The following is a 477442-nucleotide window of genomic DNA, read 5'->3' on the forward strand; positions in this document are numbered from 1 at the left end:
GGAGGCTACGCATTTGCAGTGGTAAAAGGATATGTGGGAAATCTGTGCCTTTCACTCAGTTTTGCTGTGAACCTAAAACTGCTCTTAAAAAAGTAAAGTCTATCAAAAAAAACTGGAAAAAAACACAAAAACAAACAGAAGGAGAATTCTGACATTGGGAAAAAGGACCAATGATGCTAGTAAATGTTGGATAAACAAGTTTTTCTTTATGGATTATTTTTAAATCATTTTAAGATTTCTATAATAACCATGAATTTTTCATTTCATTTATACTATTTATACTATTTTGTATCATTTCTTGACATCATGACAACTTAATTATCCTAGTCACAGGATTATAAATTACTACCAGGTCATCAGTTAGAATTTTGAATGTTGTGGTCTAAATCCTACTGGACTTGAGATTAACTAGTAGAACTATTCAAGTTTTTAAACATGATCCCGAGATGACATGAAGGGGTCATTTTTTAATATTTTAAGACTGATTTTAGCTACCTGGATGTGATTTTATGATGAGTAATTTATACATGTAAGAATATTTAACATGTTATAGCTAATTCATTTCATGAACATTTAGTTAGAAGAATGGAAGAATTGTTCAATGACTTCCTACACCGCTTAAATAATTACAGTTTAACTAAAACTCAAACTTCTGACGTTATTTACCTTTTCTCTCCATGTCCTGATAAGCACATTCTATTTTCTCTATCTAAAGATTTCTGGGCTAGTTTTCCTGGGCAGATTTCTGGATGAAAGATTTAACTCTACCATTGCAATAAGTGTCTTGGCTTGAGCGAAGCTGGGACCCAGACTCACCAGGATCTGGGGATTGGTAATACCTTTCCATGCACCTGGGCTGGGCAGGGGGAAGAACACAAAGCCCTCCTCTTCTCCTTTCCCTTTTTTCTTGCACCCTAGGGAGCCTTAATATAGATTTGGTTTAATCGGTTGTCAGGGCACTGCTCCAACTAAGTTTTCTAAAGGGTACAGTCAGGGTTTAAAAGCCATAAGGGTACGACTCTCTTTCTTGCAACTCCTTTTCTCTTGGCTGGAGTCCTATGTGAGGGTCTGTTCCCACATGGGTGGAAATCTACTCATCTCCTCCTGCCCCATGCTTCTACACAGCTGGGCCAGGTCTATGCCTCTGCTGTGGCTGCTGCCAGCTCCTTGCTGGGGTAAGCACGTCCGTGCCACTTCTGTCCTGTGGTGTTGTCTGGCAAGGGCATGGCAGGTGGCTGGGTCAGTCTCTAATCAGAGTTGACACTGGTGTTAAGAGCAAAGATTCAAGATGCCCCAGGTGTTATGGGAGATGGTAGAGGAGGAAGTAATGGGTGAAAGACTTCTGTGCTCAAAGCTTCCTTAGTCTGAGGCCATATCACCTAATAGCTTACGCAAATCACAAAGCAGCCCACCTTAACAGAGTTCTCTAAGATAGGGACTAGAGTTAGAGGCTAAGCCACAACAGCAATTAGTGTGACTTTCTTTTTCTTGCTCTTTTTCCTTGTACATGCACCTTTTTTAGAGCCCACAAGGAGAGGGATGGCTACAGTCGAAAAGATTTGGGTAGAGCCCATGGTCATGGTGACTTAGAATGAAAGCCTCCTTCATGGTATGAGATGCTCAAATAGGGTTAAATAGGAGTCTAACCCCCCCTGAATTCTCTGGGCCTAGAAACCCAACTGTTAAAGTAGGCAGATAGCTAAATAGGAGCAGAGAAAGAGGGGCCTGGGCCAAATGGCAGGAAACCATACATCTTGTGAACAACACGGGTCCTTGAGCAGAAAGAAAAAAGCAGGAACCTCCAGACTGATAAGCAGTAATACAACTTGGGGGTGACAAGTGTCCTGGAGGCAGGCAAAGAAAGGTGGGAAAAGGCAGGAATCCCTAGCACCTGAATGTAACCTTTGTTCATTCTGCCCTCATTACAATAAAATTAGCCTTGCAGATTAGAAGTACCCATCATGCACTGATGTCATGACACTTCTGATCCAGACTAAATAAGGACAAAAATCCCTCTTCCCCTCAGGAAAGTGGAGCTGGGATGAAAATCAGTGACTGTGACCCCAATTCCTCCCTCTCCAAAGAATATTCTGCACATTCATTTTTACATTCTGTGTAACCAGCTTGCCAAAGAAACTCAGCACAGCTGCTCACCTGAGTCTGCCTCCTCTCCCTGTGAGAGTGTCCTATCACTTAATACACACTTTACTTTCTTGACCTCCATGTCTCATCTCTGAACAAGACAAGATGTGAAATTGCAGCATTATAGTGAATATGCATTCTCAACATCACTAAATTTTGCCAAATTGTTCTAAGCAATGATTCTAACTTACACTCTCCTCCCTCGCCCCAGCAGTGTTGATCCATATTATCTCCACCCACAGGAGTGATCAGACTTTTTAATTTTTACCAATATAGGAGAGAAATGGTACCTCACTGTGGTTTTCATTTGCATTTCCTTGATTATTCTTGAGGTTAATTCCATTAATTGCCTATTGATTTCCTTTGCCATTTCTGTATTGTGTTATCTGCCTTTTTTCTTTTCTTTTTAGGTATCTTTACATATTAAGTCCCGAGTCTGTGTCCATCACCCACACTGCAAATAGCTTATCGTCTTCTCCATCCTGTCTTTTGTAATATGGAATTTTTTTTAAAAATCGAGTCAAATTTTCCAATCTTTCATTTATGGTTTGAGCTAACTTTGTCTTTTATTAAAAAAAAACTATTTTCATGCCCTAACATAAGGAAATTTTCTAACATTTTCCTCCAAAGAGTTAAAATTTTGCTTTGGACATCAAGGTCCAGCTCAGCTGGAATCATCTTTCGTGCGTGGTGAGATGAAGAGCTCTGGTTTTATTTTTCCTCCTATGGTTAACTATTTTCCCCAGGACCATTTCTCACATAGTCCATCCTTCTCCTGCTGTTCTGTATTGCCATCTCTTTCATTTTTTTAGCAAGCTTCCTTACATGCATGGGCCTGTTCCTAAACTCCCTAATCTGTTCCATTATTTCATTTTTCTATTTCTGTACTTAAATTATACTGTTTTAATTACTTAACTTCATTATAATTTCCCTATCTGATGAGGCATGTATCCCTGCTGGTTCATCTTTAAAATTTCTCTTGGCTCTTCTTGGCCCTTCGCTCTTTTTAAAATAAAATTTAGAGATATTAAGTTCCACAAAAAATAGAATTTTATTGTATTAACACTTATTAATCCAAGACTCATTGTATTAACATTGTTTATTAACTTGACAAAAATAAATCTTTTTTATATTAAATCTATGTATTCACAAAATAATAATAAATCTTTCCATTATTTAGGTTTTCTTTAATATCTTCACCTTAAAGATCTTGTATATATTTTGTGATATTTGTTTCTTGGTGCTTTACATTTCTTATTGCCTTAAAATATTTTTTATTTTAAAAAAATTACATCAACCTAACTATTGGTGTAAAGGAATGTAATTGACTTTTGTATAAGGATCTTTTATTAAGTAACCTTGATGAATTCCACTATGAATTCCAATAATGTGTCTGTCAATTCTCCTGGATCCTCGTTGTACAGAATTGGTTAATCTGCCATTAATGATAGCTTTTTCCTACCTTTTTATTTCTTATACAGCTTATTTGATCATTTGATCAATTGACTGATTGATTGACTTATCACAATGACCATGATATCTGTTACAAAATAATGGTAATGTGATAATCCCTTTTTTTGCTTTGGTTCTTGGGCTAAAAAAAAAGTGTCTAACTTTTCTCCATTTAGAAAGACAATTACCATTCGTTTTTGGTTTTTAGACTTCATGAAATTAAGGAAGCTCTCATTTACTCCTTCTTTCCTTAGAGTTTACTTATTTTCTTATTTATTTTAGGTGTTGAATTTTATCAATGTTGTTTCCACATCTTTTGAAATAATCATGTGATTTTAATCTTTTGTTGCGGTGAAGTAATGAATTACTTTAATAGATTTCTCAGATGTCAGACCATTCTTGCATTCTTGGGAGACACTCCTTTATCCTAATGTATTTCAATATATTGTTGGGTTTGATTAACTAATAGTTTGCTTATGACTTCTGTGTTAGTGAGTGAAAATGGGCCCATAACTATTTTTGCTTTTCCTTTCCTTATTCAGTTTTGGAAACAAGTTTAAACAAGCCTCGTGAAAAGAATTGGGCATTTTTTTCTCCTGTTTTCTGAAACAACTTGCATTAGACAGCATTACCTTGCTGTTTGTCCATACTTATACCCGTATCTGTATCTATACAGCTGTCTAAACCTGGAATTTTTAGGGTGAATGGTGGACATCTCTGATGACTATCATTTTAATTTCTTTAATGATTATTGGCCCATTCAAGTTATTTTTGTGACAATATTAGCTTTATATTTTTTTCAGAAATATACTTTGATAGATTTCAAATGTATTAGCATACAGTTGCTAAAATATTCTTTGTCATATGGACACAATTAGCTACAAAGGAGGCTGGGAAATTTAGTTCTTATTCTGGGCAATCGTGTCCAGCTAAAAAAATGGATAATTTTTTTCAACTTGGTAAAAATTGAAAATGAATAGTAGGAGACAATTTCCAGTCATTTTCACATCTTCCTTGACTAGCAAAGTGCTCCAGGAGTGCTGATGCGGGGGCCTTAGCTTGTGCTCTCCTGGCAGGACCAAGGGGCAAGAGTAAGGGCAAAGCCTCAGAGCCTCTGGGGCCCAGATGCAAATCACCACTCCTGCTTATCCTCTTCACCAGGCAGCGGGGCCCCTCAGGAACCCCCACTTGCCTCTTCTACCCCTAGGCTGTTCTATTTTAAAATGTCTCCCCTGTTTTATTCTCCTGGGCTTCCAGGAAGGGCAGGAGAGGAGCGACCTTCAGGGGTTGGATGTCTGCCAGCATCTGACCAGGTTCTCTGTCCTCAATTCCCACATATCAGCCGAGGTTCCCTGTATGGCTTCCCATGAGGGTTCACTCAAATCTTCCCTTTGTTCACTTACTTTTCCAGCTCCACACACCTCCGTCTCCCTCTGTGGCCCCTCCAGGGACAGGTTTGGAGGAAGAGCCAGCAGCCTGAGCTAGTTACATATATTTGCAATGAGTAGCAAGTACTCTATAGGTCTTTAAGATAAGGTCTTCAACCCAATAATTCAATACTTTCAAAAAGAAAGTAGTGTAAACATACTTAAAATGGAAGACAAGCCAGACAATTTAAGTTAGATCTGTACAGTTTAACTAGCAAATAATTTTATAGCCAAAACTAAACATCCAACATCCAAAAGTGTCTTGTTTGTATTTTACTTTTGGGGGCCCAGAGGCCCCAGAGGAAGCTGTGTATGTCCCTCTGTGGGGAGAGGTACAGGATGTTATCAGAGATGTTTCCCCTCCCAAAAGGAAATGAGAATTCAATCAGGGGCTAAAAAGGGAGACCTAAAAAGGGCATGAAGTGAGATGCAGCTTCTGAGAAGAGCCTGGACCTGAGCTGCTTCCTCTGCAGGCTGCGCCCCAACGTTCCTCGTAGGGCTGACAAGAACTTTCTGATGAGTCTGGGGAGGGGGGCCTCCAGAACAGAGGAGCTGTGTACTTCCCTTCCCTAAGGAAACTGAGAGAAGGGCCCTAGAGAAGCCCCAAGTCCAGCCTGACTCAAGGCAATGAATTAGCAGTGCTGAGTGTGGTGTCCATGAAAGTAGACCTGACAGCAGCCCCACAGAGGCCCATGTACACCCGGGTGGCACAAAAGAGCCTCTGGGATTGAAATTTGCCCAGCAGAAAGACACAGAGGTAGGTTGAGAGAAGCCTACAGATGGAAGAGAGCTCATCATTCTGACAAAGAGGAGGCAACATGTGTGGAACTTACTGACTCCAAGCCACAATAGCGCTGCAGGCATCAGCAAGGGAGCTGGGTGGACTCAGCACATGGTCAAGCCCAGAGGGGAGAGGCCAGCGAGGGCAGAGGCTGGAGGATAACAGACGTCCCTCCCCCAGGGCTGGGAAACTGTGCAGCTGCTGCATTCTCAGGCCACCGGCAGCGAGAAGGCAAGGAACAGAGAGAGATGGAGAAGGTCAAGTGAACAGAGCAATTAGACGAAAGTGATTATGTTTTAAACTGCAAGGAACTGAATTAAATTGAATTGGCAAGTTTGTTTTCTACCCTTAGCAAAGACTGAATTGAGGGCCTACTAATAGTTAAGAAAAGCTCCCCTGAACCTCATTTTTTTTACACAACCAAATTGAAATAATGAATTTCATACCTGAGACAAGAGACAACCCTCACTTTTATTTTTATTATTGGTTTACATTTTTTTTTTACCATTTAAACCTTCTCATTCTATCTGTTTTGCTCAGTTTATTGATCATTATTTCCTTTTAAAGCCTTTTCTGCCTTTTCCACTATGTCTTCTAATTTATTACTGATTCATCTTTATCTTCCCTTTTATTAAATGCTTATTAAAATCTCATCTACTCGTATTTTTAGAGTTACATATATTTGCAATGAGTAGCAAGTACTCTATAGATCTTTAAGATAAGGTCTTCAACCCAATAATTCAATACTTTCAAAAAGAAAGTAGTGTAAACATATTTAAAATGGAAGACAAGCCAGACAATTTAAGATAGATCTGTACAGTTAACTAGCAAATAATTTTATAGCCAAAACTAAACATCCAACATGAAATTTAAAGTACAGCAGTGGCACCTGATATCTGAAAGTTAATTTATATATGTTGATATATAATGTATTTTATAGAAAAGAGTGTCTTTGTTATGATTTAAAATTTATATATTAGCATTATTTTTACATTTTATTTGCAAAATACTGGATCATTGAGGTCACTGTCAGCTGGTTAGTTAGTCACAATAAGTTGATGAGTGAGAACAACCTCATATGGCAAACATTGTTGACAGTTTTACATGAACAAACCTAGTTTTCTACAGCACGCCTTCCAACAGGTGTTATCAAACATTCATCTCTCACCAGTCCTTGAAACTATCAACACAGACTTTCAATATTTTTTTTAGATTTTTTTTAATTGAAGTATAGTCAGTTTACAATGTTGTGTTAATTTCTGGTGTACAGGACAGTGATTCAGTTACACGTGTGTGTATATATATGTATATATGTGTGTGTGTATATATATGTGTGTGTATATATATATTTCTTTTCATTTTCTTTTTCATTATAGGCTATTAGAAGGTATTGAATATACTTCCCTGTGCTCTACAGTAGGGCCTTGTTGTTTATCTATTTTATGTATAGTATTTAGTATCTGCAAATCTTGAACTCACAATTTATCCCTTCCCATCCTTATTCCCCCTCAATAACCATAAGTTTGTTTTCTCCATGAGTCTGTTTCTAAGTTCATATGTGTCATTTTTTTTTAGATTCCACATATAAGTGATATCAGATGGTATTTTTCTTTCTCTTTCTGGCTTACTTCACTTATAAACTTTCAGTATTAAAAGAAGCTCTTTGCCCTTTTAGTAAATAGACTTAGATGAAGCTGCAAATTCATGATAAGAAGAGTAAATATAGATTTTAACCTATATTTTATGGCATTTCATACTGTAGATATTTACTGGCTATCTTCCTTATCTATCTAAATAAAGGCTAACTGTTAATCCAGTGCTTTCAATGGTTTCAACTTACAAAAGCATTTATATCAATGGCTTCTTAAAGTTTTCCTACAAGTTCTGTTCCAAAACAATTTGATCTCTGATGTTAACTTTAATTTTAAATCAAGGCTGACTCAAAAACAGTGAGGGGGCACCTCACACCAGTCAGAATGGCCATCATTGAAAAGTCCACAAATGATACATGCTGGAGAGGGTGTGGAGAAAAGGGAACCGTCCTACATTGTTGAGGGGAAATGTAGTTTGGTGAAGCCATGATGGAAAACAGTATGGAGATTCTGCAAAAGACTAAAAATAGTCTCACCATATGATTCAGGAATCTCACTCCTAGGCATATATCCAGATGGAACCTTAATTCAAAAAGATGCATGCACCCCCAAAGTTCATAGCAGCACTATTTACAATAGCCAAGACATGGAAACAACCTAAATGTCCATCAACAGATGACTAGATAAAGAAGTTGTGGTGTACACACACACACACAGACACACAGACACACAGACACACACACACACACACACACACACACAGACACACACACACACACCAATGGAATACTACTCAGCCATAAAAAAGAATGAAATAATGTCATTTGCAGCAACATGGATGGACCTGGAGATTGTCATTCTAAGTGAAGTAAGCCAGAATGAGAGAGAAAAATACCACATCATTCATATGTGGAATCTTAAAAAAAAAAAAAGACAAATGAACTTATTTACAAAAAGAAACAGACTCACAGACATAGAAGACAAACTTATGGTTACCAGGGGGGAAAACAAACTTATGGTTACCAGGTGGGGAAGAGGGTGGGAAGGGATAAATTGGGAGTTCGAGATTTGCAGATACTAACTAATATATATAAAATAAACAAGTTCATACTGTATAGCACAGATATCTATATTCAATATCTTGTAGTAATTTATGATGAAAAAGGATATAAAAATGAATATATGTATGTTTATGTATGACTGAAGCATTATGCTATACACCAGAAATTGACACAACATTGTAAACTGACTAACTTCAATAAAAAATATATATATTAAAAAAAAAAGTGAGGGGGATAATTTATTTCCACATATATGGTCTTGAAACAGTTTAACAATACAATATGAATTTCATTAGTTGTGTCTCTAAATCAAAGAATAGATTTCACAAGATTGTGTACTATACATGCATAATGTTATACTTAAGAATACTCAAAGACTGACATCGTAATTCTATCATCGCTAGTGTCCTTGAGAACCAGAAATTTGGGTATAGACAAAAGGACATACAAATGTAATGAAATGAAGAGACAGAGTCCTGAATTTGAATCAGAAGTATCATTATGAACACATGTGGTACTTTGGTTTTATATTATAAGAGGATGTCCCAAAAGTTGCAGGGCAATTTTAAGGCTTAAAATTTCAAAAATATAAATGTTACAAATTAACAAAGCATATCATTTAAAAGTTTAATTATTTAAATATATTTTATTTAGCTTTGTGAATTTTGATTAATCAATTTGCCATCTTCAATGAGAAAGACTCCTGATGAAAGAACGAAGGACCACCCATGTCCTTGTCAAGGGGTTGGAACCTGAGTCAGATCTGGATTCAGCCAACAGCTTGTAGAAAATACAGGGGACAAAGGGACATGTTAAGTTTCACTGGGAACATGCAGGCAGCAACAACCAGACTGGGAACAACTGCATGCCAAAGGGCCCAGGTTCTTCAACAGATAAATTGTTTGGAAACAAATGGGATAGAAAGAGAAACTAAAGATTATAAGAGACTTAAAAGAGATAAGCTTCCAAAAGGAACAAGTCTACGTTATTGTGGCTAGGATGCACAAAGTGATAAACTATAAAGAGTGATAAAACCATAAAGAAAGACAAGAAAGTGATTACTGTAAAAGTCAGGATGGGAGCTACCAATGGTGGGAGGGAGGGCTTGTTATCAGAATGGGGCACAAAGGGGGCTCCTTGGGTGGCTGGAAAGTTCTGTCTTGACCTTGTTGCTTATAAGAATATTTATCTTATAATAATTCATTAAGTCATGCATTTGTTGTGTGTGGTTTTATATATCTGTGTTTTATTTTTTAATAAAAATAAGAGTAAATATTGAAATAATTTTAAAATGCAATTTAAAAAAGAACAGAATACCCACGGATAGCATTTATCTTATAGGCTATATTCTAACAAGTTTTTAATTTTATCCTTTCTTAAGCTTTGCATTTTTCTTTTATTTTTTCTTAATTTACATACAGTTAAATTTATTCTTTTCAGTTTTGAGTTCTATGAGTTTTAACAAATGCTTAGAGTTGTGTAACCATGACCTGAATCAAGTCAGAATTCTTCCATTACCCACCAAAATTCCTTTGTGTTGAACTTTGTAGTCAATCCTTCCCTCTCAGTCCTTGGCAACCATTGATTTTTTTCTATTCCTATTGTTTTGCCTTTTTCAGAATGTAATATAAGTGGAATAACCCCATGGATAGCCTTTTGAATCTGGCTTTCTTCCCTAGCATAATGCATTTGAGATGAACCCATATCATTTCATATATCGATAATCATTCCTCTTTGTTGCAGAGTAGTTTATCCTACTTTTATTGCTGAGTGAAATGTTTATCCATTTGGCAGTTGAGAGACTTTGGCTTGTTCCCAGTTTTTGGTGATTATTAATAAAGCTACTCTAAATATTAATATATAAGCTTTCATAGGAATATATATTTTCATTTCTCTTGAGTAAATTTTGGTACTTTTTAAAAAAAATGAGTTGTTCTTAATTTTTTATCCTTTAGTTTATCCAGTGAAATGCAGAAAGCTCAGACATAAAGGGGACAGCTGGGAGGACAGTTCAGGCCCTACAGAAGAGAAGACTGATTAATTTTCCCCTTCAACTCTGTCCTGTGACAAGCTTTTTAAGCTCCCCATAATTGACCTTATTTTCTTTAGGATTAGAACCTGTCTCTTTTGGAAACAGAAAAATTATAAGGCACATATTTTAAAATTCAGCCCTGGCTAAAAACTGTAGCTGAAGCCAAGAGACTATGTCCCAATTAGCAGTTTATTAAAGAACTTCAAGAAAGTAGACCCTTGTGGACGGCTGCTTTGAAGAGACAGACTGAACTAGCTATTTTGTCTTATTCAACAAGAATAAAAACTGAAGAATATTTAGAATACTTTTACCCTAAAAACATTAATGAATATACATGTTAAACTACATTAGGGTAGTGAGTCCGTCTTGTCAGATATATTCATATTCTGTAAGTTGCTTTCACATTTTTTCTGTCTAGTTATGATTACAAGAATTCCTTTTAAATCCTGACTTTAAAGGAATTAGTGCTGTTTCACATAATCCTAATCTTATGGCTAAGCTATATTTGTGGGAAGGGATACAGAGGCAGTGAAAGGCAAGACATTACTTACAAGTGGACACATCACTTCTGCTAACATTCCATTGACCCAAACTTGGTCAATGGCAACCCATCTAGTTCCATTAGAGGCCTAGATATGTCTCTAGCTGGGCAGTCATGTGCCGAGGTTAAATGTGGGAGTTTGATTATTAAAAGAAAGAAGAAGAGAGTAGATACTGGGGAACAATTATTAGCTTCTGCCATTCACCTCAAGTTGTAACATGCAAACTAGCACTGTGGTCTTTAATGATTCATGGCTTCTCTGGATTATTCTGAAACTTAAATCTGTATTTGTCTTTGCTGATTAGTTAGAAGGTATTCAAGAACCACCCTCACTTCATTTTCTCCCTATCAGCATCAGCAAAGTCAGAATCTCAATCAAGCCAGGAAATGAAAAGACTCACAGAAGTGGTCTCTATTGAGAGGAGAAAGGTATGCAGAGATAAGAGACCAGAGCAACAGAAAGGGACAGAGAAAGACAGAGAAGGTTGTGGCCTAGTTACTTTCTAGTTCCCACGAGGCCTAAGGTGTTTCCTGCTTTGGATTCTGAGCATTTTCCTTGAACTCTCTTTGTATTTGAGTATCCTTAACTGTGTGACAGGTAAAGTTTTTGAAAAGTTGCACGTCTAAAACCGTTTTTATTCTATACTCATACTTAATTGATAGTTTGAGGATGAAATTCATTCACCTCCGAATGTTGATTTGGCATTGCTTCATTTTCATCTAATTTCCAATGTCGAAGTCAAGAAGTCAAAAGCTATGGCATTAACCTTGGTGACATAAAATTTCTTAAGGTATGCCTTGGAGTGACCTTTTTCAACCATTGTGCTGGGTTCTCAGTGGACACTTTAAATTTGAAAACTTTTATCCTTCAGTTAAAATTGAAATTTTAGAAGACAGGAAAATTGTCTTGTATTCTTTCTCTGATAGCTTCTTCCCCTCCATTTTCTCTTGTTCTCTCTTGATTCCATATCTTTTAGACTGATGTTGGACTTCCTGGATTGATCTTTAATTTTGTTTCCTTTACTCTCCTATTGTCTGTCTCTTAGTCTGTTTGCTCCACTTACAATCGAAGGTTGGTGGTATCCTCAGCTTTAAATTCCAACCCTTTAAATTTTTATGTGCTATCTTACTTTTAATTTCTAAAAAGCCTTTTTTTTTGCTATTTCTGAATAATCCATCTTTATACAAAATCTTAATAATTTTATTATGCAAAGCATATCTCCTCTAACCTAAAGTATTCTGCTGTTGCATTGTCCTAGCTTCCTCTGGGAGGTTTCGCCTTGATTATTTTGTTTTCTGTATCTAGATGTCCCATGGATGTAATAAAAAAAAGTGATTGGAAGCTCTGTGTGCATAGGCAGGGCTTGCCTGATGGGGACTGGCCACTTTCTTAAAGGGTGACCAGGCCAATGTTGCTTGCATTTCAGAGGATCACCCTGTGTCAGTGTTCGTAGCTCTTTTCTCTTGAGTTTGTATAAGAATGAGATTTTGAGTTGTGTTTTAGAAATGAATATTTTATAAACTCCATTTTATTTTTCACTCACACAACTATAACAAGGAACTATCTCAGGTATTTGCATGGCTTTGTATGCTGGTAAAGTTAACTATAACAAGACAAGTATGGTGATGATCAGTGCTTTACTTCTAAGAAAAAAGCACAGAAAATTCAATTTTCCATGAGGAAAAGTTTACAACTTAAGTGAACAAACATTAGCAAATAGAATTTTCCACAGGATATTTAGTATCATGATTACAAATTACCACAACTATTGTATTTAAAAGTTAAATGGAGACTCTCTGCCCTCAATAAGCAAAAATATAAGAGAAAGTATAATTATATTTTAAAGAGTCAAAGCATGTGTAAACTAAAAAACTAAAAGAGAATTTTGCCCCTTTGACTCAATAACTGTGTCCATCTTGTTCTTGATACACTCAAATATAAGAATTCCTTAATTATCCATATCTCATTAACATGAGGCAAACAACTTAACTCTGACTCTGAAATACTTGTTTCAACCAAGTTCTTTTTTGTCCATGTTTCTTACCCCATATATTTACACCTTGTAATCTATTCTTTTCCTTTAATTTTGTGCATGGCTAAGTTAAGTATTTTCAAGTTAATATATTTTCACAAACCAGTCATTTTCTCCAGAAAGACTTCCAATCTCCTACCTGGTGGAAGTAGGGTATGGGAAGAGGGGACAAGAGGTAATAAATCAAACAGCCAGCATTTGCAGAGCCAAAAGGAGAAAGATAATAGGAAGAGATCTGGCCATTCAGTAGGAAATCTTTCACTAAATCCTCCTGATTTCAGAAAGCTACCTCACTCTCACTTGCTATTTGAATTGATTCAGTGTCATCCTAGTGGAGTTTGGAGAGAGAGCAGAAAGAAGTCTGTGTTCAGGCTAACATATTTAATTGGTAATCCTGACATTTCTTTGAAAATAGGATGCACCTTACTAAATATTAATAGAAATAAAAAACAGACTCCTTCCTTAACTGTTTATGCTGTCAAGAAAATTGACGTCTTCTTCAAAACCCAGTTATAGAGAGCTATAGTTACTCTCCATGACAGACTGTTAGTTCTGACTTAATATCTATTCTCCCCCTTTTTTTCTTAAAAACTCTATTTTTTTGGTTTTATTGAGATGTAATTGACATACAACACTGAATAAGTTTGAGGTGTACAGCATAATGAATTGACAGACATATACTGTGAAGTGATTACCACAATAAGTTTAGCTGACATCCATCACCTCATATAGTTACAGATTTTTTCCCTTGTGACAAGAACTTTTAGGATCTACTTTGTTAGCAGCTTTCAAATATACCATACAGCAGTGCTAATTATAGTCATCATATTGTACATTATATCCCCAGTACTTAATTATTTCATAACTAGAAGTTTGTACAGGAACTCTAATTTTAATTGAGTGCCTTACTATCCAGCTGAAAAAAATGTCATTTCCTAGTCTCCTTTGTAACTACATTCATTTAGCCATGTAAATAAGTTCCGGTCAATGAAAAGTAAATAGAAGTGATATATAGAACTTCTGGGATGTCTCCTTAAAATGAAGAAAGCCTTCCCCTCTTCCCTTCTTTCCTCCTGCTTTCCTGTAATCAGATGAGATGCTGGGCTATCAACAGACATCTCGGACCTTGAAGACAAGAGCCACATCCTAAGATTAGAGGACTAGCTATCCTGAAGGAAGCAAGGTCCACAGCATTGTCTTCAGTAAAGGGTAGAATGACTTTTTTGGATCCTGGCTAAATAAAATCCCCATTAATTGTCTAAAATCTTTGCTTTATCTTTTCCAACATGCCAATCCGCTGAGGACTTATTCTCCAGGCTGCCTTTTACAGAAGTTTAATTCCCCTCTTCAGTCCTAGCTTGTTCTGTTGTCCTGGATGATTCTCTAAAGACTGCTACCCCTCTTCAGACAACTGGATCTAGTAATCTTAGACCCCAAGTACAGCTCAGTCATACTGTGCTCAAGTCAGATGAGTTAGGCCCACCAGTGCTGTCACTCAAACATCTACTCCAGACCCATCAATCTGTAAGCTACACCTACTGTTTTCCTTATCCAGGACACACTAGACTGTGCCTTGCAGTGACTCGGCCTCTTCTCCCAGAGTCTAGGAAGAACTCTAAGTTATCTACCCACAGCTATTCCCACTTCACTTTTGATAACACAATCTCAGTTCTGTTTCTGAGGTATATTAATTTCCTATTGCTGTTGTAACAAATTAACACAAATTTAGTGGCTTAAAACACCACAAACTTATTCTCTTATAATTCCAGAGGTCAGAAGTCTAAATGAATCACCAGGGCAATATGCCTTCTGGAGGCTCTAGGGGAAGATCTGTTTCCTTGCCCTGGCTTCCAGGAGCTACTAGCATTCCTTGGTTTGTGGCTTCACATCACTACAGTCTCTTCCATCATCTCCTTCCCTGACTTTAACTCTCTTGCCTCCCTTTTATAAGAACCCCTGTGATTACATTGGGCACCACTGGATAGCCTAGGATAATCTCCCCATCTCAAAATATTTAACTTAACCACAAATGCAAAATCCCTTTTTCCATGGAAGGTAACATATTCAGAGGTTCCAGGGACTAGGACATAAACATCTTCAAGGGGCCTTTATTCTGCCTTGTAGAAGGCAAGGAACCCAGTCACAGAGGATAAATCATAATTTGTCTAAACCAGTTATAACAATCCTATTTGTTTCCTTTTGACAGCAAGAGGTCTGTGAGGGGGGATTTTTGACCCATTCTTCCTATGAGTTGTAAGGAGAAGCCTGGGGTGTGTGGGCAAGATTTTTCTCCTGATAGGAAAGGTGCAAAATGAGAGAGCCACACTTTTCCGGTCATCCCTTCCTTATTTCTTGAATGTTATTATGTGTGAACAAGACATCTGAAGCTATTTCAACTAACTTGTGATCTTAAAGAAAACCCAAGACAATCGTAAACATGCTAACAGCTTGACATTGTTGAGCCACTTGTCAACTCTGGAATCACTTACCCGTAGAATTCTTATTAAATAATACTTAAATGCTTTTAGTTTAAGCCACTGTTAATAGGATATGTTGTTACTTGCATCTGAAGGCATTCCAAATAATACACAATTCTAAATGGAAAACTCTCGATTGCATAACACTTAGCCTCTGTTACGTGCCTGCAAGAATTCTGGATCTTAGAAAATAATTTAGTTTCCAGCCATACAGGAAAAAATATCAAAAAAAACCCCAAAATAGGCATATTGGTGGTTTTAATCTCAGAGGAATCATACTTGAGCTTCCAGACTCCTGTGATAACAAGGAATTTTCTTCTTACCTTGTTTCATATTCTTCCTACCCCAAAGTGCACACAGATGGTTTCTATGTCTGGTCTCAGTTACACAATCTGTTAGATGGTAACTTAAACAAGATAAAGCCTGTAAAATTCCTTAACTTTATACATATATTTTATGTATTTTCACTTTCTGAAAATTGTCACTGGGGAAATGGACATGGTAGTTCATTTGTTGGTTATGTGTTTCACTCAACATGAAAAAAATCATTTGAATTGATTTTTCTACTGAATTGGACTGCTCAAGGTACCATATGCAATGCTCTTTACTCAACTCATGCAAAAGAACTGAGACTCAATCCACACTGTATTTGACATTTTAAACCCAAAGCACTTAAAAACCTCTCCATATCCAGGGAAAAAGCGTGAGCCAAGCAGATAAACTATGTAAAAAGAATCATTTTACCGAGGCCAGAGGAGAGAACCCTTCCACATCCATCTCTGAGAGTGCTGCTCACCAAGGACTGAGCGAATTGGTGTCTCAGTTCCCAGGCCATTCCCAATGGGATTTATGCATTCCTTTGGAAGTGTTGTCAGTTCCAGAATGGTAGGTGTACAGTCCTGATTTGTCAGGCCCCACTTTTGTGAGGGATCTACCCCTCCACAGTTGCAGGCATCATGGTCTACCTGCACGGATTCCTGTTCCTGCTTCAGGATCCCTGGGAATGGGTGTAGAGGCCAGTCACAGCCAGGAATGTCCAGAGAGCGTATTGCCTGCCATACTGGTTTCGGCGGCATGATATCCTGGTCACATTAGCTCCAGGCTGGCTGTGTCCTCCTAACCCTGATGGGTAGTTGTGGTGCTCAAACTGCAGCAGGATGTGAAAAACCCAAACTTTTGTTCTTCTGCTGTGTTAGAAATCAATGGGCTCATCCTTAGGACGATTAGAATGATTTTTTCTCACTCCTTCAGGAAACTTAACTCTCCCAGGATTCCAGGGACATCAAAAGAGTTTATGATGGAAAAATCAGGGCTCGTGCAGACCCTCCTCTTCTGAAGGACTGCGGGATTTTGTTATTTCTCTACTCCCCTTTACTTCCCTGGCCCAAGAAGTTAGGCGGGGCCACGTGGCTTGCTTTGACCAATGAAATGCAAGCAGAATGGATGCATTACTTCCAGGATGAAGCACTTAATTGCAAGTACTCAAACTCCAGCCAGCTCTTCCCTCCCTCCGCGATCAGGGCAGCACATGTTCAGAGGAAGCCTCCCTCAGCTCCAGCCTTGTCCCCTAAGTGACTGTGACAAGCAGAGCCCTCCTGTCAACCCATGGCTGACACACACAGATAGAGAGAGAAAGAAAGAAGCCTTTCTTTTTTTTTCTTTTTAACTTTATTTTATTGAGTTATAGTCATTTTACAATGTTGTGTCAAATTCCAGTGTAGAGCACAATTTTTCAGTTATACATGAACATACATATATTCATTGTCACATTTTTTCCCTGTGAACTACCACAAGATCTTGTATATATTTCCCTGTGCTATACAGTATAATCTTGTTTATCTATTCTGTGTATGTCTGTCAGTATCTACAAATCTTGAAATCCCAGTCTGTCCTTTCCTATCCCCCGCCCCCTTGGCAACCACAAGTTTGTATTCTATGCCTGTGAGTCTGTTTCTGTTTTGTATTTATGTTCTTTTTTTTTTTTTTTTTAGATTCCACAGATGAGCGATCTCTTATGGTATTTTTCTTTCTCTTTCTGGTTTACTTCACTTAGAATGACATTCTACATTCTCCAGGGACATCCATGTTGCTGCAAATGGCATTATGTTGTTGGTTTTTATGGCTGAATAGTATCCCATTGTATAAATCTACCACAGCTTCTTTATCCAGTCATCTCTTGATGGACATTTAGGCTGCTTCCATGTCTTGGGTATTGTAAGTAGTGCTGCTAGGAACATTGGGATGTAGGTGTCTTTTTGAAGTAGGGTTCCTTCTGGATATATGCCCAGCAGTGGGATTCCTGGGTCATAGGGTAAGTCTATTCCTAGTCTTTAGAGGAATCTCCATACTGTTTTCCACAGTGGCTGCACCAAACTGCACTACCACCAGTAGTGTAGGAGGGTTGCCTTTTCTCCAGAGCCTCTCCAGCATTTGTCATTTATGGACTTTTGAATGATGGCCATTCTGACTGGTGTGAGGTGATACCTCATTGTAGTTTTGATTTGCATTTCTCTGATAATTAGTGATATTGAGCATTTTTTCATGTGCCTATTGATCATTTGTATTTCTTCGTTGGAGAATTGCTTGTTTAGGTCTTCTGCCCATTTTTGGATTGGGTTGTTTGTTTTTTTCTTATTATGTCATATGAGCTGCTTATATATTCTGGAGATCAAGCCTTTGTCAGTTTCATCATTTGCAAAAATTTTCTCCCATTCTGTAGGTTGTCATTTTGTTTTACTTATGGTTTCCTTTGCTGTGCATAAGCTTGTAAGGGTTTATAGCTTTATTTCAATTACAGCTAACCCTTTAATTAGGGTTTACAGCTTACTGAGTGCTTTTACATATCTCCTATCATTTTAAATAGTCCATTACAAGGATGGGAAGCATGAAGCTCTCTACGACACCTGACCATGCAGAGGTTTGCTAAGCCTGACACTCAAGCAACTCACTATTAGTCTGGGCTCAGTTCACTGCATAAGGAATGCACCTGCTGAAAGCCAGTGTTTTCAGCATCTTCAAGCAAGAATTAATCTTAGGCCACTTGCTTAAAAGTTGCTGGAGAAAGAAAACTCACTTGAATAAGGCTCTTTCTATGTTTATCTTTTCACTAAAGGCAGAATTTATAGGATGAGAACAGATTTGTCTCCAGCAGAGAAACTAAGGATAGGTCATAAGATGTCCTGTTTACTAGGAAACTCCTTTGGGGGGTGACCAGAGGCTGGAGTCTCTAATTGTCAGAGAAGCCCAGTGTCGCTTTAGGATGGGGATACTGCAGGAAAAAAACTCTGAAAGCACAGAAACTTCCTCAACCGTACAACAAGCTTGTTTATGTGGAACAAGACCAGCATACACTTTTCTTTAACATTAATAGAGATTTTCTTCTTTGCAAAGAGAAAGAATCCAAAATGGTAAAGCAGGAATTACCCAGACTGCAGGAAAAACCCACACCACAGTACCACTCTCTGAATTGGCACAGCTCAGTGAGGAGGACGTTGATTTTGAGCAAAGTTTCAGTGTTTCACCGAAAATCAGAGACCATATAAAGGCAACCTGTCCCCAGAGTTACGGCACGTGAGATGAAAATTCACATGCAAGCTTCAAGTTCTAAGAAGAAAGGATTATAACATGTTAGTTTCAGGATTGCTGATTCTATGGAAACCATGGAAAGCAATGATATTTTCATTCGGTGTCAAAAACATCCAGGATCAAAAACTTTTTATAGTTTGAAGTTATCTCCTAGGGGACTATGATGTGAAACATTTCCATTTCCATTTCCACAGTGCATTGCTGCATGCAGCTTCCTTTCAGAGTCAGATAGAAACAAATGTACATGAGACCTCTCTGGGCTTGCCTCCAGCAGAGGAAAATGTTCTGGGTGAAATGGCACCCCATTAAACAGCACTGGACCTGGCTTTTATTTTATACTTCAGAATCATTCACTCAGAGCAGGGCAGTTGCTTTTCTTTCTTAGCAGAAGCAACTGTCTTGGGCAGCCAAGGAGGAAACAGTGGGGTGGTGGGCTGGAAAGCATCTCTAAGTTCTAATCCTGATGCATTGCTAACTAGGTCTTGTTGGGCAAGTCATGTAACCATTCACATGACTTCCTTCTTTATAAAATGAGACAGTTAATAGTCCAAAGCCTTTTTTCTCCTCCAATTGACCTGGAAAGCTTTGAAAGAATACAGATGCCTGGGACTGAATCAGAACTTCTGGGGATCTAGGTTTTTAAAGCTTTGCTAGTGATTCAGATGAGGACACTCCATAGGCTGATATTTTAGGGATAATTAGACAAGATATTCAAGATCCCTTCCAGTACTAAAATTCTTTGATGGGAAGGTGGTAGGAAGAGGAGGTCAGGGTGAGATGCTCTTCTGTGCCACAGAGCAGTAGATCTGCCTCACTCAGGAGCTTGCTAGAAATGCAGACTCTTGGACTCTATTCCAGAAGCTTACTGAATTTAGAACCTACATTTTAACAAGATTCCCAATGATTCATAAATACACAAAAGTTAGACAGCCCTGCTCTGTTCTATGTAATCAGGAGTGAACCTGCCTACCTATATGCCAGTGGGTCATCTTCCTGCTCAGTCTCTGTGGCTTGGCCAACCCGGGAACACATCACAAGGGAAACATGCACCTTCAGGTGATAACTCTTACTGGCTGCCATGCTCCTCAAAGAATGCAATTTGGGGACACTACCACCTCACTATAAGTCCCCTTTCAAGTTTGTCATAAGTGCCTGTGAAAGCAAAAGTGTGAGGCCAAAGGGAGCATTAGGCTGGGGTGGGGGTGGGGCATGTGTATGGCATTACTCTTCCAATTACCAACCAGGCAAAATTTCCCAGATGAATTTCTAGAGGTGGTTTTTTTTTCTTTCAAATGTCACATTTAATGTTTTCACCACTGTACTTCAAATCTACATTGCACAAAGTAACCAGTAAGTGTGCCACGGTAACTGGCCAACTTCTGAGATTGTACCTTTCACACCAGTGGGCTCTTTTGATACTAAACACGTTTCTCATTCAAGTGAATTGAAATGCTTCCGTTGGGTTGATTCTCAGGAGCCTCATTAAAAAAAACCCAAAGCAACTGCACCATCTTTGTTAGTAATTCAATGTTTTTCTTTCATTGTTGAGGAGAAGGAAATTTTAATTTGTATTTGACTGCTAGTCTTTGACTAGGGCAGGGGAAATAAACTATTTGCAGCTGACTTTCTCAGATGTTTGGTATTCTTACCCACATCCTGTCTTGAGGGTTGATCCCCAAAGGAAGAGGAAAAAACACCTCCACACAGAAAAGACCTATTTCTGCTATTGGGGGAGGGAGAGAAGTCTGATTTACAAAATTCAGATAAAGCCTGTAAAAGAATTTAAAGAACAGGGAAAAAATGATTTTAAAAATCTTCCCAGATTCCTAGAAAACTAGGAAACCAGACTTACCACGTGGTCCAGCAATCCCACTCCTGGGCATATAACTGCAGGGAACTCTAATTCAAAAAGATACACACACCCCAATGTTCATAGCAGCAGTGTTTACAATAGCCAGGACATGCAAACTAAATGCCCATCAACAGAAGACTGGATAAAGAAGTTGTGGTATCTTCTACAGTGGAATACTACTCAGCCACAAAACAGAATAAAATAATGCCATTTACAGCAACATGGGTGGACCTGGAGATTGTCATTCTAAGTGAAGTAACCAGAAAGAGAAAGAAAAACACCATATGATATCACACACATGTGAAATCTAAAAAAAGAAAAAAGGACACAAATGAACTTATTTACAAAACAGAAACAGATTCACAGATATAGAAAACAAACACGGCAACCAGGGGGGAAGAGGGTGGGAAGGCATAAATTGGGAGTTTGAGATTTGCAGATACTAACTACTATATATAAAATAGATAAACAACATGGTGCTACTGTAGAGCACAGGGAACTCTATTCAGTATCTTGTAGTGACCTGTAATGAAAAAGAATATGAAAACGAATATATGTATGTATATGTATGACTGAAACATTATGCTATACACCAGAAACTGACACAACATTGTAAACTGACTATATTTCAATTTAAAAAGCAAGAGTGAAACAATTTTCCCAGACAGAAGAAAATTTATTGCTACTTTCTTCTCAAGTTTGATTCTTTTATGGTACTCCACTGAAATAAAATTCTTAAGAAAACTTAAGGCCTCTGGGCTGTTGCACGGGTGAGTGTTCATTACAAGAAACAGATGATACCCATCTATGAACACAAATATTCCTTCTGCTACTTAGAAGATGTGCCATTTTTTACTTTCTCTTTCAAGCTAGAGCCAAACTTTCTGTGGGAATTGTTTTCATAAATGTTAAGTTATTTTCTTCTGATATAACACAGAAACAATGTCTATAACTTGCCCAGTTTTGTGAAGGAAAGAAATCCATGGCTAAGAAGGACAGCTCTTTTTTATCTCTATGCCCATAAATCTAATCAAAATTTAGCAATCTTGTAAGTGGGCTTCAGGGTGGCCTGGCCCTAGGGCTGAGGACAAGAAGAAGGTATGCTCACAACCTCTGCCCTCCAGACCCACTGAACATATTCCAAACCACCTCCACTGACATCCTTGTTTCCTAAGGATAGGCCAGCAAAAGGTCACTTAAAACACTAATATAAATTTCTCAGATCATTATCTTTGGAGATGAAGCAGACTGGAAAGTTTGGGAGGGAATCTGGTGGAGAGGAATTTGGAGAGGGGAGGGCCAGAGTAATGGACTTAACACAGATGGCCTTCTGCAGCAGAACCTGACCTGAAGGTGAGGGTAAGGCTTAGACAGAAGAAGGCAGCATGATCATATGGAGACTCAAGGGTCAAGGAGCAGGGTTCACACATTGCATTTTGCCTGGGTCTTCTGATGGCTGACCCAAGCTCCTCCTCTGTATGAACCTGGTAGATTGCCCACCCTATCGCAGGCCACTTGTTCTAAGTGACACTGAGCAGTGCAAGGAATGGAGATGTGGAGGAAGTTGACCCATGTCCTGACTTTCATGGCATCCAACCCTCAACCTTGGCTGCATTCTGTTTTCTCACTTCAGGGGTTTTTTTAATGAAGAAAAATCTAAGTTCTATTTTTTTTAAGTACTGGTAAACATGTGTTATACATATGTCCATGTTTAAACATGAGCATTCACCTCATTTTGGCTTATGGAGGCCAGGACTCTCCCTTCCTACCATCTCTCTAATATATGCACATTTCTCACATATGGAATAACCACTAAAGGACTTTTCCATCTTTGATTTAACATTTCCTGAGTAAAGAATCTCTACCTCCTCGGGCTATCCACTCCACTACTGGGCATTGTTTTGAAAAGGTAACATCTCTCCCCTTATGTTGACTGGGAATACGCTTCCATATAGCATTTCCTTTTTGATCCTTATTCTTCCCTCTGGCTCCAAAGAATAAATCTAATCTTCATTCTATGATGCAATCTTTCAGATACCTGAAGAAGGCAGTCAACTCCTCATAGAACTGTCTCTCTATCACTGTTTAGTAAATCATTCATTAAACCATCCCTTGTCCAGATGCCCAAATGAAGAAACTGATTAAATCATATAATATTTCTTATAAAAGCCTGGGCAAGCATTCTCCAAATGTGCATTTTTCCTGATAAATCCAACATGGTAATGCTTGTTTCTAATTCTTCACCTTCCCTTATGCCAACTTCACTGATTAATTGTCACATCCTGTCTTAGTCAGCGTGGGCTGCTAGAACAAAAATGCCACAGACCTGGTGGCTTAAGCAACAAACAGCTCCTGCAACCAACTAGATATTAATGAGGGTCCTCTCTGGGCTGCAGACTGCCATCCTCTCACTGCATCCTCACATGGTAGAAAGAGGGAAAGAGAGCTCTCTGGGGTCTCTCTCCTAAGAGTAATCCCATTCGTGAGGCCTCCACCCTCATGAACTGAGTACCTCTCAAAGGCCCCCCTCCTGAGCTTAGGAGTTAGGATTTCAACATACGAATTTTCAAGGGACACAAACATTCAGTCCACAACACTACCACAGAGTTAATATGGTACTGCTTCCTTCTAGATTTGGGTTTCTACAGGACTGCTCCATAATTGGATTGGAAACTCTTTTCCCTTTTTCTTTTCTTTTCTTCTTCCATAGCACTAAGTTTCACTCGGGATTTCATTAGGGGGAAGTGTCTAGGGATGACAGAGCCCACAAAGGCCCTCAGATCTCATAGTAAGCCAGCAGCACAGGCTCCTAGGTGGGGTTGTGGACTCCCTTCAGGCACAGATTAGTATAACGATGCTGCCTTGGCCCCCCAGGCTGGTAGGTGGGGTAACTCTCCCCGACCGAAAACATGAATCATGTAAAGGTTCCGAAGCCGAAGAGCTGCATACATGCGAGATTCCAACAAACAGGCTTGGGATACGTGTCCACACGGTTCCTGATATACATGTCCAGGTCCCACTGCCTCGGTTCACCCAAGTTCAACCTCAGGACTGGACGGTCCCCATCGTACCACGGAGCCCTCTCCTGCTGGGAGCTGTCTGGGAGCTTCGGGTGGTTGCCATACCCCATGCCATCATCCAACTACAGCTCATAGTCTTCCACCTGCATATTATACTTCTTGGCAGTGGCAGCCCGTTCTTTTGGGATCTTAGAATAGGGCCCTGGGAGCATGTCCTTCCTAGTGTGGGAGGCTGTCTGTGAACAAGCTGCACCACATTTCAGCCTGCTCTTTGCAGACCCTGGTCTCTTAGGACCACTTCCCAGCCACTGCTATGTTCACATTCTTCCCTGGGAACTCTTTATAGACATTCTAAACAAAATATTTATTTAAAACCTTGTGGTTTTAAAGTTTAAGTTTGCAGTTTTTTTCCCTAACCAATAGATGAGCACGATTAGCACTGCTCTCTTTCCTTTAGTGAATTAGATGCTGCATTGATCACATTATTTTTAAGGCTAATGAGTCTCAGCCTTGTTAGTACATTAGAATTACTTGGGGAGCTTTTAAAAATTTTGATGCTCAGGCCGTACTTCAGACCATTTCGATCAGAATCTCTGGGGATGGAAGTCAAGCATCTGTATTTTCAAACACTCCTCAGATAATTCCAATGTGCATCCAAGGTTGAAAATAAATCAGAAGGGGAGAAAAATGGAGGAAGAGCTCCAGGTGAAAGGCCAGTCAACGTGAGAAATGTCAGTTTTGGGTTGGTTGATTTGACGGCTGATTGGGTGAATGGTTGGTTGAGGGGAGGGAAAGCATGGTTCTTGATGAGCTTTAGGGCTTAGACCTAAGTTGGATCAAAACTCCCACTTTCACAGCACAGGGGGCAAACATGGCTATAGAGACCTACACTTATCCCCCACCCAGGCCTGTTCAGAACATTCCCTGGCCTGTTCAGAAATCCTGGAGGATTTCTCTCTCTGCCTCCTTCTCCCTCCACTGCCACTGCGGGCCCTTCAGCTGACTTCCCTACCTTCCAGCTTGAGGTGGCTTCCCTAGCTGCTCCTACTGCCCCCCTTGAAATGACAGTCCATGTGATATACAGCTCTCAAGGTAGCAGGCAGTAGGAAGACAGGAGGGAAATGTCTGCCATTGCCTCCTCGGTGATATTTGGCTCATGTACCAACTAGAAAGGCAACTCATTTACCTACAACTTCAGAAAGTCGCTACACTTTAGCTGTCACTCAACTCCTCACGCTGGAAGCCCCTGCCAATCCACGTCTAGATTTATGTTAACACTAGTGCTTTGCACAAAGCAAGAGGGGGTCAAGAGATGTGTGGTTGAATAAATAAATTTGATACCTCTTTTTTTTTCACAGCACTCATAACATTTACGTCTGCTAACCCTGCTAGACTGAAAACTTTATGTGTAGTTTCTTTTCAGTATGTACCCTGCACTTAACAGGTGGCTCTCAAAAAGAAAAAAAAAAATAGTTGCTAAATGATGAATGAATAACTAAATTAATAAATATTTCTTTTGAATCTCACACAATACCCACTGTAAGACTAATTCTAGATAACATTTGGTTGGTTGGTGCTATTCCAAAGCAGTGAAGTTACTGGAAACTAAGAACTTTCCAGAAACTGCAGTCCTCTAAGTCTCCATTATTCCTCTGTTTCCAGCTCATTGGTGGCATTTTGCAGTTTCCCCAAATGTAAAGCAGCATAAGTAAAGTGCATTAGGCTCAGAAAAGCATTAATAGAGTGACAGTGTGTGAAATAAAAAAAAAACATGCAGCAAAAGAAATGGCAGAGCACTAAGTGATAATGGTTAGTGAGGAACCATTTCCTGCCACTCCCTGCCCCACAGCTTATGTGCGGAATATAAACAAGGGAAAAGCCTTGTTTTAAGAGAAAATGATTCAGTAGTATGCTTGAAATACCAATGACAAGCCAAGAGAAGCTGATTAAAACAAAGAAAAACAACTGTGTTAAGAAATGTATATTATTGTGGAAAACTACGGTTAAACAAAATTCGCTGATGAGGATGGTAGTACTTTGGTTCCTGACATGCATGGAAAGTCCCCAAAATGCAGGTTAGCTTGCATTAAAAGTTAACATTCATGTGATCATAAAGTAAAAAAGCCCCCAAGCCATCAGCAGGGGTTTGTTCCCTTCCCCTCAGTAGGACAAGGGTCAAGGGGGTGGGGTAGTGGGGAGAGAGACAGAGAGAGAGAATATACAACATTTTAAAATCCTGGAATAGTATTTAATATTTTCTTTGGAAGTATGCTTCACTTCCTAGCCGGACTTATAGTTTAAAAATTTTTTTTTGATTTTGTTTAACTAAAACCCATGTTGCAGTTTAAACCTATTTCCTCATTTGGTTCTCAGAAGCAATGGAAAATACATCGATTTCTTCTTCATGGTACATCAAGCCAATCCAAATAACTCTAAATCATTCAACTTTTTCTTATTAAATCCATTGTCTGCAATCTTTTCTTAAAATTCTGAGTTAGAGTTACATTCTGAGTATTAAAATCCTACGTACTAAATCCAAAAATACTAAAAAAGCACTAAGATGCTTTTTATAGTAACTAATGACTTGGGAAAAGGGAGCAATGAAAAGCACTATTACATGTGCAATAAAAGAGATGTTAAAAATTATTTACAAAAAGTTAAAGTCCACACAGGGGATTTTTACCTATTAGATACTAAAATATTCTATAAAACCACAGGAAATTAAAGCAGTACAATTCTGGCACAGGTAAAGATGAACAGATCAACAGCATAAAATAGAGTCCAAAAAAAAACCCCATTAATGCTGTTACTACTACTAAGTCATAATGGTGCCCAATCAATGATGTTAGTCAGTTCCCTCTTGGTGCCAGTGCCACACGTTAACTGTTTCCATAAATCCTCACAACAGCAGGGAAGAGGCAGAGCTGGCCTTCAACAAGCAAATCTAGACCACTCTGCCCCCCTCAACTCTACACTCTTAATGAAAATACGCTAGAGCCTTCATTTTGAATCAGTAATATTTAAAACTGGAGAAAGGGTACTGGAGCAATTCGCTAAAAAATATGAGAAAAAGTAAAGTTAGACTGCTTTCTCACATCATTAAAAAAATTAGGTGGACTAAAATCTGAAATGTAAAAAAAATAATATTAAAATGTACTATGTTAAATGCAGAGCAGTTTTGTAATCTTCGAGTGAAGAAGGTCATTCCTAGGATGGCACCAAGGTCAGAAACTAGAAAGGAAAACTGATGTATTTGACCACTGTTACAGAAGAAGACATTCTAAAGAAAGTTGAAAAAAATCTAGAAAAACCTTTGCAATATATATGAGAAATAAAGGGCTAATACCTTTACTTATAAAATGCACTTAAAAATAAATACGAAAAATATCAACATCCCAATGAAAACTGGGAGAAGGATATGAACAGACATTTCACAAATGAAGGAAGATAAATTGCTTATAAATATACACAAATATACCCAATATACTATCAAAGATATAAGATGCTAAAGACACCAAGCTAGGGAGAATGAGTGGGTAGAAAGAGGCATTCTAATGTACTGGGGGTTGACACATAAATTGGTGCAAAGAAAGATATATTTTTTTATCCAGAGAATAAAGGAGATGGATTAAGTAATCTCTAGATTAGTTCTTTCCAGATCTGAAATTCTAACAGTCTTAGATCAGATTCTTTCCAGATCTGAAATTCTAAGTCTTTATTTCTCTGAGTTGTGTCAATACTATATAAAGGTTTTAGCAATCAATAAAACATATTTTTATAGAAATAAATTATTAAGATCCATTTCCCTCTCCAGTGATTTAAATCTATTTTGAGGACTTACATGACTTCTACAGAAAACCTTATTCCACAAACTAACTTGAAAGAGGAAACCAAGAAGTAAATAGCCAATGATACTCAAGGTGAAAAGCTTTCCCAGAGCTAAGCACCAGCTGGGGGAGCAAAGGAGACAAGTATTTAAACTAGCCTTGGGAATTCTCATACCAGAAGAGAAGATGCCTGACAGTATGTCTGCTAGATATCAAACTCTATAATTTATAAAAATAAGCATATGATTAACACATACACAAAAAATAAATAAATTAGCTTTGGGGATAAGGGGAGATGGAAAGATTTCTCATAGGCATCAGCTCCTGAATGGGTCTCAAAGGGTAAGCAAGTTTTAGATTTATGAAGGAGGGATGCCTCTCCAGGGAAGAGAGCAACATATGCAAAGACAAGGGGACACTGAAAAGCACGGTGAGTCTTATGAACTATTTGTGTTTCCTGAGGCTACAAGAGATGGACAGCCAGGAGCCAGAAAGGAAAGAAACAGGTCTGATACGTCATCATAAGAAGCCTGGATCTTATTGCGATGGTAACTGTAAACCATCAAAGATGTACCCTGATCAGAGAAATGCAAATCAAAACTACAATGAGGGATACCTCACACTAGTCAGAATGGCCATCATTCAAAAGTCTACAAATGATAAATGCTGGAGAGGGCGTGGAGAAAAGGGAACCCTCCTACACTGTTGGCGGGAATGCAGTTTGGTGCAGCCATTGTGGAAAACAGTATGGAGATTCCTCAAAAGACTAAAAACAGACTTACTATATGACACAGCAATCCCACTCCTGGGCATAAATTCAGAAGGAACCCTAATTCAAAAAGACAACTGCACCCCAATGTTCATAGCAGCACTGTTTACAATACCCAAGACATGGAAACAACCTAAATGTCCATCGGCAGATGACTGGATAAAGAAGCTGTGGTATATTTATACAATGGAATACTATTCAGCCATAAAAATGACAACATAATGCCATTTGCAGCAACATGGATGTCCTTGAAGAATGTCATTCTAAATGAAGTTAGCCAGAAAGAGAAAGAAAAATACATGATATCACTCATATGTGTAATCTAAAAAAAAAGAGAAGACAAATGAAATTAAATATAAAACAGAAACAGACTCACAGACATAGAATACAAACTTGTGGCTGTGAGGGGGAAGAGGGTGGGTAGGGACAGACTGGGAGTTTGAGATTTATATATACTGACAGATATATACATTGTAAACTGACTATAACTCAATAAAAAAGTTTAAAATATATATATATAGAATAGGTAAATAAGTTTATACTGTATAGCACAGGGAAATCTATTCAAGATCTTGTAGTAGCTCATGGTGAAAAAGAATGTGGGGATGAGCGTATGTATGTTCATGTATGACTGAAAAATTGTGTTGTACACCAGAAATTGACATGGTATTGTAGACTGACTATAACTCAATTTAAAAAAAAAAAAAAAAGAAGATGTACCCTGATCAGATCTGTATTTGAGAAAGAAATCACTCCTGAGATTCCTGTTTCCAGAAAGATGGTAGACTGGGACAGCCAGAAAAATTTCCAGATACAAAAACATGAAATAGCTAGTTTTTAAATTAGTTTCAAAGGATAGCCAAAAATCACAAAAGCCTTAGCTTTATGAAAGCTAGATATCAAATACAAACTGAAAATTGTAGTGGTGACTTCCTGAGCTGATGCAATGCTCTCTGTGGAAGGGTGGGAAATTCTGTCCTTTTTCAGGGACTTGAGTTTAACTGTCCCCGGGTGAGGCCTGGGCCTGGGAGAAGCTGGGAATTGGAGAGAAGACTCTTCGAAGAGCTCCTCGCTCAATGACCTCATCCTTTCTCACCTACTCAACAAGCACTCCAGCCGGGCTCCACTCTCTGCTGACATCATCAAATTTTAATCTTTCCTGGGTCTCTCCTATCAGCATACCAATATACTGTTATCTCGAACATCTTAAGAATACTTTTGTTGACCTCAGTGCTCCTGCCAGTGATTGCCCCATTTCTCAGTTCCTTTTTGCAATACAAAGTTGCAAATAAAGTTGCAATACTTAGCACCTCAATAAAGTTGCCTATACTTAGCACCTCTGATTCCTTAAAAAAAATCCCGGGTACAAAAACATGAAGTGGTTTTTGTATTATCCCTTTAACACACCTCAATCAGCCGTCATCCATGCCCCTCACTAAAACTGCTCTTGTCAAAGTCACCAATAAGCTTCATCTCGTGAAATCCCTGATCCTTAGTTTACGTGATCTGGCAGCATCCCTGATGTGGTCAATCATTTCTTTTCTTAGTACACTTCCTTTACTTCGTTCCAAGAATACCATTTGCTCTTGGTGTTTCCTTTTTCGCCAGCCACCCCTTCTTAGTCTCCTTTGTTAATTTTCTCTTCTCTTTTCATTCAATGCTGGAGAGCCCCAGGGCTCCGTTCCCTTCTGATTTCTATCTGTACTCACAACCTTGACCATCTCACTCAGTCTTAGAGCTTTACATACCAAGTGTTACTTACGGTCCTCCAAGAAGCAGATGCCAGGGTGGGATTAGATGAGTAAGAGATTTATAGGTTTTGAAGCATAAAGGAAGCAGGAGTAGGCTGAGACGCTTCAGATCAGGATGACACCTATGAGAAGAGGAGGAAGGGAGGGGGTTTGAGTAGGAAGAGTCTCAAACTGCAACACAGTTCGAAGAAAGTTTGACCAGGTTGATGGGGAGTCCTTGAGCCAAAGTTGTCCATTAGTTAGTCCATGACCTACAGGAATGGGTCTGCACTAGTACCCACTTGCACTCCATGGCAGCTGGAATAGCCCAGGCGAAACAAGGCCTCTGTGTGAACATGGTGGTGGATATAAAGGGGTGTTAGTCAGTTACTCTCCCCACAGCTGGAGATCTGAGTGGCCCATTTCCATGGCAGCTTAAGTCCACCCCTTAAGCTGCATAAATCTACTTTTCCACATAAGTTTGGGGAGCAGCTCTTCCATGGTTCTCGTGGCTCCTAGTCTTTCTGTTTGTTTTTTAAATTTAAGATTTTGGGGGGTTTTTTGTTTTTATTGAAGTGTAGTTGATTTACAATGTTAGTTTCAGGTATACAGCAAAGCAATTCAGTTATACATATACATACATATGTGTGTGTGTGTGTGTGTGTGTGTATATATATTTATTCAGATTCTTTTCCATTATAGATTATTACAACAAACTGAATACAGTTCCCTGGGATATACATACAATAGGTCCTTGTTGTTTATCTATTTTATATATAGTAGTGTGTACCTGTTAATCCCAAACTTCTAATTTATCCCTTCCCCTCCTTTCTCCTTTGGTAACCATAGTTTGTTTTCTATGTCCATGAGTCTATTTCCAGTTTGTAGATAAAATTTGTATCATTTTTTTTTAGTTCCACATATAAGAGATATCCTATGATATTTGTCTTTCTCTGACTTACCTCACTTAAAATGATCATCTCTAGGTCCATCCATGTTGCTGCAAATGGCATTATTTTATTCATTTTATAGCTAATATTCCACTGTGTGTGTGTATATATGTATATATGTACATACGTAACACATCTTCTTTATTCATCTGTCAATGGACATTAAGGTTGTTTCCCAGTCTTAAGAGAAGACTTAGAGGAGGGGGAATTGTTGGAGTTGCTACTGGGCCATAACTGGCACTCATGATCTCCTTCCTCCATTATCCAGTCTAAATTTCCCTCACCTTCAGCTATCACCTCAGCAGGTCTCGGTGGCTCTTCTGGTGGTGTGACCCAAACCTTCATTCCTAAGGCGTCTTCCCAGCTTGGTATTTGCTGCACGTGTCCACCCACAGTTACAAAGAGCAGGGGAGCACCCAGGGGCTCTCTAGTGGATCATCTAAAGCCACACATATTCCTCTTGCCTGTTCGTGTAACAGAAGCTCTACCGCCCGCCGAGACAGCGGCACCTTTTCTTGCCTGCTTGGCCCTGGGTATAAGAAATGGATCCCACGGGTATGGCTTTACTCCTACTTGTCCTTTACTGTGAACTGAGTCCCCTGTGCTGTGTGGGATCCCATGCCTATAGATGGAAAATTCTGTAAGTGCCTAGATGATGCTGCTGGTTGAGTCTCGCTCCATGGGCAGGAAAGGCAAAGCCTGTGCAGAGGAAGCATCTATCCCTGTGAAAACCAATCGCTGATCCTTCCAGGATGAAGGGAGCCTAGAGTAACTGACTTGCACCAGGTGGCTGACTGGGCTTCTCGAGGAATAGTACTGTGGCCAGGCGCTCACTACTGTTCTCTCTCACTAGAAGGTCAGACTTTCTGAGGTTGCAGAGGCTAAATCAGGTCAGTAGCCTCCGTCTCGATCACTGTGGCCACTCCACTCATGTGCACATCATGCCAGTTCCACGGTGGCTGAGGGTGAAGGCTGCCTAATGCCAACTGGCTGAGTCAATCTGTCTGCTTGGTTGCTCTGAGTCTCCTCCTTGGTGGATGCTTTCTGGCGGGCGTTACATGTGACACAAAGATTATCACATTTTATGCCCACTCCCATCAGTCCATCCATACATCTCTACACCAGCTTTCCTTGTGTCTGATGTTCCAGTACCTTTCCTGTCCAAACAGCCAGGCCATTGGCCACTGCACAGGAGTGTCTGTGCATCTTCAACTCGGGCCAGTTCAGCACAAAGTAGATGATCAGATGCACCTCTCATAGTTCCAGCCACTGGGCGGATTTTCACTGCACTGTCTTTCAAGGCCACTCCTGAATGTGGCTATAATTTCCAGCTTACACAATATTCCAAGCCAATTCACCTGCAAAGCAAGCCTGGGATTATGCCTCCTCTTTTGGCTAGTGATGAGGCTCTCTCCATAGAGCCACCAGTATAAGCTGGGGCAGGAGCACTGGTGCAGCTGCGGGGGGTCATGGGGCTCCGGAGGATCTATTCAGGCAGCTGATTCATGCCCTCTGGTCCTAGCTGGACTTGATCCCAAATGTCCCATTTCCTTCTTACTAGGCACTGCTGCTGGGCTCATCTGACTTGAAGACTTGACGGGTTTGATGACAAGAATCTCGGTCAGTTTTGTTCACTAATTTATTTCTAGTGCCTGGGAAATGCCAGGAATATAATAAGAGCTCAACAAGTATCTACTGAGAAAATAAAGAACAGAAACAAATGTACTAGAGAACAAAGAAAAAACTTAGAAGAAATTTTTTCAAAAGTTAGTTCCTTGAAAAGGCTAATAGAGTCAATGAAACTTCAGTAAGATTTATTTATTTAAAAAGGGAGACAGTAAAATAAACAATATTAGGAATCAAAAAATGAGACAGAGGTACAGACATGGTAGTTTTACAAACTAATGAACCACTTCTCACCTTTCCTGCTACCATCCTTACTCTCCCAAACCACCTTTCCTGAACTGCTACGTACATTCCGTGTGTCCAGTCTGTTGCCATCCCCAATCTATTTTCTACACATATACCAGAATGATCTTTTTTTTTTTAAAAAAAAACTTTTTACTGTAAACTAACTTTAGACTTACAGTAAAGTTCACTCAGCTTCTCCTCAAGTTACATAACCATAGTATAATGATTAAAAATAAGAAACTACCGATGGCACAAGACTATTAACTGAACTGCAGACCTTATTCAAATCTCACTTGTTTTGCCACTTTTTCTGTTCCAGGAGCCTATCAAGGCCCCCAAACTGCATTTAGCTATTATTTTTTCCCTCAGTCTCCTCCAATCTGTGATATTTCCTTAGTCTTTCCATGTCTTTTCTGACCCTGACACTTTTGAAGAGTACTGAGCAGTTAAAGAAGTCAGTTGCATCACATTCAGAGAGAGAAAGCCACTAAGAAAAATTTTATCTTTATAAATTTGAAAACTTGGATTCAGGAGCAATTTCTATGAAAACTGGTCAGAGCAGACTCATGAAGAAACCCTGAATAGGCCCATAGCTATTCAAGGAAATTAAAATCTACCTTCCAAAAATAAAGTGAAATAAACAAACATTAGGTCCAGTCAGTTTTATAGGTGAGTTCTAGCAAAACCTTAAGAAACACATAATCTCAACCTTATACAAACTTGTTCCAGCAAGTCAAAAAAGAGGGTCAACTTGCCCACTTCATGTTATGAGGCAACTAAATGCTTGGTACTAAACCTAGACAGTATGACAAAAGAAAAATGCATAACAGCCTCTGAGTGAATAGAGAAGCATGATTCTTTCCAATTTATGTGGGTCAAAAAAATATGATCTTTGCAAGATATTTAGGGAAAATACTTGATAAAAGATGTATGGCTTTTTATAAAATTTCTTGGCAGGCTAAAAATACACGGCAATTTCCTTACTTAATAAAGAGGATCTACGAAAAACCTAGCACAAACATTATACTCTATGATGAATCATTGGAAATATTTCCAGTTTCAAAAAGGAAACAAGATGCTTGCTATCACTATTTCCATTTAACATTTTACTAGATGTCCGAGGAAAAGATAAAAAGGCATACTGATTGGAGGGAAACAGAACTGTCATTACGCACAGATGTTATCACTCTCTGCACAAGAACTGGAGCGACTCAATGGATAAATTATTTGAAATAAGAAAGCTGACTAATTTTAGAAATTAAGAAGCAGATCTGACTTGGTGATTGAGTAAGAGAAAGGAGAAATAAGGATACTATCTGGTGTTCTGGCTTGGAAAAATATGAGATGTGGTACCATTTACGTAGATTGCTAATTCTGCAGGAAAGTGAGCCTTGAGTTAGGGCAGAGCCATAAGAGGTGGGCGCCTTCCTGGAGGACTTATCCATAACTTAAACATCACTAGAAATACAAGGAGATGGAGGAAACTGTCCTCAGAACCTCTATCAAAGAGATTACTACATGTAGTTGTACAGGATACTCTGATAAACTCCTAGTAAAGGTGACAACTCACTAGACTGACCCTCTAAGGAGGGAGGTTCTGATTAGCCACATGGGTTTTGTTTTTCTTAACAGGATATCCAAGTTTGGGACCAAGCTGATTTGGTCAGGAAAACAGAAGAGAAGCTGGGGTTTTCAAGCACTAACAACTCATTCTCTACACTCCCACTCAAAAGCTCTCACCCTCTCTTCTAAATAAAGGTTGAGGGTGTTAACGAAACTTACTGTAGTGATCATTTTGCAACATATACAAATCATTATGTTGCACACCTGAAACAAATATGTTACATGGTATAAATTTTACTGAAAAGGATGTGGAGGGACAAATTAATAGCGAGCTAAGAGGTTCACATATCTCAGTCACATGCTGGTTGGTAGAAGCCGATGAGTTCAGCTCAGCCTGACAAGTGAGATGTGAAGGCTCCAAGTAGTTGGTTGGATACGTGGGTCTCCAGCCTGCAAATGCATATTTGAGAGTTATCAGCATAAGAAGAAGAGTTGAGATCATGGCCGTGGATGGATGGATCATGTAGAGAGGATATAGAGAGCAAAAGAAGAGATGCACTCCAAGAATGAAATGCTGAGGGAGAGAAACTGAGAATGGGTACCTAGAGAAACAGGAAGAAGACTCTGGCAGTATCTTGAAAGGACCCAGGAGAAAAAGGGAACATTGAGGAGAAAATGTGCATCAGTGACAAATATTTACAGAGTGGAAAGAGTTCACTGTCAAAGCCACATAGGTAAATGAATCAAATTCAACTGACTCTTGTTGAATATGGAGATCTTAAAGCAATAAGATTTTACCCTGATAATTCATTTCTTAATTCATTTGTTCACTCATATTTAACAAAGACCCACCGTGAGCAAGGTTTGTACCATTATCCCTCTTTCCTTCTCTCCTAGTGAGCCAAATTCAAACTCTCTCAGTTGTTTCCTGAGGTTCTGAGGACAGGTATGGACTCAATAGATAAGTGTTCCTTTTTCACTTGTTCAGTTCCCTAAACAACTCCAACTCAGCAATTCATTCCTGTGCATGTTAAAATCAAATAGCTTTTCTGAAGTTTCCAGTTTTCTATATATTTTTCCAGTGTTTCGTATTCATTAAAAACATATGAAGAATCCCCACCCTAAGATTCTGATGTTGATCTGGGATATAACATGGCCATTAGGATTTTTAAAAACTTGTTAAGGTGAGTTCAATATGCTGCTAAGATCGAGAACCACTGATCTAAATTCAGCTTAAGTTTTCTCATCTGAAAAAAAAAAATTCCTTGTTCCCTCCCTTTACTACCTCACAAGGATAGTGGCAGTAAAGAAGAAAATAACGTGAAAGTGCTGGTACTATGGATAAAAAGTGCTATGGAAAGTTGTATTTGTTGTATTTCAGCTGAAACTATGATCAGGAAAGAATGTGTGATTGAATTTGCTTTGTTGACTTGGAAAACCAGGAGCACTTGCTTTGGTTCTTAACTTTAGTGAAGCATGCAGATGGGTAAGGAAACATTACTATTACTCTTATTCATATTATGATCTTCTGTCAAACGAGATAAGCTGGTTTAATTATCTGGTTTTACATAGGAAAGAAGAAATATTAAAGTTTAAGGTCTGTAATGGTCAATGGCTCACAACTCATTAAAACTTTCCATACAAAGGAAAAAAAAATAAGAAGAATCCATGTGCTTATTCTTTTGCTTTTCCCATGTAGCCTTATTTCAGAATCATCTAAGTGAACTCTGTTCAGTGTTCTCTTGAGATCATCTATATTTTTTATAAAGATATTTCCACTGAATCTAACATGATAGTTTCCTCACTGGATTAGAATACCTGGCCCCATATTACTGTATTCATGACCACCTACTACTCAACACTTCCTAGGTGATCAAAGAACTTAAAATATTGCAAGAGAGATGAATCATAGAATTGAATAATTATTATAAAAGGCAGAATATGCCAGGAGAATGAGAGAAAGAGGAGGACTTCCCTGGAGGAGAAATCAGCTTTGGCCTGAGGGACCTGGGAGCACCTCACAGAAAAGGTAGCATATAATTGGGTCATTCCCATTTCTGTTTAACAGACGAGGAAACCAAGGTACAGCAGGCTCCAATGATTGCCTGACACTGCACAGATAGGAAGTGCCTGAGTCAGGATTTGAACCCAGGAAGTCTGATCTCAGAGCTGCACCCTGCCCAATGTTGGGGGAGAAGGTGGAGGGACTGTGGGAGAAGTGGGTAGACATCCAGGAGAATACAAGGTCATGGACATGGAGGGAGGAGTTTTAAGAAGGCAAAGACTGCTTACGATTATAAATCTCTGAGAAAACCCACAGCCCCTGGCTGAGAAAACATTTTTTTTGAGTTGATGATTAGCTGGTCCCTGGAGACTTCAAGAGCACGTGTTCACCAGAGCAGGGTCAAAGAAACCCAAACACGGGGGCATAAAGAGGGATTAGGTGGTAGGACTGGGAAGCAACGACCTTAAACTACTTTTTCCAAGATTTTGGTGCCCAAGGTGAGAAGAGAGAGGACAGTAGCTGGAAAAGAGTGATCAGTTTATGATTTTGTTTTTCAGGCTGACTAACTCACGTAGAGGAAAGTTAGTGGGAAATGTTCAAGAGAGAAGACAGCTGAAGTACCAAAGCCTTTTTATGGAGGGGTGCGGGGGGCAGGGATAAAGAGATTAAGGATGCAGGGAAAGGCTCAGAGAGCCATAGAGAGAGGGAAAGATAACTTTCTCTCTGTGACAAGAGGAAGGGAAGACAGGAAGTGAGGTAGCGGGGGCAGGTCGAGCAAGCCTACTTCCAATGACCTCAATCATGCTGGTGAAGGAAAAGCCAAGCCCAGTGCTGAAAAAGGTCGGTTGGGCTCGAGGTAGAAACTTAAGAATTGTGGTAATTATTTGAAACAATCAAAGGAAAGTCAACAAAAGTCGTGTTGGGACTGGCCTGGCACAGTGAAGTGAGCAGGCGGGCACCTCTTTTCACCCTGCTGTGATGCCTGCTCGGGTAGGAGCTCACCTGTGTCAACTTCATCTCCTTTGTTCTTCCTCCCAGAACCAGACACCTCCATCCCTCCAGCCCTCTGCATCCTGCTTATTCCTGCTCTCATTCTAACTCCTTCACCCCCTTCCTCTGATGGTCTCATTCCTAGACTTACGCTTGGTATTGTTTCTCTAGCCAGCTCTGAATTCTAGCTTCCGTACTCAATTACAATGCATCCCTGCTTTGTAGTTAATCACCTTGTCTGTCCAGCCTGAGCTCTGGAAGCGTTAATGGCCTATCGTCAAGATGCAAGCTCCATTAAGGACAGCACATAGAAGGGCTGCAAAGCAGCTGTGGTGACCTGATTTAGAGAGCCTCCATGCCAGATGGTCTCAGTGTGCCCTCCAGATCCACTCGCCATGGATATATTAAACAGGAACCTTTACCCACTGATTTCCAGTTGGGTTAGGCCAACAAGAAGGAATGGCAAGAGTTTGGGGGTAGATAGGAAAGAGAAAAACAGTATATTCATTCCTCCAGCTCCTTCCTGTGTGGCTGCAGGCTGGCAGCAGCTGTGATAAAGGAAAAATTGGACACAAGAGGATGACCACGTTCCAGGTCTCAGATGAGTCCCTGGAACGTGCTCTGCCAAGTGAGGGTCCTTGGCTTCTTGTAGGAAAGAATTCAAGAGCAAGCAAAGGCAGATTTATTCAGAGAGATACATACTCCATACACAGAGTGTAGGCCATCTCAGAAAGGCAAGAGAGAGACATGAGGTATGGGGTTGTGAGTTTTATGGGCTCAGTAACTTCTACACTAACAAGTGAGAGGGTTATTCCAACTACTTTGGGGAAGGGGCTGGGATTCCCAGGAATTGCGCCATCACTCACTTTTTGACCTTTTATGGTCAGCCTCGTAACTGTCATGGCACTGTGGGAGTGCCATTCACTATGCTAACACACTACAACGAGTGTATAATGAAGCTCGGGGTCTACTGGGAGTTGAACCTTCTGCCATCTTGGTGCTAATCACAGTGTCATTCTTTCAATGGTTGTGCCCTGCCCGCTTCCCTCCTGTCTCAGCTGCATCCCTCCACCAAAGACCACAGCTTCTCTCCAGCAGCTTCTCCCATAGCTACAGCCACAAGCACAACTCCAGCTCCATTACTGTAAATTCCAGTAACCACTCCTTGATTTTTCAGGACCAGGAAAGGTACTGCTAGGATGTGCTTCAACAACCCTGATATTTTCCCCTGACATCTTTGTAAATAGTCCATTAGCCCCTCTTCAATTTTCCCACATAAGTGTAGTATCTCTCTCCTGCCACAACCTAACTGACACAGTTCCAACCGCAAACAGGTCCAATTAGCATCATTCCAGGACACATTGTGACTCCAGGAGGGATATCAGGGATAGTTCAGATGATGGACAATCTTTACCCGAATGTCCCCTCAAATTTAATGCATCTGAAATCTAATTTATTATCACCATCCCCTTATTTAAATTTGTTCCTCCCCCAGACTTCTCCACTTTTTTCCCCATTCATACTTTAATTTACTTAAGTATTCTCTATTTATAGAATGCTTCCTACAGGCTGGTCACTATGCTAGACACTAAGGATTCAAAGATGCCCAGAACAATGTTCCATCTCTCTAGGGGGTCACTTCTATTTGGGAAGACCCACAGTTATTGAGTTGGCCATAAATGATATGATACAAGCCCTTTGAGAAAAAAAAAAAAACAGTAGGAACAACATGCTGGCAAAGCATAGAGGAAGAACCCAAGTACAGGCCAGAAGGTTTCTCTCCAAAGAAGTCATGTACAAGCTGAGCCTTGAAGAATAAGCAAGCTTTCAGCAGTGGAGAGATAAGAGGGTAAAAGAACATTCTAGGAAGAGTCAGCATGAGCAAAGAATAGAGGCATGAATGTGCATAGCACACTTAGGAAACAAAAAACTGTCCTGTACAGCTGACCACAGGATAAACCGTGAGGGGGCAGGCAGGCCGGGGAGGGGGTGGGGAGTGAGGGAAGGAAGGGATTAAGTGATAAGGTTAAAAAAGAAAAGCAGGCCTGGTCAGATTATGAAGGGTATTAGTTGTTACAAAAATATTTTTAGTTATTATAATATTCAACATGGTATCAACTCTTCTGAAGCCTTGCACTTGTGGCCCATCCCCCGGAACAGACGGGGCTTTTCTACCTTTGCCTTAGGGAAGGGATGTAACACTAAGAGCCAGGAAACAAAGAAAGTAAGGCCTGGCTTTGGAGTTTCTACTTAGGATTTTGAAACTTATGTTAGAGCCTGGAGTTCTGGGGGAAAAAGACCTGTGAATTTCTAAAATCTTGGGCCCTAAAAGAGTCAGGATATAGCTTTTACCATAAACTTGACTTTCAGATAGAACAGTTGGAGAGGCAAGGGGGCTGCCCTTAGAGCTTTTCATTTTCCCTTTCAGATGCCAGACCCACAGGCCACAGCTGGGAAAGAAAAGAACAGAAGGGGCCTAATGTGAAGGAGCACATACTTGCCCGCTTACAGTGACTTTAGCCATCAGGGGACTATCCCGATGAAGTGAAGCTGGGCAGAGAGCAAGAACCCTGGATACAGACACATACATTAAGGAGGAAGAAAAAATTATGAAAGAGGCCTTTTTTGCAGATCTCCTCCTTTCACATCTAGGTATGTCTAATCGGAAATTTATAGATTACCTTAAACTGCTGTGAACTTTCATAAATGTACAAGTATACATGCTACCTAGAAATATCTCCAGAAGATAAACAACTGGAAAAGGCACTAGAGGCTTCAGCATTGTTCTCCTTCTGTTTCATATCATTTACCCTAATTTACTAATTCATGGGAAATATGTAACTACAAAGTTGTTTTGAGTCAGATCCAGCTGCGCTTCCTTTAGTTCAAACGTACTGCAGGAGTTACTTGTTTGGGGGCCCAAATGTTTATAAATAAAGTGATTTAAATAAGTAAAGAAATATTCTAAACAAGGATATGTCTATTAAGGGCCAGGCTGCAAGGACCACAGTAGATGAGGCAGCCTGGTCTCTAGCTTTAGCAGAGGTCCTAACTACTTACTAAGTTTTCTACTCTTTTGGCTCCCATCATCCCAAAACCAGGAAGGTTTATAAATGGTCACTGAACATGCTTGTGAAATTTTGGAGAAAATTTGTCTGTCACTCTTCAGAGAGCATCTATTCTATATTCCGGCCCCTTTGTCTTGCTACTTGCCTCTCAGTACTGCCTTGAATTAATTAGACATATAAACATCTCAGGTTGATGTTTTTATTTTGTTTTACAAAATTATTATTAAAATATAGACTTAATGTATCATGATATCACATTCATTTTTTTAATGGACTAGTGCTGCTCTTTTCAGTTCATTTGCCTTATAAGTTTTCTGGAATTTCAAAACTTCACATTTTGGAAGGGCATAACCAGAACTGAGGTTGCCATAAGAGACCTGCTCATTTCCATTCCCATTTTCCCTAAAAGCAACAGAAATGAGAAGGGGTGAGAATGGGAAACTTAGCCTATACGCATACCCCGTATGAATTGAAAAGAACACACTTTTCTTTGCACAAATGCAGATCACAATAGGGCTCACAGCTTAAGGAGCAGAGTTAGAGGCTAGATTTCAGCCATCGCTCTCGTTCAGCCAAGGCTGCTTCAAAAAGACTGCAACCCAGCTTCAAGTCAGCTCAGTCTCTGAATGGATTAAGGTAATTTGCTGTCAATCTAGTTATACTCTAAAAGATAGATGGACCCTCACTGGAGAAAGGTAATGTCATTAAAACCTGTGTAGTATTTTTATGCAATATCCAGTATTTAATCAAAAATCATCAGGCAGTTTGAAAAGATACATATACCCCAGTGTTCATAGTAGCACTACATACAATAGCCAAGACATGAAAACAACCTAAATGTCCATCAACAGATGACTGGATAAAGAAGTTGTGATATCTTCTACAATGGAATACTATTCAGCCATTAAAAAGAATAAAATAATGCCATTTGCAGCAACATGAATGGACCTGGAGATTGTCATACTAAGTGAAATAAGCCAGAAAGAGAAAGAATACCATATGATATCACTCATATGTGGAATCTAAAACAATGACACTAACTTATTTACAAAACAGAAACAGACTCACAGACATAGAAAACAAACTTACGTTTACTGGAGAGGAGAAGGAGGTGGAAGGATTTGCAGATACTAACTACTATATACAATAGATAAACAACAAGGTCCTAATGTATAGCATAGGGAACTATAGTCAATATCTTGTAATAACCTATAATGAAAAAGAATATGAAAAGGAATATACATATATATATAATTGAAACGCTATGCTATACACCAGAAATTAAGACAAAATTGTAATCCAACTATATTTCAATTTTTTAAAAATTGATTTAATTATCAAGCAGGACCAAGAGCAAAAGCAGACAATAGAAATATAGCTACAGGTGACTCAGACATTAGAATGATGTGCCCTGGACTTTAAAGTAACTGTGATTAAAATGTTCAACAGAATACACGATAGGCTAGAGAACTTCAAAAGAGGACCAGAATATATTAAAAAAAAAACAGGCATAAGTTCTAGAGCTCTAAAATTTTGGATCACATATACGTAGGTTGCAAGTTACTAATATTAAGGACTATTAATGTTAATGGAAAAGTTGTGAAGTGAAAAGGGAGGTGAAGAATTTGGCAGAGCATGGGAAGAGGCCTTTGGAATGCAGCCATGGGAAAGGAAAAGAAACTCAAGCAAAGCCCTCCTGGGTCTTGCACCTGCGTTCCCCACACCACAGTGGGGGGACAGCTGAGCCCTGAGCAGCGGTGCGCTGATGTATGCTGCAGGGAAGTTTTCAGTGGAGTGCCAAGTTTTCTAAATCCTAGAAACAAGGAAGGAAGTTTGAAAAGTATACCTGGGTAGACACAGAGAATCATTAAATAAAGGGTCCAGAAGCAAATCTCTTAGGCATTATGGGGTCCGGGAAGAAGCTATGAACAATTCCAACCATAACACCCAAAGGAACTGAACTCTTCAATAAGCAACCAGACAGTCAAAGCAAGCATCTCTGTCTCAAAAGCAATCAACTTTTCCTTTAGTTCATCTACTAAGCAGTGCTTGACATTCATGCTTTTAATTTCAGAAAATCTTTTTTGAGCTATACTTGAATCTCCTTAAGTGCTGATATTTTTATTATTTTTTTGCGGTTGCTGTTCAAATTATCACCATCCCTCATCTGTGGCTCTCCTATGTTAGAGCCTGGTGCCTGGTTTAGTTGTTCTTCCTCTCCATTAAAGCTTAGCTCTTTAGGTTTATTGTTATTTGTCTTGTAACTGCTCATAGAGACTGTTTTCCCACATGCCTTAAACAGTTTGCTGCTGTTTTACAGCAGGCAGCTTCCAGAAGGGAACATTTCTGTTTCTTGGTTTTCTTGATCTCTCAGGGTTAGCAAGGTCTCACCCTTCTTCATTTCCTAAGGACCCAAAGAGTCTGGGCATGCTCCTGCCAAATGAGGCTGACCTTCCCTAGAGCATCAAGGATTCCCTTGAGTCAAGATCCCTTAGGCATGAATGCTTGTGTGTGCTCACTTGGGATGCTTTTACCATTGTCTCCAAGATCTCATTTGACCACAGAGAAGGGAGCCCTGCTATAGCTCTCTACAACTCGGTTTTGAAGGTGATGAATTATTATCATCATTATGTTTTGTTATTTTTCCTTTTTACAATGAACTCATTTTAAGCTATGAATCTATTATTGTGATGGCTCCCTTTTTTGTGTACCCCAAAGTACAAACTTAACAAAGAAATCTTCATTGGGATTTCACTGCTACATTTACTGCTGATGGACTTGGTGAAGTTAGTATGCAAGATCTACAAAAAATATCTACTCAAAATACAGACATGGAATTGACAATTGCCTTGAAGTTCTATTGGGCTCTGTGAGTCTGTATCACTATATGCCATGTGGTAAAGCAATTCTTCTACAGCTTTTCTGTGTTGGAACAAGTCTGAAACATTTCTTCTCATACTATGCCATGATATAATAAGGCCTTGACACCAAAGTAATTATGAACAGAAACTTATGGGAACAGTAGCAGGTCACATTGACTAGCCAGAATATATATATATTCAGAATATATATACATTGACTAGCCAGAATATACATATATACACGTATATATATGTGTGTATATATGTATTTAAATAAAAGTGTACAATTAAAAGCTCTTACAGAACTTAATCTTTGGGTATGTATATAGGAGTCCAAGATTGAGAAAATAATGGTAAAGATTGCCCCCAAATGGTCTCTGTCTAGCCATGAGTCTCAGAACATACACTCAAAAGCCTTACTAATGTTCATTTGATTGATGTGAATTGATGTGCTAATTTCTAATTTCTTTTTTTCAATATCGTGACAATGTTAGTTATCTGGTTTTTATTCAAATATTTAAGCACCAGCCTTTCAGAAAACCTCTAGAAGTCAATTTTTTAAAGAGTTGTATGTAAGTCCTTTCCTCTTTCGGTTTAGTTTCCTCCCATTCACTCTTATCTCCTCACTGCTAGTTAATGTTTCAAAACATGGGAGATCTCATTTGGAAAAACAAGGGGCAGAAGAGATGTCTGGTTTATCTGTGGCTAACAAAAAATATTTTATTTTTAACCTCATTGTAAATGATGCATATATAAATTCCTGATTTTTAATTTCACTGTATATACTATGGGCTTCTATCCAGTGAGAGGCAGCCTAATTTTTTTGAAATTAAAAGTCTGTAAAGACTTTAGTTCACTTACATTTAATACTATAGATGATATATCTTAACTTGTATCTACCATCTCACTACTTGTTTTTTATATTTTATATTCATTCTTCTTTTCCTTGAATTAGATGAATATTTTATGAATCACAGTTTCTTCTTTATTAATTATATATTCTTTTACTATTATTTAGCTATTACTCTAGAGATTATGATCTGCATTATTGACTTATTACTGTATACTGTGTATTAATACTTTTACCACTTCCTAGATAATGCTAAAACCTTAAAACATTTCAACTCCATTTATTCCCCATATCTTTTGTGCTACTGTTGGCATGCATTTAATTCTCTATATATTTAAACTAAACAAAGCACTACTACTATTGTTTGTACAGTATGGATTTGTTTAGATTTAGCCACATGTTTACTCTTTCTTTCCTGCATTTCTGTTTTTCTGTTTGTGATCGTTTCCCTTATGCCTGAAGAATTCTCTTTACTACTCCTTTTAGAGTGAACTGCCTGGTGATGAATTCTCTTAACTTTTCTTTGCTGAGAAATGTCTTTGTTTTGTTTCTGATTTGAGGCATATTTTCACTGGGTATAGAATTCCAGCTTGGCACCCAGGGATATTTCTCTAACCTCTTTCCCTGTTCCTAGGATTTAGAAAACTTGGCACTCCACTGAAAACTTCCCTGCAGCATACATCAGCGCACCACTGCTCAAACAGCTCAGCTGCCCCCCACCTGTGGTGTGGGGAATGCAGGTGCAAGACCCAGGAGGGCTTTGCTTGAGTTTCTTTTCCTTTCCCATGGCTGCATTCCAAAGGCCTCTTCCCATGCTCTGCCAAATACTTCACCTCCCTTTATTCTTGGCAACTTTTCCATTCATCTTCAATATTAGTGACTTGAAACCCACATGTACATTATCCAAAAGTTTCATAATTTTAGGAAAGGTACTAAGTAAAGTGTACTAAAATTTTGTGTAAAGAAATTTGAGGTTGGAGAGGGCTTGCTATACGGTTGGCTCTTTGTTTCTGCAGGTTGCCCATCTGTGAATTCAACCAACTATGAACAAAAGTATTTGGAAAAAGCAAATCTTTTAAAGAAGTTCTAAAAAGCAAAACTTGAATTTGCCATCCTCAAACAACTATTTACATAGTATTTACATTATATCAGGTAGTAGAAGAAATCTAGAGATGATTTAAAGTATACAGGAGGACATGGATAGGTCATATGCAGATACTGCACCATTTTATAAGGGACTTCAACAACTGCAAATTTTGGTATCCGTGGGGATCCTGGAACCAATCCCCCCTGAGCAGCTAGGGGTGACTGTACTTCAGACTAGAGAACTGCATTATTATTAAGTAATCCAACATCCCATCTGAGTAATAATTTTATTAGTTAGAGGAAGTTAGGTGCCATCACCAACAAGCCTCAGAATCTTAGAGGCCTGACACAGGAGTGTACTTTGCACTCATGTAGAGTTCAGTTGGGTTTTTAGTGGGCAGCCTTCCACGTGGCACTCAGGGACCCTGACTCCTTTAACCCCTGGGCCTCAGAGTGCTCCACTGGATGCTCTGCATTCAGCCAGCAGGCAAAAGAAGAGAGTAACTGGAGGATCACGGATGGCTAGGTTTTCATAGGCTGAGTCTGCAAGCGGCACACATCACTTCCTACGTTCCAGGGGCCAGAGCTCAGCCACCAGCCACATCCAAATTTAAGGGAGTCTGGGAAATGTCATTAGCTGTGTGTCCAGGGAAAAGAGGAAACTGACTTAGTGAGCAGTTTGTCGCTACCACAGTAATTAGGGGGAGTTCAGTTTAAAACCATTAACTTTTTCCAAACCAAGTTTTCGAGAAGCTAAGAATTCTTTGCTGTACATTCAATTTGGGCTCAAATTAACTCATGCATGATAAAAATTAATGTTCATGAAATACTAAAGTGTAATTTACCCCTACTAGTTTCTTCCTTTTTAACTAACATATACAAAAATAATAAAACTAATGGCTTTTAAACAGGTTATTGTATATAATTTTCACTTTCTTGGACCATTATTCTGAAATTACATTTGACATTAGAGGTAGAATACCCCCTGGACTGACCCAAATGCGTTCTCTCCTTTCCAGCCTTGGGGTCATAGAGGGTGGCAGCTGAGAAAGTAAAGAACTGTGCTACGGGATCACGAGGAAGTCATGCGAACTTCAGCTGTGCTGTCTGTCAACCACCATCACCACCATCACCATCCCATCACCTCCCAGTGGTGCCTTAGGGCCTTCCCCACATTGGCTCATCCATTCTCCTCCAAATTCCTCATACCCCTGACATTTCTCACACTCAATACAAACTCCTTACTTCACTCTCTTTGCTTAATTGTAATTTTTAGTTCAATAATCATCCCTCCCCATTCCATATAGGCAGGGATCATATCTTTTATGTTCACAGCTTGAGCTCCAGTGATACTTGGTGAATGAATGAATGAGGTTCTTCAGGGTCAGCTCTATCACGTCCTCCAGTTTTCACCTCAAAATATCTTTGTCTCTATATACACCGCCTTCAGATTCTTAACTCCCGTCATGGGAGAAGTGCTTTATCTTTCTGTGGCTCACCTCTCTACCACCATGTCCCATCCCACTATCTCTGAGTCTTCCTTCCTCAATCATCTCCTCTTCTCCAGCATCTTTACTCTCTCCTTTGTCAGTACTCAAAACAGGAACAATTTCCCCCGTCTGAGAAAGATTTTCTTTTCCCCTCTGCCTCTCAAGCTTTTAATTTCTTTCTTCCCTTTCACAGTCAAAACGAATCACTGGCTCCAATGACTCACAGCCCATGCACTCCTTCATCCTCTACAATGTGATAATCACTTTACTCCAGGCTCTTGAAGGTCATCAGTGACTTCCTGCTTGCCAAATTCAATGATCTCTTCTCAGTCTTCATTTTCCTTTGCTCACTCTGCAATATCTATTACATACTATGGCGGAGACTGCTGATGGACCACCAAAATACCCCCTTCTCCCCTTTATTTCACCAACAAAACTCTAATTTTATTCCAAGTGATAATGTGTCCAACTAAAGGCCAAAACTTACCAGCGTCTCTTGCAGCAGAGATGACCTTTGGAAATGTAAGCTTACATGCTTGTATTCATTCATTAGGTTAATGTCAGCTGCTGTAAAAGATGAATTCCAAATTCTCATCAGATTAGACAACAGTACTTTCTTGCTCACATAATACCCAAAACGTATGTTTCTAGCCAGCAGAAAACCTCCAACATGGTCATTCTGGGACCCAGGTCCCTTCCATATATCGACTCATCCTTTTTTAGGACCTCAAAGTCCTCTGCAGTCAGCTAGTAGATGGAGAAAGGGGATAGAGGACAGCATGCGGGAGGCTAGATCTCAGCTATATGATAAGACGTAAGTGCAGGGGAGGCAGGAAAATGTAGTATATGTGATGGCCCAAGAGGAGGAAATGGATTCAGTGGGCAAGTAGCCAGTCTCTGGCCCACAGTTAAGCCATTCAGTAACGAGTTCTGGCCCCACCAAATCATCAGGCATAGTTAGAACAGACTGTAGTCACTGCTCCCTGACTGGGTGTGCTCTAGGGCAGAAAATCTTACTGGCTCAGTCCGTTAAGCCAAAGATCAGCATTTCTTCTTTCACTCTCTGCCATAACAAGTTTATTACTCTTAATACTTTTTCTCTTATTGTTGTTGACATAAGCCATGAATTCATTTGTCCTCTGCCATAGTAAGAATCGTTTCTAATCACAGTTAGACTTGTGGGCCTTCAGAGCTGCAAAAAGTGAAGGCTGAAAAATACTGAGATAAAGAAAGAGATGAGATAAGCTGTATTTCAAATCCCCAAAGACAGCCAAAATTGTAAAATGTGAGTCATGTTGGTTGTTGTCCACAATAACGCTTTTTGCCAACTATAAAAAAAGTACAGAGGAGGGTTATAAGACACATGGAGATCACAGTGTCTCACTGCTCAGATTAACGACTCTCATGTCAGTTTCATTCTCTCTGTAGACTATAAATCAAAGTCCTCCCCAGCGTTTACTTACCACAGTTACTGCCTTAGATGACATTTACTGTCTATTCTTAACACCCCGGTTAAAAGTGGCCTGCCTATAAATTACCCTTCATCAGCTGGCATTATTCTCTAATAGGAAGACATTTATCTGTATTTAAATTCAAAGTGATCACAGAAACATTAGAACCAGATAATTTCTCCTCCTCTCTCTCCAACCTTATTAACAGTTATAATAATAATTCATTCTTAAAGTTGGAAGCTTCCAACTTTTCCAGTTGTTTGTTCTCGAAGCTTTCCTGCTAAGAATGTGTGTTATTTTCAGTAACTCATCTTTCCTAGAAATTAGCACAGATACAGAGGAATAAGTGATTTCAAAAGCCAGTCTCAATTATTTCCTTTAGGTCTTCCTCCAGAGTCACATCCAGGTATACGAAATAGTTTTGAGACCCAGACTTACATTTGCATACAACTTAAATTTATTTGACCTGGGCTTTCTGCCTGGTTGATGAATACAGAACAATATCTTAGCTTCTTAGCATAAAAGATCAAAATTGTTTAAGACTCAAGATAGAGTATTTTGGGCCAAGGAAAAATAGTAGAAGGTACCATGGTTATTCATTTATTTAGTATATATTTATTGAGAGCCTGTTGTATGGCTAGCTGTGTGTGCTGGGATGTGGGGGACAAAGATGAATTAAGACCCAGCCCCTGCATGTCTTACACCACACAATACAATACAGTAAATGCAATGAGGCTTTGAGGGAGACTGAGAGTGTGTTTCTTAGGTTTGGGGATGAGGGTGAGGAACTTCCGGGAAGAATCTGAAGAAGACTGGTGAGGGTTCAGGGAGGTGAAATAAAAACCCAAGACTATGTTACGGAAAGAGAGATCAAAAAAGGTATCAATCAAAAAATAGCATTGGACAGCTGTGACCTAGGCATTGGCCTAACTTGCCTGGGGTCACCAGAAAGGGGCTGAGGGAGGCTCCTTTAACCTGAGGCAAGGGCAGGTGGAGCTTAAGGGCCCACTGCCTCTGGGTCTCAGCCGAGATGCCCACCAGCACTGTCCTGGTCTTAGATGCTGCGATGCACCAATCAGATCCCTTAGTTGTCAGCCCCCTCCAGGCGTTGCCTTATCTCAAGAGAGTTGCTGCACCCAAGGCCTTGTGCCCTTCCCTGGACCCCTAGTGCCTAGCCCACCCACGGTGATAAGGCCCTCACCCTCAACCCAGGGCAGTTCTGAGGGCTTCTTGCAGCTTCTGAGCTTCTAGTCAGGTTGGTTCAGGACTTTTATTGAAACTGTATCCCTGCCCGACTTCTCCCTCTGCTCAAATCCTGTTTCTGTTCCTTCCCTTTCACAGGTGTTAATCTCCCAAATAAATATCCTACACGCTAATCTCCATCTCAGGGTCTGCTTTACAGGGCACAGTCCAGCCACACCTGCCAACAGCATCCCTTAGACTCACAAGCAAACTGCTAGAATATCTCAGTAATCAGCCAATAATTGGGTTAACAAAATGTTATTATTCCACCATTTATTTACTCCCAGATCATCACCCAAAAGCATTTTCAAAAATTCATTCTGGGTTTAAACTATAGCCAAGCTATAACTGAGAATACGTTTTCTCTACGTCCCGAACATACAGAAATCCTGATTTCAATTTATACTTGGACACAGAAGGTCAACCGAGGTTCGCCAAGACACACACACTCCCCAGAATCTCTGGAGGATTTGATCACTCGCTTTGGCAGCAAAAAATATCAAAATCAAACTTCTGGTGGGATAAAAGACTAGGGGACCCTAAAAAGCAGAAATTAGAATCAGACCAAATGAAGACTTTACTAAAACCACCTTCAAACTTTACTGAGCAGATACTGATATGACATTTGTGCAGACTTAGCCAGATGACATTTGCGGCCAGCAGAAATGCAGGCAACTGACATGCTGTCTGACCCTGAGGCAGTTCTGCCTCCTGACTTCTGAGCAATTACATAAAATCGCAGGGTCCTTCCTTTCTCTCTCACCCTCTTGTCTTCTCTGCTCTCCTCTTTCACCAAAACAGGCTTGGGGAATCCAAAAGACCTGGATGCCATTCTATCCTCATCACCTACTAGTTATGTGAAACTGAAGAAGTTCTTAACTTGAGTCTCATTTCCCTTAGCTGAAAAACAGGAGAGAAAGAAGGAAAACTTCTCTGGTGCTGTTGGTAAGAATAAAAACATTGACACCACTGACAGAGCCATACAGAGCAAGCCACAGCACTACGCTGAACATTCTAGGCCAGTGGTTCTCACCTTAACAGCATAGTGTAATGAAGCCTGGAGGGCACTCCCTGAGAGTCTGACGTAATTGGTTGGAGGTATTGAAGCATCAGAAAGGTTTCAAGCTAAGTGATTCTGAAGTGCAGCCAAGCTACATACAATAGCCGAGACATGGAGGCAACCAAAGTGTCCATTAACAGATGATTGGATAAGAAGATGCCTATAAATGTGTGTGTGTGTGTGTGTGTGTGTGTGTGTATACAACGGGATATTACTCAGCCATTAAAAAAAAGAATGAAATATTGCCTTTTGCAGCAACTAGAAAATATACAGCATGAAGTAAATCAGACAGAAAGACAAATGTATATCACTTATATTTGGAATCTAAAAAATAATACAAATGAATCTATATACAAAATAGAAACAGACTCAAAGACATAGAAAACAAACTTATGGTTACCAAAGAGGAAAGTAGGGGGAGGGATAAATTAGTAGTATGGGATTAACAAATACATATTACTATGTATAAAATAGATAAGCAAGAGAGATTTACTGTATAACATAGGGGGAAATAGTCAATATCTTATAATAACTTATAATGGAAAATAATCTGAAATTATATATATATATATAAGCCAGAGAGAGAAGGAAAAATACCATATGAGATCACTCATATGTGGAATCTAAAACAAAACAAAACAAAAACAAAAGCAAACAAAGCATAAGTACAAAACAGAAATAGACTCACAGACATAGAATACAAACTTGTGGTTGCCAAGGGGGCAGGGGGTGGGAAGAGATAGACTGGGATTTCAAAATTGTAGAATAGATAAACAAGATTATACTGTATAGCACAGGGAAATATATACAAGATCTCATGGTAGCTCACAGAGAAAAAAAATGTGACAATGAATATATATATGTTCATGTATAACTGAAAAATTGTGCTCTACACCAGAATTTGACACAACATTGTAAAATGATTATAAATCAATAAAAAATGTTTAAAAATATATATATAACTGAATCACTTTTCCATAGACCTGAAACTAACATAATATTGTAAATCAGTTATACTTCAATTAAAAAAATAAAGTGTAGCCAAGGTTGAGAATGACTGCTCTATGCAGATTACTTTTTTCATTTAAGCCACATAATTACCTCGTGAGTTCAGTACAATTATTCCTCTTACCTCCATTTCTACACACAAGGAAACTGAGGTTTAGAAAGCTTAGAAGGTTGCTCAAGGGTGCAGAGCTAGCATGGGGCAAAGCCAAGCTCTGAATTCACACAGTATGACTCCTGACACCTTTCCCATCCCCACCACACTGCTCTGCCACCGCCCCACTCCCTGCATGTAGAGAAGCATCTAGCATGGCCGCTAGCACCCAGCAGATGCTCCAAAATCAGACGCTAAGTTTGCTCTCTCTGTTTTAGCTTTCCTCGTCTCTCTTCTCTGCTCATCACAATCCCCAGCCTAAAACACTGCTTGGAGTTCAGTGGGACTGAGGGATGGATAAGACTTAGAAGCATAGTCAGGATGGATCCAGGAAATATTTTTTTCCTATTCTTCTCTTTGTAAAATCTGGCCATGAGCCGACATTTGCTTTCTGTTTAAAATCTTTTTAGATAAACAGATACCCACAGTAAAAATATCACAAATCCCAGGAGAAGTTTTTCCACTATCCCTTCTCAAGTTTAAATTGTTTTATTTGCCTATGTCAACTTCTAGTTCTTATCTAGGAACATATATGTTTTTTACATTTACAAAGTCATAATATAATTATATATTCAGATGTCAGTTCAAATTATACCATATATATTTTCCCAGAAGATTTGTCTTATAACTCAAATTAAGCAGCCTAGTACAGCTCTGCAGACAATGAAGGTAACTTTATTATGTAACTTAGCCCAAGATACTTTCATTAGCAGTTTCCCTCTTATAGGGGGAAAAAAAGAGAAAGAAGGAAAGAAAGAGCAAGCTTCACCTTGTTACTCTGAAAATGTATATAAAAATGTATAACAATGTAAAAGTCACATGACATGACCTTTGCCTTCTTTTATTTGCTGTCTGTTCCTCAGGGCCCACGTATCTCACCCCCATGCCTGGCACAAAGTAAGAGTTCAAAAAATACTTGAGATGTGTGAACAAATTTACTTTTCTTGGCTGCACAGTGAAGCTGTAAAATAAGAGTTCTTAGGAGGAAGGACAGGAGACTGCAAAGTGAAGCCTGAGAACAGGGCAGGGCGAACAAGAGCAAACGGGCAGGAAAGCAGCCGGAAACCCCATGGTAAAGGCCAGTACACTGGCCAGGAGGAAGCCTGTGGTTTCCTGAATTGTGTCCATTCAAAGCCATCAACCTTTAAAGCATGACATACGTAGATCACGTTAAGGATTCACAGCTGTCCCTTCAGTCACACTTTGGAGTTGTTTCCAAAAGGTTGTTTATATTCTTAGGAGAGGTATGGTGGTCGAGGCAGCTGGAGCAGAAAAACAAGACTGCAAAAAATAGGGGTAGAGATGCTTCAGAGAACATCCCCGTACAATGTTCTTAGGGGAAGAGTCTTAAGCCAGAATCCACTGGGCCTCCTCAGGGCAGCTTGGTGGGACTTTAGGAAACTGGAAACATACTGTAAGTAGTATAAATGATGCAAATGTGTGTCTGTCTGAAGAGGAGATGTCAGATTGCATCAGATTCTTGTGTCTTTTTGTTATAGGGCCTGTTTCCTACTTCACCTCATCAACTCGAATGGAACTCGTCCAAATCCATCCTTACTCTTTAGGGGCTGGTGGTGGGGAGGAGAGGTGGCAATGAGAGGGAGACAGAAACTAAGCCCATGGAAGATGTTCTATTAATTGAGTCAATAGGTGTATAAGGATTAGAGAGTGCTCAGCATATATAAATAAGGGCCTATAAATGTTATTTTAATTAGTCTATGCCAAACACTTTATGCTTTCTCAACTTCACAACAACCCCACGAGGTCCTAATAAGTCCCATATTCTATTTTTAAGGAAATAAACTTCGGACACATGAATAAACTACCCCCCGGGTCACACAGCTAGTTCAGAACTATCTGATTCCAAAGCTTGAACTCTTTTGTCTCCATGCCATAGCCTGAATTCCTGGCCAGGCTTTCAGTCTGAAAGTAGCCTCTCGGGCTACACTTAAAGGCTTTTACATTTAAGCCCAAGACTCTTACTTCCTCCCTGAGTCTGCCCATGGCAACAGGCACTGAACCTAAAAATGAGCTTCTTCAAGCCAAGGCATAATTTTCTTGCTTATGTAACAGGAGCCCAGTCATCCTATTCAAATTTCACATCAAAGCCAGTTTCTCTCCTAGAGTATCAAGTGTTAATTAAAGAAACAGGTCACACTTATCACAGTTAATTCCCTACCTCTATGATACACCCAAGTCCAAGGCCAGAAGGGTAGAAATGTTTTCTAGTATCACAAATCAGAGCGAAAAAGCTCCAAACCAAGTCTACTATTTTCTACTTTCAAAATTCATGCTAAAAACTGCAGTTAGACATTACCTACTAAAACAGCCTTCCTACTCTCATTCGAAAAGATACATGCACCGTAATATTTATAGCAGTACTATTTACAATAGTCAACACATGGAAGCAATCTAAATGTCCATTGACAAATGAATGACTGAAGTTGTGGTATATGTATACAATGGAATACTATTCAGCCATAAAAAAAGAATAAAATAACATCATTTGCAGCAACACGGATGGACCTGAAGATTATCATACTAAGTGAAGTAAGCCAGAAAGAGAAATAAAAATACCATATGATTTCACTCTTACGTGGAATCTTTTTTTTTAACATTTTTTATTGATTTATAATCATTTTACAATGTTGTGTCGAATTCCAGTGTTCAGCACAATTTTTCAGTCATTCATGGACATATACACACTCATTGTCACATTTTTTTCTCTGTGATTTATCATAACATTTTGTGTATATTTCCCTGTGCTATACAGTGTAATCTTGTTTATCTATTCTACAATTTTGAAATCCCAGTCTATCCCTTCCCACCCTCTACCCCCCTGGTAACCACAAGTCTGTATTCTCTGTCCATGAGTCTTTAGATTCCACATATGAGCGATCTCATATGGTATTTTTCTTTCTCTTTCTGGCTTACTTCACTTAGAATGACATTCTCTAGGAGCATCCATGTTGCTGCAAATGGCGTTATGTTGTTGGTTTTTATGGCTGAGTAGTATTCCATTGTATAAATATACCACCTCTTCTTTATCCAGTCACCTGTTGATGGACATTTAGGCTGTTTCCATGTTTTGGCTATTGTAAATAGTGCTGCTATGAACATTGGGGTGCAGGTGTCATCCTGAAGTAGATTTCCTTCTGGATACAAGCCCAGGAGTGGGATTCCTGGGTCATATGGTAAGTCTATTCCTAGTCTTTTGAGGAATCTCCACACTGTTTTCCATAGTGGCTGCACCAAACTGCATTCCCACCAGCAGTGTAGGAGGGTTCCCCTTTCACTCTTACATGGACTCTTAAAAAGTGATACAAATGGACTTATTTACAAAACAGAAATAGACTCTTAGACATAGAAAACAAACATGGTTTCCAGATACTAACTATGGTCGCAGATACTAACTAATATATATAATACAGATAACCAACAAGGTTCTACCCTGTAGCACAGGGAACTATATTCAGTACCTTGTAAGGAAAAGGAAAATACACACACACACACACACACACATATACATGTATATATAGCTGAATCACTATGCTGTACACCAGAAATTAACACAACACTGTAAACTTACTATACTTCAATAATAATAATAATAAAGTCTTTCTGAAACATGGGAGAATGCTCACAATTGTGTTGCACTGAGCACTTCCTATGTCTCTACACTTTACATATGTTATCCCTATGCCTCAAAAGAGCCAAGCAGGCTGGTTAGATGTTACTTTTTGTGAGGTTAAGTAACTCCCTCAGGGTCACCCAGGCAGTGAGTAGCAGAACTGGAACTTAAACCCAGGTCTCTCTGTTGACAGCATCAGTGCTCTTAGCTATCCATCTCCCACGTGTCTACACAACCACTCTGATTCATGGTACCCAATATCTCTTGGTTTTCCCTGGAACCACTTCCCTATAATCTTGAGAGGAGAAACCATGGAAGCAAGACAGATGGACTCTATAAATAGAAGATACGGGTTCCAGGTCCAGCTTGGCCAAGTACTTCCTGTCACCTTGGGGGACGACATAAACTTCTAAGATCTGTTACCTCACATTTGCAAAGAAGCTCACTGTTCCTGTTTTAGGATCTCACAGAGAATGCGAGCTAAGGTTTAAGTGTTATGCAAATATTGGCCCCTCCTTAACCTACTAATTCAAAAACTAGTGGGAGCGCTGTCTGAGCCTCCCCTCCGCGCTCATCTTCCGAGTTCTCGGCCACCACCAAACTCCCACCACACCACCACCTCCTCCCTAGTGGCTGCTACTTAATTTCTCCTCTATTTCATTAGTTCTCTTGCCTCTCGGGAAGGACTGGCCTTGGGTGCTGGGGCTCTGGCTACTTTTCTTCTTTCCTTCCGACTCTGGGCCTGAGGGTCGGTCTCTCCTCAGGACCTGGCGCGTCGCGGCCGAACTCTTCGCTCGGCTGCCCGCGCCTCTGCAAAACCTGCGCGGCGTGCGCACCCGCCGTGGGTCCCGCCCCTGGGGGCGGGTGTGACTGGCGAGTTTACATAGGAAGCGACTGTCTAAAGGAACACCCCGCCGCCCGCGGAGCTTCCTCCGCGGCGCAGCTTCTCCCGGCAAGCGGCGCGCCGGGCCGCGAGGGGCTCCTCCGCATCCCGACGCCGGGGCCCCGGCCATTCCGCAGCCTCCTCTTGGGCCTGCCGCGGCTCCCGCCATGAGGCTACCGGTCTACCGGTGCCACAATACCACCTCGGTGGAGAAGGGCAACTCGGCGACGATGGGCGGGGTGCTCTTCAGCGCGGGCCTCCTGGGCAACCTGCTGGCCCTGGGACTGCTGGCGCGCTCTGGGCTGGGGTCGTGCCCGCCGCGCCCACCGCGCCCACCGCGCCCACCGCTTTCGGTCTTCTATGTGCTGGTGTGCGGCCTGACGGTCACCGACTTGCTGGGCAAGTCCCTCGTGAGCCCCTTCGTGCTGGCCGCCTACGCGCAGAACCGAAGCCTGCAGGCGCTCCTGCCTGCATCGGGCAGCTCGCTGTGCCAAGCCTTCGCCTTCATCATGACCTTCTTCGGGCTCGCCTCGACGCTGCAGCTCCTGGCCATGGCCCTGGAGTGCTGGCTTTCCCTGGGGCACCCCTTCTTCTACCGACGGCACATCACCCCGCGCCGGGGCGCGCTAGTGGCACCCGTCGTGGGCGCCTTCTGCCTGGCTTTCTGCGCGCTGCCCTTCGCGGGCGTCGGGAAGTTCGTGCAGTACTGCCCTGGCACCTGGTGCTTCATCCAAATGGTCCACGAGGAGCGCTCGTTGTCGGTGCTGAGCTACTCGGTGCTCTACGCCAGCCTCTTGGCGCTGCTGGTTCTCGCCATCGTGCTGTGCAACCTGAGCGCCATGCGCAACCTCTACGCGATGCACCGCCGGCTTAGGAGGCTCCCGCGCTCGGGTCCCAGGGACCGCGCGGAGCCTGGCGCCCGAGAGAAGGAGGCGACCTCGCAGCCCCTGGAGGAGCTGGATCATCTCCTACTGTTGGCCCTCATGACCGTGCTCTTCACCATCTGCTCCCTGCCTTTAGTTGTGAGTCGCTCCGCGCCAAGGCTGCGGGAGACTGGAGCGCGTGGGATTGAGGGTGTCGGGAGGGTAGGGTGGAGGGCTTGGGACGCGGCGCAAGAAGAGCCAGCAGAGTTTGTTGTTGCGCGCCCTACACAGGGTACCCTACACAGCCCCGAGGGCTTAGAACCCAATTTGTTGAGCGAAAAGAGAGAATGCCACAAAAAGAAAGAGAAAGCCCTAACCCGATGGTGTCCCTTTAGCCCCTCAAAACCTCTCCAGTTGACAGAATCCCCTCCTCTCTGCTTCCTTCTGGGAAAATCTCAGGATTATTTTTGCACCTCAGAACTTTGAGGAGCAGAATTTGGTTCCTCCTTGGCAATACGAGTCCTCTACCACTTCCCGATGGCTAAATCATGTTTTACTTCGTTAGACCTGCCCGTGATTTTAGTGGCACCAGAAATGGGCAAATGGCATCTGGGAATTCTTCTCCCGAGTGTTGGCGTAGAAAGAGAATAAGGGAAGGTGTAATCCTCCCAGAGTGATTTTGCAGAGGTGAGTAACTGAAAGCATAGGTTTTGTTTTTTTAAAACTCGTGCGTAAACTTGGAGGAGTGGCGGACGCTGTTTCGGGCTCTGCCGCCGCGGGAGGTGGCGGCAGTGGAGGCTGAGAGGCTGTTTGGACTAGCAGATGTGTACGTACGTTTCACTTGGTGATGTCGTTTTGAAAACCTGTTTTGACAGGCTTTGTTTCTATCTTGGCGAGCGAGGTGACATGAAAGCCATTATGTTGGCATTCAATTTGCTAATGGGGGTGGTGGTGCAGATTGAATTACCTCGTTGTTTTGAAGGCGTTTCCTACTGAGATCCTGGCCGAGACACCTAGGAGTGACTTAGGCTTGAGAAACTTTTTCAGCGTTAATCCTCTCCCTCTCCTGACTCCATCGTGTACTTGTTCAACATGAACAACATTTAAATAAATTCATTGCCAAGTCAGGGTCTTTGGAGTCCAGAGACATCTGTGAATAAGAAAGTCAAGTTTCTTGCCGGCAGCGTAGCAGTTTTGGACATTACTTTCAAGGTTGGACGAAGGTGAAATAAAATGTGATTTTTCTCTTAAATGAAGGCCCTAGTGTGTGGCAAAGAGTTGTCTGTAGCATCATCATGCAGAGTTAGGATCAGAACGCCCCCAAATAAATAAATAAATACGTCTGTATCTATAGATACAGATACAGGTATAGGCATTTGAAATCTAGCTGTGTTTTTCAGACTCGAGCACGCTCAGACTCATCAGCAGAGCTTTTAAAAACAGAGATGGCTGGACCCCTTCCCCAGAGTTTCTAATTCAGACATTTTTGAAGAATTTAGCAGCTTCTACCTCACCTGCTGATCTGGGGATCACATTTGGAGAACCACACTCTAAAGCAGGAGTTGGCAAACCACAGCCCACAGGACAAAGACATGCCCACTGTTTTTGGGTGGCCCTGGAGTTAAGAATGGTTTCTGTAAATAAATATTTGCCATCAATTTGATAATAGAGGATATGAACTCTGAACCCTCAACTAAATCAAATAATGATTTCAAGGGAAAGAGTCAGTCTTCCCATTAGTAGACATGTATTACCAAATAGTTGTACTCAATTGTTATTATTACATTTTGAATTTCATCAATAAACATTGTGGAAATGAGGGAGGAGAGTATAGTCAGTGGTAGAATGGCTGCTTAGCATGCCCAAGGTCGTGGGTTCAATCCTCGATACTTCCACTGCAAATAACCAAATAAAACTAATTACCTCCCTCCCAAAAATAAATAAACATTTTTTTAAAAAAATATACAGGGGCAAAAACTAAAAGAAAACTTGCTTTAAAAAAATTGTGGAAATGTGTTTTCTCTCTTGCTGGTAAGTACTCACCAGATATTCACTATTTGCCTCTTGCCCCATAAAACCTAAAATATTTGCTCTTTGGCACTTTACAGAATACATTTGCAGACTCCTGCTCTAAAGTAATAGCCTTACCTACCTTAAATGTGATAAAAACAGAAAATAGCCACATGTGCAGAATTATGTCCTGAGTTTGAATGTTTTAGTACGAATAATGCAGAAAGCAGCATGATACAGTGGAAAATAACATTATATCAGGACACGTCTCTAAGGAAACGTGAACAACTCATAGGGGCTTGTGAGGATTGAAGGAAATAATGGATTTGAAAATGATTTTCTAAAGAACTTGTAAAGTTCCAGAGATGTGCAAAGCAGACAGTATTCTTCACAGGAACTATCATTTTCTAGAAAGGATAAGGGCTTTAGCATCAGACATGGGTTTGAATCAGACGTCATCACTTATTAACTATAATAGCAGCTTACTAACCCTTTCAAACCTGTTTCCTCATCTGTAACGAGGATAACCATTCTTGTTTTGTAAGATAGTTATGAAGATTTGAAGTAATATGTATACACAAAATACCTTAACCAAGTGCCTGGCCTCAAAAAAATTAGTATCACTAATTATTATCATTAATTATAACTTCTACTTATTATTGTCTTCTGGATATAGAAAATTAATTAAGAAATATGCTCTTGTGTTATATTTTAAGGCAGTACTTCTCAAATTTGTTTTAGCCTAAGGACCCCCTTTTTACTCTTATAAATCCTTAAGGACCCAAAGAGCTTCTATTTATGTGGATTATATCTATTAGAATTTATTATATTAGAAAGTAAAAATAAGAAAATTTTTCAATATTATTGCAAAACAAGTTAAGATATACTTATTTCTTGTTTTTGCATGGGTAAAGGAGAGCTGGGATTTCAAAATGATTCAATGTGTGATAATGAAGTTGCAGAGATTACAGCAGGTAACATGGGAAAACATGTTAAGAGCACAAAAGTACTGAAAACAGTCTCTGAAAACAGTCTCTGAATATATATATATATAAACCCTATTACCTTAGAAGGGCCTAGAAAACGCAAGGGTACACAGTATATGTTCCATTAGCAATGAGAGTGATGATGTCATTCATTACACATCAGGCAGCCTCTGTAAAACTCACATTGTACACTTACGGGAGGATGAAAGTGAAAAAGAAAAATAACATCTTTTTATGAAAATAGCTTTGACCCCACAGAAGGGGTATCAGAGACCCTCACTCTTTGAAAACCACTTTTCTAAGGAACAGATTTAGTGACTGGAAAAAAATAAGGCTGTGTGTGAAGGGGGGTAAATGTCAAGAAAAAACTTGTTCATAGCATAAATATTGTATTTCATTAAGCCAATGAAAAATTTGTTAGAATATGGTTTTTTTAAGTTAATTTTGCTATAATGCTGGATTAGAGCACGATACTTAACTAGATTGAATTCTCATATTTCCAATTTGATACAATAAGAAGAAAGTATAGAGAATATGGGGGGAACTTTAGGGGCAGTTTGTAGTTTGTTCTCTAATGCGTATAACATATTTTCATCAAAATTATTTTCACCTTAGAAAACCACTGTGTTTTGAAGGTTGGTAGGGAGCAGGGATGGATGAGAAAGGATGTTCATGTATAGATTCGATGTAATAGTTGAGAAGTTTAGAAGCCAAGTAAAGGTAAGCATAAGCGTGTGTAATTGCATATATCAGAATCCATCGACACAGAGAAGTGGTGAAAGACATCCTGCGTGCATTGAGATAACTTGTGTGTGTATTTCATTTTGGATGGTATGTTTGGGATGCTTCTTCCAGAGAAGGCTGTTAAAGTCGTGTAAGGGATAGTAGTGAGAAACTGGCCAGAGAAAAGGGTGGGAAGTGGATTTAAAGAGATAGATAAAGGGTGGCATCTAGGATGTTGTGATGGATGAACTGGATGGGAAAGGGCATTGGAATCAAGGTTGCTGTCCTGGCAGGAGCAATATTTTTTTCATGGACCCCTAATTCCAACAGAGGGCGCACTTCTCACATCGATTCTCTATGCATATCTTGAACTGGGTATTTAAAACAAGCCAGATGTTGCTGGGGAGGGTATAGCTCAGTGGTGGAGTGCATGCTTTTTCAAGGTCCTGGGTTCAATCCCCAGTATTTCCATTAAAATAAATAAGTAAATAAAAAACATAATTATCTCCCCCCAAAACAAAACCTTAATTAATTAATTAATTAAAATATTTTTTAAAAAACCAAGCCAGGTGTATATTCTGAGGTTATTCATTATTCAAGCCCTCTCTTAGAGAAGCAGTTTATAAAGTATGTTCTAGAGAATACTCCTGATCAGCAGAGATTTTCTGAAAGTGTAGAATGTGTTCAAGCTGATATCTTGTGAGAATGAATAAAATATGTACTTTGGTCATTGTCATAAATGAATAAATTTATGTCATTTTTTTAGTAAAACCCACAAATAAAAATAAATAAATAAAATTAGAATGTCAGGTGTAGACTCATACACTTCGAAGACAAATCAAGTGACTTAAAAATACAAATAACCTAATAATATGCAATAAAATTGACATGGATAAATACTGCACAGAAGTATTTGTCTTGATAAGTGTCATTCAGTTACCCAGATCCAAACTAATGAAGCATTCTCAAATAGTGAGAATTGTATCTTGCTGCACTCCACTTTGAGAAGAAAGGAGCAAATGTAGAGACAAAGTCATGTAAAGTGTTTGCTTTTTCAATCAACTTGGATGTGTAGCCTGTTGTCATCCATTTATTCATTCAGCTCAAATCTGGTACCTACAACTGTAATTCATTTTGGGGATATAAAATGAGAAAAACACCATATCTACCCACATAAGCTGTAATACTGCGGGTGAGAGGGAGTGATTAGGGACATAAGGGAGTTTAGAGAAGAAAAGGATTCACTTCTAATTGATAAAATAATAATACTAGCTAATTGTCGAGTTATTATTATATGCTAGGACCTGTTCTCAAGGTTTTACTCATACTATCTCATTCAAGCTTCATAACAATCCTGGAAGGTAGGTGCAATTATCCCCATTGTATAAATGCTGAAAAGGAATAACTTTCCTGAAGTCACATAGGCAGTGAGGGATTCAAACCCAGATAATCCAACTCAAACTGATTTGCTTGGCCATCACGTCAAAAAGGCTTCATGAAGGGGGTAATATTTTAAGTCGACCTGGAAAGAAGGTAGGATTTGGGCACATAATCAGTTTACACATCTGTAAAATGGGTATAATGAACATACATCTCAGGACTTTTGTGGAGAAGAAATGAAGTTTTTAAAGTAAAGTGCTTAGGACCGTGCCCGGGAATATTAAGTTCTGTGTGGGCATTAGCCATTATTATTACTAAGTATTATTAAGTCATGATTATATGGGGGAAGGGCTTCCAGATAAAATCTGCCTTCCTAAGTCCATTAGTTGGGAGTCTCTGAGCCTGCTGAAATGCTCTATAGAAAAGAGAATAAAAAGAAAAGGATACAGTTATGGGAACATACGTCTTCTCATATCCCTTGATTGCCTTGAATGAGTCTGGTCTGTGCATTTATTCTTATTTCCTCCCATTAACTTTGAATTTGCGTATTTTCTGGCCCATTACAGTCCATTTTGTCCCGTGATGGATTCAGAATCTCAGTGGGCACAGGTAAAGTAAGAGCAGGGAGAAAAAGTGGCTGGCCTCCAACCGAGTGGCAGGCAGTAGTCCTGCTGGTCTTGACAGGAGTGACAGCTGAATGGCAGGAAAAGATGAGGGATGAGGCAGTTTGCAGGGCCCCAGGAGGCCACAGAGACCTCACGAAAGAGCAGGACAGTAGGTGTGGCTGGGCACTGGTTAAGTAGGCATATATTTCTATGTGTTTTTTCCTTCCTAGCCTGAAAAGAAGATGCCAACCACAGAAAGATAAGCATCTGTGCTAAGAATAAGTAGAGTAACTTACATGAGTTGACTTGAGTTCTTTCCCAAGTTTCCTGTCTTCCCATTGGACTATTTCCTCTCTCTTCCCATTGATTAAAGGTTTCTGTTTCATTGGTGTCTCCACACATGTTCACAAAGGTGATTTATTTCAGGGCTAACTAAGAAGAGAGGACAGGAGGCAGACAGAAGAAGGGAGAGAATTTGTATCTATGGGAGTGTGGTGACCCTGTTTGTAAAGGATTCAGTGCACTGGGTTTGTCCCACTTCAGCTCTTCCTCTGCATGGCCAGGCAGGGACCTGGCAAAGCCTGCCCTGCAGCACTCACCCCAGAGAGAGCAGCTCCAGGGACTTAGTCGGGGCTCCCAGGAGGACTTGACTTCCACTGAGCCTCCCCACTCAGCCCTGTACCTTCCCGGCTCCCTACTTGCACCCATCCACTGCAGTGGCCTTAGCTGCTTATAGATTTACCCAAAATGAATATTCCAAGCCAAGATTCCATATTCTTACAGAAAAGCAAATATCTCCTAAGTAAAGTAAACGAATGTATTGCGGCCATCAACCTTTCGCTCTCCTAATCAAATGCTTTTTCTTTGAAAACAGTATCGTGCTTACTATGGAGCGTTTAAAACTGTCCGTGAGAAAAATACAACTGCTGAAGAAGCTGAAGACCTCCTAGCCTTGCGCTTTCTCTCTGTGATCTCAATTGTGGACCCATGGATTTTTATCATTTTCAGAACGTCAGTATTTCGAATGTTTTTCCACAAGATTTTCATAAGGCCTCTTCTGTATAGAAATTGCCACAGCGATTCTTGCCAAGGTAATGTGGAATCCAGTCTGTGACAGTGTTTTACTCTCTCTGGGAAGCTCAGGAATATATCGCATCTTCTGGCAAAGAATTGTGATAAAAAAAAAATCTTGCAATTTATATCCTTACAAGTTATATCATAACAAGATGCCTAAATGTATTTTCAAAAGTATTTGATTGACCTTAGTGAGTTGTCACTCTATATTCATGAACCAATTCAGTGGATTTTGAGTTATTGATAGCAACTGCAATTTCATATATTATAAACAATGTTGAAAATCTTAACACAATGCTTTAATTGTTCCAATATTTGCACTTGGTGTCCCTAATTTTTTAGAGAGGTCTTGAGATGTCTGGGTCTTTACTTAAATCCAGTAGAAACACCACCATTTACAACTATGTGATGGGTGTTCTTAAAATTTCTTACACTCTTCATTTCTAGGGAACCTCATTTGTTTATTTTGTATCACAGTTGCCCCCATTTAAGTCTTTTCTTTGCCTATTGGTGCAGGTATAGCCTGAATTATAGCTGCTCCTCCAAGAAGGGAAGTGGGAAATATAACCAGGTCCAGTGTTTGGACGGTCTGTCTCCCCAGCCATTCTCTGAGAGAATGCTCACTGCCTTGTGTGAAGAGGTGAAGCTATAAATAAGTAAACACAGGGCAAGATGTGACTATGGCCTACAACCCTGAGAAGAAAAAATTATTTTTATCATTTGAAGTCCAATTTCTTGTGATTTGAGGTAGGGGTGTCAGTAGGAATGAAAACTTGGGAGTGAGCTACTAAATGTTTCACTTTTGGAAACTCCATTTTATAGATTTATCATATCTATGGATTCTTTGCTGGGGGAGGGACTTACGGTTCTTTGATAAGCAGTGACGTATGAATTCCCAGAGAGCCGTTTTACTACCTTTGCCTGTGATCCAGCCTGTCATTCAGCACAGCAACAGGCCCACTCGGGACTCAGTCAGCCTCAGCTGGGAGCGATGGCAATGACCTTCACATCTACCTGTCCACAGCCATGTTCTGCTCTTGGTGGCGACAGTAAGATCTTATTGAGGTTCCAGAGAGCCAGGCCTTCAAACTAGAACAGAATGTGGCTCAGATGGAGTACAACCAAGCACTTTAATTGCACATTTAAGTGTTTACAAAGGTTAGTAACACTATAACCAAAAGGGAAAAGTGGGGAAAACACGGCTGCAGCTGTTAAACCAATTAAGAGGCTGTAGACCCAGCTTGCAGGTAAGAACACTCACCTTCGGTGACAAGAACATATAGGGGTGTCAGAGGGGTTTCAACATCTCTGGGGTCCCCTTGTACCCGACACACTCGGACTCGGAGCTAGAAAGCTGGCTACATTTGAGTAGCCCGAGACCCTCATTCAGCCATCCCTTTCAAAGAGCGGAGTATTTGCCTTATATCCAGCTTAGCAGTAGACCCATTTTTCACTCTGGTTTATCTTAGAGGTGGTATAACTTGGATCTATATGTGTTATTTCTTGTTTGTAGCAAAACTGTGAAATGGCCAGTTTAGGAATACATGAATTATAATTTGAGAGTGTGTCGTGATGGAAAATGCACTTGTTTTCAAGTTTAACTCTCGTTTGTATATTTAATGTGTGAGTACATTTGTATTTTATTGTCAGAGGAATTGCATATTTTTGTGCTCCCCTTTTGGAAGGTGTGTTATGATAACTGTCAAGATCATTTCAAAGTTCCCAGACAAATCAATAAACACAATTTTATAATATTTTGCAAAGAAAATTACTTTTCTTTAAATGAAAGAAAGGGTTTAGTTTTGGGGTTTTGTTTTTTGAGTGAACAGTTGCCAGCAGTCTTTCATTCTCTAGTGGTTTAATACCGTGGGATTTTATAGGCTTTTCTATTAGCATATGTATTTTTTTAAACAAATTTGCATAGGTTTATCCAAGAACTTGGTAGTCTTTTCTGTTTAATACAGAATATAGATAGACCGTCTGGATGAAATCCACGTTAAAAGTTAACTATTCAATGTTCTTCATTGATTGATTCATTAGATCATTAAGTAAGTCTTAATTGACACATACCTTGTGCCAGGCAATTGATTACGTACTAAGAGAAAAAAATACATGAGACTCAGTCCTAGCCTAAGAGTTGCTCATTGTCCAGTGGAGGAGACAGGGATGTAAACAATTATAACACAGAATTGAAATTCCAACAGTACATGTGCACACACAGTCCTATTAGAAGAGGAGTGCCAACTAGGGACGGGATGTGGGGTTATAAAAGATGCTTACCTTAAGCATCTTGATATTTGATGCTTAAGTCAAGTACTGAAGACGGGTAGGAATTTTGACCCCTAGTTGAAAACTGAACAAAGGACAAAAATAGACAGCTTACATAAGAGGAAATGCATATAGTTAATAAATGTAGAAAAAAATTCCTGTCCAATCAAAGAAGTGCAAAATTAAAATCAAGTTATCAAGGACCACACACAAAAATAATTATGACTCTCAATAACAGAGAGGCTGTTATTAAGTAAAAGGAATATCCATGCTCCCCTGGTGAGTTTGTAAATGTGTCCACCTTTTCTTGATAGCAACCTGATAGTGCATATCAAGAGCCTAAAGTGTTCTTTTTTTCCATTCCAGTGACTCCACTCAAGAATTCTCTCCCAGAAAATAATCAGAGGGGCTGTCACAGTTAATGTGCAGAACTCTTCCTTGTAATGTTCTTTATAATAGCAAAAAAAAAAAAGAAAAAAGAAAAGGAAACCATCTAGATGACTGAAACAAGGGTTAAACTCAAACAAATATATATATGTATATATATATACATATACACACACAAATACATGAAAATTATGCAGCCATTAAAAAGTTTTCAAATAATTTCTAAAAATTAAAAAGCTTATACTGTAATTCTAGGTGAAAAAAAAAAGCATGATACAAACTATTTTAAGGTATGATCCACAAATATATATGCATAGAAAATATATTGAAAAAATAAAGAAAGTATGAACCCCAGTGAACTTTTTTAATGGACATTTCCCCCATAATTCTTTGTATTCCAGGTTTTAAAATAATAAGTCAATATTTCTTTCACATGAATTTTTTTTTAAAAGAATGAATAGAAATGGGCTGAGAAGACAAGGGGGAAAGGCATGAAGGGAAAGCTTTCTAGATTAAAGGAATGGTATGTGTAAAGCCAGGCAGAAATAAAGGACTATGGCATGTCCAGGCTTAACCAGCAGCTCCATTTGGCAGAAGCTTGGGAGTTATGAGCAGAGGAGGCAGGAAGAGAGGCTGAAAAGAGAGGCAGTTTTCATACTATAAGGGGTGTTGGGTGTGGCAGAGGAGGGTTGGGGTACTTGTAGCCCTGCATACTTGCTGGAGACTTTGAAGCCAGGGTGCAGTCAGCATAGAGTTGGAGGAAGGTCATGCTGGTGGCATGGACTGTGGGTGGGCAGGTAGGGGCATCAGATGAGGTGGGAGTGGTTGTGCAGTCGGTGCAGGAGACCAGGGCACTGGCTAAGGAAGTAAGTGGGACTCACTAGTTTGGCTGCTTGCCTGACAGTGGTCTGCATCAGCTGAGAAGAAAGGGCCCCTTTGGATGATCTTTCCACTTGGAGGAGGCACAAAGACCCCATAATATGCAGGCCTGGGTGTGCCCTGCTGTTAGGGAGGGAAAGAGGTGAAGAGGAGCTGAAGTCAAGCAGTGGCAGGGAGAGGTGAGCTGTGCAGCTTTTTAGTAGGTAAGGCTGATGGGAGGATTCCAACTTCTGACTCAGTTTTGCCTTTATTCTTCTTTCAATATACTCAGGGACAAGTTAAGGCAGGGGAAAATTCTGGAAAATCTCTTTTCCTTTTTTTTTTCTCCTTACATTCCCAAGAAGATTGCAGTTACTGACTTTAAAGAAGTTTCTGGGCCATCTGTGGATTTTAATTACATACTACTCAGCCACATTAATAAACAGCTAACAGTTAGGACTATTATTTAGTTCCAAATGTCCATCAAAGGCTGACTGGGCCAGGTATTCCTGAAGCTTGAGGGGCGAGAAAGGCTCCAACACATACTAAGCAGTGAGATGGCCTCAGACACTCACTAGCCACACAGCCTCTTTGCTCATTTAATTGAAGATTTCTGTGCTCTAGGCCAGTGCTTTTTCAAGGTGTGGTCCTAGACGGGCAGTGTCAGAATCTCTTGCAACTTGTTAGAATCATACATTCTCTGACCCCACCCAATGCCTACTCAATCAGAATCTTGGGAGGTGGGCTCTGCAGACTGGGCTTTAACACACCCTCCAGGTGATTCTCATGCATGTTCAAATCTGAGAACCGCTGCTCCACCAAAAAAAGAAAATACACCCCCACAAAAAACAAACAATATGCAAAAGACTCCCCATCCATAATGTTTCTCTGACCTCTGATTCTCGGATCTTTTCAGTTGTAGGTAATCACTGACACCTGACTCCCAATAGCACTTTATCTGTAATGTTCACAAGGCTGATACAATATTTACATACAGGTTGCTCTCATGGATCATGAATTTAGGTGCTCTAAGTACTAATGACAGTGAGGAGCCTTTGGCCCATGGAGGGTAAGATGCCCCCTCAGACGTGCTGCTGCTTCATCCTCCTGCAGATGCTTGTTGGGCCCAACCCTGACAGTTGTTCTGTGGTGAAAGAAAACCAACTAAAGGGCACTCCTTCACAAAACACATTATCAGAGATTTTATCTAAAAATGAGCTTTCATTAGGGAATTAATGCTTTATTTTTAACTCTCTATAGAAATCTCCATTAAAACATGTATAGCTATTTCTAAAGTTTTGTAATTTGACCTTTATATATTTTTAGAAATACATTCTATGTTCCATCCTCCTTTCCAGGCTTCAAAATATTTGAGGACTACATACTCACTCATATTTTATTTTTTTCCCCTAAAAACATGAACTGTGGAAGGGCAAAAATAGATTATAAACATACATTGATTAAAAGTTTCCCTCTCTCATGATTTCCCAAAAACATAAGTATACTTAATAAGAGGTTGCAATAACTTGGTCTGAGATTTCTCTGTATCTGAGAGGAACGGTCTTGCTTTGGCATAAAAGAATTTTTCTCATATTTTTGGGTAGAATTTTTCTACCCAAAGGTGAGAATAATAAAATACAAGAGAAAATATTTTTGCTCCATATTTTTCCTACTGTCATAGACATTCTGGAAATTAACGTGTGTTTCAGTGTTATCCAGGAAGTGGAAATTCACAATTAACAGTATAAAAAGATTATTAGGCAATTCAAAGACTGTACAAACAGCTTTGTCTTACTGGCGCAGAGTGTTTGGTGCCTTCTCTTGTAATTCCTCTCAGGAGTGAGGCTGGGATTGCGGGCCTGGGTATTCCCAGTACGACCTCTGGTGGAGGAAAGCTGAATTTACAGGTAAGGGGTGGTAAGTAGTAAAGGCTTACTCTCTCTGCTTTTCCACAATTGCCTAACTTGAAACAAATCAGCAGATCTCACGTGATATCAGTGAGGTGAAAGTTTCAATCTGCCAGACAATTTTTTTAAAAACTACATATACTCAGGAGTCAGTCTAGCCTTAAAGATATTTGCAGTGAATCCATCCATGCTCTGGTTACAGAGTAAGTGAAATCAAATATAGAAAGAAGAAATGAACTTGATTTTATTATTTTTTTTTTACTTTTTGCTACTTAAATCCTAAAACCAGTGAAAATAATAAGATACAGTCAAGTCAAAATCTTATAAGAAAGTATATTTTAATTCAAGCTCATAGGGCCTTATAATGATTCTTAATTCATAGAAAGCTTTTAGAATTAATTGGAAACAGAACAAATTAGAAGTTAAAAATAATACAATGTAGGATAAATGTTGCAGTATGGGGCAAAGATCTTAAAACCCTAAATCAAAGTGATGTTTAAGATTAGTCTAGTAGTGCATTGTATAGATACCTGGGCAAACAATGAGATTGGTAATTTGCTGACATCAATTTCTTATTGGTACAAAATAGGATATGAAAACAGTAAGTGCCATGCAACACAATTCGCAATGAACTGGGGAAGACTTCTTTAACTCCCCCAGATTTAAAAATCACTGAGTTCTCAATTAGGTTAAAAAGACAAAAGTGCAATGATTTACTGGTTGTAATTGACATCCAAAATAAAATGACCTCCTGCAAAAACTAAAATGGGACAAATATCTAGCCTTCAAATGGGAACAAATGGTAATATCAGGCAAAGTAGAATTTAAGGTAAGTTTTAAATAGTTAAATGGTTAAAAAGTCAATCTGTGGCTATAAGATACAATACAAGTGACTACCTTACAGCCTTGACTTATTTTTACCAAACAATATGGCAATAAAAATACAAAAGAAAAAGCACTAGCAACATAAGAAATTGAAAAATCACTATTGTTACGATTTTCACTCTACCATCAGTCAAAAGTAGATCAAATGACAAAGACATTTATTTACATGTATTTCTATTTTTGTTGTCCCATCACTCAAAACTCAGATGATTTTTATTCAGTATTATATATTGAGGATGGTCTGTCTGTAAGCATAGGCTGACACAGACCTGCCATTCACTTTGGAGGCCTTGTAAGTACCACCAAAAAGACATGAAGTGACTCCCAGAGCAGCTCAAACCCACTCTCAACAGCTTGAGCGACTGTAAAAGATATATGCCTTATGTAAAATGATATGGTGGGCAGAGAGAATGAACAGTGTTTCAAACACGAGCTTCACACTCAAAGTCATAACGTTATGGCTCTTTCCAGTTTGGACCCAATGAAGGTCCTCCTGTCGGTGTTGCTTGCACCAACAGAACTCGACTGAGATCAGTTCAGACCCTAGGAAAGGCTTTATTCCTTGATCAAAGTCTGGAGGGGCGGGCTCCCGCCCTGGAGCACAGGCTCTGCGCACACGCTGTGGGCGGGGCCGCTCCACGGGGATTTCCCCAGCGGGAGGGGGCGGGGTTTCCGCGTGTGGGCGCAGCTGAGCTGCTCCGGCGCCAGGTCGCACGCCGTGCGGGGCGCAGCGTCTCTGCGCACGGCCGCCGCCATCTTGAACTGAGGTGTGGCGCAGGTCGCTTCTGCACACAGCCGGTCAAGCTGGGGTCTCCGGCATAGCGGTTCTGTGCCGCGAACTCTAATTCGGTGCACACGGACCCCTACAGGCAAGTGAAACCAGACTAAGCACAAAAGAACTTAGACTTTATCATCTAGATTCCCTCTTATTTTTTTTCGGGGACCCCAGTGGGCTTTGCCAGTGACCATTCAGTACAGAATCTCTGGCTGTTAGATGTTAATTTGTGATCCAGTTGCTTTGTGCCAACTCTGTACACTGCAGTCCAGGATGAGTATTAGTCAGGATTTTATTTATTTGATAAAAGCGATTCTCCAGAGTAACAAAGGAGAAGCCAGCTGGTGAGTTCTAACAGGGATCCGAGTCCTGGTGTTCATGCCCTTGTGAAATCTTTTCCCCTCAAGTGTGAGCTGGACCTGGAGACTTGCTCCTAAGGAGTGTAACACAGCAAAAAAAAGAAAAATTCTGGGATGTTACACTCCAACTTAGGTGACCAAAAAAAGACTGGCTTCAGCCTTGCTTGCTTGCTCTGATGGAAGCCAGCTGCCACATTGCGTGAGGCTCATATGGGCAAAAAACAGGGGAGTCTCTAGCCAACAGCCAGCATGGAGCTGAAGGCCTCAGTGCATCGACTCACAAGGAACTGAATCCTCCTACAGCCACATGAGTGTTCTTAGAAGTGGAGTCTTTTGAAAATCCAGCCTTGAGGTGAATGCAGCCCCCGCCAACACCTTGACTGCAACCTTGAGAGAGACCCAGAGGATCCAGCTAATTGGCACCCAGATTCCTGACCCACAGAAACCGTGAGAGAAATGTTTTAAGTCACTAAATTTGGGGGTAATGTTTTCTGCAGCCATAGATAATTCATGCAATCATTACTGTTAAATTAATGGACATACAAATTATATACAAATCTGTAGCATATTTTATTGATAAATATGATACATGAAACAGTTACAAGCCTTGGTGGTATATTAGGCTACAAGGAAAATCTCAGCAAATGTAGAAAAGCAGAGATTGAACAGTTCATCTTCTCTGATTAGGAAGTATATTTTTATTTAAGTGGAAACAAAACAATCTCTCCAATTCCTTGGAAGTGTTTCCTTTATTGTGTGTATCACGCATACTAAATGGTGCATAAAACATGGCGTATATTGTTTAAATAGTAGTTATAAAGTGAACATCCACTTAAATACCATGCAAGTCAGGAAACAGAACCAGAGGTAAACACTATCCTGATGTTGGGATAACCATGTCTTCACTTTATTTTACCACATACATGTCTATAATAATACATGTACTCTTCTGTGGTCTTTCTCCCTAGCTTAGCACTATGTCTCAGGTCATATTCCTCACATGCAGAGAAGAGGACAGGCATTTAGGTGTGTGTGATTTGTGGAGTTTGTGCTCTCAGGAGAAAGGTGGAGAAGGAAGCAGGGACAAGAGCTAAGCAAGGATAAGGTCTCAGCTTCAGTTGTATCCCAAAGGGACCCTGAAGCCTGGAAAGCATCACAGTGTTGGTCCCACATGTCGGAAGCAATCTTTGGCCGGGATGTGCTGGGAGTGCCCTTCAGGCCAAGGGCAATTTTCTAGAGCAGGGGCCACCTGTGAACCATTAGCAGCAAGTAGTCACAGGAGCTGAGGGATGGATGTGCTGGCCTGAATAAATGGGATCTAGGCAGCATCCACTGCATATTATGTTTGAGATTCAGCTCACCGTATGTGTGGCTACAGTTCTGACAGTGTTATTGCTGAATAGTATTCTGTTGTGTGAATATATCATATGTTGTCAATGAACATTTGAGTTGTTTCCAGATTTGTTTATTACAAATAATGCTGCCTTAACTATTTTATCATGTATTGTGTCAGATGTGTAAAAGAGTATGTCTAAGGCATATACCTAGGGGTGGAATTTCAGAATTGTAGGTTATGTGCATCATCAATTTTATTATATTATAAAAATTTTCAAATTTACACTACCACCAGCCTCGTTTGGTAGCTCCCATTGCTCCACATCTTTGTCAACACTTACTTTTGGACTTTTTTAGCACTTCTGATAACTTTATAATAGTATCTCATTGAGGTTTTAATGTGTCTTCCTTGTTATTAATGATATACACCTTTTCATATATTTATTGGCTGTAGGGAAATTCTCTTTTTATAAAACTTGTTCAAGTCTTTTGCCAAGGTTTGTCATCTATCTGTCTTTCTTGACTTGCAGATGTCCCATCTACTGTTACTTTGGTAGTTATATGTGTTGGAAAAATCTATTCCCATTCTGTAATCTGTCTTTCAGTCTCTTTATAGTGACTCTTAATGAACGCAAGTGTTTATTTTATTGGAATCTGTTTTACTAAGCATCTATTTCATGGTTGAGCTTTTTATGTCCAATTTGAGAAATTTTTTCCTAGCCTGGAATCATGAAATATTTTTCCACATTATTTTATAAAAGCTTGATAGTTTTGCCTTCACTCTTGGGTTTTAATTTACCTGTAATTTATTTTATGTATGGTGTGATACGGGTATCCAGTTTTGCATTTTTACCACATAAATAACCAGTTGTCTCCAATTGAACTTTTTATTGGGAATTTCATCCTTTCCTCATTGATAGTAAATATTATGTGTCACATATCAAATTTCCAATTTTTAGGTCTATTTCTAGTCTTTCTAGATTATTCCATTGGCCTGTTGTCTTAGTGACTATAGTTTAGCAATACTTGGTACATACACTAAATCCTTCTACTTAATTCTTTTTTTGGTGAGCCTTGCTAATCTTAGTGTTTTGCATTTCTGTGTAAACTATATAATAAGCTTGCCAAGTTATACCAAAAACAAACAGAAAAACCCTGCTGGAATTAGTACTGGGATTGCACTGAATCTATTGATCAGTTTGTTTTATCTCCCAATTTACTTATGTCTTCGTCAATGTCTCCTTATAAAGGTTTCAGTTCTTATCAAATTGTAGTCTACATACAGAAAAGTATAGAAATTATAAGTGGTATAATGAATTTTCACAAAGTAAACACACTAAGCAACCAGCATCCAGATCAAGAAACAGAATACCACCAGAATCTCAGGCCCCTAAAAATCCCCTTTTAGCTACCAACCTCACCCACAAAGGGTTGCTACTTTCTTGACTTCTAATATTGTATATTAATTTTGTCTGCTTTTGAACTTTATAGAAATAGAAAAAAACCCACGCAGTATGTATTTGGCTTTTTATTTCCTTCAGTGTTATGCTTTTGAAATTCTTCCATGGTGTTCAAAGAGCTATTTTGTTTATTCTCATTGTTGTAGTGTATAGTGTTCCATGGTATGAATTTATCCCAATAGATTAATCCATTCTGTTGTAGATAGATACTTGAGTTATTTCTAATTGGGGCTATTTAGATATTCTTATACACATCTTTTGGGAACATATACATGCATTTCTGTTAAGGATATAACTGTGAATGTAATTTCTAGGACTTAAGTTTTGTCCTTGGTAAAACACTGCCAAGCAGTCTTCCCAAATAGAGTGTATTAATTTGTATTCTGGGACTGTATAGTGGTATCATATTGTGGTGTTAACTTGCATATTCCTGAATGCACTTTTTCATGTGTTTATTGGCCTTTGGCTATCCCTGTCTGTGAAGGATCTGTTAGTCTTTTCCCCATTTATAAAAGGTGGTCTGCGAGTTGCTTATTGATTTATACGTTCTCGTCATCTGAATCTGTTAGGCTCTTGAGTCTGGGGATTTGTGCAGTGTGTGGCAACATTTTGTACAGTGTAGGAATTCTGTTAAATCCAATCTATTTGGTTTCTGGAATTCAAAATAAAAATTTAGATAATGAAGGCCACTTGAAACCATTGTAGGTATGTTTATGCTGAATCTGGCTTCTGGTATCTCATTTCCTGATGTGCTTGGTAGTGTGCTAACTGCTCATATTTCTGAAATTCTCTGATGCCTCAGATGATGGTGCCTTCCTCCAGAGAGAATTTGTATTTGCCAGGCATCTACAGTCAGTCCAGGACTGCTTAATTTTATTTATTTATTTATTTACTTATTTATTTATATTTTAACATTTTTTTCATTGTGTTATACTCATTTTACAATGTTGTGCCAAATTCCAGTGTGGAGCACAATTTTTCAGTTACACATGAACATACGTATATTCATTGTCACATATTTTTGGCTTCGAGCTACCACAAAATCTTGTATATATTTCCCTGTGCTATACAGTATAATCTTGTTTATCTATTCTTCATATGCCTGTCAGTATCTACAAATTTTGAAATCCCAGTCTGTCCCTTCCCACCCCCCACCCCCTTGGCAACCACAAGTTTGTATTCTATGTCTGTGGGTCTGTTTCTGTTTTGTATTTATGTTGTTCTTTTTTTTTTTTTAAATTCCATGTATGAGCAATCTCATATGGTATTTTTCTTTCTTTTTCTGGCTTACTTCACTTAGAATGACATTCTCCAGGAGCATCCATGTTGCTGCAAATGGCATTATGTTGTCAGTTTTTATGGCTAAATAGTATTCCATTGTATAAATCTACCACAGCTTCTTTATCCAGTCATCTCTTGATGGACATTTAGGCTGTTTCCATGTCTTGGCTATTGTATATAGTGCTGCTATGAACATTGGGGTGCAGATGTCTTTTTGAAGTAAGATTCCTTCTGGATATATGCCCAGGAGTAGGATTCCTGGGTCATATGGTAAGTCTATTCCTAGTCTTTAGAGGAATCTCCATACTGTTTTCCACAGTGGCTGCACCAAACTACATTCCCACCAGCAGCATAGGAGTTTTGTCTTTTCTCCACAGCCTCTCCAGCATTTGTCATTTATGGACTTTTGAATGATGGCCATTCTGACTGGTGTGAGGTGATACCTCTTCGTAGTTTTGATTTGCATTTCTCTGATAATTAGTGATATTGAGCATTTTTTCATGTGCCTATTGATCATTTGTATTTCTTCATTGGAGAATTGCTTGTTTAGGTCTTCTGCCCATTTTTGAATTGGGTTGTTTGTTTTTTTCTTATTATGTCATATGAGCTGCTTATATATTCTGGATATTAAGCCTTTGTCGGTTTCATTTGCAGAAATTTTCTCCCATTCCGTAGGTTGTCTTTTTGTTTTACTTATGGTTTCCTTTGCTGTGCAGAAGCTTGTAAGTTTCATTAAGTCCCATTTGTTTATTCTTGCTTTTATTTCTATTGCTTGAGTAGACTGTTCTAGGAGAACATTTTTGAGATGTATGTGAGATAATGTTTTGCCTATATTTTCTTCTAGGAGGTTTATTGTATCTTGTCTTATATTTAAGTCTTTGATCCATTTTGAGTTTATTTTTGTGTGTGATGTAAGGGAATGTTCTAGCTTCATTGTTTTACATGCCACTGTCCAGTTTTCCCAACACCATTTGCTGAAGAGACTGTAATTCTCTTTTATGGTAGTGTCTTTGCCTGGTTTTGGTATCAAGGTGATGGTGGCTTCATAGAATGAGTTTGGGAGTATTCCCTCCTTTTCAATCTTCTGGAAGAGTTTGAGAAGGACTGGTATGAGTTGTTCTTTGTATGTTTGGTAGAATTCCCCGGTGAAGCCATCCAGAGTCCAGGACTACTTTAAACCAATTCAGGACATAAGACTTTTTTGGACCAACCTGGAAAGGTGAATTGGGGTTAAAGACTCACAACCACTGCTGGCATGTGGTTATAACTTCCTGGAAATAAGGCTTTCCCTTCTCTACTCTGTACTGTTCATCATCAAAGGATTTAATTTTTGGTAAATCTCTCGGGGGTGAAGTTTAGAGAGTGAGAGCAGGTTTACTTCTGGTTCATTCATTACCTGAAGAAGTTAACCCTATTATACTCCCACCTTTACCCAAACTGAGCCTTTAAAACTCAAGGGCACTCAAAGGACTTGAAAAATAATAACCAAGATTCCTTAGTTGGCAGATGTCTTCAGAGGCAAAAGCAACATCAGGGTTCTGTTTTTCCCTCCAGAGTCCCATTTTTGTTTAGATTTTGACCTGGTAAGTCCTTACCATCTTATCTTTTTTATGCTTTTCAGACTTTTGGAATCTTTGCAGAACATTTTTTTTAGTTGTTTTCAACTGGAGGATTAGTCTAAATAGTCTAGTTGGCTACATTACTCAAAATATTACTTCTTTTAAGTTTGCAGACTATCAAACAACCATGGGAACAGGGAGGGAATCTCTTAAATGAAATAACTGAAATTGTTTTAGTAAATAAAATTAATCAATTGATGTAAAAAAAGTTAGGATCCTGTATTTTAGAGGGAAATCCATAGTAAAAAGTATTTTTAATATGAAAACAGAGGAAAAGATTACATTACTTACAATTTTAGAAAAAGAACACAGTTCCTAAGCAAAATGGGACTTAAAATAATAAAAATAAATAAATGGAAGAATGAGAAAAACTATAAGTCAACCAAAAGCTGATTCCTTGGAGGAGAGGAATAGGCAGGAAAAACATACTTAACTAATTAATTGGGAAAATTACATAAAGTAAAATTAAATATCAAAGAAATAGGATACTGATAAAAATTTACCATTGTGGGAAGATCCCAGGCACTAGTGATTTTCATAGTCCACTTTCCAGAGCCCCAGAGGGTAGGGTCCATGAGAGGAGTGGGCAGGAAATCCATCATTAAAGGATCCAAACTTTTCTCCATCTGAGGCATCCAGAGCAGGTGCATTTTTATTGATACCACGACTTGACAAAAACACCACTTGAAGAAAAGATTCAGATTGTATTAGTTTTGAGGATTCTCCAGAAGGACTCACAAGACTCTGCATATAGTTGTACTACAATGGAAGGCTACAGAGCACAGTCAGCAGTGGGAAAAGGCACAGGGGGTGACGTGCAGAGAAAACCAGGCACAAGCTTCCTGGAGTCCTCAGGTCAGTGGCGTCAGACGTGCTCAATTCCTCCAGCAGTAAATAGTGACAACACCTGCGAAGCGTTATCCATTAGGGATGCGGTGCCCAAGGTTAGCATTGGAAATGGTCACATAGACAGCCTCTGCCTGGCACATAACAAACTCTCATACTCCTAGAAGGAAAACAGGTGTTCAGCACAAGCCAGATTTTTACTCAAACAGTGTAGGCATATTAAACTACCCTTATCACTTAGAGAATGAAGGAAACCCTCCCACAGTCCAAGTTCCCAGATGCCACCCAAGGATCAACCTTGCAAACAAGCCTATGTAAAGATAGCAGTCTCAATCCTCCTATGTTAACTCTTTTCTACACAGAGTTTTCTAAGAAGAAAGAAAAGCATCCTTCTAAACTGACATAATTGTGTATCTAGAAAATATAAAGAAGTCATCTGATAAACGGCTAAAATAAATAAGAATTTATGAGTATGGCTTAATATAAAATACATAATGATCAGTAACATTTTATATACTAGAAGCAATCTATACAAAAACAAACAAAAAGGTCCTATTGAAATAGGCTGGCACCTGGGACCCTTTACTACAGTGCTTGCACCTGGACAAACGTCTCCTCAAGCAACGAATCCAAAAAAACTATAATGGACTAAAAATAACTGCTCGCATGCACAGTTGGGGAAAATTATAACCAATTAGATACAAAAAGGCCAAAACCCAACCGCCACTTCTGAGATGTCTGGAGCACAAGAGGGTACAGCACCAGCAAGGGAGTAGGCAGACCACCTAAGCCACCCCTCCATCCCCACCCACTGATCTACCCCTAGCTTCACCATTTAAGAGATCAGGTCACCCCCCTCCCCCTCCAAGTCAGGGAGTGAGCAAGGGAACCTGTTACTTGTTTTCTCTCCCTTCTGCTGCAGCACAAACCCAGTAAAGCCTTCCCTGAATTTCTCGTCTGTCCTCTTAGCAATTTCTGTTGATTAAAGAGTTAAAGGTCCCAGGTCAGTATCACTGTTTGCAATAGCTACTAAAACATACATGATGCCTAGGAATAATCTTAACAAGGCATGTAGTGATGGCATGAAGGAAAAAATGCAAATTATATGAAACTATAAGGGGGAAGGTATAGCTCAAATGGTAGAGTGGATACTTAGCATGCATGAGGTCCTGGGTTCAATCCCCAGTACCTCATATAAATAAATAAGTAAACCTAATTACCTCTCCCCCCAAATTAAAAAATATATATATAAAGTAAGACCTGGAAAAGTAACCAAATGTTTATTCCTGGCTAGGAAGACTGCATATGAAAATAACAATGTCCAGATTAATTTATAGGCTTAATGTAACCCCAACCAAAATGTCTACCCTTTGAGTTCCTTCTTTAAAAGAAGGCTAATTTTTGCCTACTTTGACAAAATGATTTTAAAGCTCACTTAGAGAGTGAAAAGGGAAGAAAATGCTGAAGAAAGTTTAGTTATGAGAGGATTAGTCCTATTCTGTTTTAATCATCTTACAAAGGTATGGTAATTAAGGCAATGTGATAAATGTACGTAAAAGGCTAGGTCAGTGAAGAGGAGAACAAATATAGATCTCACTCTATGAATGACAAAGAACACATCACAGATAGATGAGGAAGAGAAAGATTAGTCAATATATGACATAGGAATAACTGTTTAATAGTTTGGAACACATTAATTTAGACTCTTACTTGTTTTTAGAGAAAGCCAAGCATGTCTTATTCTTTTATTACTTCCAATGGCCATTATGTGACATCTAATTAAAGCCAAGATATGTTTAGCTTTGAAAAAGATGTACAGTTACAGTATTATATGCTGCTTCTCTGAGTCCAAAGAATAGCTAAAGTAGAGGGGCAGACAGGCCCAGGAAAAAAAATTACAAATGATTAATATTTTAGTTATACAAATAAAGATATAGTATATCTTTATATGGGGCTATGGTTGTAGCCGAAAGTAACCATCCAAATCTGTGTGAACTTGGGTAAGTTACTTAGTTTCTGAGACTCCATCTCCTTCCTCCTGGCAGGATTGTGGCAAGGATTTCAACTGTGTGTAAAGCTCTTAGCACAATATTTGACCTATTATGATTGCTCAACAAATAATGGTGAGTACTAACTAGTGTTAGTACACTATTAAATGGTGGTGTAGTGGTTGTGATAGTAAGAGCTCACTAAGTAAGAAAACATGAAGTCCCCCAAAATAAATATATAAAGAACATGAGCAGAGAATTCTCAAAAGAGGAAATAAAACTCATAAACTTGGAAAAATGTTCAACATCACCAAAAAGTCAAAGAAATGCAAATCAAAACAATGAGAACATTTTTTGGTCTACTAAATTGTCAAAACATTGTTTAAAACAGTAGTATGCAGTGCTGAGGTGTGCTGAAAGTGGTATTTTCATGCATTACTGATAATACATAAATTGAAACAACCCTCTTTGGAAGTGATGTGGAAGCATTATATACAGTCATTTCAAAAAAAGGTCATATTCTTTGATTTAGTAATTTTACTGTTGCGATTCAGTCCTAAGAACAGATCTGCAAACATGGAAATACTACACGTATAAAAATGTTAAGTGTAGTTGTTATTGAATGATTGGAAATAACCAGGCTGTCCAGCAGTGGGAGGAATGATTAGTGTTTAATTGGTAGATTTGATGATACTACATAGAAAATACTTACAATAAGGGAGAAAAAAGCAGAATGCAATATTTTCTAAAATGTGTTATTGTAAAGCAGACAAAACTGGGGGGACATATTTCAAATTAGACACAGGAATCATATTAAGGTCATATGATTTCAGAGAATTACTACTTTTATAATTTAAAAATTATAGTTAATTAAAATTAGATTTTCCTAACTCCTAATGGGTTCTTTCTCTTTCAAATGACATCAAAATTTAACTTCAGAACTCTTAATTAACAAAAGCCGACGGAATGATTTTTTTATATGTATTACTCCTCTAGGGGGAGCATAAGTCCTTAAAATACATCCTAACTAAACAGATCTAACACAATAGTCAAAAATTTTAGAATTGTAAGGGACTTCAAAGATAATCCTAGTGTGTTTTCTTTAGTGCTAAGGATATACAGAAGACACTCCCCAACTATAAATAATTTATTTTTTATTCTTAGTGCTGCTTTTAAATGACAGACTTTCTCCCATTGAGTATATAATCTTTTTGAGTGGAAGTTCCCAATGGTAAAAATGAAATTAAAAAAAAAAAAGAGAGAGAAGTTAGGATGCAAATTCTTCTCAAAGCCCTATTGTTACTGACGTGGAGCTACAGTCTAATAACCATCCCCTGAAATTTCAAAGAAAAGTGCTATTGGTTCACTTAATGGTTTTAGTTTTGGTTCTTTGGTATCCTATTAAGTTTGGGTTCCACAGAGTACCAGAAAAGGAAAAGAATTGGCAGTTTTCGTGGGTGGTTAATTTGTCTGGGGTCTATCCAGTCAGGGCCAATCTGATCAAGGATTCACTTGGGGGCTGAAGTGTGTCTCTCCAATATGCCAATTGCAAAAGGAAATGAGCTTTAGCTTTGTACAGTCCTCAGGTCATCTGGGCTCAGCCACTGTCTAGATTTTAGTTCACACTAACCTTTTGAATGTCAAAAATGCTAATTAACATACGTTATCTTTATTGAAACCCAGTTTTGCCTCAAAGCTGTTTGGAACCAAGAATAAAATGAAAAGCCACAACTTCTTCAGAAATATTTATCAGACAGTGGCTGGGATCCCTAATTTGGCATATTTTTAAACTTAAGTTTACAAATAATATTCCCTCCTCTGGGTACTACCCTAGTCTTCAATTTATACTTAAAATTTTTTGCTAATGTTCTTTTCTGTCATTAATTTGGGCAATACTCTTTATTATACATATCTCTGTGTTTTTGTCTAATATAAACAACTTTCTATCTTTTAATTTTCAACTGAACAATTCATGACCATAAAAAGTATTTCTCTCTGGCCTGCCACATCAGTAGTTTGTTGTCCGTTTTCTTTCCATTCATCTTTTTATCTCTAGGCATCAAAAGATGGGGATGGTAGGAGTTTGGGAACTTTTTTCTGGTACTTGACCTGAACAGTGAGAATCTCCTCAGGTAGTATAAGTCCTAGTAGGACTCTAGGCTCATAGAGGAGAAGTTGGTAGAACTATTTTTCATGGAATCCAGAGGTGGATATGGCCCACTAGAACTCTTCTATTTGAGGATGGCTTGCTCGGAAATCTTTGTTTCTCTATTGGATATAGTCTGATGGATGAAATAAAAGGCCAGGATCCTGGACTTCCATTCCAGCTGTGGAACCTTTGTCCAGAATGGAGGTGTGATTCTTCAATAGGGGCCTCCTCTCCCATCTTCTTTGTACTTTCAGCCTCCTCTTCCTCCTCCTCTCCTCCTCCTCCTCATTATTATTAAAAGAAATATGTACATTGTAGAAAAGTTACCCAAAAAAAGAAAAGCAAAACTGAAATAACACACCATACTCCTACTGCCAGGAAATTACCATTATTAACACCTTAGTGTGTATCCTTCACATATTTGTGTGTGTGTGTGTGTGTGTGTGTGTTTTGCCAAAATGAGACCTATTGTGCTATTTTGCTGTCAGCTTATTTCACTTAAGGTTCTCCAGCTTTCCATATCGAAACATTTCCATCTTGTCTAATACCTACTCCATAGTCAAATCCCACAATTTGTTCCCACAATATCCTTTACAGTTCATTTGTCCGAACCACAGCCCAATCCAGGACCATGCTTTATATCTGGTCATTGTGTCCTTTAAGTCTCCTGATTTTGCACAGTGCCTCTTTTCCCTTCTTAACAAGTCTGACTAGTGGAAGACACCCAGCGAGGTGTCCCACTTTGTCTGCTTGCCACCTTGTCATGCCATTTATTTTGGCCTTCAACGCCTGAAATTTAAGATTGAAAGTTAAAACCAGTGACTTGATGAATCCAAGTTAATTTTTGTTTTAGCCAGAATATATCATAGGTGATATTGTGCTTCATGTTGCATTTTCATCATATCAGAGAAGATGCATATTAACTGAGTGCTAAGATTCATCTCTGGGTTAGGATAATGACAGTCTGAGCCTTTTATTGAAAAATTAATACCCTTGCAGCCCTTGAAACAAGAACGTGATCTCTGTGGTATTATTGCTTGTGGTTCCCATCAATCCTATATCTAAATGTTTTAATTGAAACAAGCATCATTGTCTAAGTCAATAATTTTAATAGGGGTTGATAAAAGGCAGATTTTTCCAATTCTGTCATTCCTTCTACATTCTTGGTGATCATTCTTCTGTAAAATAGAACTTTCCCTAATCACTTGGAGCTATTTGGCTACTCTGTGTTTCTTACAGGAAGGATTATATAAATGCTTAATTCTTCCTTGTTAGCTACCAGTTGTCAAAGTAAGTCAATTTACAAACCATCTCAAATAATGACTTAAAAGAGTTCTCTACTCAATAAAAAAAATTCACAATAAAATAAAATGATTCTCAAATTAAAAAAACAGATTTCTCCTTTGGCATGTGCTCTCTCCCTTTTTATGTAGACATATGGATTTTTACAATGCAGTGTAATTCAAATCCACTAAATCATTGTTCTTTTTGATGTTCAAATTATTGCAACTTTGGGCAGTGGCTGGGCTCCCTATTTTCATGTATTTGGAGGGATGGCGGAATGTAATTAGGTTTATCTATTTATTTATTACTTTTGGTGGAAGTACCTGGGACTGAACTTGTGCGAACTAGGCATGCACTCTACCACTGAGCTATACCCTCCCCCCTTGACATATTTTTTAACTTAGATTTACAGATAATATTACCTCCTCTGAGTACTATCCCAGCCCTCACTTTGTGTTTAATATTTTTTGCAAATGTACGTCTGTCATTAATTTAGGCAATACTCTTTATGTATACATATGTATATAAGTGTGTTTTGTCTAATATAAACAATTTCCTACTTTTTCATTTTAAACTTACAATTCATGATTATTAAAAGTATTTATCTCTGGCCTACCAAATCACTAGTTTGTTGTCCATTTTCTTTCCATTTTCAAATTTTCATAGCTGTTATGTCTCCTATTGTCCTTGTCTTCATGGAGCATAGGCAGGATCCAGAGCATAGTGGGTCTTACATGCCAAGTTGAAGAATTTAGACTTTAACCTGAAGGCAGTAGAGAAACATCAACCATTTACAAACAGGGGAGTGTCATGATCAGATCTCCTTTTTGGAATGATCACTCAGGCTGCAAAATGGTTAACTGCACAGTGGTGAGCAGGACTAGAGGCTGGAATGCTGGTTAGGAAGCCTCCTAACTTGCAGTCATTCAGGTAACCAGATCTAAGAAAATGGAAGCGGAGATAAAGAGAAGTGGACAGATTGGAAATGCATTTAGAAATAGTCACCAAAAGGATTTGGAGGTTATTTAGATATTGAGGCCAAGGGGGAAAGAAGAGTCAAGGATGACCCCATCTTTTTGGCTTGAGTAACTGCGTGGGCAATTACGCTAGTCACAGAGCTGGAGAACAACAGATGAGAAATCAGCTTGAAGGGGAGGAGAGGTAGACCTCAGAGATATTGTGGGGTCAGTTCCAGACCACTGCAATAAAACGGATATTGCAATAAAGTGAGTCACACAATTTTTTTGGTTTCCCAGTGCGTATAAAAGTTATATTTATACTATGCTGCAGTAAGTCTGAAATAGTATTGTCTAAAAATAACAATGTACATACCTTTATTTTAAAATACTTCATTGCTAAAAAAAAATGCTACCCATCATCTGAGCCTTGAGCAAGTCATAATCTTTTCGCTGGTGGAGGGTCTTGCCTCGATGTTGATGGTTGCTGACTGATCAAGGTGATGATTGCTGAAGTTGGGGTGGCTGTGCATTTTCTTAAAATAAGATAACAGTGAAGTTTGCTGTATTGATTGACTCTTCTTTTCACAAATGGCTACTCTATAGTGTGCAGTGCTGTTTGATAGCATTTTACCCACAGTAGAACTTCTTTCAAAATTAGTGTCAATCCTCTCAAACCCTGCTGCTGCTTCATGAGCTAACGTTATGTAGTTCTCTAAATCCGTTGTTGTCATTTCTACAGTCTTCACACATCTTCACCAGGAATAGATTCCATCTCAAGAAACCACTTTCTTTGCCCATCCATAAGAAGCAAATCCTCATCTGTTCAAGTTTTATCATGAGACTGCAGCAGTTCCATCACGTCTTCATGCTCCATTTCTGGTTCACTTGCCATTTCCACCGCATCTGCAGTGACATCCTCCACTGAAGTCTCCTTCAGAATCATCCATGAGGGTTGGAATCAGATTCTTCCAAACTGCTGTTGACACTGATATCTTGACTTCTTGACTTGATATTCTTAATGCCATCTAGAATGGTGAATCTTTTCTAGAAGGTTTTCAATTGACTTAGCCCAGATCCATCAGAGGAATCACTGTCTATGGCAGCTACAGCCTTACGGAGTGTATTTCTTAAATATTAAGACTTGAAAGTTTAATGACTTTTTGATCCATGGGCTGCAGAATGATTGTTGTGTTACCAGGCATGAAAACAGTATTGATCTCACTGTACATCTGCCTCAGAGCTCTTGCCCTTGGGTGACCACGTACGTTTGTCCATGAGCAGTAATATTTTTAAATGAGTCTTTTTTTCCCTAGCAATCTCAGCAGTGAGCTTAAAATACTCAGTAAACCATGTTTCAAGCAGATGTGCTGTCATCCATGCTTTTTTGTTCCATTTATAGAGCACAGACATAGTAGATTTAGCATAATTTTTAAGGGCCCTAGGATTTTCAGAATGGTAAATGAGCACTAGCTTCAGCTGAAAGTCACCAGCTGCATTAGCTTCTAACAAGAGAATCAGCCTGTCCTTTGACACTTTGAAGCCAGGCGTTGACTTCCCTCTAGCCATGAAAGTCCCAGGTGGCATCTTCTTTTGATAGAAGGCTGTTTCGTCTACACTGAAAATCTGTTGTTTAGTGAAGTCACCTCTATGAATGACCTGAGCTAGACCTTCTGGAGAACTTGCTGCAGCTTCTGCGTCAGTACTTGCTGCTTCGCCTTGCACTTTTGTTATGAAGGCAGCTTTTTCCTTAAACCTCATGAAGCAACCTTCAGACTTTTCTTCAGACTTTTCTTCTGTAGCTTCCTCACCTCCCTCAACCTTGACAGAACTGAAGAGTTAGGGCCTTGCTCTGGATTAGGCTTTGGCTTAAGGAAATGTTGTGGCTGGTTTTTCTCTCCAGGCCACTCACACTTCCTCCATATCAGTAATAAGGCTTTCTTATCACTCGTGTATTCACTGGAGTAGCACTTTTAATTTCCTTCAAGAACTTTTCCTTTGCATTCATAACTGCTGATTGTTTGGCACCAAGGCCCAGCTTTTAGCCTGCTTTCAACACGCTTTCTTCACTAAGCTTAATCATTTCTTGCTTTGGCTTTAGAGCGAGAGAGCTGTGACTCTTCCTTTCACTGGAGCACTTACAGGCCATTGTAAGGTTATTAACTGGCCTAATCTCAATATTGTTGTGCCTCAGGGAACAGGGAGGCCCAAGGAGAGGGAGAGGGAGGGCATCATTGGGTCCATGGAGCAGTGAGAACATACACATTTAAGCAGTTAAGTTCACCAACTAATATGGGCACAGTTTGGGCCACCCCAAAACAATTACAACAGTAACAGCAAAGATCACTGATCACAGATCACCATAACAAATATAATAATAATGAAAGAGTGAAATGTTGTGAGCCTTACCAAAATGTGATACAGAGACACAAGTGAGCCAATGCTGCTGGGAAAATGGCATGGACAGACTTGCTCAATGCAGGGTTGCCAAAAACTTTCAATTTGTTTTAAAAAAAAATCTGGGAAGTGCAATAAAAATGAAGCTCAATAAAATGAGATTTTTACTTATACATACCTATATAGTATGCTGCCTTTATAAATGCCAAGTTCCACAACAGCTTATCTTAATTTAGATATAAACAGCCACAGTTTCCCAACACATGCACTTTCCTTCTCTTGGTGGTGATTACTCATCGTTTCTACTTGAAATCGCCAACATTCCTTCTTCCTTCTGTCTTGGACAACCTCCTCATCCTCCCCTCCAGTTCCACCCACCTGCCTGCATCCGTGCCTGCATCCTGACCTTCATGCAGCTTCCATGGAGGAGGTGCACCTGCTCCTTTTTGTGACACCCCCCCCCCACTTGTGCCCTCCATCCTTCTCCTCTCAATTCTCAAGACGTTTGTACTAGAATTACTGATTTTCTCTTCCATGTCTTTTTCTCCCTTTCTGCAAGACAGTTTCTGTCTATATGCTATTACTCATTTTGGAACCCTACAGTCCCTCCAGTTACTGCTGAATTTCTCAGCACCCCTTGTCATTCACCAAACTCATCCATGTTGTGGTCTTCATTCCTGTGTTTTCTCACCATTGGTTCTCTCCCCATCCTCTCCCCTAACTCCTCTCTAATCAAGTTTTTGTCCCTACCTCCCCACCAAAAGTGCTCTTAGCAGGGTCACCAGAGGAGGCCCTCCTGCAAAAGTCAGCAGTGGGTTCTCTGCACCCATCATGTTAGACCCTTCAGCAGCACTGGCCCAGCCCACCACTCCCTCCTTCATTCATTGAGCACATATTTCTAGAGTGTTTGCTCTATGTCAGGCACAGTTCCAATCCCTGAGATTCATCAATGAATTAAAGAGACCAAGATCCCTTCCCTGTAGGAACTGATATTCTATTAGAGGGAGATAGTTAACAAGCAAAAACAAAAAGTAACTAAACATGGTGTGTTAGAAGGCAATAGGGCTGTGGAAAAGAAAAACATAGAACTCAGCCACAGCCTGGGGAATTTCCCTTTGACACACGATCATCACTATGACAAAACACACCCTATGTGGCAACAATATTTAATATCAAATCAAATTGTGGAATATGTCTGTATATCCTCATGTAATAAAAACAAACCACATTTTTATCTGCTTTTTTTCAAAACAAATTTTTATTGAATTATAGTTGCTTTACAATGTCGTGTTAGTTTCAGGTGTACAGCAAAGTGATTCAGTTATATATATATTACATATATATATATTCTTTTTCATATTCTTTTCCATAATAGGTTATTACAAGATACTGAATATAGTTCCCTGTACTATACAGTAGGTCCTTGTTTATCTGTTTTGCTGCTGTCTTTCTTAAGTCAGTACTCTTCTCCCTCCTGCTTCTCCTGGATTTGATATGAGAATGTTGGAGAGAAGAAAAAGAGGAAACTCAGGGGCAGTGGGGCTCTGGGAGTTCTCAGTTTGTGATACTGTGTATTGGGTCCAGGGGGCAGCTACCAGAGATAGAAGAATGGGAGTAGCTGAAACTTCGGGGCAAAAGCTGACTCATTTTTACCCCTTTTTAAAATTTTGTCAAGTGATGGCTTCTGACAGTGAAGAAGTAATTAGGAACTCAAAGTATGATAGTATGGTCAAGAAATAGACTTTTCTATGGGTAATACTTTTCATTTTAATCTTAATGAAAATAAAGCTATTATGTTAAATACAGTGAAAATTTTCCTTCCTGCCATTAGTGGAGTGACTCATTTGATCTAAGCCCTTGGGCTAGTAAGCAGTGTGTAGATTTACCGTTCTAATGTTTCCTGTCTGGGGACAAGAGAACTGTTGTACTCTCACATCCATTGGTAAAGTACTTCTTATTGACTCAGGGTTTTGCAAAGACTTTATCAAGTTGTTTCTCAAACAACCCCATGAGGATGTAGTAAGTCCCACCAAGCCCTGGTTACACACACAAGCCTACATGAATGCAAATAGAGCTAGATACTAATTTGACTGATATTAACTTATGTATTTTTTGCCCAGTACTTCCTGATATCCCAGACCTTTCCCTGGTTTTAGCAGCAGCATCTAGGGCATTCTGCACTGACTGCCTCAGGGAAAGAACATTATTGACAGGTATCAACTATTAGTTGATGACTTTTGAAAGGCAAGAGCCAGACCACAGGAGATGAGGAGGATCAAAGTTTCACCATTTCTCCCCCAACTAACTCCACAGGCTGCGAAGGAAGGAAGGTGAAGTTCAAGAGAACAAGGAGAGCTTAGATGTTAACAGAGGGGTTTCCTAGATAAGGTTGTACCACCAATCTCAGACAGGTATGAAGGATCTGAGAGCATTAAAAAAAACCCATGCTTCACTTCTTGGGTAGAAACAGGGCAAGCATCAGGGAATGAGGATTCTCTAAGCCTCATGTGGTATAGAAGGAGTGAGAATAGTTCCCAGGAGCACAGAAGTCACAATGACATGAAGAGAAAGGTAACCAGATGTGATTCACATCACTCAGATTCACTCTTTATTCTGCAACTCCAAACTGCTGTAAGTTTTAGTTTTAGAATTTCCATTTAGTTCTTTTTTATAGTTTCCATTTCTTTATTAAGATTCTCTACCTGCCCACTCACAATTTCCCTTAATTTTTGGAACAACTTTCAAAGTTAGTTTCTATTGCCTGCTTTTTTTGTTTTTGACCCTTCTGTTGACTTTTCTGTTCCCACCTTTATGAGGAGGGACTTCTTGGTGATGGTAGTGTCAGAATTGGGTTAAGCAATGACACTAACTTAGATACCAAGGACCTAAGGTAAAAGCAATCACTTTAAGTGGGGCAGGACACCTCATTAGAAATGGTGCCTAATGTGTGATGATTTCCAATCTTCAAATAAAAAGGACAGTTGCAAAAGCCTTGTGAAAACGGCAGGGGTGACTTCTCCAGTCTTCTTGATCAGTCTCAAGAAACTGACAAGACCTTCTCACTCACTAGGGAGTAGAACTGGAAGAGAACTGAAAATATTTAGCATTTAACCCCCTGCCTTCTACCAAGTAGAACAGACTCCCCCATTGATTAATCTTTTTCCAAATTAAAAGCACCTTTCTTGCATTTCCTGATATAAAGGTAATACATACTTAGAAAAATCAGCCAAAACAGGAAGGCATAAAGAATAAAGTGCTACCCAGAGAAATTATCATTAGTATTTTGCTGAACATCCTTCAAGATGCTGCTCTGTGAAAATACTCATGCATATAATTTTATGTGAATGGAATAACATACAAGCTTTTAACTCAATACATGTTAAAGATCATTATCAGTAAATATAGATCAACATCATCCTTTTTAATGACTGTCTATTGTGTGGCATAGGTGTACCAAGATTTATTAAACCAATCCTCAATAGAAGGACATTGAGTTCTAGATTCTTGCAGTGATGAACATTATTTCTGCTTTCTCTGTGTATGTATAACATCTCTGTGTACTTGTCAGATTATGTCTCCTTGAGGCAGTACATTTCTATAACATTATTTCTGGGCTGTAGCATATTCAACAGGCTTGATTTCTGGACCTATGAGGCAGTGTAGTGACTTTGTACTGTGTCAACTCACCTAAGCAGGATCTGTTTTCCAGAATCCTGCATGGTTTCAGGTTAGCATTTGGCCATGAGGAAAATGTTGAACGAACTTTACAAGGCAGAGGCAAAGCAGTGGCTATGTTTTCACACCTGAAGGACAGTGCCGGCTCCAGGCATGGTGGTAACTCCAGCACGTTGTGGCTGATCCACTGGCTCCCCTTGCTGTCATAAGGCAGCACCCAGACTCCAGCTCCTGCCAGATCTTCAGTTTCTTCATGTCCTAAGCCAAGTGCATGTACAGCTCCGTGCAGGGTGCCAGCTTCTCCTGCAGTACATCTGCATTATCCATGTCGAAAGTAGTGAGACACACACAGATCCAGTCTGTCTTTGAAGATTCCAGTTGTTCATGAATTTCAGTTTGTCCCCACAAGTTCTAATTCTGTTCTTACTCTCATCTATGTCCAGCTTTCTATCCTGACTGCCTCTAGCTGATCTATGGTGACTTCAAGCTCAACATCAGAACCAGAGACAGCAAACAGCCTAGCATAGACTCCTCCACCTTCTCCCACCATCATGTAAGGTCTAAAGCAGCCCTGTCCAGCAGAACTTCTGTAGTGATGCAAGTATTTTCTAAGTGAGCTGCCCAAATATGGTAACCACTAGTCCCCATGTGAGTCTTTAGCACTTGAAATGTACTTAGTGCAAGGGAGAAACTAAATTTTTACTCTTATTTAATTTTAATTCATTTAAATTTAAATAGCCACAAGTGGCTGCCATATTGAACAGCACAAGTCTAGTGCCTAAGAATAAAACACTCATTCTTTATCAGAGTGGTTCTGTTTCTCCGCTTAAATCTGACGGATACAGGCAGCAGCTGCTGACCAGTGGGGAAGGGGATGTTGACAGAATGCTAGCATGCCAGGAATGACAGGCCTGGAGGACCCAGACCTGGGGGGCCCACTAGCCTGCCATCTCTGAACTTCTTACAGGAGAAAAATAGACCCCCTGTGAGCTTGCCCTGTTGGGAACCCCATCCCCAAACCCGTCCCCAAGCCAGAGTGATCACAGTGAGCTAAAGTAGTCACAGACAGCAGGCAGTCTTTCCTTTACTCTCACACCATGACTTTACCCTCTTGCCAGTTCCCTACGCAGATCCTCCCTGCTCCCATGCCTCCTCCCTTCCCCAAAGGAATATGATCTTCCTTACAGAATGTAACTACCCATGTCTGTCTTTTTTGTTTTGTTTTGAACATCAACCCATTTTCATAACTGTAATTACTGCAGTAGGAAGTAAGCAATCATTTTTGTCAGCGCCAGTCTCCGAAACTGGTGACTTACCAATAAACTTTCCTGAGAATGGACCTTTCTGGGTAGGTCTGGCACAGTTAATTGAACATGACAAAATGTATGGCTGAACGACATTTTCTTTCACAGCTGAGCTTGAATTGCGAACAACGTGCAGTGGTTTCAGGCTGTGCCCACAAACACAATTCTACACGATCACAAGGAACTTTTTTTTTTCTTTTTTCTTTTTTCTTTTTTCTTTTTTCTTTTTTAGTGGTTGCTTAAACAAGTGGTTATCCGTTATGGCGCTGACATTGGAAACGGCGAAATGCTGGCAACCGAATCAAAGCAAAAGTGCAAGATAGCTCAGTGCGCGCGTGGTTTGTTCCTTGAATGCAAAGGCTTGCATTTTCATTTCCCCTTAGTTTTGGTCCCGCCTCTTGGTGTATCTTCTTGAGGATTTTTTTTTAAAGGAAAGGAAAAGAACATATTTCTCATACTGCAAGCCATCTTTCGTGTCAGTTGTTCCCTTCTTTTTCCCGTCTCACTGGACTGGGTCCTCCTAACTTCTCTATCGGTTGGTGAGTCGCTTTGCTCTCTCCGGTGTTGCCCGGCCTTCAGTGAGTCCTGCGCAGACCACGAAGTGCCCGGCCCTCCTTCCCAGCTCTCCACCAGGGCTAAACGCTTCCAGGCTGAGAAAAATAGCCAGGAGGAAGCGCAGCGTGGAAGGAGGACCCCTCTCCGGCAGGCCATCCGCGCCTTGCCTGGCCCCCTCTCCGCCCCCGCTCCCTTCCCGGGCTCGCGAGAGACTATCCGTGTGACACGTCCACCTCCCGGCAGCTCGCGGGTTCTCGCCCGGAGCAGCACCGAGGAGGCGGCTGCGGCTCCCTGGGTGTGGGTCCCTGGAGGAGCCTGGAGCGCCGTCCGGATGCGGCAGCCGAGTGGCCTCTGTGGGAGCCTCGGGAGACCCGTGCCAAGCCTGCCCTCAGTGCGTGCCACGGGCCAGTAGAGGGCTCTGGATTTCGGTCCCTCCCCTTTCCCTCTGGGTCCCGGAGCACTCCAGCTCTCAGACCCTCCTCCTCCCAGGTACAGGCCGGCGGGAGAGGAGGACGCATCTCTCCTCCCAGCACCCTACCATGGGCAACACTTCCAGTGACTCCAGGCTCGAGAACTGCGATGCTGAACAGTGGCTTCCCTCGGGTGAAAGTCCTGCCATCAGTGCGGTGATGTTCTCGGCCGGGGTGCTGGGAAACCTCATCGCTCTGGCGCTGCTGGCGCACCGCTGGCGGGGGGACTCGGGGCGCAGCGCCGGCCCCGGGAGCTCCATCTCGCTGTTCCATGTGCTGGTGACCGAGCTGGTGTTCACCGACCTGCTCGGTACTTGCCTCATCAGCCCTGTGGTGCTTGCTTCCTACGCACGGAACCAGACCCTGGTGGCACTGGCGCCCCAGAGACGCGTGTGCACCTACTTTGCCTTCTCCATGACCTTCTTCAGCCTGGCTACCATGCTCATGCTCTTCGCCATGGCCCTGGAGCGCTACCTAGCCATCGGGCACCCCTATTTCTACCAGAGCCGGATCAAACGCCGCGGCGGCTTGGCCGTGCTGCCCATCGTCTACACAGCCTCCCTGCTGTTTTGCTCCTTGCCGCTGCTGGGCCACAGGCAGTACGCCCAGTACTGCCCTGGGACGTGGTGCTTCATCTGGCTCGAGCAGACTACGTACCTTAGGCTTTACGCCACCCTGTTGCTGCTCCTCATCATTGCGGTGCTCGTCTGCAACTTCAGTGTCATCCTCAACCTCATCCGCATGCACCGCCGGGGCAAGAGGAGCCGCTGCGGACCCTCCTTGGGCGGCAGCCGCAGGAGAGGGGAAAGGGTGTCCATGGCAGAGGAGACGGACCATCTCATTCTCCTGGCTATAATGACCATCACCTTCGCCATCTGCTCCTTGCCTTTGACGGTAAGTCACCCACTTCGTTTCCACAGCCAAGCTCTGTGCAGCCTTCTTTTTCTCCCCTCTTACTCCCACCCTTTCCACCACCAAATTTTTGCCACTTAAAGAAATCTGTCCTAATTTGTAAAGGTCTATAGCTTTCCCCTTTTTCTTCTCCCCTTTATCCCATTTCTTATTTCCCTAACCCGCCAGATGGGCATCTCTATGCTAGTGTTTCTCATTAGGCAACACAGTTGCCCCTGAAAGGGAGTTTTGGCCCTCCACTAAGCCAGTCCAGACCCCAATCCTAGAGTCAAAGCCCCTGTACAGTGTCCCTGTCCCTCCAAGGCCAGCCTGGCTTACTACTTGAGGAAGAAGCAGTCCCTTCCATCTTTGGATAGTTGTCAGTTACAACCTGTCTTCCCTTAGCTGTAGTTTGCCTCCTGGTACCCCGCCTCCACTAGTGCTAGTTCTCCAGGCTCTGCCTTCTGTTCCCCCAGAACAAAATGTGATACCCAACCCATGGTAATCCAGCTGTCATTGAGAATGGTCCCAGGTGAGATGGGTCCCTCTTGGAGAAGTCCAGAGCATTTATTATTTTTCTTAAAAGTTAAACAAAACCTCATTTACAGATATCCCAAATTACATATTGGGAGTATAACTCTTTGTGGCCATGAACATTCGTAATATATACATAGTGATAACTAGAAGAAAGGGTAAGTTGCCTGAAGGAACCCCTTGCTAAACTTTTGGGTTCTCTCTAGAGAAGGCATTTATACCTTCTTATGAAATATCCTCTTGATGTCACTGTCAGAAATATCTGGAGGTACTCTGCACTTTATGAGCACAAAGCCATGTACAGGAGTGGCTGGTCGGTCTCAGGAATGGAAGAGTTAGGCATGTTCAGGGCTTGCCTTGACCCAGCAGGCGGGGGGGCTGCCTGGGAAGCTGAAGGATGGGAATCTAGGTTCTGGGGTGGGTGCTGCCCTGGTTGGGCCAACATCAGCAGTTGTTTCTCTGATGCTGTGAGTTTGAGCCTCCTAAGGCATAGCGTGGGTAGCAGAGCCTGTAATATATCTGAGCATGTACTGGCCTCTTACAGAGAAATGGGAACTCAGTTTTAGCAGCTCTACGTCCTAATCTTCAGAAGCTCAAGACTAACCCTGTAGGGAGTAAACAGTTGGCAATGACTCACCTGCCACAGTCTTGGAAAAAAGAAAGAGACAGATGATACCTGCCATTAGCAAGTGTGATCTGTAGAAGCTGAAGAAGTAACTTTATGCTACTTCCCGCCTTCATCACTGCTTTTCATTATCTTCATACACTCATCCTCAGGGGTGGAAAAGGACAAAGGATCCTAAAAGCCTGGGTATGACCCTTCCTCCCACAAATTCACTCCCTTTCTTAGCTATGTTCTCTTCTCCTTGATTCCCACAGTCTTCATACTTCTGCCCCATCCTCTGTCAGAGTAGAAGCTGATCTGAATCAATAAGTTACACTCTGAGATGAATGAGATGGAGTATGTAAAAGATGCCCTTTTATAAAATGAAGTGGTACTGTGGAAGGCTGCATCTCCCACTCAATCTGAGCAGGGGAGTTTGTGTAACAGAAATGCCATGAGATAGAAACCAGCATGGCTTCCACAAGTTTGTTTTGTTTAACGGGTAGAACTATGTCAGGAGCTAACTCAGCTTTTTAGGATCGGAACTAGGATGCAGAACATGTATCTGTGAGGGAAGGCATTTCAGGTTCCACTAAACAACTTAGAATTTAACTTGAGAGACATGAGAGACATAAACCATTTCTGAATTGGGGAATACCTGTCATTGACTAGGGGAATTAGGATGTCAGTTCTTGGAGTTTTGTCTATCGTGTGTGGGTGTGTAAATGTAAAAATACCCCCCAACCCCAGCTACTTTAATAGCTTAGAAACGGGCTCAGAGGTGAGCACACACTTGTGAAAAGGATCATTATTTCCTTTTCTCCCTTTGGAGGAGGAGAACAGGAAGAAAAGGTCTCCTCTTTGATCATTACTGACCCACTGCATAAACCTACTTTTTTTAATAAAGTCAGTGATTTTCAGCAGGTTCCCCTGTTTTCAAGTGAATTTGTCTTTCATCATGAGAACGTCATCATTGCCATATGTTGATTTTCAAAGGTATAATAAACACACACACACACACACACTCCCCCTTCATTTAATATTAAGCTAGGGGTAGCCCCATAGTTGCCAAATGGAAGAGTTAAAAGTCTAGTTAGAAGGGGTGGGAGCAGGGGTTAGGAGGTTTGCTCTGAAGCCGTGTTTTTAATCTAGGTTGCCTGTTTATGGCTTAGGGGGGCCAGAAGAAGATTATGAGGCAGCTTTAGCTCTTTCAAGCCACTGCTTGGCATTGACAGTATCAGCAAATATTATCTAGGTTCTCTTCTGCATATATGTATGGCAAAGATTTCCAGACAAAGAGCAGGAAAAAAGCCTACTGTGAATATAATCTAGAAAGCTGGCCAAGCTGACTTCTTGCCTTAGGGCTAGCATGACACATTTTCCAGATGAACTACAGATAATCCACTAGGCGCAAAACAGATACTTGAACTGTACCTTAAATGGGAAGTATCAAGTCATCTCTTTTTTTTTTTAAATTGAAGTACAGTTGATTTACAATGTCAGTTCAAGCTGTACAGCAGAGGGACTCAATTATACATATACATACATATATACACATTTTCTTTTCAGATTCTTTTCCATTATACATCATTACAAGAAATTTAACATAGTTCCCTGTGCTGTACGGTAGGTCCTTGTTGTTTATCTATTTTATATATAGTAATGTGTGTCTGTTAATCCCCAATTGCTAATTTATACTCCCCTTCCCTTTCCCCTTTGGTAACCGTAGTTTTTTTCTATGTCCATGAGTCTGTTTTTGATTTGTAAGTAGAATTTTTATCTTTTTTTTTAGATTCTACATATAAGTGATATAATATGATATTTCACTTAGTATAACAATCTCTAGGTCCTCCATGTTGCTGCAAATGGCATTATTTTATTCTTTTTATGGCCAAGTAATATTCCATTGTGTGTGTGTGTGTGTGTGTGTGTGTGTGTGTGTGTGTGTATACCACATCTTCATCCAGTCATCTGTTGATGGACATTTAGGTTGTTTCCATGTCTTGGCTATTGTAAATCATGCTGCTGTGAACATTGGGGTGCATGTGTCTTTTCCAGTAATACCTTCCTCCATATACATGTCCGGGGTGGGATTGCTGGATCATATGGTAAGTATGTTTTTAGTTTTTTAAGAAACCTCCATACTGTCCCCCATAGTGGCTGCACCAACTTACATTCCCACCAACAGTGTAGTAGGTTAACTTTTTCTCCACACCTTCTCCAGCATTTATTATTTGTAGAAGTTCTAATGATGGTGATTCTGACTGATGTGAGGTGATACCACATTGTAGTTTTGATTTGCATTCCTCTAATAATTAGCACTATTCAGTATCTTTTCATGTCTTTTTTGGAAAGATGTCTATTTAGGTCTTCTGCCCATTTTTTGATTGGGTTGTTTGTTTTTTTGATATTAAGCTATCTGTGCTGTTGTGTATTTTGGAAATTAGTCCCTGGTCGGTCATGTCTTTTGCAAATATTTTCTCCCATTCTGTAGATTTTTTCATTTTGTTTATGGTTTCCTTTGCTGTGCAAAAGCTTTTAAGTCACATTTTAGGTCACATTTGTATATTTTTGCTTTTATCTCCATCACTCTAGGAGCTGGTTGGAAAAAATATTGCTGAAATTTATGTCAAAGAGTGTTCTGCCTGTTTTCCTCTAGGAGTTTTATATTATCTAGTCTCATATTCAAGTCTTGAATCCATTTTGAGTTTATTTTTGTATAAGGTGTTAGAGAATGTTCTAATTTCATTCTTCTACATGTGGCTGTCTAGTTTTCCCAGCACCACTTCTTGAAGAGACTGTCTTTTCTCCATTGTATATTTTTGCCTTCTTTGTCATAGACTAGTTGACCATAAGTGTATGAGTTTATTTCTGGACTTTCTGTCCTGTTCCATTGAGCTATATGTATGTTTTTGTGTCAGTACCATACTGTTTTGATTACTGAGCTTTGTAGTATAGTCTGAAGTCAAGGAGCATGATTCCTCCAGCTCCATTCTTCTTTCTCAAGGTTGTTTTGGCTATTGGGGGTCTTTTGTGTTTACATACAAATTAAAAAAAATTTCTTCCAGTTCTGTGAAAAATGTCACAAAACTAGCAAAATCCCTCAACAAATTACTAGCAAATCAACTCCACAGTACATTGAAAAGGTCATACATCATGATCAAGTGGGATTTATCCCAGGAAAGCAAGGATTTTTCAATATCCACAAATCAATTAATGTGATACACCACATTAACAAATTGAAGAATAAAAATCATACAATCACCTCAATAGATGCAGAAAAAGCTTTTGATAAAACTCAACATCCATTTATGATAAAAACTCTCCAGAAACTGGGCATAGAGGGAACATACCTCAACATAATAAAGGTCATATATGACAAACTCACAGCTAACATTATTCTCAGTGGTGAAAAGCTGAAAGCATTTCCTCTAAGATCAGGAACAAGACAAGGATGTCCACTCTCACCACTTTTATTCAGCGTTGTTTTGGAAGTCCTAGCCACGGCAATCAGGAAGAAAAAGAAATAAAAGGAATTCAAATTGGAAAAGAAGTAAAATTGTCACTGTTTGCAGATGACATGATGCTATACGTGGAAAATCCTAGGGAGGCTGCCAGAAAACTACTAGATCTCATCAATGAATTTGGTAAAGTTGCAGGATTAATTATACAGAAATCAGTTGTATTTCTATACATTAACAATGAAATAACAGAAAAAGAAGGAAACAATCCCATTTACCATCACATCAAAAAAAATAAAATACCTAGGAATAAACCTACCTAAGGAGTCAAAGGACTTATACTCAAAAACTATAAGACACTGATGAAAGAAATTGAAGATGACACAAACAGATGGAAAGATATACTGTGCTCTTGAATTGGAATTGTTAAAATGTCCACACTACCCAAGGCAATATACAGATTCAATGCAATCCCTATCAAATTGCCAATGACATTTTTCAAGTCATCTCTTAATAAGGAAATTTAAATTGATCATTGACTAATTTTATCAGTAGATTATTGGTACATCTTAGTATCTTTCGTTTACATAGCACTTTAAACTTTATGAATGCTGCACTGTCCAGAATTAAGTTATTTCTTGTAAGGCTTATCTGACAATTCAAAACTCAAGGCTGCTGTATGGTGCATTACATTCGGCTATTTCAGAATGCTTGGCATGTATCTCCAAGGGGTGTTTTTTCCCCATATCCTTTTATTCTACTTGGCCCACACTAAAATTTTGGTCAAACATGGCCTCCACCAATCTGCTACCCGAGGCAGGAATCATTTCCACAGATCCTAACCAGGGCTCTGGTAGACAAGGCAAAAGCTTCTAGTCGCCTTCAGAAATTCTCCTGTTCTTCTAAGAGAGCACACACAGCCCAACAGGAATACAACAGGAGCCACAAACAGGAGCCACATAAGGAAGTTCAAGTTTTCTAGTAGTCAGATAACAAAAAGTAAAAAGAAACAGATGAAATTATTGATGTATTTTATTTACCCCAATAGATCTAAAATATTATCAATATAAAATGTGATCAATGTAAAATAATTATTAATGAGCTATTCCAAATAATTTTCTTCCTGTGTCCCAGAAGATACCAGCCATCTACCCTGTCTCTGCCTCTTCCTTCCTTGGGATAACAGAACTGCTTTCTGTGGCCCTCAAAGTGGGCCACACCACTGGCCCAGCAAGGAGCGCCCACAGCTGTGTACCCAGTGGGACACCAGCCTACTCAGCACTCTAGGAATAAGGGGACGGGGGAAGTGGGAACTTAGGAAACCTGAACTGAGACCTGATGTCAGTCATTGTCCCAAGGAGTGGGAAGGTTACAATTACTGCCTCCACAAATGCCAACCTAGCTCTCCCAAAGTTTGCGAAGTGAAACTCACAATGTAAGATGCCCAACACCCTGTAATGAAGTTTAGCTTCAACTGCCATATCAGCATCAAAATGACGAACATTTTTGAGTGCTAACTTTTACATACATTAACCCATTATCTTCACAACAATCTATAAAATAGATAGCATTTTTATTTCCATTTTACAAATGAGGCAAATAACTTACCCTGGGTCCCACAGCTAGTGAGTTATGGAGCCGAGACTCAAAGCCAGGCAGTTTAAGCACACAGCCTGTGCTCTTAACCACAGTACTATCAGAGAGATAGTCCTCATTTCAGGGATAACACGTTGAGAGGATTAGTCCAAGATTTCACAAGAGAATTGTGAAAATGTTATAAATATCTGGACCACTTTGTCTCTTAATTTCAGCTTTTCGCTGTAAAGATAAACTAGCAAAGACTTTTTTCCCACATCAGATCAAGGGGTCTGAGCTGGGGCCTCAGGTGTGGTTTCTTTTTTCTTCTGCACAGAGCTGTGCGTTGAAACGCTGAGACTGACATTTTAGGAGATCAGCTGGTATAAATGCTGGTCTAAATTAAGAAATAATCAGATTATCCCTCACATAAAATCTTCTGTTTGTATACATAGGACATTTATTAATTGACTTGTTTAAAGCATTATTTTGGCTGTCCAATATAAAATCATGGAAAGGACCAACAACATATTCCAAACTGTTTATACACCAAAGGAATAGTATATAAGTTAATAAATTTCTCCTTATGTTAATCAGCTGTTGTCATCATTTCACAGAGATAAATAGAAACTTTCTTCCTGAAATGGAACAGCACACAGGAAATACATCAGACTTCCATTCTTGGCTCAGATACTGTTTATATCTTAATTTCCAGCCCACATAAAGTCGCTTTCTCACTACTCTACTAATAACTGGATAGCTTCTGTTCATTTTAAACTGTTTTCCACATGCCATTAAGATAAAGTGCTTATTACGCATTTTATTCAGTTCTAAAATTTCAAGAGTGAACCACTGACTCATTCTAAAAATGTCTTCATCTTTAGAAATTCTTTAGGGCTATAATTTCTAGGTAAATCTGATTAGTAGAATCTGATCTTTGAAATACAGAACAAACTCGAGTAAACAATACTGGTGTTTCCTACTCATTCCTGGTTCTCTTTATGTAAAGTGGAACATGAATGGGGGTTATAAAACTGATAGGAAATTTGTGGATTACATACACACACATCACAATTCTAGTAGGGATGGAAGAGAAATCCAGAAACCTCTGCATAACCACAATGAACTTTGCCTGGTGACATTTTGAGTTAATATCCACACATTATGGAAGGCCCTTTATCATTCATACATCATCCATGATTGCTTGGGGTCTGTTGAAATTGTTTTAATATACCTTACCTCTTAGGAGAAAGTTCCTCTGTCAGAGTGTTTTCACTTGACACCTTTTCCTTTGCCATTTGATAGTATGAAATAGTGGTTGTGAGAACAGATAATTACATTGAGTTTTTAAAAGTTAAACAGGAAGAAATACAGTCCTTTTCCCAAAAGAGAAATGGTGTATTATATCTACACCATTGGTCAAGTTGATCGTTATTGCCTGCAATTTAGTTGTGGAAAATATGAAGGAAAGAAAAGCCCCAAAGAAAGCCAAGTAGGTACTAAGATATAACCATGGCTTTGAAGTCTATAAACAGGAGCAATGATACCCATAAATTTTTGTGACACCTTCAAAAAGAAGTCTCCTACAACCCATAATCAGTCAGTGGCAAATTTCATGGGAGATGTACATCACAGGCTTTTTATACAGGTGGTGCTGGAGTGTGTGGTGGCTAAGGGGAAAGGCTGGGTCCCACTGCTTGTGACTCCATGGCTTCCCTACTTACCTGCAATGTGATATGGGGGCAGGGTAACTAACCTTCGAAGTCTTGATCTCCTCTTTAGTAAAACAGAAGTAATAATACTTTACAGATTTATGAGAGTATTCAGCAGAATAAGACATAAACTGCTTAGCACCATGCCTGGCACACATAGGTATTCAGTAAATATTAGCTACTCTCTCCATAGGATTCAGTTTCCGAAGGAAAATCAGATTGGATATTAATGATCAGGAACTGGATTCTGGAAGCTCCAAGTCATTTGTTAATTGGCCAGTCCTTGGTGGGTCTTTTATTTTTAAGTATGATACATGAATAATTTTAAACTATTTCAGGTGCTTAGTAAGGGGCAAAAGCCATGATTATGAACTTTGGCTGCATACTGAATGACCTGGGGACTCCAAAAACTCTGAAGGCCAGATTACAGCCTAGACTAATTAAATCAGAGTCTCTGAGAGGGGCGTAGCAAGCCATCAGAGTATTTTTAATAATCCTCAGGTGATTTCAGAGAGCAACCAAATAAAGTTCTCATTTGCTCTAAAATTTTGAACCCACTATGTTGTTGCATTAGAGGTTTCCACCTTAAATAGGTAGCTGAAACAAACAGTAACAGGTTGGTGCCAAGATGAAGTTTTCCATGGAGACTGCAAGAATTCTCTAGAAGATAAATCTAAAGAACACTGATTTTCACCTGTGCCACTTTATAGGCATCTCAGCAAGCTCTATATTCTTGGCAAATCCCTGTAGAGAGAGTCTGTTGTAAGGAATTAAAACTCACTAAACTGGTATACATTAGTACTTGGTATTTTTCTCACAGCAAATTTATTAGTAGCATGTGCCAGAACATGTGTAAATTCTACCAGCCTCTGAAGCTGAATTCCAGAATATCAATGAAACCTTATTAATCGATTGACTTATAGCCATTGTGTCAGCCTTTAATGAAAATCCAGGATTGGCTGGAGGGAGAGGGGAAGATGGAGTTATTGTTTAATGGGTACAGAGTTTCAGTTTGGGAAGATGAAGAAAGTTCTGGAGATGGATGATGGTTACACTTATTTTTCCGTGTTCTTTTGTGTGATGGTCAGTCAGGTGCAGCCATAGAGGAGACAGGAGACACTCAGGGAAACAAGGTTATCATCCTCCCAGGTCTGAGAAGCAGGAAGCACTGCAGAATACAGGGCCACGTGGGCAAGTGCTAGTGCAGGTCAGGAGACAGAAGGAGCAGGAGCTAGGGGAGAGCTGGGTCGTGGCCTCTGTTCGTTTCCAAGGGAAAGGCAAAGCAGGGTAGCATGAACAGTTGAGAACTGGCTATTTTGAATCATTTCTGCAAGCTCTATACTGCAGGGGTGGCTCAAAGTTGCCTGGGGCCAGGGCCCTGGAATGATTAAAGCCAAGGAATGCTGCCTCCTGGGGTCCAGGGCCAGACTGAGAAGCTCTGGATTGATTAGTCTGCATGTCAGAGAATTGCTCCAGGGTGGGCCCTTGGCTCTCTCTAAGAATTGGTAGGGGGCAGTCTCTCCCCAGCCAGAAAGGTTTTCACTAGGTCAAAACATCATAATATACAAAAAGTAAAAATATAAACCATATAGAGTTGCACAACAATGTGAATGTGCTTAATGACACTTGAAAATGGTTAAAATGGTAAATTTTATGCTATGTATAATTTGCACTAAGAAAAACCAAGCAAACCCAGGGTCCACAAGATCAAAAATGGTGAACTCTAGGCAAAAGACAAGAACCAAAGAAAAAATAATGGGGAGGGAAGAGAAGATGAAACTTTTATCAAGAACTTCAAGGGTCTCTGAAGTATGTCTCTTTTCCAAGTGCAAAAGAAGAAGTTGTCTTCTACAACATATTGGCCACTTTCTGAAATGCAAATTTTAAGCATCTCTAAAAATTAGTCAGCATAGTAAAAGAAAAGGAAAGGAAGAAAATAGTACAAATAGTACAGGATTGCTTCATCCTCTAAAACCATTTTTCACTTCTCATTGGTCTGCCACACACTAAAAAGATCAGGAGCTGGTGTGGGTTATTCGTCATTGAAAACCTGACTCATCTTCATGTGTGACCCTTGACACTAGAGTGCTGAGCCCTCCCACACGGCCCATTGGGCTAGCCAGTTCAGTGTTATATTCTTTGGCGAAATTAGATTGTAAACTAAGCCACAGACTTTTTATAGAGCAGAATGCTCAGTTGTATGTGTGTGTGTCTGTGTGTGTGTTGGGGGGAGAGTAGTGGCTAATATATTTTAATCTATTGGATTTATGGACACTATTATCCTGAATTCCTAAACTCCAAAATCACTCCTTAAATATGCCATATAAGTACTGTATATTTCTCATCCAAAAGTTTTGCTGACAAGAAGAGTATTGCTCCATTGCCTGTCCCCACCTAACTTTTCTCTTCTCTCTGTAATCAGGGAAGTCCACCAACAGGTCCTTTTTTTCCCTTACTCATCTGCCAAGTCTTTTCTCCATTCTCTAAGCCAACATTCTCTGGCATAAACACCTATGGCTGCCAAACCTTCCCGATATTGCCCTAACGTAAGCAACCCAAAGGTGACTGCTCTCCCTCCCTGCAGTTTGCTTTGTATGCCCAGTTGCCAGATGCCTGCAGAGTAAGTACCAGGCAAAAAGGAAATAAACCATTCCTTCTGGCAAGGGGAATGGAGGGCAGAAGGAATAGCTCTCTAACTCACTGGCTACTTTGGTGAGAAAGTTCCTGGAGTTTTATGAAGGACCAGTTTTAAATGACTGGGTGTGCTTTACATGTTTCCCTCCTTTCTGTAAGCTGTGTGGACGTGTTTGATGTTTATCAAGCATGTACTGTTTCATTTTTTTCAATCTGACCAAAAAGTTGTGTTCTTCTCTAAATATGTAAGAAACCAGATGAGGGCCATTGTACCGCTTTGAAAACATTGGCCAACGTGTGAAGATGTGTCAGCTTTCCAGTGTTTAGGGCATTGTTCTGAAGACCTTTGCTCTAATATGGGCAACCTGGATGTAGCACATGGTCAGCACTGCTCTGCTGTCAGGGGGATTGGAATTTATGCCCTGAGTCGGCCACTAACCAGCCCCAAGAACTCAGGCAAGTCACTTAAACTTCTCTGCACCACGGCGTCCTCATTGGTAAAATGGCTCTATTAACAACTAACACTCAGGGCACTTACTGAAGTAGCTGACATAGATGGCTTCCTGTCATCCTCCCAGCAACCCTAGGAAGTAGGTATTGTTATTATTATCACCCATTTTAAAGATGTAGAAACTGAGGCACAAAGAGGTTAGTTTTCTAACCTATGGTCCCAAAGCTCTACATGGAGCCGGATTCAAACCCAGGCAGTCCTATGGCCAGAACACACGCTCTGTGTGCCCCTGTCTCACTGAACTGTGACCATTAAAGCAGACTCAGTATTTGGAAGTAAATGCAACATGGTGTTATTATCTGTCCTGAAGCTTCCTTCTTCATCTGTTGAAAGGAGACAATACTTGGGTTTCAGAGTATTCGTGAGGAATAAACACGTGCGAGAGGTGTGAGACCTGCTACCCACTCTCACCACCACAACCACACACAAAACACAGTTTGCTTTCCAGTCTTAAGAAATTGCGAATGGTCTAAGCCTGTCCACTGCAGCAAGGTAAAGCTAACATCCTCTCTCTTTTCCTTCCTACAGATTTTTGCATATATGAATGAAACCTCCCGAAAAGAAAAGTGGTACCTCCAAGCTCTTAGATTTTTATCAGTTAATTCAATAATCGACCCTTGGGTCTTTGCCATCCTGAGGCCTCCTGTTCTGAGACTCATGCGTTCAGTCCTCTGTTGTCGGGTTTCATTAAGAGCACAAGATGCAACACAAACTTCCCGTTCTGCTCAGTTGAATGTCGGTAAATAGGCTGACCCTTGAGGACAGCAATTAAGGAGTGCTTATTAGCCAGCCTCTGGAAGATCATTTTGAAATGTTTCCTTGGCAAAATGGGAAAAAGTTAGTTTTTAAACACACTGAAGCTACCCTGATAAAACAGAGTGAAAAAAGCATTTCAGCAGTGGCGTGGGCTCCAGACATGCTGACGAGGCACTTTATGGAAGGTGTCAGAAGGATCTGTAAAACCTACCCTCAGTGAGCATGTTCCATGGCCTTTAGAAGAACAACCAACAGCACTTAAGATCCAGTGCCTTTTGATGTCAGCTTTCCTGTTGAATGAGAGCATGTGGTTTTGTAATTTGTTTAAAACCCCTAAAAGTCACTGTGTTTTCTATTTTAATCTTCTAGGCTAGTACCATTATAAACATGCAGTGTACAGTCAGACCAGATAAAACGTCTTACATATTCTCTAGGAAGTGGGTATGTGGAAGCAACCAAGCCTGGTGTCCCGTTACTGCTTAACAATGAGTTTGAAAATCACAGGTACTTTGTACTGTAACGTTTGTGTATGTGGGAGTAGTCTCTCATCATGACAGTATTACTCCTGAAAGAGTGGACTCAGCTGGTTAACATCAGCCTTTTTACCAGTCCGCCAGAAGCTGTGTGTCAGAATGTCAGGTTATTTATTTTATAATGTCCATTGTGCTACTTGTAACCAAGAAGACTAGGAATTTTCCTCTCAACAATAAATAGTAGGCTATTAAGAGAGAGAATTCCAATTAATACTCTTCATTCTATTTTCAGGGAAAGGTATATGCAGCTATGAAGCCAAATATTAGGATTAAAAACTGAAAAATCTGGGCAATTCTTCAGATACACTATAATTTTTAATCCCAACGTTGAGGCCATGACTAACATCCACTTTATAAGATGACTGTGTTGTAGCAAAATTCATCTACGTGTCTATATTTTTATCTAGGAAACATGGCTTGACTCATACTATATAGGAAATCATGTAACAGTGAGTCATGTCTTAATATATTTCTAAATCTAAATATTTGGGATGGTGGAAATTTGGCATCAAAATATTTCAGTGAATTTGCACTGTTTAATCATATCTTAGTTACAGTGTAAACTGATCTGAAATGTTACAAACATAAACTATAAAAGAAAAATTTGAAATTGGAATAGTATTTGATGAATCCCTGGCAAATAGCATTTTATAATTAGTGTAGATATAATAGTTTTTTAAACAAGAGATAAAACTAGAATTTTTTTTTAATTTGGCAGGTTTTTAAAATTATGGTTGCATTGTAAATTAGAATTTAAAATATTCAATACAGTACTTGGCATTAGAGGGGTTTTTTTCCCTTATAGCATGTTCTTCAAAATAGTGGAACCACCTTATTTTTTTGCAGTGTTATTACAACATAGCTGTTATTTAAAAAAAAAAAAGGTTAGTTTTTTCCAAACCCTCATTGAGTTGCTTACGTAAAACCATTTCCTATAAGTAGTTATCAGATTAGATCATCACTTGCAAGTGATTCCAAACCAATCTAGAAGTCAGTGTATTTTGACACAATCTATGTCAAATCAGCCCTTATTTTAAAAAGAATAAATAAACGGTATGCTTTTCTACTAATTTAAACAAACCAGGCAAAATTTAACTTAGCTAAAATCTGGACGTATAAATAAATCTTCCCTGTCCATCAAGTATTCTAAAGTTAAGAAATTGTTCTAAATAGGACTAACTAGGCTCATGGGTAATTCCTAAACATAAAATTCTGAAGTTTCTTTGAATCTGGAAGATTGATTTCTTTTATCAGATGACTTCTTTTTCCTCCAGATGAAAATGTTAACTACAATCATTTACCCTACCTCACCACCCCCAAAATTCTGGAATAATGCCTGAGAACTTAAAAAAAAAGCAAAGAAAAGCACAAACTGGGACATAATACCAATGGTGGGGACAAAATGATTCATTCTGCGGGCCCAAAATATAAGGATTTAAACCGTTTATTTAAGAACTGGTAGATTTCCAGAGCTTTGTTTCTTAGTGTACGCCTGTTTCTTGGACTGAGTTAAGTAATTAAATCCTGTTCTTTCATTTGCATTGACACATAGAAGGAATTAAAAGTTCCTTCCGTAATAGTCATAATCTATACAGTAAAAGTAATAGTCAGTCACTTACTATTAAAGGCAATTTCAGGTAACAGAAAAAGTTACTTAGATTGGATATATAAATATTTCCTTTTTAAAAATCACATTGCATCAGACACACCTGTTTTAGTTTACAGATTCATTTTCAAGTTTAATTTAAAAAACAGAAATTAGCCTGGTATATCAGAGAACTAAATTGTGATGAAAGAAGACATAGATTTTATTCTTTGTCCCTGACGGCCAGTGGAATGAGAAGGGGAAAAAGCTATAGTGAATTTTCAATTCAGAATGCCAGCCCTAACTTTAGGTGTCCAGAAATGGGATGGGCCAGAGCTGTCTGCCCTGAGCTGAATTGTTTCTGGATGGTTCACTGAAGCCCCAGGTCATCTTTCCCAAGAGAAAACTGGGAAATTCTGATACTAAATTGTGGCCTTGAATCTCCAAAGAGCCTGATGGGGCCTGAGTTTGCTTAGAAACCATAGAAAGCCTCCAAAAGACTTGAATCTCAAAGTAGTCTAGACCCATAGCAACTTAGAGCCAGACCAAAGCTGTGGAAACAGCACCAACCTCAAACCGCCACGCTGGTGGGCAGGGGGAGGGCAAGCCCCATCCACATCACTCCGTTCTCAGTGTGATTCAGTTCAGCTCTAGGTGCCCCTGACTGCTCACCTCAACGCACTTTGAAAGAAGAATTGTCCTCATGTGAATGCAATGTCAGCTCTGCTTTGAACCAAGAAAAAAACATCTTCAATTTAGAATTTGATGACTTTGAAAGACAGGGGAAGACAATTAGCTCACACTTAAGTAGCGGTTTGTTTACTTCCCTTAGCCAAACCTAATGGTTTAAGCCAAATATAATGGTTTTCTGAATTTGAGAAAAGCCCCCACTTGAGTCATTCACAGATAGAGAAACAGTCTTCCCCGTGAATGATCATTTATAAATGTGGACCTACAGTGCCTACTCCTCATGACCATCTTCTGCTTTTACGAGACACAACTCCATTGGAATTCCTCTCTGAGTGCACATTTAAAGCATACCTCCAATCATTATACTCATAGCTTTAGAACTGATTTTTTTTTTAAATTTACAAAGCATTTGATCACCTGAAATACACACTGTGGAAATAAATGTTATCTTCAGCAGTTCATAAAAGCTGTCGTCTAACTCATGCATGGGAAAAAGGCCATGTATTGGGCATTAATTTTTATTTCAGAAAGTTACTTGTTTTTTCTGGTGGATTTTGTGATTTTTACTCTAAGTAAATTTTCTTGAATTATATTTTTGTATTTCCTATAAAATGTATGTGCTATTAAAGGTCAGTTTGGGCGGTTTAATCCTGTGGTCTTTGCATTCCATTTTTTAAAATCGGCCAAGTCAAACATATCGGTGGTGATTGTAGCAGAAAGAGATGGCACACTCAGAAGGGTAACTGAAGGCTGTTGAAGGAAAGGAATAGTTACAGAGGGATGGGCGGGGCTTAGGGAGTCAGCAAGGGATGGAGAAAGGTACCTCCTTGGAAGCTGTTACGACTCCCAGGCCTGAAGGGACAAGGGAGGAGCAGTGAAAGCTCTATAAGCTGCCACCCAGCAGAAGCTGTGGCCCTACGTAGGGAAGCACGGCTGCAACCAAACCACAGGGAGGGAGGGAGGGGACTGCCTTCCCAGGGAATCTTCCTGCTCTTCTGCCGACCCTCCCACTGGCTGAACCAGCTGTGATCCAGAGAGTGAAGGGAACCATGAAGGCCACCGTACAGAGGGAGAGGAGATTTAGAGGGCAGATGAAGAAGATCTAGCATCAGCAGGTTAATAATACCCTCTCCTGAAAATCACACCAACGCAAAAATTGAAACCACAAAGTGAGCAGCCTCTTCCTGCCTTCTACTCCAAATGGATATCCTCCAGCAAGTTTAGGGAATAGGAATCAGCCTCATCTGTATGGAAAGGGGTAAAATACTACCAATGCCTCTACCAAAATATTTGCCCTAGACCCTGCCTGCCCCCCCACCGAGTCTCAGCACTTACATTTATCCAACCCTGGAGGCAGTTTATATGATGGAAGAGAAAGGAGCTCAGAGGAAGCATCTTTCTGCTTTCCCTGCCCGCAGCGGTACAGCATAATAGCTCTTTCTAAGCAGAACAGGGGGATAGCCATGGATCCTGGTCTAGAAGTGAGCCCAAGCCTTTTAAGAAGGACCACTGGGGTGAGAAAAACCTCATTAAGTGCTGAGGGCAAGTTATATCCCCAAATTTAACATAAACTGGAATGGGTCTACACAGCTATTACCAATATCACAGCTATTATCAATATTATATTATTTATATTATTTATTTTATTATATATAGCAATGCAGCAATTCTGTATAGTTAAAAATGCTAATAAAAATACCAAGAGAAAAGCAAATATTAACAAAATGGGAGAAGTGGACAAAGTATGGCTCCCAGGGCCATCTGTCCCTGTTGCCCTTTCTGCTACCATAGGACCTGTCTTTCCTCCTCTTTACTCTTCCCCCTTCATCCCCTCGGGGAGCACGCTTTTCCTAGCATAGACTGTACCCTCCCCCTCCACTGGCCCTTGTCATCTCTGATGCACACACTCAAACTTACCCCCTTCAGCAAACTCTAGATTTATCCAGGGGGATATTAAAGATGTGTCAGACTGCTGGGGGGAAAGGGTTCTCAAATGAGTTATTTAGCCTCTCTGTCTCTCAGTTTCCTCGTCTATAAAATTAGGATAATACAATTTTCCACCTCCATAATTACTCAGAGGATTAAATGAATAAATGCCTGCAGGACATTCAGCACAGTGCCTGGACACGTAAATGCGAATAAGATTGGGGTTAGTATTTTCTTAGATACCCAGTTCAGTGGCCCCTCGGACCACTTCACACATGTCTGACTCAGATTGCTCATTCTTGGTGTGGGTCATGGTGCTGGGGTCATGGTATCTATGAACTCTGGGCAGCTGTCAAAAACGATGATGATGATACACGTGTGGGATAAACTCCATTGTATTTCAAAGAATGCAATGAAGATGGACACACATGGGGCGACGTAGAGGTTGTATAAGCATGAAAGAGAGGAGATCAAAAGAGACAGAAAGACAGCAGGACACAAAACATGGCCCCTGTCCTCTCAGTGGAGCCAAGGAAGGCAGCGAGAGGGGACAGCACCTGAAGCGTTATTCAAACAGGGCATATTGAATGCTGGGAAACACAACTCTTACCACAAAGCTGAAACTGAGCAGATTTCATCACATCGTCTTCTAAAGATCCCTAGAGGAACTCCAGCCACGTGCCACATTTGAGCTTTCATGTTCCTGACACCAGTGCCCAAGACTTCTCTAGGCAAAACATTCCAGCTGTCTTCACCTGTGCCTTAGGTGACACCTCACCATTGTGGTGCCCTCCTCCAGATCTGATTCAGGTTATCAGTGTTCACGTAACATGTGGGCCAGAAGCGAACACCGAGAAATAACTCTAAACCAGTCTTACCAGTAGTGAGTGCTGATGTGTCAGTTGCTGGCTTGACCTGGACATTATCTTTCCATTAATGCAACCTGAGATTACGAAGCTTTATTAGCAACTGGGCCATACCTTTACTTCAACAAATGAAAGAAGCACCGGCTTTCTACTTTACAGAGAGGAAAAGTGGGCATGCCAGAGTGAAATGAGTTGCAAAGGACATCCTCATAAGATGCCCTTACGATCATGGTGCCGACCTTGCTGCCCGACACCATACAGCCATTTGGTTTCTTATTATCGTTTGCCTGTAAGCACTTGGATTGGCTTTGTAGACTAAGATGGGGAGCTTTGAACTTACCAGCCAAGCCTGGTCTTTTGTGTTAATGACTGGGCCCTTGAGACGATGTGGAACTAGGGGTCAGTGTCGGACCCTAAAGAGTCATTTTTCCCTTGAGAATGGAACTCACTGCCTTTAGTTATCAGATGATATTTTTGCTGCAATTAACTGTCCAAGACTCATCTCAGTCCTAAGAGTGTGCTTGATACGTCACAATAAATTAAACATTTAAAAAGTCAACAGCTGCACAATTAAACTTTGAAAACATAGTTGAGACTATCTTTCAGCTCTTAGAAAACTCAACATGTCCACATTGTAAAGAGCTCAGAGGAACAAGCCAAAGAGCTTTTGAAAACTCAACATTAACTTTTTATGTTTTTAAAAATAAATGTCCTCATGTTACTTGTAAAATGAAAGACACAGTAACCAAAACACGGCGGGCTGAGTACTGTGGTGTGCTACCCTTTGACCTGTAAAAATGAATCTTCCTTGCGTGAGTAGGTGTTCCGATAAAAGGCAAGCTTAACTGTAAACTAGAGATTTTCATTCTCTTTACTACCTATTATGGTGACTGGGGAGTCGGACGCCCACTTCTGAGAGGAAATGCTAGCTCAGATGTTCACATCTTCCTGTGAAGTGCCAGTTTGGAAAACTAAGGAAATTGGGGAGAGTCAAATTCCTGTCTTCTACGTGTCTTCTGTGTTCTCCATTAAGTTACAGTGAACCACAGTGGCTGCAAAGAAATACTAAGTGAGGAAACACAGGTACCTTGTGTTATCAGCACTGAGGACTTTTTAAAATAATTTCTTGCCTTTAGTTGATCTACTTGAGCATGTTAAAATACTACTATTTAACATCGTTTGTAACAGGAATTGGGGATTAAGAGACTAATCCACATGGAGGGAAAACAACCTGATCACTGTGTTTTTAAAACAACACCCTAACCAACACCCTGAGAGGTTGAGTGAAGTGGTGAAACTGGGGTTGGAGTGCAGATGGCTGATCAGAGAGATCTTCCCTCTGCACAACGCTTCTCCCCTCCCGATGCCCCTCCCACCTCTGTGCCCACTGCTCAACTCCAGCCATACAGCACAACACAGAGTGGCTGGCCCACACTAGCAAGCTCCCATTTCAGGGTCATGGCCCTGTCTGCTGTCTCTGCCGGGAATAAATGCTCTTCCCGCAGACAGCCACGGCTCACCTCTTCACTTCCTTAGCTCCTTCAAAATGTTAACGCCAGTGACACCTTCTCAGTGAGGCCTTCAGTGACCACCCTTCTTAAAATCCACCCCCCTTACACTCTCTAGTCCCTTTACTCTACTGTATCATTTTTCAACGTGAACGACCTGAAACATACCTCAAGGTTGGCATATTTATAACATTCATGGTCTGTGTCCTTGCACTAGAATGTGAGTTCCAGGAGGTAGAGATTGTTGTCTGTTTTGTTCTGATGTCCAGTGTTACAGTATCTTACAGTGGCCAGATATTCCTTACACTTGTATCTTGTAATTGCGTCTTACAGTTGTCAGGGCCTCCTTTTTTTTTTTTATTAACTCAATATATTATTCTTAAGATATTCTGAAAATTATCCAATGCTATGGATCGAGCATTATATATAAAGATCATTTAATCTTCAAAATACCAGTATCAATTCCAGTCCAACACTATAGAGTTCATTCTGTTTTTTCTCTTTTTTATATTTCTCCAACAGTGACAAGCATGGTTTCCATCATCCTTAATGTATTTGCTTGTTTGATAAATCCCTCCATTAGTAATCAGTCTCCCATCTCTACCATCACCCCCTCCCCACAGTTCTGTCCTCCTACTCAAGCTCTCACTCCCCAATCTGACGCCAACTGCCCCACATGGACACCACCCCCATTCCACTTGGGCTCTGACAGCCCATGCCCCAACACCCCCATAAATGCATGCCCTTCTTTTCCTGCTCAGGCTCCCAATCTTGTCGCTGGGACATCCCCTTGCAAGGATGCCCTACCCTCCCGCTCAGGTGTGCCCTCCTACATCAGTTCACCCCTGGGCAGAGAGCCTCCTCATCCCCCTTGGGCTCTGATAACCCACGCAAGGCTGCCCCTCTGAGTGGCCAACCGCCTTGCTCCTCATCCTGTTCAGGCTTCTGCACCCTGATGCCAGGTCACCTTCTCCCACCCCATCTGGGCTCTGACTCCCCACACTGGCTGACTCTCCCTGTGTGGGTAACCTCTTCACCCACTCTGGGCTCTGATACCTCACTCCACGCCGACTTCTGTGGGGACATTCTAGTGCCTAGTCCACTAGGACTTCACCTCCCACATGGCCCCACCCACTGTGTGGACACATCCTCACCCTGCCTGGGCTCTGACACTCCACATCAGGCTCCCCTGCATGGGCTCCCCTACCCTGCTCAGGCTGTCACATCCCCCAGCCTCAGACGCCTACCTTCCTCTGCCCCACCTGCTGGGCTTGGGATTGAGTTGTTCAGAGAGGCGGGGAAGAGAAAGAGGAGGAGGAGGAAGATGAACTATTTTAAGTCTTTCAGAGATGAACAGAGATTGTGTCTTTGACATTAGCCGTTCATTCATTCATTCTTTCAACAAAAATGTGTGTGTGTGTGTGTGTGTGAACCTATTATATACCAGGCACTATCCTAGGTACTACAAATACAGTGCTGATAAAGACAGGCCAGGTCCATGGCCATGGAATTTTCATTCCAGTGGAATATGGTCAGAAATAGAGCCATTACAGGTCTCCAATTCTGATTTCTGTGAGATCAGTAGAGAGATCCTTGGGCTTGAAATCAGAAAATAGTTTAATTTTTTTTTAACTTCCCCTTAAAAGCTGTGAAGGGTCTTGAGTTAGTTGTTTAACTTCAAACATCTGTTTTGTCATGGGAAAAATTGGGGACAACATCTACCTTACTGTGATATTTTGAAGATTAAATGAGCTTTATATGTAACACTTGATACCTAAGAAAGATGTAGGGACTTGAGCATCTGCCCCACTCGTCTGCACAGCACCCGGACATTGGGAGGCATTCATGCGTGTCTTTTCCCAGACAGTCTCATTTTCTTTGGTCTCTGCTCACATGTCACTTCCACAGCGAAGTCATTCTTGAATTACATAAAATAAACTATTAAATATTCCCATCAATCTTTCCCACCCCCAACCTCAGTCTGTTAATTTTTCTTTATAACCCTTTTCACCCTTCTCACTACCTGGCATTGTGTGTGTGTGTCAGCGGTGGATGAAGGGGGGCGGGGTGCGCACATTTATTGTCTTCCTCTCCAAGTGGAAAAAAGTCTCTGCGATGGCATGGTCTTTGTCTATTTCATTTACCACTAAAACAGTATCTCATGTACTTAATATTTATTAAGTGAATGAATGAATGAATCTAATTGTCAGCTAGCAGTTTAGGCACAAATGACCCTAATTTTTAATTGAGGCCAAAGGTCTTTGGAAAAATAAAATATTTCCATATTTGCTACAGAGAGATTTACAAGGAAAAGATGACAACTTTAGCACAATTCATGCAAAAAGGCAAAACAAAACCAAAAACCACAAAGTAGCCTTCACTATGTAGCCCTTAATAAATGTTTTTACAAGCATATATTTTTGTGGTATTTCTTTTCTGTTTATTTTCATGAGTGGCGGTTTTCCTCTTATGAAATATTTTTCCAGGAATAGAAGCCCACTCTATAACTTTGTACCTATGGGACCTAGAAGTCCAACCTGTGACTCTGGTCCAGAACCAATTCATTCCTAAGGCATCAGTTTCCCCACATCATTGGCTCCCTGTCTTCCCAAGGGTAAGATCCAGGCTCAAGGGTGGACTGGGTCTACTCACTCCCTCTTCTAATCTAATGCAACCCCTGACTTCTCAGCTCCATGCTCAGATACTTCTGGTTTCACCTCCATGCTTTGGCTCACGTTGCCCCAGGGTCAGCAGTGCCTCTCTATTCCTGTCCTGGTACACACATGTCCATTTTTAAGTGTCTGAAGAAGATATTCCTCACCACCACTTCCTGCCATGACATTAATGAAAATCAAACTAACGAGCATTATGGTCAATAATATGTTTGTAACCCTTTGCTAAAGCTCGTTAGAGCAATTAAAACTAATAGCTCCTGCTTTTTCTCTAAGACTACATATACCTGTGCAGGCATATCTTTAAAATGTTTTCTTTTAATTTACAAAAAGGAATTCATCCCATTCCAAGTCAGCTGTAGCTTGTGATATACTAACTGTGGCAATAGGCATCTCACCAGTACCTATGGAATTGCATCATGATCCAAATCTATGAAAGAAACTGAATACAGATAGAAAAATATATCTCAGCCTAGTTGTTTTTTCCACTGAAAATAATCTTAAGACAGTACCCAACTTTTAAGAAACCAAAAAACACTTTATCCTGATTTAGTCAAATGAATCTCTGTAAACCAACTGTATCATCTTTTAACTTCGCAAGAACTTTAAATAAGGAAGTCCAGTTTGTCCCTCACAAAACTGTAGGGAAGATTTTCCAGACTGTAAATTATATCTCAGAAATAATGGTATTATACTTAAAGATACTATTTTACATGAAGTTTTCTCAAGGCAAAACAGAAAATTTAACTGGTATCCGACAGACATTTGCATTTCTTATGCCAAAGAGCAGTACCTCAGGGTTTAAACTAAAAGCTATGGTTTGAGTTTCTTACGAATTCAAGATAAGATCTCAAAATATTGACATCAGTAATAAACCAGGCCAGGTAACATACACAAAAAACTTCTTAGTCGGCTTGCACTTTAAATCTTTATCCAAAAGTTTTGTTTTGTACTCAGACTGTTTATTTTGAGTGAAGAATTCTTTTTTTTTTTTTGTATATTCAATTGTTCGGGTTTTTTTTAACATTTTTATTGATTTATAATCATTTTACAATGTTGTGTCAAATTCCAGTGTTCAGCACAATTTTTCAGTCATTCATGGACATATACACACTCATTGTCACATTTTTTTCTCTGTGAGCTACCATAACATTTTGTGTATATTTCCCTGTGCTATACAGTATAATCTTGTTTATCTATTCTACAATTTTGAAATCCCAGTCTATCCCTTCCCACCCTCCGCCCCCCTGGCAATCACAAGTCTGTATTCTCTGTCTATGAGTCTATTTCTGTCCTGTACTTACACTTTGTTTTTGTTTGTTTAGATTCCACATATGAGCGATCTCATATGGTATTTTTCTTTCTCTTTCTGGCTTACTTCACTTAGAATGACATTCTCTAGGAGCATCCATGTTGCTGCAAATGGCATTATGTTGTCGGTTTTTATGGCTGAGTAGTATTCCATTGTATAAATATACCACCTCTTCTTTATCCAGTCACCTGTTGATGGACATTTAGGCTGTTTCCATGTTTTGGCTATTGTAAATAGTGCTGCTATGAACATTGGGGTGCAGGTGTCATCCTGAAGTAGATTTCCTTCTGGATACAAGCCCAGGAGTGGGATTCCTGGGTCATATGGTAAGTCTATTCCTAGTCTTTTGAGGAATCTCCACGCTGTTTTCCATAGTAGCTGCACCAAACTGCATTCCCACCAGCAGTGTAGGAGGGTTCCCCTTTCTCCACAGCCACTCCAGCATTTGTCATTTTTGGATTTTTGAATGACAGCCATTTTGACTGATGTGAGGTGATACCTCATTGTAGTTTTGATTTGCATTTCTCTGATAATTAGTGATATTGAACATTTTTTCATGTGCTTTTTGATCATTTGTATGTCTTCCTTGGAGAATTGCTTGTTTAGGTCTTCTGCCCATTTTTGGATTGGGTTGTTTATTTTTTTCTTATTGAGTCGTATGAGCTGCTTATATATTTTGGAGATCAAGCCGTTGTCGGTTTCACTTGCAAAAATTTTCTCCCATTCCGTAGGTTTTCTTCTTGTTTTATTTCTGGTTTCCTTTGCTCTGCAGAAGCTTGTAAGTTTCATTAAGTCCCATTTGTTTATTCTTGCTTTTACTTCTACTAGGAGAAAATTTTTGAAATGTATGTCAGATAATGTTTTGCCTATGTTTTCCTCTAGGAGGTTTATTGTATCTTGTGTCTTATATTTAAGTCTTTGATCCATTTTGAGTTGATTTTTGTATATGGTGTAAGGGAGTGTTCTAGCTTCATTGCTTTACATGTTGCTGTCCAGTTTTCCCAACACCATTTGCTGAAGAGACTGTCTTTATTCCATTGTATATTTTTGCCTCCTTTGTCGAAGATTAGTTGACCAAAACTTTGTGGGTTCATTTCTGGGCTCTCTGTTCTTTTCCATTGGTCTATATGTCTGTTTTGGTACCAATACCATGCTGTCTTGATGACTGTAGCTCTATAATATTGTCTGAAGTCTGGGAGAGTTATTCCTCCAGCCTCTTTCTTTCTCTTCAGTAATGCTTTGGCAATTCTAGGTCTTTGATGGTTCCATATAAATTTTATTATGATTTGTTCTAGTTCTGTGAAATATGTCCTGGGTAATTTGATAGGGATTGCATTAAATCTGTAGATTGCCTTGGGCAGTGTGACCATTTTAACAATATTGATTCTTCCAATCCAAGAGCATGGGATATCTTTCCATTTTTTAAAGTCTTCTTTAATTTCCTTCTTCAATGGTTTATAGTTTTCTGTGTATAATTCTTTCACCTCCTTGGTTAGATTTATTCCCAGATATTTTATTACTTTGGCTGCTATTTTAAAGGGGATTGTTTCTTTACTTTCTTTTTCTGTTGATTCATCGTTAGTGTTAAGAAATGCAACTGATTTTTGAACGTTAATTTTGTAACCTGCTACATTGCTGAATTCTTCAATCAGCTCTAGTAGTTTTTGTGTGGACCTTTTAGGGTTTTCTATATATAGTAACATGTCGTCGGCATATAGTGACACTTTTACCTCTTCTTTTCCAATTTGGATCCCTTTTATTTCTCTCTCTTGTCTGATTGCTGTGGCTACGACTTCCAAGACTATGTTGAATAGGAGTGGTGATAGTGGGCATCCTTGTCTTGTCCCAGATTTTAGTGGGAAGCTTTTGAGTTTCTCACCGTTGAGTACTATGCTGGCTGTAGGTTTGTCATATATAGCTTTTATTATGTTGAAATATGTCCCCTCTATACCCACTTTGGCGAGAGTTTTTATCATAAATGGGTGTTGAATTTTATCAAACGCTTTTTCTGCATTGATTGAGATGATCATGTGGTTTTTGTCCTTTCTCTTGTTGATGTGATGTATTACATTGATTGATTTGCATATGTTGAACCACCCTTGTGTCCCTGGGATGAACCCCACTTGGTTATGATGTATAATCTTTTTTATGTGTTGTTGGATTCCATTTGCTAATATTTTGGTGAGGATTTTGGCATCTATGTTCATCAGTGATATTGGCCTATAATTCTCTTTTTTGGTAGTGTCTTTGCCTGGTTTTGGTATCAGGGTGATGGTGGCTTCACAGAATGAGTTTGGGAGTATTGCAAATGAAAAGCCAAAAAAGCAGGTGTTGCAGTACTGATTTCAGACAAAACAGACTTTAAAACAAAGGCTATAAAGAAAGATAAAGAAGGACATTTTATAATGATTAAAGGAGTGATACAAGATGAGGACATTACACTCGTTAATATACATGCATCCAATATAGGAGCACCTAAGTACATAGAACAATTACTAACAGAGATAAAGGAGGATATTGATGGGAATACAATCATAATTGGAGATTTTAACACTGCATTAACATCACTAGACAGATCTTCCAGACAGAAAATAAACAAGGCAACAGAGAAATTAAATAATACAATAGAAAAACTAGATTTGGTGGATATTTTCAGAGCATTACACCCCCCAAAAATAGGATATACATTCTTTTCAAGTGCACATGGAACATTTTCCAGGATCGATCATGTACTTGGGCACAAAAGAAACCTCAACAATTTTAAGAAGATAGAAATTATCTCAAGCACCTTTACTGACCACAATGCCATGAAACTGGAAATCAACAACAGAGAAATCAAGGAGGAAAAAAGGAAAGCATGGAGATTAAACAATGTTATTGAAAAAACAATGGGTCAATGAGGAAATCAAAGCTGAAATTAAAAAATACCTTGAGACAAATGACAATGAAAACACAGCCACTCAAAATCGGTGGGACACAGCAAAGGCAGTGCTAAGAGGGAAGTTTATAGCGATACAGGCCTTCCTCAAAAAAGAAGAACAATCTCAAATAAACAATTTAACCCACCACCTGAATGAATTAAAACAAGAACAAAAAGCCCCAAAAAGCAGCAGAAGGAAGGAAATAATAAAGATCAGAGAGGAAATAAATACAACAGAAATTAACAAGACCATAGAAAAAAAATCAACCAAACCAAAAGCTGGTTTTTTGAAAAAGTAAATAAAATCGACAAACCTCTGGCCAAACTCACAAAGAAGAAAAAAGAGAGAGCACAAATTAGCAAAATAAGAAAGGAAAATGGAGAAATTGCAACAAATAAAATAGAAATACAGAATATCATATGAGAATATTATGAAAAACTATATGGAACCAAACTGGATAACCTAGAGGAGATGGACAAGTTTCTGGAAACATACTGTCCACCAAGACTGAATCAAGAAGAAACTGACCACTTGAACAATCCGATCACTAGAAAGGAAATAGAAATAGCAATTAAAAACCTCCCTACAAATAAAAGTCCAGGACCGGACGGCTTCACCGGGGAATTCTACCAAACATACAAAGAACTCATACCAGTCCTTCTCAAACTCTTCCAGACGACTGAAAAGGTAAGTGAAGAATTCTTAACCAAGAATCAGGACCAACATGGGCACCTAACTTTGGCTGAAAAAGAAACAGAAAAGAGAAATTAGCAAATACACATATAAGAAAAGAACTTTTATTTTCATCGTGAAGAGATCATGACTGTATATCTGTTTCTAAGCATCAGCAAATAAAGCATCAGTTCATTCAGAGGATTCTTCTCCAAAAATGCAAGTGTTAATTAAGAGGATTCTTCTTTAGACTTTTCTTTGGAATGTCTTGTGAATAGCAAACATACTTGTGGAAATATTGTTTTTATTTTTTGTATCCCATGTACTTCAAAAAGGATTTGAGGAAAGTTACAACGGTAAAGCACATATGCAGCACAATAATTATACATATGTATATATAAAATGTGTAAAATTTTTTTGACCTGTCATTTGTGTTGATGACATGGTAGATATTTGTTATCTAAAACAAATAAGGAAAGAAAAAATTCAACCGTCAACTCCGAGGGACTCTGGTAAATATAATGGACAACATCCAACACTGGAACATAAGAAATACTTTACAAATGAAGCTCTAATAGACTCTTATTAAAAAGTTTAAAATTTGGCCCAGTGAAGGTATTTTGTATACTGTCAAAATGACTTGATATACATAAGATGCTTTCTGATTATCTAGCAAGACAACAATTCTGCTGGCTTTTCATTGTTGATGTAGCTAAGCTAGAACTGTTTTCCACAGTTCCCTTCTCTGCATGGTTCTGGGTTCAGGTTGGTCACAAGAGAAATTTTTGCCAGATTTGGAAGGGAGAAGTGAAGTAGCAGCCATGTTTAACCTTAGAATGCTGGTGTTAAGTCAGGCACCACTTCAGCTCATGCACATTGCTGTGAATTTGCTGGTTCACTTTGTTGGCACGGAAAAGCAGTGGCTGGGTCCCTAGTTTCCCATCTCCTCCCAGATCTCTTTGGAACGTTCACTGTGTGACCAACAAGGGTCACTCACATCATTGAGGAGATGGTGGGAGCCCCATTAGAGGTATCCCAGATCTCTGCTCTCTGTCTCCTGGACTGGGTACAAGGGTAGTTCAGTGGTAGACTTCTCTGTATCTCCTAGACTGATAAAAGAGATCCCAGGGAAAAAAAAGATAATAGTGTTATTAAGATTTATTTAGTTTCTTGCTCGCTTTGGGAATATTTTTGACTTCATACCATAAACAGGATTTGTCAGGGTGAGCCCACCAATTTCAAGAAAGCTGTCTCTGGGACCAAGGAAAACAAATGGTACAAAGATGAAGGCTCATGCCAGAGGGATCTTTGTAGAACTGACAAGGTAAACAAGGCAGCTAGTCTCCATGGACAGGCCATCCCCAGAACACTACAGGTTGTTTCATTACTCAAATTAGAGAAAAACATTCATAACTACAAAGCCAGTTGACCAGAACAAGAAGGAGATACTATCACTGCCCTACTCTATTGGCCTGGAAGCCCAGCCAGTGCAGTTAGACGAGAAACAAAAACAGGAAGTGTGAGGACTGAAAAGGAAGAGACGTTATTTGTAAATAGTCATTGTCTGTGTGGAATATCCTAGAGGCCCTTGAGGCAAATCACTAGAACGATTTTTTTTTTTAAGTTCATCAAGTTTGCTGAGAAAAAGACCAATCTGGAAAAACCTATAGTGTTCCTATACACAAACAATGACAAATGCAAAAATATAGTTTTAAAAAATTAAATATACATCATTAAATTTTGATTATATATAATTTTTGAATGAACAACAAAAACTACAGAGTACCTCAGAATAAACCTATCAAAAGATGTGAAAGACCTTTGTGGAGATAATTATAATATTTAATTGAAAGTCATAAAAGACTGACTAAATGTAGAGATATATTATGCTTCTTAAGGGGAAGACTTGGTAATGTACAGATATCAATTCCCACCAAGTTTCTCTATAAATTCCGTGCAATCACAGTCAGTACTTTTTGTGGTATTTGTGGATGTGTGGAACTTAATAAAATTATTCTACAATTCACGTGGAATAATAAGAAGCAAGAATAACCACATGTATTTTTTTTCCCTATTGCCGCTGTAACAAATTACTACAAATTTAGCATCTCAAAACAACACAGATTTATTGTCTTGGTGTTTTGGAGGTCAGAAATTTACAACGAAAATTATAGGGCTAAGCTCAAGGGGTCAGTGGGGCTGTGTTCCCTCTGGAGGCTCTAGGGGAGAACCCACCCCTTGTCTTTTCCAGTTTCCAGAGGCTGCCAGCATTCCTGGGCTTGTGGCCATGTCACTCTGACCTGTGCTTCCATCATCCTGCCTCCTTCTCTGACTCTGATACTCCTGCCTTCCTCTTAAAAGGTCCTTTGTGATTGATTACCTTGGGTCCACCTAGATAATACAGGATTATCTCTTCTTCTCAAGATTGTTAACGTAATCACCCCGGTGAAGTCCCTTTTGCTATGTAAGGTAAAAGGGCTCCAGAGATTGGGATGTGGACATTTAGGGGAGAGAGGGTATTTTGTTTACCCCACTAATGCAATTTTGAAAAAGAACCAGGGGAGAGGACTCACTATACTAGACACTAGTCATTTAAAATGGGAGGTACAGCAAAACATATAAACAAAGGAACTCAAGAACAGGGCTGTTACATATGAGAACTTGTATATGACAGAGGCAATACTACAAATTGTAGGGAAAGCCACTAAACATGTTCAGACAACTAGCTCTCCAAGTAGGGAAAACAATAATTAGATCCCTACCTCACCATATACATAAAATAAATTCCAGGTAAACTATGTAGATCTAAAAATGAAGAAAATATAAAAACACAGGCAAATAATTTTGTGACCTCAGAAGGGCAATATTTCTTAAATAGATCCAAAAAGCACAAGTAATAAATTGTATACATTAAAGTGTAATACTCTTACACAATAAAAAGACACTATGAATAAAGGAAAAAGACAAAGCACAGACTTTAAAAGGCCCTCACCATCTATGTAACAACAACAACTAAAGCATTAGTATTGAGACTATCAAAACGAACTATAAGTCTACAACAAAGTACAATTATATAAAAATTAACTCAAAATGGATCAAAAACTGAATATACCCTAAAACCATAAAAATCCTAGGGAAAAAAATAGGGGTAAACCTTCATGGCCTTGGATTTAGCAATGGTTTCTTAGATAAGACATCAAAAGCACAAGCAACAAAAGAAGAAAAACAGGTAAATTGAACTTACCAGAATTTACAACTTCTGTGCATCAAATGATACTATCAAGAAAATTTTAAAAACCTACAGAATGGGAGAAATATTTACAAAACATATATCTGATAAGCATCTGGTACCCAGAATATATAAAGAGCTATGACAACTCAAAAACAAAAAGGCAAACAACTCATTTTAAAAATGGCAACCAACTTGAACAAACATTTCTCCAAAGAAGATATAAAGATGGCCGAAAAGCATGAAAAGATGCTTACCATCATTAGCCACTAGAGAGAAATGCAAGTCAAAACCATAATGAGATACCACTCACACCCACTGAAGTGACAATAATAATAATTTTTAAAAGGAAAATAACAATTATTGGTAACGATTACTTGTGGAGAAATTGGAACTCTTATACATTGCTGGTAGCAATGTAAAATGGTGCAGCTGTTGTGGAAGACATTTTGGGTGTCCTCAAAAAGCTAAATATAGAATTCCCAAATGATCCAGCAATTCCACTCCTAGGAATGTAGCCCAAAAACTGAAAACAGAGACGCAAACAGATACTTGTACATCAGCGTTCATAGCAGCACTATTCACAATAGCCAAAATGTGGAAGCAATCCAAATGTTCGTTATCTGATGAATGCATAAGCGTAATGTGGTATAATCATACAAATCAGTGTTATTCAGCCGCGGAAAGGAATGAAGTACTGACCCCTGTTACAACGTGGATGAACCTGGAAAACATACTAAGTGAAAGACGCCAGTCACAAAAGGCCACATGTTACATCATTCCATTCACATGAAGTATCTAGAGTGCAAAAATTCATAGAGATAGATTAGTGTTGCCGGTTGGGGGAGGACAGGGAGTCACTGCTTAATGGGTGTGGGATCCCCTTTGGAGTCATAAAAATGTCCTGGAACTAGATAATGATAACAATTGCTCATCATTATAAATGTACTAAATGTCACCAGTGGTCAATTTTATGCTGTGTGTATTTTACCACAATAAAAAAACACAAATGATAAATTGTATACATTAAAATAATGCTCATACACAATAAAAGTCCCCATAAATAATGTTAAAAGACAAATCACAAATTCTAACACAAACCTTTGCCACCTGTTCAGCCAAAAAGCATGGAATCAAGAATATGTATAAAAAAAGAACTTGTGTAGATCTACAAAAAAATATAAATAACACAATAGAAAAATGAGCAAAGACATGGTCAGGTAGTTTATAGAAGAGAGAATCTAAATGGCCAAAAAAAGTATGAAAAAACATTCGGCCTTATCAGTAATTAGGAAGATGCAAACGAAAACATATTTTGTACCATATCAGACAAGTAATACTTTAAAAGGCTGATAATACTTGGTATTAGTGAGGATATAAGGAAATGGTATCTCTAATACATGGCTAGTAATGAACACTGGAGCAACTTTGGTGACCAATTTGGCAATAGCTGATGAGGGTGAAAATCTCTACGGTGGGTACCAGCCAACAATTCCACCTCTAGAAGCTTACCACAGAGAGCATTGTTTTGGAACAAGATGTGTACATATCCGCTCACAATAGCATTCTTTATGATTGCCAAAAGGAGACAGGGAGGAAAGAGCTTTAAATACATGGCTAAATAAATTGTGGAATGTTCCACATCAGTTAGAATGAATGGATACACTAGATCTAAATGTTTCCCTGTGGATAGGTCTCAAAAACAATGTTGAGTGAATTCAGACAAATTTCAGGCTGATCTGTAGGATAAACTGATACTTGTGTAAAATTTAAAAACATACAAAAGTGAACCAAACGTTGCAATCAATGCAGACGTCTGTAGTAAAGGTACAAAATCTTGGAAGGAAGGAATACCTAGGAACTTTCCAATGGTCTTTGTCTCTGCAAATGGAAGTGGGAGAATTGAATGGCATGAAAGGGATATTGTCTTTAATTTTTATGTCTTGAAAAATCTGGAGCAAATAAAACACATTGTTAATGTGAGTGAGGTCTGAATAGTGGGCACCTACTTTGCTTTATTACCTTGCAGGCTTTGTGAGTCTGAGAATTTTCCAAATAAATTAAGCAATGGTCTGTTAATGTGGAGAAATAAAGTAAGATGCAAATTTGCAAAGACTTAAAGTATGTAAGTGTGTAGATTTTGCTGTGGTGGGAAAATTGACTAAGAGTGTGTGTGTGTGTGTGTGTGTGTGTGTGTGTGTGTGTGTCTGTGTGTCTGTGAGAGAGAGAGTGGTTCCAAGCAATGGAAGCAGCCAGGTTCTGTTTTTTGAAGAAGAGCCCTCATAAGGACAACTTTGGGGACACCACTCCCCAGTCGGAGGTCAGAGCTCCCTGGGCAGTGTGGTGCCCGGACACTTGTGCGTTTGCCCAGGACAGTGTGTGCTGCTGTTAACTCTGGGCACTTCCTGTTGCTCTCCCAGAGAAGGCAGCCAAATGACAAATCCAGAACAAAAACTATCACCTATTACTGGCTCTCCCCATATTTTTCATAGACCCCAATTTCATTAATTTGCTTGTTGACTTAAATCTGATATGGAACATAATGTCATTGTTTTGATCAGACATAGTTTTTTAGATTTACCTTAGCTATGATAATTACAACTGGGAAAAAAAGTGATCACCAATTACTTTAAAAGAAATTTCTGTTTTTCTTTTTTGGTGGGGGAGGGGGTCATTATGTTTGTTTATTTTTACTGGAAGTACTGGAGATTGAACCCAGGATCTCTTGCATGCTAAACGTTCGCTCTGCGACTGAGCTATACCCTCCCAACTTCCAACTATTTACTTTTGAGTCCATTTCCTGACACCAGCTCATGTTTTTCTGAAGGATAACAAATGGAAAATGTTACCACCACTTACTTAATAGGGGACCTGCTGTTGCTTTTCTGGGCTAGATATTCTGAGTTACCATTCGAGCAACCATACAGGAACGACAGCTTCTTAACAAAGGGGTGAAGAGGTCGAGCGGCCCATGGTTGAGATCTCTTTCTCGCTGTGCTGCATCCAGATCTCCTGCCTGCTCAGCACGCAGGAATGCTTGATTTACACGCTACATTTTGGAACTAATAAACACTCCTTCTTCATGCAGGGCTAACTGGCAAAAGCCCTGACTTAGTGTTCTTGAGTTTTTTTGAACCATACTACAGGAGATAGAGCAGGGAATTCTGTTCCTAAGAATTACCACAAATTTATAAATATTGCGTGTCAGTAAATATGACATTAAGATGGGAGTTCTGTTTGGTCACATTGGTGACTGTTACTTGCACAACAGGCTTTCTGAAAGAAGGAGAGAATACTTATTCCTTAAGCAGGGTACACGATAAAATTCATAATCTTTTTCATTCATCTCATCATCCAATTTTTTCTAGAACACAACCTTCCTTGTGAGAATATAAATTTCTTGGTGGCAAGGACTTGGTCCAACTTACTTAGCAGGGGACCTGGGACCTGGTGGGTATCTGTTGAGAATAGTGCAGACGTCAGATGAGCACATGGATCATGGACTGCCTTACTGAACCAAAACACAAGAAACATGTTTTATCCTCTGGTCTTAGAAGATCAAATCAGATAACCATAACAAAAAAGAACTGAAAGTACTAGGATTCAAATCATCCTCAATCAATCAAAACCATCTTTTACATAAGAAGAAATCATAAGTACAGAGGTTGTGATTTTGGAAAAAGATAAATCTCACACCAAAATCTGTAATGATAAATAGCTCATAAATAATTATGCATTAATCTCTAAAGAATAATCCTTTACCATGAAGGAAAAGGACCAAGATATTCATTTTTATGTGTCTATGTACACATACTTAGAAAACAGAAAGCACTTACTTTCATTTATAACCCTAAAGCTTCTAAATTTTATGGTGGATGGGCCTTGGTACCTAAGGGAGCCTTTCTTTGCTAGGCAGCCTGATAGGTCGGGTGTGTAAATTTGGGTTTAAGCAAGGTGGCAGAGCTAAGTAGTTCTGTGTAATAGCAGAGAGGAATTTGCAATCTGGAGGGGGTCAATGCACAGCAGAAATACTTTTGAAAAAGAGCCTGAAACACTGGGTGTGCTGCATAGAAGAAAGATCAGAGAGAAAAACCCCTGTGAAGACGTGGCCAAGGACCAGAAAGGACCTTTGGGAAACAATTGTCTATTTAGTGTTTAAGCTGTTTGCTATGGGATTTATGACATAAAATACCTCCCCCATCTCTTGAACTAAACCTTCAGTTTTTTTTTCCTTAATACTTTTCTGTGTGATTGAATTCTATTTAAGGATCTAAGAGATGTACTGAGTTTTGTTTCTGGGTTTACATAGAGCAAAAGAAAGAGAGGACATCTGGACCAAGGAAGGAGAGAATGACAGTGCAGCTGACTCCCTGTTATACTACAGTCGCCTGCTAACTGGTCCCCTTACTTCTGCTTTTGTTGACCATACATACCCTGTGCTGGCTCATGGTCTCTTCACATAGCATCCATAGTGACCCTTAGAACTCCAGATCAGATCACGTCCCTCCCATGCTTAAAATTCTCCAACATTTGTCCACCCTGCTGAGAACCCAGTTCTCCTTCACCATGGCCCACAGAGCACTCTGTGATCCTCTCCCATTCTGATTCCATCTCAGCAGCACCAGCATTACTTTTGTTTCTCAAATGTCTTTGCCACAGAAGTATTCTTCCTGGTGTGTTCTTCTTCCTCCAGATTCTTGCATGGCTGGCTCCTTTTTCTGATAAGACCTCAGCTTGGATGCCACTTCCTCAGAAAATGGTTCCCCATTCTAATGCAGCCATCCTTCCACTCAAGGCTCTCCATCACATGACCCTGCTTTATTATCTTCAAAGTGCTTATCACTATTGGAACTCATTTTTCTTCACTTCTGTATTTTCTGCCTATGTTCCCCAGAATGCATGATTAATAAATGCAGAAACTATATTGTTCACTACTTTATCCCAGGACATTGAACAATGCCTGGCACATAGTAGAAATTCAGTAGACACTTGCTGAGAGGCAGGATAGTATAGTGGTTAAATATCTGAACTCTGGCATCAGACAGCCTGGGTTTGAATTGCAGAGCTACCACTTACTGGCTGTGTAAACTTAGGTTACTTACTTAACCTCTCTGTTTCCTCATCTGTAAAATGAGATAATGATAATAACATTTGCCCCATAAGGTTTTTCTGTGGATTAAATGAGTTAGTTTATCTTAAATGTTAAGGAAAATTCCTGGTACATAATAAGCACATATGGGCTATTATTCATTTGCTCTAATCTGCCCTTAATTTCTTATGCATAGGCAGAAAAAAATCCTTTATCCTCAGACTTTATTTTTAACTTCATTAACAGCCAGCAACATATACCAAATGATATATATACTTTCCACTCCTCTTTAAAGAACCTAGACACTAATCAGCAAAGTGGCCTGGACACTCCCACTTTGTGGTTGGGCAAATATCCCAAGAGCACATGGCATTTGAGGTTACAAACTTTACAAAGAGTTAGAGGCTCTCAGGAGCTTGAGAGTAAGGCCTCAGCATCCTTTCCTTGTAAGCCCTCAGAGCATGCATGACTCCTGTAGGTGTAACAGTCGGTTAATTTCAAATATGTTCTTAGTAGGATGGAGTGAGGCCTGCCACATTTACTATAGATCTGTCCCTCACCAAAAAGTGAGCTTCATGTTAGTGGGGTTGCCAGATAAAATATAGGACACCAACTATTTTGAACTTCAGATAAAATAATTTTTTATCTAAAATTCAAATTTAACAGGGTGTTCTTTATTTTTATTTGCTACATCTACACGCTGGGCTCTGAAGGGTGACCCGATATCAGGAGGAGACTTTGCAACAGACAGATCTGGGATCAAATCTGCATTCTTGGATGTGGTATGGAAGCAACTCTGAGAAAGTTACTGAACTCTCACTGAGCTTCAATTTCCTCATCTATAAACAAACCCACCTCATAGAGTGTTTATGAGGCTCTAATGAGGTAGGCTTTGCAAGAGTATTTAGCAGAGTGCCAGAGGGCTGGATGAATAGGAAACTTGCTAAAAACATTCATCTTCCTTCCTACTCTTCTGGTACTTTTGGTCTGATCTCTGGCTGAGATGCTGAGAGCCAATTTTTCCTAAGGTAGTTAGAATCAGCCCTAAGGGCAATTGAATTAAGGGTATAAAATTATATTTAATCATTACCTTCCCCTGTATCAATTACCTTTTGCCACAATAATGCTGTGTAACAAACAACCACAAAACCTCAGTGGCATTCAACAGTAAATAACATCTCTTCTTGCTCATGGGTCTAGAGGTTGGCTCAGCAGTTTTGCTAATCTGAGCTGGGCTAGTGGTGCTCACTTATGCATCTGTGGTCAGCTCCCAGGTTAGCTGGGGACCAGCTGGTTAGGATGGCCTCAGCTAGGATGACTTTGTTCTGTGCTCCATGGGCCCTTATCCTCCAGAAGTCTGGCCTGGGCCTGCTCTTATGACAGGGTTAAGGCTCCAAGAGAAGAAGCAGAAATATGCAAGCGCTTTTACAAAACCATTTGCATTAAGTTTGCAATTGTCCCATTGGCCAAAGCAAGACATATGGCCAGCATCAGATCTGGTTAGAAGGGCACTACGAAAAAGTATGGAGAGAGGCATGCAGTGGGTCCATTAGTGCGATCTGTAACACTCCAATACGTGGAATTTGTACAATAAAATGTCAGCTTTAGGAAGTTAATAAATGAAGGCATGAACAATCTGCCCTGCCCACCCATGGAATGGTTTCCTGGTAGCCTTGCTTATTCTGTGTGACCCTAATTTTGTCTGACCAGAAGGAGGAAGAGCCCCTGACCCCAGCTGACCAGATCATGTTTTTTTCTGAAATTTGGAAATGGAACTGAGAGGGCTGAGCAGAATCTGTGTATGAATGTAAGCTTGCACACTCTGGGGAGGCCATGTTTTGCCACGTGAACTGAGGAGCAGAAAAAAAAAAGCCAGTAGAGAGACAATGAATTAAATGAAGTGAATGCTGTACTAATGTCCACCTGATGCTATAACAAATTACCACAAACTTAGTGGCTTAGACAAGCAAATTTATTATTTTATAATTCTGAAGATCAGAAGTCTGAAAGGAATTGGCGGGGCTGTATTCCTTCTGGAGGCTCTAGGGGAAATTCCATTTCCTTGCCCTTTCCTTCTTCTAGAAGCCGCCTGCATTCCTTGACTTAGGGTTGCATCCCGTCAGCCTCTGCTTCCATTGTCACATCTTCCCTGACTCTGACCCCACCGGCTTCCCTCTTTTAAGGACCCTTGTGATTACACTGTGCCCACCAGGATAATCAGCATAATCTCTCTATCTCAAGATCTTTAACTTAATCATATTGACAAAGTCCCTTTTGCCATGTGGGGTAGCATTTTCATAGGTTCCAGGGATTAGGACATCTTTGGGGGCTGTTACTCTGCCCACCACAAATGCTCACGGCGGAGCAGAGATGCAAGGTAGAGAAGCCTTCTGCTTCTGGACCGAGTCAAGGCGTTCCTGCATTCCTACCTCTGGTGCCATGACACACACTCATATCCTTATAAGGAGTCTTTTGGGTGATAGTTGCCTGGAGTACTGTTGAGAAGAATCCTGAAAGCTTATTGGAATGCATGATCAATTTTTTTTTCACTGCTATAGAATTGTTTTTTTTTAACATTTTTATTGATTTATAATCATTTTACAATGTTGTGTCAAATTCCAGTGTTCAGCACAATTTTTCAGTCATTCATAGACATATACACACTCATTGTCACATTTTTTTCTCTGTGAGTTATCATAACATTTTGTGTATACTTCCCTGTGCTATACAGTGTAATCTGGTTTATCTATTCTACAATTTTCAAATCCCAGTCTATCCCTTCCCACCCTCCAGCCCCCTGGCAACCACAAGTCTGTATTCTCTGTCTATGAGTCTATTTCTGTCCTGTATTTACACTTTGTTTTTGTTTGTTTGTTTGTTTGTTTGTTTTTGTTTTTGTTTTTTAGATTCCACATATGAGCGATCTCATATGGTATTTTTCTTTCTCTTTCTGGCTTACTTCACTTAGAATGACATTCTCCAGGAGCATCCACATGATCAATTAACAATGTCTGGCATGGATATCACACCAGAAAATTATGTATGTTTATTTGTGTATATATACATATATATGCATCGTCCTTGCTCTGTATTAGAAATTATAGAATTAGCATGGATGAATGTAAAGAGTAATTTTTGTTCATATCAAAATGGGGCTTAAACCATGAAAATTTAAATCTCTATTAATAGTAGCAGAAGCTAAATTAAAGGATATCCCTTACAAGACTACCTGTAACATATAATATGTAACTTGCAGGCTGTGGGTAAGCTGCATTTTACCATGCACTTAGATACCAAGCACTTAGAAGAACAACAACAAAAAAAAAAGTCAAGCTAATGATTTTTCTACCCAAGACCTCTCCGTTTGAACTAAACAGTAGCTTTCCAGGGTCGTGTCCCAGACCCGTATCAAACGTCCACTGCATTCAACTGCCTCCCCCTAAGTAGATGGCCACAGCCAGGAGGCAGTCTGTACCACTACACAGAGCACTTTCCCTTGTCAGGGCACTTTCTTACAGGAGAAGGGTACTGGTTTAAGGAACTCCAAGTTTTATTTCTGTCAGTTTTGTTTAGTACCATGTGCCAGGAGCTCACTTATGCCTGGACCCTTGGCCTGGCTTTTATAGGGAACTATGCCCTGAGTGATACTTAATAACTTCATTAATTGCTCACTCCTGTGTTCTCAGTGACTTCCTGGAGCTGAAATTACACTGTCACATTCACACCAGACAGGAAGAAACATAAGATGGGCCTGTTGTGCCCCAGAATTTATGAGGAACTGAAAGGTGGGAGGGAACGTATTGCTTTTCCAGTGGCATCAATTGAAACTCTCTCTCAGAATCAGTGAGAACACTCAGAAGAAGAGACAGACCAGGTACTTTATGAAAGAGACTTCTTTCGGTTAAGTGTCACCATAAAGTTCTCTTTTCATAAAGAATTCTTTTCTCCCTGAAGATTTAAGGAGGCAGATGTGATTCAACGCCCCCCCCCCCCCCCCGTAGCTTTTAAACCCTGCAGAATGAGTGTTTACAAGGAAGGATCTTTTACTAGACACTGTAAGAGAGATGTCCGTCTGTCTGTTTTGCCAAGAAATTAAAATCCAGTCTTTGCCAAGGAGCATAAATATATCTGGCAGAATCCAAAGGCTCAGTAGCAAAGATAAAAGTAATTGTTTCCTTCAGCCAGTTGCTCACACTTATTACAAAACATTTGTCTTCCCATGTGGTGCGTTTCCTCCCCTCAGGCAGTCAGCTCTGGGAATCATCACCCTCTAGTTCTGGAAGGCCCGTGAGGAAGACTTTGATGTGCGGTGCCCTGAGCCACGGAATCACCTCTCTCTGCAGCTCCAGGAGCGTGGTGACCCACAGAGTTTCAGTTCATGCCCTGAGATATTTCATCTCTCAGCAATACGCTGTTTTTCCCTCCAATAATGACCAATTTTTAAGAAAGACATTTCTATTTTAACTATGTCATTTGTTTTTCTGTTTTGAAATCGTATTTGATTTTCTTCAGTTCAGCGCTCTGGGCGTTATTTAAATGTCAGTAAGCTGAATAGATTGTCAACTCTTGAATTGACAGTTATCAGGAGATTTCTGAGCTTTACATTCAATGAAGCTATTCAGGCACTTCTTATGTGAGCACTGGTGCTTTTAAGATTTTTACCCCTTGGGGGAGGATATAGCTCAGTGGTAAAGAGTGTGCTTAGCCTGTGAGAGGTCCTGGTTTCATTCCCCAGTTCCTCTATAAATAAATAAATAAACAAACCTAATTAACCCCCCAAGAAAACTAAAAATAAAAAATACATATTTTTCCTTTAACCCTTCTATATGTCCTTAAAAACTATCACCCTGGGAGCAAAACAACCACAATGGCCTGATTCCGAGCAAAACCTCTTTGTTCTTCCTTTTCCTGTGACATATGCCCCAAACCAACCAGTTATCAGAAAACTAAAATTTTTCATACATCCAAATTTAAGACTGGTTCCTTTTAAACTAGTTAGAACATGTTAGCATGATTTAAAGGTCAAAAAAAAAAATGTCCACCATTTCAGCAAAAACTTGAGCCGTCGTCAGTAACTAAAATTAGATAATATTTCTTGGCAGTTAATCCAATGTATGTACTTGACAATACTACTACAGCTGTATTTCTTTTCAAAACAGCCTCTCAAGCTTTTTAAAAAAATCACTCAGTTGCTGATTTGTTTAGAACCATTGTTGTTCGTGTATTTGTCTCACGCTCATGTTTCTTCTGAATGTGGGTTCCCAGACATCAGGCACCTCAAAGCATTGCCCGGCGAACCCAAACACAAGTCCTGTCCGTCCGGAGCTTAGGGAAATGCAAGAGATGAAAACCCTGCCCAAAGGGCTGTCGTCATCTTCTAATGGCCAGACTCTTCTCTTTCTCCTCCACCCACTGCTACCCTTGCTAAAAACATTAACATTTCTTTTAATTCATTATTCAGCTTTTGTCAAAAGCTTCTACTAAAAAAGCAATCACCCCAGATCTGTTTTGAAAAGGAGCAATGTACATTATAAATCATTCCTTTAGATCATAATAATATACAGTAGGGTCACTACTTGGAATCCTTAGGACTGGGAGGTGGAGTAGAAAGAGGAAGGAATGAGTTCTCTCCCAAGAGAGGGACTAACGTAGGCTGTTTGGCACGGCCATGACTCTGTAGTTCACACTTTAAGTATAACTTGCACATTGCAGATTTTAGGTTATAAATCTGTTTTAAAAGTCAGACATCCTGGGGAACATTTTTAGTACATTAGTAATATTATTACTGAGATGTGTTCCTCTCCCAAAATACAAATGAAATGGTATGAAGTGCCATGGTTCTGCCCATTTTATTATCTGACAAGTATTTAAACAAACACAGAATTTCTTTTAATAGCCGAGCAAGTCAAGTCTATTCCAGGAAAAAGAAAAAGTAAAGTAGAAACTAGTTGAAATCTATGATTTAAGATTTTTCAGATGAAAAACCACTTGAAAGTAACTATCTGCGAACTTTTTTTAGCAAACCAAAACTTGGATTTATCCAAACAACAACCTAGAAAATATTTCTTACTTGATAACATGAAGTAAATTTTTTAAGTATCCAATTTTTCTAATTCTACTGAGCAGTTTTTAAACATAATTTTAGTATTGTGTATGTTGTTAAACAAAGTATATCGTAAGGAGAAACAGCCTCCTTTATGAGTAAAACACAAATCTTCCAAGATTTTAGCAGAAAATAAAAGTCCCCAGGAAGTCATTTAGGGTTTCTCCAGTTCTATTGAAGTTCTGACTCAAGCATAGACATACCCACCCCACCCCCAAGACTTCAGAACAATCCACTCCACATGGGACACTTGAAACTAAATGAGCCATGGGACTGGTCATTTGAGCAGCAGAGGGGATGGGTTGGGGAGTTACTAGGAAATGAAATTTCAGATTATTAATCTGCTGATTGAGAATTGGGATTGACTATGTGTCATTTATCACTCAATGTGGAATGTTACCAAATTCCATTCATGGATTTTTATTCACATCGGAAACGTAAATTTGGGAAAAGAATTCAACAGCAAAATAACAAAATAGCAACAAACTCTCACTAATTAGAATAAGTTCTATATTTCTTTTTTTGTAAATTTCTTTAATAAGAGGGAGGGAATTTTAGGCTGGCTGGCTTGATTGATTGATTGATTGATTGATTTATAAACAGAGGTACTGGGAATTGAACCTAGGACCTTGTACATGCTAGGCATGCACTCAACCACTGACCTGCACCCTCCCTCCTATATTTCTACTTTTTGTAGAACAACTACAGTTCAAGAACAGTAGTTTCTTATAAACTGATTCATGCAATATCTGAGGAAACATAGCAGAAACCCCAAATTGGTGAGTTTCCTTTTTTTTCTTTTCAGATAGACTCTTTACTCCCTTTCCTTCACTGCCATCATACAAGAGCTCATTCCTCTTCCGGAGGAAAAATGTGTATTGAGAGTAAAGATGTCTTAAGGAGAGTGTTCTTTTTACAGATTGATGTCCTGATCTTCACAGACTTGCCACAAACAAGAGTCCAGATAAACTTCCCCATAATCATCACACTGTGCTTGAATTCTGATGAGCAACTCCATCCCAGATATTCACATCCTCTGACCTTCAGAATGATCTTCCATAAGGTCTGTATGGATAAAAAGTAAGATTTTCAGTGTTTAAATGTGGCATTTCTGAGATTTTTCTTTCTTCAGTGGCTTGTGACATTAACATCTTAAGCTCTCTTCCATGAGAAAACTTTCTATCCAGTTCATTGTTCAAGTGTCTCTTACCAGGAGTTGAATAGGAAGGAACCTGAAATTGATAAGATTTTTGTCATCTCAGCATGAGCCTTCAATACCTTTTAACTAAATTAGGATGCTTCCATCACCTCTCTTGCTTCTAACAATCATTCTACTCAGTGATGAAATGACAGGGAGAAGCATGGTTTGAACAAAAGTTGGCACAAGAAGAAATGGATTCGAGTGCTAATGCTTTGATCAAAGTTATTTATCATGAAGGAACAGGCACGAAATACTTGGGCGCCACACTGGCTTTTATCTCTCAGGAGCCCACATTCTTGTTTGGCCTGTTCCTTAGAGTGCACGATACATTAAGACAACAGCTCTCATTTCTTCTGATCTCTGTAATAAGGCAGACGCTAATTAATGGCAAAGAATTATATTCTTGCAATCATCACACAGGGAGTTCTTTGGGGTTTGTTTATATTTGTTTTGTTTTGTTTTGTTTTTGAAAACATAGCGTTAACTATGGCAAGAAGCCTTGTGCTTTGATGCTCATGATACAGTGCTTTTATTTTCACCACAGGCATTTTTGCCTGCACAGAACAGAATCCCTCACTGGGTGACAAAACAGCCCTTCCTGTTTATTACGGAAGTCAGGTTTCAGCCAGTTTTTACAGCGCCCTGCTTCGGGGCCTCTTTGGGTGCCCTTCCTTCAGGACAAGCCTCTGCTCTTTATTAGGCCAATAAAGATTCACAATCCTGGAGTCTTTCTCTCCAAATCAGGTAACTGAGTATGCCCACAGGCCTAGAACAACAACGCTGATACCAGCAGCCTGTCCCTGCTGGCAGCGCGAGCATGCTCAGGCACAAATGGGCTTGATGAAGCAGCCTTCTGCCAGCAGAGTTATTTCACCAGATGCATTTATTTGGAGCATCTAAACCTTGACTTCTGTAATTAAGGCTTCCCAGAACTGTTATTCTAACAGAATACCTGATGTTTATGGAGTACTTGTAATATGCCAGGCATTTATAGAGACATTTAATCTTTATCACATTCCTATCGGGTAGGTTCCTAATCCTACAGATGAGGGAACAGAAGCTCAGAGAAGTTCAGAAAGTTGCTCAAGCTCATCCAACTAAGCAATTAGTAGACATGGAGTTCAAATGCAAGCAGTTTGAGTCCAGAGCCTGTACCACCTTTGGGGAAGTAGTTTTACCGCTTGAAATGGAAGAATGTAAAAAGTTTTAAATAACTAAGGGGGGAGGGTAATAGTTTAGTGATAGAGTGCATGCTTAACATGCCTGTGATCCTGGGTTCAATCCCCAGTACCTCCACTAAAATAAAATAAAATAAGTAAACAAACAAATAAATAATAACAACAACAGTATCTACAAGAGTTCTTTAACTCAGAGCTTTATATGAAAATCATAGAAGAATTAGTTGAGAATGACTCTATTAGTTTAAAATATCCCGTACAGATATAAAAACGTACAATGAGATTCTGACATAAACTTACAATTCCTCCTCTCTGTGGAGGTAATGAAAACCTTTCACCAGGTGGGATTAAGAGAATCACCTTTCTTCCGGTCCAGTCTAAATGCTCCCCTCACTGTTCATTCTCCCAGAGTCTATTTATCTCATGATGTCCTTGCCCCAAGATAATTTGGAATTGCTCAAAGTTGACTCTTAAGTACCAAATCCTTATCAATAGATTACTAAGAAGGCTTTGCAAAGTGCCTGCTACAGACTTTTTTTTTTTTTAACTCAGTGAATGGTTTCTCTCTTGCTGTGGCTCTCAGCCTCTCCTCTCCCCTATTTGCACAAACCTGTAACATTTTATTTATATCTGTTTCAAGAGCTCTATATCTTGCATCTGTTTCTGTGCTACATTCTGCCCTCTGTCGCAGTGTGAAACTTATTTTGCTTTGCTTCTTTGGGCATGAAATGTGGTTTCCTGTTGGAGATTTCCAGCCGACACTGTTGGTACCCCCGTTTGATCCTCTCAGCGTTCTTGCTGATGATGAGAACACCTGTGATTCTCCACCTGGACAGGAAGGAAGCAAGCTCACAGGCTGAGCCAGAAATGTCAAAGTTAATGACCCTGACAGTCCATTGGTAGATGGAGAATTAGTAGACAAATACTCTAACTTCCTCACTCCTGGTTAGTATAGTTCTGAGGCATATGCTATACCATCCCCCAGAGTTCCCCAGGTGCCATGGCAAATCCAGGTAATACCATCAAGCACACCCCTAGGCAGAGCAGTCCTGGTGGCTCCTGTTTAGTCATTTCACATGAAGGCTCAGTAGGGTCTAGAGAAGCTGGCCAAGGTGGGCTGGGACCAATGGTGCCAAAATATCAGATTATAAAGATCATAAACATTGATCCTATATAGGACTGGTGAGTGTGTGAGAAACAGGGATTCTCATTCAGTCTTTGTTGGAGTGAGAGATGATATAATTCTTCAAAGGCAATTTGGCAAAACTTTGAATGTGTGCATATACTTTGGCCCAGAAATTCCCCTTTTAGGAATTGATTCTGCAGAGCTACTTGCCCATGCATGTCTAGAGATTTTTCATCATAGCATATTTATAGTAGCAAAAACAATGCCCAGCAAAAGGACACAAGTTGTGGTGCATTCATATAAGGAAATACTTCATAGCCTTAAAAAATGAGATGGTTCTATGTGTACTGAGGTAGAACATCTCCAAGGTACACAGTTAAGAAAATGAAAAGGCAAATTACAAAACACTGTCAATTTTTGGTTTAAATATTATATGAGAGTAAACCAGCTCACATAGAAAGATATATTCTGGATAGGAAGTCTTAACATGAAAAAGATACCAGTTTTAAGTTATTTAACTAATGTAATGCCATCCCAATAAAAAATTAACATCAGATTACTTTTCTGGAGCTAGATAAATGATAATGCTAAAAGATAAATAAATAAAGGAGAGGAGGGTATAGCTCAAGTGGTAGAGCACAAGCTTAGCCTGCACAAGGTCCTGGGTTCAATTCCCAGTACCTCCATTTAAATCAATAAATAAACCTAATTATCTCCCTCCTCAACAATGACAACAGCAAAAAGATAAATAAATAAACCAGCAAGAATAGCCAGGAGAGAAAAAGCCTGGAAAGAATGAGCAATTGTGGAGGATAGCACCTAAAAAGTATTAAAACATATTGTAAAAGCCTCTGTAATTCAATTGTATGATATCAATGCATAAAAAGGCAGACCAATGGAACAACAGAAAGTACAAAAATAGAGCCAAATTTATATGGAAATGTAATAAACGATATAGATGGCATTTCAAATCAAGGAGGAAAAGATGGATTTTAAAACATTCTCTTTAAAAATGTTTTGACTTAGAAATTTTAGAATGACTAGCCTTTAAACAAAGATAAAATTAGGTCCATATTTCATACCATACACAGGAATACATTATAAATGGATTAAGGGTCTAAATGTACAAAAAAAAACCCCACATTAGTATTAAAAGACAACATGAGTGAATTCATTTAAAACTTGGGAGTGAGGAAAACCTTCCTATCTGGATCTCAATATCCAGACCCAAGAAAATAAAAAAGCCTTCACATGGTAAAAAGCTGTATAAGCTAAGGCAAAAAACAAAGGACAAATTGGGGGAGATTTTTTGCAATATTTATCCTGGAGCTAATCTATGTAAAAAGATCTATTATAGACTGAGAAAAAAGAGATTGGCCGCCTGGGTGGAGGAAATGAGGAGATGTTGGTCAAAGGGTACAAACTTCCAGCTATATGATGAATTAAGTTCCAGGGATCTATGTCCAATGTGATGACTATAGTTAACAATTCTATATTATATACTTGAAAGTTGCTAAGCAAGTAGATCTTAAATGTTCTCACAACAAAAACAACAACAACAAGTGGTAATTATGTGAGATGAGAGAAGTGTTTCCCAATCTTATCATGGTAGTCATTTTGCAATATATACCTGTGTCAAATCATCACAGTCTACATCTTAAATTTACACAGTGTTGTCAATTATATCTCAGTACAGTTTGGGGAAAAATGACTGACAACCTGATAGGAAATTTGGTAGAGACATGAATAGATAGTTTATAGAAAAATAAAAACAGATGGCCTTTAGACATAGGAAAAAAATTCAACCTCATTCACCTAAGGAAAATTAAAATTAAAATACGATGAGGTATTATTTCTCCACCAACAGAGTGACAAAAATCCAGACTCCTACAATTTACTCTGTTCACCAGGTTGTGGAGAAACTGGAACTCATACATTGTTGGTGGGAATGCATAATTGTGCAACCCCTGAAGAGAGGAATTTAGCAATAATTAGAAAAAATGATATGTATTTATCCTTGACCCAGTCATCCCACTTTTAGGAATGTATCCCAAAGGAAGTAATTATAAACACAAAAATTATTTATTGTGACATTATTCATTCGTTTTGTTACTAGTAGTAATATTCATACTGTTATTACTGTTATTTTGAAACACATATTGCAGGATAAAGTAAATAAGCAATTAAGTTAACATATAGGAAAACAACATTTTTAGGTTAAAAATAGACATGAGAATAAAGTCAAATTCAGTAAAACTTCTGTAATCATATTTTTATTGGAAATACCAATATGAACTCATAATTTTTAAAATACATTTTTGTGCCTCTGACCACTGAAAAATCCAATAACAATGAGCCCCTGCAACACGGAGAGTTCGGTCTCAAAATACCATCCCCAGGCCCAGGAAAATAAACCAAAACACTAAAGAGGATAATTAGAGAAATGAGTAATTCCAGGTTTGCAGAGGAAAAAAAGAAAGAAAAATGGAAAGAGAGAGAGAGGGAGGAAGGGAGGAAGGAAGGAAATGTACAATATGACCTTGAAACATTCTGTTGTGCCCGAAAGTGATGCAGTGTTTCAAAGGTGATTGAAGTCATTTATAAAGGACAAGGGAGCCAGCTTGAATGTGTTCTCCACAGTTTTTGAGAATAAAAAGAATCAAGATTAATTGATTGAAATCATACTAAATATTTAAAAGTCCAGGAGTTTATAATACTCAGAAAAGAAAAAGACCTCAAAAAATACTCTCTGTCCATTGGAAATAGTGTGTGCATGAACTCTAGTTCTACAACGGGAATGAAAGAGGAAGAATTGGCATTTACTGTGTCTTTCCTATACAAATTCTGTTTCAAAGTATCCACGTAGCCCTACCTGATGGGGGAAATTGCCACATTACAAAACATTGAGAGCTACTAAGTGTAGAAAGGAATAATAGAATCCAAAAACATCTATCCTACAACCCCTAATGGAATAATTGGTCATCGACGGATGCTAAAACTCTAGAAGTAAGGTCAGTGGGAACTAGCTATTTGCAGAATGCCAAGCACTGACTACTTGATGATAAGGAGAAAGGAAAAACTTTATATTGGAGAGACCAGCCATCACCTTGGCCACACTGACGGATCTTGCTGACACTAACAGTGGAACAGCAAGCTATGGTGCCCTCCTGAGCTGCTGCAGTCTGAGGTACACGGTACCACCTATGAGATGGTCCTGCCAAAAAGTCCATCCTAGTGTCTGTAGTAAAACTTCTTTTAACAATTGTAAAAAGGCAATCAGAGAAGCTGAAAATGGGCTAGCTTTTCAGGAGGAACAATTGTCAACTTTGTTAGGTGCAATTAGGAAGATGAGCTTTTTACGTGGGGCTGCATACTGACATATTTAGGGGTGAAATGACATGGCGTCTAGAATTTGCTTTAAATACTTCAGCAAAGAAAAAGATGTTCATCATTACTAACACTCACAGAGAAGTATTTGCATAAAGAGTTCATTATAATCAATTATCTTCTGAATATATGTTTGAAATTTCTCAAAAAAATTTTAAAGGGACAACTTATAAAAACTAAAATTTTAGTACATCCCGCTTTAACTCTTAGTATATATATATACACATATATATTTGTATTCAATCTTCTGTGTACAGGGAAAGTTTGCTTTCACTCGGTCATTCATTAATCAGTATATATATTCTATGACTAGGGTTGCTTATCATGTTGGGAACACAGCACAGGCCTTCATGGGAGCCTACATTGGAGAAGAAGCAAACATTAAACTAACTGTGAAATTAATTATCTAACTGCAGCTGTGATGAGCCCTCAAAGGAGAAGTCCAGGCTGTGAGGAGAAAGTCTAACACCGGGAGATCTGGCCTCAGCTGGGGAAGTGACGGCCCAGCCAAAAGCAAGAGAAATGTATTACTTCACAAGTGCAGTAGGCTTTTGGGAGCTCAGGAAGCGAGGCAGCTGAATTACTGGCAGGAGAGGACTTAAAGGTTAGGGGCTGTAGCCAGCTTCCAGGTGGGCCCAGGGCTCAGTCAGGTGTGGACAGGACCCACACAGGACTCGTCATTTGTTAATCTGGACGAGTGAGACAGACAAGGACGGTGAGGCAGGGAGAGAAACTGGCTAGGGACTTCCTGCTTGAAATCAGTGGCGCTTCATTTGCTGGTAGAGAGAGCTGAAGGGCCAGCTGGGAAAAGCTGGGAAAGACGAGGGCCAGGGAAATTGGGCAGGGCTCACCCAACCACACATAAACTTGGAGGAAAGGTCAGACTCAAGTTTATTTACAGACAACAGTGCATTACTTGAATTTCCCAAAGTAGTACTTCTAGAAGAGTATTAACCACTAACTAGATGTCCTTCCCGATTGCAGACTTGCCTCGGAGCAATAAGTCACCTTGTCCCTTCTGTCCAAAAGAAGAGGCTGGATTGTCTCTTGGCTCTGGCAAGGCAAATGTATCCTCCTTGGAATAAGCCCTTTGGTTTCCTCATCATTTAAAGGTGGAACGATGGTGATGAATCTTAAAGAGCCTATACCTATGGCTTAATCCTTTTTTTAATTATGAAATATTTTAAGTACATAAGAAGTGCACAGTAATATACAATGACACCTTACCTACTACTCATTTTTTAAAATTTAACATATGATTAATATACTTGTTATTTACAAATAAAACATTACACATACAATTGAAGTCCTTTTTATATTCTTCCACAAACCTGTTCTCCTTCCCTCCTGTAGGTAACAACTTTCTTAAATTTCCTATATATAGATGGGAAAGTGACGCCATATATATGAAAATCATATATATGTGAAATGTATATGAATATACATCTATGTAAAGTATATATCTGCAAATAACATACAGTACAGTTTTGTGCATCTTTAAACAATTTTACAATAGATTACCCAAGCCTTATCATACTATAAAGTATTAGTCTGCAACATGTTTTTGTCACTTAATGTTGTTTTTTCAAGATTCATAAATACAGATCGAGTTTACTCAGTTTAACTATTGGTTATAGTCCATTCTGAAAATACACTATAATTTGTTCATCCATTTCACCTACTGGTGGGCATTTTAAAATTGTAAACTTTCAAATATTACAGACCATGTTGCTGCAGTGAACCTCCTTGTGCCCTGCTGTGGGTGTACATTTGCAAGAGTGTCTCCAGTATATACACTAAGAACTGGAATTTCTATGTTTCTACCTTTTTACCTAAATATGACTCTAGCATCCTTAAGTATAGAATCTATCTTCACATTGCTTTGACCTTGGGGGTGACAGAGAGATTCAGCAGGACCAAGGATTGTTGATGGATTATATCATCTTGTAGAATAATTAATACAAATTTATTTATGGGACATTAGGACATTGCTTCCCTGCTTGCTTGCTTTGTTAATTATAATTTTGTCAATCAGTTAATGACTGTATATCAATATATTTACATATTATAATTTAAATAGCATAAATAACTTTTAATTTTGTTGGTATGTTCTCCCTTCATCCCAGGGTATTTAGTTAAACGAATCTTAGTTTACCTGGACGGAAATCTCAGAATCATACCTTTTTCCCATCTTTCATAACCCAAGAATGCTTTTCCTATCAAACTGCAAATGAATTCACTAGTTTTCTTATTTTATATTAATAAGGACTACTCAATCCAAGTACTAAATCTTTAGAAGATAACTAATGTTACCATACTCTGTTTATCTAATCTCAGCTTGAAACCAAGAATCAACATTTTAGCTATCTTCTGATTTCTTCAAGGAAACCCACTTAAATAACATCAGGGTTCTAGAACTCAGCTGAGATCACCTGTAAAACCTAAACTTTTGCATTACTAAACATGATTTTAATTACTAACATACTAAAGCATTTATCCCAACTATTTATATGTGCAGATTACACATTACCTAGAGAGATATAAGAGAAAAGGAAATAATGCAATGTTAGGAGTAAAGTAAATCAATGATTAGTGCAAATTACGAATCAATGAAGAGTTCTCTAGTGATTGTTCATAGCTAAATTTTTTTCCCTTTTTGTCATTGTCTTGTTTTCCATCCACATAAGAGATAGTGCAATGAATTTTTATTCACATTGGTTGAGGAAAATGTGAGAGCTGATTATGTAGTTTTAGTTAAACTCATTAAATGTCGGATTTATTGAGTTCATTTAATTCAGTTAGTTGAAAGAAATCAACTTAGACCACCATTAGATGGTATTATCAGGCAAAAAAAAAAAATGAGCTTAACTTCAGCCAAACATGGCAGGAGTAAGTAGAACCTATTTTCCGTCTCTGTCTTCATAGATATCTTCTAAACTTCAGATGACCTGATGTCATTCCAGAATGGGCCAGAAACCCTGGATTCTCTCCCATTCTAAGTTTTACTGCTGGAGCTGGATCAGAAGGAAGCAACCCACAATTTGCACTAACCACTATTAGATTGAATAAGCAAGTTCTGAAGGTCATGGTGAGATGAGACAAGGAAAACTTATTCAGCCTTAGGGATACATAAAGGTACAGTGCCATAAACAATCCTAGAAACGAAGTATTCATGTTTCATTCTCATCAGATAGAGAAAAAAAAAGCTTACTTTTTCTGAGAAGAAACTATACGTTTCCAGCATTCCATAGTGGTGCTGTTTATCTGTGGTCAGTTTTGAGGGACAAGACTGCATGTGGAAAAAAATTTTATTGCTAGTTTGCACTTAGACTGAATCTACCAGTTGAGGGCCACTGACTTGGGCAAAGGCAGAGACAAATGTCTTCCCCACCCACCATCTCCATTAATAGGACAGCCTCAAAGACTGAGGTCCAGACCCAATGATAGCTAATGCTATTTAGCATTTACTGCATGACAGGCACTGTTTTATGAGCCTTTTAATTTGTTTTGTTTTTGGTGGTGGTGGTGGGGAATTATGTTTGTTTGTTTGTTTATTAATGGAGGTACTAGGGATCGAACCCAGGATCTTGTGCGTGCTAGGCAAGCACTCTACCACTGAGCTATACCCTCCCCTCTTACGTGCTTTTACATGTATTAATTCATCAACTCCTCATATTACCACATGGATTATGTGTGCTATTATTACCCCCACTTTACATATGAGGAATTTGAAACATAGACTAAGTAACTTATCCAAGTTACACAGCTCCCGAGCCAGTGTTCTCATGCACTAGACCACACTGCGTATTTTGCGGAGCTCCTGTAGGGCCAGTCAGCTACACCACTGGCTGCGGTCCAAAGCCCTCAGGGAGACCGGACCTCTTCTGGAGCCATTCTAGGTTTTGGGACTCACTTCCCAGACCCAAAATCCAGAGGTAAAGACAAAAAAAAAAAATCCCAGGAGTTAGACCTGTCATTCATTCTGAGGTGGCCATCAAAAAGTCCTGGAGACTCTTCAAATGAAAGCCAGTTTGGAGCTTCCTGGATTCTTCTTAAGTCTAGAGTTTTGTCAACCCTATTAACAATTTTTCAAATGCTAATAGTTGTACTATTAAAAGGTGAGGGGAGATCTCCTGGTCAAATAAATTTGAGAAAAATAACATTCTACTGAAGATTCACAATGAATCATAATGAAGATGAATATATATTGAGGGCTGATAGAAATCCTGCAGTAAAGAAACATGTTTAAATTTTTTTAAGCTAATTTTCCAAAGTTGTTCCCCTTAACATTTCCATGGAATGTCATTTGGGACTGATGTTCCAAGAATGAGGTTGGCCAGTGGCCCCTTAAGCCTGTCATGGACAGATATAGATAGATGCTCTCTGGTCTGCCATGCCTTGAAAACATTCCACGAGGACCATTGCAGCCCCTGCATCATCCCTCCCCCCAGCCTGGCCTCAGGAAGCCTTTCTCCTCTGAGAACTTTAGCAGGGACCGGGTTCTAAGGTTGTCGCCCCATATTCCCAGGCCTAGGCTTAGCTTCCTAAGTCTCCTTGGTCTTTACTATCAGCGGCTTGATGTGTGGCCCTGAGGAACTTAAAAATGAGCCATTCAGACCTAATCCCAAAATTGGGGAACTAGGCTTTTTGTTTGGATTTTTCAGAAGATATTTGGCAAATTTTGACATAAGTGATTCCTCCACAAGCAATGAATCATAAACATCCATTATGGACAGGAGCAATGGGGTAATAATAGAACAGACACATGCTGTCCTGTGACCTCTTCTCCAAAGTGGGGGCTAAACTGAATTAAGTTTGTTCCCACAGTAGATTACTCAGTGTTTCGTAGGGGTATGAGAAACCTGGAAACCACAAGGCAAGCCACAAACGGATTGCCGTTCAGTCAAGTCACATGACTAATAGAAAGTTCAGTTCCTCTCTGGCCAGACGCAGCATCTAGTTCCCAACTGTCAAAGAACATCATGCCAGGAAGTGACCGCTTTACAGGTATCTACTGCTCCACCCCGCCATGGCCCTCAGAACATTTAAAAAGTGTAAACTGATTAGGATTTTCATCTGCCTGGAGCAGAGCAGTGCATCAGCCGGTGATGTCATTTTATGACATCCTCATCATCCTCTCCTTTTTTAGTTGCTAGGGGAAGGTGGGAATTAGGACTGATTTTTTTAACCATTTAATTAAAGATGATTGCCATACAAACAGCTCCACCTACTTAATGTGTACAACTTGATGAGTTTGGAAGTAGACATCCGTGAAACCGTCACCACAATCTATGTCATAAACATTCATCACCTCCAGAAGTTTTCCCCCACCCACTTTCTTTCTTCTTCTTATTATTATTATTTGTGTGTGATAAAAGCACTTAACATAAGTTTTAATCTCTTAGCAAGATTTTAAGAATGCAAGAGAGTCATACTACCTTTAGGCACTATGCAGTCCAGCAGATCTCTAGGACTCACTCATCTTGCGTAACTGAAGCTCAGTGCCCTGTGACTAATACCTCTAGCCCTTGGCAACCACTCTTCCACTCTCTGCTTCTACGAACTTGACTATTTTAGATTCCTCATATAAGCCATATCATATAGTATTTGTCCTTCTGTGTCTGGCTTATTTCACTTAGCATAATATCCTCCAGGTCCATCCATAGTGTTACAGATGGCAGGATTTCCTTCTTTTTAAAGGCTGAATAGTATTCCATTGTATGCATATACTACATTTTCTTTCTCCATGAATCTGTTTATAGACATGAAGGTAATTCCATGTCCTGGCTATTGTAAATAATGCTTCAATGAACATGGGAGTGCAAATATCTCTTCAAGATCTTGATTTCAATTCCTTTGGATATATATACCCAGCAGTGGGATTACTAGATCATATTATACTTGCTAAGGTGGGTATTGGCAATAAGAAGGCTACTATTTTCTAGTTGAAGATGTGGTCCATGGTAGTTCTAGGGTAATACCCTTACAGCCACTTCCCTTCTAGCTCCACAAGAAAATCTGTGTGAAGGATCTAATTGGTGTGACTTAGGTCCAGTGCCCAAGTACAGATAAACTCCTAAGACTGGATGCTCCTGTCACATTCCCATGCTTGTGGCTGGTGGGCAGTGGGGCCAGAGAAAGTATACAGGGTCCATTACCAGAAAGAAGGGGGAAGGGTTTGCCACATGGACAACAAACATAAGCACCAAAGACAGAAGAGATGGCCCCATCCTGCCCATATGGCAACTTTTTTTCTGGTGTCTCCTCCACTAAAACATCACAATTTGTACTTTGTTTTATTAGAGACAGAAGTCACACTGCAAAATGGTAGATATATGGAGGCATCTTTGCCAAAATAGGCTGCCTTTGATGGTACAGCCAGTTGGCCTTCACTAAGTGATTCCTACACAGAGGCAGAAAGGCTGAATAGTAACTTGGCAACTTGATCTAAGTGTTCTTCATTTCCTCATTAAACAAGTACTTAATATGTAGTGCTTAATATGTGCCAAGAGGTGTGGGGAATATATAACTGTATAAGACAAAGCCTTTAATGCCTGTAGGGGAGATTAGACATGAACACAGTGAGTAATGCAAAAGAGAATGGGTTAGTGCCATTTGAAACAAAGCCCTCTCTAGGAACCTGGCTGTGATAATTTAAGGAGGAGGTGGTACCTAATGTAGAGGAAAAGAAAGATAGAGAAGAGGTTTTGCTTAAGTTTAAAGACAGGAAGGACATGGTGGATTGTAGAATGAGCAAAATGTCTGTTGAACTGGATGCTAAATTTGTATTACAAAGTAATAAGGTAGAGGGGTTGAAAGGCAGGTGGGGGCAACATGATAGAAGGCCTTGAATGCCAGGCTCACAGGACTGGACTTGATAGGACCCCTCCCAGTGTTTGAGTGGAGGATCTAAGTAGCACCTTAGAAAGATTTGCTTTGTAGTGAGTTGGGGGAAGCATTAGAAGTGAATCAAGAGGTCACCACACCCTCTGTGTGTGAGTGATAGAGTTGATCTGGGGGAAAATGGTAGCACTAGAGGAAAAAGGATAGATGGAAGAGAGGGTATGAAGAAATATTTGACCAGGCTGGAGGATGGGAGTGATACAGGAAAAAATGGGGCACAAGAGGATGGCTGTGCCCCAGGTCTCAGCTGAAACCTGCAATGCGCCCCACCAAGTGAGGGCCATTGGCTTCGCGCAGGAAACAATTCAAGAGTGAGCCACAGTAGAGTGAAGGGAGATTTATTTAGAGAGATTAAGACAGAGCGCAGGCCGTCCCAGAAGGGAGAGCGGCAGCCTCAGAGCAAGGGGTCAGCTAGGAAAATGAGATTGGCCACAAGGTGCGGGGCGGTTAGTTTTTATGGGCTCGATAACTTCACGTGCTGACAAGTGGGAGGATTATTCCAGCTACTTTTGGGAAAGGAACTGGGATTCCCAGGAACTGGGATTCCCAGGAACTGGGCCACCAACTACTTTTTGACCTTTTAAGGTCAGTATCAGAACTGTCTTGGAGCCTGTGGGAGTGCCATTTAGCATGCTAATATATTACAGTGAGTGTATAATGAAGCTCAGGGTCTTCTGGGAGTTGAATCTTCCACCATCTTGGTGCTAATTGCTGTGTCATTCTTTCAATGGTTGTGCCCTGCTCTCTTCCCTCCTGTCTCAGGAGGTAAGGAAGAGTTTCAGAGAGGAAGGAAAAGAGAAAGTAGTCAAAAGTGACTGAACTTACTGATGGGGAAAAGGTAGTTTTGCTTCAGAAACAGGAAAGTCTGGAGATTTGGGGAAGGTGTGGTTAGTTGATTTCAAACATTATTTATTGAGTCTGAGGCACCAGCAGGACAGCCTGGAATAGCTTTTCACAGTGGGTTCAGCATGTAGGATTGGAACCAAGAAAGCCATTGATTGGACTGGAGACAAAGCTTCAGGTGGCATTAGCTAGCAGGTGAGTTCTGAAGATGTGAGGGCCTGAGCAGAAAGTGAAAGGGCTGAGGTCAGAACCTGGGGAAGCACTTAGAGGAATCTGGGAGTGACAGGAGTCAGAGAAGAGTCTGGGAGGTCAGAGACTGAAGAGAAAATGTGCTTGTGGAGGAAACCAAAGAATGATCAACCAAATCTTTTGTGTTTTGGAGAGACAGTCACCCTGTGGCAAACTGCATCGTTCATCCTTACTCCACTCCCAGGGGCAGATCCTCAGGCTGAGGGGAGATTTGCATGCAAAAGGTGCGACCAGTTAAGCAAGATTTGGCCCTTTAGTTTGGAGTGCATCTGTCACATGAGACTAAAAATCTCCAGGTTTCTCGGTTTCTCGGAGAGAAAAGGCCTTGACCGCATAGGCAGGGTCTGGACTGCTTTGGAGCTTCCTTCCCAGCTCTATTCAGGACTGGAGTGGGACTTGGAGGAAAGGGAGCCAAGAAACTTGACATTCAAAGAAAGGAAGTTCACGTAGAGGCAAACTGGAGGGCTGGATTATTTAGGGAAAAGGAGGATTTTGTGGTAGCGGAATTAGAAAACCACATCCAGAAGACATTTTTTCCTCTGTGTGTGTTTTATTAGGAGAAGGGAAAGAACTGGAAATGGAAATTAAAAGGGAACTAATCTATGAAAATAATGATGTCAGACATTCAAGTTAGTAAACTCTCTCATTCAGAAATTTGCACATTACCTTATATGTGAATTACCCATTTTTAAAAAAACTGAAAATCTCTTATTTCTAAGAAAAAATAATACATGCTGAAACTAGAAAGTGTGGAAACATACCAAAAAAAGTGCAAAGAAAAAAATCAAATTACCTCTAACCCCAATCCAGAGAAACTCCTGTTAAATGTTGGTGTATAAAATTCCAGCTGGAACCAGACAATTAGGCTTTTTCCAGTCTTTTACTATTAGAAACATTATTATGATGAATACCCTTATACATTCATTTTGAATACTTGTTCGAATAATTTCTTACCATAAGTAGAGTTGTTGGGTAGAAGGAGATACACACTTTTTAGAGGCTTTTGATAAATACTGCCAGATTACTCTTCAAATAATTATACAAATTTGCTCCTCCATAATCAATAACATAATCCACAATCATAACAGAATGCCTCTTTTCCCCCACTTTCTCTCAAATCTTTTGTATTAATTTATATTTAACTAAATACACAGCTTGGGGGACTTTTTTCCCAAATGTTATTGACCATTGGTATTTCTTCCTTTATGAGTTGCTTGTATATGTCTTTTCCCCATTTTTTGAAGATGTTCATCTTTTTCTTATTTTTTAAGGGTTTTTAATATAGTTAGCATATCCAATTTTTATCTGTCACATACATTGCAAATGTTTTATTCACTATTTTCTCTCTTCCGGTGTTTGAATTAATTTCACCATTTAAAAAAATATAGAAACATAAAAATTTTAAATGTATGTAATAACATATGCCGATATTCATGGTTCCTGCTATGCATGTTATGCTTAGAAAATTCTTCCCCACCCCAAGATTGAGAAATATTCACCTATATTTTCTTAAATTTCTTGCGTTGTTTTATATGTATGTATATACGTGTGATGCAGGAAAACAGATGTGGGGCGTGAGAAGGGCCATGTTCCAGGCTTCGGTTGAGCCCCTGGGACATGCCCGCCATACATGTATGTATATATATTTTATATATATATCACATTTTGATCCATGTGGATTTTATTTTTGTATGTGAATGGTTAATCAGTTATCCTAGCACAACATTTCATAATTTGTTTTGAGGACCTTTGTTCAAAGAGAGGCAATTGGTACTGTGATCAATGAAGTTTGGACCCACTCGCATACTATAATGCCTCTGTTAAGAATTAGTAATAATAACCATCAGCAATCTTAATAAGAAATCCTGATTAACTTCAACTGAGGGTTTTATAAATATATTTGAGCATGGAACACTCTCTCGGCAACTCAGCTACTAAATTCAAACCAATATTTATTTCATGTCTATTTTCAAACATACAGAATTATATGAATTTAAAGGTGAGCAAGATATAATCTTGTCCTTCAAGAAGTATAAAATCCAAAGGGAATTGTAGTTCAGTAAGGAGTGTTTTAGAGGGCAGAATATGATACTCCCTGTTGGAAGGGGACGAGGGCAGGGGAAAGGGAAAGGTCAGACAAGAGTCCCAGGGACTGGTAGACGGTGCCATGTTGAGTCTGGACTTGCTCAGCTTGGACTGATGGTGGCACACCCAACTGGGGGCAACGAAAGGTATAGAAGTAGAGTTTAGGTGAGAAGAACAGAAATACAGATTTGAAGATATCAGTAGAGAGAAGACATAAAGCTCTTATGGTAGATTAACACTGTGAGCAAGTAGAGTTGAGCCACAGCGGGAGCCGTGGGGTATGGCTACCTTTAGCAAGCAGCAAGAAGAGCTAGAGAAAACAAAACCATGATGGTATCAGAGAGGAAGAAGGAGAATCTTGAATAAATTTAGACGTCCTTGGAATAGGGTGGTTTTACAGGATCATTCTGAGCTATTTTATTAAAAACGAATTGGTAATTTCCTGAGTGAGAAAGTTGGGACAGAGGGACTTGCTCAGGGCACCATCATCAGTTCACCACACATGCGATTCTACTGGAAATGCAGAAGTCGAGAAAGGAAAGAAAATGGCATTTCTACAAATTACATAGAAGAACTACATCATTTATAAATGCAAAGAGTTTAAAATGCACAGCTGTAATTTCAAAATCATCACAACTATATATTGGCCCTTCCACTTTGGAAAAAGAGGAAAAACAGACTAGGAGCAGAAAAGATGGGTGGAGGTGAGAACTCCGTGAACTAGGGCCATCTGAATTTAATGGCCAACTCTAGTTTTGAAGAGTGGTGAGTGTGTAAGGAGAGTTTACCAATAATGAGTAAAACCATAAGAACCTCTGAATGCGTTGACAGGGTCACAGAACGCTAGGGTTTGTGAGAAATGTTTGGTCAGCCATAGGCAAAGGAGTCCCGATTCTGATGTGGGAACTGAATATTCAGTTGGCTCACAAATAAAAATATCCTCCTGCTCCAAACTGTTCTCATGGCTTCCATAAGGGCACCTTCTCTGGTCTGTTTCCTTTCTCTTTGATTGCTGCTCTTTGACTCCTTTTTTCTCTTCCCACTCCTTAAATTCCACTTTCATGGTCATGGTTTCCTAATCCCAAGTCTCACCTTTTCTATCTATAGAATCAGTTGCTTAAACGATCTTCAGAAGGTATTTTCATCTTATCCCATCTCTGTTCAGTGTCTTCTTTGTCCATAAATAAAACCAACCTCCTCACTCCTCTACTTTTAACTATCACCGTCAATGGAAGCATTTCCTGGGAGTGTAGGAGCTCAGACAGGGCTGGTGTCAAGGATGACACTGTTTCTGGCAGAGGCTGTGGTGGCGGTGGGTGGTACCTCAGCTAAGCCACCACGTCCAGGGTATCACCCTGATCCAGCCTCTCTTGCCCAGACACTGGATTATTATTAGTACCTCCAAAGATGATCCTCACGTATCACCAGTATAATTTTTGAAATAAATCCGCAGCACCATTCAAGGACTAGCTAACGTTAGTTAAGATTCATTGCTTGCTTACTATGTGCCAGTCACTGTTGTAAAAACTGTATGCATTAATGAATTGAATCATTATTGACTCCTCTTTAAGATGGGAAAACTAAGGCAAAAAGAAATGAAATAATTTGCCCAGCTGGTAAGTAGTGGAACCAGGATTCAACCCAGGCCGTCTAACTCCTGACATAGTATTTTAAAAAGCTGGGCAGAGAGGGAGGAACACAGTATTCAGAAGAGGCAAACAGTTCACGCAGCACTAAGAGATGGAGCTGGCTGTAAAGCAAGAGGGATGGATGCAGTAAGCAGGTATGGCAGGAAAGCCTCTGCTGGGAAGTGACTTGGTCACTTTGACCCGATTATTCTGCTAGACAGGTCCCCTCCTCCCTCCCTTACATGCCGTCCTTGCTTCCTGCTAGTCCCCTCCTGGAATGCACTTTCTGTCGGGTTCCCCTCTCCATACCCTGTCAAGACCAGGAAAACCCCCTCCGGTCTCCATTACATTCACTTTCCATGACCACTCATCATTACAGTATTTCACTACTCTAATACATAACTTCACACTGCTTTATATGGTTACTTAGCAGTTTCATGTGTTTCCTGCTTATTCTTCCAAATCAGTGAAGGCTCATTTAGTCAGGGACCAGGTATGGCATTTCGTTAGTCCCCCTTCCCATCCTCCACCATCCCTTCATAAAGCTGACCACATAAGAAATACTTAATGAATACTTGTTTACTCAAATCCTATTATTGTAGGAAACCTTCTAAGTGACCTTCGCGTGAATAATTTCTTAATCTTTAACTTTCTATTTGTATGTGGCACACAATGGAGATCCATTGTTCTAAACTGCATTCAGAACTTCTGTTTACTAAGTATGGTTTGAATTATTTCATGCAGACAGAAAAAAGACTGTTGGCTTCCAGAAAACATTTTTTATAACATTATTACTGGCAACTCATGCTGACATGAAACTACTTCTTCATTTTGGCTGAACTTTGAACACAGATTCAAGATCCCCAGATTTCTTTTAAAGTCAGCTTTACTCTCATGCAAACTTCCTAAGGTTGCCAGCTTAGTCTCTCAGGGTGAAGCAGAAATACCCATATGTCCAAAAAAGTGATCTAGCTCAGAGTCCAAAATCTGTGTTCGTTTTCCTGCTTCTAGTTAAAATGTTCTGCAAGCGGCAAATCTAGAATTTCCGAATATTCACCATATGCATAAGCCCAAGCAAATCAAACAATTTTCCATTGTAATTGGATAATATGGTCCACCTTCTGTCCTATGTTTAGGCTTGCAGTGGGAGCAGTAGCAGACAAACATTATTCCAGATACAGCATCATTCCAGAATGCACGGCGCACAGCCCACAGCACACAGCACCCAGAATTCTCTACTTGCCCATGGTTGCCCCATCTTTTCCATGTCTTTGAAACACTCATCAAGGAGGTTTCTTTTCTTAATGATGATAAATTCTCATATTCTAATCTCATAAATTTTGTCTTCCAAGTAGGTTTCAAACAGGAAGTAAATAAACCATTTTTAACATTCATTTTTACCTCCTACACCACCTAATTCCACTGCTTTGAAACCGATAACTCAGTAAATTTGATTGATTCATGATCAAGTCAACAAAAGCTTAAGAGGCTTTTTCCATCAGAGATTGCAGGGGTTTTTTTGGTATCCATATGCAGAGGATGTGACCATCCTTTATTTATTCATAAATTTTACTTATAAATATTTATCCTATAATTTAGTCAGACGTTTACCTGGACTATAAAAAAATTGTTAATAGAAAGCTAGATAGAAGATTCTACTATAGATGTTTAATTTTTCAAATATATTTTTTAAATTATTGAACTTTAAAAAGCTTTTACCCCTGGCTTAGTTCCATCTCAGACAGCTTTTCTCCTTAAACCAGTGCAAGGCCAACTGGACATTATCAAAGAGCATCCTTACTGATCAGTTGTGGGGTTTACAAATAAGGTAATACTTCTTCCCTGTGTCTGATAATTAAGTCCCTAACAGCAACACAGACAATGACCTTGAAGTCTGTTCACATCAAGAAGCTAGGACACCTGCCAGTGGGATTCCATTCCATGCTGTGTACACCAGGCAGCTGGCTTGGTCCTATTCCCCATCCCTCTTCTCTTCTCTTCTCTTCTCTTCTCTTCTCTTCTCTTCTCTTCTCTTCTCTTCTCTTCTCTTCTCTTCTCTTCTCTTCTCTTCTCTTCTCTTCTCTCTCCTCTCCATCCCTCCCCTCCCTTTCACCCCATCTCTCTTTCTCTTCCTTCTTTATTTCATTCATCAAATATCCATTAACGTTTACTCTACCCTATATCGGGCAATGAAGGCACAATGTTAGAGCTTATGGTTGAATAAAGAGATGACTGTCCATAAAATGATCACAAATTGTGATGAGTTCTATGAATTCTGCCCTTCTTTCCCCTCAGTTTCTCTCAAATCGCCCACCTCCTTGGTCCCCATCACCTGGGTTGAGGCTGGCTTCATCTGTCACATCCCTGGCTGGACTTGATCTCTCTAGGCTTCCCCATCCCTGTTTCTTCTTGCTGATAATTTTCCGTTAAGCATCTCCTTAGTAAACCACATCAGAAAACTTACTCATTAAAGAAGGTTTCCATTGTTGGCAGTGTACTTACTATATTCATCTAAGGCAGGAAAGTATTTTATTCACATTTTTAACAGCAAGGGATGATTTGAATCAGTTTTATTTCATAAAGCTTGATGTTGGCAAGGGTGTGGAAAAAAACAAAAATTTTAATTCAGTGTTACTGAGACTGTAAATTTGGGGGACTCATTGGCATTATCTACCATAATTTAAAATATCCATGCTCCATGACCCGGTAGACGCTTTTCCTGGACTTACTTACACAAGCTGTGCAAAGAATTATGTAGAAGAATGTTCACTGCATCTGTTATAATAAAAATCTAAAACAACAGAAGGTCTATCACTGTGGGATTTGAGAAATAAACAATGGTTCAATCATGGACAGGGCTACTTGCTAAATAAAAGCACTTAGATAAATCAGTATGGACTGACAGTGGAAAGGTGTTTGCTATGTATTTTTAAGTGAAGAAAATCAAGATCAAGAACAATATAATAGTGCAAGCCTATTTCTGAAAAAAAAATCAAAAATAGCAATTCTGAAAGAATATGTGAATAGTAGCCATCTTTCAGTGGTGGGATGTGTGGGAACATTCATTTCCTGATGTTTTACTTGTTATGTTTGAACCGTCACAGTGAGCATGTATTATCTTGTTAAATAAGTCATTATGTCTATATGATATTTTTAGAAATTGATTTATAGTAGCATTTTCCTCCTTATTCCCTCCCCTTTATTTGAGCAGTTTCTGTCCTTCATTTCTTCAAGAAATGTAACAAAAAATAAAAATAGCCTTTCCAGTCTTTCTGGCTGTTATGTTCCAAAAGCATAAGCCCTTGGGGAAGGAAATTTATTATGTGCATGAACAAAATGTTTTATTCGGCAGCAGGGGGAAGGCAGAGTCTCCTACAGACTAGAAAAAGATGCCACTTGCCTGAGGTGCTGAGGGAGAGTGCGGGAGGTCATCAGAGGGAGAAAGAGATCTTTTGAGTTTCTAGCACAGAAATAACCCACACACTGTTATCAGTGGCTAGCAAGTGGGGCAGGGGACAGCGGAAAGAATAGGTAAGATTCCAGAAAACAGCTGGAGGCCAGGAGTTACAACTCAGATGCCTACAGGGGCCAGGTAGGTGACAGCAGTGAGGGGCGACAAATGGTTATAAAGAAACGACGAAAACAGACACAGAAAACAAACTTGAAGCTACCAAAGCAGACAGGGAGGGATAAGTTAGGAGCTTGGGATTAGCAGATACAAGCTACTATATATAAAGCAGATAAACAGCAAGGTCCTACTGTAGAGCGCAGGGAACTACATTGAACATCTTTCAATAACCTATAATGAAAAAGAATATATAAATATATATATATATATATGTGTATATATAAATGAATCACTATGCTGTACACCAGAAACTAAGACACAACACTGTAAACCGACTATACTTCAATAAGAAATAAATTAAAAAGAAAACACCAGTGGGGAGTGGTGGGCTGTGTGGTCCGGGAGTGAAATGGCCCCTTTAGAAGGACAGCTGTTACTCAGGGTCTGCTGACAGCTGCCCAGCAGGAGTAGGGGCCTGGCAAGGCCTTCTTATTTTTCAAATCCAGAGTTTAAGTTACAAACTCTTAATTTTTAATCAGTTTAATTGTGCAGGTCAAACTAACAGTATCTGCCTTAGTCCATTTCAGCTGCTACCACAAAAATGCCATAGGTTGGGTGGCTTATAAGAAACAAATTTATTTCTGACAGTTCTGGAAGCTGAGAAGTCTAACATCCAGGCACCAGGAGATTGTGTCTGGTGAGGGCCTATTTCCTGGTTCACAGATGGTGCCTTCTCACTGTAACCTCACCTGGTGGAAGGGGTGAGGGAGCTCTCTGGGGCCTCTTTTATAAGGGCACTAATCGCACTCGTGAGGGCTCCACCCTCATGACCTAAGCACCCCCCCTCCACAGGCCCCATCTCCAAATACCATCACCTTGGGGGTTAGGATTCTGACATGTGGATTGGCAGAGGGGAGTGGGCATTAACATTCAGTCCACAGCAGTCCCTGTGTTTGGTTCAACCCAACCTACAGGCCACACATGTGTGAACTGATGGAAGAAAAAGGCAGTCTCACACAGCAATTCCTGTGCTCCCAGCATAGGCCAATAGCATCTCTCTCCCCAGGTGCCAGGGTAGACCAGGGCCACATGCTCCTTCCCACCTCCAGTGCCCTTTTTAAGACCTTGAACCATTGACTTGAAGAGAGGTTAAGAGACAAGAAACCCAGGAGGACCTAATGTTATGTTTTTTATCTGCCAGTACAGGTGAAGGGAGACAGAGTTAGAAATTAAATGAAGTTTAAAAAGATTGTTAATACTATAGATTAATTTTTGTAATCCTTGTAGGAAAAGCAGAGGTGCTCTGCCTAGCATCTCAGGAGCCAGCTTCTCCTTGAGAACCTCAGCTGCTGCGGGAGCTCCTCCCCCACACGGCCTGGGCAGCCAAGGGCCTTTGCCCCACTGCTCCTGCTCTCTTCCCACCAGCTCCACCGAGGCTTCCTTCTCCCCGGCTTCTCCCTCACCCCCGCCCCTGCAGCTCATGCCAGGAAGCCCCGTGCCCCCTCTCCCACCACTGTCACTAGGACACATGTGAAAGTCAGGCCCACGGAGTGAGAGGCAGGGAGGAGGCACTTTCCTTTCTGGGAGAAATATGAGTTCCTGGAATCCCCGGTTGGAACCTGGAACAAATAGAAACAATGTAATCAGGAGGGATTTGTTTCTCTGCTGCTGTGAAGATTCTAGTTTGGCCATATTAAGTCGTGATGTGGAGACTGGCCAGGAAAACTAAACCAACACTTGATTAAAAAAGAAAATGCTGGGGAGAGACATTTTAAATTCAACTAACCACCAGTCAAACCCATGGTTTTCCTCACCACTCTTCTCTTCCATCTCTGCCTTCTCTCCCTGATTTAGCCCATTGAGCCTTCCAGCTTCAGGTCACACCTCAACACAGATGAATCAACTCCTAGACTTGAGGGCAACTTCTCTGAGCACCAGACACTTTCCACAGCCTTGGGCATATCCCATCCTGGGATGTCCAGAAGGTTCCCCAGAGACCTAGGGAATGTTAATAAGGAACTCCCTGCAGTCTGGCGGTAGGAGGTGGTGAAGGAGGGAGAAACATGAAAGATGGCCTCCCCGTGCTCAGGGGAATAGGTGTGTGGATCCCCAGGCCAGGGCACTCAGCTTGGCTTCCAGAGCACAGGCTAAATTTCAACCCCTGGACTGGCATTCTTCCTCCCATCTTTCCCTCTTCTGTCACTATTTTTTCAGCCACTAAGACCTGACATCTGCTAGTCAGCTTAGATGTCAGTTCTTTCAGAAGGTCTTTGCTGAGTTAGAATCAGGTGCCCCTCTGCGTCCTGCAGTATAATCCCCAAGTATTTGACTGCATCTCCCTCTAGACTTAAAGGCAGCCGGGAGGAATGAAGAAATTTAGCTTTCTTCTTTATATGCCTTTTATGCAGTGATCTCTTTTCATTTTATGTTTATGTTTACAGTTTATACGATTGGGCAAGAAATACTGAATTTCCTTATTTTTTTTTTAAACCAGTTCGTTTTGATTCCATGCCCCCATCCTGCCAGGCTGGGGTGTATTTCAATCTCAGTCATCCTTGGACCCCCTGCAGGACTAAGACCCTAGGGAGGTTACTCTGGACCTTAGTCACCAGGACAACTGCCTGGCCTCCTGGTTATCAGCTATGCTGATTCTGGGCTATGCCTGAGGGCACTAGAATCCAGGCACAGCCAAGAGCTATGCAATCCTTTCTCTGAGGTCTGGCCACTTCCAGGGAGCAAGAACTCCCCACCCCTCTCCTAATGCCACCCACCCACCCTCCAGACTGGGGGCACCCCTCACTCGTCCCCTGCTTCCCCCCACCGCTCCCTGGGTCTCCCAGCATGACTTCCTCAATGTACTTAGGCTTTTAAAAATCAAAAGTCAGAAAGGGAAGTGTCTGGCCAGCAGCTTCTACTTTCTGCCCCCTCTGAGGTCAGGTCAGAAACTGGCACCCTACTTAAATGAAGGAAGAGAAAGATTAAAATACAGGAAGAAAAACATACACTTGTATCTTAGAGACTTCCTCAGCCATTTGTATCTCATCCTTGTCCTCTCCTCTTGGCACCTCCCAAAGGTACCCACATCCCAATCCCCAGACCTGTGAATGTGCTACCTACAAGGGACTTTGCAGATGTGACTAAATTCAGGATCATGAGTTGGGGAGTTTTTCCTGGATTATCTCAGGGAGCCCAATGTACTCAATCACAAGAGTCCTATTAAGAGGGAGGCTGGAGGGTCAGGGTCAGAGAGCGAAGACATAAAGATGGAAGCTGAGGTCAGAGAGGAGAGACACTATCCTGCTGACTTTGAATGTGGAGGAAGGGACCACAAGCCAAGGACTGTAGGCAGCCTCTAGAATCTGCAAAAGGCAAGAAAATGCGTTTCCTCCCAGAGCCTCCTGAAAGAACACAGGCACGCCAACAGCTTGATTTTAGCCCCATGAAACCACATTTGAGCTTCTGACCTCCAGACGTGTTAAGGTAATACATTTGCATTGTTTAAAGCTTCTGAGTTTGTAGCAATATGTTACAGCAGCAAGAGATAACTTACACATACCTGAGACAGGGATTGGCTGTGCATCCTGTGTGGGACCTTATGAAGTGTCTTGCGCAGAGCACTCAAAAAATGCTTACACAGTTGAATTCTCTGCCTCTCATAAATAGAAGCCCAAGAAATTGAAAGACAGCAAACTGGACTTAAAATATGGTTTGGTCAACAGGAGTCTGGCAGGATTGTGTTTTGGTTTAAAAATGTATTATCCAGGTTTTTGCCCTTGTCCTGCTTTCCCACCCAGACTGAAGGCTTTCTTTGTACCCGGCTCTCAGGGTATGGGTGACACAGCTGGAAAGACAAAGACTCTTTTCAGCACCTGGTTTTTGAGCACCCAGGGAGACCCTCATTTAGCTGTAAGACTAGCATTGAGGGGAAAAGGAGTTTTTAAAATTAAAACACACACATACACATTCTTTTGAAATATTAAGAGCCACAACCTGGCCAAATTAGAGCATGGAATTTATACCATGAACCATGGAGCAGAAGAAATGTGTGATTATGTAAGAGCAATTCCCACCAAAAAGAGAGGCATTTCACAAACAGAAAGGCAAGAGAAATTCCTAGACTCTGAGACTCGGGCTCAGCCGCATTGGATCTCTGAGAAATGCCGGTGCCTTGCACTCTGCCGGAAACAGGAATGGGAAGCACAGGGGCAGCTACAGGTAAGTTTGGGAGACCCTAGAGCAGAAAGGACAGTTGAGATAAAGCAGATGCAGAAACATGGCCCTGAGGGCAGCTGGCAAAGCTGCAGACATGCGCAACAGACACTATGTGTATTGCTAGGACCAGACCAGGTGATGCCATTCACCTAGACAAAGCGTGACATGTGGTGCCTGTACCCTGTCCCAGTGCCAAACATTACAGAAGCACCCTCACCCCCAACCTCATCCTCATCCTTCACGTGATGGGGCAAACTTGGATTTTTGCCTCAGCATTTAATCCAAAGAGACTGCTTGATCAAGTGACCCTGATGTGATGATATGAAGCCTTCCCACCACTGGCAGAATTGTGTGATGCAGAGTGAAGTAATTTCAGTTATGGAGAGACATAAACAAGTGTATCTCTTCACATTGAAAATTTATAGCCTGATAAAAATTTATACCAACAAATGGCTTGAGGCAGAGCTGAAATGGAAACTTTTATTGGAGTGACACCCAATCTTTGTGAACACTTGTTTTTACCACTACAGTTTAAAGAAATAATTCCATTTTATGACTTTGTACTTAAAGCATTTTTTTCTTAAAAAAAAAGATTTTACAGTGGTTTAACAATGGTTTTCTCTTTGAGGCCAAGGTAAAATTAGATTTTCCAGATCAATTCTACTTTTAACGTGCACATTTTATCACAGGAGTCTTTCTCCCTTTTTCAAACATGAGTTGATCGTTAAAAGCCCCATCTTCCGTCCCATATCCTGGAAAACATCCTTGATACAGAAGGAAGATAAAAATCCAGATTCACCCAGGGAAAGAACCCCACTATAATTTATTTTTATGGTGGATCAGCATAGTGTAGTGGAAAAGTCACAAATCCAGGAGTCAGGAGTCATGGTCTCTTGGCTCCCAGTAGGGGAGTTTAGCATCTGGGTGGGAGTTCCATCAACTCATTCATACTCCGTTTTCTTGTCCCCCATTTGTAAACTGTGGAGGTAGAAAAGATCTCCAAGGCAGTGCTCCTCACACTTAACGTGTGGATTTGGTCAAAGGGTGCCTGGCATCCTGCATCTAACCAGCTCCCAGGTCAGGCCGATGGTGTCCATCCTCCATCCACACTTTAAGTATCAAAGCTACGAAGGATACAGCCCACATCTCAAAATTTTTTTTCCATTAAATCAGGTGTGTGTTCAGAGTACTGTCATCTGCTCTCATTCTGAATAATACATTTTGGACAACTGAAAAAGGCCCACGGTGTTCAAGTTTTAAGAGAAGGAGGGATTGGGGTCGCTGTGAAGGACTGCAGAGCACTGAACACAAATACATAAACACGCACCTTTTCTCTCTAGCCCAGGAGTTCCAGTCTGAGCTGCACGATAATAGCACCTGGGGTGCTTTCAAAACCTACCAATGCACCAGAACTTAATTGGTCTGGGAAGGGGCCCGGTTAGCAGGTATTTCTCAAAATCTCTGCTCTACTTGTGATTCTAATGTGCAGTAAAGGTGGAGAACCGTGGCAGGCCAGCCTCTCCAACAATGAAAGCACTCCAGGTGTAGCCAAGATGGTTTTCATCCTCCCCACAGCTGTTACCCATTAACTCCGAGCATCCTCGTGGAAAACTTAGTTAAATTACACAACTCGCATAAACATTCCTGTTATGAACTTGTAATTCATAAGACCTCTCAGCAAGTAGATGATGCAGTGAACCTAGTTTTGTTTGGTCCTTTTTAGGGAAAAATAAAGTTATCAAATGATAATGCCTGCTGTGGCTCTAGGAAGTACACTGGCTTTAAGGGAGATTTTGTCCATTTTCTCCTTTGCTCGGCTCAACTTTAACCAGCCAAGTTGGCAGAAGCCAGCAGAGGCAGTCAAAGTTCCTGAAGGTTCAGATGTCAGCAGGACAATTCCTCCCCAGGGAACAAGTCTTTCTAGAAGGTCACAGTGGTTAAGAAGCCAGACTGTGAGTTGGAATCCTAGGCTCCACCACTTTCTAATTATAGGACCCTGGGCAGTTTACTTAACACCTGAGTGTCCTTAAGGATAAAATGTGATGATTAGGTTATGAAGATTAAAATGAGTTAATGTGTGTACAGTGCCTTTTGTACAATGCTTGTTATAGAGTAACTTATTAATGTTATCACTCACCCTGTGAGATTAGAAGTGGGGTAGTAGTATTTCCTCCCTTAAAATTACATTTTAGCATTACCTCAAGACTAGTGTGGCAGCTGGCAGGGCCGAGAGAGTCCTAGAACCAGCAAGTTAAGTTGTGGCAGACCTTGGAGGCCAGGCCAGAGAGCCTAGATTAATCTTGCTGGCAACATAGAGCCATTGGAAATGTTTGTACCAGAGAATAATGTGATTGTTTTTCTGTTTTAAAACAGACCAGGGCAACATTCAAATGGGGTATGCAAGTATCTCACCTCTTCTTCGGCCACCAGGATTTTTCTGCCCTACTTCTACAGGATTCGTATTTGCAACTCGTGGTCTTCCTAAGGCAGGGAATGGCTCTCAATCCATCGACGTTTCCGTGTCTGCCCCAAGAGGATGACAGTTGAACAAAACCTTGAAGCCCCAGTGTACATTCTGACAACTCCCAGTCAGCTACAGCCCAGGAGTAGTTTTATTTTCCCCTTAAATCTTAAAACAGGTATTTGTATCACCTAAGGCGCTTTGGAGACTTACATTCCAGCCCTCCCACCCCTCCACACTTCCCCCTCGACTCCCCCCCACCCCCAGCAAAACCCAAGTCAAAGTGAAAGAGCAAGATAGCTGGGAATAACATCGCGGACGGTGCTGGGGCCGCTGAGGCTCTCCAGGTACCATAGGGATTTCATGTAATTGACAGGAGTTGCTAGCCTGCTCTCAAGTAGCTCATGGGTTTAGGGTCCAGGCGTTTACACCTGAGACTTGGGGCCTGGCCAGATACAATGTAGAATGTGAACATTTGTACAGCCTAAGAAGTTTGCCCAAATCATCTCCCATATGTTAAAACCAGAGGATGTAAAATTAGGCAGCTTGATTCCAGCCTTCTATTTAAGAAAAAGACAAAACACTCTTAAATAAAATATATTCCTTCCAACTAAGTAGTGGGAGGTATTTGGGAAGCAGAGTTGAAGTGATATGACTTCTAAACCTAGTTCTTTCCTGACTTGGGGAGAATTACCTAACACTTAAAATCTCTGTTCTCCCCCAAAGAAGTGGTAACACCAAATTCTCAATCCCCTAGATGTGCAAAAGTTCAACAAATGCTTGTTGAGTGCTTATCATGTGCTAGCCCCGTGTTTTAGTCAGTCAATCCTCATCATAACTCTATTGACTAAATAATATCATTAACCCCATTTAGCAGATGATACTGAAGCAGAGAGGTTAAGTAACCTGCCCAAAGCCACAGAGCTTAAAAATAGAGGAGCCAGGATTCAAACTTGGAATCGAGAGTCTGTGTGGCTGTAATAAAAGGCAGTCACTGCCCTGAATGAGCTGAGAGCCTAGTGCAAACATGCTTACAATGCAGGTGCATCTGCGGGCAATCAAGAGGACAGCACTATCGAGGGAGAGAGAAGACACGGTTGCCAGGGTCAAAAAGGCTTCTAAGAAGAGTGGGGTTGGATATGGGGCGAAAAAGTGAGTGCATATCGTTTCACCCAGCAGAGGGAGTGAAGACATTCTAGGCAGAGGAGACAAGTGTCAACAAGAGCATGAGCAAATACCAGGCATATTTGGAGAGCGGCCTCACTGGGCTTTGGTAAAGAAGTGTGACAGAGGCCATGGAGATAGACTCCCCCGAAGCCGAGGGAAGTAGTGAGAGTCTTAACCAGCTGATTGTTGGAGAAAGAGAAAGTAGGAAAGTTTGAGACATTACTGAGGAAGACTGTTTAATTTAACTTTGCTTTGGGGCTCTCTAGCCTGATATCTGGCACATACTTAACTTTAAAATCATGTTTGTTGAGTGAATAAAGGGGAGAAAGTGTCAAATAAAACCAACCGTGAGAGCGGAAGTAGACCAAGTATAAGTAATTCAATACATTCTGTAAAAGTACTTTGAGGTTTCACACATAAGTAAATGGTGGGTCTGTGAACTTAAATGGAGAAGTCAAGAAGACAAACTGGTTTGGAGGAATGCCAGTCCACCCCACAGGGTTCCGGCAAAGGTGAAGTCAAGTGAGGTCACTACAGTGCCTCTGCAGCTCTATCTGAACCATGCGTGTCTGCATTCATTTATTCACTGAACATGTCAGAGCATTCTTTGTGCCCTGTATTCCCCCAACAAATATTTCATGAACATCTATAACCTGTGCTATAGGGATGACTATAACAGAATATTTGTCTGAGATGCTATCTAGTGGTCGAGGTAGAAATGAAATAAAGTAATAATAACGATAGCCAATGTTATTGAATATTTACTGTACGCCTGGCAAATGTATTTTGTGTACTGGCTCATTTTATCTTCACCCTTTATTTTCCTCTTAGCAATCTTATGAGGCACGGATTACTACTGCTTGTGGTAGAGAGAATCCTGGCACCTCACAGGTGCCTATTTCTTGACCTCCAGAACCTGGGGATATGTTATACTATATGGTAAAGGAGAACGAAGCTGCAAATAGAATTAAGGTTGTTAATCGGCTCACGATGAGACAGGGAGAGACACCGGATTCCCCAGGTGAGTCCACTGTAATCACAAGGGCCTTTCAATTAAGCCAAAGAGAGGCTGGGAGGCTGAAAAGCAGGCGCAGTCAGAAGGAGGTAAGATAATGGACGCTAGTCTCAACCTGCCCTTGCTCGCCTTGAAGGTGGGAGCGGGTGATGACTCGGAATGCAGACAGCCCCGAGAAGCTAGAGAACGCCAAGAAACAGACTTTCCCTCTAGTACTTCCAGAGGGAGCCAGGCTTGCTGACGTATTGATATTTCCTCGCCGTAAAGGACCTATTTTGGACTTCTGACCTCCAGAAATGTAAGATGATACATTTTTCTTGCTTCAAGCCACTGAGTTTATGGTATTGTTATAGCAGCAATAGAAAACTAATATGCTATTCTACATGGTTTATTTAATAAAAATGTATAAATTTATTTTAGAGATAAGGAAGCAGAGGCACAGAAATATTGAGTTGCTTGTCCAAATTTTGATTATTTAACATTGTTCCTGAGGACTTCCTGGTTTTTCTCCTACCTCTCTGGCCGCTTTTTCCTCAGGCTCTTTGCGAGAGGAGTTCCTTTACTCCTTCCTGTTCAATCTCTACATGGTAGCGCTTTTCAGGGATTTCACCTAGATACGCTCTCTTTCTCTTTGAATTCCTTTTCCTAGGTGATCTCATCCATTCCTAGAGTTTTAAATACTGTTTATAACCTGATTACTCCCTAATGATATTTCTAACCGGGACTCCTCTTATAAGCTCCACATTAGTAACTTTGTCATCTGTCAACTCGACATCTTTTTTTGGATAGCATACAAACGTTTCAAACCTAACATGTTCAAAACAGGATCAATGCCTCCCACAAAACCGGTTCCCACTCCTACATTCAATAATGTTTAACTTAAGTCAAAAAGAAGAGTCTTAGCTTCATTTCTCTTTCCCTTAACCTCCATGTTCATCCCACCAGCAATCCACCCATTTTTGTCTGCCTCCACTACTGCCAACCAAGGCCAAGCTACCATCATTTTTCATCCCCAGAACCAGAGTAGCTTCCCTTCAGTCTCTGCTTCAATCCTTGTTCCTCTGTGGATCTATCTTCCTCATCACAGTGAGAGGGGCCTTCTTAGACTGTAAATCAGACTTTGCTCGGTCTCTGCTTAACACCCTTACATGGCTTTCCATTGTATTTAGAATAAGATCCCAACTCTTTGACTGGTGAGGCCCTGCCCAGTCCAGCTCCTTCCCACCTCGCCGGCCTTCCCTGCTACCACTGCCCGTCATTCATTCACCTTTTTCCAGCCACCAGGGGCTTCTCTCAGCTGCTCAACCCTGGAAGTTCTTTCCTGCCTCACGGTCTTTGTATCTATGGCTTCCTGTTGGGCGGGGTTCACACGCACGCCCGTGCACACACGCGCCTTTCATCTATTACTCATTCCTCCGCTTTCTAGCTCGACTCTTTCCTCCTCAGAAAGATCAATGCCAAACCGTGCTATCTGAAGTACTTTTACGCTGCCACCCAACCCCTCCCCAGTCTGATTCTCCATCCCAACCCCCACTTGTTTCCTTTTAAGGCTTTATTACAGCTTGCTAATTGTCATTTTGGTTTACTTGTTTGGTGTTTTTTTGTTTGTTTGTTTTTTGGCCTTTGTAGAATGTAAGTTCCGTAAAGGCAGAAACTGTCTGTCTTGGTTACCAGTGTAACCCCAAAACACTACATCTGTCACATAGTAGGGGCTGAATAAATATTTGTTGAATGCTGAATAAATGCTGCATGTACAAAGTTAGCGATGTTTAAAATGGAACTGATACTCTCCGTATCATTATCTAAGAATGCTACAACTACCTAAGTAGTGAATTTGAATTTAAGTCAATAAAAGAGCATAACCAGTTGAATTTATTATTTATTTATTTATTTATTAATTATTGAAGTATAGTCAGTTTACAATGTGTCAATTTCTGGTATATAGCGTAGTAGTTCAGTCATGTATACATTTTATAATATCCCTCTTTTATTCCATTGATTGTGCTTATCTATACATTAAGTTAACAATGCATTTAAAAGTTTTCATTTTGTGACAAACTTGATATACTTTTTTACCTAATGGTCTTTTGCAACAGTTAGCTTCTTTTGACCTTTATTCTTCACTTGTAGTAAAACCACACGTTGTGGATTCAGAGAAAGGAAATGTATATTTAGAACAGACCAGACCAGGGCACAGCATCACATTTTTTTCCCCCAAATTGGAGACGCTAAAGAGAAGTTTATGGGCCATATACGGTTTATAGGAAATCCCCAATGAGAAATAAAAATAGGACATAAATGATTCCGATTATATAGCAAATGACTAATTCTTCTCAAATAGGTATATGGAGATGAGCTAAAATGTAGTAGCAGGCAAATGAAATAATGTTGATAGATTTAATCTCAAGTAAGACTGCACCAAAATCATTACAGTCAGAAAGGAGCCTACTCCTTTGAAAAATATCTGTAGAATAAGAAACACCTTCATTCTTCCTCCACCCTTCATTAAGGCAACAGATACCCAGTCCCCCCAACAGGACAAATGAAGCTGTGGAATCGAAGTTTGAGGGATAAGCTCACTCAGTAAATTTTTCTTTTGATGCTACAGCATGCTAGGTGCTTCTGAGAACAGCAAGATGAATGAATCACAATACCTGATTTTATATAGGTTACACTCTGGTTGGAAAAACAAAGCAAAATATGCAAAGAATCAACAACCCATCAGATTTTACAAGACAGTACAGTCAGCTGTGGGGCCCAACTGCATTACTACCATGTCCTGTTAGAGACAAGTTTCCATGGATTTTGGTGTCCCTGGGGGTCCTGGTCCCCCACAGATAGTGAGGCATTACTGCACTAACTGACCACAGACATGGTGTGTGATTCTGGCTCTGAATCTTCACTGGCTGCACAACCTTTGTCAAGCTGCACAGCCTCAGTCCCTCCTCTGTTAGGAGAGGATTTTAGAGGCATACTTATGTCTCATAGGGTCATGACAGGATAAAAATGAGATCATCTACGTGGAGTTTGGCACCAAGCACCACACAAAGTAAGTGCTCATTAAACATTAGCTATTGTTATGATTATTTTTGTCTTTTGAAAGTTATATAAATAATTGTTTATAGAAATAGAAATAGAGAAAAGCCTTTGTTGAAGAGTATTATTTGCAAACTGTGTTATTTGTTGTAAAGAATTTTTCATAAACTTACATCATTGGGACAAATCCCAGTGCGATGTTTTTGTCAGAAATTTGTGAGTGAGGTGGCACTTTCTGGAGTAAGAAGGCTCTTTTTTTCTTCTAAGATTGCTTTCTTTTAATTAGATGTTGACAAAGGCAACAGATAGAAGGGTCTTATTTATGATCACATAGCCTGATAGAAAAATGTAATATTCAACAAAAATGTATTTATTTTGAAGGATATAAAATAATATCACATATAGTCATAGTCCCTGTCCTTTGAAATGGCATATACACATATATATGTATATTTAGTTAGTAAAAGAGCAGGATTTATTTTAAAAGTGATAGGAAGCCCCTGAAAGATAATTTTTTAAAAAATTGAATTTATTTGAGCAAAAATCGATTCTAATTAGGCCCTGCCAAACCAGAAGTAGTTATAAGCAATCCTAGATTTTTCATTTTTAAGTAAAATACATATTGAGGTATAATTTATATACAAGAAAATGTACCCTTTTTAGATGTACCATTCAGTGAACTTTCACGTGTTTTGAGCACACGACCACAACAACCCTCGAGATCAGAACATTTCCATCTCTCCAAAAACTTCCCTCGTGCTCCTTTGTAGTCAGTCCCCTCCCTCCCTCTCAGACCCTGTTAACTACTGATGGGATTTCTGTTCATATAATTTAGCCTTTTTCCAGAATGGCACGTAAATGGAATCATACAGCGCGTAGACCTCTGTATCTGCCTCCTTTCACTTAGCACGACACATTTGAGATTCTTCCCTGTCATTACATGTCTCAGTACACAGTTTACTTTTCATTCCTGAGAGGTACTCCATTGTGGATGTGCCACAAGTTGTTTATCCAGTTGGTGGACATTCAGATTGTTTCCAGTTTTTCCCTTTTATGGATAAAGCTGTTACTATCAACGTTCACATGCAAGTCTTGGGTGGACATGTTTCATTTCTCTTGAGGAACTATCTAGGAGTAGGGCTACTAGGTCTTATGGTAAGGATATGTTTCATATTATAAGAAACTACTAAATTGTCTTCCAACAAGACTGTGCCATTTTGCATCCCACCAGCAGCGTTTGGAGTTCCAGTTGCTCCGTATCTTTGCCAGCCCTTGATATTGTTAAGTTTTTACTTTTTGTTTTTAGTAGGCATATAGTGGCATTCATTGTGACTTGAGTTTGCATTTCCCTAATGACTAATAATGTTGGGCATATTTTCATGTGATTATATACCATCCATATCTCTTAAATGATGAAGAATATGTTCAGATCGTCTCATTTTGTTAATGAGTTGTTTGTTTTATTACTGGGTTATAAGAGTTCTTCATTATTTAAATACAAGACTTTTATCCAGTATGTATTTTTCAAATATATTCTTCCAATCTGTGGCTTGTCTTTTTGTTTTCTTAACAGTGTCTTTTAAAAAGAGGAAGCTTTTAATTTTGGTGAAGTCCAGTTTATCAGTTTTTGTTTTATGGTTCATGCTTTTTATGTCCTAAGAAATCTTCATTCAACCCACAGTCACAAAGATTTTCTCTTGTATTTTAAAAGTTTATTATTCTAGGTTTTATGTTCGGTTTCTGATCCACCATTGTAGAGTTTTGGTCAGAGTTATTAAAAACTCATTTTTATTTTTAAAAAATAACTGACTATAATATAGAGAACAGTTAGTAAAGCACCAAGAGCAGAAGTTCAGAGACTGTTTGGAAAGAAATTGCATTAATCCAAATGAGAGATTTTTTTTAAAAGCTGTTGGTGGTAGAAGTAGTAAGAGGTAGTCTAAAAGAAAATATATTTTAAAGTTAGAACTAAGAAAACTTCCTAAGGAAAGAGGAAAAGAAAAATCATGGATTATTCTAAAGTTTTTGGCCTGAACAACTGATTTAATGTTTTTGCCATTTTCTAAGTTGAAAAACTGGAAGCAGGAAAATAAAGAGTTGCATTTTGAACCTATAAAATTTGAGACATCTGTTGGACATTCAAGTGTAAATGAGGCTTGCATGGGCATCTGCTTTTCGTCTACTCATTTTATTCATGCTTCTTCTGGTAAGAACCTGGCTGCCCTGTCTTTCTTTGGGGGCTGGCCCTCACCCATTTCAAGCCATGACATTCCAGAGGGGTTCACTCCAGTCCCAGGACTGGGCATGTGACGCAGAGTATCACAACCCCCGGGCCACGTTGCTTTGTCTGAAGATGATGCATTTAGGACCCATGAAATGTTTGCTGGCACAGTTGAGAAGCATTCTCTTTTCTGCTGGCTTGCTGAGAACAAAGGATGCCTGCCTAATATACATCTCACTGTGACCAGCAAAAAGCCTTGATGCAGAAGGAAGCAGAGGCACACCAAGGTGACAGATCAGGTCTGCATGTCAGAGTCTGGGCTCTTGGATCCAGCCATGCTTAAATTCTACTCTTCAAAATTTCAATTATGTAAACCATTTTTTATTTGTGCTAATTTGAATTGGGGTTTCTGTCACTTGCAACTAGTAATATCCCAACTAATAAATAGGCGATCTCAAATTTTTCTACTGAAAGATCTCTAATGGCACAGAAAATTTTTTTTTGTTTTATTGAGGTATAGTCAGTTTACAGTGTTGTGTTAATTTCTGCTGTACAATGTAGTGATTCAGTTATATATTCCTTTTCATATTTTTTTGTTATAGGCTAACACAAAATATTGAATATAATTCCCTGTGCTATACAGTAGAATCTTGTTTTTTACCTGTTTTATATACAGTAGTTAGTATCTACAAATTCTGAACTCCCAGTTTATCCCTCCACTCCCCCTTTCCCCCTGGTAACCATAAATTTGTTTTCTGTGTCAATGAGTCTGTTTCTGTTTTGTAAATAAGTTCATTTGTATCATTTTTTAGATTCCATGTGTAAGTGATAGTATATGGTATTTTTCTTTCTCTTTCTGACTGACTTCACTTAGTATGGCTATCTCCAGGTCCATCCATGTTGCTGCAAATGGCATTATTTCATTCTTTTTATGCCTGAGTAGTATTCCATTGTGTATATATATATACCATGTCTTCTTTATCCATTTGTCTGTATATAGACATTTAGGTTGTTTCCACATCTTGGCTATTGTAAACACTGCTGCTATGAACATTGGAGTGCATGTCTTTTTTGAATTAGAGTTCCCTCTGATTATATGCTCAGAAGTGGGATTCCTGGATCATGTGGTAAGTCTATTTTTAGTTTTTTGAGGAATCTCCGTACTGTTTTCCACAGTGGCTGCACCAAACTATATTCCCACCAACAGTGTAGGAGGGCTCCCTTTTCTCCACACCCTCTCCAGCATTTATTGTTTGTGGACTTCTGAGTGGTGGCCATTCTGACTGGTGTGAGGTGATACCTCATTGTAGTTTTGATTTGCATTTCTCTAATAATTAGTTCTATTGAGCATCTTTTCATGTGCTTATTGGCCATTTGTATGTCCTCATTAGAGAAATGTTTGTTTAGGTCTTCTGTCTATTTTTGGATTGGGTTGTTTGTTTTTTGTTACTGAGTTGTATGAGCTGTTTGCATATTCTGGAAAATAAGCCCTTGTTAGTTGCATCGTTTGCAGATATTTTCTGCCATTCCATAGGTTGTCTTTTTATTTATAGTTTCCTTTGCTGTGCAAAAGCTTATAGATTTAATCACATCCATTTTTTTTTTTAATTTTTGCTTTTGTTTCTATTGCCTGGGTCAACTGCCCTAGGAGAACTGCTAAGATTTATGTCAGAGAATGTTTTGCCTATGTTTTCTAATAGGAGGTTATAGTGTCTTATCTTATATATAAGTTGTTAAGCCATTTTGAGTTTATTTTTGTACATGGTGCGAGGGAGTGTTCTAACCTCATTGATTTGCATGTGGCCGTCCAGTTTTCCCAACACTGCTTGCTGAAGAGATTGTCTTTTCACCATTGTATGTTCTTGCTTCCTTTGTCAAAGGTTAAAAGGCATTTTTTAAACTATTTTGACATTTCATTTTTAGTGTAAAGAAACACAACAGACTTCTGTATGTTGCTCTTGTATCCTGCTACCTTGCTGAATTTGTTCATCAGGTTTAATAGTTTTTGGGTGGAGTCTTTAGGGTTTTCTATATATAGTATCATGTCATCTGCATACAATGACAATTTTGCCTCTTCTCTTTCAATTTGGATCCCCTTATTTGTTAGAAAAATAAATATAAATCAGTGGTAAACAGAGAGGGCCAAAACTTGCACAAGATATCTTTAAAATCTCGTATTTCATCTTTAAATTTAAAGTGAGTTTTACATTACTTTCCAAAATACCTTTGGGTTTGGTATTAATAAAGAAAAAAAATGCCCTTCATCGTCAAACAAAAAGTGATATTAGACAAAAATGCAGCATTTTTTGCTGTGGCGCTGCTTACCCTATTTTGAGATTTGCTCATGACCATAAGAGAGCTAGAACTCATCATAGGAATTGGATGGAGGGGATTCAGATTGAGAGAATGTTCAGCTCAATGTGAAGGATGAACTTGGAGGAAAAGAGCTGGTTGTGAATCCTGGTTTACGTCCTTGCCAGGCGACTTTAACAAAGTTTCAGTTTCCATGTTAAAAAATAAGCCTGTCAAAAAATAGGCCTGCATGTTTTGTCTCTTTAACTCACAGGCTTTCATTGCCAACCTTGCCAAGCCCTTCCAACCTCACCTGGAGAGGGCAAGGACCAACTTAGTGGTAAGAGAATGCTCATTCTCCTTGAAAGGATTTAGAAGTCAGTGACCCCTGGGAGTCAGCATGGGCTAAGAACTCATCATCGCTCTTAAAACTGGAAGCTTGATTGGTTATAAATGACTCTATTTTGAAAACATATTTTAAAACAACTTGAAAGTTAATGGAATATTTTCAATATACTATCCTTTTACAAAATATTTGGCAGGGTTTCTTATGGCATTTTTATAAATAGAATGATGAACGGTAACATTACTGAACTGCTGAGATGGAGGTGCAGCTGGCTGAACAATGCATCGAAAGACCATGGATGACCAGTTCTGAAACAAGTTCGCTGAGCTGCACACCACCCAGCAGTCTCTGTCTTTGCCCTGTCAGGCGCAACATTTTCTGTTAATAAAGAAAAGAAAATTACATGTAATTCTGGGCTTAAAAGCAATTCTTGTTCAATAGAGCTGAGTATATAGTTAATTACAAGTACAAAACTAGTTGGGAAAAAGTGTGGCTGCTTTTCAGCTAACTTAGCTTTGGGTAGAAATAGAAGTAGAATACCCAGAACTCAGGAAGTAATATATTCCACGTCATTCGACACTGAGGAGACAATGTCTTGTGTAATATTCTGGACAGAAATGCAGAGAAAGACTAGATTATGTCCTGGGAGAAGTGAGCAAACGGTGAGGGAGCTGGAAAACACTGAGGCTGAACACTGAGGAGGACAAAGTCTGGGGGAGATGTAGTCTTCAGTCCTTCCAGGACATCATGGAGCAGAAGCCGCAGCTTTGCTTCCTTGACTTCAGAGATCAGGGCGAGGACCAGGATAGAAAAGGGGCAAGTGAGGTGGGCTCTGGCCAGGATGCAAAAGAACCAGCAACCACTAAGCAGACTCTCCCAAGGCAAACCCTCCCTCACAGGCGGGTCTTCAACAAAGACTTCACACTCTTCACCAGCGATCCTGAACAAGAGAGGTTGTGTTCATCTGCTAAAGCTGGACTAGATGAACTCTCAAATCTAGGCTTGTGTACTTTATTTACAAATCATTTAGACAAGTTAAATCACAGGGACACCAGCCCCTTACAATGTCCGTATTTTCACCACTATGGGGCCAGGCAGGAGGTGTCTGTGAGCGTCTCGTCTCACTGTTTGCCTTTGGCATCAGTTGTTTTGCTTCGGTCACTCTTGGAACTAGACTGGAATTTCTATCTGGTTTCACTACATTCATGTAGTGGGGAAGAGCATGAGCTCTGGAGATCGCCTGTAGTTGAATTCTGTTTTTACCAGTGTAGATCTGGGGAAATCTGTGAACTGGGAATAATAATAGAGACGCTCATAGGGTGGCTGTGAGGGTCAAATGAGACAGTACATGTAAAGCACTTAGCACGTGACCACAAAACGTCGGTAACTGTTACCTGCGATTGTATGATCGGTGGTAATAAACTGTGTCCTCCTCTGCAATGTATCTCTTGGATTTTACCTGCAGATTTTCTGTATACTACTCTAAGGGATGGTTAATTGAGTTTGTTTTGCAATTATTCTGCTTTAGGAATAGTAGAATTTGAAAACAAGGAATGGGGCTTCTTAAACAGCTGAATCAGGGCAGCCGGGTGCAGTGGGGAGAGCAGGTTCCTGCAATCGGACGGCTCTGACTGGTCAGGTCACTTATGCTCAGCATTGGTCAAATGAAAGGGTGCCATGGAATACTCTTCATGCTCTTCCCTGGCTAAAATGGGCTAAAACATTTCATCCTAAATGGGGCAATGAATGGAAAAGAATAATAAATCATGAGGATAGACAGGAGGAATGGGAAAACTGAAAAAGCCTAAACACTGACTATTTAAAGCAGTCCATGAATCAAAGTACCTCCTTTGTAAGCTTCACTATGCAGTGAATGGCCCTCGTGTGCTGTGTAAAGCATGGCAATACCAACCATGTGTTCTAACTGCAAATTAGTAAAATTTCCCTGAATTTTAATAAGGGTGTGCCTCACTCAACTGAGGGAAACTTAAAGGTGACACCTGCCAGACATTGCCACACTAACCACATATATTCCCTCATTATAGGTCTTCACACTCTGGAAAGTGGGCACAGCCAAACAGGATAGAAAATAGCCTGCTATGTAACTCCAGTGTGGTGTTTATTTGATTTGCACTAAAATTCTGTAGATTGATTACAGGCTTGAGAACAGATGGAATTAAAAGAATCCTTTTACTGGGAGGAGGGTATAGCTCAGTGGCAGAACGTGTGCTTAGCATGCGTGAGAACCTGGATTCAATCCCCAGCACCTCCATCAAAAAAATTTAAAAATTGAAAAAAAAAATGCTTTTACTGCCAGATGGCCACCTGAAGCTATACTCTAAGCCGGATCCACAGGCGCCGTGTATCAGATAGATGGTTATCAAGGGCACAAGCTTCACTCCCCCATCCCTTCTCGTCCTCCCTTCTACTCTCCTCCCCCAATTTATCTAGCACCTCCATTGTGAGGGTGCTGTGCATTCAAAGAACAAGATGCAGTTCGAGTTTCAAGGAATTGACAGTGTCACAGAAGAAACATAAATAGTCAGTTCTAGTATGAGGGATAAGTGCAGTGTAGGAAGGTGTTCGGAGAGTATGGGAGCATTAGAGGAGGGCTGTATTTTAAGTCTCTGCTTAGGTTCCTACTTGCCCACAAGCTCCCCGCCCCCATCCCTACCTATAGCAAAATATCGTGATGACCTTCTTGCTCAGAGAAGTCTTAAGACTTCATGGTTCCCCAGGCCAGGAAATATTGGATAGCAGAGACCCAGCTCATCTGCTATTTCTGGAAGCCCACTTCCATTACAACGTGCATCTTTTCCTGTTAATCCTACCCAAACCATGCTACTAAACAGGGAGGATTCTGACCCCGTTTCTAGGTAGTTCTAGCTCAAAGATCAAATTCCTTTTAGGCCCACCACCGAGTTCTGCCACCGAATGCTGTCAGTACTTCACCCCACAATGCCACAGGACTTTACTCCACCCTACGCCTGCCACCGATGCTTCAGAACTTGGTGAACTATGGTCCAGGTTTTCCTTCCTTTCCAAGTTCCTGAATGCAGGGGCCAAGAGAGAATCTATCCACTCCCTGCTCCTGTGTCCACATCTTGATTTAGTCTTTTCACTAATCCTGTAAAAAACAAATCAGAAATACAATCTCAAACATATGTTCCCCTGCCTTTCATGATTTTTAAAGATGATTGCTTTAATGAAAGGCCACTCAAGAAGATGGACATGGATTTGAGAAGCCAAGTCAATTATATCCATTATATCTTCTTAGATATTTATAAAATTATACAGCTGGATAAAATCAAGCTACTGGGAAGAGATGACCTGAAAATCCTTATCATAGAGACAATGTCTTTACAGGCTACAAAAAAGTATATATTTGGTACATTTGGGGGCAGTATCCCTTTGTCAGTCAGAAATTACACTCAAGAATTTAGTAAAAAAAAAAATCTCATGAAGATATCATATATATGTAAACTTTGAGAAACTGGTCCATCCTAACTGTAACCCTAAATTGTCAAGCTTTATTTTTAGCAGCGGAATATTTTTTTAAGCACCATGCACAGCATCTTCCAATATATAAAATAAAAGTCAAATCACTCTGGTCTAAGCTCAGAAAGGGCAGAACAGAGAACACCTCCCCTTAGTGCTTTACTTCTCTCCTCCAGCAGTCTCTGAGACTACTCCATGTTCTCCACCCCCTCCACCGCCCCGTGATTTAGAGCCATTGATCTGATTTATTCCCGTTGGCGTGAATAATCGCACTTCATTAACAAGGCTGGTAAGAGCTGTATTAGCCAGAATTCTTCAGAGAAATAGAGCCCATAGGATGTGTATGTGTGTGTATCCTAATTCACCTAGCCTCTGTGTGTGTGTATAATATACAACATACACAGAGAGAGAAAGAGAGGGAGAGAGATTTATCTTTAGGAACTGGCTCATGATTGCAGGGGCTGGCAAATGTGAGACCTGCAGAGCAGATCAGCAGGCTGGAAATTCCAGCTTTTGTAATCTGGAGTCCAAAGGCAACCTGGAGGGAGGACGTCTTTCTTCTTCCTTCAGGGACTTCAAGTCTCTGCTTGTAAGGCCTTCACATGATGGAGGACAGTCTTCTGTACTCAGTGTCTGCTGATTTAACTGTTAATCACATCTTAAAAAATACCCCCCCCCGTAATATCCAGACTGGTGTTTGGCCAAACAACGGGGTGCCATAACCTAGCCAATTTGACAAATATATTAACCATCACAGTAGCTGAAACAGTTGGTGCTGATTTTCTTAGCTTCTATAGTAATAAGAAAGATTCCAAAGAGCTGGGTGACCAGAGATGAAAAACAAACATCTTGAAGTGTGAATGTGGTCAAAAAATTGTTCTTTGAAATGAATAGTGTTAACTCGAAGTCTGGCGAGGCCCGTATCTGAAAAGGCAGAGAAATGCAGCCTGATTTTGGTGAATTTGGTTTACCTCAAAAACAAATTATAGAGTAGAAATTAGTCACCAAAACTCTGCCAAAAAATGAAAACTTTTCATTAAACAGTTACTGACATTTGGTTGTTATACCAGCAGATTGGAGCTTCATGCATAACTGTGACCTATTTCTCAGCAACTGGTTCTTGTTACCAGGGATTTTAATGAAGGAAATGAAATGTTTGCCTGTTGAGAGCTGAGATTATGCTTCTTCCCCAAAGAAATATTAGTTCTTCAATCTAACATAAAATAGTTCAGAAAGGACTAGTTGAACGATAACCAACATAGGCCGTGCCTTTAATCACTCAACAAATTTTTGGAGTGTAAGCTGTGACCTCTTGCACTGAACAGCTCAAGCCTCACCAAACCCACTGCCATGCTGCACCACACAAATTTTTATGCTGGTCCACCCTCATCAGTTTGGCCACAGCTGTTGGATCAGTGCAGACATTTTTGTACCTGCAGCCTAGGAGGTAATATGGCACAAAGTCTCTACCCCACAGAGAAGATGGTGACTAAAGGAACAAACCTAATTCTCCCTTTGAGAAAGTATTGCATCCTAGAAAGAAAGTCAATTAAAAGCAGCTGGTAAGGGGAGCAAAGACTGAAAATCACAGACAAGCCAGGGGGCAGGAATACAGAGATGACCAAGGCACAGAACGTGATTTCATTCTGGTAGTGGTGTCTGACAAGGAAAAGCAAAATGTAATACAACACGATAAATATTGCAATAGCAAGCTCTGTGGGACACTATGGGAACACAGAGGAGGGGTGTTCAGGTGACTCTGGGTGGCTTTCTGGAAGATACCATACCATTAGCTGAGGGGTAATAATGGCAGAGCACTGTAATAGGGCTCCTTGAACTCCTGCTTTGGGAAAGGGAGGTGGAGGGCGGTGGCATGGTGGCTCCCTAAAGCTAGAATTGGATCTTGAGGAATAGAAATCTTTGGATTCTCAAATTGCATTGTGTTGCCATATAGCACAGATATGTGTCTGTGTCTGTCTTTACATGACTTCTGGTTCCATCACTATTATTTGGTTCCTGTGAAGCCCTAGACACCTCTTCTCCTTATTCTTTTTCCATGTGTATTTACAGTAAGAACCCCCTCTTACTTGAGACATCAAGAGAGTCAGTGTCACTTGTAATTTGAAACCAAACATGCCACTTTGGGTTAACTACTTGTTACATAAAGAAGCTTTACAAGTTGAGGTCAAAACAACCTAAAAGCCAAAGTTTTGGTTCAGGATAAATTATAGTATCCTTAAAATTCAAATTTCTCAAATGTTTAAAAAAACATTTTTATGATAATGCCTGAAAGATTGTACTTAAACGTATTGTGACTGACGTGTAGTAGATAAGCCAAGGGTAATTTATACTCTCCTTGCCAGTTAGGGATTGGAAACTGTGAAGTCAAGAATCAGAATGAATGGCTGAATTTGCTATACCTCAAACTATCTTCAAGTGTTAATTAAAATCACCCACAGAACACTGAGTCAAAATGAAAATCAAACACACACATAGACATATACGTGCACTTTATGGGAGCCAAAATTAGATCTATAAATTTTCAGACCAGCTCTTAACCAGTATTTTGTTGGTTCAGTCTCTCCTTCCGGTTGGGTTTCCTTAATTGTCAGACTGCTACAGGATATAAAAGCAACCCAACATAGACAACCACTGAAAAGGGAAAGAAACTTACTTCCCTTTATAGATTAGGTGAGCCATTAATTACAGTAATTGTGCCAACAGTGGTGTTAGTGGCACTAATAATTTGAAAGTATGAATTTTTAATTTACCGCACACAATGTAACATACCTAATGCAAATGTATGCAAATTAGAATTGTGTTAACTTAAAATATCAATATACTTTCACTTTAAGCACAAAATTAAAATATACAAATCTATTTTTTAATCTCGAAGAATTACAATTTTACGTTGAGAAGGGATGAATGAATCACCAGCTGTGTTTATGTTGCTGGCATATGTCTTGGCCACTTTCACTAGGAAACATCTTTGTCAGTCCTATAGGAGCAATTAGACGTGAAATATGCAAGTCTGAATTTTGCCAAGTCTTCAGGAACACATCACTCTTACAAAATAAAACTATATTTTATACTTTCTCTGCTTTAGTCATATGCCTGTACCATTCAAGTCAATAAAATCTCTTTAGTTTATTGACTGGCATCTTAGTCTTAAAAGGCAGAAGAGAAAGTCATGTAAATTTATGTTTCAGACTATTAAGTTGTGATGGTCAATTTCATGTATCAGCTTGCCTGGGTTAAGGGATGCCTAGATAGCTGGTAAAACATTTCTGGGTGGTGTATCTGTAAGGGTGTTTCCAGAAAAGATGAGCAGTTGAATTGGTGGGCTGAGTAAAGCAGATGGCCCTGCCTAGAGTTGGGGGGCATCATTCAATCTGTTGAGGGCCCAGATAGGACAAAAAGGTGGAGAAAGGGCACGCTCGCTGCTTCAGCTGAGATGTCCATCTTCTCCTGCCCTCAGACATTGGTGCTCCTGGTTCTCAGGCTTTTGGACTCAGATTGGGACTTATACCATCAGTCCCCCTCCCACTCTCAGACCTTTGGACTTTGGACTGGTCTTTTTGGACTCTACAACTGCATAAGCCAATTCCTGTAATAAAATTCCCATTCTCTCAGATGGGTAGGTAAGTAGGTAGATCAGTAGATCAGTCGATCAGTCGATAGATCAATCCTATTGGTTCTGCTTCTCTGAAGAACCCTAATACATAAGTGATGTTTAGAAAATCTGAAATATATAGCTCATTCCATCTTGTAGGTTTTCAGTCTATTACTTTTTCCTTTTTCAGGTTATGAAACTCTGACAGTCTAAAGAAAGCTATGACTCTAACCCTCAGAAAAAAATGCCTTTATGCACATGTACATTCCATTTTGCCAGCAAGTGTCATGGACCCCAGTAAAGACCCCTGCTTTTAGATACGCAGTATCACAGAACAGAGGTCCACATGAACAAGTGCATGCCCTCCACCACGGCCACCACCAGCAGCAGCTCAGCAGTCAGTCTGTGGCAGGCTATGTACGTGCGAAGGCAGGATGTGGTCCTGGGTCCTATTTCAGTACCTTTCTTTCAACAGTCTTAAATGTTCTGGGATTTCTCTTTGTATTCAGCATCAAAGAATTTTAGACCATTAAACCAAAAATGAAACAAGATATCTGATGTGACAAGTATTGACAAATACTGTTTTGGTAACCATTAGAGAGCATAATGGGAAGCATAGCAACTTAAAACAGAAACAGAACAAACCACTCAGTGTGCTCAATTCATACCAAAAAAGTAAAACTGGGTGATCTAATCAAGGGTATTTTTTCTCTTAAAATAGTTTTTTAAATCAATTTTTACCAAAAGTGCATGCACACACACATACATACACACACACACACACACACACAGAGGGACACGTACACGCACACATATCTTGGAATACATAGCCAAGTGCTGAAATTACATGAACATGCAGAATTTTTGTTAATACATATTTTTAATATTGTCTATTAAGACTCTGCCTTTCTTTAAAAGATAACAAGATTTGAGAATCCAAAAGTAGAGAACAAGAGTTTGTGGGTGAGTTTTCCCTCAGAGAGGAATTCTCAGCCTTTTTTTAAAGTTACAAAATGGTTTCTTTAACTGGAACTTTCATCTATTCAACTGCCTGTCCGATGTATGTATGAAAGGACATCTACCCACTGGATTATTCATTCAGAAAATGTAAAATGTGGGTTGAAATGTATCACCAAAGTGAAACAAATCCCATTTTAAAAAGACTCTTGAGAGCCATAAAAATCATTATTTTCTCTAGTAGGTGAAAAGTTAAAGCCCATTCTTGGGGGAGCGACAGCTGTGGACAGAGCCTGAACTCCAAGATTTCCTGTTACATTAGTGGGGATGGAAAACCTCTATTTTCTGAACCTAAGACTACAGCAAGTGTTAACAAAATAAAGCCAGCTACGTTTTTTTTTTTTTAATTCTGATACCAGTCCATTAAGGGAGCAGGGGAATTACTAGAAATAACTCTGAAATTCTTTCCCACCAATACCGAACTTAAATTCTTTTTATGATGCCTGTCTGTCAATAATTATGAGAAGGAGGAATAGAACTAGGAAAACAAATTCCTATATGACAAGGATTGTTTTGTTTATGGGTTCCATTATGAACAAATATATGTTTGAAAATTTTATGTTCTCAGTGTTAGACACTCTGTCTTGTCTGTTTATAACAATTGCATTTGAGGTGATTTTGGAGGCTTGGGAAAAAACAATCCTTTAGCCTATGGTTTTGCATTTACTTTTAGAAAGGCGAATCATCTCACTTATTCCTATGAGAAAAGGACCATTGTGGATTCTTGTGTTTGTACTCATAAAATACAATATGACTTTCTCTTAGGAAAAACAAATTATGATCAGGAGGTTTTTGAATCAGAGAGCAGAGCTCAATCAGAAATTCCTTCCATGGACTGTGGGGAGTGATTCAGGATGAATCAGAACACTCAGACTGAAGACGTTTTAGGTACTAGCTGTGTCTTCAATGTTTTCCTGAAGCCAGATTCAGATTTATGTAAGACAGACGTGGCATGAAAGACCTGCCGTGAGTCTTAGCACTTGGAAAGTCTTTTGGAAAAGAAATAGAAAGGAGACACAGCTTCCAAGGAAACCTGGACAAATGGTGAACTAACAACTGGGATGAATTTGTGACGGCGTCTACAAAGGGGAGCTTTATTGGAGGGGAAAACAGCAACCCATTGCATAGATTATCAATGATTAAAAATATCAAACTTCTAGAAGTTTTTTATAGCCTTAAAAAAACATATTTTACAAAATACACTATACCATGTAACACAGCTTCTGAGAACTACAAACACTTAAAAGGAGAAAGTGTTTGTAGTTTATTACTTAAGGTGGCATTATCTAAAACCCAAATGCTCAACCAACAGGAGATGTGGCAGCACAAAGAAATTACCTAAAATTTATTCTCTGCTAATATTTTTTTTTAATCCTGCCTAAGGCTGAAATTTTGTATTGACTTCTGAATAATCAGAATTTGGAAAGCCCCAGTGTCGAATGTCCAAGAAAAAATTCTGTCATAGCTCTGGGGATTTCTTTGATGACAAAAACATGGGAAAGCATTGCTACAGCCTATGAACATCACAGAATGGATTGTAGGTTGCATGACCTAGGCCTTCTTTCAGTTGCCGAGACTTTATTTTCCTCCTCTTATGGGTCCTTCTTTATGCTTCCATTTATTATAGTTAGAGTTTGATAGAAAACCTTAACTCACAGGTGCAAATTTCTTCTTCCACATGTTCACCAAGCATCTTAGGGAACGTCTTTTACTTCTTTTAACCTTAACTTCATCATTTGTAATACAGAAGTAGAATCACCTACCACTCAGATCTTCCTTCCTAGGGGCTGAGTATAGCTCATCTTCTAAAATATGTGGTATCTTTTCCCCCATGTACTTGGGAATTTACTTCAGTTTGGTGGCAACTATTTTTTCAATTATTTGTTTTCAACTTTCCAACTTATCATGGATTTTTTTCCACTGTGGCTTCTGAAAAGATACAAGGGCCAATCCTACTATTTCCTCTGCCTCATTTTCCCACATTTCCTATTTTTCATGCAAAGAGACAAATATCACATCCATACTAGCAACATGACCTGTCTTCCTTACCCATCATCCTATGAAATGTTACCCATCTGAAAATTTCTGATCATTGACTGTCATTCCATCTTCACTTTAGAAATTCTTTTTTGAAGAGAAATTGCTCTAAGATTTATCTGTTTGCCATCAACCCACATCCATCTGCATCCATCCACATAATCCCTGCCGCTCATCTACTTTTCTGACTTGTGATCTATGGGAAAAACACTGCTGACTTACAGCCAGCATCTCTAGTTTGAGTTCTGGTTCTGTTCCTTAAGAGCTCTAGATGAGTCCCCTTAAACAGTGTTTCCCAGCTGGGCTCACTATCAGCGTCACCTTGGCAGCTTGTTAGCTGTTAAAGCAGAGTCTTGGAGGTTGAGTGGAGAAGTAAAACACAGGAATCTCTTTTAGGAAAAGCCCTTGCAGGGATGCAAATGAAGGCTTAAGTCTGAGATCTATTTGTCAGAACTTCTGAATTACCTTCCTAGCTTACAAAATCCTGAGTCTGTTTTATAGTGATACCATGAAGGTTAAACAAGGCAATAGGAAACAGTGTTATACACTGGGAAACTGAATACAATACAAGGTAATATGTGTCAGTATTTGGTGAGGTTTAGGGTAGAGGAAGTTCATTGTCAGTCGTTTCTGCAGCAGTCGTCGCACACACAGGTTTAGAAACAAACATCAACACTGACTATCTTCTGACGTTCTGGCAGTATAAAATCTCAGGCTAGGCCGGGACACCCCTTTTAAAGTGCAAAAAGGCGTTTTAAAACCAAACAAAATGCTTTTTGCTGCATTTTAAAATATTTTTTAAAATTTAGAAATAAATTTTGCCCTTTCTGACTTGAATTAAATTGACTTCATTATGGGAATCTGCTTCCCAAAGTCCCAGTCTTCTAGGAAACTAGAGAAACATGGGAACACTTTGAAGCCAAAATAAAGAAAGAAAATTGATGTGCAGATATTGGTCTCTGTTCTTCCCATACCTAAATTGTTTCCTGGAAGTGTAATAAATGAGATGCCCGGGAAGGTTTATTAATTCAGCCCCCATTTTGTGCATCTTATATTACAGGGGAATAAATTAATAGCCTGGAAAAAATACTGCAGGAAATGACTTCAGTCCTAGAAAGTTTCTAATTTATTATAATTTCCAAGATAAAACATTCACCTACAACTTTTAAGTCCCCCGAGGGTTTAATCTCCTTGCGCTAATGCAAGCAAACAGGCTGGCAGAAAGGTAAAATAATTGTAATTATCATTTTGGGAAGATTATGGGCTTTGCACTCAATCCATCATAGGTGTTCAACTTTTCCCTTTCATCAGAATAGAAACATCAATTTACTTTTTCACTCTGGGAGGGAAAACAATCACTTACTAAGCTTGTAACCTAAATTTATAACCTGTGACCTAGAGTTCAAGTGCATTAGTTCAACAACAATTTGCAGTATTTGACTCCTGTTCCTCTCTGGGCCCTTAGACTTCGTTTCACCAAATACCCTCCTCTCCATAGGGAACGCCACCTGTCTCACGCACCGGTTGTATAATGAGCTGGTTTATGCAGAAATGACATGCCTGCAGAAACGATACCTTGGGTACCCTGTCATCACCCATGCTCTTTCCTCTCCCTGGAAATGCCCTTTGCAACTTCTACTTCTACTTCAAAATTCAGCTCAAGCATCCTCTCCCCTGGAACATTTTCTGGCCCTTAGCCTGACTTAGCTGCCTCTCCTCAGGGGTTCCCTGTCACCCGAGGCACCCCTTTGCCCTAGCACTTGTAAACAACAGGCAAAAATGATTTCCACATCTCTCCCACACACTGGACGCTAAGGTCCTTCAGGTAAAGGATGGTGCCAGATTTGGCTTTATATCCATATTATTTGGCTCATGGTCTGACAATTAGATGTTTGGTGGTTGAATGAATGAATGATGTGATCTAAGGAGGGGTTGCATGAAACCTCAGAAAAGCAATTCTGCCACTTGCAAGTATTGCAATTACTGCAAACTTTCTAATTTTTTTGTGTAGCCAGCTTTTTACTGAGGTGGGAGAAGGTGAACGCCACTTCTCTGGTAAGTAAGAACGCAGTCCAGGGGGTCACCTTGGATGATTTTCCTTGTTCTTCAGCGACTCAGTCAAAGCCTTCTTACATGTTAAGCAAGTATAAGCCAAGATCCTCTGGCTACTGCAAAGGACATAGGAAGTCCAATCCCCTTTGGTGCGCAAAATTCAAGAAATGGTAAACTTGTTTGCGTGAGGATCCCTGGACTTTGAGAGGCCTTCCCAGGGGGACAGAGTGTCCCTGAACAGTGCTTGGGGGCAGAGAAGGACAGGAAAGGGAGAGTCCTCCAAATAAACCTTGAGGGTAGAAAATTACAATCATTGTTGGCCAAACCCAGGGCTGAGCTGACAGAGAAGAACAGGGGTCCTGGGTCTCAAGAGGTGGCAGATGCCAGGACTGCCTCAGCTCTGCCTTGGGGGACACTGATGCCCTGGGCAGGGAGCTGTGTATGAACCCAGGGAGCTGGTCACTGAGAGCTCTGACAGTTGGGGAACCTGGGCCTTCTCTTGGCACGGGGCTCCCCGTTGGAGAGCTTGTGGGTCACTGTCCCTGCTGTGGCTGGGCACGTCATACCAGCACCAATAAGAAGAACGAAGCCGAGTGGTCGTAACCCACCCCTCATCTCCCACTTTCCCTCCTGTGCCAGAGACTATGAACTGGTTACACTCTCTTTCAGTGCTGTTTCCCACTATAGAGATTGGGAAACAAAATACACAATTTGCTTCTCAGCTCTTTTGCACGTAGGGGTGGCTCTGTGACCCTGCTGTGGCCCAAGCATGATATACAAGCAGAAGTCTTCCAGGCAACTTCTTATTAAGCCTTTGTTTTCCATATAAAATGGAGAAAGATGTATCTGGTACCACCCTCCCTGCTTTTTCCTAGCCTTGAATACATTGCTAGATGCCTGAGCCTCAGCAAGCATCTTACAGTGAAGAGGAAACAAGCCATTACATTGTGGATGGTGAAGCAAAACACAGAACCTTGTGTTACCATGGAGCTGCTATCGCTGCAGACTTCTTGTCCCTAAGTCAAACAAAACCTTGCATATTTAAGCTACTGTCAGATCATCTGTTACATGCAGCTGGACCATTCTTAACTGATGTAGCATTCACATCGACAGTCGTATTCACCAGACACTAGCAAGCAAAAATGATACCTAGACACGTAGGGGAGGTAGCCCTGAGCAGGACATCTGGCAGTGTGCTACTCAGAACAGAATGGTGCTCTCAAGCACTGTCCTCTGGGATGCCAGCGGGATATTCTTTTCAGCCAAAGGACACTGGAGTTATGTTAATTTTTAAAGTTCAGGTTGGAAGAGCAAACCCCAATACCAAGCAACTATGGGTCACATTAATGATCAAATGATTCGTCCACAACCTCTACCTCACACCCTCACACCTCTGTGTGAGCACTAAATATGGATTTAACCAGAGGGTGAAAGAAAAATTTTATTTATTTATTTTTAATTGAAGTATAGTCAGTTTACACTGTTGTGTCAGTTTCTGGTGTACAGCATAATGTTTCAGTCATCTGTATACATACATATATTTGTTTTCATATTCTTTTTCATCATAGGTAACTACAAGATATTGAATATAGTTACCTGTGCTATACAGAAGAAACTTGTTGTATATCTATTTTATAAAAAGTGGTTAGTATCTGCAAATCTCAAGCTCTCAATTTATCCCTTCCCACACCCTTTCCCTCCAGGTAACCATTAAGTTTGTTTTCTGTCTGTGAGTCTATTTCTGTTTTGTAAATAAGTTCATTTATGTCTTTTTTTTTTTTTTAGATTCCACATATGAGTTACATCATATGGTATTTTTCTTTCTCTTTCTGGCTTACTTCACTTAGTAAGTGAAAACATTCTCCAGGGCCATCCATTTTGCTGCAAATGGCATTTTATTCATTTTTATGGCTGAGTAGTATTCCATTGTATAAATATACCACAACTTCTTTATCCAGTCATCTGTGGATGGACATTTAGGTTGTTTCTACATCTTGGCTGTTGTAAATAGTTCTGCTATGAACATTGGGGTGCATGTGTCTTTTTGAATTAGGGTTCCCTCTGGATATATGCCCAGGAGTGGGATTGCTGGATCATATAGTAAGTCTCTTTTCAGTTTTTTGAGGAACCTCCATACTGTTTTTCATAATGGCTGCACCAAACTACATTCCCACCAGTAATGTAGGAGGGTTCCCTTTTCTCCACACCCTGTCTAGCATTTATTGTTTGTGGACTTTTTAATGATGGCAATTCTGACTGGTGTGAAGTGACACCTCATTGTTGTTTTGATTTGCATTTCTTTGATAATTTGCGATATTGATCATGTAGAAAAAATTTTAATGTAATACATGGAAAGAAAAAGTATATTGAATAAAGAAAACATGTTCTGACATAGGCATCTCAAACTCTAAAAATAAGAAGTGAAATATTAAGAAGGTCAAATACAAATCAAATAGTTGATAATGGTTACCACTTGGTTCTGTAATTAGAATTGGAGGGAAGTGAGGCAGCTCTTGCATTTTTCTTAATATTTTTGTATTCCTTGAAGTTTTGCTACAAGAATGTATTACTTTGCTAATAGGAAAAAAAAAAGGTCTGATAAATGAACCCAACCACTAAGAAGGCATTTATCAAATGCTTACTATGCATTCTTCCATTTAATCCTCAACATTATGTGGCAGGCAGTATTTTCATCAATAAAAAAACTAAAATGTAAAGATTTTAAGTAACTTTATAACATCACATAGCTAGTGACTGGAAGAATAAGGACTCGAATATTCTTCAATCCAAATCCAAAGCCCAGTCTATAGCCACGGTGCAATATTGCCCCTCCCAGATGCTTCTGGGTAGGTAGGTATTCATAATTCTCTTTAGCAAACGTGAGTTTCTTTGAATGATACTCTTGATTTTTTTAAGGAAATTGTCTTCCAATAGCTCCCCCCCCCACGTCCTCCCCTCAAGTATAAATACCTTTAGAAACAAGAATGACCCTGCCTTCTTTGTGTCTCATTAGCAATTTACTTACCATTCACACTGGTCAAGACCATCTAGGGCTGATGTGTCCTTAGGGTGCAATCTTGGTAACTTTGGGAAGAGATTTATATGCATTAGTTACTCTCAGTTCAAGAAACCAGATACTTAGAGGGAGTTTCATGGCACAAAGAACTGGGTAACGGGTTATGTTGTATTTTTAACAAAGAAATGTGTTTAAATGTGAGGAAAATTAATTCTTCAAAACTAGGTTTCATAACTGTATAAAGTATCTACATCAGAAACAGAAAATTCAGACTCTATCTAATGTCAGAGGAAATGAGTGCTTTATTTGATTAAAAGGCTGACATGAAATTTCACCTACTGTAAGTCATGAGGTCTACCTGGAATATTTCACAAGACTACAGATTCCACACCTGGTGTTTTATAGCTCTTGAGGCGTGTATAAGAACTTGACCCTGGGTTATCCAAACTAAATGTTAGATAAGCTTCTATTAACATACCTTATTTTTAAACAACATAACGCCACTTGCAGCAACACGGATGTTCCTGGAGAATGTCATTCTAAGTGAAGTAAGCCAGAAAGAGAAAGAAAAATACCATATGAGATCGCTCATATGTGGAATCTAAAAAAAAATAATTTAAAAAAAGAACAAAACAGAAACAGACTCATAGACATAGAATACAAACTTGTGGTTGCCGAGGAGTGGGTGGGAAGGGACGACTGGGAGTTCAAAATTTGTAGATACTAACAGGCATATGTAAACAAGATTATGCTGTATAGCACAGGGAAATATATACAAGATCTTGTGGTAGCTCACAGAGAAAAAAATGTGACAATGAATATATGTATGTTCATGTATAACTGAAAAATTGCTCTACACTGGAATTTGACACAACATTGTAAAATGACTATAACTCAATAAAAAATGTCTTAAAAAACATCTTATTTTAAAAAATAAGGTATATTTTAAAAGACTGAAATTACAACCTACGATGTAAAGTGTTAGAACATGAGTCACCTCTAAGTGAGAGAGATGTTTGAATTCTGTGCTTATTCAATAATCCAGTAACAGGCCATTTTAGTATTATTTTGATGCACTGTATATATTTAATTCTCAGTGCAAAAAGAAATATTACGGGCAGAAAACACTGTATGGTGTCATCCCACTAAATGAACGTGAAGGAAACTCAGGTTTAATTCCAAGTTTTGCTGTTAATAAACTATATGACTCCCAGATTTTTATCTAAATCTCAGACTTGCATACCCAGCTCCTTAACTGTACATATCTGGTTATCAATTTGTTATTTATTTTTAGATTAATTGCACTGTGGTCAGAGAGCATGTTCTGTATGACTTTAGTCCTTTAATGATTGTTGAAGACTGGCTCTATGGCTCGACATATGTTAGTTTTTATAAATGTTTCATGTGTGCTTGAAAAGAATGTATATTCTGCAGTCAGAAGAAGTTAGGTTACGTTTATTAATGACACTTTAAATCTTTGATAACTTTCCTTATCTTTTTCTGCTAGCTCTATTAATTACTTAGGTACTTAATCTAATACGATAGTAATTTGTGAACTTCTATTAACTTTTGTTTCTTATAATTTGAATCTGTTATTAGGTGATTATAGATTTACAACTGTCATAGCTTACTGACAAATTGAACATTTTCTCATTATGAAGTGACCTTTTATCTTCAATAATACTGTTTGCCTTAATGTCTGTCTTACCTGACATTAAGGTTATCTTATCTGACCAGCTTTCTCTCACCTAGAAATTGAATGGTGTATTTTTTTCTGTCCTGTTACTTTTAAACTTTCTGTATATTTAAGTTTAACATGTATCTCCTGTAAACTTTGTATAAATGATTTTCTTTTTTTGAGTGAAGAGCAGTTTATTTTTATAACTGACTTTTTTGATCCTGCCTGACAATCTTCTAATTGGAATAGTCGGTCTGTTTGCACTTGTTTACTGGCATTTCAGTTGAAGTTGCTGTCTTATTTTGTGCTATTTGTCTCACTTGTTCTGTTTCATTTCTTTTCTTTTCTTTTGACTCTTTTTTATAATTACATTTTTCCCTCTCATAGCTTGAAAGTTTTTTTTTATCTTTTTAGTGGATATCCTAAAAATTACAAAATATATATTTACTGCTTGCCGTAAGTTAAAATTAATAACTTTATCCATTTTCTAGGGAACTTAGGATACATTAACTCTATTGACTCCTTTCCCTACATATATATATAGTTGTTGTACATGTTAATTCCATCGTGTTTACTTTTTAAAATTTCACACTCATGAGTGTTTTATGCTCTCAGTGTTCATTCAGATCCGCCCACGTGTTCATCACTTGGCTCCTCACGCCCTGTTCCTTCTCTGCCCTCCCGTCTGGGATAGCGTTTCTTCCACGTGAAGTACACATCCTGAATCTCCCTGTTTTGCTAATGGCCACTCCGTCTCTGCCAGTCTGAAATATCTGTATCTTACTCCTTTTTTCAGAAACTTTTCACTGGATGTAAAATTCTGGGTTAGCAATTATTTTCCTTTCAGCCTTTTGAAGATACGCTGGTGTCTTTTGAAGATAAACAGGTGTTTACCTGTTGTCTACCTGCCACTATTTTGGATGTCATCTGGCTTTTTTCTCTGCCACCTTTTATGATTTTCTTTGCCTTTCATGTTCTGTAGTTTTGTTGTGTCTAGTGTGGATTGCTTTTTATTTAATCTGTTTAGAAATTTCTAAGCTTCCTGAATTTGTGAATGGGTATGTTTCACCATTCTGGAAAATCCTCAGTAATTGTCTCCTTATTTGGCACCTCTGTCCCCATTCTCTTTCCTTTCTTTCTGGAACTCCTGATACACAGATGTTAATCTTTCTCACTTATCTCCCTGGACTTTAGTCCCTTTTCTATATGTTTCACCTTTTTGTCTTTCTGTAGCATATTTTGAATAACTTTTTATCATCTATTCTCTGGTTGCCTCTCTTTTCAGCTGTGTCTAATCTGAATTTTTAATCTTAGTCATTGTATTTTTATTTCTAAAAGTTCTTTTTGGTTTTTTTTCAAATTAGCACTGATGATTATTTAGTTGCCTATTTCCTGCAGGTATGTTGAAGCTTGCCTTTTATTTTTACAGCAAATCCCTTAACACATTCATCATAAAGTCTCTGTCCCACAAATTCTAATATCTGGGTCATCTCTGAGTTTAATTCTGTCATTTGTTTCATCTCTTGACAATGGATTGTTTTCTCTTAATTTTTTTTTTTCAGTCTTAGAATTTTTGACTGAATGCCACACATCTTGTAGAGAATAGTTGAAGCAGATGGATAATATTTACACCTGGCCATTAGTGTGGGGCACTGAGTAAATCAAGTCACAAAAATGGGTTTGCATATTTATTATTTTTACCTTTGGGATACTATGGTCTGCATCTTCCTCCATAGATGGGCTGCTGTCACCTTGTACTTAGAATCACACCTGGGTGACAGAGGTTCTGTTTTCCTGCTCCACCCTCAGCTTCCAAGTCCTGCTCACCTGTGTCATTCCACCGTCTTGTGCCCCACAACTGCTCATCTCCCACTGAGAGTAGACCTCTGCTTGGGATTGGTGTGGGATCCTGAGCCCAAGATGTTTTTCTCGCTCTCCCCAGGGGCCAGAGAACTTTGCATTTACCCCTCCCCCAGAGGCAGGAAGCTTTGCTCTGTCTCCCCAAGTGGTCACTGTCTTTCACTCATACAGGAGAAAGGTCTGAGGAAGTGGGCAGTGTTTCACATCTGTCACCAAGATCGTTACATCCCCCGCTGCCTGCCTGCGTCACCTAGGGACGTCTTCTCATCAGGCTCCTGCCCCAGTTGTTCTCATCAGCACCCAGTGGAAAGAAAACGCCCAGGTGAATGTGAACTTTTGTCATATCAAGGGTCCCGCTTATTCTAAGCTAATACTTTAGACCACACTTGGCCCTTAAAGAATTCTTTAAAATTTTAGCTGATCTCTGTTGGGAGACGATTCTTCACGGGCCTCTCGTGTTCATGCATGACTTATGCTCCTAAGAGGCACTATCTTGGTTCTGGACTGCTTTTGCAGCCTAGGAAAAGAGACCGCATCTCCTGCTAGAAGAAAGACACACTAGATTACTGTCTACTATTATAAAGATGTCTCCCTCCAGAGCAAAGGGCAGGCATGCTTAATACCCATTATAAAATATTTAGGTTCCCTGAGCTCAGGGTTCCTTCCCTGTAATGGTACCCACTGCATGTGGAGGTGTCATGGGGCCCTTCTCATTGCACTGTAGGACTGGGGTTCAGGGAACCAGCACAGAGACTGACACTCTGATTAATACTATTAGAGTGGGTAATAAAGTCCCTTGTCTCTGATTTAAGAAACTGTGGTAGGCTAACATAACTTGCAGATAGGGTAAAACTTAGACCTTTCCAAGTTTCTTCTTACTTGCTTTCGCGGGAGACTCCTATTCTCTGCCAATGGTGAAACAGTTCATGTATTCTGTCTCTTCTTTAAGGGGCTTGTCACTCTGGAATTTGGTTCCTTTGGCTGCCTTCTCTGATATGTATTAGAAAAGTGATTGTTGTTGTTGTTGTTAGGATGGAAGTAACATTCTCTTGCAGGTTTCTACAATCTTTGAACTTACTGATCTTTGAATTTAATGTTCTGTGCATACAGTTTAATTAGTTTTTAAAGGAAGCATTAGCTTGGGTAATAACTCCAGGAATTTTGAAAAACAGCCCATAGAGTATTTCATCACAAGCAATGGACCAAGGCTGTTTACCTTCCAGCATAGGTGAGGCAGGAGAAGGTAAAAGAATCTGATTCCTGAGGAATGAGATGTTATAGAGAATATACGTAAGCAGTGGTCACCAACTCTTACAGAGGAGTAGGGGATATAGAAGAAAACAACGACCACTTGAGGGTAGAGACAGGGCTTTTGAAGCTCTCAGAAAAGGACAGGGGAATGTAGTAGAAACACCTGGAAAGGATACGACGGCCATGCAGCAGAGCAGCAAGTGGAGTCTTAAGGATTCACAAGTTTTCCATTTCTTTGTTGTTTTTTTGCTCTCCACATTCAGTCTCCCTTTTCCTAGTAAACAGAATCTAGATTTCTTTTGTGAGGTTCACCTCTTCTGCATTGTGAAAGTCTGATTAGAGCTGCCAGTTAAAGTGCCTAGCCTTTTCCTAACCAGCATTCCCAGCACATCCTGACTCATGAAAGACAGAAAAATAGATGGAACTGATTCATTACTGAGCTATTACTTCCTGCTACATAGATCCCAAAACAGGTTTGGTTCCTATCTTTTCAAAGCATGCTTAATGTTTCTGCTAACTAACTCTGAATTACCCAATATTCTCATTTTGCTTCAGTTAACCAACGTTGAATTTTTGTTGCTTGGCAACCGAAGAAATCCAACTGCTACAGGGTCAGTGGTCCAATAGAGGGCATGACAGGCCAAAGGAGGCTTTGAAAGGTAGCCTGAAATCCAGATACTTTATTTAAAATTATTAAAAGAACATTAATAACTGTCAAAATTGCTGACTATGGTACAATGACTAATTGGTTTCACCTTTTATATATGCTTGTAGTAGTTAATGGTAGACTGATCATGTTTTATTTCTACAAACTGTATTTAGAGTTCACACTCATATTTCCCATGTAAGAAATAAAGACAAATGAGAATGAACTGCAATACACGTGACATGCTACAGGAAAAACATCGAAGAAGGGGTACTGGGAGGAGCAAATGATCTGTTATAATGAAACATTCAGTTGACCCTTGACTAATGTGGAGTTCAGGGGAGCCAACCCCCTGAACAAACAACTTTGCGCCCTTCACATCCATGGTTCCACATCCAGATTCAACCTACCGCAGATCTTGCAGTACATATTATTTAGTGAAAAAAACCTGCATGTACGTAGGACCATGCAGTTCAAACTCGTGTTGTTCAAGGGGTCAACTGTGTATGTATGAGAATGATTATATATAACATATATAAGAGAATAGATATTTTATCTATCTCACTCTGTGTCCTTTTTAGGGTTATTTCATTACTTTTTGAAAATATTATAGAAATGAATTTACCACTCTGCCACAGATTAGTTTAACACAGGGTGACGTGGCACTGTTGACACTTGGGCAGAATAATTCTTTGTTGTGTGTGTTGGGGGCAGGGAGGGTGGTCCAGTGCATTGCAGGGTGTTTAGCTGGCCTCTACCTACCAGATGCCAGTTAACACCCCAGTAATGACGATCAAAAATGTCTCCTGACATTGCTAAATGTCCCCTGGGAGGCAAAATTGTTCCCTGATTTAGAAACAGTGGTTTTAACATTATGACTACAACAAAACAAAAAACAAACAAGAAAACAACTGCCAGCTCTGTAAGTCCACTGTGGAGTCAACTGTGATTAAACTAGAGGTACATTTTATCTTTTAGTTCAAAATATTCTGTGGTGAGAACTAGGTCAAATTAATTATACCAGTTATGGTCTAGAGCTGGGCTGTCTAACACCACACGTGGCTACTAAGCACTTGAAATGTGGCTATTTTGAAGTGTAAAATATGCACTGGATGCTCAAGACTTGATATGAAAAAAGGAATGTAAAATATCTCAATTTTTCTTAATTGAACTACTTTGGGTATAGTTACTGGATGAAATATATTAAAATTAATTACACCTGCTCAGTTTTACTTTTTCTAATGTGGCTACTTAAAATTCTAAATTACATATATGGCTCATATTATTTTCTGTTGGACAGCACTGGTCAAGAAACTTGAGATGATTCAGTGTTATTTTTTTAACGAGTCTGGCAAATAAGCCAAAAATACTTTCGAAAGCTTTCCACAGCCCTGTAAAACAAGCTGGCTTTTGAGCATCATAATTCTTTATTATCATACACAAATGATTTTTTGGCTTCTCCAAACCAATTACTTCTACTCCAATGCTTTATTCTCCATGTTCCAATCGGTTCATTTCTGATCGCAGATTTCTCTTCCGGCTGTTCTCCATCATTTTCCTGCACATCAGTTTCCTTCGTACACTCAGGAATCTTCTTGGGAGGATGCTGAGATGCTGCAGCGTCCATCATGCTCAGAAAATCATAAGCAGGCAGAGGAGGTTTCCATTCCTGAGCAGGTAAAATGGCTGGGAGGAAGATATAATCAAGGGTTAAAGATGAACAGGTATACAGTATCATCACATGAATATACTAGAAAATGTTTTATTTTGAAAAATAAATTTGTAGGAGTGAAGGCTTCATCAGTTTCCCTTATCTACACAAAGCTAGCTTTTTATTATCATCACTGTCTAAGAAACTCGATATATCATTTGTCATTACTAGACATTTTCCTATTTATATGACATTTAGAAGCTATTATGTTTAAAATAAAGATAGGTATTAATAGGAAAAACACAAAAGGTCCATAATCTCACTACCTGTTAACCCTTGTTGAGGTTTTAAAAAATAACTGTGTACAATGAGATTACAGACAAACAGGTACAAGTTAAAGTGAAAACGTCTCTTGCTTCCCTCTCTTCCCCTGTCTTTATCCCAAAGAACTGTAACTATTTCTTACAAATCATTCCAGAAAAAAATTTTGGAACATACAGATTATTTCATTGTTTAGACAAATATTTCCTTACATTTAAAAGCATTTTCTGTTTTTGAAGATTTGATTAATATCCTTTGCACATACTTTATTTTAAAAAGTTCATTTTATAAAAATAATTATAGATGAGGAATAATTAAAAATTGCTATGGAATCAACTGTAATATAAACAGTGACTGGATAACTTTTCAGAAGGACTTCATGGCAGTGAATCTTAACATTATTTTAAAGCACTGGTCACAAGAGGCGGAAAACTGATTTAAGCTGATAGCATATATATATATATATATATATATATATATATATATATATATATGAATGATAAGTTAGCTTTTCTCCATTTAGTAGACAGATTTCGCACAACAGGAATAATTCAAGAATAGGAGCAATGATATAAAGAGATAATGGAAACCAAAGGCATTAAAATAATTGCAGCAGAAGATATACCAGTCTCTCAGGAAACTCAGAAGAATAATTCTGATTCCTTCCTCTTTCTTATGGTGAGTTGAGGAGTCAAAGCCCCCAAGGATTCTTGGAAGAAAGGATCTCTCCACAAACAGTGATAATATGCTTCAGATTTCACACTTTAAAGTATATGTCTTTGAATACTTAATTTTATTTGATTTTTAACATAACTGGCATAGAGTCGGAACTGTTAATCTCATCTTACAGCTGTAGAGGCAGAAACAAAGAAAAACTTGCCTAAAACCACACAGTCAGTAATCAAGGAGGCTGGGTCATAAGCTCAGGTTTCTGTGTCTTTGAACATCACACCACCTTTTATAAAGCAATTCAGTTGGAACGCCCTACAAAGATAATCCTATCTGATTCAGTCAGAGTCCACAAGGCATCTGTGTCACAGCAGCTGCAAATGACAACACTCACTGCCACTGTAAAATGGCAGTGCAGCTAGAGCAGTGAATGCAGGCTATCTGGAGAGTAAAGAGTTCAGGAGATAGAACCCACAGGACCCCGTGGGGCGTGGCTAAAATGAAGACACCAGAAGTGAGTGACGACAGCCACAGAAAAGCTTCTTTCAGATGATGACACACAAAACAGTTAATTTTTTACATTTCCTAGGAAAATAGTAAAACACCAACAAATTATCTCAGAAAATTAAGATTTAGAAATACCATCTGAAAGGACTCAGAATAGTCAAAATCTTCCTGGAAGTGAAAAAGTTGGAGGAATCAAACTTCCCCACTTAAAAGCTGCTATATCAAGACAGAGAGGGTAAGTGGCACAGGCATCTGTGTATTTGATATAAAAATATGTACATGAATGTTCACAGCAGCATTATTCATAATAGCCAGAAAGAGCAGACAACCCCAATGTCCATCAACTGACGAATGGAGGAAGTACGGTATATATCCATATAATGGAATTAATTCATCCATAAAAAAGAATGAACTACTGATTCACACTTTAATGTGGATGAACCTTGAAAACCTATGCTAAGTGAAAGAAGCCAGACACAAAGGGCCACATGTTGTATTATTCCATTTATATGAAATGTACAGATGAGGCAAATGCATAAAGATGGAAGGTAAATTAGTGGTTGTCAAGGGATGAAGGGAGGGGGGAATGGAGAGTGACTGCTAATGGGGAGAGGGTTTCTTCCTGGGGTGATAAAAATGTCCTAAAATTCAATCATGGTAATGGTTGCATAGCCTTGTGAATATACTAGAAAACAAACAAACAAAAAAACAAACAAAACCCCCACTGAATTATACACTTCAAGAGCACATTCGATGGTATGTGACTTATTTCAATAAACAAATACTGCCTATAGACTATTTAAACACAATAACTTAGTTAAAACTGCCTAACAGGAATGAAGCAGGCAGACCACCTGGGAAGAACAGGTGTGCTGCAGTGATCGGCACTTTAAAAAATTCAAGAATCTGATTAAATATACACAAATACACATAACGATAAGAGTCACAGGATGCATCTTGGCTGAGAGACAATGTAGCACTGAATTGGAGTTTACACACCAGAACTGGGTGTGTATATACAATTATATTTTACACACACACACAACCCTTTTTTCAGAACTCGGTTATGAACAGGGTCCAAATGTTATAATATAGTTCATCTGGTTTCCAGTAACAAAATCCTTAGAAGTATCTTAGGAAACTTTTCATTACATCAAATTTTACACTATTTCCTCAACAACTAATGATTTAGCTTATTACATGTTAACTTATTTAAATTATAGCAACAGACCTGGTGTTGCCACAATTGTATCTAAGTTAACATACACATCTATACCACAGGTATAAGTCCACATAGGTTTTAGAAACAGGGACTACAGCATGTCATAAGCCAGCATCGTAAATTCTGGGCCAAGATTTATCTTCCTGTGATTCAAAATTCTGGCTCTGGAACACAAGACAGCCAGGCTGGAATCCAAGCTTCCTCATTTACTGGTTAATTATATGACTTTGAACTAGTTACTTAACTCTTCTACAAGTAATCATACTTCATACGACTCTCCAGAGGATGAGATCTTGCAAGTGAATCACGCAGCACTGTGCTAGACACCTCGTGAGCATTCAATAAATGTTATTACTATTGAATTTTATATGATGGCACTTATTTTCAATGGGTAATACCCACCATATAGGAGACTGTCCCATGGACAACGCTATCAGCATATTACTCATTAGCATACTTACAAATACTACAGTTCAAGTCATTTCTAGCATTCATTAGCTAGAAAAACATGAAACAAGATATAGAATTGTGCATATTAAAACAGAATACTTACTGATGTGGCTTTCTAGTCCTGCTTCAACTTTTTTCAGCCACAGTAGAAGGTTTTGTTCACTTATAGCCTGGTCTGAAGGAAATGCAAATACTTGGCCACCTGAATGCAGATTCACCACAACAAGAAGAGGAAGCGGGGGCAGAGTGTCAAAATACGCCTGCAAGATTCCTCTCCCCACAGGAGTGTTCTTTCTATAAAAGGGAGCAATTGAACATGTTAATTAATGTTTCTTTCTATAACAAAATAATAACAATAGTGCATAAAACATTAACCTTGAAATATATCATGCCAGTATGTTTATCAAAAGATGTCTTAAAAATCAAGAGGTCTTGACAGAAACTCATGTGTCTATAGCCCATGGGTTATATCCAGGCACAGTGGAGTGGTATGTAAAATACTGTTTTTGGTTTCCCTCAGTGTCTTATATTAAGATTAACATATTGTTGCTTCCTGTTGGTGTTTTAATAAGTAAGATAACCTTGCCTTTTGATCAGGTGTGGATATGTTATCTTATTAGTAATCAGTGTCTTAAAAGTTTCTTTTAACATGGGGCACTGTGTTTCTCTTATGAAAAAAGGCAGCCGATGAGAGTTTTAATGAAAAATGTAGTCCAAAGGCTTCTCAATTTCAGCTTGATATAATCAATCGGTTCCTTTCAAAATTTAGTCAAGTATCTGATCACAAGTCAGCTCAAAAATTAAACGAGTACAAACTATAAAATAACAAGAGACTTATAATACTCCTTTTCCAAATAAAATTGTCTTTCCTCAGGATTAATTTCAAGATAAGAAAGATTTTTTTAAAGTATGTTCATACAGGGAAACTAAGTTTAAGACAACTAGTCTTCCTAATACAGTGCATCCCACATTATGGAACGTACTACTTTATTGAGATAGTGACAAGGATAATTACCTGGGAAACTTCTGTCTCAAGTAACAGGCTGTACTGTTAGCTCTTCACAGCAAAAATGTACTCTGCTCTTATAATTTCTTAAATGAGTTAAAAATGTCTTCCATCTGATGAATTTGAATAATAGTGTGTGTGTGTGAGTGTGTGTGTTGTGTTCAGAGACATTAAATATAACAAACCATACATCTAGAAAACACACCAGGAAATACTGTTGGCAAATTCACTGGAAACTTTTTGTAACATTTTAGACTGCATTTTAAAAACAGAGAAATATAGAAAAAGGAACTAAAGAAAAATACCAAAATATCACAATGTTTACTTTTCTGTTTGCTTTGCCAAATTTTCCTCAATGAATATCCATTACTTTTAAAATCAGAAAAATTATTACTTTAAAAAGTTTACTGAATGACACCAAAAACAAAAGCAACAAAAGCAAAAATAAACAAGTGGGAAAACATCAAACTAAAAATGAATAAGGGATTGATATCCAAAATAACTAAAGAACTCATAAAACTCAATGACAAAATAACAAATAATCCAATTTAAAAAGCACAGAACTGAAAAGACATTTCTGCAAAGAAAGCATACAAATAACCAAAAGGTACATGAAAAGATGCTCAGCATCACTAGTCATCAGGGAAATGCAAATCAAAATCACAATGAAGTATCACCTCACATCTGTCAGAATAGCTATTATCAAAAAGACAACAAATAAGTGTTGGCAAGGATGTAGAGAAAAGGGAACACTTTTGCACTGTTGGTGGGAATGTAAACTGGTGCAGGCACTATGAAAAACAGTACAGTGGTTACTCAAAAATTAAAAATAGAACTACCATAGGATCCAGCAATTCCACTTCTAGGAATATATTGAAAAGGAAATGAAAATAGAATATTGAAGAGATATCTGCACTCCCATGTTCATTGCAGCATTATTCATAATAGACAGGATATAGAAATAACCAAAGTGTGAAAAGATGAATGGATAAAAATATGTGGGTATATGTATATGTATATGTATATATACACATACACACAGTTACATACAATGGAATATTACTCAACCATGAAAAGGGATATCCTGCTATTTGCTACAATATGGATGGAACTTGAGGGCATTATGCTAAGTGAAATAAACCAAAAAGAGAAAGACAAATACTACATATTAGTATCACTTATATGTGGAATCTTTTTCAAAAGGTCAAGCTTATAAAAAGAGTAGAAAAGTTGCCAAGGACTGTAGTGGAGGAAATATGGAGAGATTGGTAAAGGAATATAGACTTTTCAACTGCAAGATGAATTAGGTCTGAGGATTTAATGTATATCATGGTGACTATAGTTAATAACACTACTATATCGTTGAAATTTGCTAAGAGAGCAGAACTTAAATGTTCTTATCCCCCCACCCCAAAATGTACATATATAAAACAAATATGTGAGGTGATGGATGTAAGTTAACTAGATGGAAGACACTTTTCACAATGCATACATATATCAAATCATCACAGTGTACATTGTAAATATCTTACAATTTTATTTGTTAATTATACCTCAATAAAACCAAAAAGACAGTACCACACAGAAAAAAAAAGTAATTTATTATAAAACAGAATTCAATCTAAAACAAGGTTATCTTAGACCATCTGAGGGAGTTTAGTTACTAATATCATGATGACATATACATTGGTTCCATAATATTAACTCTAAATGTGAAGTTTAGAGCATTTCATTTCCTAATGAAAATTTAATAATAATTGTACTTTACCATTAACATAGTAAAAAAAAAATTAAAAATATACTTACATATTTAACCAGCAAGGGGTAAGTGAATCCAAGTGTTTCTCTTTTACCAGTGTCAATATGGCTTTTTTATGCTGAGGATTTATGCTGCCATCACTGAATAAAATAAGTAACGGTTTCTTAAGTCTTAAATAAGTGGGAAGATTTTCCACAGTAATTTCTGGCTGTTTAAAAACAAAAACAAAAACAAACAAAATATGGGGAACGATGAAGTATAAAACAGAAAATAACGTTCAAATCATTCTTGCAATTTTAGTTTGTAAAACGTATTTCAAACCTATTTTCATTTAAGTGGAGATTTTGTTATTGTGGTTAGCAACTATCAAACTCAAGAGTTTTTTTTTATTTAAGCCCACCTTGTCTTAATAATGGGTTATTTTCAAAATAAAACTGCTAATAGAATTTGAAAATAAACCGTAATGGAGTCCCCTGTTTTACAAGGATGTAGCACTTCTAATAATTTCTTATGCTAAAATCTGGACCAGACTGGCCAATATGCATGTGACAAACAAAACTCTTGTTATAAATTTTTCCTCTAACACAAAATTTTTGAAAAAAATATAAGCTGAGCTTTAAAGATATAATCTTTTAACATCTTATTTCTTTTTGACTCAGTGCCCAACATAAGCTCTTGAAGCTCAATAAAGTTTGGAATTGAGGAGTGGTGGCTCCATTGCACCTGGGTCATCAGATCTGCTCCGGGTAAGAGCTGCTGGCTTGATCAGATGTGTCAGTTTTAGGAAGGGGACATAACTCGTGTAGAAGATAAAAGATAATAGTTACCACAAGACAATACAGGGGAGTTTGGAGGAGGTAGGATCTAAGATTTAAGTCATAAAAGAGGAAGGTGTGAGAAGAGGATTTTGAGTGGGAAAGAGTGAATAACAATGAGAACTGGCAGAGGAAAGTGGCTTTGAGGATAGGTAGGGAAAATTATATGCCAGAATTTGGTGTTTGAGGATGGATCAGAGGTGGTTGGCACTATAAAGAAAATAAAATTATTCATTTGGATTTCAAGTGAGATCCAATGAAAGGGGCAGCTGGTGAACAAGGATGCCTGGGTGCTAGTTTCATTCAGTTCTTTTCTCCTGCTCAGCTGTGTGACTTCAGCAAGTCAGCTTCTTTTCATTGGTTTCCTCATGTCATCTGGGGATTAGTTACCTGATACAAGATGATTTAATCTAGCTCACAGGTACATCCAGAAGGTGACTTAATAGATGTGGAACTAAAAATGGAAAATGGTAGAGCCTTTCATATTCTTTAATGGGGGAGGGGAGGGAATGGAACTGAGATCATAAAAAGACTTAAAGAATACATTCATTTATATTTGAGCCTAAAATGTAATGTCATTTAGCTCATTATGACAAAAAACTATAACAGGAGGATATTCATTCAGAATTTATAGCTGATAACAGTGCTCCTATGACACTTCAGAAATGTAAAAAGTATAAATTTATAATATTCTAGCTATACTTAATACTAATGTAAAACAACTGAAATCAAGAAATGCAGGTTACATCTGTTGTGCCCTTGAATTCACTATTATACAAAGTAAGCACTGGAAAAAGACTTCCTGAAGACAGTGTTTTGCTCTAAAACTACATAAACAATAATACTAGCTAACATTTGTTCCAAGTTTACCAGGATCCAAACACCACACACAGAGCAATGAACACAGATCTCATTCAGTCCTTATAATCACCCTCTGCAGCAGGTGCTATACCATCATCTACACTTTACATCTGTGGAAACTGAGGCACAGAGACATCTACATACAGGCCAGTAAGGAGTCAAGCAAGGATTTGAAGCGGGGCAGCCTGCTCTCTGGAATCCATGGGCTTTGTACCAAGTTTCAACCTAGATTAAGTACTTTAACTGGCCATCAGCCACAGTCATCTCAGCAATAAAAATAATCCAAGACATGTAAAATTTTGGCAGTGGACTGGAGAAGCTGTATGCATAATGAGTGAAAAAATAAAACAGCAACCCCCTGAATCTTCAGCTCACAAAACATCACATCCTGTGGCAACAAAAGCTGCAAAATCATGCATTAAAATACACTATCTTTAACTGATCTAGGTTTTCTTATTTCAAATAGCACTCATATTATAAAATATACTCACAAATGTTTCCAGTAATGCATTTGTTATTATTTGAACTATGTCTTGCGCATGGGCGTTCGCTAATGGAATGCTCTCTATTTTGCCTTCTTGGTGTCTGGCAAGCAGCAGGGCTGGAAGAGTTACAGCGTATTTATCTGACCTATGGAGAAACGTAGTATTAAAATTTCCAACTGAAATACAGCAAGTCATCAAAAACATGAACAATTCGACCAAGCGGTCACAGTAGAGGCAGCAAATGAAAAGCCCTACTACTAAGGAAAAAATGAACACCATTTTCAGATAAACTTATCTTCTATGTGAGGCTATTTTGAGCAAGTTCAAGAGCTTTGATAACCTAGATAAAGGAAAGCAACAGGGGGGAGAGCACAGCTCCATGGCAGAGTGAGTGCTTGGCACGCATAAGGTCCCGGGTTCAATCCCTAGTACCTCCATTTAAAAATAAAAATAAATAAATCTAATTATCCCACACACACAAAATAAGTAATTAAAGAGAAAGCAACAGACAGTAATCTAGCCAGATTTTTTTTCTAGACAATTTAATCATCAAGACAATGTCTAAATAGGATTAGGAACACACTGAATGGTTCTCAACTTTTTGGACTGCTCACAGAACTGCTGAGCAAGGAGACAGGCATTTATTAGAATGGGCCTATTATTTGCCAGGCACTAAACCAGGTGCTTCTAGTTAAGTTTTTATTTAACACTCAGAACAGCCCTATAACCCCCATTTAACAGATGAGGACTTAGAAGGTGATAAACAGCAGAGACAGAATTCAATCTGAGGTATTCCAGATACAGAGCCTGTGCTCTGTACTGAAACAGAGTCCAGATCTGCCTCTTCCTACCACTACTTTCGCAAACTAAACCTAAAGAAAACCACTAAATAAGGAGAAAAAAAAAAGACTTTGCATAAAATTACCAGTGAGGTGGTCACATTTATTATCATGTAAAAACTTAATTCATGCTAAAACAAAGTGTAGGCATAATACTATAAGCATTAGTAGAGAGCCCAGTTCAGATTACCCAGAGGACCCTCTTAGTTGACCAGTTGTTTATGAACAAAACATACTCTGAAAACTACTGGTCTAGAAGACAGTGGGTGACTGTCCGTGTGTCCAGTGAGCAGGTATTACATTTCCTAAAGATCTGGAGTTCAATATTTACTTTTCAAAAGTCACTGGTTTCATGGATAGAACAGGTGCTTGATCACCAAAAGTCTATGTCACCCGTGTTCAGGATGAAAGATTTAAGCTCAGAGATCACAATTAGAAATAATATGGTCAGACGGTAAGACAAACCACTGGGCTTAACAACTCCATGTGCATCTGAAGATGAGTCATTAATGCAGAATGTAATGTGTATTAATAATCTCCAAATTTTCAGTTCAGTCCTTCATTCTGCAGCAGCTGAAATTATTTGATAGTTCACTGGAGCCCCAAATTCTACAAATAAAGCAACTTAAGTGACAGTACTGCTTAAGTGTATGTCTGCAATAACAAAATTAAGTAGAACTATCAGGTACACCTCTGATTTTTCTATAGACCTCTGTGGCAAATCAAAACCCACACACTCAAGAAGTAAAATTCCTCAGAACACTATGACAACCCAAAAGAATTAAAATTGCAAGTAATAGAACCCAAGAGGAAAAATTTTATAGAAAGATGAAATAGTATGAATCCAAGGTTGCCCCAGTGAGGAGCTCTAGCCTAAAGTAGAATTTTGAATATCTGAAAATTCTAAACAGCCAGGTGGTACTTCCTAGATATCCATAGAAAAAAATTAAAAATTTAGTTATGTTGCTGTTTTTCTTCACCAACTGTGTAGAGACAAGCAATGTATTATTTTGCAAACTTTTTCCTCCCTAAAATTAAAAGACCAATAAACTTACAGTATCAAAATATCTTCTTCAGAATAAACTCCAGTGATAACACATCCTTTTAGGTGCTTTCCTGCTTCAGTGAACTCTTCTTTTGCTATAAATACATAGACAAGACAAAAATCTGAAACTTTTTATGCAGTTGAATTACTGATGAACAGATTTACAGTAGGGTTGGAGTCCTGATTCTATCCAAACTGTTGCCGCTTCCTGTCCTTGGTTAAGTCATTTATCAATTCCTTTGTTTTTGAGGCAGAGACGGCAAGCAGTATGGGGATTTTCGACTGCGCAAGGGGTTGGTACCCTTAACCTCCTAATTTTCAAGGGTCAACTGTAATTGATAATTGTAATTTATAGGACTCTAATCATAGAGAATTACTAAATAAACATTTGTTGCTTTTTAATTTACTCCTAAGGCATGGTAAATGGAGACAGCTGTCCTATATGTAGCCTGGAAATAAAAGCAGGTACGTTATAACCACAAAATCTGAAAGTGCCTATATACATAGAAAAAATAGAAGACTGGAAATTCTAGTCCTCTAACAGCGTCCGTGTTAGGGTTCTACACTTAAGAGGGATTTGTGTCTTCTTTTATTTCCTGTATTTTCTGTAATGTGTTTTTGTTACTTTTGGACTTTGATTAACTTGGGTATAATTCTTCTCTGATTTGTTAGGATATACATATTCAAAATAAAAACTATTATTCTATAGATTTCTGAATATACTCATAAATAATAGCATATTCCAGATCTTATGACCAAGAAGCAAGTCTGAATTAGCAGCTGCAGACTAGTAAGAAAAGAGCAGAGGTGGGCTCTTACAAATGATGTGTTCTTGCCAACTAAAGGCCAAGGTGATAGCTCAGCTCACTACATAAAAGGTTCACAGCAATTCAAATAGAAAAACAATGATGGAAAAAATGAATCATAAAGCACTAGTAGTCTGGGTATGCTGAACCCAAAAGATCTGTAACTTAGCAGTCAGCACTATATTCGTGATGTGAGCATCAACATTAGTAACACTGGAAACCGCAAGATTGTTTTCTTTAAAAAGGATACGTACTTTCCACAAGACTGAGAAACACTGTAGAAAAGCCAACTTACTGGAATGGCACAGTCCACCAGCAGACAGCATTGAGAGCTCATTTATAATCATAAATTTAAATGAGAAACTAGTAACCCATGAAAGTATTTTCTTTTGCCTGTGCTATACCACAGTAGAAAAGATTCATAAGAAAACTAAGCAACTAGAAAGAACTGAATGCCTATACTTTGATTTCTAAGAGAAATTCTCTAAATTCTGGTCAATAATGGATGACTATTGTCTAAAGCAATGACATAATGGAATCAGTTTCAGCTTCTTTTTTTGGTAAGTAATAGTGGAAAATTACTCTAATATTTCCACGTAATTTCCTCGTGCAGAAGACCCTAAACTCATGAATGTTTCTTGAAAGGCTCTTCATGAATCCACTTGGACATAAACCCTAAGTTATTTGTGGGATGAGGATATTTAAAACTGCAGACCTCAGATGCATATCCATTCCCACTAAATCAGTGCAAATCCTCCTCTGAATGTTTAAAACCAGGCACATTCTTCTCCTTCTGAATATACGGCAATCTCAAATATAAGGAAATAATCATTTACCTAAATAAAGTTTTTTTAACCACTGTAAGTATACTTGGGATGTAATATTAATGGTGACCTATAATATTTAGTTGTTTTAACTATAAACGTTTAAAGTACATAAAATAAATACATTAATTTAGCAATACTACTTTTTCGCACTGTCATTTTATTAAAGTTATATTTATATACATACATATATAGATATATCTATATTTTAGCTCTGTCAGCAAAATAGTTGAGAAGTAAGAACACTTCAGGAACTAAAAACACTCCGAACCCCTAGATCTTGGCTTCTAAATTCAATGTCCCACTAAAAGGAACCTGGACTTCTTGGAGAAATGGCTGATTCTAGGAATGAGGCTGGGAACATTTTGTGTCAAAAGAACATACTCAAAAAATGATGGAGACATATCAAAAGGACATGAGAGTCAGAATGAAGGGGCTCACAATGACCAAATCTGGGACAATTTGAGCAAACTAATGACAGTAACATTATAATCCATTGAGTGAAATAAGAACTCAACCATCCATACTGATAAATAAATGAGAAGGAAAAGCTCTTATAGTAGTATGCCAACTAATAAAGGTAGAAGGAATAATGGAGTTAGAAAATTTCCACTCAGCAACCAACACTGTAATAGCTCTTTGAGGCAGTGTATTCTGAAACTGGTGTGCAAATGTATAATGAGAAACGGGACATTTACAAAGTTTTAAAGTATATCCCCGCAAGATTATTTTTTAGTCACAAAGGAAAATATAGTAACTTTCCAGTAGAGGGGCCTGAAAGATACCCCAGTGGATAAAAGAGACATTTCAGCCCTCATGGAACTCACGTTAGTCTTCAAATATTAGAATCTATAGGAACAACAAATAAATATCTGATACAAAGTAAGTGCTCAGCAAATGTTAGTAGTTAGCGTTTATGATTAAAATGCAAATGTACATTAAAATGTTAATGGATTCATAGCTGCCTGTTATTGTTAAACATTTTCTCACTCAACAGATGTTGAAAATCCAGCAACTATCATACGGATGTCTGCAAAAACAAAAATAAACAAAAAAAGAAGAGGAACTAACACCTGCAAAGGCTTAGTAGCAATCAATGTGAAAAAAAAAAGCATCATATTCGGATTGCATCATTCTAGCACACCAGAACTACCTTTATATACTTTAACCCTATGCTTTTGACTTCTGTTGAGAGATAACTGCATGTAAACTTTATCATTTGTATAGAAATACAATCAAATACACTGTTCCTTATGCTGATCCCCTACATAGAAAAATGCCTCTTAGGATGTACAGTCAGAGAAATGGATTAACTTATATGCTGCCATTTATTATGCAATGATGATACACTGGCAAAATTTTCATCTATTTCTTTTTGCTACCAGATTGCTTAGGTTTAAGTTTTATGACCAACTGCATGTTCTCTAGATATTCTACATAATTATCCCCTACTCTTTTATTGCTTAACTCTTATCCTTGTTTTAATGATTTTATTGTATGTGTGCTTTTTATTATGTGAAGACTAATTCTTTTTGGAGGGAGGCCCAGTGTAAATAATAAACGAGAACTTCAGGACACCAGGCACCTGAGGTAGGTAGAAAGCAAAGTCAACTGTGGGTACAGAAACATTAGAGAGGGAAAGATGGAGGAGTGAAATAGAGACTCATTCACTTCACAACTTTTCACAGAATACAAATTAAAAAGTTACACCCTCTAGGATTTTGCCTACTAAGATGGTTAAACCACAGAGCACATATTAACATTCTTATTATTTCTCTCTAATGAGTTCTTTTGGCTTTTATTTTTAAAGATTTTGAAGACAAAGTAGAAGGGAAAAATTATTAGACAGCAATTTGTAGAGAGCAAAATTTAATAAGTAGTTAAACTATATACAATTATAATGCTAGACACTGGGGATCTTCTTCCCATACAAGTATCGTTAAAATATTTCATTCAGAATTTGAAATTCATCTTAAAATGAAAGAAAAATAAGCAGGGGGGAAGTTTGCTACATACATGGAAAGAGTCAGCATGTGATGAAGAAAACACTAGGGGTTTTGCTCCCCAGTCAAGAGGCCATCCATATCCAAAGCCAAGAGAATTGCGTTCTAAGCAATGCCACTGCTCAGAAAAAATGCCCTGTGTGCCCTTCCTTTGAAACTTACTGAAAGATCCATTCCCATGAAGGAGGAACAGGGTTAGGGGTAGGAGTCTGAAAACAGAAAAGTTGTGAAGTAAAAGAACACTACAGTCTATAATGCTGTAAAACTAGCAAAGTGACGCTAACTGCTGGAAGCACTACAGCAAAGCTGAACACTGAGACGTCCACCCGAGATGCATCAACGAGATGAATTACCTCATGGGTGGTATGTGCCAAAACAGGTATGGTTAATACCAACGGTAGATTCTGGATGACGGGGGTATGTGGGGATTCACTGTGAAATTCTTTCATCTTTGCTGTATGTTTGAAATTTTTCATAATAAAATGTTGGAAACATACATGCAGAATATTTTTGAAAGAGAAATATACAATGCAAAAAAAAAGCTTAGCAGAAATGATACTTTGAGTCTATAACATGAGACCATAGAGGCTCATATAGAGAAAAAATGGAAGAAATTATAAGCATCCTTATTTTCCATAAGAAGGAGTCAAAATCATTTAAATGGTCTTTAAGTTTATGGATTCCAATACATTTTAACTTCTTTAAAGAACATCTTCTATAGCCCTGGAGAAAATAAAACCAAAGGCATACTCCATATAGAAATAAAATAGAAAAAAACTAACTAAAGAACACCAACGAAGCATAAAACAAGCAACAGACATCCAAATAAGTTTGAACAACATGTGTAAATGGCTGAAGTTCATCTAGCAGAGTCAACAGACAAAAGGTTAAGAAAATGTCAAAAAGAAAAAAAGAGACTTGACCCAATCATATATTCAACATATATTATAAAACTAACAGATTAAGTATCAATAGGCAAAGTGAATAAAAAAGAAAACATTTATACGCACATACATGTAGAGAAGTGGATTTAATATGGTGATGGTAGAATCAAAAAAAGGACAATTATTAACCATGTAGACACAAAGTTGGCTCTAACTTTATACCGTGAACAAATACATCTAAATGGTTGAAGATTTAAAAAAGAAAAGGGTCGGGGGGGGAGTGTAAAAGCAAAGGACACAATTGATAGTGAAAAGGAAACCTACAGAATGGGAGAATATATTTGCAAATAGTATATATGATAAGGGTTTAATATCCAGAATACATAAAGAATTCCTGCAACTCAACAACAAAAACCAATTGAAAAATGAGCATAGGACACAGTGTCTAAAGAAGATGTACAAACAGCCAACAAGCACATAAAAAGATGCTTACTAATCATTAGGGAAATGCAAATCAAAAGTCATTACCTCATACCCATTAGGATGGCTATTATTAAAAAAACAGATAATAACAAGTACTGGAGGATGTGGAAAAATTAGAACCCTTGTATATATACTGTTGGTGGGAATGTAAAAATGGTATAGCCACTATGGAAAACAGAGTGATAGTTTCTCAAAGAATTAAAAATAGAACTATCATATGACCCAGCAGTTCCGCTTCTGGATATATATTCAAAAGAATTGAAAGCAGGGTCCTAAAGAAATATTTGTATACCCATATTCACAGCAGTATTATTCACAACAGCCAAGAGATCCCAAGTGTCCATCAACAGATGAATGGATAAATGTGTTTTATATATACGACAGAATATTATTCAGGCTTTAAAAAGAAGGAAATTCTGATGCATGCTACAAGGTGGATGAATCTTGAGGTCATTAAGCTAATTAGCCAGTCAGAAAAAGACACTGTATGACTTGACTTTTATGAGGTAACTAGAGTAGTCAAATTCATAGAGACCAGTGGTAGGCTGGTGGTTGCCATGGGCTAGGGAAACAGGGAAATGGAGTTACCACTTAGTGGGTAAAGAGTTTTTCAGTTTTGCAAGATGAAAAAGTTCTGGAGATTAGTTGCACAACAATATATAGTTAACGCTAGTTAACTATACACTTAAAAATGATTAAAATGGTAAATTTCATGATAACGTTTATTTTATCACTCAGTTTTTAAAAAAGAACATTCAAAGCAAGAAGACAATATAAATTAGAGAAAGAAAATATAAATTAAAGCAAGAAGAAAATACATTAATTATAAGGATGATAAAGATTTTCTACAGCTAAAAGCTATGGAAGAAATCACAAAATCAATAAATTTGAAAAGAAATTTTAAACAGCTACATATAAAATTATTAAGCAAAGCTAAAACGCAAAACAACAAACTGGGGGGAAATAAGTGGAATAAAATGACAAAAGCTTAATACGCTTAATATACAAAAACATAGTAATCCATTAGACAAGCACTAAAACCCATTTTAAACAATGAATAATACATACTACATACAGTTTATAAGAAGACAAAGTTATTCTCCTATTGGGAATCTAAACCCATTAAATAGTCTAAAATCCACACAAAGACTCATAAATAAAAATATTCTTTACATATAGCAAAAAGAAAAAATGGAAACAACAAATATTATTTGTTGGCAAACAGTTAAATAAATTATGGTATATTCATCCAATCAAATGTACAGCCATGATGTTTTTGAAGAACATTAATCACATAAAAAAATGTACCCATGTAATGGTAAATAAAAACAGCAAGATACTAACCTAAACACACAGCAATAGCCCAGTTACATTAAAATGTGTATTAATCTGCAATACATAGGTACACAGCAAAAAGGGAAGGAATTACATTAAAATTTAACAATTCTAAATAATTACAGACTTTCTTTTCTTCAAATTTCTCTATTTTTCAAAATTGTCTATATTTTGATTTCTCTATAATTTAAAAAGATAATAATTCTTTAAAAGCCTTTTTAAAAAACTAGTAAATGAGTCTTTAACCATATAAATGTTTAATTCCACTTACCTGTTGTCATGGTTGGACTAAACAGCCCCAGTACTGACACACGAGAGTAGGTGATCAGGTCTTTATATAATTCCCCACTTAAAAATTCTTCTGCTCCTTGGACAGATGTTATGTTCACTGGGCATGAAATCCTGTTACTGGATGAATATTTAAGAATATTCAAAATTAATTTTTAAAGATACTGTTCAGCTCATAAAAAAATAAAATAAAATATACTGAACTTAGCAAATACTATATTCCATAGGATAAACACCTGACAAAATAAAGACAATTAAATACTATTCTAAACAAAAAAATCAGCCTCATCAAACAAAACTGCTATCTCCCCAAAAGTGATGGAATGCAGATGGGCTCTCCTCATCAGTGTTTATCCTGTGATCTCAGGTCATACCTATTCAAAGAGTGTCTACAAAGTATGGGAATTAGAAGTTTTATAGACCTGAAATTTTAAAATCTTAGGGGAAAGCTGAATACTTACAGCTGGATAAATTTTAGGAGCTCTTCAGTTCCTAACATACCAGCATAAGACACTGGGTTCTCGCCTTCCTTGTACATCTTTACAACAGGAAAGTCAGTGACATTTTGCTTAGTACATACATAGGACCAGTCTGCACAGTTTACTCTAGTAAGCAGCAGAGTGGATGTGCCTAAATAAAGGAAAATGCACATTTTATACACGTTAAGGTAGAAAACTCAGTTTTTGAAAACTGTCAATACTTTTATATTCCATTCTTTTAACTTTACAGCAGCACAAAACACTTCTGCGGAAAGATTCTCTTCCCTTGATTTTTTGCAACATCATCCCCTACTGGCTTTTTTGCCAACTCTCAAGCTGTTCCTTTTTGGTCCCTTTTGCAGGCTTCTCTGCCAGTGCAGTCAGGAGTTCCTCGAGACTCAGTTTAAGCTGCTTTCTCTACCCATTCTATCCTCTCTTCTAAACAATCTCAGGAATCATCAACAATCAAATGAATCCTAAATTTATAGCTCTGGCCCAGGCTCCTCAAAGTTCCAGACCCATGTATCCTGACTGCCTTCTCTATTTCCCTTTGCATGGAAACACCCTCAAATTCCAGACGTCTGAAACCAAATATGGTTTCCTTCCTCCAAATATTGGTGGACACTGTTTCTGAGTTGTAAAAAGATAGCAAAGTACCATCTTTCATGCCTCCCCATTCCTAAACTCCACATGTCCAATCACATCAATCAGCATCTGCTTCAATTGTACAACCTAAACTTTCAGTATCTCTTATATCTGTCCGTTTTTCTTTATTGCCACTATTCCAGTCATCATTTCTCCTAATTCATTTCCCTAAATTCAATCTCTACACTGAAGCTAGAGATATCTTTTGAAAACTCAAATCTGTTTTGTTGCCAGCCCACCCCCACCAATGTCTGCAGTTAGGTCTTCCTCATCCCTTCAGATCTCTGCATGTGGGACCGCTCCAAGGACGCCTCCTCTGACGCACTGACCTACATCAGACTCCTGTGCTCTTTTCCTTATCTCATCATGTAATTATGTAGCATTTGTGTTGTGGTACGATTAGAGCTCCCTGAGAGTAGGGACCATGTCCATTTTCCCCGTCACTGATTTTCCAGCACCTGGAGCAGTCCTTGTATATTAAACACCTTAAATATGTGTGAATAAATTACACACGTGGAACTCATCTAGGGTTTCACAAACCCATCTCCTCTAAATACTATAATTTCTTTTCAGCCTAAGAAAACAAGAGTAGAATCCCAAAGAGAAGTTCCTACTTGTTCAACACTCATACAGTTGATCCTTGAACAATACAGGTTTGAACTGTGTGGGTCCACTTACATGTGGATTGTTTCAATAGTAAATACTACAGTACTACACAAACCAAGGTTGGATGAATCCATGCATGTGGGCTCTCAGCTTGAGGAACCGTGTATACAGAGGACCAAATCTGTTATACTCGGATTTTCTACCGCACAGAAAGTCAATGCCCCTAATCCCTGCATGGCTCAAGGGTCAACTATATATGTGAAGTTCTCCAAAATATGTAAATCATTAGGCAGAAAGATATCAAAAACCAAACAACAAACCATCACACAACTCAGCTACTGAAAGGAAGGAATACATTCCAACAAAAGGAAACTTTAATATAATATTAGATCAAAGAAGGAATCTTTATATATTAATTTAGGATATATCCTAATTTACTGTAATCTAATCCTATGATTAAAATTGTGAAGTGTAATATTTTACTATTTTATCCCTGAAAATTTTTAATACTGAAAATTCATTTTTATATTTTAAATGATCCTAGGTTATATCTCATATGCGCAATAACTTATCACCTCAGATTTAGTGTTAGCAATCTGTCTGGTAATACAGGCAGGGTCTAGTTTGTCTTATTCATCACTATAAACCCACTGCCCAGCACGTCTGTTACACAGTATGTACTCAATAAAAATTTGTGGAATGCCAAAAAAAAAATTGTGGAATGTACCCTGATATTTCTTTATGAACAAATTTTCAATGTTTACACTAAAGTATACTAATACCTGAATATTATATAAGCCTAGAAAAAAAGATAAATCCTTAATCCTTCTAAAATTAGACCTTCTCTCTAAAGTTTTCTTATCCTTTATTTTAATCATTTAGTCAGTAAATGCCTAGTGGTGCTTGTACTGGTGTTTGTTGTTACAGAGTGTTATATTGCCACCCACGGATGGAATACCATGTTATTACAGACGTGGTTCTTTCCCTTCAATAAGCATCCTCCATAGGTCTACCACTGCTAAAAATGTTACTATTCCTTTGTCCCTGCAGTCCAAGTTGAAAACTTTGATGTTATTTTTAAAAATGAAGAAAAAATATTGATACATGTCATGAAGAGTTATAAGGCTACTTGCATTGAAGTTATCAATGTAAAGTTTTTATTTTCTTTCCTGTAAAATGGTTTCAATACTTAACCATGTTTCAGATGAAATAGTCTAATATTCTAAGATGCCTGTAGTATTATAGTCCACCTACTTTATCAATGCAGTAATTCCAAATAGGGGTCCTAGTTTAAAAGAAAAGAAAAGAAAAAAAAATACCAGACTCGCTAAGATACAAAGTATAAAAAGTTGATCTTTGCTGCCACCTTGTGACTGAGTATAGAATATTCTTCATCCTCTTGAACTAAGATGAAAAGTGGTTTTTTCCCAAGTTGACATGAAAGACTACAGGACTAAATACCCAAAGTAATACAATATTTTCTAATTTACAGAGTTACAGTATAGGCTTCAATACAGGCACAAAATGCTATTGTAACCTATATTACAATTTTTTATTAAGCCCCATGAACTTCCAAAATAGTCCACTTATCTGATATCTAATTACCAAAAGGATTGTTATTCATAAAGAACATACTAATTGAAAAAGGAAATCAAGTCCTAGGTTGGTTATCTGCTTTTTCATTCTACAAACACACACAGCTCAGAGTCCCTGCGTTGAGGGATCAGGTCTTTATTTGGTCATTAATAAAGAAGAAAGAAAATCTTTTTCCATTTTCACTTGGTATCTAACCAAGTGGGCTTGTGGGAGAGAATCATTCTATTATTCAGGGCCATTATCCAATTACTATTTCATTATGGTTTATATTTTCCTCCTCCTTTTCCTTTCTTCTAATTATTTCCCAGTAAGGCTGGGCAACCTAGAGAAGAAACTTAAATTTGTCTATAGAGTGCAACCAGAGAGGAGAATCTGAAAGAGAGTAACAGGATTTGCTTTAAAAAAAAAAAATTAAGGATCATCACAGTATCTACAGATGGACTCACCCCCTCATTTGGGGAATGAAATGATCAAAAGTTGGATCAAATGTGGTTGGGAAATAAATGGAAGAGAAATGGTTCAAAAATGATTTTTAATATCTCTGATGTTTTTATTACTATAGGACATGTTACATTTAGAGTTGACTTTCTGGAATCAATTTCCTGAGTTTACAACAGTCCCCAATAAAAATAAAAGTTGTATAGCAGTACACATTTTCCACTAAATAAAATTTATGAAACTCTACTATCTCAGCTTATTCATTTATTAAACAATTATTAAAAACCAGATATCCTGTAAAGTGAAGTAATGCACCAAGTCCAACGAGCTGAGTATAAGGCACACCACCTACGCCATAAGGAACTTACCAAATAATAAAAGAGCCTATAAGCTAGTGTGCCCAAAAACTTAATGGTGGATGCATTCCTGGAGTAGCCAAGAATAAGCCTATTTAACCATAATAACTTTTATTAACAAGAAAATCATATTAAAGATACAAGCATGATATATTGTCTTATTCAGATGATTATAAAGCATACATACCTCATCTATCACTGTCTCTTACTAACACAGGCTTCTCTACTTCTCCTTATGTCTTTGCTGGAATGGTGGCATAGATATTTTTTAGTCGATTCCTTGGCTTCTTATTTGTCTACCACTGAATCAGTTTTCGTTGAATAGTTAAAATTAAAAGATCATGGCTATTAAGAAATATCCCACCCATGAGGACCCAACTGTATACCTTCAAGAACATTGGGATCTTGGATCCTTCATCAAGCTGTGAGACTGGTCTTTATGTATCACATTTTTATTTAATAGGATTTAGTATTTATCTAATAATATTTAACAGTCACTGGCACAGAGTAGACACTCAATAAATGTTTGTTGAATGACTAAATTCAGCCAAAAAGGTTACTGGATTAACTGTAGTTTTATGAAGACAGTCAAAGTGAATGCTCCTGAGAATTCTGAAACTCATGGTTTATTAACTTATTAACCTTAGAGACACAAACATAATAACCTGAAACTTTATGTGCTTCTACATCTTTAGCAGACACAGTTTACAAATAGCTACAGCTCAGAATCAGGAAAACATGCATGCACACCACAGTATAGTACCTTTCAATTTAACTGCCACATCGATATAGGATTGAAGAAACGCCATGGATATTGCTTGCCCTACATTAAAATAAAAAGTTAAACAGATACTACAACATGCATATCTCTAAAGCATCCATACTTACATATAACAAACATATAGATTTATGGGGTTTCCTAAAATTGTTATTTCTTAATAAGAAATATCCTAGTGTGCAGTACTCAATATTGCCTAAACATTTAAAAGGGTTCCTAAAGCATCTAATTTTCTGCATTCGTACTGCAAGGAGTTAAATGGCTATTATCTGAAGATAAAAGCAATTAACTGCCTATACATCTATAAGAATTGTTAATCTATTAAAATCATTTGCTTGCATCACAATAATTTTTCTAAATTAGGAAGCTTAACATCCAGTTTGATCATTCACCTTCAGTCTGTAAGTCAGATATATATAATCAGTATAATCAGTTTTACAACCCCAGAATCAACTAGAAGTATATGTTTCAAGGTGCAGGACATATGAAAGCTATGTCATTTTACAATGTGCAATAACGGAATGCAAAAATAAAATGTCTACTTTAAATGTCCTACTATGTAATGTAGTCATCTACTGGAAAGGCTCATACTCACAACTCGCATAGAAGAGCACCAGGCTGTCAGAAGCTGTTACTGTCGCATTAAATGTCTCTTCTGTTAGTTCCACTGTGAGTTCCAAAGGTAAGTCTCTCTTCCTGTCTCTGTAGACAGTTTCTGCCACTTCATCATCTTGAATATCTAAAATGTTTGAAAAGGAATTCATGTAAATATAAATGTGTAATTAAAACTATTTAAGCTCTTCTTCTAGGCAAGCATACAAAAATTTGGTACTTTATAAAACTTCTGAATTCATACTATCTTAGTATTTAACATGCATGATATTTAGAAAGCTTTCCAGTTGTCTGGCTACCTATCTTAAATGACTCTGAGATGCTTCTTGTCCCAGAAATTGTCAAGTTTTAGTCAACTCCAAAAGGAATTAAACTTGTCAAGAAATACTGTGAATACTGATCTTCTGTTTCTAATAAATATATTAATTTATAATCCAGAAAAGTCCTCCCAAACATATTTGACAGTGTTTCTTTAGCTTCAGCTGCATGGCAAGCACTGGGATGGAGACTAAAGAGAGTGGTAAACAAAACAGACGTAGCCCCTGATCACATAGAGATTCTATCTATGGAAAAGTCAGTCAATAAACTTACCACCAAATAAATATCTAAGTATAAATGTGATTGGTCTAAGAAGAAAGGTAAAAGACACAATGAGACTATAACAGGGAGATTGAGATTGGGAGATCCAAAGTCTACCAGATACATAATCAATAAAAAAATTTTTAGGCAAAAAGAACAGCATATGCAAAGGCTCTGAGACATAAGGGACCTCAGCACATTCTAGGTGCTGAGGGAAGGCAAATTTGACTAAAACAGGATGGACTGAAGGAATGACATGAGAAAACTCTAGGCTAGGCAGTAGCTGCATCGTAAGAAGCCATATGAGCCAAAAATTTTGGATTTTATTCTAACTATATTGAGTTATGAGTGGATTCTGAATATGTAAAACCTTTCATTAGTCACAGTGTATAGAAATATCAAATTATGTTGTATAACTAAAACTAACATAATGTTACATGTCAATTAAATCTAAAAAAAAAAAAACTTTTCATTAAGAAAGACAGACCCACCCACCCATTCATCCATTTGTCCATTTATCCATGTATGTGGTTAAAAAAACACATTTTGAATTCATAAATATCCTGTTAGAAGTCTGTACAGATTGTAACACTGGAGGGACATCTAATTTGATCGGAGAGACAAAGCTTCCTAGAAGGGCTGACATTATCTGAACATTAAATGAAAAATAAAACTTAGGGAGGCAGCAGAGGCACGTGGAGTAAAAGGAACAGTATGTACAAAGGCACAGCAGCATGAAAAAGCAAGATGAAGCTGGAAATCTGAACACCGACTATCTGATACGAAGAACTGCTGTTAACTTTGTAGATGTAGTAACAGCATTAATTACGTCCATTTTAAAAGGAGAATCCTTATAATTCTGAAATACGCAGGAAAATCTTAATGGATGAATTTATGTGTTTAGAATTTGCTGTAAAATATTAAGGGGTGGGCAGTGATTGGAAGACAATTAGCCATAGACTGATGGTGGATGGGTGGGGCCAGGTAATGGGTGCCTGGAGATTCGATCTATTCTTCTATCTACTTTATGATGTTTCTAATTCTCTGTACTAACATACTAAAAAGGAAGAAGTGAGGAAGACAAGGTATTCAGAAAACTAAACTATTATTTTCCATATGATTTCTAATACTATAAAATACCAGATATGGATTTCAGTACCATATCAGCAATTTTTAGCTATATGGCTCTAATCAGTTACTTAACTCTGTGTCTCTATGTTCAAATCTGTGAAGCATAAGAATTACACTATATTAATTTTAAGGCACTTTTAATTGCCACACTAAAATTATACCCTCAATACCAAAATTAATAAAGGCCTATTTTCTCATTTACTGTATGTGTTTTCTTATTAGACACATATTTTCATTTTCCTGCCAGTCTGTTCTTATTTCCCAATCCATCGTCTTTTCTCTTATCCTATTCCAACACCTCCTTCCCTCTTTCCCATCCTCTTAATAAGCCATCCCCATTTGTAAATTCATTCACTCCTCATCTCTACCTTTCATCTATTCACATATATATAGACACACATACATATACATACACATACACACACTCTGTTTAGCCATTCATGTTCATTATTTTCTTTCATATTGTTCTTTTGTAGAACCCAGTCCATTTTGTTCTGATTCATCCTGTGACCATTTCCTGTGAAGGACATCTCTCTTTGTATTCCAGTCTTACATGATAACAAACTCTTTCCAAACCCTCATCTGTTTTTCCTATGTAAATGGGAATGAAATGAAAATGGGAAGCAAGCTGTCCACAGGAGCTACATCATACCACATTACAGGTCAATATAGATTACAAACATAGGAAGTTAAGACCAAACCAAGAAACAAACAAACAAAAAACCCACTACAAAGCAAAAAAAGAAAAAAACAAAAAACAAACAAACAAAAAACAAGAGACAAAGCTGTAAAAGAAACACCAGAACTGGACTGGGAAAAGAAGACAGGTAGAGAGAAAATAAGGGAAGGCAGCACCAGAGGGCAAACTAAAGCTGGAGAGTCAGGAAATAATATAAAGGATGTGACAATAAGGAAATTTTGAAACAAGCAACTCCCAGTGAGGACAGGAAACTAAACTGACATCTGGATGAGTCCCCTGATTCTAAAGATCAGAATGTATCAACCATGATAGGAATAAAGCAAGGAGCAAGAAAGCAGGACACAGGTCAGCCCATGTAATGACGATGCTGCGGAGAACTCTGGCTTAAATCACAGGCAATTCTAACCTCTGTATTTCAGATAAGAATGAGAGCAATGCTCAAACCAAGAAGCTGGTCACAGTGAAAGCTCAGAGCCCTTATTAAATTTATAATATAGATTTTGATCATCATAATAAATGGACCTCATGAAAAGAATATGTAAATTACTTCCATCTTGGGACTCATGATAATAGGGTTATATACAAAGTATTTACTAAATGGGATACAAGAATGTACAAGATACAATCTCTGCCTTAGAAATTGTGTAGATCGGTAGAGAAGAGAGAAAAGCAGATGAGCAATTTCAGAACAGGACTGATGTCACGAAAGAAGATATCAGGAATGATAATGATCACAAATAAGAGATCAAGTAAGAAGGCTCCACCACATGCCACGTGTGTGACCGTGGGCAGATCACTTAACTCGGCTAAAACACAGATTCTTCATCTACAATATGAAGGTGACATCAGCTAACTCAGAGGATAACTATTAGAGTAAATAATGTCTGGGGGAAAAAAAACCTTGAAAACTATAGAATACTTCAAAAATGTAAGCAGTAAGAGCAGTAAAAAGAAAAAGAAGAGATGCAAATTTCAAATTCCCAAATTATCCTTTCCCACCTACTAAAAATGTTAGCTATCTTGATTGTGGTGGTAGTTTCATTGGTGTACACATCTATCAAAATTCATTAAATTGTACATCTGAAGTATGTGTAGTTTACTGTACAAGAATCATACCATAATAAAGGTGTTAAAAATAAATAAAAATAATTTTTAAAGTTTTTAAAAAGACATAACATGTTACAAAGAATATTCAAATATTATTGAAATTTATTCCCTATATTGTTATCAGATTTATTTACAACTCTAAATACAACTATATTTATTAGAATTTCATATCCTAATAGAAATAGTAAAAATAAAATATCACATGGCGGCTCCTGGGTTCTCTTTAAACATGGAGTAGACCAGGAGGGCTGAAAGAACTGATGGAGAGGATAAAGGCACAGGTGTGGGAAGCTAGAAGCCTGACAAGGAACAATGAAGGGTATTGGACTAAACAAAACATAGCATCCTTACATGTCTTCACCTAATCAACTTGCTAAAATGAGATTCAAAATTAATTTCTTCAGGTTTCTTCATACTCTCAAATGGGAAAAGTTAACTCACTGAAATTTCACTGAACTTAGGGATGCTGGGCAGAAATGGGAGGGGTGTATGAGCATTAAAAAACATATTACCCATATCTGGACCTTCCATGTCATTGTCTTCATATTCCTGTGTTTCCTTCATGTGCGTATTACTTTCTACACGGGATATTATTAAATCAATATCATGTAACACCAAAAATTCCACTGGCACTCCCTAGAAATACATAATTTTAAAAGACATGACTAAAACATAACAAACCATTGTAATAAAAAAAAACTTTGCTTGTTTGACACTAAAATGAAACTAAACCTGTGAACTGCAACTTTAATATTTAAAAAAACAAAAAGGGGGAAATAAACTTCACAATCACTAGTAAAAGTATCCAAAGTATACGTTCTATAAAGATAGTGTGTGCTACCGAAAAAGAGGGCAAAAAAGAGGAACTGACAGTCTCACTTGCTCCTTGTCACAATTACGTTATGCTGAATTCTGAAACATTTCACATATAACAGTAAGTCCTACTTCAATACAAAACAGAAATATATAGTTTTATTGCAACCAGGGCCAAAATTATTTTCAAATATTCAAAGTAATACTTTATCTAAAATAATTCCACAAAGAAGTTCAATTGCCTATTTAGCCATAACATAAAAATACTATCTGCCACCAGTTATTTTAAGAATATAAAATTCTATTCCATTGAAATTATTCCACTAGAATTTCTTTCACTAAGGCTCAACCAAACATTTTTAAAACATGAGATTTTAGGCTACTAGATTATTTTAATAAATTATCCCTGCTACAATCTCATGATAAAACTTGAATGGATGAAGAGTTGCTTCTCATGAATGAGCAAAGAAAGTGGTTTCTTGAGATGGAATCTACTCCTGGTGAAGATGCTATGAAGACTGTTGAAATGACAGCAAAGGATTGAGAATATTATAAAAATTTAGTTGATAAAGCAGCAGCAGGGTCTGAGAGGATTGATTCCAATTTTGAAAAAAGGTCTACTAAGGGTAAAATTTTATTAAGCAGCACTGCATGCTCCAAAGAAGTCGCTCACAAAAGGAAGAGTAAGTCAGTCAACGTGGCAAACTTCATTACTGTCTATTTTAATAAATTGCCACAGCCACCCTAACCTTCAGCAACCACTGCCCTGATCAGTCAGCAGTTATCAACACGGGGGCAGGAGCCTTCACCAGCAAAAAGATTACGACTCACTGGAGGCTCAGATGATGGTTAGCATTTTTTAGCAATAGGCATTTTTTATTTATGTACATTTTTTTGAACATAATGCTATTGCACACTTAAAGACTACAGTATAGTGTAAATATAACTTTTATATGCACTGGGAAATCAGAATGAACTTTAATTCTTCTATAAAACCTATTTCCCAATAACAAATACAGTAATTTCCTATTTAAGGATCTTTACTAGCAAAAAAAAAAAATAGCTCCAGAAAGTATTCTTTCCATTACCTTGTCAAAAAGCAGAGAATACTAGTCCCACAGGATACATATTTGAACAATACTACATTCTCAAAGTATTTTCCTATTTGGTCTTATACAATTTCTAATAAGTTAGAAAGGAGGGGTTTTACGACTATTTCACAAATGAGAAAACTGAGCTTGAAGAGATTAATTCATCTATCTGGTCCCAGAACTAGAAGGAACAGAATCCAAGTCTTCTAACGCCTAACACAGTATCCCTGCCATAGACTTACACAAGAGAATTTAGGTGTAAACTGTCTGGCAGTTTGTAAACATATCAATAATTTTTTGGCACATGTATATAATATTTAGATGTTCAGAATTAAAGAATTCTTTTTAGAGAGAGAAAGAAAAAAGAGAGTAAGAATTTTTATTATGGTATTTTAAAAGATGACATATAAGACCAGAGGAAAAAATCCTAAATGCCAACAATAGTTATGTAGGATCTAAATTTTTTTTCAAACTTGCAGAATGTTCATAGTATACATAATTTTATAAGAAGAATAATTTTAAAAACAAATCGGTGAAAATAGAATCCCATAGTTCCCAATGACCAGTTTTAGCTGATCAGGCTTCATCTGATTTGGGGCAGATACAGTAGTTTGAAATGTCAGGCCTTTGGCTGGGGAAGGAAGACGTAGGTGGGGCAGGAAGGATGGTCCTCGTGGTTTTTCTCTGTAGTGTTTCACCAAGTCAAATCAATGCATTAAACGCCTCTTCCTTTCTACTTGTCCCCAAAACGGCAAAGAACAACACAGTGAGGCAGAAAGAACACCCCAGCAACCTTGCAGGGGCTTTGGGTGGCGGGCCAGGCAGAGGGCACACCAGACACTCAATAATTCTTAATTAAGAAAAAGTTAAGGAAAAAGGAACATTAACGGAAATTTACAAAGGAAATACAAATGGCCAATAAACCTTCAAAAGCTCAACCTCAGTAGTCAAAGTTATCAAAGACATGCAAATTAAAACAGGAACTGTTTTACAGAAACAATTTTTTTAAAGATTACTGCTCAGTGTTGGCAAAGATACATGAGAAACAAGGAATTCCAAACCGTGCTGGTAAAAGCATAACCCTTCTGGAGGACAATATGACAATGTATTTTTAAAGTCTTAAAATTTTCCTTTTCCTTTAACAAAATTCACTTCCAGAAATTTAGTGAAAGGAAAAGAATCAGTGACGTCCAAAACAGTGTAAAGAGCAGGCATCACAGCACAATAGCAAGTAATTCAATGTAACTGTAGGGGCAAAGTAGGACATATAGCACATCCCTAAATTTCTTTAAAAATATATATATTTAGTCACACACACAGAGAAAGAGACAGACTAAGAAATGAAGAAAAAAAAACCCACACCAAATGTTAACAGTAATTATCTTTGAATAGTGGCAATTCACAGAATTTTCTTAAAATAAGCATATGTTCCTTTGGGACCACATGTACTAAGTCTTTGTAAATAAGCAGACTTTGTAGACCAATATATAAAATGACTAACCTCTTCTGCTCTTTTGAAGATCACATTAGCATGCTCGGGAATGTCCACTTCCAAAGAGTCCCTTTTTCAAAATGGAAATAAATGTTTTATGTTGCTACTCTCAAGAATAACAGTCATCCAGGATGTCAATCTAAAATAGAACTGTAAGTTCTTACACTAAAAAAAGTTTATGAAAAAAGGTTACAATTTAATGAGTCGGAGAAGTTTTGTACATAAACACAGACCAGATTTTCTCCTGTCTTAATCTACATCTTCATTTAGCAAAGTTTAAAGGTCTAATTTTAATCAAGCTGATAATTAATATATCAACTTTAGCACAGCAACTGGGTCTAACTATATTAGAATCTGTTAGAGATTTGAGTTTATTTACAAGTGAACGGACTACCATATAAGAAAAACATTAGTGTTCTGCTAACCACAGTATAGTGAATATTCTGTGTTTAAAATACCTTAACAAGAGTAGAACTCCGGCTTTTCCGAGAAGACGCCAAGCAACCCATTCCGCAGTTGTTCTATCAGCTTCATACGTAGCTTGTCGACTAACAATAAAAACCAGTGGTAACCCTAGTTGGAGATGAACAGTTGAAACTTGTTGAGGATCCTCAGCAACTTCAGTCTTCATTTAGAAAAAGAAAAAAATGTCTTCACTATGCAATAATAATGTTCCAACATTTGCATTTAAACCCTATTAATTCTTATCAATAAAGACATAAGTAAAAAAACAACAAACAAGTAAATAAATCCAACAACAGCAGCAATGGTCTTATGATTTTCTAAGTTTAATGCTCCTGGTGTACATATATAGGTATTAAGCATTATGAAACTAACAAATTTTATCAAGAGTTAACCATAAAGAATAAGCATACTATAAAGAAACAAAAATAAGTAAGATAGTGTGGGAGGAGGGGAAAGCTCAGTGGTGGAGTATGTGCTTAGCATGCATGAGATTCTGGGTTCAATCCCCAGTACCTCTGTCAAAAAAAATAATAATAAATAAACCTAATTACCTACTCCCCCTCAGAAAAAAACAAAAAGTGTTTAAAAAATTAAGTGTTGTATTGATAAAGAGATAGATATTTAAAATGAAACAGAACAGATAGCTGTGGGACAAACTCTTCCATGTAAGAATTTAACATACAATGACATACTACAGGACAGGGAGGAACATCTGAGTTGACATCTGCTTGAATACACACATCTAAAAGCCCAGGAAAACTACAGCAGTGGGATTTTTCAAAAGAGATAAACATACATGTGTGAAGAGAGGAAAAGAGAAAAGGCAGCAAAATTTTGGAAGCTAGAGAATTCACTTAGAGAATCTACAAAGCAAAACCCTAAGCCATGAGAGAAAAAGCTAAGAAACAATTTTAACTGCAGAATCCTAAAACTGCTCAGGAAATGCTGATGCCTGGCACCTGTGGAACTGGGAGAGAAACACTGGAAGGGGAATGGCAGGGAGGCTCTAAAATAAGGAGGAAGAGGTAAAACCTTTGGAAAAGCAGTTAAATCCCTAGATTTCCCTCCTCAACTCCATGAGCTTAGGCAACTGTCCTCCTTTATACCAGAAGAGATCTGGGGGGATTTCTGTAACAGCTGAGAGTGTCAAGACCATGCCCAAAGGAGGAGGAGTAAGTAACCAGATGCTCAGACTCCTTCCAGCCCCTCCCCACTCAGCTCCCAGAATGCTAGCAGCCAGACTTCTGTCCTCCTACAGAAAACTGGAAGATCCTTTTCTGGGGACCTTGAGTAACCACAAGGAAAACCCTAAAGATACTAACATCGGGGTTCACCAGAAAGCAGTCCAGGTCCAGGCACCCTGTGGAGCTCAGAGTTAACAGTGCCATCTACAGTCTCAAAACTTCCAGTCAGCCTTTTTAGTTTCACGTGCTAAATCACAAACAAGGAGTTGCAAGCATTTGAGGAAAGCCTCTAACATAAAAGGTAGAGATCAGAACAAACACAAAAACAACATGGAGGAAGCACAGACTATTCAGGAAGAAGAAAGGTTCAGAAGATCCCCACTGATAAGCTCGAGGAGATGGGAAGGCACTGCATCCATAAAGAAATGAAAAATAAAGTTGAATAAATCTGCCAGAAAATGCAGCAAAAGATAGATGGAAAATAGAAAAGATAATAAAATTGAAGGGTTGGTTCAAGAGGCCAACGTTCAAATAGGAGCCCCAGAGAGAGAAAAGGGAGAAAACAGAAGAAATCATCACTGAAATAAACACAAACATTTCCCACAAATGACTGAAAGAGCCCCCTGAGTAACCGATACAGGGAATAAAAGCAGATACACAGGAAGATGCATTCTTGCAAATCTTCCAATTATTGAGGATTTTTTTTTTAATCTGAAGTTTCCAGAGAGAAATCTATATTTACCTATGGTAGGCAGAATTCTGAGATGGCCCTCAAGATTCCTAGTGTACATGTCTTGTATAATCCTTATCCCTTGAGTGTGGGTGATACTCAGAACATAGTTATTCCCTTAATTAGATTACATTCTGTAAGACTGTCCTAGCACAGTGGAGCGAGACTGTCTGTTGGCTTTGAAGGAGAAAACCGCAATTTTGTGAGAGGGCCATGTGGCCAGGATCTGAGAGTAGCCTGCAGAAGCTGAAAGCAATACCAGCCAACAGCCGGCAAGAAAGTGGGACCTTCAGTCCTACGACAATACAGAACTGAATTATGCCAAAACCTGACTGGGTGGAACAGCATGAAGGAGCAGAAAAGCCTTATTTCTTCTTTGAGTATTTGGAGAACTGTAAGTAATTCAGTATTAAAGTGAAAAGGAGGAACAAGCAAGAAGGCTGGAGATCTGGCAAGGGGCCAAATCATTAAAAACCATACATATCCTCCTAAGAAAGTAGGGCTTTGTTCTGTAAATAAATTGAAGCCAGTGAGGAAGTGTAAAAATTACTGTAACATGATCATATATGTGCGTTTTAAAAATATCACTCTGTGAGCAATGGGGAGTATGAACTTAAAGGGAGTGAAATATAGGAACGTAGACCAGCTTAGTTGCTAAAACAGTGCATGAGAGATGGAGAAAAACCTGGATTAAAGCACTGGCTTTTAGAATGAAGAATTCAAAAGATATTTAACATATAGAAATAGATGCAGGGAGAGGTAGGAATTGAGAATGATTTTTGTAGGTTTCTGCCATGAATGAGTAGACAGTAAACTAACCAAGATAATGGAGAAAGAACACATGGTAAAATACAACACATTAATGTTGGACAAGTTGAGTTTAGGAGAGAGACATCTAATTAGTAGTTAGATACATGGGACAGGGACTCCAAAGAAATATGAAGCCCTGAAAATTCAAATTTGAGAATCAGTGTACTTAGTGCCACAGAAACAGATGAGAGCACTTGGAGGGTGTGTTCCAAGCATCTATCTCTGTGTACGCAGCAAAGCACATTGAAACCTGATGGCTTAAAATTACAAGAATCACTCATTTTATCCATACGTCTGTAACCTCATCTCCGGTCCAAGTTGCATTAGTGGCGCATTTTGACTGGAGGTTCCACTTTAAAGATGGCTTATTCACTGGCTAGCAAGCTGTTGCTGACTATTATGAACTCAGCCAGAGCTGTGAGTTGGTGGCCTCAATTCCTCTTCACATGACTTCTCCTCAGGCTTAACTTCACAGCAAAGTAGCTGGGTTTCAAGAATGAGCAATCAAACAGAGCAATGCAGAAACACGTGGCATTTTGTGACATACAGCCTCAGAAGTCACATATCATCATTTCAGCCTTGTTCTGTTGGTCAAGGAAGTCACAGAGGCCCAACCATTTCAAAAGAGGGGACACAGACTCCACCAGGGGATAGGCACAGTGATAAGGTTACATGTTGAGAAGAGTTTCTGGGATGGGAGATATTGTCATCGTCATTTTTTAATCAAAGTCTGATGCGATGAGGCTTTGGGGAGAGAGGAGTGAGTGTGTTTTGAAAACGGGACAGATGTCAATTATTGTAGTCCACAAATGATAAATGTTAGAGAGGGTGTGGAGAAAAGGGAACTCTCTTACACTGCTGGTGGGAATGTAGTTTGGTGCAACCATTATGGAAAATAGTATGGAGATTCCTCAAAAAACTAAAAATAGACTTACCATATGATCCAGCAATCCCAATTCTGGGTATATAACTGGAGGGAACTCTTATGTGAAAAGATACATGCACCCCAATGTTCACAGCAGCACTACATACAATAGCTAAGACATGGAAACAGTCTCAATGTCCATCGACAGATGACTGGATAAAGTTGTGGTATATTTATACAATGGCACACTACTCTGCCATAAAAAAGAATAGTGCTACTTGCAGCAACGTGGTTGGACCTAGAGATCATCATTCTAAGTGAAGTAAGCCAGAAAGAGAAAGAAAAATAACGTATGATATCACTCATATGTGGAATAAAAAAAAAAGGACACTATGAACTCACCTACAAAACAGAAACAGACTCTCAGACTTATAAACAATCTTATGGTTACCGCAGAAGGGAGGTAGGAGGGGATAAATCTGGAAGTTTGATATTTACAAATGTTAGCCACTATATATAAAAATAGATTTTTTTTAAAGTTTCTTTTGTATAGCACAGGGGACTATGCTCAATATCTTGTAATAACCTTTAATGGGAGAAAATATGAAAATGAATATATGTATGTATATGCAAGACTGGGACATTGTACTGTACACCAGTAATTGATATATTGTAACTGACTGTACTTCAATTTTTTTTTAAAGTGAAAAAATAAAATAAAATTTCAAGTCACCAAAAAAAAAAAAACTTTAAAAATAGAACTACCATATATGATCCAGCAATCCCATTTCTGGATATATAACCAAAAGAACTGAAAACAAGATCTCAAAATGAGATATTTGCAGAACCATATTCACTGCAGCTTTATTCACAATAGTCAAGATGTAGAAGCAACCTAAGCATCCATCAATGATGAATGGATCAGTAAAATGTGAGACTAGACAGACACACACACACACATACATACACACTGGACTATTATTCAGTCTTAAAAAAGAAGGACGTCCTGACAAATGCTGCAGCATGGATGAACCTTGAGGACCTCATGCTAAGTGAAATACACCAATTACAAAAAGACAAATATTGCATGATTTCATTTATAAGAGGTCTCTAAAGCACTCAAGGTCACAGAAGCAGAAAGTAGAAGGGTGACTGCCAGGACTGGGGAGAGGAGATAATAGGGAGTTGTTTATGAATGGGAATAGAGTTTCAGTCATTCAAATGAAAAAGTTTTAGAGATCTGTTGTACAACAATGTGCATAGAGTTAAGGATACTGTACTGTATACGTAAAAATTGTGAAGAGGGTAATTTATGTTACACATTTTTTGCCACAACAAAAAAAAAGGATATGAGACAATAATGTCAGAAGCCAACACCATGCTATATAATATTGTACACTGCCCCATGAGCCCTCAAGGAATAGGAGAAGCTAAATTAATAAACCATAATAGCATCGTTCTAATTACCTATGTAAAAGAGTAGGCTTAATTTAATTCAAGTGTCTTGGATCTGTCTGAGACAGTTATCTCAGATGCATAAACAAAAATAAAATTTACAGAAAAGTGATTATATAATAGTTTATCTATTCTAAACATTTTATCAGATATTTGCACTTGAAGATTCTTCCTAGTATTGAAATAAAAACTTTCCATCCATCAGTATAAACTGATCATAGCGAAAATCAACAGCATTCCAAAATGCCCTTGGGATTAGCCAACAGAACAACAATTGAACCATTTCCCATCTCTTTTCATTGCTGGGAACCTTAAGAATGCATTTAGGGTAATTCCACACCTGCCAGAATCTCACTTAATCAATTTAAGATTGAAATCACTTAAAATTTCTATGCTTAAGATTTATTTTCAGTTTGTCAGAATTAAAATGACATGTCCCTATCATGATTATAAGACACAGTTATGTTACACATCTACAATATTTAAATATTCAAGTACCCTATCTACTTAACATACACACATAAATATATACACAAAACCCTAATCTGCATCTATTTTCATACGCTTAGAAGTGAAGTAATAATGCATATAATTGCAATGATCACACACCCGAAGTTTACCAAAAAGTCTGAAGCCTGGTTTCCCTTTTTATTAATGTTTATAGATAATGTAAACAAATGAAATTATTTCAGATTCTGGACCCATGCACCTAGGCTACTTTGCAAAAACATCTTACTAACCATACAAAACCCAACAATGACTGAACCTCAAAGGCTTGTATACAGATTGACAATAAAGTAGGAATAGTTAAGAGTGATGTGAGAGGGAAATATGAGCATCAGTGGGGCCTTGAGGAAATAAGAACAAAGTAAGAAACACTCATTCAAAGTACACTACTGCAAAGTCTTGTACGGAGAAATTTGTAAGAAGTAATCAAATTCAGCTACTAACTTTCAGGACCTCACCATCCCCTTATCTAATTAACTACACTGTCAAAAGGCATAATCCAGTTACATCAAATCTTCACTTAAGAGGTGTTTCTTATAAAAGTGCTTGGCCTCACTTTGTTTTTTAACCTCCAGTATATTCTGCAACAGCCTTACATACCGATACAGCCAAATGTTTAAAGTACCAAAATGTAAAAGGAACCAAACTAGCTCAGAACCCTTTAACATCTTCCCACCCCCACAAGGGTAAGCCTTAGCCATCTCACCGAGAAGCTAAGGAATTGTCCGAGGCTCTGTCTCCTTTCCTGCACTCTGCATTCATTTGCTCTGCTCTGATCTGTAAAAGCCCATTAATCTGTGCTTCTTGGACTGCCAAGCCCTTCTAGGCCAACATCAAGGTGGAGATCCTCAGCATGGCTCTCGAATCCAGCACCGAGTTTTGCCTTTCAGATCTTTCTTGGCTCCATGCTACTGGCCATTCCTACCTATCCCAGTGTCTAGCCATGCTTTTGGAATGTCTGCCTGAATCCTACATCCCAGTTGTTAAGGGAAAAAAAGAGTTCAAATAAGACACTGAGGCAACGATGCACTTATGCAAAATTCTGTGAGAGTGTTGAGACAAACGCTACTTCAGAAGGGACTTTGACTGTCAAATTAATATTCCTTTTAGGTGAACAGTGGCATAGAGCAGGGTCACCTGCATTGCACAATCCCAGGGAGGAATTCACATTGCTGTTTACAACATGTCTGTTTCAGGGGCTACCATTCACACAGAATATAAACAGTGCCCTTGATTTTTGCCACATCATGTTTCAAGTGAAGCCACACTGAATTGAATCCCAAGGTCATTACGAAGTCTCCAAAGTTTTCATTTTTTATTTTCAAAACTAACATTGCATAATTCTTGGTAAGTTTAGTAAAGTGAAGTAAAATCAGAGAATCTCCCTCCTCATTATCTATTTAAAGAAAACAACAGTTTTCAACACAGCAAAAGAAAGTTTATAAGCAGAAACGTTAGGAAAGAGGCACAACTTCAAGCCAGAATGTTGCAGCCAAAAAAGAACAGAAGTTTTTAGCAAAGTTTGGGGATGAGTCCTAATCCTACCCTCAATAGCAAAAACAGTACTGGTGAGCGGACAAAATCCTGAGAATTCTTAATAATATCTCAATATTGGAAGAAAAGGAAATGAGGTTGGATAGAAACGGTGAGGACCTGTCCAATGAACTGTTCTGTCTCTCAGGGCTTTATGGTGAACTGAAAGATCAAAACAAATCCAGAGGACATCCTCCCATGGAAGTAAGACAAATGCCTCCCTCCTCCACCATGTGAAAGGGAAGGGAAAAAGACCTGGTGCTTTTTTTTTTTTTCAATGCTGTTTGAAGCCAAAATCTAACCAAACAAAAACTGACCAAAATAGAGAACTCAGGAATGAAGCCACTAAAATTGGGACCAGGGAGGTCTGTATCTATTTAAACGTGGAAGCAAGGCTTTTTTAAAAAGTGGGAATTATGATTATAAAATGCAATCTAAATATTATAAACTTCACAATGTAAAATAACACAAAACTAAAATCAGTAGGGTAAGAGGAGCTGAGGTGGAAATAAACATATGAAGTTTATTTTCTCATCTTTTACGGAAAGAAAGAAATTAATATTGTCTAAAATGGAAATGTAGGGTTTTTTAAATAATGATTTTCATTTCTTAATGTTTTTTATAATCACTTTAACACTTAAGACAATATTTCCTAAAGAGCCCCCTAGTGAGGAAGAAATAATTTCTCAAAAGTTCCATAATCCCTCTAATTTCACGTTTCTTTTTCTTCTGTTAAATTTAAATAAGATTAAGTATAACGCTTCTTACTGCACAGTAGCTCATGCACTGTGTCTATTCATCCATCCATCCTTCTACCTGTGTGTACCCATGTGGATGCAGAGATGACTCGTGTGCTTCTTACAGTTCATTTCTGAGTATGGAGTTCAATGGCTTTTAAAATTTTTCTTCTTTTATACTTTGCAGCACTGTTTGGATTATTTATAATACATATGCACACTTTTTATTTTAAAAGGGCACAGTGAGTGAGAAGGCCTACTGAAGGTTTTACGTATGCTCAGGACAACCCTTTTTTCAGGGAGAAAAGTCTGCTGATCACCTATTGAGTCTCTCTAAAATTCTTCCAGGCTTGTGGTAAGGAAAGTGGGGCACCAGAAATGCTACAATTCCAATATTCATGAAATTTTAAAATGGGGATCAAAACATTCCAAAAGAGGTCCTTTCTTAACCCATGATGTAATCTTTGTGGTCTTCGAATGGTCACAGTTCATTATAACTACCACAGAATATTTCCACAGTTCATTACAACTACCACTATAATTATGCAATGGTTACCTTGAACAACAATGGTTCAAGGCATTAAAATATCATTTTATGAATACACAGTGTATCTTCTATTCTACCTTTAATGAGGAACTACTCCTAAATCTGCCTAAATGAAATAAATATGTCCAAGGGGAAAAGACATAGCTCATCTAAGTAAAATGCGTATCTGTGAATCAAAACAATAGAAGTTAGATATAAATCATCTAACATATTTAAATAAGACACATACCAGCAGAGGTGCTTCCATCGTCTTAATAAACCGATGAATGTTCAGTGTAGTCAGTGGCTGTTCCATTAGTGTTCTTCTACATTGCTGGGTCAAGTCCGAGACTGGCTTACAATGAAAAAAGTAGAGATGTGCGTATTCTATATCCTCAGTGCTGCAAATTAAAAATTAGGAACAGACCCACTTGAAGTTCAATGTGTGATCCCTCTATGGTGCAAAGACATGACAAATCCCTTTGTCCTAGTCTCAACGCTTCTGAATTACTGTTTTGGTAAAAATACAACAAAATGAAAAGGACCTGAGCAAAAAAGAAGATTAAAGAAATTTTTGAACTCTATAAACAATTTTTTTCCTCAACTCTTTCATACAGTAGCTTCTAAATTAGGTTAGAGACAGGTCTACATTTCTTTTTTTTTTTCAGATAAAAGACTGTCACCTTGAGGACAATGAGATTATCTTAAAATATATTTGTTTTTCTATAGCTATGCTAAATAAAGCTTTGTAACACAAATCTTCTAGGTTTAATTTAAACCCAAATCTGTTTTAAATAAACTTCAGCCAAAACATGCCTTAAGATAGAAACCATGTGACACTTTGTGGGAGTTTGTGAGTTTGTATCTGAAATATTACAAAGCTCAGCAAATATGGCTTATAATTTGAGTTTTGGCATTCCCTTCAACATGAGAATTCAAAGATAAACTTACAGTGAGTAAGTAAGGTCTGCCAAAATTAAAATAGCATTTAAAAAATCTCCATATGGCATTAGTAGAGTTTGGCAAAATACTGCAAATTTTTATTTTTACAATGTTATTTTAATTCTTGATACATGCTTTAACTGAGTTCCAAGATTCACTGATTTCAACATTTAATCAAAAAGTAATTTCTGACAGATTCAATGATTAAAGAAATGATCACTCAGATTATTTAATGCCTACTATGTTACGCCCTGCGCTAAGCACAAAAGACTAAGGTGAATAAGATGATTCAATTCCTTCGGGGGCTTAGACTGAAAGACATATATTTAGTAAAACAATTAAAATGCAGCTTTTAAGTGCTATGATATACAAATGCTATGAGAAACAAAGAAATATTTCATTCTGTCTCAAGTTGGGGAGGAGAAGGAAGGAAAGGGACAGGAAGATCATCATAAAGATTAAAAACAGTAAGAAAGAATCACTTCTCCAAGAAGACAGACAAGTGGGTATTTCAGACAAAAGGAACTAAATAGCCAAGACCCAATCAAAGTACTTGACTTTCTGAAGGGAACCCCAAACAGTCACATATTGCTGAAAGAAAAGTATGAGAGCAAGAGGACCCAGCTGAGGTTGGACCACATCTCATAACCTTTGAAATAATAAAATAATCTTGAAAAGCTATTTAATCAGAGGTCATCTGGTTGCAGGAAACAGAAACCAAAAAGGTGGGGGTAACGGGAATATACTGGAAGTTTAGAAGAGTTTCTCACAGAACACAAGGAAAATTCAAGTAACTGGTCAGAGAATAAACATGTAGATCTGAACAGCAAGAGTTCAGGGACCTTGATTTTGCCATTAACACTTTTTGGCTCCCAGCTCTTTCTCCTCTACTTCTACGTGAGCAAAACATTCCCGTGAGCAAGGAAGCCAAAATGCTACATAACCCAGTTTCTCCATGTCCCATTCCAAGTTCCTGGAAGACGGTATCTCATTCGTTCGGGTAAGTCAACAGATTGGCTGACTCTAGGTCGCGCGGCCGCCTCTGATTTAACTGACTGTGCGTGTATGTGGTGGGGCAACATCCTTCCTGGCCCACACACAGATTCTGCAGGGAGGGAACATGGGGAGGCAGCAGAGAGTGCCGGTGTCCGTGCGGCGCGCGACCTCTGTGCTATCTATCACACACACCCTTCCTTCTCCGCTGGCGTCTGGCCCAACAGGATGTGACAGCTAACACACTAAATTTAGCCAATGTTACAGCCCTAGCAACTGCGATGGTGCTTAGGATACAGAAGGCATTTAGTAAATACTTGTCGAATGAAAGAATGAACAAATGAGAAAAGTCAAAAGAAGTTAATCAAAGAAAAAAATATATTCACCTCTTCATCAGGAGACAGCTCAAAGTCACAGACAACTACATCCAGAAGTGATGTTAAGACTACATATTCTGAATCCACAGTCCTTCCCTGTCCTATCAGGTCCAGGTAGGACACCGCACCATTTTGTTACCCATGAATAAATGAGCGTGCAAACATGTCCAATATATCATATACTCAAAGAACATGAAAAACAGAATAACTACATTTTTTAATTCTCATTTTTAAAATGGAGGAAAGCAAAATCCCTTCTAGACATTAGCACGCTCAGTCATAGGTCAGTATTAGTCTATCTTGCCCAACAAGATTTGGAAGATAAATGAGAGGACCCGCACCTTGCCAGTAAGTAACTACCTCTCTCTGTTTTAAGCATGTCACTGCTATTTGTAATTATTCATTACCTGAAAAACAAAGAAGCTGGTAACACAAGAGAAAGTAAAAATAACCTCAGAGAAACTATGGGGCTAGCAGACAGTCACCATGGGACTGGGGCTAGCAAGGCTTCCCCCATTCCAAGATGGGAGACTGGCAGTCCACACTGGGAGCAGGAAAGCAGCCGGCGAAACTACTGCTTACTGTATGTATCCTGAGACCCCGTAACTACTTACCACAGAGCTCTGTGGTACTGGCAGCATGATCCGCAAACTGTTAAGAACATTAAGTCTTATACAAATAGAAAACATGCATCAAACTTTTGTTTAACTCATTAAGGAAGGAACCAGCAGAATGGCAGTTTAATAAGAAGAGACTGATGGAAAAGGATGTTGTACAGAGCAATAAAAACATAACTTTTCTTTGTAAGCACTTCATCCTCTGCCTACCCACTCCTCACACACACACACAAATTTACAGAGTTGTAAAATGTCTCGGATTTAATTAATTGTGCGTGGTATATCAAATAGTCACTATTTTCTGAGAGGTCAGCAGGAGAGCTCATTAAAAACTCCTGCATGGTTTAAAAAGGTCACACAATCACCATTTTGCCTTGCTTTGGGTTAATTTTCCTGAAGAACATTTTGAAGCCAAACTTTGAAGTCTTTAAAATGCACTGGTTATTCCTTGTGTCCCTATGTGCTAAATGGAAGAAAAACTTTAACCCTAGGTTGCCCAGACAGAAACAGTGAAAAGAAGATCTCTACCTAAAATTGCAAGCTGAAACTAGACAAGCAAATTAAACATTTAAAACATTCTGTTCAAAACTGTACTTAAATATATTCAAGATTATTCCGGCAGAGTAACTTACGGAACTCTCAGGAGGAACCTCTGGTGCCTAGTTATGAAAGCTGTTGGTCTGCCACCTATCTGATCACGGTGGGACACCTAGTCCTAAAGTACACCTGGCCACTCAAGGGGTCACACCTTGTGGCGTATCCACGTTGTCTTTGTTCCCTTAGTTTAACATCACTTCTGTGTATTTGATTCATTTTAGTACAGCAGATGATCAAAATAAAGAAGATTTCAGGTTTCATTTATATATTCACATCTGCTTATGATTCCTCTCCGGTAAGTCCGTACTGTCAGAGTATGATGGAAATGTTGAATAAGTAATGTGAAATAAATGAACTTAAAATTGTTAACTTATGTGTCTTATACATACCCGATACTTTCCAAAATGGCGATTTCTGTGGTCAAGACAAATTGGTATGTGGTCCCATACACAAAAGCAGCTTCCATGACTGCTCTGTGCTCTAAGGAGGAGAGACGGGAGATGGGAGAGAGGCCGAGTTAGTTGGTGTGACTCTCTTCTGAATCCTGCCCCACACACATTTATGCTCTGTTATGTTTAAAGAAAAGTCCTTTGTAGGGATCCCAGCTGGGAAAATGCAGGCAGTTAAAGAAGTTATAAAAAAAAGTCTGTTCTATTCAAGGTCAGAGAAGAATTAAGAGGGAGCAGAAAATGAATTCGACTTCAGAATGTATGACAAATCTGTTAGAGCTTCTTCCCAGCAGAAGGGAAGAGAATATGAATTCCCCATACAACTTTCATATGTTATATTTGATGTACGAAAATGCCTGTGTACTACTTCTGTCTAATTCTGTAATTTTTAATCAAACTTATACATGGTTTAAAGAGACAATTCTACAGGGTATATTAAGAAAAGCAACAGTTCCTCTGCCCTCGACCCTACTTCCAGTTCCCAAGGGACAACTTCTTTCAACTCTTTCACTCTTTCCTTTGGTATTTACATCCAAGTCTCTAAATGACATTCTTACACTCTTCATCTCCTGATTTTTCTTTTTAGGGTTAATATTATCTCTTGACATCCCACTACGGAAGATAAATTAGCTCTCTTTCCCGAAACCCCACTCACTAATGTACATAATCCTATCCCCTCAACTCTGGCCAATATCTCCTAATTTTTATTAGATCAATAGTCAGTATTTGTACTGCTATAATTCAGGAAGTACTATTAACAAATGAGCCATACAGTACAAAATGAACACATTTCCCTTTTTTTCACTATTGTTTTCACAATGTTTATTTTTCTTTAGATTTCTTCCTAATGGATTCCTAAATTCTCCCACAGCTGTCTAGTCCTCTCAGTGCTTCAAATACATCAGGTACACTATCAGTTCCTTCTTGTGGCAGAGATTTCTGCAGAGTCTCCTGATTTGCTCCACTGTGGACTCTGATACTTTCATCTTGGGAACTCACTTCCTCATCATCCTGCGGTTCTCTTACTCTTGCTCTTTTGTTGGGTCCCTTGGCCTGTTACCCACATCTTCTTGATCAGTTTGTTCCCTTGCCCCTGTTCTCTAGCACCTGCCTGGGAGAGGATATATGGAATACACATTTTTTGTGACCTTATACTTCTCAAAGTGTCTTCATTCCACTTTCATAACGAACTACAGCTGTCGGCATACAGAATTCTAGGTTCAAGTCATTTCCACTGAGAATTTTGAAGGCATTGCTCCATTTCCTTCAGTTCCCAGGGCTGCAGTCGAGAAGTCCCAGGCCATTCCGATTCTTGACCCTTTAACTGCAGTATATTTTGCCTTCTGGAAGACTGTAGAGTAGTGTTTGTTCCCAATACTCTTAAATTTCCTTTTCATATCTCACTTTCCCTTTTCTCCTCACTGTCATTTCCAGGTAGTTATCTTCCCCTCCCCGACCTTACTTTCTACTACTTGGATCACATACCATCAGACTTTTCTACTCACTACTCTGCCTTGTTGGAGTCATCTACCACCTCACTCTTTTCACAAAAAATTTAGCTTCTGTCACACTGTCATGCTCTTCAATATTACTCCTGTCATAATCCTTGGCTATTTTACTATCCCCATAGATAATCCTTGCAAAATCCAGACCCTTCAGTCCTTAGTCTTCTCAAGACACTCCAATGATCTCTCATCAGCCCTACCTTAACCACTCTCTGCTCTGATCCCAGTCCAGGGCTTATAATTACCAATCAGTGCAAATTCCTCCAAAATCTCAATGTCTACCACCCTCCCCCTCAACACACACACACATACACACAAACACACACACACACACACATACACCCTTCCATCTCCAGGTCACTCTGCCTAGTACCTAACTTCAACCTTTCAGGACCTACAATCCTACCATTTTTACTGTCCTTTACCCACCTCAGGTCCTCTCTTCCCTCCTCACCCAGCTTAAATCCCATGGTCAATCTTTATAATCACTTCCCTGCCTGTTTGGCTAAAACACAATCCAGGTTAAATCAAATAATCTCTTCTGTACTTACATCCATAAAAGTGAATATGGCTGGAAAAAAGGAAAGAAAACAAAAACCTGCTAGCATCACCATGCGAATGACCTCACTTCAGATTTCTGGCATCAGCTATTACTGCTGCCTAGCAACCATTCTTTATTCTCAGGCCTTCTGAAACAACTGTCTCATCACTCCTCTCCTCAGACTATCTGATGACTTGATTTCTATGTCATTGAGAAAACAGAACCAATTAAGAAAGCAAAACCAAAACAGCCCCCAGCACCATATCCATCTACCCACTTAACTGATGCTATAGTCTGTCTCCCCTTCTAATACCATAGCTGAATTTTCTGTGCTCCCCATAAAGAACTACCTCTCCTCTTGTTCACCAGATTCCATCTCCTCTTGTCTACTCAAAGATGTCGCTCCAATGATTCGCCCCTCTTTTTCCTCCATTGATGCATTTCCCTTTTTCTACGGGATCTTTCTTGTCAACATACAAATAGGCTTCTCAAAAAATTCTTCCCTTGTCTCCATATACTCTTCCAGCCACTACCCCATTTTTCTCCTTCCCTTAGTAGTAAAACTTCTCAAATGAATCTCTCTAGCCACTGTCTCCAGGTTTTCTCTACCTGTTCTCTTCTACCCCAGTAGACACTTACCCCTTCCACTCTACAGAAACTGTGCCCATCAAGGTCACCAATAACCTCTGTATTGCTAAGCATAATGGCCAACTGGTAGTTCTTAATTTGCCTTTCAGCATCATGTCACACAATTGCTCCTATCTCTTCCTTAAAACCCTATCTTCACTTTGCTTACAGGGCACTCCTAGCACACAGGCCATTCCTCTGGCCTCTTTTACTGACCTGTGAATGTTCAAGTATCTAATGAGTTCAGTCTTTTCTTTTCCATCTAGTCTTACTCCCTTCGTGATCTCTTCTGGCCTCACAACTTTATGTCACACATTTATATCCCTAGTCTCTGTCCCCACCGTCAAATGCAGACTAGTAACAGCCAATTACCTTGCGGATATCTCTACTTGGATGTCTACTGGGTATTTCACAAGTGTGATATCCACAAGTGGATCCCAGAGCTCCCTCTCCAAGCTCTTTCCAGTCTTACCCACTTTAGTTATCAGCAATATCACCTTTCAAGTCGCTCGGCCAGAATCCCAGAGCCACCCTGCCTCTATTTCTCTCTCACTCTACAACCAATATGTCAGAAAGTTCAGTCAGTCTTCCATCCAAGCTACCGCTAAAATTCAAATTTATTGCCACTGCCATTGCTAATGCCCGGGTCCAAGCCACCCCCCATCATCTCTTGCCTGCGTGATTACGATAACTTCCTGATTTTCTCCCTTATTCCACTGCTGCTCCTTCCAGTCTATTCTAAACACAGAAGTCAGACTGATCCTGCTAAAATACGGCTCCACTGTGGCAGCGTAAGCCGTCTACGGCTCATCCCTCTCGCTGATTACAATTACACACTGTGGACAAAACACAACAGCCTGAAGGGCCCTGGGAAGAAAGCAGAAAGCAGGCTGGCTGTGGAGTATTATTTTACAGCTGCAGTAAGTCCAGGGGCATGCGGTGTAGCCGTCAAGTTTTACGTAGATAAAAAGAGAAACTTCCAATAAATGACTTAATTTCATACAGCGTATACAATTTTTAAATGTCTTTAACATTTGATGTTAACATGTTCAAGTTACAGTCACTAACAATAAAAATCCTGAAAGTATAACTATAAGCTCTTCATAAAACAGTTATAAACTTCTTTATGACAAAACTACATATTAATGCCCCAGGTGCTGCTGTCAAAATTAAGTTTTTAAACAAAATCAAGAAACATGTCATAAACAGCAAACACCAAAATAAAAAGAACGCCAAGTCGGTCAAGAACATTTATCAAATACTATAAACTACTGTATCAGGTACCATGAGGACTGTCAGAAAATAAAAACAGTCATAGCTGACACTTACAGAGCACCTAGTATATGCCAGGAACCATTTTAATTATTCAAATGCACTTGGTCCTCACAATAACACTAACTGGTGGACACAGTTATTTTCACCGTCTCAGTGAGCAGGAAACAGGTTAAATAAATAAGTTGTCCAAGGTCACTTTATAAGCAGTTGGTGGGGCAGGGAGCCTAACCGAGGCCATCTGGCTCCAGAGTTCATGTTCAACCACTATACTATGCTGCCTGTTTGAAGAAAGAAAATATAATAGTAAAAGATGCTTTAAATTTATTTTAAAATGTTAAGATTGTGGTCAAAATACACTATGTAAAGACCTTCAACATGAACACACATGTATGGAGGCAAAGCAAAAATTAAAGTTAAGTGTTAGTAAATACCTGGTGTTCCAATGGCTCTGACGTATGAGAATGCAATGTTTGCTTTTCCTTTCAGAGCATTTTCTATGTTCTGAAGGTCTCCCAGGGTGTTGATATATCTTACTTCATTGAAAAGAAGAGCACTGAAATAAATAGAGATGTAATTGGTAGAAAAATCTGACATGTACTACTTATGTAATACACATTTTGATTAAGTTAAAGGCCCTAATCAAAAGAGAAAGTTCATCTTTTGAACAAATTATCAGCAGTAAGAATCTAAGCATTTCAATACTGAATTAAAATCACTCCTGAAATCATTAGCCTGTCACTCAGAACACTTACGAGAAATAGTGCTCACTCTTCATCACAACCACCTTGACATATTTACACTGTATTTACTAACAACCTATTCTGGCCAAACAATCCCTTACAGATCTCTCAGCTGTGAACACATTTGAGCTCTTCACACATCTAAACGGAATCCTTCGTTTCATGGCCTATAAGGCCCTGCATGGCCTAGACCTTGCCGACTTCTTCAAAATCATTTTGTTCTACCATTCCTCATATCTGCCAAACTTTAGGCAACATCTTAGGGCCTTTGCACACACAGTTCTCTTTGCTGAAAGCCATTCCCTCTGTTTCTTCTCATATGTCTGGTCTCAGCTTACACATCATTGAGTTAGAGAAGCCTTCCCTGTTGATCCTATGTAAGCAGGTCTGTAGTGTTTTCCTCTTCTATTTGATCCTTTGTAGTTCTTATCACAATTTGTAATTATTCATATATATATAATATATATATATATATATTTTTTTTACTTGTTTATCCCTGCCTGTCTCATTAAACCATTACCTTATTGTGGCGGGGGCCTTGCATATTTTATCACTACATCCATAACTTAGAATAGAACCTAGTATATTGTGAGCAGTCAATAATATTTGTTGAATGAATGATAGAAAACATAAGGCAGAAATTTTTTATTCCCATTCTTCATGTGAAGAAATAAAGATCAAAACATTGAAGAGCTTATTTATTCAAAAACATATTTACTGAATTGAGGAGCCTGTCTGAGGAGCCAGAAACAGGAACAGAACATAAAACAGGTTTTTTCACTCCTAATTCAGTGATATTTCCACTTGACCTTAATTCTTCCAAATCATCATCTTAATGTATAAATCAGAATAACTGATCATATTCCTTCATCCAAAAGAATCTTCTTTTTAAATTTTCTACTTCTATATAAATTCTCTATCCCCAACAATTCCACCTAATCCTCACATGCATGTTTGTGTGTGTGTGTACATTTGTTAGTATAAACTTTAAGAATTTTTAAAAGTTGTTCCAAGTCCACATACCCTTAAATAAGCAAATGTTCACTCCAGTAAATAAGTCAATCATACTTTTCTCTTAGGGAAAACATAGCACTTCCCATTAATACAGACGTTCTCAAACTTTTTGGTCTCAGGGTCCCTTTATGCCCTTAAAAATTATTGAGCTCCTCAAAGGGCTTTTGTTTATATAGAGTATATCTATTAATAGTTGCCAAAATAGAAATTAAAGTAGCAATTTTAAATATTTGTTATTCTTTTAAAAATAAAAATAAATACCATTGCATATTAACATAACACTTTTTATTTTAAAATAACTAAATTTTCCATATCAAAAGAAAACTCTAATGAAGAGAGTGGCATTGTTTTACATTTCTGCAAATCTCCTTAGCACTGGACTAGAGGGAAGACAGGTGGATTCTTATTTCTGCTTCTTCACTCATTCTGTTGTGACCACACACACAACACGTCATGTAGCCTCTAGAAACTGCACTCATGAAAGAATGAAAGTGAAGTATTATTATAAGAATATTGTGACTTCAGGGGCACCCTGAAATGGTTGCCCTAAATTACACTGGCTTAAATATTTACCTACATATTATTAATTTCTTCAACTTTTTAAAAGAAATCTAAAACTTGAACTTCTACAACTCCCAGGGCTCTTGTTTTGTTTTTAAAAGAAACATTTACTGAGCAGTACTCTCTATTTGCTAGATATTTTCACATGTTTTTGTTTAAATAATCAATGATATTCTTGGGAAGTTCTGTATTATCCAGACACAAAAATACACATACGCACACACACACAGAGGAAAGAGTCTGAGGGATTAACCTGCTTCATACAGGGTCATACGAGGAGTCAATGGTAGAGCTGAGATTCAAATCCAGGTCTTCTGACACTTCGCCCAGAACTTCTTAAACTGTTATTACTGAACACTCATAAATGGTAAACCAGGTAAAAAGGGAGGCAACTAATGAACGGCAGGAGAGTATCAGTGGCTGTCTGGGCTATCGGCTGCTTATACATTTTGGCTAACAAGCAAACTGCGTTACTTCAGAACTGCTGGGAGGCACCACCTACTGAACTTAATTGGACTGCCATGTAAATTCCCGGCTTGGGAATTACATCCATGCATTTACTTTTATTTCCCTAGCAGCTCTAATCCATTTACTTCAAAAATCAAATCTGGGAGTAGAAATCTCCCTAACCTTTTTTCTCAATAAAGACAGGCAAATATAAATTAATAAAAGCCAGTGTTTGGGGGGGGGCACTTCCCACATATCAGGCATAGTACTTAATAAGTAGCGGCAATTTATCAGTTTGGGGACTGCCTGGCTCTTGCGTCCTCTCTTTTGCCTTGGGAATCCTGTTCCCTAAGTCTTCATGGTGGGCAGAGCCCAAGTCCCCTCCTACAAGCTAATAATACTGTAAATTTGCTTTTCCAGGCTCCCTGCTGCTAGGCATGGCTATATGACCCAGAATCACTTGTCTGACATCTTAGCCTGGGATGTAAAGAATCAGGACAGTGCAGAATTATTTCCAGAAGCAGTCAGTAGCAGCAATAGTCAGCTTCGAAGGCAGGAATGACAACAGTGCTCATGACAGCCGCAGTGCAGGCAGCGCCCAGCAGTAATGCAGCAGTCCCCGCGAGATCAGCTCTGTGCCATGACTAGGACTGTAACCCAGAGCTGTGTGAACCTAAGTCTAGTTCACCAACCCTCCTAGTGAGCCTGAGATTTCCTGTGTCTGCTCCAAATCCTTTTCTGCTTAAACCAGTCAGACCCAGATTCTGGGGCTTATCACTAAGAACACCCAGCAATGCACTCAGTCTTGTGTAATTTTCCTGGCAACCATCTGAGATTGGTATCGTCATTAACTCCATTTTACAGATAAGGTCATGGGGCTTAAAGAGGCTACCTTGCCTAATGTCCCAAAGCTCATTAAGGAGTCATTATCCATGAGGTAATAATAACCAGCACTAATGACATTCATAATCTAATGATCTCTGTGATTGTTCCCAGTGGCTTCCTAACTTTAATATATTTTTAAAGTTAATTTCCAGAATATGGGGACATCTAGGGATCCATAGGAGCCATTCCACAAGCCTGTGCTCCTTCACCCCAGTTCCAAAGAGGAGAAAGGGGTTAAAGGAAAAGTCTGTCTTGGGATTTTCCTGCTCTAAAGATGGGATAAAACAGCCTGGGCCTGCTCTGACCTGGGAGCTCTTCTTGCCCCAGAAAGGCCTTCCTATTCCTTGGCATACTTTTCCTGAGACCCTCCTAACACAGCCATTAGGAAGATACATGGCCAAGAACTGACGAGTGTCAGAAAAAAAGGAACTGAAGTATTTACCTGATCCTGCTTTTAGAGCAGCAGGTTGTTCAGCCTTTCTTTTTTTTTTTTTTAAAAGACCACTTTTAAAATTATATTTCTCTCATTACTCATACTCTAAAAAAACCAATGAAAAGGAAATGTTACTTCTATTTTGCCTTACCAAAACCCGTAGGACAGAAAAAGGGAGGGGAAAAAAAGAGAGAGAAGAAGAAAGAAGGAGAACACAGGTAGAGAAAGAGGTAAGTTACTTTCATCTAAATTAAAATTACGGTTGACCCTCCATATTCCATGGGTTCCTCATTCGGAGATTCAGCTGATCGCTGATGGAAAATATTCCGGGAAAAAAAAAAAAGCTACGTAGTTTTAAAAAGCAAAACTTGAACTTGCCATCCACTGACAATTATTTACACAGCATTTACATTGTACTAGGTATTATAAATAATCTACAGATGATTTAAAGTATCTGGGAGGGTGTGTATAGGTTATATGCAAATACCACATCATTTTATATATGGAACTTGAGCATCTACAAATTTTGCCATCTATAGGGGGGAGGGGAGGTGTGAGGAGGTACTGAAACCAACCCCCCTCGGATACCAAGGGATGACTATAGATTATGCTAGGCAGGTCCATGTATAAAATGAAGTATCCCAAAATATTTTATTAAGCATTTTCTAAATTAGTATAATTTGAAAAAACAAAACAGAAGTCATCTCTGAAGTGTGAGTACAAGTATAACAAAGTTTGAACGCATCAGCCTTAGCCTTTTTGTCATACGTTGTATATTCTCCTACTAGCTTACCACTTCTTGAGTTCTTATCACCAGAAACAATCTTACGGGCTTAGAACATAAGAACACTTCTGCTCCTCCAATTTTTAACAACCAAAAAGAAGCTTTCCAATTCATTCATCCACCAATCCAGTATTTTTTGAACACCTAATATATGCCATGCACGATGCTACACACAGGCAGGACTCTGTATAAGAGAGCACGGTTTGGGGATATAACCATTACTACCAACTGACTTGGAGCTGTGAGGAATTCAAATCCAAGACAAGTCATTTTTTTATTAAAATTTCCCAGTATGTCACTATCAACCAAGAACCCACCTGATAATATTGTATAGGAACAAACCTGACAGAGATAAAAGAATGAGCAGTAGCTCAAAGCCTATCAGGAAGGGACCAGCATGGGCACAATCAGGGGCTTGGGAGGAAGAGGAGCCTTCCTCAGAGGTGCTACAGTAACATCACCCAAAGGTTCAATACCCGGGCTCCGCAGTAATGTGTTAAAAATAAAATATTAGCAGAACCTATGACAGGTGAAAATAATTCCCCTAATATTTGAAGTTCATATTTTTATGAGTAGTATATCAACTTAAAGGGAAAGAAACCCTCCATTGGACAAAATATTGTCACAAGAATATCAGTTAGCACATCTTAATAAAGAGTCGGTAAGATTTCATTGTTTTTTTATAGCACCAGATAATCTTTCCTTTTTGTATCATTTGATGATTTCTGGGGGTCAACAACGACTAGGAAAATAAATGGCCTTTGTTTGCAGCTGCTGCCTCACGGCAACTATCCCCAGCAACTGTCACAGCATCAACCAGCACGAACCCACTGCTGTTAGCAGCATGTGCGAAACAGAACCGCAGGTAGGTATCTGAATTTGGACCGCTTTTTTGATTCCTTAATTGCAAAATAAGACTTTCTGTATTATACAGAAAAAAGCAACTAACATTTGTAGAGCAATGGGTAAAACCCAAAACATACTTTCACATGTGCTACTTTATTCTATCTTCACAAAAATCTCAAGCAGCTTCAATTTTAACATTTAAAAATGAGGAAAATTAGCAGTCAGAAATGATCAAATGCTAGGACCAAAGGATGGATAATAAGGAATGGGGACTCAAATCCTCCAAAAACCCTGACTTCTTCATGTATCACTCCAAAGCACATTTGGGATCAGAGTGCCTCAGTCTCCTGCACCTCTAACTGCCTTGCCTCAGACTGATGAGATATAGGGGATTCTCAATCAACAAATAAAGACTGGTACTTTCTTCTTCTCAATAATACCCTTCTTCATCCCATCTAGAAGCTGGGAAGTAAAATTTTCCTCACACTTATCAAGCCACACAGTTCCATCAAGTTTTTTTTATTTGTTTGTTTTCATTCTTGTTTTTTAATGGAGGTACTGGGGATTGAACTCAGGACCTTGTGCATGCTGGGCATGTGCTCTACCACTGAGCTATACTCTCCCCTCTACAATTTCATCAGTTTTAACTACACATATTTTAGAAAACAGAGCTAAGAATTTTTAGACTATAAATCTAAATTCTTACTTTTAATTTAAATTTTGTTCATCTTGCAAACTGGTAACCCTCTGGTATGATTCAAAACACAGAAAGTATCTGAAAAGTTGAAGAGTGAAGAGTCTACCTACAACTCCTTCGCCCACCCCCGCTTCCCCATCCCATGTCCATAAACCAAGAATCAGTTTCCTGTGAAACTTTGAAGTATTTATACCAAACACGTATATGCCATAAATATATATTTACACATGCCTCTGTTAGAGGACAATCGTTCCTGGATTTCTCAGTGTTCCTGCACAGCCCAGGTCTCCGGAAGATGAAAACTGGCATGACGCAAAGAGAACGTCTCCTCTTCACGTTCTACTCTTGCCTCCTTTTCTCTGGAGCCATCTACTCCCATTCAGAGGTAGTAAGACCTTTCTCATCTTCCCTGGAGCTAAATGCTTATATTTAGGGTAGAGACCTTCTACCCCTGCCCCAAGTGGTTTGTTTAAATTCCAGAGAAAAAGATAAGCACTCTATCTCCAGAAAGAAAAAGTAGATGTGCCAGCTCCTAAATAAGCTCAGAGATGCATCATTTAAGTCCTCCTTCTCCAGACCTCACTCCAAGTACAGATGTTAAGCCTGTGGCTCTCACCTTGTAGCTCTGAGGAGAACTGGGTATGGGGATGGAGCGGTACTGTGTTACCCTGGCTGCTGGTACTGAAGAGTATGTCATCTGCTTTCTGATTCAGAGGCTTGGTGTTTCTGCAAGTATATATGCTAGCTGAGTAACACCTAAGACCCTTCAGAATTTTGGACTTAACGCTCCCTTTCTTACATACACAGTACTATGCTGTACTCTAAACACTTGGAATTCATTAATATACCCTGAAAAATCAATGTGTGAAAAATTTTAATAGGCCAATAAGTCAGTATATTCTTAATCAATGATGTTTTAGGAATATTTAAAATGTCCTAAAAAAAACACTACTTCATTGGCGATAATGGTTCAAAAATACGTAATTCTTAAAATATTTAGTGTAAAGGCTAACCTAAGTTTATACCTGTTATTCTATTCTTAGATTTTTACTAATTTAATTCTTCCCAATGGCAATTTTCCTATATTCTGAGAATAAGAAATTATCTAAAACCTTGATCTTTTCTGTTACAAAGGAAGCAAAGTTCAGATGTAGCTGTGGGTCACCGATCTCAATCAAAACATTCTACATAAAGAACAAATTCAAATGCTCTGGGGAAAGAAAATAACAGCACAGGTTCACATTTCTAAAAAGCAAGACAAATAAAGCAATGTAAATATTCTCAAATGTAAGCTTTCAGTTCATATATGTTTTGAGAAATATGAAAACAATCTCGATATTCATTATATGCAAATATTTCTTCTCCTTGATAATCAGGCTAAGTAGCGGATTTGGGTCAAAAATAACTGACAAGTTAACTGCAATTAATATATTTGAATGTGTATGTTGATCAATTTTGGCAAATGGAGGAAATGCCAGTAAATTTTGGCTTCCTGTTTAACTACTGCCTAATAAATGCAAACACAGAAGATTTATAGCTCTTAGGTATATATTTAATATCAGGTAACAGTGTCTAACAAAAAACTTAAGGATATAAACAAAAATAAATAATTAAATAACCATTTAGCTCTGGGTAACGCATTATGAAGAATTTCCGGGGAGAAGTCCATGGCTTTCTGTATTTCTCATCCATGCTACAATAAGGACATTGTTTCTCCAGTCTTTTTTTAAATAACAAAAATTCAGTAAGGTCAAAGGGAATAAACTTAATACACAGATGTCAATATTTTTATATACATACAAATTATACATATAAGTATATATTATACTTTTATCTTTCATATACATATATACATGTTATATATATTATGCATACATACACACATACAAAAATTTATCAGTGTGTGTGTACTAGACAACAACAGAAGAAAAGAACCCATTTACAATAGAAATAAAAGATATAAAATACCTAGTAATAAATTCAAGTGGTCTAAGCATATACCAAGAAAGTGTTAAAACACTACTAGAGGACACACAAAAAAAAACCTTGAATAAATGGAAAGACATCTGATTCTGGGAAGGCAAGTTTCATTCTAAAGATGTCAATTATCCCTAAAATAACTTATAAATTTAATGCCACTAGGATTTAGTCAGGGAGGGGAAGAAATTGGACAAGGTAATTTTAAATGTCACATGTAAACAAAACAAAAATGTAATTCTAAAAATGGAACTGTGAAGAAGCATAGACCTTTCATATAGTATAAGCATCAGCAATGAAAACAACAGTACTAATTTAAAAAAAAAAGACAAATTAATGAAATAGAAAGCCCAAAAGTAGACCCAAATATAAATGAAAGTTTAGTGTGAAAAAAATGGCATCTTGAAAACTGAAATTCATTAATCTCAGCTATATTGAGATAGTTATTTAGCCACTAGACTAATAATAAAGCTAAATTCATTGCTTGCATCAGTCACCCAGTTAAATTCCAAACAAAGCAAAGATTTAAATGTAAAACTGAACCACTGAAATATTAAGAGAAGAAATACACCCACATAAATAGAGTCTGATCTTTGACAAAGGAGCAAAGGCAATTTTAACAGAGAAAAGATAGTCTTTTCAACAAAGGGTGCTAAAACAACTGGATGTCCACATGCAACAAGTGAATTTTATACCTTTCATGAAAGTTCCAGAGACTTAAATGTAAAACATACGACTATAAACCTTCCAGAGGATAACATAGAAGAAAATCTTGGTAATCCTGGATTTGGCAATGAATTTTTAGATACAACACCAAAAGCATGATCCATGAAAGAAAAAATTGTTAAGCAGGACTTCACTACTATTAAAAACTTCTCCTCTGCATAAGATACTGTTAAGAGAATGAAAATACAAGCCACAGATTGGGAGAAAAATATTTGCAAAACATGTATCTGATAAAGAACTTGTATCCAAAATATACAAAAGAACCCTTAAAAGTCAACAATGAGAAAACAACCCTATTAAAATATGGGCTAAAGAGCTGAAGAGATACCCCACCAAAGAAAATATTCAGATGGCAAATAAAAATACTAAAAGATGCTCAATATCATATGTCATTAGGAAGCTGTAAATTGAAACAAGGTATCACTACACACTATTAGAATGGCTACAATGAAAAAAAAAATTAACAGTACCAAATGTTGGCAAGGATGTAGAGTAACAGAAACTCATTCAATGTAGGTGGTAAAGCAAAATGATACAGCCACTTTGGAAGACAGTTCTGCAGTTTCTTATAAAGCTAAATATAGTCTTACCATATGATCTAGAAATCACACCCCTAAGTACCCAAATGAGTTGAAAATCACATCAATACAAAAAAAACCTACCCACAAACTTTATAGCAGTTTCATTCATAATTGTCAAAACTGGAAAGCAATCAAGATGTCCTTCAATAGGTGACTGTGGATAAAGAAACAGTGATACATCCATACAACAGCATATAATTCAGCAATAAAGAGAAATGAACTATCAAACCATGAAAAGACATGGAGGAACCTTAAAAACCTATTCCTAAGAAGCCAATCTGAAAAGGTTACATGCAATGATTCTGAAACCAAGTCCCTCTAAAACCAATTCCCCTACCAAGTTTATAATTAACTTGTCTATCCAAAACTTTATTCCCTTTCTTGTCCCCTCTGACTTCAATCTTATACTAACTGAACACTAATCAACCAGAGTCAGATGACTAAAATTGCTATTGGTGATAACATCGCTAATGTATTAAAATTGCTGTCGTTGATAACGTACAGACTCAGGCTGTTTCTCCAGGCCAAGATGAGCTCACAGACAGCTCCCCCACCTCCTGCCCCAGGCCATGGACCACCAGACCAGAGACTCAAAAACTGTGTAGGAATCTCAACTCTTAAAACTACAATTAAGAAATGTCACTAGATAATGATTAATTCCAGCTTCTCTGTTCTTCCCCTTTAAAAAGTTTCGCTTTCTGCAAAACTGACACATGAGCCCTTTTGCTCAGTTACAATTCCAAGTACGCAGCTCTCTAAAAAAGGCAGAACTATAGAGACAGTAAAATAAGATGAGTGACTGGGGAGAGGAAAGGAAAGGAGAATAGGTGGAGCACAGGGGTTTTTAGGGCAGTGAAACTATTCTGGTTGATACTATAATGATGGGTACATGTCATTACACACTTGTCAAAATCATAGAACTATACAATACAGAATGAACTCTAATATAAACTATGCATTTTGGTTGATAATAATGTGTCAGTATTTTTAATTCATAAATTGTAACAAATACACCACACTAATGCAAAATGTTAACAGAGGAAATTAAGTACAGAGGACAAAGGAGGTGTATGGGAATTCTCTGTCCTATCTGTTCAATTTTCTGTAATCCTAAAACTGCTCTAAAGAAGTCTATTTGTTTTCGTTAAAAAGTGAATTCTTTAGTAACAAGAGCATAAGGGAGACCTTAGTACAACTTAAAAGCCAGAAGTCAAAAGAGAAAAGATAAACTTGACCTGATGATACTTAAATGAACAAAATAGGGAAATACAAAAGATAAATGACAAACAGGAAAACGTACAGTTTGCATCTCCTTCATATAAGGAGAGCACCTAGAAATTAATAAGAATAAAAGTTCAAAACATGACAGAAAAGAGGGAAAAAGATATCAAGCAGCAGTCAGTTCCTTTTCTATGAACAGTACGCAACCGGAAACAGTACAGGAGGGAGGAACCGCTCACCAGGCACTGGGTAGTTCAAACCGATGCTTTGAGTACACAGAGGTAGGGTGATGGACTGAAAGGCATTTTGTTCCTCATGGCAGTCTGTAAGGTACAGCTATGACAGGGCACATTCTAAATATCATTACTGAAAGTTGTTGTAAAATATTGTCTTCAGCAATTCATTTTTCTTACATTTTAAACAAAAACGATACTGCCTCTTTGGAATTCTACTTCCCTGACATTTTTTTCCCCACTCAATTTCTTCTTCCCTTATTTGTTGGTGTTGTCCTAGGATGCTCCCTGGATGCCCTACATGTTGACAACACTCCTCGGGGGTGCAAACTCCTACAGTTGCCTACTCGAGACTCAGGTACAATGGGCATCTGACTTGTTAAAGTGGACTCATTTTCTCCTATAAATAAGTTCTTCTTCCTCGCCTGCTTCAGATGGTGATCAGATCAGAAGGAGGAAAGGATGTGGCGCTGAGCAAGGTGGGAAGGAGGGGAAAGAAGAGATGAGGATTATTTTATGTTTGTAGATTTGCTGATTGTTACCAAATTAACCATTACCAAGTCCAGTTAATTTCACCTCCTAAACATTAAAAAGAAACTACTTCTTTGCTGTCTTCCCTAGATTGTGCAGTGGCCACACAACAGTTGTACTTGGACAAAAATTTGTCTCATGCCCACCAGAAAGAGCTCTCAAGTGCTAATGTGATCACATCACTTACCTGCCCACAGCCCTCTGTTGAGCAATTAGGTGCTGAGGTGGTCATTTAGGACAGAGAACCAAACTAAAAGTAACAAGTAAGGCTTTATTCACTTACTTTATTCACTTGCTGAACAGTGCAAACAAGAGGCAAAAAGAGAGGCACTGGCTCTGAGACAGGAGGGAGCGGGGCAGGGCACAACCATTAAAGGAATGACACAGCAATTAGCACCAAGATGGCAGAAGATTCAACTCCCAGTAGACCTTGAGGCCCACGATGGCGGGAGGTCTGACTCCCAGCAGCCTATGAGCTTCATTATATGCTCATTGTAATATACTGGAGTGGAAAATGGCACTTCCACAGGCGCCATGACAGTTCCGAGGCTGACCATAAAAGGTCAGAAAGTGGGCAGTGGCCCAGTTCCTGGAAATGCCACCCCTTCCCCAAAAGTAGTCAGAATGATCCTCCCATTTATTAGCATATGATGTTACTGAGCCCATAAAATCTAACCACCTCCTCCACACCTCATGGCCTCTGCGGCCTTCTGAGATAGCCTGCACTCTATGAATTATGCGTCTCTCTGAACAAATCTACTTTTACTCAGCTATGGCTCACTCTTGAATTCTTTCCTGTGTGAAGCCAAGGGCCCTCACTTTGCAGGGCACATCCCAGGGACTCGCCCGAGACCTGGGACATGGCCATCCTCTCGTGCCCCACTTTCCTGTATCAGCTCCACAACAGTGCATTCCCCACCTTCATCACGGAACAGCTCCAAGCCAGGGTCAATGGGTGCAGGAATCATCTCACTCCCAGGAGCCCCAAAGAGATGGCTCTTTATGGACCCATGGGCTGGGGAAATTTGGGGGTGGAGGAGGGGGGAAGGGATAGGAGAAGAAAGGTAAGAGTCAAAGTGAAAAAAGTAGAATTCCAAAAAGAGTCAAAGTGAAAAAAGATAAGGAGATCTTAGCAGGTGCATCTGGGAGGTGCCTCAGGCAAGGTCCCTGATGATGAGGCCTCAGAAGGAGACACCTGGGGCTAAAAGGAAGGCGTAACAGTACCAGAGCAACTGGTTACCTGTACGGAAAAACAATAAACCTTGACCTCTACCTCACACTGTATATAAAAATTAATTTGAGGTGAATCATGGATCTATACAGGAAAAATAAAATAGTCAACTGTCTAAAATAAAATATAGAAGAAAATCATATTCTTGGGGTTGACAAAGATTTCTTAAACTGGACATAAAAAGTACTAACCATGAAAGATAAAACTGATAAATTTGGCTTTGTTAAAATTCATTTTCTTCAATAAAATATTATTAAAAAGTGAAAAATAAAATAAAGGCAGGTATATATACATGAACATGTCTGGCCTGGGGGATTGAGATGGGGTAGAGGCCTGAGTCCCTGACCTCCGTTTCCTCTAGAAAACTGCAATGCGCTGGCTATGCACCAAGTCTGTGTAGGCAGGCGCCTTCCCTCCATGAAGCCTGCCAGGCAAAGCCTGCAGCTGCCTGTGGTTGGGCCTGAAAGATCACTCAAGGATTCTGGCCCGGAGCTGGACTCCTCACCCTCCAGTCGCTACCCAAAAGCTTCAGCTTCTTCCCATGGTGAACAGAGATCCCTTCCTTGGACCCCTTGCCTACTTCTGTGCTCTCATTTCCTGCTTCACATGTCACACTCCACTAAAAACTACCCTCTCCCAACTGCTCTAACCTCCATGCCTGGGCTCACAGTTTCCCCTGCTTATTCCACCTTCCATTTCTTCATCAAGCAAACTCCTGCTCATCCTTTAAGGCTTATCCCAAGTGCCACATCCTTCAGGAAGCCTTCTTAACAAATACCCACCCTCATTCTAGACACACCAGGAACTATGCCCTACCCTGTGGACCCGTAAGCCCTTGTGTGGACATACTTCTACTATTTTACTTCCTACATAATATTTTCTGTTTATATTCTCTGTCTCTGTGACAAAATCCCAAATTCCTAGAGAAAAGAAGTCACATCTCATTCTGTTTTGTATCTCCAATGCCTTACAAATGTCTGGCACGTGGCACGTGGCAGGAACGTGGGGAATACCCTATTTGTGGAATTCATGTTCTGTAAATCCCCAGTAGTACAGCCCAGGGAACAGGACATCACAGCAGGATCGAATGACACAAGCCCCACAGGCTAACCAGTTCAGGTAACAGGGTCCCCAGCACAGACAGCCTCTCCACATCTAAGGCCCAACTGTTTCAAAACCACCTTGTCATCAGGTTGCTCAGCGTGGCCCTGCCGCTCCAGGATTTGCTGTCAAACTTGTCAAAGACAATCTTAGGATCCTCCCCCCATCCCTTAAAGAACCTTTTTTTCTCTGCTTCTTCACCCTCCTTTTTGGGTCAAAGACAGACATCGGGTATCCCTTGGAAAAAGAGAAGAAGCTAATAAGCTTCCTGAGAACAAGTATCTATGACTTGGACTTTCTGCTAAGCTTTTTATGACCCCCCCACCACACCCCCACCTTCAAGACAGCCACCGCTTTTCTATCCCAGGAACGGGCTTCCAAGGAAGCCCAGCAGCTCTTTGGAATTCCTCCGTCAAAAGGCCATCCTTGACCCCTTACAACTGGCTGCTCAGCCCACAGGCCTCAGGGCCCATGGTTGTCAGGGATTTCATTAATATATTATTAGTACTGAAACATTTAAAAGTGTCCATTTGTAAAGTGATAACCACAACTTTTCACCTGTAAGTTTTGAGTTTCCTGTAACTTAACTTTCACCCAATTTTTGTGAGAATCGGGTCGGAGAAGAGAAGGAAAACGGGAGCCACGCAGACAACAAAGACAGTCAACATCAGCAAAGGTCTCAGGCGGCAAGAGACCCACGGCGACGTTAAATTGGAAAAGTCTATGTAAACTTGTGTCCTTCACAAGGCATGGCTTCCAGCTCTGTGACCAGAGAGAACACTACTTCGCTCAGGGAGAGACGGCAGGAATGGGCCCCAGGAAGGTCTGGATCCCAGGCGTGAAGATGCCATGCCAAGAAGGTTAAATTAATTTCACTCTCTCTCAATAAACATTCAGGTATGTGCTGGGATCATTTGAAATGTTTCTGCACTTACTGAGTAGACACCGACCCCAGAAAAAAAAATCTGGCTGGGGTGAAAAGGAAGCTAGACGCTTTAAAAACCCTGGTGAGAACAGCAAAGATGAGCTGCTTACCTGGTAAAATCCTCACTGCACAGATAGAACCCTCACTCCACTGCAAGAGCAGCAGTGTGACCCGTGTGGCATGCTGCACCATCTTCTACTTTTATACAGAATATCCTATTTCCACATCCCTCACCACTTAAAAAATTTTAGACCCTCTACGTGAGAAGATAGACCAGCAATTTGTGTGAAACCGATTCCTACAAATGTAATGTTAAGACCCTAAGATATCATAATGGATTGTGGTTGTCTAAAATGAAATTGACAGATAAATAACAAGGGAGTAAGTGAATGGGTAACCCTGTACTTACAAGAGAACATGAGCAATGATGGCATTCACATCAAACAAGGTATCAGTCGGGAATTCTCTGAGTAATATGTTGCCCCTGTAAAAAGTTTTAAAAAGCATTACAGAAATATTTCCTTAGCATTCAATCCCCTTGTCTCTCTAACATACTAGGCTGAAAGTTCTTTGGTGTTCAAACCTATGTCCTATCCATTATCCCATGTACCTACTGGCCACGTACACTCAATACTTATTGAAATACACTCATAAATGCATTGACTTTGAAAAGCTTAGGCCCTGGGCCCAGCAAAATGACTCAAAAAAAAACATGAGCCCCAACAAGGCTTCCTACCAGCCTCCTCATCTCCCAGCACATGGGGTCCCCAGATGGGCTGGGAAGGGGACAAGTAGGAGAGAGAAGGAAGTGTCCTCAACAGTAGGTCCCTGGGCAGACAGGTTCTCTCCTCACTTCCCAGGCCAAATCCCAAGGGCTGGAGGAAAGGATTTTGAGAAAACTCAGATCAGCAGACCCAAGTGTGGGGGAATTTGTACCCTGGACATCCGCAGATCCCTCAAAAATAAGGAACATTTATTTCACACCCAAATATAGACCTAACATATCTACTGAGAAGACTAAGTTTGCTGAGTGCTTACTTACCAGGCGTTTGTAGTCGGAACTTACATAAGATTCTCACATGATATTCGAAACAACCCTATGAGGTATGTGTTACTCTCCTCATTTCACATCTAAGGAAGGCAAAGGGGAGGTAACAAATCTATTACCTGGACTTTCTGCTAAGCTTCGTATGCCCCCCACTGCATACTTTAGTCTGGCTTAGTGATATTCTGTATACTTGAATATTCTAGAAGTATAGCTTTATATTTGTCCATCCCACTCAAAAAAAAAAAGTTTACCTGAATAAATATGCCTTCATCAAATCCTTTTCTTTTCCACAGTATCTTGATGTTTCTTCTGTGACACAATTAACCTTTGAAAGATTATATTTAGCGTTTAAAGTCTACATCAAAAGGTCAAGTTTCTTGGTTAGGGAAACAAGAAAGAAAATTAAACATTACAGTTTGTCTCCAGGTCAAATTACTTATTTTACTTTCCTTTCTGATTTGTATCCTGTAATTGCTCACTTCTTCAAGTGCTTGAGGTAACCTAGAGAACGGAACTCTTTCTACACCTAAGAGTTATATTTAATTCTACCTAAGATTTAATTTAATCATATGAAGCAAGTAGGCGGTAACTAGGTAGAAAAGGAAGGAAACAATTAAGGCAGGACAGAAAAATCATGAGCCAAAGCCAGGAAGCACAGACGTGACTGGTAAGTTGGGACCGTGAAAGCATCTCAGTAGCTGGTATGGCAGATACTGCTGGTTTCTTACCCAAAATCCATCCTCCTCCCCTTTTGCTTCACTAACAGAACTTTGCTAAAAGCAAGCGCCCCACTAAAAGACTGTTCCAGACTCCCCCAGTAGCTAAGGATGGCTAAGTGATGTCAGGGTAAGTCACTGGGTTGGGATTCCCAGGAGGATTTTAAAAGGGGATTGACTGATACGCTTGCTCTTTCCACTTCTTCCCAACAAAGACACAGACAAGACAGGTAGGCACCAGCAGTCATCACGGACCATAAGGCATCTTCAAAAAAGGAACCCTTGTAAGAAGAGTGCAACAGAAAGAATGAGCCTGAGGCCCTGATGATGTCAGAGCAGCCACAACAGCCCTCGACAGCGTATAATCAGGACTCAGAAAATCATAAGGCCAATCCTGGCAGCAACATGAAGATAAAATGGAAGGCATGAGAGCACAAAGGCAAGGAGCAGGTTAACAGAGTGTCACCTCACTACAGGTCGGGATGACTGGCACTTGAAGTCAAGCAGAAAAGGACAGAAGAGATTCAAGAGATTTTTCACAAATACAGTAAGTAAAGCTCGGGCGAAGACCGAGCATGTAATATGCAGCACGGGACGGAGGAGGGAAGGAAAGAGAGGATGAAGACGTTTTTAGATGAGCCACCAACATAACTTACCAACAGTAAGGCTGGAAGAACAGTATTTTGTTTTACACTTTGTTAAGTTTTGGGGGTTTTTTTAAAGACACTTTTTTCCTGTTTTTCCAGTAAATTTTAACAGTTTGAGGAAGAAGCGTGACAACTGGGAAAGCTACATTTCTTTGTTAAAAAGCTACAAAAGGAGAACTGATACTCAGAAAAGAGATGAGGAATAGAGAATCAGAATTAAAAATCAGAGTACAGTCTTAATCAAAAAGAGTGAATTTTAGTGTATATAATTTTTAAAGAATTTTTAAAAGTCAGAGCATAGGGTATAGTTGGTATTATGACAATAGATTTATCCATTCATCCATTCAACACGTATTTGAACACCTACCATATGTTAGTCCCTGTTCTCATCCCTTAGAGTACAGTTAAGTTCCAAATTAAAATCTTTATCTTTAGAACTTACATTCTGAAAGTAGAGAGAGACCATTTAAAAATGAATTAGTATGTAATGTTAAGTGCTATGAAGGAAAAAAAAATTAAGATAGTGTATGATAGGATATTTCTAGATAAGTAATCAAAGAAGGCTTCACTAAGGAGGTGACATTTGCAGTAGTTGAGTAACTGCTCAAAGAACTGAAGTGATGAAGTGATGCGTACAAATATGTAAGTATGTGGAAGAGATGAATTCTAAGCAGAGGGGAAAACACCTGTAAAGGCTTTGTGGAAATACACATTTAGCAGGTTCAAGTAACAAAAAGATGACCAGCACGTGTTGGGAACAAACTGAGCAAAGTGGAGGAACAGAAAATGAGACTAGAGGAAGCCAGTGTCCAAAGAATGAGGAGTTTCGATTTCATCAGAGCTGTAACAGGAAGCCTTTCTGAGGGGGGTAGCAGTGAGATCTGACACTTCTGACTTATATGTGGAGAAGGGTTTGGTGAGACAAAAGCGAAAGGAGGAAGGCCAAGTACTAGGAGGAGCTATTGTGGTTTTCCAGAGGAGAAGTGATGGTGGTTTGGACAAGGAAAGGATAAAAGTGAAGGTACAGGAAGTGGTCAGATTTGGAAAGTTTTGATAGTAGAACCTGAAGGGCTTATTGATGGGTTCGTTATGATAGAAAGGATGATGCAGAGGTTTTTTAAGGTCTAAAAAATGATAGAGTAATATAAGCATACCAGCTTTCTTCTGGTTATTACTCTCAAAGATACATCTTTTTCCTTCAGTTACCTTGCAGATTCCTAAAGCCTTCATATTAAGACACATTTCTAAATGGCATAAATTGGGTCTCTTTACTGTTCCCAGCCTTTTCCTTACCTGGAACATTTCATCCATTTGTATTTCAGTGTTTTCTTCACCTGCCTCTGCCTCCTGAAATCTTGACTTCTGAAGACAATCTCAAAATGCTACTTTTTGTGAAGTCTTTCCCAATATCGTATGTGACCTTCCACCCTGACAATCTTGTAAGATTTCTTTCCTTTATCTCTTATTAAAATGGTCTGTGAATATGTTTTAGCCCCCCTATTTCAGAAATATACTCTCCAAAGAAAGAGACTGGGTCTTGGTTATCTTTCTATCCAATAAAAGACTAAATATAGTAAGTCCATTTCAATCTCATCAACAGTACTAAGTATCTACTAGGTACCAGGGGCAGAGCCAGGTGCTCAGTACAGGTCTGTCCCACCACAGTCTGCTATCCACATAGCTTCGACCTCAACTGTAAAAGCTTTAGGAACTCGTAGTTCCCAATTTGACCCCTGGGATGAACCTTAATACTCTACTTCAATTACTAGACTCACAGTTACTAGTTGTTTACTCATTACTAGATAAATAGCATGATTACCCCTTTTGAGTGTCATACCAACTGACTATTTCATTTCTAAATTTCAGTTTAAAATTTTATTCAGACGTCCTCAGAGATAAGAGCCATTATCATTCTAGAGTATAAGCAGTTGCTCAGAGTTAACAGAGGCCTCTATACAAACAGAATTGACATTAAAAAAAAAAAAGATTTTCTCAAGGTCTGTAACCCGTGACATACTAGGAAATACATTGATACAGTTGGTCTCCACCCCTCGTTCCTGACACAGAGCTCCTAAAACTCTGTGATATCCTGAATTGACAGGAGTGCTAGGAGTATCTTTTGTTCTAATATTTGGTCTTTACCCCAAATTGGAATCTTCGGGAGTGATGAGGGTCTGTTTCTATCCTAACGAGAGGACTGATGGCTGGGGGCCTGTAGACAGCCTCAGGATGTGGGCTGGTTGCCAGTAAGGCAAAGGCAAGATTAGAGAGTTGGAACTTTCAGCACCTTCCTCCAATCCTTAGGGCTGGAGATGGAGTTAAACACCAGTGGCCAATGATTTGATCAATCATGCCTACATAATGGAACCTCCATAAATACGTAAACAACAGGGTATGGAGAGTTCACAGTAAACACACCCAAGTACCAGGAGGAGGACACCCCCCAAACTGCACGAGGATAGAAACTCCTGCTCTTGAGACTCTTCCAGACCCTGCCCTGGGCATCTCTTCCATTTGGCTGTTCCTGAGACATAGTCTTTTTAAGAAGCCAGCAATAGTAAGTAAAGTCTTTCCCGGAGTTCTGTGAGCTATTAGAGAACATTATGGAGCCTGAGGAGGGGTTCTGAGAGCCCCCGTGTGCAGCCAAGTCCCACAGAAGTAGAAGGAAACCTGGGGACCCACTCCTGTGACTGGCGTCCAGAAGGAGAGGCAGTCTCACAGGACTTAATTGGTGGGGTCTGTGCTAACTCTGGGTTCTTAGTGTCACAGTTGGTGTGGGAAACGCACACACTTGGTATCAGAAGTGTTCTGTGCCAAAAGTGACCAGTTTCCCCCTACAGGTCACAGTTAGTTAACTTTTCTGTGCTTCCTGCCCAGGGAACTCTAGCTGCAGGGACCAAGAGGGACAGCAGGCATCTCTCAAGGGAGGAAGGCTAATGAACTAAGAAAGAATAAATGTACACAGAGTCAGGTAGAGACTAATCAGAAAGAATTTAATAGTCACTAAGTTTAAACTAAATGAAAGGCTTACGTAGCTATCTAACCCACGGTGCATGTAGACATTTGCCATAATACTCCAGGGCACATCTGAACACTTTTTGGAAAAAAAAATAAATATGAAATATCAAATTAGGTCATTTTAACATTTCTCTAAGTATGAGAAACCACAACATAATGGATTATAAAGACTTAGAAGAATAGAAAAGAAAAAAAATACTTCAATTACCTCAATTTTGGTTACCTCAGTTTGTGCTAATAGAAATTTTTTAAATAGTTGAATTGTGAATAGTTGAATTGTTATAGATTTGTCAGGCAAAAAAAAAAAAAAGCCTAAATGTAAGATTGAAAAATGACACCAATAGAATGGTTTACAAAATAAAGTTTTAAACTAAAGAATTTTAAATAGCCTTTTTCCCCCTCGATATGTACTAATTATACAACAGTCTGGAACTATCTCTACTTCTATTTATTCTTATGAAAAAAAATAGGTTAAAAAAAAGTTTTTCCAGTTTGGAAAAAGATGTGAAACAACACAGTATTTTTAGACACTCAACTTAGGTCATATAGTTGTAAAATGTTTGTCACTAATCTATCGACACAAATATTTTTCTACCTTTGCCACTGAAATTCCATAGTCCTGGAGAGGTTTTACAGCCTCATTCAGTTCTTCAAGAAACACAGAGGTACTTGGAGAATCTAAAATAAGAAATGTTTTATGAATGTTTTATGACTTGACCCTTAGGAAAGATGAATTTTTAAAATTAAAGCCCAAGTTTTTAGCTGAAGCAACTATATTAGTTTGCCCAAATAGTATGCAACAACAAATAATCAAGCGACTAAACAAACCTAGTGACATATGTTTGCACCCTTATTCCCTGCTGCCTCACTATCCTTATTTGTAATGCTTTTATCATGACATACTTTCACTTTGTAATGGACCTTAAAAGCTTTCTAAAACATGAATTGAACAAATAAATGTTTAATTTAAATGGAGCGTTTGGCATTATTTATCCAAGTTTAATACTACATACACAACACACATGTACAGATGCATGAAACTTTCAAAATGATTTTAAAATGCCATTTTCAAATCATGACTATAATAAGGGAGCCAACAAAAATGTGAATTCAACTCACTAATTCTAAGAATACTATTTTTTAAGGCATGAAAACTTAAATGAAACCATTACAATGATTAGTTATGTTCAACAGTTATATTAATTCAGTGTAATTAATGCTATAGCTAAAGCAGATTATTAAAGCACTTCAAATACTATATTTAAAGTTTTAAAACACTTAAAATATTCACATGCTAAAAATATCAAAAAGTATACTTTTAAAAATGATTAGATGAATTTCAGATGTTATTATATTAACAGCTAATTCTTATCTAGTATTTACTATGGACTAGACACATGAGTAAAGTCATTTAATCCTCACAAAAAATTTATAAAGTACACACTATTTCCTTATTATGGATGACAAAAAAGATACAAGGAGGGGCTAAGTGATTTGGCCAAGGTCACACAGCAGATCAAGTGGCAAAGTAAGGATTCAAACCCAGGCAGCCTTCTAGCATATATTATTAATCCTGATAATAAGTTCCCACTGAGTATACTGATAGGAACATCACAAAAATCATACTACAATACAAAAAATACTTACCAGCTTGACAAAAATAAGCTAAGGTGGCTTTTCCTGGTTGCAATATACTGAAAAATTTCTGAGGACTCAGTTCTGGTAGAGCGTCTACTGCTGACTTATAAAAAATGCACATCATGACAAAAGAGATGCCAACTCTAAATACATTGAAACTGGAAGACATCATAGTTGTAGCTGCATACAGGCAGGAGATTTTGTCTATTTTGTTCACCGCTATGTTCCGTTGCCTAGAACAATCCCTGGCAAGAATAGGTGTTCAACAAAGTTTTTCTGAACAAATTTGTTAAATAAGTGAATGAAGTAAAACCTGCAAAAAGAATAACATAAGGCATTACTTACGTATCTGATTTTGCTAGTACCTTACTATTTCCTTCTAATAAAAATTTGAGAGGGGATGATATATAATGACATTGATTTGATAATAGTATTAATTTTTGATACTTGCAAAAGATATCAAAGATATCTAGAAAATGCAATACTAAGAATCTTAAGTTTATTTATTGGTGTATGTTGAGCTGTCATTTTTAAGAATTCTAAAATTAATTCTCAAACATTGTCCAAAACATTTTTTAAATTGGGCATTTATCTTTCTCTATTTAGAGTGGGTATACAACTAATATTCAAATAGCAATTAAAACCACTAACATAGGAATGAGATCCAAAATATACGTCTACTGTATTTACCTTCTTTTTACTTTAAATCTCCTAGAAGATATCTATTAAAGCTACTTAAGAACATTCCTTCTAAACACACATTCTGGTAATGCTGACAACTTAGCTTTATTTATACGGTTTAGAAAGTCAAGTGTCTTCAACTCATATTTTCATTCAGTTCTATGTCCTGAGCTTAGAATTGTTCTAGACACCCTCCTCTCACCGTCCTTCAGGCTGTACCTACTTCCATGCTGTCCTCTGCATCTGCTGTCAATTCTCTGTCTTATACTTGGCTACTTGCAAATTTCTTTTGAACAATTTCTTCTTTCAGGAAGCTTTTCTACTGATGATATATATTAACTACATTTAAAAGAAAATAAGTTAGGGAAATTAGTATAGCATGAAAACATCACACTTCTGGAAGGTAAAGATATACCCACAGGTATAGGTGAGAATTTTGTTTTAATGTTTTTTAATTTCAGATAGACCCCTATCTTTTAAACAAAAGATCACTATGTCAAAACAGGAGACAGGAAAAATTTACTCATAAGGATAAGGGTGGAATTTTTCAGTAAAAATGAAATAATTAATGAAAAATGTAGGAAAAACTCATACTAAATTAGACATGTACCATCTCAATGGTAATGAAGACCATTTACTTTTCAATTTAACATTTCAGGGGTAATAAGAAACAACTTACTCGTCAACTTACAATAGATTTGGTAAGTTGAAGGTCTATATACTTTGATCTTTCAATATTATCAATAAGCACATGAACACCTCTCCTTAAGGAACAGGTATTGCTTAAAAAAAAAGGAGCTAATTACTCATCGATTACTTCCTAATAATTCTTTTCACTAGAGCTAGTTTATATCAAACAGTGAACAAATTTGCCATCAATTTTTAATAATGAGCCAAGAGTTCAAAAAGTCAAGCAGAATGAGGAGTGAGGACTGTGAGAGGTATATAAAAAGTAATTTTAATGATATAATTAAGAGGTATCCTTGACATTAAAATATTATACTTTAAAGCCATTTTAAAGTAGCATATTTTAAAGCCACTTTATATTAATGAAAATGGTATAAAATGTGTCATCCAATATTTTCTTTATATTCTGAGGGGGGGATGCATGCATCCTGAGGTCAAAAGAATAACTATATAACATTTGTTACTATATGAAATAACCCCAACCTAATTAAAAGGTTAAACATTTAAGTAAAAGCACAAATGAGATTCAAGCATAAAATGTCATTCTTCCTGGGCTTGTGGCTACAATTCAATCATTCAAACACTAAATCGGACATTACCGTTAACATATTCTTTTCCCCTGGAATGTATTTGGTAGCAACACAAGGTCTAACCACACTTGGGATGCTTGAATACTCTCCCACATCCATCTCGCTGGACAGATTAGATTATACATGTGAAAGTACTATGCATTTCATCAATTAGAGATGTCGGTGATTATTCAGAGACAGGTACTCAGTAGTAAACTTTGCAGTTTGCTCCATCTTTCTGGTAAGTCTGATTATTTTACAAATTACTTAAAGCAGAGAATACTGCACAGGTCAGCTGTAAACAGAGCTTACATTATCATAAGATAAACACAGAATAATGATTTAACCAGATCCATGACAACCAGAGCTGAGAGGATGGGGAGATAGAAAGTAAGGGAGCATGTAGTCAGGGTGGGAAAAGGTATAAAACAGAATTAAATCTTCATTTTTCACAAGACTAAAAGCCAAGTTTATTGGAAATGGGAAGATAAGGCCAAAAGGAATCGTGAGCTGCTGAAAGTAACTGCCTCTAAGGAACAAGAAACTGAAGGGGGTAAGATAACAAGGGTATTTTTGAAGCCTTCTAGAACTATCTGACTCTGTTAAACAGTTTACCTTTTCACTTTGATTTGAAAAGAAAAATTATTACTTGTATGTAATTATATTTTCCATAGCTACTACTCATATTAACCCAATCTGCCCCCGTGGGGTGAAAGAAGAGTGTTCATGTCACCTGCATGGTAAATGAAGTGCTTTTGCTCAGTGACATGGTCTCCTCATAAAAAGAACTTTAAAGAGAAGGCAAATGTGGATGGGAAACACTGGGGAAAGAGAACACCTAGTGAGAACAGAGTAGAGAAACAAGAAACAGAGGGAACTTGGTAACATTCTCCCCCTGGTAATTAGAAATGTAAAAAAAAAAACAATACTTAATGCTTCAAATTTAAATGTAACAGAGGATGAGTCCCTTTGGAGAACTGGAGCCTTGCCTCCTTGGTTCAGCAGCACGGGGTACACGGGTCCAGTCCTCCCAGCAGGTATAACCAGGATCACACTCAGCTCCTGCACTTCCCACCGCTAGTCATGTTTGAGGTCAACCCGTGACTTCTTCGAGCCAATAAAATGTGAGCCAAAGTGGCCCGTCTCGGGCAAGGATTTAAGAGCTACTGTGTGATATACTGGACTTTTTTTCCTTCTGTCACAGCCATTGAAAACACAGATAGTGGCTGTTTGTCAGCATGCTTCCCAGAACGAGCGCAGCCCAGGGAACCCCCAGCTGATAGGCAATGAGCATGTGACATAGGAAGAAACAAACCCTGCTGTCTTAAACCACTGAGATTGAGGGGTTATTATTGTGGCATTATCTAGTTTATCTTCACTGGTCCACAAAGGGGAAGGGAGGTGCTGCCTTAACAAGAACCCTGAGTACTGGCTCAGGGGCCAAGCAGCAGGGAAACTGTTCTGGGGCTACTCAAGGAAACTCTTCAAGGAAACTTATAGAGACATGAGCTCGACAAATGATCCATATTAAAGAAAGACAAAACTGTTGATGAAACTGTCGCTACAATAATGTGGAGGTGACAAGTACATGAATTTATGAGCATGTACCTAGGTTCACGCAGCTAAAGAACTTATTTATGTCCCTAAGAGAAGAGGCTGGAAGAGAGAAAATGAATACTGTGTGATAGCTGCTGTTGACTGTATTTAATGAGGAAAAGAAAGGTACTCAAAGAGGAACCACCATTCAAGAGACTAGCTGTTCAAAACTGAAAAAAATCCTTGAGCCCCCACCCTTGTAGGGTCAGGAAGCAAGCCTTCAAAACTGCTCAGCCATGGAAAGAGGCCATATTCTCCAAAGCCCACATCAGATGTGGTCAAGGATAGTGAAAATGGAAGGACCTCTTGCAGGGCAAAGCCAAGGACCACAGAGAACTATGCTCTAGGGCATGTACTGGAATAGAACTGTTTGTTACTGGTCTGCAATAATGAGATAAACACAGAAATTGAGTGTAAATGTTTAGAAGCTTTTATAGCAATTTCCCACAGTAATTTTATGTCTGTTGAGTCTAACTATTTTTAAATTGGGATAGTCATTTGATATGTTTTTTTCATTTTACTTTTCTTACAATTCATTTTTATTGCGTTTAACAAAAATTAAAAGTAGACTGGAATCAAAGGGGAAAAAAAACTGTTCATTCCTAACAGTTTGAGAAGCACTGACCAAGAGAAGCCAGGGAACACAACCTGAGCCCCAGCAACACCTGCCCAGCAAGATTCCAAAATTGCTCCAGTCCAGAGGCTGGTCTATGTCTTCCATTCTTCTTCCCTCCAAATGGGAACACTTATTATAGTTATCTGTCCCTACACTACTCTATGTATTCAACAGGGTATGGAGACAATAATTTATAATGTCCAGACTGAAGGAGATTAACAGAAATTACAGCGAGTGGGCATTACTCACAGATCCCAGACTGAGCTTGACACATTGACTGCATGGGATTTAGGGGTTATCTCCATTGGGAAGGGCCAAGGATGAACTACATAAAGGAAGTAGAATATCTGTTGACAAAAAGGGTGTACTGTCCAAATGTTTCTAGTTCTCTACACATGTTAAAACTATACGTCCCCACTTCCTTGAGTTAGGTATGGCCATGAATTGATTTGGCCAATGAAATGTACGAAGTGACATTTGTAACTTTCTGGAAGCTTTCAAGAGTCAATGCATGTGTGTACGAAGCATGAGACACTTTTTCTCTGCTATGATGATTAAAAACACTCAAACTGAGGCTTTCTCTGTTGAGCCAAGTCTCAGAAAGCGGACAGCATGGGGCAATGCTCCCAGCCTATTCAGCGTAAACATAAAGGGAATGTTGTTTTAAACCTCTGAAGATTTAGGGTTGTTATTACAGTATAATCCAACCTAGCTCTACTGTTTTAGTAACAGCTAAGAGTGACTTAAATATAAATACATATCATAAGGCAGTATATTTCAAAGAATTCACATGAAACTGACCCAATTTCACTGTAGTGAGAAACTGACGGCTACCAGAGCAGGTGCCAATACTAAAAGAAAATGGAAGTCACAGGCAAATGTTTGCCAATACTACACACATACACTTACCAACCAAGTGCAGATCCTTACCCTTCGGGCCTGGAAGGAGCCCTCATTTCTTCAGTATAATGCTCCTGGCAGCACTAATCAGAGTTAGTATGCAAGATTTAACTTTTGCTCATCCCTAAACTCTAAACAAGTATGTATGCACTGGTCATTTAAAAGCTGGGAAAAAATGTGATACTTAACTAAGGGCAGATACAGGAGGATGACAAGCACTGCAAGAATGGATCAGTGAGGCTATAGGACAAAAGGGCTAGAGCTTGCAAATAAAATGCTAAAGGCAACAAAAGTTTGTTTTGTTCAGCATCAGAATACTGAAAAAGCCCCCAAGGGCAATGAGGAGGAAGTGCTTCAAAAGAAAAACACTGACCCTCCAGCTAGTGTGGGGAGGGGATGGATGTGCCTCTCCCTGCAGGTGGAGTAGCGGGTGGCCCTCATCTACAACAGCAATCTCATTTTGGGACTGGGTCCTATATATAATAACACGTGGCACACAGTTCTTCTGCTTTTAACTGTTTGAAAGACCATTGTGCTAGAGTAATCAGCCCTCTCAGAACAATATTTAACCAATATGCATCTGGACACATTTCAAATTTGAGGTTATCTGAGAGTAAGCTTTTCAGGAAGACCCTTGGTTAATTTCCCTCTTTCTGCCTACCCTTATAATTAAACATAAAACTAATGGCTTTCCCTTTCAAGAAAGAGAGGAGGGGGTAGGGTATAGCTCAGTGGTAGAGGACATGCTTAGCATGCAGGAGGTCCTGGATTCAATCCCCGATACCTCCATTAAAAAAAAAAGGAAAAGAAGACGACAAAAGAGAGGAAGTTAACAACAGCAAACATTAAACAAATTATACCAAGATCTGTGGGCATCATTCTCTGGGAAAAGACACTTTCTAGAACAAATGGGGCATTTAACGCTTACAAAGTTCAAAAATTAGCTTACAATTTAATGCTGCTGTTGAAGAACAGAACTTGCTCCCTGAACTAGCCTCAAAAAAAATGTTTATTAGATCTCATCACAGTTTATCATTTAAGATCTAAAAGAGGCAATAAAAGGAGTCAACATCTCTCCATTTTAGAGTTCCCTCAAGGCAGTTAGGGCAAAATCTTTTATCTCCACCCCCATATACATGCCCCCAAAAAGGGGAGGAAAAAAGAGGCAGCTATCCAGACTCTATATGACACTGAAATAAACAGTCTCACAAGAAGCAAAGATCTAAAACTAGAATGAGTACTATCCAGATGTTGTTTACTCTCACTTTGGGTACAGCATGTAGGAAAAAAGAAAAACCACTTCATGGTGAAAATCTATTCATAACCTGATTCATTGATTATGGAAGATACAAAAATAGGTCATGCCAGAGAAGAGAGGCTTTCCTGATTTTGACAAGTGCCCCAAAGCACATAACTCTGAGTTTATGCTTAGTTTATGTACTTAAGCACATACTGCAATCAGTAAACTCACTGGGGTCAGGAGCACTTCGTCTCCTTTCAAACAGAATTGTGTACTGCCCTAACCACATTCTCTAAGAATCCATGGGGCAAACGCCTTAAATTCCAATAAACCTGAGATCCTTCTTTACAGCATTGATGTTGGATTAGGCCTGTTAACTTCTTACATACAGCAAGTTGTACTCTTCTCTAGGCACAACATGCTCAGCTGAATGTTTGATCAGAGGGATTTCCACATAGTAGGGCCAGGCCTAAACATCTATCATAGTTTGCAGCACATCTATAAAGAATCCAAAACACACAGCATCTTGTGCCTGGATGAGCTACTGTCCCAGAGTGTGGAGTGCAAGAGACTTTGAAGTTCCCAAGTGGATCACTTAGCGAGCAAAGAGGGTAGCAACACTCTTCTTAGAATGATGAATTAGGAAAGGCTATCTTGGCTGCACCAATAAACACAGCAGTCTTTCAAAGAGATACTTAATTTGCGATGTGCCACAAATTATTCCATCATTTTGCGCGACTTTGTTCACTTTATTACGGAATATCGGGAAGAAAAACTCAGCAAAACGACGTCAGTCCAGTATACGTAGGGAGATCTATTTACTCCTCATTTATTTACAGCAGTATGTAACATAATACAGCCTTTGTTTTGTACTTCCCTGAGCCCCAGAAATAGCCACTATCCACCACACGCGGGGCAAAGGCTTGAAGGGAATACATGTGGAATTTAAGGAGCACAGACTATTCAACTTTTTCCTCTCCAGACATACCTCAAAGACTTACAATTATGTTTCTTACGTTTTGCCTAAGCTTATGTCCACAGCATCTTTCCAAATTTCTAAGTTTCCAAGTCCCATCTTCCACCTACTCAGAGATCGCTTCGACATCCAACTCATTCCAATACCACTCTTCCTATGGGACATTTTCCAAGGGAGAAAAGGGGTTTTGCTTAGAGCTTGCGTTCAGCCTTCCCCTCATTCCATTGCCCTCTCACCACAAAGGGTTCACGTTTTACTCGCCGCTAACACTGGGAAAAAAGAAAAAAGAAAAACATCCCGAAGAAGGATCCAGGTGAGGCCCCTTCTAAGCCAAACTCCAAAGCTCGCCGGTGCGGCCCTCGCTGGGTGAGAGCCTTCTGGTTTGAATCCTCGCATGCATCTCTGCAAGCAGAAAACACAGCTCCTCGCCTGCAGGAACCGCGCTGCCACCTACCTCCCAAGACCTTAAGAGAGGATCTGAGGCCCGGGGCGCGGACTGCTAGCCGACAGTTCCCGCCATGCGAAGGAGAGGCAGAAGGCGGGACCGTGCCCCGCTTACCGTGCAGCCGCGAACCGCTCCCCCTACCTGCGAGGGCACGACGCCACCATTCTCCGCGCCAGCAGCCTCCACCGCTCGGTGGAGTCAGCCTGCTGGGCAAAAAACCATCCGCGAGGCTCCTCCTTCTCCTCGTGGGCCTTACGTGCGGCCTCTCCAGCCAATGGGATGCGCAGGGGGCGGAGCGAGAGCCGCCCCGGTGACAGGGGACCACCGAGTCCGCCCGCCGGCGCGCTTGGGCGGTGCAGTTGCCGGGCCAATCGGCAGCGTGGGTGGGGAGTGAAGGGGAGGGAGAAAGCGGGTAAAGCGGAAGCCCAATCAGATCTTGGGGCCCTGGAGCGACGGGTCCTGCAGCCCGTGGCCTTCCGAGTGCGGCGCGCAGGGGGCGTGCCCGCCTGGACCAATCGGCGCGAGCCCACGGTGCGGAGCGAGCGCCTCAAATGCTCGGGTTTCTCAGCTGATTGTCTCCAGCCGAGAGTTGTTTTTTGCAGCTACCGAGCGAGCCGCAGCAGGAGGAGCCGAGACCCCCGGGGGGGCGGGGAGAGGAGGCGGGGTCCGGGAAGCCGCGGCTGCTCTCCGCGGGGCTCCGGGTTCTGTCACGGCGTTTCCTGGGGCTGGAGGTTGGGGTGGGTGGGGGGTCAGGGGGAAATTCTTCTCCCCCTCGACGGCGGCTCCGAGTCCGGCCCCTTCCTTCCCGCGCTCTCTCTCTCGCCCCCCAGTCCCCTCATGAGGGTGACCGTGCCGGGTCCGGCGGCCGGCCGCGAGCCCTCGACGCCCGGCGGGGGCGGCGGAGGCGGAGGCGCAGTCGCTGCCGCCTCAGGCGCCGCGGTGCCAGGCTCGGTGCAGTTGGCGCTGAGCATCCTGCACGCCCTGCTCTACGCCGCTCTCTTCGCCTTTGCCTACCTGCAGCTGTGGCGGCTGCTTCTGTACCGCGAGCGGCGGCTGAGTTACCAGAGCCTTTGCCTCTTCCTCTGTCTCCTGTGGGCAGCGCTCAGGACCACCCTCTTCTCCGCCGCCTTCTCGCTCAGCGGCTCCCTGCCCCTGCTCCGGCCGCCCGCTCACCTGCACTTCTTCCCCCACTGGCTGCTCTACTGCTTCCCCTCCTGTCTCCAGTTCTCCACGCTCTGTCTCCTCAACCTCTACCTGGCGGAGGTAAGGCGGGAGGACCGGCACGCGGGGCCGGGCGGGAGAGCGGGGCCGCCGCGATCCAGTCGGGCTGAGGACGGGTGCGGGATAGGGGGGTGGGGGGAGCAGGGAGCGGCGGACTCGAGAGCAGCCTGGGGAAACCGAGGTACGGCTGGAGTGTGCGCCGGGGTTCTCGCCTTCAACTTAAGCAGCCGATTGGCTCGGTGACTGAGGGTCTTGGGGGTGAGTGAGTGAGAGTGTGTGTTCCGACAACTTAAAACAGCGGGACCAGCCTTTGTTCGGCTGTCGGCCCCCTAAGGGAAGGTGCCGGTGGCACCAACAAAGTGGCATCACAAGAAGTAGCAGCCCCAGTAGCTCGGCCGAAGCTGGACTGTGTTGAGAGAGGTTGGATGCTGAGGTAGCAGCAGCTCTGCTGAAGCTGGACTGCTGCCAGCCATTACGTCACCAGGCAGAGCTGTTCCTCTGCTATTGTTGCTGCGTTTCTTTTATTAGAAGCTTATATTCCCTCCTGCATCTCTTTTCCTGTGGCTCGATAAGCCTCACAAAGATTCCGTTCGATAGTTCCCCGGCGGGGTTAATTATCAATAACCAATGCCGAGGGTCAGTATAAAGACCTCGGTAAAGCCCTGAGTGGTGTTTGCCCCAGTTGCTCCATGCTTGGGCTATTTATCCTTCCTCTTACCGCTTAGTCTCTCTCTCTCTCTCTTTTTTTTCCGGAGCTAATTAAGAGAGAAAATACTCTTAACCTGTGCCTATTGCAGAAACAAAAACCACCAAACTGTTTTTGCAATAACTTGCTTAATAGCTGGAACCTAATCACACCCCCTTTCTCTTTTATGAGGAATTGCTGGTTGGATTGCATTGTTCTGCAGCGCTTAGGTATTTGACCCATTTCAAACAGGTTTGGGAGTGTAAGGTTGTCAATCATGTATGTCAGCTAGTGGTGTTTAAGCCACGGAATTTCGAGAATTGCTCCCCCCCAAAACACCTCTTCCCCCCCCGCAAAAAAAAAGCCTGAGGAGGGGAGGAAACAAGGTGACATCATATGCTTAATACTGACTAATATAGAACAATATTGGTCTATGCAGCTAATCCTCTCAAAGGCTTTTGGAGGTGATGAGAATTAACATACTTCTGAATAAAAGTAAAAAAAAAAGGGTTGAGAGGCAGATTAAGTGTTTGTATTTCCTGTGTAAACCAACTCTTTTCACCCATAATAGGTAGGAAGTAGAATGCATAATTTTAAAAGCACATTCATAACTTCAGCTTTTTACCACACCAAAAACAAAATATGTAACAAAACTGATTTAACTTTAATTCCCCCTCATTTTGAAGTCCAAGCAATGCACTGACAAAAACCCAAACAATAAGAAGCAGAAATAAAAATTATGGGTGATAAATCAAATAAACATGCCATAGTCATGTCACTTATTTGAAGATGTTCTGATCTTCTAGTTGTTGTTCAAGCTGTTATAACGCTTCTATCCTTGATTGTTAAACTGATATATTGCATTCTTCCTGACACCATTTCTGATAGACTACCAGTGACATCTCATCACTAAAGCTTTACTCTAGCTTCAGATGTAGTTAATTTATCTGAAAGTGACTAGCAATCCTTATGCCATGAGAATCAGATAACTTGCTTTTCCTCCATATATTGTAACTTATAAAATCATATTAATGATTTATTGTGGACATTTCATAAAGTAGCTAAACACTCTTTTTACATTTTTCTTGAAATATGATGTGTACCATAAAGTGCATAAAGCTTAAATGTACAGCTAGGTGAAATTTTTCGTGTGCATACACTCATTGCCACCACCCAGATTAAGATACATAGCATTTACAGTGCCCCAGAAGGTCCCCTTGTACCCTCTTCCAGTCATACCTCTCACCCCGAGGTAAACACAAAGTAACTAAACACTATCACAATAGAAAAAAAAAGCATCTTTTTTTTAAGCTCAGAATTCTAAAAGTATACTTCTACAGCATAAACTACACAATGTCCAGGTTAGGTTTTCAGACTTTTATTGCTGTTATTCCAAGCTAATGAGGAAGAATTTGAATGTCTAAAATTTTCCTGTTAAATGGATCTCTTGTTAGTGTGATGTACTTTTTAAAAAGCAATAAAATTCTGTTAACCTAGGAAAACATAATTTGGGAAGAAGCCGGACTAAAGCTTTTTCCTTTTTGTAGTGTCTCCTAGAAAGAGTGGAGGTTATCTATCCTTGTCTTTTTATAATAAAATTAACAATTTTAAGACATGAGTATACTTAACACATTTTCAACCTGTTTAAAGAGAGATGTTTTATCCAGAAATCATTTCCTTATTCATTGGAAAAAAATCTAGAGGAGTCTATTTTTTTTAAAGTATTTGAATTCCAATTTTTATATCAATTCCATGTAAATGGAAGCACATGTCTGTTGATCATTCTGAATGAATGAAGCTTTCCTGGTGAGTTCTTTGTATTATAGCAAAGTGGTAGGGAAAGACTACATAGTGACAAATACAAAACTCACTAACATTTGATTTTTTTAAACCAAAAAGCCCTTCTGTTTTAATAGTTGGTGCTTCTTGATTACCAAATCACTCTATCTTTACTGGCATATTAAATGCCAATTTCATTTTACTTTTGACCTCTTTGAAGTATTTTTTGTATCCATTTCTCACTAATTAAAAACATTCTAACTTTAGGGGCTTAGTTACAAAGAACCATGGAGCAGTATAAAAATAAATTAGTGAAACAACCGTTACTACTTTGAACACATTTAATGGTTCTCCTAAAAATAAGTTTTCAAAAAGTTAAGACTGCCTAAGCCACTTTTTTCTTTTGTTGACTACACTTGAATGGAATTGAGATAAGGGGAAATAGCCCTTTCTGAAATAATTAGACTTACCATACTTAACCTCCTGAAAAGCAGATAGGTGGGGTGGGGGAGCCCTGTACGCTAATCTACTAACACCTATTGAACTTCTTCTGGCATGACCAATAGAGCATGTACTTTACCAGAGAAAGGTTCACACTCCTGCACTTTTACCAAAGAAGATTTCAGTCTTTAAAACAGATTATCTGATAAGACATGCTGTCTACCATTGGAACAAGTAAAAGGACTTAAAATGAGAGTTGGAGTATATTGTGATTCATGCCAAAGTCAATGAGTTCATCATTAAGACTCATATTGACATTTTTTCTTGCAATTTTGTAACCTGAGTGCCAGTTGCTTAATCAGGATAAAATGCAGTGACTAAATCACAATGCCAAAACAACTAGGAAAATTAAATTCAGAATCTTAATTCTTACATTCATAGATGCTATCATTGTCCCTGACGTTGGATATGTTCTTCCAAATATTAATGGTATGTTCAACTTATAGGTGCTTCGGTTTTGTTACAATGTTCTGTGATTTCTCACAAAAGTATATTAACCACCTAAAATGGAAACTCCTTAAGAACAAGAAGTTATTTTCTCATATTTTTATCTCATAGAACAACAGTGAATATATTTTTGAATGACAATCTTGAAAAGGCCAAAATCTTGAAAATATTTAGCCGTCTAAAATTTAAGAGTTAACTTAATTTTGATGAACACATGAGGTAAATTATTTGTGTACTTTCTGGGATCTTTATGTTTTCTGGCTATGATATGAATGCTGAGATTCTCTTAGATTTTCTTGGGTTAGATAGTTAATTTTGATCACTACAGGTAAAATCTTACCAATGAAGCCATTTTAATATATTAGAGTTTTACCTAGCAAAACTATTTTTATATCATGGCAAATGGCCCACAGTAATTAGGGCTTTACTAATTTAAGTTCAGCAAATCCTATTAAACAGAAAAATCTACAAAACAAGTAAGTTTCATATCATGTCATTTACTATTTACTGAAAATCATGGTTCTGTTCCATGTTGGATTTTTTTAAATCTGTAACTGTGATTATAAATTGTTTTTGTCCAAATCCACTAAACTACTTTACTCATTAACTTGATTCTATTTTTCCTAAGATCATTGGTGAGGTAAGAGTTTGATTTGGGTTTGTTTGTTTGTTTGTTTTATAATCACTTTATTTTTTATTTTTATTTTTTTTAGTTTTTTTTTAACATTTCTTCTATTGAGTTATAGTCATTTTACAATATTGTGTCAAATTCCAGTGTAGAGCACAATTTTTTCAGTTATACATGAACATACATACATTCATTGTCACATTTTCTTTCACTGTGAGCCACTACAAGATCCTGTATATATTCCCCTGTGCTACACAGTACAATCTTGTTTATCTTTTCTACATTTTGAAATCCTAGTCCCTTCCCACCCCCCATTCCCCGGTGAGGCAAGAGTTTGAGATACAGTTCTATAGCTAAAGACAGACTACAGTACCTTACATTCCACCTGATTTAATATTTTCAAAGCACTTCATAACACTTGTCTGCAAAACCGTATGAAGTAGGTAGATATAAACAGGATGTGATTTATCCAAGGTTTTATGGCTAATATGTATCAGAAATGAGACTACCTTATAGCCCAGGGGCTATAAATTCTTGTCAAGTGATCTTTCCCTATGAATTTTTCTGAATACCATTAATTCTGTTTATTATTTAGTGTTTCACTGTTTAACTTTCTTTCCCATTTTCCACCATTTCAAACCTTTTCCACTGTCCAGCAAACTCCTTCTTCCTCTTTCATACTCATTGTATGACCCTCACCTCATAGTTTATAGAAGTAGAGACTGGGGCCATCTGACTGAACAAAGACTCAGAGAAATGCCTTAAAGTGCTGCAGAGAGCATTTAACCCCTTTCATTGAATGATTGAGCTGGTAAGTGAGGAAACTCCTCAGAGGCAAGAAACCACAGAAGAAGAAGTGAGTATGAAATGATAAAGTACCACACAGATGTTTGTCTTGGGGTTGAGAGTACTTGTTAGCTGCTTTCTGCTAGCCTAAAGCCTGGATTTTAATGTGTTGGGGTTCTGAAAAGGTGACATTGGAGGCAGTACTTGTGATGAGGTCTAATCAGAGACCTCATCCTCTCTAGCTTAATGCTAGAATTCTCAAAATGGACATCTCCAGTGGATGAATTAGGGGAAAAATAAGTAGGTCCTCAGAGGTTGATAATGGGATTTGTGCTTTTCTCTGCTTTGGCTCTGGGTGAAGGAGGTACAAATTAGGAGGGATAATTTCTTCCCTGAGAATATATAACAAGCTTATTCTCACACAAGTTTGAAGCCTGAAATCACACTTCTGTGATTTTGGAGAAGGGAAAAAACCCAACCTGAAAATTGTAGTATAATATTATCCTTGCTTGGTAGTAACCTCACACACCTGGAAAAGGCAAATGCAAATAATCTGTGGAGAGTATACTTTATGCCCAGAATCCTGACGAATAAAATTCCAAGGAACATGAACTCAAAATCACTCTAGGGACTCTTACCTGCAATGACTGAAGATGTCAGAATTATCAAATAGTATGAAATATTCATTTGTCTGATTTAAAAAAGTAAATAATACTGATAAATGATAAAGAAATAATCAAAATTTACTAGGCGTATTTGGAAATAAATCATTTTTAAATGAAAAATACAATTAAAATCAGAAACTGAAATGAACTGAGCAGATTAAATAGTTTAAAAAAATCAATAAGCTAGAAGATCTGAGGGGAAAAATTCACCCAGAATATAGCCCAGGGAAATAAAAGACAGAAAATATGAACAAGAGATTAAGAGAGAATGAAAATATAATGAGCAGCTCCAATGTATATTTAATTGGAATTTCAGAGAAACTACTCAAGAATAATGACCCAGAGTTTTCCCAAATCAATGAAAGATACCAAATTTCAGATTCAGAGAGTCAAAAAAATCCAAGACAGGTTAAAGGAAAATGAACACAGAGTAAAACCTCAAAATACCAAAGACAAAATATTTTTAAAACAACTAGACAGAGGATGATATTACCAACAAAGGAATGAAAATCAGTTTGAGTGTCGAAATTTTATTAACAGCTAAAGAATCCATGAGATGGTGAAACATCTTCAAAATGCTGAGAGAAAATAACCAGCAACCTAAAATTCTACCAACAATGAAACTGTCAACAATAGGGTTAAGTAAAAGCCATATTGAGGGTGACATCAGCAAGATGGTGGTGTAGGGGAGTAGGGAGCCATGGACTCTCTATCCCTGTACAAACATGCAACAGTTCACAAATTCCCTTTGTGAGAAATCCAGAAACTAATTGAAAGGCTCCTGCACCCAGTGAACACAAAACCACAATCCCAAAACCAGTAGTGAGATTTGGGACAGACTCTCATCAGAGTCCCTGACCCCAGCATAGCACCATATAATTGGGAAGAGGGCAGCTTCTCCCAGAGGAGGCAAGGAGTTAGTTCACACATCCAGCACCCCAGCTTTTCCTAGGGAGCTCCCAGAGGTCAGGCTTCTGTCTTGCTGGTCTTAGAGCTCTAATGGGTCCAGTATAGTCTAGCCACCTAGAGAAGAATAGAGACAGCAATTTGAACTGGGAGACAACATATCTCCCCTCCTTCGTCAACTCAGCACAGAGTGTGCAAACTAGAACTAAAGCTTTCTGCTACTCCCTGGGAAGGGGAAGAGTTTTTAGAAGCCCCTAGACTCTCTGAACAAGCTGATCTATGATGGCCTTCTTTACAAGGCTACTCCATGAAGATTATGAGAGGTGCCTGTTTTGTCTAATGCACAGACTCTAGTGTAAAGTGTCAAAAATGAAGAATCAGACAAAGATGTTTCAAACAAAGTAAGATAAATATCCAGAAACCCTAATGAAACAGAGCTATATGAGTTACCTGACAGAGCATTCAAAATAACTGTCATAAAGATGCTAACCGCCAGCAAGAGAACAAAGCATAAACAATTTTAACAAAGCATGAGAATTTCAACAGAGATAGAGAATTTTAAAAAGTACAAAACAGAAATCCATAGAACTGAATAACACAAAAGCTGAAGTGAAAAATTCACCTGAGCAGTTCATCAACAGACTAGATCAAACAGGAGAAAGGATCAATGAACTCAAAGACAAGTCACTGAAAATAATTCAGTCAGAAAAGAAAAATTAAAAAGTCTGAACAAAGCTGAGGGAACTTATGGTACACCATCAAGCAAGCCAATATGTGCACTGAGTTCCAGACAGAGAAGAAAGTAAAAGCTTATTCAAAAATAATAATAATGACTGAAAACTTCCCAAATCTGGAGTAGGAAATGGACATCTAGATTCAATAAGTCAAAGGGATTCAAAGAAATCCACACCAAGACATATTATAATCAAATTATCAGCAAAGAGAATTTTGAAAGCAGAGAAAGTAGAAGCTTGTCACATACAAGGGAACAGCTACAAGACTATAAGAGATTTTTCAGTGGAAATGTTGCAGGCTAGAAGACAGCAGGATGATCTATTTAAAGTGCTGAAGGAAATAAAACTGCCAAGCAAGAATAATATATTCTGCAAAACTATCCTTCAAAAATGGAGAGATAATGACTTTCCCAGATAAACAAAAGCTGAAAGGGTTCATCACTGGACCTGCCTTATAGGGGTTTAGGTTGAAACAGAAGGATGCTAAATGGTAACACAATAGTGTAAGTATGAAGTTCATTAGTAAAGATGTATATATAAACAAATACAGAATACTGCATTACTATAATGGTGATGGGTAAATCACTTTTAATTGTAGTATGAAAGTTAAGAAAAAAGTGTAAAAATAAGTATAAAATATTAAGATACACAAATTAAATGTAAATACTGACAAGAATAACTGTGTTGAGGGGGAAGAAGTTAAAATGCAGAGTTTTTGTATGCATTTGAATTTAAATTGTCATCAGCTTTAAATAGACTTAATGTAAGATATTTTTTGTAAGCTCCAAGGTACTCACATGCGCACATGCGTGCGCGCGCAAACACACACACACAGAAACACAAATACAGAAGTTACACAAAATTAAAAGGGAAAGGAATCAAAGCACTATCAATACCAAAGAAATTAACAAAACAGAAAAACAGCAAGCAAAGAAGTGATAGACCAAAGAACTATAAGACTGACAGAAAAACATCAACAAAATGTTAATATAAATCCTTTCTTATCAATACTTACTTTAAATGGATTGAACTCCCCAATCAAATGACATAGAATTGCTGAATGGTTAAAAAAAATCAAAGACCCAATTTTATGCTGTCTACAAGAAACTCACTTTCAAATTTAAGGATGTGCATAGACTAAAACAGAAAGGGTGGAAAAAGATAATATGCAAATAGTAACCCAAAGAATGCAGGGGTTGCTTTACTTAAAGTCAAAAAATGTCGAAAGAGGCAAGAGGGCCATTATATAGCGATAAAAGGATCAATCCATCAGGAAGATAAAACAATTATAAATAAATATGCATCTAACATCCAAGTACCTAAACATACAAAGCAAATATTGACAGAACTAGAGGGAGAAATAAGGAAGGAATACTGTAATAGTAAGAGAATTCAGTGCCCCACTTTCAATAATGAGTAGAACATCCAGAAAGAAGATCAATAAGGAAACAGAGCACTTGAGCAATACTGTGAACCAAATGCCACTAACAGACATATGCAGAACATTCTGCCCAAGAGCAGCAAAATGCACATGCTTCTCAAGCACACATGGATCTTTCTCCAGGGTAGATCACTTGTGAGATCACAAAATAAGTGTTAGCAAATCTAAGATTGAAATCATACAGAGTGTCTTTTCTGACCGCAGTGGAATGAAACTAGAGGTCAATAGCAGAAGTAAAACTGGAATGTTTACAACTATGTGGACATTGACACATTCTTGAACAACCACTGGGTCTAAGAAGAAATCAAAGAGGAAATGAGAAAATATATCATGACAAAAGAAAACACAACATACCAAAACTTATGGGTTGCAGCAAAAGCAGTACCAAGAGAGTCCATAGTGATAAACACCTATGTTTAAAAAAAAAAGATCTCAGATGTACAACCTAACTTTACAACTCAAAGAGCTATAAAAAGAACAAACTAAGCCCAGAGTTAGCAGAAGAAAGGAGATAACAAAGATCAGAACAGAAATAAATGAAATAGATATAAAAAACAATAGGAAAAAAATTAAACTAAGGTTTTTGGAAAGGTAAAATTGATAAGCTCTAAGCTAGGCTAATGAGAAAAAAAGACAAAAGCAAAAATGAAAGAAGAGATACTGCAACTGACAGCACAAATAAAAATGATCGTAAGAGACTACTATAAACAATTATACGCCAACAAGCTGAATAACCTAGAAGAAATGGATAAACTCCCAGAAACAGACAGTCTACCAAGACTGGATCATGAAGAAACAAAGTCTGAACAGACCTCTAACTAGTATGAAGATTGAATCAATAATTTAAAACCTCCCAAAAGAGATAAACCAAGAACCAGATGGCTTCACTGGAGAATTCAACCAAATATTTAAAGAATTAATGCCAGTTATTCTCAAAAACTTAGAAAAAATTGAAGAGGATGTAACACTTCCTAACTCAGACCCCAACATCACCTTGATACCAAAGCCAAAGACACCACCTGAAAAGAAAACTACAGACCAGTATTCCTGATGAGTACTGATGCAAAAGTCCTCAAAATACTAGCAGACTGAGTCCAGCAGCACATTAAAAGGATCATACACTGTGACCAAGTGGGAATTATCCCTGGGATATAAGGATGGTTCAATTTAGGAAAATCAATTAATGTAATACACCACGTTAATCGAATAAAAGACAATTCACATTATCTTTTCAATAGATGCGGAAAGGCACTTGACAAAATTTAACACCCTTTCATGATAAAAACTGTCAACAAACTAGGAACAGAAGAACATTACTTCAACATAACAAAGGTCATATATGAAAAACTACAACTAACATCGTTTTTGTGTATCTTGAAATATGTTCTAATTTCCCTTTTGGTTTCTTCTTTGAACCAATGGTTGTTCAAAAGTGTGTTGTTTAATTTCCACATAGTTATGAATTTCCCAGCTTTCTGCTGTTGGAAAAATACAAGGAATATAAAAAATCTATAAGGAAATACAAAAAATAGCCATTCATTGAATACAATTTATTAACACATAGAACATTTTTAGAAGTTGACAACATACAAGACATGCTTTCATAACACAGCTTGAAAGCAACACTTAACAAATTAGAGGCAGTGAGATAGTGATTGAGAGTGCATCTCAAACACTCGGCTCTGCCTATGTCCCACTTCCAAAAATGAATAACAATATTGCATACCCCACAGGGTTGTTGTGAGGACTAAATGATACTAAAGTCAGAAAAAACTATTATAAAAAAAAACTACAAATATCTCTCATGAACACAAATGTAAAAATCCTTCACAAATCAAATCCAAATATATTTTAAAAGGATAACATATCCTGACCAAACATGTTTTATCCCAAGAAAGCAACGGTGATTTAACATTCAAAAATCAATATAATGAACCATATTTGCAGTGTAAAAGAAAAGATCATATCACATAAAAATAATTTGACAAAATTCAACAACCATTCATGACTCAAAAAATCAACTTCTGGCAAACTAAGAAAAAGAGAAAGTCCCCAAATTAATAAGAAGCATCTACAGAAAACCTACAGCCAACATTATACTTAATATTGAAAGACTGAAAGAATACTCCTTAGGTCAAAAGGAAGTTACTTCACCTCCTGTCCTAGCTATTGTTCTGGAGGTTCAGCCATTGTGGTAAGGGTAAAGAAGGCTTAAAAAATTTTTTAAAAGAAGTAAAGTTGTCTCCTTTTGTAGGTGACATAATTGTTTCAGTGAAAAATTTTTAAGGAATTTATAAAATACTATTAGAGCTAATAAGTGAATTTAAGAAGTTTGCAGATAAAATTATTTCATATACTAAAAGAAAATAATTTGAAAATGAAATATAAAAGCAATTCCATTTACAGTAGTGCCCCCCAAATTAAAATATTGAGGAATAAATGTAATAATAGATGTGTAAGATCTCTACATTGAAACCTAAAAAACTGCTGAGAGGAATTAAAGAAGGCCTAAGTAAATGGCAAAATAATACCTTGGGAGAATCATTATTTTTAAGATGTCACTTCTCCCCTAAATTGACCTATACATGGAATGCAATCCCTATTAAAATGTCAACAGGAGTTTTTGGTAGCAGTTGCCAAGATTTTTGTTAAATGTAGGTGGAAATACAAAGGATTTAGAATAGCTCAATTTTGAAAAAGAACAAAGTTGGAGGGTCACACTACCTGCTTTCAAGACTTACTGTAAAGTTATAGTAATTGAGATATTGTTTTACTGGGGGAAGGATAGACATATAGATCAATGCAGCAGAATGGAGAACCCAGAATTAGACCCACATGTATATAGTCTGTTGATTTTTTACAAAGATGCCAAGGTAATTTCATGAGGAAATGAAAATTTTTTTTCAATGAATGGTTCTGAAATAAGTGAGTATCCATACAAGGAAAAATGAATATTGATTCTTACCTCACACCATACATAGAAATCTACTTACCATGGATCATAGACGTAAATGTAAAAGCTAAAACTTTGTAGAAGAAAATAGGAGAAAATCTTCATTATCGTAGGAGACAAAGATTTTTCAGACTGGGAACAAAAAGCATGAACCAGAGTTGACATATGAGACCTCATCAAAATTAAAAGCTTTTTTTTTTTTTTGCAAAACAGATAATGACTTGCAGCATACGTATCTGGCAAAGTACTTATAACCAGAATATATAAAGAATTGTTACAACTCAGTAATAAAATCCAATAAAAGTGGACAAAATATTTTAACAGACACTTTACAAAAGAAGATGTATTCATGGCCAAAAAGCACATGAAAAGATGCTTAAGATCATTCGTCATCAAGATAAATGAAAATTACAATGACAACGAGACGCCATTAAATATTAACTAGAAAGACTGAGATTAAAAAGACCATACCAAGTATTGGCAAAGATGTTGATCAATTAGAACACATACACTGGTGGCAGAAATGTAAATTTTCACAACCACTTTGGAAAACAGTTTGACAGTCTTTAAAAAGTGAAACATGTCATAAAATAGCTATTGAATTTCTTGATACACAAGAGAAGTGAAAGCACATGTCCATGCCAAAAAACTTAAATATGAATGTTCACAGTAGCTTTATTCACAATAGCCTAAAACAGAAATTAACCAAAATATCCATCAAAAGCAAAGGGATAAACAAAAAATGATATAACCATTCAAAGGAATATATTTGGTAGTAAAAAAAAGGAACATGCTAGTAATAGACACAACAACAGAGATAAATCTAAAAATCAGTATGTAGAATGAAAGAAACCAGACAAAAATGAGCTCATACTATATCTTTACATTTATATTAAGTTTTAGAAAATGCAAACTAACCTATAATCATGAAAAGTAGATCACCAATTGCTTGGGGTCTGTGGCAGAAGGGAAGGATATACCACAAAGGGGTAGGATGAAATCTAGTGGGTGTGGAAATATTCTGTATTTGATTGTTGTGGTGGTTTCACAGGTTATATATGTATGACAAAACTCATTGAATTGTATACCCTAAATGCATTGCACTATGTCATACATCTCGTATACCTAAATGAAATTGATTCCCCCTGCAAAGAAAAAACAAAAGCAAAAGCAAAAGCAAACAACAAAAAAAGCAAACAGTACAGAGTTCTGTTTGCAATTTAAATCTGAGTAAAACCTAAAGTGAGGAAGAATTGTAAAAAGTATAGCCCCGTCACTTTCCACTTCTGTATAACTTCATAAATTTACGTGGGTAAATTACTTAATCTCTCTGTGCCTATGTCCTCATTTATAAAAATGAGAATAATAATAATACTACATACCCTATAGAATTATTGTGAGGAGTAAATTAATTCATATAAAAATCTTTAGAGTGGTACCTGTGTAGTGCTATTAGCTATTAGTATTAAATTTCAAAGAATTGGGGCTTCTTAGACTACATTCTCTCACCCTCAAAGCATTGTTTGTATTCCATAACACAAACAATCTGTGAAAGTTTAGGAAAATTTAAACACTTAGGAAAACATGGATAAAGGATGGAATCACAGGGGAATTTAGAAAATACTTAGAATATGATAATTAAAAATAGTACATATCAGAACTTTAATGAAGCAGCTAAGTTGGCAAATGTGGAACTTTAAATGTTTACATTAGAAAAGAAGAACCTGAAATTTAACAAGCTACATAAGCATCCAATTTATGTTAGAAAAAAAAAAGATAAACCCAAAGGAAACAAATAGCAGGAAATGAATGTGGGATTAATAAAACATAAAACATAGTAATAGAGGCTTAACAAAACCAAAAGCTACCCCATACTTTTTTTCATAGTCAAACTTCTTCAGGGGTGACCATGTATGCACTCACCATCTTCTCACTTCTGCATCCACTCTAATCTGCTTTGTCCCATCACTGTACCAAAATAGCTGTTGCCTAAGGCTCATTGTGACTTTCATATCAACAAGTTCATTAGACACTTTGCAGTCCTCACCCAAATTAATCTCTCAGCAGCAGTTGACTCCATATTTTTCCCCCTTAACACTTCCACTGGCTGGCACACTGTCCTGGATATTTTTACTGCCTTGCCTCTCTTCATGTTCATCTGCCTCTGCCTTGCCATCAGAGGTGGAAGTTTCTCAAGACCTAAGCCAAGGTCCCCTGCTCTTGCCAAGTGATTGCATCCAAATTCTTGGTGTCATACCACTTAAAAGCAGATGACTCACATACATATCTATGATCCTAACACAGACTGCTCCTTTGAGCTCTGACTTTCTGTTTTCTTTACCCATTTGACATCTCCTCAAGGATATCTGAAGCCCTCAGACTTGGCATATCCCAAACTGAGCTCATGATCTTTCTTCCTCCCTCCCCACCGTACACATGTCTTCCCCTAAACCTCAGTGACTGGCACTGCTGTCCATCTATTCAGAGACCTATGAGTTGTTGATGGTGCCTTCTCCCTCATACCTCACATTCACCCCAGTGCCAGATCCTGTCTGTTACCTCCTAACATCTGTTAGTTCATTCACTTCTTCCCATCCATAATGCCTGCTGCATACTACCATCTGTCTATTGCCTAATCTACGGCAGTTGGCCTCTTAATCGCTATGTCTGTATCCTCTGGCTCTCACAAGTCCGTTCTCCACACTCTTGCCAGAGTTATCCTTTTTAAATAAAAATCTAATTATAAAAGTCCCACGCCCAGATTCCTCCACTGGCTCTGGTTACTCTTAGAAGTCGAACTCTTTTATGCCTACTACAAAGCACTTCGTGGTTCCAGCCTCATCTCATACTATACTCCTCGTTCCCTGCCACTTGAGCCACCCTTAGCATTCTTTCAGTCCTTTGTACTTACCATTCCCCTTCTTTCCCAGAGACTTTCCATATTGCCATGTTGTTTTTCTTTCTACTTAGAATGCTCTTTCTTTCTTCTCTTATATACTCTCAGCTCCAGGGCAACACTTCTTCAGGAAAGCCTTCCCCCAACTATCTAACTAGATTAGATTCTAAAATTATAGACTCTCAGAGGACATTGCTTCTTTCTTTCATATCTTTTGTGCATTTGCAGTTTTATATTTGTGTGATTTCTTTGTGGGAGCTTATTAAACTATAAGCATTATAGGAATAGGAACCAAGTCTGTTCTTGCTGTATCCCTAGTACCTAAGTTAATAATTGACATGTAGTAGGTATTTAATAAATATTTATTGAATGAATGAAGCCCTTGTTCACCATATCCCAAATATCCTTGGGTAAGGGAAATCCTGAATATATAATTTCACCGCAGAACTTTCTCTACCTTTTTTCTTTCTTTTTTTCCCGTTATCTACACTTTCCCCTCAAAAAAAAAAAAAAAGAAACAGTGCTTCTTTAAAACAGGGGTCCTCAACTCAAAGGCCTAGAGGACCCTGGATACCACCATTTGAGAGATAGTAGGGAGTGGTAGTGACTATGGTGTACTAGAGAGCACATATCTAAAGAGGGCAGCTACATTGATTCCATTCCAGCTGCAAGATAGCATTGCCAAATCATCTGATTTTTTTCAAGAGAAATCAGAAATTTGGATTTTTTAATTTTTTAAAAATATTTTTATTGAAGTATAGCCAGTTTACAATGTTGTGTCAACTTCTGATGTACAGCATAATGCTTCAGTCACACATGAAGATACATGTATTTGTTTTCATATTTTTCACCATAAGTTAATACAAGATATTGCATATAGTTCCCTGTGCTATACCTATGAATTTGTTGTTTATCTACTTTATATATATTGGTTAATATCTGCAAATCTTGAACTCCCGATTTATCCCTTCCCACCCCTGTCCCCCTTGGTAACCATAAGTTTGTTTTCTATTTCTGTTTTGTAAATGTTTTTCTGTTTTTTTTTAGGTTCCACATATAAGTGATATAGTATTTTTCTTTCTCTTTCTGGCTTACTTCACTTAGAATGACAATCTCCAGGTCCATCCATGTTGCTGCAAATGGCATTATTTTATTCTTTTTTATGGCTGAGTAGTATTACATTGTATAAATATACCACAGCTTCTTTATCCAGTCATCTGTCGATGGACATTTAGGTTATTTCCATATTTGGCTATTGTATATAGTGCTGCCATGAACATTGGGCTGCATGTGCCTTTTTGAATTAAGGTTTCCTCTGGATAGATGCCCAGGAGTGGGATTGCTGGATCACTGGATTTTTTTAAATGGGAAATCTGTTTTTTAAATAATGACAGGATATTGAAGTATTGTTTTGAAATACCATTGGCTAACACCAGATAAGGCAAACAAAATATTTTGTGGATCAAATTTAACCCATAGGCTACAGATTTGTATTTTCTTCTCCCTCTTCTGTTTCTTCTATATTATCTTCTTTAGAGGAATAAAACAGATCAGCACAATCTTCTCTTTATAATATCCATATTAACAGAGCTAAGTTACACTTAATACCCTTCAACATTAGTTACAGTGAACTCTAAGTAATTTATACCTTAACTTACGGGAAATTCATGTTCTAAATCTGACCAAATGTAAAGAAAGTACCATACATCGTGTGATACACCATCAGTGTCTGCTTTCTTCTACTACACTATACATTGCTTTAGGTCAGCCACTATTGTACATTTGTTTTGAAGGAAATTTTTCATGCTCTTCAGCAGTTGCATATGTGATCAGTGCTTACTGATTTGGATGGTTGAGCAAACTCATGATAAAGGAGTTTAAAAGAAATGTTTCCTTCTCTTCATCTGCACAAATAAAATTGGAATCTCTAATTTAGCAAAGTAGAACTTTGCATCTGATTTGTTTTAAATAAAGACCAACATTTATAAATTAAGTATCCTTGTTATCTTTTTATTTTAACTTTGTGAAGGGATCTGTTGGTCTGTTTAAAATAGTATAATTTCATCAGTAGTCCTGAGCTGGAATTCTGAGAATCTAGAATTCTGAGACTCAAATTCTATTCTACTTGGTTGATTGTTATTTGCCAAATCACTACTTTTCTGAGCCAGTTGTTTAATCTGTAAAGTTGTTAGTTGCAATGATATCTAAGACATCTGTAATTCCCATAGTCTGACACTAATAAAGCATCTAGAACCTAAGGGTTTCTTTTTTTTAAAAACTCTTCTTACTTTGTGACCTAGTTCTGACATCTAATATAGTGTCTATGAATTCTAGCTCTAAGGTATGAATGCCGTTTTTAAAAGTTACACATACCATGTTAAAACTAAGAAAAGTTTAGTTTGTTTAGAACATAAATATTTAAATATTTAGAATCATCTTCTTTCTAAGGTAAGATGTAGCTGGATATTTCAAATCTGAATGGTCTAACTTTTTACAAAAATTCTGTTACAGCTGCCATTTTTCATTAGCACATTGATTGCAATCTACAATTTTTTCCAGCTTCAGTCTCTCAGAATAAAAATGTTTAAGTAATATTTTCTTAAACTTCTGTGCTCTTTCCTCAGCTATTGTGTAGGACTTTGTCCAATTACTGATCAAACCACCTGAGCTGGTTTGAGGTGATACGGTGTACTCTAGAGAACTTTTTTGTCTTATGAGATTAGCAGGTTTTAAGCTAACGTGCGTGATCTTTATCACCCGATTATGTTCGAACTGTTACTGTCCTTAAGAAGTCAGATAGAAAGAAAGTAAGTGGTGTTCTTTCTGCTTTTTTCTTCCCTGGGGTATTCTATTACTTATTCTGATACATTCTGCCCTTTTTTCCCCCACCATTATCTGTCAGACCAATATTCTCCAATGAATCTGGCTCTCTGTCTCTATCTTTACAAAAAGTAATTCTGCTGTCTTCCTAGTTGGAAAAGCATGAAAGGCTTTATGAAAAATCAGTTATATACAATGGGGGATTTAGTGTTGGAAAAACTTTTCTAAGGATAGCACAGTTTCAGCACAAATTCAATTTAGATTAGTTTCCTGAGGAGTGTAAATCTCTAATGTATGAGACTCTCAGTTCAGAAATAAATTCTGTATATTCCTTAATATAAGATATGTTAAATTATCTTCAAAGAGCTGTCCATAGTAAACCAATGAGCAGTCCACAGTAACCTGTTATAGTTCAGGGCAATTTTCAAAAATGAAAGCTCACCAATTTTCCTTCTCACTTATAAAATTAATACTTCATTCCTAAAAAAATTAGTTATTTATGCTTTTTTAAAAAAATCTACTTCCATTTAAGTAAAGGGTATGATAAAGTACTTGATAGTCTGCAAAACAACACAGAATGAAGGTGTTAAGCTGTTGCTAGTTCATTACATTTTACTGAACAGATAATCTGGTTCCTGAATATATTTTCCTTGGGCATGTTAATTCTGCAAATCTTGAACAACTAAAAGTAGTTGTGTTGACATATAGATGACACTACTGTTAATAAAGAAATATTTGTCTCCTTAAAAATTAGGAAATTGAACTATGTACCATCAAAGATCTAAACATACAAATATAACCAAGAAAACCAGGATCTCTATGAACCTTGAATTAGGAGTCAGGACGCCTGGGTTTTAATCTTTTTAATTTCCTGTGTATTCCTGAACAGTCCACTTAATCTTTAAAGCACAACTTTATTTATAAAATTAAGTTATTGAATTACATCTCTAAGGTTTCCCTTAGTCCAGGAGAAACCAGGACAAGCTGCCAGTTGTCCTCTCCCAGCAGTCTTACAGACAACGCTTATTCTCCTAGCAACCACATGTGACCACACCTACGAAGTATTGCCGACCAGGAGAGTTCACCTAAGACATAGTGTCCAGGGTTTTTATTGGGGATTCGTCCAATAAGCATGGAGCATCTTCCTGGCAGACTATAACTACTCAGTCTCCAGCCTCTTCGAAGGCCAAACTGTTACCACATGGCCCAGGCCTACAGCATAAATCACACTGTCAGCATAAATTATCCAGTATGGCTAGGTAAACAGAGACATTCTTATCAGGCACGATATTCCAATTATTCAGAAATTATCTTCCAAGAGCTAGCAAGAGCCAGATCTTTCTTTGGAATATGCAGGGTTTAGACAACTCAGGCCTGCTGAATTAATCCTTCACTGCATTGCATACCTTTCAGTGAAGTAATCCTCTAGAACCTTCTTGAGAAAGAATGCTTGATAAGCAATTTTTTGAGGCTTTTTGTATCAAGTATTTTTACTTTACTGTCATATTTGATTGATAGTTTAGGCAGCTACAGAATTCTGGGTGGAAGAGAATTTTCCCTGAGGATTTTTAAGGTATTGCTCTACTTCCAGTGGTGTTATTGAAGCTTGAAAGCCATTCTGATTCTTGATCCTTTCAATGTGAATTGTTTTTTTCCTTACTTAAAGCTAGTAGATTTTTCTTTGACCCTAGTGTTCTAAAATTGTATCTCTTCATTTAGGTCTGTTTTCTATCCATTTTTCTGGGCACTGAACAGGCCCTTTCAATTTAGTCACTTGTATCCTTGATGCCTTTGGGAAAACATTCTTGAATTTTTCATTGACTTCTCTCCTCCTTTGTTTCTGTGTCTCTGGATCTCCTAATATTTGGAAGTTGGATTTCCAAGACAGATCTTTTTCTTACCTCTTTTCTCCTTTTTGTCATCTGTCTTTTTGCTCTATTTTGGGGGGAGATTCCCCAACTTCCAGCCCTTCTCTTGACATTTTCATTTCTACTGGCATGTTTAACTTCTGTGCGCTCTTTTTTATTCTCTGAATTTTTTTTATTAACAACATTTTGTTTCATGAGTGCAGTATCTTTTCTTATCTCTCTGAGTCTGCTAATGATAGGGTTTTTTGTTTGTTTAGTTTTTTCTTTCTGTATAGTTTTCTTTTTTCTATTAGTTTGTTGTGATCTCTATCTTTTATTAAAAACTTTTGAGCTATCTGGTTATCCTTGGCTGTCTGTTCATAATTAAGAATGGAAACTAAGTGTGTGGGGTGAGGTGTGTGCACACTGTAGGTGATCTGGCTGGACAATTTGTTAAGGAACCCCGATGCTGGTATATTTAGATCTTTCCTCTTGGGCTGATCAGAGTTCTCAGGGCAAAAAATATTCTATTGCTTCAGAGAATAAAAGTCTACTCTACAGCATTTTGACACCTTAGTCAGGGAAGAGGGTTTGGGCATGGGAAAATCCCTTTACTTGGCATTCATAACTAATCTCTCTGTTTTTAGGATGATACCAAACTATCAACTGTGTCTGCCATCTAACTTTCATACTTCAGGCCAGAGTAGCATCTCCAGAGAATAAACACCCAGATATCTGCCAGGATGAGTAAGTGGCATTTCAGGGCATGGACTAGGGAAAGAGATTTAGGGATTTAACTGCTCTTTAACAGCTTTTATCTACCCCTATTTTAGTCACCTCCACCTCTCATTTCCAGTGATACTTGGTTCTCTTGGTTCCTGCACCTTTTGAAGATTCCAAAATATGTATCTGGTTGATTCTCAGTCCTCCTCACTACTGGCTTAGTATTCATCACACTGCTGTTGGGGATCCCGGATGATTGGTTAGGAGGACTCACGGTTGTTACACTCATGGTCACAGTTTGTTACAGTGCAAGGTTAGAGTAAAATCAGCAAAGGGAAAGACACATGGAGTAAGGTCCAAAGGAAACCAGGCACAAGCTTCCAAGAGTCCTCTTCCAGTGAAGTCACAGGTTATGCTTAATTGCTTCTGTAATGAGTTGTAACTGCACATGTGAAATGTTATTTACCAGGGGAGCTCATTAGAAACTCAGTGCTGAGTTTTTTATTGGGGCTTAGTCATGTAAGCACTCTGTATAACACCAAAATTCCAGGCTCCCAGAAGGAAGCCAGGTGTTGAGAATAAACCATATTCTTTACACAAGCAGACTAGGCATAATGAAATACCTTTATCATTTTGGGAATGGTGGGAATATTCCCAAAAATCCAAGTTCCCAAATGCCAACCAAGTACCAGCCTTACAAGCAGGCTTTTCTAAGGATAGCAGTCTTAGGCATACTATAATAACTCTTTTCTGCACACATATCCATCTGCTTTCTAGCTTCCAACATTTTGTTACTATATTCTTTTCCAGTCCACTCAAACTTCTGGGTTTATATCTTTAAAGAAAATCCTTTTAATACTGTTTTGGCGGAGTTTCAGATAAGAACAAAGTTAGATACGTATCTTTGGTATTAACCTGGAATTTCATTGAATTGTAAATCAAAACACCCCAATTTACTTGTATAAAATCATTTTTAAGCAACTTGAGAGAAAATAGACTAAGCAAAGAGAAGAAACTTTTTAAAAAAGTGTTAGCACCCTAAGAGAGAGACAAAAACATATCGTATCCTATGTATCCTAGAAAGAAGAGGCTGCTATAAAGAAAAAAATATTCAGAAGATTTTTTTTAAAGTTTTAAAAAGTGAAATGTATGCTAGGCATTGAAAGAGAACATCTGAGAAAAGTCTGGCTACTCAATTTATTGTTAAAGTAGCTAAAAGCCTTATTTTTTAATATGCAGCAATAGCAGTGACAAGCTTGGGAACAGTACACTCACTACTCTCTATAGGAATTTAAATTGAGATGGAAGCTAAGGAAAATGCCTTGTGAAAGAAACCTATATAGTTGGAAGTATATGCCTATCTATTCACCATGGAGAAGAGATTATATTCACCATGGAGAAGAGATTATGTTCACCACAATTCATTTTTGCATCAATTTCAAATTTTATATAGATATATTCTCCAATAAAGTTTCCATTTCAAACCAACAAACATGGGAAAGTCAACTTGACAAAAAGAACTTCTATAGAAAAGCATCCATTCTAAAAGTATTTTGGTACCTACTGTCTCCAGGCAGCATGGTTCTGCATGCCATGGGGGACAATAAATGATATACAGCTCCACTGTATCTCTTCCACAAATCTTGGGATACCTGAATTAATTAAACTTAGATAACATTCACAAATAAAATACATTTGTCATACTTTCACCTTTCTTTCTTTTATTTGAGGAACCTAAACAGGGAGACAAAATATGGAAGCCTGCATAATATGGAAAAATCATTTCAGATCACTCATAAATGGGTTAAATTTTTTTTAAAAAAGTATGCTAGTGATAAGTGTTTTAAATCTTCATTAATTCTAAAATTCTAAATCAGCATTTTCTAAATTAGGGGCTAATAGTTTGTATGTGGCAAGAAGGTAGGTTATGTGATGAAAAATATTTGGTATTCACCAACCCATATAATTCTTCAGATTTTATAATAAAGAATAATATTCTCCTAAAATGGCCCGTTTAACTTCTAAAATTTCTGTGGAAACACGGAAGACCCCAAATAGCCAAAGTGATCCTGAGAAAGAAGAACAGAGCTGGAGGTACACCCCCTCACTTCAGACCACAGTACAAAACTACAGTCATCAAAGTAGTATGGAACTGGCACAAAAACAAACACACAGATCAATGGAACAGAATAGAGCATCCAGAAAGAAACCTACCCACTTCTTGTCAATTAACCTAGGACAAAGAAGGCAAGAATATACTATGGGGAAAAGACAGTCTCTTCAATAAGTGTTGCTGGGAAAACTGAACAACTACATGCAAAAGAATGAAATTAGAACATTTTCTCACACTATATACAAAAATAAAATAAAAACTGGAAACCCTCCTAGAAGAAAACATAGGAGGAACACTCTTTGACATGAAGTATAGCAATATTTTTTGGAATCTGTCTCCTAAGGCAAAGGAAACAAAAGCAAAAATAAACAAATGGGACCTAATTAAACTTAAATGCTTTTGCACAGCAAAGGAAATCATCAACAAAACCAAAAGACAATCTATGAAATGGAAGAAAAATATTTTGAGATATGATCAATAAGGGGTTACTATCCAAAATATGTAAACAGCTTACACAGCTCAATATGAAAAAAACCCCCAAAAACCTGATTTAAAAATGGGAAGGTCTGAATAGATATTTTTCCAAAGAAGATATACAGATGGCCAGCCAGCACATGAAAAATGCTCAGCATTGCTAATCATCAGATAAATGCAAATCATAACCACATTGAGATATCACCTCACACCTGTCAGAATGGCTATCATCAAAAAGACCACAAATGACAAATAGTGGTGAGGATGTGGAGAAAAGGGAACCCTTGTACACTGTTGATGGAAGTGTAAATTGGTGCAACCACTATGTAAAACTGTATGGAGGTTTCTCAGAAAATAAATAGAACTACCATATGATCTAGCAATTCCACTCTTGGGTATATGCCTGAAGGAAGTGAAAACACTAGGTCAAAAAGATAGACGTACCCTAATGTTCATAGCAGTATTATTTACAATAGCCAAAATATGGAAGCAACCTAAGTATCCATCAACAGAGATAAAGAAGATGTGGAATGTATATGCAATGGAATACTACTCAGCCATGAAAAGAATGTAATTTTGCCATTTGCAACATGGGTGGACCTGGAGGGTATTATGCTAAGTGAAATAAGTCAGACAGAGAAAGACAAACTCTGTATGTTATCATTTGTTTATAGAATCTAAAAAAATAAATGAATGAATATAACAAAACAGAAACAGACTTTCAGGTATAGAGAACAAATTAGTGGTTACCAAGGGGAAAAGAAAGCAGATATGAGTAGAGTTTTAAGAGGTACAAACAACTATGTATACAATACATAAACTACAAGGATATGTTATACAGCACAGGGAATATAGCCAGTATTTTACAATAACTTTAAATGGATTATAATTTATTAAGAAATTTTGCATCACTGCATTGTACACTTGAAACTAATATAATACTATATATTAACTACACTTAAATTTTAAAGTTTTTAGTTAAAAAATAAAATGGCCCACTTATTCAGTTTTTCTAATATTAAGAAATACCTAGAAAGATATGACCCCTTTGACATAAATTGACATCAGCCAATCATTTAGATGTCTCTTATTTACCATTCTAAACTTCAGGAAATCTACATAGAGCACATGTTAACTATGCTTCATGAACTATCCTTCACTCTTAAGATCTTAACAAATAATATATGATTGTTTGACATTTCTTGATATTCATATTTTTTAATAGGATCATGTCCTGTTAACTATATTCTATACAATACTTGGAGTCTACTAATATTAGGTCATTGTTTTTAACCTTATTATAATCTAATTGTGATTGAAGTACCTGGTTGTGTTTATATGCTGCATTGTAACAGTCTGCAAATCTGAGATGACACTTGACCTTTAATTCTTTCCTTATTCAGCTAAATTCCCTCTCACACCCATTATTTATCCCATCCCATGACCTTATGGATTACACTTCCCACCCTGTCCCCTTTCTCTTCTTCATTTGAATACTGTATCTTCATTGAAATCTAGCTTTTTCCAGATGATGCTTCATGCCTTATAAACACCCCATCTCAATTTGTGGGAAGAACAATCAGCCCATTTTATGTTTCCCAGTACTACTTACTGATGTTACACCACCATCATCTTTCTGAAATCTATGCCATCTGATTAGATCATCATTGGCTATAATAATAACAACTTCCACTTTTGTGAACGAATCATCACTTTCTTTCTTCTAGCCTAGTCTTTTGTTACATAGATCTTTTTCAAAGCCCATATTGGTAACCTATCCAGTGTCTCTCAATTCAGTGACTTCTCAGATCTCTAAAACCCTCCATTTCTTTGGAGCTGCCCAACAGCATGACCACACCTTAGATCAACTCATGAAAATGAAGCAATTCTTTCCAACCAGTTTCTTCTCTTTCCCCTTATACTTCTTAAATTCATCCCTTTATCTGTTTTCTACCCTCATCCTAACTTTTACTCACTTTACCCCTTTTGTCTTCCCCACTCCATTAGCTTCCTTCTGATGTCACATGCACTTAGAAACTATAGTCAATCTAGTATTCCTCATCCCTTGATTTGGTTGTGCTGATATGGTTCACTCACCTACTTTTTCTTTCGCTACGATAGTTCTACATATTACAGTTCTAAATTATTACTTGAAAAATACCATGTAGTTATTTGAACTGTTTATAGTGGCATCCATTTTTTCTGTTAGATTGTTTCAATTTTAAAATCAGGAAACCTGCTGACTGTGTCCACTGTCAACTGCCTGCTTGAACTGGACCTCTCTGCTTCCCAACCTTTCATTCTTGATTACAAATGTTTTCCATATTCCAAGTGCTTAAATCTAACATCCATTCTCAGGATATGATCTTGCTTCCTACTTTACTAGAAAAAAAAATAGAATCCATCTGCCAAATCCTCTCCTCCATTCTCTCTAGATCAAAATGTTTGTATCCATGCTACATCCAAATTTCTCATTTTAACAAAGAGTGGTTTGTAGATTATTTTAAATTTTCTGTGCCTCCATTTACCATTTCACCCTCTCTAGTTCATTTCTAATCAGCAGATTATTACATCAGAAACTGTGGAAGTCTGAGATTTTACCCTACTTGAAAGCTAACAGGTTAGCCTGCCATAGTTTTATGTACATATACCAACACTTATGCCCCTAAATATCTCTACTTTGAGTTTCAGCTGTCACCTCTGTAGTGACTGTTATTTACTTTTTATATTCCAAATCTCAATATTTCTGCTTGTATGTAATAAATTTTAAAATTAATAATCAATTCCATGACCTGACTTTTTAAAAAATTTTGTCAGTGGGGCTCTCATTCTATTAGTTCTTTAGATTTAAAACTTGAGAATGAGGTTGAGTGGACCCTCTCAAATATATCAGTCTTTTAACTGGAATTCTTTATACCATTCTAATCCTTTGTCTACACTGTCACCTAAGAAGTCACTCAAACATAAAATCATATTACAGGTTTGTGGGAGTTAAAAGCCTAATCCTTTGGCATTTTTCCTTTTGTTTTATTTCCTTTGGCATTTTTATACAATATCCTGTGATTGGATGACTGCCGGCCCCTCCAGTTTTAACTTGTGTCATATGTCCCATACTCACCCAGACCACATCATACCAGAGTACTTGCTTTGACCTAAATTGAGTGCTCATTTATTCAAACATTGTCTGAAAACCTACTGTGAACCAGGCATTATGCTGGGCACTGAGGCTATAAATATGAGTACGTTACAGTCTCTCAGAGGGAAATAAAAATGTAAATAAATGCCATAGAGTGTGATTTGTAATACCAGGGTACAGAGTGGTTTCCCTCTTCTAAGGCACTTAGAGTGACAACATAAAGGATTGAAGGATGAGTTGGAATTTGTTATATGGCCATGAAATCATATTTCAGGTAAAGTAAAAACATGTGCAAAGGCATGGAGATGTGAAATTGAACCCCTTATTTGAAAGTTGTCAGTAATTGAGAATGAGCAAACCATAAGATTGAAGATGGGATAAAAGGATACAATGATGGGAAGGTGGAGCTGCTAGATGATAAAAGACCTTTATGCATCAAGAGTGTGGGCTTTTTCTTGGAGTAATATGATCAGATTTACTTTTAAAAAGAAGGTGCTCCATCATAATAATAATTTATTCAGGCAAGAATTTTTTTATGAAGTATAGTCAGTTTACAATGTTGTGTCAGTTTCTGATATACAGCATAATAGCTCAGTCATACAAAGAATTATTGGTAGATGCTAAAACTAGTGTATGAAAGTGTGAAGAATGAAAGATAGTTACTAGTCTCTAAATGTCTTTCCATATGACACTATTAACAGTGGGAAAAACAGTAACTTAAGAGTGGAGAAACCTGGTAGATACCATCTTAACCAATGATCAAAGTTAATATCACAGTAATGGGCAAGTCAACATCATGATCCTCCTGACATAAAGCACTAAGAAGAATGCAGCACCACCATTTCTACCAAAATGCATATTCCAAATCTAATCATGAGGCAACATCCAATAATCCCAGACTGAGAAGCATTCTTCAGAATCACTGGTCTGAACTCTACAAATTGAATATTATGTAAGACAAAGGGAAAAAAAAGATTAAAGGAGATTAAATATATACAAACTCTATGTATAATACATAAATCTGGATTCTTTTCCCCCCATAAATGGCATTTTGGACACTAAATGGCAAAGTCTGAAAAAGGTCTGCAGATTAGATAATGGTATTTTATCAATATCAATTTTATGATTTTTGTAATTATTCTGGTTATATAAGAGAATTTACTTTTTTCAGGGAAATATACATTGAAGTATTTAGGGATAAAGAGGCATCATAATGTATACAACTTACTCTCAAATGACTTTTGCAATCATATATAGAACATGTTCATATATAAAACACATTTGTAGCAGCATCATTCACAGGATCCAAAAGGTGGAAGCTATCAAGTGTCCATCAGTGGATGAATGGATAGACAAAATGTGGTATATCCATACAATGGAATATTATTCAGCCTTTAAAAGGAAGGAAATTCTGACACATGCTACATGAGTGATGTACATATATGAACCTTAAAGACTTTATGCTAAGTGAAATAATCCATTCACAAAAGGACAAATATTGTATGGTTTCCCTTATATGAGGTACCTAGTCAAATTCTTAGAGACAGAAAGTAGAATGGTGGTTGCCAGGGGCTGGAGGGGAAAAGAATAAGGAGTTGAATGGATACAGAGTTTCAATTTGGGAGGATGAAAAAGCTCTAAAGAGATGGATGATGTTGATGGTTGCCCAACAATGTGGGTGCACTCAATGCAACTGAAATGTATACTTAAAAAGGGTTAAACAGTAGTAAGTTTTATCATATATATATATACATATATATGTTAGTACAATTTTTAAATTAAGATAAAACATGTTGAGAGATGAGAATAAAGGAAAAGTAGTAAAATGAACAGTTACCTTCTCAAGATATAGGTGGAGTAAAGAATGAAAGCAGAGAGACCAATTAAAAGGCTGTTGTAATAACTCACTGTAGTAGTAGAGACAGAAAAATCTGATGCATCTGAGAATGATTTAAGTGGTACAATTTAGTGACTAATGGGATAATACTTTAGAACCCTCTATCACAACTGGCTTCTGGTAGATGGTGGTACTGTTAACCAAAATACAATAGATATGAGTAGATGCCCAGGCTGTCATCTTTGCCTGAGCATGTACCTGTCTAACACTCATTTACCCTTCATAACTTGGCTCAAATGTGACTTCCTTCAAAAAGTCCTCCCTGACTCTTTACAGTCTTTCTCCTTTCCCCTTACTTCTCACCATCTCCTGGACTGAATTAGTCTTTCTCCCTTCCTAAATGTTGAGATAGCATCTTCTGTATTGATATGACAATGTTTGAAAATAGTTGGCTTGTCTCCTTCTTCCATGCACTGAGCTTCTTGAGAGCAGAAACAGTTACTGTATTTATGAATCCATGGCATCTTTCATAGCCTGTGCTCAGTAAATGAATGAAATCAGTAAGTTATTGAGTACTTACACTGGTTTTCGTTATAATGTTTTGTACTTGCCTCTTTCTTTCCAGATTCCATACTCTATTTCAGTAGTCTGAAAGATCATGCTCTATTTCAATAGTCTTATAACTAGTCTTTCTACTTCTAGTCTGCAGTTTCTCTGTAGTTTCCTGTACACAGATGCCAGATAAGTGAAATTCCATATTTTGGAGTGCCTATATAAAAACCTTCAATATCTTCCCATTATCTGAATAATAAAGTTCAAATTTACCAGTTAGGAATTGAGACCTTCCACACTATGTTCTCAGATGTTACCATGTTTATTTCAAATTCTACTTACGTTTCTGCTTGACTTTATTCATCAAGTATTTGAGGACCTGCCTATTGCAAGGCTCTATGAAGGAAGTAAGTTTACTAAATATGATATATGTTCACTATCTTTGTGTTTATTTTTTGGTCCTTGTTTCCTTTTGCTACTTCATTTCATCTTAGGGGGAAATAATATTTGGCGAACACTCAGCCATATCCATATTTAAGTAAGTTGTTCCATTTCAGACAAAACATGATTAATGGAATTTAGACTAGGTGGCAAGCCATCCAGCACAATATCTGGCTCAAATAAAAGTTCAGGGGAGGGTAATAGCTCAGTGGTAGAGCATATACTTAACATGCACCAGGTCCTGGGTTTAATCCCCAGTACCTCCATTTTTTTTAAAAAAGCTTAAAAATAAAGTTCTATGAATGTTTAAACTGGATTACTTCTGTTTAAAATTTTAAAGATGGAAATTTAAGTTTAAGATTATAGCAAAGAAGGTTATTAGTTTATGGTTTTAAGCCTTGGGAAACCTGCCTCTTTTTGCTTCAAGGTAGTCCAACTCTTAACTTTGAATTTTACTTGCCATCTGTTATTATTTGTTGCTGTATCACTTTGAAACACAAAGTCAAAACAAATTTAAGAATACTGTATTACACATGTTTTCAAAATTTTCTATTCTCTTTATAGGTTATATGTAAAGTCAGATGTGCAACTGAACTTGACAAACACAAGTAAGTTTCATGAGTAATGAGATCTAAAATTTTTCACAGCAGACTTCTCAAAATAGAAGGGCTCGGTAGTTGAGGGAGCCTTAGCCGCCTTATAGACGATCAGGTAGTTAGATTAGTTCACAGGAAGTGAACTGAGTAACCAGCAGTCCTCCCCCTTCAGCCATATTGCTGGCTAACACCTTTGTTTGTCCCGTTGCAAATGTCAGATGTAGTTTCATAGGATCCACAAATACTGAATGTAGATTATGCTGTTTGGGGTGAGAATAGATAGCATAGTTCCATGAAATAAGTAATGCTTCGGTACTGATTCACCTCAAAAATGAAAGTGCTAAGCTGGGGAGTCAGGAACCTTGGGTTTCAGACCAATTCTCCCACAAACTTGCCAACTATTCAACTCATCTGTCTTCTCCATGCTTTGTTTCCTAAACTACCATAATCCCCTGGATGTGTGGGTAATTTCAAGGTCAGACTGGGGTTTCAAAATATAACTGTTTTATTATTTAATCTGAGAGAATGTTAATATTTAAGCTTCTCAAACTAAAATCTTTGTAGTTTGTGTGTATACTTAACAAAGATAGCTTGTTACAGGTTACACATTACCTTCAATTTTCCTTGTGTAAATTATTTCCAAAGACAGACAACTTTTTATGATTCCCACTATTGAAAGTGACCCAAAACAGAATATATTAGAATAAATTTCTAGATCATATTAATTTGGAGTATAAATGTATTTGAACTGGGATTACTTTTGTATAGATAGCTATTCCAGCTGCTTGATACAGATAGCTATACCTTACCTGATGGGTTTTTATAAGGTGGTCTAATTTTTTTTAGGGGAAAGTTGTCGAGTATTTCACTATGGGAGTTGTTCTGTATGCATAGTAAATATGCAACTTTCTAAGAAGATAGGGTATGATGAGTGTATGAAACTCTGCATAGGTAGTCCCTATCTTTCTTCTTAGTCATGTTTGAAAGAAATGTTTGCTATAGATAATCAGATGTTCATAAAATTGAACATTGTTTTAAACACATTTCCCTTAACTCTTAAAGTTAATATTAGGGATCAATTAAAATTTATATAAAGTATATTATTTTTCCAGGCAAATTATAAAAGCCTGATAACTCTCGGAATGGAAGGGTCAATGAAAATGTGCTTAGCAATCATAAAAATGAAAAATTCAGGATTGCCTGAATTAATGTTAAAATAGTCCTATATTATTCCTCCTAGTAGAGGCGACTGAATTCAAGTCCACATGAGATTATTTTTAAATTAATGCTTTAAAATCTGATGCCATTTTTAAATGGTTTAGATACTAATTTTATAACAGCAAAAATATCCCAAGTAACTGTGAGTAATTATTAAATTTATATTTAATGAAACTGCAAACAGTTTAAATTGAAGGAATTATTGTACTTAAAGTAACACACTAATTCAGCATTAAATTTAATTTCTCATTAGTTTTATAAACTAATAACCTAATAAATTCATTTTTTTCTTTCAGAATTCTATTGCATTTGGGCTTTATAATGGCAAGCCTTCTCTTTTTAGTGGTGAACTTGACTTGTGCAATGCTAGTCCACGGAGATGTCCCAGAAAATCAGTTGAAATGGACTGTGTTTGTTCGAGCGTTAATTAATGACAGCCTGTTTATTCTTTGTGCCATCTCTTTAGTTAGTTACATATGCAAAATCACAAAAATGTCATCAGCAAATGTCTACCTCGAATCAAAGGTAAGTATATTTCTTAAATTTACACTTAAAGATCTAACTTCAAATCCTCATCCTATGAACTATATTTTAATGGAAATTTTATATTTCTTTAAAAAATATTCTGAATGGCAGGTACGTTTTTGAGCATGAAAGGATGCTCACAAGAAATCAAAATGTATTAAAAACTTAGCCCTTACTAAACAATGTTTTTTTAAAAGAAGCTTATACTGAGCATATTGTATTTTCTATAATTTATATCCTCTGCATTGGAGGCTAATTAAATGAAGTAAATCAGAATTTATATGAATATATCACAAATAGTCTAGTATACAAAGCCATACCAACAACTCAAGATTTCATCAGTAAGAGTGCTGGTATTGCCATTAAACAAATTTACCAGATTATATCTGCATACATTTGGATTAACAATGTCAAGATGTCATATTGGTAAAGTAGTGTTTATTTGTATAAAGGTTTCTAAAATGTTAACTTTACCTATGATATTTGAAAAAGCTTGTCATGTAACTGAATTTATAAATGCCTTGCTTCTCCCTCTCCTTATGCTTTGGATCAGTAAACAGAAGCCAGTGTTTACCTGTTAACAAAAAACTATGGACATTTCTGCAGTTGTTGATTGACAATGGTTGAACAGTGGATCCGTATCATGGTGTATGTATGGCATTGGGTGTGGGGGATAGATGTACGGATATTGGTGCATGGAATTATACAAACATACAAGCTTGCTTTAATTTGGCATCGTTGCCTATTTCATTGAAAATAAGCAAGATTATGTCTTAAACAGAAAAGTTCTCTGAAATATTTTTAGACTTCTATATTATTATCCTCTATATAGTCCTAGTAAAGGAAGGTACTATAATTAAATGCATGGTAATCAACTTGTCCATTAAATTTAGGAGGCAACTTTAATTTTATTTTCTAAACATATATCAGTAGAAATACAAATATAGAAATAATAATAGAGAAGAGAAAGAGAGAGGCAGACAGACTTACTTTCAAACCCATTATCTTACCTGGAAAATTATTTTATTCAACTTCCATTCTAAAGGTTACATCCTAAACTTTAAATATGTTAGCTAATTCTGGCTTCAGTTTAAGTGTTAAGAATAATACAGGGGGAAGGTATAGCTCAAGTGGTAGAGTGCATGCCTAGCATGCCTGAGGTCCTTGGATTCAATCCCTAGTACTTCTACTGAAAAATCAAATAAATAAATAAACTTAATTACCTCCCCCCTGCAAAAAAAAAAAAGAATAATACAATCACTGTTGTTGTGGTACATAATCTCTTGGTGTAGCAACAACATCTTCTCATAGTGTAATGACATCACCATAGAATCCATACCTCTTGCTTGAAGTGATAACACATGTGGTTGAATTTAAAGGGCTTCTTTTTGGCATACCTAGCAACTTTCTAAGTTTGGTTCTACTTGCTTTGAAATAGCAACTACTCTGACTATGGTAAAGTCACCAATCTGAGAAGGGAAGTTCATCTGATAACTCCTCCAGAAATTTCAAACACCTTCCCCTAACTATCATATGGAAGGTATTCACTTAAATGTAAAAGGTGCATGGATTCAGAATTCTCTGGGAACACTACAGAAAGACGTGTTCAAATACGTACCTATTAAAGGTAAATATAATATGAGGTATTAGATTATTTGTATTATATTGTACTGTTATGTAGTTCTTGGTCTTCCTAATTAGGTTATAAATATCTTTATACAGAGAGTACATCATCTTGCTTTCACATTCTCCTTGTAAAATCACTAGGCTTATTCTTGTGTTTTGACTTCTATGACAATATTCAGTAATGACCATTTCTTTTATTCAGTCAACAAATATCTGTAAAGCATCTGCCTCCTCCACTTTCAAACTGCTTTGTTTTCCTGAAAGCTCAGTCTTCTGTTTTTCTCTTTTTATTCTTCCTTCCTTCTTCTACATATTTGGTGATAATGAGAACCTCCATAATTTGTCTCAACTAACCTTAACTGCCTTATTTCTCAATGGCACAGAGTATCTTCCGTGTCTATATCCTTAGGCTTTTTCATCTTCCAGGAATGCCTTTTCCCCCTCCCAGTGCTCTATTCCTGTTTGTCCTCATCTTACCAAACTTTAAAGGCATCACTCTAATGTTTCCTCTTTTTATGAACTTAATTTGGTCCCTTCTCCTCCATCTCCAAAGTAAAATTTAGAAATAACTCTCTATCTCAATGTTCTTAAATTTTATTTTATTCTTTTAACAACTGGAACACTGTTGTAAGTTGGTTCTTTTTCAAAGCAGCAACTCTAACTTGTGTTTAATGTTAGTTACTATTAGTTTGAATAGTTTATTTCTACTCTTTCATTTTTTAATTTTCTTATATATGTAAGGTTGTTACTTTGTTCCATATCTGTGTTCTTATGTAGACACTGAATTTATTATTTTGTTAATGAATAAAGATATTTAGGGGAATATGTTTTCTCAAGTACTGCCTTGGCAGCTTTCCGTAATCTCATTATATTGTAGCAACATTCTTATTTGACAAAAACAAAGAAAATTTTCTGTTTGGATTTCACCATGTCTCAAATACTACATATTTGCACATCAGTGTGAATTAGATGGTATCTCTACACATAGGTCTTCCTTCAGCTCACTTTGGTAAAAAGTCTAAAATTCAGGTATCTGTCCTCTTCAGGCCCTCTAACTTCCGTAAGAATTTACCAGTTTTTCCCTCTGCTCAACTGTCCATGCATATGAGTCAGGCCTACTAAACGATGTAGAATTTCTATAGTCTAGGATCTTGTTAGAGAAAATAAACTACCAGCTGTTAGATTCAAAGGCGTAATTGCCAGAAAGGTTACCTGAAGGATGTACAGTCTGTCCATTCCCTTGCTTTTTCTATATTTTATCTTCTGCCCCATCCAGACATTGTAGAGTTGTGTGCTGAAACTGCATTGTACCCTGGATAGAATTGTCTTTCCTGACAGTGTGACATTATGCTTTGGCCTTCATCAAGAAATATGTAAGAAATTTCTTGTAAGAAACATTTATCTTAAAATCACTATGTATAATGTTGAGGCTATTGTCCACACACTCAATGTTCCCCAGAAAATATCTTTTTCTCCAATTCAGTACCAGGTAAAACATTACTGATTAAATACTTCTTTTCCCTGGCTACTGTATCATTCAGAGGCAAATATGTGGCTCACCTTTATATCAATCGTAGATGACCTTACTTTTTTTTTTTAACTTTAGTATATTTGATTTACAATTTTGTGTTAGTTTCTGGTATATGGCATAATGATTCAGTTATACATGTATATATTCTTTTTCATTATAGATTATTACAAGATACTGAATGTAGTTCAAACATTAGGTCCTTGATGTTTATCTAGTTTATATATATAATTTATATCTGCTAATCACCAAATCCTGATTTATCCCTCCCCCTACCCTTTCCCCTTTGGTAACCATAAGTTTGTTTTCTATGTCTGAGTCTCTTTCTGTTTTGTAAATAAGTTTAGTTCTATCATTTTTTTTAAGATTTCACATGTAAGTGATATCATATGATATTTGTCTTTCTCCATCTGACTTCACTTGGTATGATAATCTCTAGGTTTATCCATTTTGCTGAAAATGGCATTATTTCATTCCTTTTTATGGCTGAGTAGTAGTCCATTCTATAAATATACCATATCTTCTTTATCCAAGCATCTGTCAATGAACATTTAAGTTGCTTCCATGACTTAGCTGTAGTAAATAGGGCTGCTATGAACATTGGGATGCTTGCGTCTTTTCGAATTATAGTTTTCTCTGGATATATGCCCATGAGTGGATCATATGGTAAATCCTATGTTTATTTTTCATTTTGTGTGTATCTCTGTAATTACTTCAAATTCTATTTTGCAATGAGGGTTATATAAATTAAAAACTGGGATTGGATATACTTTGGGATATGTTTAGATCTCTTTTTCAGGTATATTGATTTTTAAAATTAATTTAAAAAGACCTTAGCAAGAGGCAGTGAATCATAGTGATTAAGAGCTGGAAACTTGGAATCAGAGAGATAAGGATGTAGATAAATCCCATTTCTCTACTTATTGGCTGCATAACATTGGACAAGTAACAGCAAAAGTGTCACCCTCCTGATCTGTAAAATGGAAATGATAGTGCTGATCTCATAGATTATTTGAAGATAAGAGTAGTACTTCTTATAAGGTTGTTTTAAGAATTAAATAAAATGCATATAAAGTGGTTAGTAGAATACCTAGCGCTTGGGAAGGGCTTATAAATGTTAGCTATTATGATCCTAATGTATACTAAGGGATGGGAATGTAGCTTCAGAAAGTTCTTGAATACCTGAAATTGTAGGCAAAATTTATTTGTAGACAGGTTCTATATATGTAATCAAATTCTCAAAAGGAACAGTGAAAAAGAATAAGAATCACTGAAGTATAATATTTGTCTTTTAAATATTTTAATTTTATTTGACTCTACCTTATTTATGTCTCATTCCACCCAGATTTTGATAAGGGTTGAAATCTCTGATAGATTATATTTCATCTAATATTTAACTCACTTTTCTCAGAAAATTTGGAACAAGTATTGTTGAAGTTATATAATGGCCTTTTTAATTGTAGGTAGTATTTTTTGTTCTGAAATCTACCGTATCTTTTATTATAATCTCAGTTTTATATTATTTGCATGGGCATGATAAACTTAATATTATCCTTTAACTTTTTGCCTATTGCTGACATTTCAAATGTGTCTCATTAACTTTGGGAAAAATATTACATAGTTTCTTTTTTACAAACTCTTTATATTGTAAGCAAATAGTTTATAGCTATTGATATGCTTGTTTGTTAGTATTGGTCTTTTTCTCCCATTAAGTTTTTCTTTTTACTGATGTTTGCTTTGCCTTTATTTGTATGATTTCTGTGGTATATTTGAATTTATTTACTTTTTATCAGAACTATAATGTGACTTTCAGCATTACAATGAATATAATAAAATTATTTTTATTCTAATATTCCTTTCCATTCAGAAAAATAAGAATATTTATAATAATATAGAAGACATCATTTTTAATAGACAAAATAACTTATCAGCAGAAAAAGATTTAAACCAATGGTTGATGTTTAGCCTCTATAGTAGCAAATTGGGATTATCTGTGTGAAAGACCACTGAAAGGCAGGATGGGAATAAAAGTTAAGCTTTTAGCCTTATTTCTCTGGTCAAGGACATACACAATTGTTTATCTAGATAAGAATATAAAAGAATCATTGTCTGACTCAAGGCCCGCTGGTCTCCCCACTGTCAGCCATTTGCAAATAATGTATTTTCTCCCCTTCTCTCTCCTAAATGTCTAACAGTGTTAGTTACTATGTGAACCTTTCTGCCCCATGTTCACTCAACCTTTGATCCATATGAATTAATGTATTGGGATGGGAGGCAGCATCAGTATCTTGCAGAGACACAGTAACATTTAACTAAACTATATTTCTGATCTTTCATGCAAATCAGCCTATCCTGTAAGAATAAAGAAGTGGTGTATGATAACTTAGGCCATAATTAAACAGCCTTAAATACCATTAGTCTCTCTTCCATCACCCTGAAATATGATTTTACCAGAATTTGGGAAGGATGATGGTGGAAAAATAGAGGCTGTATCATCTTCTGTAATAGATATGAGTGCCACCTTCCCAATATTCTGTTATAATTTCTCTCTTGAGTTACTGGGATTTACTTCATCCATCTTAAGCTGTGGCACTTCTTTAATGTACCCTCTTTGTTACACTAATTCTTATACTCCAAGTCTTATTTCCTATCCTGTTGCTGCGCCAACCCACCACACACTTGTTCCATTTGAAAAATCCCTGCTAACAACACTGGGTTTATATCTTGTATCTACTCCTAAGCTCAAGTAGTTTCCTTACACTTTTAGATTCTTTTACTAGATCAGCAGGTATTTTCAGAATTTTTTTTCCCCATGGTCAGAAGGTCCTCCCAAGAAAAGCCATCTACTCCATAATGATAGGATCCTAGGAGCTGAAATCTAATTTCTTGTGTCTTAGCGTCATGAAACTATTTTTGAAGCTGTTTAGGCCTTATAATTATCAAAATATATTTTTTAATTTACTAATTGAGACTACTTTGTTTTCTTATTTTTGATGCTTAGTTTGGCATTCTAATTTCAAAATGGAAATAGCATTTGTGAGATGGATTCAAAAAGTATGTGCAGGGTTCTACTTCTGGTATTGGCTGAGTAACTTCTATTGGACCCAACCTTCTACAGAAAGCAATGATAAATTCTGGACAAAATATGAAAAACACTGGAGGCACTGAAGAGCAACCACTTAGAAGAAGGAAATGACACTGAGTGAGTTTCCTGTTTTTTACAGCTTCTAGCCTGAGGGAAAGTCCCATCCATGGTGCAGCCAAAACTTGAAGAGAAACCTGCTATTCTACTTGCTTAAATAACTGTGGGACAAAATTCAAGAAATTACTCCAGATGGAAAGTGAGAGGGAAATCTCAGGAAGAAGGCAGCCAGATAGAGGAAGTTTCAAATTCTGATTATAAACTCTGCCACATTTTTTATCAGATACCTGAGCTACACATGTGCAGGACAGACTCCAAGCAGCAGCACAGTTAAGGATAAAGGAATTGAACTAAGATTTCAGCTGCTATCTATGAATGGAAGGCAGTTTGGTATTTGCGTCTAACTAGAATAATTATCTGCTAAAAATAAAAAAATATTTTAAAAGGGAAAAAAAGAAAAATCAGTATTTTTCAAAGGACTATAAAAACATCCAGACCCTAAAACATGGCACTCAGAATATCCAGAACACAATCCAAGGTTACTAGATATATGAAGAAACAGGAAAATACCACTCATACTCAAGAGCAAAAAGCAAGACTCAAAAAGCAATCATAGGAGGCAATTCCCCACAGATGATCCAGAAGTTGGATTTATCAGACAAAAATTTTATAGTATACTTGAAGATGTAAAGGAAAATATACTTGGATGAATAAATAAATAATAAATCTCAAGAGAAACAGAAACTATTTTTTAAGACCACCAGAAATTCTAGAATTTAAAAAAATACAATATTTAAAATTAAATAGTAACTAGTTGGGCTTAGCAGCAGATTGGAAATGAAAGAAGAATCAGTGAACATAAATCAATAGAAATTATTCAATCTGAAGAACAGAGGAGAGTCAAGAGAAAGATGATAATAAAATGAACAGAATCTCAGGGCCAAATTATATATAACTGGAACTCACAAAGGAAAAGAGGGAGAAAATTGGGTTGAAGAAAAAATTTGAAGAAATATGACCTAAATTTTCCAATTTTGATGAAAGACATAAATTTACAATTTCACGAAGCTCAGCAAACCCGATCAGGATAAATATGAAGAAAATATCACCTAGGTTCGCTGTAGCCAAAGTGCTTAAAACCAAAAAGAAAAAAATTTGAGAGCAAAAAAAAAAAAGACACATACATAGGGTACATTGATTCAAACATTTGCTCACTTCTCATCAGAAATAATGGGAATCAGGAGATATGGAAACAGTATCTTTGAAATCCTGAAAGAAAAATGTCAACTCTGAAATCTGTATCCAGGAAAATATTCTTAAAGAATGATGAAGAAGTAAAAATATCTTCAGATAAAAGAAAACTAAGAGGGTTCATTACCAACAGACCTATACTACAAGAAATGCTGAGAAAATTCTACAGACTGAAGAGAAATAAAATCAACTTGAATTTAAGCTCATCAGGAAGAAATGAAGAATATGAGAAATAATAAATATGTGGGTAAATATAATTTCTTAATTTCTTTCAAATACATATGACTATGCAAATCAAAAATTATAATGTGAGGCTTACATGTGCAGATATAATATATAATTTTCTATGTAGTATATAACAACCATAGCACTATAGCATAAAGAATAGGGCCTATGTTGTTGCAGTTCTCACATTTTACATCAAGTGGTATAATATTAACTGTTACTTAGATTGTGAAAAGTTACATACATATAATCTCTAGAGCAGTGGTTCTCAAACTTTTTGGTCTTAAGATCCCATTACACTCCTAAGAATTGTTGAGGACCCCAAAGAGCTTTTGTTTATGAGATTGTATCTACCTGTATATACATTTTAGAAAAAAGATTGAGAAATTTTTACATATTCATTTATTAATTCATTTAAAATAATAATAAATCAATTATATTTACATAACATGTTTTTATGATAAATATTATATTTTCCAAAACAAAAATAAATTAGTGAGAAGATCGACATTGTTATACATTTTGCAAATCTCTTTAATGTCTGACTAAGTAGAAGACAGCTGGATTTTCATGTCTGCTTCTGCATTCAATCTGTTGTGATATGTTGTTTAGGTTGAAGTATATGAAGAAAATCCATCCTCACAGATATATATAGTTGGAAAATGGAGGAGAATTTTAATAGCCTTTTCAGATAATTGTGGATATTCTTCTTTAATACTACACCAAAACTCTGAAGTGGAGGTTTCTTAAGGGTTAGTTGCCATGTGGAATCTAAAACCACAGTAGTGAACTTTTTGTACTCTCCATTGGTCTATCTTGCACTTTGAGTTTGTAAGATTATGCATTGATCATTGGAAAAGAGTAGTCACAGATCTTTAAAATGTTGATGCATTTCTTTAGACTGTATCCATAATAACATTTGTTATTATTACTACCAGTCTCATCAGAATAGTATTTAAGTTTTGGGAAACTGCCAATCTCACAGTGGATATAAGTGCTCTCAGGTTTTCAAAAATTCCAAGTTTCACTTGAAAGTTCATATTTCATTGTTGGCAATAAATATTGTCAGATGTTTTCTTTGACATGACAGGCTCATTTCATTTATTTTTGAGAAAAAATGTATGCACATTAACCAAGTCTGAATAACCATTGTTTGTCTGCCGTAGTTTTCTGCTAGGTAAAAAATCAGTTTCATGAAAAAAGTGGCTAGTTCAGCTCACAAGTCAGTCACATAAGTGCTTCTCCTCAAGACAACCACTTTGCTTCAGGATGCCGCAGAATTGCTTTAAGTGCACGTCTTATCACACAGAATATTAAATAGATATGTACTCTAGAGTCAATATTCAGTAAATATTTTCACTGCTTCATCAAGGACATTCTTAAGTGAAGTTGTCTTTTTTAACAGGGAGTGCATAGTACTGAATAGAATAGGACAGTTTGGTGCCACTGTATTGATTTGTACTGTGGTGCAAAGTTTTACCCACTATTGCTTTTGTACCATGAGTGAGATTATCAATGCAGTTGGCCCAGGATAAACAATCAGAAGAATTTTCAACACTTTGAATATTTCAGTACTATTTGTGTTTCTTCTCAGACATTGACATAAAAGATTATTTTCTTGGATGATTAGTTGGTGCTGACACCAGATGAATACAAACAAAATTAGTCCTGCTATATCAGATTCATTTATTTGTAAGGCAGAAATACAACTCTATTGACAAGACATTAAATCACTCTTTATGCTTTCAGTTAAATCTTTGAGTCAGTGAATTTCTGTATTGGAAAATAGCAATGCCATAATTTCTTTTTGGACTTTTCATCCAGCAGGCATTCAGTGATATCAACAGTACAAGGCTTTATTAGTCTCTAAGTTAATGTGTATGCTTTGCCAGCCAATGCAGTATAACAACTCAGCCTGTAAAATGCTTGAGTGGCTTTTTAATTTCTAGTTTGGAAAGTTATACAAATAATTTGTGGTGTTTAAAATGCTCACCACACCTGTATTTAAATTTTTAATCCTTTTGCTTTAAACTCTGAATGATTGGTCTCAAAATGGTGCTGCAGCTTCACTTGGACATAATGTTCTGTCACAGAAGACACAATAAGGTAAATGATTAACATTTATAAAACCTATTGAAAGGTAGTTTTCATTACATTTCATTTGATAAAAGAAGAAATCAGTTTTATCTGGTTACTTTGATGTAGATTTCTTTCTTCAAGTCAGAGAATTCTAACACTCATCTTTCTCAGCATCTTTGAGGTAAACAGAAGCTGTATGTTGAGAAAAATATTTTTTATTGTAATAAAATGTACATAACATAAAATTTACCATTTTAACCATTTTAAAATGTACAGTTCAGTGGCATTAAGTACATTCACATTGTTGTGCAACCATCACTACTATCCATCTCCAGAACATCTTCATCATCCCATACTGAAACTTTGTGCCAATAAAACAGTAAGTCCCTATTCCTAAGCCAATAACCCATTCTTAAACATGGAAAAAATTATAATTGTTTCATCTTAGAATAAAATATGATTAATATCTAAAATGAGTTTAATATTAAAGTTAATTTTTTAATTTCTGAAGTAAAGCCTTAAATATTGTAAAACAAATCTGTAAATTGTACCTGTTTTTGTTGTGCTGCCATATAAGTACAAGGAAAATTTTAGGATTTCAAAATAACTACTTGTTTGGTAATAATGAGGTTTTATCACATATAGCATGTGCAAACAAAGAAAACTAGTAAGAATCCAGTAAAAGTACAGAGAACAAGCTGAATTAATCTCTGAAAATGGACATATATATACCCTAATTCTATTATATCAGGAATCTGGAACACATAAGAATGCAGACATACACAGAGCGTTGACATCATCACATATCATATAGCCTCTGCTATATCAGGGAAACTCTGCTGCGTATTCAAAAGAGAATGAGAATATAACAGGCAAATAACATCTTAGTACTTTTTTTAAAAAATCATTTTGATTTTGATCTTTAAGGTCTCTGGACCACACTTTAAGAATTGTTGCCCTAGAGCAATCACTTAAAGCAAAAAGTAAAAACAAAACAAAACAAAAAATAGAAAAGTATAGTTAAAAGTCCAATAGATAAATTAAAATGGAGTTCCAAAAAAATTCAGGTAACCCAAAAGAATGCAGGAAATGATGGACAGATGAACAACAAATAAATACCAACAACAAAACACAAGAGGGGTAAGCAGAAAACAAGTAGTAAGCCCAAAGTAAGTAGAAAACCTGAAATAATAAAGATCAGGATAGAAATCAATGAAACAAAAAATAAACAATAGAGAAATTAAAGCCAAAAGTTAGTTCTTTAAATAGATCAACAAATTTGATGGACAAAAAAAAAAGCAGAGTGAAAATACAAATTGCCAATACCATAAGTGAAAGAGAGACTATCACCATAGATCTTATTAGACAGTAAAAGAAAAATGAGAGAATATTGTGAACTCTTTGTGCGTAAATTTGACAACTTAAATGAAATGGAGACTTTTTTTTTAAAGTATACTATAACATAATTGATTAAAGACAAAATACAAATAGTCATATATTTGTTAAAGAAATCGAATTTGTTGTCAGAAATTTCCCTCAAAACTCCAGCTCTAATTGCTTTTGCTGATTAATTCTATCAAATATTTTAAAAAGAAATAACTCCAATATTAAACAAACTCTTGAAAATAGAGGAGAAAGGAACACTTCCTAACATGTTTTATGAGAATAACATTACTCTGGTACTAAAACTTGACAAAGATAATATGAGACAGACAAAAACTACAAATTAGTATCCCTTATACTTAGAGATACAGAATCTAAGGAGCATATAAAAAGGATAATACATCATGACTGAAAAGAGTTTATCCCAGGAATGCAACATTGGTTTAACATTTGACAATCAATTAATGTAATTCACTACACTGAGCGAACAAAGGAAAAAAAACAAATAATCATTTGAATAGTTGTAGAAAAAACATTTGACAAAATTCAGCACCCTTCATGATTTAAAAATAACAGTGAAAACTTTCAGCCAATAGGGGATAGAAGGAATATTCCTCAATCTGATAAGATGTCTGAAAAACCTGCAGTCAGTATCATACTTAAAATATTGAATGTTTTGCCCCTAAAGTTGGGAACAAGGCAAAGATTTCCACTCTCACCATTTCTATTCAATTTTCCAGTAAAACAAGAAAAACGAAGGGTATAAAATTGGAAATTAAGAAGTAAAACTGTCTCTAATTGTGTATAACATGATTGTTTATGTAGAAGAGCTTAAGGAATCTACTGAATAACTACTAGAACTAACAAGTGAATATAGCAAGTTCTCAGGATACAAGGTCAAAATACAAAATTGCGTTGTATTCTTATACATACAAGGAGCAATCAGTTAGAAAATGAAATTCAAAAAAAAACACAGTTCTATAGCATCAATAACATTAAAAAATACTTAGGAATAAATTTTTCAAAACAAGCAATACCTTTATAATGAAAACTACAAAATACTCCTGAGAGAAAATAAAGATGACCTAAATCAATGAAAACCATTGTTCATGGATTGGCAGATGCAGTGTTGTTAAGACAGCAATTCTCCCCAAAATGAGCTGTAGATTCAGTGCAGTCCCAGTCATAATTCTACCTTGAGGTTTTAAAAAATGGACACATTTATTCTAAAATTTATATAGAAATGCAAAGGACCTAAAATACTTTAAAAGTAGCTCTTTCCAATAGAGCTTTCTGTGATGATGAAAATATTCTGTATCTGCACTACTCAGTGTGTTAGCTAGCCATATGTGACTACTGAGGGCCTAGTGCTCGAAAGGAACTGATCTTTTAATTTAATTTAGATTAAATGTAAATAGGTAAATACTCACATATGGCTAATGGCTATTGTATTGAACAGTACAGAAGGTAACTCTGAAAAAGAAGAGGACTTAGACTACATGACTTTAAAACTTCATATAAAGCTACAGTAATTAAGACAATGTGCTACTGGCATAACATAGGCAAACAGAGCAGTGAAACAGAATAGACAGGCTGGAAACAGTCCATACTTATACGGTCTTTTGATTTTTGACAAAGATGCTAAAGCAATGCAGAAGGAAAGGAAATCTTTTTAGCTAGTGGTGCTGGAACAACTGCATATCCACATGAAACAAAATGAACTCTAGCTCCTCTGCATACCATACACACACACACACAAATTTCAGAATGGATCACAGACCTAAATAATATTGAAAAGAAGTCTAAAGTTTTTAAAAATAAACACAGAAGACTATCTTTACAACTTGGGTATAAGGAAAGATTTCTTAGGCAGGTCATTGAGAATAACCACAAAAGAATGAGTTCATAAATTAGACTTAATTAACATTTAAAATTTCTCATCAAAATACAAGACTAAGAAAATGCAAAGGCAAGCCACAGACCTCAAGAAAATACCTGCAATACATATGTATCTGACAAAGGACTCATTGCCAGTACGTATAGAGATTGCCTACAACTCAATAATTAAAAAAAAAAAGACAACCCAATTTGAAAACAGTCAAAGATATGAACAGATTTTTCACAAAGAAGATATACAAATGGCTAATAAGCACAATGTCATTAGTCATCTGGAAAAATGCAAATTAAAACCAAAACATCCATCAGCATGGCTATAATTAAAAAGATTGACAACCCCAAAGGTTGTCTAGGATGTGGGACCACTGGAACTCTCATACTTTGTTGAAAGTATAAAATTGTACATCCATTTTGGAAAAAGATCTGGCAGTTTCTTATACAGCTGAATTTATACCTACCATATGACCCAGCAATTCCACTCTTGGGTATTTTCCCAAAAGAAGTGAAAGCATGTGTCCACAAAAAGATTTGTATAAGAATGTTCACAGAAACTGTAAGCAGAAAAAAAATGCATAAACAAATTCTCATATAAACAAACTCATATAATTATACAGTGGAACTAGTGTGGTTCACTGTCCTGGTTTGCCTGGGACTGAGTTTTCTGGGATGCTAAAACTAGGAAACAGTTTTTTTAACTAGGAAATTTTTGAGCAAAGAAGAGGAGTTGGTCACCCTAATTATCCACCTCAGCTGTATAAAGACCTCACAACTGATACATCTACCACCGTGGATAAATCTCAAAACATTATGCTGAGTGAATGATACCTTAAAAGCATTCATATTCTATGATTCTGTTTATATGGAGTTCTAGAGTAGGCAAAACCAAGTTGTGGTAGAAACCAAAACAGGAGAGTATTTGTGTCTGGGGGAGTTGGCTGATGGGGAAGGGCTGTGAAGGAGCTTTTAGGAGTGATGATAATGTTCTCTGTTTGTATACACATTTGTCAAAACTCAGTGAATGGTAAGTAGAGGTTTCTACATAACTGCATTCTAAAAATACCTGTAAACTTTGAGCACTCGTTAGTGCCATACATACTGGAGTGAAGTGCAATTCTTCTTTACTTGGCAAGTGTGGTATTTCTAAAAAACTGGTGTGTGCATGTGAGAGGTGGAGGAAGGGGGAATCATTCCTTGAGGGTTGCTCCTGAATGGAATTGTTTGTTATGATTATTCAATTTAGGAGGATTTTCTTTAACTTTTCATGTGACTGAATCCTTCTCTTTTGTTTTATAATCCTCTATTTTGTGGGAAGAATCTTATTTTGTTTTCTAAATTGGTGGGCTTCTTTCTTTGTTATATGTATGTCATTTGGCTACAATGATGCTTTATTAATTGCTTTGATATTATTCTTTGCTCTCTTTGCACATTTTTTGTAGTTTTTATAGTATTTACAAGTGTAAGCACAATATCTCCATATTAAGTCTTTTTGGAGGTCATTTTATTTCTCAAAGCGGTGACTATAAACTTATGGTTATTTTAAAGGATGGTAATGCTTACAACATATAAATTCTAACTTTTTTTGTTACCTAACTTTTCTTTAATAATATAGCACTTTTAAAATGGAAACTGGATTGCTTTTAGATTAGCTATTAACATTTTGGGGGAATTCACAAAAATTAAAATGTGCACTATAGAAAATGTTAGCCTTGATTTAAAAAATTTATCTTGCTAGGGTTTTATTTATTTTCACACATACTTTTTGCTGTGGTAGTGGGTTGGCTCAGAAAAAGTACTCTGTTACTATCCCAGTATCTTTCAAGGTCTGTTTCATCTTTTAGTTTACTTTCTTCTCATATACCTCTAAAATGTGTTGTTCTTATAAGGAAGTTAGTTATAATAATGGTTCTCAATCCTACCAAATCCAATGAACTTTTCTCATCACGAACACTTTAATAACGTATTCCTATCCTGAAATTCATAGATTGTTTAATTTACCTAAACACAGAACTTCAAAATTTCAATACAGTTGCCCTAATTGTAATATAAAGAGGAAATGAAAGGAAAGTAATTAATAAATATTTCAATGTATAAATTTGGGGGCACGATGTAGTAGTCAGATTCTTGTATCTATACATAGAAATTGTGAATGAGACAGCTATAAAAGCAGGCTGTAATAGGTGTGTCACTTTGGTCCCTTACGTACTACAAGCAATATTGTCAGTTTCATGCATTTCTGAAATATTTGACCATTCTTGACAAAAGTTCTGGAAAAAAAAAAAACAAAGGACAAATTTCCCTCAGTTTACATGTTATATGTGTTTCTGGATATGGTGACATCTATTTATATAAGCACAAAATTTGTTTATATGTAAAACAGAGTTAGGTTCTGGCTCAAATTATTATAAACAGGTTTTTCATCTTCATGAATGTCCAAGAGGACACAGAGAAGAATTTTCCCATGTGGAGAACTTTCCTGTGAGCTGTAGGTCATCCTGCACCCTGGTCTTTGTGCCCTAAGTGCCATCATTGCCCTTTGATCAATGTGACAACCAGAACACAGACTTTTGAAACACCATATTAGGTGTTTTTCACAATAGATCTCTTTGGCAATTGTGTCACTTTTCAGAAAAATGTCTTTACGATAAATAGGATTACAAAGGAAACTAACTGTATTGAAATATCCCAGGTTAAGAATCCCTGCAAAAGTTGATACCACACCCTTCTCTAATATGCATACTCCAGTGAACAACCACTAAGTTACAAAAGCTTTCTTTCTAAATGTGGGGAAATGGTGAAAGAAAGCCTTGGGATTAAAATATTTTGGATTTGAAAGTGCCTTTAGGTGCCTCCGTCATTTTGTCATCAACATAACAGCATCAAGTCTCTAATAGACTGTAACAGAACAAAGCAAATAGCAGCATAGGAGTTGCATTTCTATTCTAATTTTGCATCTTGATGGAAATTAAGTATACCAAATGGACTAATGGCATCTATTTCCTATTCTTTTCTCATTATGAATAAACTAACTCTCTGATTAATATCAATTTAAACTCAGATCTTTTGCAAACTTGTTTATTCCTATACTACTTAAGGGAGTAAGGTAACCTTGGAAGAACAAAATCTTCCTCCAGCTGCCATTGGGCTAGTTGGCAAAGAACTTATTTGTGTGAACAAGATAGTTTAAACACAAGTGGTTCTAAGAATAGGAATTGTGAAACAAGATAATCAAGAATTTATTTCAACAGGCACTCACTCAGTGTTTTCTAGGAGCACATTGCAAGAGGGGACTCTATTGCATATGGAGGAATGGCTTGTCATGACAAATGTGCAGAGCATCGTGATGATGATTTTTCTTTCTTTTAGGGTATGTCTCTGTGCCAGACTGTTGTTGTAGGCTCTGTAGTCATTCTTCTCTACTCTTCAAGAGCATGCTATAATTTGGTGGTGATCACCATATCTCAGGATACATTAGAAAGTCCATTTAATTACGGCTGGGATAATCTTTCAGAGAAGGTAAGTACCTAGCATCTATTGCCAATCTAATTGTATGATAATGAAGTTAGCTGTTGACTAGGAGAACATTTTAAGTGTTTAACTTACACTTTTTAAAAAATTTTTGCTTATTTGTTTTTTGTTTTTAATTTTTTTTGCTTCTTTCTATTTTTTAAAGTAGCAGTTTCTTTTTGTTTATTTATTGAGGGGGTAATTAGGCTTATTTATTTATTTATTTTTAATGGAGTTACTTGGGACTAAACCCAGGACCTCGTTCATGCCAAGCACGCACTCTACCACTGATCTGTACCCTCCCCTGAGAAACACTTCTGTGGACTCTCTGCCTACTCTTGGTAATCATACTTAAAGTTCTGTTTAAAAATCCTCATTTACATGGGGCACTTAAAACCATTCTTCAGAAAGAACCTCTCCCAAAGGAGTATTTTTCTTTTCTTTTTTGTAAATAATACTAATAGTGCCTTAAATCTATTGTTCATACACCAATTTTACTAATTTTTTAAAGGGTGTTTAAATATCTCTAGATAAGTTGATGCCTGTCATTAGCTAGTGGATATGGTTATGTCTTTAATTTGTTAGGATGAAATTAATTCTCTTACATAAGAACTACATATAACCTAAATATGTGGTTCCATTTTAGTTGTATGACCCTTACGAAAATCTGGCATTATCGGTCTTGATAATGGGAGAGCAGTCATAGTTCCTTAGGTGTCCAGGTATTTTCTGTAATAACTCCCAATGCCCTGGCTATGCATATTTGACCCTCCAGCATTCTCTGCCCTTTTTCTAGAAGTACAGTTTGACATAGGTACATGCCATATCTTTATTTATATTAATTTAACCTTGTGCTGAATTTAAGGCCTCCTGGAATACTACATTTTCAGAATTTCAGTTATCTTTCTAAGAAGGAATTTTCCCATGTGGTTCCATGTGGTACATCCCCTTCTGTCCTTCTCCCATTTCTCTCTCCCCACATCTATTAGAATAGAAACACATTCAACATGGAGTTTAAGCCCAAAAGCATGTTTTTAAGTAGCAGCAGAGCTGAGTGACTTGCATGTTACATTTCTCTCCAGGTGTAGCTTGGGGTAGTGCTATTATTCTGCCTACAGAGCAGCTGGAACCAGTAGTCTCTTTTCTAACTCTCCGCAGACTATGGAGCGAGCCTAAAACCCCACCCCACTACCCATGTATTTAAAATATTTTCATAAATTGATGCATCGAAAAAGTTAATACCTCTTTATTCTGCTTAATAGCAAAGCATTTTTGTGATCTTTAAAGGATAAATACCATTACATGAGAAACCACAAAATATGGAAAATTAATTTAGACTTTTACGTACTTGTAAGTTGTTTTAAATTACCCTACGTGAAGCAAACAGATTGTGGAGGGTGATTTCTTATACATAAGACAGATTTTAGAATTGCTTTGCCATATTCTATTTACAGGCCCATATAAAAGACGTAAGTGGAGAAGAGTATATAGTATTTGGAATGGTCCTCTTTCTGTGGGAACACGTGCCAGCATGGTCGGTGGTACTGTTTTTCCGGGCACAGAGATTAAACCAGAATTTGGTATGATATCATAATATTCTATAAAGCTTGTTCTCCTTATTTTTAAAAATAATGGAACATTTATATTGATTTTCTATTTTTACAAAGTATAAGACTAAAAAGCATTATAGAGCCCAGCCTCCTTTCTTAGCTGAAAAGTCAGTCTTCATATGCTATCTGATACTTTGTTCACAGGCACCTGCTGGCATGATAAATAGTCACAGTTATAGTTCCAGAGCATACTTCTTCGACAATCCAAGACGATATGATAGTGATGATGACTTGCCAAGACTGGGAAGTTCAAGAGAAGGAAGGTAGATGTACTGAATTAGTACTGAAATAGATCGAAAAGAACAAATCTAAGCTTTAACCCAGTATGCAAAGGGTGGTTTGCTGATATCTGTCAATAAATAAGATCGTTTAATATTGGAGCTTAGAACAGTAGATATTAAACCCATAATGGGACCTGTACTGTAAACAATTATCATCTGATTCTAAGCCCATATATTCCCTTTATTTGAGAAATGCCTTTGGGCGTAAAGTGTTGCCATTTAATATTAGGATGCCTTGTTAGTTCAAAGCCGAAGCGAGCTGGTGAACAGGGAAGAAATACTATTATGGTGATGTTATATGTTTCTCTATCTGTTGTGCTGTTCAGAAGCCACAGAGAAGTCCTAGATAAAACTCTTGAGATGCTTAGGTGCTATAGGACATCTTCTTGTGCCCTCCTTGTACAAAATCATTGCAAGTCCGTACCATTAACTGTGTGTCTGTGCAAAGAGAAAAGCTGAATGCACACCTACCTAATGCTTTGAGTTTGATACAGCATTTTCTATAATCCTCACTTCATCTGTACAAGTTACATAAGCTCAGTTTTTTACTCTGTTTTCCATCTGTAAAACAGGGTTGATAATAGAACCTATCTGATAGGATTGTTGTGACGATTAATTGAGTGTATGTGTGTGTAAATATAATTATACGTATATACATATACACACACAAAACATGTCTTAGATACATAATAAGCACTATAGTGTTGTTGTTATTCTTATTATCTGATAATCAAGTTCTACTAGTTCTGAGTGGTATGTATTCTTTTCTAATATGTGATACAGAATCAAGGATATTAGATAAAAGTCATTGAATTTTGTAGAAAGCCATTATTTATTTGGCAAAAAACATATTTCAGTACATTTGGTACTCAACTGTATTCTAAAATTCATTGAAAACTATAAATGCCAACATGACTTGCCATATCCTAACCACATTCCTATGGCTTTTTTGCTCCTTTTTGTTGCAGTTTATCAAATTCACAAGGTTTGGGCTGGTATGGCACCATGACTGGGTGCAGCAGCAGTTACACAGTCTCTCCCCACCTGAATGGACCTATGACAGACACTGCTCCTTTGCTCTTTACTTGTAGTAATTTAGATATGAACAATCACCATAGCTTATATGTAACACCGCAAAACTGACAGCATTACCAAGTCGTGATTCTTCAGTCATTTTTCATGCATATGTATATTCAGTGTGTTAAAATTCCATCTGCATAAACATTCCATTAATCTGTTGCAACTGAAAACAAAGCCTGGAAATGTGGCTGTGTCCAGTGGGGAACACAGCTGTTACTTTTGACCTCGTCCTAGTGAAACGGAGTACAGCGGAAAGTTTGGAGGGGGAGAAACGAGGGATTAGATCTTAAGGCACTTGGTGGCTTCCAAACATCATGACTTTGGAACATCAAATGCATATTTGCATATTTGCACTTTTATCCTTGTTCTGAAAGAGTACACTGCAGTCCCCAAAGTCCTACCCCAGTGTTCTCACTGGGATATTATGTTGTACACCAAATTAGGAGGCAGTTTCCCTACAAAAATCAAAGCCTGTATATTCAGCAGTATACTCCACATGGAATTCTTACTCAATAAAGTTTATAGTGTGAACAGTGCACAGAATGAAGGCATAAAAATTCTTTCTTTTGAAAGATCTACTAAGAATATGTAATCATTGAAGATAGTTCTTTTAAACATGATCGTAAAGTACCAACTGAAATTATTCAAACCATCATTTTAAACAAATGATAGTAATAATCCTTTACAGTGATGACCAGCAGTGTTCTTTGGAAAGCCACAGTCATTTCTTGAAGAGGAAAGTATACCAGTAAAAATTATGTGGCTACTTTGAGTAGAATTGGTCAAGTGATTATTTTGTCTGATTAAGATGTATGCAGTAGTTTAAGCATGAGTCTTCAAAAAAGCAATAGTAATTTTTGCATAGGGAGATTTTGGTAGAAACTTCTTGGGACTAAATCAGTTTACAGATGTACTTAAGGAATATTCACAAAATGTACAATTCTAAGTCGAAAGATGAATACATTTTTCAAAAGCATTCAACTTAGCTGAAGCAAAATATAGCTGATCTTACCTGTTCCTAACTGAATCAGGATTGTCCTCAGGTAAATTAAATCGTGATACATTATTGCCGTGAACTCAAGTGCAATACTTTGTAAGACATTTAATTCCTCTTTTAGTTTTCACATTTTTATATCTTGTATATGGGCAAAGCCAAATTAAATTCAAATGAATTCCAGCACTAGACTAAATGAACAACTTATGTAAGGGTACTAACTAGGTAAGTATAACACCAGTGGTTAACAATATTGAAATACTTCTAGAATTACATTAAAACTGTCCTGAATGTCCTATCTCAAATCTAAAGAAAATATATGGTAGGCTAAGGTAATAGAGAATTTTAAAATGCACTTTCTACCAGTGTCTATAAGGAAGTAGATGCTGAATACCTCAAGATGCCAAGGTAACGGGCAATGTTGAGAAGTTGTCACAACATGCTTAAGGACGACTAACCATATATACAATTGTTTGCTGATCTATTTCTTAAGAACTTGAACTAACACAACTATCCTCTTCTGTCTTTGATTAGAAAATTATGTTTTCTACTCTTACATAAAGTACCTTTCAACTTTTCAATTAATTGATTCTGCAACTTCGTAAAGTATAACAGTAAGTGAAACCCCAAGAAAGAAATAAAATTTTTAATGCTTTTAATCTTTCAGGAGGCTGGTACACAGCCAAAGAAATTTTGTCTTTTTATCATACAAAATGATTTTAAATTCAATCAAAAGCATAAACTTATGTTACTTTGGGTTTATTTCCACGAAATTCTCTCATTGTAAGCAAATTATTTTAAAGTTTATGGTGTGGAAGTTAACCTTGGTAGTAACAGAACAACATAACATGCACTTACCTGAGTATAGTTTGCAACTTCAGTTACTGGATTTCTTTTCAGAATGCCAACTATTTATTTTCTTAATTATGCTAGGTATTATCTAGAGCTATCTGAAAAGATCTCTGTTGTCTTTATTAATCCTTGGGATTCAAAGTGATAAAGTAAATTTTTTTTCTAGTAAATCTTTCTGAGACTTCTGTAGATAATGTTCCTATTTCACCAGATAAACAAAGATTACTTTTAAAAACATATTTCAGATAAAGTAACTTGGTTCTTTTAGCTGCATTAGTTGATTCTTCCAAATCTGAGATTTGTACATTTCTTATCCTGACCAGGGTACCTGAATTCTTGCATTTATCTCTGTATACACATCTCCCACAGTACATCACCAAAGACAAAGAAAGATAAGCTTCTGACCCAGTTTTTGCTTAAAAATTCCAAAGCACTAGGAGCACTTTAAGTCTGGTCTTGAAAGAAGGAGTTGTTTATAAAATCAAAGGGCTACGCATTCCCTATTCATCCTGCACTGAAGCACATGATGACAATTTCAAACCTTCCTTTTTGGTTCATTAACTAGAAGAGAGACTTTCATTGCTTAAGTGTGTAATTCTACAGTGATTAGCAGTACTTGTTTTTATCGTTTCATTTGGGTGGTCATTAATTTTGAAACTCTTACCACTCATTATAGCTGGTAGTAGTTTTATGAAAGATGTAATTTATAGCTAAAGTGGCTTTTTTATGCATAGCTGCCTTTTTTATTGTTTAACAGTGTTTCTCAGCTATATAATCAGTTTCAAACTGGTTGTAAAAGTATAGCTGTGGCCAATGAATGTATTTATTTGTTGTTTCACTAAATTGTAACAAAACACTACTGTTAAAAATAAAAGTGTTTGTGCTTTTAGTTGGAGGTCTGGCTTTCTTAATCTCTCATAATGGACTATACCAACTGAGTTTCTATCATGTGAGGATAAGAACCCTAGTGCTTCCATAGAAAAGAGGAAAATATTTGGAGTTACAAATGATAGTTTGCTTTTAGTGAGCTTATAACTACAGATCTTCCTCAGCTTGTAAGTGAAAATGCATCGAATACACCTAGCCTACTGAACACCATAGCTTAGCCTAGCCCACTTTAAACTTACTCACAACACTTACATTAAACTACAGTTGGGCAAAACCATCTAACACAAAGCCTATTTTATAATAAAGTGTTGACTATCTCATGCAATTTACAGAATTAAAGATCCACCACTGCCCAAAATCACAAGAGAGGACCATACTGCATATCTAAGCCCAGGGAGAGAAATCAAAAATTCAAAAGTGGAAGTACAGCTTCTACTGAATGCGTTTCACTTTTGCACTTTGTAAAGTTGAAAAATCTAAAGTTGAACTATTGTAAGTGGAGAACTGTATGTACATAACATGTAGAGGTCCCTTAGTATTACACACTAATTTCGTATGAAATGCCATACAGTTTAAAATATCAATATGTTATTAGATAGTACATGTTTATTCAAACATTAAGCAAAGAAAAAATCCTTGTATAAAATAACTCTTAACACCTCTCTCCCTCCCCTTAGAACTTTAAACAGGAATAAATTTATCTAGCCCATAATCCTGGGCAGCTATTCTTTGACTATTCATGAAATTCTTTAGTGATTTTGCCTTTTCCCCTGAAAGAAGAGTTCTTACTATTTTTTCCCTAATAGACCCCTTTCACGATCCACCAAAACCACACCAAATTCTGAATACAATTTTGGAAGTTTTATTGACCCCCTAAAGTCCACAGTCTACTGACTCTTACTGTAAAGATTATTTGGAGTGAAGATATGACCATTAATATAATAAAGTTGTCACTTCAAAAGCAATTTATTCAACCAACATTTATTAAGTTTCATATGCCAAAAACTATGCTATGGAGATGCAAAATGGATATAGTTCCTTTTCCTGCCCTTAAGGAGCTCACATTCTAGTAAAGGAGACTTTAAAAAATAAACACAATACAGTACAATAAATGACACACTAGAGGTAGGTTGTAATTACAGTGGTGACACAAAAGAGGAAGTCAGGTGATCCTCCTTGGATGCAGCAAGGGAGATGTCACAGAGGTGATGCTTTATGCTGGGCCTGCAAGATACTTAGAAATTTTCCAGATGGCAAGGGCACTTGATAGAAAGGGAACAGCAGGCACCAAGGTGTGGAGGCCTGACTATAGTGCATCTGAAGAACTGGAAGTCTGTTTTAACAGAACATGGGGTGGCAGGGGTGGGGAGCAGGAAGACATGTATCAGAGAACCCTGTGCACCAAGCAAAGGTGTTTAGCTTTCTCCTGAAGGTTCGTGAAGTTATTAAAGTGTGTTAAGCAGGAAGTAATGTTGTTAGAGTCCTTCTAGAAAGTCCACTTTGTAGAATTGTGGAGCAAAAGATAGGAGACAAGCTGGATAAAGGAGAAAGGTTCATGCTTTAGGGAAGAGCAATGAAAATGGAATGACAGTGATATGTCAGAGATATGGAGATAAAATCCATAGAGATTAGACATTGGCTGAATAGGAGACAAAGGGAGGAGAAGAGTGAGCCTAGAGAATTTAGATAATGATGGTTCTGAAATTAACCAGAGGAAGGAACATTGGCATAAGAGTAGGTCTGGAGGAGAATGATTTTTTAAACACACACAGGTGTCTGTGGGACAACCAAGTGAAGATATGTAGTAGGCAGATGGACTGAGAAGTCTGGGCTAAAGATAAAGATTTAGACATTGAATTGGAAGTACTCAAAAGTGAGAAGTGGTGATGAAGAGAGCAGGAATGAAAGCCTGAGGAATAACTTAAAGAATAAGTGAAAAGAGGCACCCAGGAGTATGTGAAATAGAAGGAAGCCAATGGAAATAAGACTTTTAAAGAAGAGGCTGTCGGCAGTGTCAAATGCAGAGAAAAGGTCAAGTCAGAAATGGCTTGTGAACTTAAAGGTGGATTTAGAATCTGAATATAGTTTTAGACTTCAAAGGACAAGACTGTTAAGAACTACGGAGCCAAAAGCCCAATTTCAGTTACGGAGCAAGCCAGGGATGACAAAGTAAAGATAAGAATAGCCTTTTTAAAAGATTGGATGTTAAAAAAAGAAAAAAGGGCAGGGGCATAAGATGAGAGTTAGAGAGGTGTACAGGCAAAATAACCACTTAAATCCATCTATCGTATTTTCAGATACTACAAACCCTTTTATATATGGTGCTCGCTTCAGAGTACTTTGATTCTCCAAGAATATTGACTAATAGTAGGTTTTTGTCTTTCTTTTCCTGCCCTATTCAAATGAGGGGGAAAAGGAAAACAGGATATATATTGTTAAATTTAGATCTGTGACTATTTAAATATACTGAATACATTTGCATACATTTATTCCACGAACATTTACTGGACACCTACTATGTGCTTGACACTACCAGGCCTTAGGGATATAGAGAAGAAAAAGTATACAGTAGTGTAAAGTGGCATTTCTAAACCATTATATAAATAAGCCTTGCTTTATTAGTAATGTTACATTGCAACATGGTATACCTGCTAAGACATACAGAGAGGGCCCAGGATTTTGAGGTATACAGTTTCTTTTTTCCCTTCAATTACCATGTGATAGAAATTCCTATACCCCTTCAAATATTTTTATCATTGAAGATCCTCCCCTTATGAAAACCTCTGAAAATTACAGTTTAGTTTTTGGGAGAAAAACAAATGAATGTCATGTACAAAAACCAAATCACCATATGCCCTATGACTATACAGATTAAGCATTAAAAGGGTAACAAGACTCAAAAAGAACTTTAAGTTGGAACTCAAAATGATTCCTCATTCTAAGGCTTATAGTAGTATATAGTTTGATTTTTTTTTCTGAAAAAAATCATTTAAAATAAATGATTTAGTATTACACACTGAAGTGTTTAGGGTTCAAAGGGCATGATGCCTGTAACTGACTTCCGAATGATTGAGGAAAAGACAGTATAGGTGTGTATATATACAGACAGACCATGAGAGACTAAGCAAATAGGAACAATTTGTGGAGCTGGTAAAAGAGTTCTTTGTACTATCCTGGAAACATCTCTGTCAGTTTGAAATTATATAAAAATAAAAAGTTTCCCCAAAATTTTATTCAGAATTAGGGAAAGTATTATGAGAATAAATATATAAATGTATTCAACTTTTCACACTGTTTAGAAATCCCTTACACCTTTGAGTTATCATTTTATCTTTCTATACACCAAAATAAGCCAGTCAAAATACCGATATAATTCTAAAAGTGATCTGTTTCATAACAATGTTTTATACGGTTGCCAGAGAAAACACAGGACTCCCAGCTAAATTTGAATTTTAAATAAGGAATAGTTTTTTGACATATAGTTGTCTGAAATATTGCATGCAACATACTTATATTAAAATACTATTTGTTGTTTATCTGAAATTCAAATTTAACTGGGCATTCTGTATTTTTATTTACTAAATCTGGTAACACTAAATGTATTGAAACATTTAGGCTGCTAATAATAGGCCATTCATGAGCTTCCTTAGCATTTTCCTATTGAACACTTGTCACATTGGCCATAGTTTTATTATATTACATCTTACACAAAATTATGGTTTGAGAGACTTAAAACATTTACTTAGGTTTACCATATATGAATTTGATAATCCTGATTTTACTTAATATTAAACTTTAAAATTTGTACCACATTATCAAAGTATTAATTTTATTCACAATAATATTATCCATAGACTTAACAAAATTAAAAAAAATTGTTTACTTAAAACAAAGTAATTCCCTTTTACAAAAGCAGCTTCGTATAAAATGTTTGGCTTGAGACTCATGCTATTATGCCTTTGAATGAAATTCCATTCTTGGGCCTCCACTGTCCAGAAACAGGCACATTTCAACTGGTTTTCCTTAATGAATATTTTGTAACAAGTTCCTGAAGTTTTCTAATTCTTTCACACTTGTAGAAATTCTGTAACCAAAAAAAATTTCACTCAAAAACTATTTTAGATAACTTGTCTCGTAAGTTATTCACTTTGCATTTTCACAACACATAAAAATGTTTAAGTAATTTATTTCAGCAAATTTAATGGTGCATAAAGCAACTTAATCTATTTTGATGTTCTTTAGTCCTTAATTTGACATGTTAAAACTAAGGTAATATTGCCCAGAAATTACTTTTAAGTATTCATAACTTAGTATTAAAGTTTCAAAATGCAAAATTATGAAGTACATCAGCATTAAAATCCTTAGATATCTTAAGTATTCATAAGTATATTCATATGCTTACTATTTAAAGTACACAGGTATAAAGCACATAATAAAATATGTATTTTAAATATGCATATGTATATGAACACTTAAACTGATCGATATGCCATATTTAGTAAATATACAAAGAATCAAAGCCTTTGGACTCTTATAAAGAGTGAGAATAGTAAATATATGACCAAATTGTTTTCACTAACTTAGTTATTTATAACTTAGTTATTATAAATAACTTTGTTATTTTAAGTGTTCTTAAGCTCTGCTCTCTACCATGAAAGAAGTAGCAAACTATTCAATGAAGTATAACTGTCAAGCTCTGTGTGCTAGAGAATAATTTTGAAGGACGATTATTCCAAACCCAAAATATTAAATCATAATTTTTTAAAGTGAAGAAATGTAGTCCTCAGAAATATGTTAGTTTTTATAAATCTTGCATTCTTTATATGTGACAGGCCAGAAGGAAATGCATCTATACTCAAATTTTGTAATGTAACTTCCATATTTCAAACTTATATTCTAATCACTTTGAAGAAAATTATTTTTAAAAGAACTATTAACCTTTTCACACAATGGTGAATTCACAAAGAAATTTTACATGTACACCTATATTACACAACATGATTTTTCCAGGACCTTCAAAATACCTTTTGAAGAGCACAAAAAAACTATTTTTAAATAATTAGAAAAATATACACAAATTCAGTAGGAAGAATATTGAAATCCACTGAGTGAATTAATCATGATTATAAAAGAATAGATTAAAATAAAGAATATCATCTAATGATTTTCTAAGATCACAGAATTCTGTAGTGAAATAATTTCACTGAAAAGGATATTTCTTACCCAGTTTTATCTGAGAGTAAATGCGTTGCATTAGACTTACTTGGCTAGCAGAAACAATTTTGGTACAAAACTAACCTTCCAAATGCATTAAATAATGATACTATTTCTTGTCTGGTTAGATGGAATTCATAACTGGGTCCACTTTCTGGCATATTTGCTATCAGTTTCTCAGAAAATAAGATCTTCAGAGCAGTGCCCAAACCCTGAGTCTATAATAGAAATAAGGGAAAAAAACAAAAAGAAAAATCAGAAAATTCTTTGTGCAAAGAATGGAAACAGGACTGAGCTAGATCTGCTTACCTGAAGCTTTCCCCATAGTCGACATTTAAGACAACCAACACAATCCATGATTCTTGAAATATTTCTAAAATGCAGTCGAAAGTCCTCCTAAAAATAATTTAAAATTTTACTAAAATGTAGTATATAGTTAAATCCTAAGTATTTCTGAGTGCCTTCTACATCCCTCATGCTGTGCAAGGTGCCGTAGGGCACCAGAGAGGGGACGAGAACTGAAATCATCATCCACTGAGCACCTCCTACACACCAGAATCTCTACATCCACAATTTCATTTCATCTTCATCACAAAGCCAAAAAGATATTATTATAATCTACACAGAATGATTTTTTTTTTAAGCTCAGAGAGGTTAGGTAACAGGCCTAAATTCCCATAGCTAGTAAATGGTAAACCTAGACCCCAGGCCTGCCAGACTCCCTAACCAAACTAAACTATCTGTAAACATATACAATGGTAACCAAGTTGAGATGTTCTGTTGTATGTGATTATTAACCATATGTCAGTATCGGGGTGGGTGGGGCAGGGGCTGTATGACATCATTTACCAAAAAAGGAAGGAAGAAAGGAACAAATAAAGGAGGGAGGGAGGAATAAAAACCTTTGGTTTCATAATAGTTAAATTAAAGCCTTCTTTCTGATATTACTTAGGTAAAACAACCAGATATTTTATTATTATTATGAACATTATTATTATTATAATCACATAAAAATATACGGAATATAGTGAAATCCATGTACCCTCCCCACCAAACTTCAGAAAGAAACTGTTATAGCTGAAGTCCCCTATGTATCCCTTCAAAGTCCCGTATCCCACCCTCTGTAACTATTCTGAATTTGGTGTTTATCTTTCCCTTTTTATCTTTATGCTTTTAATACTTATGTACATATCCGTGAACACTAGGATATTATATTGTTTATAAAAGGGGAACATGTATCAAGCTCATCCAAAAGTAGTGTATGTCCTTAAGGAGTAAGGAAGGAAAAAGAGAGTCCAGAACACACCCTTCTTTTACTCCAGTGGAAATTATTAATTGATTGTCCAAGTGACTCCCTCTGTTCTGGATTTATAGTGCAATCCCAATCTTACAGTACTTGAAACAGGAAATTTGACATACATTTCAAATGGCCTATAATTTGGGAAACATATAACGTTTCTCTCTCTCTCTCTCTTTTTAATGTAATAAACTACACACTGGGCTCAATCAGAAGAGAACTAGACCAAAGATCTAAAAATGGGAATAAGTCAGCAAAGACTGGAACCCACTATTCAAAGCAGACCTCAATTCACTCTGGGGACAGCCTTTCCCCAGATACTTCATTTAGCCTGAGACTTCAAAACAGCTGTAATATGTAAAGAATTTATTATAGGATCCCAGATCTTATAATTTAATATAAAGCCTAAATTATTAATATTAAATGTTATCATATGTTGGCAGTATTCTATATTTTGACTTTCTGTATCTTTTGGACCGAGTTCGGTAAGAGGTAATTCTAATTTTAAACATACTTTTAAAAAATATTTACCCAGTAATATTATCTAAGTAGATTTTGGTGATTTGATTTGAGGGTTCCTTTAAACCAGTGTTTCAACCTTGAATTAAAGAAAATCTAACTTTTAACAATAATAATAAAGCCCTAAAATTACTCTAGAGTAGATATTCCCATTCTATGAGGTGCTGAACTTTGGAGGATTTAATACTTGTCACAAGAGCCTATATCACAAAATCCCTATGTATATAAGCATTTCTAACCATATATTGACAGAGTACAAAGGAGACAAAATGAGGTTTTAAAGTGAACTTATAAATGTAACTGTTCAAATCCATCATTTTTACCATAAACTACTATTTTTTTTAAAAATGTGATATTAATAAGTATTCTTGGTGTTTTACTCCTTTTCTTGTAAAAGGACTCAGAAAAATTATGTTAAACTTCATAGGTCATCAAAGCTGAGTGTTTCAGAGCTTTGATAAAATTTAAACGATGTGAGAAATATTTCTAATCTGCACAATGTAAAACGAGTGGATGCCAAAATGCTCTCCAATAAACCAGCAAGTATGCTAAAAATAAAAAAGATATCGAAAGTAGTAGGGGAAGAAGTCTTATTACAGCATCTTCCCCCTCACTCCCAAGTTCCTGGAAGCTTTTGGGGAGGTTACATAATCACTGAGGTATATATTTCTAGCAAGAATGCTTTAAGTAGGAGGTAGATGGGAGGTCAAAAATAACTATTATCCAACAGCAAAAAAAAAAGGAAAAAAAAGTGCAAAAGCATTTTGTTTGCAAGCTGCATAAAACCGGGTCCTTCCGTTATGGAAAGAAATGAATTAGAAACAAAGGAAGATTGTTTGTTATAAATATTCTGATGAAATCAGACCTGCTTTACTTACCTATAGCTTTATAACTGAAAACAGGAATATAATTTTACTTGAGTCCCCAGATAGACTAGAAATCCCTTGAGGATAGGAGCCATCCCTCCCTTCAATGACAAAAATTATGCTCTGCACACAGTGAGTGTTTAATAAACCTTCCCAGTGAAATTTTACACTTGAAGTGTTTTGAGGCAAGTATATACAAAGAGGGTCTTTGCCTGGGGTCAAACCTCTACCCAAAGGCAAGGCAAAGACCAGAGCCCATTTTGTGGGATCTCAGGTCCCTGTTCTTCCCACGACTGCCTCCTGGCATTCCTAAATACCTTTAATCCCCAGTGATTGAGATGAATGACAAAATAACACTGTGCCCTCTCCCTATAAAGAGCATCCTTTAATTTAATCAAAACTATCTTCAGAATTCTCTCCACTAAAAGACAGGCTAATACTGCTCCTCATGCTCCAGACCTCTTTCCTTTCATTCGTAAGTGCATCAACGTGAAAGACTTCTACAAAGAGCACAGTGACACAGACATTTCCGTTGTTATTTTGAAAATAACACAAACTAGATCTTAAGTTGGACCTGCCTTTGCGCTTCCTTTTTCTGAGGAAATGAAAGATTATGACTCTGACTTTTCTTATAATTTTAGGATGTATATCAAGATTTACTGTTATGAATAAAAACATGGGCTTATATTCATACCTGCATATGAGTTTGTATTTAAAAATTAAGTTAAAGTATAAAATAATTACCTTTAGTTTATTTGCTTCTTTTTTATCCCCAGCAAAAAATGAATTCTCATCAAAATGCAAAGGAAATGACCTGCATTAAATAAAACATAAATAAGACATATTCTCTGCATAATAAAGAATACTCATTTTCATGTATTATAAAATATTAAAAGTCCTGCTGATATATTTTGCTTGTCAGTGATGAAAAATATAATTAAAATAGAGTATAACACATAATAAAATCAATATTCTGACGTCCCCAAATGTAAGAGCTGACTGTATAATACAGTAGAAGTTTGGCCCCAAACCCAACCTGTTCAGCTAAATACGAAAATAAAGCAAATATCAAACACTAAAAGAATGGCTCTTAAAACTAAAACTATGTGCCTTTTAGTACATTGATCAAAACAAAAACAAAATCAAAACTCAATTCTAAAAGACCTATGAGCAAAATTAGCTTGTAATTATTTTTTAGGTAATTTTCCTTTCTCTGAGTTGAATATGTAAGAATTTGATTTTGGATACCACTTGTCACTCTTTTATATTGTATAAGTTGTAATATACAATTTACTTGATTTCATGAAGTATTTCCAGAAGTAACATTTTGTTTTCTGCATCTTGAGCTTTATTTCCAGTGAAGAGTTGAAAATCTGGACGCTCAAAGAACGGTACCACTTTAGATAAAGCCCTTAATTCTATTAGGTAGAGAAAATACAAGTTCTTAAGCCTTCTTGGACCTTCCCCTTTAGTCAAAATTCCATCAAATCGCTGCTGAAATTCTGTAATGTTGTGTCCCCATTTTTTTTCCAACCAGGTATCTGAGAAGAAAGAAAAATTAAATATTAAAAACTGAATTTTAAAATTAAGTAGCTTTCATTTGACTTATATTAGGTTATTTAGGCCTGCAGAAATTAACTTCATTTTATATTTTAAAATACATAATCAATACAACCATGAAAATGGTTTTTCATAGTTTAGCCCTTAATAGTTCTATGTTAACATTTTATCTTCTGGAACCCACCCTTCAAAGGAAAATAAACTCAATATTTTACTGAGAAATCAGGACTAATAAGATCAAATTTCTAAATATAAACATATTCATAAAACTGGGACACAGAATTAAAAAGTGACTATCTGAAATTACTAATGAGTTTGGAGCACTACTTAAAGTTACTATGATTTTGTGTCTAAGAAGAGATATTTTAATTCTAGAAGGAATATGTTACTGATGAAAATCCAACATCAACTCATTTTTCAAATCATTCGTAAAAACATACAGAGCAGCAGAAAAATGCTTTTACTCATTAAACTCCAAGCCTGAAGCTGGCACATGAATATAAGGATTCTGATACAGTAATGGCTAATGAAAAATGAACTGTGCTGTTAGGGCTATTTATTCCCACAACAAAGCAAAGAACATTTCCAAAGTGATGTGCACTATCTTGAGCAGCTTCTTAAAGGAAGGTGATGAGAGCTAAGAACATGTTGAACTTTTCCTTATAGTGGCCATCGTTTCTACATTCCTGATTACTACCACTTTAGAATAAGTTTTTACTGCCTAATATTCAGCAGGGTCAATCTTTTTCCATCCAGGTAAATACCAAGAAAATTTTGAGAGTACCTGAAAATAAACATGCTAAAACAAATAAAGTGAAAGTCACATACCTTGTAGAAGATACCGTGCACTCAAATGCACATTAATGCTTGCATGGAGGCCAGATATAAGTCTGTAGAACGCTCTTTTTTCTACACAAAGGCCTAAGAAGAGTAATTTGGAAATAGAAATGTCATATGTGAAACCTATAAAATACAAAATTAATTTCATGTGTCTTTAAAAGTGAAAAAAAAAGTTATTTAAATTTGTTTAAAAGTTTACAGTTACCTTCTAGCCAACTGTAAAAAGCGTTCTCTGAAATTAAAAGAAAAATAAGTCACGAGATTATAAAAATGACAAAATGTAAGTTTTCCAAAAATTTTAAAATATTTTAGCAAATTTGTGCCAGGGATTTAAAGTTCCAAATTTTGTATGCAATTTCTCCAAAGGAAGGGAAGAGGTTCTCGGTGTAGATTCAGTTAAGTTTCCCTCTTTAGAAGGCTTTAGCACTGCCTTAGCTCGCCCCAGCCTCATAACTTTCTAGATAAAGTGTTTTATATGAGGTCAAAACACAGAATTTAAACAGTAAATCAATGCATGGAAAAATACTTAACATTGATAATAATTCATGCTATAAAAATTAAGAATTCATTATATACTCTTCTATTTATTATCTTTTGTACTATTATATTATTATTAAGTATAGTTGATTTACAGTGTGTTAATTTCTGGTGTACAGCACAGTGATTCAGTTATATATACATATATTCCTTTTCATATTTTTTTCATTATGGGCTATTACAAGGTATTGAATATAGTTCCCTGTACTATACAGTAGGACCTTGCTGTTTATCTATTTTATATGTAATAGTATCTGCAAATCTCAAACTCCCAGTTTATCCCTCCACCTGCCCCCCTTTCCTCCCCTGGTAACCAAAAGTTTGTTTTCTATGTGTGTGTAAGTCTGTTTCTGTTTTGTAAACAAGTTCATTTGTATACTTTTTTAAATAGAAAAGTTAAATAAAAATTATAAAATAGTATTTGGAGGTACATTATTTATCCATAGCTGATAGTATTTTATGCCATTCAGTATTTCAAAAGAGCAATTCAAGGAACTGTTACAAAAACCAAATATCACTTATATTCTGTGACCTAATAAGGTCACTGTTGATATACTTAGACCTGATAATTCTGATTTTAGAATTATGCACTAAAAAATTAACTCAAAATAAGGGTGGAGGTAATTTGTAGAAAGATAATTATGTTATACATAGTTTCTAAAACCTGAAATAATCAAAATGTACAGCAAGGCCTAAGTTAACTTGATAGAATACTATATACTAGTTAACATGGTCGAATAATATAAATCTATTAAAATGACAAGAATGTGGAACATGACAACACATGAAAATGCTTATTTGAAATGATATATATAAAGACATAAGAAATAATTATTATAACTATGTGAAAATTCTATGTGTGCATTCACTAGAGGTGGCAAACATTGTACTATATAGTTCTTTTTACTAAAGTTGTTTATAGTAATGTTAATAATGAACCAAGCAAGCATAAAAGTAATGGAAGAAATAACACAGGGGAATAAATAATGAATTTATGTATTTATAGACTGCATAAAAACTTAAAACATCTGTGTGTCAGAAAACTTTATAAACAAAAGCAAAACGCAAAAAACAAACTACAATCTATGTTGCAAATACAACAAAGGGAATAATAAATATCCTACATGTATAAAAAGCTCACAAGCCAAATAAAAGTGCTAAAGTGCCCATTAAAAATGGGCAAATAATATGAATAGAGAACTCATAAAGGAAAAGTACAAATGGTAATAACAGATAAAAACTGTTCAGTCTCACTAATAATAAAAATGCAAATCAAGAGTATATTGTACAACACAGGGAAAATAGCTAATATTTTATAATGACTATAATGGAATATAAACTTCAAAATTGTGAATCACTATGTTGTATACCTGAAACTTCCATAGTATTGTACATCAACTATACCTCAATAAAAATAAATAAATATGCAAATTAAAACTATAAAGATATCACTTTAAATAGTAAGGCTAAAAATATAATACTTAATGCAGACAAGGGTTAGTTAGGTAAAACTAGCTGGCACAGTGATTGGAAGGGACGTAAATTAGCACATCCTTTCAATGACAGAAAGCAATCTGGTCATATGTATCAATAGCCTAAATATCCTTATCCATTGATCCAGCAAATCCATTTCTAGAAATCTAGGTTGTTATGGACGAATGTTTGTGTCCCCTCTAAAATTCATATGTTGAAGCTCTAACATAAATGTCTTTGGTTTTAGGCACCCAATCTATGGTGTTTTGTTACAGCAACCTGAGCTCTATTGAGAACATAGGCTAAGGAAACAAGTAGACATGGTAATAACATATAAAACTATAAATACATCTACTGTAAAAATAGACACAGGTTAATAATAATAATTTTCAAAATATCAGCAGAGAAGCAGTATGAGATAGTAACTAAAAGCATGGACCCTGGAACCAAACTGCCTGATTTGAATTCTAACTCTGCTACTTACAAGTCATATGATTTTAGCTGACTTGCTAAACTGTTCTAGGACTCATTTTCCTCATCTCTAAGATGGAAATAAAAAGAACACCTCCTAGGATTGTTGGAAGGATTAAATGAAGTCATATTTGTAAAGTGCTCAGAAAAGTACTGACATGTCTTAACCATTATCATTATCAGTTATTTTGGGGTTGTGGGAATACAAGTGATTTGTTTCCTTATTGAAAACCTCTAGGTTTTTTTTTTCTTTTCAAGTTTTGGACCATGAATTGGTGGGGGGAGCAGGAGTGTGACACTGCTTGGGACCTAGCCTTCCAAAGAAATTTTCAGTTCAGTTTTATAATCCTGGAGTAGGTATTCTCAGCGTGACCTGAATGTGATCCAATTAGATAATCACCTAATATGTCAGCTTTCACATTTGCATGCTTATAAATATACCATAAATAAGACGTTTTCTCTAAGGATAACCTCCACAGGTTAACGATCTTTTCTCTGATAATGAGAGACAGATTGAGATCTTCAAATAGCATTAAAAAATTGAAATAGCTTCCTCTAATATAGCTAGAACATAGCATAGAACTAGAACACCCAAGATAGAATACATTTACTCAAAACTGAAAATTACAGGATCACCACTAACAGTAACAAAATATGGACCATCTTTGGAGAAATAATCATACAACTAAGAGTTTCTCTGCCAAATAGTATAGTTCTGATTCAGTATTGTATTTATCTGCTTCCATTACAATAATATAAAATACAAAAGTAAAATTGTAATGTTTCAGACTTTAGTATTCTGTTATTTAGACATAATGCAAAAGCAATTCATAAAAATGACATTCAGAAGACATAGGATTTTAAGGGAGAGAAAAATGATACTTTGCATTTTATAGCAATTTCATCTAGCTGGATTAGAGTTAAGCACTGCTTAGTTTTTTTCATCCTGCTAAACATATGGCCTTAAGAATACCAAAAATCATTTCAATCTCACTCATAAAGCAAAAAGATTTCAAAAAGACAAAGTAAACCTAAAATACATTAAAAAATGTTTAGCATTACACTTAACTTAAAGAGCTGGCAATGATACCTACACCCAAGGGTCAGCACAAGCCTTGGAAACCAGTAGATCAATACTCAATATCTTCCTATATGAGACCCAGCAGATCCTAGAGTTCAACCAGTAAAGGAGATGTTTTCCCTGACAGAGGTGGGAGAAATCCCTAGCTTTCATATGCAGTAGGTAAAATGTATAAGTGAATTATCGTAGGTTGAGGCAGGCTGTCTCTACTGCCTGATCCCAGGCACAAAGAGTCATTTTTCTGTTAACCTATGCTGTCACCTCTGGAATTTTAGATACAGAAATAAAAATTAACTTTTCGTAGTCTCATATATAGACTGAAAAAAAAAAGCTTGACAAACATCTGAATGTATTAGCAAATTTATGTATGTAGTGTATGATAAGAAAATTACACTTACCTTCACTTTTCCCTGAAAAACAAAATGAAAAGTTTATTAGTAAAAACTCCTTCCAGATGCCTCCTTTAAAATGCTACAGTCCCATAAAAATAAGACATTTAATAGAGGTTACTTTTAGTCCATCTGCTCATCCACGTAAATAAAATCTGAGAGTGAGATGCTCTGACTGCAACTCTTTCTGGTGGTGATAGAAATGATGCCTGATTTGACTAAATGGCCATCTCCAAGAGGCCTGGATAAAGAGTAGTTTCAGTTTGTACAAGATTTAATACGGGCTGACAGGAAAGAAAAATCTAATCCATCATCTGAGAGTACTCTTAAACATATTAAGGACTCACAGTCATTTGGCTGGCAGAGCATTTTTCCTTATTTATTTATCCTAAAGCTGTAACACAGTTTATGCTAAAGATCTGTGTTATTGCTCTGAAATGTCCAGACTGACATGAAATTCTACCTTATTCAGGAATATTTTTAAAGACTCTTGGTAAGATTCAAATTATGCACAATTCAGCAGTTTGTATGCAGTTGCTCCTTAACTACTGAAAAACTGTCTTCATTTTGTCACTTTTATTTAATGTCATCGTTTGATTATTAAAGTAACACATGCCCACTGCAAATACATTTTTAAGAAAGAAAACACAGACAAAATAAAAAATATCACCCATAACTCCCTCTGCCCAAAGATAAATATCATTTACATTTTGGTAAATGGCCTTTTTCTTTGTGTATAGGATATTTAGATATATTAATTATGTTTTTATAAACATGTATTTGTATGTATATTATGCATACTGTTTAATACCTGCTGCTTCTCCTAAATGTGCTACTGATCCTACTGATCACTACTGATATAAATGAACACAAATTTTTAGCAACATTTACAATAGCTGTATTCTACTAGGTGAATATACTATAATTCATTTAACTATCTCCTTAATGATACACATTTAAATTGTTCCCATTTATCTCTGAAATAAGTGAGGGTGGTTAATTAACTTGTCAGATCATAATGTAAGTTCATAGTGAAGATCACCTCTTGCCTAGGAATTTGCATTTCACCTGGTATTAAATCAGTAGCTTGCACTGAGTTACCATATGTGACTGCACATAATCCTCGTTTACAGATGCTCTTTCATTTCTAATCTAAGAATGACTAGGCTGCCAACACTTAGGGAATGATGCAATCTCACTGCTTTCCAGGAAGAAATTTATGTTTATTGACTATATGAGATCAGCAGCTTTTCAGATAAATTTAAAAAATGAAAACCTTCCACATTTGCTAAAAGTGAAATAAAAAATCTCATCAGTAAGCATGGATTCAGAGAACAGGGATATACAGTTCCTAAGGAAAAGGCCTGAAATCATACACTTGAAATGGTTTATTCAGCAAACCATTCTTCCTGCCTGTTACAGACTGGGCAGAGTTTGTGAGTTTCAACTTTACATCCCCTCTGCACCTCATATAGTGCGTAGTACATAGTAAATGGTGGATAATCATTTGTTGAAGGAACAGGTGATTTTCATTGCTGTAGACAAGACCGTTGAATGAGGAGGGCAATTTTCACTGATCATTTATTTATCTAGCAGACTATTCCATCTACTATGTTTCAGACTCTGTATTAGGAGATGAAACCAATAAATGTGGCCCATATGTCCGAAGTACTAGGGTAGATCAATAGATATATAAATAATAGTAAAATAATGCTAGACAGTAGAAGGGGCTGTAAGAGAAACAAAACATTACATAAGATCACTTTATGAGGAGAGAGATTACTTCCAGTTAGGAGGATCAGGGAAATTTGGGGGAAAAGGCAGGATGTAAGCCAGACCCTCAGTGTAAGTAGAACATGAAAAATGTTAATGAGATATGAAGTCATGTGAATTTGAAATCAGAATCCCAATATATGCAATAATTTCAAGTTTGGGGAAAGATTTGAGGCAGAAGTCTTTGAGATATTCATTTAACTAAAATGTGAGTAAAAATAGTAGAAAAACTGAACACACATATTCTGCAAAAATGCACAAAAGAATAAATATATACCTTGATCTTGATCCTAAGATAGTCTAATACCATGAACTTCATTACAAAAATTCTCGTTACCGAAGTTTTTTAAACACCAATTTCTCTGTAAGAGTGAAGCATAACTTCTATGGAAACAGAAATATATGATCTCAAATGCACCTGCCAACCCTTATTTTGCCTTCTCCTTCCTTCTAACTGAAGTCTACTGGTTGATAAGTAACAGTGCAAATCAATAACTCACCTTGACCAGAAGCCAAAGGATTTAAAGGTCTTTTAATTGTCTGTGGCCTGGAAACAAAAGAAGTAAAGTGTAAAATATAAATATGTTACTTATCATGTTATAATTATTTAAGTAAAAGTGAAATTATCTCAGAAAGCTTTTTAATGACTATCTCCAAAATCAAATTGTTTTACTGGCCTTTATTTTCTCTGGCTGCTTTAAGGAGGGTGGTTATTTGTTTTTGTGATAATACTTTCTGATCTTTCACACTGTAGCATCCAGAAAGTCATTTCCTAATCACTTCTTCAAATAAGGAAGAAAAAATACCAGTCAAGCTCTTGTCCTAGAGTTACTAATATGTTTTTATACATATTATACACATGTATGAGTCACAAAGTACACTCTTAATTGAAAGCCAAAAAAGCAAAAAATATAAATACCCAACACAAGCATTAAAATAAAAAAGAGAAAAAACAGTGTGGTTAGTTTATTTTCCACTTTGGTCATCTTAAGGACATCAATTTGCCCTGTGGCCATCACGTTTGTTATTTCACTAAAAGGAATTTTTTAATAAGGAAAAAAAGGGAGAGTCAATATATCAGTAAAGTGCTTTTAAATCACAAAATATTCATTAGTATCATTAGTAAAGTGTAGGGATAGTTTTAATGTCCTTCATATAAATTTTACAAATGTGCACAATTTGAGACATTTTGAAAACAGAACGTGTAAGCTATATTTTAACATACTCAATTTAGTGCCTCATACATTGTTTATATTTTAGAAATATTATGGAGATGATGTAAACTAGTGAGGAAATAACTATAAAACTAATACAAAATCTAACAAATGTTTAGTTGGACTCCATTTTGGTTCACATTAGAAAAAGTTAAAAAAAAAAAACCTTTAAAGTAAGTCAATAAAGTCAGTAAACTAAACATTCTTAATAACAGTCAAGAGAATTTAAATGAAACACATGGCAGAAATGAGTAAATAGGGAAAACTCTCCACTTCCCAAACCGGAGAAATTCTGCAAGTCAAAAACAGAAACACTCTGACATTTTATTGGTACAAGCATAACTGCTGATCTCTTAACCTTATATTTGATGTAAAAAGTTAAATATATTTTAGCCATATTTGGGAACTCCAGAGACTTTCCCAGAATTCCTCCATCCCTGAGAGCGTAACACTGATGCACACACGTTCCTTCCAAAAGCCAGTAAGTACACTGTTTCCAGCCCAGAGACTTACAAGTGGGCAAACCTGAAGCATGTCTCAGGCTCCCAATGATCAAACTGACGCTTTCACTGTAGTGGGTTAGAGTACAGAGAGAGTTCTTCCACTGACGAGGTTTTTGACACTAGACATATCCCTTAACCTTTCCAAGTCTCAGTTTCTCCATCTATAAAGAGTGACGACTACAACACAGGGTTATTACAAGGACTAAAGAAGAAAATGTATGTAACATGCTTAGCACAACACCTGGTACACAGTGAGTGCTCGTGTTACCTCTTATAATTATTCTCTGAAATTAATTCAACTTTAAAGCAGGTAAAACAACTATCACCACAAAAAGAGGGCAGAACACCAAAAAAGAGAATTAGGAGGTATATATCCTCATCTATTCCCTGCCACTAACTATATGATCTTGGGAAATGAAGTAAATCTGACTCTACAAAACGAGATTCTATGATCCACTTAAGGAACATTTGGGAAATGCCTACAATACTCCCATGAAACTCTAATACTATTCTAAGTCTTTTAAAGAAGAAAGAAATACCTGTTGAAACTCACGTCCACATGTTTCCCCACAAGGGAACTGGATTAATGAATAAGTATATTTCTGTGTCCAGATACATCCTTTAGTGAATTTGATTTATACTTTTAAATCACCATGATTTTGTTTATTTGTTTACAAAGAGAAATTAGCACATCTTTCACACAATGAAAATTAGCACAATGTCTAAGTGAAATGAAAATGACACATACTTAAAACAGTTTTCTTCATAGATGACATTCCATATTTTCCAAGCATCTGGTCCCTTGTAACCCGTGTAGCGCTCCGGATTAAGGAGCAAATCTACATATTCAGCATCAGGAGACTGTATGTCTGGAAGATAAAATGTTTTATTAAATTTCTTTTGCTCAGTTACCTTAAAAAGCTAGTGTAAGAGATGGTATCCCATTGACTCTAAAGGCACTGCAAATGTAACAATGCATCTGGGATTTAAAAAGAACTTTTTAGGAGAAATATAAGAAGGGAAGAGAAGAATAAACAAACACGGCCACATGAAATTACACACTGGTTACAAAAGAATCCTGGTTTTAGAAATGGTAAAAAGAAAAAAAAAAGGAATATAGAATTTTAGAATTGAAGGAACACAGTAATTCAATTCTTATAAGCTATTCAGACAAAGAATATACCATACATAGCCCATCACATTAACTGCCCGTAGTTTATCAGTAACTAAGGTAAATGAAGACATATTAGGACCACACAGTTTGTTACCAAATACTTCTTACATGACCACCATCAGGATCCACTACAAAGCTGTCCCTAAGGTATAACCCTAAATACGCAAAAAGTTTTAAGCAGGATATTTGTTTCAGTATGATTTATAAAGGGGAAAATCAGAAGTAACCTAAAAGTCCAACAGAACAGAACATGGGCTCTGGAGCCAAAGTGCCTGGGTTAGAATCCAGGCCCTGCTATGTATTCAGTTCTGGAACCCTGAGCATGTATGTAAATTTTCTATGCCTTGGTGCCCTCACTTGTAAGATGGGGATAATATTCATAGTGTTACCTTGAGACTTCAAGAAGTTTATATGTGCAGGGTGCTTAGAACAACAATAAGAGTCTAATAAATGTTAACTAGTGGTATTGGTATTATGATATATCTTAATAGATCATTTTGCAGTCAACAAAACTGTTCAGTACAAAGGCTACCTAATAAAACGAAAAGCTAAGCATTATAGAAAAGTCAATTACAGATATATATGTAAAACATAACACAACTGGTGGGATGTTAGTTTCTCATACGTTCTATAAATCGGTACAATGTATTGTAACTCCAAAACGAAACCAGAACAGTGGCCCCTAGTCCTTCAGTGGCTTTGGGGAATTAGTCAATAGCAATGTAATACCTTTACTCATCTATAAAGCTTACCAATAAGAACCAACAAAGAATGAGGAAGTGTGTGAAAATGGCCTCAAAGAAAAGTAGGTGACAAAAATCTGAACAGAACGGTGCTTCGAAGAGGGACCATCAAGCTCTCTATAGTACCTACTTCTTATTTGAAAAACAAAGATAAAACCAAGCTTGGTTATTTTTATCCCAACTCACAGTACATTAGAGTCATAAATTAGGGGAAATTTTGCTGCTAGAAACAGCGTAGTGACAGCATCCAGAAATAACTGAGCCTCCAATGCAGAAGGAGCAATTAAAATAACCAGAAGAAATAAAAATAACAACTTAAAAAACAAATCTTCATGGAGTCATCTAGTTTAGGAACAGATATTTCTGTTCATCTCAATTAATACTGAAGGTGTTGCCTCAGTATAGCAAATTATAATAAATTCATAAAAAGTAACTGTTACTTTAAAAATATATAAATAATGCTCAGAATCTACTACTTTAAGACAGAAAACTAGGGAGGGGGGTGTAGCTCAGTGGTAGAGAGCATGCCTAGCATGTACGAGGTCCTGGGTTCTATCCTCAGTACCTCCACTAAACAAACAAACAAACAAACAAATCAAATCAAATTACCTGTCCCCCCACCCCCAAAAAACAGAAAACTAACCACCAAGAAATGATTAAATTTTTAATATCCTGCCTAATTAGAGATTAGCATTAGCTGACTCATAATTTTACTTATGACAAATACTTCATCTCTCCCCAACTTTATTTTTTTTTAATGTTACTATAACCATATTTTGCCAGACAACAAAAGTTCAAATTTCTAATTAGGATTTACAAAATATCTTCTATCTTCTACCTACCTTTACACACATTATTTATTCCTTATACAGCTGTCCTTTTTATTTCTTTACATATTCACCCTATTCACCTTCCTTAAACATAAGAAATATAAATGGACAAGTTATTCACCCAAGATAACAGAATTCCACCATCTAAAGAGTGAATTCTTGATTCTTAGTCCTTGCTACACAAATGTAAGCATGTAGCCTTAAGAGGATACTTTGGTAATAGAAGTTAAAGTATTACCGGTCTTTCTGTAACATTGCAGGCCAACAAAGAAATATGCTGCATGTTGTAAGTTTATCTCACACAGCAATGTTTAGGACAAAGAATCCTTGCAGAAAAGATGGCAAAGTTAGGCTTGGGAGAACATTTTATCCCCCTTTCTTTACTGGCCTAAAGGTATATCCACAGCTCCTTACCCAACATCCCTGGGGCCAAATGGGTTTTGGAATTCAGAACTTTTCAGATATCAGAAAGGTTAATTCAGTACATGCAACATATCTTGAATATGAACTCCAGCAGGGACTGGGGCAGCAACCTCCAAACACAAATATTTCTGCAGTGAAACACATGAATATTCACACTGAATGAATCTGTGCTAAACTTCAGGGGGAAAATGTTCCTTTTTCATAGTTTTCAGATTTGGGAATTAGGAATAAAGGATTATAGATATGTATCTGCCAAAACATGGTCATGGTTTTTTATTAAGGAAAATATGTGGGGTTTATTTTTCCAAAATGAAGCCACAAATTAAAAATTAGTACTTTCTCTTTTTTCCTCCTTTTTTTTTTGAGGGAGGGATTGCATGATTCAACTTCTGCTTGTAATTAAAATGATCTGTATCATTCTTTTCACTGATTTTTTAAAAAGATCATTAATCTGTTCCAAAAGAGCCACTGGATACAAAAACACAATCTGATCTGATTTTGTGTAGCTAGTAAAAAAAGGGAGACACTAGAAAAAGGAAGACTAGGAGAATTCATAAATCTAAAGTAATAAATCCATGAATCAAATGGTTCTAATGGGTTCTAGGGCTCCTAGATTTTAATAGCACCCACACACTGGCTTAGTTTTAGATGACAAAGACATAATTCATGGTTTGTTGTTTACTTTTCCAAAAATGACATGGACTATGATTAAGGAAAATGTTTAACAATCCAAGGCCAATATAACAAAAGCAGGCTTTTGCAATCTCTTCCTTTTACCTATTTATGCAAAATAACTGTATATATTACAAAAATTATATCTATTACTAGGCACACAGAACTGCAAAATTCAGGAGGTGAATTCTTTCCACAAATTGAGTTTTCTTTTTATATTATTTTATCGTGGCAAAATACACACAACATGAAATTTACCATTTTAACCATGGTTCACGGTACCATTCAGTGGCATAATTACATTCACAATGTTGTGCAAGCATCAACACTGTTTCCAAACTTTTCTGTGACCTCAAACAGAAACTCTGTAACCATTAAGCAATAATTCCTCATTCTCCCCTCCTCCTAACTCCTGGTAACCTCAAATCTGCTCTCTGTCTCTATCAGTGTGCCTATTCTAGATATTTCCTATAGGTGGAATCATATGACATTTGTTCTTTTGTGTCTGGCTTATTGTATTTAGTGTAATGTTTTCAAGGTTTATCCATGTTGTGGCATGCATCAGAACCACATTTATTTTTATGGCTGAATAGTATTCCACTGTGTGTACACACCACACTTGGTTTATACACTCATCCATTCAACTGTTGATGGACACCTGGGTTGTTTCCACCATTTGGCTACTGTGAATGATGCTGCTGTGAACATGGGTGTACAGGTATCTGTTTCCCTGTTTTCAGTCTTTTTGGGTATATGCTTAGGAGCTGAACTGTTAAGTCATGCTAATTCTGTGTTTAGCTTTTTGAGGAAGTGCCAACTGTTAGAAACTGAAGGGTTTTTTTTAACTATTTTAAAAGAATTTTTTTTCCCTTAGGCACAATTTTAAACAACATGCATAGTATAAAAAATGTTATACCATCAACTTCACAGAAATTGTCTGAGGAATCATCATGCTTGGTCCACTGAAGAACAGCCTTCTGAGTTTCCTCACTTTAAACAAAGAAAGTAAAGAGAGTTATTTTTGTTCTTAAGGTTAACATTTCACATGAGAAAACATAAAATACTACTGTATATTAAATAAATAAATAAATAAATAAATAAATAAATAAATAAATAAATAAATAAATAAAAAATAAAATAAAATAAAATAAAATAAAATAAAATAAAATAAAATACTGCTTTAAAACACATCAGACCTCAGCGATTCATCCACAGCTCCAAGTCGTTCGGCTTGCTCACATTCTTCAAGGAGATTATTGGCTTCTTCAGAGTACTGAAACAAAAGGGAAATAAGTAGAAGTCAATGTATTGCATTTTTAAAAAATTTTAAAAAGAATTTCAAAGGAATTGGAGGTTCTTTTATACCTGGCCCTGTCACCTTGTCTTCAAAACTTAAAAAAAAAAAAAAAAGTCCCACATTCCTCCTGATACTAAAAAAAAAATAACTAAAAGGCTTTTTTGCCCCTTGTTTTGTTAGAGAACATAACTTACTATTATGTCCACAAAATAAAGAATAGGTTATAGTCTGATAACTCATTATCAAAATGTCCACGAAGAGAATCTTTGAGGTTGAGGAAGTCACTCGGCAAGGAGCCATGAAGCCACGTCCAACTTTTCTAATGACCTACTTGTGAGCATCAGTTTTCTCTTCCATAAAATAAGTGGATGGACCAGATCATGTGTGTCTACGATCCATTTCAACTCTAAATGCTATGATTCTAAAAATGCCCTGGAGCTTACCAAGTCTTATAAAAAGTACTCCAATATCTTTAGGTGCTTAAAATATATTCTTTAACAGCCGCAGTTCTTCCCAATGTCTAAGTCACTTTATATAAATATATACATATATATTTCTGCAATTTATAATATTATAAAACGCAGTATATATGTGTGCATATAAATATATTCTGCTAGCCGTGTACATGGCACAGGAAGTGTGTGCGGATCATGAGATTTCACAACACACCAGTCATCACTACCACACAGCTGAAAGATGCTATTGGAAGCAGAAGGCCACAAATTCAACCACCCACCAAATATTGGGGGGTAAGGTGTAGCTCAAGTGGTAGAGCGCATGCTTAGCATGCACGTGGTTCTGGGTTCAATCCCCAGTACCTCCTCTAAAAATAAAGAAATAATTAAACCTAATTATCTCCCCCCACAAAAAAAAAAAACAACTTAGAAAAAAAAAACCAACAAAGAACAAAAAACAAATATTAACTGAGTGCCTATTATGTTAGGATGACCATATGTATGATTGTCCAGACTAGGACACTTTTGAGGATAAGAAGGAACGCTAAAATAACTGAAATAATATACTTTTTTGAAATATTTATTTACTGTATTACCACTTTGTTTCATTATATTAGTCAACCTAAAGACAGTTTAATTCAAAAGGTATTTTCAAAAATAAAATTCTTTTATATATAATTAAGTATTAATGGCTACAAGGATATGATATATTTAACCTACTTTCAAGTGGTTCAGAAAATAATAAGAATATGTATATGGAAAAGAACTGCCAAAACAAATGAGGCAAAATATCAGAAATGAGTCAATCTGTATAAAGAGTGTACAGAATGTCTTTATACTAATCTTGCAACTTTTCTATACGTTAGAAATTATTTCAAAATAAAAAGCTAAAAATATATATCAAAAAATCAACAAAATTTGTTCAAAAGATAACAGGTATTTTAATATGCCTATGTATATTAAAACGAAAATTTTAAATTTTATTGTTATAAAATTTTTTAAAGCAGTAAGTGGTAATAAGTCATTGACTTACACTATGCAATAAAGGATTGAAAAAAAAAGAGACTACACTCTCTATGCAGGAATGTTCATCTTCTGTTTCTCCTAAGCTTGACCTCTAATTTCTCGGTTTCTCACTGACCAATCAAATGGCAGCCTGGCAGCTTAAGATACGTCACAGGTACGACACAGGCCACAGTACAAATGGCTGCTAACTCCACCAGACCAGCAGCATGGCCGTGTCCAGTGCTTCTCCCCCTACCTCCCAAGACTGTAAGGAGTTAGCTGTCCCCAGCCATTTGTGACTGATGGCAGCTACTTTATCAGCAGTCATCTAATGTACTGTATTTGAAAGAGAGGCTTAGTTTCTGTACATCTAGAAAGGATCAGGAACTAATGTGTAACACGGTGACTATAGTTGATAACACTATTACTGTATCACTGATATTTGCTGAGAGTAGAACTTAAATGTTCTCACCAAAAAAAAAAAAAAAAAGAGAGAGACAGAGATAAACATGTAAGCTATGTAAGATAATGGTAGATGGGAAATGATTTATATCAGATTGGCTTTAAAATAATTGGGAGACTGGAGTGGAAGGTGCAGATGAAACAAGGTGGATCATATATTGGTAAGTGCTGAAGCTGGGTGATGGGTACATGGTTCTTTTTCCCCTCTACTTTTATTTATATTTCATGCTTTCTATAATAAAAGGTTAAAAAAAAAGAGAAAAGAATTAGAGCCACTGAATACAAATAACTTTCAAGGGGTTTCACTGCAAAGGAGAACAGAGAGGCGGGGGAGTAGCTGGCAGGGGAAACGAGATCTTTTGAGTTTCTGTTAAATATTAGACACAAATAAGTATATGTACATACCTTGTAGCTCGCAGATTTAATTCCAACAGGAACTTCATCCTGAAAAAAGTGTTTAAATGCATTTAGAGGACATTTATTTTATCTTCTGAAAAAATATTTTAAATTTCTATGATTACGAGAAAAATTCACAGAACAAATTATTGAAATTAACAGGTTATATTTTAAGTGAGAATAGTTAGGCAGTTTTTATATTATTTATTAAAGGTAAACAAAAAATTCAACAACTTAATGCTATGGGTTGCATACATTATATTATAGCATGGAAATGTAAAAATAGTCACTTAACCATTTAACTTATTAATTTAATTTTTTATCTTAATTTTAATGCTCAAATTGTCCCACATTTGGCCCCTAGGAGATCCACTAAGAGGTGACTTGATATTTGCACCAGTGTCTTTTTTGATAGTACCTCAGTAGTCTTCAGCAGCATTTTTTGTTTTCTGTTATGACAAGATATTCTGGGTTCATCTTATATATTTCTTGTTCCAGTCTTGGAACCAACCATTTTTTAAGGAGCACTAGTTCTTTTCGAAGGAAAATGGTACTGGTTTTTAGTTGTGCGTCAGTCACTTAATAACAAAGGACCTACCTGCCTATCCTCAAAGTGATGCTGTTGAGTAGAGATGATATACATGGGAGAACTCTGTTAATTGTAAGGTCCTATTCCAATGCTAAGTATATTCTTGAAATAGATTACATATGCCCAAAAGGGAAGGACCTACCCAGAGGCAATCACTTTATTGCATATCCTTCCCAATTTTCAACTAGGTCAATGTGTGTTCTTTTCTTATGGCCAGATATTTAGACGGTGTCCAATTTTTTCATATAATAAGCCAAGCCAAATTTATAGACTGATTTCAGCGTAAGTGGCATCTTTATAACATTCAGTACTGCTTTACGGTCATCTTTGAACATCTATCCAATTACTTTAGTAAGTGAAATTCTTAGTAGCATCGGTAAGTCCAAGGATATGTACCTATTTAATTTTTGGATACATGTGCCAAATTGATCTCCAAAAAGATTTAATCACCAGAGTGCTCACTTCTTATTTCTAGACTAACACTGGATATTGTTATTCTTTTTCATATTGGCCAATTAATAACAGAATTGAAAGAACATTGCTCAGATTCACTGTAAAGGGAATAAATAACTGGGCTTTCAACTTACAGAGAGATTCCACCCTCTGTGGGCAATCTACCTCGTTCAATTATTCACCGGAATCAGGGGTGTAAATCAAAAGATATGGATTTTAAAGCCCCAAGTATGAGGAAGAGAATTTCCATTTTTGTTATGTTTCTATTTCCTCTGAGTCCCAGGGTATAACCTGAACTAAGTCTATATATGAACTAAAAAAGGAAATCAAAATGTTGACAAAAAAGAAACTGGTTTTGGTTCCTTGTTTAGCCCAAAAAGTATTCACAAAACATCAGCAGTCTGTCTGAAGTAGTGAGTTAAACTGAGTTTAACTTTGTATATATTTTAGATTAAAAAAACTATTAATTGTTGCAAGTATGATAACTGCTCTGTATTCAGGATGCAACATCATTTTTTTTAGATGCATAATGAAAAATACAACAGCGAGATGTCAAGATATCAGTAATGCACAATATAAATGCTAGAAATGAAACTGATTATTTAGGCTGCAGCAAGTATTTCCAACTCTTAGAAGTGATTTTTTATTTTACTTTTTTTTTTTATTGAAGTATAGTCAGTTACAATGCATCAGCTTCTGGTATACCGCCTAATGTCCCAGTCATGCATATATATACAGGGAACTATATTCAATACCTTGTAATAACCTTTAATGAAAAAGAATATGAAGTGATTTTTAATTCCTCTTCAGTTCCGACAGACTGCCCTACCTAGGAACTATTAGAACTGAACCAGGCTTGTCCTAGAAGGAATGAAAATGTCTCACTCCCTTGCTGTCTCTTACGAGTGGAATTTCTTGCTGCCTCTTTCATCTACTGTCCCTCTCCTCTGCTCTCTATAGTGTGTACAGCTACAGTATATCTATTTTTGGCCTATCATAGTTGTATTGAAATGATCACTTAGCATTTCTCTCACCTACTGAAACCATAGTTTCTCAAGACAAGTGCTCATGCCTAGGTCCAGGCAGATAGTAAACCCTCAAAACAATAATCATTACTGAACCAAATTATATTCACTTGCTGACTGCTATTCCTTATCCAGTCTCTCCTCCATCTCCTCATCTTCCACTCCCCACTCTCTACAATATCACCAGTTATCTTTCTAAGTCTTGGGTCTAATCATTATACTCTGCTACACTAATAAAGAAGAACATTTTGAGATGAATAAACATCTTGTAATTATCTTTTAAAGAAAAAGCCTTCTCTCCATCAAGAAACCAGCTCAAGAGATAGAGTATTGGCATGAAAGGCACTTGGTTCCAGTTCTGCAGAAGGTGAAATAAGTAGATTGTCTTAGAACAAACAGCTAGCTTTCACCTGACTCTTTGGTAGCACTTCTATGTGCTCAAGTCAAATAATAAACATCTAAGTTTCAGCATTTATTAAATGCTTAACTTGGTTGTTTTCTCTAGGATTTCCAATAAGATGGCTCTTATCTGTCAGTCTGTCAACCTGGAAATCAACAAGCTATTACTTTATGCTAAACATCTCTCAGCTTTTCTGCCTCTTCCAATCTTCTCCTAAAGTGGCATCCCCAAGTTCTAGACTTCATTAACAATAATCACAAGTAATTCTATTTCAAGATGAGATTCAAATTTGTAATAACTGCAAAACTACTTGTTCTGACTAATGTTAATAATAACCCATTTAATGTACCAGTGCAATTAAATGCCTTTATAAGTATCTACCATATTTTTAGCAATTTTTAAAAGCCATATAAAAGAAGTACTTGGTAAATTTGAATTTCCCCAACTACTTTTCATATTACCAAATATGAATGCTAGAACTAATGAAATAAAATGAAACATTTAAATTGATATCATTTTAATGATCTACTCATGCTTTAATCATAGTAACACAAGATGTTTCAAAAGCTAATCCCTGAATTTACAAAAAGCTGTGTCAAAGAAAAAAGAGGACACCAATGAACTTATCTACAAAAGAAACAGACTTGCAGACATAGTAAACAAGCTTATGGTTACTGGGGAAAAGGGGTGGGAAGGGATAAATCTGTGAGTTTGAGATTTGCAAATGTTAACCACTATATATAAAAATAGATAAATTTCTTCTGTATAGCACAGGAAACTATATTCAATATCCTGTAATAACCTTTAATGAAAAAGATATGAAAAAGAATATATGTATATATATATATGCACGACTGAGATATTATGCTGTACATCAGAAATGGACACATTGTAACTGACTATACTTCAATTAAATTTTTAAAAAGCTGTGTCTATGAGGATTAATAGAACTAAAAGTATGCTTCTGATTCACCTAATGATAAAATACTCATAAATAACATTTTGAATTTGCCTTAATTCCACATGTGAGATAGGTCTACACAGCAATATTTACATGTACAAACACAAAAAAATGCTCAAAATGACACTACCACTTCACACCCATTAGGATGGCTATCATCCAAAAAAACAGAAAATATCGAGTGTTAGCTAAGATGTGAAGAAATTGGAACGCTTGTGCTTTGCTAGTAAGAATGTAAAATGGTGCAATCACTGTGGAAGATAGTATGGTGTCACTCAAAAAATTGAACACAGAATTACTAAATGATCCAGCAATTCTACTTCTGAGTATATACCCAAAAGAACTGAAAGTAGGTGTGTGAACATGTAGTTGTACACCCATGTTCCTAGCAGCAGTAATAACAATAGCAAAAAGGTGAAAACAACCCAAAAGTCAATCAACAGGTAAATGGGTAAACAAAATGTAGTACATACATACTATTATATTATTCAGCCTTTAAATGAAATAAAATTCTAATACCTGCTGCAATACGGATAAACCTTGAAAACATTATGCTAAGTGAAAAAAGCCAGACACAAAAGGACAAATATTGTAATGATTACCCTTACATGAGGCACCTAGAATAGTCAAATTCACAGAGAAAGAAAGTAAGAGTGTTTGCCAGGGACTGAGGGGGGGGGGATGGGGGAATAGGGAGATATTGTTGCATGGAGTTTCAGTTTGGGAAGATGAAAGAGTCCAAGAGTTGGATGGTGGTGATGGTTAAGAATGTGAATGTATTTAATGCCAATGAAGTTCCCTACACTTAAAAATGGTTAAAATAAAATGGTAAATTTTATGTTATACATGTTTTATCACAATAAAAAAATATACTTTTTAAAGGAAAAAAAAACTTCGTTGGAAAGGATAAAATTCTCTTCTTTCAGAGTAGAATACATCAAATTTTAATGCTCTGAGAATTCCTAAATAAAGCCAGTGGTTTTGTCCAGTCCCTCTCCAACCAGCAAAATCCAAAGAAAGTTATACATCCACAAAATAGGAAAGAGATTTTTACCCTGATTAATTTCATTTTTCATACTACAAACATAACTCTAGGTAAGATATAAGAAGAAAAACAAATATTAAGCCAAAAGAACTATTAATCTCACTAATAAGTCAAAGGACTATATTAACCACAAAATTTAAATTCTATTATTATGAAGGCAGGATAATTCAAAATAGGTTTTATATTTGTGAGTTTAGATTTTAATATGTTAATTTTGAACAACATTATACTTTACCAAAGGATTGAAATGTTATTTTAATTATACTGACTCCTTTCAAAAATTGCAATTATTTGAAAAAACGCAATGATTCTTAAATGTATACATTGTTCTCACCGATTGACAAGGCTTGACAGCACAATCCCTTCTGCCACACTGGCTGATATCATTCCAGAAAGGACATGGCCTTTTCAAGTTTACCTGTAAATTAATAATAGAAATAAGAATCTTGAGATTACAATAGACAGATGTTGAATTATGACATTATAACATGGTCATGTTATCGGCTGCAGTTCTATTTCTTCCACTTGTCAAGTGTCAGTGATGGCACAAATGTGTAGCTCATACAAATAAATTGGTAGCCTTGGTTATAAAGACAAAGTCTGCTACGAAGCAGACCCTCAACAGATCCCAACAGATGGAAGCCAAAGTAGCTCATATCATCACTGCTCAACTCACAATCTTTTAACAGAAGTAATAGATGAGAGTTAGATAATTGTGAGGTCAGAATGCAACTACATACTCCAATGATCAGATTTTCTAAATTCTTTCAGGAGTTATCTCAAGAAAAGCTGTCACAAGTGACTTGTTAAAATAATACAGGTCAGAATAAAGTCATGCTTCTTCTCAAAAATATTTTTTTAATTAATTGGAGTAATTCTGATGTTTTAGAATGTTATGAACAACTCACAACTTTGATAACAATATAATAATTTCTGTTCCAAATTCAATTTAACCAACTAATTTCTAACTCTAGAGTTCAAATCTCAGTTATTGAAATTAAAAGAAAGCAATGGGTCATTTCAGAACCCCATGGTTCACTCCTGTCAAATGTATTTTCCTAATGGTGCCTTAGTCAATTTTAAATAATAAGCACAATTTTGAAGCTTAGTAATTCCTAAGGAAATGTAATTATCCATTTAAACTTTAAGTATTCCTATACAAAAAAAATTTTTTAAATACCTTGTAATATCTAAAGTAGTCGCTTTCCAGAAGTTTTTGAAGTCTTGGGAAAAGCCTGTAGTTATTAAATTTATCGATGGTTTCAACATCACAGGTACAATCATCCAAGTAACCACTAACCTGTTACAAAGAAAATGGAATATTGTATCAAAATGTCATAGATGCAACAGGGTTTTTTCCTCACATGGTTATGATGAAAGAACCCTCTACCCAACCAACATTTATCCTCCCTCCTCCCCATAGTTTTCTGAGCTAGGATATGACCACATCTTGTAATGCTATTGCCCTTACTATATACCTAGAGGAACCCAGTGGATACCTTTTGTACGGTGTACTGAACTCATAATGATAACCCCTCCTCAAAGAGTTGATTCCCCACAGCTACTCTGTCACCTTGCCCCTTAAGTCCAACCAGGGGTGGGCATCTGACCCAAACCAGGTCGTGGTGCCCTCTGCAGTAATCTGGAATTGAGACTAAGAAGGAGAGATGTCTCCCCCTGTTGCTAGACCAGTAAACATGTAAGCTCAGGCTATATTCCATCAAGTGAAGGGAGGAACACGTGACCCAGTTAGCAGAGGGAGGAAAGATTTTGAAAAACACACAGAGAAGCACAGATAAGAGACAGAGAACATATGCTAGCTGGATCCCCTGGGGTTTGCCTGCTCCCACTTCCCGCATCTTTCCTGAAGCCCAGTTGCACTCCCATCCTTGGCTTTCCTGAGACTCAATATTCTTATAATTCAGTTGTCTCTGTCTTTCCTTTATTTTAGTTTCCCACAGGACGTGTAGGTCAGAGACAAGCTCAGTGGACATATGAAAAGAAGTAATACTGAATTTATAAGAGAAACAATAATTCATTGTAAGGATCTAACAACCCTCAAATATTTTTATACATTTGAAATGGTGCTTAGAGATTACTTATCATTAGCAACACTGAGCAAATTAACCCCAAAGCCAATCCTGATCTTCAAATGCTTACAACTATGACTTAACTGTATTTACTAAATCAAACTATTAAGTCCTATTATAATCAGAAGCAATGGGAAATCATATTATAATCAGACAATATTATCAGTTGTGAAACTAAAATTCTTAGATGTTTACTGGGACTAGGCAAACACCTAACAGAACTAATTGAGCATTGCTTTAAGTAACAAATACATTGTGATTTTTTTTAGTTAACTAAAATTTTAATTTTTTTTAATATACAGCATGCTGCAGAAAAGAGACCCTTATCATACTTTGTTCTGAATATGTGCATTATAAACTACTTTGGATTATATTTTAGGGAGACTTATTGGCAACAAAAAATAATTTTAAAATCTACTAGTAAAGAAGCAAATAAAGAATACTTAATTTTTTTTAAGCAGGGTTTGCTTTTACTTTACTTTGGCCTTTGTTTTTTTCCATTTTTTAAACTGAAGTATAGTCAGTTTACAATGTTGTGTCAATTTCTGGTGTACAGCATGTTTCGGTCATATCTATCTATCTATCTATCTATCTATCTATCTATCTATATATATATATATATACACACACACATACATTCCTTTTCATATTCTTTTCCATGATAGGTTACTGCAAGATATTGAATATAGTTTCCTGTGCTATATGTGTTATTTATCACTTTATATATAGTACTTAGTATCTGTAAATCTCAAACTCCTAATTTATCCCGTCTCACCCCCCTTCCCCCCAGTAACCATAAGTTTGTATTCTATGTCTGTGAATCTGTTTCTGTTTTGTAAATAAGCTCATTTGTGTCTTTTTTTAGATTTCACATATAAGTGATATCATATGGTATTTTTCTTTCTCTTTCTGCTTTTCTTCACATAGAATGACAATCTCCAGGTCCATCCATGATGCTGCAAATGACATTATTTTATTCTTTTTTAAGGCTGAGTAGTACTCCATCATATATATATACCACAGCTTCTTTATCCAGTCACTTGTTGATGGGCATTTAGGCTGTTTCCATGTCTTAGCTGTTGTAAATAGTGCTGCTATGAACATTGGGGTGCATGTATCTTGAGAATACTTTATTGGAGGAGGGTATAGCTCAAGTGGTAGAGTGCATGCTTAGCATGCATGAGATGCTGGGTTCAATCCCCAGTACCTCCTTCAAGAATAAATAAATAAAACCTTAATTACCTCCCCCACCAAAAAAATATATATATTGAAATACTGAATTTAGGTGTCTTCCTTTTGGAATATACAAAATTCTACACTATCTTTTTAGAACATCACAAAACAGTAATGGAAATTTCTCACCTGAGAGATAAGAATACTTTGGATGATGACCGCAATATTTAAGGGCTACGTTGGGGTTTCTTTTTGTTTTTGTTTTTGTTTTTTGTTTTACCAATTTGCCTAATCCTATTTGTTTTGGACTAAAGAATTCAGTTTCTAGAAATATGATTTACATATTTTGTCACTGTTATAACTGCTTTCATTTCGTATGCAAATGTGTCCTTGTTTCCTGCTAAAAATTCTCTGAGTGTACAATAATCTTAGAGTCCTAATTTTGGGTACCAACAAAACAAAAGTGTTTCTACCCTAGATCACTTGATTTTTCACATCTATTTCTTTTGAGCCTTAGAAGCAAAACTTCTAAGAACATAAAATAAGCTAATGTTTCTATCCTTGGATACATATTATTATACAAAAAATTACAGGCACAAAAATGCAAAGGCCAAGGGGATACAAGCCAGACAGAGACATTAGACCACAAAAAGAGAAAACATGCAAAAAAAAAAAACTTAAGAGGAAGGGATTAAAGCAATCCATTTTTCCTCCTGAGGAGTTCATTTTCAAGGTAAAAATCTGTCTTCCAGACTTGTACTCCCAGTGCTGAGCACTGTATTTCTAAAAATAGTAGATACACACTGTCTACTTATAACTATGTACTTCCATGTCACCTACGGTGGTGCTCAGTGCCCCAGACACACAGTGGCAGGAATGCCCTTGCAGAGCAAGGAAAGCAAGCAACAAAGGCAAACAATCCTTGTGTCCAACATTCTGCTGACCCCCCCCCATATCCTAATTACAAAGGGAGCAATAAGAAGCCCCAGACCAGAAAGAAATGCAAGATTTCTTTCCAGAGCACAGATGGCTTATAACCTAGAGGCCTCGAAAGAAGAGAAGGCAGGACAATGCTGGATTTAACAATCTTCTGCCCCTTATCTTAGAAACTGAGTAGGACGTATTACCAACTACAATGCCAGGTTACAGGGCAGCTAAACTGGTAGGGGCTGGCAGGAGCTTCATTGGATGGAGACAGCCCAGCAAAGAAGGGGCAGGAAGATACTTGGAAATCCAAGCCATGGGACCATTCAGAGAAGCCTGCCAACAGGCAGCATAACCTGATCCCTGGAAGGAAGTCTGACAGGTATGATGCCAGGCCCAGTTCTAGAAATTAGAGAACCAGGCATGTTACCAGAATAGAGGCTCAGGAAAAGTCTAAGGCAGAAATCCAGTTAATTCACCCAAGGCAGAGCCTCTGAAACAAAGCAAAGTCTTATCTATGATCTAAATAAGGCCAAAAGAGGGCTGCCGATCTGTAAGGATGGCTTGATGCTGCCCTTCAGACTGTGCTACAGCTGTAGTGGTGCTAAAGCAACCACTACACTGTCTCCCAAAGCGAAACAGAACTTTGGCCCTACCATAGGAATCTGAATTTTTTAAAGTTGCACCCCCAAAATACACACAAAGCGAGTGATTCATGCTGAAGTCTGAAGCTCACTGCTCTAGGCGTCAGGTGATAATCAGCCTCCGGTAGGGGCCAACCTAATAGGTAGCCGGTGAAAAGGCCCTTGTTGAGGGAGGGTAGGTATAAGGACCAAGACAGGCCTAACACATAACATCACCCAGTTGAAAGTCTGGTATCTTAAGAGTTGGAAAGCTTTAGAAGGCCTTCTGTAGCTCTCTTCCAAGCAACACACCAATCCCTCCTCTACACCCTCAACGGGAGGCAGCGTGTAACAACAGTGAGCAGGCCGCAGGAGTCAGGCCTTCTAGGGTCGAATCTTATCAGTGCTACTTACTAGTTGCTGACATTCGCCAAGCTTTTTAACCTCTCTAGGCCTCAGTACAAAATAGAAATAATAATAGTTCTCATCTCAAAGAGCTGATATCAGGATAAAATGACATAAGCACCCAGTAAATGGTGATCATTATTATTATTCTACCACTGCTTAAATACTTCCAGTGAAAGGGATCTTACTACTCCCCAAAGCAATCTACCTTTTTTTTAAATGAATAAGAAAAAAAAAGTCCAACTTTGTCTTTAAAATTCTCCAAAAATGTTATATCTATCGCCCCAATAGAGCCAAAAGTTAGCTCTGAGGGAGCCTCAATTACTTTCTCCATGGACTCTGATTGGTTTGAACCAAATACCAAAATATAAAAGGCAAAAGGAAAGAAAATAACACTGACCTATTCTCTGGCTACTCTGGTTAAAGATACCCTTATTTTGCAATGAAACACAAAACAAAAACACTTTCTAAACAGTTTCCTTGTGTCCCAACAACTCCAGCCCTACCATAGATTATCATTTTTCCCCCAAAGCACTGTAAGACTATATTCCTCATACTCATGTGAAGTATCTTTTAAAAGTGCTCAAAATGTGCTTTATTTGGCAAAGAACTTTAGTTGCCCTTAATTTTATTGTGTTTTGGGACCATTAAAATAAAAAGAGAGAGAAACATTCATTCATTGACAAAGTAGCCTGGGACAACTCTGTTGAAGAAAGCAGAGAAACACAGAAGGCTCTCTGCTGGATAGTACTCGGTAGCAGGCACCATTCGAAGGGCATGGAATGCTAAGAGCTGTTTCTGCTTTAAAGTCTTGGTTTTGCTAGAACTTTAAATTGTTGTTAAATGACCCAAAGTATGGCAACCAATGTGAAACACCCTTTGGTCCCCATGCTTTATTCAGAAAAGCCTGGAGTACAGGAAGCATTGAGAGTCAAAGGACATCCCTCCAGTATAACCTGTTTCAAAGATGCCTCTAAGTTTTAAGCCTGGGCTTATTTCCACCCACCACCCAACAAATGATCAAGCTTTTCCTCCATGGCCCAGCCAACCTGACTAACAAAAACTCTTTTTTAAACTGACCTGAACAAGACACCCAGACAGGTAAGTCTGCTAAAATACTCGTATGCAGGGTGTATCCACAATGCACTCCAAACAAAAAATAATCTACTTCTGAAGTAGCCATTTTGGATTACCTGAACTACTCCCTTTTCATTAGCCTGATGGAGATTTACCACATTCAAATAAGTGGATCCGAGTGTTCATAGCACTGGCTGTATTAAGAGTGACAAAACATTGAGTATAGAAGCTAACAAACTCGTTTCAAATTAATTTAAATGAAAAAGATGTCCACACTGCCTCCACATCTGGGCTTCAGTATCTCTTCTGAGCTGATTTCTTTAAAATGAATCCTGGGATTCCATTAACTGGAACTAAGTTCTCTTACATTCATTCTCTCTAATGGTGCATAGTGAGGAAATCATTGTCAAAAAGAAATAAACTCTGAAAAATCTTCATTTACTTCAAGCCTATACTTACTACAATTTTGATTTAAAGATAGAGTGAGTCCTGATTTACGGGATTTTTTTTTCCACAAAAACTGTACATGTGTTAGACTTCATAGACTTGTATACCAACAGTAGGGGAAAAAAACAATTTTCTGTGTAAAAAAAACTTTTTTTTAACTTTTTTAATAGAATAATAGGAGAGCAGGTCTGGGAGGGGACGTTGTATGTAACGAAGATTTGTAAGTTCCAGATAACTGATCACTTATTTTGAGCAACTAAACTGAAGCATGTTATCAAAAAAACTTATGACATACAATGAAAATGGTTTTAACAGGATGTGATGCCAAATAGTAGGCAAATGCAGTAGCTAAGTTTAAAGATTTATTTACAGCTGTCAACCTATCTGAAAGATCAATTCCAGAAAAGCATGCAAATGGCTTACTAAGCAGAATAATTAAAAGAATACACAATGTTGTAAATCTATTACATGTCAATTTTTATTTTAATAAATTAAAATAAAGAATATACTCCAGGGAGTGCAGTGTTCACATCTTATATTATCATTTCCCTAATGCTTGCTAAGGACCACTTATGTACTAGGCTTTGTACTCTGGAGTGTCAAGAATTAGGACTACATTTTAATTTTTTACTTTATTTTTCGATCTCTCAAGTCATTCACAGTAGACTTCAATAAATGCCTGTTGAATTTTGTCTGATTATTTGTAGAGCTTTGTACATTCTACTTCAATGACTTTATAAAGTCAAATATCAAATCTGAACCCCTACTACAAGACAGGTACCCCTGCAACAGTGTGATAAGGGGTGATAGTGTGGTAACTCAGGACAGAAATGGTTAAGAGAAACAGAAAACAAGAAGGAAGGAAGGGACGTGACTATTAATAAAAAAGGAACAACAGGATTTTGTAACCAATTGCATACTGCAAAAAGAACCAGAGAAGATTTTAACTTGTATTTCCAAACATTACATGAAAATTTAGTTTTTAAGTTAGTTTCTAGCAATATTTATTAACTTAAAAAAAAAAAAAACCCAGGATCCTTGCCTCTCCCCAAGCCCCAAAGAACATTATTTATTAAACTGTAAGCTCTTCAGGGTAGGGATTATGGCATAGTTATTTCTCTATTCCAGACCCTCAGCTCAATGGACACAGTGCTTACCCATGTTAGTTGAATGAATAATTTGCACTCCCCTTATCTTTTTTCTCCATGTTTTTCCTTTTCTCTCTCTCCTGTCTTTGTGTGCATGTCTATGTGTTTGTCTCCATTTTTCCCTTCATGTCTATTGGGCATCGTATCCTCTCTCCTGTCCTCCCCCTAGCCCCATCCCCACCATTACTGACCTTAATAGAACTAAAGCATGCTTGTTTCACTTACTGAATTGGAATTGATGCTCTCTAAGTTTGCCTAAGTAAGCCATTTTAAATTTTCCTTAAAACTGTTTTTTACTCATTTTATTAGTTTTTTAAAGTTGGCTCTGAAAAGAAAAACAGTCACTCTTGTTCTAAAAGGAAAAGAGATTTCTCCTTCTTTCTGTATAAAAAACTTTTTTTTAAAAAAACATTTTTTAATAGAATGATAGGGGGACAGGTTGGGGCAGTATTTTAATGTTGAAAATACTGTGAAAGGGGAAAAAGTCTAATCATTAATCAGAAGAAAAAGTAAACAAATATAAAAAAACTAAAAGCTCCCCAATTTTAATCAGATATGTAAAAAGGTTACCCAGGAGAAAAAGTGAAAGTTTAAAAGTTCAGCATGTACTTTTATTCCATGTATGTAACACAATATGTGCAAAATATTTCAAAATACACCCAAATCTCTAAAATGTAGTTTAAAATGTTACATTGGGCATCTTTCTACACTGACTACTTTATTTTTAAATCCCCTTATTTCTAATATACTTATCTTTTTAATGTTTAAACTTTGTATTACATTATATTTGTAATCAGAAGTGAAATTACCCTTTTTCGTTTTAAATACTTGATTGTGTGCTGTTTGCAATCACTGAAAGTAAAGGAGCTTTTCAGTCTCTTAGTTATAAAGCAGCAGTTTCAACTTTTCTTACACATTCCCAGATTTCACTCACCCCAATCCCCAAATCACTCAACAAAAAATAAAGTTCAAGAATGTAAAGCGATGGAAGAGATGGTACTTCTTCTTCTCATATTTAAAATGCTTCTTTCCTCTCTGAAATAGTATCACTGCTCCTACAGACATAACACGTTATTTCTGATAATAAGTTAATAGTAAAACCACTTAAAAGGAACAATTTGAATACTCACCCCTCAGTTTTGCATAAAATGTAATTTTTATCAACAGAAACCAACCAAAAAGGTGACTTGAAGAATAACGATACTAAAAAAGAAAAAAGATAACGATACCAAAAAAAAAAAAGAATAATGATACTGTGGATACCAAAAACCTGTACGTTTCTTAGAATTTTTCGCTCAAGGAATTCACATCTCTTACTAACAGAAGGAAACAACCATAGGCTTGTAATCAAAGTTGCGCACTGAAGACCGTTCTCCTAATTCAGACCAGCAGTAGGGGTGTCACGGTAAGACAGTCCCACTACATTCAGGAAAAAGAAAGGACAGGCGAGGCGAGGAGTCACAGGGCAACCGCGGCCCAAAGACACCAGGCAGTTGGCCTTAGACCCAGAAAAACCCCACGAAACCACTTATCTGCCTGAGAATGAGATCTGAAGGCAGCCCCCCGGCAAAACCTGTCCTGGCCAGAAAGGCTGGAGAAGGCACCCAGCACAGGCACAGCGTCCACGGTTTCAAGTCAAGTTAGAAGTTAGGAAGATCTATGTTCTGCGAAAATTACAAATACTGAGTGTGCGTGGTCACCCTTCCCGGGCAGGGAATACTAACAAAAATGGATATACCAACTCGGTAGGAGCAGACAGCGGTGCACGCACACCCCTCGCCCGACGCATAATCGGAAGCACGGGAGGGCGCGCCGACCTCGGTTCAGGTTGCGGTGGGGGACCCGCGCACACCAACCTAGGCGAGCAGCAGAGACTCAGCCCGGCGAGGGAGCAGAAGCAGAGGGGGCTCCTTCCGGAAGGGTGGAGACTGCAAAGACGCAACCGAAGCCCCCCACCTGCCGGGGCGCGTACAACGGAGCGCACGGGGGAGGCGAAGGTCCCGGGACCCGAAGCCCCGCCGCGCACACCTCTCACCTGGCAGAAGCACCTCTGCGCCGCCGTCTCCGGGGGCTGCTGCCCGCCGTGGCCCGAGCCCAGCAGCCCCACGGCACCCAGGAAGCCGATCAGGAAGCCCCAGCGGCGGCCCATAGCCGCTCCGGCCGCTTTTCGCGCTGCGCCTCGTAGTCCCCAGCGCTTGGGCGCAGGCCGTGGGGCCGAAGATGAAGCCCGCGCGGGCGGGTCCCCGGCCGCGCCCCACCTCCCGGCCGCCTCCCAAGCCCGCCCTCCGCTCTCCCGCCTCTCAGCGGCCGCCACCTCCTGCCACAGCCTGCGGACGTGCTGGGGCGCCCGCGCCCGCCGCCCGGGGCCCGCTTCCTTTTCCCCGCGCGTGAGCCTGACGCACCCACCCGCTTCCCGGCTTGGCCCCGCCCGGCGCGCCGTGCCCGTCCCCGGTCCCCTGAACGCCCGGGGCCTGGAGACTTGACCCGACTGCCCGCCCCCAGCCCCGCGCGGGAGTCGGGGCCCTCCCCGCTCCGACAGCGGGAGCGAAAGCCGGCGGGGTCTGTGTCTTCCGGCAGGGCCCCGCCCCACCCCGCTCGCTCTCGTCCAATCCTTCCGTATCTCCGTGCGAGGAAATCAAAGCGTGAATTACGTGTCCACAGTGGCCCTAGCTGAGCCTTAAAGCTGAAAGGGGTATGTTCGTGATCATCTAGGCCAGGGGTGCATGTGTCATTTAGATTTTCTAGTAGTCACATCAAAAGAGCAAAAGGAAACAGGCGAAGTTGATTTTAATAATAGATTTATGTAACACAATATGTGCAAAATATTTCAAAATACACTCAATGTTAAATAATTCATAAAATACCAATTTTTATTTTTATCTTTGAAATCTGGTGTGTATTTTATACAGACTAGTCATATTTCAGTCAAATGTGGCAAGTGGCTACCATATGAGACAGCATAGGAGGAGGTTAGTCTTTATTTTATAGGAGGAAACAGGCCCAGAGAGATGAGGTGATGTGAGCAGGGGCAGTGATAAGAGTCAGGTCCTCTGCTCCCAGCCATGGGACTAGCCTATGAGCTTTTGTTTGTTTGTTTTTAGGGTTTTTTTTAAGGAGAAATTTTCAAGGTGAAACTAGAATGCTTTCCAACATCTTGCACATTAAATGTTCAAATATTTCTATTTTTTTTTTGTAAATCTTTTTTTTTTCCTTAAAAAGCCATTGTTTAATGAAGGGTATGGTAGGATATGGTAGGATATGGTAGGCCCAAAGTAGGTATTATACTCCTATTTTCTAGCTGAGAAAAACAGGCATAGGAAGTTCATCTAGTTATTCAGAATCACTTGGTATGGCAGAGGTGAGACTCAAACTCTATAGTCTGTCCTTCACCGCCAAGTGGACTGACATGTAATTAAAAAGTCACCAACCATCTGAGATCCTGGTGGGCCAGACCAGCTGTATGCCACATATTACAACATGCAACATGTGCATATTAATACAATCTCCCTCTTTATTTGGAAAGTTATTTTTTCATTATACTGTGTACAGATTCTACTTACCCCTCTAGGGCCAGACCCAGCTCACTTGATCCCTCATCTGTGGGCCTTCCTGTTTAACTCTTCACCCAGTTCCAAGGTCTAAATAAATTTCAATTCAGTAAACCTATGTCATGCCAGACTGAGCTTAATGTTAGATATATAACGATGTGTAAGGCCCAGTTCCTGCACATGGACTTTAGTATGGAATTTAAATACGTAATCCCCATGGAATTTAGTATGTAATCTTTGTGACATTTCTACTTTATGTTTCTACCACTAAATTGTAATCTCTTAACTCCTTAAGCAGGGATTATGTCCCAAACATGCCTGTAACTCCCAGAAATCTTAACAAGGAGCTTCTCTTTGCACATGATTGACTATTTCATATGGCCACAGTATTAATATCTGAACTATTAGGCCATCAAAAATGAGGGGCACAGGGTGAAAAAGGGGGAAACTAAATGAAATTACAATCAGAAGCAATCTGAACATGAATCACCTCTGGATTTCACTCTGATGCAATAGCCTGTAATTTAGGAAAGTTTAAAAGCATCAGTATTCCCAGGATGAAGACTCTCTATTCCATAAGACTCAAACTCTTGCCCAGAAGAAATTTCTAGAAAATTTATAATCAGAAACAATCATGGTACAAGACTTTTTTTTTTCACTTTATTGGCTCCCCCCGCCCCAGCCTTACTGAGGTATAATTGACAAATAAAATTGTAAGGTATTTAAAGTGTACATCTCAGTGATATGACCCAGGAATAAGTTGTAAAGGGCCCCTTCCATCGAATTAATGAACATATTTACCCTTCTCCCCACTTGGTGAAGACATTTAAGTTCAACTCTCTCAGCAAAGTCAATTATACCATACAGTGTTGTCAACTATAGTCACCATGTAATACATTAGAGCCTCAGATCTTATTCATCTTTTCATTGAAAGTTTGTACCCTTTTACCAACCTTTCCCTATCCACCCCCCTCACCCCTTGGCAACCACTTTTCTACTCTCTGTGTCTATGTGTTTGACTTTTTTTTTTAATTATTCCACAAATAAGTGATACCGTGCAGTACTTTTCTTTCTCCGGCTTATTTCACTCGTCATGATGCCCTCAAGTCTCATCCATGTTGTAGCAAATGGCAGAATTTCCTTTCTCATGGCTAGATAATAGTCTACCGCATATGTATACGACGTCTTCTTTGTCCATTTATCCATTGACAGAGACTTAGGTTCTGTTTCCATACTTTGGCAATTGTGAATAACGCTGCCAGGAGCATGGAAGGACAAATATCCAGATATGTACCCAGGAGTGAAATTATTGGATCTTACTTTGTTATCTTGATATTTACAATTTTTCCTTTCAGACTTGCAAGGGATTTTAGAATGTGTAAAATACAGTTTTGTATGTGTGGTATAAATATCACTGACAGCTCCCTGAGAATGCTTCGAGTTGGTCCTTTGTGTGAGTGTATTTCTTCTACTCTGCCTGCTCTGGCATCATCTTGCCTGTGTTGGGCCTGTGAAATAATGGATTAGTCATCAAATAACTATTTAAGGAGCACCCACATGGTACATGGTTTAACCTTTGATTTCTAAAAGTCCAACCTCTCATCTATTACAACTTTGTTAAACAACATTAAATTTTTAGGAGATGAACAAGGCCACCACCTTGTTATTCTAACACTAGTGCTCATAACAATAACATGACTTAGATTTGATGTACACAGCATTTCTTGATGGAATTCTGATTACTGTGCAAATAGCAAGCTATTATTTTTTTTTAATGACCAAGGCAGGAAATGGCTTGAGCCCAATTTCTCAAAATGGGACATAGAGATTTCTGTGGGAAGCTTCTCAGTACATGAACATTTTCTAGCATTGAATAGACTGTTAAGGAAATGATTTAAAGGAAAAAATTTGGCCCAGGAAAAGGATTATTATGACACACAAGAGGAAAGAAGGCTAAGTAAAAATCGCAGATTTGGTGCTGGTATTTGATTTGATCCAGTTATCTAATATTTACTGAACATAAATGTGCACATGCTATATTGCTAGGCTTTTCTGTCAAGCGCTTGAGATCATCTGAGTTGGGGAGACATGCACCTAAGCTCTACCTTCACCTTCTTTTCCTCAGGTTCCTGAAAGAGCATCTCCAACACCTCTTTGCCTTATAGTTAGTGAACAGCTAATAATTTCCCCATACAGACCTTGTTTCTAGCTTCCACGTCTTTGTTCACCCTGTTTCCACTCCTGAAATGTAGTCTACCCTGTCCCACACCTGTCTCCATTGCCCCACCTGACTAATTCCTTTAAGAGTCAACTCAGGCAACTGCTACCTCTAGGAAGTCCTCCCTAATCCCGTCTGTGGTTGTATTAAGTTCCTCTTCTTCGGTTCCCAAAGGGCATATAATTGTGCTTATCACATGGAATCAAATACATGCTTATGTGTAGCTTTCTCACATTCAACAGATGGGTCAGGAACTTGCCTTGGTAGTCTCAGTTTTCCCAGCACTTAGAGCTGTGTATGTGCTGCACAAGATGACTTCTGAGTGAATTAATCAATGTAGGACAAACTAATAACAAAGAGATAATAACAGCATGAGATTCCACAGGTAATATATGATCACAATTCAACCAACCCGTATAAATTTAGAGGCAAAGTGATCATTTTGGGCAGAAATAATTTTGGATGGTGGAGAGGACACAATAGCATTGTCATTGACAGTAGAAAATTCACAAAAGGTATGGATGTGGGAAAATTGATGACATGGTAGAGTCTCAACTATCAGTTGATCCATTAGAATAAAATATAAATTATCTAAAATCATTTAGAAAACATTTCAAGATCAAGAGTGACTACAAACTCAGAGACTCTAGACTCAGCACGACCCCAAGGAGAGGGGAGAGAGAAAGTTCTAAAATGAAAAAAAATGTAAATCAAGTGAAGTCCCTCCATGCTGAATGTTAAAGCCCTTTCCCACCTCCAGCAGACCGCCTATAACACTCAGCTCCAAAACTGCAGACCATGTGCTCTGCATTCCACCTTCCCCATCATGCCAGATTCCATCCTGCCCTGAACTAAAAGGAGACTGGAGAATTCTTTGGAATAAACAATGGCATTAAAAACACCAAAATAGCTGATTCCTCCCATTCACACACTCAGAATTCTACTGTCTTTTTGTTTCAGTGCCTCACTCACTCTATGATCAGAAAACCAAGGCTCAACAGGTGATTAAGGAAAGCCTCTACATGAAATGGAGAGACCAAAACAAATAGGCAAAAGAAACTGAGGAAACAAAGAGGGAAGAAAGGAAGACAAACAAACAGCTATAATCAATATCATCAAAGGCATAAGAACAGGATTCTATAAGAAGGAACAACCAGAGAACAAGAAAGAGTTCTTGGAAACTAAATATATGATAGCCAAAATAAAAAGTATCAACAGAAACTTTAGAAGGAATGTTGAAGAAATCTCCTAGATGGTGAGGTAAAAAGACAAAGAGGTTGAAATAAATGAAAAGAGAAAGAAAAAAAAAGGATTAATTCCAGGAGAACAGTCTGACCAATAAGAATACCACTAAGAGAGAACATGAAAACAGAGGAAAGGAAATAATCTTAGGAGATTCAAGAAAATAGCCAAAATGGAAGGATGGCTGTCTAGATTCATTGGGATCACTGAATGCTCAATCAGTGCATTAAAAATGCCCCTAACAGGGATAAGACTTCCAGAAATAAGAAAAAGAAATCCTACTCCCTTGCAAAAACTTGAGAATCAGAAGGGCACTACAGAAGCACTGGAAGCTACAGCACAATGGAGTAAGGCCTTCAAAATTCTAAGAGAATTCCGTAGCCGGCCAAACTATTTATCAAGTATGAGAGTAGAATTAAGATATTGTTAGATATGAAGAATAATGTACATCTTTAAATCCTTTCTCGGAATATCACTGAGAGGATATGATCCAACCAACCAAAGAGTAAACCAAAAATGAGGGGACCTGGGTATCAGGAAAGAGAAGGTAGCACACAAGAAATGAGGCAGAGAAGCTCTGGAAGAGAGCTATGCAGCGTCCGTACAGAGCCCAGATCAGAGCAAGAAGAGGGAGGTCTCCAGGAGGGGGTCTGTAGGTAAAATAAGCACTTGCGGGATACCTGATGGGCCTTTCTGAAAAACACTATTTGGAGGACTTTTACAATTGTATTGTAAAGTTGGGAAGAAAAAGTGATTAACAATAAAACAACAATTAAGCATATTTTTTAAATGAGTCAGCTTATTTTTTTATTTTTAATTGAAGTATAGTCAATTTAAAATGTTGTGTTTGTCTCTGGTGTACTGCATGGTGATTCAGTTATACACACACACATACGTATATTCTTTTTTTGTATTCTTTTTCATTATAGGTTACTACAAGCTATTGAGTAGAGTTCCCTGTTCTGTATAGTAGGACGTTGTTGTTTATCTATTTTATAGTAGTGTGTATCTGCAAATCCCAGACTCTCAGTTTATCCTTCCCCCGACTTTCCCTCCTGGTAACCAGAAGCTTGTTTTCTATGTCTGTGAGTCTGTTTCTGTTCTGTAAATAAGTTTGTGTCACTTGAGGCAGTTTTAGTTACAGAAAGTTCAAAAGAGTCTTACAATAAAGCAAATGTAACTATAGTATATTGCTTGACTTGTGTAGCCCCTCAGTAAGACAAATATTGGACAGAGATTTAACCAAAACTTGTATATATTGTATTTGGGGGATGGATGGGGAAAGTGAGGATCTGGAGTCATATAAAGGTGCTGAATCTTTATCTTTCTCATTAGGAAGTCAAAAGATAAATCCTAAAATCGATCTATCAAGAAATAGCAGCGTAAGCATATTACTTAGAAATATAGAGGTAAATACAAAAGAAACATGTTTAAGATTGGAGAATGAGACTCAGGGGTAGAATAGAGCAAGACAGAAGACTCCTCTTTATCAGTCTAAGCCTAGTAGTGCCTAAAAAAAAACATTATCTATTACTTTGATTCAAGAAGAGTATTTCCCAGAAGCCTAGGAATTCTAGCTTCTGTTCCTACCTCAACATCTTACTGTTTAGTCATAAACAATTGACTGAATTCTGGTAAGTATTTAGGGGTAGATATTTGGAATGACAAATTTCTGAAAATTCAAGTGTTATAGGTGATGCATGAGCAAAAGTAGTTGCTACTTGCCTATCTAGTACTGTTTCCCAGTTTCTCTCTAGAAAACTATCAGTTCCTTTGGTATTACTTATCACCATGTCACAAATTACCACAAAACTAAATGGCTTAAAACAACAAACATTTATTATCTCACAGTTTTTGTGGGCCAGCAGCTGAACTGGGTTGTGTGACTCAGTCTCTCATGATGTTGCAATTAAGACTAGAGCTTCCGTCATCTGAAGGCTTGCCTAGGGCTGGGGACTCTGCTTCTAAGATGGCTCACTCACTTGGCTACTGGTCTCAGTTCCTTGCTGTCTATTCCTTGCCACATGGGTCTCTCCATAGATTTGCTGATGTATCCTTTTGGCATGACAGTGGCTTCCTCCAGAGGGAGTGATCCAAGGGAGAGTAAGAAAACCCAGTGCCTATTATGACCTAGTCTCAGTGGTTGTGTACTGTCACTTCCACTTTATTCTATTTGTCCAACAAGTCGCTAGATCCAGGGGAGGGAAATTAGGCTCCACTTCTTGAAGCGGGAAGTATTAAAAAAATTGTGTACGTATTTTAAAACCACACCACCCATCGATGCTACATTATAGTTAAGTAGGTTAGGCGACTTTCCTTTAATAATTTTTTGAAGATTGAAGTATATCTCATCACTGTTTGTTATGACATCATTTTTGATGACCACCCCCTCTGAAACTAAGATATATCCTAGCTTCTCACCTCACTTCTCTACTCTACAATATTTTAAGTTACCTGAAAACTGATGACATTTCTTAGCCTTTTTGTATCTCTGCTTACCTATCAGCATGTCTAACATATTCACAAATCCATTCATTAGTTTATGCATATATATATATAAAACCATCCTCTGGGGCTACAATAATGAGCAAGAAATAGTCACAGTTCTTGCTTTCCTGGAGCTTATAATCTACTATGGGCAAAAGACACATTTAATCACACTGACAGATTTAAGCACACTTATGAATGATGTATAACTACCAATTAAGCTACATTTTACAATGGAAAGGGATACAGTCTTAGAGGTGCACATAAAAAAGGAACAGGGCTATTTTGTTGCAGGCATGGGGAAAATAGATAAGAGGTTCAGCTGAAGTTGGAATTTTGCCAGATGGGTGAGATAACAAGGGTAAAGGGAGTTTAAAATATCGGTGTATTTTATAAGCACACACACACACCGGTAAGTGCTTATATTTATTGAATTGAACCAAACTGAGCTGTCTTTTTTTCTCTGCCTCATTCTCTTTTATTTCTTGTTGTCAAAGATGATATATTCTGGTATGGATGGACTAGTTTGACTGGAATAGTTGCAAATGAGTGGGAGAAGGGACAAACCCTGCTTAATCCACCTTCCTTATTGTTATTGCAATTCCCAGTTATATTTAGAAAAAAATGGAATAGACTATTCACACAATACCCACATGATTTTTTCCAAATAAATTTCAAGGCATCTTTTACATTTCCTAATATTTTAGATTTCCTAATAAAGTTTTAGTAACTTAATTCACTTAAATTTGGACTATATATGTTATATATATAATACATATATAGTATACCTATTTAAACTCAAACATCCATGGTACCTAGTTAAGATGAGATCAAATGGGGCCTCTCTGGGGAAATGTGACTGATTCTGTTGGAACAACAATAAATTCTCCCTGAAAGTAATGCTGGGAAGAGGTACAGCAATGCAGACCTGCACTGCAAAAATTGAAGTCATTACAATCCCTAAAGTAAATAGTTTAAAATAACACTATTGAATACTTACTATGTACGAGCTGTGTTAATAGCTTACAGGCACAGTATCTTATTTAATACTTATGATATCCGTATGAGATAGGTACACATTTTATGCTCATTTAACAGAGATTTTGAGAGATTAAGTAATCCGCCCCAAAGCACAGAAACCTTAAAGACAATTCAGTCAGACTTCACGTTCCTTACTCAGCCTACTTCAGCATCTTTATCTTGTGTCTCTCATCTCTACAACCCATACTTTTCCGGTTTCATTGGCCTCCTTTCTGTTCCAAGAAGAGAGCCAAACTCTTTTTCACCTTAAGATCTTTGCATTTGCGGTTTCCTCTGTTTGGAAGGTTTTTGTCCAGTTTGTTGCATGCCTGGATCCTTATCTCAGATATCTGCCCTGAATTAGTTCTACTCACCTTACTCTATAACACACCATGTTTTATTTCCATTATAGTATAATATTTATTACACTTTGAAATTATTATTTTTTTATCTCTCCACCAGGTCGAATCCCTAGTACCTTATTCACTGAATGAATTAATAAATATACAGCCTACTCCTTCTGTACCTGGAGCTCCTGGATAGTATTGTATTATACCAATAGGCTATCTGTGTCATACGGATAAGCCGTCAGAGCTATCTAGGGAGATATGTACATTCCCTATTTCACTCCCATCTCAGTTTGTTACAAAGTCTTTTGTGGTGCCAGGACAGCAGTGACTTAAGAATATTACCAAGGCCACTCAGGGGACAACCAGAATATCAGCGCCCTGCTTTCCTCAGGCCGACCTGCAGGGGTCGGTGTAGTCGGAGGTCTCCTTCGGTGCACGCAGACGCCCTTGTGCACCGAGGTGCAGAAGTTGGGAGTAGAGGAGTACAGAGGAGTACAGAGAAGGAGCCAACCGGAAGGGGCGGGGTCGTCTGCGAACCCGCCTTCCAGGGAGGCTCTTTCCCCCTCGCCCCGCCCCTTCCCCCGCCCAGGCGGCCATGGCCATTCCCGGCATCCCCTATGAGCGACGGCTTCTCATCATGGCGGACCCTAGAGATAAGGCGCTTCAGGACTACCGCAAGAAGCTGCTGGAGCACAAGGAGATCGACGGTCGTCTCAAGGAGTGTAAGTGCATCTTTATTTCCACACAATCTCGTGCCTGGACCCGCTTCTGTCTCTGCCAAAGCGGAGGCCTTTGGCCGAGCTCTGCGACTGAGCCCCGGGATGAAAAGGCCTCGGTCCAGGGACAAGGCGCTTTGTCATCCCGCCGAGAGCTTGGGAGGCAGAGCCTCTTCCCGGGTGGAAATGGCCCAGTCTGGTCCAGGTGACAGAGGGAACATCCCCAGTTCTGAGATGGAAGTGAAAGATGACCAGAGGAAGAGTGGGGAAGAAGTGGGTCAGGGATGTTTCCCAGGTTGAGGAGCAGGGAGTGCAGTGTTGGTGCAGTCCCAGGACCCGGAGCGGGACATGAGACTTGAGTCGAGGAAGCTCAAGGAAGACAGGAGGCTCGGAGGTTGACTTGTTAGTGGAATGGAAAGCCGAACGCGGAGCTTAAGAGAGAGAGGTCCATCGGTCGTTAATGGTTCTCCTCTTCTTTCCTCGTGTTTTGAGTTGTACTCTGTCAGGCACACAGAAGTTTCCCTTACTTCCAGAACTGAGAGTACTTAATTTTTTCTTAGTGCACCGTCACTGAAAAGCCTGAGTGGTTTAATTAAATGAAGGAAGACCTTAACCATAGCATTCTGTGGAGTACTGTGCCTGTTGACTTTATTTTGGTTAGAAAGCCAGAGAGTAGCAATCCATGTGGGTAGGTGAAGAAGTGGGAAAGGGTCTAACTGGTTTATCATTCTGGTTTGTAATCTCAAATCCGGAGGTGTCAGTGTTAATATCTGTTAAGAATGTAACCTAAAATGTGCTCAAACAAGTATTACCGATCAAGAAAATAAAAATATGGTGCTTTCACAGAAACATTTCATTTTTAAACATGCCATCTACAAACGGCATTTTTTTTTGCGGTTTGATATAAAATGTATGTAAAGTGAAATAGGCTTAATTAAACCTAAGTAAATTAAGACTTAGTGACTTAAACTCTTTAAGATTATTTAATTTAAAATGTTCAAATTATATTATTTCAGTAAGGGAACAATTAAAAGAACTTACCAAGCAGTATGAAAAGTCTGAAAATGATCTGAAGGCCCTACAAAGTGTTGGGCAGGTAGGTAATGGAGTTTGTGAGGGTAATGGTAATTTGCTTTATTTTTTAGCTGTTGGCAACAAGTAATGCTTTTTTTCTCCCCCTTAGATTGTGGGTGAAGTACTTAAGCAATTAACTGAAGAAAAATGTAAGTGTATTAGATTGTTAATTAGTAAAGAAGAAGCAGACTCCCCTCCCTCCCACCACCAAGTTTTGAAATGCTTATTATTTAATATCTATGATGAAGGTAGATGATATTCTTGCATAGACTGTTTGCTTTCAACTGTTGTCTTAACAAGTGAAACTCAAAGTGCCATCAATTTGGGTATTTTTTTTTCAATTAATTTTTCATTTTCTTCCTCTAGTCATTGTTAAAGCCACAAACGGACCAAGATATGTTGTGGGTTGTCGTCGACAGGTAACATTTTACATTTGTACAGTACTTTATAATTGCCAAAAGTACTTTAATATAAGTTATTTGACTCTTGAGTTAAGCAAGTCAGACATTATGCCCGTAACTCCCAGAGGTGACTTGTTCAGGTATAGCTAATTATTAGCAAAGCCTGAACTTAAGCCATGTGTTTGACTCCTGGTATTCTCTACTTTCTACTTTATTACATTGCCTCAGTCAGCTCTAAACACTGAGAAATCAAAGAATTTTAGAACTGGAAAATATATCACATCATTTTGTTTTTAATGTCTGTTTTGAAGAGGACTTAAAAGTACTAGACCTTATAAATTATATTTTATATTTAAACATTCAGAAATGTTACGTATAGACTTTATAGCTTAAATTGATTTTGTATGATTTCATTTAGATTAGAGTAGGCAAATTGAAGTAACTCCAAATTTTATTTTGTAATCATCAAAAACACTGACAAATGGCTTTAGATCGTTTTGTGGCCTCTGAAGCCAATTTATGTACTACCTTTTTCTTTGGGAAGTGCCTTTAGTGAGTTCTTGTAAACTTATTTAAAGAGCTTTCTCTGAATATTTGTTATATCAGGTTCACGTTTTAAAACATTGATACAACATGGCTATAGAATGGAATTAACCCAGAAACTGAATTCAGTCTTAAGATTTTTTCTTAGTGTATAAGTGGGTTGACATTTTCTAAATCAAAATTTTATTATGCCTAATCCAGCAAAGGATTTCTATGTCCCTTTCAGGGCTCTTTGGATGCCAGAAGTTGGCATTTCTAAGATATTTCGTGGTTGTGTGATGGCAGGAGAGTATTTAAAAACTGGAAAATATTAGAAAAGCCAGAGTATCTATTCCCTATAGATACAAGTGTAGAAATGGCTTCATATTGATCACTGTTTAGCTTTTTTTCAAGTATATAGTAGTTCCTCCTTATCTGTAGGGATATGTATACTATGTTCTTTCCTATACATACATGCCTATGATAAAGTTAAATTTAAAAATTATACACAGAAAGAGGTTAACAATAATAATAAAATAGAACAGCTTTTAAAAAATATACTGTTACAAGAATCATGTAAATGTGATCTCTCTCAAAATTTATTATACAAATTTTAATGTCTCTTCCATCTTAACTCAGCATTAGTCACACACTGTGACCATATTCTTGCATTTTGAGTTGCAACAGCAAAACAAGCAGTTTTCTTTCTCCCTCTTCACAATTTCAGGGATAGATTTGTTCTTACTGTAGATCTCAGCATATGTTTTTTATTGTTTCCTTATTAAGTTGAGAACTTTCTCCTTTTCACTTCAAGGAAGCACTGTGCAGCTTCTGTTTGGCATATCTAAATGGCCGCTATCTCTACTCTTGTGCTTTGGGGCCATTATTAAATAAAGTAAGGATTACTGGCCACAGGATTCCAAGATAGTGAATTTCATAACCAAGAGGGCTACTAAGTGACTAGCGGGAGGGATACACTGGACAAAGGGATGATTCATGTCTCAAGGACATAACTTTTATCACACTACTGAGAATAACACAAAACTTAAAACTTATGAATTGTTTACTTCTGAAATTTTCCATGTAATATTTTCAGACCTCAGGTAACAAAACATGGATAAGGGGGAACTGCTATTTCTGGCATTTTTTTTTTTTAAGCTTAATCCATTATATTAAATCTAGTATTTTGCCTGCCTCCATTTCATTTTAATTGGCACTGAATCCTAAACTAAGAGCTCTTTGCAAAATCCTGTGAAAAGTGTTCAGTAATTTGTGTGATTCTGAAATTGTATTGGCAAGCAGTTTTTCAAACTATCAAAAGGTAACCTTTATGTTTGAAAAGTTACAGCCTGAGTGTGATTTGAATCTATTGGATAAATTCTGTTCCAATTTTACCCAACTAAGTTACCCGGCCTAAGTATGCCAGTAAATTGTTTAGTGTGATTCAACCTGATATATATATATAATGTATTTACCATAATGTCTGGCAGTGTCTGGCATGTAGCAAAGGGATGAGTGATGGTTGCTGGATTTTTTGTTTGTTCTGTAACATTTTAATAAAAATCTCAGAGGGGATTTTTTCTCCCTTAACTCCTATGATCACATAACACATTCTTCCCAAAAGCTGTAGTTTTAAAATAAATATGATGAGCACACCTTAAGATGCTTCCCTTTCCTTCCCCCAAAATGTTCACTAACAGATTTCTGTATAAATGCTTTGGTACCAGTTGCTGAAGTCACTGTATTACAGTGCTTAAATCAAAATAATGAGCAAAACTATGTTAAATAATGAGTTTTTGAAAGTAAAATACTGTGGTCCATTCCTTCTTTAAAAACAAGGCCCTTGACAAGTCAGACTTTGTATATTAGTGATTTCACATTTCACACTGAGGTTACACAAAAGGGTACTCTTTTAAGGGGCAGATGGAAACAACTTTGAGTTACTACTTTTAAAAGACTTTCTGTTGACATGGTGTTTATAATCTACTATTAATTAGTGTTCTCTCTGAAGGGTAAAAATGATTATTTGCCTTCTGAATATGCTGTTGTTAGAGTGTTATTCCTCTTTTCAAGTGTTTATGTAACACTTTTTTTTTGTTAACAAAATTAGCTTGATAAAAGCAAGCTGAAGCCAGGAACAAGAGTTGCTTTGGATATGACTACACTAACTATCATGAGGTAGGTTTCTTACTCTGTTTAGTTTTTTATTTTCACAGGGGGGAAATTTTATCCGAAGTATATTCTTGTTGAAATTACTGAATATTTTGCCACTTTTTCCATTTTACTAATTTCAGACTTTTTCGTTTGTTTTTGTCTGGTTGTTTTTGTTTGTTTGTTTGGGGTTTTTTTGTTTCTGTTTTTTTGAGGGGATAATTAGGTTTATTTCTTTCTTTTTCTTTCTTTATTTTTAGGGAGCTGGGAATTGAACCCAGGACCTCATGCATGCTAAGCATGCTCTCTACCACTTGAGCTATACCCTCCCCCCCTCATTTTACTAATTTCAAATTAATTTAAACATGATTTTATGAGATCACCTACAGGAACTTACAGAAGCAAATCATTTATACTCTATTTGTAGGCTGAGAGAAAATACATCTTTTAAAAGAAAAATATATACCTTATCATTCCAGGTATTTGCCAAGAGAGGTGGATCCACTGGTTTACAACATGTCTCACGAGGACCCCGGGAATGTTTCTTATTCTGAGATTGGAGGGCTGTCAGAACAGATTCGGGAATTAAGAGAGGTTGGTTGTGTATGCTTTGTCCTCTGAACTTACTAACAAATAGTACTGGGTTTAAAATGCCTGAAGGGAGCAAGAGGATGTAAAGTTATTTTGTCCAAATAGTGGTTATTGAATACTATATATTTAATATTTTTGCCAAGAGAATAGCACTGAACTAGCTATGAAAACTAAGGGTTTTTGTTAATTTGAAGTTATAATAGTTCTGCTCTTTTTGTGACAAAGAAGAAAAAAAAAACCCCTAAGAATAATATAAACCAATGATCAGGCCATCTGTTGTTTTGATTAGCATGGTTGGTTACTTGGGTCAGAGCACATTTGGGTAGCATGTGTAATGTAGTTTTTCACATAACCTTACTAATTTCCCATTACCCTATTAATAGAGTAAGTTATCCATGCCTTAAATATTTTACCTTGATAAAGCTGTTTACTATCATTTAAGAAAAATACTGATTTTAGGATGGCTTTAACTTTTTAAGTTCTTAGGTGAAGAATCAAATCAGGATTGCCTTGCTTCACAGCACAGATGGCTTCTTAACAATTCTCTTTTAGGCAAATTACATTGTCCTATTGATTTCATCCTAATTTAGGATGGAAATATTCAGGAATGAACTTGGTTAGTTGGAATGACTTACATTATCTGATTTAAACTCTAAACAGTGGTTTTCACATTTCAGTGCATTACATTTTCTGGAACTCTTATTAAAGATATAGTTTCCTAGGCCCTCTGTATGGGTTTGATGTAACAGATTGGGGGTGAGGCACAGGAATTAGCATTTAAACAAGCATTCCATGTGATTATGAAACCCTGTTATTTTTTACCCATACTTGAGGAAGCACTGGCCTAAGTGTAAATAAAAGTCTATTTTTTTCACTTTATAGTTAATGAAAGAGGAAGAAAAGTACTTCATGGAACAGTGAAGTTTTTTACAGTGATTTGCTGCATCAACTATAGGAGCAGGATGAATCTCTCTCTCTCTCTCTCTCTCTCTCTCTCTCTCTCACACACACACACACACACACACACACACACAAAACACACATAGAGCTTTTCATCTTTCTGTACAGCTTAATTATAAGCTTTTCCTTCTTTCTTCAGCCTTCACTCACTTCTCTCAACTCCTGTATCAAATGTTGCTATAACTACTCAGCACTTAAAAAACACACACACACACGCATACACACAACACACACGGACACACAGTACCCCTTTCTATCTGCAGACACTTGAGAATATTAATTTCTTACACTTAATCATACCTTACAGACACAACTATTCAATAGAAGTTTATCTCTCAAGTTACTGGTACTGTAAACAGTTTAAGTTAGGCAGTCAAATCCTCACTTCTTCTATTCTCCACTTTTCTTTCTTTGAATCAGTCTTAGAACATTGAGAGCAGAATTTGTGGTTTTTCTGAAGACTGCTATGACAAAACACCAACATAAGAAAATTTTATATACCATTTCTCTCAGTGGCAGTTAAAAGTTCCGCACTTTATGTTGTATTCCCAAATGCAAAATAGTATAGGTCTTTTTTTTAAAACCCCTGTTGTAATTCCTAAGACATGTGAATAATTTTTATTACTAAGCCATTACCTTTTTGGGGTGGGGGAGGTAATTAGGTTTGTGTGTATGTATGTATGTATGTATGTGTGTGTATTTATTTATAACGGAGGCACTGGGATTGAAGGCACTGGAATTGAATCCAGGACCTTGTGCATGCTAAGCACTCACTCTACCATTGAGCTAAACCCTGCCCCCCTCTTTTTTCACTTAACTGACTTTTTTTTAACATTTTTTATTGATTTATAATCATTTTACAATGTTGTGTCAAATTCCAGTGTTCAGCACAATTTTTCAGTCATTCATGGACATATACACACTCATTGTCACATTTTTTTCTCTGTGATTTATCATAACATTTTGTGTATATTTCCCTGTGCTATACAGTGTAATCTTGTTTATCTATTCTACAATTTTGAAATCCCAGTCTATCCCTTCCCACCCTCTACTGCCCTGGTAACCACAAGTCTGTATTCTCTGTCTGTGAGTCTATTTCTGTCCTGTATTTATGCTTTGTTTTTGTTTGTTTTTGTTTTTTAGATTCCACATATGAGCGATCTCATATGGTATTTTTCTTTCTCTTTCTGGCTTACTTCACTTAGAATGACATTCTCTAGGAGCATCCATGTTGCTGCAGATGGCATTATGTTGTCGGTTTTTATGGCTGAGTAGTATTCCATTGTATAAATATACCACCTCTTCTTTATCCAGTCACCTGTTGATGGACATTTAGGCTGTTTCACTTAACTGATTTTTTTTGTAGTGTAATTTCAGTTCAAATGTGTTTTGACAGATTATATGCTTATGCAATCATCACTCTAGTCAAGTGTGTGATTATTTTATCAAATGTGTTAAATAATAAATGATAAGTAAATAGTTCAAATTACCACATGCTTTTTAATTAATTTAAAAATGTTTTAAAATTTTTAGATTTAAGAGCTATCATACATCTACCTGAAGAAAAACCTCTAATACAAATGGTTTTACTTAGCATAGAATTCTAGATCTGTTACAAATTATGATGTGTATATGTAACTCTGCTGATATTTTTTTGAAAATACTTGAAAGTAAATCAAAATCTTTACTAACTTTTTTAAAAACATGCAACTTCTTTTCTAGGTAATAGAATTACCTCTTACAAACCCAGAATTATTCCAACGTGTAGGAATAATACCTCCAAAAGGCTGTTTGTTATATGGACCACCAGGTTGGTATTGAATTATGTCTGCCCCACAATAAATAAATGAATGAAGTAGTAGAAAAATAAGATGGGAGTTTGATGTGGGCAGTTCCAGAGTCTATTCCGTTCACAGTAAGGAAGGGATTAGAGATGTGTGTCTACTAGTTTCTGAGGCATGCTTAGTTCTCTTGTGCCTCACAGAATATATATCTTAACATGCCATATGATCCTAATCAGTGGTCCTTTGTGGTTCACAGACCTCTGGATGTCCCACTTTCAGGGAGTCTACAGGGTCAAAACTTAACTCTCATAATAGTAAGATGTCAACACAATGAAAAAGGCAACAAATATCTGTGGTGGTGGCACAAAGCAATGGGGGGTAAAACTGCTCAGCCACAACATGAATCAATTAAGTCAGTGGCACAAAATGGTATGGTAGTCATTGTCGTCTTGGCCACTCACATTTTCCATAGTTTTTTTTTAATGGCGGTTTTACTTAAAAATGTTCTTGTTAAAGCAGTAAAAATGATTAATTTTATTAAATCCTGATCTTTGAATATCTTGTATTCTGTGATGAAATGGAAGATACATATAAAATACTTCTGTTGCATGCTGAATAGAACAGTTAATCTCCAGGAGAAGGATTTGTGTAATTATTTGAGTTGCCTGCTGAATTAGCTGCTTTTCACAGAATACCATTTTTACTTGAAAGGATGATTTACAGACAATCTACTGTTACCGGTCTGGTTATTGGTTATTCAGACTGATTATTGGCACACAATTCTTAAAAAATGAATGAAGTTAGCCTATCATGTTAAAGTAAACAACTGACACCATCTGTCACCAGTGATAAAATTTGTGCTTTCAAGTGAAAATTAATTTATTGAAAACTTTACATTTGGTACTGTGAGCTCGACAGCTTTCCAGTATGTTAATACAAGATGAGATTGGTGATGGTATGAACAAATGTGATTTTTTTTTAATATTATTTAATGAAAAATGCCAGTATTTGGAAGATTCTTATAAGCCACTGAATCAATAGTTTCCAAATAACCAATACTTGATATTAGAGTATCATGTGTAGGTAAAGGTCCATTTAGTGTGCAGGATAGACCAACGGATTTTAATGTACAGGTTTCCATCATTGTCTATTTCTGAGTATGGTTTGATACACTCCTAAAGTTATGTACTCGATTTGCATAAAATAAAATTACAAGGGATATTTTGAATAAAGTTTTAAAATTTTAATATTGAGAGTGGAAGTGCTTTGGAATTTTAAATGGAAATTCTATTTAGTATTTAGCTTCCATTTTGCAAAATTTACTGTTCAAGGATTATATTCTTAAAAAGTTTTTGAAAATTTGTTTCACTTTTCATTTAATTAGGACTTCTTTTATCACTCCTAGGTACAGGAAAAACACTCTTGGCACGAGCTGTTGCTAGCCAGCTGGATTGCAATTTCTTAAAGGTAAAGGGAAAATTTTTTTTCTAGCTGTTAAAATTAAATTTTAGTTGAATTGTCTTATGTTTACCTTAATGTTTTTCCTTTAATCAGGTTGTATCTAGTTCTATTGTAGACAAGTACATTGGTGAAAGTGCTCGTTTGATCAGAGAGATGTTTAATTATGCCAGGGACCATCAGCCATGCATCATTTTTATGGATGAAATAGATGCTATTGGTAAGAATAACACTTTTAAAAATTTATTTTAAGGTTTTCTTGACAGTATTAGGACATGTTTTTTAAATCTAAAAGAACGTTTTTTCCCCTCTCTTCACCTCTAATTGCAAATTGTGTGAAGTAGCAAAATGAATTGAATGTTACTTCAAAAAAATTAAGAAAGTTTAACCAATTTTAATAAATAACTTTTAACATTGAGAAAGAGAAACATTATATCAAAATCAATTCTAATTTTTTCATTATAATTCTTGCTAATTAATTTTCATATTAATGTTTTAAACCCCAGACGCTATCATATTCATATTGTTTTCTTAAATGATGCTTAAAGAGGAAAAGAGTAATGCATATGAATTTCCATATCATTATTTCAGGTGGTCGTCGGTTTTCTGAGGGTACTTCAGCTGATAGAGAGATTCAGAGAACTTTAATGGAGGTAATATTTCATGAAAGGGATTTATAAAAGAAATCATTGTTTATAAAATAGTGAACAGTAGATATTTGAAGGCCAAAATATGTACAATGATTTAAATGAAGAATACGCCTAAGTAGGAAATTTGAAAATACTGACAGGAATGAACACTTTTCTCCGCCACAATCTCTAGTAAGAAAATGAGTACTAGAAAACAATAGGGCTATCTACAAAATTCCATTTGATTTACGGCTGTTCTAGTCTGGTTTTTTGAGCAGACCGGCCATTTAAGTATTTAAATTGTTTATTGTACTTATATTGTGAATGTGATCTTGTGTTAGTTTTATTAAGATATTTTATGAATGACAAACGTATTAAAACTGGTGACAGTAAATAAGTTATAATTATGTATGAGGCTGCTTTAAAAATTACTAATACTTTCCTGTCTTGCTTTATTGTTAAGAATGAAAGGAAACTAAAGTAATTTTGATTATTGAAAATTCATGATAGGATATTGAAATGTGTATAAAGCCTTTCCCTACTCCAAATTCTGTGAAAGTGATGGCAAAATTCCAAACACATTTTTCAACTTCTGTAAATAGGTAGCATAAGTAATGCACTGTCAATTTCTGTCTTAATAGAGGTATTTGAAAATTGCTTTTCATGAATTACACTAGTCTGCTCAGAAAATACACAGTATTTTAAAATTAGTTGCAGAGTCTCTTAGAAACTTTAAATTGAGGTTTTTAAAACAATGCAGATACTAGTTTCATTCATGTAACTGATATGTTATTAGCTAACATTTTGGGAAGGAAATAGACACATTGTCAGGCTAGCTTTGCTTTAAAGAGTTTGTTGAGTGCAGTTATGTTTTTCAAAATTTATTCAAGAAAACTTTAGGAATTGAAAGAAATGTGTTGTGTCTCAGTATTTCTATGTATAAGAGAATTATTTGAGAAGATATTTAATGGATTTATTATCAGATTTATAGAAAATCATTGTGTACAGTTATCCTGGATAATTTACATTATCCAGTTAATGTAATTTTTATGCCTGGCATACCATAAACACTTTATTTTTTATTTATTTATTTTTTAATGGAGGTACTGGGGATTGAACCCAGGATCTTGTGCATGCTAAGCATGCCCTCTACCACTGAGCTATATCCACCCCCCCATAAGCACTTTAAGCATTAGTTTTTAATATTTTTATTTTTTAAAGTAATTGTATCAAAAAAAATTGAACATTGGAAATTAGATCTACAGAGTTTAGTTTCATAATTCTTGACTAGATGGATACAGAATTCCTTCAGAATTACTAAAACTATGTAATAGCTATAAAAATGTACATAGTTAAATAATCTATCTTGGAACTTTAAGAATGGAAAATATATCCTTTATATAAGAGAGAGGAAAAGTGATTCCATCACATATCTATCTGTAAGCAATACTTTTCATGGGCTTAGGCATATAAAAGTTGTGTGCTATGTATTTTTAATGGTTGGAATGTTTTATAAAATCTGCCTTTGACTTTTATTCGCAAATGTGTCCTTAGTTACTGAATCAAATGGATGGATTTGATACTCTACATAGAGTTAAAATGATCATGGCTACAAACAGACCAGATACACTGGATCCTGCTTTGCTTCGTCCAGGAAGATTAGATAGAAAAATACGTGAGTTAAGCTTCTTTGCCTGCTGTCTGTCCATTTCCCTTTGTATACATATCTTTCTTTTCCCATACCTCCTCCTCACCCCCTACTTTATTTAAAAAATACAAAATATGACTAAAAGGATTTCTTACAATTTTCTTATTTTCAGATATTGATTTACCAAACGAACAAGCAAGATTAGATATATTAAAAATCCATGCAGGTCCCATTACAAAGCATGGTGAAATAGGTAAGGAAATAACCTGTTTTCCATATGTTTACATTTGGTAAATGAAGCAAAATGCTATTGAATATCACTGACAGTCTACCAAATCTGGTTTTAAATTCAGTAAACACAGTGTCTTAAATTCAGCTAATAGTTATTGAGCATCTGCCGTATGCGAGGAATTGTTCTAAATGCTGAGGATATAGCAATGAACAAAACAGACAAATTCCTGCTTTTATTGAATTTACATTCTTGTCAGGGAAAACAGATGAAGTAAGTAAAATATGTAGTTGAACCTTGAACAGCATGAATCTGAACTGTGTGGGCCCACTTACGTGAATGTTTTTCAGTAGTAAATACTATATAGTACTACACGATTGGGGTTGGCTGAATTCATGGATGTAGAACTGTGAATATGGAAGGCAGGCTATGAATTATATATGAAGCATGGGGAAGCACAGGGAAGTCCTTACCAAGGTGACCTTTAAGCAATGACCTAAGAGGTTAAAGAACTGGATATGGATATTTGAGGGAAAGTCATGCAGAGGTAACAACAAGTAAGACAGCCTTGAAGCACTTGCATGCCTGAAACATTCCAGGAGCAGCAAAGACATCAAGGTTTTTGTGGGGGAGTCAATGGGACAGTAGCAAGTGAAATAAATCATAGAAGTAATGGAGATCAGGTTGTGTAGAGTTTTACTGAGGATGTCATTGGGCAACTTTGGTTTTTATTTTTAGTGATAGATGTCATTGGAGGATTGTGAGCAGAAGAGTGATATAATCTTTTTATCATTTTTAACTTTATAGAAAGTTATAAAAATACATAAAAGTAGAGATAAAAGTGTAATCTTATCAGGTACTCATGCTCCCCCCACCCCAACTTCAGTGATTAACTCATGGCCAACCTTGTGTTGTATGTAATCTCTACCACCTCCTACCTTCCCTCTGGAGTTTTAAAAAGCGAATTCTAGGCATTATATCATGTCATCTGTAAATATTTCAAAATTCACTTATGTTAAATAAGGTCATTCTGGCTGCATGTAGAGGAACAAGGATAGAAACAAGAAGATGAGTTAGGAGGTTATTTCAGTAATCCAGGCAAAAGATGATGGTGGCTTGATTCAAGGTGGTAGGAAAGTCTTTTAAAATAATGAGATTCTGAACATATTTTGAAAATAGAGGTGACTGGACTTGCTAATGAATCAGATATGGGGTGTGAGCTAAAGGGAAGAACCAGGGAAGACTTAGATTTTTGACTCATTCAACTGGGAAGATGGAATTACCATCAATTAAAATCAGGGAAAACTGGAAAGATTAGGTTTTAAAGGGTCAGTAAGGAATTTGATTCTGGCAATACTAAATTTGAGATGCCAGTAAGATAGCTAAATAAAGATGTTGACTAGTAATTCTGTATGCATCAATAGTTCATTGGGGTGGTCTATGCTAGAGGATAAATGGGGGTAATATCAGCATAAAAATGGTTTTTAGTCTGGAGATTAGATGATATTTCCAAGGAAGTGAATATTGATTGAGAAGAAATTTAAAAACTGAGCTAATTCCAACATTAAGAAATTGAGAGGAAGAACCATCAAAGGAGACTGAAGAGGTATAGTCATAAGGTAGAAGTTAACCAGGAGCTGGTGGTATCCTCGAAGATAAATGAAGAAATTGTTATGAAGGACTAATTCCCTGTCAAATACTGACAGTGGGTCTGATAAGAGTTCTGAGATTGGATCTTTGGATTTACTATGTGAAGATCATTGGTGACCTTACCAAAAACAATTTCTTTGGAGTGGCAGGAGTGAAAGCTTCCTTCAGATGAGTATTAGAGAGATGAGTTGGAGAGGCTTTGAGTTTAAACATCTCTTTCAAGGAGTTCTTCTAGATAGGGGAGAAGAGAAGAAATGGAGTTGCAGCAGACATGGAGATGAGGATTTGGGGGAGCTTTCTTTAAGATGGAAGAACCTACAACACTTTTTCTAATGTTGATAGGAATGATCTAGGAGAGAAATAGAAGTTGATAATGTATTTCCTTGAAGAGAAGTTGGTTTTGTCTATAAGCATAGACTTTTCACTTATGAGAATAGGAGGGAAGGCAGCATAGGTAGATGGTGATGATGACAGGTTCTCAAATATGGTAGGTACTTGTAGAATTTTTCTTCTGAATGCTTTTATTTTCTCAGTGAAATAGGAAGCAAGTTCAGAGTGAAGATGGGAAAATATTATTAGAGATTTGAGGACAGAGGAGAAGTTATAAAATAGTTACCTGTGGAAGTGAGATACTGGACCAAGGTAAAGGCCAGCAATCCATGGCTTGTGGCCAGATTCTATCTGCTTTCTGTTTTTGTAAATAAAGTTTTGTTGTAGCACAACTACTCCCATTCATTTATATATTGTCTATGACTGCTTTCCCACTGCAACAGCAGAAATGAGTAATTTTGACAGAGACCATATGGCCTACAAAGCCTAAAATATTTACTTTGTTTCCCTTTGCAGAAAAGTTTGCTGACCTCTGGACTAGGGAAATCTAGTTTAATGGCTAGACAGCTTTAAAAACCCTTTAGAAGTTAGTGTTCTAAAATAATTACAAGTAGTTAATTATTGCCTAACTATCTCGTTACTCATGTGAAAGAATTTTGAGCTGGAAAGACTGAGCTGAACTGAGGATGTCAATTTATAGATTTCTTCTAATCCTTAGCTCTTGCTAGGTGCCAGCTACTGTGCTAACCATGGAAATCTCTGGTCTCCAGAAGCTTACGTGAACTTGAACCTGAATTAAGACTAGTTAATGTTAAAAAAAAAAAAGACTAGTTAATGAATTATCTATATGATTTCAAATAGAGATTGACATAGTCTAGATTGTCTGACAAAGGGCATCTTACCACAGTTATTCACATTGTAGTAGCCTATGCTGTCTCTTCTCTCTCTATTCTGTATCAAGTCCATAACTGCTACCCTAAACCAACAGCTCTTTATTTCAAGTCTGTAATATAGATAAAAAGATCACTTAACTATTAACTGTTATCTGAGACCTCACCACTTGGAATTTGCATGGAAACCAGAAAAACTAACCAATGCTTGCTCTAGCATTTAAAAATTCCAAAAGGTAAAATTATGTCTGATGACTATTTTTGGTATATTTTATATTTGGCTTATATGATTAAATTCCATTGTGGTTACAGTTGATTTTGAATGTTCTAGATTTATTCAAATTAAATATTTGGTTACAGTTTTAAGTCATAGCTTGACAGATACGTGAAGTTCACATGTGCATGACTTTCTCTGTGTAGAAGCAGGTAAAGATGCTTTCAGATCTTGATACCTTTTGGTTTTCAAGTTTCAGAAGATGTTTATTTCTGCTTGGTGCTGATTTACTTAACAGATATATCATTTGGGGTTGTTAGTATTGTGAACTGTTAACAGAGATGATGCCTAGCTGATCTATTCAAACCAAGCTCTTCAGTTAAATTTTCTATATAGGTATATAAATCAAGAAAAGTTTTTTTTTTTCCCTAATTTCCAGTATTTTTTCCTAAACAGATTATGAAGCAATTGTGAAGCTTTCAGATGGCTTTAATGGAGCAGACCTGAGAAATGTTTGTACTGAAGCAGGTAAAGGTTTAAAGTACAGTTTTTACTATTGATTTTGATTTGTTTAATTTGCTAAAAATGTGCTTGTGTTATTCCAAAAGCAGAGCCTGGGCTTTGCAAGGATTTGATTGCTTGTTTTCTAGGAAATTGATTCCAAGAAGTAGGAGAGAATAGGGCAAGTGAGATGGGAAGAGGAAAAGCTATTACGAGGGTGCACCATTGAAAGGCAGTTGTAGGCAAGAGGGGCTTGATTCTGATGAGACCTCAGAGAAACATATAGAATACTTTCCAGGATTCTCTGGCTGAGCTGTGGGAGACTGGAGCATTTATTTACCAGCTCTCTTCCTCCATTGGATGAGATTTCCCCTTGAGGATGTTAACTCCTTTGCTTTAGGGTAGAATTGTGAAAAGACATGCATGTGATAACATACTGGCCCCCTGAAGTAAGTCTGTGACTCTACAGAACTATCAGCCACACTTGTGGCAGAAATCCGACTGGACCACGTACCAGGGCTATCCGCTGAAAAATGGTTGACATGTCTTCTGATGCTAGTCTATCAGCAATAAGCTTTGAAAGATTGATTTATGCATTTTGTGTTCATGCAACTTGTGTAAAATATAGTATGTTTGTAATATAATTTTCTCTATAGATTGTGTGCTCTGTTTTTATTTCTGGTACCAAGTCACTTTAAAACCCTGCAGAGAGTCATTTAGTCTTTGTCCTCCACACAGAATCTTACAATAAAACAAACAAACAAACAAAAAACTTCTACAGTAGTTTTTATAGTTACTGACTTTCATAGGTTGCAGATGAAGTTTCTTTTTAAGGGATTACTATATATGATTTCCTTCTTTCATAGCACCTTTAGCCTTATTTTAACATTTCTTGTAAATCGAACAGACGATGTTTACAGAGGCTGCTTAGTCATAGCTTCTCCACAGGAGTATCTCCATGGGTATACTGTGACTCAGTGTCTGGAGCAAAGATCTGCAGGTCCAGAAACTCAGTAGAAGTCAGAGTAAATCATGCTCACAAAGACTTATTAATAAATAAAAGTGTAAGAGGTAAACTGTCATGTGGCTTGAACTGCCTGGAGTAATTTATAACATTCATATTCTAAAATCTACACTGGACCAAATTATTATTAGAAGATTGCTTTAGTGAAATTGGAATCCAAACAAAAGCAATGTCATAATCTTAAAGTTGATGCCATCCAATTATGATATTCTCTTTTTCCCGCCACTTATTTTTAGCTATTTCCAATAAAGAGCTATAACTTCTGTGCGGATTAAAAATTTAATCTTTTTAACTGGGTGGGACATTCTCATTTAGAGACATAGTCAAATTCTTTAGTTTTCTTTTTATTAGACTTTAAGCCTTTTTTGTTAACATATCTTTCTATAAATTAAAAAACTAGATGATTCAATTATAGGTGTTTTTTAATCTTTTAAAAGATTACCATCCTTTTTGGATTAGAATGTATCTCAGATTCACTCATTCACCAAATAGTAACTTGGAAATTGTAATATGCACAAGGTTTGGAAAAATAACTTGCCTAATTTAGTTTTAAGACTTCACTGTAAAAAAAAACTAGTCATTTCTATTCTGATTTCTGAGGACAACATAGAGTGGCTATTGCCAGGACCCCTTATGTAGAAATCTTGAAAGGGAAGGTGGGAAATAACCCTTGAAATTTTCTATTTGCAACCCACTCATTTTATGTTAGTGAAAATTCAGTGTAAGCAGCTCCTCAATCAAAATATTAGTAGGATTCATTTAATTAGTAGATAGTGATAATTTACCATCTTTAGCTTATCATGAAATTAGGATTACCTCAAAATCTGGGACTCATATCCATGACACAACTAATGTCAAAAAAAAACCCCACCAACAAATCCCTTTTACCTCTTTGTCAAGTCGTATTGGACAGGTAACTTTTAAACTTGAAAGAAAAAATTGAATTGTGGCGCTTGAATATGAAAATTATATAAAATATCAATTTGTTGTATACATAAGTAAATTTTCCTGTGTGAATAATGACACTACTGTTGACTTTCTTTAATTCTCATTCTCTAAGCTTTGCTTATTAACAAGGAAAGGTTATCAAAATTATTGGCGGTGTTTTGTGTTTTCCCAAACTGTACATGGACTCCCTCCTTCCAGAGAATTGCTGCCTACGCAGTTAGGAAACTACTGCTTCAAATGTGTATGTTTTGTTGATAGTTAGGTTTGGTTTTGTTTTTTCAAGATGCCAGTGGATACAGGGAATGTGTAAGCAGGGTTTTAAATATCCAGATAATTGTCTCATTGTTCTCTAGCTTTTTGTTTGTTTGTTTTGGGGGGGATAAGCGGTAATTGGTTTGTTTATTTAAAGGAGGTACTGGGGAATTGAACCCAGGACCTTGTGCATGCTATGCATGCAGTCTACACTGAGCTATACTCTCCCGAACTGTTTCCTAGCCTTTGGTTTGGAAAATAATGCTCACTGTAGCTATGGAAATTAATTGAATAATGGTAATGTTTTTTGACAAATTAGAACTACTGGCTGAGAAGTAGTAAATCTAGGCTTCTTCAGAGTTCTTCCACAGTTACATTATTTAGTTTTCTTAAAAGTTTTTTTAAATTGAGATATAATTTACATATAACATTATATTAGTTCAGGTGTGCAATGTAATGATTTGGTATTTGTATATATTGCCAAAAGATCACTGTAATAAGTTAACATTCCATCATCACACATAGTTACAAAATTGTTTTTTCTTGTGATAAGAACTTTTAAGATTTAGTCTCAGCAACTTTCAAATATACAATGCAATATAATTAAGTATAGCCACAATGCTGTACTTTACATCTCCAGAACTTATTTATTTTATAATATTTCACCCAGCTCCCCCCTTAGTTTTCTTATAATAAACAAATAATTTACATATTATATATAGCAGTCATGTTGTTTTATTTTCCACAGGTATGTTTGCAATTCGTGCTGATCATGATTTTGTAGTACAGGAAGACTTCATGAAAGCAGTCAGAAAAGTGGCTGATTCTAAGAAGCTAGAGTCTAAATTGGACTACAAACCTGTGTAATTTACTATAAGGTTTTTGATGGCTGCATGACAGATACTGGCTTAATGTAAAAATAAAGTTAAGGAAAATAATGTATGTATTGGCAATGATCTCATTAAAAGCGTATGAATAAAAATATGTATGAATAACATTGTAAAAATTAGTTCAATAATTCTACTTTTAAGAAGTATAGAAGAAATTTGTATGTTTGTTAATGTTGCATTTATTGCAGCAGAAGTTATAAAAGAAGAGTATGTTGAAGCTTTTCATATTTGCTGTGTATTTTGTAAAACATTTAATGTGGTTTGAGATAGTAGTACCAGAGAGCATTTCTTATGACTTATTTTATATCATTTGTTTTCCTCATCCTAAAAAGTTTAATAAAATCTGTTTGATTCAGTTCTCCTACATATATTCTTGTCTTTTATGAGACTACATTTACTATGGTACATTGAATTCTTTAGGAAGTATAAACATCTTGTTAAATTAACATAGATGTGTGTATTCTATATCTATATTCCTCCTTCTAGAAAGTGTTTATTCTTTTCCTCCTGTAATTAGGCTGTGTGGTAGTTAATTGAAATAGTACATGCACATCCATAACCTTTTTTTTCTATAGATTATGATTCAAAGTAATTGCTAATAAATGTGGCTTGGTTTCCTTGATTTATTTGAAATGAGGATGTTAAGGTCTGTACCCTCCCCTCTTCTCAGAAAAATTCACACATAACATGCCTAATTTTGCATATATTAAAACTTGAGACTTTATTATTTCCCAAGCTCACCCATGGGCTCTATATAGGTATCTATGGATACCAGGCTAAGAGTGTCTGATGTAGGGGATGTTGATGTCAGAAATGTTCAAAACAAAAGTTCTGTTACCTATACACAATTCTTTTCTCATATTATGTGGCAATTAAAGCTTTAACAAATTACAAATAGGAAATTATCATTGGACATCAATTAAAATTATGTTATTATTAAAGATGCTGTTAAAATCTTGACTTCAGTTCCACAAACACTAAGAATGAAGGATTTATGACTCAGGTAATTATATAATCATTCTTCAAGTTAAAAACTTACTAGCAGAGTATTGTGTGCCTTTTTATAATTTTAAATTGAGAGAACAGTTTACATAGCGGTAGAGAAGATGGAGCCCTCAAGCTAGCCATTTAATACTCAAATTATTGAACAGTTCTATTTCTATGTATGTTGATAGTGTATTTCATAAATATGATTATAAAAAATAATAGAATGTTTGTCAAGTTTAGGTCAAATACCCATGTGGTCCTTTTTACTTTATCCATTGTAATGTGCAGTTCAGTTAATGAATGACTTTCTTGCCTGTTTACTTTGGTGGAGGTGCTGGTGGTTTTTTAAAGAATCAGTTTATTGTACAAACCTTGCAAGTTTAAGTGTGGATTCTTCCACTTCTAAGCTTGATTTTCCTCATCTGTTTAGAACAAAAAAAGATCACAGTATCTCCTATGTCCAGAGAAAGTATCATATACCTAAACTTTATTAACAATATAGCATTAACTGACTCAAACTTTTTTAAAAAGATATTGAAAGTCATATAGTTTAATAAAACGTTGAAGTGTTAAAGGAAGAGACCTTTCTTCAGTATTGTTTACAACTTACTGAGTTATCAATTGTTTCTGTTTCTAAGGATTTTTTCTACTTGCCGGCCTTAAGATTTTCTAGTTGTCATATTCCTAAGTACTCGTTAAAGTACACCGTTTCGATGCGTTTAAAAATAATGGTGTTTCATTTTCTGTTTAGCATAATAATTTTAAGGTGAACTTCATTCATCACTCCTTTAGTTATAACCTCACTACAGATTGCGCAGGATTCTGAGAGAGGAGAAACTAGTTTCTTTTCGTATGGCAGTTTATGGTGCCTAGGATTCTTGCCCATTCATATACCAAAGAAGGGATCTGCGCCTTGTTGGAAAGGGCAGAGCTGATTTCGTCGTTCTTTCCCTCCTGCCGCAGGCCCACCTCCTCCTCACCCGGTGAGCTCCCGCCGCGGCGCCTCCGGGGCCCCGCCCCCCGCGTCTGCGCTCTGGCTTAGGGGCGGGGCGGCGGCGCGCTGACACCTGGCGGCCGCGGGGGGCGGGCCGAAGGCGAGCGTGGGCTGGGATTGGCTGGGGCGGCGCAGGGAGGGTTGTGGGGAAGGAGGGGAGACGGTTGTAGGGCTCGTGCTGGTGCCGGAGCCTGGGCGGCCTGAGGGGCGCGGAGACTCGGGGGGAAGGGAAACGGCAGCAGCATGGCGGCCGGGCACGAGCCGCCCAACCCTCCTCTTCCCGGCTGTCGCCGCCGCCGCCGCCGGAGTGACTGGGACCCTTTAGTCTGCGTGTTTTAGTGTAAACCCGCTGTCTGCCCTTCAGTCCTTCGGTCTACCCGCCCTGCTTCCTCTCACCGCCACTGCCAGCTCGAGGGTCGGGCCGGCCGGGTAACCCCCACTCCCAACCCACCCCACCCACAAGCTCGCGGGCCGGGACCATGGAGGACGTGAAGCTGGAGTTCCCCTCGCTCCCACAGTGCAAAGAAGACGCCGAGGTGAGTCTGTCCGGTGACTGCCACGCACAGGCCTCCCCTTGTGGCTCCTCGGCCGAGCGGCGACTCCAGGCCCCAACCGTCGAAGCCTCCAGCTCCGCAGAAACCCGGTTGCCTCCCGAGGGGCGTCCCGGGACCCTGGGACGGAGCCTCGTGCTCGGGGGCCGTCAGCTCTGACCCTGGCTCACTGAGTTTCTCTTCCCCTCCTGAGACGCCGGCGCGGGGGCCGGCTCTGGTCCGCTTAGTTCATGGAGATGAGCAAAAGCAGTCCTTTCCCTCCTAGGTTCGGCGTCGGGGACTCGCTTGAAGTAAGGTTCCGCTTTTAACTGCCAAAGCAGTGGGAGGGTGATGTTTTTAATTTCATTTTGAGGGGTTATCCTTGGTGTCATCGATTCACTTGTGGGACACATGGCCTCACGTGTGGAATAGATCTGGGGCCTGAACTTGAAAGTGTGCCTTCAAAAAGTTTCCCGGCGTAGTTGGTTTGTTTTGGTTTGGTTTGGTTTTTGGTTTTTTTGAGGTAAGCCGGGACTAGCTGAATAAAATGTCACAAGATTTACTGATTTGTATCTGAAAGCTTCACTCAAAAAACTTGCCCTATGGAAGGAAGTTAATATTGTGAATAAAATTCTTTATGACTTGGTCTCCTGATTTACAATTCGGAGTTATTTTTATCCCACTCTGTACTTACTCCCTGCCTGACGTTTGTATTGAGTTTTCCCCCCCCATCTATTCCTAGTTTAAAGTACTTTATGGTATTACAGACTACTAAATTAGAATTTTTCTGAAGACTGAATAATAGGCAAGGATATTCAGTTATGCTTTAGTTGGATCAAGAAAGAGGAAATCTAAAATTTGTATTTTTAAGAGACCATTTAACTTATACCAAGTATTTATTCTATTGAATATCTTCATTTGTGGTTCACATTTTTTATTTGGAGGATCTTTTGCTTGTGATAGTAATCCTTGAGAATTTCATGTTTTAAGAGTTGGTTCTTAAATAGGAGGGGGAAGTCCCAATTTAGATTAGTTTAAAAGCAAATTTACACTTTTTTCTTTCTTTTATATGGAATAATGTAAATGAGGAGTATGCTTTTATATCCTCAAAATGATTCAGTAATTTCAGTACTAGTAGCAACCTTAGACATGATGTAGAGCATTCCCACTTTTCAGGTGAAGAAACTGTAGCTTAACTAAGAATAAATGGTATACCTAGCATAAGAGACAATAAAGACCTTGGTCTCCTGATCCTTAATTCATTGCCCTTTTTTAATACACCTTAATTCTTCTCTGTTCTAATCTTAATAGTTCTAGTTTAAAATGTTTACAGACTTTGCATTTAATCTCTTATTGTGTAAATAATATAGCTTATCCCTGCAAAGATGATAAAATCTTGTTAGGAATATGGCTCCTTTCCTGTGTGGGACAGAAGTAATGCTTGAAGCTAGTACATAACGATGTACACATTATCTACTGAAAATCAATTCATTCCTTATTTCATAGTGTTGGATATTTGTTATCTTTTGGTTGCAGGTGGCAAAAACCAGAGGAGCTTAAGCAAAAAAGAAAAGTCACTAAATCCAGAAAGTTTGGAGTGCAGCTGATCTCAGGGACTTGACTAGATGGTATTATAATGCATTAGAACTCATTGTGCCTTTCATTCATGATTGTTTTTACTTTTTCTCAGGGTCTCTTTTGTTTCTTGGGCTTCTCCACAGGTATGGAGTTTGGCCATCAGTTGCTCCAGGGTCACACCCTTATTGCTTGCACATTGAAGAATAAAAGTGCCTTTCTCTAAGCTTCAATGTTTAAAATCTAGCCCAACTTAGGTCATGTGCCCATCCTTTGGATCAGTCAAGAGAGCCAGAAAGGTGTGAATACAGTAAGTCCAGTGTAGGTCATATACTTACTTCCTGGGCTAGGGGAGTAAAGTTTATTATAGATAGCCCTCCCACCAAAACCATAGGAGCATTTCCACAGAATATGGAGGGTGCTTTCTGGGCAGAGAAAGCTATAACCATTAAATAGGACATATAGTTACTCATGATAAACTGACTAATAAAACAGTATGTTAATATTCTAATTTCCAGTGAGATACGTAAAGTGTCAAATGGTCTTATGTGGTTATGGTGACCAGCCAGCATAGTTTCTTCCACATAGCAAACACTACTAATCACAATCCAAATCTTGCTTTAGTTGAAATTAAAGAGATTTCAGTAAAGGCTCTTAGTGATTGATGTAATTAAGTTATGGTAGCTTGATGATCCTGTCACCTCTATAAAAATACTACTTTCAGGTTTCTTGAAATACTGGGCAGAACACTCTTTAGATAGGACAGTACTGCAAAAATTTAGCTTTTAGATCAATTTGCAAAAAGGTTGTCATTCCTTTAAAACTGCTGTGATTTCCTATTGTTTTGAGGATGAAGTTCAAACCCTTAACGTCACTACATGGTCCTGTGAACTGGCATCCGCCTGCCTCTCTAATCTCATAATGAGCTACCCTTCCCCTTGCTCCATTCTCTATATTCCTTATCCATATTCATCTTCTCTCATTTTCTAGAATGCTTTAGCCTTCCCCCCTTACCTCAGGACCTTTGTGTTACTGTTTTCCCCTGCCGTGACCACCAGCATTCCCCTTGCCCTCACCTAATTAACTACTTGCTCTTGGGTTAGATCTCACTTAAGGCATCATTTCTTCAGAGAAGCTCTCCCTGATTTTGCCAGTTCCTTCTGTCCCCTCTTCCATTCTCCAGACTAGTTTAATCCCCCAGGTTTGTAAAGCTCTGTAGCACTTGGTACTTTTACTTCTATACCTATCTTTATAACAGTACACTTTTTTTGGTCAAAGTCTATTTTCCACAATAGCCTGAAAGTTTCACAAGGGAGCTTAATCACCGTGAAAGTCCTGTCTTACTTGCCACTGTTTCTTTCATTTGAGTGTCTGATGTATACCGTAAGCTTGGTGGTTGTTTTTTGAATTAATGAAAGAATCTTGATTGGTTTTGATAGTAGAGTCTTGTGACAAGATTACAGTAGTTTTTTTAAACATGTGAAGAAAAAAAGAGCAGCTTACAGTAACAGATTTTAAACAAATTAGTTGCATAGTTAGCCTAATGGTTTTATAATTCAAAAATTAATATTTTATCTTGTATTCAGGTAGAAAGTGAAATATAATTTATTTCTGTTGCATTTTGGCTACTTAAATGTCACCCATTCTATACTCTTTTCTCTTTTGATTCTCTTAGTACAGAATCAAAAATTGGAGTTGCTTAATGAATCAAAAATCGGAGTTGCTTAATGTGTCTGACTGAGTGTCCCTCTTCTAGCTCCTTTAAATTTAGAATGGTGCTTTTTTAACCTGACTGTAGAGTAGAATCGCCCATGGTTAGAAAATAACCATGCCTGGGCACCTATTCTGATTTAATTGGTCTAAGGTGGAGCTAGATAATTCTAATGGCAGCTAGGTTTTGAAATAACTTATTTAGAAGCATCTTACTTAAATACCCCTCTGCTTCTCCATATCCCCCCAATTCTCTCACTTTTAGAGCGAAAATCTCCTTTGGTCCTTTGGTTTAAGCAAAACTTGAGCTCAGAGTGGGAACTAAAGGACAGAGCTTATTCCACAGAGGACTGTCTTTTTTTGGAGGAAAGAAACTGTACTCTTCTGTTTTGTGAAGTGTCCCAGCTCAGGTATAAAATTCTGATGATTCTTTTTTCCTGAGCTCCTCCCACCTAAATAAAAAAAACTTTTTATTTCTAAAAATTACATGTTTCAGCCAGCCTGATCTATCTGATGATAGGTGCACCTGTGTGGTTTTTATTTATCTAATGATTACAACCTGTATCCTTTGGTGCATTTATTTGTTTATTTATTTATTGTTCTTTGAACCTTTTTATAACATTTTTTTCTGTCCCCTAAGTGCAGTTTTACGTATCATGTAAACTGCATTTGCTTAAGAAGGAAAGAGAGCCTGAAAGATGTTCTAATATGTGATACCTTTTAGGTCATATTGATGATTGAAGGATTTTCACTTGTGAATTAATTTCTATCAGAATCATGTTGTGTTTCACGATAAAGGTTATTTTGGCTTAGCTGGTTTGTTTTGGTTTGAAAAATATAGTTGGTTTGCTTGGCTAATCATCAAAGTTTGGGAGATTCTACTAATTATCTACAGTAGTAATTCACAATAGATCATTGGCAGTTATAATGGGAGTCTGCCCCATAAATACTGCCATCTCTAAAGTGATGGATTTTAGAAACAGTGTGGGCAGGCTAAGATTAAGATTGAGTGTGTTACAGTCAAGACTTGGTTATTAGACATGTTCAGACAGAAAAATGGTAGAGGAAGACAGCACGAATGACTTTCAAAATCTTGATTGAGTACGCGAAAGGCAGAATTGGTAGACAGGGCTGGTTTAAGATTTATTCTGTAGGTAATAATCAGGGCTAGATAAACAAAGAGGGTAGACTCTTGAGATTAAGGTCTGATGCCAGCACCAGGAAATGTTCGAAATGATATTTTCTACGAGAGAAAGCTTTCTAGGTTTCAAAGGGTCCATGCCTATAACAGCAAGTCACGCTCACTAAAGTAGACTGGCTGCATGCTTATCTGTCCTGTGAATAGGAGTAATTTTTCATTCTCTTCTATATAGCTTGCTTTTTACTCCTGTAATATCTCTTATGTAAATACAGCATACATGTTCTATTGCATGTAACCTTATGGGAAGCTCAACATTTATGTGAAGCCTCTTGTTTCACTTAAAAATTCATGTAAATTTTGCATTCTATTCCATATGTTCATGTTTGTTTTAATAGAAGTGTTTTAAATTAGTAGTCAATGAAAATACTTTATTTCTCCAGAAAAAAAAATCTAGTAAAATTGATACACCAGAAAGAAGCACAAGTTTATTCTGTAGCTTTAAGTGTCTTCTGACGTACTGCCTAGTATTCCCTGGAATTTATGTACACCAATTCCCTATTTATGTTCCTCTGTTTTTCTTCTTTTATCACACATAATGTAGAGATTTCATTTGAGGTAAACTCGAAAGTACACATTTCTTTAATCACTTTCTCATAACTCAGACAAGTTTCAGGAAGACAAGGCTGGCTATTAGACTATTAGAGAATCTCTTTTTAAAAAAGAAAGAAAAGAGAAAGAAATAATATCCATAGAATCTAGTGCCATGGATCTCTACAGTGCTTATTCCATGGCAGGCTTTGTACTCAACTTTAGGGGTTCTGAGATTAAAATGACAGTTTTTGGCCTAACTTCCCTATAAAATCTTCAGTGTAAAAAGGTTATAACATACTGATTGGTAAGTTAAAGAAGCAGGTAAACATTCAGTTTGTATAATTTGATTACATTTTCCTCTCTACTGGCTTGTGAACTATATGTTTTTTTCTAGTCTGTTAATCTCCACAAACATCATCATCATCATCATCATCATCATCATCATCATCATCATCATTATTATTATTATTATTATTATTATTATTATATGCCATCAATATTTGTTTAAATGTAAACTATAGTTTTGCCGTATAGTTCCTTCTTACATTGAGAGACGAGTCTAGAATCAGACTACCTGAACTTCAAGTCAGGTTCTGTAGGCTCTCTGTGCCTAAAATAGAAATGTAAAATAGAGACAATAATAGTACCATTTCTTCAAAAAAACATCTTTTAGAAGTTCCTTTAATAAGGGCTTGCTGGTAGTAAACTCTTTTTTTATTTGTTTGTATGGAGTTGTCTTTTATTTCACTCTTGTCCTTGAAAGATGATTTTCTCAACATACATCCTAGACTAACAATTATTTATTTTACCACTTTGAATGTATTATTCCTCTGTCATCTGGCCTTCCATTCTTGTAGTTGAGAAGTCAAAGTCAGTCTGATTCTGTCCTTTTTAGATAATCTGTCTTTTTTGTCTGGATGCTCTCTTTTTATATAGAGATAAAATTTACAGAGAGTGTGATGCACAGATATTAAGTGTACAGTTCAGTGAGTTTTTATAAATATAATCACCAGTATAAGTAGTGCCTCTATTAAGATACAGACCGTGTCTACCAACACAGAAAGTTATCTCATGTCTATTTCCAGGCAGCCCCTACCCAACCCTGCATTAGGCAATGAACGTGATGATTTCTTTAACTATAGTTTTATCTGTTCTTGAACTTATAGGTGGAATCATGCAAAGTGGACTGTTTTGTTTATGGCTTTTTTCCCTTAACACAGTATCTGGGAAATTCATCTGTATGGTATTTGTAAATAGTTGATTCTTTTTTATTGCTGAATATTATTTCATTGTATGACTATACTGTGGATAGACATTTGGGTTATTTGGGGTTATGATAAGTAAAGCTGCTTTGAATATTTTTGTTCAAGTCTTTTTGTAGACATATGTTTTCATTTCTCTTTGGTAAATCCTAGTAGTGGAATTGCTAATTAATAGGGTAGGTGTATGATTAACATTTCATTTTATACTCCCATCAGCAATGTTTAAGAGTCCCAGTTGCTCTACATCTTCACTAACATTCAGTGTTGTCATTTTTTTACTTTAGTCATTAGTGGGTATGTAGTGGTATCTCGTGGTTTTAATTTGAATTTCCCTAAGGACTAATGATGTTGAGCACTTTTTCGTGTGCTTTTGGCTATTTAAATGTCTTCTATAATGAGATGTCTTTGCCCACTTAAAAAATTAGGTTATCATTTTATTGTTGATGTGTATTGTATTTTGGATACAAGTCCTTTGTTGGATATATGTATTACACAGATATTTTCTTTCAGTTTGTTGCTTGATCTTTCATTTTCTTAGTAGTGTATTTAACTGAGCAGAAGTTTTTAATTTTCATGAAATTGAATTTACTGAATTATTTTTCCTTTATGCTTAGTACCTTTTTGCCCTCTTTGAGACATCTTTGCTTTTTCCAAGGTTGCAAAGATACTCTCCTATGTTTTCTTTTGGAAGTTAGATCATTTTTGCATTTATGTTTATACACACACACTTTTTTTCATTCATTCAATAGTTATTTATTGAGTGCCTGTTCAGTACCAGGCACTGTCATCAAGTGTTGGAAATAGATACAGGAATAAGACAGATGAGGTGTGTGTGTGCATGCACATGTGCACCTTGTATGGTCAGGATCCAAATTCATTTTATTTTCCCATCATTCATCCAGTTGTTCTAGCACTGCTTATTGAAAGACTTTTCTTTCTCTATTGAATTGCCTTAATGTCTTTCAGGAAAATTAATTGCATATGTGTAGATCTTCTGGCCTTGATTTTTTTCCATTCTTATACTTGCTTTTAGTCTGGAAAAAGAAATTCTTCTTTCTGTGTTTGATTTGCTACTGTTTCACTCTTTACCTGTTCATTTCTTTCCCTTCTCCTGCTTGGGATTTATTGGGCTACCTGTTTCTGAGGTATAGTGTCTTTAACCAGTTTTGGAAAATTCTCATTAATATCTCTCCTTTATTTTCTCACCCTTCCTTCTGGAATTTAGTTTCTGTGGATTTTAGACCATTTAATTCTATCTTACATGTCTGTTAACTGCTTATATTTTCTAACTCTGAAATTAGATCATTTCATTAGTTCTGTTTTCCAGTTCACAAATTCTCTCTTTAGCTGTGTCCTTTCTTCTGTTTAGCCTATCTGCTGATTTTTCATTTCCATTGTACTTTTTGATTTCTACATATTCCTTTTGGCGCTCTTAAAAATTAGTTTCTTAATTTTTGGTTATACTTTTATTACTCTTATTTCTTTATATTAAATGTGTTATGTTTTTCATTGCTGTTGTTAATATCTGCAGTCTTTGTGTATGGGATTCAGTTGTGTCTGCTTTTCATAGTGGCTTATTTCCTCTTTTTTTTAAACTGAATTTTTTATTGTGAGTTCATTGGAATTTATTAGTTTGAATTATTTCTGATCTAGATTTAGAGTATGTTCCTCCAGAGAGAAAATGCATCTGTTTCTCCTAGGAACCCATGGACACTATCTACCCAGGACCACTTGACATTGAAGTTTTACTTGGCCTCACAAAGATAATTGAATTCCAATGCCAAACTTGAGTGAAGGCCAGATTGTAGTTATGAAGACCCCACCCCACTACTACCACTACCACCTACTCCGAACCAAAGCTAAGAAAGGCAAGAGTGTTCATTTTTATGAGAATGAAGTGAGTTCCCCATGCCCCACTCCAGTTTATCTTTCATTGAAGGTGTTGCCTTTTGGGATCCCAGCTTTTTGGTTGTGATCTGATTTCCCACTTTGAGCAGGTCCTAGGGTTTGTTTCATGTACAGTGCCATTTAAAATAAGACCATGGTGAAGATGTGGCACAACTAGAACTCCCATACATTTGCTTGTGGGAGTGTAAATTTGTTTTGGAAAATTTACTCCATTGCCACTTATATATCACTTATATATCCAAGAGAAATGAATGCATATGTCCACCAAAGGGCATACAAAAGAATTCTCATAGCACCTTTATTCATAATTGCCAAAACCTGGAAGCTACTTAAAGCTCCACCAATAGGAGAATGAGTAAATGGTGTAATATTTACTTAGTATTATACCGCACAGCAATAAAAGGGGACAAACTACTGACATACACAATAACATGGATGAATCTCACAGACATTAGATTGAGTGACATAAACCAGATGTAAAATAGTACTGCTGTATGATTCCAGTTACATGAAGTTTTAGAATGGGCAAAACTAAAATCTGTAGTGATAGAATTCAGTGGTTACCTCTGAAAAGAGGAGATAGTGATTGAGAAGAGGAGTGAGAGAACTTTCTGGGATGATGGAAATCTTGATGAGTGGTGATTATGTGGGTGTGTATGTTTGTGAAAATTCATTGAGCTCTGCATTCAGATTTGGGCATTTTAACACCTCATTATAAGTTCTTTTATATCTCCATTTTGAAAGAACAGAAAGAAATAGGCCATGAAAAGATCAGATGCTCTGTTTCAGCGCTCAGTCCCTTTTCTAGGTTTATGCTTTCTTGTGTTTGTGAGTGTGTCTATCTGGGGATTTCCCTCACTTGTTAGTTCAGCTGTGCATTTAAAGATACTTTTAAAAATATACTTTAACAGTCATTACGTAGATGATTTCTCAGGTTTAATAGTCTACCTCTACTCATTACTAGACCAGTTTTCAAGATTAAAAACAAAAAATGTATTTTATTTCTCTATTGAAAAAATACTGACTGTGATTGTAGGAGTATTATTCTCTCTTTCCTTTACAGAGTATAACATTTCTAACTGATGTGTTAAAAATACTTTTCTGACTTAGGGAATCTGGATGGAGGGTAAAGGGAATTCCTTGTATTATTTTTACAACTTTTCTGTAATTCTAAAATTATTTCAAAATAAAAAGTTTTTAAAAAAAACTTTGTGTAGTTTAACTTTACAAACCTAATTACTATTTATAATTCTGAGTTTTAAGTAACCAAGTTAGAAGCTTTTGGAATGCAGGCCATTTACAAATGAGGATTATCTGTACTATATTTGATTCTTCATGTATCAATTCACTGTAACTGTTTTTTCTTTTTCTAACTTTTAAAATATTTTCTGTCTTTTGCTATTGGCATTTTGTATTACTTTCTAACTTTTTTATCTTGGTCTGCATTCCAAAGATGGAATGAACTGTGTACTTTTGTGAAGTGTATGTTTAAAGGGACTTGAACTAGACAGACTCTAAAGCCCAAGTAAGATATGGGAAAGGCTGTTTGATAGGCATCTGGTAAGTTGGATCAGTAATGCAAACACCTATCACATTCCATTCTTCTTTCATCCATTGCAGATATTGCTCATTGATCATATAGCACTCTTTTCTTCCCAAGTGTTTCTTCACACAGGGCTTTAGCTGTCTTCCACCAGTTGGTTAGAGTTGGCATGAATGACAAAAAGTCTGTGTGACATCTCTAACTTAGAGGATCATTTTTAAGAGAAAATTCTGGAATATCTATTCTTATGATTATTGAGCTATTCCATCCATTGTACGAAATAACAATTATAATTTTGGAAGCCCAGTTATTTAAAGAATTACCTTAATCATTGTTTCTTGTCATTTAAATTTTCAGTTGTTTGTGAAGTCAATTGAATCTGCTATTTTTGTAGAATATTCTTTAAGTATAATATATGCTTTAAAAATCCATAGACTTGTATATCACATCTTTAAGCTTTAATTGGGTGATAGTTTTCATAATGTTATTTACTTCTTGTCTTATGTTTTCCTTCCATCTTTAAGGAGTGGACCTACCCTATGAGACGAGAGATGCAGGTATGACAAACTTCTTGTTTATTCAAGCCAACCTGTATTATTGTTATTATCATTATTAAAGAATTCAACCTGATTTCACAAAGGATTTGAGTCTTACTGACTCATGATCTGTAGGTTCCTCACTGAGTATTTGAAATGTTAACATATTTAAAGTTACTCATGGCTCTTAAAAAGATGGGAAATTTCTTAGGCTAGAACCATAGAGATAGTAATAATATGTGTGTGCTTAATGAGTCACTTTGTTTTTCTTCATCTGAAAAATTGGGTACAATATTTGTATTCTTTCTGAAAGCACTTTGCTTTCTGTGCTTGTCTAATTTATGTAAACTCAAGATAGTTGATTGTAAAGCAAATCACCCTTTGACAAATTGTTCATCTTTGTGTCTGATTTCTAGTCAACTTTCATAATAAAGTTCTCCAGAAGATTGAGTTGAATACTCATTGTATGGAATGAATGAATTAGTGATAGCTAATCCACATAGCAGTACCTTTTTCTTTTGCATTTCTTTTACATTTCAACTCTGCTGCCCCAAGAACAAGCAGTGTCTCCCCTTCTTGGGAATCCCTTGAGTTCTAAAAATCTGTTTCCTTGCTCTCTTAGTGAACATTCACTTTTAAAAAATATATGATTACCTGTGGTTAATCATTTTACTTGGTGCTATGGGAAATGCAAATATGAGTAAAATTTAGTTTCTGCCCACAAGAAGCTGTTAGGAGAAATCAGACCCATACACACACGATTATGATAGCCCATGGAAGTGCACTACCAAATTACACTATATTAGTATATAGGGTATAATACTGCTCAACTGAAAGTTTTCTATATTGAATTCACACAGAATAAAATTTAATTCATCTTTCAGAAAGTATTGATTCAACTTACGAAACTCAATTTCAGCAGTCTTTTTTTTTTAAACTTTGCAATAATACTTTACATAGGTTACAGTTGTAATCTTGTTTTATCTTGTGCTACTTTCAATTTGACTGATAAGGTTTTGTGTAATTCCAAAGGGATGATTTTTTAATACTTATTTTATTTCTAGACTCTGGCAGGGAATAGAGTAAAATTAGAGATGTTTTATTAATCTAAAGGACAAAAATACAGTGTACAAATTCTACCTAAACTACCTATAAAAAGCACTATGGAAATTCAAATACCTGACTTTTCAGAACTGCATTTAAACTTTTAAAGTGTCATTTGATTATGTAAAACACATCTGCATTTCTCCTCCCAATCATTTGCTCAGTATGGCTAGAAAATACTCACTAAATGACAAACTTTTTAGGAAATTGTTATAAGTATGAAAACACTTCACAAATCCACTTATATGGTACATATTTTGTATAAATTGCTGATGGTAAATATCTCAATTTTTTTCCCCTAGGAAATTTTACCTGGACTGTTTTTAGGCCCATATTCTTCTGCTATGAAAAGCAAGGTATGAACTTTAGATTAGGTTCATCAAGAGACTTTATTGACCAACTATTTGGAGTACATTTTTTTTAGTAGAGTTTTATTTGAGGGAGGGTCCACTAATATTGCATGTTAACAGTAATTGTCACTCTGCGGTATCTTATTTTTTCCAAATTTTACTGGACCAGTGACTCTCCAGTGTTTCACCACAAATCACAAATGAGTTTTACTTTTACTTTTCTTATGAAATCCGTGTATTTAAAATTGACCATTAATAATTTATTTATCCTCTAAAATATTAGACATCTGTAATTGTTAATCATAGCTTCTGAAAAAAAATGAGATACAATAAAATCACAAAATAAGGTATTTAACTTTAGTTAACCTTACCTTATCAAGAGTGAGAGAGAGAGAGAGTGTGTGTGTGAGTGTGTGTGTGAGAGAGAGAGAGAGAAATTGAGGGAGCACACGGATGCATTCATACACACCGACGTATTTTAACTGAAGCGACTCAAATCTTGTTTCTGTTTTTCCAAACTTTAGAAGTCTAGATGATCCAGGTTGTAAAGTATTGTACTATATATTATAGATGTCCTATATAGTTAAACTGAAATATATTTCTTCAGTAAGTTATGTATTAACATAGTTAAAAGTGTAGATCTTATTTAAATATATGTAGCAGTCTTGTTGCTACTTCCTAAAGGATTCAGCCCTGTGAATTATGACAATGGTACTAATTCTCTTTGAAGTATAATGTGAAACATTATATCAAAAATGTTCTCCCCAATGTCCTGCCTATTTAGAAGTTAGTATTCTTGTATATAATACTTAACTGCAGTAGATTTTATAAAAACTGTAGAATTTAAAACTTTTCTGATGGAATTTTATATATTTATAAATATTAGGTAGTTGGAAGTCTTTTTTAAAGTTAATGTCATTCTTTTTGGAACTGGAAGGCTTTTTACTGTTGAGGTATATCTAAGTAGCCCTAGTCATTTTGATAGCTTACAGCTAGGCTGGAAAGATGGGGTGTTGGTAAAAAGTATATATATATATATAAGTACTAAGGAAAGGATAGGGTAGATAACTATAGACTTAACTGTGACTTGCTTTGTAAAAGATAAACATAAAAGTTACTGCCTGAATAGTGTGACATTCACAAATACTGGCCTTCAAGGTGGTTTTACATTGTTTGCTTTTTGTATTCTCACTGCACTTTATAAATACACTTGTTACACTATTTCTCATGTTAATTTTTAAGTATTTGTTTATAGTTCAACTTCTCAAAACCTCTTCCCCCTAATTTCACCATGGTCTCATTAGACTGAAGAAAAGCTTCTATGGCAAAATTTGATTATTTCCCACTGTGAGTTACCATCGTATAGCCCGTATTTCTTTTCATATCATCATCCAAACAGTATCAACAACAGCAACATAATAATGGTGATAAAGAAACCTTAGGGAATAATACTCATTTAGTTAAGCCTATCTTTTATTACATTAAAATCCAGTTTCAATAAAAGGGACAAATTTAGGCTCTGTAAGTGGCGAAGTATTTCTTTCTGTGAAAGTTTTCTGTGGTTTTTAGGTATGAGATAAGGTCATAATTGGCTTTGTCTAAGTGAAAATCTGCTGAAAAGTGAAAAATATTGTGTGTGCTATTACTTTTGGGTTCTATCTTGTTTGTTTTTACATAGTAATAGTAATGTAATGTGCCTTCAAAGCTTGTTGAAACAGGTTTTTATCCCTAATTATGTATGTCTTCTGCTAGCTTCTCACATTAAGAAAGTAGATATGAAAACTTCTTCACATATCATAGATCAAGTATAAACAGAGGAGTGAGTGTTGAATGCACTTCTGAAGTTCCATAAATGTGAATATGAAACATTAATTATTAATCCTACTAAATGCTTACCTGCCTTCCCCTATCTCAGGATGTACTCAGGAAATACAAAGACAACTAAACTCTAATCTGTGCAAGACATAGTAAACTTTGCTGCAGAAATTAACATTTAAAAACCACATTTTCTTAGCTCCAGCTGCTGTAATAAAACACCATAGGCTGGATGGCTTCAGAGGACACCTGTTTCCCGCAGTCCTTGAGGCTGGAGTCTGAGGTCAGGTGCTGGCATGGCTGGGTTTGGTGAGGGCCCTCTTCACGGCTTACTGCCTTCTTGCTGCATCCTCACATGGCAGAGAGAGAAGGCTCTGATGTGTCTTTCTCCCCTTACAAGTGCACTGTAATTCCACCATGGGTGCTTTACCCTCATGGCTGCATCTAAATCTAATTACCTTCCAACAGCCTCACCAACCAACACCATTACCATGGAGTTAGGTCTTTAACATAGGAGTTTTAGGACACAGACATTCAGTCCATAACAGATAAAAACTATCCTTTGAATTCTCTGGTGAATTATTAGTATTGCTGTTCTGGACCACTTAATATAGAAAAGGAATTAAATGTATAGGATTATAAACTGACAATATTGTAGATTATAAACTGACAATATAGAAAAGGAATTAAATTTATAGGATTATAAACTGACAATATTGTAGAAAAATACTGTATTCTGATTTGTCATGCCAGCATGATTTCTTCATTCATTTATTGAACAGATAATTATTGAACAGCTACTGTGTTCCAGGCACTGGTTTATGCATACTTAACATAAATCAGTTTACAAAGTTCTTACTCTCTTGGAATTTATATTCTAACTCTTAAAGTAACATGTTATCCATAAATTCACTGAAAGCTGTATCACTTGCAAATAAATATTTGATAGCTTCTAGAGTTGTCATGTTAAATTGATTCAAATACAGAGCAAAAAAAGCACCACAGAATATATCATTTGGAGTTGCCAGTTTTAACTTTAGAAGAATTTTTAAACCCTAAAAAATTAATTAGATTTTGTGACTTGTATATATTAATTTCAACTTACAGTAGAAAAATTGTACTGGAAGAGGCAGGGAGCAGTCTAGAGATTTTGGGCTCTGGTACTGCTATTAATTAGGTCAGTGATGTTGAACAACTGTTCATGTCATAGTCCTCTCTAAAAAATAAAAATTGTTGTCAGTATATGTAACTGCCATTTACTAAAAACAATTGCCGTGTGTCCCGGGCACTGTATTATCTCATGTAGTTTTTACAACCACTCAGTGAATAGGTGGTGTTTCCCTCATTTTCATGTGAGAAAACTGAGCCACAGTGGTCATTAACAGAGCTCAGATTAGAGCTTGGGCCCTCATGACTTCAAAACCCATGCCTTTAACCATGATGTAGTATTATAAATAAATAGCAATATATAAATATAATAAGTAATAAAAGTACGTTACACATGATAAGAAAGGTGAAAGGGTACAAAAAGGTATATAATGAAAGTATATCGTTCCCCAAATAAATTATCTTTAAGATCATATTAAACTCTGAAATCAGAGATGTAAAATAATCCTATTGGCCTTTTAAGGACATGAAGTGTAGTAATCTTGAGTCATTGAAATATTTCGCTGATCACTTATACAATTAGTTTTAATCTCCTGTACTTAAGGCTTGGATGTAGCAATAGTAATTCTAAAGTTGAATCCTTTGTATTTCAAATATCAATGCTGCAGTAAGGTGATATTTTGTATTTTAAACTATTTCTCTTTCCTGTTTACCTCTTTTTTTTTTTTGTAGCTACCTATACTACAGAAACATGGAATAACTCATATAATGTGTATAAGACAAAATATTGAAGCAAACTTTATTAAACCCAACTTTCAACAATTATTTAGGTAAGAATTGTTGCTATAATTTATAAAAATGTTAAGGGTAATAAACATGTAATTTTTATTTCAAGTTGATTTTATTATATCAGATTTTTCTTCTATACATACCTGTTTCATAAAGATGGGTCATACAATACACTAGTTAAAGAATAAACTTCCTTTAAAGTATTTTAAATAAGTAATTCATGCACATTATGGGGAATTCTAAAGGTTCAAAAGAATGTATACTGAAAAGTTTCTCCTGGAGTAAAAATGGTATCTTGTGTAGTTTTAATTTGCCTTTCTCATTTATCTTATGATGAATGCCATTGAGCATTTGATGGTTTTTCATGTTCTTTATTTTAGCTTCATTTTAAAAGTAAGGTGTATTACAGCTGTGATACAAGGGCCAAGGGTTCAAAAAAGCATACAGTGAAAAAGTCTCTTTCCTCCCCTTAACCCAGCTACCTAGCTTATCTCTAGCTAGGAGGCAGCTACTGTTAACTCTGCTTTGGATACCATTCTAGAGATATTTGTATTTTATATAACAGCATATGTGTTAAAAATATTTTAATGTTCTTCATTGTTTGTAAAAATGAAAGCAACCTGAATGACCATCAGTATGAGATACTCTAAAATATATTGTGTGAATATGCAGTAGAATGCTGTAAACTGTAGAAAAGAATGAAATATTTCTATGTGCTGATATGGACTAATCTCAAAAGATTTATTAAATGCAAGGTGCAGAGTCGTGTGTACTCTTGATGTGCTTAAATATATATACAATACATTAGGCATATATTCTTGTATATGCATAGAAAATTTATGGACTAACAGACTAGAAATTTGACGATGGTTGCTTCTAAGAAGGGAAATTTAGGATCTGGAATGGTAGAGAGGGACTTATTTTTCACTGCAAATATCTTTATACTGTAAAAATGTTTTACTGTATGTATACTTATCCGTCAATAAAAAACTAGTTTTAGAAAAGGAATGTCTATTCCAAAATAAAATAGATTGAATTTTTTCTAATTGCAAAAGAAATACTTGTTCTTTATAGATACTTTGGAAAATACAGAATGACACCAAGAAAAATATTTTAAAAGTTGTCCATAATTCTGCAACCCAGAGGAACTTAACTTTAGTTAGCATTTTCCTTCTAAACCTTCTCTATTGTATATGTGTATTATGTATACACACATACAGACTTGTGTACATTAAAGAAAATGAAAATGTTGTATTTTAAAATGTCATACATACATTTCTAATTGGTATAGAATTTTTATTTTTAGTGCCAAAATGTCCTAGGTGCAGCTTCTCTGTGATAAGCTCTGAATTTGTTGAAGTTGTTACCACCAAAATGATCATTAAAGACAGCAATATTGACTTTAAAAATTAATTTTATAACTTAATTACCTATAGTTGTGTTAATAAACAGGTGGTCTTGGATAGGTTAGAAATGGAAGTTTTTCACAAAATAAAGTAAGTCTAGTATATTAAAATGCCTTATTTTAAAGGTTTTTCGAAGTGTAAAATTCCAGGACAGGTGGTCTTCTGGCTATGCTTTGCTCTACTCAAGGTTAGTTCAGACAATATTTGCCTCATGCTCCATCGACTGCTGCCTTCTATTTTAGTTAGTTCCTTCTCTCTCAGACTTTGGGCTTCCTCTGAATTGTGCCCTGTAGGGTTGTGAATGACCGCCCAGAGAAGAATCTTGTAGTCCTAGGGAAGTTGGTAGAAATAGAAGAACAACAACAAGGAAAACGGGCAATTTTCGTCTTTATTTTCTAGGTCCACTCTGATCTAGAGGTTTATTCCTACTTGCGATTTTTCTATTTTAAGCAGATAAGTTTTTTATACTAAGATATCAGAGAAATGGTAACATGTTATGTAAGGATTTAAACACTATACCTTCAAACAGTATAAAGTCTATGGCTTAGTTTTTGGGGATATGATATTTTGAAAGTTGTTTTGCATTATTTTCATGGTTGCCAAGAAATTTTTGTATTTTTTATATATGAAGAATTTTATTTGAAAGTGTGCTTATCACAAAATATTCTACTTTCAGATATTTAGTCTTGGATATTGCAGATAATCCAGTTGAAAATATAATACGTTTTTTCCCCATGGTAGGTATCAATATATTAGTGTCATTTAAACTTTCTTTAAGATCTGTCCTCTTAATTGTGGTTCATTTTCTCCTATAATGCTTTTACTTTGTTATGACTGAAAATTGTGGGATTATATTTTAAAGAAAATTTATTATTTTTAAAACTTTTTTTTCATCTCCGTATATTTGAGAAATCACACTTCAGATTTCTTAAATTCAAACAAAACTTTAAACTTTTAATAGTTGTATTTGCAGCATTTTGAAGATTTTTGACTTAAGGTAATTTTTATTCATACAAATCAGCAGAAAATTACTTTCAGAATATTTTGTTTCACTGTATGTATTTTGTATTTTATGCTTATGTTAACCATATATTTTATTATAACACATTTTCTTTTGCCTTCAGACTAAAGAGTTTATTGATGGGAGCTTACAAAGTGGAGGTAAATAATATTTCCTTTACTTGCATTTATTTTTAGAAGATTACTTGTTACAGTTGGTTTTTCAGTGTTTGTCTTAAATGCAGGATATGAAAGTTTTAATTATAAATAGTAGACTTTTCCCAAATCTGTATTTTCCCAACTTCTTGTTTCATTTGAGTAGGCTTTCTTAAATATCCCCATAGAACTATTTTCAAATTCTAGGTCAGCTTTAAATCTCTGTAACCTAAAAGTCTATTGTAATCTCCACACAGTTAATAGAAATACACCATAAAGATTTGAAAATTAATAAATATCCAGGTTGCATATATAAAATGTTTGAGAAAAGATATATTTTACTGTGGTATGATACATGGTTTTAATATATTTTAGCTGCTGAATAAGATGTCTTTCTATCAGAATAACTATTTCTTATTTTTCAGGAAAAGTTCTTGTCCATGGGAATGCAGGGATCTCCAGGAGGTATGAAGTTAGAGATAATCTTTTTTTCTCTAGCATTTAATTAATGAGTTGTGTTTTCTGTTTTTTCTAAAATTTTTTCCCCCTCTTCAGTGCTGCCTTTGTTATTGCGTACATTATGGAAACGTTTGGAATGAAGTACAGGTAAGAAAGTACTCTGAAACCTAGCCACAATTTAAATTCTCATTAAAGTGAAGCTGAATGGAGATGGTCTGGGAGTTTGAAGTTTATCTGATTCTGTCATCTAGTCTATGTTTAATTAGGCAGACCCTTACATCCTGTGATTAGTCTCTTAATCTTTGTAGCTTGTCTATTTGTAGCTTGTCTATCGTGTGTAGATCTGCTTAGGCTAATATTTTGTTGTTTTATGGAGCTAGTGCTATCTCTTGTTATTTTGAGAACCCAAGGTAATTATAGTTGAAATAATCCATGGGAAACTGCTTGCTTACTATTGGAGAATGGTTAATCTGAGTTTAAAAACTCTTACACAAAGATATAATTGCTTGCTTTGTTTAAAAAGTTAATTATGTTTTCCTTTAACAGTAGTTGGATGAAAAATTACCTAGAAATTATTTTAGTGTCTGTTCAAAATTCGTTGTACTCTGTCTTATCCAAAACCATCTTTTCCAAGCATATTGCATAGACGAGGGGAGGGGGCCAGGCTGATGAGCTTTTCACCCTAAAACAAACAAACAAAAAAGCTGGCCAGTGTACAGTATTTTCTTTCTTAGTGTGTCTTGGTGTACAAGTTAGAAATCTGTTGTAATCGTTGATACCACCTTCTCTTGCACTGCTCATTTCCCAAACTGACCTGTTACCAAATCCTTTCTGTTTTATGTCCTAAAAATACCTTGAGTCTGGCTTTTTCTCTTTATCATCATTTACTCTCCTGATCCAAGCGCCAATCATGTCACCCTTGGACTCTCCCAGTAGTCACCTCCTTGGTGGTCTCATGTTTCTTTCCTTCTTTGGTATGTTCTGTTCTCCACACCACATTCTGAATTATTTTCTCAAAAGATTAATCTGATCGGATATCACCTTACCCTAAATATCTCTCAAAAGTTTCTGACCCTTAGTAATTCTTAACATGGCCAGTGAAACTTCCCATGACATGCCCCTGTCAGCCTCTTCATTCTTATGTCATGTTTCCCATTACTCTCTCCATTTGAGCTATGTTTTGCATTGGGTCCACATGCCTGACACATAGTAGATATTCAAATGCTTTAGTTTGTTTGCTACTTTTATCTTTAAATTATAATGGAAAAATTTGCTCAAGTATTCTAAAAAAAATATTATTTGAATACAAATGTTTTATTTATTTAATAGAAAAAGATTAATGCTTGGTAGGCAATATTTAATGTATGTATCTCTTTATTATTTGGTGCCATGTCAATAAGAATGTTAATAGTGAAACTGACTATACTTCAATAAAAAAAAAAAGGGGGAGTGAAATAGTGAAAATAAGTTCCATTTATGGAGTCTCTGCCACGTACCGGGTACTATTCCAGGCACTTTTATCTCAACGACACAAGGAAGTAGATACACTTTTCATTTAACCAGTGATAATATCTGAGCATATGCTATGTGACAGATGCTATACAAGATGTTTTATACTTATTATCTTCCATCTTCACAATAGTGCTCCAAGATAGGAATTATTGTAATCCCCAATTAATAGACAAGAAAAATAAAGCTTAGAGAAGTTGAGAAGTGTCTCTTAGGACATACAGCTGGGAAGCAAAGGAATTGCAGTATTTAGTCTGACCATGCTGTCAATTTTTCCACTGCAACTCACTACCTTTCTGTAGTACAAACTGTATGATTATGATTTCCTATTTTAGATAAATTGCTGGATAAGTTCCGGTTTTAGATAAATTCTGGAAAAGTTGAGGTTATTTCATGAAAAAATATTATCTCCTTAGTTTTCTTTTTTTGTTTTCAGAGATGCATTTGCCTACGTTCAAGAAAGAAGATTTTGTATTAATCCTAATGCTGGATTTGTCCATCAACTTCAGGTAACTTCTCCTTCTTCCTCTTTCAGACAGTCTAAAGTAGTATAATTAAAATCTTATGTTCATTTAATTTAGTTGTAGTATTTTGTAAATACTTAAAAATTGCCATAATCTGACTAATTTCATTCTTCATTCTCGTTTACATCTCTATTTAAAAGTATTTTCTTAAAAGCTGCTGTTAACAAGAAGAAAAATTGTTAAAGGCATATTGTTAAGTATAAAGTAAAATAATTGATGTTAGAAATTTCTTCAGTTTTTTGTTTTGATCACATATACAGACCATAAGAGAGTTTATATTCTAAGTATATTACATTTAGCAGCTTTTTCTATTTTATGTGCTATATCTTTTCCATGTTCTTTTCATTTTGATGGTGCCTAGAAGATGCTCTAAAAGAGACAATAAAATAAACCTGTGAACATCTGATAAGTTTATTTAATTTTTTCCAAGAAGGAAAATCGTAAGTTGAAGAATGTGCTCTGGCTGATTCCATCCACTTATGGAGGAATAAATCTCACATTGAGACATAAAGAGCACTACAAAATGGGTTGTCTTGGTTACCAAATGTTAAATTTTAACTTCATTTTCATATTTAATTTACTTTTAGTTTTTATTTCATTCGTTTAAAAGGCACACAGTGGTATCCTTGACTTCAGCTTGTTTAGTATCTTGAAGATCATTCTAGAACAGCATATATAGCTCTACTTGCATATTTTTATGTGTATATGTGCATGTGTGTATATATGTATTATAGTTTTATGTGACCAGTTCTTTATACATGGACTTTTAGATTGTTTCCAGCCTTTCATGATTTTAAACAGTATGGGAAAGAATATCCTGGTAGATACATCTTTGTTAACATGTGTGAATATGCCTGTAAGATAATTGATCAGAGTGGAATTGCTGGATCAGAGTGGAATTGCTGGGTCAGAGGGCATTTGAAACTTGTTGTTGCCAAATTGCTTCTAAAAAGGCGGAAATAATGTAAAACTTATACCACCAGGAAACAAGGATGTGTTTACCCATACCCTAATCAATACCAATAGCAAAAAGTGTTTTATGAAACTTCTTAATCATTGTCATCAAGGTGGTAGAAGTGGCAACTCTTTATAGTTTGCCCATTTTTCTATCAAGTTGTTGATATTTTCCTCACTGGTTTATAAAGACTTTTTGTATAGTAAGAAAATCTTTAGCCAACTGATTTGAAATACCTTTTTTATTATATACCAAATTCTGATCTATACTTGAGTCTTTCTCTGACTTTGTATTCTGTTCCATTGGTTTACTTATTGCTGCACTTGTATCAAAGAATTTTAAAAACTGTATTATGTAATTTATATTACTGACATTAAATATTTAGTTTAATGAGGATTCCCTCATTAATGTTCTTTCTGGGATTTTCCTGGCAAGTTCTTAACACTTATTTTTTGGTGTGAACTTTACTGGAAGGAGTCCTGTAGTTGTTTTTAATAATACTATCTTTACATTCACAGTTCAGAAACCATTGACACCTTTAAAGTTTTCAGTCTTCCCCTCTAAGAGTATGTTCCATTTATTGAAGTCAGTTTCTATATCCTTTAGTGTTTTATAAAGTTTTCTTTGTATAGAATATATGCATTTCTTTTGAAATTTATTCCTAAGATACTTTTCTTTTCCCATTGTAAATAAAATTTTCCTCCAGAATGTTTTCTAATTGCTTATTTGTATATAGGGAAGCTATTGATTTTTATTGTTACCCATTGGCAACCTTATTAAATTCTAAAAAATCTAAGACATTTTCTAGTTGATTATCTTAGGTTTTCATCTCCGAATCATAATAATTTTGCCATTTTTCTAGTTTTTTTTGACTTCTTTCTCATTAGATGGTCATTGTATCAGAACAATGAAAAGTAATAGTGATGTAGTACTCATACTTTGTTCTTGATTTTAATGTCAGTGCTTCTAGTATTACATTGTGTATGTGTTTGTGTGAGTGTTCATCTGTTCCTATATAGAGTTTTTATCTGGAATAGATGTTGATTTTTAGCTGTAAAAAAGTTTTTAATGGAATGACTATGTAGTTTTACTCCTTTAAGCTATTAATGTGGTGAATTGAATTATTGGATCACACACATTATACTAGATGTCTTAACTTTGAATCATCCTTTTGCTTCACAAATAGATTTTATTTGGTTTTGGTAGACGATGTTCCATTAATGTATTGCTAGATTCTATTTGTTAATATCTTTTTTTTTCAAGAGTTTGGAATTAGTTGAATAAGTGATACTAGTTTGCAACTTTTTTCCTGTACTACCCTTTTCTGGTTTGGTGTCTATCACAATGTTCTCATTTGTAAAATGGAGGCTTGCTTTCTTTTTATATACTCTAGAACAATGTAAATTAGATTGGAGTTATCTGCTTCTTAATGTTTTGGTTATATATGATACCTGTGAAATCATCAGACCTTGATTTCTTAATTCAGTTGTTCATTATTTCATTCATATAGTTTGAGAGTGGACCAGTTCTTAGACAGCTTTCTTTATTTGATAGGTTAAGTCTGATTTGTATATACTCTTCAGGATATTGGATGGTTTCATAACCTCCTATAAAATCATTCATTTTATAAGATTTGACATAGATTTGAGGAAAATAATGTCTTGTATTCTTTTAATATCTTCTGATTCTGTGATTATTTTTCCATTCTTTTTTCTAATTTTGTATATCTGTGCTTTTTCCCTTGATAAGGTTATCTTAAATAATTTTTCTATTTTTGAATTTCTGCTTGCTTCGTGCTTTCCTTAGCTTTTGTTGTTTTTGCTGCTTCTGTTAATTTGTGAATTTCTTGAGTTGAAAGCTTAGTTCTTCATTCTTTCAAGAATTCAAGACTATGAATTATCCTCTGAGCATTGCTTTAGCCATATCCTACAGATTCTGCTATGCAGAATTTTTTTATTGTTATAACTTGATATTCTTTGATTTCATTTAACATTTTGAGTTTTTTAAAAAACTGTAAAGGTGATAGGATTTATTTTCTAATGTTTTCTTTGTGGCCCACCTAATATACAACTGATTTTATGACTATTTCCTGTGCATTTGGAAAGAAGATGTATTTATTCTTTGTTTTCAGGGCATAAAGTTCAATATACAGTCATCCCTCAGTATCCATGGGGGATTGGTTCCAGGACCCACTGTGGGTTCCAAATGCAAGGATGCTCAAGTTCCTTATATAAAATGGCATAATACAGTCAGCCCTCTGTATTTGTGGGTTCTGCATCTGTGCATACAGAGGGCTGATTGTACTTGTCCACTTGATCTGACTTGGGCTGAGAGAGGTGAATTGAAATGCTTTTACTATATTATGTTTCTGTTTATTTTTTCTTTATTTCCTCTAGTTTCTTTGCCAATTTTGGTGCTGTATTATATGGTACATAAAATTCAAGTTAGATCTTCATTGTAGTTATATACTTTATTATTTCTCCATTCAATTATTTTACCTTGACATTAACCTTGTTTAATATTAATATTATGATACTTACTATTTTGTTTGTTTACATTTGCCTTGTGAGTTTCTTCATTTCATTTTTTTCCACCTTTCTAAATCACTTTCTTTTAGATGCATGTCCTGTTATGGCCTATGGCTGAATTTTGCTATTTGATTTGTTACCAACATTTTTCTTTAATAGGTGAATTTATCCACTTTCGTGTTCTAAAAATGACATATACTTTTGTGTATCATTTTGTTTCATGTCATGCTTTCTGTTTTAAATACATCTTTTTTTAAACTTTTCATTATAAAATTCATTAATTTTTTGGTATGTTTGTATTCTTTTGATAATTTTTAAGTTTATAAATTGTTTTTAAATCTAATGGGCACAATTATAACTTTAATAACTATATATTATAACTATATATAACTTTTATTTATGTTTCTTGAGTTATCACATTTAAATAACTATCAGTTGATTTGCTCTATAAAAGATAAAAATTTATATACCTCTGCTTCTTCCCCCACCCCACTACCTGTTTTGTTGTTACGACTCTTAGTTCTTCTGAAAGCCACCTCTTATACCTTTAAAAATATTTAAATACTGTACCTCTTGGGGCTTTGCAGTTTTAAATAGCATTGACCAATACAGGATCATCTGCTTAAACTACGTTCTGTTATTTGTCCTGTCACCTCCTTTTTCAAAAAGATTATACTTTTTCTACATTGTTACAGATTATAATATATACATTCTGTCTTACAACCATATTTTCTAGTTGTTTATCCTTAGTTCTGTATTTAAATAGGATTCTAGTTTCTTAATTCAACTCCTGGAGTTTGTCTTTGAGCATATTTTAAAGAAGAGTTCTTGAACACTATTCCCTAAATCCTGGCATGTTGGAAAGTATTTTTCTGTTGCTCTTTTGTTTGAATGACAGTTGGCTAGATATAAAATTTTTGTTTAATGCTTTTTCCCTTATAGGCCTGTACACAGACCTGACATTGAATATTGCTCCAAAGAAGTCTGAGGGGAGCCTAATTAAAAAAAATTTTCCCCCTTAGAAGACATGATTGGGAGGAAGAAGTGTTGTCTGGATCAGAAGGGATGGTTTATCAGGATACATCTTATTGATTGCTCTGTATCAGTTTTTTTCTGAATCATAGTGTGCTCTTACCACTTACAGATTCAAGCCTTCCCTTATTTCAGAAAATTTTCTTCCATTATGTATTTGGCTTTTGTTTTGTTCTGTTTCATTTGCCTTTTTTTTCCTCCCAGAGACATAGTTTATGTTGGTTCCCTTTGTCTTCTGTATCTGCCATTTTTTCTGTAATTATTGCCTATCTTGTTCTTTTCTCTTTTTATTTGATTTTTCAGGGCTTTTCTTCCCTTTTCCATGCTTTGTTTCAACAAACATTTTTTTGAACTGCTCTAGGCAGTAGCAGTAAAGCAGAGAACAAAAGAGACGAATCTCTGACCTCATGAAACTTACTCTAATGAGAGAATTAGACAATAAACAAAGTAAGATATAGTAGATCAGGTGGTAATGGGTCACAGAGAAAAGTAAGGGAGAGAGGTGCAACGTGAATTGCATTTTTAAAAGGTGATCAGGAAAGGCCTTACTGAAGAAGTGATATTTAAGCAAAGACCTGGAGAAATTAAGAGAACAAGCTATGCTGATATTTGGGGGAAAGCATTCTAGGTAGAGGGAATACAGGCAAGTGCCTTGAGATGGAAGTGTGCATAATATTTTCAAGGAAGTGTAAGATCAGTGTGGCTGCAACAGAGTAAACAAGTGGAATAGTAGTAGGAGATTAGAACTGAGAGGAAAGGGGCCACATGTGTAGGCTTTTATAGGCCATTGTAAGTAAGGCCTTTGGCTTCTATTTTAAGTGAAGGAATAACTTCAGATCATCTGGCTGTTGTGTTGAATATAATATACTGTGTACATACTGTAGGGGTTGTTGGGCTAAGGGGTGAAGCCGATACATGAGTTAGGAGGCTATTGCAGTGGTGGAGTTTAAAGAGAATACTGGTTTGGACCAAAGTGGTAGCAGGAGAAGAGGTGAAGAAACATCAGATTCCGGATTTATTTGACAGTATAGCTAACAGGATTTGCTGATGGATTGGATGTAGAGATCAGGAGGAATCTAAGCATTTTAGCCTGAACTGCTACTTACTTGTACTTGAAGAGGAACTGCTACTTACTTGTATGGGAGAAAACTGTGTGAAGTTTCGTTTTTTGTTTTTTAATAGAGGTACTGGGGGTTGAATCCAGGACCTTGTACCGGCTAAGCATGCACTCTACTACTGAGCTATATCCTTGCCCAGGCCCCCAGCTGCATGAAGTTTGGAAGGGAATAAGATCGAATCGATTTTGGTCATGTTAAGATTAAGAGAGCTTTTAGACAATGTGCAGGTATACATATAAGCCCGGAGTTCATAAGAAAGAACTGTCTATCTAGGGTTTATCAGTATATAGATGCTATTGAAAGCCCTGAAACTGGGTGAGATCACTAGAGAAGTGAGTGTGGATAGAGAAAGATTTCAGAAACAGAACCTTAATGCACTCTCAACATGCAAAGGTTGGGGAGATGAGGAATAAGCAGGAGACTAAAAAGAGTGACCAATGAGATAGGAAGAAAATCAGGATGGTCTGGTGTTTGGGAAGTCAAGTGAAGGTGTTCGAAGGGTAGGGAATGAGCCTCTGTTTCAAAAGCTGGTAATAGGTTAAATAAGATAAGGGCTGAGAATTGACATTAGATTAGGAATGTGAAGTCATTGGTGCCCTTGAGAAACAGTTTTTTATGAAAGGGGAAGGATAAGGATAATCGCTCAGATTTCAAGGGAAAATGGAGAGAGGAATGTGAATGTAAGAATAGGTAATTCCAGGAATTATACTTAGGAGAAAACAGAAATGAAACAGTAGCTGGAGGGGAAACTAGGATTAAGAGGAGGGTTGTTTTCTAAAATGGTAGGAAATGGCATATTTATGTGCTGTTTGGAACAATACAGGAGAAAAGGGTAGGTGATAATGTGCCAGAATTGCACAGTATGGTCTATTCTCTTTGTTGATTCTGTTATATTCATTATTTCTGTAGGGCTTCTGTCCTCTCTTCCAGTTTTTTGTTGGGCTCTAATAGTTGTTGTATCATCTCTTTCATTGTCATGTTTCTTCCATGAGTCCTTTTATCTCTTCTTTGAACTTATTTCAGAAATGCCATATTCTCATTGATTTCATGGAGAACTATTACTAATTTTTACCTGCTTCATGGGGTAATTTTTATGCAGTATTCTTTATATGACTTTTGGTTATCACATCGCCCCATCCCCCACCCCCCGCAAATGTCTTTACATAAGATCTACTTTGGTTCCTTTTGGATTATTGGCCACCTTTGAACTGGAGATATTCTTCCTAGATCAGCTGTATTTGCCCAACAGGAAAGTGGGAAAGGATCCAGAGGAGTGGTTGGGAAAGGTAGGCAGCTTAAATTTTCCCAGCTGTCTTGGGAGACTTTCTCATTAACACTTTTCTTGGTGCTATGACTCTCTCTACTCAGTGAGTGGAGAGCGTGGATGTTCACATTTTCCTTAATATGCCCTGCCTCCTCCCACAGCCCACACATACTTCCTGACATTATCATTCTATGCAAAGGCTTCTTAGGTTTGTCTTAGGTCTGCCACCTTTATTGGAGAACTCTGAACTGTACCGACTCTGCCTGATACCTGCAGTTAGGCATCTTCTGTGCATATCTTAGTCTGGTTTCATTTTTTAAAAAAATGTTATTGTGAAATATAATATACATATAGAAAAATGCATTAAGTATAAATAAACATCCATGTAACTACCACCCAGGTCAAGAAATTGAACCTTTGCCAGGATCCCAAAAGCCCTCTTGATGAGCCTTCCTAATCACAATTCTCTTTCTCTTCATTCTTCTCATATTCGGGGGTATTGATGTTTCCTAGTTTCATCAAATAAGGAGTTCTCCATTGCTTGTTTCCAGAAAGGGGAGAGGGACATAAATGCCTATATTACTCCATCTGTAACTGGGAAGTAGAGGATTATTGATTTTAAGAAATTAGGATCAAATATAAACTTGAATCCATTAAATGCCTTATAGTAATCTGATTTTTAAAATATTTTATCTTATTCTTATAATCATTTTATGAGATTGCCATTTGGGATTTTTAGGGTATGTGTGTGTTTTAAAGGATGAAGTCAGAGATCATATGGCTTATGCCCCAGTGGCAGAGAACACATACTGACTGGCAGTTCAGTGTGTGATACCCTAGTGTAAGCTATTGGCTTGATTTATAGGCTCATTAGTAAATGTAAAGTTATGAGGTGGGAATTTTAAGCCTGCATTTCTCTTACAGCAATATGGCATCAGATTTTTCAGTATAAACTAACATAACAATACCAGTAACATACACATTAATCACTTTTTAAATGTTTTGGGTATCCAAGAATTTAAATGAATATTAAAGTTAGTTAAAATCTTTTTTAGGAATATGAAGCCATCTATTTAGCAAAATTAACAATACAGATGATGTCGCCACTTCAGATAGAAAGGTCGTTATCTGTTCATTCTGGTACCACAGGTAAGGATTTTTTCTTTTTGGAGAAAGTTGAGAAAGATGATGGTATGAAGGGTAGAAGAGAAGAAACATCTTTTGCTCATTACAGGTTACATTGAGCAATTTAAATTGTTTAGAAAACTTTCGGTGGAGTATTGAATTAAAATAATTTCAATTTTTAATTTTATAATTAAATGTATATGATACTGAGCTTCTGTGTATACATACTGTACCTAGTTAATTAGAATATGCTGGTTGGAAGATCAGAATTCTACTTCACTGAGTTTTAAATCTTTAAGTAGTATAAAAATTTGTTACAAAAATTAAAATAATAAGAGGGGTTTGGAGATGAGGTCCTATAAATACACTTGGTGATCTTATTAAAAATAAAAGGTGGTTAATAAATGAAAGCAAGGTGACTAATGTAAGCTACCTCAGTTTTTCTCTTGCCATAAATAATTGAGTCCTTTCTCCCTTCCCTGTTTCAGAGTGCCCCCTCTCCCATTTTCAAAGTTAATGATCCAAGCATGCTCAAAAACCTTTCAGCATATACCTTGCTTCTCTAAGACCTTGTTACTCTTATTTGTCCCCTTTCTTTTTATTGGAGCATTCATGGAGTTCATTTATTTATGGTTTTTCTCTCTCAGAGTTCCTTTCAGTCTTATTTGAACCAACAGCCTTTTAAGATAGGAAGAACAGGTTACATAACTAGTTAGTGTTGGACCTGGAAGTTAAACACTGGTGATCTGACCACAAGTCCAGTACTACATTGCATTTCCTTAGTGGTAATACTATATATTCTTCCCTCAGGCTCAACTTCCTAGTTGTCATTGACTCTACTCTACTTTGCAACTTCTGTCTAATCATTTTCCAAAATGTGAGGGTCTGTTTTCTCGATACCTAAAATTCCTTTCCTCTTTCAGAGTACATTTAATCTCGGTCTAGTTCAGATCCATGTTGGCTTCTTATCCAAACTCTTACTATTTCATCTGTTCTGTACATTGTGGCCAGGCTTATTTTCATGAAAGATAGTTCTAATAATGCTATTTTTCCTGTATAAAAGCCTTTATTGGCTTAATTCCTACTGAAGAAAATGCATAAAACATCACAGGTAGTAATTAAAGGCCCTTCTGATCTGTATTTGTATCTCTCATAATACCTCTATATGTGCACTCCAGAAAACTGAACTACTAATGGTTTCCTGTGTGTCTTCTATTCTCTACCTAGATAGCATCACATTCAGTCTCTCTGTCCTTAAAAACTTGGTTCAGATGTGTCATCTCCTCAAGAAAACACAATGATTAACTTTTCTTCCTCCAGTCTGTAGTTACTCAGAACATCCATAGAGCTTTATCTGTACGTTCTCACTTTCTGCCTTGCATTAGGTACTGTGTCTTTTTACCTCCCTTAGTAGAACGCAGGTGCAGCACTTCATCTGAAACTGTTACAGCCGCTGTACTTAGGCTTCGGATAGCATGTTTTCTTATTTATTCCATTGGTACTATATGTCTTTCCTTATTTTATTAATCTTACAGTGAAACTTTAGTTTGCTGCTGGAATCTTCTGTCTGTATTAACATTATTACCATGATTTAGCACAACCTTTAGGGCATAAGTTTAATAAGGTCATGCCATTGTTAGGCAGATAACACAGCCAAACCCTTTACCTGTTTAACTGCTCTCTCATTTTCCTCCATTGAGACTCAGATTTCTTGATTGTAACTATTAGGCATATAGGGATAGCTTTGATTCTATGTGGGAAGTTCCTGTACTAGCAGACTCTGATATGAAGAGTAGATAGAAGAAAATCCCTTCTGTATCTGCTACATGCTTTCCTTTCTCCCATCTCTAGACTTGTTGGTAATAAAATCAGTTTCAGTGGGAAAATATTTTTGACAGCATCTGTGGAAGCAAGAATATAATTACATCTATGAAATAAAATTGTACAAATATAATTTCTTAAATTTTATGTCCTAGGTTACATGATTATGGTGCCTAAAAAACATAAACTTGGTAACCAAACATTTATGTACCCATTATCCCTTTTAAAATTCTACTTTCAAACGATTTAAAAAATTTATGTTTATTATATGCAATACCTAAGACATACTTAATTCTTAAGAGGAAGCTGTCATAAAGATAAAAAGTCATTTGGGTAATTTATAACAGAAGAATTTATGAAAGTTTACTAAAAATTAAGTCATGGAATTTTCATACTGCATATATATATGGTAACGCTTCATGAAAAATGAAGCTTTTGCTAGCTGTAACATTCTAATGAATGAGTTTATTTGTATTCCCATTATATGTTATGTTCATGCAATAACTTTTAGGCAGTTTGAAGAGAACACATGAAGAAGAAGATGATTTTGGAAACATGCAAGTGGCGACTGCACAGAATGGCTGACTCAAGAGCTACGTTATAGAGGATGTGAATTTCTATTTGGGAAGGAGAAAATACTAGAGACAGTAATAATGTAAAATGGTAAAAACACAAGTAGTTTCTTTTCAGTTATATGTTGCTTCCAGACGTGTTTCTCTGCAACTTGTTGAGCAACATTTTAAGAGGTTGGACTTCTGCAATAGATGGCACTGATGGTTTTACTCCTTTTTTTTTTTTTAATTCTTTACAGTTTTATTATAAACCAAGAATTTTGGACTCGCAAAGAGGTATTATTGCAATAACGCACTTTTCATACTTGAAATTTATTTGTATGATATAAAGTTATTACTTTAAACAAAATGCAAGTTAGGGGGGATTTGTTTATAAAATCTAGGTAATTTATAACAAAAGAATTTCCTAACATTTGCTAAAAATTCATTTTGTGTTCTACATATTTAAAAATAATTTTACAGTTCAGTTTTATGATGGAGCCTCTTACAGAAACATTAACAAAGGCAGGGATCTGCCACATTTCTTTTTTAGTATAATTCAATAGCTTAATTACCTTTTATTTTTTTAAACTTCTTGATCCCTTATTAATAATCTTTAAATCATGACATTAGCCAACTATCCTTACTTTAACATGATCCAAGTATTGCTTCCTTTCCTATTACCTTCCTAATTTTATTCTACAGAAAAAAAGTTTAATGAACAAAGGAAGGTATTTTGCTTTATAATACCAGATGCTCAAAAACAAGGAGTTTTAAACTTTCAAGTGACTTTCCTTTAACATTCTTAAAAGCCAAATGTTGTGTTTGTTCATTTCAGAGTTATGTAGACTGTTTTTTCTTTGTCCAAAATGGTTCTAAATAGTAAATATAATAGACCAATGTAGCACTATTTTTTTCTAAACAAAGCCCAAAAAAGAAAAGTGCCTTGCCTCATTAGAAAAAATTTTAAAAAATAAATAAATCCTCATGACCTCTAAATTAGTATGTAGAACAGTGGTAAGTTTTGAACATCTTCCTGCAATTTCTGTTTTTTTTTTTTTAAACATAAATTAGCTCAAACTGAAAGTCTTTAAGGCTTGAAGAAACCTTAGTAAAACTATTTGGAATATGGAACATTTACTCCATTTTATACTGTCTTAATGATTCTGTCAGTTTGTTCTGACTTAGATGCTTTTCTTTGAGGATGCAGTTATTGGAGAAAGTGATTATGGAAGAGTCTGGTGTATTAAAAATTAGTATTGTAATCAATACAATGTAATCTTTACGCTGAGTTAATCCAAATTTCCCCCCATAATTTGCATTAGAGTCACTTTATGGATCCTAGGTTCTCCATGTTTTTATTTATACATATAAAAACTGTTCTAAGAAAAACTTTTGCTATTTTAAGAATGATGTTGGGGAGGAGAGGAGTGTTTTGAACTTTTTATAGTTGATGACTTAGGGTAGCACAAACAAAACTTCTTTGTATCTTACTTTTCTCAGTCCTCTCTGGAGGTGCTCTACTGATGGGAATGTTTTCCATACATTCCCTTAGTACCAATAGGTACTATGCAAGGTAACCTATTACACCAAGTTACCTACTTTGCTTTCCTCCCTTAGATTTAATAATACAGTGTAAGCTTTTTTAATCCAGCATAGCAGGAGAGTGGAAGTGAATCAAAATTGCTTTATTAATTGTTAATTCCTGTTGACCCAGGTGGTATTCCTTTTCTGATTTCCCTTCCCTTCTACTGTTTTACCACCCTGACAACAGCATATTGTTAATCCCATGTGGTCTCGTATTCTGTTGTGTGATTAGGTCATTGGGTGTGGTGGTCTAGTATAGTCAAGATTTGCATTGAGTGCTCTGAAATTCCAGTTGGTAAAGTGCCAGATAACACAGCTTTCCTGTATATAGATCACTATTGGGTAGATCAGCAAAGTCTCTTTTGCAGTCTCTTAAGCTTTGATGCTTCATTCAGCAAAAATTGCTTAAAAGGATCTTCATACTAGTACATTTAGGTCTTAAAAATGAGGCAGTTAAGATTTTTTTTAAATTAATTTCTTAAATACACATATCCTCTCCAGTAGTCTGGCCATGAATACAAGTTTGGTTATTTATTTATTTATAGCTGGTAATTTTCCACTTTTTCTAACCACTGTAACTTTTATGTTGTCACTGAAGTGCCTGCCCAGCACTGTATAGTAAAGACTGTCTCTCACAAACACTAGAAAAAGGGATTGTCATCTTCTTGAGTACTAATTAGTATGGACAAAATGTTTGTTCTTTCTTTCATATAAGAACACTGCAAGTTTGTTTTATCTTGGGTCCATTCGTCTACCTAATGTTGAGCTAGTTCTTCTGGTTGCTCTTCCTATTCTTCTTTCGGGCTCTATTTCCATAATTCCTTTATTTCCACTGTTGTTTTGTGATAGTTAACCAATCATGATTTGTTTTCTAGAATATTCAAATAATGTATGTGTGATGTAGCACCCAATTTTAAACATTAAATATTAATCTGGGCACAGAATTTAAAATGACATCACATCAAAATATAGAAAAACTATTTATTGTCCATTTTGAATGAAACATAAATATTGAAAATATTCAGATTGGAATGGCAATATTTTAACTCTCTAATTTTATTTCATTGGTTTGTGTTAATTTCTTATAAATATTTAAACAGCACTTATTTGTATCTATGTTGGAAAGGTTAAACCGTGATAGCTTTTGCTACCAACTCTCAACCACTTAACTTTCTGAGTAGAATATTTGTTTTGGGAGGATTTTGTGCTTCATCTGAGTTTAGAAGTAATGTCATAAAATGTTAAGCATGTCCTTTTAAAGAAAATATAAGGTTTCTAATTGTCTTATTACCATGGTAATTCAAGTGACCTAGAAGTATTTAACTGCAATCTTGAATTATAAAGTTGGGATGCAAATATAGAGATATATATCAAAATCTCAACTTGATGTAAAGTAAATGAGCAGTTACCTGGCGGATTTTTTTTCCCAAATAACTGTTTAACCATAATTTCATAACAAACTTAGCTTCATTTCAATATTTATTTTGTCCATTCATCAGTGCTCCAAAAAGGAAATGATAGGAAATAGCTGAAAGTTACTAAAAGGTTTTTTTTTTTTTATTGATTAGAAAAATAAGTTTCTAGGGTCTTTGAATGCTGGATTCTTTTTGTCTTACCCATCCATGGCAGCTAAAAAAATCACTCAAAATATTCAGGTTTACATGTTAGCTCTCTCATAGGGAGTTGCCATACCTCACAATTCAAAGTGTATTCTATGGATCAGTAACATTATACTGACATGTAATTGCAATTTACTATGCAGCAAAAATGATTCAAGAAGAAAAACAACCTACAGTGTCTATTTACCTTTGTATAGGCAACTGCTTAAGTTACTCTGCTTTTAACATTTGTACTTGGATAAAATGCTTATGTATGTATAGGAATGTCACAGTGCAAATGCTGCTAGCTCAGGCACAAAGTATTAAAATTATTTTGTGAAGATTGGTGGTTGTATTAAAACTGTTGTGCCATTATACCTCAAAAAGATTGAAAAGTTCATTTATACTGCTTATGCCTCAGAACTTCTTTATTTAGCTTGTCTTCCAGGTAAAAAGTATCCCAGTTTTACTCCCACACAGCTTAAGGAGGATAAATGAACGCTGGATATTGTGAAGCACTGAAGAGTGTTCTCTAAAATGTGGTCACACACATAAAAATGGTCAGTAGATAGAAGGCCTAAGTTTCAGCTCAAGTGTATTTTTAATGATTATTTGAAAAGTTTGGAGTTGAAAGTAAGGGAATTTGTGTCTGAAGGAAAGGGCAGACCATCCATAGAACAGCTTTCAGCTTATTAAAAAATGCTTCTTGCTTTTAGTATTTCCCATTGTTACCTACCTGCACACTATACTATTCTTCATCAAATCTAAGATGCCATCATTACCATCATGGCACCATTACTTTAGATCCCACTAAAAGGCACAAAAATACTGCTGAGTAAACTATGACAAGCCATTGGTCATAAAATGCATCCAGTGTAAAAATAAAATGTGCATCTTAGAGTCAGTGAAATACAAATACATAAAATGTATGGGGGGGGCTCAGTGGCAGAGCACGTGCTTAGCGTGCACAAGGTCATAGGTTCGATCCCCAGTACCTCCATTAAATAAAAACAAAAGTAATAATAAATGAGCCTAATTACCTCCCCCTCCAAAAAATGGAGCAAAATAAAAAAGTTACAAGTGCGACTTCATTATACCTTTTCAAAAGCAAACTGCTCAAAAATGTATTGAAATGTTTCATGTTTTTTTCATACTCAAGTTTACCCACAGCATGGTTTAGAAAAATCAAACTACTCTGGTTAACTAAAGCTAAATACAGATCATCAGTTTCCTCAGTGACACGATTTTTATGTACTGTACCTTACTTACAATGCTATTTCCTATAGAAGAGATTTAAGTAAGACCTTAAGAACACCATATAAAGGGATTTATTGAAATACCAACCTCGTAGGTAGTTTTACTTCAGATTAGTCAGTGGTAAGAAATGTAATAAAGTATTTAATTTTGCCTTTTATAGGTTTATTTTTTTAACGTGGATTTTTGGTTACCAGAATGTACCTAATGAAGCTACTGTCATAGGAAGGTTTTAGGGCTTCTGGAAAAGCAAAACCAGCTTTGCTGCTTTCTCTAGGGACAGATCAGTTCATCTGCCTAGGTCATCAGCAGGTAAGTAGTGCACCCTCTATTGGTGAAGAATTTCTGTGGTTTCAGAAAGCCAACTTCAGCTGCCGGGAAATACGAAATCTAGTTGAGGTAGAGTGAGTCAAAAGTGAGAAACAGGTAGTCTTTACTTTCTAAGCTCCTTTTACAAAGAGTACACAAAACTAAAACTTTATGAATCATGATGTGACCTAATAGTTCAATAGAAGATTCAAGAAAAGCACAGACATTAGGATTCTAACAAAAGACTATTCATCATATGAACAGGTTTAATGTAACATGGAATGCAAAAGAGTAGAACCATTAATAAAGTATCTGAGTCTTATTTCAACTTAAAAAAATAATTAAAATAAATAAAATCAAAACAGGATAGTGACCAGAATTATACTATTATAATCACATCAAATAGAAAAGATTCCATCAACATTTTAAGAATGTAACAAATGCAACATGATACATTTTTTAATATTCCACCAATTTTGTAATCTATTTTTCATAAAAATGTTACTCAGAAGAGAGGCTTCAGACACCCATGGAAAGATGAGAAATCAGGTTAGAAATACATAATATGCCAGGATTTACTAATTCACTGTTAAAAAGTACCTTCTATTTCTAAACAAATGAATAATTATTTTATGTCACATATAAGACAGGTGGTACTTTACTGACGTTAGAATTATATCAACTTTTAGATGTACATTTAAGTTGCCACGTTTTATAAGTTAATTTTCATTTCCACTTCTTTCAAAGGCTGACCAGGTTGTTTGCCAATATAGTATTAGGATCAACAAATGTTGAATTGCACTACGTTTAGTTACACTATATCTAATATTCAATTTCACGTAATATATGTGAAATGATACACTCCTAAGTAATATTTAGATATATTTCTTTGAAACAAAAATATTAATTTTATGAATGTGATAAGAAACAGCCTTATTTATTGTATGCTTTTTTTTTCAGATGATCAGTACAGATAGCAGACACATAACTCCTTACTACCTATACTCTGACTAAGAAATGAAGCCAAACTTTAGAAAAATACAATGCAAGAAAAGATTCAAGTTAAAAATATATTCCTTTGGTTAAAAATCATCCCTTTTATAATATTCATTTGTAATCTAAACTCACAGCATGTCCCACCAGCCCAAAGTAATCTTCTAAATGTCATTATACTTGTATTACAATATTTTTTTCAATCCAGTATTTATGGAGGTCACTGGGTTGCAGCAACAAAATATTTTAACTCTAGGAAGAGTATAGCCTTGTTGCATTAGCTCCTTTAACAAATGTCTTTCTTAAGAGAGTTTTACTTTAGAAACCTCCGACACATGTAGTTTTCTTCAGATACTGTATATCCAAACTTTTTATAGAAACCAACATTTTGTGGTAGACATTCAAGGGTAATCTTATAACAGTTCAGTTTCTTGCTTAGCAAAGTAAGGGTTGATAATAACCTGAAATTAAAAAGAAAAAAGGAAGGGGGAGGCATAGTAACAATGTGAATGAATATTATATAGAACTTCAAGTTTATATCAGAAATAGGTTTAGGTCATGACCTTTCCTACTATATTCACTTAAATATTCAAAATTACAAGTGGATAAGCATTTATATCATCCAGAGCATTTTATTTTGCTTCCAATATACTTTATCTAGTATTCTCCAGCCCATTAATAAATAGGACAAATACTAAACTCACCCTGAGCCCTCTTTAAAAATAAGTTTTAAGATTAATTTTAATACCAAAGACTGGCAACCTTTTAAAAAAAATGACCATAATTAATCTTTTCTAAATCTATTCAAGCTTCTTAGGAATATGTCAGCATCCACCTAAGCTGGGAAAATAATTGCATTGTTTATCATTTTTAAAGGTCCTTAATATTTGTTAAAGAATATATCAGATTAACTTTGGATTGGTCTAATCTAAGTAGAAACAAAGCAAAAAAGTATAAATATTTACAAATCCTTAAAGAATCCAAACCCAGTATAAGGATGTGATTCTGACTGCCTTAGGAATAACAAGTAGAAAAGAGCTATAAAAATTTACTTGAACAGTTTTCTCATGTTGCATAGATTAAAAAATTTTATTCTGAAGACAGAACATCTTGACTGAAATTATACAGTTATAAAAGGTATGACTAAGTAAAGTGGACAAGAAATTGGTGTATCTTGTTTACTGATGTGTCCCAAATACCTTGAATAGTATCTGGCACATAGCAGATGCTTAATACTTACTGAGTGAATTCCTTAAAACTCAGAAGAGGTAATATGAAAGAGCAAGTTCTATTTTATAAAGTAGGCAATAAACCTATGAAACTTATTTATACTTACTTTAAAAGATTTAGATAAATGTACAGAGGATTATTCACTGAAGGTTACTTAGCTGTTTCAGTATATGGTTCTAAAACTTACATGACTGAGCACATTTCCTTTGTTTTTAAATATGACAGAAATGGACAGATGATTTGACTCCCCAGAAGCTTCTGTTCCCTACTACTATGAGAGTACTGCTATAACAAGTTAATAACTTTAAGGTGTTACAGTTTTAGCAGTACACTTCCAATTTCCAAACCTAATGGTAAAAGTTATATAAGAATACTTTATTTCTTCATTAAATTCAGTCTCAATTATGGAGTGAGAATGGGTTCATAATTAATGATGCCTAAAAAGAACTTCAAACAGGAAAACATTTTTTAACAAGTATCTTGGTAAGAAACTATAAACTGAAACTGAAATACAACAAATATCTAATTTATCCAGGGTTACCTGGTTTTTGCCTACTTACAGTTTGCCAAGCTGCTTTCCTCTGCATTCGTCACTAACAACAACATCTTCTACTCTTCCTCTCTGAAAATATTAACAAATTTTGAAAGGACTAAGAATATAGTTTTGTTTTTAGCTAAATCAAGTTACAGTAAGAATTCAGTGTTGAAAATAAATGTTTTGTAAACATGAACTTTGCAAAATGCAAAATGTTTTTATTTAATTCTTATAGAGGAAATAATACAATGAATCAACTTGTGGCCTAATCTTGTTTTGTCCATATCCTAAACCTTCCCACTCCTTTATTTTAAAGCAAATCTCTGGATCCACATCACCGAAATGTAATCCTGTCATGAATGTACTACATCCATCATCCTACTTGTTTTATAGCAGTTTATTTCAGACATCCAAATACAATTCATTAACTCCTAGTACAGAAACCACACCAAAATGCACACCTCACAGAATACATTCCAACTGTTTCTATCATATCTAACTGGATCACCTAGGTTTTCTTTACTGTGTCGTGTGAGTCATGAGGAGTGAAGGGACTCTACAGGCATTAGAAGTGTCACAATTAGAACCACATAGTCTTCTGAGCCCTTTACCACTTGGAAACTGATGGGAATTTGTGTTCATGCAGTATATTCAAAGTACTGTTTTTGAAAAACATTAGCATTAGAGATTCCAAACATTACTGCTAAATTCCATGATGCTGACTTGGTTTCTCTATGTCTATTCCAATTCTAACACCTTACAGAACAATTTCTAGCAAACAATCCATATTGTTAATAATTTTCTTCCTTATGACTCTCAGAAGACAATGAGAAAATGACTTAAGTGATTTCTAAGAAGCAAAACTTTATTCCAGGCAATATATAGCTTTCTCATTTTTACAAAAAAAAAGCAGTGGGAAAACAGGTATGTTTAATGGAAACTCAAAGTTGATTTTGCTAGAAAACAAACGTCCATTTTACTCGTAAGCATTAATATTGAAAACATACCTTAGCACAGGAATGGATGAATTTATGTTCTATTATCAGAGTTGCGGTAGCAACTATCTGTCCTAAAGTCACATCTTCCACCACTGTAACATAATAATCCCCAGATTTCTTCATGTGCTCAAAAGATTCTGTGGAAATTGGGAAACTGTTACGCAGTAGACATTAAACTTTTATTAGGTGTCAGAAAAATACCAGAATTAGCTGACTTAATTACTGAATATTTAAAGCTATTTTACCACAGTAATTTACAGCTTTGTTTCTAAAGAAAATATCAGTTATTAAAAATGACCAAGTAGTTGAAATATCTGCAATCAGTATCAACTGAAACATAGTGCATACATTTAAAAAATCTGCTAGCAAAATAAAGTAAGAGTCATATAACTATTTTAGATGAACAGCACTTATAATACAAATAAATTGTACATGTTGCCATTTCTGTTTTGCCATTTCTGTGACTAATGAATGAAAATTTTCGTATCTTCATTACTACTTAACTTTAATCAATTTCTTTAACTTTTACACTCAACAGATACTCACAAAGAACAAAACTCTGCAGGTTTTAACAAGAATATTTATCTCCATTTTGTAATTTTAGTCTTTTGGTTTCAAAATATTTGACAAAGTAGTTTTCAGTTTTCCCCCTGTGATCTCAAGTGTTTCATGATTACATGACTTGCCTTTTTAGAAATAGAATCATCACTTTTGTTGGCTTTGAAAGCACCTTGTGAAGTAGATTTTTTAAAAAGTCTCCATTTCCCAGTAATTTTCTCAGGGCCACACAGCAAATAGGAGCAAAAAATACCTTACCCTCAAATTGATTTTTAGTACTTATATTGATGAAATAAGATGATTTCTCATCTAATCTGATATGCATGAAAAGAAGAATTCAGGAATAAAACCTCAGCCTAACAATGCCAATATATTATTTCCACAGTCTTTTTATAGTAATGGGTCTGCAGTGGGAAGAAGAAATAAATCAGTGAAGGAAAACAAACAGGGAGAATCAGAAAATAATGGTCTTCATCTCAGGAGAGTTATATGGAGTACAAAATAAAATTACCTATTTAAAGGAAATTTAAAAATTATAGAAAACTGGAAGACAGTGTTAAGATCATTGGCTGGAGTCAGGAAGGTTGTAGTTCTTTCCTTACCAATAACTTCCTATGATCCTGGGTATGTCATTTGACCTCTCTGGATTTCCATTCTCATGTGTATTAAAAAAGGGGGGATGGGGAGGCTGAACTAAAAGATACCTGCTAACCTTAAAATTGAATATAAATGAACCAAAAAAAATATAGAATGTATTCTCTTACATTTTTGATTAGGTGATGAAATTTCTGTGAAATAACCACTTTTAAGGAAAAGACTATAATAAAAAACAATCTCTGGAGCTGCCACCCAGGTCCTATGCTATAGTAATTATCTAAAAGTAGCCAAATATTTTGTAAAACATGGTAGTTGCTACATTTGGATTCTAGAACAGTTTACCCACATTAAACAGTTAAATAAGAAAACAGCTAATTTGTTATTTGAATAAAAACACAAGTAGACACTGAACAGATCTCAGACAAAAATAAAATCTTGTTTCCCTTTATTTTTCATTCAGAAGAGGCTGTAGTACTTACTCATAAATTGTTCAGGGTTGACAACTCCAGTCTCTGTCAGCTGACCTAGTACCTTAAAAAAACCTAATTTTTAAAAACAGATTTCAGGTCATGAGAAGAGCAAATGAAATACTTATCACAAAGAAGCAATGTGTCAAGCTGGTGGGATTATCGGCAGTTATTTTTCAAAACTCTGTAATGAACCATTTTAAAATTAAAAGATTAAACTGAAACCTATTCTTTCTATAATCACTACATAATAATAATAGGTTATATCAATATTTTTGGCTGCATAAGATTTTTGGAATAGTGCTGACCTTAATATGTACAGAACCAGAATGGATGGTTTTCAATATAATTTGCATTAGAGTCAATGCAAGGGATGCCAGTTTTTCCCAAATACGTGCTTTGGTTTTACTTAAAAGTGCAAGATTCTCATTATGACCAAATATGATACTATTTGTAAAATATCATTGAGATTACAGTTTTTAAAGATTCCTGATTAATTTCATTAATGTTATCTTAAATTAATTTGAACAGCACATTTCAGAACTTTGAGAATCTTAACTTCACACTCAATAATTAGTTTGACAAAAATAGTTTCTTAAGAGTTCCTACCAAAAAGAAAACTGTAAAAAGTTCATTTTTGATTACTGAAATTTAAGGAAATCATTTTTGAAAATTTAGATGTTAAAAAAAGAAATACATGTAAACAGAACTTTTTGTAACTCATCCAAGGCAAATTATCTCCATCCTCATTCCCCATCCAGCTTCTTAGAGAAGATGCTTCCTTATGTGTTGTGATACATGATATTTTACCCTTTTTGGCTTCTTAATTAGGAAGGAGCACTGTTGTACTTAAGTCATTTGAAATATTTCACAGTAATATCTGATTAGCCATGATATATACACATTGGAATTGAGTTCTCGGTCACTTTAAAAATTAAGCACAAATATATATATAAGTCAAATAGTATTTTAAAAAAGTATCGGCATCATCTTGTTTGTGGAGAAAACAGAGTGCTAACTACAAGTCTGACCAGGAAATGTAAACTGAGTCCATACCTCTATTTAAATCAGCGGTACAAAGAGGCCTCAAAACCAAACCTTCTCCAGGATGCGTTGGGGATATGGCTGGAGAAAACGTAGCTGTATTCTGACTCCAGTCCACTTCTTTGAGTAGACTTGGGTCAAACATAGGAGTTTCATCAGGTTTCATCTTTGCTGTAAGGTCTAAAATAAAGTTTTAAATGTTAGGCATTTTATTTAATAGCATGAAGAATGTTATGATTAGCAAGAATGTCAATTTCTTTATAAAAAATAATGTAAACAGAAAAATTCTTTAACGAATATACATGATATTTTAGCCTATCCCGAATCTAACATCAAATGCCACAGCTACAGATACATAGAAAATTCATGAATTCTATCAGATAGTAAACGAGTGACTAAATTGAGAAGTTAAACTTTAAAACTCCATTTCCTAACAGGACTTTTTTAAAACATTTTTTTCCCTGTGAGTTGGTGCTACTAGTGTATCACTGTGAATACAGACTTTTCATGGGCTCTTAATTTTTTTTTTTACACTATTGGAGTTTATCATTGGGCTAAGGAATAAGTTGTTGGTCTTGACACTAAGTAAGACTTACTAGGTATGTAATTTTTTTTTTTATATGAACCTTAAACAAGATTCTCTGCATTCACTGGAATATTTGGTCTCAGCTCTCATAGATTCACACTAAGAGTATCTTCAATTTTGTTTTCACAGCAGGTTTTTAATAAAAAAACTATATGTAAGTTTCTCAGCTGCATGTAAGAAGCTTAAGAATAGCCAGTATTTTTCATGCTATTGAAAAATGATCAGTTACGGTATTTTCCTCTCTTTTTTTGAACATTCAGAAATGGTCAGATTCTTACTAGGTGTGGTCTAGTAAAACTGAGACTAAACAAAAGATATAATAATAGAAGGAATACAAAACATTATATAAAGCATAAAAACAGGTACATGTCTGTGGAACAGAGTTACTGGAGGAAACAGTCTTCCTAACAATTATTATTAAAAGACTGTAAGGCAACCCCAAACTTTTCATTTCCAGCCCTATACCCAGTTAAAGAAACCACAGCTGACCCTTGAACAACACAGGGGTTTAGGGTGCTAACCCTCCACACAGTCAAAAATATGCATTAGAAAATCCACATATAACTTATGATCAGCCCTCCGTATCCACAGTTCTGTAATCATAGACTCAACCAACCTCGGATGTGCAGTACTGTAGTCTTTATTACGGAAAAAAAATCCATGTATAAGTGGATCCTCACAGTCCAACCTGTATTGTTAAGGGTCAACCGTGTTCCATTTGATACCTGCCTCTAGCTCTTTGAAACAAAGAATTTGAAGATATATATCTATAACATACTACCATAAAACAAGAAAGTAATACAGGAAAAATAATAGACCAATTTCCACAATAACCCAACTCCCCATTCTGTAAATCGCAATATGCTTAAGGACAACTGTTCTTAACTTTTCCCTAAAGATGGATTAAGCGGCCTATGTAACCAGAGGTAACTATCCAGATAATGCTGCAGGATAGCAGAGGCTTTGGGTAGGCAGTGTGGTGTGATAACAGAAGTTAACATTTGTTCAGCACTTACTACATGCCACGCATTGTTCAAAGAACTTTATACATTACTGATTAATTTACGTTAACAATCCTATAGGGTAGGGATGATTGTTATCTTCATTTTAACAGATGAGGAAATGCAGGCATAGACGTGTTAAGTAACTTGCCCAAGGTCACAAAATTAGTAGAGCCAGGATTGAAACCCAGGCATGGGAACAGCATGAGCTCTCGAGTCAGACCTGGTGTTCAGATGTCAACTATGATCATGGCTAAGGGAGTTAAACTGAGAATGTATTTCCTCATTTGTAAAATGGAGATGAAATTATTGGAAGAAGAAATGGATTACTGTATGCAAGCACCTAAGAGTGCCTGTCACACTGCAAGCCCTCAAGATATACTTTGGTTAGTAACTAATTTAAAGTTCATTTTTATAAATTCTTATTAACTTATTTCACCCTTAAATTAATCCATGAGTCAGACACTGCTGGGTACATGAGCTACAAAAAGGTTATCTATTATGTATATGTTAAATTGAAAGTTAGCATTCTTGGAGAGGAAAGAAATCATAGTTTATTATGTAGAATACTGAGAGGTTTGTTTTCTTTCCCTTAAAAAGGACTCAGATCATGTTATGCTGTAAACACTATACCTGGTTCTAAGAACAGTAAGGAAAGGAAGTAAACTGTGATGATTAAAACAATTATTCAAATAAAATTTAACAAGCTAATAGTCCATTTAAACCGATTTTTAATAGATTAATTTAAAAGCATGCACTTTAGCGTTTGTCCCTGATAACTGAGCCCACTGAGCTTTTGGGTGTGCTTTCATCTGAAAGATGGGTAACAAACAGCACTGTTATTTTTCAGGTATGAAGATAAACAGGCTAAATATCAACAAAGTAAAATGTGTACATTAAATGCAGAAGGCAGAAAGCATTAAAAAGTTAAGTTCCTCAAGGCAACAGACCATTTAAACATTTTGATGTTCATGCTATTTAACATACAGTTGTGACCATGAAATTTAAAGAAAGCTCAAAAAGAAGTTTAGATGGACGTTAAGATAATTTAAACTAGATTTCTTTTTCCTATAAAGTTGCCTGAGTTTACAATGAAATATGCCCACAAAACACACAAAATGGGGTTAATAATTTGAGAGAGAAGGGAGAGGTACACAGGAGAAGAACTAGGATTATGAAGCCTTTAATTAATGAATTTTAAACAGTAAATACTAATATTTTCCTTGCTTTTCTTTAGCCAGATGGTCCTCTTCCATGAATGATCATAAAAATAAATGAAACTGGCTAATCTTTATTGAGTACTTTGTATTTGTTAACTCGTTTTTTCTTAAATGTTCTTTTATTGGGTGTGAGACAATTAGGTCTATTTATTTTTTTTAACAAGTACTGGGAACTGAACCAGGATCTTGGACATGCTAGGCATGTACTCTACCACTCAGCTATACCCTCCCCCCCTATATTTGTTAACTCTTAAAAATACAATCAAAGATGTGTCATCATTATCCCAGTTTTACAGACCAGGAAGCAGGTACAGTAACTTGCTCAAAATAACAGCCAATAAGGAACAGTGAGGATTCTTAACCAGGCAGCGGGGCCACCTTCATGGGCCCTGGCCTATGCAGCTGCACAGCACTCCACACTCGGTTTAATTCTCTGCTGCTACTGTCTTGACATTCTTAATAATTTTTTAACAAAGAGTCCTACATTTTCATTTGTCACAGGTTACCACAAATTACACGGCATTCCTGCAAGCCTCCAGACTCTGTACTGTTAGTACTGAAGATGCACTAGTGAAGCTGAATTCTCTGTTTTATTGTGTAAGAGTTAAAAATTTAGTCAAAGCATCACTTATAACCTATATTTGGAAAATAAGGATTTCAGGTTAGTCAAAATACTTCAAGCATTCTGGATAGAAATAAGAATCCATTAGCCAGGCAATCAGAGATTAATATCAAAATGTTTATATGAGCTATTTTACAAAACAGAGCCATACTTAAGGATACCTTCTTTTATCTTACTCTGCTGCCCATGCAGTAAAATTCTGCTGGTGCCCAATTAATATGGTGGGCAAGTTAAAGTAAGATGTGATTTGATACTAAATTTTGAAGATTTTAGAAAAGAGGGAAACAGGTAAATGTATTTGGTTTACAAAAGAAATAATTTTCAGCGTCTTAAGGTGCCCTCAGCTACCACAAAACTAGGAAACTTCAGTAAACAGAATTGCATGGTTGTTTGAAGCTGAATTTCATCATTATCACTGGGGTCTTATTTTGAAGACTTTAGATTAATATTTTAAAAGTAAACCCTAACTCTTCTTAAGTATTTCTCAAGAACCTTTCCTGTTTAACTACTAAATTAGCATGCGTCTAAAGGCCAATATATGCCTAGCGAGTGAATGACGAATGGTCTAAGACTTATCTGGAGGTCACGTTTCAGAAAATCCAGCAGAATAAAAATTCCGAAACTGCCACAAGTGGCATCACAAAAACCATACTCCAAATTCATTTTTACTAAGATCATGTAAGGTTTTTAGTTGGTTGACCATTCTTTGGACACAATTTCAACAGTTTGGGTTCTGAACCTCTACTGTACACTAGAATACACACAGGGAGGAGCTGCTGCTAGAAACAAGAAACTGAGAGCAACAAGTAATAGATACTGGGAATGAAGATTTCAAAAGTTGTTATAAAAATTAAAGCAACAAAATCTAAGGCCACATCTAAACTGCCTTTATATATCTCAAAAGCTCTCGGGGCATCCTGGTATTACTTGAGTACAAGGTTAAAGCAGGAAGTGGGTGGGCCCTTGCGCTGTGTGAGACTGGGGTTCATCTACATACAGTTTGTAACAATTTCAATAATAATCTGACTAAGTTTTAAATCTAAAGAACACTTCATTCGCTGATGATTTTAATAGGCCTGGCTATATTTATTAAATTGCGCGATTACACTTCAATTGAGAATTTTAAGAAGTCTTTTCTAATAGTTCATTTGATCCCTATAATCTAGGCAGTATTCCCAGTCTACCCATGAGCATGCTGGAGCACGTGGAGCTTTCAGGACTTGACTCCAAGGTAACATAGCACAGGAGTGAATTGGGACTAAATCCTCCCATCTTGAACTCTACAACACCATACTCAATAGACGCCAGCGTTTACATCATCATCAGGCCAGACAGGTAGCTGTCTACCCCATTCTAAAAAATGTCAGTGAATCCTGCCTAATAAAACTGATGTAAATGATTTCTTGAGGTCCATCCTAGGATTCATTCACGAGTGTATATTCCTAACAAAACTATAATCATCCTTCAACTTTGTATGAAATTGTAAGAGTTCGATTTACGTAAACATCAGCTCCTATAATAGAAATCACAATTACTCAGTATTTCTAGGGGTACTAGAAATACCACCCGGGGAAGAGACAAAGGATGCCCCTCTTTCCCGCAGTGAAAGCCCGGAGTTAGTCAGTGCAGGAGGTGATCTTCGGAGCAGAATCATGTCTTCAAGTGGCTCCTGACTGCTGTGAGGTGCTGCTAGGAAAGGTGTGGGGAAACGGGGGCCGGGGGCGTTCGTGCCCATTCAGAACCGATGGCGGCAAACACTGAACACTGTCTCAATCCCCGACACTAAAGCCTGGCGAGCGAAGAGTTAGTTTCGACCCCGGTCTCTGCTCTTGCCCTGCTAGGGCCACCCCCTTCATGGCTGGTCCATTAGCCATCATGCCTAACCTCTGCTCCAGGCGCGTGTCCGCTAAACTTGCTCCAAACTGCCCTCTACGCCCCCATGTGCACCCAGCTGGCTTCCCGAACGGAACCTCCCCGGCCTCCCCCTCGACCGGGCCTAGCTCGCCTCGCCGGGGGTGGCAATCACACCTGTTTGATAAATCTGAAGGCAGGCCCACGACGACACCCAGGGTATCCGGCCCGGCCCCGCTCCTTCTCCCCGACCCCCCAGGCTCCCTCACCCGTAAAGGCCCGCAGTCGATGCTCCTCTCCAGGCCCGTCGGACTCTCACCCACCCGGGTACACAGCACTGGATCCGGATCCGGCTTCGGCGCCAGCCCCACCTCCTCCACCTCCCGCGCTACAGCCGCCGGCACGGCAGCCGCTGTGCGAGCTGCGGCCAAGACGTGGCAGCACCAACGCCTCCAGCCCGCCCCTGCCAGCTTACGCAGGGCGGCGCGCAGACCCGCGGAGAAGACCGCGGGCGGAGGCGGAGCGAGACCCGGAGGGCCGGGGGCGGGGCGGGGCGGGGCGGGGCCTGCGGCCGGCGTCAGCACGTGGGGCGGCGGCAAAGACGTCCCGGAGGCTCCACCCGCCCGCGCGCAGCCAGCGGATCCTGACCTCGACCTGGCATCTCCGCCTCGCTCCCTAGGGCGTTCGCTGCGGGCTCAGCGACTCGGTTTATCTGGAAATATTCTACCTAGGAGTCAGCTAAGCACTGTAAGTGGTGACTAGTGTGGGCATCTTTGATTCTCAGACGCCAAAGGCTCGGCCTCTTGCCCTCTTCTTTTGCCCCTGTTACCCCTTCCCTTCAGAGTCTGTTCATTGATTAGAACTTCGGCTGCTCACTGGAGGCTCGAAGCTCCTCAACCCCCCGTTTTCTGTGTCACAAAACCTGCCTCCCTGAAAGAGGTGGGGACCCTGCATTCTGCTCCTTGGAGACTGTGTTTTATTTCTTTCCCAAATACTTTTTGGATGAACGTGGGGTTAGGACGCTGGTTCTCAGCTGCGGCGATTTTGCCTCCTTGGAGACAATTAACAACATGTGGAGCATTTTCAACCTCAAGTGTCAGGGAGAGGTGTAATTGACATCTCTCCAGGTGATAGAGGGTAGAAGTGGTTAGACATCAGGCACGCTGCTGTTTTACAGTATACAGGACAGCTCCCCACAACAGAATTACCCGCCTTGAAATGTCAGTATTGCTGAAGTTGAGAAGCCCTGGGTTAGGAGAAGAAAACTGAGTTTTCTCTGACCTCCCGTTTCCAAAGCATCTAACCTAAGTAGCACGTGTCCTCATTTTACTGATTGGGAAACAGGTTCAAAGATGTTAGTAATTTGCCAAAGTCACATAGCTTGTAGCTCCCCTTCCTTGCCTTGTATCATAAATTTCATTTTATTGAAATTGTGGAGTATTTTATTTTTAATACTGTTCAAAGAATTAACATCCTATAGTCTGCCAGAAATTATATTTTCTGCTTATTTGTGAGACAAATTTCAGTTAACTCTCTTACTGGTTGATGCATTCTCACAATTTCACTATCTTGGTATCTATCCTTGTTTTTGTACGTATAATCCTTATACGTACAAATGAATGTGCAAGACACAAACAGAAATATACTGACATTAAGAAACATAGAGCCTTGTTTTCTTTAAGACTTCTGAGCCTGTGTTTACAATGAGTTCCTCCTGAGCAAAAGAATCCTGTTAAATTTTATAATTGAGTGAAGAGTGAAATCAGTTATAAAATTGATCACAGAACACAGGAGTTCTAAGAGGTACCCTAAAAGATCTGCATTTGAGACGTACCCTCCTTGTGCCATAGGAACCCAGTTCCCCCTTAACAGTCACATTCAGTCACTCTGACAGTGACCCTCCCTTCTTTGCCTGTTGCAATGAGCAGCCCAAGGTGGCCAGGTGGCAATCTCAGCTTCAATTTTAATAGAATCATTGGTGTGTCCTCTAGTGATTTCTGTTTATTTTACACATTCTTTTTTTAAATAGCGGTATCATTGACATATAACATTGTATTTGTTTTAAGTGTATAGCATAATGATTTGATACATATATATTGGGAAATACCACAGTAAGTTTGGTTAACATCCACACCACAAATTGTTATGTATTTTTTTCTTGTGATGAGAACTTTTAGGATTTATCCTCCTCTCAGCAACTTTCAGATATATAGTACAGTGTTGTTAACTGTCGTCACCATATATCCCATTATATCCCCAGGACTTATTTGTCTTACAAGTGGAAGTTTGTACCTTTTGACTAGTTTCACTCTTTTAACTCCCCACCCCGTACTCTGGCAACCACCAGGTGTTCTCTGTATGTATGAATTAGTTTTTGTTTTGTTTGGATTCTACATATAAATGAGATAATACAACATTTATCTTTCTCTGTGTGACTTATTTCACTTAGTATAATGCTTTCAAGGTGCATCTATGTTGTCACAAATGGCAAGATTTCCTTCTTTTTTGTTTTGCTGAATAATATTCCACTGTGTGTGTATGGCCGAAACTTCTTTGTCCAGTCTTCCATCAGTGGACACACAGGTTGTTTCCATGTCTTGGCTATTGTAAATAATGCTGCTGTTAACACAGCGGTTCATATATCTTTGATATATAAGATAGTGATTTTATTTTCTTCAGATAAATACCCAGAATGGAATCGCTGGATCACATGGTAGTTCTACTGTTAATTTTTTGAGGAACCTCCATACTGTTTTCCATAGTGGCTGCACCGATTTACATTCTCACCAGTGGTGCACAGGGTTCCCTTTTCTCCAAATCCTTGCCAGCACTTGTTATCTATCTTTTTGATGATGCCATTTTAACAGGTGTGAGGTGATAGCTCACTGTAGTTTTGACTTGCATTTCCCTAGTGATTAGTGATGATTGAGCACCTTTTCCCGTACCTGTCGGCCTTAGGTGTGTCTACACTAGAAAATGTCTATTCAGCTCCTCTGCCCATTTTTTAATCAAATTAGTTTTTTAATTTTTCTTTGCTATTGAGTTGTATGAGTTCTTTATATATTTTGGATATTAACCCCTTGTCAGATATATGATTTGCAAATGTTTTCTCCCATGCAGTAGGTTGCCTTTTCATTTTGTTGATGGTTTCCTTTGCTGTACAGAGCTTCTGAGTTTGATGTAGTTTCACGTGTTTATTTTTGCTTTTGGTATCAAATCCAAAAAAACTGCTGAAACTGATGTCAGAGAGCTTACCTCCTGTTTTCTTCCAGGAGTTTTATGGTTTCAGGTTTTATGTTCAAGTATTTAAACCATTTTGAGTTGATTTTTGTCTATGGTGTAAGACAGGGGCTGCAACTATTAACATAAGCTAATAGGCCTCTTTCATGGAAAGACTCAGCATTTCAGTCTGCTGCCTCCATGCTGGGCCCCGGAGGGATAACTGATTAAGAATTGTTTCTCTATCTGTTGCAGTCCTATGGTACCCTTGAATGTAAGACTCGCTGGCCACCGGAGCCAGGAGAGCAGGTGGCATCTTCTGGGCAGAAGCTGCAAAAACCAGGCATCAGACATGCACACGAGCTTCTTTCCGGGAAATACCAGTGACCTGGGGTGAGGAAGCCTGTCCCCCACACTTCTAAGGTAAGCAACTAGCTTCTTTGATGGAAAGACTGGGTGCATTTCAGTCTTTGCATTTCAGTCTCTGCCTCTTTGCTGGGCCCTGGGGGATTTGAATCCGCACAAGCCCTTTAGGAATGTTCTATTGCAAGCCCTGTGGGTTTTCGGAGCTAGGTGTTGTGGGGGTCCATTTCTCAGGTGGAAGTCTTAGAAGTTGTGGCTCTAGCTGTGGCCACACCCTTCACTCCTCTGGGAGAAGCGGTGAGTTTTTCGTTCCCTCCCTGTTGCAGGTCACTGCGTGGGGTGGGGGTGGGAGGGTGAGGTTCATGGTGAGATTGTGTCTTAACCTCTCCTACCCATTTCAGTGTGGGATTTTTCTTGTTCGTCTGATGTGTAAGAGTTGCTCAGCTAGTTTCTGGATCTCTTTCGAAGGAAATTGTTCTGTGTGTAGCTGTAGATTCGGTGTGTCTGTGAGAGGTGAGTTCAGGGTCCTCCTGTGTTGCTGTTTTGAACCAGAAAAACATTTTATGGATTCTTATACGAAATGTGGCATCGCCAACAATTCTTGATGGGACAGTGAATGCTGTTATGTGGGAAAACATGGGTATCAGTGATTAAATTGAGAAATGATTCAGGAATGTTGGACTCAATGAGAAGTTTTAAGAATACTTTAACCAATTTATTTCATTCATATTTTTCTCCTAGTGTTTGCTTAAGAACTATCTATAACAATCCAGTTCTAGTTAAATATAAAGGGCTCTTTTACTAAGTATTAAAGTTCCAAGTGATAAGAAAATATATGTTACGGGTTTTAATTGGCCATACTTTTCTTTCTTAGTGGTATATAATAAACTAATGATGCATGTTACAGTAGGTATATCTTAAGGTTTGGTGAAATATGGTACATGCCTTAAAATAATAATTCTCTAAACACATTCATAAATTATTTAATTTGATCCTCTTATGAATACTGTAAGATCAGGTGGGTGTTATTTCCATAAGGCATGTGAAACTCAGGTAATTTTCATTTTCTTATAGGTGAGATTGTGTTTTATTTTATTTTATACTTTTGAACTTAACCTACAAAAACGATTCAGTGATTTGTTTTCTGTAACATGAAACCACGAATTTAATGCATTTTAACTGCTGAGCAGAGTGTGTTCCATATGGCGCCTTTTTGAAACTGTGAGGTTATAAATGAAAGGTGAGAGGTGGGAGTTAAGCATAGGCAGTTTTATGTGTGGAGTTGGGGAATGCTCAGATATGACAGAAACTCCTGGAAAGGAAGCAGAAGATCAAGCCTAGGAGAAGCGTGGTGGTAGGGAGAACACCTCGTATCTGGTCAAAGTGCTGTTATGCTGCTTGGGATCATATTGTTGATGTAGGTCTTCTTGTTGAATCCTTCAAAGGCGGCTCATTTTCTCCTAGATATTGTGTCTTCAAATTATATAACTGCCAATAGCTACTGCTTGGTAGTCAGGTTCTTGCTCATGCAAAAGAAACCCAATTCTGGAAAGATCATTATTTTACAGATCAGTGGGAAGGCTGGAGAGAACCAGGCTTAGAAAATAACGGAGAGTCTGTGTAGCCAGGAGCACAGCTAGCTGTCCAGAGTCTGGGACAGCTGGTACTTTGGCTTTTGTTTCCTCCTGTCAAGAGTCATGGTATTCAGTTCCCCAAATAGGGATTCAGATCCTAGGCAGCCAGAAAAATTACATGTATTCTGTATTGTTATGTATTATGACACGTGTATTTTGTTTAAATATGACTGGATAGAGCATTTAAAATACATGTTTAATAAAGCCATGTTTAGCTATAAGGAATTATTTTATTTTTACTGCTTTTCTTTTAAAGAGTGCTGTTAAGTAAGTTGGCCCTCCATATCGCTGGGTTCTGCGTCCATGGATTCAACCAACTGTAGATCAAAAATATTTTTAAAACAATTCCAGAAAGTTCCAAAAAGCAAAACTTGAACTTGCCACTCAGCAGCGACTATTTACATATTATTTGCATTGTATTAGGTATCTCGAGTAGTCAAGAAAAGATTTAAAATATATGGGGAGGATGTGTGTAGGTTACATGCAAATCATATGCCATTTTATATAAGGGACTTGAGCATCTGTGGGTTTTGGTATCAAAAGGGATCCTGGAACTGAGGGATGACTGTGTATGGAAAACATGCAAACATCCCCAGAACTACCACATTCATCCTGCTGTGGACATGGCCATTTTATGAATTCCTTTCTTGCCAAAGTTAAAATTTATATCGGCATTTTTCTCCCAGGAAATGAGTCCAATTTTATTACGGAATATGATTCACTTTTTTGCTGGAATTCACTTGTTAAACCAGGTATGCCTATAGATGGTAGAGGGCCATTTTTAGATATTTCTTAATTCCACCAAGCCCCGGTGGTCATTTAACTTCCATCTCTGAATTCATAGTCTTTAAGTAACTAGTACGTAATTTATCTATTTGTTTATTGCTTACTGCATAGGTAATGAATGATTATTTTAGAATTTGCAACATTATAGAAACACAGAACAAAGAAGGATAAGAACCCTTACCCCTGTCCTTAGGGACGACTATTGTTAACAGCTTGGTAGCTCTTTCTCCAAACTGCCTGGGTTCTATGTCCATGACTAGAGGGGGGAATGTTAGGTAATTTAGACAGAAATGAGCACTGGGTGGGGGGTAGAGGAAGGGGAATGGAACAACCCAGACCACAAGGAAACCGCGCTGTCAATTAACCAGAGCGCAGGAAATCAATCAGTTAGTCAATCAGTTAATCAATCAATTAATCAATCACAAATCCAGGATATAAAAATAGGAGGAAGGAGAGAGCAGTGCCATTTTTCCTCTCCTGGATTGGCCTGCTCTCAATTCTCAAGAGTGTACTATCTTTTACTTTTTTTACTTCACTAATAGAAATCTTGCTTATATCACACTTTCTGTCTCTCGTCAAAAATCTTTTTTTTCGGATGACTAAGAACCGAGTTAATTCTTATTTCCCTTTTCCAGTAACTTTAAGCTTTTTCAAACAAATGTTTCAACAAAAACATCCAGCTTTTTCATTTAGTTGGCAGCCTTGGACAAGTTATTGATCCTCATGCTGCCTCAGTTTCCTCTCTCAACAGTACTGGCTTACAGGGGTTTGTGAGGGTTTAACAAGATAATATGTGAAGTGTTCAGCATAGCTCCTGGCATGTAGTAAGTCACTCAGGGACCCAAGGTCCTGGAGATTCTGCCATGTCATGGTCACGCCGTGGAATACAAGGCTCCCTGAGTCACCACAGCAGTGAAAAGAAACTGTAAAACCACACAGGGACTTTTTATTGCCTCAGCCCGTAATTCACAGACTCCGCTTCCAATTACACTTTATTGGCCACAGCTAGTAACGAGAGCCCTGCCCAATGGCAAGTAAGCTGGGAGAGGTGGGGTGTGGACTGATGACTGGTGAGTGCTACTACCTCTGTCACAATCCACTCCCCACCCCAGCATGGTATAATATTATTCAAACTGTGTTGCTATTTTTCAGGTTTTTTTAATTTAATATATCATGGATGTCTCTCCATATCAGTACATATTCTTTCATTCATTGACTATTTTTTCCAGCCCTTCTGCATGGCAGGCATTGTTCTGGGTGGTGGGATCTACCACCGAAGAAAACATTTGATAATCCCTGCCTTCATATAGTTTAATGAATTAAAAACAGATAGGAAATTAAATATTTTAAACGTATAACATGTTAGAAAGTAGTAAATGTGACAATGAGAAATAAGGAAAACGTAGAGGGAGTTTGGGGAATATAGTTTTAAATAGAATGGTCATGAAAGGCCCCTGTGAGGTAGTTTGAGTTAAATTGTGGAAGGTATGAGGAAGTGAGGCTGTGAGTATTTCTAAAGGATGAGTGCCCCAAGGAAATAAAATGATCACTGTGGGTTTGGTGATGTGCACACAAAGATGCATTTTTCTGTTTTTGTGTATGTTTAAAATTTTCCATTGAAAAAATTAAAAACAAAATGTAGCCCTGGTTGTAAAACTGGCATCCAAATTTTATCTCTGCATTTTGGAAAACAAAAATTGTGATAGAAAATACAATAGATATTCTCAATTTTCTAAAAAAAAAAAAATGATCAATTTACCTCCTCAGAAACTATGTTTTAAGTAGTTTATTTCTCTGCATCCCCACTAACCCAGGCTGCTACTGTACAGTTCAGCATTTGATTACATGTTGCTGTTTATCATCGCATAATCGTGTATGTTAGTCTTATTTTTCCAATTATTTATTAACCTGTTAATCATGTCTTACCTTTTGATCCACCTTTTTCTCTCCTTCCTTTAAAGTGATTAGACATATTGTAAATTCTCTATAAGCATTGTAGACTGAGAAATAAAACTTAGTGATGACTTTGACTTTATTAGATGTATCAGTCCCTCGTCATTCTTACAGCATTTTGCTGTGTTGAGAATGTAAAAGAAAGAAAAAAGTAAACTGCGCAAAATATTATATCCACAAGCAATTTAAAAGTTTGGAGCATTAGAGAGCTGGCTCAAAAACCCTTTAGGTATTCTTTTTTAAGTAATAGGCCAGATATGAGGTACAGTTTTGAATAGAGACCTTTCTTAATCACATGGTTATCATGATTCTTCCACTAAAAATTTTGTTCTTTCAGTGATTCATTTTCTGTTGCCATAGAACTGGGCTACATGGAACAAACATTTTGAGTAAATTATGTCAGATTTTCCTTAAAATGACCAAGAGTCCCAACAATTAGATGATTATAATTGAAGCAAAAAAGAAAAAATCAGCCTGGTTCAGCCCAAAGAGTTTACTGGACTCTGTCCGACTTCTCTGGCTGGTTTGTGAGGCCACACCCAGACCCCCGTGAGGAGTGTCTCTGAGGGGTCACTCCCATAGAACCACCCCTGTTTAGGGAAAGTGGTGACAGGCTTGGTCAAGCAATGAGGAAGACTTGTCAAAGACAGATTTGTCAGTGTTAGTCACACAACTGGAACATAACATTTAAAGGAAAAGCATGACCCTACTGGGAAGCTGTGTTGGAAGAGCTGTGGCCAAAGAAAAAAGAATTACAAATTTAGGGAGAATTGTACTTCCATGACACAGATAACTTGGAAGTCTGATGCATACAAAGTTCTGTTTTCATAATCCACCCTAGTTACGATGTATTTGATGAGGCAAAATCTCTGTTTTGAGAACAGTGTCATTACCTCAGGAAGGAGGGATTACTGCATTCTACTGACATTCAGGTGGAAACATCTTTAGGATTCGGAATGATTAATTTTTGTAGTATCACTGTCTAATCACAGGCCTTGGTTAATCATAAAAACAGTTTGGAATAGTGGCTATACCTCACTGTCAAATAGAGGAAACAGATAGCATCATCATAATTCAAAGGTCACAAGACTGCTTTGAGACCATAAACAGTAATTTTGATCTGTGAACTTCAGTTTCCTCATCTGAAAAATGGAGACACAGATGATCTCTCTCCTGCATGTTCACTCATGTCATTTGAGAGTACTGAAATCTTAAGCGTAATTCTTCCAAGCAGAACCCAAACATAGGGGGGAAGAAAAAGAATAATAAAAACCATTCAAGTGGCCCTTGAAAAGACTGTTCCCTATGTTAATTGCTAATCCTCCTCTGAAGGAGGATTTCCTTAGATTTCTACCTGAGGACTAGACCTGTGCTCTTCGCTCCTCAATCATATCACAGATTCTCTATTCAATTATCATTCATTCATTTATTCTTTCGTGTGTTGACCATTTGCCAGATATTAAGATCCTACCATGTGCTAAGGACTGGAGATCCAAGGAGGAATAAGATAGACATAGGTCCAGCCCTCATGGAACTAATAATCGAGCAGGGGAGACCAACATGATACAGGTATTTACAAGTGCACTGAGATTACGCGGAAGTAGTGCAGGATGTAGTGAGAGCTTTCAACAGGGGGTTCTGTAACCTATTTGAAGGGTCAGAACGGATTTTAGGGATATCAAGGCTAAAACAAGAAAAATAAGGCGGAGCTGGCTAGGCAAAGAATAGAAGGGAAAGTGGTTTAGGCAGAGGAACCAGCACTGAACTGATTTAGAAAGGAAAGCCAGCAGGGCTGCAGTGTAGAGAGACAGGAACCAGAGTTTGGAGGCTTTATACAAGGTTTGGTCTCTGTTCTGAGAGTAATGGGGGAGAAGCCACTGAAGTTTTTTTGTTTTATATATTTAAGCAGGGAAGTGACATAGTCACTTGAATTTTTAAGAGCTCATTCTAGAGGGGAGGGTGTAGCTCAGTGGTAGAGCACATGCTTAGAATGCATGAGGTCCTGGGTTCAATCCCCAGTACCTCTGTTTAAAAAAAAAAAAACAATAAATAAACAAACTTAATTACCTTCCCCTAAAATAAAAATTCAAAAAAAAAGATCGTTCTAGGCATTATGTGCAGAATGGAGGAGAGGATGGTGCACAAATAATGTAGAGAAACCAGTTAGGAAGCAATTGGAGGAAATGAATTAGGATGTTGACAGGGAAGAGGAAGAAAAAGTGGACGAACTCAACAGATATATAAGAGACAGAATCAGTAGGGTTTGATTGTGAGGAAAGGATGAATCAAGGATGACTTCCAGATTTCTGGCTTAAGTGAATGGGTGGATGTCATTTATTTAAGTGAGGAACACTGTAAGAAGAAAAGGTTTGGGAAGGAGAGTCATGAATCATAGTTGACCAGCACATAGCATCCACAGTAAGTCATTTAGAATACAAAAATCTCAGGGTACAGATTATGAAAAGTTCATGTTTGGAGACCAAGAAGCATACTCTTGAACCACTTAGAAAATAATGGGAATTTGAAAATCTATAAGTTCAATGATAAAAACACTGCATATTAAAAAATGATGGCGATTGCTGCTTCTGGACATGATGGAGGTATTGATTTGGGGCTTAGTCCCATTCCATAAACAACTATAAGAGTAGCAGGATATACAGAGCAGCCATTTTCAGGCAGTGGACAACAGCACAGGATGGTGATCCTTAACACCAAGGAAACATTGTTGATGTGATCTTTACATTTGCCTTGCCATTCTCAATGGGACACTTTTTGGTGTGTGGTGCAGAGGGGTGGACCCAAGTGCAGAGCAGCAGTATTGCTAAGTAGAAGAGGCAGAAATGAGAGTTTGGGTTGCTAAGGTGGCTGCAGTTTGTGGGTCAGTGTACCCAAAATGACGGAGCTGTGGAGAGGGGAATCTCACGGGAGGTTATCTTCAGGACTATGGCTAAGTTCTTACCGCACATATGCAAGTCAAGACCATGTGATGCCGACCAGTAGTGACTATTAGGGGGCTGAGACCTTAACATAAATATTAGTACTGGAAGGTTGTGGAATTCTAATCAATTCAGACTGGAGAGATCTTACTGAATACCTGGGGCATTCAATTGGAACTCTGGTAAGATCCATGACCTAAAATAAGGACAAAACCAAAAGAGGGTCAAGACATATCAGTATAATCAATAACCTGCCAAGAAAAATCTGAACACACTTTAAAGAAAGATAGTATTATCCATTTCTTCACAATGTAGCAGCCAAAATTGTCTAATAGTAAGAAATTTCTAGATGAGGAACTCAAGAAGCAGGACCCTTAATCAAGAGACAAAACAGTGAGTAGAAACAGAAATGATCCTAGATGTTGGAGTAAGTAGACATGGACTTTAAAGCAGCTGTTATAAATATGTTCAAAGATTTAAAGCAAAAGATGGAGTTTTCCATTAAAAGTGTGAGTGAACAGATAGGAAATCTTAGCAGAGAAATGGAAACTAGAAAAACAGAACTAAGTGGAAATTCTGTAACTGAAAAACTACAGCCAAACAGAGCTGCCCAGGAAAATTACTGTCTTAAATGCTTGTTAGAAATGAAAAAAAGGCTAGAAATTAATGTTCAAAGCATAAATTTTAGGAAACTAGAAAAACAGCAGAATAAACAAGATATATGGAAGGAGACAGTAATAATAAGAAAAGAATAACATAGTAAACAGATTTATACAAGACCAATGTAAAAGAGTAATAAAAACAGTAATCTTCTAGGGAGGTTCATCAAGAAAAAAAGAGAATGCACAAGTAATCAATAACAGGAATGAAAAGGGGAACTTAGAAATATGTCCAACATTAAAGAGATAAGATATTATAAATAAATTTATGCTAAAAACTTTGAAAATTAGATTAAAATTGACAACCTTAGAAAATTTAACTTCCACAGCTATCTCAAGGAGAAACTGAATCTCTGAAAAAGTAGTTCTACAGCCATGAAATAGTCAGTAAATTAAAAACTTCCTGCAGAGCGAACTTCAAATCCAGAGTTCTACCAGTCGCAACACATCCAATTCAAATATTGTACAGACTATATCAGAGAGTAAAAAAGGAGATTAAAATAAAAAAGAGATTAATTCCCCAACTCTTGTTATGAAATTTGTTTAACCTTGACATCAATATGTCAGGGTAACCTAAGACAGTAGGGCACCTGTCATGACCAGAGTGAAGATCTTAGTAGTGAAAACTGAAAACCCTAAGTTCAGTTGGAAAATGGAATCTGACAGTATATAAGAGAGACAGTATATCATTATCAGGATGGGTATATCTCACAAATCTAGGAATCGTTTAATACTAGAAACAAAACGTATGATAAAATTCAACACATTTATGATTTTTTTTTTAAAAAAAGCTCTTCTTTACAAAAAAGGACTAAAAAGGGACTTTCTAACCAGATAAAGGTTATCTACCAAATGCAGCAGCTAACAGTTTTCTTTTTTTTAAAATAAGATTTTATTTTTGTAGGGTAATTACTCAGGAGTAGGGTTGCTGTGTTATATGGCAAGTATATGTTTAACTTTTTTTTTTCTTTTTTCTTTTAATGGAGGTAGTAGGGATTGAACCGCAGGACCTCATGCATGCTAAGCATGCATCTGCCACTGAGCTATTCTCCTGCCCCCACAGTATTCTTAATTTGAATGTTGGAAGCATTCTCTTTAAGCTCAGGAGCAAAGTAGGTGGCAAAAAGAGGAGAAGATCTAAGTGGATCTCAGGATGAGAAAGACATTCCTGGAACTCTGCAACACTGTGCCCAATCTAAGTAAATAAAGAGATATATCATGTTTACTGAGTAGAAGACTCAATTTTGTTTTTTTAATCAGTTCTTCCCAAATTCATTATAGATTCAATGCAGTTCCAATTAAAATCCAAATGAAATTTGTGTGTAACTTGTCAAGCTGTATCTATGATGTATATGTTAGAGCCAAAAAATATGCTCATGAAGAAGAACAAGATGGGGAGATTTGCCTTATATATTGCCTTATTAAAAAGCTGTAGTAATTAAGGAAGTGTGGTGCTGGTTCACGGAGAGAAAAAAATGCCCAGTGGAACAAAATAGGACACCCAGACACAGCCCTACCTAAATGTAAAATTGATTTGTAACAGGCTTGTTTTGCCTATCAGTTGAAGAAAGAATGGACTTAAAAAGAAAAAAAGTGTAATACAATTTAAAGGCATGACATTAGACCTCTCCCTCCCACCATGCACTAAAATAAGTCCCAAATGAATCAAAGGTCTAACTGAGAAGGACGAATGATGAAACTTTAGAAAACCATATAGAGAAATAGTTTATGGCTTTGGCTTCCAAATGGATTTCTTAATTGCAAAAAGCGAAGATGACAGTCAAGACAGTCTTGAAAAAGAAAACCAAATTTACATTTCTCAATTACACCCTGCTACAAAACTACGGTAACCACGACAGTGTGGTATTGGCATACAGCTAGATCAATAGGAAAAAATGGAGAATCCAGAAATGAACTCTCACATTTATGGTCAGCTGATTTTCCACATGGATACCAAGGGAATTCAATGGGGGAAAATTATCTTTTTAATAAATGGTGTTGGGACAACTGGTGAAAGAATAAAATTGGACCTATAACTCAACCATAAACAAAAATTAATCAGAAATAGATCCACATCTAAATGTGAAGAAACTATAAAACAACTAGAATAAAACAGAGGATTCAATCTTAGTGACCTTGGGCTAGGCAATGATTTCTTAGGCACAATACCAACAAGACAAGTGATTTAAAAAAAAAAATTGGTAAACTGGACTTCATCAAAATTTAAAACTTTTGTGGGGCAAACTGTATCATGAAGAAAACTTAAGGACATCCCAGATAGTGGGAGAAAATACTGATTGGGGGTGGCAAAGAAAGCTCCTGACGGAGCAAGAGATGCCAAAGCTGGCAGTCAGGACAGCAAGCCACATTAGTATTAAGGCCTGAGGGCATGTGGGCAGGACACCAACAGTACCTGCTGCCCAGTCTCTCTCCAGTAGTGTTGGGCAGGCCCCAGTCTTAGCTTGGGTTTCCCCAGCAAGTACACACAGCCTGAGGCAAAAGGCTTATGTGCTATCCCTTTTTTAGGGCGAGCAGTTCCAAGAAACAGGAATAGGAGAAGCAGGGAAGGAGGGAGAAACAGCATGAAATCGCACTATGGAGTTGGCCATCATTAAATGCCACTGATTACTTGATCTCTTGGGATCTTCCTTAAAAAGCTCTTGGACACCCAAAGACCCCAAAATCACCTGAATACAATTTTTAAAAGACTGGTTTTCTCCCACAGGTATTTAGTTGATACCTGTACACTAAGGCTCTCTTAGACCTCATTCATACCGCAGGTTCCCTTTAATCAACATCCAGCACATAGTTGATGGAAATGAATAGCAGGGATAGTTGAAATCCACAGAATAATAGCTACCATTTAGTAAGCACAGGGCAGTTTTATATAATGTCTAATCCTCACAAAGTAGCTTTTGTTATACTGATTTTATTAATGTGCAAATGGAGATTCAGCCAACTTAAGGAACTTGGCCAAGGTAACAAAACTAGTAAGTAGCAGAGTAGGTTTCAGAACTAGGTCCTTTTTTTTTTTCACCCCAAAACAATACTCTTTCTATTATACCATGAAGCCTCTTAGAAGAAAGGATTGAGATTCCCAAATCTCCTCTTAGCCAGTACTCTTAAAAAAAAGGTTATTTATTTTTTCTAAGTAGGTCATACGAACACATGGTTTTAACCAGTACTCTTAAAAAAGGCTATTTATTTTTTAAAAGTAGGTCATATAAACACATGGTTCAAAACTAAAAAAATAATAAAAAGGTATCCAGGGAAAATGCTTTTTTCACCCTGTCCACCAGTCACTCAGTTCCTCTTTTCAGGAGCAACTAATGTTACACAAGAAATTAATTAACATCTTGTGTATCCCAAAACATTCATGCATAAATATATTCTTTTTCACCCTTTTAACAGAAATGACATACGTACACAGTATTCTTACCTTGGGTTTTGTTTTGTTTTTCACTTAACAGTGTATCTTGGAATTCACATGTATATCCCTACACAAAGCTTAGACAACACTAAGAAACGTACTCATCATTAGACCCTTTATTATTAAAGAGTACAAGAGATACTAAGATTTATTTGCTATTTTCCCTGTCCTGCTTCTCCACTGCTGAAGGAGTAAACAAGAAGCAAAATGCCTAAGAATCAGGAGACAAGAAAGGAATGCAGAAACATGAAATACACACGAGCTCAACAGTGGCTCTCAATCAAAAGACTTCTCTTGTTTTCTCTCTCAGAGAAAAACTTTGGCCTTAACACATCTGTAATTTTCAGGTGTGTTTCATAAAGCAACTTCTGTGTCTTTTGTTCATATGCATGAGTGGAATGTGACCGCATGTTTGTCCTTTTGGCCGCTTAGACCATCAGGCCCTAGTATTCCAAAATGAGAAGATAACGTTGTGGAAATGAGTGGGAAACCAAGATCTTGTTCTCAAATTTTGTAGTCTCCAAGCCTCCATCACAGAATATAGCGCTTGATGACATTTCGTCTGCTGCTTTTCGCTGGTTGTTTCTTTTATCCAGAATGTTACACCCTTCAGGGCAGAGACCATATCTCATAGCATGGTGCTCAGCCATACCAAGTGCAGGTTAGCAGATACTGGAAAATAAAAGAGGCATTTGGTGAGCCCGATACTTCCTCCTGCATGGACAAGAGGCTGAGATAGCTGGTTGGGGAATGTGGGGAGAGGCGAGGGTGATTAGATTAGAATCACAGAGAAGATCTCTCCAGATGTACATGCTAGTCCACTCACACTCTTGTATCTGCATCTCAGGGGAGAGGGTAGATACATATTTTGAGAAAGCGTCGTAGGTTATCCTCATATTCCTCCATCCTGATACCCCTGATTCATAATTGTGCCTCGGAGAAAGGAGAGGCACCAAGACAAGAGCAAATATCAAATATCCATGTAAGCTGAAAATTATTAAGCAATTTATTTTTGAAAAAATTTCCACATTTCTTTTCTATTTTATTTCCATTGTACATTGGTTAGAATTTATAGAACAATGTTTACTATTCATGATAGTAATGGATATAGCATCTTGCTATAATAATACTGCTTCTAACATTCTGCCTTTAAGCACAATGTCAGTGATTGAAGGAATATAAAGGTTCTTTAGCAAGTTAATGTGTTTTCATCTCTAATTTATTAAGATTATTTTTGAAGCAGAAGCTACTAGTACCTATTGAGATGTTTTCCTACTTTATCTATTAAAACATATTAATAGATTTTATTTTTAAACAATATATTTTAAAGGGAAGAAGATAGGGCTTTCTTTTTCTTTTCTACTTTTCTCTATGCTTCTTGTCATAGTAGTAGCACCCAAAAAGGGCACCTGTAACAGTGGAAGCTGCCCACGCACCTGATCTAAGAGGTTCTGATAACCTGTTGTTGTGTTTTCCCAGCGTTCTAATTTGTTTGGTTAAGGTTATACTATCTTCTTTATCTTATCTTCCCAAAAGATTCACTCAGGACGATCCTGGATCCATGATGTGAATGTCCACTAATATACTCACTAGTGTTTTCTAATTCAGCAGTTCTTAAACTTGACTGAGAATTAGCTGGAGGGTCTGTTGGAACACAGATTCCTGGAATCCATTTTCAGGTTTCTCTGATTCAGTAGGTATAAGGTGGAGTCCAGGGACTTCCATTTCTAACAAAGTCCCACTTGAAGCTCATGCTGCTGGTTCGGGGACCACCTTTTGAGAAGAACTGTGATGATTATCATTAATTTCATACTTTCCACTAGAGAGGGACGGGAATCCCAGGAACCTGGAAGAGTGATTGGAAATGCCAATGCCAGTCATCATCAGTGGGAGGAGATGCTGAAGTGCGTGTTTAGGGGAGAAGAAGGGCTTCTTTGGCACGGCAAGGTCCAGGGGCTTCTCTTGCATCTGGATGAGACTTCCGTGCAGTCCTGGTGAGAGCTTTTCATCTAAAATCCAGCAAAGTTGGAGGGAGAAGGTTCCAACCCACCTTGCTGTTCCTTCTTCCCAGTCCAGCATGAACTATGTTTTGGATACGCCTACTTTTCTCCATCTTTGTTGCCACGAGCCTGTGCCTAATCACTGTCATCTCCCACCTGTATACTGCGCAGTCTCCCTGCGATTTAACTTCATACTTAAAGTGTGGTTCATAGACCAGCAGCATCAGCATCATCTGGGAGCTTAAGAGAAACGCAGGATCTCAGACCGCCATGCCAGAAACAGGTCTCCAGGTTATTTGTATGCACATCAGTGTTAAAAAGCAGTGTACCTGGCTGTTCTGTCAGGCTACGTTTTTGTCCCCTTGCAAGCCATTCTCCACAGCTGCAATGGTAATCCTTTTAAAACAAATTAGATCCTGCTGTTCCCCTCCCTGGAAAACCCACTTGATGGCGTCCCATGGCTCTTGAAAGTCAGACTGTGTCTTGGTGCATAAGGCCTGCGGAGAGCTGGACCCTTCCTGTCTAATACGTCCTCACCTTGTGTCATGTTCCTCTCTCTCACTGTGCTCCAGCCAAACCTTACTTCTCAGCTTCCCTCCCAAGTGGAGATCTGCCTCACCTTCAGACAGGTTGTTCCTGCTTGGAACGTTCTCCTCCAGATCCCTTGCTTACCTAGCTCCTTCTCATCTTTCAGCTCTCAGCCACCTCAGAGAAATTTCCCTTGGCCATCCAATCAGTGCTCCACTTCCCATGGTTATGTATTTCCTTCATGGTGCTAATATGTAATTGTTTAATTTGTCTGTTTACTCTTTGGGTCCAGCACCACCCTTACAAAGGAAGTAAGCCTCTCTTGGTCACAGTGTCTGGCACACAGTATGAACTCAGTAAATACCGATCGACTGAGTGCATACTGCGTTAGGAATGACCCCCCTACTTCATTACTGAGCAAGGGAAAATTGGATTGGAGGTGGGAAATAGTCTCGGATTTTAAAGATCACAGAGGAGAGAACCTGTACATTTTGGAGAAAAGGAATGAAGCAGGAATCTCAAGAGAAAAATAAAAACAAAAAACAAGATGGATGCAAAGAGGGATTTAGTTGGTTGAGGCATCATCCCCATCGGGGACACTCATCAGGGACAGTGGGGCCACTTCTTGTGTGTGATGGGGGGACAGGTGGGTGAGTGAGTTAGCTAGTTTGGTGCAGCACCTGACTTGTGCTTCACTCACCACCCCCTGCCAGCCTCTTGTCAGCTGAATGGCTTGAATTCTGTCGTTGGCTACCAGGGATAGAGAGGAAGGGAGGGAAGTGCGCTTCCACTTCAGCGGTGGTCACCTGAGATGCCCTCAGTGCAGGTAACAGGGACGCCCAGAGCCCAACCCTGTGCGGGGCTCACACTCAGGTGGTTAAACTTGTATTTGTAACTCTGCAAAGGCTGTCTCCAGCCTTTCCCCGCTTGCCCAGATTTTCACGTAATATGGTGGTGTAATTCTCATTTGCATGACGACATCCTGTTTTGTGGTTGATTGGGTTGGTTGAGATTAGAATGTTGATAATCAGATTTCTTAAACATATCTGTTCCTAAACATCTCGAATTTCTGAACTAAGAAGCACTGTCCTGTAAGACATACTTCATTCAGGTGTCAGTTTTGTTAACGAGGACTCCTAAAGTACCCAAAGGTGGTTGTGCGTAGTACCCCGTAAATACCGCAGTGATAATGAGGCCGGTGTTGTGGGCTCTCTTCTGTCCTGGTCACTTAGGTTTTTATAGAGAAGAACTGACAGGGTTATAAATATCTCAGCCAGCTATGCAGAACTGTGTTTTTCAGACTTGAAAAATGAACAGGCCGCCTGTAAACACACCTTGTAGATCTCTAAGAATAGATCAACAGAGAAACATTGACAATAAACTAAGATGGCTTTTTATATCAAAATACCTTTCAATTGTGAATCATGATGAGAAGTGAGTAGTTTATAAGTGATAAACAACTGTTTTAAAAACAATTGGGTGTTTGAAGCCCCTGGTTAAGAAATCTTGAACTATATGCCAGATGAGAGAGTGAAGTGGGCATAGTTAATCATCACCACTGATGGAAAAACAATGCCACAGGCTTGTCTGTCTCCTTTGGCTAAAATAAATGATTATTAGAACAATGCGGAAAGTTCACTAGAAGAGGTGGGAATTGGAGACACTTAACTCTGCAGATGACAGAAATCTTCCTGGAGGATGTGACATTTGAGCTGAGTTTGGAGTTTATGCAGGACTTTAAAAAGCAGATGGGAAAAGGGGGAAAAATTCATCCTAGGCAGCAAAGAGCATTCTATGCAAAGATGGAGGTGAAAAAGATCATGACTCACTCAGTAATTGCCAATTGTGTAGGGCATTTAAGGTGCAGGACACATGTGGCAGAGTGGTGGTAAAGGTTGTCTGAAGTTAGACCACAGAGGTTCCTATATTTCATCCAGAGGAACTTAGACTTGATGCTGTAAGTGATGGGGAGTCGCTGGATAAGTTTAAGCAGGGGCGTGCCGTGACCAGAGTCACACTGCTAGAAAGCCTACACTGCCAGCCATGTGGAGAATGAATCAGAGGGGGCCAAGACAGGAAGCTTGCAGACAAGTTGAGAAGTTACTGTTATAGCTCTACATGAAAATGAGGAGTGTCCGAACTAAATAACTCAAAGGGGAATAAACAAGAGGGGGAAATATTTAGACATATTAATGGAATAGAATTGCCAGGACTTAGTAAAAATTGGGTATGGGTATCAACGTGAGGAAAGAGTCTAAGGTGAATCCCAAGAGTCTGTCTGGGATAACTGAGTGGTTTATGGTGCCATTACATAATATGAGGAAATAATGAGGAACTGGTTTGGGGAATAAGCTAATGCTTTAGTGTTGGACATGTCGTCTTAGTTGCTAGGAGATGTCTATAGATGGAAATGTAGAACAAGGGTTCAGAGATGAAGCTGGGACTAGAGCAAAAAAGATTCTGAAAATTTTTGGTGATCCCTCCCTGTATGAAATTGTGGTCCACACTGTTTTGTCACTGGGCCTAGTAGTTCAAGTTCGGATTGTGGGTATAGATGAAATTGTCCAGTGAGAGTTACAGAAGGAGACTAGAAGAGAGCCAGAAATGAGACCCTAGGAAACACTAATGTTGGAGAGATGGATGAAGAAAAAGAACTTGCAAAGGAAGCTGGGAAGTAGAAAAGAAGAGCTAGTAAAATCAGTTGCCTCGGGGATGGGAGAGGGTGGTGCAGAGAGAAGAAATACAAATAAGTGAATCAGAATGTTTTAAGTGTCAGAAATTAATAGGGAGCAATGGATACTTTGGGAATTCATATGCCCCCTCCAAAGTGAGTAGCTGCGGCTTGTCCGTCACAGGAGTGTAGACCTCATGTTGTCAGATCTTTTGATTTTTCAAAAGACATCAGGAATTTCTATTTTTATGCCACATCTTCTCATATACAAGTGTTGATTCAGATTAAAAGGCAAACAAAAACTATGTGTGACCATACTTGGTAGGACCTTTGAAGTGAGAAAACTAGAGAAGGGCAACCTCACTGGATATACAGTGTCAGAGAATATTACATATCTGTACAGAGCTGCTCAGATAAACCAAAAATGAAAGGGTTATATTTGAGGATGGTAGTTTCTGGGGTTAGCCTTCCACCTTTCTAGGTGTTGCTGGACATCTGAGACTGTTAAAAAGAATGGCTGTAAGATTTTAGATTTTGCATGTATAAGAATGTGTAAAAAGAACTTTTCCAAGATGGAAGTTTCTGATGAATTCAGTTCAAACTGTAATTTATTATTATTTGGCATGTCTAGTACCTCAGCTCAATATAGCTTTGTTTACCCTCTCTTTTTTGGTAATGAGCCAGATAGTAAATATTTTTAGGCTTTGTGGTCTCTTGGTGACTACATTACTCTGCTGTTGTAGCACAAAAGCAGCTATTGAGAATATGTAAACAAAGGGGCATGACTGGGTTCCAATAAAACTTTATTTAGAAAAAGAGGTGGTGGGCCAGATGTGTGGCCCGTAGGCCATAGTTTCCTGGCTCTCTAGGGGATACTTCTGAAACTGGAAAACACACAGTGGTGCAGTAGCATGCCAGCATGATGAAATAAAGTCCCGATTTGTACTGTTTGTCAATTTGAGGAGTGTAAATACTCCCAATGAAAGGACCGATTTCAAGCTACCAGCAGTTTAGCAATTGGATTGCAAAATTCCTGAATATTTGGCAGTTGGCTCTCATGAGCTGGTGAGAGCCAGTGCCAGCACAGCACTAGATGCAACCCCTGGTATACGGGACAGTGTACTGGGAATAGGAGGAAAAGCCAAAGAAAACATAGGGAGAAAAAAAGTTCAGCTTTTTTGTTGTTTAAACTCCTAAAGGGCTGCTTAATACATATAAATAAGCAAAATTAGTTGAATTTCCTTTTCCATACTCACTAGTATTTATGGGGTTTTTTTAATCGTAAAACATGGAGAGAACTAAATTTTATGTACATTAAGTGATCACTTTTGCATTAGCAAGAAATCTGGTGGCATTAACACTGCAGTTAAAGTGAAAAGGGCTGGAACAAAAAAAGTAAGTGTGTGTGTACATATCATATATGCATGTATATATTGAAATTACATATATTATGTACATCTAATTTTAAGGGCGTTTTCTGGTTCACAACTTGTTACTTTTTTTCTATGCTTAATGATTTTTCATTTATAGAAATGATAAATGTCATGTCGTTGAATGTTTGCCTTTTGTTGTCTTTTTTCAAAGAGTGGGAAGTTTGTTTTGGCACACAGGTCAGTAGTTAGGTGAGTTGTGGATCTACCTGTTGTTCTTGAGGATTATTTGAAGTTTTGTTAGTGTGTGCCTAGAACAGCTTGTACTCTAGGGCTAGCTTAGCTTTAATACTAAGGCTTGACCCCTCCGGGGTTTCTGTCGATTGCCCTGTGGCTCAGTGAGGTCTTTCCTCTGGCTAGCTAGAATTTGAACATCTAACCCTCTGTGTGCTCTGAGAATTGTTCAGTTTGCAGACTCTGCTAGCAGTTCTTTGCCCAGCCTTGTGGAATTTCACTCTGTGCGTGTGCAGACCGGTATTTAGCAAAGACTCAGGAAGACCCCTGTGCAGATTTTAGAAGCTCTTTCTCTGTATACCTCCCTCCTCTCTGGTACTTTGCCTGACAAATTCTAGTTCCTTCCCCTCTCAAACATCCAATCTCTATCTCCTCAATTTAATGCTTAGTCTTCTACGCTGTGGTGTATTCTCAAATTTGCCACCAGGTGGAAAGCTTGATTTTCCGTCTCTCGGGTGTCAGTGTTTCCCTATCATCTGAAGCGGCTTCTGGTTGTTCACTGTGGAAGAGCAAGTTCTGTACCAGTTACTTCTCTCTGATCAGAAGTGGAGCTCAGCATCTTTATGATGCTGAATCTTCCAGTCCCTGTATATTCATTTAGGTTCTTCTTGACATTTTAAATATACTTTTAAAATTCTCCCCATAGAATCTAACATTCAGAGTTACTTTTATTCCCAACTTTTCATATTTGTATGCCATTGCAAATGGTATTCTTTTAAAATTTTTATTTTCTACCTACCAGTTGCTAGTATAAAGGAAAAAAAATTTTGTATATTAATTTTTCTATCAAATAACTTTATATATTGATTTTCCTACTCAGTAAAGTATTAATTATTTTGAATTACTTAGATATGATTTTCAAATAATGAGTAATAATAGTTTTGTTTCTTTAATTCCAATCCTAATATATATTTTTTTCTTGCCCTTCTTCACTATTTAAGAGCTCCAGTGCAATGTTGAATAGATGTTCCTTCTATTTCTACTTAGCTAAGATTTTTTAAAGTCATAGATGTTGAATTTTATTAAATGCTTTTTCTGCATCTATTGAGATATTTGTATGATTTTTAATCATGCAAATCTTTCATTGCTCAATATAGTAAGTTAAATTGTTTGATTTTCATTCTTCTGTGAAACCAACTTCGTGCTTCTGAAATAAACCCAACTTGGTCATGTTAGATTTTCCATTTCATACTTTGCTTGATTTGATTTGCTATTATTTTGCTAAAGATTGTTGCATTTGTGTTTGTGAATGAGATTGTCCTGTAATTGTCCTTTCTCTTACTCTTTCTATAGGGTTCTCACTTATATGTTACACTGGCCCCGAAACATTTTAGAATTATTTATTTCTTGAATATTTAATGGAACGTGCCTAGTAAGCCATCGAGGATTGGAGTTTTCTTTGTGAAAAATTTGAACCTCTTTATCTCTAGTATGGCTTTTTGCCTTAAAGTTTGTCTCATATTAATATGCCAGACTAACTATCATTTGGTTAGTATTTGCATAATGTATATATTTACCGTCTTTTTACTTCAAACTTTTCTGTCTGCCTTATGTTTTGGATGTCTTTCTTTTACGGAGAATATCATTGGGTTTTAAAATTTTATTTAGTCTGATGATCTAACCTTTTAAGTGCAGCATTTAGTGTATTATCATCAAATATCATTTCTTGTATATTTAGGTTTAAATTCATCACTTTATTTTGTGATTTCTATTTGTTTCATTGTTTTTTCTCTTTTTTTATTGAATTGTTTTGGGTTGTTGGGGTTTTTGAATAATCATCCCATCATGTTTTCCCCTTCATTTGGAAGGTGTAGTACACTATTTCTATGCTTTAGTGGTTACTAGAAATTTCAACATATGTATTAACTTGCCAAGTCCCAAGCTAAGTTATACTTTCACCTCTGGTACAATATAAGAACTTTAGAACATTTTATCTTCCTCCTGATGTATGTTATTGTTGCTGTGTATTTTAATTCTGTCTTTTCAAATTTTACTCCATAAGCCATTATTATTATTAATATTATTTGATACCTGTACAGTTTTTAGTTATTTTATTTATGTTTTAATGGAGGTACTGGGGATTGAACTCAAGACCTCAGGCATGCTAAGCATGTGCTCTACCACTGAGCTGTACCCTCCTTCTATACCTGTACAGTATTTACCAATAAATTTGCCATTTCTTTTTTGTATCTCAGACTATCCAGACAATTCCTTTGGTTAATAACAATCTTTGTGGGTCCTTTTCTGCTGTCTCTTGTTTCTGTTGATTCTTACTCATGAGTGTTTGTTTCTTGTGTGCCCAGGTTTTTGTTTGTTTTTTACTATAAGCTGCTCATTTCCCTGAAAATTATTTGTGGCAATTCTGTGAGACCTCTGTGAAGGTGAATTCCCTCAAAGAGTGTGTCTACCAGGTGCTCAGAATTCTGCCCATCCAGGACCACTTTAAAAACAGTAGCTTGAGATGTCAGGAATCATCAGGTGGGGTTTTAAAGAATATTTTAAATGTTTATTAAGCATTTTTAGGTATTGGTGGGAAGGGCTATCTGTATAAATGAGTATACCGTATTACTGAGATGCAAGACATCGTCTGCATTTTCTTCTGAGGTTTTAAATTGTGGTAAAATATACATAATATAAAGTTGACCATTTCCACTATTTTTACATGTACACAGTTCATTGACTTTAAGTGCATTCACATTGTTGCGCAACCATCACCACCATCTAGCTCCAGAATTTTTATCATCTTGCAAAATTGAAACTTTGTACCCCTTAAAGATTGATTGCCCTTTCCTCTCCCCCGGCCCCGCATGTTTCCCACTCTGCTTCTCGTCTCTATGAATTTGACTATTCTATGTGCCTCATGTGAGTAGAATCATAAAGTACTTGTCCTTTGAGATTGGCTTATTTCAGAAGTCTTCAGATTTCATCTGTGTTGCAGCAGTTATCCTTCTTAGAGTGTTAAAGCGATTTCTTTCATAGTTAATTAACCCAGGACTGATTTGTGCTTAGCTGTGAGGTGTGATCCAAATTTGTTCCAATGTGGATATCCTGTTGTCCCAGTACCATTTGTTGATTATTCCATCCTTTTCACATTGACTTGTAATGTCACCTCTGTCATATATCAAATATCCGTGTAAATATAAACCTGTTTCTAAACTATGTGTTTTGCTCAGTTGGTCTCTTTATTCTTACACCAGAAAACAGTGTTAGTTATTAAGGCTTGAAAATAATTCTTAATATCTGATAGGACAGATCCCTCCGCTGGGAAGTCTGGGTGTTCCAAGCCTCAGCTCAGGTGGAAGGGAGCTGCCCACAGTCCTGGAGGGAGGGTTGAAGGAAGAGCAGGAATGTGGCAGAGTCTGCAGTCCAGAGCCCAAGCCACCTGCCTTGCCCCTCCACCTGTGCTTCAGGTCCTGTTGGGCTCAGTTCAGATATGTTGTTCTGACTGGATTTCTGGAGATGGCTCGGTCATAACTCTGTGGAGCAGAAAGCACCCACCTCATGGCACTGCTTAGACTGGGAGGTCCCCCAGGTCCACTGTCTTCCCAGAGTCTAATAGCTGCCCTGAGATTTGAAACATTCAGCATAGCCATTGAGGAAATGTTTATTGAATGCCTAATATGTGCTAGCACCGTGGATGCGGTATCAGTCCAAACAGATGAAGTCTCTGTTCTCATGACACTTATATTCCAGTTTATTGAAAGGGAAATAGTTGTTTTTTGTTGGGTGCAGTGCTTTACTAAAAAATGCTAGGGCCCTCTACATAATTAAGGAAATATGGTCCTGTTGGTCTTTGGTCTCTGTACTTCACATATTTCTGAAGACGTGAAGACATGTTGATTGGAAAAGTGCTTGATTGCTGGTGATGAAATCGTCAACAAAGGTCAGTGTCTTAAAGAGCACAGCATTCACTAGGCAAAAATTTACAGATATCTGCATAATTGAGGCCAGGTTTATGATGAGCCAAAACAAACAAACATACAAACACAGAAACTCGCAGGAGTGGGTAAGGCTGCGGCCAAAACCCCGGCACGTGCTGAACACGCCTGCCCGCCCGCATCCTCCCTGAAGATACCCTACCCCAGAGCACGTGCGTTTTTATTCTCTCAGTCTGTGAAGTGGGAAGGCCTAAAAACAAAAGGTCATTTTGCCAACAGTTTTATTAATACTAGCCTTTTCACGCAAACTGGTCACACAAAGAAGTAACTGAAAATTGCTTTTTCGGATAGATGTATGCTTGACTCAGGTACTGGCAGGTACTGGAAGGTACTGGCAGGAATTTCTTTGAATTCAGGTTTAAATTATTTCCCTTCACAGAGAACCAAAAAGACATTCCAGCAAACAGTAAAAATCTAAATAAGGTGAATGACTCCGTTGTTCCTCTTAAATACTGGTGAATGACTTACAAAGTTGGCTTTATTTAGCAGACTCAGCTAACAAGTGGAAGGCAGGACTATACATTTCTGTACGAGAATGCTGTACTTAGTATGTATCATGGAAACTATGCGTCATTTCAGATTCTTCAGTCACAGGTCATAGACATTATAGTATTCATGGTAAACATCATCATCTTTAGTCGTCTTTCTTTTCTGAAACAGTCCTTTGACAGATACATCTGTAGATGACAATCAGAGAATATTTTACTGACGTAAATGACTTGTTTTCTTGCTAGATAATGCTTATCAAAATATTACCAGAATTAGGCTGAAATTGTTGCATTTTATCACCTCTTTTGTGATGTTTTGTCTCTATCTTGTCAGGGATTAGTCTGCCACAACTCACAAAGATTAACAATATTTTGCTATTTATATCTATATTTTTATTTGACTCTAGGTTCTCAAAATCCCGTGACCCAAAAAAAGAGAAAAGAAATTGCCTGGATACTAAACCCGTATTTGCTATGGGCGCTCTTTTAATTTGTGTCCAAATTTGATACACTTTGTAGCCTCCTCAAATGGGAAAACCTTTTCCTCCCTGATGCTAAATTAAAAGCCATTTTTAATATTAAAACCAAAAGTAGATCTGTTGAATAGATGCAGAATTGGCATGAATCGTAATTGTTATTTTGCAGCAGGTTACTTGGGGCAGCTAATGGTAAGGTGGGCTATTCAGATGTTCCACTGAAGTGCCCGAAAGAACAGGGGAGTGCAGAAGAGAGGCTACCTCTAGCTGGGTGTACTATCACAACAGATGAGGTATTTTACCATCATGTTTTTAATTGTAGTTTTCCAGTAGAATGGACAAGTACACCATGTTTCATTTATTCCACAGCTATATATCAGTACCTAATGTGTTCAGGGCTCTGTGCTAAATCCTGTGACTATAATGGTGAATACATCAGAGTGTTCAGAGGTAAGGACTTACCACCATTTTACATAACAAGAACTATCTCAGATTTTCTTGTGAAAATTAAAGAGGAAGGTCTGTGTCACCTAGGACACAGTAAGTGCCCAGTAAATGAATTCTTCAAAACCAACATAAGTTGTATGCAATTTGTAATGCTTGATTAGAGCTTAATTTTTTAAAACAGCTATAAAGGACATTCTTGGGACAATAACAGACATTTGGATTTGCACTGGATATTAGATATTGGAGCATTGCTGTGAATTTTCTTGGGTGTGACAGTGACACTGGGGTTATGAAAGAGACTATCCTTGTTCTTAAATGATGTTTGAAGTATTGGGGGTGAAGGGTCATAATAGCTGTCACTCAGGTTCAGTGTTTCTGAAATAAATATAGTTACATAAAGAAGAATGGTAACGGTGGTTACAGGCAGGTGGTAGGTGTACGGGTGCTTCTCGTGCTGTTCTTCCAACTCTTCTAGACATTTGAAAACTTTCAGAATAAAAAGTTGGGGAAAACTTTTAGTCCCCTTTTCTCTTCCCTGTTAAGAACAATTTGTGATTATGCAGGGAATCTGTTTCCCAAAATGTGAGTTAGAAATTGGAGATTTAAGGCAGTTTCACAGGATTTTGTTGTTTTCTTTTAAATCTAAGTTGCATCAGCCAAGGGTCAGCTCAGATCTTAGGCAACACTGTTTCTGAACGTTGTTGCAACAATTATTTAACCTTTATTAGCCTGAACTCCATTCTACCTTGTACATTGACGTTTGCCAGAGGAATTGTGTCTTCGTGGTCACGAGCAAGGTGCTTGTCACTTAGTCCACACAAGCGTTCACAGTATGGCAGGCCCGGAAGGTCGGGGCTGGACCCGGGAGGTGCAGTTTCGCTGCTGAGCTTCCAGTTGAATTGGAAAGTTAAGCCTGATGAAGCTGAAGAACACACTCAGGACAGTTTAGAAAGTACAACTTCAAACAGTGCAGGTCCAAAGGGATGACAAAGAGGAAGCTGTTCTTAACGTCAGCATGGAAACAAAGTGCTGTGACATTCTAGATGTCAATAGCCATTGGACATCCGTAGACTTCAGACCTTTCCATAGATAAAATTTTTCTTCAAGTCTAGATTCAGGGCTCCACCACTGGCATTTTTTTGATGCTACTCACATTTTCAACCCAGGCATTCTTTTCACTGAAGCTGAAGCCAGGGAGTGGCGTTGGGTTTTAGTTACAGGGAAATTGGGTTTTGATCAAGTCCACAAAGCCCCAAAGGGTAAAGAAATACCTCCAGTATACCAAATGTCTATCATACACTATGATACATCACTTCATACTTAATAAAGTCATCACAGTGTCTGTGGTCCTTACAGTCAGACTGAAGATAGTGCCATGGATTTTCTCACGCAATGCCGATTTTCTCAAGGTTGATCCCCTAAAAAAGTGATTGTAGGAAAAAATGAGCTAGATTTACAGAACAGCTAAGAGCTCTTGCAGATGCTGTGACAGATTCATTTTAAAAGTTTGATCCAGTATTATGCAGACTATTAAACTTCTAATGCATTTACTCAGGCAACTTCTGCTAATATAAAATTTATTGACTTGATATTTTGCTGAAGACTAAAGATTCATTGTTTTTTTTTTTAAAGGTAATGACAACCTCTTTTTTTTTATTGAAGTATAGTTGATTTACAATATTGTTAGTTTCAGGTGTATATACAGCAAAGTCATTAAGTTGTGCATATATACATTTTTCAGATTCTTTTCCATTATAGGTTATTACTTCATTTACATATTACATAGTATGTATTACATACATAGTTCCCCATGTTATACAGTAAATCCTTGTTGCTTATCTATTAGATTCATTGTTAACTGAAGGAAAATGTATAAAAGTATTTCTCTTTACCTCTAGGTGGTGCTGTGTATTGTTTTATGTAAGCACAAGACTGCCTAGTTTTAAAGCTGGAAAGATTAAAAATTATGTATCTTATTTTACAGAGGAACAAACTGAGACTCATTGCAATTTTGTCTTGTTTAAGATAAAAATTCTGGTTTAAGGCAGAGCCAGGACTAAAGCCTCTTTTTTTTTTCTTTTTGCCAAATGTTTATGACTTATTTGAGGAAAAATTAGTCATTCCTTAATTATTTCTAACAGTATCATGTATACTGTAGTGACAGATTTAAGAGTTTATTTTACCGTATTGACTCATGAAGTTTTCTTTAGAAAGCTCTAAAAGAAAATAATTTGCCCAATTTATGTGAAAATAGATCATAAGGAAAGATAATGGGATATCATTGTATCATTATATATATGTACGTCTAAATTACCAAAGAAGAACTCTCAACGATTGAAGAACACAAAGAGGAAATATGAATGGCTAATAATTATGTGAAAATATATTAGAACTCGCTAGTAATCAAATCTAAACTGGACAGCAGTGTAGTGCCTCTTTTTCCTTCCAGATGAACAAAAAATCTGTAATGATCATCCTCAGAGATACCAAGGCAGCGGTAAGACAGGCACCTCTTCCACTGCCGGTGGGAGTGTAAGTCAGTGCAACTTTTCTGAAGGTTAATAAGATAGATGTTAACAAGAACCTTAAATTGTTCAAAATCTGACCCGCTGGTTCAAATTCTAAGCCCCTCTCTGTGGGAATAATCAGAAATGTGGACAATGATGTACATACAAAGATACTGATCACACCGTTACTTGTAGCGTTTAGAAATAAAAGAATCATTATGTAAGTTGGGGTGGTTGTGCTATAAGGCAGCCATTTACAAACTGCTTGCAAAGAATTTTAAATGACATGGGAAAATGTTCATGATACTTTACTGAATTAAAGAGGAGGTTGAAATCTATACACATGGTTTTATCTCGTATAAAAATATTACTGCATTTGTAGAAAAATAGTGAAAAACACAGGCATATATAATAATAGAGTTTATTTACCTGGATGTAAGAAGAATGAGTGCTTTTGTCTTTCTATTTTCTCCCTATTTTTTAAGTTTTCTACAAAGTATACTTTCTACAGAGGTACAGTAAGTACATTTATAGACAGAAAAAATGTTATTTTTTAAAAGAAGGAAGTAGCGTTTTACATGACTCTGAAACCTATCGTTCTGTGGGTCATCTGAGGCCGGCAGTTTTCCTGCCTCCCCAGTTTGTCCCCTTGTCCCGGCCGTCAGACCCAGGACCCCGACTGCATTGTTTCCCGAAGCCAGATTTGTGATGTCTGACTCACTTTCCCTTTTCACTCTTTGATGAAGAGTGAGAAACTTTCTAAACCCGAAAGTCAAGTTCATTTTGGATGGTAGTGGATAGTCACGTCTAAACAAACCTCCCTGAATGTATGTTGTCCTCTTTCCTTCTTCAGGATTTTCCTTGTTCCTTCATTTTATTCTGTGCTTCTTACTGACTCCATTTTTTGCAACCTCTTTTTGTGCCTTATAATTCAAATTAAGTTTTCTTGTGACTATAAAGGTCGCACATTCAGATGTTTTGTGAGCTGCTCCTTAGTTTGTACTTGAACTGGTTACTGAAGGGTTCTCAGTTTAATTGAAGTAGCCTCTTGTTAGTTTCTAATCCCCAACTTAAAACCATTCATTCTTGTGGTGGGAGGAAATGTTGGCTCCTCTGAACCTTCCTTTTTCAATTCATATTGTCTTGTAGTGATGCAACTCATGAAAAGCACATTCAGTGTTATGTAGTGAAAAAAGTCTAAAACTAAATGGCAAGAGACCTTGACTTTGGTCCTGGGGGTCGGGTGGAAGGGCAGTGAGGAATGAGAAGGCTAGCATTTCCATCAGGCACTCACTACTTGTGTGATCTTTGGCAAATTATGTATCTTCAGTTTCTTTGCCTATAAAATTAAGGTGGAGGCCCAGATGACCTATGACTCATGATCTGACGGGGGGAGCAGGATATTTGAAACTGTGCTTGATATGAGTCACGAGGCTCCCCTGCACTGAAGATCCCTTCTGATTCTGAAATGCTCTTGTGCTTCCAGTGCTCCTTCACAACAGTATCTACAGCAGGAGCCTCCTGGCCCTTGTCTTTCAAGTTTGTTCCCAGATCCCATAGTTTAGAGGCCGCTGTTTACTTCTGTTTTCTTAGTTATTCAGAGAAGGAAGTGCTTAAGTACTGGAGCCAACGGCAGAGAAGCAGCTACTGAAATCCTAAAATAATGTTTTGTGTCAGCCGGAGCCGTGAACACATCTGGAAGGGTACAGCATCCACACGCACAAATGTTCCTTTGTTTTACACAGGGATCTGTTAGCAGAAATGCTCGTGGGTAACAATTCCCTAATCCTGCCCATCCAGGGCCTGCCGTAATGCTGACAGAGGACAGAGCTGGCCTGATGGGAGGGGACACCAGACAGGGTGCTTCATTCAGATGTGCTTACTCCACTGCCTGTTAGCTCAACACGACTGAGCTTAACCTTGGCTCTTGAAAGCTACCACAAAGGCTTTAAAACCACATCTTTCAAAAAATGGAAAGAAATCTAACCTTAGAAGAACAGGAACATTCAGAATACGGTGGGTCAAGTTCAAACTAAAACTTTGGTGAGGCTGTCGTGAGGCTTTATGACAGATTATTTCCGTCTGTATTTCCTCTGCCAGGGGGCCAAGGACATCAGCCTCTGACCTCACGAACAGTACATTAGTATCGTCACGTTTCATGTTTCTCTTTCTTCATTCCTGCGTTACTGTGTGTACCGGGCTTGCTTTAATGTTAAGTCACCGAATCATCTGTCAGTTTGCCTGGTTGTGTGTGAGTTACTGTTGAAAACTAGATTTCAGGGTAAGATCTACTTTGTGCCTGTTCTTAAAATCATTTGTTTTTGGTCATCAGTGTGTTTATAGGCAAACTTCTTACATTTATCTCTGGGTGCTTTGTTTAACTACATTTAAAGGTATTAATAAGGAAATAATTAAACATTTAGACAAGAGATTATGCAAATGCATTAAATAAAGGAAAACTTGGTATGTGTTAGCATTGTAAACTGTAAAAAATGAACAGCTTTATTTCTTGTCAGAGTTCTTAGTTATTCAGTTTATAAACGTAAAGATGTTATAAGCTTACAACAAATTTATAATTTTAAACTTAGCTTATATTAATTAGTGATGAAGACAGAAGTAGATTTTGAGGAAACAGAGTTGTGAGCATCCCAGATAAACAGCAGAGTGTGATCTTGTTTGGCCAGAGCTTGCCTAGTGAGATTTATGATGTGCCTGACCCACTTTGTTGATTTTTCTGGGATTCCTCTTCCTCCTGTACATTGAAAGTATTCTCTGAAGTTTCAGACACTTACCCATTTGTTCAGTAAATTATCTCTTGGACGCCCACTGTGTGCGGTGCACCATGCTTGTGCCTGATGCTACAGAGATAAGACAAAGTCCCTGTCACTGTGAGCAGGGGACGGAGACAGTGACATGACGATGCACCGATAGAAATATGCCTGTGGTCCAGGAGGTCTCCCGGGAAGGAGCTCCCGGTTCTGCCTGGGAATGTCAGGGAAGGGCGCTGAGGAGGGGACACCTGCCTGAGGAGGACTCACCTGCCATCAAAAGCCGGAGCGGGAGGAAGCAGGCGTGTGTGTTGTGTACTTGCTGAGGGAGCCCTGGGTACCTGCTGCAGGGCACCCAGCCCAGCCTGAGAGGTTCCAGGAAGGTGCTTGGAGAAGGACCCACTGAGGGTTGGAGGAAAGGTGTGGAATGGGAGAGTCTTTCAGGAAGGCAAGCAGAGGGCCCGGGCACAAAAGTGTTAGCATAACTTATTCAGGGGATGACAAGTGGCTCAGAAAGGCTGGGAGGCAGGACTGTAAGGGGAGTCGACGAGGGAGGGGTGGTGGCGTATGAACCTGGGAACGAGCAGTAGCTCGTACCTACTGCGTTCTTAGCGTGCGCCATGTACCATTCTAGACACTTAGCTTGCATTAGCTCATTTAATCCTCATGTGACTCTGTGAAGTTACTATGTCAGCTCCATTCTGCAGAAGAGGACACCATGGTGGCAGTAAGACATGTCCACCAATTCTCCCCTTTAAGTAGGCCCTAATTCCTCTCCCCTTGAGTGTGGGCTGGTCAATGACTTTAGTCCATCTGTTAGAGCAGAAGTGACGATTGGTGACTTCTGAGACTACGTCATAAGAGGCATGATGGCCTCCTTGCGTTCTCTCAAGGCCCCATTCCATCTGGGGGCAGCCAGCTGCCATATGATGAGGACACGTAAACAGCCTGAGGCAGGGAGGAGCCCTCCTGCTAGGAGCCTCCTGCCATCATTCACGCCATCAAATGCCTGCAGCCCCAACCTTGACCGCAACCTTATGAGAAATTCTGAGCCAAAACCACCTAGCTCAGGTGATCCCAAAGTCCTAACTCCACCCCCGCAAAAACGCTCTGAGATTGGTTGTTTTAAGCTACTGAGTTTTGAGGTCATTTGTTACACAGCACAAAGTAACTAATATAGACACTGAAGCGTCAACATATTAAGAAACTTTTCCAGGGTCACAGAACTCATAAATTATGAATTTGAAGTTTGAAATCAGGCCTTCAAACTCCAGGCTCTATTTGCCTCAGCTGTACTAGTCTGCCTTGTAAAGTAGGTGGGGCCTGTCTCTGGAGACCCCAAGCCTGTGGTGCACTTAGACACACACATGTGCACGCATGCATGCACACTCTCCCTCTTTCCCTCCCTCTGTTTTTTTAAGGACTTAACCTTGATTGTGACAGGGAGCCACTGCAAGCAGCTGCCTGATAGAAGGATCCTTTGTTGCAGAAGCTTGATTGTGAGGGGCTGTAACCAGAATTCGGGAGAACAGTGTCAGGCAGTGGAAATAAGCCAGACGGGGAATGGTGAGGTCCTGAACTAAGGCATGGGTTAGAAAAGATGAGGCAGGTTCAAGAGGTACTTAGTGGGTAGACTTGACGGACTCTTTATGTGGCTGAATAGGCTGTGGTGCTGGGCTGTGAGCGGGCTGGAGTCATCACCAGGTAGATCTGCTGCCGTGGTGGGTGGGTGGGTGGTTGGGGAGGGGGAGGTTGGCATCTGGTAGAAGAGCAGGGGAGGGTCCTGATGAGTCTGCCTTGGACATGGTGCATTGGAGACGTCTTTGAGACACCTAAGAGATACGTGAGAGGTGGGATCCCAGTGCCCCTGGACTGGCGTTGCAGGAGACAGGTCTGAGCTGAAGTGGGGACTGAGGAGTCATCAGCCGCCTGTCGAGGATGCTGAAGTGGCAGGTGGATGACTGCACCCTGGGAGAATGTGCGGAGTGAGAGGATGAGAGTCTCTCCAAGGAGGCATGGCCTAACCTGGACGGGGTAGGCAGAGAGAGGAGCCAGGGAAAGGAGAACCAGCGGAAATGGCATCAGAAAACCTAAGGAGAGTTTTGAGAAAGAGAGTGTTTTTTTGTTTTGTTTTGTTTTTTTTGAGAAAGAGAGTGTTATTAAGTGTCAAATGCAGCCTCA

At 37.5% G+C, this 477442-nt stretch overlaps 8 protein-coding genes, 2 long non-coding RNA genes, 1 other non-coding gene and 1 pseudogene across 23 annotated transcripts; 8 read left to right on the plus strand and 4 right to left on the minus strand.

Annotated features, from left to right (window-relative positions):
- Positions 1–23751: 23751 nt before the first annotated feature.
- LOC102532815 (NADH dehydrogenase [ubiquinone] 1 beta subcomplex subunit 8, mitochondrial pseudogene) lies at positions 23752–29731 on the minus strand (annotated as a pseudogene).
- A 26910-nt stretch (positions 29732–56641) lies between these two features.
- PTGDR (prostaglandin D2 receptor) lies at positions 56642–65882 on the plus strand. The gene is made up of 2 exons (XM_006199774.4): positions 56642–57543; positions 63963–65882. The coding sequence occupies exons 1-2, from the start codon at positions 56689–56691 to the stop codon at positions 64200–64202; spliced, it is 1095 nt and encodes a 364-aa protein (XP_006199836.1). The 5' UTR covers positions 56642–56688; the 3' UTR covers positions 64203–65882.
- A 5363-nt stretch (positions 65883–71245) lies between these two features.
- On the plus strand, positions 71246–80259 carry LOC140696931 (uncharacterized). The gene is made up of 3 exons (XR_012073619.1): positions 71246–71336; positions 71905–72048; positions 80188–80259. It is a non-coding gene; the product is annotated as an uncharacterized lncRNA (long non-coding RNA).
- Positions 80260–92131: 11872 nt separating this feature from the next.
- On the plus strand, positions 92132–165664 carry PTGER2 (prostaglandin E receptor 2). Of its 3 annotated transcripts, none has more exons than XM_072963069.1 (3): positions 92132–93814; positions 135624–135767; positions 165544–165664. In XM_072963069.1, the coding sequence occupies exons 1-3, from the start codon at positions 92990–92992 to the stop codon at positions 165616–165618; spliced, it is 1044 nt and encodes a 347-aa protein (XP_072819170.1). In that variant the 5' UTR covers positions 92132–92989; the 3' UTR covers positions 165619–165664. The 3 variants fall into 3 exon arrangements, with proteins under 3 accessions (XP_072819170.1, XP_072819171.1, XP_006199905.1); XM_072963070.1 differs by lacking the exons at positions 135624–135767; positions 165544–165664 and adding exons at positions 96519–96575; positions 105371–105477 and having other exon boundaries at positions 92134–93814; XM_006199843.4 differs by lacking the exons at positions 135624–135767; positions 165544–165664 and adding an exon at positions 105371–109046 and having other exon boundaries at positions 92135–93814.
- Positions 165665–165684: 20 nt separating this feature from the next.
- On the plus strand, positions 165685–210698 carry LOC140696932 (uncharacterized). Of its 2 annotated transcripts, XR_012073621.1 has the most exons (8): positions 165685–165733; positions 165864–166025; positions 192565–192715; positions 194200–194303; positions 195818–195967; positions 202535–202621; positions 206335–206385; positions 208548–210698. It is a non-coding gene; the product is annotated as an uncharacterized lncRNA (long non-coding RNA). The 2 variants fall into 2 exon arrangements; XR_012073622.1 differs by lacking the exon at positions 194200–194303.
- On the minus strand, positions 194305–271683 carry TXNDC16 (thioredoxin domain containing 16). Of its 4 annotated transcripts, none has more exons than XM_072963071.1 (21): positions 271553–271683; positions 264606–264721; positions 263711–264014; positions 262659–262741; positions 257934–258007; positions 257044–257118; positions 242133–242254; positions 237694–237784; positions 234029–234179; positions 225425–225591; positions 224976–225036; positions 222083–222206; positions 218037–218180; positions 217427–217486; positions 213005–213173; positions 212527–212663; positions 205931–206015; positions 204043–204181; positions 201923–202083; positions 199214–199404; positions 194305–195976 (listed from the first exon to the last, which is right to left on the minus strand). In XM_072963071.1, exons 3-21 carry the CDS (start codon positions 263871–263873, stop codon positions 195708–195710), a joined length of 2466 nt encoding a protein of 821 aa, XP_072819172.1. In that variant the 5' UTR covers positions 263874–264014; positions 264606–264721; positions 271553–271683; the 3' UTR covers positions 194305–195707. The 4 variants fall into 4 exon arrangements, with proteins under 4 accessions (XP_072819172.1, XP_072819175.1, XP_072819173.1 ...); XM_072963074.1 differs by having other exon boundaries at positions 264602–264721; XM_072963072.1 differs by having other exon boundaries at positions 271421–271553.
- A 259-nt stretch (positions 271684–271942) lies between these two features.
- GPR137C (G protein-coupled receptor 137C) lies at positions 271943–325675 on the plus strand. The gene is made up of 7 exons (XM_072963968.1): positions 271943–272674; positions 301561–301604; positions 303107–303335; positions 319829–319978; positions 321424–321549; positions 321724–321842; positions 322829–325675. The coding sequence occupies exons 1-7, from the start codon at positions 272249–272251 to the stop codon at positions 323001–323003; spliced, it is 1269 nt and encodes a 422-aa protein (XP_072820069.1). The 5' UTR covers positions 271943–272248; the 3' UTR covers positions 323004–325675.
- Positions 325676–326639: 964 nt separating this feature from the next.
- On the minus strand, positions 326640–365796 carry ERO1A (endoplasmic reticulum oxidoreductase 1 alpha). The gene is made up of 16 exons (XM_072963058.1): positions 365264–365796; positions 356522–356641; positions 355676–355759; positions 350878–350916; positions 348450–348526; positions 348170–348243; positions 344160–344280; positions 342195–342241; positions 339931–339942; positions 336176–336202; positions 335959–336051; positions 334865–335111; positions 334315–334384; positions 331198–331284; positions 330973–331106; positions 326640–329758 (listed from the first exon to the last, which is right to left on the minus strand). The coding sequence occupies exons 1-16, from the start codon at positions 365375–365377 to the stop codon at positions 329698–329700; spliced, it is 1407 nt and encodes a 468-aa protein (XP_072819159.1). The 5' UTR covers positions 365378–365796; the 3' UTR covers positions 326640–329697.
- An 8886-nt stretch (positions 365797–374682) lies between these two features.
- PSMC6 (proteasome 26S subunit, ATPase 6) lies at positions 374683–393321 on the plus strand. Its single transcript, XM_006199772.4, has 14 exons — positions 374683–374815; positions 375826–375905; positions 375993–376032; positions 376250–376302; positions 378917–378984; positions 379437–379551; positions 382231–382318; positions 383698–383759; positions 383847–383970; positions 384342–384403; positions 385934–386054; positions 386200–386280; positions 389797–389868; positions 392814–393321. Exons 1-14 carry the CDS (start codon positions 374689–374691, stop codon positions 392930–392932), a joined length of 1212 nt encoding a protein of 403 aa, XP_006199834.1. The 5' UTR covers positions 374683–374688; the 3' UTR covers positions 392933–393321.
- Positions 393322–395070: 1749 nt separating this feature from the next.
- Positions 395071–434046, plus strand: STYX (serine/threonine/tyrosine interacting protein). Of its 6 annotated transcripts, XR_012073614.1 has the most exons (15): positions 395071–395472; positions 405721–405753; positions 407139–407192; positions 410841–410938; positions 412980–413040; positions 413428–413464; positions 413884–413923; positions 414014–414064; positions 415863–415935; positions 423903–423996; positions 426305–426456; positions 426605–426641; positions 429966–430089; positions 430947–431095; positions 432053–434046. XR_012073614.1 is itself a non-coding variant. In XM_006199771.4 (11 exons), the coding sequence occupies exons 1-11, from the start codon at positions 395416–395418 to the stop codon at positions 426376–426378; spliced, it is 672 nt and encodes a 223-aa protein (XP_006199833.1). In that variant the 5' UTR covers positions 395071–395415; the 3' UTR covers positions 426379–429872. The 6 variants fall into 6 exon arrangements, 2 of the variants coding, with proteins under 2 accessions (XP_006199833.1, XP_031534912.1); XR_012073613.1 differs by having other exon boundaries at positions 426305–426641; positions 433851–434046; XR_012073615.1 differs by lacking the exon at positions 426605–426641.
- Positions 431325–443324, minus strand: GNPNAT1 (glucosamine-phosphate N-acetyltransferase 1). Of its 2 annotated transcripts, XM_006199770.4 has the most exons (6): positions 443064–443324; positions 437527–437694; positions 436483–436545; positions 434858–434985; positions 433876–433937; positions 431325–432546 (listed from the first exon to the last, which is right to left on the minus strand). In XM_006199770.4, exons 2-6 carry the CDS (start codon positions 437678–437680, stop codon positions 432399–432401), a joined length of 555 nt encoding a protein of 184 aa, XP_006199832.1. In that variant the 5' UTR covers positions 437681–437694; positions 443064–443324; the 3' UTR covers positions 431325–432398. The 2 variants fall into 2 exon arrangements, with proteins under 2 accessions (XP_006199832.1, XP_072819160.1); XM_072963059.1 differs by lacking the exon at positions 436483–436545.
- A 9379-nt stretch (positions 443325–452703) lies between these two features.
- On the plus strand, positions 452704–452776 carry TRNAS-AGA (transfer RNA serine (anticodon AGA)). Its single transcript has one exon. It is a non-coding gene; the product is annotated as a tRNA-Ser (tRNA).
- Positions 452777–477442: the final 24666 nt, after the last annotated feature.

This window comes from Vicugna pacos, chromosome 6, assembly GCF_048564905.1.
Source record: "Vicugna pacos chromosome 6, VicPac4, whole genome shotgun sequence".
NCBI lineage: Eukaryota > Metazoa > Chordata > Mammalia > Artiodactyla > Camelidae > Vicugna > Vicugna pacos.

Coding starts and splice junctions, on each gene's coding strand:
- PTGDR (XM_006199774.4), top strand. CDS start 56,689: ATGAGGCTACCGGTCTACCGGTGCCACAATACCACCTCGGTGGAGAAG. Junction 57,544..63,962: donor TCTGCTCCCTGCCTTTAGTT/GTGAGTCGCTCC, acceptor CTTTGAAAACAG/TATCGTGCTTACTATGGAGC.
- STYX (XM_006199771.4), top strand. CDS start 395,416: ATGGAGGACGTGAAGCTGGAGTTCCCCTCGCTCCCACAGTGCAAAGAA. Junction 413,041..413,427: donor TAATACGTTTTTTCCCCATG/GTAGGTATCAAT, acceptor TTTTGCCTTCAG/ACTAAAGAGTTTATTGATGG. Junction 414,065..415,862: donor ACGTTTGGAATGAAGTACAG/GTAAGAAAGTAC, acceptor TTTTGTTTTCAG/AGATGCATTTGCCTACGTTC.
- GNPNAT1 (XM_006199770.4), bottom strand. CDS start 437,680: ATGAAACCTGATGAAACTCCTATGTTTGACCCAAGTCTACTCAAAGAA. Junction 436,546..437,526: donor TACCGCTGATTTAAATAGAG/GTATGGACTCAG, acceptor TTTAAAAATTAG/GTTTTTTTAAGGTACTAGGT. Junction 434,986..436,482: donor CAACCCTGAACAATTTATGA/GTAAGTACTACA, acceptor CAATTTCCACAG/AATCTTTTGAGCACATGAAG.
- GPR137C (XM_072963968.1), top strand. CDS start 272,249: ATGAGGGTGACCGTGCCGGGTCCGGCGGCCGGCCGCGAGCCCTCGACG. Junction 303,336..319,828: donor ATGTCTACCTCGAATCAAAG/GTAAGTATATTT, acceptor TCTTTCTTTTAG/GGTATGTCTCTGTGCCAGAC. Junction 321,550..321,723: donor AGAGATTAAACCAGAATTTG/GTATGATATCAT, acceptor CTTTGTTCACAG/GCACCTGCTGGCATGATAAA.
- PTGER2 (XM_072963069.1), top strand. CDS start 92,990: ATGGGCAACACTTCCAGTGACTCCAGGCTCGAGAACTGCGATGCTGAA. Junction 93,815..135,623: donor TCTGCTCCTTGCCTTTGACG/GTAAGTCACCCA, acceptor TTCTTTTTACAG/ATTGATGTCCTGATCTTCAC. Junction 135,768..165,543: donor TCAGAATGATCTTCCATAAG/GTCTGTATGGAT, acceptor TTTTCCTCTTAG/CAATCTTATGAGGCACGGAT.
- ERO1A (XM_072963058.1), bottom strand. CDS start 365,377: ATGGGCCGCCGCTGGGGCTTCCTGATCGGCTTCCTGGGTGCCGTGGGG. Junction 350,917..355,675: donor CTGTCAAGCCTTGTCAATCG/GTGAGAACAATG, acceptor CACTTTTTTCAG/GATGAAGTTCCTGTTGGAAT. Junction 348,244..348,449: donor GCTGTGGATGAATCGCTGAG/GTCTGATGTGTT, acceptor CTTTGTTTAAAG/TGAGGAAACTCAGAAGGCTG.
- TXNDC16 (XM_072963071.1), bottom strand. CDS start 263,873: ATGATGTCTTCCAGTTTCAATGTATTTAGAGTTGGCATCTCTTTTGTC. Junction 258,008..262,658: donor ATGGAATTTCAGTGGCAAAG/GTAGAAAAATAT, acceptor AATCTTTCAAAG/GTTAATTGTGTCACAGAAGA. Junction 195,977..199,213: donor AGGACTAGAAAGCCACATCA/GTAAGTATTCTG, acceptor TCTTCCTCCCAG/CCATTTTACCTGCTCAGGAA.
- PSMC6 (XM_006199772.4), top strand. CDS start 374,689: ATGGCCATTCCCGGCATCCCCTATGAGCGACGGCTTCTCATCATGGCG. Junction 376,033..376,249: donor GCAATTAACTGAAGAAAAAT/GTAAGTGTATTA, acceptor TTCTTCCTCTAG/TCATTGTTAAAGCCACAAAC. Junction 378,985..379,436: donor ACTACACTAACTATCATGAG/GTAGGTTTCTTA, acceptor TTATCATTCCAG/GTATTTGCCAAGAGAGGTGG.